At 34.4% G+C, this 542,268-nt stretch overlaps 20 protein-coding genes and 1 long non-coding RNA gene across 30 annotated transcripts; 9 read left to right on the top strand and 12 right to left on the bottom strand.

Moving 5' to 3' along the window:
• The first annotated feature begins 276 nt into the window (after positions 1-276).
• Positions 277-7,577, top strand: Sec61alpha (SEC61 translocon subunit alpha). Its single transcript, XM_073084455.1, has 10 exons — positions 277-454; positions 592-659; positions 882-947; positions 1,608-1,818; positions 3,778-3,939; positions 4,279-4,374; positions 5,112-5,278; positions 5,772-5,912; positions 6,309-6,557; positions 6,928-7,577. Exons 1-10 carry the CDS (start codon positions 448-450, stop codon positions 7,189-7,191), a joined length of 1,431 nt encoding a protein of 476 aa, XP_072940556.1. The 5' UTR covers positions 277-447; the 3' UTR covers positions 7,192-7,577.
• Positions 7,578-7,946: 369 nt separating this feature from the next.
• On the bottom strand, positions 7,947-17,440 carry stx (ubiquitin-like domain-containing protein stuxnet). 2 transcript variants are annotated; one of them, XM_073084453.1, is made up of 5 exons: positions 17,066-17,440; positions 16,847-16,934; positions 15,208-16,706; positions 14,505-14,589; positions 7,947-13,113 (listed from the first exon to the last, which is right to left on the bottom strand). In XM_073084453.1, the coding sequence occupies exons 1-5, from the start codon at positions 17,263-17,265 to the stop codon at positions 12,772-12,774; spliced, it is 2,214 nt and encodes a 737-aa protein (XP_072940554.1). In that variant the 5' UTR covers positions 17,266-17,440; the 3' UTR covers positions 7,947-12,771. The 2 variants fall into 2 exon arrangements, with proteins under 2 accessions (XP_072940554.1, XP_072940555.1); XM_073084454.1 differs by having other exon boundaries at positions 7,947-13,110.
• A 3,171-nt stretch (positions 17,441-20,611) lies between these two features.
• Pmp70 (ATP binding cassette subfamily D member Pmp70) lies at positions 20,612-43,612 on the bottom strand. The gene is made up of 15 exons (XM_073084316.1): positions 43,244-43,612; positions 41,698-41,952; positions 34,518-34,587; positions 33,494-33,591; positions 30,429-30,609; positions 29,173-29,242; positions 27,810-27,904; positions 26,225-26,342; positions 25,716-25,813; positions 25,083-25,275; positions 24,033-24,165; positions 23,404-23,578; positions 22,701-22,874; positions 22,126-22,230; positions 20,612-21,722 (listed from the first exon to the last, which is right to left on the bottom strand). Exons 1-15 carry the CDS (start codon positions 43,348-43,350, stop codon positions 21,588-21,590), a joined length of 2,007 nt encoding a protein of 668 aa, XP_072940417.1. The 5' UTR covers positions 43,351-43,612; the 3' UTR covers positions 20,612-21,587.
• A 1,068-nt stretch (positions 43,613-44,680) lies between these two features.
• Positions 44,681-46,952, bottom strand: LOC140750733 (heat shock protein 68-like). Its single transcript, XM_073084433.1, has one exon. It carries the CDS (start codon positions 46,801-46,803, stop codon positions 44,863-44,865), a length of 1,941 nt encoding a protein of 646 aa, XP_072940534.1. The 5' UTR covers positions 46,804-46,952; the 3' UTR covers positions 44,681-44,862.
• Positions 46,953-58,410: 11,458 nt separating this feature from the next.
• LOC140750781 (heat shock protein 68-like) lies at positions 58,411-60,557 on the bottom strand. The gene has a single exon (XM_073084497.1). It carries the CDS (start codon positions 60,503-60,505, stop codon positions 58,571-58,573), a length of 1,935 nt encoding a protein of 644 aa, XP_072940598.1. The 5' UTR covers positions 60,506-60,557; the 3' UTR covers positions 58,411-58,570.
• Positions 60,558-66,241: 5,684 nt separating this feature from the next.
• Positions 66,242-68,484, bottom strand: LOC140750772 (heat shock protein 68-like). The gene has a single exon (XM_073084486.1). It carries the CDS (start codon positions 68,334-68,336, stop codon positions 66,402-66,404), a length of 1,935 nt encoding a protein of 644 aa, XP_072940587.1. The 5' UTR covers positions 68,337-68,484; the 3' UTR covers positions 66,242-66,401.
• A 3,768-nt stretch (positions 68,485-72,252) lies between these two features.
• On the top strand, positions 72,253-129,075 carry LOC140750693 (uncharacterized). Of its 3 annotated transcripts, XR_012103240.1 has the most exons (7): positions 72,253-72,551; positions 73,954-74,125; positions 127,485-127,706; positions 127,920-128,080; positions 128,334-128,484; positions 128,599-128,838; positions 128,982-129,075. It is a non-coding gene; the product is annotated as an uncharacterized LOC140750693 (long non-coding RNA). The 3 variants fall into 3 exon arrangements; XR_012103239.1 differs by lacking the exon at positions 73,954-74,125 and having other exon boundaries at positions 72,254-72,551; XR_012103241.1 differs by lacking the exon at positions 73,954-74,125 and having other exon boundaries at positions 72,254-72,551; positions 128,289-128,484.
• Positions 129,076-147,783: 18,708 nt separating this feature from the next.
• On the bottom strand, positions 147,784-243,747 carry LOC140750690 (uncharacterized). 2 transcript variants are annotated; one of them, XM_073084382.1, is made up of 4 exons: positions 243,591-243,747; positions 203,490-203,524; positions 166,378-166,405; positions 147,784-151,541 (listed from the first exon to the last, which is right to left on the bottom strand). In XM_073084382.1, exon 4 carries the CDS (start codon positions 151,478-151,480, stop codon positions 151,022-151,024), a length of 459 nt encoding a protein of 152 aa, XP_072940483.1. In that variant the 5' UTR covers positions 151,481-151,541; positions 166,378-166,405; positions 203,490-203,524; positions 243,591-243,747; the 3' UTR covers positions 147,784-151,021. The 2 variants fall into 2 exon arrangements, with proteins under 2 accessions (XP_072940483.1, XP_072940484.1); XM_073084383.1 differs by lacking the exon at positions 166,378-166,405.
• A 13,128-nt stretch (positions 243,748-256,875) lies between these two features.
• Positions 256,876-260,122, top strand: LOC140750823 (uncharacterized). Its single transcript, XM_073084549.1, has 5 exons — positions 256,876-257,025; positions 257,250-257,277; positions 257,438-257,557; positions 257,885-257,899; positions 259,958-260,122. The coding sequence occupies exons 1-5, from the start codon at positions 256,981-256,983 to the stop codon at positions 260,089-260,091; spliced, it is 342 nt and encodes a 113-aa protein (XP_072940650.1). The 5' UTR covers positions 256,876-256,980; the 3' UTR covers positions 260,092-260,122.
• Positions 260,123-260,866: 744 nt separating this feature from the next.
• Positions 260,867-269,277, bottom strand: Crt (calreticulin). The gene is made up of 7 exons (XM_073084400.1): positions 269,116-269,277; positions 268,866-268,970; positions 268,316-268,551; positions 265,119-265,316; positions 264,511-264,720; positions 263,134-263,472; positions 260,867-262,800 (listed from the first exon to the last, which is right to left on the bottom strand). Exons 1-7 carry the CDS (start codon positions 269,201-269,203, stop codon positions 262,780-262,782), a joined length of 1,197 nt encoding a protein of 398 aa, XP_072940501.1. The 5' UTR covers positions 269,204-269,277; the 3' UTR covers positions 260,867-262,779.
• A 4,417-nt stretch (positions 269,278-273,694) lies between these two features.
• Positions 273,695-281,329, bottom strand: Ns1 (Nucleostemin 1). Its single transcript, XM_073084399.1, has 9 exons — positions 281,154-281,329; positions 280,307-280,596; positions 278,862-279,051; positions 278,210-278,434; positions 277,687-277,870; positions 276,814-277,036; positions 276,130-276,237; positions 275,500-275,661; positions 273,695-274,136 (listed from the first exon to the last, which is right to left on the bottom strand). The coding sequence occupies exons 1-9, from the start codon at positions 281,170-281,172 to the stop codon at positions 273,804-273,806; spliced, it is 1,734 nt and encodes a 577-aa protein (XP_072940500.1). The 5' UTR covers positions 281,173-281,329; the 3' UTR covers positions 273,695-273,803.
• A 3,256-nt stretch (positions 281,330-284,585) lies between these two features.
• Positions 284,586-358,860, top strand: LOC140750688 (uncharacterized). Its single transcript, XM_073084379.1, has 4 exons — positions 284,586-285,608; positions 348,209-348,267; positions 357,632-357,832; positions 358,645-358,860. Exons 1-4 carry the CDS (start codon positions 284,795-284,797, stop codon positions 358,834-358,836), a joined length of 1,266 nt encoding a protein of 421 aa, XP_072940480.1. The 5' UTR covers positions 284,586-284,794; the 3' UTR covers positions 358,837-358,860.
• Positions 358,861-360,662: 1,802 nt separating this feature from the next.
• PolE4 (DNA polymerase epsilon subunit 4) lies at positions 360,663-362,264 on the top strand. Its single transcript, XM_073084464.1, has 2 exons — positions 360,663-361,060; positions 361,997-362,264. The coding sequence occupies exons 1-2, from the start codon at positions 360,755-360,757 to the stop codon at positions 362,138-362,140; spliced, it is 450 nt and encodes a 149-aa protein (XP_072940565.1). The 5' UTR covers positions 360,663-360,754; the 3' UTR covers positions 362,141-362,264.
• A 43-nt stretch (positions 362,265-362,307) lies between these two features.
• On the bottom strand, positions 362,308-370,350 carry LOC140750757 (maltase A1-like). The gene is made up of 11 exons (XM_073084465.1): positions 369,819-370,350; positions 368,338-368,517; positions 367,108-367,271; positions 366,616-366,741; positions 366,237-366,357; positions 365,337-365,668; positions 364,871-364,978; positions 364,147-364,398; positions 363,747-363,844; positions 363,271-363,411; positions 362,308-362,710 (listed from the first exon to the last, which is right to left on the bottom strand). The coding sequence occupies exons 1-11, from the start codon at positions 369,958-369,960 to the stop codon at positions 362,632-362,634; spliced, it is 1,743 nt and encodes a 580-aa protein (XP_072940566.1). The 5' UTR covers positions 369,961-370,350; the 3' UTR covers positions 362,308-362,631.
• A 6,101-nt stretch (positions 370,351-376,451) lies between these two features.
• On the bottom strand, positions 376,452-405,842 carry pcm (5'-3' exoribonuclease pacman). The gene is made up of 32 exons (XM_073084384.1): positions 405,489-405,842; positions 404,766-404,992; positions 404,077-404,129; positions 403,552-403,712; positions 402,908-403,072; positions 399,492-399,774; positions 398,967-399,127; positions 398,625-398,729; positions 398,246-398,294; positions 397,267-397,348; positions 391,912-392,104; positions 391,324-391,497; positions 390,694-390,805; positions 389,971-390,149; positions 389,287-389,456; positions 388,626-388,787; positions 388,135-388,202; positions 387,365-387,573; positions 386,484-386,613; positions 385,833-385,960; positions 385,416-385,597; positions 384,823-385,021; positions 383,825-384,084; positions 383,040-383,189; positions 382,565-382,649; positions 382,202-382,270; positions 381,838-381,896; positions 381,207-381,324; positions 379,993-380,121; positions 379,265-379,362; positions 377,444-377,543; positions 376,452-377,051 (listed from the first exon to the last, which is right to left on the bottom strand). Exons 1-32 carry the CDS (start codon positions 405,561-405,563, stop codon positions 376,962-376,964), a joined length of 4,425 nt encoding a protein of 1,474 aa, XP_072940485.1. The 5' UTR covers positions 405,564-405,842; the 3' UTR covers positions 376,452-376,961.
• A 513-nt stretch (positions 405,843-406,355) lies between these two features.
• On the top strand, positions 406,356-410,959 carry Nf-YB (nuclear factor Y-box B). Its single transcript, XM_073084095.1, has 5 exons — positions 406,356-406,685; positions 407,112-407,239; positions 408,007-408,219; positions 408,593-408,635; positions 409,063-410,959. The coding sequence occupies exons 1-5, from the start codon at positions 406,577-406,579 to the stop codon at positions 409,158-409,160; spliced, it is 591 nt and encodes a 196-aa protein (XP_072940196.1). The 5' UTR covers positions 406,356-406,576; the 3' UTR covers positions 409,161-410,959.
• Positions 410,960-411,190: 231 nt separating this feature from the next.
• LOC140750534 (ATP-binding cassette sub-family G member 5) lies at positions 411,191-417,602 on the bottom strand. Its single transcript, XM_073084094.1, has 13 exons — positions 417,461-417,602; positions 416,108-416,225; positions 415,549-415,733; positions 415,137-415,199; positions 414,975-415,056; positions 414,651-414,782; positions 414,232-414,372; positions 413,752-413,959; positions 413,271-413,388; positions 413,103-413,196; positions 412,765-412,903; positions 412,311-412,496; positions 411,191-411,888 (listed from the first exon to the last, which is right to left on the bottom strand). Exons 1-13 carry the CDS (start codon positions 417,512-417,514, stop codon positions 411,486-411,488), a joined length of 1,923 nt encoding a protein of 640 aa, XP_072940195.1. The 5' UTR covers positions 417,515-417,602; the 3' UTR covers positions 411,191-411,485.
• Positions 417,603-418,470: 868 nt separating this feature from the next.
• Positions 418,471-484,308, top strand: LOC140751061 (uncharacterized). Its single transcript, XM_073084887.1, has 18 exons — positions 418,471-418,736; positions 466,977-467,050; positions 467,517-467,647; positions 475,515-475,646; positions 476,062-476,202; positions 476,279-476,423; positions 476,872-477,053; positions 477,510-477,660; positions 477,936-478,091; positions 478,355-478,546; positions 478,818-479,087; positions 479,320-479,437; positions 479,709-479,889; positions 480,351-480,474; positions 480,756-480,920; positions 481,483-481,603; positions 481,877-482,160; positions 482,457-484,308. The coding sequence occupies exons 3-18, from the start codon at positions 467,529-467,531 to the stop codon at positions 482,712-482,714; spliced, it is 2,739 nt and encodes a 912-aa protein (XP_072940988.1). The 5' UTR covers positions 418,471-418,736; positions 466,977-467,050; positions 467,517-467,528; the 3' UTR covers positions 482,715-484,308.
• An 866-nt stretch (positions 484,309-485,174) lies between these two features.
• On the bottom strand, positions 485,175-490,473 carry LOC140751059 (spermatogenesis-associated protein 6). Of its 2 annotated transcripts, XM_073084885.1 has the most exons (7): positions 490,137-490,473; positions 489,300-489,483; positions 488,772-488,941; positions 488,301-488,467; positions 487,096-487,218; positions 486,064-486,204; positions 485,175-485,564 (listed from the first exon to the last, which is right to left on the bottom strand). In XM_073084885.1, the coding sequence occupies exons 1-7, from the start codon at positions 490,179-490,181 to the stop codon at positions 485,351-485,353; spliced, it is 1,044 nt and encodes a 347-aa protein (XP_072940986.1). In that variant the 5' UTR covers positions 490,182-490,473; the 3' UTR covers positions 485,175-485,350. The 2 variants fall into 2 exon arrangements, with proteins under 2 accessions (XP_072940986.1, XP_072940987.1); XM_073084886.1 differs by lacking the exon at positions 486,064-486,204 and having other exon boundaries at positions 490,137-490,472.
• A 401-nt stretch (positions 490,474-490,874) lies between these two features.
• Positions 490,875-492,746, top strand: phr6-4 ((6-4)-photolyase). Its single transcript, XM_073084691.1, has 2 exons — positions 490,875-491,082; positions 491,169-492,746. The coding sequence occupies exons 1-2, from the start codon at positions 490,996-490,998 to the stop codon at positions 492,585-492,587; spliced, it is 1,506 nt and encodes a 501-aa protein (XP_072940792.1). The 5' UTR covers positions 490,875-490,995; the 3' UTR covers positions 492,588-492,746.
• Positions 492,747-493,109: 363 nt separating this feature from the next.
• Ctns (lysosomal cystine transporter cystinosin) lies at positions 493,110-540,882 on the top strand. Of its 5 annotated transcripts, XM_073084186.1 has the most exons (11): positions 493,110-493,262; positions 498,189-498,266; positions 528,497-528,610; positions 529,076-529,175; positions 530,345-530,545; positions 531,118-531,358; positions 531,831-531,950; positions 532,405-532,575; positions 533,086-533,306; positions 535,633-535,725; positions 537,333-538,548. In XM_073084186.1, exons 3-11 carry the CDS (start codon positions 528,511-528,513, stop codon positions 537,373-537,375), a joined length of 1,290 nt encoding a protein of 429 aa, XP_072940287.1. In that variant the 5' UTR covers positions 493,110-493,262; positions 498,189-498,266; positions 528,497-528,510; the 3' UTR covers positions 537,376-538,548. The 5 variants fall into 5 exon arrangements, with proteins under 5 accessions (XP_072940287.1, XP_072940286.1, XP_072940290.1 ...); XM_073084185.1 differs by lacking the exons at positions 493,110-493,262; positions 498,189-498,266 and adding an exon at positions 502,822-503,029; XM_073084187.1 differs by lacking the exons at positions 493,110-493,262; positions 498,189-498,266 and adding an exon at positions 526,800-526,887.
• Positions 540,883-542,268: the final 1,386 nt, after the last annotated feature.

Below are 542,268 nucleotides of genomic sequence, written 5' to 3'. Positions count from 1 at the left end.
ATAATATTTTTAAATAATAATTATTAAAAAGGTTATTTTTATTTTATTGCTATTTAAAATAATAGATAGATTAATAGATATTTAAAAAAAATCTCATTCGTGTTATGAAGAAACAGTTCTGCCAAATGAAATCAGTTAAATTCCAAAATAACGCTAGAGTACATAGTTTAACTAAATAGCCGCAAAAAGAAATTAAAATGCAATATTAAGTATAACATTTAGGAAACAATACAAAATAATGTAGCAACATTTTCCACGCCAACATCACAGGTCACGTGACATGACGTTGTGGACGTGTCATTTGTGGACGGCTCGCTGGCGGCGTTGCGCAGGCTCATTTTCGTAAAAGTCTAGTTGGAGTCTTATTATTGAACAAAAGTTGAATGGTTTCCTTGGGATTGATCAGTTAATTATATAGTTAGGATAGTTAAATCACAGTAAATCAAAATGGGAAGTGAGTATCGTGTATATTTTTCTAATGAATAGTGAATTTAAGTACAACGCGTATCGCTCGGTTTTCGAGAATAAAATTTTAACGTTAATAATTTTGTGTTAAAACATGTAAAATAACTGAACGTTTCATATTTACAGTAAAATTCCTCGAAGTTATAAAGCCCTTTTGCAGTATACTGCCAGAAATAGCGAAACCAGAACGAAAGGTGAGTTTTACGATTTTCATAATTTTCCTTAAATTAAATGCTTTCTGAGCATAAATAATGTTTTGAAGTAATTATCTAAGTATTTTATTCCTTTATTAACTTTCTTGTTACATATTTTGAGAAGTGAAAGTAAGATAACCTATACAGTCGGAATGGTAACTGTAAATCACAGCTTTGTTGGCACTTTGTGAAATGTTTATGAATGAAACTTTCCTATTTCAGATACAATTCAGGGAGAAAGTATTATGGACAGCAATAACGTTATTTATTTTCTTAGTATGCTGCCAGGTGAGTACATTTTTTATGTATTTTAATTTCTTCATAGATAAATATTCCATATGTTGAAAGTAATTGATTTTTTGATGATGTAGGCTACCTTTGTGATGCTTCTAACGTTTTCAATAAAGAGGCCCTTTGATGACAAGTGAAAGTTGCACAGCTGGATTTGAACTAGAAACCTTTTATTTCATAACTTACTCTTACATACATAACATATGTAACTGTATAAATTTAAATTTAAGGACAATTTGAAAATGTTTTAAACAGTTTTAACATAGTAGACAATATGTTTTTTCAATAAATTTATCAATATTAATTCATTATGATATATTGGAATCTACAAGGTACAAATATATGGCATTAATTGTACTTCAAAAATTACAGAAATCCTGGATATGTTTTACACAATATGTTTACATTTTCAAAAGATTATTTGCACTATGTCTTATATAAAATAAAATAACATTATAACTGAATAATTTAATGATTTGTTATAATCATTATTTTACTAATCATACTATATTGAGCTGTACCTCACATTAAAATGAGCTTTTTTTAAATCAATTATTATTCATTTCCATTGTCAAACCCGTACACAATCACCTAGAGACAACATATTCAAACAATTATGTCTTAACATAAATTAAATACTAATTTTAATATTTCCAGATCCCATTATTCGGTATAATGTCATCAGACAGTGCAGACCCCTTCTACTGGATCCGTGTGATCCTGGCCTCTAACAGAGGAACCCTCATGGAGCTCGGTATCTCCCCTATCGTCACGTCAGGCCTCATCATGCAGTTGCTAGCCGGTGCAAAGATCATTGAAGTCGGTGACACTGCAAAGGACAGAGCATTATTCAACGGCGCACAAAAATGTAAGTATAAATTAATTAAGTTGGTCAGTAAAATGTTTGTAATATATGGTATTAATTCTTCATGTTGCTGAATTAATTATTCATATAATATATCTGTAATTTTTTATTAAAAATTAGAAAATAGGAGGGGGCGTCATCATTAATCCATTACTGCCCTACTGCTGTACATGGATATTCTCTTTAGAGAGGGAAGGGTGAAATATTTTAAAACTTTTTAAACTTTGTTTTAAGCTGTTTTGGAATTGTTGTCTAGTTGAAAATGGTTCATATAAGAGGCCAATACTTATGTAGTTTGTAGGAAAATGAAGGTTGAATTTAAATTTGGTTTGAATAATAATCTTTAATTGTATGTTGTGTAGTTAGTGTTGTGTCTATTGATAATAAAGGTAAGCAAGAATTAACTGTTTGCTTTAATTTTGTAATTTTTTCTTAATGAATTTTTTCATTATAATATGTGGGTCTCTATCCATATATAAAAGTATCTATTTATAATATGCTTTAAAATAATAATGTGACTAATGTTAGTTTTCATTTAATATATTTTTCATATTATTTTGAAAGCCCTATAAAGCTTCCTTATCTTTGTTTTACTTAAGAATTACAAAATACACAACCTATGGATTTCTGGTAAGATTAGATGTAGATAAAAATTATCTAATATTTGGTAATATATAGGCAATAAATAGTTGATTTATGATAACATTAAAAACTTTAAAGTAATCATAATGTAATATGTTAAATGTTCATTTTAATTAAAATTTATAACATATAAAATCATATTTACATTATTTTATTCTGCTGTATAGACATAAATAAATTTTATGTGAAAATTAATACCAACATTAATAATATGATGATTGATGATAAGTTATAATTATAATTCAATAGAAAACTATAGTGTACTCTAAGGTTAAATGGCAGATATACATTCGGATATCACAATAAAAATTTGGTTATGTATCCATAATATTATTTGTCAAAAAATCTATAAGTATTCATTACACTTTGATTTCATTGTCTTACATCTTAAAATTCTGAACTGGTTACTGTACCAAGAATTGTTCTTTATTTACATGGAAATATAGAAAGTAATAATTGTATACCCTAAGGGCATGTTGCCAATGTCTCTAAACAGCTTTGAATGAGGCATTTTGTCAATATCTAAGAATATTAGCTGTCCTTTATATTGTTTCTCATAAATTTACATTCCTATTTTAAGCTTTAACTGACATTATACTCTTTTCTTAGACTAAAGTCTATATATATTCAAATGAGAGCCTACCTTATTACAGAAAATTGCTAGAAGATTTTTCATTTCTCTTGGTTGGTTTTATGTTCCAACTCAGTTCTCAGATGTAGCAGCCATAGTAAATATCGGTTTATGATCAACAGTGACCAAGTAACATCAGATGGTCTGTATTGTCTGCTTTTACGTAAGTCTAATTAAATCAAGGATTATACCATGATATACAATATATTCTGTCCATCAGCCTTAGGAACTTTGTTGTTGGATATAAGCATCTCATAATTGATGAAAAGAAAATTAGTCCTGTGCTTTGGAGAGAATTTAGCTTAGCTGTAGAAAATCTAGTGGATTAAGGGGCTGGGGGCTAAACGGGCGGTTTGTCCCAGGCCTCTAAGTACCTAAAAAAATGTCGTCAGAACTAAACAATCTCTAAAATGTGTATAAATAAGCGAAAAAAACGTCGCCGGAATCATACGGTTTTTCGGTTTATAAATCTATGGCACATTTATAATTTTGTCAAATCAACTTTTTACACTGGATTCAAGATCCCGCCCCAAGCCTCCCACAACCTTAGTCCACCACGGGTAGAGAAAGATATGTAAAAATAGCTGGTTGACTTGCTCGTTGTTTCCTTCAGGACATCACCAGTCCACATACTAAGAGGATACTTTATTCTTTTGTCAAGTATATTAACAGTAGTGTGTTTGTTCCAGTGTTCGGCATGGTGATCACAGTGGGTCAAGCGATAGTGTACGTGATGACGGGCATGTACGGCGAGCCGAGCGAGATCGGCGCCGGCGTGTGCCTGCTCATCATCATCCAGCTGTTCGTGGCCGGTCTTATCGTGCTGCTTTTGGACGAGCTCTTGCAGAAGGGTTAGTGTTGTGTCTGTTTTGGATAGGCTTATGCAGGATATCGCAAGCCCGAAAAGCTAGCTCAGAAGTCAACATGGTTTTACATCACTTTGTGAAGCTTCCCCCAAGTTAATGCTAAGGAACCTTGAAACATCTTGATGATGATACACAGATGTGGGTTTCAGTCATACTTAAGTTCACTGCACAAATATCAAGTTAAGCAATGTGTTAATAATGTTACTAATGCTATAATTACATCTCCAGATTTTTGACCAAGTATATTTTTTTGTTTAATTGTAATATAATTTGGTCACCATTCTCAATTCTCGTTTTAAAATTAAAATATTTTTTTTTTTACAGGTTATGGCCTTGGTTCTGGTATTTCGCTGTTCATCGCCACAAATATTTGCGAAACAATCGTCTGGAAGGCGTTCTCACCAGCTACCGTCAATACTGGTATGTAACTGAATTATTATTAATAATATTGCAAATAAAAATAAAAACCTTGGAAATAAATAATAATTGTAATAATAAAAAAATAATTAATATAACATATTAGATTTTTAAGTTGGTTTCACTGGGACTCACTGAATCTTAGGCACACGTTCAAAACTTTCTTCCATTCATGAAGAAATATTTTTGTCTCCAAGCCACCAAGTATTTGGCAGTGATTAGTCCAAATCAAAAAACAAATTCACAATCAAAAAACAAATTGTTTACAACGAAATTTTTTCACGGGTCATTCTCAATTTCTAGTGCCGTCTTGGACTATTGGTCCAAAAACCCTGCTCTAGTCTATATCTCTATCTTTATATATATATATATTTCTTATGTGCGTGTGTATGTCTCTGAACTTCTCCTAAACGACTGGACTGATTTTGATGAAATTTGTTGTGTGTGTTCAAGGGGCCTTGAGAATGGTTTAGATTTTTAATTCGTAAATAGTTATATGTAGAATCGGAAACTATGCAATTGATCAAGTGATGATCTTTAGCAAAGTTGTTGTCCAAGAGCCCACGAGGGTTTGGGAGTTGGTAAGACCAATTTTCGACAGATGGCACCACTGTCATTCCAATGCAGGGACAAATTTTCCGTTTTATGTATGTAATATTATTTCTTAAAAATGCGGGCGAAGCCGCGGGCACCACTAGTATCTCTATATATTTATATACTTATTGAATGTATGTGGTCAGGTCGCGGCACAGAGTTCGAGGGCGCGGTGATCGCGCTGTTCCACCTGCTGGCCACGCGCCCCGACAAGGTGCGCGCGTTGCGCGAGGCCTTCTACCGCCAGAACCTGCCCAACCTCATGAACCTGCTCGCCACCGTGCTCGTCTTCGCCATAGTCATATACTTCCAGGTCAATCTTACTTTATATATTTTTGTATGTAGTGTCAGTACAAACTAAGCTGCAGCTTATCTTTCTAATAATCTAAATCAAAGATATTACTGTTATTTTTGGATATTTTTAACCAAGAAAATGGATTCAAAATTCATTGCAGGTAAATAATAACTATTTGAATCTTTTTTGAGGAGTATCATGACAGTGTTGCAGAAATACTTAAGTAGAGTAGTGACTAAAGTCATTCTACACCTTACTTGTTCATGGCAAACCAAGTACACAAACAGAACCATAGAAAATATGGTGTAGAGATGTCTCCAATTTATGATACCTGTATGTTATAAAGTGAAAGAAGATAAATAAAATACTGCTTGGCTCCAAACCTTACCTATTTCATACAAATTTGAATTTTAGATCCAAATGACCTCAGTACTACACATCACAATTGAATATTTTCTACATACTTAACTACTATGTATTAATTATTAATAATTCCTTTTATAATTAATAGGGCTTCCGTGTGGATCTCCCGATCAAGTCAGCCCGCTACCGCGGCCAGTACTCGTCGTACCCCATCAAGCTGTTTTACACGTCAAACATTCCCATCATCCTGCAATCGGCCCTGGTCTCCAATCTTTACGTTATTTCTCAGGTAAGTCGACTTTCATGTTATTAATAATATTTTATATGAATTATGTATAATTATATGAACACTACTTCATAAAATCAAACTGTCTTTTGTGAAGATTTTATAAGTTTTTTTTTATAATATTAAAGTAGCAGACAAGCATATTCAGCCCACCTGATGATAAATGGCTACTGCCGCCCATCGACAACTGTAATCAACCCCACAGATGCGCTGCTACCCCTGAGGACTAAGCTGGAACGTCTCGAAAAAATATCTCTCCCTTACCATACCTTTCAAATCGTTTAATTCTGCTATTATTAGGCAGAAATAGTTGTCGCGTGGTGGTGCCGCCAGAATCATACCACTGAGAGTTGTACCACCTTTAGAATGTCATTAACGTGTGTATGGTGTGTTATACAGATGCTGGCAGTCAAATTCAGCGGCAACTTCCTAGTGAACCTATTAGGCGTGTGGGCGGACGTGGGTGGCGGTGGTCCCGCCCGAGCCTACCCCGTGGGCGGCCTGTGCTACTACTTCAGTCCGCCGGAGTCCCTCGCTCACATCGCACAGGACCCGCTCCACGCGCTGCTCTACATCGTCTTCATGCTCGGCTCATGCGCGTTCTTCTCAAAGACCTGGATTGATGTCTCCGGATCTTCGGCTAAGGATGTGAGTGATAACTTTCCTATAATATGTCCTATCGTTGTCGCATTTAAATCAATAATGCATTGCTACTACAGATAAAGATTTTTTATTTGTATTAGCAAAATTTTGCTGTAGATTAAAGATAAAATTTATTCATCATGATGTTATTTTTCTGAAGTTTAAAATAATTTATATGGTTTATATGACTATTTTATAAACGTGAATGTTGTACATCAGAACTTCTAAATATAAACAACCTAAATTTTTCAAGTCAAATAAATTTATAAAACTCAATTGATAAAATAGTGCATACATATTTTTTAAGGAATCCCTTATATCCTTAAACGTCTCTTAACATTAATCAATTAACTGAATTATATTTTTCTCCTGCCAGGTTGCGAAACAGCTAAAGGAACAGCAGATGGTGATGCGTGGCCACCGCGACAACTCGATGATCCACGAGTTGAACCGGTACATCCCGACGGCCGCCGCCTTCGGAGGGCTTTGCATCGGCGCTCTGTCGGTGCTGGCCGACTTCCTCGGCGCCATCGGCTCGGGCACCGGTATCCTGCTCGCCGTCACCATCATCTACCAGTACTTCGAAATATTCGTCAAGGAACAAGCGGAGATGGGAGGCATGAGCACCCTCCTGTTCTAGAACGGCGACATCGCCGCGCCGAACGCCGCAAGGGGCCCGCGTCTAGACATATCCCTCTACTCGATTCTGTTCTAGATGTAAGACCCTCGCATTTTGTTTTTCGTAAGATTTTTTATATTTGGTAGGGAGCGGCGCTCAGCGCGGCGCCGTGTGTGCGTGACTACGCGTGTGTGGGTTATGTGCTATTTATATGAGAGGAACTTTATATAATAAAATAATTTACGAGAAGTACAGATTTTTCTTGTTCTCTACCCTTTTGTCGGATTTGTTGTAGTGATGCATGTAAATAGTTGTCATGGCGTACATATAGTGAGCACAGTATCTTTAAGTAATATCATATAAATATTGGAAATAAGTAGTTCAACTAATAAACGGAATTGATTTTTCTATCTAGTTTCCTTTTTAGTGGAATTGTACCCTCCCGACTGTAAATCCCGAATCAGAACTATAATTCAACTATATCTTTTATTTATTTAGTCTAAATAAGTTCAATTTATCAGTAATCAAAATGCTTCTGTTGCAATGATCATTTATGTATTTATAATCTTATTAAAGTACAGATTGGTTGATCTTACTAGTAAAATAAAAAGAATAGTTTTTAAAAATTACGTTTTTCTACAATCTTTCTAATTTAAACATTATTCAATTAACTTTATTTTCTATTCATTTCAAATCTACTTAATGTTTCCACCTTTTTATTTTATACACTTAAAACGAATTCAGGGTGTCGAAGGCAGAAAGAACAACTTCATATATTACTTTTTCGTTATGCAACTTTATTCTCCTTACTAGACATGCAAGTACAAGGACAAAAAACAATATTTACGCTTCTCCACCACTCCTATTCATAATTTTACCTTCGGCCAACTTAAGAGAAACGACTAAATGGTAACAAACGTATGTACAAACGAGGCAAATAATTGTCTAAATAATGCGAAAAAGCTACTGTATATTAAATATATAACTTATTTATAACCGATTTATGATGTATATATAATATAGGATAATATAACTTATTAATAACCTGATTTTATGTATAACTTGATTCAAAAAAACTCCAAAATGGTATTTCTATTTACCTAATTTCTGATTGATTTTTTTGAAACAAGTATAATATAGGTATTTGAAGTAATATTTTTATTTTCTTAAATAAATCCATGTGTTTACAAATTTTATATAGGCAATTCATTCGAAACACGTAAGAATTTTATTTTCCATATCAAACACTTCCATGCTGTTCGCAGCATTTGTTCTATACACTCAGACTAAAAAAGTAAGAACATTAATTACATTGAAGGATCATTTACTGGAAACTTTGAGTGCCATGTTACTAATCTATGGCCATGTTGAGTGAAATCTTTATTTAACGATAAAATCATATTTGTATCATCCCATTTTTTTTGTACCACTATACAAAAAAATCTGAAAGCTTCCGTAAGGATAAATTCGACATAGTATGTATGCCCTAATTTGCAAAATTTTGTAATTTCAGCGTCTGTGTCTATCTTTTTTGGTCTGAAATGTCTACAAACATTTATGAGCCTGTTTCTCCGTTTTCGCACCTAAACTGCCACTGAATAACGTTTTCATTCAAGCTATTCGCAAAGAATAAATGCACGAATTAAAAGCATCCCAGCGAGTTTCGAATGAGTATCGGACGAGATATTTCAAACAGATCATATTACCGCGCTATGAAATAAATAGAAGGCTTGGCATATAATAACATCTTTACACACATGAACCTATAAATCACATATGGCACAACACAGAATATTTAGTAGTTAATGTATAATCACTAAACATCGAGAGGCACTTTGCATTACGGCAATGTAAGGAAACGTTATTGCTTTGCATTTCAACATTTCTATAAGAACCTTCAACACTTCCAGCTGTTCAGTGGTCATCCATAAATGTTATTTCCCTAAACTAATTTGAAACTTTACCTCTCCCAACGTTAGTGTTGTGACGTCGACGCGTCCCAAGAAAACGACATGTTGCAGTTTACGTTAAACAGGGTATGTGTATTGTCCGTTGTATTTTCAACAAGTATAACTTTGATCTTTGTATTTCACATTTTACTATTTTCCTTCTTTAAATGCAACACATTTAAAATAGATGTGACGTCATTGTTACGACGATATAACCCTTACATCCCTTTACTATGTCATATCACATTTTAAGGATAAGAGTCTACACAAGGAGTTCTCATGGTTTCTTTAGAAGTCTGTATCATTTATGGATGACCCCTGAGCAAGTTCTTTCAGTCCGAACACTATGTCTAAATGTCAATATCTAATAAAAATAGCCCTAAAAGACACTAGTTGATCGTCGTCGTTTCATATGTATCATTTACTTTCCGGTACAATAGTAGCTGGGACATTATGGCTACTTTAACGATAAACTCCATTACATTAGTGATTAGTCTATATAGGTACTTACATCAGCTAAAATACATCACCTATACTTGGCAGTGATATATTATTAAACCGTTATATCAGAATAACACTCTTATTAGAATAAATGTTGCAAGCAATTCCTACAATCTGAAAAATATATTTTCCACTATGCAATACAATAAAGAAATTATTTTTGTATGTATGGTAGTGATTCTTACTGATTAGTTAACACTACACTACTTAAATGTGTTATATTTTATTTAGCACTTGGTGGTTTAGATGGTTCATGTTAATTACCTATAGTTTAGTATTAAATGTGGTCTAAGCTGCGAGGTTTATCTAAATAGCATGATGTTTAGACCCCTTATTCGTAAACGTACTACAATGTCATAGCTATTGAATGTTTTGTCCTACTTTTGAGTCGAACTTCAAGAAAAACAAGACAAAATATAACAGCTCAAACTCTGGTGAGTTCATGAGTAAAAGAGTCTATTATTTTTTTTTATTTTGTTTGTATTAGAGAAAAAATACTTTTTCTCCTAAAATTGGTGCACCTATGTCAAAATCATCTTATAAGACCATTTTTACAATATTTTTTTCCAGTATAAGTGACTTTTAATCATTAAAAGGGCCCTTATTATTAGAAATACAACGATTACTCTTTGAAACTCGTTCTGGAAACATAGAAAAGAAACATACTGCGACATAGTACATCTGAATTGAAATTGTTTACTGTCAAAAATTTCGCAGCTATTCCCTCAATAAATAAGCATTTTCCGTCTTTTGGGCGCATTCTATGTCTACGTAATAACTTTGTTTCAGCTCGAGCAACTTATTTTAGCGTTAATTAAACTTAGAACTCCGATAACCACAAATTAATCCACATGACGACAATATTATTTGTAATAAGCAATTTATAGTTTTAAATGTCAGTAAAAACTTACGTATTCACTCATGCAAGTCAATAAAATATTTTTGTTTACAAATTAATGTACAGTCACAAGCTTGCAAACTGTAAATAAAGTGTAGCTTTTTGTCCTTAAACAAGTACATGTAAATAATAATTTTGCAAGTCCTTAATTTAGTAGTAAATGTACGATATATATTTTATACCTAAATTTTAATTATAGTTATAAAATGATACTTTAATCAAGAAGCATATTATCACTATATTCCGTTATAATTACCCATTTAGAAAGGAAATTCTATTCCCGTGTACTTTTATTAGGACTGTTAGTGTGAGATATCGTTAATTGCATATAATTGGGTTATAATTAGTGCTCAGATAAAAATAAATTTGATGTAATGTGTAAACGTAAAGATGGAGACTGACCTGACCATTTTATCGTAACATAACATTCCCTGCGAACGGGTTACTTTACAGCATAATCTAAACTGCGTAATAGATTTTAGTGACGAGTTACTGTACTTACTATAGAAATGCTCACTGCGTAACATGTTACATTACGATCCAACGATCAAGTCAGTCGCCATATTAAACCGAAAAAACGTAAACAAAAACTAAACGAAATCAGTATAATCAAGAAAACATTTATTTTAAACAACATTTTTGAAGAAAAAAAATAAAACAAGGAATAACTAAAAATAACAGTGCCAATTATTACTAATATTATTTTTGTAGACAAGTCAGATATAAGTAATTTGTATTTTTTTATGTTTTTCCAATAATAATTTACCTAATCTTAAGAGTAGTGTACACACTCCGAACTCCATGTAAAAATTATCAACAAGTCAGTGATATCGTAAACCAAAGTCCAAAATGTACATCAAAGAACAGTTACATCAAAAAATTAAACTAAATACATGCTTCTAAAAGTTGACTGACCCGATAAAATAATAAAATATAAACTAAATAATATAACAACAAAAATCAATTTCAGCCGCACCAGGCAACTTTCGGAGACCTATGCGATTATTCTATGAACTAGGATTTGCTAATTATTAGTATCATTTGTACATGCATATAATAGCACTTAGATTTACGTCTACAATCCAAACTTATGTAAGTGGTAATTTAGAATATTATGTGACGCCGCCCGTCCCGCGGTCAAAGTAAACCTAAACATTTTTCATTTCCATTCATTTCATTCCCAAAACACATTCTCAAGAGACTCGAGCGGCTTCGTAAGTCGAGAGTGCGAGACAATTAATTCATCGTTCGCATCACACAAAAATTTGCATCGAACTTCCGATGGGAAGCTTCGTCAACACGATCCACGGAACCATAACGATGTTCGTTTCGACGTAACGTAACATGTGTATAAATAGTACCGCGACAGTTTTTCAGTTCTAAACGGCATGGACTTGCAAACTGTGGACGTATCGCCAAGCTTTATATTCGTTGGGAAGTCGCGGCACACCCGAGGGGAGGATTTACGTTCGGACGCGGGCGTTCTCAAAGGTGATAAAGCTTGGCGCGAGTTCCAAACAAAGGGAGACGTTACGCTATTTGTCCACCGCCACCGTCACCAAGTCGATACCGATAATTAATGACGGCGCCGAAGTAGCGTACATACATTTACTATAGTCGCTTGTCCATCGCACGTCCGTCACCCGAGCACCGTCATCCCGGCCGCCGATATTTCGAGTTGATCGGCGTGACCGCTAGATCGGCATCGAGATTTTGACTAGCCGATTTGCCGGCAATATAAAACACGTTAGAACTTGTCCATACACTGCCGTCACACGCGTGACAGCTGGAACAAAATAAATCGCAGATATCGGTCGCGGTGGACAAACTATCGCCGTCACGACATACATATTAAAATCGGCCCGAAATAAATTTCGTTCTCGGTATCGGCTCGGTGACGGTGTGGTGGACAAAAGACCTCAGGGTCGTTAGGCGACGGTAGACATGTTAGACAATAATCGATCCTTATTTTAATCGATTATTTTCTTATAATCGATTTTTACAGCAATATTAATAGATTTTATGTAAATCTATTATATAAATTACGTGTTTAAATCTATTTTTAGAAACAGTTCGTATCTATTCAACGGATGAAAAATCCTGAATTAAGTTCAGACGTATAGGTTGATTAAATAAAAACGGTGCCATGCCGGTGCCGGTGTAATTTTTATATAATCGATTAATATTACTGTAAAAATCGGTAACTACAAAATAATAATCGACTAAAATACAAATCGATTATTTTCAACATCTCTAGGCGACGGTCTCGATCTCCTCCTGCAGCGGCGGCGGCTGGTCGGGCGCGGCGAGCGCCTTGGGCGGCGCGGCGGCGTACGGCAGCGTCTTCAGCTTGCGCGCCTCGCGCCGCTCCTTCTTCTGCTGCATCACGAGCCGGAGCTGCTCGAGCTTGCACTTGGTCTTGGAGTTGTCGAGCGCGAGGCTCTTGGCGAGGTCGCACTTGCGGCAGACGTCGGCGGCGGCCGCGGCGGCGTCGTGCCCGTCGCAGCGCGCCGTCGAGCACGGCGCCGCGCTGCAGCCCGCCCACTTGCTGGACTCCTCCACCGCGCTGATCGAACACGAGTGCTCCGTCTCCTTCTGGAATGTTAGCCAGTTACATTTTTAGTCGTGGATAAGTATAGATATCTTACGGCCTTGTAATTGAAGGAAGCCATTAAATAGCTTAAGCAGCAGCCATTAAACGGCTGACAATTCTGTCAGCCGTTTAATGGCTGCCATGGTGTAATTTACGCGAAACAATGCCGATATGCGCAGTCAAGTGGTGCAAAAACACGAAATCGAAGAAAAAGTGCGGAGAAATATGGTTTATTCGTAAATTATACAAAAACTACATTTTTTTCAATATTTTTCAAACTCAATTGTCAAGACTAGTTACATTTTCTGGTTAGGAGTAATCTTTACTAAACTATACTTTTTAGTATAATTTTCAAATAGCATGTACCAATATCAAACTGACATATAGTAGGAGTCGAATTTTATAAAATTGAAGTAGCAATAAAAATAAGGTCCAGACATTCTGTAGTCGACTTCTAAAAGCATTAAAGTCATATCTGAAAACAGCCCCTGGTCCATCACGCATCACTTATCGAAGTTACGCCTGGGGACTGAAAGCAAACCTTGTGCTTTCATAAACATAGGGGTTTGAGTGAGGATGTATAATTCCTTTATGATATAGAGAGATTCTTTATAGGGCATTGAACCATTAAAAAATATAAAAAAATAAACATTCTAATTAAACCTTTACTTTACAAGAAAAGGTAATAGAAACAACCCACTGCAATGTAAGCCATTGCACAATCTATTGAAATCAACAATCAAGATTATTTCAGAAATTATAATCGTTATCTTAAATCTTATGCACCTATGAATGAAAATAACTTATATTCATGATGTCATCCAAACAAGAAATATTAATTATTAGGAAAAGACTATAGTATTTTAATTTACATTTTTTCTAGACATTTTGTAACTTATCATCCGCTATTGTTATTATCTTAGACATTTTGTAATTATACAAACAAGTATAATTTATTAATACATTAATAGCTTAATTCATCAGTGTGTGGATTAGTATAATAAATAATGAAATCATATATTTGACAAAACTCATTACACTAATATGATCATTAACTAATTATATTAATAAACTAGAGAATTATTATAAAAACACAGAACCTGACTGCTTAAAAATACACCTTATATGTTAAAATCTGTTTGGGCTGCAGGCCATGCCATACAATGTTTTGGTACGAGAACACATACAAACGCTCGAAAAACATTATCGTTGGCAGTCTGATAAAAACGCAATTAAAATATTGTTAGTCCTATAAATATTAACCTTTAGCATTGTACTCAAATTTCCACAATACAAATGTGCTAAACAGTTTTATTTAGGAAGATAAACTTCCATTGTTGTAACCAAAATAGCTAACATTATCCATATGTAAACTGTACAAACTATGTATTACCTGCAAAGCCATGGCGGGCGTCGCGCACAGCAGGTCATTAAGAATGTGAATAATTGTAGATATGTCCCGTTTCGGTCGTCCATATCTGAAAATAACATCAATATAGGTTTTAATAACTATTAAAGATGAAAAAATAATTTGTTAAAAAAGTTTTGAAGGTCTATAAGCATTACCAAGTCGTACTTAGCTAGTTGATGGAATAGAACCTAAACCCCTGTGGGAGGTGTACAGCAGTGTGATAGTAATGGGTTAAAAACGGAACAGGAAAAAGTAAATGGCAGTTTATTAGTAAATTGAAAAGGCAGTTTTTCCTTCAATACATGTAACTGTAATCAAACTTCACAAAACTATAGAATACTATAAAACTATAATATAATAATAATAACCATATGAACTATCTTCTTGGTTATTAAAAAAGATCAATAAAGTGTACAAGATTGTATCACTTTTCTTTAAATACCAATAAATGATATCACAAGACGAGAGATGTCAAATTTTAACATTTTATAAATATTACATTGATAAACTACTATGTATTTAGTGTTTTCTAAGAAACATTGTATCTATATACAATTATAGAGTAATGTTCACATTAAATTAGTCATAATTTCGTTCATTCTTATGTATAAAATAAATACAATTAATGACAACTGTTACAAACTACAATAATAAATGCAGAGTTTACGAAAATATTGGGCCTTACCTGTCTTGTAGGGCTGGATTCAAGGTCCCTGAGAATGTTCCCGAATATATCCCTTTGCCGTGATGTTTCATTGACTCTATCACAGCTCCTGGGCCTATTCTCGGCCGTACAGAGTCTTCGCCCGATCTGAGATCAATCTTATTTGTAAGCACCTCCTTCGATAACCGTTTTAGTTTCTGAGTTAAATTCTTTGAGGCTTCTATAAGAGCCTTTGTGTCTACTGGTGGGGTTGGAGAATCTCTCTGTGGCTTTTTGGGTGCATCTGGTAGTCTGAATGGAATTTGCTTTGATGTGGAAGGTGTGCTCATGTCTTCGGTGGATGCAGGCGGTTGTGGTTTACGGGCTGTGGTTACAAAGGGATCACTTCTAGAGGTAGATGGTTGTGATATATTGGTATCTTGTCGCACCTGCATTCTTTTCTTATGTTTATTTACTGATTGCATGAATGCTTTCTGCTTGTTCTGACCGATTGGATGCTTGAATTTTGAAGTCTTGTGAAGTAGGTATTGGATCCGTTTACTCTTTAAGGGCTCATTTAAACTTTGGAAGGATGGCAATGTGCCAGCGGCTGACTCTTGAGTACCGTGACTCGTTGTGGCCAGGTTTGATATCTCCCGGTCCATCATTGACTCATCCTGTTCTTCGAATAAGCCTTTATCTACAGCACTGTTAAATAAATGTTCCATTGGGTATTCATCAATAGTACTCTCGGCAAGGAATGAACTTTGGTCAGTGAAGTTATCACTATCATCACTAAGCATATTTTCTGGAGTGTGGGAAGATGTGGAGGGGCAGGGCTTATCGAACATGGCACTTGTGGATGGTATTACTTCATTGCACAATTTACTTTTAGATAATAAGTCTAACAGTGTACTTTTTACAGAGTTTGCAAAGATTTCCATCTCTCGCTCCTGATTTGTGGATGCATCGATCGGACTAGATACCAGATTAGAAAGGGATTTGATAGGGGACTGGTCATTACCACCAGAGGTATTGGATAGGTCAGATAGTGTACAGTTGGATGTGTCCATTGATTCTTCTTTTTCTTCTTCGTCTTCTTTAGGTTTTTCTGAATATCTCTGCTCTGTCACAGATCTGTACAAATTGTCAATTAATTGTGAAGCATTTTCTAACATTTCTAGGTTTTTTTTCTTTATAGCATCTTTATCCTCATCTTGTTGCTTTGTTGTGTCGTTTTCCACTGAAGTGTTCTCAGTGGGAACCACCTTCTGGGGAGTGGGCTGGGGGCTTGGGGTTTCCCTTGAGTCACACTTTGTACGAATCAATGTGGAGTTTTTTGTAGGAGTGGAAGTCCTAAGGGAGCGGGAACTACTAGAAGAACTGGCATTGAGGGTGGAGAGCTGCAACTGGATCAGCATCATGTGGTCACCCAACCTCATGGTCAGGTTTAAGGGTGATTTGCCACTCAAAAAATCATTGACCTGTGTGTCATTTAGGGATTCCAGTGCTTGCATCACAGAATTTTCTGGTCTCTGGCTCTGAAACCGAAAATATCCACGATTAACATCATAACAGCCATTAGAAGATCGGTTCTTATTGATTAATTGCCGATGTTATTGTGAAACACGTGATTGTCATGGGGCATGAAAGAGATTTCGAAATAGCGTGACGTACGTACCAGGAGGCCTGTTTCGACGCTCGGTAGCAGTATGACCCGCGAGCCGTCCAGCAAACCGTTTTCTTCGAGCGTCCCATCCCTCAGTTGTCTACAACAACCAAACATTTTGTCATTTAAGCGAATCAAAGGACGCGGATGCGTCATCGTATCGACGCAGCTTATTTCCGCGATACCTATGTTTAACAATAGAGGCTTGGCGTCCGACGCCTGGCGACTCACCTTTCGCGATGCAGCAGGCACAATCGATCCTTAGACACCTTCAATTTCTTCGACACCAGCTTCTTCAGGTGTTCCACGGTGTTTTTGATGTTCAAGCTGACGGAGAAATTACCACCAGTCGTCGTTTGTATATTTAGCGTTATGTCCGACGAATGGGGCGAGCCACACCCGTGCACTTCTGTTCCGTTTGCCCGTTCCATATTTTACACATAAATTACACTAAAAAATTTCGTACAACTAATTGAATCACGCACAACTTATCTAAGATTACACAGCTATTTTATTGCAGGATAGAATTAAAAGGGTCACACGCTAGACCCCCAGATTTGATGTGGCCGTCGGTGTGACCAATCTCCATCGTCGATTTCCCGTTATTTTTTTTTTACCCAACAGCTGATGCGAAGCGATGTTCTCTTTACGTTCCGTTTCATTGTAAATTTAATGAGTTACTGCAGTATTTCTTTTACTTTATATAGTTTTATCACAAGAATATTTGGTTAATATACATAAAAGCATAACTTTTAAATTTATTTTTGAATAAAGTAAGAAAATGTTTTAGAATATAGTGATATTTTTATTTTGCCTCACAAAATTTATTCGTAAACTGAAATGTACATTGTCAATCTACCGTTACGTCACACGACGCTCATCGCGGCTTTGGGCAGGAAATTTAAAAACCATTAAAAAGAAATTAAAGTTTTAATTTATTCATGTATTCTTATACAAAATAAGCTAATTAAATAAAAGATAGAAAATGCAATATCTTCTACGATAATACAAACTAAATTTAGAAAAATGTATATTGAAGGTAGTCAGGTCATTTAATAATTGTTTCCTCTGCATTTTACTGAATTTTTTTCAAATTTTCAGTAAAATGCAGACTGTAACTGTGGTTAACAGAGCTAACACTAATCATATATTTTAGAATCACTTTTAAACTTTAAAGTAGCATGCGAATATTATATAGGGTTTTAGAATAGCTCACAGTGCTCACATATATCCTTCGATCAAGAACCTAAGTTCCTATTGTATAGTAATCGAAGCATATACCCTACAAATAGAAATTGGTCTAACTATATTGCCGCCCCCGAAAAAAGTAATAATTTTACTTTTTACAATGACAGCTTACAGGTATTGCGCAGTGCCATAGCATGAGTTTGTGCAACTCTTTACTATAATTCAATGACCTTTTGGAATATTCTAAAATTTATTTTATTTGTCACATGTTTTAGAACTTTGTCCTTATCCCTGCTATACTTTTCAGGTGGAAACAAGAGTACCGTACTGCAGCTGCTAGATCTCTGTTAGGAGTATAGGTGTTCTGTGCTAGATGCATAGAATTAGTAAAGATTACTCGCTCCTAACAAGAAAATGTACCCAGTTTTGAGAATTGAAATAGTTGTCCTAAGTTGAAATAAATGTCCCTAAAATATTTGAAATAATTATTTATTTATTACGTAAATTACGCAGTATTAGTTATTTATTCGTAAATTTTCTCTAAAAATGTTTTTATTTGCCAAGAATTAAAAAAAAGAGCTAACTAAAATAAGCCGTTTGTGGCTTCATTCAATTTCAAGGCGGCGAAGTATCTTTACTAATCTATAGCTTGATGCAAAAAAGTCGTGTCGCCGCTGCAGTCGTATCATTAAGATTTGGTCGTATCATTATTACACATAAATAAAACACTAGTTTGTCCTCAACCGACTTTATTAACCCAGAGCCCACCATATAAAACAACATCAACTTAACATCTATCACAGCGAAATTCACAATAAACATACAATGCATAAATATTTTTGTGTATTTTATGAAGGTACATATTTGTCATAAATTATACCATACGGTTCAGTTTCAGGGGAAGTAGCTTATTAGCTATAACTTAATAGCTGTGTTTTTAATATTCCTTATAGCTTATAGCCTTAAAGGCTATAAAGTATTGATTAAAGTTCAAAAAATAAACATACGTAAAGCATCCCATGATCACAAAAACTCCTTTAATTTGTATAATTCGTGTTAATTTTAATTTAACCAAAATATAGAAAAACGCCTTACAACACAGATAACAATAATTATCACATAGCAGTTGACAATAGCACATACAATTTTGTAAGTAAACATTTTTGTTCCAGCTATTCAAAAATGAAAAAGAAATAGATTTGAATCATTTAAATACAATAAAATTATTTTTATTACGATAACAATCGATAGTACACTCATCCTCATCAAACAATTACTGTATTATATAAATCCATTATTTTGTCGTACTTGAAACTTACGTCTACGGCACGACGCCCCATTTTATGGAAAAAATAAAATCCGACAAACGATTTATCAAACAGTATGATAAAATAATTTTGAATACCATCTAGTATAGTATTACAAAGAATACCATATTTATTTTTAATATTATGAGATGTCATGAAGCGCTATGTATTCATTGTATTATTATTCTGTATGTATTAAGCATAATAAACTATTTATGCATGTTTACAGGATTCTCTTTTACAGTATATGTTAATATAAAATTAATATACTTATTACACATTTCATTGATCCTTAGGTTTACAGGTAAATTGAGCCGAATTACGCATATTATTAAAATAGCTTTTAATAGAGAAAATACATTTTAATAAACAAAATGGACGTAGAATTCACTTAGGTATTTTTTTGCAACTATTCTTACAACTCTATATGACTCTGGTATAACTAGGAGTTACTACATATTGAAATAGAAAACCTGAATATGTATTATATATGAATTGTTCTAATTTTCATACAAAATATCGTTTTTTTTTAATTAGTAACTATAGTTAAAATAGTATGATCATTTAAGTAGGCTTATTCCTTCTATTACATACATGGATTTTATTTTACTTACTTATACAAAAGGATCAAATTTTAGTAAACTAATCACTTGGTAACTAGTAGTTGAAATTATGATAAGGTACATTGAATATTCTATAATATTTTATATTACATAGGTGATACATTTTAAAATAAACCAGAACTACTTATAGTAGGACAGTGGGAGAAAACCATTTAATGGTGTTTACTAAGTGTTTCTATGTTAAATTATTCATAATATATTAATATGCAATTTGTAAATAGTGGAACCTAATTTTGAACTTTGAACATCGTGGTCCCAAATCTTTTAAAACATCGCCCGAAGGACTTATATTTCCGACAATATTTTTCATATCTCATGTTGGGAGCAAAAAAGCATTTCTTTCGTTACAAAAAGGAAATGGCTTGTTCTGTATTAAGAGAATACTTTATGTTAAGGATTTTGGTGTTAATTCAACAAAATATAATTTAAATGCGAACAAATTACCCATAATAATATCACATTAGAATATTGGCGAATAATTTGTTATACTTTTATTTTTACAATTGTTAATATTACACTTATTTTTGCGTCGATACAAGTCGTGGTATTTAGTGTTAAATAGAATGGGAGTAATTTTACATAGATTTCGTAACGTATAACAATATATCAAGTTTAATATATTCATGAATAAAAACTTGAAATGTTATTTGATATTGATTGTATTGCGTTTTTTATTAGCACATTTGTTCACTCATTTCTATTTCGTTCACAATGATTTTAGCTTAAAATATAACAAGTTATTATGTTATAACTTTATCTTCAAAGATTGTCTCACTCCAAGAAAAGCTACAAAAATACCTACCGCAGAAAGTTATTACCCAAAATTATACATTTAATAACAAATAATGTTACGTACAATAATTATTTGAATAATTTGTCCTCACATTACTTTTGCTTCTATCCTTAATATTACTTACACATATGAAATTGGCTAACACATCGGTTTGCGCCGTGGAAACAAAAAAGTATTTATTTCGTTCGCTATTATTTTAAAATTTTAAAATATTAAAGTTTAAAGTTGTGGAATTTCGGCCATAAATTTCTTCTCACGATACTTGTCGAGAGTAATAAGGAAATTTATCAGGGCATCATACTGTATAGTATATATGAATTTACTATGCTCCTATTATGCGAATATTCTATCAAATTTGAAAATAAGTCAAAATTTTGTTAAAAATGATATATAAATTCAACATAATATATTTTTAGTGTGAAAATAAACATATTAGATACTTTAGCGACTTTATTTTTTTTAATGATTTATTTTAATAAATAAACAAGAACAAAACTGTTAAGTGCCATTTTCTTCGAATTTAGACCACTGAATGAACTTATCCAACTAAACTTTAGTTAGAGTTCTTAGTTCCCACAGCGCAGTACCAGGCTATCATAACGTCAGGTGTATGTACGGACATAACGAGCCGAACTCCTGCGTATCGTTGTCGAACACGTAGCCGCCGCGCCCGTCCATCTGCAGGTATTTGGTAACTATTAACGAGTTCTCAAAAAAGGTTGGAAGATTTAAGATCATTTTCGATTTTTTAGACCACCTCGAACTATTTAACTAAACTTTAGTTTCTTAGTTTCCACGGCGCAAGTACCAGGCTATCATAACGTCAGGCGTGTGTGCGGACATCACGAGCCGAACTCCTGCGTGTCGTTGTCGATCTCGTCGAACACGTAGCCGCCGCGCCCATCCATCTGCAGGTAGTGGTCGTGGTGCTTCCACAGCGACTTGCGGTGAGACACCGTGAACAGAGATATGCCCATCTGTTGGAATGGAGAAGATAACAATTTTAAGATTACACAGGCATGAAACACAGTGGGAATAGACAAGATATATATTTTCAGGTTTTAAAGTGTTGACTTGTTGCTAAGTTTGAATATTGACTTTTCTAAAATATATCACACTACACAAAAAAAAATCAATTATTTTTTCCAGCTAAATTATAAATAGTCTTCTTTAGTATCTAGATTTTTGTGTTTTCGTAAAGACGAATATGTAATGATACATAAATAATATTTAAAGATATATACATGGAATCCACAATATAAAGAATCCACGTGTCGGTGTGGTAGAAAAATATTATTTACTTACTTAATTATCTACATATCCTGGTTAGTAAACGGAGCTGCTTGATCTACTTGTATTATTATTCAAGTAAAATTTTACCTCTCTACAATATTGGTACATCTGGCCTTCTACGTCGACGGACACGGCGCTCGTGCATTCATCCAAGATTGCGAATTGTGGTGCGTGATAGAAGAGTCGAGCCATCTGTAATTTTTTTTTAGAAAATAACACATAAGTTACTGGACTTTTTAAGCCATAAAATCATTGTTTTTTAGACGGGATTGAATAACAAAAATATATTTCACTGTGAATAAGAATTTAAATTTACTAATGTAAGTAACTGCGTAGTTATAGTTGGAATTTAAAAAAGACATTACTATAATTTACGTTTTGTTATTTTTGTTAGATCGGCGTCGAGCCAAACAGTTTTCTTCAAAGCAAATAAATTAACGATGGCATCCTTTGTTAAATAACCGGATGTATTCTCTACTCCTGATGCGTTCTACTCGAAATATTTCTTCACTTTGAATTAAAGGTATATGTGCCACGAGTACTATCGTGTGCAGCGTTTACATACTCGTCATTGTTCGGGGATATACTCCGCAGATTATTCACGAGTCTCATAAAAACAGTAAACTCGTGTCAGTGGCGCCCTCTACAGTAACCCCACTAACCGCGATCCTCTGCTTCTCGCCGCCGGAGAGCACGTCCATCCAGTCCTCGACGGCGTCCCAGCCGCCGTCGCGGTTCACGAGGTAGCCCAGCTGCACCGTCTCCAGGAAGACCGCCAGCTCCGCGTCAGTGCGACCACGCCGGAGCATCTCCTCGCGGGTTTGCGGGTAGATCACCTGCGGAACACGTGATACTCCGTTTATATACAGACATTAAACTTCTCAGACACGTACCTTAAAGGCTGTGTAATTGTGTAATTGTGGCCTTGTGGTTGAAACTCGGCCTGTCGATCGAGGGGTCCGATTTTTCGAAATTATGTGCATATTACAAATTAGTTATCACGTGCGTTAGCGGTGAAAGAAATCATCATGAGGAAACTTGCATCTAGAAAAAAGTTCTCATAGAAATGTGAAGTCTAGCAATATGCACTTAGCCAGCGCGGTAGACTATAACCTAACCCTAATTTTGAGAGGAAACACGCGCCCAGACGCGGGACAGTAATGAGTTTCTCTTTCTAAGAGGATATCTGTGCCCCCATCCCTAATTTATTTTTGATGTTATTAATCATTCCTTAGCCTTATAGGATCTGGATCTGAGTGTGAGTGAATCATTGCACCCAACACACATAAAAAATTCTAATGTTATCTATGAGCACAGTGAGTGTTATTATTGATGTAAAACAAGAAATAGCTATAGCATAATCACCTGATCCCTAAACGTGCCGAGCGTCATGTAGGGCCTCTGTGGCACATAGAACAGCTTGCCCTTGGGCGGCTTGGTGAGCTCGCCGCCGAAGATGGGCCACAGCTCGCCCAGCATGCGGAACATCGACGACTTGCCGCAACCGTTCGGACCGCACACCAGCACGTTGATGCCCGACCTGGTATGAGAATGAAAGAAAAAAAGAATAAAAGAAAACATGAAAACATTTTTTAAATATCACTAATCTATGTACTATGTTATGTAAGTACACCAGACAAAAACAATACAATATATACAATACAATACAGTACAATAAACAATGAAAATAATAAAAAAAACAGGATAAACAAATAAATATATAATGTCTATTTGGAGCAGACGTACTTTCATGGACGAATGGGTATTAAAAAGGGGTCACACTCAGTTTATGCCACGCATGTATGAGGTGGAAACATAATATATTAAATGAATTATTATAAAAACATAAAGCTGACTGTTTAAAAATACAGTCTATGGTCGACAACGACAACAATAGTTTATACTTTTAAATCCAAAGGATTGTTAAAGCCAAGCGAGATTCTTGAGGTTATGAGACTATTATTAATATATTATACTTAATTTAAGATACTAACTTGACTTCAAAGCTGAGTTCCTTAATAAGCACGTCACCGTTAGGCGTGACGAGCGGTACCTTGTCGAAGCGGATGATCTTGTCCTGGTAGATGATACGACCCGCGCCAGGCGCCAGGATCATTGGTGGTATACCTGGAATATCCACATAATTTTATTTAAAACTAGATTTTGCTAACAATTTCGTCCACGTGGTGGAGTCCGCGCCAAACTTCTAGTCCGCTCTGAATATAGAAATAAATCGCGTTACCATAGCAAATCGTACAGTTACACCTGCTCGCAACAACTTCAGAGCGGACTAGCAGTTTGGCGTGGACTATAATAAACAATTGTTACTATACTGTTGGTAATACAATTGGCGAATCATGTCCTAAAAGTCAATTAATTTTTATTCTACTGTCCATTTTTTATTTTGAAAGGAATTATGAATGACTGTGTAGATCCCTCTTAGTTCTCATTTATTTATTATTTCTTATATATTTATTATTTATAACAGCTTTCACCATTTCCATTCTGGTTATTCCTGTCCACCATGGTGCGTGTATAGTTCCCCTTATTGACATCTTCTAGAGCGTTCTTCAGTTGAGTAACACGAGCAGTGAGGCCAGCTAAGCGACTCATCTCTACCGGACAGCACATACCAACCGATACTTTCCACGACTTTGACTAACATTATGTACACTCACCATTCTCATTCTGGTTATTCCTGTCCACCATGGTACGTGTGTAGTTCCCCTTATTGACGTCTTCTAGAACGTTCTTCAGTTGAGTAACACGAGCAGTGAGGCCAGCTAAGCGACTCATCTCTACCGGACAGCACATACCAACCGATACTTTCCACGACTTTGACTAACATTATGTACACTCACCATTCTCATTCTGGTTATTCCTGTCCACCATGGTACGTGTGTAGTTCCCCTTATTGACGTCTTCTAGAACGTTCTTCAGTTGAGTAACACGAGCAGTGAGGCCAGCTAAGCGACTCATCTCTACCGGACAGCACATACCAACCGATACTTTCCACGACTTTGACTAACATTATGTACACTCACCATTCTCATTCTGGTTATTCCTGTCCACCATGGTACGTGTGTAGTTCCCCTTATTGACGTCTTCTAGAACGTTCTTCAGTTGAGTAACACGTGCTGTCAGACCAGCTAGGCGACTCATCTCTCTACCGGAGAGAACTAGTCGACCGATACCCTCCGCCATCTTGACTAACATACGACCGTATGTGTAGTAATGCTGAGGACACAAAAGATAGATTATTGCATATTGATTATTGCAATCGTCGTCATCAGTATTTTAATGTGTATCAAGGTAAGATATTATTCCATTAAATGAAAATAATATTTCCAAAATATATTGATTGTATTAAAAATGTAATATAACTCAAACAGAATTCCCACTTAACTTGTTGATTGATAAGTCCTACTGAAAGAATTAATTAATATATATTAAGTAGGTATATTAAAGTTGAAGTTCATTCCCAGTAGTGATCAGATTAATTGACCTCGTGAGACATTATTATTCTAGTAGTTTAACTTTATAATAAATGTATATTCATTTGAACTGTTGAGAATAAACCAATCATTCAAACAGAAATATTAGACAAATAATATAATGTATTATAAACAGAATTCTATTTTACTCCTTATCAGTTTTATAAGTAAGTCATATCTTACCCTGAATCTGTCTTGTTCAGTGCCAGTCGTCAACAAATTGTGATTTTCTACGAAGAACGGCCGTGACACCGCATAGAAACCAACTGTGATGGCTACGTCTATAAAAGAAACATTTTAGGTATACTATTTGTATAATTGATGTTACAAACAGGCGTACGAGATACTTGATTGTAAACGGTTATTGCCACCCATGAACATGTGTAATCAACGCCAAGTAGAAGTGGAGTCCTGTCTGAGGTTACAAGAGAAAGGAGTCACAATTTCTTTAACTCAGAGAGTGATTGATAGAGAGAAAACAAATACCCATCAATGCAAGATTAATTGATCATGGACTCCATGACTTTCACTATAAAAGACATCAAGACATAACCAGAGAAGATATTTTCCACGCTATTGCATCATTTATTATATCAACAATGTTAAACCTCATAACAATATTCAACTTGATTATTTTCATAGTAAAATCTATACCAATAGAACCAATGGCAATCATGTTTATAATAGCTTACATTTGGCAACGATATTGTCGATGAATCCCATGCCGACGCGGAAGTTGAGGAAGCTCCTCAGGTGCCGCGTCAGCTTGTAGAAGCTGGCGAGGATGGTCAGCTGCTCGCGGTGGTTGCCCTGAGAACGACAGAAATGTTAACCACACATAGACTTATTCTTTCACCAATAAGCAGGGTGGAGGACTGTAAGCTTTTCGCACTTATTGGGTGAGATTTCAGCCAAACGCAAGCCTATTGTAATTTAAAAAAAAAAACGTAGTCCAGCAGTGGGATATCAAAAAATTGAGTCATATAATATAATAGTAATGAAATATTTTATTCTTTATTTTCATGAAAGCTATATAGGTACATTTTAATATGTTTTTAAACTACATAATATATATTTCAAAAACTTTATAAAACAATAATAATGATTATAACTAAAGTAATAGTAATATAAAAGAATTATAATGTATTTTACTGAGTCACTTATTCAATAAATAACGCCATCTAAGGGTTCAATTTCATCTTCAGACATAGAGCATGTAAGATAAATAGTTTTCTCCTATACAATGTATCTTTATGTACATTACATATTTCTATCTTCTATGTGCCGTAACACAACTGCGCATACAGGGTACGTAGCTGTCAAAATATTGTATGGAAATATATGATTTTATTTCCCACGGCACGTGCCTTAAACTTTCAATGTCTGTAGATACAAACATATAAAAACGACATTATAATAGACATATTACAAATAGACTTGCTTGTACCCAGAATGAAGTTAACATTAAAACGTTCGCCAGGCTGCTATTATATGAATAATAAAGACATTACTGTATAAAATCTTTTTCTGCAAATTTATTTAATAAATGGCATACATAGTTTAATAAATAAAATAGAAGTGATTTATGTCATATTTCAATTAAAATATAAAAGTATTTAAAATAAAATGCAATTTTTATATAATTACATTACATTTATTGCATAAAATTTGTAAATAAAACTGAAATTTCGATTCGTTGAAATGAAAAGTTAACGAGCTATATTCTTTTATGTAATTATTTTTATATTCTTAATATAGTTTTTTGTTAAGGTCTACTATAATTGTGCAATAAATGTCGAAATTTGACCATAACCGATATAGATAAACAAGGATTTTAATAGATAAAACAAACAAATATGGTTAAAAACCAAAAGAGAAAAATGTAACGAACTCTTTATATCGAAGATCACACAGCAGTCGAAAATCGACCGTAATCATAAACTTAATTTTATTTTTCCATATTTATATTTATCGTCCGTCCATGCTAGCGTCCAGCTAATAATGAAATAGCTATCAGAAATATCAAAACAAAAAATAAAAGCTTGACAAACAAAATAGAAACATGTTCTTAACAGGTTTTATCCAATTTATATAAATTCTGTCTTATCCTATTCATTATATATATATTCCATTATATTATAAGTGTAACGGTCTTAAATACCGTAAAATTAAGTCATAAAATGAAGCAAAAGAAGGTTGGATGGATGACCACTAGTGGTGTCCGTAGATCGAAAATTGGTTGAAACCATTTTATATTTATAACGTTAAACAACTTACTTGATAGAACGCAATTTCTTCAGAGTTAGTGATAAGTCTTGAATTGACATATCTGAACTCTCCCTCTAATTTCTGCTCATGGACGGTCATGCGCGCTGAAAACATATTACTTAATTTAATTTTAGCTTAGTAATTGAAATGAAACCATAAATTACAATAGATATTAAACTAAAAGTTGAAAAGTTGAAAGTTGAAGGTGGTAGAACCCTTTGTGGTTCGACTCCGGCGGCACCACCGCCACACCTATTTCTACCTAATAACAGCAGTGTTAGGCACTGCTGTGTTCCGGTTTGAAGGGTGTGGTAAGGGAGACAGACTTTTCCGAGGCGTTCCAGCTTAGTCCTCAGGGGTAGCGGCGCATCTGTGGCCGACCTCAGGTAGGAATATCTAATCCTATCTGGGGTTGATTACAGATGTCCATGGGCGGCAGTAGCCACTTACCATCAGGTGGACTGCATGCTCGTCTGCTACCCTTATATTATAAAAAAAAAAAAAAAAACTGAAATAATCAATCTATACTAATATTATAAAGAAGAAAACTTTGTTTCTTTGTTTGTTTGTAATGAATAGGCTCAAAAACTACTGGACCGATTTTAAAAATTCTTTCACCATTCGAAAGCTACATTATCTACGAGTAACATAGGCTATATTTTATATGAAACATATTTGATAAATAGATTTTGAGGCGGTACAAAGTTTGCCGGGTCAGCTAGTTTATATAATAAAGTTTAATAAATGTTTCCGCAACATTTAGGTACACATCTATTAGGTATGTAAATTGTAGGTTAAACATTAGTATATTTTAACAATAAATTCACCAACAAACTAAACAAAAGGTATATACAACTACACTTTTACCGATACTTAGATAATTTCAGAATATATTACTTTAATACATTTACACCAGTTCACGATAAAAACCCGTTATTCATATTCTATACAATTTATTAACGACAACACGTTTTATCACTTGAGGATAATACAATCATTGGAAATTAGGAAAGTAATTATTGTAGAATCATACTAATTGTAGCAGACGAACGAAATTTGACCATAATTAAAAGAAGTGTGGATTTTTTTTAGGAAAGTGGTAGTACCCTCTGTGGTTCGACTCCGGCGGCACCACCGTCACACCTATTTCTGCCTAACAACAGCAGTGTCAAGCGCTGGTGGTTTGTAGGGTGTGGTGGTGTGGGTGTCCAACCTCAGGTAAGACACTAATCTTATCTGGGGTTGATTACAGACGTCCATAGGCGGCAGTAGCCACTTACCATCAGGTGGACTGCATGCTTGTACCGGACAAAAGGAGATATCACTCGATAACTTTTTGTTTATGTCTATTTACATAGTGTAATATACGTACCGGTCGGTCGTCGGAGATACGTCAGAAACACGCCCGATACCAATAGGTACGCCATCATGATGCCGGGTGTCTGTAAAAAAAATTATGGCGATTAAGCTATTGCAAACAATAAGTAATTGCAATTAATTTGATCAGTTCTTTTTATTGGTGACGAACTCATTTGGCTTGCCACAGCCGAAGGTATATATTAATGTCGAAAAAAGGTTTCCTATTTCTGAAATTCTGTCACCTAATGGTAGATCACGTATGGAGTTCGTACATCGTTTAAGATTTTTGAGCAACGTAGCCTCCTCCACTCCTCCTCGGATCCGGTTAATGGTTTGTTTGTGTTCTTAATCCTGTTTCCCATGACCATTTAACATGTGATATGCTTGACATTTGAATTCAATCCAGTACGAAAAACAATTCAAAATTTCACTTACAAAAACCCACAAAATAAATATACCTACATGGTATAACGGTACCTTAATGCGATTAAATTACCGTAACTGCTAATAATTACTACGATTATGGCACGAATGTAATTAGCAATTTTAGGTATAGATTAATTGAAATAACAAAACATTTAATTATTCCCAAATTGGTATACTGGTACATATAATCATGGTTCTAATAAAGTTATTCTAAAGCGATGATAAGCTTTGAAATGTGCGATTAAGACACTCAAAACTTTCTAGCTTAGTCCTTAGGTGCATCAAGCCATATGTGATCCGTCTAGTACTTTAATCCTTTTTGGACTTGGTTACATGTGTCCATGAGTGGCATGAACATTCACTAACAAGTGAACTGAACACTAAATTTTTCTGCTACTTCAATTTTCCAAAAAAAAAAAAAAAATCTGCTGATACCCAATTGTGTCTAATCACCGTCGCCTATAGAGATTTACATCACTAAATTACCGGTAAATTTACTATAAATAATTATATACTTGATAGCGATAGCCTATTAGTTAAGAAACTCGTCCTCTTGATCGATGGGTACAAGGTTCAAATCCAAGGCAATCCATCTGATTTTTCAAAGTTATGTGCGTATTACAAATTAATTATCACTTGCTAAATGGTGAAGGAAAACATCGTGAGGAAACCTGCATACCTGAGAATTTATAGGAAAAAATCTCAAACGTATGTGAGGTCTACCAATACGCACTTGGCCAGAGCGATGGACTATGGCCTAATCGTTCTCATTAGAAGAGAAGACCCTTGCCCAGTAGTGGGACAGTAATGGGTTGATGATGATGAATAAAATAATATACTTACAGAAGGTCCCAAATTAACAGTCAGTCTATACAAGTATATAGAAATATCTAGCAGAGGCTTGCTGATGTTGCTGTAGAGATCGATGACCGTCTCGCAGAACTTGTCTATATCTGTGGTGAGCAGCTGGTCGGCGTTCGATATCCGATTGTCCAGATTGGTCACTTTGTAATATGTGAAGCCTCTGAAAATTAAATTAATTGCCCATGTTATACATTAAAAGATACTAGAATACATGGTAGTATTTATAAGTTCTCGAACGGTTTTATTTTTGTTATAATATAGAAGTAGCCAACGTGCATGCAGTCCACCTAACGGTAAGTGGCTACTGCCGCCCATGAATATCTGTAATCGACCTCAGACAAGATTATTCCTCGATTCCTACTCGAGGTTGCTATTTCTGAGGACTAAGTTGGTACGCCTCGGAAAAATATGTCCCCCTTACCACATCCTTCAAACCAAAAAACAGCAGCGCTTAACACTGCTGTTATTAGGCAGAAATAGGTGTAGCGGTGGTACCGACGGAATCTACGTAATAGGTAGGTATATTATTAAGCATTATTTGATCATAAAAAAATGAATCATATAAACTGTTTCGTGACTTTGCATTAAACACTTGTTAATTATACGTTATTATTCAATGTACTTTGTACTTTAACCTTATGTCAATACTATCTGACAGTGTGAATGCAAATGACCTATCGACTATGTATGGTAAATGTAGATAAATGAAGATTAACATATTTATACATTTATTCTTGATTTCAGATAACGGCATGTTTTCAGCTTCAGTTGGTTGGACAAGTATTTCTATTGTATAATAACGGAAGGTGGTAGAACCCTTTGTGGTTCAACTCCGGAGGCAACACCGCCTCACCTATTTCTACCGAATGAAATCAGTGTTAAACGCTGCTGTATTCCGGTTTGAAAGGTATGGTAAGGGAGACATACGTATCGGTAGCAACTAGCAACGCATCTATGGCCGACCTCAGATAGGACTCTAATCTTATCTGGGGTTGATTACAGGTGTGCATGGGCGGCAGTAGCCACCTGCCACCAGGTGGACTGTATTCTCGTGTGCTATTTAAAAAAACATCAATAAGAAGTCAATGATACTAAACTAGAGAATGTTAGTCATACGATCATAATACAATTGTTTGAATGACGTCCATGGTTATATAATGATTAGATAATATGTATTATGATGATAGTATCCAAGGTTGATTATTTAGGTACATTAAGGACAGGAGAGTTTATTCAATTTTGAGGGTGGTTGAAGAATTGTATAATTCCTTGGGAGTTCTCACGTATTGCTTTGTAGTACAAGTACAATTTTATTATGCTTATTAACCAAAGGTTATTTATTGATTATAAAGAGTTAGAAATCAGCATTACAGATTCATAGGTTATGTAAAAAATCTTTTTAAAATTTATTATGTTTTAGATGATATTTTGTATGATTGCACTATGGAAGATATTATTGCATCTTATTACACGCTATATGTAGACATCCGATAGTAAAGATAAAAGTAAATAGCGTTTCATATCCGTGAAATTAATAAATCGTGTTCACACTATTGACTCACTAATTGATTAAGACAATAGTAGTATTTTACAAAAAAAAAATGTTGGCGATGTCTTAGCCGATTAGATGGTTAAAATAGTATTGTGTGTCGTATGTATGATGTTTTGTATTAAATATTGTAAGTGATTATATAGGTACTCTCTGAGATATATCAGTTAATTTGTCATTCATCATCATCAACCATCAACTAAATTCTTTATTTCCTTTCTCAGTGAAGATCATTCTCTAAAATATATCACCATAACATTTCATCACTGAATCCTTTTTTATTGTAATCACTAAGACTATCGATTAACAAGTTACTATGACTGGGCACCAAAAATAGTTTTTTTTCAACAGCTAAATCGATGGGTCCCATGTATATGGGCCAAAATGCAAAATTACAACTTTACAGGAGAGGCTTCCAAAGTTTAAATTTACTATAACTTCAGATTGATAAAACTGAAATTTAAGAATCTTTGCTTGTTTGCTAAGAGAACTATCCTCCTCATTTATACTATAGTATTTTATATATACATTTATTAGTTTTTTTTTTACGTCACATTGGCCTTGTACGTTCGTTTTTGTTATAATTATTTTTCTTTAAAAACACCCTAAAAGGGCCAATGAGTCATATTGACCTTTATACGCGTATTACTCTAATTAGCATAAAGTATATATATATTTTTTATTTTTTACCCATAATATTTGAAGTAATTACAAAGGTTATCATCGCTATTTTCTATAACATCGTCGTTTTCATAACCTAAATCGTTTTTCTGTGCACTGTTATTTTCATTTCCCAATGCCAAATTCACTAAATTCCGACTTCTATACAACTTAGCGCGATAATTGGATGACATATTTTGCTTATTAAACTAAATTGTAACCCAAAAACAACAATTACATTTTGTATTCGTCACAGTGCGGCAGTTGCTCCGTTCAACGTATAAGTGTCAAAGTATCCAAACCAATCCAAACCATAGGAAAAACGCGGGGGAACTCCCCGCGTATAAGTCTCTAGCTATTCTTAGGACATAGTACGTTTAAATTCATGTTACATATGCCGTTATACTGTGATAAAAAATCGTGTTTCTATGCAGAAATCGTTTTTTTTTAAAAGCTCATATAATTAATTATATCGATAAGATGCGTTTACCATAAAAAAGTCAAAATGGCCAACTTGTTAGTTTGGCCCATATACATAGGACCCATCGAAATATGTATCAATGCCAGGTGAGCCAGGCCCCGAACAAATGCCTGCCTTTTAAACAAATTGGATGCCTTTTAAAGAGTCGATTTCAAAACTATCTACTTACCCATATTATCCACTTTATTTCGTATTTGAGCAGCTTCGTGGATTTTTGTAATATACAAACTTGAAAATTTGGTGACAGTGAAAGGTGTACGTAATATTCAAGGTAAAGCAGCGTCTCTTGCTACATAAAAGTGCAATAATCACGTCATTAACGTAAGACTTGTTTATTTTTGAGAAAATACTTACTTTAAGTATTGCTGATATAAATGTAGAGAGAGGTTTGTCCGTAGCCTCAGTTTCACTTCCCCAATGCTCCATTTGAGAACGTTATTTACTAGAGATATCTGCAATAAGAAAAATACATACTTATGTAAACTGCACGAAGACATTATAATATTAGAGTTTACATTGATCTTATTTGGTATTTATATATACCAAATAAGATCAATGTAAACTCTAGTTTAAAAACTAACCCCCACGGTAAAATCGCACAAGGAAAATCATTAATCCTGATTCCTGATGATCCTGGTGAGAATAATGGGATAAAATTATTTAAATCGTGTATTGTCATCGGTTCTTGATAATTGTTTCAAATTTTAAATTAATCGGACCGTTCAAAGTGGGTAAATATTCGAATAAATATCGAGATATAAATATCGAGTTCAAAGATTCCGTTACTTACATACATACAGATCAAGCTAATAAAAGCGTGGTAAAAATAAAGGTTTTGCTCATAAGTTTTGCGAAATTAGTGGCATAACCGCTTACAATTGTAAACGGGACTGTCGCTCGTAGACATCCGTATAAGCTACATCTGCATGCTCATTTGCTACTTCATCATTAAAGAAAATACAGGTATTTATTTATCTATTCATGTCATCATCAACCCATTACTGTCCCACTGCTGAGCACTCCCCTCAGAATGAGAAGGATTAGGCCATAGTCCACCGGGCTGGCCAAGTGCGTAATGGTAGACTTCACATACCTTTAAGATTTTTTTTATATATCTCTCAGGTATGCAGGTTTCCTCACGATGTTTTCCTTCACCGTTTAAGCAAGCGATAATTAATGTCTAATACGCAAATAAATTTGAAAATCAGAGCTGTGTGCCTGGGACTTGAACCTCTGACCCCTCGATGGAGAGGCTGCGTTTCTTAACCACTAGGCTTTAACTGCTTTTCTGGCTATCTATTCATGTGTTATTCCAAAATACTGCTATTACCTAATCCGAAATGTTTGTGCTTTATCACAAAATAGTCGACAGACTTACCAAAGGCATCGCCATGAAGAATTGTGTCAGTAGTTTCCGGAACTCCGGCAGATTCATTGTGATGATTGATCTGAAAATAGATTAACTGGTAAACAATGACAGCTAAGTATGATTTTCGGGCTCTCACTTTAGAATTCCGGTATTCACATCCATCCATGTTCAATTCAGATTTTTTGATACGCGTTTTAGATATTAACTATAAGGTAAAGAACTATAAGGTATAAGAAACTATAATGTGAAAAATAAATGGTGAAAAATAAATGTCTACGTTTTCTAAATAATATATTACAGGGGAGTTTTAATCAATCCATGTTGGATAACCGCCTAAAGTTTAGGCTCTCAAAAAGTAAAATATTTAGGGTTGGCTTGCCAACTTGCCTAAGATCTACATTTTCTCCTGGGAGGACATTTCCGTCCACGCCCAGCATTCAAAGTTAATGATAATATTTAATTTCGTGAGTAGATTATATCATGTTGATATCTTGGAATTTTATTTATGTTTATGTTATTTAATATTAAATATATTTCTTTTACTATCTATTACATTAACAAAAAAATAATGTAATTAAATGTGAGCTGACGAAAATTAACTTTCGAAAAGTTTCAGAAATCCTATTTTGTAAGAAATATAATGAACTTATGACTTTATTTTGTTCCATATACATACTTATTTGTACAAATATACACTTACATTAAAGGAGAAAAAATGGTATAATTAGGATATTAAAATTCACGTTAGTTAAAGTAATTATGTAAATTGTTAATATATGTGCATAAATGAACACTAATTGTAATGATTACCGTACATATTTGTTTAGATTCATGATAACCACGAAACAGACAACTCTACATTCGGTCAATATGTCTCTATATTCCGTCAATATGTGAAACGGAGATTCACAATAATAAAGACATATAATATTTGAGTGTATTATAATTACATATGTCACAGAAATATACCAACAAATTATTTAAAAGCGAGAAAGTCTCAAAAAACTCCTATAAAAAGGGCAGTAGGTACCGATACTTCTAGGTACGATGTATGACTATTGACTGGTCGTGACAGAACTTTTGCCCATTATTAATAACCAATCTATCCATTTTTTTCCCAACGAAGATCGAAATTTCCAGTGGGCGGAAATTGGCAAATTTGAACATTGGTGGGCAAAGTACTGCATAGTTTGACAAAACAAATTAAGTACATATAAAATTTAACTGTAACTGGTATATGCTATTTTTAATCTTAGAATATGATACAAGCCCTAGGTACAATTATTAAAAACCTATGAAAAAGGGAGCTCTTTTTATAATTCAAATACATAAACAACGAGCTTTTGCCCGCGGCTTCGCTCGCGTTACGAAGTAATATTTTCATCCCCTATTTTATCCCCTTGGGGGTAGAATTTATCAAAATCCTTTCTTAGCGGATGCCTACGTCATAACATCTACCTGCATGCCAAATTTCAGCTCGATCCGTCCAGTGGTTTGGGCTGTGCGTTGATAGATCACTATGTCAGTCAGTCACCTTTGAGTTATGCATATTTAGATAGGCAACGCAGTCGAATGAATTTGGTACCTCTGATCGCACAGACCTTTGCTCTCTTTTGCTTGTCAAGCCACTTTCTTTTTATTTGTACATTTTGGAAAGCTTATGATTAGGGCCGACTTTCGACCACGAAGCGACCTCCTATATTTCAATCTTTCATTAACGTCAATTAGTAGCTAGTATAAAAAGATGGCGGCTGTCCATGTTGAGCCATAGCAGTAACATAATACATTTCCTCACATGTCGTTCATAATCAGCTGATTATTGTGAGGCGATTTTATAAATAACCAAACCGGTACCCACGGGTTTTGCTGCCGTTAAGTGTAGACCAATAAATGAATGGCTTGAACTTATATTAAGGTATATCTAGCACCTATAATTTTCGGCAATGCTTTTAAGATATTTGATTCGGAGATGTTGGGTAATCACGCTGTCTAGTTGTGGTGACAAAAAAATTACCTAGGTTTTTATTGTGGATGATCATTCCGTCCCAACTTAGTTCTCAAATGTAGCCAATACCACTACTATATGAGATTTAATGATACTGACTCTATGAGATTTAATAAGATTTCTAATGAAATCTAGCGGTCAGTGAGACGGTTTACGTTGAAGTGTAATCAGTAATGAGTAATGATCGTCGCATGTATGTGATGTTGTTTGTTTTAGACACATGAAAATATTTTATAATCTCATATGTCTATGTATAATCTTATTGTATTAAACTAATTCAAAATATAGCAAGCATACAGTAAGTTACCAAGGACATGTCTATAATCATAAGATAATTACTGCATTTTTTATAAATTTTATACGATACATTTCAACATTAACAAGTTTTTGCTAAGAAATTATCACAAGGCTAACGAGAAAAAACATAGACCTGACTACTCGCGTGGCGGAGCGGCCACCATACCGGTTTGACGCGCAAAGGGTCCCGGGTTCGATCCCCGACCAAACAGATATCTAAATGATGTTCTGTTTCTGGGTCTGGGTGTTTGTGTGTTTGTGTATTTGTGTATGTGTGTGTCCATGGCACCCACGACACGAGGGAATCCTAGTGTGGGGCTGTGAGTGTAGAAATCGTTTATTTATTTATTTATAGAATTGATCCGATTTATAAAATGATAAATTTCTTTACAATTTTGACGTGATGGTGTATTATGGTCTAAGCTGACTCTAAACCATGGCTAAGTCTTTCAATTACCATTAAATTAGACGTAGATAGATGAAAGGCTCCAGCTTACAAAGTTTTGAGATTTTTAATAAAGAACAACACATTACATGAGGGTTCCAAACGTAAGAGGACATCATGTTAAGTTTGAATTTTATCTGTATTTTTTCGTGAACATTATGTTCATGTTTAACTACAAAGAGGTTTACGAGGTGGCAGACCCTCTTGTGGTTCAACATTACACCGCCCAACATTTTATGCTTAATAACAGCAGTGTTATTAAGCAAAGAAGCAGAGTAGAAAGAAAGAGCCGCTGGTTTGAACGACTTTACTAAGTCGTTGAAAATTTCATTAAAATAATCCATCCATTAACACATTACACCTACATACATTAATGTAAAGCTAATATGAACTCGTTATACATAACACTTTCTATGTGCGTCTACGTTTTTATGGGTGGATTATAAAGCAGTCTGACAGGATCATCGATCGCCATGTTATATTCTTTGATGAGTAACATAGGTATCAAAGGTTATATTGCCGACGCATGAGATTGAAGATGGACTAAACAGTAAATTTAAGTGCCTCAATTTAAAATTAAAAGTTTCCTCATATTATTCGCGCCTTATATTATAGCAGTGATAGCCTAGTGGTTAAGAAACGCGGCCTCTCGATCGAGGGGTCCGAGGTTCAAATCCCAGGCACGCACCTCTGATTTTCAAATTTATGTGCGTATTAGAAAATAATTATCACTTGCTTAAACGGTGAAGGAAAACATCGTGAGGAAACCTGCATACCTGAGAGATTTATAAAAAAAAAAATCTTCAAGGTATGTGAAGTCTACCAATACGCACTTGGCCAGCGCGGTGGACTATGGCCTAATCCTTCTCATTCTGCCCGTAATAGGTTGATGATGATTCGCGCGTCTAGATGTCTTACAGAACAGTTAAGTGTACCTACCTATGTCTCAAGTTTCACAACTCATTAAATTGTTAGTATAATAACTCTGAGTTTTGAAACATTTAGCACATAAATTCATTATATACGCATTTATGTAGTTGCAAACATTTACACAATAACAAGAGTTAATGCTTAGTTTTTAGAGTTCCGTATCCAAACGGTAAAAACGAAACCCTATTACGAAGCCTTCGCTGTCTGTTCGTCTGTCACAGGACTCTATCTCCTGAATCATAATAGATGGACACTTGAAATATTTACAGAGTATGTATAAGAGTGGGCGCAATAACAAAAAATAAATGTTGAAAAGAAATGGGTGTCACATACAAGAAACCGTTGACGTTTTTTGATGTTTTTCGCTTTATCTATTGGTCCGTAATAGGTAGACAGTTCAAAATTTCACAATACATTTACTTCAATGGCTGCTATAATAACAAATACTAAACATAAATAAATATGAAGCTGTTGGTGGTACGGAACCCTCCGTGAGCGAGTTCGACCTGCACTTGGCTAATTATTATAGATAAACACTTTACACATACTTACAATGGTCTTTATGCCGTATAATTTATGATTATGACACTTCTGAATACAACGGTGAAGACGAAAACATCATAAATACCTCACCAATAACCACATAGTATACAATTAATTCTAGTTAACTTGTAGCAATTTTAAAGCATAAGGTATTTTTTTATAATATAGGAGTAGCAGACGAGCATGCAGTCCACCTGATGGTAAGTGGCTACTGCCGCCCATAGACATCTGTAATAAATCCCAGATAGGATTAGATATGCCTACCTGAGGTCGGCCACAGATGCGCCGCTACCCTTGAGGACTAAGCTGGGACGCCTCGGAAAAGTATGTCTCTCTTACCACACCCTTCAAAACGGAACACAGCAGCGCCTGACACTACTGTTATTAGGCAGAAATAGGTGCATGGCGGTGGTGCCGCCGGAGTCGAACCACAAAGGGTTCTACCACCTAATTAATAGTTATGTACTACTTGGTTATATATCTCATTAGTTATAATCTAAAATCGCATTCCGATGCACTTTGCGCGTGTAAAATTGATATTACCGTTATTACATTTTATTACCCTGAAAATAATTTAGTATGCACTGCAATTTAAATTATTACTTCTAAGTATTTCAATTTTGTTCAAGTCACGTATGTCTAGACTACGGATTATATACATTTGCATATGCAAATGCATAAAACTATATTTAAAGTGTTAGGTATTGCATCCTTGCATTCCATTTAGTACTTTTTCATTGATAATGCATATTTCAGTAGTTATATGTGATAAGCGTGTTGTTCATAAGGTTTACACGATTGATGTAAGATGGTTCCCATTTCCCGTGCAATAAGTAAATAATTGTACGGTCATGTTTAAGCTATTTGTGTCAACCATAGATTAGTACTAGAAAATGTGCCCAGTTTTGAGAATTGAAATACTTGCGTAAAAAAGTTTTGCCACGTCTCCGTGCTAAAATATCCCTAAAATATTTGAAATAATTATTTATTTATTATGTAAATTCATGTAAATTACGCAGTATTAGTTATTTATTCGTAAATTTTCTCTAAAAATGTTTTTATTTGTCAAGAATTCAAAAAAAGAACTTACGATAATAAGCCATTTGTGGCTTCATTCAATTTCAAGGCGGCGAAGTATCTTTACTAATCTATAGTGTCAACACTGGTGGAAGACACTTGACAAATATCATATTTTCTAATTAGCAAAAAAGTTACAGGTCCTGGTAAAGATTTCTATTACTCAAAATCCCTTTTTTTTCAGTACAAAAATTATTCAAAAACAAAATTGGATGCTTAATGTTAATAAATTCTGATAAGCCGTATATAGTATTATTTTGATAGTGCATATTTGCACGCCTATGCATTCATTTAATCCGATGTTTACAGTTATGTCATATCATTTTAAAAAATCTAACATTGAACACAGTGAAAATATTTAAAAAATGGATTCTCATATTTTGTTATAGTGCATTTAAGCATATGAACTTAGATAGGCTTGGTCTAGATGTATTTAGATATCCAATTAGTTTGCTTCTTGGATGGTTCTTTATCCGTAAAAGAAGCAACATTTTTATTTTACCGTTTTCATTAAATCTTACATGTGACTATCACATGCATACAATGACGAATAGTAAACCTTTTGGATTTCAAGTACTTCTCATCTACATACCCATTTACATATGAAAATAAAACTAATGGCCATATAGAGGTAAAGCACTTAAATCACAAAAAAATATTGAAAATATTCATTAATAATTATGCACATACAAATATGTATAATTTAGGAATGCGAACATTAGTACCAAGTTTAAGGTCACTATGCTGCATAATAGTTTCCTGTTTCGCTATATAGCTGCAGGTACTACCCATAAGTTACGAGAAAAAAATCGACTGACTTACATGTGAGACCCATAGATATTATTAGGCTGATACCCCAGTTGTCAGGAGTGGCAATGCAAGAGTGCCCATGAAATAATTCAATATGGTAAGGGGCTTCTCCTGTACAGATTGAAAAACACTGCCCTAGGTAACTATCTAGGAGAGTGTGCAACTATAAGTAAGCTAAGCACTTCCTTTATAAATACAATAATTAATTTAAAAAAAGTGTGGAGAGCATTGTTTAAAGACTCCAAAGTACCCATTACAAAATATAAAAGTAATAAAATCATATAATGAATGAAATCACTAGAACAAATTAGATACATTTGAAATGCATAGAAACTGTAAAAATTTCCACTTCACAATTATAAATCATTCACCTATTTTAACTATTCTTACTTTACACTGAAAATTTAAAGGTTATGGCCCTACATTGTTTGTTAATTGGCTGCTACGTAGACGGTAATCCACTGTTACTTACAATGTTTGGAAAAGTCGACAATTGTGGTTACTAATATTTTTAAAACTAAATAAGAATAAAAATTTATATTATTTTATCGCATCTTACGAAATCAGATTATGAAAAACAGTTCATACGAAGTGACCATCGTATTCATTAAAATTATTAACGCATCTGTAATTAGCTTTAGGTTTTAGTTTTTGTTAAAATCGGGCTTGTTACTCCTTTCAGCATTTTTCGCTAATCCTTATAGTTTCGGATTTGGCCCTGAAGGCCTATTTGAAAAATTCACCCTGTATATGTATGGGCAGAGGTCACTTAGCATTTGGGATACTGCATGCTTCCCAAAAAAGGAGGAGTGTTAGCTAAGGCACTATGCAGTAAAAGTAATAGTTATAGCAAAGCAAGTACATACATAATAATTGTATGACCATTAGTATACTTAATGTCATTGTGTACTATTATATTGTGGACATTCAAATAACAGGCAAAGTGCCTACTTTTCCTGTGCTACAAGAGTGCATGTTGTGAAGAGATTGCTGGAAATCAACCCTGATCATGAGACCAGCCAAAATCTTATATAAGTAAAGTCTAATGTAAAAAAAATGTGTTATATGAGAAACTGTCTTACCCTTCCACCAAAGTAGTGTGTTGTATCAACCACAAATCGCACATGGTCCTTGAGATCAGGGACAATGCTATCAACACCATGAAGCCGCTCTCCTTCGTCCATAGACCTGGTATCATGATCTTCCATAATGCTTTTAGTTCTGCAAAGAACCTCGCATCCACTGCTGCCCTTGGAGTCTTGTTGTCCTTGTCTTTGATCATGTACTGGACTCTCTCCTCTGGTGATAGTTGACCTGGCCTCCCATTTTTTGCTTTACTAAAAAAAAATATGTTTAACCATAATATAATTAACGAAAAAATAAATAATAATAATAATACATTAAAAAATGAAGTTTGACCATAATTAACTTTTAAAATGATGTATCATACTCTTTTGTTGTAGAATGAATAAGGTTCAATCAGGAAGAAGACCATAGACCAATTAGGTCTAACTTTTATATAATACTTTTATTTTTTAAGTGCATATTAATTTCTATATTGTTTGTTTGTAGTGTCTTTTGATTTAAACTCCTGTACCTTTTAAGCTTATCTATAAGACCAATAATGAAAAATTGGTTGGAGGTACAGTCATTGAATCACTGTCCCATTGCTGGGCATAGATCTTCACATAAAATATGACAAGTTCCCATAGTTCACACTAGTAAAGTGTGAATCATTAGACACACTTTACACACCTTTAACTTCATGGAAAATTCTTGTTCATGTAGGTGTCCTATCTAAGATTTTTTAAAGTAACTGATAACACAGGTTCGTGAACTGTAAGGAATATATAGGTCAATGTCTACATGGTTCTATATAAAATTATTTAAAAAAAAATTTCAACACAGACTTGTGTAAATAATTTATAACTGAGTTACTTCATTTCTATATTTTAAATCAATTGATGCTTGATAATTGTTTTGATTGTTTTTTGCTAATAAATCATAGTCAACGTCACTGTTTTTTGTGTGCAGACATTTAAATGAATACCTAAAGTAATGAAATGGTAAGCTATTTGGTTATTTTCCACTCAAAGCGCAAGCTTTATATTTATGAAATGATTTCAGTATTTTTTTCTATACTAATGATCAGATGTTGACAAAATACTTCTTTATTTAGATCAGGGTTTAGGTAAACATATCAACCCCAATGTATTTTAAATCTGTTTGTACATAATATCTATTGTTGAATGATACATTAAAGGATTTATAAAGGCATCTTGCAAAACATATTTATAATAAAAGTTATAAATAAATTCTGTATGTTATTAAAGTTATAATTATTTGTAGAAGAAATAATTATTAACAATTATGTATCTTCCTATTTACAGATAACTTATGGGCAATAATACTACATTATATTTACGAAATCATAACTACTGGATAACTACTTAGTTTATGTATTGTAAAACTTTTTTAAAATATCAGACTACGATTTTTACTACAAAAGTGAAAATGAAAGAGGTAAATTACTTAATTATCATATGCACAGTCATTCAGACTCATTACCGTATTAATACATATAAATCAATAAGTGAACGGATTCCCATGTCTGTATTCTGCTCTTACCTTGACTTAATCGAATTCCTTATTAACCAAGCACTTAAAGCCGCGCTTGCTGCTAAAGCAATTTTAATATCTGTCCTTGAGGTGATTTTACTGAAGTTCGGAGCCATGGCAAAACACTAAACAGTAAAACTTGTACGATCTCTAATTAACGAGACACATTATACACGACCGCACCACTACTTCACACTAACACCACTGAAATGTGATTTTCAATTAATTGTACAAAATGAGTGGTTTTAATTATATACTTCGTTAATTATCTTCAGTGACGGTATAAACCTGAATATTTAATTACTAATTTAACATCGCACGATCGTCACTATCACATTCGTTTCGTCAGTGTGATTTTGACATACATGTCTTTCATCCGTCATACGTCATCCTATTCGTGAAATGACATGATAGACATTTTGAAATAAGTGTTGCCTTTTCATGTTAACTCTATTATCAGTTTTAAAACAGAAAAAAGTAGCATAGCATATTTTTCGAATATAACATTGTATTGTAATATAGGTATTGATTTTACATTATGTAATTATATAATACTTAAGATTAGATTCATAGACAATATTTGTCAAAGAACACAGCGCAATATAAGTTACTATACACCAAAGAGTATATGTTATACTCTTTGACACAGAAACGGTATCTGTGTTTGTTTTATCAAAGAGTATAGTAACCTTGTGATCGAAGATAGTAACCTATGCTTTTTATTTATTTTCTAATATTTTTCAATCAATCAATCTAATATTTTTTACAGTATCAACACTATCAACTCCTAACAATGAAAGATTTACTACCAAGTTTCCAATAACGGAATAAATTTATAACATAGTAACGTCTTACCCTACCTACAAATATTTTTTTTAAGCAAGTTTTTGACTCGAAATGATAAAATACATAAAGTTAATAAATCCATGTCTTAAACAGCGCAGCGCTTGTCGTGTTGTATTCATGGAACAGAAAAAAACTATTTTTTTTGTTCCGTGCTCGTAGTCTGATATGCAAGGGAGTTTTGGGTTCGAACCTGCTACTTATCTATGACCTGCTAACAATTATTATTAATATTTTTTTTCTCACCAACAGATCTAAATTTGACTATATTCTAGCAGTCAGTTGAAATCGGATAATTGATGATATATATTAAAACCTTTTGTAAGTATCATAAATATTTACAAAAGGTTCTATCACACATTTAACACATAAGTGTTTTTCTACTTAGGAAAAGTTTGTAAAATTCTCATCAAAACCGATTTAAATTTGTATGTTTAACAAATTCTTCTAAACATTTGCATAATTATGTGTAAATGAAAATAAGGTACTTTTAAATGCTTTAAACAACTATGTATGTATGTATACCTATACCTTTTACTAAGATGTGATGTCTGTTATTTTAAATAGAACTTTCATGAAAGGGAAAAGAAATAAAAATCAAAATTTATATTAAATTCTTTGGTTTATTTTTCGAGAACAGTATAATGAGATCATTCTCGTAATGTAATCACAGTCACATTTTCTTAAATCAAACATAATAATAAATTACTAAATACGTAATATTCAATGTTACAAATTATTATCAAAAGCAATCACGTCCTTAATTAATCTTATTGCAAACTATTTTAGTCCATTTCTTCTATGGTGGGTCCTGAATTATTAGGCTGCGCGTACTGTTGGTATTGCTGGTAGCCTCCCGCGCCTCCGTTCTGTGCGGCGCCCGCACCCGCACCCGCACCCGCGCCATGCATCTTGCTCATGAGCGGCGAGCAGGTGCGCTGCAAGTCCTTCAGCTTTTGCTCGTACTCCTCCTTCTCGGCCAGCGTGTTGTTGTCGAGCCACTGCAGCGCCGCGTCGCACTCGCTCCGCGCTGTCTCCTTGTCCTGCGCGCTCAGCCGCTCGCCCGCCTCGTCCAGCGCCTGCTTCACGCCGAACGCGTACGTCTCCAGCTGGTTGCGCGCCGCTACCCGCTCGCGCTGCCGCTCGTCCTCCTCCTTGTAGCGCTCCGCCTCCGCTAACATGCGGTCGATCTCGGCCTGCGACAAGCGCCCCTTGTCGTTCTTGATCACGATGTTCTTGCTGCGTCCGGTGCTGTTCTCTTTTGCGGATACGTTCAGGATACCGTTTGCGTCCAGGTCGAAGGTCACATCTATCTTGGGTACGCCGCGTGGCGCTGGAGGAATGCCCGTCAGGTCGAAACGACCGAGCAAGTTGTTGTCTTTAGTCATCGCGCGTTCGCCCTCGTATACTTGGATGTTGACGGCCGGTTGGTTGTCAGAATATGTAGTGAACGTCTGAGATTGCTTGCAGGGAATCTTGGCGTTCCTTTCAATGATCTTTGTCATGACACCGCCGGCGGTCTCGATACCCAGCGACAAGGGAGCCACATCCACCAGCAGCACATCCTGGATCTTGCTGTGCTGCTCGCCGCTCAGAATGGCCGCCTGCACCGCCGCGCCATAAGCCACAGCCTCGTCGGGGTTGATGGATAAATTAAGTTTCTTGCCACAGAAGAAGTTCTGAAGCATGCTCTGGATCTTCGGGATGCGAGTGGATCCACCGACGAGGACGACGTCATGGATGGAGCTCTTGTCCATTTTAGCATCCTTCAGCGCCTTTTCGACGGGCTCTAGCGTGCCCCGGAACAGGTCGGCGTTAAGCTCTTCAAAGCGTGCTCGGGACACTCGGGTGTAGAAGTCCAAGCCCTCGTATAAAGCATCGATCTCGATGGTGGCCTCGGTGCTAGATGAGAGCGTGCGTTTGGCGCGCTCAGCAGCTGTGCGTAGGCGTCGCAGCGCACGAGGATTGCTACGAAGGTCCTTCCTATACTTGCGTTTGAATTCCTCTGCGAGGTGGTTGACGAGGCGGTTGTCGAAGTCCTCGCCTCCGAGGTGCGTGTCGCCGGCCGTGGCCCTAACCTCGAACAGGGAACCCTCATCGATGGTTAAGATGGATACATCAAAGGTGCCGCCTCCCAAGTCGAAGATGAGCACATTGCGCTCGCCTTTGAGATTCTTGTCCAGGCCGTAGGCGAGGGCTGCGGCCGTGGGCTCGTTGATGATGCGCAGTACGTTGAGGCCCGCGATGGCCCCCGCGTCCTTCGTGGCTTGTCGTTGCGAATCGTTGAAGTATGCCGGTACCGTGATGACGGCGTCTCTCACTGTGGTACCCAGGTAGGCTTCAGCGGTCTCCTTCATCTTTGTCAGCACCATGCTGCTGATCTCTTCTGGCGCGAACCTCTTGGTCTCACCTTTGAACTCTACCTGGATTTTGGGTTTGCCGCAGTCGCTGATGACTTTGAAGGGCCAGTGCTGCATGTCCTGCTGGATCTTCGGGTCGTCGAACTTGCGGCCGATCAGCCGCTTGGCGTCGAACACCGTGTTGCTGGGGTTAAGCGCCACTTGGTTCTTCGCCGCATCGCCGATCAGTCGCTCCGTGTCTGTGAAGGCCACGTATGATGGTGTGGTTCTGTTGCCTTGGTCGTTAGCTATGATGTCCACGTTCCCATGTTGCCAAACTCCAACGCAGGAATAAGTTGTTCCAAGATCAATTCCAATAGCTGGCATTTTGTTTGTTTTGTTCTTAATACTCTTCAAATAGTAGTAAATAAATCACTTAATACTCGTAAGCTTAGTTGCTTTGTAGTTGGTGTTTACACCGAAACTCTCCTTTCTTCTCGTCGTTTGTTTGTGTTTTCAAAACTGAATGTCTTGCAGCGCTTACCGCGAGTATTTATACTAGTCGGGGGCTGACGAATAACATTCAAGAATATTCTCGAAACTTCGACGTTTTAACCAATCGGTATCATTCTAGAGTAGAATATTCTCGAATGCTAACGTAAAGCACCAATGAACAAGCAGATGTGTTAGACAAAGATACAAAGATTTAATATACGTACGAAAAACAGAGACAAAACATGAGGTTACATTTGGTGTTGCCAGTTAATAAATTTACCCACCTTATATGTTCTTTTGATACAATTTAAATATTTAGTCTATTAAGATTTTTTTACTACATTAATAACATATTATTTTTGTTTAGTTTATTTAAAGTTTATTGTGAAAGTAAATAATAATGAATGAACACGACTAAATAAATATAGAACATTTTAATTTAAGCCTTCATGTTAATTCATTTCTATTACAAAATAACTCAAGAAGTGATTGAACGTAATGAAAACTAGAGTTTTCTTAAATATGAATATGCATGGCATTAGAATGCTTAATAAATATTGATTTTTAAAGCACTTATTTCTATATTTGCTTATGTACCTAATTACCTACCTTATAGAAAAAATGTCTCTATTCATTATTCATTATTCAATTGTCTTCCATTGCATGACATTCAATAAGTGTGTATTTATTATCTAAAAGCTGTGCTGTAGAAGATAAACTTCACCTTATTTTATTTAGTTTATTGTGTTCATAGCAGCTTGTGTAAGTTAATGTAAGTTTGTCTTCGTAATACTTGGGTATACGAAAAATTAAAATTGGTTTAAATGTCAATTTTGGGAAATTTGAAATTATTGGCCTGTCCTCCCCATGCGTATCCCGACAAATCGCGAATGTTCTACAGCGCCCTAGGTTCTTGGTTTTAGTTTGTTCTCGCTCTGACATATCTCTATCTTTCTCTCACGTTTGTTATGAACTGACCTACTCAAGATAAATCGTATTGCGCCGTCCGACAAATACTTAGCAATAAATATAAATTGAGATTTTTAAGTTTAAGTACTAAATACCATTTTTTTTTGTTGCAATTGCGTATTATTTACCAGCCCTTTCCCTGCTTACATCATTAGAAGTAATAAACACGAGTTTTGAAGCTGGTCCGAGTTCGGAGGGATTATTTCTTCGCAATAACTATTAAGCGTATTATTATCAAACCTCGCTATAACCAATAATAACCATATAGGTAATGTAAAATTATATCTAGGGTTGATTACAGATGTCCATGGGTGCAGTGCTTACTCAGCATTAGATGGACTTAATCACGTCCGATCATCAAAAATAACATAGAATAAAATAAGTCAACTGCAAATAAATTGACGAAAATATACGAAAAATAATGCATACTTTTTTAAAGGAGACAAGAGAGCAAAGAAATTGCCGCCGTCTAAAGATGGGGATTGTGTGTTTACAGTTGTCCATGAGCGACAGTAGCCACTTACCATCGGTTGGGCTGCAGGCTCGTCTGCTATTCTTATATTATAGAAAAATAAATATATAAGTCTTGTATGTCTTTAATTTATCATAAATGTGTATATAGAGCCGATCACAAGTACAGAGCTCTGAACTTGCGGACTAATTGGGAATATACTCTCTACCCTTAGATGAGTAAAGTACTTACATAGATAGATCACTCCTAACAAGAAAGTGTAACCAGTTTTGAGAATTGAAATTGTGGCGTAAATAAAGTTTTCCACGTCTCCGTGCTATAATGTCCATAATATGTTTGCAATACTCATTTATTTATTACTTAAATTACGTAGTATTCGTTATACATACATTTCATTCGTTATACCTATATGTATACAGTTCAAAAGATAACTGACAATTCAGCCTTTTGTGACTTCATCCAATTTTAAGACGGTGAAGTATCTATTTATTTTACTTATCAAATCCGGTACCTAAGTCTTCGTCATCTTAGTTATCATCATCGTCATGAGAATCAGGCGTCTACTTAAAGTATGAGCTGCAGTGACCACTTGCCATCAGGTTAACCGCCTGCTTGTTTCCTCCCGTGTGATAAAAACATGATACACATGACTCTTTGAAGTCTGATATCCTTTTGTTATTGGCTGAACATCAATCATAAGTAAATAATACCATGATGTTAAAACTTTGCTTCGTGTATGTACTTTTGTGACTTTGATCTAAAAGAAGAAAAAGTATTTTTATGCGTCTTTTGTGTATTACTGATTACGTAACAATATTGCCTATTAAGGATGCATTCAAGGTCACGCCTCACAGCTAAAATCAATAATATCCGGGCGACGACAAGGATGGAAGCTTGTTAGAGCGAGATAGCGAAACAAAGGGGATGCATAAAGTGACCATTTATTCTTTCACTCATAACGGGACATTGATTTATTTATGTCAATTACTTAGTATAGTCTTACTGAAAACTATTAAAAGTTAGTCTCATTTAAATCATTACAATATTTGTTTTAACTAATTTAGAAAATTATTTTTTAGTTTATATTTGTCAGAGGAAAGCATTTTTATTACAGTATTTATGTAATAAGTCTTTATGTAATTTGGTTTGTTCATTTGTGTGTAGGTATGTGGAGGAGTTATCTTGCGACTGAATTTGGAACTAGTTAGCCCCAACGAATAAAGCTTAATTTTTGCATACACGTTTGGTTTAGATGACAATGTATGATTAGCTCAGGGACGTTATTCTAATATCATTCCATTTTAAGCCAAATACAGCTCTACAACGACACTCAAAAATAGCAAACCAAATGTATTTTTTATGTATCCCCGTAATATGAGTATCAAAAGAAATGGGTTTCTTTCAATAAGGACAATATAATTACGTAATTACAAAATAAACAGTAATGATACAATGAAAGTTGCTGAGAATTACACGAAAAAGTTTTTAAAAAAATGTTATTTTAAATGAATTTATTTTAATATGTAGTTATCACTATTGTCATTTGGGAAAAGGGGACAATTTTGTGTTCTGAGGTTCATATCGGGGACACCGGGACGAAGAATCGGTCCCGTTCAAAACCCGACGTACGGTCACTTTAGGGATGCAGCTTGGTACACATCTGTAGTATTTGTGATACTTATATCTACGTGGAACAAAAAAATATATTTAACTGCACCAAGGTGGTCTTGGATAAGGTGGTTAGCAAAAATACTCCTTAAATTAGATTTTTCAAAATCTCGGCTTGGTCTCGGTCAAGAATATTTTTGCCCCAGGAGGTGAATATTCTGTCCTGTTGATCCCTGTGTAGATTTAAATAATTTTGAAACCCACGATACTTCGTGTATGTAATACTTTACAGGTTGTAAAATCCCCCATGATACATACGAGTATAATATACATATAAGACACTAGCTGGTTCAAGATCAGAATTAGGGACGACCTTCACTCACCCGTTTATTGGGTGAGTGAAGGTATATAACATACACATATATATCGCGAGTGGGTGGGCTAAAAAAATCCTAGTATTAGATTTGGTGTAAAAATACTTAGTTTTTATTTATTAGGTAGTCTATTAGTTTTATCTAAACAGATGGATAAAGAGAAAGAAGTTCCTAATACGTCTCTTCTGCTAAAGATTTCTGTTTTATAATCATCGCTAAAGGTAGTGATTACAAGGTGATTCCTACCATCCATCAACATTGAAATCGGCAAGTAGGTAAAATACTTTAAGAAACATACGAAGTCGGTTAAAAAGAACGCTTGTCTGAGGTCAGTGCGGAGTACGTGGATATCGTAGATATCTACATAGCGATAGATTGTCCTTGACAAATGTCAAGGCAGAAACAGACGAGTATCATCTATGAGCAGACCCGTTTTTATATTGAAATCTTTTATTTTTTGTATCTTTTATTGCGGCCGTAGTAAAACACTTTGTCTAAAAATCAAGTAGGTATAACCTTCAATAGGTATAGGTTCAAGAAATAGAGCTTTTTGACAGACGGACAGACAGCGGATGCATAATTTATAGGGATCTGATTGAAGTACAGAATTTTAAAAAGTAATATATAATATGCACAGATTTTTTTACGAGTTATTATATGCCTATACTATTTTTATATGTAAAATAATATGAAGTACATGAATAGTGGGTGGTGGAGTCAGGAGCCAGATAAAATCAATACGGGTGGGACGTGGGTGGTTATGGGTGGCAGGCAGACAGAATGTATCGCTAGAGCGAGTAAACTAAACAAAGAAAAGTACCCCTAGGTTCTCTAGTAATAATAATAAATATTAGTTATAAATAATGTCATAATGGTCCATAGATACTAATATATGTCATATTGCATATTATATAGGCTTCATACTTTCGATATGGATGTAATTTTTCTATTAACGAAACCAATGAAATGTTTAAGAAAAAAAAATCATATTCTGGACTGAAATTTTTTAGACAACCCATTTGCAATATAATTATCGACACATTTAATTCGACTATATACTTTTCACCTATTAACCACCTCGGTGAATATCGTCTTATATCGGGATCTTAGACCGTCAGGAATACATTACGGTCACATATCATTACAACACATAACCCAATATTATCTACTTATTTTAAATAACCTAAAGCAATAAACGGGCTGTTAGTTCATGTACATAAAGTGCTTTTGAAGGTGGTAGAGCCTTTTTTGGTTTCACTTCGTAGGCACCATCGCCACACATATTTCTGTGTAATAAGAAATAACAGTACTGCTAAGCACTGCTTTGTACTTGTTTGAAGGGTGTGGTAAGGGAGACATACTTAACCGAATTAATAGGAAACTTAGTCCTCGGGAGTAACGACGCATCTGTTGCTGTCTTCAGGTTTTATCTGGGGTCGATTATATATTACGTCTACCGATAGCAGTAGACACTTTGGACTGGAGGTTGGCAAGGGAGTTGTCTTTTGAGTCGAACCACTAAGGATTCTTCCACCTTCAAAAACATACATCTTCACAAAGAATTATGATATTTTATTTTATTTCCGCATTTTAAAGTTTGTACTACTCGTATAGGCATAATATTAATTATTAATGCCGGCCGAAGTAGAGACGTGTGTCTAAGGTCAGTGCGGGATATGTGGATAATCCTGATATCCAAATAGCAATAATAACTTAGTCCTTGCCAAATGCGAAGGCAGAAATAGACAAGGAAATATATATTAATAATCTTAGAAATCAACGAAAATTCTTATGTTTTTTTATAATATTGATTAAATAAACGGGTTTGCCGTCCACCATATGTTAAGTGTCACTTGCTTAGTAACCCATATGTTAAGTAACCTTTGACTGTTATCAATCCTAGATAAGATTGGAAACCTATCTGTGGTGGGCTACACATAGGGGGAGTCCGGGAGAGTTTAGCAGGTGGGAGATATTAGCCACTGTTCATAGAACCTTTGTAGAACTAGATATTGCGACGTTGTCAAATTTCTTAAACTCCATAGGCGCCCCCCACCTCGCTTACGCGATGCCGTTGCAATCGGCAGTTTGGTTTAGAAGTGAGAAATTATAATACGTTTTCGTGCCCGGAAAGTAACTTTTTTCAATTTTCTATATTTGATTTCTATTGTTTACTGTGAATAAATTTCAGCAAGTCATTTATATACATCGTAAGTGATAATATCCTAGTAACATTCACGGCAGACAGCTTGTACTTAGGTGTCATAGTTTTTTATAAAAATTTAATAATAGACAGCTTGGCGTGGGGTGGGAGACATTACCCCGGCGTTGGGAGGAGACCTTACCCAGGGTAATCTCTCCCGCTATCAGTCTCGTTTCTCCCGCAATATTTTTTTTATTTTATTTCAGATAATCATCCAAAAAGCCTTTCAAATATAAGAAAAAAGAAACAGATAGAAACAGAATTAATTTATATTTGTCAGTAATAAGAAATGCTTTAGGTGATATTGATAAGCAACAAGTTTATCCAAATCAGCTTTAATAAAAAAAGCGTTACTGATTTCTTTGAAAACCTCAAACCAACAAGATTTTGTCAAATTTAGGGAGCATTTTGTGAAATATTCCAACGCGTCTCTTCAAAATCGTGTTCTGTTTATCCTCGACAACCACGAAAGTCATGTCGTTATTGAAGTCGTGAAATACGCAAAATCAAATAGAGTAACTTTGCTGACTTTACCACCCCATTACAAAAGTGTTGCCATTTATTCATCTTTCAAGACTAGATCTAACTCAGCCATGAATAATTGGATGATAAGTAACCCAGGACGAATGTTACGATCTACAATATACCCAGATTTGTAAGATCTATTATGTCGTAGACTATTAGCTAATCCAATATTTTGAGTGGATTTTGAAAAACTGGGATACACCCCTTTAACCCCGACACCTTTGCAGATGAAGACTTTTTATGCTACGCGGTAACAGATAGAGGAATGACTAGTGAAATGCAAGAGCAAGATGTTTCTTCGATTTCTTAACTCTCAGTAGCTGCAGAACTACCTGCAAATGTAACCACTATCGAATTACATTCAACATTTATCGTACAACGTCAATCAGTGCCTTCAACATCAGCATCAGTATTCATGAATGAAACGTCTAGGGCCAATTCACCATCAATTTTGGCCGAGGAGGAATCTCAATGTATATATATATGTATATCAAAGATGCCCAAAGTACCTTGTTCGTGTCCTCATTTACTATGTAACATTATGTACCATATTCTTATGATTCAATTTGTATTATGTAGAATTACAATATTTGTAGAATTACAATTTTGAATAATTATTTTGCCTATTTTTAAACCCGGGTAAAGGCTCCCTAGTTGGAGGGTCAAGTCTCCCACCCAGGCGGGAGATATTAGCCAAATGTCAATTTGGTAGAAATCGTTAATTGCTCATAAACTATTAATAATGTATTAAACTTTCTTATAAGAAAATATAGATAAATAATGAGGCTTCAGATACAATTTATAGAAATAGCAATTTTGTAAGAATGAAAAGATTTATGAGCATTTTAGTGGAAGGCGGGTCATCTCTCCCGGACTCCCCCTACGTTGTATCCCCTGAGAACGAAGTTAGAATTCCTCGCATAAGTATCTCGTCACGGTATTACTACGCAAAATATACATAATTCTAATTTAATCGAATATTATCACGTAAATCTTCCGAGCAATTATGTCCATTGACGTAATTATATTAATATAATTGTAGTTTGTTAAATTTTAATAACTTTAAAATTAAAAACATAACGAGCATGAGTTCTTACTCGTGGAGCCGGGAGTGAGATAAAATCAATACAGGTGGGGTGATGGGTGGGAGGCAGACAAGATGCATCTTGCTAGAGCGAGTAAGCGAAACAAAGGAATGAATTATATTAGGTTAGGCGGTGGTAGAATCCTTTGTTGTTCGACTCCGGCGGCACTACCGACACATCTATTTCTATCTAAAATGGCAGTGTTAAACGCTGCTATGTTCTGATTTTAAGGATGTGGTAAGGGAGAAATACTTTTCAGGGGCTTTGTAGCTTAGTCCATACAGCGCATACAGATGCGACCACAGAGCTGACCTCAGGTAGGAAATTCACAAGCAATCTACTCGTATCTGGGGTTCATTACAGATGTCCATGGGCGGGAGTAGCCACTTACCGTCAGGTGGACTGCATGATTTCCTACTACTCCCATATTAAAAAAAATGGGACAACATAAACAAAAGGATGTACTTCTCCGTATAGCAGGGATAGATTAGTCGTGGAAACTCGGACATTAATCAGTAGCACTACCATGAGTTGGCATAGAAACGCCACTATAGAAATTGTAAATAGAAAACTATTGTCATTTTGCTAGTGAATAACATAACTACTATCGTTACGGTATTTCTTGACAACGTCTGTCAAATTAATGACTCATGGGACCGAATTCGTATGGCAATAGATCATAGTGACATTCGCTAGCGATTTGATTTCGATAGGTTTTTTACGTATCGAGTTACGCCACTACGGATTTTAGTTCTACGAGTAACCACCAGAGGCGCTGTACAATTTTTCATACATTTATTTTACGCAGTCGCTAGCGAGTAATACTTTTGTAAACTCATGGTAGTGCTACAGGGGTCCGAGCTTCGTATTCCAGACACGTATCACCATACAGGTGAAGCACAACATCGTTTACATGCATGCGATTTCTTAAAAAAGTTGTTTTGGTTCGTGATGTCTACCAGTCCGCACTTGTCTAATGCCTTGGTCCCACTTTGATGGGAGACCCGCGCCCAACAGTGAGACAGTAATGAGTCCACCACCTGCTAAGTTTTTGGAGAGAGTAAAAATCAAACAAGATACTAATTTATGACGTTCCAATTTAGTCATCAGGGGTTCATCAGATTTTACTTCAACGTTTAGGAAGTAATTGGTTTTTCATTATTAAGTAAGTACCAATGGCTAGTTAAACCTGCATTTTTATATTATTCTCCCACTGATGCGAAATGCGAAAGGTCATACGGATAAAATCAATAATATCTGGGCCGAGACAAGGACATACGCCTGTTGAGCGAGACGGCGAAACAAAGAAAATGCAGCTTCCCTCTGCAGAATCTGTAATTAATGTAAAAAATATAGTTTAAAATACTTAAAACGCGTAAAACGCTTAGTAATCGACAATCGAACTAACAGTGAAAAATATCTTTACTAACTACGCCAAAAGCAAGGTGAGCTTGCTATCATTATTTTGATATAATTAATTAGTAACTGATCAGTTAGAATTTAAAAATATTTTTTACAAACTTATTTAGGGTATGGCACATTATATGGCCAGCTTGTCTTAGTCATATAACTCATTTGTATGGTTTGTAAATTACATTAAATATGCATTAAAACTGGTAAAATATAAGTACCAAGGGTTTTCTATTATAACTTGGATAATTAATTAATAGTAAATTAGGGTTTTTTGGATAGTAAACAAGGATTTTGTGATAACCTAGACTAGGTTATAATTGCTTTTTAAAAATCCTTAATAAATAATTGGGCAAGTGCAAGTCGAACTCGCTCACGGAGGGTTCGGTACCAACAAAATTTTCGTATGTTTTTATTTTTTTAATATTTGTTGTTATAGCAGCCTTTAAAGTAAATTCATTGTGCAAATTTTAAGTGTCTACCTATTACGATTTCAGTGATTAATAAAGGATATTCATTTTTTTATACGGAGTCTTAAAAAAGGCTCTAGTAGCTTCTAGTAGCGTAGTAGTTCTATTAACTTGGCCACTCAGACGCGCACTTCTATCACTTGCTAAAACGGTGTAGAAAAACATCGCGGGAAACCTATATGCCTGAGAGTTCCTCAGAGAAAAATATTTAAAGGTGTGTAAAGTCTATTAATTCGAACTTGACCGGCGGAAGAATTAATCCCTCTCACTTTGAGAGCAGGCTCATGCCTAGCAGCGGGACAATAATGGGTTGACGACGAAGGAGTTTTGGAAATCTAACTCCCAAAGAATCTTAATAGGATATGAAAGCATTTTTTCCCGACAAAAGACAATTTACAATCCAACACCTACCATTCATATTACTTTTTGTATTCGGAATATTATTACCATATACTTAATATATGTATATACTATATTTCAACTGCCCACTATAAAAAAGAAACGTAAGTATTAAAGTAAGTACGTACATGATTTCATGATAAAAATATTTTTTGAACCTGTTGTCTGGTTTACACAAACATGTTAAATAATAATATGGAGATAATATCTCCAGGTGTTCATAACATCCGAATAGGGGATGGGGAGGTGTAAGGGTGCCAGAAAGAGATAGAAACAAACTGTATCGATCGACCCCTGAATCTAGATTCTAGAATGTTCGGTATACAATTAATTCGTTCAGGGATACCATTACTATAATTTGATTTACCCATACGACGTGTAATACATAATCAAATGTTTCCAAAGCAAGTAATACAAATACTATTATTTTACTCCAAGTAGATTAAACAGTACCCGTTATTGCCGTTTAATTATATTATAGTAATTAGTAATTGTTTAATTTATAAAATGGCTAATTTACAAAACATTCATCAGTTGTCATCATTTTATGAGAGCATTCTCCTATTATTTTTTTATAACCCTTATTATTTATTTTGTATACAGCGGTATCTTCTTTCAATTTACCTTGAAATATTGGTAAGTACAATAAGCTTGCTACATTAACCTTAACCGCTAACATTTCGAGTCAGAGTACATTCACTATATTCGACTCTGTTCAACCAATGTACTTTTCAGTTGGCGCCAAGTCTTCTGTCTCTGTTTAACACATGTTACAGGGTGTAAGTAAATTCTAGAATTTTCTGTTATTGAGTGATTAAGGTGGTTGCGCAGCTTCTTATAAGCTTTGTTGTTTATACCTAAAGTAATAAATAGCATAGGACGAATTTTAACTACATAAGGACTAGGTCTGAAATAATAATATCTCAGTTTTATACCAGACCACAGGATCTTTATGACATTGGAGCAGCATGCGAACTTAGAGTGCACTTGGTGGTAAATGGTCACTGCCCATGGTAATCTGTGACCAACTATCATATAGAAATGATGAATTGATCACAAATGTATTGCCACTCCTGAGTAGGTACTTACGCAATGGTATGGTCATTGGTACTTTCCCAATCGAACCTAAGCTCTTCTCCAGTTTTAAAAACTACTATATTATACGTCATTTCAAAAGATGAACAATAATAACTCATTACACACTAGGCAATATTTTTTTGGTTTCAATACGAGGCGGTCTAAATTAGTTACAGATTTACATGGGTGACAATGGCCACTTGAGGTGGACTGTTTGAACCCTGTGTGGTTCGACTCCGGCGGCACCACCACCACACCTATTTCTACCTAATAACAGCAGTGTTAGGCGCTGCTCTGTTCCGGTTTGAAGGGTGTGGTAAGGGAGACAGACTTTTCCGAGGCGTTCCAGCTTAGTCCTCAGCGGTAGCGACGCATCTGTGGCCGACCTCAGTACTTTACATGTACACTTTCACTTCAGGGATATCATTCTTATGATTAAAAATCATTGCCAGTGTTTTGAATATTATCTTATTTATGGCATGATAACATAAAGCACGAAGAAAATAATATACAAACAACTATAAAACCGATAATTAATAATTATGGGTTTTATAGTAGGTGACGTGTTATAGTGGCAGAAAAATAAGAATAGTTCTATTTTATAGAATGTATAATTTGTGTAAAAATTAATATTATTATTATTGTAGCCGACATAATTTACAAATCTAAATCATTAATCTATTGACAGTATAAGTACAATAGTATTGATATCGTTAGTTTGCTATCAGTATTAATTTTCATAACCACATTCAGTGGTCACCTATCGATATTTCTTCAAAACGATTACTATCAAAACTACCAAGTAATTGCTTAATATATAGCTAATATTGTCGTTTGTCTCGTTTGTTTTTATTAATCTAGTGAAATTGGAAAATAGGTAAGGAGTATATAAATTAAAAGACGTAAATTAAATTTTGACCTTTTTTATTGACCAGCAATAATTGATAATCTGTTGATTGAAATGTTTACAATTAAAATAAATTAAATAGATATTTACATTTAAAACAAATCAGTCATTGTCACTTACTAACTAAATACTTATTTTATAAATTTAGTAATTTATGCACTTAATCAACTTCTTCTACGGTGGGTCCTGAATTATTGGGTTGCGCGTACTGCTGGTATTGCTGGTAGCCTCCCGCGCCTCCGTTCTGTGCGGCGCCCGCGCCTGCTCCCGCGCCGTGCATCTTGCTCATGAGCGGCGAGCAGGTGCGCTGCAAGTCCTTCAGCTTGTGCTCGTACTCCTCCTTCTCGGCCAGCGTGTTGTTGTCTAGCCACTGCAGCGCCGCGTCGCACTCGCTCCGCGCTGTCTCCTTGTCCTGCGCGCTCAGCCGCTCGCCCGCCTCGTCCAGCGCCTGCTTCACGCCGAACGCGTACGTCTCCAGCTGGTTGCGCGCTGCCACCCGCTCACGCTGCCGCTCGTCCTCCTCCTTGTAGCGCTCCGCTTCCGCTAACATGCGGTCGATCTCGGCCTGCGACAAGCGTCCCTTGTCGTTCTTGATCACGATGTTCTTGCTGCGCCCGGTGCTGTTCTCTTTAGCGGACACGTTCAAGATACCGTTTGCGTCCAGGTCGAAGGTCACATCTATCTTGGGTACGCCGCGTGGCGCTGGAGGAATGCCCGTCAGGTCGAAACGACCGAGCAAGTTGTTGTCTTTAGTCATCGCGCGTTCGCCCTCGTATACTTGGATGGTGACAGCCGGTTGGTTGTCGGAATATGTAGTGAACGTCTGAGATTGCTTGCAGGGAATCTTGGCGTTCCTTTCAATGATCTTTGTCATGACACCGCCGGCGGTTTCGATACCCAGCGACAAGGGAGCCACGTCCACCAGCAGCACATCCTGGATCTTGCTGTGCTGCTCGCCGCTCAGGATGGCTGCCTGCACCGCTGCGCCATAAGCTACAGCCTCGTCGGGGTTGATAGATAAATTAAGTTTCTTGCCACAGAAGAAGTTCTGCAGCATGCTCTGGATCTTCGGGATGCGAGTGGATCCACCGACGAGGACGACGTCATGGATGGAGCTCTTGTCCATTTTAGCATCCTGCAGGGCCTTTTCGACGGGCTCTAGCGTGCCCCGGAACAGGTCGGCGTTAAGCTCTTCAAAGCGTGCTCGGGACACTCGGGTGTAGAAGTCCAAGCCCTCGTATAAAGCATCGATCTCGATGGTGGCCTCGGTGCTGGATGAGAGCGTGCGTTTGGCGCGCTCAGCAGCTGTGCGTAGGCGTCGCAGCGCACGAGGGTTGCTACGAAGGTCCTTCCTATACTTGCGTTTGAATTCCTCTGTGAGGTGGTTGACGAGGCGGTTGTCGAAGTCCTCGCCTCCGAGGTGCGTGTCGCCGGCCGTGGCCCTAACCTCGAACAGCGAACCCTCATCGATGGTTAAGATGGATACATCGAAGGTGCCGCCTCCCAAGTCGAAGATGAGCACATTGCGCTCGCCTTTGAGATTCTTGTCCAGGCCGTAGGCGAGGGCTGCGGCCGTGGGCTCGTTGATGATGCGCAGTACGTTGAGGCCTGCGATGGCGCCCGCGTCCTTCGTGGCTTGTCGCTGCGAGTCGTTGAAGTATGCCGGTACAGTGATGACAGCGTCTTTCACTGTGTTACCCAGGTAGGCTTCAGCGGTCTCCTTCATCTTCGTCAGCACCATGCTGCTGATCTCTTCTGGCGCAAACCTCTTGGTCTCACCTTTGAACTCCACCTGAATTTTGGGTTTGCCGCAGTCGCTGATGACTTTGAAGGGCCAGTGCTGCATGTCCTGTTGGATCTTCGGGTCGTCGAACTTGCGGCCGATCAGCCGCTTGGCGTCGAACACCGTGTTGCTGGGGTTGAGCGCCACTTGGTTCTTCGCCGCATCGCCGATCAGCCGCTCCGTGTCTGTGAAGGCCACGTATGATGGTGTGGTTCTGTTGCCTTGGTCGTTCGCTATGATCTCTACGTTCCCATGTTGCCAAACTCCAACGCAGGAATAAGTTGTTCCAAGATCAATTCCAATAGCTGGCATTTTGTTCGTGTTCTTCTTAATACTCTTCAAATAGTTGTAAATAAATCACTCAAGGCTTAGTAGCTTTTTTAGTTGGTGTTTACACCGTAACTCTTCTTTCTTCTCGTCGTTTGTTTGTGTTTTCAAAAACTGAATGCCTTGCCGCGCTTACCGCGAGTATTTATACTAGTCGGGGGCTGACGAATAACATTCAAGAATATTCTCGAAACTTCGACGTTTTAACCAATCGGTATCATTCTAGGGTAGAATATTCTCGAATGCTAACGTAAAGCACCAATGAACAAGCGGATGTGGGAGACAAAGATACCAAGATTTAATACACGTACGAAAAACAGAGACAAAACATGAGGTTACATTTGGTATTGCCAGTTAATAAATTTACCCACCTCATATGTACTTTTGATACAAATCTGTGATATTATTCTATTAAGATTTGTTTACTGCATCAATAATTACATATTATTTTTGTTTACCTACTTTATTTAAAGTTTATTGGGAAAATAAATAATAATGAATAAACATCTATTTACTCATTTATTTACTCAAATAAATAAGGAACACTTTAATTTAAGCCTTCATGTTAATTCATTTATATTACAAAATAACTGAAGTCATTAAATTTAATGAAAACTAAAGTTTTCTTAAATATGAATGTGCATGGCATTAGGGTGCTAAATAAATATTGATTTTATGTACCTAATTACCTCATAGAAAAAAAAAATCTATTCATTATTTGTGTTCAATTGTCTTCCATTGCATGATATTCAATAAGTGTGTTTTTTATAATTCCAAAGAAATAAACACTAATTTTAGTTATATATTAATAATTAAACTAAAAGCTGTGTTATAGAAGATATACTTAAATATCAGCTATTGTAAGTTAGTGTAAGTTTCCGTCTTCGTATTACTTGGGTATACGAAAAATTAAAATTGTTTTTATTAAGTTTAAAAGGCAATTTTGGGAAATTTGAAATTATTGGTCTGTCCTCCCCATGCGTATCCCGACAAATCGCGAATGTTCTACAGCGCCCTAGATTCTTGGTTTTAGTTTGTTCTCGCTCTGACATATCTCTATCCTTCTCTCACGTTCGTTATGAACTGACCTACTCAAGATAACTGTATTGCGCCGTCCCTCAAATACTTAGCAATAAATATAAATTGAGATTTTTATGTTTAAGTACTTAATACCTAAGGAGCAGTGATGGCCTAGTGGTTAAGAAACGCGGCCTCTCGATCGAGGGATCCGAGGTTCAAATCCCAGGCACGCACCTCTGATTTTCAAATTTATGTGCGTATTAGAAATTATCACTTGCTTAAACGGTGAAGGAAAACATCGTGAGGAAACCTGCATACCTGAGAGATTTATAAAAAAAAATCTTAAAGGTATGTGAAGTCTATCAATACGCACTTGGCCAGCGCGGTGGACTATGGCCTAATCCTTCTCATTCTGAGAGGAGACCCGTACCCTGCAGTGGGACAGTAATGGGTTGATGACAGACTTAATACCTTCTTTTTCTAGTTGCAATTGCGAATTATTTATCAGCCCTTTCCCTGGTTACATCATTAAAAGTACGCAGATTAATAATAAACACGAGTTTTGAAGGTGGTCCGAGTTCGGAGGGATTATTTCTTCACAATAACAGTAGTATTATTAAGCGTATTATAATCAAACCTCGCTATAACCATATAGGTAACGTAAAATTATATCTAGGGTTGATTACAGATGTCCATAGGTGCACTGCTTACTCAGCATTAGATGGACTTAATCACGTCCGATCATCAAAACTAACATAGAATAAAATAAGTCAACTGCAAATAAATTGACGAAAATATACGAGAAATACTAATCTATGACGAGAAATAATGCATAATTAAGGAGACAAGAGAATAATGAAATTGCCGCCGTCTAAAGATGGTGATCGTGTGTTGATTAGAGTTATCCATGAGCGACAGTAGCCACTTACCATCAGGTGGGCTGCTGGCTCGTCTGCTATTCTTATATTACAGAAAAATAAATATATAAGTCTTGTATGTATTTAATTTATCATAAATATGTATATAGAGTCGATCACAAGTACAGAGCTCTGAACTTGCGGACTAATTGGGAATATACTCTCAACCCCTAGATGAGTAAAGTACATAGATAGATCACTCCTAACAAGAAAGTGTATCCAGTTTTGAGAATTGAAATTGTTGCATAAATAAAGTTTTGTCTCCGTCTCCGTGCTATAATGTCCCTAATATGTTTGAAATACTTATTTACTTATTACTTAAATTACGCAATATTAGTTATTTATACATTTTCTCTAAGAATGTTTTTTATTTGTCAAAAATTTAAAAGATAACTGACAAGTCAGCCTTTTGTAGCTTCACCCAATTTCAAGGCGGTGAAGTATCTTTCTATTACTTATACCTGCACCTAACTCTTCGTCCTCTTAGTTATCATCATCGTCATGAGAATCAGGCGTCTACTTAAAGTATGGGCTGCAGTGACCACTTACCATCAGGTCAACCACCTATTTGTTTGCTCCCGTGTGATTAAAAAAATACACATGACTATCGTCTTTGAAGTCTGATGACTATTTGTTATTGACTGAACATCAATCATAATTAAATAATACCATGATGTTAAAACTTTGCTTCGTATATGTACTTTGGTGACAGTCTAAAGGAAGAAAAAGTATTTTTATGCGTTTTTTGTGTATTACTTACCATGAGTTTTTACGCCAACCAAGTTCTGACACAATCCGCTAGGGGACTGATTGGAAATTGTATGGGCAAGTACGTAAACAAATACCAAAACAGTCATATTTAGCAAAACGTAAAAACTCCTGGTAAGGGTACTGATTACGTAACAATATTGCCTATAAAGGATGCATTCAACGGGACGCCTCTCAGCCAAAATCAATAATATCCGGGCGACAACAAGGATGGATGATTGTTAGAGCGAGATGGCGAAACACGGGATGCATAAAGTGACCTCATAACAGACATTGATTTATTTATGTCAATTACTAATGTATAGTCTTACTAAAAACTTTTTAAAAGTTAGTCTTATTTAAATCATTACAATATTTGTTTTAACTAATTTAGAAAAATATTTTTTAGTTTATATTTGTCAGAGGAAAGCATTTTTATTACAGTATTTATGTAATAAGCCTTTATGTAATTTGGTTTGTTCATTTGTGTGTAGGTATGTGGACGAGTTATCTGGCAACTGAATTTGGAACTAGTTAGCTCCAACGAATATTTATATTGAAAATAATAGACAGCCTTGTTACACCAATGACTACAGAGATAGTTTAACATCAATTAGGCTAAATAATCATTTACTTTTGTAACATAAAATAATCCATAAGTATCCATCATCTTCAAGTTATTATGTGAATAACAATGAATATTAAACAAACAAGACCAATAGGTTTCAGATGAGTATCTCTTACCATATCATTTAAACCATAAGACAGCAGCCCTTAACACTGCTGTTATTAGTCACGAATAAGTGAGGTGGTGGTGCCTCCGGAGTGGAACCACAATTGGTTTTACTAACGTGAAGAAATACAACTAATTTTCAACTCAGCCTTTATATGATGCATTTTTTTATAATATAGGAGTAGCAGTCGAGCATGCAGTCCACCTGATGGTAAGTGGCTATTGCCGCCCATGGACATCTGTAATCAACCCCAGATTGGATTAGATATTCTTACCTGAGGTCAGCCACATATGCGCCGCTACCCCTGAGGACTAAGCTAGAACGCTTCAAAAAAGTCTGTCTCCCTTACCACACCCTTCGGACCAGAAAACAGCAGTGCTTAACACCGCTGTTATTAGGTAGAAAGAGGTGTGGCGGCGGTGCCGCCAGAGTTGAACCGCAAAGAGTTCTACCACCTTCAAATGATATTATATAATATTAAAATTTAAAAAGACATTGATACGATGCTGTAGAATTTCTACGGAATTGTAGTTAATCTACGACGTAACCATCCGAACAGCTACGATACTATGACTAATAGAGTAAACTATTAGAATTACTCATTACAACGAAATAGTGCGTTCATTTTATTAAGTGATAGCTATAACTATACACTGTATGTTTTCCTATTAAATAAAATATTTCTAAATAACTGAAGTGGTGTTAATGTGAAATGCGATGCTTTATTTTTATGAAAATCTTGATAGCATTCTCTCTTAAGCGTACAATTTTAATATCTTCTGTTTGAAATAAACATTAATACTTATATGTAATATTCAAAATAATAGTACGCAAAAAAACAATTTTGAGAATGTGAAACATATTGCAAAGATGTTGTAGCCGTTTACACCATTGAACTTTACATGGCTCTTTGACTCTACTATGTACCTACCCCGTAGCGAACATAAAGATTTATACTATCTTTCCTTAAATTAAATTTACAATTTGACCTATTCCTATTTTTCTTAACGATTGTATGAAATAAATTATTATTATCATCGAAAGGCTATATGTATATGCTTGGCAGAGGCACGGTTGTGCCTCTGCCAAGCATATACATATAGCCTTTCGAGCCAAAAAAAAAACAAAAAAAAAAAATCGAATTAGGCGTTTAAAGTAAATTTAGATATTCATTGAAAGTGGTAGAGCCCTTAGTAGGTTTGATTCCGAATTACGAAGTCATTAAGTTCTCTTAGGGATATATATTTTTTAGTCTTTTTTTGTTTATAATAATAAATAATAACAATAATACTTATAATTTTTAAGTCAGTGTTTTGAATATTTTCTTATTTATGGCCATAGATTAGTAAAGATACTTCGCCGCCTTGAAATTGAATGAAGCCACAAATGGCTTATTATCGTAAGTTCTTTTTTTGAATTCTTGACAAATAAAAACATTTTAGAGAAAATTTACGAATAAATAACTAATACTGCGTAATTTACATGAATCTACATAATAAATAAATACTTATTTCAAATATTTTAGGAATATTTTAGCACGGAGACGTGGCAAAACTTTTTTACGCAAGTATTTCAATTCTCAAAACTGGGCACATTTTATAGTTCGGAGTGAGTAATCTTTACTAATCTATGTTTATGGCATGATAACTTAAAGCACGAAGAAAATAATTATTGGTCTAGATAATTAATAATTATCGGTTAATATATAGATAATTGAATAATTATCGGTTTTATAGTAAGTGACGTGTAATAGTGACAGAAAAATAGTTCTATTTTATAGTGTGTATAATTTGTGTAAAAATTAATATTATTATTATTGTAGCCGACATAATTTTCAAACCTAAATCATTAATCTATCGACAGTACAAGTACGCTTTCTACACTCACGCTTTCTACACTCACAGCCCCACACTAGGATTCCCTGTGTCGTGGGTGCCATGGACACATACAGACAAATACACAAACACTCAGACCCAGAAACAGAAATCTAAATTCATCATTTCGATATCTGTCTGGCCGGGGATCGAACCCGGGACCCTTTGCGCGTCAGACCGGTATGGTGGCCCCTCCGCCACGTGGGTCGTCCAATAGTATTAATAATGTTAGTTTTTTATTACTTAGTATTAATTTTCATAACCACATTCAGTGGTCACCTATCAATATTTCTTCAAAACTATTACTATCAAAACTACCAAGTAATTGCTTAATATATAGCTAATATTGTCGTTTGTCTCGTTTGTTTTTATTAATCTAGTGAAGTTGGAAAATAGGAGGTAATGAGTATATAAATTAAAAGACGTAAATTAAACTTTAACCTTTTTTATTGACCAGCAATAATTGATCATCTGTTGATTGGAATGTTTACAATTAAAATAAATTAAAATAATATTTACATTTAAAACAAATCAGTCATTGTCACTTACTAACGAAATACTTATTTTATAAATTTAGTAATTTATGCACTTAATCAACTTCTTCTACGGTGGGTCCTGAATTATTGGGTTGCGCGTACTGCTGGTATTGCTGGTAGCCTCCCGCGCCTCCGTTCTGTGCGGCGCCCGCGCCTGCTCCCGCGCCGTGCATCTTGCTCATGAGCGGCGAGCACGTGCGCTGCAAGTCCTTTAGCTTGTGCTCGTACTCCTCCTTCTCGGCCAGCGTGTTGTTGTCGAGCCACTGCAGCGCCGCGTCGCACTCGCTCCGCGCTGTCTCCTTATCCTGCGCGCTCAGCCGCTCGCCCGCCTCGTCCAGCGCCTGCTTCACGCCGAACACGTACGTCTCCAGCTTGTTGCGCGCCGCTACCCGCTCGCGCTGCCGCTCGTCCTCCTCCTTGTAGCGCTCCGCCTCTGCTAACATGCGGTCGATCTCGGCCTGCGACAGCCGCCCCTTGTCGTTCTTGATCACGATGTTCTTGCTGCGCCCGGTGCTGTTCTCTTTAGCGGACACGTTCAAGATACCGTTTGCGTCCAGGTCGAAGGTCACATCTATCTTGGGTACGCCGCGCGGCGCTGGAGGAATGCCTGTCAGGTCGAAACGACCGAGCAAGTTGTTGTCTTTTGTCATCGCGCGTTCGCCCTCATATACTTGGATGGTGACGGCCGGTTGGTTGTCGGAATATGTAGTGAACGTCTGAGATTGCTTGCAGGGAATCTTGGCGTTCCTTTCAATGATCTTTGTCATGACACCGCCGGCGGTTTCGATACCCAGCGACAAGGGAGCCACGTCCACCAGCAGCACATCCTGGATCTTGCTGTGCTGCTCGCCGCTCAGGATGGCTGCCTGCACCGCTGCGCCATAAGCTACAGCCTCGTCGGGGTTGATGGATAAATTAAGTTTCTTGCCACAGAAGAAGTTCTGAAGCATGCTCTGAATCTTCGGGATGCGAGTGGATCCACCGACGAGGACGACGTCATGGATGGAGCTCTTGTCCATTTTAGCATCCTTCAGCGCCTTTTCGACGGGCTCTAGCGTGCCCCTGAACAGATCGGCGTTAAGCTCTTCAAATCGTGCTCGGGAGACTCGAGTGTAGAAGTCCAAGCCCTCGTATAAAGCGTCGATCTCGATGGTGGCCTCGGTGCTGGACGAGAGCGTGCGTTTGGCGCGCTCGGCAGCTGTGCGCAGGCGGCGCAGCGCGCGAGGGTTGCTACGAAGGTCCTTCCTATACTTGCGCTTGAATTCCTCTGCGAGGTGGTTGACGAGGCGGTTGTCGAAGTCCTCGCCTCCAAGGTGCGTGTCGCCGGCCGTGGCCCTAACCTCGAACAGCGAACCCTCGTCGATGGTTAAGATGGATACATCAAAGGTGCCGCCTCCTAAGTCGAAGATGAGCACATTGCGTTCGCCCTTGAGGTTCTTGTCCAGGCCGTAGGCGAGGGCTGCGGCCGTGGGCTCGTTGATGATGCGCAGTACGTTGAGGCCTGCGATGGCGCCCGCGTCCTTCGTGGCTTGTCGCTGCGAGTCGTTGAAGTATGCCGGTACAGTGATGACAGCGTCTCTCACTGTGTTACCCAGGTAGGCTTCAGCGGTCTCCTTCATCTTCGTCAGCACCATGCTGCTGATCTCTTCTGGCGCGAACCTCTTGGTCTCACCTTTGAACTCAACCTGGATTTTGGGTTTGCCGCAGTCGCTGATGACTTTGAAGGGCCAGTGCTGCATGTCCTGTTGGATCTTCGGGTCGTCGAACTTGCGGCCGATCAGCCGCTTGGCGTCGAACACCGTGTTGCTGGGGTTGAGCGCCACTTGGTTCTTCGCCGCATCGCCGATCAGCCGCTCCGTGTCTGTGAAGGCCACGTATGATGGTGTGGTTCTGTTGCCTTGGTCGTTCGCTATGATCTCCACATTCCCATGTTGCCAAACTCCAACGCAGGAATAAGTTGTTCCAAGATCAATTCCAATAGCTGGCATTATGTTTGTTTTCTTCTTAATACTCTTCAAATAGTAGTAAATAAATCACTCAATACTCGTCGCTTAGTAGCTTTGTAGTTGGTGTTTCCACCGCAACTTCTCTTCCTTTTCGTCGTTTGTTTGTGTTTTCAAAACTGAATGCTTTGCCGCGCTCACCGCGAGTATTTATACTCGGCGGAGCTAGCCAATCACGGTCAAGAATTTTCTCGAACCGTCTCGAATCTAACCAATGAGATTGGTTTGAGAGCCGAATGTTCTCGAAAAACATTGGTAACATTCGTATGTTAGACGAGAACGGAAATATACTTGCACGTATTAATCACCCTATGTTAGAGCGAGATGACGCTACGTAATTCTATACGGTGTATAGAATACACCTGGCGTTTTGGTGTTGTCAGCTTTTAAATCTTCCCTTTTACCTAGGTAATCAGATCATTAGTAATGTTTTTGATTTAAGTAATTTATCCGTTTAATTTTAGAACAATTATCAATTACAATCTTACATTGTAATTTATATAAAAATAAACTTTATAATGATGTTTTTTGTGTCATTAATTTGATCGAGAATGTTTGATTATGACTCACACACTCACATTTGTGATAATAAAAATCGAATAAAGATTAAATTATTTTTATTGAATTCACAAATACTTAAGACGTAGGATCATGGCCTAAACCCTTTGCACTGAAAGGAGACTTGTGCCCAGCAGTAGGATATTTATGAAGAACAGTGATATTTGCAAGATAGTAAAACCAAATGTTTCGGCTGGGGATGGGACCACTGTCATAACTATTTTTAACGTGAAGTAGTTCTGTATTTCGTGAGAAGGGTATACAATACAAAAATAAAACCAAACCTCGGGCCTTTTTTAAATGCCCCAAAATAACATTGATTATTTTATTTACTATTGCGATATTTTACAACTGAATTACCTATTACTTAATAACTACTTAATTAACTAATAACTAAATATTTTTAGGAGCATCACCTACATCTGTCGCCATTTCAAACATATGTACTATAGCATTATGCGAATAATAGGGAAATATAGCCATTTAGTGATTTTTTTTGTAGTACATTTTTAATTCAGGCATCTTATTTATTGGTAAATATTATTATGAAACTGGTATCCCTGCGATTATTTAGGGCGCCACCAAACGTTCGAGATGTTTCGTATCGATCTTTTTCCTCTTTCACTCTAATCTCATGTTGTCTCTTTCTTGCGGTAGTTTTATAGTCTAGGAGACGGAGAGTTAATAGCTCGTTACTTAGAATGTTTTTAATGACTTTATAGGTATTCTGGAAATAACAACTGTTCTGCCCACTGAAAATAGGATTTTTTTTATATAATTTAACACAAATTATATAAAGTAAATTGTCAAATACAGTTCTTAAGGTTAAAATTAATTTTACTGTAAGTGTAACTCATTTTAAATTCTTCACACTTGAGTAAAATTGGTGTTATATATATGGTGGATCCGCATGGTATGACAACTCTAGCTCCAACATCAATAATTAATTATATGTACCACTATATACAATTGTATATTATTTACTCTTTAAAAGATGCAAATTTGCACACGCATGGAGTTTCTTGCACGGCTTCATCTCCATAGCGAAACACCTTCCAAAGCGGTGGTAGTTTGTTGACTTTCAAAAAGCATGCTATATGAATCAATTTTGAATAATTGAGATTTGAATTTGAATTTTTCAAATGAGCCTTCAGGTTCGGATTTGGCCCTGAAACACCATTTGAAAAATGTACCCTGTACCTATATTATTGTATTCAAATGTAAAATACTTTGCAAGAGTATCATTTGAAAAACACAGGAAAGATTTTGTTATTATAACATATCATATTTATTCGTGCAATAAAATTTATTCGTGCAATAAAATATCCGGCCGCATACTGTTTAGGTCGCCGGATAGGCCGGATACCGAATAGTTGCCGGTTATCCGTTGCACCACTAGTTATAATTACACCTACACATTTTACTTGCAGTAAGAGTTAAGGGTAAAATATAAAACGTTTGTTCAACATTATTTGTATTTTTTATGCATACTATAAAATAATACACTGTGACAATGACTGTAACTTAATGACTTGAATTTATATACATACTGAACTAGAATTAATCACATTTTTCACATATAGTACAGGATCCCTAGTATAGTTTTCATCATTTATTACTAACAAGCTGATTTTTCGTGAGTAGCTTCGTTTCGACAAGACGCCCAAAATTTTTCCTTACAGCAATGTTGGTAAATGGTAGCTTGATGGGGCAGCAAGGATAAAATATGTTGACCGGACGAATTCTAAAAATTTATTAGTAACCAAATTTTTCTTTGTTAATTATCAAGATAATTATTTAAATAACGTGAAAAAATATTTGTCCTACAAAATATAAGGTTTTTATTAAGGCGTCCCCCCTCTCCAACATGTATCATAAACAAGGTCATGAAAAATAATTACTAACCAGCTGATTTTTTTTTTTATTGGCTGTCTACCATTTACATAGTCTACCATGCACATTGTCCTACAAATTGCATGGTATGTCATCTCGGACCTACGCTGAAAAGATGTTAATTCCGCAGGATTATTTTTTTTATTAGTAACTGTAGGACAAAGGTATCACGTGATAGGATAATATAATTTTTATCTAAATAAAACAATGTCCTACAAAAAAAAGGGTAACTTTTATTAATCCTACAAGATTTGTAATTTAACTATAATATAATATAAATAAACTATGAAACTGGCGGACTGGAATAACGTACTTCGCAATTTGTAGGACAATGTGGGTAGTAAGCTGTGTAAATGTTAGACAGCTAATAAAAAAAAAATCAGCTGGTTAGTAATTATTTTTCATGACCTTGTTTATGATACATGTTGGAGACGGGGGACGCCTTAAAAAAAACCTTATATTTTGTAGGACAAATATTTTTTCACGTTATTTAGATAATTGTCTCGATAATTAATAAAAAAAAAATCGGTTAGTAATATTTTTTTTTGATTCGTCAAATCAACATATTTCATCCCTATTATTTTAGTTATAAACCACAATCGAGAACTTTCGTACGAGAATTTGTTGGGCGTCTCATTGAAACGAAGCTATTCTGGAACACTCAGCTTGATACTAATTATTTTTACATTAAGTATTAGTACTGCAACTTTTAAGTGTAGGTCCGAGATGACATACCATGTAATTTGTAGGACAATGTGCATGGTAGACTATGTAAATGGTAGACAGCCAATAAAAAAAAAATCAGCTGGTTAGTAATTATTTTTCATGACCTTGTTTATGATACATGTTGGAGAGGGGGGACGCCTTAATAAAAACCTTATATTTTGTAGGACAAATATTTTTTCACGTTATTTAAATAATTATCTTGATAATTAACAAAGAAAAATTTGGTTACTAATAAATTTTTAGAATTCGTCCGGTCAACATATTTTATCCTTGCTGCCCCATCAAGCTACCATTTACCAACATTGCTGTAAGGAAAAATGTTGGGCGTCTTGTCGAAACGAAGCTACTCACGAAAAATCAGCTTGTTATTAATAAATGATGAAAACTATACTAGGGATCCTGTACCAATAGTGTAACAAGTATTCATTAATTTCTAAGGCAATGTGAACAAAATAATCATATACTTGATACTACACGTTTCCGACTCCTAGATTATGCGGCATAGAATATTCCAGAAGTATATATCTATCTCCCTTACTCTTTAGGAAAATTTATAATTCCATCTCATATTGCAGATATTGGAAAGTTCTAGAAGGGTAATACGACCAAATCCGAAATGTGGGTGTGGTTACGAAGTAGCAGTGTATAGAAGTATCTTTTCTATTTATAAGGGTTGTAACAATGCGGATTGTCGGACGCTCCTATATAAGCGCCCATGATGACGTAGCCCCTTCAATACCTCTCTCAGTTACCAAACAGAAAAGTTGTGTTGTCGTAAATTGTATTAATATAATTCTGAAGCTGTTAAATACTGTAATATTCCATAAAAACACATCAAGCAAAAGGCGAAATGTTAAAAATATCCAGTAAACGTAAAAGTATCAAAAATGTTATTTGGGAGAATCATAAACCAAGAAGCTTGCAAGGAACGTGAAAACAAAATGGCGGAATCGTCGTTAGGTTGACGTGTACTTCTGAATTTTTGAAAAAGACGAGGCGAGGACTTCACCGGCGAAATGTAAGGTGGGTACAATTAATCATTTTATAATTTCAGGTTAGATTTTAAGTTTTTACGTATCGAGATCACAACGGGAGCGATGAGGTAACAAGACTACGTCATAGTTTTACCTTGAAACCCGACCGCCATTTTGTAGAGTATCACGTACCACCTCATCGTTATTAAAATAGACTTGAGAATACGGTTTAGTTTTAATATAGATTAATTAGTTATTGGTTTGTCGGGTTTTAAAGGTTAAGAAAATTCTTAATAAGTGATTTACGTTTTCCTACGTTCTCACAGTGTTGATTAACTTTGTTAAGCATGCTCTTGGTAGGACAAAATGCATTATAAATTGTGGCACATAAAGGTGTCCTAAGATGTTATTTCTATATATTAAATGATAATACATTATCCATACGAAGGTATCAAATTACAAAAACCAGTAAGTCTGGTATAACATTTAAATTAAAAATATGGTGCAATAGGTACAACCAATGCGTAGGTAGGATGCGTCACAAATGGAAAATCACCATACATGTTGTTTAAATTTTTATATGAGTCCTAAAGACTAAAAATAACATTTGACAACAAAATAAGGCGCTTTGATATTAAAACAAGTAAGTACATAAAATGTACATAAAAATGTTATTACCATCGAATTCCGACACTTATAGCAAACTGTTTCATACGTTTATTTGCTCAATCCAAAGAAGCATAAGTCCGGAAAAATATAATAAAATTAATTCCAAGGTAAATGTGTATAAGTGCACACTCATGTCCAATAATATTGTTATACTGTGTTTTGAATTTTATTAATTATTTAGGACATTATTATACCACAAACGCACCAAAATTGGATGCAAATGATTGTTTATAAAATTGGTAGCTTATAAAACATCTATTAGTTTTAAATACATATGCATGAATTTAGTATAGGTACGTACAATTCTAATCTAGGATTTTTAACACAGAATGTACATAATTAATTGCACAACCTTTGTAACTGTCATGCCAATATTTAGGTCGAATCCATATTTTTATTTACACCAAAAAATCTCCATATTTACGATATCTTAATTTACAGTGAGTTTGTTATTACATTACAATAATTGGTAATAATTAGCACTTGGATGACGTCATGATATAACTGACATAATATGAAATAATACTGACATATTTTGCTTGTCATTATTAAAACGGGTTTGGTGAAATATTTCATTAATTTTAAAAATGGCATTTAACAATCATTTAGGGTTTCGTTCTCACTTAAGTTTACAAAAATGCATACTTATCATTTTTGTACATCCTTCGGTAGAGCTGTTTATTATTTTTTGTATGTATTCAAAACTGTATAAACTTCATTGATTTGTATTACAGGTATTTTACATTCGTGTACTAATTTGACAATTAACGCTTGTTCTACAGACACCGTTTTAAAATCGTGATCAACATACCAGTCGCGGCCCTCTCAGTTCTATGTCCCGGAGTGTAACTCTATCGGTCCAGATCGACATAGCCCTGTCTGTTAAAAGGGCCTACATTCCTATCAGCAATAGCCAAATAAATCCGCCTAAGGATCTTTTTGTCTATTACTAAGGTATTAAACTTAAAAATAGATTTAATCCTAACAACCTCATTATATATCTTAACTAACTGCACTGTAAACCTTTGTTCAATTAGTATCGGTGATCAAACTTAAAACGAGTTCTTACTTGGTGTTGAACCGAGAAGCATTTCGATGGCGATTTGCGTTGCCATTAAACTCGTGTGAGATTTGAGTGCCCAATTTCCATATTATGGATAAAAAACAATATTTTAAATAAATCTTTCAGTTCATTTTACATAATTTAAAAATTTAACGTTCAAAACGTAGCTTTGTGTTTCACTTCAAAATGCCATAAATTTTGGTAAACCTTCTACTTTCTGTAATGAATATCGCATTGATTTTCAGATGTTTGTTTAGATGTTGGCGCAACAGGCAGGCTTGTTCGTAGACTTAAGGGCCGGTCGTAGTCATGCTGCAGGGTCTAGAGGTCGCGTTTAAGGTCGTCGTAGTCGTATACTATTAGTTTAATCTAAAACCAATGTAAACTATTGAAGAAAAACTTATTGTGTGTAAAGATATTAAACTGAAGTTTTTACCTTCCCTTTATTTTATTTCATTACTGAAGTTGAAACTTCAGATAGATTTTTTTCTTTAGGTGGATAGTGAATGCTTCATTACATACTGCTGGCCATTATTGGTTCGATGTTATTTTCGGCAACGATGGAGACTAAGTTGGTATATGTAAAATACGATAATAAACGAACTGCTAAAAGGAAAAATCTGAATATTATTAGGAATTTACACAGGCTTCAAGGAAAATTAATGAATTATATACTACAATAATATTTACAGGAAAACGTATTATATCGAATCGTACACTTATTTATATAAACAGTATCGCGCTTTAAATAACTGCAACTTACTGATCTCGGCAAGGAAGGTTTTTAAACAATAGCACGTTAAAAGAACAACAATTTAAAATGAAGTTTTAACATTATAAAATTTTCTATTTCTATGTCTATGTTTGCAATAAATTGGGAACTGATTTTCATTCAGAAATGGTTGTCAGAAAAAATGTACAATTGAGTGTGCAAATAATATGGAATACTATTTTAGCGACTTTTTCTGAAAAAAACATTATATATATTGATGATATTTATATTCATGAGATTTTATAAAGCGAGATTTTAAATTTGTAATAAATTGCCACCATTACAAACTCTTTTGTAAGTCTACGCTTAAAAAATAAGCAAACCTCTAATAATATCTAATGAGCATCCCCCAAAAATGAACCTTCTAGAACTCTAAATTAATCATTGTTCGGATATGAGCAACCTTTATGATATTACAAAATTTAAGCTCTGCGTTGTCTGTTTTTAGTAAACTTGATATTTTAAAAATTGTTGTGATGACATTTTAGGCGGATAAAATTCATAACGACCCAGAACAATTATTACAATTATTTTATTTTATTAATTGAATGAAAGCAATTCAATAGGGATGGGAACTAAAACACTATTTAGTGTAACAGAAAATCTTATTTCGTCCGTATAACTCAAATAAAAATAACACATATTTTGTCTAGAGAACGTTTTGAACGAAGTTAGTGTTGCTAGTACTTTTATCAGAATTATTATAGAGAATGCGAGAAATAACAGAGAAAAAAATAAACTAAAAGGGGCATTTGCTAGATCATATATAATTTTCAATTTTGACAAATACTACTCGACCAAGCCAACTAGACAAATGTCAACGAATGACGTCACTCGCAAGTTATGTGCGTACCGCTAACAATAAAATAATAGCGTGTTGTGAGATGTTGATTCATATTTCATACCTATGAAATGTAAATGTTAATAAATTTATGTCTAATAATTTATACTTTAACGACTGTTACGAAAACTAATGAGAACAAAAAAAAAATGTTAAACATAAAACTCGCAATATCATTGTTCGCTCTCCGCTAAGATGTGTCTTATTTATCCCCATTTTGATGCTGTCTTAGCACACAGCCCAGTCAAAACTTAATAAATAACGTACTCATTATCAAAGAAACTATAAGTATGTACAGTGATAACAATAACAACATCGAACAAAAAATATAATCCATAAATTATTTGTGAATCGTGAGAGTGAGACTTAAGCTGCGAACAGTACTAGGATGTGATCGGGGCATGAGGCGGTACCCGGGTAGAGGCCGCATTCCACCCGTTTGTCTAGTTGGCTTGGTCGACTTGTATAAAGAATATTCGGTATTGAAATTAAATACAAATAAAAAAATATTAAAATGTTAAAAATATTTTGATGACCATACTACTAATGACGGCGCGAGAGGCTGACGACAACGAAATCTTTCTTTTTATAATGAAACTTCGCGAACATGAATATCAGAGCAAGATAATTGAGAATACTATAAAAGACCCTTCGTTACGAACCTTTATTACGATGAAATTTCACAAAATCTTTTATGATTGAAATAGATTATTGATGATATAGGTAATAAATAATTGTACAAAAAATATATCACAATTACGTAAATAAAATTTATATCCGTACAAAGTGTGGTATATTTTAAAAAAGAAAATAAATACGGAAAATAATACCAAGTATACTCGGAAGTGTTGCTAGTTAAAGGTTGTATCAGAAATATTAAAGATTACGGAAAGAAATCTGAAAGTAGATAACAACAAATTAAATAAGTAACGGGCTCATATATAATGAAATAATAAATTTTGTTAAAGTTTGTTATAGGTGCATAAAGAAAAAGCAAAAAGAAAATCTAAAAATGCGACTGTGCCAACACTAGAATATTTTTAGTCTGTGGTATCAAATATGCCGGCCGGCGGGAAAGCAGGGTACAAAGAACAAGCTATAATTCTGTTCAATCAGTGGGTCCAGTTAATAATATTTTTTTAAAATTATAACATCAATTAAGGACTTTTAATCTACAAATATAAAAAGAACTAATTTATTGTTAGAAATTTACCATCACACTTTATAAAACATCGCGATTCATGGATATATAAAAAGTAAGCAAAATATACTAACTTGATAGTGTTATCGATGTTTAAGTGAAATTAGTAAGTACGAGTCTAGTTCGCACATGGAGGCTTCCCTACCACCAAATGTTTATTACTTTGTACTTTTATTCATTTTATTATTTTCAACAAGACGTAGTTATATGAAACAACGCAATCTAGTCAAGCCTAAAGAACTACCGATACAGACGCCATCTATCACTATTTCTTGACAATGTCTAAATCTATCATCATAGATGGCGTTGGGGTGATAATGAATGATGCGTAAACAACTTATAATAAAATTAAAATAACTGTATTAAAATATGATTTATTGTTCTTATCTGTATTTATAATAATAGCAGTTATAGTAGTAAACGGATTGTAAAAAATCCAATTGTCTTCTTAGTCCTTTCCTTTATTTTAATTTTAGTATTTGTAAAAAGCATCCACCGATAGGCAACTTCTGTAAACATTTCAATTGTCTATCTACTAGGGCTTCAGAGATAGAGCCCTGTGACAGACGGACAGACAGACAGACAGACAGACAGCGAAGCCTTAGTAATAGGGTACCGTTTTTACCCTTTTGGGTATGGAACCATAAAGATATATAGACATTGTTCACTGGGCACTGTTGTTCATAGGACATATAGACATTATTCACCAGCCAATTTACTACGAAGATTAGAATATGGTATTTTATGATGATACATAGATAGCATTTAGGTGTATACACACTTACTAAAAAAAAAAATTATAATAGTTATCCACCTACACAAAAAATAAAAATAACTTAAGAATATATATATCATTAAGGGATAAAAGGCACTTAAATTGTTTTTAGGCTTTTCTAGTCTACAGTTGATCATAGATTAATATTTTATTAATCTATGCAATTGATGATAAATACAAAGAATCATTATAAGAGTTTATTGAGTTTACTGATTCTGCATATACCTCAGGTAACAGATTGTGTTGTTCAAAAGTGACATCTTTACTGTTTGCTAGATTAGAATATCTATGGTCTGAAGTAGCTGCGATATTTCAAAGACGAGAAGATTCTATGATACTGCATAAGAACGATTTAAGTACACAAATAATTACGAATTAAAGTAGATATATTTATATTATACATATTAATTTTAATATATTTATATTTATAAAAAATAGTGAGAAAAGGCACTCTGAGTGATTAGGCGTTACTAAACAGTATATGTAAATAAGGACAAAAAACATTATTAGAGATCATTTTGGAAATAATTCATTTAATTTTACTTTTATATATTTTCCAAAGAATGAAATTAACGACTGATCATAATTTATTATTCTATAAAAAATATATTTTTACTATATTACTTGATTAGGTTTTATCTATGGTCTCTACCATCACGTGCTGTATACTAGGTACTAAATAAACTTATACATATATTTATATACAATCCAATATGAAGAACAAATTATTATACGTGAAGGCAGAAACGATACGTTTAGTGATAAGGCATTAATAGTCGATATTTGATTATTTATTTACAATTATGAAGACAAAATATTTAAAAAGGTTTATTTTATAAATGATTCAATCTTATTTTGCTGCAACTCGATATTTCCAAAAAAATACATTGTACGATTCATTATGACTATTAAAACTGGATATTTTCATTATGTATCTTGATTCGGTTTTATCTATGGTCTCTACCAGCAGACTTACTGCACAAACAAATGAATGCTATGTCATGAGGCTGCATAAATATGAATTAAGCATAATTTAACAATTACTAAATAAAACATTAGACACAAAAATATAAAAAGGTATCTAAATATGCAACGTGAAATGATTTAGTGATTAGGCATAAGTAGTCGATATTTGATTACTACGAAAAATAACAGAAACTTACTTATAATTTTAAGAGGAAACTTTTTAACGTAATGTAAGAATTAGGTCACATTTTTAATGGTCACGTATTTAACTAACTGTTAATTAATAAATAATTATTTATCTGATATACTAGAAAAACACAATATCTACAGGCGAACAAATACATGAGAATTTCTTCACTTGTTCATTCTAGTAACTTGTTTCGACTTAAATGATGACTAAATCATAAAGATGCAGTAAAAAGGCCTTCCCACTGTGGACCGAACATTTAATAGATATAGATTTCATGTCGAATGTCGGCTTAATAACAAAGCATTAGTTGAAAAGTTATTAAATTCAAAAGGCGAACATTTAATAAGCGAACTTATTAATGAAAAAACTTTTACTAAGTACTCAAATTTATACGTAAGCACAAAAACGTAATTTACGGTTAATATATAAGTTTCGAATGGAGTTTCTATTACTTAACTTATTATGGACTGTTCTATTTCACATCACATTTATCGAATATCTTTCCATCGTTGGGCGGCCAGTAAAGTGTTAAAATCCCTTCGACTTAAATATTTTCTAAATCACAATGAGGTAGAGGATGAGTGATTACTATTGTAGGGCGAACAAGTAATAGATATGTTTCTTGTCTAGTCAAATGTCGACTTAATAACAATGCATTAGTTGAAGAGTTATCAAATTCAAATGGCGAATATTTAATAGCCGAAAAGGCAAACTTATTGAGAGAATACGTAACGATATGTTTTCGTGAAGAGTTATCAAATTCAAATGGCGAATATTTAAAAGCCGAAAAGGCAAACTTATTGGAGAGAATACGTAACGATACGTTTACGCGAAGAGTTATCAAATTCAAATGGCGAATATTTTATAGGCGAAAAGGCGAACTTATTAATGAGAATACTTTTGCTTAGTACTCAAATTTTGTAACCACAAAAACGTAATTAACAGTTAAGATATACGATTTGAATGGAGTTAGGCTATTCTATTTCACATCACGTTTACCGAATATCTTTCCATCGTTGGGCGGCCAGTAAAATGTTAAAATCCTTTCTCTTAAATATTTACTACAACACAGTTAGGTAGAGGATAAGTCATTCCCCTTATGGGGCAAACATGTAATAGATATAGGTTTCTTGTCTGGTCAAATGTCGACTTAATAACAATGCATTAATTGAAGAGTTATCAAATTCAAATGGCGAATATTTAATAGCCGAAAAGGCAAACTTATTAAAAGAATACGTAACGATACGTTTACGCGAAGAGTTAACAAATTCAAATGGCGAATATTTTATAGGCGACAAGACGAACTTATTATTGAGAATACTTTTGCTTAGTATTTAACTTTTGTAAGCACAAAAACGTAATTAACAGTTAAGATATACGATTTGAATGGAGTTAGGCTATTCTATTTCACATCACGTTTACCGAATATCTTTCCATCGTTGGGCGGCCAGTAAAATGTTAAAATCCTTTCTCTTAAATATTTACTACAACACAGTTAGGTAGAGGATAAGTCATTCCCCTTATGGGGCAAACATGTAATAGATATAGGTTTCTTGTCTGGTCAAATGTCGACTTAATAACAATGCATTAATTGAAGAGTTATCAAATTCAAATGGCGAATATTTAATAGCCGAAAAGGCAAACTTATTAAAAGAATACGTAACGATACGTTTACGCGAAGAGTTAACAAATTCAAAAGGCGAATATTTTATAGGCGACAAGACGAACTTATTATTGAGAATACTTTTGCTTAGTATTTAACTTTTGTAAGCACAAAAACGTAATTAACAGTTAAGATATACGATTTGAATGGAGTTAGGCTATTCTATTTCACATCACGTTTACCGAATATCTTTCCATCGTTGGGCCGCCAGTAAAATGTTAAAATCCTTTCTCTTAAATATTTACTACAAAACAGTTAGGTAGAGGATAAGTCATTCCCCTTATGGGGCAAACATGTAATAGATATAGGTTTCTTGTCTGGTCAAATGTCGACTTAATAACAATGCATTAATTGAAGAGTTATCAAATTCAAATGGCGAATATTTAATAGCCGAAAAGGCAAACTTATTAAGAGAATACGTAACGATACGTTTACGCGAGGAGTTATCCAATTCAAAAGGCGAATATTTTATAGGCGAAAAGGCGAACTTATTAATGAGAATACTTTTGCTTAGTATTTAATTTTTGTAAGCACAAAAACGTAATTAACAGTTAAGATATACGATTTGAATGGAGTTAGGCTATTTTATTTCACATCATATTTACCGAATATCTTTCCATCGTTGGGCGGCCAGTAAAGTGTTAAAATCCTGTCTCTTAAATATTTACTACATCACAATGAGGTAGAGGATAAGTCATTCCCCTTATGGGGCAAACATGTAATAGATATAGGTTTCTTGTCTGGTCAAATGTCGACTTAATAACAATGCATTAATTGAAGAGTTATCAAATTCAAATGGCGAATATTTAATAGCCAAAAAGGCAAACTTATTGAGAGAATACGTAACGATATGTTTTCGTGAAGAGTTATCAAATTCAAATGGCGAATATTAAATAGCCGAAAAGGCAAACTTACTAAGAGAATACGTAACGATACGTTTACGCGAAGAGTTAACAAATTCAAAAGGCGAATATTTTATAGGCGACAAGACGAACTTATTATTGAGAATACTTTTGCTTAGTATTTAACTTTTGTAAGCACAAAAACGTAATTAACAGTTAAGATATACGATTTGAATGGAGTTAGGCTATTCTATTTCACATCACGTTTACCGCATATCTTTCCATCGTTGGGCGGCCAGTAAAATGTTAAAATCCTTTCTCTTAAATATTTACTACAACACAGTTAGGTAGAGGATAAGTCATTCCCCTTATGGGGCAAACATGTAATAGATATAGGTTTCTTGTCTGGTCAAATGTCGACTTAATAACAATGCATTAATTGAAGAGTTATCAAATTCAAATGGCGAATATTTAATAGCCGAAAAGGCAAACTTATTAAGAGAATACGTAACGATACGTTTACGCGAGGAGTTATCCAATTCAAAAGGCGAATATTTTATAGGCGAAAAGGCGAACTTATTAATGAGAATACTTTTGCTTAGTATTTAATTTTTGTAAGCACAAAAACGTAATTAACAGTTAAGATATACGATTTGAATGGAGTTAGGCTATTTTATTTCACATCATATTTACCGAATATCTTTCCATCGTTGGGCGGCCAGTAAAGTGTTAAAATCCTGTCTCTTAAATATTTACTACATCACAATGAGGTAGAGGATAAGTCATTCCCCTTATGGGGCAAACATGTAATAGATATAGGTTTCTTGTCTGGTCAAATGTCGACTTAATAACAATGCATTAATTGAAGAGTTATCAAATTCAAATGGCGAATATTTAATAGCCGAAAAGGCAAACTTATTAAGAGAATACGTAACGATACGTTTACGCGAGGAGTTATCCAATTCAAAAGGCGAATATTTTATAGGCGAAAAGGCGAACTTATTAATGAGAATACTTTTGCTTAGTATTTAATTTTTGTAAGCACAAAAACGTAATTAACAGTTAAGATATACGATTTGAATGGAGTTAGGCTATTTTATTTCACATCATATTTACCGAATATCTTTCCATCGTTGGGCGGCCAGTAAAGTGTTAAAATCCTTTCTCTTAAATATTTACTACAACACAGTGAGGTAGAGGATAAGTCATTCCCCTTATGGGGCAAACATGTAATAGATATAGGTTTCTTGTCTGGTCAAATGTCGACTTAATAACAATGCATTAATTGAAGAGTTATCAAATTCAAATGGCGAATATTTAATAGCCAAAAAGGCAAACTTATTGAGAGAATACGTAACGATATGTTTTCGTGAAGAGTTATCAAATTCAAATGGCGAATATTAAATAGCCGAAAAGGCAAACTTATTAAGAGAATACGTAACGATACGTTTACGCGAAGAGTTATCAAATTCAAAAGGCGAATATTTTATAGGCGAAAAGGCGAACTTATTAAAATCATATTATTATTATTATTATTAATGAGAATACTTTTGCTTAGTATTTAATTTTTGTAACCGCAAAAACGTAATTAACAGTTCAGATATACTATTTGAATGGAGTTAGGCTATTCTATTTCACATCACGTTTACCGAATATCTTTCCATCGTTGGGCGGCCAGTAAAGTGTTAAAATCCTTTCTCTTAAATATTTACTACAACACAGTGAGGTAGAGGATAAGTCATTCCCCTTATGGGGCAAACATGTAATAGATATAGGTTTCTTGTCTGGTCAAATGTCGACTTAATAACAATGCATTAATTGAAGAGTTATCAAATTCAAATGGCGAATATTTAATAGCCGAAAAGGCAAACTTATTGAGATAATACGTAACGATATGTTTTCGTGAAGAGTTATCAAATTCAAATGGCGAATATTTAAAAGCCGAAAAGGCAAACTTATTGAGAGAATACGTAACGATACGTTTACGCGAAGAGTTATCAAATTCAAAAGACGAATATTTTATAGGCGAAAAGGTGAACTTATTAATGAGAATACTTTTGCTTAGTACTCAAATTTTGTAACCACAAAAACGTAATTAACAGTTAAGATATACGATTTGAATGGAGTTAGGCTATTCTATTTCACATCACGTTTACCGAATATCTTTCCATCGTTGGGCGGCCAGTAAAGTGTTAAAATCCTTTCTCTTAAATATTTACTACAACAAAGTGAGGTAGAGGATAAGTCATTCCCCTTATGGGGCAAACATGTAATAGATATAGGTTTCTTGTCTGGTCAAATGTCGACTTAATAACAATGCATTAATTGAAGAGTTATCAAATTCTAATGGCGAATATTTAATAGCCGAAAAGGCAAACTTATTAAGAGAATACGTAACGATACGTTTACGCGAAGAGTTATCAAATTCAAAAGGCGAATATTTTATAGGCGAAAAGACGAACTTATTATTGAGAATACTTTTGCTTAGTACTCAAATTTTGTAACCACAAAAACGTAATTAACAGTTAAGATATACGATTTGAATGGAGTTAGGCTATTCTATTTCACATCACGTTTACCGAATATCTTTCCATCGTTGGGCGGCCAGTAAAGTGTTAAAATCCTTTCTCTTAAATATTTACTACAACACAGTGAGGTAGAGGATAAGTCATTCCGCTTATGGGGCAAACATGTGATAGATATAGGTTTCTTTTCTAGTCAAATGTCGACTTAATAACAATGCATTAATTGAAGAGTTATCAAATTCAAATGGCGAATATTTAAAAGCCGAAAAGGCAAACTTATTGAGAGAATACGTAACGATACGTTTACGCGAAGAGTTATCCAATTCAAAAGGCGAATATTTTATAGGCGAAAAGGCGAACTTATTAATGAGAATACTTTTGCTTAGTACTCAAATTTTGTAACCGCAAAAACGTAATTAACAGTTCAGATATACGATTTGAATGGAGTTAGGCTATTCTATTTCACATCACGTTTACCGAATATCTTTCCATCGTTGGGCGGCCAGCAAAGTGTTAAAATCCTTTCTCTTAAATATTTACTACAACACAGTTAGGTAGAGGATAAGTCATTCCCCTTATGGGGCAAACATGTAATAGATATAGGTTTCTTGTCTGGTCAAATGTCGACTTAATAACAATGCATTAATTGAAGAGTTATCAAATTCAAATGGCGAATATTTAATAGCCGAAAAGGCAAACTTATTAAGAGAATACGTAACGATACGTTTACGCGAAGAGTTATCAAATTCAAAAGGCGAATATTTTATAGGCGAAAACACGAACTTATTATTGAGAATACTTTTGCTTAGTATTTAATTTTTGTAACCGCAAAAACGTAATTAACAGTTCAGATATACTATTTGAATGGAGTTAGGCTATTCTATTTCACATCACGTTTACCGAATATCTTTCCATCGTTGGGCGGCCAGTAAAGTGTTAAAATCCTTTCTCTTAAATATTTACTACAACACAGTGAGGTAGAGGATAAGTCATTCCCCTTATGGGGCAAACATGTAATAGATATAGGTTTCTTGTCTGGTCAAATGTCGACTTAATAACAATGCATTAATTGAAGAGTTATCAAATTCTAATGGCGAATATTTAATAGCCGAAAAGGCAAACTTATTGAGAGAATACGTAACGATATGTTTTCGTGAAGAGTTATCAAATTCAAATGGCGAATATTAAATAGCCGAAAAGGCAAACTTATTAAGAGAATACGTAACGATACGTTTACGCGAAGAGTTATCAAATTCAAAAGGCGAATATTTTATAGGCGAAAAGGCGAACTTATTAAAATCATATTATTATTATTATTATTAATGAGAATACTTTTGCTTAGTATTTAATTTTTGTAACCGCAAAAACGTAATTAACAGTTCAGATATACTATTTGAATGGAGTTAGGCTATTCTATTTCACATCACGTTTACCGAATATCTTTCCATCGTTGGGCGGCCAGTAAAGTGTTAAAATCCTTTCTCTTAAATATTTACTACAACACAGTGAGGTAGAGGATAAGTCATTCCCCTTATGGGGCAAACATGTAATAGATATAGGTTTCTTGTCTGGTCAAATGTCGACTTAATAACAATGCATTAATTGAAGAGTTATCAAATTCAAATGGCGAATATTTAATAGCCGAAAAGGCAAACTTATGGAGATAAGACGTAACGATATGTTTTCGTGAAGAGTTATCAAATTCAAATGGCGAATATTTAAAAGCCGAAAAGGCAAACTTATTGAGAGAATACGTAACGATACGTTTACGCGAAGAGTTATCAAATTCAAAAGACGAATATTTTATAGGCGAAAAGGTGAACTTATTAATGAAAATACTTTTGCTTAGTACTCAAATTTTGTAACCACAAAAACGTAATTAACAGTTAAGATATACGATTTGAATGGAGTTAGGCTATTCTATTTCACATCACGTTTACCGAATATCTTTCCATCGTTGGGCGGCCAGTAAAGTGTTAAAATCCTTTCTCTTAAATATTTACTACAACACAGTGAGGTAGAGGATAAGTCATTCCCCTTATGGGGCAAACATGTAATAGATATAGGTTTCTTGTCTGGTCAAATGTCGACTTAATAACAATGCATTAATTGAAGAGTTATCAAATTCTAATGGCGAATATTTAATAGCCGAAAAGGCAAACTTATTAAGAGAATACGTAACGATACGTTTACGCGAAGAGTTATCAAATTCAAAAGGCGAATATTTTATAGGCGAAAAGACGAACTTATTATTGAGAATACTTTTGCTTAGTATTTAACTTTTGTAAGCACAAAAACGTAATTAACAATTAAGATATACGATTTGAATGGAGTTAGGCTATTCTATTTCACATCACATTTACCGCATATCTTTCCATCGTTGGGCGGCCGGTAAAGTGTTAAAATCCCTTCGACTTAAATATTTACTAAATCACAATGAGGTAGAGGATGAGTGATTCCTATTGTAGGGCGAACAAGTATTAGATATAGGTTTCTTGTCTAGTCAAATGTCGACTTAATAACCATGCATTAATTGAACAGTTATCAAATTCAAATGGCGAATATTTAATAGCCGAAAAGGCAAACTTATTGAGAGAATACGTAACGATACGTTTACGCGAAGAGTTATCAAATTCAAAAGGCGAATATTTTATAGGCGAAAAGGCGAACTTATTAATGAGAATACTTTTGCTTAGTACTCAAATTTTGTAACCGCAAAAACGTAATTAACAGTTCAGATATACGATTTGAATGGAGTTAGGCTATTCTATTTCACATCACGTTTACCGAATATCTTTCCATCGTTGGGCGGCCAGTAAAGTGTTAAAATCCTTTCTCTTAAATATTTACTACAACACAGTGAGGTAGAGGATAAGTCATTCCGCTTATGGGGCAAACATGTGATAGATATAGGTTTCTTTTCTGGTCAAATGTCGACTTAATAACAATGCATTAATTGAAGAGTTATCAAATTCAAATGGCGAATATTTAAAAGCCGAAAAGGCAAACTTATTGAGAGAATACGTAACGATACGTTTACGCGAAGAGTTATCCAATTCAAAAGGCGAATATTTTATAGGCGAAAAGGCGAACTTATTAATGAGAATACTTTTGCTTAGTACTCAAATTTTGTAACCGCAAAAACGTAATTAACAGTTCAGATATACGATTTGAATGGAGTTAGGCTATTCTATTTCACATCACGTTTACCGAATATCTTTCCATCGTTGGGCGGCCAGTAAAGTGTTAAAATCCTTTCTCTTAAATATTTACTACAACACAGTTAGGTAGAGGATAAGTCATTCCCCTTATGGGGCAAACATGTAATAGATATAGGTTTCTTGTCTGGTCAAATGTCGACTTAATAACAATGCATTAATTGAAGAGTTATCAAATTCAAATGGCGAATATTTAATAGCCGAAAAGGCAAACTTATTAAGAGAATACGTAACGATACGTTTACGCGAAGAGTTATCAAATTCAAAAGGCGAATATTTTATAGGCGAAAAGACGAACTTATTATTGAGAATACTTTTGCTTAGTATTTAACTTTTGTAAGCACAAAAACGTAATTAACAGTTAAGACATACGATTTGAATGGAGTTAGGCTATTCTATTTCACATCACGTTTACCGCATATCTTTCCATCGTTGGGCGGCCAGTAAAGTGTTAAAATCCTTTCTCTTAAATATTTACTACAACACAGTTAGGTAGAGGATAAGTCATTCCCCTTATGGGGCAAACATGTAATAGATATAGGTTTCTTGTCTGGTCAAATGTCGACTTAATAACAATGCATTAATTGAAGAGTTATCAAATTCAAATGGCGAATATTTTATAGGCGAAAAGACGAACTTATTATTGAGAATACTTTTGCTTAGTATTTAACTTTTGTAAGCACAAAAACGTAATTAACAGTTAAGATATACGATTTGAATGGAGTTAGGCTATTCTATTTCACATCACGTTTACCGAATATCTTTCCATCGTTGGGCGGCCAGTAAAGTGTTAAAATCCTTTTTCTTAAATATTTACTACAACACAGTGAGGTAGAGGATAAGTCATTCCCCTTATGGGGCAAACATGTAATAGATATAGGTTTCTTGTCTGGTCAAATGTCGACTTAATAACAATGCATTAATTGAAGAGTTATCAAATTCAAATGGCGAATATTTAATAGCCGAAAAGGCAAACTTATTAAAATAATACGTAACGATACGTTTACGCGAAGAGTTATCAAATTCAAATGGTGAATATTTTATAGGCGAAAACACGAAATTATTATTGAGAATACTTTTGCTTAGTATTTAACTTTTGTAAGCACAAAAACGTAATTAACAGTTAAGATATACGATTTGAATGGAGTTAGGCTATTCTAATTCACATCACATTTACCGCATATCTTTCCATCGTTGGGCGGCCAGTAAAGTGTTAAAATCCCTTCGACTTAAATATTTACTAAATCACAATAAGGTAGAGGATGAGTGATTCCTATTGTAGGGCGAACAAGTATTAGATATACGTTTCTTGTCTAGTCAAATGTCGACTTAATAACCATGCATTAATTGAACAGTTATCAAATTCAAATGGCGAATATTTAATAGCCGAAAAGGCAAACTTATTGAGAGAATACGTAACCATACGTTTACGCGAAGAGTTATCAAATTCAAAAGGCGAATATTTTATAGGCGAAAAGGCGAACTTATTAATGAGAATACTTTTGCTTAGTACTCAAATTTTGTAACCACAAAAACGTAATTAACAGTTAGGATATACGATTTGAATGGAGTTAGGCTATTTTATTTCACATCACGTTTACCGAATATCTTTCCATCGTTGGGCGGCCAGTAAAGTGTTAAAATCCTTTCTCTTAAATATTTACTACAACACAGTGAGGTAGAGGATAAGTCATTCCCCTTATGGGGCAAACATGTAATAGATATAGGTTTCTTGTCTGGTCAAATGTCGACTTAATAACAATGCATTAATTGAAGAGTTATCAAATTCAAATGGCGAATATTTAAAAGCCGAAAAGGCAAACTTATTGAGAGAATACGTAACGATACGTTTACGCGAAGAGTTATCCAATTCAAAAGGCGAATATTTTATAGGCGAAAAGGCGAACTTATTAATGAGAATACTTTTGCTTAGTACTCAAATTTTGTAACCGCAAAAACGTAATTAACAGTTCAGATATACGATTTGAATGGAGTTAGGCTATTCTATTTCACATCACGTTTACCGAATATCTTTCCATCGTTGGGCGGCCAGTAAAGTGTTAAAATCCTTTCTCTTAAATATTTACTACAACACAGTTAGGTAGAGGATAAGTCATTCCCCTTATGGGGCAAACATGTAATAGATATAGGTTTCTTGTCTGGTCAAATGTCGACTTAATAACAATGCATTAATTGAAGAGTTATCAAATTCAAATGGCGAATATTTAAAAGCCGAAAAGGCAAACTTATTGAGAGAATACGTAACGATACGTTTACGCGAAGAGTTATCCAATTCAAAAGGCGAATATTTTATAGGCGAAAACACGAACTTATTATTGAGAATACTTTTGCTTAGTATTTAACTTTTGTAAGCACAAAAACGTAATTAACAGCTAAGATATACGATTTGAATGGAGTTAGGCTATTCTATTTCACATCACGTTTACCGAATATCTTTCCATCGTTGGGCGGCCAGTAAAGTGTTAAAATCCTTTCTCTTAAATATTTACTACAACACAGTGAGGTAGAGGATAAGTCATTCCCCTTATGGGGCAAACATGTAATAGATATAGGCTTCTTGTCTGGTCAAATGTCGACTAATAACAATGCATTAATTGAAGAGTTATCAAATTCTAATGGCGAATATTTAATAGCCGAAAAGGCAAACTTATTAAGAGAATACGTAACGATACGTTTACGCGAAGAGTTATCAAATTCAAATGGCGAATATTTTATAGGCGAAAACACGAACTTATTATTGAGAATACTTTTGCTTAGTATTTAACTTTTGTAAGCACAAAAACGTAATTAACAGTTAAGATATACGATTTGAATGGAGTTAGGCTATTCTATTTCACATCACGTTTACCGCATATCTTTCCATCGTTGGGCGGCCGGTAAAGTGTTAAAATCCCTTCGACTTAAATATTTACTAAATCACAATGAGGTAGAAGATGAGTGATTCCTATTGTAGGGCGAACAAGTATTAGATATAGGTTTCTTGTCTAGTCAAATGTCGACTTAATAACCATGCATTAATTGAAGAGTTATCAAATTCAAATGGCGAATATTTAATAGCCGAAAAGGCAAACTTATTGAGAGAATACGTAACGATACGTTTACGCGAAGAGTTATCAAATTCAAAAGGCGAATATTTTATAGGCGAAAAGGCGAACTTATTAATGAGAATACTTTTGCTTAGTACTCAAATTTTGTAACCACAAAAACGTAATTAACAGTTAGGATATACGATTTGAATGGAGTTAGGCTATTTTATTTCACATCACGTTTACCGAATATCTTTCCATCGTTGGGCGGCCAGTAAAGTGTTAAAATCCTTTCTCTTAAATATTTACTACAACACAGTGAGGTAGAGGATAAGTCATTCCGCTTATGGGGCAAACATGTGATAGATATAGGTTTCTTTTCTGGTCAAATGTCGACTTAATAACAATGCATTAATTGAAGAGTTATCAAATTCAAATGGCGAATATTTAAAAGCCGAAAAGGCAAACTTATTGAGAGAATACGTAACGATACGTTTACGCGAAGAGTTATCCAATTCAAAAGGCGAATATTTTATAGGCGAAAAGGCGAACTTATTAATGAGAATACTTTTGCTTAGTACTCAAATTTTGTAACCGCAAAAACGTAATTAACATTTCAGATATACGATTTGAATGGAGTTAGGCTATTCTATTTCACATCACGTTTACCGAATATCTTTCCATCGTTGGGCGGCCAGTAAAGTGTTAAAATCCTTTCTCTTAAATATTTACTACAACACAGTTAGGTAGAGGATAAGTCATTCCCCTTATGGGGCAAACATGTAATAGATATAGGTTTCTTGTCTGGTCAAATGTCGACTTAATAACAATGCATTAATTGAAGAGTTATCAAATTCAAATGGCGAATATTTAATAGCCGAAAAGGCAAACTTATTAAGAGAATACGTAACGATACGTTTACGCGAAGAGTTATCAAATTCAAAAGGCGAATATTTTATAGGCGAAAACACGAACTTATTATTGAGAATACTTTTGCTTAGTATTTAACTTTTGTAAGCACAAAAACGTAATTAACAGTTAAGATATACGATTTGAATGGAGTTAGGCTATTCTATTTCACATCACGTTTACCGAATATCTTTCCATCGTTGGGCGGCCAGTAAAGTGTTAAAATCCTTTCTCTTAAATATTTACTACAACACAGTGAGGTAGAGGATAAGTCATTCCCCTTATGGGGCAAACATGTAATAGATATAGGTTTCTTGTCTGGTCAAATGTCGACTTAATAACCATGCATTAATTGAAGAGTTATCAAATTCAAATGGCGAATATTTAATAGCCGAAAAGGCAAACTTATTAAGAGAATACGTAACGATACGTTTACGCGAAGAGTTATCAAATTCAAAAGGCGAATATTTTATAGGCGAAAATGCGAACTTATTATTGAGAATACTTTTGCTTAGTACTCAAATTTTGTAACCACAAAAACGTAATTAAAAGTTAAGATATACGATTTGAATGGAGTTAGGCTATTCTATTTCACATCACGTTTACCGAATATCTTTCCATCGTTGGGCGGCCAGTAAAGTGTTAAAATCCTTTCTCTTAAATATTTACTACAACACAGTGAGATAGGGGATAAGTCATTCCCCTTATGGGACAAACATGTAATAGATATAGGTTTCTTGTCTGGTCAAATGTCGACTTAATAACAATGCATTAATTGAAGAGTTATCAAATTCAAATGGCGAATATTTAATAGCCGAAAAGGCAAACTTATTAAGAGAATACGTAACGATACGTTTACGCGAAGAGTTATCCAATTCAAAAGGCGAATATTTTATAGGCGAAAAGGCGAACTTATTAATGAGAATACTTTTGCTTAGTATTTAATTTTTGTAAGCACAAAAACGTAATTAACAGTTAAGATATACGATTTGAATGGAGTTAGGCTATTTTATTTCACATCATATTTACCGAATATCTTTCCATCGTTGGGCGGCCAGTAAAGTGTTAAAATCCTGTCTCTTAAATATTTACTACATCACAATGAGGTAGAGGATAAGTCATTCCCCTTATGGGGCAAACATGTAATAGATATAGGTTTCTTGTCTGGTCAAATGTCGACTTAATAACAATGCATTAATTGAAGAGTTATCAAATTCAAATGGCGAATATTTAATAGCCGAAAAGGCAAACTTATTGAGAGAATACGTAACGATATGTTTTCGTGAAGAGTTATCAAATTCAAATGGCGAATATTAAATAGCCGAAAAGGCAAACTTATTAAGAGAATACGTAACGATACGTTTACGCGAAGAGTTATCAAATTCAAAAGGCGAATATTTTATAGGCGAAAAGGCGAACTTATTAATGAGAATACTTTTGCTTAGTACTCAAATTTTGTAACCACAAAAACGTAATTAACAGTTAAGATATACGATTTGAATGGAGTTAGGCTATTCTATTTCACATCACGTTTACCGAATATCTTTCCATCGTTGGGCGGCCAGTAAAGTGTTAAAATCCTTTCTCTTAAATATTTACTACAACACAGTGAGATAGGGGATAAGTCATTCCCCTTATGGGGCAAACATGTAATAGATATAGGTTTCTTGTCTGGTCAAATGTCGACTTAATAACAATGCATTAATTGAAGAGTTATCAAATTCAAATGGCGAATATTAAATAGCCGAAAAGGCAAACTTATTAAGAGAATACGTAACGATACGTTTACGCGAAGAGTTATCAAATTCAAAAGACGAATATTTTATAGGCGAAAAGGTGAACTTATTAATGAGAATACTTTTGCTTAGTACTCAAATTTTGTAACCACAAAAACGTAATTAACAGTTAAGATATACGATTTGAATGGAGTTAGGCTATTCTATTTCACATCAAGTTTACCGAATATCTTTCCATCGTTGGGCGGCCAGTAAAGTGTTAAAATCCTTTCTCTTAAATATTTACTACAACACAGTGAGGTAGAGGATTAGTCATTCCCCTTATGGGGCAAACATGTAATAGATATAGGTTTCTTGTCTGGTCAAATGTCGACTTAATAACAATGCATTAATTGAAGAGTTATCAAATTCTAATGGCGAATATTTAATAGCCGAAAAGGCAAACTTATTAAGAGAATACGTAACGATACGTTTACGCGAAGAGTTATCAAATTCAAAAGGCGAATATTTTATAGGCGAAAATGCGAACTTATTATTGAGAATACTTTTGCTTAGTACTCAAATTTTGTAACCACAAAAACGTAATTAAAAGTTAAGATATACGATTTGAATGGAGTTAGGCTATTCTATTTCACATCACGTTTACCGCATATCTTTCCATCGTTGGGCGGCCGGTAAAGTGTTAAAATCCCTTCGACTTAAATATTTACTAAATCACAATGAGGTAGAAGATGAGTGATTCCTATTGTAGGGCGAACAAGTATTAGATATAGGTTTCTTGTCTAGTCAAATGTCGACTTAATAACCATGCATTAATTGAAGAGTTATCAAATTCAAATGGCGAATATTTAATAGCCGAAAAGGCAAACTTATTGAGAGAATACGTAACGATACGTTTACGCGAAGAGTTATCAAATTCAAAAGGCGAATATTTTATAGGCAAAAAGGCGAACTTATTAATGAGAATACTTTTGCTTAGTACTCAAATTTTGTAACCACAAAAACGTAATTAACAGTTAGGATATACGATTTGAATGGAGTTAGGCTATTTTATTTCACATCACGTTTACCGAATATCTTTCCATCGTTGGGCGGCCAGTAAAGTGTTAAAATCCTTTCTCTTAAATATTTACTACAACACAGTGAGGTAGAGGATAAGTCATTCCCCTCATGGGGCAAACATGTAATAGATATAGGTTTCTTGTCTGGTCAAATGTCGACTTAATAACAATGCATTAATTGAAGAGTTATCAAATTCAAATGGCGAATATTTTATAGGCGAAAAGACGAACTTATTATTGAGAATACTTTTGCTTAGTATTTAACTTTTGTAAGCACAAAAACGTAATTAACAGTTAAGATATACGATTTGAATGGAGTTAGGCTATTCTATTTCACATCACGTTTACCGAATATCTTTCCATCGTTGGGCGGCCAGTAAAGTGTTAAAATCCTTTCTCTTAAATATTTACTACAACACAGTGAGGTAGAGGATAAGTCATTCCCCTCATGGGGCAAACATGTAATAGATATAGGTTTCTTGTCTGGTCAAATGTCGACTTAATAACAATGCATTAATTGAAGAGTTATCAAATTCAAATGGCGAATATTTAATAGCCGAAAAGGCAAACTTATTAAGAGAATACGTAACGATACGTTTACGCGAAGAGTTATCAAATTCAAAAGGCGAATATTTTATAGGCGAAAACACGAACTTATTATTGAGAATACTTTTGCTTAGTATTTAACTTTTGTAAGCACAAAAACGTAATTAACAGTTAAGATATACGATTTGAATGGAGTTAGGCTATTCTATTTCACATCACGTTTACCGAATATCTTTCCATCGTTGGGCGGCCAGTAAAGTGTTAAAATCCTTTCTCTTAAATATTTACTACAACACGGTGAGGTAGAGGATAAGTCATTCCCCTTATGGGGCAAACATGTAATAGATATAGGTTTCTTGTCTGGTCAAATGTCGACTAATAACAATGCATTAATTGAAGAGTTATCAAATTCTAATGGCGAATATTTAATAGCCGAAAAGGCAAACTTATTAAGAGAATACGTAACGATACGTTTACGCGAAGAGTTATCAAATTCAAAAGGCGAATATTTTATAGGCGAAAACACGAACTTATTATTGAGAATACTTTTGCTTAGTATTTAACTTTTGTAAGCACAAAAACGTAATTAACAGTTAAGATATACGATTTGAATGGAGTTAGGCTATTCTATTTCACATCACGTTTACCGCATATCTTTCCATCGTTGGGCGGCCGGTAAAGTGTTAAAATCCCTTCGACTTAAATATTTACTAAATCACAATGAGGTAGAAGATGAGTGATTCCTATTGTAGGGCGAACAAGTATTAGATATAGGTTTCTTGTCTAGTCAAATGTCGACTTAATAACCATGCATTAATTGAAGAGTTATCAAATTCAAATGGCGAATATTTAATAGCCGAAAAGGCAAACTTATTGAGAGAATACGTAACGATACGTTTACGCGAAGAGTTATCAAATTCAAAAGGCGAATATTTTATAGGCGAAAAGGCGAACTTATTAATGAGAATACTTTTGCTTAGTACTCAAATTTTGTAAACCCAAAAACGTAATTAACAGTTCAGATATACGATTTGAATGGAGTTAGGCTATTCTATTTCACATCACGTTTACCGAATATCTTTCCATCGTTGGGCGGCCAGTAAAGTGTTAAAATCCTTTCTCTTAAATATTTACTACAACACAGTGAGGTAGAGGATAAGTGATTCCTATTGTAGGGCGAACAAGTATTAGATATACGTTTCTTGTCTAGTCAAATGTCGACTTAATAACCATGCATTAATTGAACAGTTATCAAATTCAAATGGCGAATATTTAATAGCCGAAAAGGCAAACTTATCGAGAGAATACGTAACGATACGTTTACGCGAAGAGTTATCAAATTCAAAAGGCGAATATTTTATAGGCGAAAAGGCGAACTTATTAATGAGAATACTTTTGCTTAGTACTCAAATTTTGTAACCGCAAAAACGTAATTAACAGTTCAGATATACGATTTGAATGGAGTTAGGCTATTCTATTTCACATCACGTTTACCGAATAACTTTCCATCGTTGGGCGGCCAGTAAAGTGTTAAAATCCTTTCTCTTAAATATTTACTACAACACAGTTAGGTAGAGGATAAGTCATTCCCCTTATGGGGCAAACATGTAATAGATATAGGTTTCTTGTCTGGTCAAATGTCGACTTAATAACAATGCATTAATTGAAGAGTTATCAAATTCAAATGGCGAATATTTAATAGCCGAAAAGGCAAACTTATTAAGAGAATACGTAACGGTACGTTTACGCGAAGAGTTATCAAATTCAAATGGCGAATATTTAATAGCCGAAAAGGCAAACTTATTAAGAGAATACGTAACGATACGTTTACGCGAAGAGTTATCAAATTCAAATGGCGAATATTAAATAGCCGAAAAGGCAAACTTATTAAGAGAATACGTAACGATACGTTTACGCGAAGAGTTATCAAATTCAAAAGGCGAATATTTTATAGGCGAAAAGGCGAACTTATTAATGAGAATACTTTTGCTTAGTATTTAATTTTTGTAACCGCAAAAACGTAATTAACAGTTCAGATATACGATTTGAATGGAGTTAGGCTATTCTATTTCACATCTCGTTTACCGAATATCTTTCCATCGTTGGGCGGCCAGTAAAGTGTTAAAATCCTTTCTCTTAAATATTTACTACAACACAGTGAGATAGGGGATAAGTCATTCCCCTTATGGGGCAAACATGTAATAGATATAGGTTTCTTGTCTGGTCAAATGTCGACTTAATAACAATGCATTAATTGAAGAGTTATCAAATTCTAATGGCGAATATTTAATAGCCGAAAAGGCAAACTTATTAAAAGAATACGTAACGATACGTTTACGCGAAGAGTAAACAAATTCAAAAGGCGAATATTTTATAGGCGACAAGACGAACTTATTATTGAGAATACTTTTGCTTAGTATTTAACTTTTGTAAGCACAAAAACGTAATTAACAGTAAAGATATACGATTTGAATGGAGTTAGGCTATTCTATTTCACATCACATTTACCGCATATCTTTCCATCGTTGGGCGGCCGGTAAAGTGTTAAAATCCCTTCGACTTAAATATTTACTAAATCACAATGAGGTAGAGGATGAGTGATTCCTATTGTAGGGCGAACAAGTATTAGATATAGGTTTCTTGTCTAGTCAAATGTCGACTTAATAACAATGCATTAATTGAAGAGTTATAAAATTCAAATGGCGAATATTTATTAGCCGAAAAGGCAAACTTATTAAGAGAATACGTAACGATACGTTTACGCGAAGAGTTATCCAATTCAAAAGGCGAATATTTTATAGGCGAAAAGGCGAACTTATTAATGAGAATACTTTTGCTTAGTATTTAATTTTTGTAAGCACAAAAACGTAATTAACAGTTAAGATATACGATTTGAATGGAGTTAGGCTATTTTATTTCACATCACGTTTACCGAATATCTTTCCATCGTTGGGCGGCCAGTAAAGTGTTAAAATCCTTTCTCTTAAATATTTACTACAACACAGTTAGGTAGAGGATAAGTCATTCCCCTTATGGGGCAAACATGTAATAGATATAGGTTTCTTGTCTGGTCAAATGTCGACTTAATAACAATGCATTAATTGAAGAGTTATCAAATTCAAATGGCGAATATTTAATAGCCGAAAAGGCAAACTTATTAAGAGAATACGTAACGATACGTTTACGCGAAGAGTTATCAAATTCAAAAGGCGAATATTTTATAGGCGAAAACACGAACTTATTATTGAGAATACTTTTGCTTAGTATTTAACTTTTGTAAGCACAAAAACGTAATTAACAGTTAAGATATACGATTTGAATGGAGTTAGGCTATTCTATTTCACATCACGTTTACCGAATATCTTTCCATCGTTGGGCGGCCAGTAAAGTGTTAAAATCCTTTCTCTTAAATATTTACTACAACACAGTGAGGTAGAGGATAAGTCATTCCCCTTATGGGGCAAACATGTAATAGATATAGGTTTCTTGTCTGGTCAAATGTCGACTTAATAACAATGCATTAATTGAAGAGTTATCAAATTCAAATGGCGAATATTTTATAGGCGAAAAGACGAACTTATTATTGAGAATACTTTTGCTTAGTATTTAACTTTTGTAAGCACAAAAACGTAATTAACAGTTAAGATATACGATTTGAATGGAGTTAGGCTATTCTATTTCACATCACGTTTACCGAATATCTTTCCATCGTTGGGCGGCCAGTAAAGTGTTAAAATCCTTTCTCTTAAATATTTACTACAACACAGTGAGGTAGAGGATAAGTCATTCCCCTTATGGGGCAAACATGTAATAGATATAGGTTTCTTGTCTGGTCAAATGTCGACTTAATAACAATGCATTAATTGAAGAGTTATCAAATTCAAATGGCGAATATTTAATAGCCGAAAAGGCAAACTTATTAAGAGAATACGTAACGATACGTTTACGCGAAGAGTTATCAAATTCAAAAGGCGAATATTTTATAGGCGAAAACACGAACTTATTATTGAGAATACTTTTGCTTAGTATTTAACTTTTGTAAGCACAAAAACGTAATTAACAGTTAAGATATACGATTTGAATGGAGTTAGGCTATTCTATTTCACATCACGTTTACCGAATATCTTTCCATCGTTGGGCGGCCAGTAAAGTGTTAAAATCCTTTCTCTTAAATATTTACTACAACACGGTGAGGTAGAGGATAAGTCATTCCCCTTATGGGGCAAACATGTAATAGATATAGGTTTCTTGTCTGGTCAAATGTCGACTAATAACAATGCATTAATTGAAGAGTTATCAAATTCTAATGGCGAATATTTAATAGCCGAAAAGGCAAACTTATTAAGAGAATACGTAACGATACGTTTACGCGAAGAGTTATCAAATTCAAAAGGCGAATATTTTATAGGCGAAAACACGAACTTATTATTGAGAATACTTTTGCTTAGTATTTAACTTTTGTAAGCACAAAAACGTAATTAACAGTTAAGATATACGATTTGAATGGAGTTAGGCTATTCTATTTCACATCACGTTTACCGCATATCTTTCCATCGTTGGGCGGCCGGTAAAGTGTTAAAATCCCTTCGACTTAAATATTTACTAAATCACAATGAGGTAGAAGATGAGTGATTCCTATTGTAGGGCGAACAAGTATTAGATATAGGTTTCTTGTCTAGTCAAATGTCGACTTAATAACCATGCATTAATTGAAGAGTTATCAAATTCAAATGGCGAATATTTAATAGCCGAAAAGGCAAACTTATTGAGAGAATACGTAACGATACGTTTACGCGAAGAGTTATCAAATTCAAAAGGCGAATATTTTATAGGCGAAAAGGCGAACTTATTAATGAGAATACTTTTGCTTAGTACTCAAATTTTGTAAACCCAAAAACGTAATTAACAGTTCAGATATACGATTTGAATGGAGTTAGGCTATTCTATTTCACATCACGTTTACCGAATATCTTTCCATCGTTGGGCGGCCAGTAAAGTGTTAAAATCCTTTCTCTTAAATATTTACTACAACACAGTGAGGTAGAGGATAAGTGATTCCTATTGTAGGGCGAACAAGTATTAGATATACGTTTCTTGTCTAGTCAAATGTCGACTTAATAACCATGCATTAATTGAACAGTTATCAAATTCAAATGGCGAATATTTAATAGCCGAAAAGGCAAACTTATCGAGAGAATACGTAACGATACGTTTACGCGAAGAGTTATCAAATTCAAAAGGCGAATATTTTATAGGCGAAAAGGCGAACTTATTAATGAGAATACTTTTGCTTAGTACTCAAATTTTGTAACCGCAAAAACGTAATTAACAGTTCAGATATACGATTTGAATGGAGTTAGGCTATTCTATTTCACATCACGTTTACCGAATAACTTTCCATCGTTGGGCGGCCAGTAAAGTGTTAAAATCCTTTCTCTTAAATATTTACTACAACACAGTTAGGTAGAGGATAAGTCATTCCCCTTATGGGGCAAACATGTAATAGATATAGGTTTCTTGTCTGGTCAAATGTCGACTTAATAACAATGCATTAATTGAAGAGTTATCAAATTCAAATGGCGAATATTTAATAGCCGAAAAGGCAAACTTATTAAGAGAATACGTAACGGTACGTTTACGCGAAGAGTTATCAAATTCAAATGGCGAATATTTAATAGCCGAAAAGGCAAACTTATTAAGAGAATACGTAACGATACGTTTACGCGAAGAGTTATCAAATTCAAATGGCGAATATTAAATAGCCGAAAAGGCAAACTTATTAAGAGAATACGTAACGATACGTTTACGCGAAGAGTTATCAAATTCAAAAGGCGAATATTTTATAGGCGAAAAGGCGAACTTATTAATGAGAATACTTTTGCTTAGTATTTAATTTTTGTAACCGCAAAAACGTAATTAACAGTTCAGATATACGATTTGAATGGAGTTAGGCTATTCTATTTCACATCTCGTTTACCGAATATCTTTCCATCGTTGGGCGGCCAGTAAAGTGTTAAAATCCTTTCTCTTAAATATTTACTACAACACAGTGAGATAGGGGATAAGTCATTCCCCTTATGGGGCAAACATGTAATAGATATAGGTTTCTTGTCTGGTCAAATGTCGACTTAATAACAATGCATTAATTGAAGAGTTATCAAATTCTAATGGCGAATATTTAATAGCCGAAAAGGCAAACTTATTAAAAGAATACGTAACGATACGTTTACGCGAAGAGTAAACAAATTCAAAAGGCGAATATTTTATAGGCGACAAGACGAACTTATTATTGAGAATACTTTTGCTTAGTATTTAACTTTTGTAAGCACAAAAACGTAATTAACAGTAAAGATATACGATTTGAATGGAGTTAGGCTATTCTATTTCACATCACATTTACCGCATATCTTTCCATCGTTGGGCGGCCGGTAAAGTGTTAAAATCCCTTCGACTTAAATATTTACTAAATCACAATGAGGTAGAGGATGAGTGATTCCTATTGTAGGGCGAACAAGTATTAGATATAGGTTTCTTGTCTAGTCAAATGTCGACTTAATAACCATGCATTAATTGAAGAGTTATCAAATTCAAATGGCGAATATTTAATAGCCGAAAAGGCAAACTTATTAAGAGAATACGTAACGATACGTTTACGCGAAGAGTTATCAAATTCAAAAGGCGAATATTTTATAGGCGAAAATGCGAACTTATTATTGAGAATACTTTTGCTTAGTACTCAAATTTTGTAACCACAAAAACGTAATTAAAAGTTAAGATATACGATTTGAATGGAGTTAGGCTATTCTATTTCACATCACGTTTACCGAATATCTTTCCATCGTTGGGCGGCCAGTAAAGTGTTAAAATCCTTTCTCTTAAATATTTACTACAACACAGTGAGATAGGGGATAAGTCATTCCCCTTATGGGGCAAACATGTAATAGATATAGGTTTCTTGTCTGGTCAAATGTCGACTTAATAACAATGCATTAATTGAACAGTTATAAAATTCAAATGGCGAATATTTATTAGCCGAAAAGGCAAACTTATTAAGAGAATACGTAACGATACGTTTACGCGAAGAGTTATCCAATTCAAAAGGCGAATATTTTATAGGCGAAAAGGCGAACTTATTAATGAGAATACTTTTGCTTAGTATTTAATTTTTGTAAGCACAAAAACGTAATTAACAGTTAAGATATACGATTTGAATGGAGTTAGGCTATTTTATTTCACATCACGTTTACCGAATATCTTTCCATCGTTGGGCGGCCAGTAAAGTGTTAAAATCCTTTCTCTTAAATATTTACTACAACACAGTTAGGTAGAGGATAAGTCATTCCCCTTATGGGGCAAACATGTAATAGATATAGGTTTCTTGTCTGGTCAAATGTCGACTTAATAACAATGCATTAATTGAAGAGTTATCAAATTCAAATGGCGAATATTTAATAGCCGAAAAGGCAAACTTATTAAGAGAATACGTAACGATACGTTTACGCGAAGAGTTATCAAATTCAAAAGGCGAATATTTTATAGGCGAAAACACGAACTTATTATTGAGAATACTTTTGCTTAGTATTTAACTTTTGTAAGCACAAAAACGTAATTAACAGTTAAGATATACGATTTGAATGGAGTTAGGCTATTCTATTTCACATCACGTTTACCGAATATCTTTCCATCGTTGGGCGGCCAGTAAAGTGTTAAAATCCTTTCTCTTAAATATTTACTACAACACAGTGAGGTAGAGGATAAGTCATTCCCCTTATGGGGCAAACATGTAATAGATATAGGTTTCTTGTCTGGTCAAATGTCGACTTAATAACAATGCATTAATTGAAGAGTTATCAAATTCAAATGGCGAATATTTTATAGGCGAAAAGACGAACTTATTATTGAGAATACTTTTGCTTAGTATTTAACTTTTGTAAGCTCAAAAACGTAATTAACAGTTAAGATATACGATTTGAATGGAGTTAGGCTATTCTATTTCACATCACGTTTACCGAATATCTTTCCATCGTTGGGCGGCCGGTAAAGTGTTAAAATCCCTTCGACTTAAATATTTACTAAGTCACAATGAGGTAGAAGATGAGTGATTCCTATTGTAGGGCGAACAAGTATTAGATATAGGTTTCTTGTCTAGTCAAATGTCGACTTAATAACCATGCATTAATTGAAGAGTTATCAAATTCAAATGGCGAATATTTAATAGCCGAAAAGGCAAACTTATTGAGAGAATACGTAACGATACGTTTACGCGAAGAGTTATCAAATTCAAAAGGCGAATATTTTATAGGCGAAAAGGCGAACTTATTAATGAGAATACTTTTGCTTAGTACTCAAATTTTGTAACCACAAAAACGTAATTAACAGTTAGGATATACGATTTGAATGGAGTTAGGCTATTTTATTTCACATCACGTTTACCGAATATCTTTCCATCGTTGGGCGGCCAGTAAAGTGTTAAAATCCTTTCTCTTAAATATTTACTACAACACAGTGAGGTAGAGGATAAGTCATTCCCCTTATGGGGCAAACATGTAATAGATATAGGTTCCTTGTCTGGTCAAATGTCGACTTAATAACAATGCATTAATTGAAGAGTTATCAAATTCAAATGGCGAATATTTAAAAGCCGAAAAGGCAAACTTATTGAGAGAATACGTAACGATACGTTTACGCGAAGAGTTATCCAATTCAAAAGGCGAATATTTTATAGGCGAAAAGGCGAACTTATTAATGAGAATACTTTTGCTTAGTACTCAAATTTTGTAACCGCAAAAACGTAATTAACAGTTCAGATATACGATTTGAATGGAGTCAGGCTATTCTATTTCACATCACGTTTACCGAATATCTTTCCATCGTTGGGCGGCCAGTAAAGTGTTAAAATCCTTTCTCTTAAATATTTACTACAACACAGTGAGGTAGAGGATAAGTCATTCCCCTTATGGGGCAAACATGTAATAGATATAGGTTTCTTGTCTGGTCAAATGTCGACTTAATAACAATGCATTAATTGAAGAGTTATCAAATTCAAATGGCGAATAGTTAATAGCCGAAAAGGCAAACTTATTAAGAGAATACGTAACGATACGTTTACGCGAAGAGTTATCAAATTCAAATGGCGAATATTTAATAGCCGAAAAGGCAAACTTATTAAGAGAATACGTAACGATACGTTTACGCGAAGAGTTATCAAATTCAAATGGCGAATATTTAATAGCCGAAAAGGCAAACTTATTAAGAGAATACGTAACGATACGTTTACGCGAAGAGTTATCAAATTCAAAAGACGAATATTTTATAGGCGAAAAGGTGAACTTATTAATGAGAATACTTTTGCTTAGTACTCAAATTTTGTAACCACAAAAACGTAATTAACAGTTAAGATATACGATTTGAATGGAGTTAGGCTATTCTATTTCACATCACGTTTACCGAATATCTTTCCATCGTTGGGCGGCCAGTAAAGTGTTAAAATCCTTTCTCTTAAATATTTACTACAACACAGTTAGGTAGAGGATAAGTCATTCCCCTTATGGGGCAAACATGTAATAGATATAGGTTTCTTGTCTGGTCAAATGTCGACTTAATAACAATGCATTAATTGAAGAGTTATCAAATTCAAATGGCGAATATTTAATAGCCGAAAAGGCAAACTTATTGAGAGAATACGTAACGATATGTTTTCGTGAAGAGTTATCAAATTCAAATGGCGAATATTAAATAGCCGAAAAGGCAAACTTATTAAGAGAATACGTAACGATACGTTTACGCGAAGAGTTATCAAATTCAAAAGGCGAATATTTTATAGGCGAAAAGGCGAACTTATTAATGAGAATACTTTTGCTTAGTATTTAATTTTTGTTACCGCAAAAACGTAATTAACAGTTCAGATATACTATTTAAATGGAGTTAGGCTATTCTATTTCACATCACGTTTACCGAATATCTTTCCATCGTTGGGCGGCCAGTAAAGTGTTAAAATCCTTTCTCTTAAATATTTACTACAACACAGTGAGGTAGAGGATAAGTCATTCCCCTTATGGGGCAAACATGTAATAGATATAGGTTTCTTGTCTGGTCAAATGTCGACTTAATAACAATGCATTAATTGAAGAGTTATCAAATTCAAATGGCGAATAGTTAATAGCCGAAAAGGCAAACTTATTAAGAGAATACGTAACGATACGTTTACGCGAAGAGTTATCAAATTCAAATGGCGAATATTTAATAGCCGAAAAGGCAAACTTATTAAGAGAATACGTAACGATACGTTTACGCGAAGAGTTATCAAATTCAAATGGCGAATATTTAATAGCCGAAAAGGCAAACTTATTAAGAGAATACGTAACGATACGTTTACGCGAAGAGTTATCAAATTCAAAAGACGATTATTTTATAGGCGAAAAGGTGAACTTATTAATGAGAATACTTTTGCTTAGTACTCAAATTTTGTAACCACAAAAACGTAATTAACACTTAAGATATACGATTTGAATGGAGTTAGGCTATTCTATTTCACATCACGTTTACCGAATATCTTTCCATCGTTGGGCGGCCAGTAAAGTGTTAAAATCCTTTCTCTTAAATATTTACTACAACACAGTTAGGTAGAGGATAAGTCATTCCCCTTATGGGGCAAACATGTAATAGATATAGGTTTCTTGTCTGGTCAAATGTCGACTTAATAACAATGCATTAATTGAAGAGTTATCAAATTCAAATGGCGAATATTTAATAGCCGAAAAGGCAAACTTATTGAGAGAATACGTAACGATATGTTTTCGTGAAGAGTTATCAAATTCAAATGGCGAATATTAAATAGCCGAAAAGGCAAACTTATTAAGAGAATACGTAACGATACGTTTACGCGAAGAGTTATCAAATTCAAAAGGCGAATATTTTATAGGCGAAAAGGCGAACTTATTAATGAGAATACTTTTGCTTAGTATTTAATTTTTGTAAGCACAAAAACGTAATTAACAGTTAAGATATACGATTTGAATGGAGTTAGGCTATTCTATTTCACATCACGTTTACCGAATATCTTTCCATCGTTGGGCGGCCGGTAAAGTGTTAAAATCCCTTCGACTTAAATATTTACTAAATCACAATGAGGTAGAGGATGAGTGATTCCTATTGTAGGGCGAACAAGTATTAGATATAGGTTTCTTGTCTAGTCAAATGTCGACTTAATAACCATGCATTAATTGAAGAGTTATCAAATTCAAATGGCGAATATTTAATAGCCGAAAAGGCAAACTTATTGAGAGAATACGTAACGATACGTTTACGCGAAGAGTTATCAAATTCAAAAGGCGAATATTTTATAGGCGAAAAGGCGAACTTATTAATGAGAATACTTTTGCTTAGTATTTAATTTTTGTAACCGCAAAAACGTAATTAACAGTTCAGATATACGATTTGAATGGAGTTAGGCTATTCTATTTCACATCACGTTTACCGAATATCTTTCCATCGTTGGGCGGCCAGTAAAGTGTTAAAATCCTTTCTCTTAAATATTTACTACAACACAGTGAGGTAGAGGATAAGTCATTCCCCTTATGGGGCAAACATGTAATAGATATAGGTTTCTTGTCTGGTCAAATGTCGACTTAATAACAATGCATTAATTGAAGAGTTATCAAATTCAAATGGCGAATATTTAATAGCCGAAAAGGCAAACTTATTGAGAGAATACGTAACGATATGTTTTCGTGAAGAGTTATCAAATTCAAATGGCGAATATTTAATAGCCGAAAAGGCAAACTTATTAAGAGAATACGTAACTATACGTTTACGCGAAGAGTTATCAAATTCAAATGGCGAATATTTTATAGGCGAAAAGGCGAACTTATTAATGAGAATACTTTTGCTTAGTACTCAAATTTTTTAGCCACAAAAACGTAATTAACAGTTAAGATACACGATTTGAATGGAGTTAGGCTATTCTATTTCACATCACGTTTACCGAATATCTTTCCATCGTTGGGCGGCCAGTAAAGTGTTAAAATCCTGTCTCTTAAATATTTACTACATCACAATGAGGTAGAGGATAAGTCATTCCCCTTATGGGGCAAACATGTAATAGATATAGGTTTCTTGTCTGGTCAAATGTCGACTTAATAACAATGCATTAATTGAAGAGTTATCAAATTCAAATGGCGAATATTTAATAGCCGAAAAGGCAAACTTATTGAGAGAATACGTAACGATATGTTTTCGTGAAGAGTTATCAAATTCAAATGGCGAATATTTAATAGCCGAAAAGGCAAACTTATTGAGAGAATACGTAACGATACGTTTACGCGAAGAGTTATCAAATTCAAAAGGCTAATATTTTATAGGCGAAAAGGCGAACTTATTTATGAGAATACTTTTGCTTAGTAGTCAAATTTTGTAAGCACAAAAACGTAATTAACAGTTAAGATATACGATTTGAATGGAGTTAGGCTATTCTATTTCACATCACATTTACCGCATATCTTTACATCGTTAGGCGGCCGGTAAAGTTTTAAAATCCCTTCGACTTAAATATTTACTAAATCACAATGAGGTAGAGGATGAGTGATTCCTATTGTAGGGCGAACAAGTATTAGATATACGTTTCTTGTCTAGTCAAATGTCGACTTAATAACAATGCATTAGTTGAAGAGTTATCAAATTCAAGTGGCGAATATTTAATAGCCGAAAAGGCGAACTTTTAAAGAGAATACTTTTGCTTAGTACTCCATTTTTTACGTAAGCACAAAAACGTAATTATCAGTTAGCACTTCTGTTAGAATAGTGTTAACCTATTCTAGTTGAGATCTTATTTACTGAACATCGTTCCATTTTTTGGCAGCCAGTAAAACGATAAAAAATCCTTTAGACTAAAATGTTGAATAAATACTAAAAAGGTAGTGGAGGAGTCTTTCGTTGTGAGGCGAATACGTTATAGATATAGGTTATTTGTTTAGTCAACTATCGACTTAATAACAATGCATTAGTTGAAGAGTTATCAAATTCAAATGGCGAATATTTAATAGCCGAAAAGGCAAAGTTAAAATGGTGCTAATATAATATTTGTACTGTTGTTTACACTTTTTTTTATTAAACCTTGTCGTTAAAAGTATGTATATACATATGTTTCATGTTATGTATATGTACTGTCGTGTACTATAAAATATGTAAATAATATATTTTTATATTAGGTGTACAAATAGAATTCCGCCATTTTTAATCCATAATTAAAGATTACGACAAAATGTTACACTACGTTTGTTCGAAGTATTTTCCATCACACTACTTTTTCTCATCTCTTAAGCAGCATTCGGATACCACTTCTGAAGAATTCTTCATCTTTCGAGTCTATCCACAAATCAACCCAATTTTTGGTATCTTCATATGATGTAACGCATCGGCATAAGTGGTGGTCGGATGGCGCCATGTCTGGTGAATATAGCGGGTGTGATAACCACCTCCCAATTAAGAGTTTTCAAATAGTTTTTACTAGAATCGCAACATCCGGTTAAGCATTTTCATGTAGGAAAATCTATTGTATCTAAAGTAATGACGTTTTTTCGTTAGAACGCTGCTTAATGTCATCAATTGTGTTCGTCTACCGGACAAGGATCCAGTTATGTTTTCACTCGAATGAAGCAACTCTTAATAACAGACATACCGTGCCTTCCTACATTTTCCTTGCACTGCGATCTTTGTCTTCTACGCTGAAGTCATCATCTTTTAACTTTTAAAACCATTTACAACAAGTTTTCTTACTTAAAGCAGCCTTATCATATACAAGCAATCGATGCGCCTTAGCTACAGATTTTTTAAATTAAAGAAATACATTTAAAACTCCCGCAAATGATGCTTATTTTGCCAAAAATGTTGCATGATTTTTAGAAGTAAACTTTTCTTAAGCTTTTCATTTGTCAATTTTTACCTAAATGATGTGCAAACCCATGTTTCTTAAAATGGCGGAAACTTATTTGTATTCCTACACATACGATTTTCATAACTTACCAGTACACACTATACAATATGCTTAAAAACATATTCAATAATATTTCAATACGGCCACCGCATGGAAATCCATATTTATAATTTAAAGTTTTAATAATTATTTTATTATTAAACAACAAAATTGCAAGCCTAACTTTGTAACCTCCAATATTTCTGTTTTACGGTACGTATTTATGGGCACGACGTGTTTATTTTTTTTTGCAAGTTTAAAGTTTACGAGTACCTACTCCGTATTGTATCATTACAACTTTAATTTCATTTACAATCACACCAAATAAGTTTAATTTCTAATGCGCCCGGGCACTACTTTGTTATAATTCTATGATTTAAAATTCATACGTATAAAATCAAAATGACACTTCTAATGACGTATCATTACGATGGTATCGATGTTCGACATATTTACTTAAAACGAAAAACAGCTTTAGGCTATTTAAACAAAACAAAATTTTATTACGGTATGTGACTATTAACTTGTTAAAAAATATTGTATTGTTAGGTTTTCTCTATTAGTGAAAAGGTCAAGTAAGGCAAAAAAGTATAGAGTATACTATTATTTACAAAAAATATATGAACAACTTGAAAACTACGATGTATGGATTCTATGACCTACTTCTAACGATATAGGATCTATTGTTTTATCATAACAATAGAAACATTTGAGTTATGATTTTTGATATACCTGCGGCCAAAAGCGTTAGACTAACCTAAGTAATGTTAAAAACTAGACAAAAATGAAAAAATACTAAGGTATATTAAAAAAAATGTTTCATTACGTTATTTATTGTGTATTAATAAATTAAATATTTAAAAATAAAAAAGAAAAAAAACTATAATAATCTAAAGGGACTTTTGAGCAAATAATTCTCTGTTACATTTAATCACTTTTTTTACTAGTTTGGGCATTTAAGCAATATTCCTTGGGGAAGAATTGTTCCAGATTTCCTATAAAGCTTTCTACGTGTCTTCTTTTAAGGTGGAACAACTATTTCGAACTGCTTTATAGAACTAATCCCATACAAGTACTGTGGGGTTGAGATCAGGACTCTGAGAAGATTACACCATGTTTTTCAACATCCCTTCTGTCTCCTTCTGTTCTAAATAATCTTTGTATAATTTAGACCTAAGTTATGGATCACTGCCTCGTTGGACAATGTACCCATTTCCTCCCAATCTCAATTCAGGAGGAACAGCACATTCTTCTACCTTTACTTTACATTGCTTTTTTTTAATTATTCCTTCAAATCATACCAAATCGCACGTACCATAGCTAGAGAAATAACCCCTGACCATAACGACATTACCACCATGCTTGACGGATGGCACCACAAAGCTTAGCATCATCTTATATTTGGCGATGCCTCGAACGTAAAATCGCCTTTATTACCAACTGATTCAAAAATCATTTTTCTCAGTCCAAAAGCCTTTTTTTTAATCTTCTTCAGTAATCTTGTTGAGTCAGACCTTTTTTTATTTTGTGGCCATAACGGAAGTTTCCTGACAGCAACATGACCGAACTAGTTAGGCTCTAGCAAACGTCTCTTTACCGCGGTCAGTGATACAAGTTCCTATCGAGATTTATTCACTTCTACGTACACTTCTAGTGCTGTTAGGCGGTTATTTCCTTTACTAGGAACGACAATGAAGTTTTCCTCACTAGAATTGGCCCCTTTCAGGCTTCCTGAACGTGGACGATCATCATTATTGTCAATTTCCTTATAATGAATATTTGTGTGATGACCACATATTTTCGACATTTTAAGTTATGAAGCTATCTGAAGTTCGAATTTTCCTTTATTACATAAAATGATAATAGAAAATATTATTTCAGGACTAATTTTACGTATTTTTCCAATTTTAAGTTCGACTTAATAAGAGATAATACAACTGGGCTTACAAGTGGTCTAAAACTTTTGGCCGGCAGAATACCTCGACTTACATTTGACGATGCAAGGACTGTTTTTATTTTCATAAAAATAGAAACATAGGATTTATGATATTTGCTGTACTACGTCTTGCTTCTAACGATGTAAGATCTATGTTTTTTTTTCATAAAAATAGAAACATGGGATTTATGAGTTTTGCTGTACCAAGACTTACATTTGACGATGTAAGATCTAGGTTTTTTTTAATAAAATCACACCAGTTTCTTTTCATAAAACAGAAACAAGAGATTTCTGGTTTTTGTTGTACCACGACTTACATTTAACGACGTGGATCTATTTTCTCTTCGTAAAAAAAACAAACGTGAAAATTATGACGTTTTTGTACTATGTACTTACCTTAAAAATGGTATGGTGTTTGTTTCTTAAAAATAGAAACAAGAGATTTATGATTTTTTCTGTTCTACGACTTACCTTTAATGATGTAAGAGCTACGATGTTTGTTTCTTGAAAATAGAAACATGAGATTTATGTTTTTTTTCTGTTCTAAGACTTACCTCTAACGATGATCTATGGTGTTTGTTTCTTAAAAAAAGAAACAAGAGATTTATGATTTTTTTTCTGTTCTACGACTTACCTCTAACCATGTAAAATCTATGGTTTTTCCATAAAAATAGAAACATCAAATTTATGATTTTTTGCTGTACCACGCCTTACATTTAACGATGTAAGATTATTATTATTCTTCATAAAAAAACGTACATAAGATGTATGTTTTTTTTTCTTTACCACGACTTACCTGGAACGATGGTAAGATCTATGTTTTCTTTTCATAAAAATAGAAACAAGAGATTTATGTTTTTTTCTGTTCTACCACTTACCTCTAACGATGTAACATCTATGGTGTTTGTTTCTTAAAAATAGAAACAAGAGATTTATGATTTTTTCTGTTCTACGACTTACCTCTAACGATGTAAGATCTATGGTGTTTGTCTCTTAAAAATAGAAACAAGAAATTTATGTTTTTTCTGTACTAAGACTTACCTGTTACTAAGTAGGTTCTATGGCTTTTTTTAAACGTGGGATTTATGAGTTTTGTTGTACCACGACTTACATTAAACTATGTAAGATCTATTATTTGTTCATAAAAAAAACAACCAAGATTTATATTTTTTTCTGTTCTAAGACTTATCTCTAACGATGTTAGATCTATAGCTTTTTTTAATCGTGGGATTTATGATCTATTATTTCTTCATAAAAAAAAATAAACGTGAAATCTACGATTTTTTCTGTTGTACGACTTACCTCTAACGATGTTATATTTATGGTGTTTGTTTCTTAAAAATAGAAACAAGAGATTTATGTTTTTTTCTGTTCTACGACTTACCTTTAATGATGTAAGAGCTACGATGTTTGTTTCTTGAAAATAGAAACATGAGATTTATGTTTTTTTTCTGTTCTAAGACTTACCTCTAACGATGATCTATGGTGTTTGTTTCTTAAAAAAAGAAACAAGAGATTTATGATTTTTTTTCTGTTCTACGACTTACCTCTAACCATGTAAAATCTATGGTTTTTCCATAAAAATAGAAACATCAAATTTATGATTTTTTGCTGTACCACGCCTTACATTTAACGATGTAAGATTATTATTATTCTTCATAAAAAAACGTACATAAGATGTATGTTTTTTTTTCTTTACCACGACTTACCTGGAACGATGGTAAGATCTATGTTTTCTTTTCATAAAAATAGAAACAAGAGATTTATGTTTTTTTCTGTTCTACCACTTACCTCTAACGATGTAACATCTATGGTGTTTGTTTCTTAAAAATAGAAACAAGAGATTTATTATTTTTTCTGTACTAAGACTTACCTATAACGATGTAAGATCTATGTTTTTTTAAACGTGGGATTTATGACTTTGTTGTACCACGACTTACATTAAACGATGTTAGGTCTATTATTTCTTCATAAAAAAAATAAACGTGAGATTCACGATTTTCTCTGTTCTACGACTTACCTCTAACGATGTAAGATCTATGGTGTTTGTTTCTTAAAAATAGAAACAAGAGATTTATGGTTTTTTCTGTACTAAGACTTACCTGTAATGATGTAAGATCTATGGCTTTTTTAAACGTGGGATTTATGAGTTTTGTTGTACTACGACTTACATTAAACGATGTAAGATCTATTATTTCTTCATAAAAAAAATAAACGTGAAATCTACGATTTTTCTGTTGTTCGACTTACCTCTAACGATGTAATATTTATGGTGTTTGTTTCTTAAAAATAGAAACAAGAGATTTATGATTTTTTCTGTTCTACGACTTAACTTTAATGATGTAAGAGCTACGGTGTTTGTTTCTTGAAAATAGAAACAAGAGATTTATTATTTTTTCTGTTCTACGACTTACCTCTAACGATGTAAGATCTATGGTGTTTGTCTCTTAAAAATAGAAACAAGAAATTTATGTATTTTTTTGTACTAAGACTTACCTATAACGATGTAAGATCTATGTTTTTTTTAAACGTGGGATTTATGACTTTGTTGTACCACGACTTACATTAAACGATGTAAGGTCTATTATTTCTTCATAAAAAAAATAAACGTGAGATTCACGATTTTCTCTGTTCTACGACTTACCTCTAACGATGTAAGATCTATGGTGTTTGTTTCTTAAAAATAGAAACAAGAGATTTATGATTTTTTCTGTACTAAGACTTACCTGTAATGATGTAAGATCTATGGCTTTTTTAAACGTGGGATTTATGAGTTTTGTTGTACTACGACTTACATTAAACGATGTAAGATCTATTATTTCTTCATAAAAAAAATAAACGTGAAATCTACGATTTTTCTGTTGTTCGACTTACCTCTAACGATGTAATATTTATGGTGTTTGTTTCTTAAAAATAGAAACAAGAGATTTATGATTTTTTCTGTTCTACGACTTAACTTTAATGATGTAAGAGCTACGGTGTTTGTTTCTTGAAAATAGAAACATGAGATTTATGTTTTTTTCTGTTCTAAGACGTACCTCTAACGATGATCTATGGTGTTTGTTTCTTAAAAAAAGAAACAAGAGATTTATGATTTTTTTTCGGTTCTACGACTTACCTCTAACCATGTAAAATCTATGGTTTTTCCATTGATCTATAACTAAAGATCCGCCACAAGCGGGCAAAACTTGAAACATACAAAATACGGCAAGTGGTGTAAAACGACTCCAGCCAAGTCCAGTCGCTCTCGCGCGGCGTAGTAATACACACGAATGTCACTGAACACGTTAAACGTCATTATTTTAAATTTAAAGCCTCAAAATGCCTTCTTGTGCAATGCGTAAATGCAAAAATTATGCTCGACAAAGAAACAAACTTCATGGAATCACCTATCACACGTAAATGAAGAGAAATTATTAAATTTTGTTTATTTTTCGTGTTCGATCCGCCATGATTACGTGAGTAACCAGAAAGAGACAAAGTATGTTTTTGTCAATGAAAGTGATAAAGACGCAAAATGCATGGTCATAGATCAACAGAACTAAAGTGACATTTTATTGAATCTGACGATGTTCATATGTCGTATGTTATAGTTTAAGATCCCACTGCTTAATTTTTATATTAGTGTGTTTTTAGTCAAAATATAACATTTTATGGTTTATTTTAATAAAATAAAATCGATATATGGGAAATTCTGTATCGTAATCTTTAAATTTCCTTCGATACCTGTGGTAAATAATAAAAAATATTACCATAAAATGTATATAGGATAGTATACGGTATTTTAAAATTTCTTTAATTGAATAAATATTTCAATCATTAAGGTCGTATTTCTTCCTTAACCTAAACATAATTTAATAAACAATCTTTGTATAGCCAGAAATTAATCCTCAAAAAAACCACGGTAAAATTAAAATCTTATATATAAAATTCTCATGTCACAATGTTAGTTACTCTGTACCTACTCCTGCGAAACGGCTTTACTGATTTTCACCAAAATTTATACGCATATTCAGTAAGTCTGAGAATTGGCTACTATCTATTTTTCATATCTCTTAAGTGATAAGGGTTGTTCACCCTTAACATTTTTTTATTTATATGGCAACACAATGCTTGCTGGGTCAGCTAGTACATTTATAAAATTTACACAACTTTGCAATTAATGGTCGTGTGTAAAATAAAACTGATAATAATAAACATAGATTAGTAAAGATACTTCGCCACCTTGAAATTGAAATAAGCCACAAACGGCTTAATAGTAAGTTCTTTTTTGAATTCTTGACAAATAAAGATATTTTTAGAGAAAATTTACGAATAAATAACTAATACTGCGTAATTTACATAATAAATAAATAATTATTTCAAATATTTTAGAGACATTTTAGCACGGAGACGTGGCAAAACTTTTTTACGCAACTATTTCAATTCTCAAAACTGGGTACATTTTCTTGTTAGGAGTGAGTAATATTTACTAATCTATGATAATAAATATAAACAATTTTTAAATCGTATATTTTAAACCAGTCGATACATCTGTATAGATACATTCTTTCAAATTATATTTTTATATAATAATAATTTATTTAGTTAAACTGTACTATAACATTTCTAAGTAAACGATGTACTAAAACTATTATCGACAGTTTTGGACATTGTTTACCTTCTGTTCCATTATTTCTTTGTCTTTGACAAGCATGCGTATCAATGAGAAAGCCACCATACGTCCCGTTTTTACGGGACAGTCCCTTTTTTCGATGCTTCGTGCCGTTGTTTCCGAAATGAACCGTTGCCATTGTCAATTAAGTAACAGTAAATAGTATAATTGTGAAAAAAAACATGGGGTGCTCCATTTATCAGTTTTCATAAAGCGCCCCACATTTTTTGCACAATTATACTATTTACTGTTCCTTAAATGATACCTATATTGAAAATTATTTTCTACTTTTTAGTTAATTTTATCATAAAAGCGTGTTTTTTATTATTTTTAACTATATTTTTTCAAGTAAAAAGTATTTGACATAAAAAAATCGATGTCCCGTTTTAAGTAAGTAATCATTGGTCACTATATTCCATGGTCAATATTTACGTTTGCGTACACTTGAAACGCAAGGTCAAACACTAGTTGTCTTTTTTTATCACATTGTTCTAATAGCTCTGTCCCTTATAGAACATTTGTCTATGTAGTTAAAGGTAAGTAAATTAAAAAACGTGCATGTGTGCTATCAAAGCAGTTTCGCTCAAGTTTTCTCTTAAGTTAGTGGGCGTATAACGTGTCTAGTATAAAATGTCATTGGGTTTTTCCATAAAAATAGAAACATGAAATTTATGATTTTTTTCTTTACCACGACTTACCTGGAACGATGGTAAGATCTATGTTTTCTTTTCATAAAAATAGAATCATGCGATTTATGATTTTTTCTATTCCATTACTTACCTCTATCAATTTAAGATCTTTCGTTTTTGTTAATGAAAAATAGAAACAAGAGATTTATGATGTTTTCTGTACTAAGACTTACCTGTAACGATGTAAGATCTATGGCTTTTTTAAACGTGGGATTTATGAGCTTTGTTGTACTACGACTTACATTAAACGATGTAAGATCTATTATTTCTTCATAAAAAAAATAAACGTGAAATCTACGATTTTTTTCTGTTGTTCGACTTACCTCTAACGATGTAATATTTATGGTGTTTGTTTCTTAAAAATAGAAACAAGAGATTTATGATTTTTTCTGTTCTACGACTTACCTTTAATGATGTAAGAGCTACGGTGTTTGTTTCTTGAAAATATAAACATGAGATTTATGTTTTTTTCTGTTCTAAGACTTACCTCTAACGATGATCTATGGTGTTTGTTTCTTAAAAAAAGAAACAAGAGATTTATGATTTTTTTTCTTTACCACGACTTACCTGGAACGATGGTAAGATCTATGTTTTCTTTTCATAAAAATAGAATAATGCGATTTATGATTTTTTCTATTCCAATACTTACCTCTATCAATTTAAGATCTTTCGTTTTTGTTAATTAAAAATAGAAACAAGAGATCTATGATTTTTTCTATTCTACCACTTACCTCTAACGATGTAAGATCTATGGTGTTTGTTTCTTAAAAATAGAAACAAGAGATTTATGTTTTTTTCTGTACTAAGACTTACCTATAACGATGTAAGATCTATGGTTTTTTTAAACGTGGGATTTATGAGTTTTGTTGTACTACGACTTACATTAAACGATGTAAGGTCTATTATTTCTTCATAAAAAAAATAAACGTGAGATTTACGATTTTTTCTGTTGTACGACTTACCTCTAACGATGTAAGCTCTATGGTGTTTGTTTCTTATAAATAGAAACAAGATATCTATGATTTTAGCTGTACCACGACTTATCTTTAACGATGCTGACATCGTTAGTGGTAAGTCGTGGTACAGCTGGAAAAACCATAGATCTGAATCTATGGTTTTCCATAAAAATAGAAACATGAAATTTATGATTTTTTGCTGTACCACGCCTTACATTTAACGATGTAAGATCTATTTTTTCTTGATAAAAAAGATATACAGGAAATGTATGATTTTTTTCTTTACCACGACTTACCTCTCACGATGGTAAGATCTATTTTTTTTTCATAAAAGAAGAATCATGAGATTTATGATTTTTTGTATTCCATTACTTACCTCTTACAATTTAAGATTTTTCGTTTATGTTTATTAAAAATAGAAACAAGAGATTTATGTTTTTTTCTGCACCACGACTTACAATTCATGATGTAAGATCTATGGTTTTGTTTCAATAAAATTAAAAAGATGAAATTCCTGATTTTTTTTGTATCATGACATACATGTAACGATTTAAGATGTATGTGTTTTTATCTTATATATAGAAACATGAGGTTTATGATATTAGGTCACTGGTTAATTCCGAATTATAATTTTGTACCTTTGTGCACTAGTGAAAATAATGCAGTTGAATAATCTAGATAACTACAGTTGAGTGGTGCCTTCACTTGGCGACCGGTCAGCCGTAATGCAACACTCGCGTCGGAAAAGGTCCTTCCGTGGCCCGCCGTTAATACTTATATGTATAAAATAATTGGTCGTCCCGTGACGAATTCAGAGTTAAGAATACCAAATTGTGATAGAAACGTAAAATTACAAATTTCAAATTTACTCTTTATTTCGACTAGTTCGAAATACTGAAAAAGAAATATGATCTACGAATCTATGTTTTATTTTATCAAATGTGTTTAAGTGATGAAAGATTTGATGAGTGATCTATTGTTTTTTCATAAAATCAAGAGAATTATGTGTTTTGGCACTACGACTAACTTTTAAGGATATAAGATCTACTGGATTGTTTTCCAAAAAAATAATACAAGTAAATTACGATATATGATTCTACGAACCACTTCTATGGAATTATGAATTTTTTCAAAAAATTACAAACATGAAAATTACGATTCTACGATTCCTACGATTCCTAAGAGTCCTACGATTTTTGCTATGGATTAATATTTTGTATTTTCATAAAAATCTATATAAATATGAAAATCATTTTTAGGCAAATATCCCTGACTTCTACAAAAAAAAAAAAAAAGATTTGAAATATATCACTAAGCGCAAAAAAGTAAGTAAGAATAAAACACCAAAGTTATTGTAAAGTTACGATTTCACTCATGTCTTTACTCCCATCACATTTATTTAAAAAAAATCGAAATACGATATTTTAGTACGTTACAAGCATCATTTTCATTACCAAATATGCAATGTTAGATTTCTGTATTGAAATTTTTTATGTGTATAATATAAGAATTAAAGGTAAATTCACACATTAAGTAAATTCTTTAACATGGTCCATATACCTATCATAAAAATAAAGAATGAACTGGCCGTGTAGGGTTAACAGAAAACGAACTGATTTATTATTAATTATTTTTTTTTCTTCCATTAACAACGATGACGCAAGGTTAGAGTTCTATGTTAAAATTAGTTTAGGATAATATATACCCGACTGTAAATGTGTCTTACAAGTATAGGTAACTTACTTTTTCAAATTGGTTATAAAGCGATTTTCAAAATACAAGTAGCCCGCTACAATTTTTGAAAGATTTTACAAGTATACTTTGTTAAAAAAGGTACGATATGTTTGTAGGACTGTCGTGTCTACTACTACTAGTTCAGACTACTACTACTCTCTCCAATGAGCATTTGATGCTCTCACATGCTGAAATAAGTTATTGTGTTTTATATATCTTATAGGCTATGGTATCTTCTTGAGGGCTATATTTTTTCCCGGGATTTGGGAATCAACCAAACTATACCTCCGCCATGCTGCGAAGAGAATTCATGTAAACAAACCGATATAAGGGGCATCAATAATCTAGCACTGTAAACATTATAAATTCCATTGTTTTCATTTTTATCTATATAGATAACATTTGGTCCGAATTGGGTTAGGTATTCTAATTACAAATGGGTTATCCAAAATGTTACTTACTGTTTTTGAGATTCAGATTTTTTAATATTTTGTAATACTGTGTAGGATCACAGTGTTTTGCCGTTTTTCACTGTACTTAGGTAGCGAGCATTACAATTTAAATAAATATTGATACAACTGCTAACAGTGTAAAATGGCATTTTTTGCAGACGAATTTACACATGATTTTTGTAAAAAAATAGAAAAAGTTAATTGAATAGTCTAAGTGCAAATATTTGAATGGAATGAATTTTTAAATGAATATAATTAGAGACATTGCATTAACGTTTTATTTACTGATCATAATTTATGTTTCACATGGCCGCCCTTATTTCTAACATAAATCCGCATCTGTTTTCGTAATCCAAACTTTCAACACCCGTATTAAGTGCAAATATTTGATCCAGGGTTAAAATAATGAGCGAATGAATAAAATTTGAGACATTGCATTAACATTTTATTTACTGATCATAATTTATGTTTCACATGGCCGCCCCTATTTCTAATATAAATCCGCATCTGTTTTCGTAATCCAAATTTTCAACAACCGTATTAATTATTAAGATTAATTTGGGTATTAATTATTAAGGCGTATTCATTATTAAGATTAATACCAAGTCTATTACTTAGCTAAGTTTACCTGAGTCCTTGACTCTAAAATATTATAGAAACTTAAAAATTGTTTTAATATAGGTACACGACCAACGGCGGGTATTAAAAAAATCGTATCTCGTGAAACTGATTCGTAACAAAAAACCGCCACGTAAATAAGTATACATTCGATACGAAATTAGTATTACATCACGCATTTTAGAAACGTTTATAAATTAATAAAACTTTTTTTCCATGAACAGTTTCTAGTGAAGTTTGCACGGTTTAGTAATGGCACAGTATAACAAGATTATTTGATATCAATCTCTCGGGAACTACGTATCCTATATTGTTCTTACACATTTATGAATGTTTCTTGTGAACCTCTTTTCTTCTGTCTTAGGAGATACTCTTGTGAACTCAGAAATTCTTTTTTTAGGTAGTAATAAACTATAATATTCTAGTGCGCGCTACGATGTTTTCAAATCAAATTAAACCAAATAGTGTATTTGTTAATAGATATAGGTACAGCATGGTGGTATATATATTACTGACAGTTCCATTATATCTAGTCATATTATTATGACATACAAATATTATAATAATTATTTATAATACAAAAGATTACAAAATTGAAACATAATATAAGTCGGCCTATTCGCGCAATCTCTGATCGACAACGATTAAAATTTCATACGGTTAATGGATTAAAATTCAACGGCTGCTCTTTTGTCAAAAGCTAAACCTACCTAAAGCTAACTTACCAAGTCTATTACTTAGCTAAGTTTACCTGAGTCCTTGACTCTAAAATATTATAAAAACTTAAAAATTGTTTTAATATAGGTAACACGACCAAAGGCGGGTATTAAAAAAATCGTATCTCGTGAAACAAAAACCGCCACGTGAATAAATATACATTCGTCACGAAAAAGGTATCACATCACGCATTTTAGAAACTTTTATAAATGAATGATACTTTTCTTTCATGAACAATTTGCAGTAAGTGAAGTTTGCACGGTTTAGTAATGGCACAGTATAACAAGATTATTTGATCTTGTAAAGTTGAAACTAACGTCAGTAGTGTTAGACATTGTATTTTTAGTAGGTAGATGGCTCTTTATACTATTTTATTTAAATGTTTCTAGTACTGTCTTGAGTTTATTTTATCTAATTGACTTTATATAAGGTGTCTAAGCATAGCGAATATTGACCATTGTATAATAATGCATTTTTTCGGTATTATATATATGAAATCCGTGTACGTTATATACACGGTACGTTTATATATCCGTGTAAGTTTTATATTATACGCTGTTACTTACGCTTAATTTCGAAGTGTTTAATACTGTGTAGTGTATATATGAGTAAAATTAATACAAATTTTAACGATTGAGTGACATAAGTTCTTTGGTGACAGTTCAAGAGCTAGTTTCAAAGTGGTGAATTTAATTTATGGTATAGTGTTTTTGTGACAGTTATTGTATAACAGTTGTTTTATTGTTGTTCATGTGATTCAAGTGATAAAATTATTTATCTTGTATTATTTGAACATTAATGTAAATATATAAATAAAATTAAAAACTGTTTTGAATTAAATACAACTTTAATTTTTCTTACTCTTTCGATCGGAACACAGCAGTCTTGTACTGCTAGTCACAATATAACACCAGTTAAAAGTTACACTAGATAAAAGATATATTAATTATTAAAAGTAAAAGTTATATTATTCATCAATTAATTATTTTATTAACCACAACTTATATTATATAAATACATTTTTACTTTGTTTTTCTAAAATGTATGTCCTACTGAAGTCTATTCGGAACTGGTGAGGTTCGCGGTTTTTATTGATGCGACATCAAAGGTGAAGACGGCAATCGCTTTTCGTTTCGATTTTTAAACAATATACACGGTGCAATTTGAAGAAATATATGTCATAAAAATTAAAGGTTGTCTATTTTTTAAAACGATGATCGGAAGAAATTCCTCACAACGGAAAAGGTTATTAAACAATAATATTACTTTTACGACTAACTGCGTTGACGTATTAAATATCATTGACTAACTGCAAAATTACGTAAAACAGTTCTTATACTACATTATTTATTTTTTTATATTCGCGTGATTTACTATTATCATTATTTTTAATTTAATTACACTATTATTGTTATGACATGTGATCAATTGATCACTTTGTGTGTACGCGTGTGGCAAAAAAAAGATCTGTTCAGTGAGTCGCGTGGTTTGTGGTGAAGTGGTTACTTGTGAATCATTTATATAGGATATATTCGTTAACGTTTTAACTTACCGTTTTAAAATGTATTTATTAACCATTTACAATTTACCGTTGTAAATGGTTAATAAATACATTTTAAAATTAGGTGTAAAAAATAAAATTAAGTGTAAAAATATAGGTAACGCAATATAAACTGAAATAAAATAAATACAATGCAAACAAAGAAAAATGTACTACTAATCTGTAATAGACCAGTATATTCCTTAAAATGTGCAGTGTGTGAATTAATATTTTTGTGGCGGGTTATATATTGAAACAAGTAAACGGACGAAAAGCTAAAAGTGTGTGCAAATATGGAGATGTAAGAAAAATACGAAATATTTTCGAATTCTGAAACGATTTTATCAAAACTAAACAATAAACAAATTAATCCAAAAATAATTTACAATTTCCCAGGGAAATTATACTACTTAGATTTTTGTAATATAAAATTTCATTATAATAAAATCATGGTGATTTAAAATATGTTAATGTGTAAAAAGGAACCTAATAAAATATCAGCATATTTGGTAGGTTGCATAGAGAAACTTATTATAATATTATTAAATGTTAAGAAATTTTAGAGTAAAGTTAAAACAATAAATATTTAAAATAATATGATTGATTTTATTTATATAGTCTTCTTATATTCTTCAAGTTATTCAATGCGGATGTTATAAGAAAAAAGTTATTTAATAAAATAATTCTACCATAATACAAAATAAAAGTCGTATAAATAAAACGAAATTTTCATCTAAACAATCATATATAGGATAATTAAGACGACAAAATAAGGGTTTAGGTAAATATTAGGGGTGATGAACTTAAAAATATAGTTTAAATTTTTCAACTCGTCGTACTGAAGAAGTGCAGTTTGTGTTATTGCTGAATACGTGATTTTTAATTGTGGTGTATTGTGTATCAATTTCTGAAGATAAATTTGCGAATAAAAATATATGTGTAGGACGTATTTATAACAATAAATACACAGTTGAATAAGAAAAAATAATATCGATAATTAACAACTAGGTTATTTGAAATCCAAAACCATTCATATTTATATAAATATTGTTTTAAGTAAGATTAAACTGAAAAAGATACTAAAAATGTAGTCAAAAATACGACTTGCAAACTAAAATTAACCTCCAAGCAGATACAATTTAATCCTTGGCAATATTCCAATCGAATAAAACAGAAAAATAAAAAAAAAAACAAATAATTAATATTTTACAGTAAGAAAATTAAAACAATAATTTAAAAGTTACTTAAAATGTGCCTGTGAGTTGTCGTAACGTTGATTGACTTTGTGTTAAAGTGAACGTATACGTATGTGATTTAATAAAAGTTTATTTTTGTATGAAATGCGAAATAAATTTTATTATAATACAACATTTACGTAATATTTTAATTACCTTTTTATACCACTTTATGCGTACTATAATATAAAATAAATGTAAAATATCTTATTTTTATAACTACTTATAATAACTATTTTATCACTACGTTATAATGAGCTTCTGCGCTGCACTTCAGTTAATTTATTATTTTTATACAAAGTGTCATTAATTTTATATGTTACAACTTTTTAAACTTTTATTTGCTAGCATAGTATTATAAGGTTCTGACGTTTGCTTGACTTTTGTTTTCATGAAAATATTTTATAAAATGATCGTAGGAATGATGAAGAGCATGCTTAACAAAGTTAACAACACTCAATAATATGTGAAGAAATTTGATGATACGATTATTAATAATCGCAAACGGTTGATAAAGAAAAAACAGTATTATTCATACATATATAATAACTCTCATAAATAACTATTTAAAAAGAACGTTGAAACGTATAGTTCAATATCGAAACTGAAAAGATGATCATTAGTTAAAATATATTTTTCAAATACTCAACTACTTTACAAAATGACATAGAAATATAAAAGACAACTTGCAATATGTATCAATAAAACTAAGGCATTATGAAAATTATTACTACCTGAAACTGTATCCACCTTACAAAATATTTATAAAGTTGATGTTTGAATGATTACTCTTAAATAGACAGGCACAATATTATTGTTCGAAACTAAAAGAAAAACATTAAATGCACATCATACAAAGCATAGAAGTCAGTATGATTATACATATAATCGTCATTTTTATGGAGTATAACTATTGAGTAAATGTAAAATGTAAAGAATATAAAATGATTAGAATAAGGAATAATTTAATTATCAATAAAATGAAGTTATCGTTTGACAATAGTTGAGTAGCTTAAGTTTCAAATAGAATTTATGACCAAATAAAATCAAATAGAATATATATTTCAAATAGATACACGATTACATACGAGTGCATATCTATGAAATAAGTAAAGACAAAAGTATTGTAAGTGTAAGTTATTGTAAGATACATAAACACAATTATGTTTACAAATATGAGTAAAAATCAGGCAATTGAGCGGTATTATATTAAAATACATAAAATACATAGAATATTACTACTAAGTAAATATTATTAGTAGGTAAATGATAAGAAAATAATGAGCAAATAGATAAAGTAATGATATAATACGAACTTATTATTCAATTGAATATGTCGATAGGAATACATAAATACAAAAATTAGATATTTAAAACTGTTTCAGGCTTGATATAAATAAGAAACGCTAATTATAATTGGATATTAAAATGATTTTCAAACCAAATATGAGCGAAAAGTATTGAATATCATCCAATTTTAATTACTCTGTTAGACGGCAATAATTATGATTTAGAAATCAATATATATTAAAAACTGTCTTAGGCGACAATAAATACGCTTTAAGAATGATATCAATATGTAAATATTTAAAACTGTTTCAAGTTTAATACGAGCGAGAAATACTAATTATGATGCGAAATTAAGAGTTTTTTTAGGTGCGAATTAATATGATTTAGTAATAAAACTGTTTCGAACTTAATATAAGTAAAAAATGCTTATTATCATCCGATATTAAAACTGTTTCAGTGATAATAATTATGATTTAAGAATTATAACTGTTATTTTATATTTAAAACTGTTTTAGCCCTAATATGAGTGAGAAACTCTAATTAGAGTATGGGCATATTTTAAAATATTGATTACAATATAGAACAGTAATGAAGAAACGTAAATTTACTAATTCAATCATTGTAAGTTGAAATAAGGCTTATAAAATGTGAAAAGTAATGCAAATATAGTAATCGTACAAAGTATTTGTACATATATAGAAAAGACAACTAGGTATATATATTTAAATACACTATATTAGATGCATAAGATGAAAGGAAATTAAGAGAAAAAGGAGTAAAAACGTTCGTTATAACGAAAATAAATCAACTAAGGTGAAAGAGTATTTTCATAATTTATAAGATGATGCAATTGATGTAATTAATAAATTACAAAGTTTTAATACTGAGAACAACGATGGCAAGATAATGAATGTTTTCGGTTGTAAAACAAGTATTATACCTAAAATAAAATACAATAAAATAACCAAATTATTCAGGTATAGATTAAACTCTATGACTACAGAATATCAGGATTCTTGGTATAATATACCGTAATAACGAGAAGGTTGATGTTGATTTAAATAATTCAAATATAAGATAACTGTTTCCATATAAAATAGTATATAATATGATACGTTACAAGAATCGAACGATTAAGAAATGCTAGGAATAAAACAATGAATGTTCTAGTGATTCGAAAAAACCGGTACACATTAGCAAGATAAAGGCTTCTTCACATAATATAATAGATACACCCATAATATAAAAGACAGAAGTATGAATATTTAATAGAAGTTATTATCATTTAAGAGGCATAACTGTAGTAGATCAGTATTAAAACTATTTTAGACTTAATATGAGTGAGAAACCATAGTTATAATTCGATATTTCGACATATTTAAGAACATTATAATTTATAAAGTCAGGTAATCTGAGTAATTAAAATCATCGTTTAATTACTTACATTGGTAAAACATGGAAAAACAAATTATGATGGAATGGAATGTTATAGAAAAGTATAATAGGTATATGGTGAAAAATAGGAAACTACATGAATGAGGTACATTAGGTAGCAAAATTACAATAAGAATAAATATAAGCTATATGTTATTATCAAGATGGGTCATTATAAAAACTGTTCAGTATAGATTTTGCTTTATTTTCTATAAGAATTGAGCTGTAACATACAACAAGATAACATAGGATGTATACTGTACAACTGTACATTGTATGAAAAAGTATCAGTGTTGAAAAATTAGGTATATTAAACAAATACGAGTATTACACAATAATTATAATTGATATAAACGGGAATATATTTAATATTATAGGCAAACAGGTCGACTCATTACTGTTACATTAGAACTAGATCCACAATATATACCTTGATCGTAAATTTTATCTTTATTATTATTTTTAAAATAATATGCAGGTATGCAAATAACTTGCTAAAAACATTTATAAATATATTTGGAAAGATTTCCGATTTTTTTGATTTTTCATTGATTCATGGTTTTTTTTATGAAAGTAGCCCGTTTACCCCTTCCGTTATCTCCTTTTTATCAAAATTTACAGGTCTTTTCCTCTCCATATTTTGACAGAAATTCTACGTAGTGTTGCATATCATCTATGCTTACTTACTTAAACGTATATTGTCTATTAGTAAAATATCATTCGCGAACCCAGACTAGAATATAAATTATATGAGAGTTCTACTATTACAACTATTACTACGAGTATCAAAGTTTGCATAAATTTTAAATTCAATGTGCTAAAATTGTCCTTGTCCTAATGTTAGCCTATTATCAATAAAATTCTCTAAAACTTCAAAATATTTATTTATTATTAAAATCTAAAGAATTTGTCTTCTTCGAGTGTATTTCATATTTTCTTTAAGTCTTACTCTCTACAGTTGGTTATCTTGATGGCTTGTGATTTCTTGTCAGCGTTCAATTTTGCGTCCGTTGTGAGTCGTCTTGCTTGTTGATTGCTTCGGGGTTATTGGTCAAGATTTCATTTATTTGTTGTTTTGTTTTAAACATCGATTGTCACTGACGTCCGCCTTATATGTACATCTGTATTTATGTCGTGGATAATATTAAAATAGAAACATCTACTGTTGTGTACGGTTTTTTCAGCAATGAACAGTAAACTTTGTGCAAATATTATCCAAATTTTAAAGTGTTTATCATTTTTAAATTAACAAGAAATACTAAGAATAATTTACATTTATAAAATCCAAAATCCCATTTTAATAGCGAATGACAATTGACCATATAATAAGCATTTTCAGAAATGCAAAAATGTACACTTTACACCTATATATTATATATTTTAATACATATACTTGTATGTACTGTACACATAAATTATTAGTCATATAATTTACATTTATATTTAATATTGTATTAATATATTTAATATATTAATGCCACAAAAATTAAATTTAATCCAATATCATATACAATTATTTAGAGTAAAACTAAAGGAATATTTTTTTTAAATATAATTATTTTATTAACCATGTTAGCCAACTGAAAAAAATCTAAGGATTTAACAGCAATAAAGGCACAGACATTATATTTACAAAATGTTCCCAAGTGTTACTACTAAGTCTGATTTTTTCTCGTGTATATTGTGCCTAAGCCATGTAACAAATATTTATTATCTCGTATGATTCTATTACAGGAGTTTCGTTTCGTTCGTGTTTTGATTTTTTTGATGGCAACGACTCTTCAAACACAATCTCTGATCGGTAGTAGAAGCGTTAAATAATATATGAGCAGATATCAAATACTAATAAGAGGAATAGAATACAGAACTAGATAAATACAAAATATAGGCTGAGAGCACTCACTTCTCTCCCCAAATGTCGTTGCCGTTAAGGAGTTACCCTATTCGTGTTTTAAGGTATTATTCTTAACTAAGTTTGAAAATATCTATAAATTGTATCGCCCTAACATCATCTATTTTACATTTCACAAATAGAATAATTGCATTTCTTAAATTAAAATGTAAAAAATAACTTCAATCCCATTATCAGCTAGTTTAATTTTAATAAATAATATATTTCATGATATTTCATTATGTTTTTGTAATAATTTATTCGATGTCATTCAACAGTGCAGCCGCGGACGGGTTATTATCGACCATTAATAACTTCTCAACAAATATGTTGATGAATTTATTAACCTCTGAGCAGACACGTTTCGTTTGCTTGCTATCTAGATGAGGCTCAGATCTTCCCAACATCGTCAGTTTAGGATATTTCCTTATTTAAAAAGGTATATAAAAGACACACACTAACTTAAAATTATTAATTTTAGATAATAACAATCAATTATATTACGTTTTAGTTATAAAATCCTTTAGTTATAAAAATAAAATTTACGACTTAAAATAGAAAACACAATTGCTTGATAAACACACTCTTTTGACGAGTTACTTTCAATGTATGTCTTTAAAACGTGTTATATTAAACTTACATTTCAGGATTTTAATTAAAGCACTACTTTTACATTCATATTTATTCTACAGATGATAACCGTGTATGAAACCAAGTTGAATAGATACTATGAACACGATATGTAAAACATAATAAGAATTAAGAGTATAAATATGAGAATGCTTTCCGAGAAGAATAAGTTATTGAACTTACATAGCGAGTAACGAGAGTTAAATTAGTGAGGTATTTCAAAACACATCATTATATTTTTTTCAATTACAGTAAAGTTTTTACTAAAAATTTTTAATACTTACGTGGTAAAGGTTTTAAAAATCTAGTTTTGTTTAATAATTACAGGAAATTACGGTTTGTTCGTGGAATATTTTTTGTTGTCGACACTTGTTCCACACTCGTCAACAATCGCGAACCATGGCTCGGGCAGGTGCAGGGTTTAAGTCGATCATAACTCCTAAGCAACTACTAGGAAAAAACTGAGAATCAGTAGTAATGTAGTAGTGGAAACTGCACAAAAAGATTTTGTGTAATCTTCAATTAAGAAATCACCATAGGAATAGATTCGACTTAAAGATTATAAAGGTATTGTAGCAACAATTTACACTTACAAAATATAATAGTAAAAAAATATACAGAACTTAAAAACAATTTTTTTTGAATAATTTAGAATCTTAGATGATAAGTTTATTTAACTAGCTTCCAGTGTTTCATTACTTGATTTTCAGATGATCAGTGTAGGGGTATGGAAATTGATGCAGAGCAGGGTTAATTGGTATTTAGTAACATCTAGGTAAATAAATTATATATATTACATACAAACATCTAGTTATTTTAATTTAATCTTCATGAATCTTCATTCGCAGATACCTTTGTGAATATAAAGTTAAAAAGTTATATTCAAATTAAAAGTCTGTAATTTTTAAGTTTGTAAATAGATAGATATATTATATATAATTGTTACTTAATTAATAAATGCACCTCGAATAATTAAAAGTCTTAAGTCCGGGAATTTAATTTACAATTTTTAATTTTATTTATTGTTTTAAATACTATACTATTTAAATATTACTATTATCCGTAAATTTTCTTGGTATTTCTATAAAAATGTATTTATATTTAGTTACATATAAATATTTATGCTTAGATAAATTAGACAAATTATCAACGTAATAATAGTATAATAGGTTTACATATATTTCCTTTAACTTAGTAATAAATTAATTTTAATTTGAATGTAACTATAAATTTGTTATTAATACTATAATTAATAGTAAAGTATCGCATTTATTTCTTAAACTTAAATTATTAATTTAAGATATATTTAAGCGTAATATAACTATCATTGCAATCATATTTACTATGGTTTATTATTTTACAAGTAAACTTACATAGTCTTATGACAAATCTATTAAAAATATAGTAATAATTGAAGATTTTTCAATAAGTATTTATATATTTGTAATATTAATTATGTAAAGAAAATCTTTTTTTTATAGATAAAAGACGAAACCTAATACAGTTAATGTGTCCTAAAAATAAGTATCACAATACTTACATAGGTAGGTTTAGGTTTTAGCACTGTTTGTCGAACTCTGCCGTAGCAAAATTTAACTTCATTATTAAGGACTAAATTCTTGGACAATACTAACTGAAACTCAACACAAATTGAACTTCTGAATTCTACGGGGTAGAGAGGTTGAAGTCATATAAACGCATTATTTAGGCGTTTTTAATGCAGACAAGAATTACTTCTAAATATAATTTTAATTCTTTAACAAAACCATAGTTTAAATTCACAGCGAGCTATAATGGATATAATTATACTTCATAACACATTTCTATGTTATCGAATAATGGTATACGATTTTTTACTCTGGGAAGAAAATATATCTGAGCTTTGGACTTATAATACAAAGACTTTAATACAAAATAGACGAATTAAAATTCCAAATTAACTAGGGATACATATTATCCGTAGCAATAGCCATGTGCGACATATGCATGTGCATTTAGGCGTTTTTGAACTATCTGGGAAGAAATGATTTTTTTCATTAGCCATCAGTTCGTAGTACACCTCCAATTTCCAGATTAAATAATTACGTTCCAAAATTCCAAATTAAACAATCGAGATATATTATACAAAAACAAGTTTATATATGAGAATATTTTCCATAAAACACAAGTAGTGAAGGCCAAAAAAGGGTTACATAGGTCAATTGTCAGCTATACTGCGTCCATATTTTCTATTTGACAGATTAGTGATGAAGATAAAGAATAACTAATTAATTATTGTAATTTATATTCACTTTTATCGACAGTCTGCCTTTTATTTCAATCTAAGAACACTAATATATTATGTTTCGTGTCTACTTTTAAAAAATAGCTTTTAAACGTCAAGTACAAAATAATATACTGGACGGAGTATAACTGAGTTTTTTTCAGAATGCTGTTTGTCGAGACCACGACTACACTTTGCTTTCTTCAGCGGTTCCGCGCTCTTCTGCTGCGAAAGGGAGATTGGTCATTAATTCTTCTCCCTTTGCAGCTTTACACTGAGACATTATCTGTTCACAGAGATCTGCCACTACTGTGTAGAGATCACAGCATAATAACCGTGAACGTGCGGGCGTTCACGGCTGAGGATTCCTCCAATGTGAGTTTGGCTATTACACTTGATAACCGATTCCCTTCCAGCTATTTCGCACAGGTTGTAGCATTCATCCGTGGAAGGCAGCTACAGCCATGAGGAGCGTCGAATTTCTCATGTCCATTTTATCTATTAGAACTGGACGAAAACTTAGAGGTGTCAGCAGAACTGTAGTATTTCCCTACAATAAAGGATTGCAGAGCCCTTCCGCTTCACTTTGAAACTTCCTTTAGTATATAATATATAACACATATAAGCTGAAGATCCTAGCCTCCTAGGTATGACAATCAAGCCACATCCAATGTGAATGCTCCGCCAACGTGCACCCTATCTGGAATAAACTAATGTGATATTCCTTTATAATCCCGACAAATATCACTTTCTGGGATCTTCACCGTTCTTCTTATTTTTCATTCATTGACATCGACCACTCGAGTCTTAGAAGCCAATATTTTTGATTATCTAGACATAGTTTCAGTACTAGAAGCCCTTGCGCTATCCACATTTTGGGCAACTTATCACCCTAAATGTGATTTGCTCATTGTCATGTTGTTGTGATTTTCCAATGTCAATCCTTCTAGTTCTAGCTTTAATGCATAGCACGCCTGCAAGCTTTGGTGGGAAGTGTCCTTCTTTGGCCTGGATAGAAAATACAGTGCAGCCTATAATCCATAAAACATTTGGATTTCCACAAATCTCGATATGATTTAGGCTATTAGGCTACGCATTCAGTAGAATTAAGACTGCTTATCGTCACGAAATTGTTGTGTAAATTTATTTATTTTTTACTATTTGTAGTTTGTGCAAGTGTCTCTTTCATGATGTACATAATCTGTTTGGAGGCAAATTTACTTGTGAAAACTAATGCTTTGTACTAAAATGCAAGAACTAGATAAACAATTAATTCCAATGTTAATGATGTGTACGGAATTATTTCTATTCTTTCATTACAATTTGTACAGAACATTACGTTTGAATGGAGTACCCTTTGAGATGTTCTGTCGATGGTGTATACACTTTCATTTCTTAGGCAGATTTAATTACTCACACTGGAATTGTGAATGTTATCGTGTGGCATAGTTTTTTAGAATCATGCTGTGTATATGTGTAAGTTTACACAGGCTTACTATTCTAGCCTTGTGCTGTGAATGTGTACTATATTTACTGTCATCGAGTTATAGCGTAAATGTCATCATAATCCGGCAAACACATCTTCCTTTGCTACTAATTCGTTATGCTAAACGTTACTTACCCCGCACTTAATTTTTCTCCACTCTTATTTTTTCCAGAAGTTTATATGTTTACTGAATATTTCAGAACTTTGCTTTCTTCACCTTTAATTACTAACATTGATTGCTTATTTTCTGAGTGTTATCCATCTACTATACAGATATACCTTCCAAAACAATATGATCGAATATTAACAAAATTTCTGATGTCTGGGGTCTCACGTTATGCTTCAAACTAAGTTACGTTATCCTGCCAGAATCATTTTAGACGTATGCATAATACAACATACAGCATGTTTTATTAAGCAAACTTTTTACACCACGTGTAACAAAGTAATGTCACTGTCACTCAAGCATGCCTCCTCGATTAGGTACACTAGACTAGGTATATTACTAGATTTTGTTTTCGTGTATGTACAATATATTTAGTGATGCAAGCTCTTTGTTACCCGAGCAGATACATAGTCCTTACAAGGCCGCCTGTCTGTTTATCACCTTTTACAAAATATTTTACACCTTAGCTTCTTATTTACATTGGTTATTTACATTTTGTGTACAATTCATTTATTGCTATGACAGATGTAATCCTCAAGTCATTTAATGTGAATTTAATTTTTGATGCCGTCACTCGTAACGCTTTGGTGTATATAACCCTAGGTAAAACACTTTCTAAAAGGTATGCGTATGCATAATAGCAACAATAGCTAGTTAACCAGAATATCTAGGCAATAACTGGGCAGGAGAGGTGTTTATGAGCTTGATGCTTTGATTCATGGTTTTGTATTGTATGAGATTGAAGTATTTCGTGCTCATCCATAGCCGTTAGAAGTCTAGTGCTGGACATGGGCCTCCTCTAGAAAGGTTTTGCCGTAGTCACCGCGCTTGGCTATGCGTGTCGGTGACCGCAATAGAAAAATGGGTTTACAAATATTGCTGTCCATGTTTTGGATTTAATTTCTTAGACGCTTCGTACGACACCCATCGAAAGGCAAGGAGCAGTGTTATTCCAGTCACCAAAAGGCACACGGTATTGTGATATCTGTATTTTGACGCTATTTCGCATTTTGGGTCATTGGTTTATATTTTGCAACGGCAGCTTTCATTTGCTAAACGAACTTAATTAACTTTGTTTAATTTCACAATATAAGATATATATGGTACTTCACTCTTAGATGTTAATTTTTGTATGAAGATGCAAAAGTGTAATAACAACGATGTACCTGGGTTTTATCAGGGGTTATGATATCAACTAAATTATTTCTGTTTATTTACTTAATTTATATACTGTTTCCCTACTGTTTGTCATGAATATTTTTTCTTCAAATAATATTTTATATTTTTTGTTAAATAAATTAACGCTATGTAAAATATTTTTTATTTTATTTATTTCACATTAATAAAAAAATCAGGCAACACCAAATATTTCTTTGAATTTGCTAATTGTTGTTAACACTTTTTTAAAATGTGAAACAATGTTTATCTGCCCTTCATGCTTAAGATATTCTAATATTTGAATAATATAAAAAATATATTATTTCCTTATTACTTAATGTTATTTGTTATTACCTATATTATTTACGAGACAAAGATAACTCGAGACTATATATGCAGTTAACTATTCTTTTTTATAACACTTTCCTATTTTTTGTCCGTATTTATTACAAATCTTTAACAATTTCTCGAAGGTTCCAAGATCTTGTCGATCCTTGTTTTTTAGAAAGCTTTATGTTCTGACACAATTGCCCTTTTCTAACACTTTAGCATTGTCATGTGGTGTAGATTGATACCACCTTAAAACGTAATTTCATTTTCACCATCACCTGGTCTTTGCAAGGTAAACAGAAACCATTGTACAAGTACTTAAATAATAGGCTATTGGGAAAGCTTACTGCGAGAGATTTTTGCGGAGGAGTCATTTTTTAAGCGGTGCTAAAAAGTAAGTCCTGATGTATTTTCATTGTTATTTATTACCTTACCTTAGAAGGCAGTTAACTAACAAGCTACATCTATGTCTATAAAGCGTCCTCTCATCAATAGGTACATGCACTGAGGCAAGCATGAAAGTGGAAAGGCTAGCCCCTTTTAGTTCCTCGAGTGAAAATAAGCATCCTCTGCTCTGGTTAGTGTATCATTACAGACAGCTTACCCTTACCTATGGGGACAGGATATTATTATATGGGTATGAATTATTATACTAATTTCAACCAAGACGTAAATCAATTTTTCAGAAACACCGCAGCAGTAAAAGGAAGTCGCATGTGACAAAAATGAAAATGTAAAATGCCTCTCATTACCATCAAACTTTATGAAAGCCAATTAGGACTTAGATTTTGTCGAATGCTTGTTTATTTTCCCTACGAGACACTCAGCTTAGCATTACCATGGATGAGTTGTTTGGTTCTTACAAAGATTTGTTTTAGATGGTTTTGATTGTATTCAAAATTGATTCCAGCTTTAGTGTGGTTGGTTAGCGTTTGTACAGCACCTTAAACGTCAATACCTGGATTTTGTTTAACATTTAGAACTGCTAACTTGGAAGCATGAGTCTAGATATAATAAAAGCCTTGTCTAGTGGTAACGTGACATTGTAACATGAATTTATGTTTTGTCTGTATTGCAGCACTGACAAAATAGTTGGTTTGTTTTGATACTTGCTAAATTTCCAGGTAATTGAAAAGGCTTGGTTTCACAAGGTTTGTGTCAAGTGCATCATAATTTGATTTGTCATCTTCACGATTGGGGCTTGTACAATTTTTCTATGTTTTTCTGACACGCGAGCATGAGGAAAGTATGAGATGATTAACAGTTTAAATAAAACGATTGCAATATTATACTGCTTATAAAAGCTTACTTCACTTCTGGGCATTGAGCACAAAGCAGATTTTTTGTTGTTATTAAATATTTGATAGCTGCAAACTGCCGTTTGTATTGTGTGAAATGTGTGTAAGATGCAAATGTATTTTATCTTCAACAAAAAATACTCACAATTATTTTGTTATATTAAATTGCAAACGTTAAGTTACATTATTTGAATAACTGAATCTAATTTTATTACCTTGTATTAATTTTTTTTGCACTCAAGTGACAAATTTATTTATACACATCATAATGGTACACATCTGGTACAAAAAACGTAAGAAAATAATTTGAATTAAGTAGTTTACCTTGGAACTGGATTGCTTTCAAAAATTGTGTTTGTTGTGGAGTTTCTTTCGCCGCTTCTTCTCCACAACGATAACACATTGCGAAGCGGTGGTAGTTTTAAATAAACTGCAATCCATCTTTTCTTCTTTGCTAATAAAAAATAAATAATAATTGTAACAAAAGCAAACAAATATATAGACAAACTAAATAAAACAGGTAAAACTTAATAACATACTTTGAAATACTGATTATTATAATAACTTTTCAAATTTCATACGAAATTACTATAATAACATTACATTTTTCAACACAAAATATTATTATAAGCTCAAACTTAAGTTAAAAAATGTGTATATCGTGGAGTTTCTTTCGCCGCTTCTTCTCCACAATAAAACAACACTGAAGCGGCGGTAGTCTTAAATAAATGTATCTGTTTTGATTAAAATCAAAATTGTTTTAAAAATTAAAATACCAAAATTTGTATCCAAAATGTTTATGTAAATAAAAAAATGCGACCGATTTTATTTTTTATTATTTTTCATATTTCTTTTAAATCAAATATTATATAAGCATTTAAAGTTTTATGTCACTTATTTCATTTTCAATTTTTTTCATTTACTTTAACCAGTATAATTATGTGAAATTTGAAGTAATTAAATGATGATTAATGAGATTAAATATTCTTGTTACTTTTTATATTTCCAGCATTTATAAGAATTATTAAATAATTACAGATTTTATGAATAAATTTTAACGACTTTATGATGGTAATATTTAAACAGTATTTGCAATTTACTATGTCTGTTATTATAATTAATTAAGTTTATTATTTATTATCTTCATATTATTAAGGCATTTATTTTTTTTATTTTATTATGTTTTGAGTCGCAAAAAATTCAAATGTATGAAATAAACTAATTGTTAAATGCAATCAAAATATTTTCAAATACAAATTTCATTCGAATATAAATAAATAATATCAATTAATAACCTATTCTGTCGTTTTATTTCCTCTATCAACCTGATAATGAATATAATAAACTTTTTGTCGTGTATTGTGTTTTATTATCCCTTACCTTTGTATCCTTAGTTTAAGAACACACTAAATATGCAATAAAGTAAGCATACCTCATTAGTCTAAGAATACAGTAAATAAATTTGCTACAAATACATACCTAACTAGTTTGAGAACATACTAAAGATATGTGCAGCCAAGATACATAATTAGTTTAAGAGTAGTCTAAAGAAAATCTCCACAAAAATAAATATTTAAGATTTTATTAAAGATAAATTTATTTTTAAAGATAATTTTATTAAAGATAAATAATATTTAAGAACACAGTAAATTTGCTACAGAGATACATAACTAGTTTGAGAACATACTAAAGATCATTATGTGCAACTAAGATACATAATTAATACAAGAATACTCTAAAGGAATCTGCACAAAGACAAATTGTAAATAGATAGCTTAAGAACACACAAAATTCAATTTGCTAGAGAGATACATAACTATTTTAAAAGTACCTTAAAGAAATTTGCACAAAGACTTATTTAACTAGTTTTAAGATCACACTAAAGAAAATGTATCTCATATTACTAATTTGAGAACATACTAACCAAGATACATGATTCGTTTAAGAGAACTCTAAAGAAATGTGCATAAAGATACATAACTAGCTGAAGATCATACTAAAAAAAAATGTGAGCCGTCACGGGACGCCTGGCAGATGTGAAACATCGACATTATTTTGTAAAAGTAATATGCAGAAAAGAACATATTGTGATAGGAACTAAATATGTCATAATGATAAAATAAAATATTACGGTTTTTTTCCAGATAACGATGACTATTTATTGAATAAACATTTATTTTCATTAAATACAAAAATTTACGAATTTAGTTCAAGTCGATTGCGCATGGCGACGCGTCGCCACATCGTACACACTACTGCATATAGACTGTATATATATACCATCGTATAGCGTGGCGACCACGGCATGCGTCGCCACGCCAGAAATCGGTTTTACGTGCGGCTATAGATGTTTCACATCAAAAAACTGCAACCTACCTAGTTATACGTTAATAATTATCTAAACACCAAGCTACTTACGTAATTAGTAGTTAAACTGAGAAATATATCACAAAACAACTGTAAAAAGTTAGTGTAAATTACATTCAAGAAACTTAAGTCAAGAGCATAAATTTTGACCTCGATATTGGATTTGGGTTCGAATCCCAGATATTTATTAAAATTATGTAAAAGCTCTTAACAGTACAGTACAGTACCTAAATTTAAGTTCAAATTGGCAGATTTGGCATATCTACTTGTAAAATCTTATATATAAAATTCTTGTGTCACAATGTTAGTTACCGCACTCCTCTGAAACGGCTTTACCGATTTTCACCAAATTTTATATGCATATTCAGTAGGTCTGAGAATCGGCTACTATCTATTTTTCATGCCCCAAAGTGATAAGGGCTGTTCACCCTTAACATTTTTTTATTTATATGGCGACACAACATTTGCCGTGTCAGCTAGTATTTTTATAGAACTCTCAGACTTGTAGGTTTCTTCTACAGTTAAAGTATGGGATAATAAAAGTAATTTTAAATAGGGACAACTTAGAAAAATCAAGACACACGTATGACATTGAACCCCGGACCCACAGAGGAGTGTCATACGTCTAGGTTATTGTAAGTCCATTATAAGTACTTACCAATCATTTCCTTCACCGGTAAAAGTTAACTTTACAACCAACATATCTGAGTTTTGTATTGTGTTCAAGCGGGCATGAGGTTACGGGTATCGAACCTTACTTACTCGTATATCAAACTTTACATGAACAGAATATGGCCTCTTCATTCTGTGAACAAAATGTATCTGGTGACTTCCCGTTACTGCCCAATAGATGGCGCTACATAGTCTACGTCACGTAGTTTTACTTCGAACTTAAAGCCCGCTCCACATTCTCGCAAAAATCTCGCGAGAAAGCGAGAAAAGTACGAAAAACGTGAATGTGGAGCCGATACGAATCGGGTTTTTCTCGCGAGAATGTGAAGCGGGCTTAACACGTTCACTGCGGTTCACCCACAATCGGCCCGACGCGGTGCCAAACCAATATGCGCACAGGAAAAATAGGTCTTTCTCGCTAGTGCGAAACCTGTTTCTTGGGTATTTTTACGGCAGGCCTTTTTCGACCTCCGCCGCATAGAACGTAAAAAAAGTTATCTCAGTGCGGGGGCAGGCCTGTTTTGGTGGATGACCGCTCGCGACCTGTTGCCGCACTGTGCAGATGCGTACGCGTTGACCCGCTAGTAGTGTTGTGCTAGCTTCGAGAGGAGGACGCGCTCGCGCTACTCGGTTTCCTGCAAGCTTCGTTACAATGGCGCATTGTAAAAACAAAATAGTACTAGAAAATGATAGTGATAACGAAGAAGAATACGGTGGTTCATATTTCGAAATCCCTAAGAAAAATCTTTGTAATTATATAAAATTTTGGTCTACCTTTATAATTACTATTTTTGACTTATGTGTAACACATTAAAAAGGCTCGGCTTGTGTTTATTAAAATTTAATAAAATTAATGACTCGATATTTTCTTTTCTTTTACTATCCCATCACTACAGAAATTACACTCTAGTGCGGTATCGGGCCTTATCGACCAGACATTTTTGATTGCTAATTTCTAATTTTCTATTTGGAGGAGCCAGGGGCGGGACTAATGTATAGACAAGTGATTCATGAGGATTTTAAAAGTATAAAAATTTATAATGTAAAATGCGCCTTGACTAAGATAATAGGGCTTCAATACCACCCAGAGGTGTCGGGTCGAAAAGGCCTGCCACGCACAATAAGAAAGTCAAGTGGATGCATTTTTGGACTGCCGTCGCACTAGCTGAAAGTTACTGTTTTTTTTTACGCAGCGAACGTGTTAACGCTTCCAACTACGTCTAGTGGAGTACAAACGCTCGCCTAGAGGGAGATTTTTACAAAATGCCCAATGTAGTGTATGAGAAGTAATATGAAGGTTCTGTCGTCTCACGTGTACACGCCGCGAACAACGGTATGGTGTGAGCGGGGCACGGCCCCCCCCTCATTCTACTGAAAGCTGTGGTGTAAGATGGATGTGCGTGCGGTGTGTACAGCAGTGAGCCGATACTTTAACATAAGGTGAAACACAAACAGTACATATTTTGGCGACGAGTCTGTGAGTACTGTTTAGATAATATAATCCATAGGATTGTTCGATCAGTATTAAGTTGTTTAATACAAGTTTAAAAGTTCCATAATAAGTAAGACGTAATAATTGATCTTAATACGAAACAAAGGAAATTAGTGTAATTTATACATGTAATATAAAAAGAAGATCTAAAAATAACTATTCTTGTCGATTTTGCCTTGAAATTAAAGCATTAAATATTCATAATTCAATAAAACAAAAAAAAAATAATAATAATCGGTACGAAGAAATTGCGTCGCATTTTAATTGCGTCGTAGTTATAACCACAAACAAAAGATTTCGTTCGATGCACAAATTTAAATTTAGAATTTTTTCGTCAATCGTAAATATTAATGAAAAAAGGAATAATAATATTTCTGATTTATGGTGTATTGCAATTATAGTGTGTTGAAGTTTATTTCGTTAATATGAAAAATATTTTTATTATTTGCTTTAATTACTTTGTTGATGACAATGATATGGCCTAGTAGAAATCGATTCGATTGATTACTATACACATTGGTACTCGTAATTCCATGAATATTATTTTTACATAATGAAATAAATAGTTCTGAGATTATTATTATTTAATGAGCCACGTGACGAAGCGATCAGCGTATCGGTCTGGCGCGCGGGGGGTCCGGGTTCGATCCCCGGCCGGACAGATATCTGATAGATGAATTTAGATGTCTGGTCTGGATGTTTGTATGAGACCATGATACCCGCAATGCGGGGGGACTTGATGTGGGATATGAGTGTGGAAAACGTTTGTTTAAAATTTATTAGGCGTTAATGCATATAATACGGAATCGTAAGGGAACTGATTAGGTCAGAGATTGGTGCATGGTCGAGGACGCTAAGCCTATAATCCTGAAATTTTGCGCATGGGTCCTCTGTATGGCGTGGGTGAACGCCTCGAAAGGGAATTTGCAAAAAAAAAAAAAACCCTAAGGAGGTGAAGCGGTGGTTGAGGGTATGTGAAATTTATTGTTTGATTTTCTAAATTGAGATTGTGAGATATCTATTTTACCGTTAGTGGAGAATCAGCCTAACAGACTAAAATGGAAGTTACTAGGATATGCTGATAACCTAGATGTGATAGGTAGAACTCTGCCTGCAATAGAGGGTGCATAACGTGCGCTAGCAGAAACATCTGCGGAGGCCAACTTCAAGTCAAATTAACAAAAACAAAATTTGTAAGATCGTGGTAAGAACTGCATATACTACCGTTTAATATAACGATCGGCAATCATACCTTTGAATGGGTCAACGAATTCGTGTGTCTTAGCTCATTAGTAACGGATCGAAACGATGTATCTTCTGACATAATCAGGACAATTATGGCGGCCAATAAGTGCTATTCGGCATGCTAAGACACTTTCGCTCAAAAATACTTTCATGAAACGAAACCGATATTGATATACGGATCTGAATGTTGGATACTGAGCGAAAAGGACGAGGATTCATTACTTGTATTTTAACGAAAAATTCGAACACGTGTTTTCGGTGCAGTGCAAGAAAACGGGTTTGGCGAACTCGGTACAACCACGAGGTCAATCATGTGTATGACGAGTCTGACGTTATTAAGGTCATTAAGGTTAGACGCCTAATTGGGAACAGTTTGCAGTTTGCAACTGCCCTACGATGGGCAGAACATGTGGAAAGGATGTGTGAAACGAGAGTACCTAAAACGTCTACTAAATGGTAAACCAGATGAGCGAATAAATTGTGGAAGGCCAAAGATAAAGTGGCTAGACGGACTTAACAGGACCTGATAACTATGGGCGTGAAGAAATAGAGAGAAAAAGCCAAGAATAGACCAGACTGGAGGAATATTGTGGAGGCCAAGGCCCACGCGTGGCTGTAGCGCCTTAGATGATGATGATGATGATGACGTTGGGGAAATACTAGTAGAGTAAAATGATGATGAAGGATGCTTGAATATTGAAGCAAGTCATGGAACGGATGATGCCCGTTTTGTGATTAGATGTATTTCGGATGTTTGAATATTGAAGCAAGTCATGGAACGGATGATGCCCGTTTCGTGATTAAATGTATTTGGAATTCTTGATGATTGAAGTAAATTAAAAAACGGATGATGCCCGTTTTGTGATTAGATGTATTTGGGATTATTGATAATTGAAGTAAGTTATTAAACGGATGATGCCCGTTTTGTGTTTAGATGTATTTGGGATTCGCGATGATGGAAATAAGTCATCAAATGATGATGTTGGCTTCATGACTGAGCGTTTATGGTGATTTTCCGGATAATAATGGCAAATTTCACACTAAAAAAATTGATTCATATATGTCATATATGCCATAAGAGATGCTGCAAAAGAACGTTGAATATTATTTTAGAAGCATCAGATGTTACTATACCAATACAGAAGTGACTAAAGCTTTTAGTGAGATGTAGTTGATCATAATTGTAAGAAGTATTTTATATCATTCCTGATGGGAATGCAAGGAGGAACCGAGACTGCAGTGAGAAAGCCAGATATAAAAGCGCGAGCCAAGTTGATTTTGACGATTGACATAAAAGAAATAAAGTCCACGAAGGAATTATGGATAACAATGCGAGCTATGTTGGATGATTCAGGATGTTTGCGGAGGATTCATTGGCTTCGTCATTTAATTTCTATAAGATTTCTATAAGAAATGTATAAAGGATGACAGAACATGTGACTTCAATTGTGGAAACTTAATTTTTGTTAATGGCTGATTTACCAGAACGATTTATGCCTATGATCATGGCAATAGAAAATTCCGGAATTCATATTACTGTCGATTCCATCAAGACAATTTTTTTTTTGACATGGAATCAGTCGATGCAATGAAACGAAATGTTATTTAGCATTAGCATCTAGAATTTGGAAAAAATAGTAAAATATGGCAGCACCACCAAACACCGATGACAGAATTCGAATTAAATACGTCAAATTCAAATTTGAAAAACACGAAATAAATAAAATGCTATTGTTGTAAAGAAGACAGTCACTATTGTAATAAATTTTGAACGAGAATCTGCGAAAAAGATACAGAGTGACGCTTGTTACTTTTTCTCAGCGGAGAGTTCAGTAAAAGTGAATAAGTCGATTCAGGTACGAGTATACACATGACTGCGAATGAAAGTTGGTTGAAAAATTCATGTATTATCGTATCGTAAAAAATTTAGTTGCCAATAAGATAAAAGTTCCCGTGTTCTAGTGATGTGGAAGTAACAACAAAGTCACAATTATAACATAACTTTGAATAATGTGTTATGTGTTCCAAGCCTCACGACTAACTTATTTTCAATCAATCAATTAATTAAGAATGGGAACAGTGTCGTATTTGAACGCAACAAGTGCTTAATAAGAAATAAATTAGGTGACTTGGTTGCTGCAGACCTTATTTGATGGAGTATATAAAGTTAAATCAGAAATACTGGATTGTTTATTGACAAAAAATATAGCCGATGGAAACATGGCACCGGATGCTCGGTCATATAAATAGCAATGATACGAGGAAAATGAAAGGTGTGGTTTATTGGACGGATTGCAATATAATAATACATTTAACACAAGCAAGTCGAGCTGTGAAATGTCTTGTGAAGGCAAACAGTCCAGGTTGCCATTTTCTACAAGTACATGTGCAATAGAAACACTAGAAATTGTCCATTCAGACATTTGTGGACCCATGGAAAGCAAGTCCATGGGTGAGGCTCGATATTTTCTGTTGTTCGTTGACGATTATAGCAGAATTACATTCATTTACTTTCTGAAGGCAAAAAGTTAAGAGAGAATTTTCAGAATAAAAAGATGGGTATTAAAAGAAGGTTTGGGCAGAAGCTGTCAATACAGCTGCTTGTTTAAAAAAACGAACAGTAAATTTAGATATTAAAAATATTCCATATGAAGCGTGGACCGGGAAGATATCGAACTTGCGTATATTTGGGAGTGCAGTGAGGGAACACATACCAAAGTAAAGAGCTAAATGGGATTTAAAATGAAAGAAACATTACTGTAATAATATCAAAGTCATAGAATGTATGATCCCGTTAGAAAATTTGTGACAAATAGTAGAGATGTCATTATACTAGAGAGGAAAAGAAAAGACAAGTCTGTTACTGTTTCTATAAGAGATGGAATGACGTATGCAGAAGTCCTAATAAGCAACAATGGTTGCAGGCAATGGCAGAGGATCTGAGGTAATTTTGGAGATGAATTAAATAAATAAATTTAAAGAAATATTAGAGATGAATTACTGATGATCGAAGACGTAGCTTGAGATAAAGACAGGACAGAAAGGAAAAGGAAGGCAATACGCAGACCTAAGACGAAAAGCATAAAGTAGCGATCTAGTAGCAGGAGTAAAAGTTCATGTTAATGTTATAAATAAGAATTGATTATGGATGTAGAATTAGGAAATGAAGTAGGAGAATGATTAAGGTAAAATATAATACAATTGAAAAAGGTAGAAGGGAAGTGGAAAGTTATAACGACATGAGATGGAAAGAAGAAATAGAGAAGGAAAGGGCTAATGTAACTTGAAAAGAAAATGGAAATAAAAAATATATATGAACTTGAAAGGTAGAAGGAAAGTGGAAAGCTGTAAATGAAGACGAGATGAAAAGAAGGATAAGAGAAGGAGAGGACTAGAGGAACTAATAAAGAAAGTGAAAATAAAAATATGTAATGGTAGAAGATAGATGAGGAATAAATGATTAAAGAAATGTGAAGGTAAACTAAAACGAATGTTTGGTTATTTATATTAGTGAAGGAAGCTAGACGAAATTCTATAATATGAAACATTGACTAGATAAAGCTAGTAAAGTTATAAAAGGTGAAAATAATCATTAGTAATAGTAGATGTATTTGAAGGAAGCTTGACGATACTTAATATGTAACAATAATAAATTTGAAATTAAAATAAAGTGAAATTAAATAGGACTCTTGCTGTGGACCAAGCGATGCTTAGGTTATAACCACGAAAAGATTATAGAAAGCAATATTTTAGGAATTTATTAGCGACTCCAAATATATCATGACAAGGCTCTTTGACAACTCAATATTATAAGAAAATAACAAACACAGATGAAATATAAGACAATATAGATAATATAAAAAGGACTCAATAGTCAAACAACTTCAATAACGCGTCGTTTACAACTCTATTATAAAAATTGAAATGTATTATTGGTCAATATATGAAGTTACTAATTTTGTTAATGCAGTGGTTAAAAAATTGAAGCTTATAATAACCGATGATATTATAACTCGGAAGATACGTTAGTTGATGTTGGTTGATGAGCTATTTTATTAAAATAAAGGAGGGATGTAGTGTATGAGAAGTAATATGAAGGTTCTGTCGTCTTATGTGTACACGCCGCGAACAACGGTATGGTGTGAGCGGGGCACGGCCCCCCCCTCATTCTACTGAAAGCTGTGGTGTAAGATGGATGTGCGTGCGGTGTGTACAGCAGTGAGCCGATACTTTAACATAAGGTGAAACACAAACAGTACACCCAACAATGTAAATGGTTGATAATAATATTAAATTAGTATTTAATTCGATTACGATATATATTATACGTATTCGTATTGCATTTGGATGTAACAGTTTGGTAAAAACACGACTGAAAAATAAATAATAATTTAAACACTCAATAAAAATGATTGGACACCTAAAACTGATATTGATACGCACACACTATACTCACGCAAAATATTGATGTAAAGTAACACTTTCTGATAAAACAATGAAATGACGAAATAACTCACCAATATAATTTTAGAGAAATAATCAGAATACTAGTACAATAATAATACTATAAAAATTATGCGCAAAAAGAATATCAGACAGTGTTTTGTTTTTTTTGTAATATATTTTTTAGAAATTTTATAGCAATCAGTAATAAATAAGATGCCAGTATTTCACATATAAAAATATAAAATACTAATTGGCGTTTAAAAGAAACAATAATATACATTTTTTACTATTATAAATCAATAAAATAATAATATTTGTTTTACCGCCAATTTAATTATTCATAACAGTACAAACACAATGACACATACAAATATTGTAGAAAAAGAAATAACTTTTGATAATCTGTGCCATAAAACAGAAATATGTACCTCTATGAACATCGCCATCGCCATAGCGCCATCTACTTACTGCCCACTTAAAGCGAAATAGACGAAACAGTTTATTGGCTCTATAATACCTAGTGTGTAACAGGTTGGAATTCCATTCCGTGCTGGTCATCGGCTGCCGAGGGGAATGTCGGGACTTCAGCACGTACAGCTGCTATGCTTTTACTATAATAAAAAAAAATAAGGGCTGTTTATAACATGTTACATAATATATTACCCTGGTAACATAGATGGCGCCACAAGTCGTTAGCTTCATTTAATTAAATAATAATTATTATTATTACACATACTTTCCAAGCACGACTTAACTACTTATGGTTCTCCAAGAACATTTTTTTTCTTAGCAAAGGTGACAAAAGGATTTAATTTTGAAAATTGGCAGTGTTTTTCTATTCAAAAAAATCTTTTATTAATTTACTGCGGCCACGAATACGCACAGTTAAGCTTTATAGCCGATGTCAAACAGCGCATATTAAATATACACCTGTGACTTTTGTTAAATGAACTGAAAAATATATTTACAAATAAAAACGGATTGTTCTAACATCCTCCTCTCAAACAATTGGACATTATTAAGTATGACTATGAGTATGTATAAATTATGATTCATAACTATAAATAACCATTCTTAGAAGCTTTAGAAACTATTTCAATTAGTAGTGACGAACACGTTTCCATTTAGTTTTCAGATAAACTGAGCTAATTGATTGTCAAGGGCTCTGTGCTTGCCTAGATAGTTAATGAATTCACTCAATTAAATATTATAAATAATCGAGGTAAGACCATAAGACAGGAATGATTGACACAGATAATTCAAACAATACACAGTACTAATGATTAGTGTTTCACTGCATATTTCCAATACTTATTATTACAATTACAATTATGCATAGTTTATTAGTATCGGGTTTTCTTAATAATTGGGTAGATAATGAAACACGTAATAAATGTGTAAAATTATTTAATATTGCATAATAATCATAAATTGTCACAACAAGGAATTGCCACGAGCCTAGTTTACACAATGAGGGCTTTCAAACGTTTTTCCGCTAGATGTCACTACTAGTAACTTGAATATTTTACGTAATTGAATTCATGTATGTATTTTATCCCTATATGTTTATTTTCTTACTTGGTCGTAAAGGTATGTTAGTAACATAACTATAGTATAGTTATTATCAGCTTTCAAGGTGTTTAAAATATCACTTTTAAAAAATACCGAAGTTACGAGTAACGCCATCTATTGCCGTGGAATGGTAGCCCTCATTAGGTACGACTTACGAAATAACCTACGTACTACGCACACTTACGCTAAGTTGTCGACTTACGTTACATCACATGTAGAACGAGATATTTTTTATAATATAAGTAACAATGGCTGAGGACTTGCTTCACCTTACTCCGTTCTCACCGAAACATAACCTGTTTTACCACTTCTTAATAAAATTAACCGTCAGATTTCGTATTCGACTTTTGAATTTAAAAAATAATTTCAAATTTTATTATGCTTCTATCATAGAAATACAATATTTCTGTCAGATACAAATTATCAAGAAGTGGTGATACAGCTTCTTAAGATAAACGAAGTCTAAAATTTAATTTAGTGTAATATTAACTTATGTACTGTTCGTATTATGCGATTTATATTTATATATCTAAGTACGTACTTATTAAACACTTTACAAAAACATTTATAAAAAGAGTAATAAGTTACGTCAGTCTCAGAAAACAGATTGTTTATTCTGATTATTGGTGATTTTTGTTGTAAAAAATAAGCACCAATGGTTGTAAAAACTTATCTGAATGTGTCGATTCTTCGATTGTAAAAGTATAGTTCATCCTCGTAATACCGGAGTGAAATCGTCGAACAGTTTATTTTTTCGGGATTATCCTGATCGACTTCAATTTTTGGATTTATACAGCTTTGCACCTAAATGTGACAATATGAGAATCTTTTTTAATGTGCCCAGACAGAACAACAGGTTTTCTTGTCTTATTTAAGTCTACATTTTTGTTACACCCAATATTCACGTACACTTTTCATAATTTATTAACAAAATAATGTCCCATGAAGCCGATCGCAGATGCTATCCTTGAATACTCAGTCAAGATCAGCCTCAAGATCGCCTCAGAAAATTATATCTACCTTACATCTGCCTACCACGTATTGCTTTCTTATTATGACAGCCGGGTACCATAAAATGCAGTTCATATAAAACTTTAACACCTTTGGAGATGAAAATGTCAGTCGACTGTATTCTATGAGCAAGTTATCAAATAGACCCAGAACGTGTTATACATACACGTCATGCATACATGGAAATATGTAATATACACATTTGTATATCAGTAATTAGACACCATGTAAATGGCAATGAATACTTAATATTGGTTCCATAATTTGGCACGAATCCAAGTCTGACCAAGCAGCGAGTAAAATTTTAGACGCACCGGAAAGTGGGCTTATTCAGCCGTTAAATTAGGAGTCCATTTGATTACTTAGTCCACAGCCGAATTGAAATTAACCATCTTGCCCAAAGATGTTTTAATGTGTGTATAATATACAGTAGAGGCAAAACGTCAATACAATAATTACATAGAAAATCTCGATAAAACTTTAAAAGACAACATTATAAAACGTTCATCATATAATATACTTTACAAAGATATAAGTAACTAGGGAACACAGTACGCAAAGATATTGTAGTAAAAGCTACTGATGTATCTAAGAATCTTATACATTGAATATGTCACAGATAATCACCTACCTTTTATACAATCGTGTTCTTAATGGTTACACAGATAACGCAAAAATTTAAACCTTTTGTGTACTATAAGTACTGCGTGTGTTCCTGAAATTTGGTAACACACGCCGTGCTTTTTTATATGTTCTCGATAATTATAGTGGTATGAAATATGAATTTAGGAAATTCGGTCGGGGTAAATACCGAGGCAATATATTTTTCAATATTAGGTAAGTGCGTATAAAAACATACAAAGTTAAATTTCCATGAAGTCTTTAAAACATCTTAACTTCTGAATTACCAATTCGCACTTGTCCGGCGTGGTGAACTATGATCAGATTTTTTTTACAATGAGAGTTTGGAAAAGATTTTGGAAATCGTATTAATATAAATACAATTTTATATCCTTGCATTGTATCACCATATGACTTACATTAACTAGATACGTACTGAATGTGTACAATATTATCGATTAACCTTGACGAACACGAAATTGAATTAATTTTATTTAAACATTCATTTTTATGCGCCGTGATTGTGAAACTATTGACTGCTGATCACACTGTCTTATTCGATTTTTGCGCAAGAACCTAACATTTAACGGAATTATAAGTACTATATCATATTCATAACATGTTAAGTATTTTGTATCATGTTAAACTCTGTAACATGTTACATACAATGTTAAGTACCATGTTATGTTATTTATCAGTATTGTATAGTTTCGACAAAATAAAGTAGTATAAAGTATTGCTAATACTGTTTAAGACGACATGATTTTTTTGGTTATATGTTACTTATTGGCAATAATTGGTCCTTCATGATTATGTAACAACTTATGCTCTTTAACAAATAGTTTCAAAAATTACGGAACTTCGTAATTACTTACCTATCTTTGAAACTAATTTTTATTTTTTTCTTTTTATGAGCACTAAAATTCAAGAAAACCAAAATATTGACAAGAAATAATGGAAGCTCCCAATTAGCTGCAGTCACCCGGATCTTCTGAAGTATTCTACGCCATTAATAACACGAATTTCGAGATTTTTTGTTTTTAACACCTTAATGCTTCCGGTGATATTTGGCATGACATTTGCACAACCTGTAATCTCCAGCTAATCTAGAATCAGAGTTCATGGTGACTATCTGTGACACATTGCTTAACAAAGATATTAAATATATATGGGCTGTAGAGCGGACATTATCAAGATTTTCATATAAAAACTTTTCGCTTCACACCATGATTTCGGGTTTAATATAAGTATATTTCGGAACGACTTATTACCAATTGGTAATAACTCGTGTCCCACTTCTTCCCCATGTCCGCCCTATAGCTACTATATATTTAAATGTCTTTGATAATGTATTAAAATCCTTATTCTTAAATAAATCGCAGTCCCGGAGTATCCTCACGCCGTTACTGAAAACTAAGAGATCTAAAAAATTACAAATGTCCACATTACGTGTGTTACAATGTTTTTTAAGACCAATCTCTAAACTTAGAATATAAGAATATATAAGCCTCGTTATTTGAATAATGTGTCATTATTTCAAGACATCGTTTATGGCGTTACGTCTTAAAAAGACGACAGTACTTAAATATTAAAAAAATTTAATCTTACTATTCCAAATTCAATTTAGTTATGATTTTAATATGTTTATAATGTCGCAATATAGTGATGTGCCATCGAAAAATGCAGCGATCTCATCATATTTTAAGTACTTGCGTACTTGCGCGACACAAATTCATTATAAGCTTCTTCTATATATTTTTATATTCTAAGCCTCTAAACTAGCTATCTCGTATATTGGTCAATCTACAGAATTCAGTCGATTTTCATAAAATATATTTAATGTACGTACAATAATAAATATACGTATGAATATGACAAAGTTTGTATCGTTAACGACTATTGCATGTTAGTGAAATAGTATAATATTTATAACGTTTAAAAAGGGATACCGAAGGTAAAGACACCTTATTTCGAATGCTTCTGGAATCGGAACCAAATTCCGAGGGTTATAAACGGCATTTATAACAATTTACAAGCTCTTTTTACTGAAAGATATCATATTCAATAATTGTTATTACATACTCGTATATCATGTCATGACCATATCATCAAAAGGGTTGTTTAACGTGTTTGCAATTACTATTTTTTCATATATTCAATTAATATTTACCACTTTCTGATAATAATGTGTAATGATGAGTCAGAAAGATAATTAATTAATTTCCGATGTTCTGTATAGTTCAGGAACCGTTAACCACGGAAATAGGTGTCTTTACCTTAATAATAGTACCATCCTAAGCAAAAGTTAGGTACCTATGTATGTGATAGAGAAAAATGTATAAACTAGACTTTCTCACATTAGGTCTTTTCACATGTAGGTACCATACCCGCACCACACGGCAGAACTGTTGTTTGTTGTTAGGCTAGATGACACCTGATCCGTCAATATAGCACTTTTCTGTATTGTAGCACTTTTATTTCGGGCATTTTTGAGACCCAAAGATCATTAGTTGGTAGCTCAATGATACCTAACGTTTGCTTAAGAAGACAATAAGTACAAGCAATCAGAGAATAGCGTAGTTGATTGGTTAAAAACGGAGTAACGTTCGCTTCCACGTTCCAATTATCTTTTGTTTTTGTTCTTCATCGTGAGACGCCGCCAGAAGCTGGTCTTCTCCGCGGGCGGTTGCTCTTCCCGCGTCTCCTCGCCCCTGGTTTCCCCTCGAAGCATGTCCAAGAACGTCGGGTCGTTCTTGCGGACATTCTTCTCGATTTTGACCGCTTCCGCGCTGAGCTCTGCTTTTAGCTTCTCCGGGCTCGTGTTCTCGACCTTAAACTCGTTAGGGTCTTCAACGAACGCCTGTTGGAGATCGCGCATAATCTTCTTACGAATAGTCTTCTTCATACTGAGATGCCGCTCGAGCGTTTTGACGTCTCCGTTGCCGTAAGAACGGAAGTCCTCCTTCTTCTTTCTAGCTGCCTTCTTTGTCTTGTCGTCATTGTCCTCGAAGGGCTTGCCGTCGTACTGCTGGTTGAGACCGAAGATATCGCGCAGATGAGGTATGGCTCGTTCCGATGTCATCTTGGATAGCTGGCGTCTCTCACGCCCAGGTTGTGAGATCACAGACACCTCATCGTATGGCCTGGAATGTGAAAAAGATGATTTGAAAATCTTATTATAATATAAGTCTGATTTATATCGTCTTGCTAAATAATGCTACTTTTGGATTCATAAACTTTTGAATAATTTATAAAGAAAAGAGTCATATTAATTCCTTATATGTACAATACTCTAAATCTCATATTAATCTTTACATATCACAAAAAAAGGTTAAATATACAATAACAATAAAAAATAGTTTCTACGAACTACGCTTGCAAATCTTGCAATACAAAGACGCTTAACAGTACAAAGTTATAAACACACCTTAAATGCTACTAAATAATGCATTACACATTACTATTACTGTTAATTATAATGGAACGCAACGCTAAAAGTAAAGGTGCGCCATGATTTACGATAAACACTTAAAACCTAATGAATAATTAGATAATAAGGTATTATTACGAAAATATTATTACGCATATATAGGTGCAAAGGATCGCCGAAAATAAAACGCGTCGTGTTACGAAAATCTCGAATGGTCGACTAATTTATTCCGTACAAAGTACCCTAGTTTTAACTGTGATAAATATGAAATCTATAGGTCCCGACATTGTTTTTACGGTTATTCTTAACTTTATGTACATAAATATTATTTTTAATGTTGTAATTACAAAAGAAAAGAAAATAAAATCGAGTTAGGAATATATACGCAAAGGACGCGCGTGTCGCCAACAAGATCTGTAAAACCTAGAGGTACTATCATGTGGACTGAAAGCTTGTTTGCTGCTTCGTTGTCATCAACCTATAACTGTTCCATTACTGGACACTAGTCTCATGAAGTCTTTAGGTCATAGTCTACCACACAGGGAAAATGCTAATTAGTAGACTCCACTGACCTTTGAAAACTTTTATAAGAACTTTCAGGCATGACGGTTATAGCGAGTGCTAAATAATTTATGTTACGTTCGTATTAAAATTATACTTATAAGTAACTTTTCAAAACCAGACGTGCGTGAGATTTAATTCCCTGATGGAAAAATCAAGTTTCAACCTTTCTTGTTATCATAGAAGACCCTACTATGGAACAGTAATAGTTGTAGATAACAGTCATTAGCCTTACTAGGTCTAGCTCACGTGAAACACCAGCATAGTTTCCCGAGGTGTTCAGTAGTTAGCACATTGTGTTCAACAGAGAAACAATGGTGTGATAAGTGTTACTACTTCCCTCCTTACTGTTCGCGTATACACTTGTGTAGATAAATCCAAAAAATAATATTTGTTTTCTTCCATATTTAATATCATAAACGAACAATTTCACCCGATTTTTTTCAAATATAGGAGTAGCAGACGAGCATGTAGTCCACTGTATGGTAAGTGGCTATTGTCGCCCATAGACATAGACATCAACCCCATATAATCCCCTATAATCAACCCCAGATAAGATTTGGTCGGCCACCAATGCGCTGCTGACTTGCATTAATATTAATGACTAACTTGCAATGCTTCTGAAAAGTATATCCCTTATCACACCTTCAAAGCAGAAAACAGCGGGGATTAACAGTGCTATTTAAACTGACATTAAATGCTAATTGATATATTGTATGCAACCCCAATAGATGTAAAGTACTGATTTACGCGTCTCTGCAATAACAAGGCAATACTTAAGAGTTAAGTTCTAGGAATCGAATCAAGATCAATCCGATTACTTTTACTTTGGACTTCCTAGCTTTCTACTCGTGACTTTAGTGTACAAGTTGGTTGTTAAAGTAACTAATTTTGTAAATACTTTCTGCACAGATAAACGAAAAAAACGTTTAAATACTTCAGGAAAACGTTTTGTAAATACTTTCTGCACAGATAAACGAAAAAAACGTTTAAATACTTCAGGAAAACGATTTATATATTTTCGACTCTTTGGTCACGATAAAAGCTCTCCTTTCAGCATAAGAATGTGTACAATACAATTTATAGTAAGCTAAATATTGGATAGATTGATTATTTATTGATAACGGGCGTTAGTTTATACATCCCACAAAAATTTTACGAACCGTTTAGAAACTATGAAGGACCTAAAGGGATTCATGCTTTCTCAGATGTTCTCTTTTATCTTTAAAGAGGCAATAAGTAATTTCTACTGATAAATCTATTTTGAAATAAAAATAAAGGAATTCCAATTTCAGATCTGCAACGGAAGTGGCCGTTATTCTTACAATTTGACTTTTTGATAATATAGTTGTAGTAGATGAGAACGCAGTACATCTGATAGTATTAGACATTTTTAATCAACCCCAGATAACAGTAGATTCCTACCCGAGGTCGGCCACATATGCGCCGCTACCTTCAGTACTAAGCTGTTATAGCTCCGAAAAGTATGTCTCCCGTAAAAACCCTATCACCATTATTATATTTTTGGATCAAATCACTATAACATCGAACATATCGTCAATTGTTAAAACAGATTTAGATAAATATTAAAAAATATAACTTGCAACTTGAGTACAAATTCTTGAAGATTTCGTGCTAGACTGTACTTAACAGCATCCGCACGGCTCGTATTGTGTTCAAAATATAATAAAGTGCGCTTGACTGCATCTCCTCCCGTTGCCTCTCACATTCGAACAATGCAAGCGTTACCGACGGTACTGACTGTTGTACTGACAGCGATCAACGATGGCTAATAGAAAGATATATCCAAGCTATATTTAGAATCTTCTTGGGCGTTAAAAAAACTTAAATTACGAGTATGTCATAATCATCATCAAAATGTCGAATAAGTCGGTCTAAAATCCCAAGAATGTAATATCATGAATCCCCTGAATGAAAAGTGAACAGAGGTCTTTTAACAAACGCTGTGTAAGTAAGCGTACCTATTACAAAATATATGATTAATTAAAGAAAAAAAATGATGTGTCAGCAACAGATCTATGTTTATCTCTGCTAACAGCATAATTATTTTGAATATTTTATGGAAAAGACACAGTATAAGGATCATTTGTACGGTGGAATAGATGTTATGGAGTTTATTACGCCGCTTCAATTGCGAAATGGTGTTAGAATCTAAGTAATTCAGATTCAAAGATTATTAAGGAGCTCTCTGGAGAGTCTCTCTTTTACTTTTTGATAAGTTTATTTATTAAATTGTAGTCAAAATTGCCTTAAACGTTCGTTTCGTTTTTTATGTCGTAGTGGCAGTCAAAATCGATCATAAACTGACATGTTCAAAATATATTTAGACAACTCGCTACTCGCTTTGCGTCGACGACGAAACAAGTCCTTAAGCAACATTTCGTCCACTCTCGTAAACCGTACACTAAACAACATACATCGTTGCTTTTCAGACCTACTACACTCTATTGTAGACCAAATTACCTACACTTTAAGTTAGAAAGTGCTGTACGCATTTCTTATCAGACTGCAATAAATGGTTCAGTGTGGTTACAGTGGGTATTGTTAATAAATCGTTCGCGAAATAAGAAACACTTTCTTCAACTTTCCACGTTAATTGTTCAGATCGCTGTACGGATACAATTCGATAGGTTCTAGTTACTAATTGGGCCTGATTAACGAAACACTAGAAGAATATCCCAATTACTGTCACTCTACATTCAGTATTATTGGTTGTTTAAGGAAAAATCATGATTAGGTATTGGCAAACGCTTTTGAACTAGGTAGACATAATATAGACATAATTATTACTACCCTATTACCAAGCTCAGCCGTCCGTCCAAAATTTATTAAAAAGCTCTATCTTTTTGGTAAAAAATGCGCTTACTACATTGTCACGAGCGCCCACCAAACGTACACCAAAATCCGTATGTACATAAACACCAGATGCAAATCACAAATCAAATTTCACCCTTTCAAATTCTATTGTCACATACATATAAAGGGTCCATTTCTGGACCTGCTTGCCCGAGAATAGAACCTGAAATGGACTGCGTGTCAGGTCAGATATGCGTGTCATATGATAACAGGTGTACCATGTTCATAGCCATTAGATAGATGTTACGTAACTTATGCTATGGTTGATGACCTAGATTATGATCATCAGCATCATGATGATCATTATAAGTAATAATTTATTCTATAATCCTCACTAGTGCATTCGTTGGTTCATTTCTTAATTTATTCGTTCATTCCAATTTGGATAATAGGGTTACGCGATCAAGCATAACATTCAATATTCATACTTTTGTATTTTAATTGACACTCATACCTCGATATTGACTTCTGATTTGCGTTTCACAGAATTACGTTTTAAAAACAACGTATTCAGACGAAAACATTGTTTATTTCTAAGGTGTGTTTTAGTTCTAAGGTAAAATCGAACATCGTCGATTGCCCAAACACTCGGAAACGTTTACCAGTTACAGCTGACATTAACATTGAGCGGGGTCACTGCACTTTACCTAACTCTAGCCACATGATCGTAAGGCAGCCATCTTGGCGCTGTGACGTCAATGCGCTTCCTATGTGTTTGTTTAACGTTTGTTTTGGTTTTTATCAATTGTATTTAATTTACGGTGTGAGTTATAGATTAAATAAATTAAATCTAAGTGTTTGTCTGTGGTACAATTGTGGTCTATGATATTAAAGCTCAAATAGCTTGAAATATGATAGATGCTTTTAGTTTAACATAAAAATATTACTTTATCTAAGCTAAATTCTGGTTGATTAATAAGTAAGAAGCATCTATTCCTAAGACTGGGTAAAATTAAGCTACGTAAGCTATTTGTAGTTGCTAGAATGTTTATTTTATACTACAAAAGTTTATAAAAGTAATAAAACCAAAATGAAATGTATCTACTGTATACAACAGCGAAAATTACAGAAACATTTCTACACTAGCTAGACATTTCACATCAGTTACTGTATGCATTGTGCTATGTATTCAGCAACAGATTTTCGAAATCAATCTAGTTAATTTAATAATGAACATGAGAATGGCGTATACTCATTATTTCTTTAAAATTACTTGATTGTGGTGTTCGTAATTAATAAAAATATGCTTGCACATAAATATGTGCATTGTGCAATCTCTCCCATCTCTATCATGGCGGTGACAACTACTCCGAATCAATACGCTGAAATCAATTAAAATACTACTCTACACTACAATATACTCTAAAAAAACACTAGACAACACGACACTTAAGATCGCTAAGTTGATGATCCACAGAGCGGTCACCATACCGGTCTGACACGCAGTGGTTTTCGGGTTCGATTCCCGATCCGACAGGTATATGAATATAGATTTCTGTTCTGTGTCTAGCTATTTTTGTATTCGTCTATGTCTGTGTTCATGGCAACTATGACACAGAAAATCCTAAAGTGGAGCTATAATTGTAGAAAGCATAGAGCGTTTAAAAAATGACAGTTGAAATTAATTACCTAATCCGACAATTATCTGATGCAAAAGACGATCGACAATGTAGAGCTGAGACAAAAATCCTAATCTATTTATAGCTCATAAACGTTACGCGTGGTTCCTTAGAATAAATAAATGTAGAATGTGCAAATTAATTTGTATGAACAGTTTATTAGAAACGTGGCATAGCGTTCCACCTTAAGGGTACCACCACCACACCCTTTTTAGCGTGAACTCCGTTTCGGTGGAAAAATATGGACTTCGACTCACTTATACATGCGGTGTCTACTTATCTTCCTCCTCCATCCTCAGTAGTGAATTATGTCGTAAACATCACAGACGCCCACGGACGGCAGTGACTGTGCAGGTTGACTACAAAGTCTTTTGCACTTGCTGTATTTATTAAGCTTAGATAAAAATATAATATAAAAAGTTTTATATTAGAGAAAGAAATTATATTGACAACATCGAATAGATATACTTTTACTTTTACCATACACTTAACTGTAACAGTTAATTTAAAACGTCACAAATGAAACAGTGCTAAAATGGCGTCATTGTCAACGCGGATTCTGTATGTTTTTATTCTAAATTTCCTATATGAATCTTACATCATGCGTGAACTTTACAACCGGCTTCGTCGTAAACAACTTTTTGTTAGAATTTTACGTGCAATAGCGTTTGTAAGCGATCTGAAGTGTTGGTATATTTATCGTTCATTAATTTGTTAATTTCACTCGGCTAGTCATTAGCGCAATGATATTTGCTTATTGCAATATGTATTTGCATCTAGTAGGTTCACATGTTTCACCTCTGAATATTATTGCAGTACCGAGAAAGATAAAAAAATATTTATTTGATAATTAAGTACACCTTAAAAGATTATTAAACCGGTTTGACGGGGGTGGTACCACGACCACACAAAAAAAACTAATTAAGAGATAAAATATGCGTCATAGCAAAAACACTTTTAAGTACTTGAAAACGTTTGTAGGTATTTTGATTATTTTAAATCATGTTTAATAATTGTCTGAAAATACAGTCTCAATCTGTGACTAGATTCATAAATTTATATATTGTAATTATCTGTTATCAGAATCATAGACTGACATTTACAGAGGTAAATGTCAGTCTATGATTCTGATGCACAGACATTACGTGCACGGAGGCACAGTCATTATAGCTCTCATTGGTTAAATTGACAAACTGCCATTTTTCTCAATTTTCAGTCCATTCATTTCATGCCATTTTTTTCAATTTTTTTTACAACCTCAATTAACTCAACGTAAATAAATTCAAAAATTTAAAAACGCAGCGTCGTTGGAATTATTCGAATGATTCACTCTCCGCTCTATAATCCACGATGATCTGCAAACAGTGGGCTACTGACACGGATTTATGTTGTATATAGGCCCCCGGGTAACTGGGCCAGCTCGAGCGCTCACTTCGAATAACTTTGAATCGACTGGTTTAATTGCTTTTGTTCTGTTCGTGTCGAATCGACGGGGAATGGGAGATAATTGCTCGGCTGCGGCCATTAAACAAACTGTTATGAATAAACAAATTTTTGTTTTTTTTTTTCGATTTTGTAGTTTATTTTGTTTGTGAAATAGGGCATTGCATGGGCGATGAGATTCAAAGTTAAACAAATGTGGAGTTATTTAACTCTCATTTTCGCACAGAATAAAAGTACCTACTAGGTACTCTAAATATGCAGTATCAGTGATACAATAAAATAATTAAAAAAATTAAATTATATTCACCAATTACACTATTTTGGTTGGAAAGTAAATTGGGTGGAATATATAAATTTGAATTGAATTGTTTGTTCCCGATAATTCAATGAATATTAATTTAATTGTTACCATGGCAATGCACACTCATATAATCCGAGGATACTACACATTAATTAGAAATTTAAACAAATAACTACAAAAAGGTATCAGCGTTGCTCATTTTGGGCAAGGTTCCGCTGGCAGCTCTTTGAATAGTTATACTAATTCGTTGAGCGAAATGCGTGCTAGGTCTTTGGTCACCACAGACATCGACCAAGCGCGTTGTTTAACTGCATATAGACCCTATGGACCCAGAGTTTCAGTTCAGTCAAAGACCAAACGGTACTAATATGTAGTTTTACACAAACAAACATATTTAGGACGCTTGATGTTTTCAGCAGTCGTCGCCGAGATGTAAAATATGAATTTATTACAATATTCTATTTAATTTCATTTGTTTGTTCGTATGTATGTGAGAGACAAAATTTGGAAGTGAATTATAAACCACTTAACTCTACCGATTGAGCTGAAACTTTTCATACACATTTGAATGAGAATAGTTAGTGACGACACTCTAAATTCAACATGGAGGACCAAGGATTCCAAGATGGTGGAATAATAATTTTTATGCATCTCTAGATATGAAATGGGCATCATCCATATTGGTATTAAAATAAAGGATTCTCTGAGAAGAAAACAAAATGACGTAACTATCAAAACTTCTGTTTAAAAGTTTTTAATAAAAGTAAATTATCTTAATCGACTCTCCAATAACATTATTTTATTCTCACTGTCACCTTTATAAACGGGTGATGGTAGACGGTGAACAAACCGAACACAATGGCGTCCTTGGGGTTTTTACAGAACAATATAATAAATTATATTAAACTTGCTGTTTGTACAAGTGGCTGAAGAATAATGGGCCCGCGTGTTGTCGCAGACAACCTTTATTATTCGACAATGACGCGAACGAAACGAATTGAATTCAATACAATTACAAAAAATATGTTTTTCGACGTAATATAATGGTTTAACATGTTTCTTTCCACCCGGTTACAGAAAGGACTAATAATGCGTCAGTAACAATTTGTTTTAATACAAAGGACCCCTATTTGTGACTTACGACGTGTGTAAAAAAACTAATTGTATTATTAATTGACTGACAGCGAAGTGTTAATGAATCGGATGAATATTATAGAGATTTTACTTCTTTGACAAAATGAATATTGTATAATAGCATTATTTTTCTCCTCTTTTCGCAACTGCTTTGTCACAATCTTCGACAAAACAAAACACAGAGCACACGAAGCCTTAACATTGCTGTTAAAAGGCAGAATAAGTATGGCGATGGTACCATCACGTAGGTACATACATTTATTGTCACAACGCAGCAATTTCTACCTTATTCATTAATGTAAAAGATTTTCCTTGCGATAAAACTTATCCTTGTCTCAAATAGCCTAATTTTCTCGCCCGTTGGTCTGAGCACACTAAAATATTCATAATATTTAACCGCAGTGCAAACTGACTGCATTTTTCAGTGAGCTGAGCAGGAGAACTTGAGACTTTCACGTCTTGCGGCCATTTTGATGTCACGTTGATACGATACGATCGTTTCTATCGTTATATTATATTAGTAGCTCATTATCTTGGAGTTATCGAGGTACTTTCTAATAGTTTACTGATAAGTGATTGAAATCCAAGCATTGCGTTTATGGAAATAATTACTAGAGTAAGTGTCTGTGATTTCACTAAACCTCGACTTTAAGCTAATGTTTCACTACATGATATCAGCAGTGATAGCCTAGTGGTTAGGATGTCGGCCTCTCAACCGATCGATCGGACGTTCGAATCCAAAGCAGGCAGGCTGAATTTTCGTTGTTATCAAGTTAAGTGTGTACTCGAAAGTCTCGCACCGAGAGATCCATGCCCAGCAGTGGGACAGTAATGACTAATGACACTCACATCACGTGTGAGTATCAAGATTTTTCTTTCAACAATGTGTCTGAATCGTTTTTTTTTCGATATACAGGGTGAATTATTCAAACGGGCCTTCAGGGCCAAATCCGAAACTATAAGGATTAGCGAAAAATGCTGAAAGGTGTTACGAGGCCGATTTTGATAAAAACTAAAACTGCATCATTATTTTTTTAAAATATCTTTCTCCCTAGCCGGGAATCGAACGAGTTCATTTTTAAAAAAAAAACACCCTCTATATTATTCCACTATCTGATAGTGTTGCTTATAAGGACCAAATTCTGGGAAGTAAAATTAGGCAATTTTCTGACCATGAAATATAGACTTTGTACGTAAAAATACAAGAAGTGTGTTTACTTTACTGCTACGAATATGTACTAAATATCGAAGTTTAGTTTTTTATTCGTACCAATATTGAGTTGTTCTCTTTAGGATCTAATTAACACGTCAACAATATATGATAGGCGTTTATCGGTTATCGGTTAGAACTGTTTAATTAGCTCTGTATTTTGACCTAGCAACGAAGTTTCACTGCTTGATTAGTTCAATTTAGCTCAAGGAATTTGTAAACTGTAGCAGGAGTTGATAATGTGTATAGAATTTTGGTTAGCAAAACTTTCTGATCAATGCCAGTACATTACAACTTAGTTCTCAAGTGAAGTTGCTGCAGCAACAGTAAGCCACAGGCAGTGATAGCCTAGTGGTTAAAAAGCTCGGCCTCTCGATCGAGGGGTCCGAACTTCAAATCCCAGGCACGGACCTCTGATTAAGTTATGTGCGTATTAGAAATTAATTATCACTTGCTAAACCTGCATATCTGAGATATTTGTAAAAAAAATCTCAAAGGTATGTGAAGTCTACTAATACGCACTTGGCCAGCGCGGTGGACTATGGCCAAATCCTTCTTTAGTAATGGGTTGATGATAGATAATGATGATGATGAACAGTAAGCCATTTACGATCTATTTCTACCTGAGAAATAGAGTAGGTTGAAAGTTGGTAAAATCCGTATGGATCGTTCGGGGAGGTACACTATCATTGCCGCACCTATTGTTTGGAGGAGTTCTACCTCTCGACGGAGAGTGTGGATACTGGCTAACTTACACATGAGGCGGCCATCTTAAGTCCTTAGTAGTGGCGAAGGCTTTACGCATTACGCGTCTTTACGCGTAAAATTAAAGAATCAGTTTCAGCTAGAATCTGTTCTATATGCAGTTGATCACATCACCGATTACCATGAACAGCAATGATCACATCACAACATAATCACAGGTACGATCAGGTGGACTACAAACTTGTTTGCTTCTTCCATCCAAAAAAGGTAGACTGTATCGTCGTTTGCAACTCTGTACCCGCACCTGGGTATGGCATGGCACATGACACATATATCATAACAGTATTTTGAAAATTAGCGTAAAATACAACGCAACTTATTTGAGCACGGAGAGTAGGGCAACATAACACGAAATAGGTAGCAACTCATGCAATCGCGTCCGAACAAGAGGAACGCCCGTCGCGCCCTGATTGCCGCCGCATCATCCACCTGACGGATATGATGCCAAGATAGGACTACCTGGTGACCCAATATGGATTGTTCTCTCACTTACCTATTAACACTAGACGTTGTGTGTTCTAATACTTTTGATATGACATAAAAAAATAAAGGTAACTAATTCAAAACAAAAAAGATAGAACGAGTATGGTTTTATTGGGAAAGTAGTACCACCTAACCTATTTTTAGCGTCTATGGTGTAGCAGTTCTTGCATTTAGATGGAGACGCATCTGTAGAACCCCGTTTGAAAAGGAGTTAGTTACAGATAGCAATGGATGCAGAGACCATTTACCATCTTGCTGCCACTGTTGGACTGCATGCTCGTCTGCTACTTCAATAAAAAAATCATTTACTACATAATTATGACATTTACACTCATACAATTTCGATGCTTGCACCGTATCCAGTTACTCTGTCCATAATATTATAATGGTATAGATATAATTAAGAGATACTAATATGGGCCGTTCCACCTCAGTCTTTGGAACTATTACTAATCTTAGGTAAATTTTCTTTCCTATTTGGAATCAGTAATGATGACCACGGACGGCAGAGACCACTTCACAACAGATGGAATAATCATTTGCTATTTCCACTACACGTAGCAATAAAGTCAAATAGAAACCAAGGCATATAGTCCCCTTGAAGTCAACGAATTATATTCCGGAGGACAGACGGAAAGTCTTATATAAGTAGATCTAATTCCCACACTCTTCAAACCAGATCATAGTAGTACAAACAGTGTCTTTATTACGTAAAAATCTTATTTGTATCGTTTGCTGACAGATTCTATTGTTTTTACAATTATTCGTTCGAATTTCACATGAGAACATTTTGTGAATTCGTCTAGGTACCAATGTAGTAGTGGTAAGTTTTATATGAGTAGGAAATGGTCGTCGTCAACCGATTGAGTACTGTCCCACTGCTGGGCTCAGGTTTCTTCTCAGAGTGAGAGAGGTTAAAACCAAAATACACCACACTAAGTACATTTGTAGACTTCCCACAATTTTGAGTACTTAAAAAACTCTCAGGCTTATAAGTTTTCTCATAATGTCATCTTTCACGTTAAAGCAAGTTACGAAAATTAGAAGCGCTTAATGGAAGATCGATCTGCAGATTCATTCGAGACTCCGAATCAATCATTAGTCTAGCTACTTTTGCTGGTACTTCCAGCCAAATAGTTAAAAGCCAGCATTTCCACCATACATTTGTATGACGACAATCGAGTGACGCACGAGTCGACAGGATGTTGCGCGTGCATCGCTATCTCTTTATTTTTAGCCGCTGTCCCAGTAATTATGCAAAATTATCGTGTTATCTGGCGAAATGGCATAAAAGGGCGTTTTTGCGTAAATGTTTTATCAACAATTGTCGGTAAATGAAGGGAAAATGAAGTATGGAATGTGGGTTAACCCTTTGTGGTTAGACTCTGGAGGTACTACCGCCACTCTAATATCTCCCGAATTACAGCCTTCTTCTGAATTAATTACAAGTACAGTTACGTAGATTACAGGTATAGTAATCTACCTCGGCGGCAGTAACGACCTTTTTCTAATGTAACAAACAAGCATGGAGTCCACCTGAAAGTACGTGAATACTGCCGCCCATGGGCATCTATAATCAACCCCAGATAAGATAAGTCCTTCCCGAGGTTATCCACAGATACGTAACTACCTCTAAGCACTAAGTAGAAATGCCTCAGAAAAGTATGTCTATCTTATAACTAGAAAACAGAAACGCTACTTGTATTGGGCAGAGATAAGTGTGACAGTGGTGCCTCCGAAGACGAACCATAAAGTCTTTTAATAAACATGTTAACAGACAGTTCAGTCTTATTGCAAATAATAATAATAAACGTGAAAGATTTTCATCAGCCCTAGTACAACGAAATATTAATTAAGTAATGTAAAGACACGAATTGGATAACGTAACTTATTCAGCTCATAATATTAAATTATGGCGTGCATCGAGGTGAACATCTGCCCTAATTAACCATTTAATTAAACCAGCCCCCACAAACTGTTATAGTAAGGGTGGATGCCAGTTGGCAGTGTTATAGATGGCCCCATGCCTCGGTGAAATATTTATTATGATGATAGTGTAATGAACTTACCTCTATTTTATTTAACAGCTTTTTATAAGCAAGTGTTGGACTACATTGCTGCTGTGAAGAGTAGAGTAAGAGTGAAGAGTAGAGTAAGTAGAGTAAGATTTTATTAAAGAGGGTTAGTTGAAATGTTACTATTTTTGGTCCTTAGTCAGAGGACGCAATTTTATTGTTTGACTATTAGTGGGAATTAGTGCTAAAATCTAAATTGAATTTTTAAGGTCGCAAGTCTTTCCCCCATCTTGAAAAAGGGGAATAAATCGTTTGAAGGCTCTATCAGGCGAACCGAACAGGTAAGAACAATTAAATTGTCAAATTAATTTATTTATAACTTAGGATCGATAACTTTTCTTCACAGAACCAGAAATAATAAATTTCTGTAACTAACTCCGTTTACATCTCAAAGTACGTAACGTAAAGATGGTCATCTCATAAGTAAATCAGGCAGCATCCACAAAACGATTTGATTCTACAGATCTCTTTTCTTAAATCTATAAAGCTTTTACATCAGCTGTGTTGTGGACCGTACGATGATTGGGTTATAACCACGAAAAGTAATAGAAAACAATATTTAAAGAAATTTATTAGCGACTCCAAATATATCGTGTCAAGGCTCTTTGACAACTCAAAACTATTAAAATATCACAATGTACAGATGAAATATAAAACAATACAGATAATATAAAAAGGAAATAAAGAATTATATAAATCCAACTACGCGTCGCCTGCAAGCTGCATAAATCTATTAGCACTAGTAAAAGCTGAAGCAAGAGCTAATTCATAATTGATTACGATGTGTAACGCATCCCAGTAATCACGGTGACCCAGTGCGCTGGTGCCGGCTGTACCATATACGACGTAATCAGCTAATGGAAGCGAGTTTCAATACAGTAGAGCGGTGTACACATGTGTCGGAATATTGACTTGCGTATTACAACGCAAGTTAAGTTTTGAGTAATAATACAGTATTTTATTCGATAAATTTCGACAATACATTATGTACTCGTATGTTATATAAGTAAGGAACTTTTGGGTAAAATTTTATGACACGTTTCATGATATTCAAATTTGGTTTTTCTTTATAGATTATCTGACTAGGACTACATTATGTAAATTTAAGATGCAGCGTTGGATTCTAGTCGGAAATACAAAGCTTCACACGTTTGATCCTTGTAAGGTTAGGTTAGAACCATAATGTTGAATAAGATTTACTTTGAAAGCGGTGAACCTTTGTGGTCAGATTTTGGCGGCACTATTATGTTTATAAATAAATATAATAGTGCAATAAATGTAATAAATGAATTTCGCAAAATTCCAAATTGGTTTAACTTAAACATGACCGGCATCAACCAATTTAATTGGAATCAATACAAAGAATATTCCTCTTATGACTGAGGCAAAGTTTCTGTATAAAGGAGCCTTACATCTCCGCTGTCATGCTGATTAATTAATCTCCTAATGACTGGCGCATCAGTGTAACTGATTTTCGTAAATCATAAGCATGTTATAACTTCCTGGTTGTAACATCAATCGAATTCAATGATAATATTGAAAAGTTTTTGTATAGACAATTATTCTTTAATAAACCTAAATATACAGACTAAATTTCTTGAATAGAAATTGTGCATGCAGTCCACCTGCTTTATATTGTAAGTACCGCGCTTAGACATCGAAATTTAATGTGGTAGAACCCTTTGCGGTTCGACTCCGGCGGCACCACCGCCACACCTATTTCTACCTACCAATAACGTGTGTAAGTATTAGGCGCTGCTGTGTTCCGGTTTGAAGGGTGTGGTAAGGGAGACAGATGTTTCAGAGGCGTTCCAGCTTAGTCCTCAGGGGTAGCGGCGCATCTGTGGCCGACCTCAGGTGGGAATATCTAATCCTATCTGGGGTTGATTACAGATGTCCATAGGCGGCAGTAGCCACTCACAATAAGGTGGACTGTATGCTCGTCTGCTACTCCTATATTATAAAAAAATCCTAAAAAATATTTATACTTAAAATAAGCACATTTTTCGTTATTGTTATGGGCTGCGACTAATAAATTATTTCCTGCGATCTAATAAATGAATGGAAGGAATATGTCTCACCTAAGTTAGTATTTTAGGAAGCCTCGACCTGCAACAAAAAAATAACATATTAAGTTCAAGGATCAAACAGTCATCCTCGATCGCGAGCTGTGATCAAATATCAAAAGATAATTTCTGCCTACTAGACATTGTCTCGGTAAGTCAATTTTCGTAGGCAAAAATTCTCAAATTGATTAATTTTAATTAATGGATCACTTAAAATATTTTTTTTCGCGATTTAACGCTGTGAGTTTTAACTGTAGGCAACAATTTAGATAGATAAATAAATAAGCTCATTAATTCAATTTCGTTTCCATCAACCACAACATCACAATAGACTCCGAAACTCTAAAATTAGAACAACATTAAATTAGGTACGAACAACGAATTGAAAGTGGGCAATAATCACGTCATATGGATTGAAATTTGAAACGAACCATTGTTTGTACACTAGGAGTCAGTTGCAGCGATTCCCACGACCTGGGTTGGATAATGCGTTACTTAACCAGTGTTCATTCAATTTGTTGCGCAAGCGCAGTTCTCTCAAGGTTCACTCGCTTTGATACTATCAGGTCCTCGTATGGATTCTTTTAATTAATTAAGAGATATGGTAGGTAGCCACCGGCACGCCTTTTCTATAATATAAGAGTAGCAGACGAGCATGCAGTCCGCCTGGTGGTAAGTGCTATGGATAACTGTATTTAACTCCAGATAGAATTATATTCCTACCTGAGGTCGGCCACAGATGCGCTACCCCTGAGGACTAAGCTGGAACGTCTCAGAAAAGTATGTCTTCCTTACCACACCCTTTAAACCAGGATACAGCAGCGCTTAACACTACTGTTATTATATCGAAATAGGTGTACCGGTGGTGCCGCCGGAGTCGAACCACAAAGGGTACTACCACCTTCGTATTATTTATATACAAACTACAAAATTAATAACATAATCATAAGGACATACACATATGTCTTTGTCTCATAACCTCGGCAGCCTTCACAATCTGATTCGTATGAAAACAATCTGATAACGGTACCGGCCCCGAGGCGTTTTAATTACTTTATGCTCATTAGAGTTTTACTGCGTTTTAACTTTGTTATTGTAAGATACTTTTTATAATATTCAAGTAACAAGTGCACATGCTGGTAAGTTACTACTGTCGAACATGGACATCTGTAATCAACCCCAAATAAGATTGATAAGATTAAGACGTTACTGGGGAATTAGATTGGAAGGCCTCGGATAACTATAAGGATATCTCCCTTACCACTCATCCTTTAAAGCGAAACTCAGCAATACTTAACATTCCTATCATAAGGCAGATATAAAGTGCAGCGATGGTGACTCCGGGTGAACCACAAAGGGTTCTACCAACTTCGAACTTGTATCAAATCATATTCTTATAGCGGGTACATATTCAATCTTATACATTTTTTATCATAAGGTATAGTCCGCGTAAAACTGCTAGTCCGCTTTGAATATAGTAATGAATTGTGTCGCCATAGCAAATTGTATGACTACACCTGATCGCAACAACTTCAGAGCGGACTAGCAGTTTGGCGCGGACTATTACACGTATCGAGACTTAAATAATTTGCGATGGATTTTTCCAAACATTTTTGATTGACTGCCCAATGTCTGTATTTACAATATAATTATTTCGAACACATTTATAGGGTGGTCTAAAGTCTCCTTTATTAAACAATTTTACTGTATATAATTATTCACAGTTTTATTATGAATCACATTGTTTATATATTTTTAATGACATGTTTTTACCGGCTGAACAAAGTTTAATTATTAACCTCTGAACTATTTAATGAGTGATAGAGCAAGGATTAGTTGTAAACACAAGTAATTAATTAAAAGTTCCAATTAAAATTTTATACTGTAATCAACTGAGAATGGAGGTATAAATTAATCGTAATAAAATTGAAGCATGTAGTTTCACCAGATGGTAAGTAGTTATTGCTGCTCTATAGTATAGTCCGCGTAAAACTGCTAGTCCGTTCTGAATATAGAAATGAATCGCGTCGCAAATTATATGACTACGCCTGCTCACAACAACTTCAGAGCGGACTAGCAGTTTGACGCTGACTATAACCATTGTCAATCTCAACTAGGATTCATGGCTTATTATAGTTATATGAAGGATTATATTAGGGGTCTCAACCCTTTTGTTTAGACCCTTAAGATAATACTTGTTTCAATAAAGAGTTCAATTCCAAAATGGCTTCTTCTTTACTTCTTATTCACCGTATACACGCATAGTAGAGATCGAGTAAGAAACAAATTGATTCGCCCTGTTTTCTATTACAACACTTATTGCAACAGGTAACATTACTAGATGTCGCACAAAAACTATTTGAACAAGATTAAAAATATTAACACTCATAAACCGACACTAATACCGTTGTGGGTGCTACAGACTCACAAAAACGTGCACAAAAACCAACTCAGGTGATCTTAGAATTGATGAGTGCGCAGACGGAAACCCAACCAGTCAATATGTATTTCCCCTCGTCTTACTACTGTTCAACATCGTGGATATTTTTGTTTTAAACTAGAAGATAAATAATTATTACAAAAACAAAAATATCTGACTACTTAAACATAAGCTTTGTTTTTTTCAGCACCACCGGCCGTACTACGAAATACGGCATTTCGTAATAATAATAATAATAATCATTTATTTCAGACAATATAAACAAAGATACAAAAGTATAAATAAATAAATAAGGCTGGCAAATTTCTTCAAACGCTTTCTAGCTAAATAAACGCACTGTACTAGTATCTGTGATGTATGATAAGAATATAAATGTAATATAAGTAAATAAATAATTAGCTGAAAGGAGGAAGTATTATTTTATAAAATATTTAATTCCATCACTCCGTTTTGACTGTAGAGCGTACACAAGAATAAGATATATAAGCTCCAAAAACATTACCCTCGGCAGTCGAATAAAATTTTCTGTTTCCTTTTAAACAAAATTATTAGCCTAAATGAAAGCCTGTCTGAATTGTAAGAATACTTAATAATAATTGTAAGTATATAAAATAGTGCAGTATAGGCAAACACACAGACAAAACAAATAGTCCATTTTATGTATAGGTAATATTCAAAACAGAAGCAATGCTAGTAATTGTGAAATATTGACAAATTTAATTTACTTTGTATTTATAAATGTTTAAATTTATTTATAAATTTTACTTTGTGCCAAAATAATCACAATACAGAGAATTTATTTATTTAAATATTTTTTGTAAGTTTAAACTCAAAGTATTAGAGATCAAAACCGTGACGAGATTTAATTCGAAATCGTAAATGGCCTATAAATCAAGCCCACTGGCCCAGAGTCCTTGAGTCTTCATATTGTTCTAGTTATAATTTGCACGTTTCCAAATCGAGTTTATTATGTTTGGCCCATTATGAACTAATTTTAATAAGAATTCAAGGTGATTGAGATAAATGTGTGTTTTGGTGATAAGCGAAGCAACGGAGCGTTTGATTTATTTCTATATATGTATAATTCACGCATTCTAATACTAATGGTATTAGAATGGATCTATTTTTTCGGTACAAAAAATTATTCGACGTTTAATTATTCGGTAGAGGTATAATTCCTATAAAACTAATATTATACTTGCCCACCAAAATTTTACATTATGTGTTTTAAATATTATTTGCATTTAAATGAAATAGGTACTTACGTAAAACAATATGGCACACACAATTATTAAATATTTCGTCTTATACAAAAATCACAATATGCTTATCTAAAAAATACATTAAAATTTATATTGGTCATTATTATTTTGCCAAATTTTCTTAAAATGAATTATTTTTAATGATGCAAGGAGCTCCAATTCGAAATATCCTTAGCGTTGCAACAACCTCCATAACTTTTTTGTTTTCCGCAATAATACGAGTCAAAAACAGATTAAACATACAAATGAATCACAAAGCGCATAATCAGTATTGCACGAGCGGCCGTGGCGCAGGGCTAGCTAAATAACAGAACCACACTTTACTGCCAATGATATGGTTGCCAACTATTATAGGTGACTAAAACTTAAAAACCACACTAGCTATTATTATAAAAAAATAAAACCAGACAGCTAAAAAATAATTAACTGAAAAGGAAAGTTATGTAGCCTATAGTTGAAGATGGTAGAACCATTCTCTGCGACTCTAGCGGCAGCAAACGCCACACCTATTTCTGCCTAATAACAGCAGAGTGAAGCACAGCTCTGTTCTGGTTTGAAGGATGTTATAAGAAAACATACTTTTCCGAGGCATCGCAACTTAGTCCCCAGGGGTGGTGGCGCATCTGTGGCCGACGTCCAGTCGGAATCTAATCTTGGAGTTTATTAAATACGTCCATTGGCGGCAGTAACCATTTACCAATATTCAACTGCTATTATAAAAAAATATTTAGACAACCTTTTAATTTTGTATATATGCAGCATTGCAGAATCAAAATAGCAAGTTGGTTCATCCTTAGTTTATTCGTGTTTCGTTCCAAGCCATAGTTTGCCATTGTATGTAAATCGACGTTTAATAGAGGTAAAAACACAGACAAATTAACCAAATAGACTGCTATTACGATCCTCTATTTGGTATTACGTCAATCAAATACGTTATTGTTTATGTATCGAGCTTGTCTGACAATTAGTGTCCAATATGTATCAAATAGCGTGAAATGTAGGCCAATCAACGTGCAGTCCTCAATCTCCAAGTATAGCAATCGGATTTATCCATACGAAGGTATTTTATAACTAAATCCTCTTTTTTTAAAGTCACAAATATGGATGCGGGCCACATAATGGCAAGCGTTTACTAAAGAGGTAACACATGGGCTTCTATAATCAACTCAAATAGGAATCGATTTTTAAGGGCGGTCCGAGAAACATCGTTACTTTAGGGGATTTGAAAAAATGTGTGTATTGTATGTCTATATACTACAACAAACTTTAAACCAGCATAGCAGCTTTTGACACCGGTTTATGGTAAAAGTAGGTGAAGGGATAGTGCTTCTGTGGCCCACGAAGATCTATCAACAAGCGATAAGACAGACAACTTGATAAAGGTAGTGTCTGTCATCTGCTAATATTTGTAACAGAGCACTTTTACACATTTGAATTATCGTAAAATACCAAATAACTCAGTATGACATTTTTCTATTAGAAGTCTATTTCGTTCTATAGTCGTGGTAAGCGAACGCGTATGGTTCAAAAAACCAGTTTTGTTGGAGTGCCCATATCTATTTAGAGTGAGATGACCTGTGCTCTAACGATCAGCCGTTTGTTTTGTACACAACAGATTACGTAAGAAACAACTGCGTAATTTGTATCTAAAGATGGTACATCTCTTGGTGGTGCGACTCCTGAGGCGCCACCGCCACCACCACCTCTCTTTCTGCCTAACAACATCAGTGTTCAGCGCTAATGAATTAGGTTTTAGGATAAAGGAGACACGCAAATTTAAGGTATTCCATAGTTCTTAGGAGTAGCATCTTGAGGTTGACCACAGGTAAGACTTTAATCCTACTTAAGGTAGGCTTTAGATTATCATTAGCGGCAGTAGCCACTTACTATCAGATGGGTTGACTTGACTTAGATTGACTTGTTTTCGAAACACGAATAAATTTATCACAATTTCAGTTTCAGAACAATCAACATTATATTTCACGTTAATAAATTATTAACGCTTCGAATTAAATCAGATCAACGCGTTTTCTTCATAAAGCCATTCAGGGATTACTGTATAACTGTTTTTCAAAATACGATTTAAGTAGAGCAAGTTAATTTTCACGACATCGTGATCCATCAGGAAACTGTTTATCGTACGGTGACATCTCGGCTCCGAATTCTTACTTGATAACAAGATAAAGTGTGGGAAAAGTGCTTTGTTGAACGAAACAAACAATTCACTTTTCTTTTTAATTAGAGTTGATGTAAAGGCCGCCAGTTTGATTACTTTTTAAGCCGCGTGGCTTATCTTTCGTTTTATATTACTTAATTTATTATTACCAGTAATTACATATTATGCTCGCGATTTAAAGATTACATGTTTAAAGCTAGCCATAATAATGTTTAACTTTTAAATACTGGCACTAATTTGTAAATAAATGTTCAGAAAGATCTAAATTAATTCAATAAATCTGACGATTTTGTTACATAGCCGAGGAATTTTGAGATCTGCATGTCAGGTAAGTCTAGTCACCACTGAGTCACGCAGATTTTTACTCCTTTTGCAAGAAAGAACTACTCGTAATATACGAATATTAAGTGTTAGGATCCGATTATCCTGTTTAGATGTAAAGACTTTTTTTAATGCATTTTTTTAAGAGGCATGAGTCATGTCTGGGCGGTTGTATGACAGTATACTGGGTAAATTTTTCAAGCGGGCCTTCAGGGATAAAACAGGGGCAATAGCGAAAATGATGATAGGAGTTACGAGACCTATATTGATAAAGACTAAAACTGCATCATTAGATATAAAAAAAATATTTCCCTAACCGGGAATCGAATGAGATCATTTTGAAAAAGAAAACACACCCTGTATTATCGTGCCGTACCGTACCGTTAATCGGATAGAGCCGCTTATATAGATCAAATTCTGGGAAGAAAATATAAAGCCAAGTCCAGGATTAATCTTATGTAGAAGAGCTTATTTATCCAAAAGGTAAACATTGTACTAAGTAAAATAAATGTAAGACCAAATTATAGTTCTACAATAATATAGAATACCTAGAACTAATTGTCAATAATTTAGTGTTACATTTATTGACCAAAATCCAGCTACTTTACATCATATTTGTATAATACATTTTATATATATAGATAATGTATGTGCATATAAATTAATACATTACCTACAATAATAATATTAATAATGCAAAACGTGTGCAACCTTGCCAAGTGTCTAGCAACCAAATGTTGATCGCATGGGCACACTATAGTTACATCATTATTGAAATTCGTCTTTTCAATACATTATGTCCGTCACTTAATTATAAACTTAAAGATGATTATGAAAGAAAGAAAAAGTGGTAAGTAGAACAAAAACTTGACTTGGAGGTGCCACCGCCATACCTATTTCTAGTGTGTGATACTAGTATCTCTATAAGCTATATGCTATATTGTATACTATATATATGCTATATAGTATAAGCGCTATTTCTGCCTAATAACAGTAGTGTAAAGCGCTGCTGTGTTCCGTTTTGAAGGGTGTGGTAAGGGAGACATATTTTTCTGAGGCGTTCCAGCTTGGTCCTCTGGGGTAGCGGCGCATCTGTGGCCGACCTTAGGTAGGAGTATCTAGTCCTGTCTGGGGTTGATTACAGATGTCCATGGGCGGCAGTAGCCACTTGCCATCAGGTGGAATGCACGCTCGTCTGCTACTCCTATATTATAAAAAAGAAAAAGAACACTAATGTATGGATTTTTTATGAGGACACGTCAATAATATATTTATTGTTATAATAAATATGATGTAGAATGTTATCGCAGTATAATATATGTATTTTTAATTTTATACACTGGTTAATTGGCTGACAATGGCATATTATACGGACACGGTTTTATATCTGCAAAGTCATTGGGAAATACATTTATTAATATTTATTTATAGATAAAACTAACAAGGCAAAGACAACAGTTCTTTGAATTGTTACTAGGCGAATACAGCAGTTTACGTCAATGTTTTTATTAAAACGATTTTATTTACAAGTTTGTTACTCCATTATTCTCTGCATCGGGTTGATTAGAGTAGATAGAGAGTAGAGAGATTAGGGTTGAGTAGAGTAAGACTCCAATCTTCCCGACAAGTCTATGAAAATATTTCAGTTTATGTAACGCAAGTAATTTATCGTTATTTGCCCCTTACATTTCTGACTCTTTTACTCTGTAATTCAATTAACCCTTTAAAATAACTAACTGAATTACACAGATTTTGTTCCCATAGTTATCTCAATCCACACACATCTACCACACATTCTCATCACGAGCCACTAAAGCCTTATCTTAACACTCATCTTTCGCTGTCACAGACATAACGTGTTATTATAAGACAAACGTGTTATTGCGTAGATGGCGCCACGTTGGATGATTGCGAAAAAATATAGAGTACCTACCTGTGATGCGTTTATTTTTATAATCTGTAGACTTTTTTTTTAATTTATAGAAATAGTGAAAGGAACCATAGTCATCAAGACATAGACACCATTCTGCATTGTAGCACCATGGTAGGGTAAGTTTTAGACCCTGCTATTAGCAGTGTAAGGCAGGATAAAAGTTTTTGTACGAAAATCTTGACCACAGATTTGGACAATGTGCGCTCTATCCCTTATGTCCGTTATTAATTATTATTTTAACCAAATTTTACCTTCTAAAGATTAAATTTGACAACCTCTGTGTAAAAATCGTCAAATATAAAATTTTGGTAAACAAATCAGATTTAATGATTGATTATTGATATCAAACTTAAATCTCTTTGCTTTATAAGATGTGTTTAAGGAAGTTCTAGTATCCAATCTTTCCGTAACATTCACGTCATGTTACGTCACAGATTGCGCATCAAATTATCCGTAAATTTTAAAGTGGTTCCAAGATGTTCGTGGAAATTGGCTGAAGGAGAGAAATGCAATTTCCTCGTCTGAGTCACGTCTGTCTTGATAACTTTTATATTGGAGTTCCCACACATGCGTTCGCTTTCATTTGTGTCGCATTTGAAAATACACGGACTAATACAGGTAGGTAGGTATTCCGTTTAAACTTTTTATTCTCTATTACTTAATTCTCGATAATTTTGTTGAATCCGTGCCCATGTGTTTGAAAATTTTGGTCAGTATTTTAGTAGGTATTATTTTTAGAATACATACCCATCAATTATATAAGTCTTATTTTTAAAATACATGCTTATAATTTTCAGACTTAATACATAAGTATCATATCCATTTCTATTATTGAAAAATCTTTAAAATAGTAGAAACGAGAAAAAAGCGAACACACTGTTTCATTTCATTAATTTTATTTAATAGATATAATTTGAAAATAGTAGATAAAGATATTTAAATTTATATAAGGAAAACAGAATGAGGATGTTACAACATAATTATAAAAAAAAAACGTTTATTGCATAATTTGTTTCGCTTAATTCTTAACGCGTGTAAGTTTTTCTAACTTATCGTTAATGAACTTTTTGTTAACTTCCATTCTAAGAATTGTGTAAACTTTAAACTTAAATACTACGATTTTTATAACTTTTTTTGTAGCACTTTACGTACAAAATTACCATTTTAAGTGACTTCCTTAATGTTAAGCGATCCTTATTACGGTCCAGCTCTACTGTTTCTAGTCAAACGTATTACTGTGAGGCAGCCTAAGCTATATAAAATGTGAAAATTTAGTTAAAATTGATTCAGATTTATTTAAAGTTTATCCCTAAAAAAGCAAATGAACTCACAAAAAAATGTATATGATACGCAAACAAATGTCTAAACAACTTCACGACAAATATCGGTTATAAAAACTCAAAATAATTAGAATGCAGTCGATTTCTATAAACTCCTATAAGAATGGAAATTCTGCAGGAGCTTCGTTTAATAAAATTTTAACTCAATTTCCAATATATAGTGCCACCAACTTATCTGTTCAGTTGACAGGGTCGCTAGTGCAGCGTCCAATGTTACCATATAATTATATTTGCCTACTGAAGAGGGAGCTCAACAACTTTGAGACCTATGATTTTTACTAGATAAAATATGTAAAAAATATTTAAAAAGATAAATAACCTTCGTAAACATCCTAAAAAAAAGAATTAGGTTAATAATGTCAAATTTTAATTCTTAAATGATATTCTAGGACAGGAAAAATAAAAAGTCCAGAATTATTAACTATAATTATTTATATTTTATAAAAATAAAATTTACATTTTATAAAAATAATTATGGTCATGATCTCTAACTTCGAGGGGCTCCACACCAGACATCCCTGAGCGAAATAATGACGATGCGCCTGAGGTGCCTTTTTTTTTTTTTTTTTTTTTTTTTTTTCGTGGGGAAACCCTTCATGGGTTCCTCTCAGCCGCGGGGGCAGCGGAGAGGATATGCCGGACTCCTACCGGCTAAAACCCCACGGTGTTCCTCTATACGCCCTTTGTCGGGACTGCGGGTACGCTATGCATTCGTCCGCGGTCCCGACGGCGTCTGCCCACCACAGGGCCCGTCTCTGTGTGGGATGGAGCTGGAGCTACTCCATCCCCTCGTCTTTGAGGAGCGCGCGGGAACACCGCGCGCGCCACCTCGAGGCTAATGATGTATTTGACGTAGGACACCCCCGTGTCCTACGCCAATGCCTCCGTTATGGGGGTAGGAGATGGGCGTGGGGAGCCCTCCTCCTACGCCCGGTTTTCCGGCTGCGGATAGGGAGGTCTGAGGATTTCTCTCTCTCCCTCTCCGCAGCCTCCTTCTGCGAGATGACTTCTTCGCAGAAGGATTTTACTCCTTTCCAAGACCTGTCGCTCCCGACCATAGCTTTTACCACGGCAGGGAGCGAGAGGTCTGGCCCCACTGCAGCGACGAGTACACGGCGCTGGCTGTCCCATGCAGGACACTCCTCCAGTGTATGCTGCGCCGTGTCCTCGTCGCAGCTACAATGGTGGCACTGGGTGGTTGGCTCCCTTCCGGCTATGCGGCACAGGTACTTTCCGAAACACCCATGTCCCGAGAGCACCTGTGCCATCCGGAAGGTCAGCGATCCATGCCGCCTGTCCATCCAGGCTTCTAGCACCGGACGGACAGCCTCCACAGTCCTGAGGCCAGCCGTAGGTTCAGCCAGCCTCTCTTTCCATTTCACAGTCATGGACTGTAGAGCGCGGAACTTCCGCTCTTCCTCCTCCTTGGGCGTGGGGTGTTCCTCCCGGAGCCGGAGGTCTGCGCGCCATCTATACATCGCAGCACAGACCTCCGCCTCCAGATCCCAAGGAGGGCACCCCGCCAATAAGCACGCTGCCTCGAAGGAGATGGTGCGGTATCCACGAATGACCCCGACGGCCATCACCCTCTGCGGTCTTTTTAAGAGGGTGATATTCTGCCTTGTCAGGGCCTTCGCCCATACAGGTGACCCGTATAAGGCCATGGACCGCACCACCCCTAAGTATAGGCGGCGGCTACTCATACTAGGCCCCCCGAGATTGGGCAGCAGCCGTTTCAACGCAGCTGCCGCTCCCATTAACCGGGGGGCTAAGCGAGTGAAGTGCTCGCGGAAGTTCCAGCGGCTGTCGAGGATGAGTCCCAGATATTTCATATTTGACCCAACCTCGACACGGGTTCCACCAATGAGTATGTGGGACCCCCGCGGCGGTGCTCTCCTTGGCCCGTGAAAACACAGGGCCTCGGTTTTGGCGCACGCCAGTTGGAGCCCCAACATCTCTATCCTGTCAACCACCAGTGCCACCGCTTCAGTGGCAAGACGGGCAGCCTCCTCGTAGTTAGACCCCCGGGCAGTGACCAGCGTGTCATCCGCATAGCAGGTCACAGTAGCCCCCGGGGGTAGGTTACCCCGCAGCACCCAGTCGTATCCGATGTTCCACAGAAGCGGACCAAGAACCGACCCTTGTGGAACACCGCACGTCATCTGCCGACTGAGTGTGTGTCCTCCGTGCCCCGGGTACGTTATGTACCTATCGGAGAGATAGGCTCCAACGATCCGGCTGAGGTAGAGAGGCACCTTATGATACTTTAGTGCCTCTCTAACGCTGGCCCACGGCAGGGTGTTGAAGGCATTTGCTATGTCGAGCGAAATAGCCAACATCACCCCGCGTTGGGCCACCGCCTCATCCGAGAGGGCCTTTACGTGCATAATAGCATCGATGGTCGATCTGCCCTCTCGGAAACCAAACTGGTTGCCGGATAGGTTCGGCCCTACCTCTCCTAGATGCCTGATAAGGCGACCTGCCACAATACGCTCAAAAAGTTTGTCTGCCTCATCAAGCATTACTAGGGGTCTATACGACGAAGGACACTCTGCGGGGCGTCCTTCCTTCTTAAGAAGAATTAGGCCGCCCGTTTTCCACTGTCTTGGGACCGATCCCGACTCCAGACAGGCATCACATAGCCTGCGAAACCGGTCCCCAAGCTCCTTAAGAGCTATAACCCAGGCGCGGCCAGGTATTCCATCCGGCCCCGGGGCCTTATTCTTTCCCCGGAGCCTTAAAATGGCCGCACCTAGTTCCTCATCCGACACCTTTGGCACCTCCGTTTCCTCCGATCCTGAGGTGTGATCGGAAGGTGCCATTGTCGGAGGAGAGTGCGCCACTCTGGCTGGAAACAGAGTGGACACCACCTCCTCCAGTAGCTGGGGCTGGAGAGTTTCAGTCAGAGGGGGCGCCCAGAGGCGCATTTTTTCCCTTACGATCTTATAAGGGCGCCCCCACGGATCGTGACTAAGGGTCTGGAGAAGCTCCGTATTGGCCTTTTCCTTTGCCTGGCTTATGGACAGCTGTAGGGCCAATCGTCGCTCTCGATAGGCCTCGTACAGCTGCTGCTCCACCGAGCCGTGATCGGACTCACGTCGGCGCAACCTGCGATGCCTGGCGTACTGGCGTCTCGCCACTGTGCAGTCTGAGCGAAGCACTGCGATTTCGTGGGACCACCAGTACACCCGGCGTTTTGGGGGATGCGGCTTGGCACGGGTCATGCTTGCGTCACAAATATTCGACATGGCACCCCGGAACCATTCCGCCTCCCCTTCCACCTCCACAGGTTCAGGTGGAGCCAGCCAGGCCTGGACTATGGCAGCTTCTACCAATAAGTCTTTATTGAGACTCCCCAGCACCCATCTCGGCGTCGATTTCTTTGGGCGACGACGGCCCGGGTGTTCTGGTGAGGGGGACACGTCGAACCGGATGTATAAATGATCCGACAGTGTTTCCACCCCCTCCAGAACATTCCAGCCCCGGACGATGCTTGCCACAGCGGGGGATGCGAACGAGACATCCACAATAGAACCCCCTCGCTGTCGCACGCATGTGTTTGCCGACCCTTGATTTAACACTAAGAGGCCGGTCGTCGTCGCCCACTCCTCCAAGACCTCGCCGCGAGCATCCGTCTTAGGCGAGCCCCATGCCGTTGACTTGGCGTTGAGGTCCCCAAGGACGAGCACACGGCGAGTCTGAATCTGTCCTATTAGGGTCTCCAACTCGCCCAAGAATTCCTCAAATTCGACAAGTAGTTTGTTGGGCGAGAAGTAGACCCCAACGAGGACGCAGTCCCGCCACTGCACAGCCACATAGCCCTTGCCCCTCTTGATCATAGTTAGGGGCGGCACACTAAGTGTTCTGGAGCTCGTAATGGCCACTAATCCATCTTGGTCCCCCACCCAGTTGTTAATTGGGGGGACAAAGTAGGGCTCCGCTACCACCGCCACTTCTATCAACCACTCCGCCATACTCTGAACTAGAAGGTCCTGAGCAGAACGGCAGTGGTTGATATTAGCCTGGAGTAGGCGATGGGCCATACTTAATTGAGTTGTGTGGCCATTACCTCCCCAGTCCCTCCTTCAGATGGGGGACTATCGGCGGCTGCCAGAGTAGATGTGGCGGCATTCGGAGCAGCAGTACCAGTAGCTGGCGCGGGAACGGGAGCAGGAGCTGTAGCGGCTTTGGCGCTCTTCCCTTTCTTTTTCGGTGGGGAGCACGCTTTACTCCCCAACCGATGCTCGGCCGGCCTATTTGCCGCCGCGCATACCGAGCACTTAGGTGTGCCGGTACATGCATTGGCTTTGTGGCCAGGTTTACCGCAGCGATAGCATTCTTCGCTGCGGTCAGCCTCTGCGGTGCACTGTGCTCTGACGTGCCCGCTGAGCAAGCACCGGAAGCACCGCAGTGTTCTTGGCTGCAGCACCTCCACTCTTGCTGAAACCCAGCCTATTAACAGGCGGCCGAGACTACCCAACTTTTTCACCGCCGTGACGGGAGCCCGCACCCAGACGGAACTGACGCCCCGAGGAGTGGGTCTAATTATACCCACATTTACTGCCTCCTTAGGGCAGCCTCCATCCCGTGCAACGGCGACAGCGACATCCTCCTGTGATACGGAGTCGTCCAGGCCGGTGATCCGCATTTCTGCACATTTCACCGGTCTGGATACTATGGCGACTCCGTCATCGAGGGTCTCCCGGAGTTTCTCAGCAAGGGAGTCCGCCTTGTCGCCGCTAGAGGCTCCTGGTACCTCCAAAATGCGGGCACCTGTAGCAGCAGTACGGAATTTTAGACCGCTTATAGGCTCGGGAGGTCAATATCCGCCCTCGCTTTTGCCAAAATTTTGGCAAAAGTTACTCCTTGCTGTTCGGCTGCCGGCTGCAGTGTAATAACTACAGCCGCGGAACGAGGAGGGCGGAGCTTTACAGGCCCTGGCCGATTGGCTTTTGGCTTTTCGATCTTCTCGGCAGGAGTCTTCCTCTTCCCCTTACTGCTCGTTGCTGCCTGAGCACCCACCTGAGGATTTCCCTTCTTCTTCTTTCCCCGCTTGGTAACCAAAACCCACTGGCCCTCCTTGGGTGCAGGTGTCAGCGGGGGAGGTCGGTTGTCGGCCTTTTTTGGGGCTGATGCAATGTCAGCCTCCCCTTTTTTCTTCCTACTCCCATTCTCCTTGCCGGAGGCCTCCACCGGTCTCGGCACCTCTCGCTTGTTACGCGGCTTAGAGGCAGCCTCGGCAAAAGTGTAGCTGCAGTCAGGTGTACGCGAAGGCAGTCTACTCTCCAACGCCTCTAGGCGCGCATCTAGCATGCCCCCAACTTGTAGCAATATGTGCCTAGACAGCTCCTCATTGCTGTTAGCCGTTTGAGGCGACTCTTTCCGTGGCAAGCTGTTTTTAAGGCAAACTAACTCTTCCCTGAGCTCTGACATTTCTCTACGGAGATCTGCCATCTCTCCGTTCAGGCGTGTGTTTTCCGCCTGCAGTTTGGCAGTTTCTTCCGTAGAAGACCTAGAATGTAAGGCTTCTATTGCCACTATCAACGACTGGGCCGCCTCCTTCAGGGCCTTGTGAAAAGTACCCTTTAGGTGTTTCGACTTTGCCGTCACGTTAAGGATCACGCTGACATCCTTAAGGGCCTTCTCCTTTAATTCTAAGGCCAAACGATCGTCTTCCACTCCTGCTGAAGCTACGTTTGACGTCAGCTGTGCCTGTGTCGCCCCTTCACTGCAGGTCTCTGTTTGAATGAGGAACTCTTTCCTCCTGCTCTTAACCTTCGCCGGAGCAACTGTTGCGACTGGCGCAACATCTTCATCGCTCGACAGCGCTGTAACCGAAGGACTCAAATTTTGTCTCCTTCGGCTCCTCCACAGGCGGTTCCGGCCGGTACCCACCTGTGTACTCCCACTCACATCCGATACGGATGCCTCCCCCTCATCAATGTTTTGTGTGTTATGTGTGTTTGTGTGTGTGCGTGTGTTTTTTGTGTCGTGTGCTTTTGTTCTTTGTTTTGGTTTTTTAAATTGATCCGCCATTGTTGTTCCCACGAGTATGGGGGATAAGCGGTCCACCCGGGCAGTGCCCCCTGTACCCGGGTAAGCCTGGGCGTAACCCACCACGGTGTCGGCCGGTACCGTGGCGGGAGTCGCACTAGTGACTGGCCTCCCCGCCAGCCATGCATCCCCTCGCGGTGCGCCGCCGCTTGGGATTAGGGTGATTTTTTATAGAGGTTTTCTTCCTCGCAGTCCGGCCAATTAAGGCAAGACCCTCGGTCCCACCAGAGGCCGCGAGACATGACCACGACACCTCTCCTGGGTGGGATTACGATATCGACGGTAGCTAGGCAAATTACCGTAGCCTGCACGGTGGCACAAGTGCACACCGAGCCCGCCTAGGGCTCTCCCGATTGGAAGAGACTCCTCGTGCAAGCTATTCGCCTTGCACCTTCCCCGCCTGGTGGAACCATTTTGAGTCCCGACGAGGGTGAGCCACTCTTAGTCTGGACCCTCCCCACCAAGCCTGTCCGGTATGGGAATCCCTACCGGCATAGCCTTGGGGATCGTAGGGCCACGCAAGCCCCTCCACCACGACAAGGTGGCAGCTCCTCGGAGGGGGCGCCTGAGGTGCCTGTGCCAAGTGATTTACATAATTCGTCATCAGAGTCACTTGAATCGCTTTCGCTATCACTATGCAACTTAATAATGAATGGTTCTTCTAAATATCCATCATTGTTCCTGTATTTTTCTTCAATTCTTTTTACGTGGTGACAATGGTTTTTCCACTCTTCTTTTGTTATTTTATCGAATGCATTCTGAATTAACTGGGGCATTTCAGCACTAGATTTACCAACATTTCGCTCAGCGACATTTCTCTTCATTGAACTCCAAACCATCTCGATTAGGTTCAAATCACAGTGGTATGGCGGTAACCTGAGAACAGAATGGCCATGACTTTTTAATAGATTATCTATTTCATATTCAGGAGCTGGTTTATTACGCTTTATTAATTCTTGCAGTTGAGGTTTCGTCATTTGCTCAGAAAATTCTATATTTCTCTCCCTCAGCCACAATTGCATGACAGCCTTAGTGTGGTTTGAATTGGGACATTTATTAACACAAATGCTGTGATAGGGGGCATTGTCCATCACTATAAGAGTATGCTTATGCAGGTTCGGCAGCAATTTCTTAATAGTCCATCTTTTAAAATTATCATTATTCATTTCATCATGGTAGTCACCGCTCTTAGTGTTTGATTTAAACACAAGAAGAGCATTCTCTACAAAACCTTCTTCGCCTCCTGCATGAACTATAATCCACCTATTCCCTTTTGATACTGGCTCCAAATCACCTTCAACATCTGGGCCTTGCCAACATTTGTCAGTTGAGTGAGATGAGTGTATATAGGTCTCATCTAAATAAACGACGGGTTTTTTTTCTCCAGACTCATTCTCACGAATTTTTTGTAAGTATGCAGCCCTCCACGCAGTTATGTCATTACGCTCACATAGCACTTTTCTATTTGTTTTAGGTTTTTTAAAACGAAATCCTATTTTATGCAGCAGTTTTCTAAGTGTTTCACGTTTTGCAGAGAAATCAATTTCTTCTCTAAGTATGTTTAATAATTTTGGTATAGTCGGAATTTCTTTCCTAAATGAATAAAATTCATGAATTTTTCTCCGTATGACGCCATGTCAAAATCATCAATGTCCAATTTTCCTGTTTTTCTTTCTCTATTCTTACCGGGAGTAGATAGTTTGACATTACTTTCTTCAGCTTTTTTCTTTTCATTCATGAGCTTGTAAACAAATCGTTCGCTTACTCCTGTAGCAAAATATAAATACATGAAGTATAAAAAAACATTTACTACCAAAAATACTCAGTGACACTTTAACTAAGTAAAATAAAATAACTGAAATATTTACGCGGGACTTTCTATTAATTAACTATCAACACTTCATAGCAACACTAACCTGTCGCAGCTGCGACGCGTTCTGTCACTTTCTCAAACGGTATTTTCGGAGCTAGCAGGCGTTTTTCTTCCCTCATGAAATCTAAAACCTTTAAAATAATGACCCGTGCATCACTTTTGAGAGGCTTAGGCATTTTTAATCACTTATTACAATTATATTCGAATCGAAAAACAAAGAGCACTCACACTTCAAAGAATTGACAGCGGAATGACATTTCAAAATGGCGGTCGGCTTTGTTTTAGTTCCAGATTTGTCTACTGAACAGAAAAGTTGGTGGCACTATACCATATACCATAATACCATAGACAACATTTAGATAGTTTTCCGAATCTCATAACTTATGATATAGATTTTTTTAATCATGCTGCCGTGATTATAAACAATTTATTGGTTATTACATGTTTGATCTCTAACTCGGTTATAAAAGTGGTACTTACACGTAACAACATAACGACAGTTGTAACCATAAAGCCATTAAATGCTGAAAAATTACAGCAAACTTATAAAACATGTCTATAAAAGCCATATAAGGTTTATTAAACATACTACTTTTTACCATCTGACGTTACATTTGAATTACGTTATATATAAAAAAATAATTAAAGAAATTACCAAAAAATCCGGAACCATCCGACCAAAATGACCTTGATTGTGTGACCGAATTTAAAAATAAATTTAGTCGTTTAATATTTTAAATTTATTTCAACGCTTAAAATAAATGATTATATGATAAAAAGAAAATAACTTTACTCTTCTGACTTTAAACTGGTTATTTACGTCGTATTTTTTCGCATACAAAAAGAAAAGACCTTTATTTTTTCTGAGTTATTTACCACGTTGTACCACACCGCATTAATCCTTATTGGTAGTGATGGATGATCCCAGTGATTTACGGAACATTTGTCTTTCCCGACTATATATATCACCGTTTACGTCACATAAATTCTCGTTCGTGTTTTGCGGCGATATACAGAATAATTAGTGTTTTGGTCCAGATATGAGAAAAGTAAATGATTATACAATTTAGTATGTTTACTTTGTTCTCAAGGGTTTTTTTTATAAAATTAAAATAGCAAACGAACATGTAGTCCATCGGATGTTAAATATCGAATATCGCATATGCACAAACGAGTATATACATACCTATATGTATAATCAACGATACATAGGATTAGAGTCCTACCTGAAGTCGTTCACAGTGTGTTGCTGCACCTGAGGACTGTTAGAACGTCTTTTATCAGTGTTTCTGTCTAATCAAACCAGAACACAGCAGCGCTCAACACTGCCGATGTAAGACAGAAATGGGTGTAGCGTTAGTGCCTTTGGAATCGAAGAGTTCTATCACTTTCGAGGCCTGATATTAGACTTATTGAAGATGATTGCCGACGGTTATACTCGTAAATGCCGGTGACTGATATCAGAAAAGACTTGAATCCTATTCGAAGTTGATAGCCTATGGTTATGGTGGAAGTGACAATTTTCCGTCATATGCAGATGCAGTCCGCCTTGCTACTTATATAAGAAAAAGATTGATAATGTTTCATATCAGGTTATCAACTCAACACAAGAATTCTCGATAAGTATGCTTATTTATAGATATTTCTCTTTAACCATTATGTACTCGTATAGCCATGTGATGTGATTATTCGACATGCACGTGTTATTTTTAATTGAACATTCAAGATTAATTGCTTGTTAACTGTATTCTTGAGAAAGTATACTTCGCACACGTAAATTCCAATAAGATTGGAGAGAAAAAGTTTAACCACGTCCGGAGTATTTGCGATCCTTTCGAGCCGAGCCGTCCGAGCTGTGAACAACCATAGACAAGTTTTTTTTTGTTTTAAGACTACCATTAACATAAAATACGTAGGCAATAGGCACCTGTAATTTGTAATTAAAAGTAATTGATTTACAAATTAGTTATATTTAAACTTTGTTTCTTGTTTCACGGGGACAATATTAATCTCTAAATCAGGTTGATTAGCGCATCATGGGACGACCATTTGATAACCATATCTAGTAGTATTAGTAGTAGTAGTAGTCTACCAAGACTACTACTACTCAAATGTACCCGGTAGTTAGTCTCTAAGTAATTGATTAAGTGTAATTTTACTAATTGTCAAGAGCAATTGTAAAGTATAAGCTAAATTTTGATTCTATTACTGGATTTATTTGTAAACAACGAGGAACCTAAGCCTTTATAACATATGACGTATCATACATATACGAAACTACAATAACAGTTGTACAGGATTATAAAGACTAAAATAATAAAATAGCTCGCAAAGCTTTAAACAAGCTTATGGTTACCTAACGATGAGTCAGAGCGTTTTCCGCTACGGAATTGTATTACAACATCAGAACTATTCAAAGCCTCTCCATATATTGTATTTAATAAGACATAATCTATAGTGAGGCTTACCTCACCGTCATTCTTCACATTGCCTCGGATAGTTAAGTGTAGCCTCAGGATACAAAGTATTCTAGTAAAAACACTATTTCCTGTTAATCATTGCAATCATAGATTTATTGTTAATCAACTTTGCATATAATGTAATTACGAATGTATTTTATTGAAAGGATGTAACGAGGATGTTTCTATGGATTTTTTCGTTTGGTATTGCCACCTATTTACTACCATACTACAAAAGGTTTAATGGACACTTAGCTGGGATTCTTTTTTGTTGGAATGTTGGGGTACCTATGTTTCTATCAACTCTATATGTGTAGTAATCTTAGTCATCGAGTTTCTATGCATCTAAGATCCATTTCAAATGATATTTTTGTGTTATGTAGAGTGTCATTTGAATTACATACACAGGTGTCTTCAGGAGTAACAAAGCATCTGGGATTGGCTTCAAGTCCAAGCCCAAGCTTCAAGAGCCCTTGTACCTACTATATGGAGATGGTCACAGACCTCTATGAGCATGACCGTTTACCATAAGATGGACTACACCTTCATTTTCTGCTTCAGTCTTACATCTTATACGTAATTGAGGAATTGATGTTATAACTTTAATAGGGATTTAGAATAAAAAAAACATATATCGAGTGACGATAAGAAATCTCTAACTAGCATACAATTCGAAGAAAAACCAATCAAACTCATATTACTATTCGATATCAAGGCATATGTAACGTATTACATATTCGTAACGGTGTAACATGATCCCGGTAAACAGTTTCTCAGAAATATAAATTTATTAATACATAGTTGTTTGTGCAACAAGAGATCGAAGTGGGTTTTTGTTGATACTGCTCAGTTTAAATCCCAAGCGAAGGATAATATGATTAAGTGGTTTTTAATTACAAGTGCTTATTTTATGAAATTGAAGTAACAAATACACGCAGTTCAGATTTTGTAATAACGCCTATAGCCATTAAGATTAAGTTGGATTGCCCCGTGTGGTAAAGGTGGTAGAAACCTCCATGGTTCAACTCCGTAGGCACTACGGTCGCACCTATTTTTTTTTTTTTTTTTTATAATATAGGGGTAACAGACGAGCATACAGTCCACCTGATGGTAAGTGGCTATTGCCGCCCATGGACATCTGTAATCAACCCCAGATAGAATTAGATATTCCCACCTAAGGTCGGCCACAGATGCGCCGCTACCCCTGAGAACTAAGCTGGAATGCCTCGGAAAAGTCTGTCTCCCTTACCACACCCTTCAAACCGGAACACAGCAGTGCCTAATACTGCTGTTATTAGATAGAAATAGGTGTGGCGGTGGTGCCGCCGGAATCGAACCACAAAGGGTTCTACCACCTTCTAGAACCCTACACCACACATCTATTTCTGTATAAAATCCAGTTTTTAACATTGCTATGTTCTTAATTACAGGGTGAAGTAAGAGTGACAGTAGTAGCAGTTTCTGAGAACTAATCTGAAACGCCTTTATACTCGTAAGTGTGTCAACTCTGATCTTATCGCAACGCATCTGTAACCGATATTAAATAGGATTCCTATTTTATCGGGATCTTCTTACAAATATCACTTACAGATTACAAATATGGACGGCAGTAGCCGCTTACCATCTGGCGTCGACTGCATGCTCGTTACTTCTATATTATTACCAGCAACTACTTAGTCCTGAGAACTAGCAATGCATCTGTGAACAAATCACACACTCACATCACTGAAATAAAAATAATGACATTTACGTGGAAATTGATATATCTTATGCATTTCTCATATTAGAAGTATAATTTATCTACAATTTCTAATCCTCTCGTGATAGGAACATTTAATTCGTGATCTGAGAAAGTTTGTAGTACTCGCATATTAATAATTCTGGGATATACTTGCTTTTAGTAAATCACGACTCATGGCTCACGAATTTTAAAAATATCTCATGAATATTGCAAACAGCGACCCCCATTTTAGCGGGGTAATTCATTAGGGGTTCCATTTTTCCTCCAAATGTTATCGTTCAATGTCAAAATGTTTGTAGAATTTTGTGACTTTGGTTGATGATGTCTAATTTTTTTCATTTTGGCGAGTGGCACGTGACATTGAATTTGTTCGTATTTTTTATCAGGGTGCTAGAAATAATGTACATCATTAATACATTGACTTTCCATTTAATTACTAAGAAGAAGATGCAATCTCATTTCTAAATGTTAAATTATCTTAATTTTCTAGTTAATCAAATTTATGATGTCTACCTTATAGAGACAGTGATAGCCTAGTGGTTAAGAAACTCGGCCTCTCGATCGAAGAGTTCGAGGTTCAAATCCCAGGCCGTACCTCTGATTTTTCAAAATTATGTTCGTATTAGAAATTAATTATTACTGGCTAAAACGGTGAAGGAAAACATCGTGAGAAAACCTGCATACCTGAGAGACTTCCAAAAAAAATCTCAAAGGTATGTGAAGTCTACCAATTCGCACTTGGCCAGCGCGGTGGACTATGGCCTAATCCTTCTCATTCTAAGAGGATACCCGTGCCTAGCAATGGGACAATAATGGGTTGATGTTGATGATGATGACCTAATAATGAATGCTTGCAAGGCAGTGCATAGACACTTGTAATCAATCCCGGTTGGGACTTGAGCTTTACTTGAAGTCGGCTTAATGATTTGTTATCCCTGAGAGCTAAGTTAATATGCTTCGAATAAATGTCTCCACAGAAAACAGAATACTTCATAAATTCGTGCTTTAAAATAAATAAAAAACATAAAGTATGTTTAAAGAAACTTTACGTGTGTGCCACAACACAAGCTAAGCACAAAACAAGTGACACACATTAGTACATGATGTGCATTGAAATAACAGCAGCGCCTAACGCCGCTGTTATTAGGTAGAAATAGGTGTAGCGGTGGTGCCGCTGGAGTCGAAAAGGTTCTACCACCTTCGAATTAGACAAAACAAACGTGCACAGCATTAAGAAGTTCAAAAATCCAGAAGCATACGTAAAAATACAATTAATATTGTTTTGAAATTCTCATGGTTCTCTCTTTTCTTCCCGAAGCGTAGATATGGGGATCTTCAAAAATGAATCAAATATATTGGCGACTACTCTACTAAAAAAGCATGATTCCATTGGAGTAGGTAAATAAGCCATTGTGGTCCCGAACAAAAGAATGTTATTATCGAATACGTGTATTTCAAAACAGAAAGGGAGAAAGGAAGCCGATCTGTAACAATGACTTGTAAGAGTTAAACGTAAGTGATTGGTAGAAAACGGGTAAACACTATCTGTCTAGATCGGTCTCGGTGATAAGTTAGGCATTATCCATTCAAGTAAGGTAGAATGGAGAGGAAAAAAGACTAATCTTCAGTGAAAGTATGCAAGAAGTGTGAGCTGAGTATTTTCACTGGTATTGAGCTCGCGTCACATTCGAGTAATAGTCACTTGCGGGTTGTGATGTCGTTTTATCGATAAAAATGTAATCGATTACCGAGTATAATTCGATTTATAGTTTATATTTTGTAAATAAATTTATTTTTAGAATAGTCATAATTTAAGATGTATTCGTAATAACAAATATGGTAAAACTGCAAAATCCCGAACTAGGGTAAATCCAAACATATAGTAGTAAAACCTAAGATTTACCAACATGAGTTGGCAAATGTAAGAATTTATATAAAGAGAAGCTTTTTGGGGCTATTACTATGTAATGATGTTATGTAATGTAATGTAATGTTTAGGGTATAAAACAATGAGCATCATCTGATTTCTTAATGTTTACAATTCGCGTGGTGGAACGATCACTTCTTCCAGGTTCAATCCCCGACCGGACAAATATCAAAATGATGAATTAAGATTTCCGTTCTGGACATTCCTCTTTGTGTGTCTACGACACGGAAGGAGTCCTAGATAGAAACTATAAACAATAACAATCATATCATTTTCTACAAACAAAGCGTTATTAACATGTTAACACGACTTAAACAATAATGCGAGTCAAATCGAGAAAGCAATATGCAAACCAATCGTTCCCAATATCCCTCAGATGTGGCAATACCCGCCTCCGTTCTTGTGCCAATTATTGGTAACGCAGCGATGCATTTACCATAACTCATACGCCGGAGCCTCCTATCGGTACTCGTGTGATTTTCTCATTAAAACCATTATTGCTTTATCTCCATTGTTGACACGTAACGCCGATTAATTATAATTCATTCTTTTTCATGGGAATGCGCGGATAATATTTAACTAGTGTTTGGTTTTTGTCGTTGTAAAGCGGCGTTGTGCTTATGTGAGTGGCAGATTTGCGAGTAATTAGAAAGTGGTTTAGTTAGAGATTAGCCTACTGTGTGCACCGTTAAAACAATTTATTTTGCGTTAACTGACAAAAATTTAATAACTTGGTTATTTCCTATTTAACTTTTTTGGTAAAAAGAGTTAAATAGGACTTGGTAAAAAGTAGAGCTTTCAATAGTGTCACCAATTTTTAATTATCTATTGTACCAGTAGAGGACGGGCTGTTTGTTATGTTCTTGTCTGTTGGCTCCAATACTATATGTCGTCAAAATTAAGCATCATATACACTACACATACCAGAATATTGTATTGTCATCACTAATGTGGGAGTACGAAAATTTCACCTCCATCTGACTATAATATAAACTGGCTCAAAATGATATGACAAGATTTACTTATTTAACATTAGCTTTTTTCTTCGCCGATTTCTACTCTATATTTATACAGGGAGCTCAGTTTCTAATGACTATAGCTATAAATTACTAAAATCATACTGTAATATCCTAAATAATCTAATAATCTTTATTCAGGATAATTATTTACTTTCTAGTATCATAAATATCTCAAAATAAATTCTAAGCATACCTCTAAAATCTCCCCAAAAATATACTATACTAGTGATAAACGATTTCTTTACCTAGTAACGTAAAAAATACACAATGTATAATTAATTATAACCAGTAAAGGAAAAGCTTGCAATACGTAATTAAGAAACATACGTATCATTATTTTTGTCAAGGTTTCAATTAGCGATCGCTAACGAGCTTACAAACGGAAAGACAAGGACATGATAATTATTTTATATCAAAATATAGACATCTAATTACTCGCAGAATGATAACATCAGTTTAATTATTTTACGGTTAACTGATTTTGAAGTATTTTGCATAATTATAACATTGCAGTAAGTAGGTACTGTTATTTTGCACTATTGCAGAAAATGCGATATGCTAATGCGCTTGCAACATCGATAGTACTGTAACTTTTCGTTCGAAAAAGTGTTGGAATTGTATTGAGACATAAACATTACAAGGGAAAGTGTGGAATTTTAAAAGGTGTCATTGTTGAGTTTAATTACTTACTTACTTACTGCGTCGGCGTAACGACCCAAAGTGAGTCTCAGCCTCCGATACTAAGAGACCATTTTGGCCTGTCCTGCGCCATCCCCAGCCTACCCGGAGTTCACACAGGTCCTTCACTACTTCATCTTTCCAGCGATATCTGGGACGGCCGACTGGGCGTCTACCACTCGGCCGTCCCAAGTATGCGCGCTTTACCGCCCGATCATCCTCCATTCTCTCAACATGCCCGAGCCAGCGGAGTCTGTGAGCCTTTATTTTGCCGATGTTGTTTGGCTCGTCTATGAGGTTGAGTTTACTTACCGTTGTATTTTAAGAAGACTGGAGTAGCAAATGAGTATGCAGTCCACCTGATGTTAAATGGTCTGACGCTTATATATGTCTGTGACCTACGAACATAAAACAATCTCGAAGGTGTGGTAAGGGACACAGACTTTTCTGAGGCGTTCCAGCTGAGTCCTCAGGGGTAGCGGCGCATCTGTGGCCGACCTCAGGTAGGAATATCTAATCCTATCTGGGGTAGATTACACATGTCCATGGGCGGCAGTAGCCACTTACCATCAGGTGGACTGTATGCTCGTCTGCTACTCTTATTATCTACCTGAAGCCTATCAAAGATGCGTTGCCACTCCTGAGGACTAAGATAGTCGCTTCCTACGCGGGGTAGCCGGCATCCACATTTTTCCACTAAATCGTAAGATTTACTCCTTATACCCAGTCACTATACAGGTTCTTAAACTTTAGGTAACGAGCAAGGAGTTTGCATGATCATTTTTACCTTTATCCAAAAAATGGTTATAATCCCTGAAGCCAAACCACGAATATAGAAGCCATCCAAACATAAACAAATATTAATTACAATGAATATTAAACAGCAACTACATTCTTCCCACGTTCTTCAGATACGAGTAGATTGCATCGCAAAAACTAATCATTTCTCAATACAGTCATTACATTTCGCTGAACGAAAGAAAAAGTTCAACTTCATTTGTCAATTTCTTAACTCAATGAAGATAAAATTCAATGCAAGTTCTTTTATTGTGTCTAATTGAATGGTATCGTCACAAAAACCAGTATAACCTGACCTCTATGATGAAATATTTTCTATTCAGTCACAATAGAGCGCGATCGCCGTCGAAAATGGCGAAAACAGAAAGGATCTTGTTTCATCGCGAGAGATTAACGAGAAATATGATAATATATAATATTAATTATGACTGTGATCAAGTTTCGCTGACAAGAATACGCAATTGCAATAATTTGACGGTAATACCATTTCCACCTACAATTTTCATCGTTCTTGCCGTCCCGAATGAATATTTCGGTTAAATATTTATTCAAGGCCTTAATTAACGGTCCATAATGAACAACATTGCTTCGTCGCGAACGACAAAGTCCTCGGAATTGAACCAGAATTTTAATCTCATATTAAATATATCTTTTCAGTTATATAGCTTTTTATATTTGAGTAAAATTAAAAATATCCGATAACTTAAAAAATACAAATAATATTACGAATCGTTTTCGTTTCTCCGCATACCGTAAAACTGAAATACTAATGGCCGAGCGGCGACGGCGACGTAATCCCGTAGAAACAGTTGGTGTACGGAGCTTCTTAGAAGATCGTGACCGAAATAAGTAAAGCACAGATAAGACACCGTTTGTGTCGCAAGATTGTAAGAAAACCTTTATTTTCTTTCATCTGTCTACGATTTAACTGGAATGTAACCAATAGTTATCGCATTATTCGATTTAAACTTTCAATTATAAAACTTTCACAACAGAAAGGACATTTTACGAATTCTGTTTGGTTTTCTTATAACTGTTATCTTATGCTCATATATTTATAATTTAATTGCTCGATATTCAAAGGATAGCGCGCATATCTCTGGCGTGTGTAAGTCTTAATTGATTTGATACGTAGTACCCTTCGATCACTAATAAGAACGTACCATATTAAATCGAAGTCCTATAATGATCTAATCAATCCTATATAGAAAAGAATACTGACCCCACAGAGAAACAAGAAACAATATGTGATAAAAAACACTCGTAAAACAAATTATTTTATTAAAACACAAAAAATGCTATACCTTCCTCCGCATTGCGGAGTGAGTAAAACAGTGGTAATAGATGAAACAAAGTGTGAAATAAAACAAAGTCATGTTATAAAAAACAAAAGAAAACTGTACCTTCTATCAATCAAACTCAGACCAGCATGAAATATGTTCCATGTCATCCCAGTTGTGGGAAGAGACCCATGTCCAACAGTGGAGTAAAATTGCTATTAAACGAGCAAGCGAAAAAGTATAATAAATACACGCGGAAACTATCATCTTCTAAGTTAATAATATTTCGCCGAGTTCAGTTCAACGACATCGCTTATCCCGATCCTAAATGCATATTATTACTGCGTTATAGCTCGCCGGGCTCCAGCTTATCCACTATGAAGATACGCGTAATTGTATACACTTACGAGCATAGTATTATATGCGATGTTATGATTACCAAGGTACTTAATAGATTCATTTTGCGAGACGTTTCATGAAGCCTGCCTTTGGTAGCCATCCATAAACTTCTACTACAAAGAACAGAAGTCCTACCTGAGATCGATACATGCCTGGCTGCCTTTGAGGTCGTTGGAACGTCTGATCTCCAATTTACGGCACTACATCTGTACACTAATAAATTAGAAATCGACAAAATATCGCAGTAGTCAAATTATGAAACAAATGTAACAAAAAATTAACTTAAATTAATTCAATTTTAAAATTATTTAGTTAATAAGGTATATTAAGAAGAAGTTATCAACATGACTATGAAGAGTAATAATTTCCAAAGCGGATTAGTTACAAATATGAAAATTTTCTCTATAAATACATATTAATTTATCAAAATCGAAGCTCACACTTCATGGTGGTGTAATTATGTAGTCATACATCACTTTCTTAGAAAGTGTCACTTCTACACTTTTATCGTTAATAAAGTTAACTTCTAGTCATTGACAAGTTAATAAGTTAAATTTCGAATGTGGTAGAAATCTATGGTGCTCGTATTCGACGGTACTCGATGCATATGTATTTTTCCTTGTAGTAGCGGAGAAGAACTGTGTTTTGGATATGAAGGGCGTGGTCATCATCAACCCATTACTGTCCCACTGCTGGGCACGGGTCTCCTCTCAGAATGAGAAGGATTAGGCCATAGTCCACCGCGCTGGCCAAGTGCGTATTGGTAGACTTCACATACCTTTAAGATTTTTTTATAAATCTCTCAGGTATGCAGGTTTCCTCACGATGTTTTCCTTCACCGTTTAAGCAAGTGATAATTAATTTCTAATACGCACATAAATTTGAAAATTAGAGGTGCGTGCCTGGGATTTGAACCTCGGACCCCTCGATCGAGAGGCCGCGTTTCTTAACCACTAGGCTAAAAGGGCGTGGTACCTAAGGAAAATTCATTTCTACCTTACTTCTACTACTTCTACCTTCTAAGCAATAGATACCAATGCATGTGCATCGATTTCCGGGATTCGAGTCCAATCCTACGTATCGTATACGAAAATGTTTGTCTAAAGGACGAGAGAAACCACTTATTATTATGTTGGCTACATAGACATACATGTTTGCTATTTTCGTTAGGTGGAGAAAAACATGCTGAATAAAATTTGGGATATGTAGGAGTATATTTTGAAATTGCTTTATGTTAATAAATATATTGAATTGATAACGGATTTGATGGTTAAATGTTTTACTAGCAATCAAATGTATTAGGAATATTTTTTTAATAAATTTTGGACAATAGGAAAATAATTCTCCCCAACGCTACGTTCATGCACTTCATTTTACAAATTAACAAAATGTTATAATACTTATAATCATTATTATCTATGGGTATGTATATAAAACGAAAAGATACAAACTAAAATTAGAACCATTAATTTGGAACAATTTTGTAGTATATGCATTATGCATGCACCCACTAATAAAGGTTTTTGGGGCGTACGAAGTCGCAGGTAACAGCTATATCAATAATTCATTCTTCAATTTGCAAGCCTCCCTTATCTTAAGCACCCGCAATAAATCCTTGAAACAATGCACACATTTTGAATAATGTTTAACAAAAGCTCACAAAGTTTACAAACTCGTGTGATACAGATAACGGAGACAATGCAATAAGGATTGTGACCGCAGTGCCAAATGCCAAGGAGCCGACGCGACCTTTGGGCCGTATACTTCCGTAAACTAATTTATTTTCTTTAAACCAGATGGTGTACAGAATATGGTTTTGAAGGTGGTAGGACCCTTTGCGGTTCGACTCCGGCGGCACCACCCCCGCACCTATTTCTACCTAATAACAGCAGTGTTAGACGCTGCTGTGTTCCGGTTAGAAGGGTGTGGTAAGGGAGACAGACTTTTTCGAGGCGTTCCAGCTTAGTCCTCAGGGGTAGCGGCGCATCTGTGGCCGACCTTAGGTAGGAATATTTAATCCTATCTGTGGTTGATTACAGATGTCCATGGGCGACAGTAGCCACTTACCATCAGGTGGGCTGCATGCTCGTCTGCTACTCCAATATTATAAAACAAATGGTTTGACTGTATAGGAACTACCGCCCCACCCATTTTTAGAGAGAAGCAGAATTGTGCTTCGTTGGAAATGGGTGGATGCCGGCTGACTTACAGATGTAGCGACCATGTTTGTTCTCAGAAGTGTCAACGCATCTGTGGTCGGCTTCAGTACCCTTACCAGGAGGTTTTACGTTTTGTCAAATATGACTGTTTTGGTATTTGTTTACGTATTTGCCCAAACAATTTCCAATCAGCGTCCCTAGCGGATTGTGTCAGAACTTGGAAATGGTATGGGCCAATACGTAAACAAATACCAAAACAGTATTCTTTGTCAAAACGTAAAAACTCATGGTAAGGGTACAGGAAGAAAAATAGCCGGTCTATATAGAGTTGCCCATTATGTCCATAGGCCGGCAGTGACTACAACCCATCAGATGGAGTGCGTACTCCTTTACTACTTTAATCTTATAAACAAAAACGGCTAAATGACCCATTGACCTACCCACGTAGTAAAACAATAGACCACAATTGCGTAAACGATCAAAAACTTTAAGCCAACTTGCAAAATACTGGAGGTTATATCTTAAATCCTTTTCATTTTGATTATAAACGAGCCAAGCACGGAAAGAAGTAATTTATTTGTGTAATACAAAGTGAGGAATCATACAAATGATGCTTAACTACTTTGAATACAATTGAAGAGAGTTATAAAGAATAGTCAATTCAAATAAACATGATTAAAGCCATCTAAACAAAATACAAAAACATACAAAGAATTATTAAGTAGTAATAGAAATGCGAATAGTCATCCGCAAGTTATAAGTTGATCTGAAATATGCGCCAATTGTCCATCGGAGATGGTGTTAGCAAACTGAATGTTTTTGTTTAAAAACCTATATATTTAAAATCTTTGATATAATATTACGGTGATTGCTACAAAATCCTACATCCTTAGATACCTATTAATAAAAACTCAATACCAACGTTTTAGCTGTTTCATATTAGGTCTTTTACGTTCACACACGTCTACGTTCAGATAATGTTCAAAAAAAATATTTTTTTTTATTATTTAGAACTAAGTCTTACTGTGAAAATGACTCGGCTCTACACTTCAGCTTAAATTTCAGAGATTTATCTAAATCTGTGAATAAATGGTTTACAAATATGTATTTCAAATCTTATGCGAGATACGTGGGAATGGAACTCGAAAATCCTTCCGAATAATAAGTATATAATATCCGGTACCCGAGTTTCAAGGCGTGCCTGAGTCGTGACCGGCGCAGTACCGCGTATCTACATAGTTTGAACTCACATTACGAATTGGATGTCTAATGCAAAATGTGCGCATCAAATTTTAAATTTGTAATGGTATCGTTCAAATAACTAAGTTAAGAAAAATGTGTTTCGTGTAATGTAATATGTGTACATGCAATTTTTAGTAATATATAACAAAATTTTTATAAGTATTACAAAAGCGTAGTGAGTTTTGTATATTTTTTTGCAATTTTGTAATAATAAGTGAAGAAAATAGAATTACTTTAATTTTACCCAAATTACTAAAAAATAAAACAAATTACTAAATTCTGATGCACATCAACAAATTTCATTTTAAAAACAGTTAGGTGTTAAAAAATTAAAATGATGAATTCATTAAAATGACTGCAGGATTTAAGAATAATGCAGTCAGTTCAATTTGTAATTTTATTTTATGTAAATGTAGATCATGGATCACACATGTAATGATACCAGTATATGGCACTGACATTGCAATGAAGGAGAACCAGTGCATCGGCAAGGTTTGCGAAGTAATCATAACATATCATTATTCTATTTATTCATCCTGTAACTGCGGCATCATACAGAAATAACTGTGTCTTTATTCATTATGTGCCTGTAGAATTATAATTTCAATTCAAGTCAATTGTAATACTTAATTTTATTTTAAAAGGCAATCGGAGAATGTCTGGTACACATCACTACACAACTTTACTTCGAATTGAGGACAAAGACAACATCCACAAACGTTCGGGAAAACTTTAGAAATACAGACTAAAACTATTCGAAATTGTCCAAACTATTCCCACTGTTTCTCCCTCACATAACACACATAGCGAATGTGGTTATATATGTATATATACGACTAATATGTCCATCCATCCATCCATCAGCCTTTACTGGTCCACTGCTGGACATAGGCCTCCCCTAGTCTGCGCCACTCCGATCGGTCTTGGGCCGTCTGCATCCAGCGGTTACCCGCCGTCCGCTTCAGGTCGTCAGTCCACCTGGTCGGGGGGCGTCCTGTACTCCTTTTGCCGAGACGTGGTCTCCATTCGGGGACCTTCCGACCCCACCGGTTATCGGTCCTGCGAACTATGTGGCCAGCCCATTGCCACTTCAGCTTGCTTATTTTGAGAGCTATGTCGGTAACTTTCGTTCGCCTACGGACTTCCTCGTTACGAATTCTGTCGCGTAGGGAAATACCGAGCATAGCTCTTTCCATAGCTCGCTGAGCGACTTTGAGTCTTCGTATAAGGCTCACAGTGAAAGACCACGTCTCGGCACCGTACGTCATCACTGGCAACACACACTGCTCGAACATCTTCGACTTCAGGCTCTGAGGTATCTTGGATGAGAAGATGTCACGCAATTTCCCGAACGCTGCCCAACCGAGTCGGATTCTACGAGTGACCTCTTTCTCGAAGTTGGACTTACCCATCTGGATTATCTGTCCCAAGTAAACGTATTCGTCAACAACTTCGAGTGTGACGCCATTTACAACGACCGGCATGGGTGTGACATGGACGTTAGACATGATCTTCGTCTTGTCCATGTTCATCTTAAGACCTACCCGTTGAGAGGCGCCACAGAGGTCATTGAGCATGGTATTGAGGTCCTCCAGCGACTCCGCCATGATGACGATATCGTCTGCGAATCGAAGGTGAGTGATATATTCGCCATCGATGTTGATGCCGAATCCTTTCCACTCCATCAGTTTGAACACGTCCTCCAGTGCAGCGGTAAACAGTTTTGGAGACAATACGTCCCCTGTCTCACACCTCGCTGCACTTGGATGGGGTTCGTACTTCTGTCGTGTAATCGGATCGTCATTGAGGCTGCCTTATACATACACTTCAACACTTCGATGTATCGATAGTCGATCTGGCACCTCTGGAGTGACTCCAATACCGCCCACGTCTCGATAGAATCGAAGGCTTTCTCATAGTCCACATAAGCCACGCACAACGGCAGGTTGTACTCCTCGGACTTCTGTACCACCTGCCGCAGCGTGTGTATGTGGTCCATGGTGCTAAAGCCTTTTCGACTAATATGTGTTAAATAATATTAGTTTGCTCCAGCTCCTAATATTATCTATTATTTTTTCCGCTTAGAAATATAAGAGTTTAGTGCATAGTCCGCCCGCCACCTCGGTCAATTATATATTACTTAGGCTTAAAAATGCTTTTAAGGCCATCATAAAACACTAATCGGCATTTAGATTTCACCAAAACAAATAACAATTAGAATAGGCACTTCCTTTTTTACATCTAAAATGTATACCTCTGATTTGTATTATAATGTATACATATTTCGTAACTGCTTTTGATTATAAATAAAAACGGTTATCGAATTACAGATAATATATTAGAACAGATAAGTAAGTGGCTAACCGTAAAAACAAAAGGAACCTGTTCGTCTGTTAAAAGTTCGCCTTTTACGGTCACCCATCCAAGGTTCGACCGCGCCCGGTTTTACTCACCTAACATTTCATTTGATACGTGTGATACCACTAATTTACATTTTTTAGCAATATTTCCTAGACTCAAAACTAATGGGCACGTCACCATTATATCTGTATACATTAATAAACTTTGCGTATATAGAGCGTTGATGTAAATTATATATTTCCTAGATTATTTTACTCACTAGCTGTTTCAACGTTCGAAATGTTTTTTCTTGATACATTACATGAAAAGAATGAAAGTAATTAACGTAATGATGACATAACAATATATCATTATCATATCATTATCATTATTATGCAATATCAACATCAATACCTACTACAACAAAAACAAAGGTGCCTATACTTTTATAGGCAGAAACAGGCATGACAGTACAGTCCTACTTTGAAGGGTACAGGATTTAATTCTGTTGAATATACATATAAGTCGGCTTTTGCATTTAAAATATCAGTAAGGACTCGCGTAGGATTACAGAACAACCTTGAAATACGCGCGGTTTTGGAATCTTGGTATTTCGCGCACTTGGTAAACATATTCCAATTGTTTCTGCAGAAAATCAAAATAACAAAGTCTACCTGATGTTAAGTGGCCACTGCCGCTCTTGGACAACTTCTAACTGCAATGAACCTCTTTTCGGCCACTACTCTTTTCTGATGTATAGCACCTCTTAGTTTAGAGTAGCGTTTGACACTGCAAGGCAGACTGTGCCAGGCGATCTGTCATCAACAGGAAAAAGTGGAGAGAACCGCTTCAGTGGAGCCTCCAAGGCTTCTTCTACCTTTAAACGCTAAGTATATAATAAAAATATATTACTATGATCACTTACTTTTCATCATAAACAATGACGTCATGGTACTTCACGAGGAAAAGAATAATAAGATTTTCTTGTATATCCCCAAATACAAATTACGCGTTCTAAGTCTAATAAATAGACCGAGTAATAGATTTGACAAAGACTGATTGCAGTCTATTCCTGTAGACTGTTCTTATCAGTAACCAATATAGATACTGTAGGGGAAAAACCAACCCTACCTACATTAAATAGGACTACTTTCTGACTGTTTGTTTTATTGGGGTGGCAGTAGGGGATGGTCATGCATTAAACGTATCGAATTTAGTCAAGTAATATGACAATGGGGAACATTGGGGAATCCCTATATATGTTGGGATTGAAGTTGAAATTTACGTCATGTAATTGGATCAATTTAAGGGATGTACTTACTCTGACTTGAATTCTCATGCTAAATAACTAAGGTTAATGTTAACAGATAAATGTTTGTTAAAAACCAAGATGAAGTGGTCGGTCTGTGATGTCAAAATAAGCTTTGTTTTTATATCGTGTGATATGTGCGTTTACTTTACAATATCAACTTAAAAAATGTCTGTCAAGTTAGAATAACCTACTTTGTACTTCACCACGTAAAGTGATCTCTACTGCCTACGCCAGAATCAATTCAAAATCTTTTGAACATGAATGTCTCCCATCACTTCGCAAGGAGAAGAAGCAGCGTAACTTCGAAAATATAAAAGGCTCTTATAAAACTTTATCGTAAAATGAATTATTACACTTAAATAATAATCAACATCACCTTTTTCGATTGCGTTTATGCATGTACATTTTCGTATTCTATTTAAACGCTTCTTTACCATAGATTTATCTGATACTATCACCACACAACGTTACGAATATTACCATCAACCGCCCAATAATATTACAAACGTATTGCGAATTAACTAGATTCAAACAACCGGTTTCCATAAGGTCATGATCCTCGCTCGCATCGATTTATATGTTTCCTTAAAATAATTCCTAATAGCTCACACATCTATTAACGATCTAAGTTCGTTGTGCTGTGAATAATTGCCGGATAACTGCCGAAATATATTTTGTATCCTTAGAGCCATCACTATACGCATGAGTTTGCTGATATTTATATAAGTTAGATTTGTAAGGCTATATATGAATATATTTTGGTAGCATTTTAAGACCTTTTTAAATGTACGAATATTAGGTTAATAAGAGTCGATTTCATTGCTAGTGAGTAGCAGTCTAACGCCAAACTAGATCAAAAGAAAGAAAGAAAGATATTATAATGTTTAGAAAATAAGATGTCAAAGAATGGATTGCAGAAAAAGGAATAATGGAGCTGTTATAAAATATTTTTTATGTAAAATAATCGTACAGGAATAATTACTTATTGATTTATGTCTTGGATAGAGTGTGATACAATTAAATGACTGAATTGTGGATTAATTAGATTTTATTGGATTGCTTTGAAATTTACACATTCACTTTACAATGTTCCGCAGAGTAGAGAGAATAATAGAGAGGTGTCACAGATAATGAAAAAGACATTAGATGGAAGGCACGAAATTTAAATTGTACAGATAATATATCTTACTTTAACAGAGTTTTTGTGTATAGAAAAAATCTAAAAAGGTCCGACAATATTCTCATAACAGTTATACGGTTAACGGTAACAGTCCCATAACATTTCGCATTACGATTAACGATAATGATAAATTCTGGGTTTGGATTGAGGAGTTGAGTTCGTTGAGTAAAAAATATAAAATTGTATGTAAAAATATCTAACTTTACATAATTGCGCAATTTAAAATATATTGATAATACAATAAGTTAGTATCCTTGCTCCACATGCATACACAAAATCTTAAAATAATATAAAATAAATATTACAAAATCGTAATTTACGAACACACAGATAGACCTTGTGAGTGGATAGGATTTGCCAAGTCTTAACAATGAGGCGATTGTATCTTTCTATACTGCCGAGGTTACTGCCACTTCCCTGAGATTATATTTTTTCTATATCTTCAATGCCTACACACTAATACACACAAATAAACAGAATTTAAGTCTGTAAGTAAATAAGTGCATTTTGCTAATACGCTTTTTTACATAATCAGGGTCATCACGAACAATTCATTGCTCTCAAATTTCTAGGCGAAGGATTCCTCTCATATTTAATAGGGTTTATGACTCAGTCTATTACTTTGGTCAAGAGTACCCTTACCATGAGTTTTTACGTTTTGACAAATATGACTGTTTTGGTATTTGTTTACGTATTTGCCCATACAATTTCCAATCGGCGCCCCTAGCGGATTTTATCAGAAGTATTGTGACAGTAACGCAACATTAAATATCTAAATTGACAAAATGGCGCTTTATGTTTTGTCTCTCTTTTTTGCGAACATATGGGGTAGACAAAAAGACTAAGCAAACGGAACAGAATAATTGATTGAGTAAACGTAACGTAAAATGTAGGATTTTTTGAAAACTCATGGTAAGGGTAAAGAGCGGATTAATCAACTTCACATATCTTTGCGAACTTTATTGAAAAATACAAAGTCTAGTGATAAGTCATTTGTAAAACGCATATAATCAGAAGTGGACCTCTAAAAGCGAATGACTAAAGGGATGATTTAATAGGATCTTGTAGAATCATCTTATATAGAAATCCACACAGAGGACGTAGGGTTCTCGCAGAGATGGAATATTTAGGGAGTGACGTAGGTGTACTTTTACCCCAAAAATATAAACCATTGAAATATAATACGTTACTTACCGGACACCAGTTAACAGTAATGTTATCTTGGAGATCTGCAAAAGAAAAATAATGTTCATTACGCATATTTAAGATTTATGTGGATTTAAAGCGCATCCATTCAATGTAATGTATAATTACTCACTCATTATTTTATTCGCATACATAACCTATTAATTACCTTCGTGTATACTAGCTGTATTATTAAGTTTCTTTAGAAATAATTATGTACATTGTAGATATTATTATATTATTTACATGTATTATTATATTATTTACATATTTATTGATAGTAATTTATCTTGTTACCATACGACTATATAAAGACAATTATTTCATGAGGATCTCGATAACGAGACTGATAAAGAAGGAATAAGGCTACATTTTTACGCAAGCAATCCACCTATTACTAAAAACTACTGTTGCCCATGGACATCTGTAATCAAATCCTGATTGGATTAAAGACTCATCTGAGATCGGTCGCAGATGCATTGTTACCGTTGAGAAGTTGCAAAGTTGGAACGACACGCATAATTTTCTCTTCGCCACGCCCTCCTTACCAAAACACAGCAGTACTTAACACTGATGTTATAAGGCAGAAATAGGTGTGTCAGAGCGATCGGAGGATCAGTGGATTTTTTTATGTGGTAAATATCATGCGGGGTTCTTGCCACATAAAAACATCCATATGATCTCAAAGATAAAAAGACTTTACAAGTCTTATCAAAAATCGTGTAAGGCGTTGTAGGCTAAAACAAGTAGTTAATAATGGTGATAATTTAATGTTTGCGTGCAAATGACCAACAGGTGTGCATATTTACAAAAACAATCAATTCTCGTTGCCATTACCAAAAGCTACGCCATTTGGTCATAATAATTGAATCATTGTGTACGAGACAAACAGATTCTTACATCGGTAATAGATAAGTTATTGCGACATTTTGTTTTAATAGGTCAATACTGGCCGTATATCTAGACCCAACAATTTTGTATAGTAAATAATGTATCTTCTAATAAACATCCTTCAAATTAAATACTGCTCTTTTAAGACAAAAATAGTTGGGCCGGTTGAGCCACGGCAGTTGAACTACCATTAATATCTTAAAACTATTAAATCAATGACCTATAAGTAAAAATAACAAAATCAGTCGGCATCACTTTTGTAACAAATATCCATACAAATCTCACACATTCATACAAGACTGTGAATACAAAACGCACACACACGCGACGTACACATCGATTCAAAATCAAGTTATTTTTCGCTAATTTCGTTCGTTCCATCATTTGGAATTTGTATCTGTATAATACCTTTATGAGTATTTCAAAAGAAAAAAGTTGAGATACAACTTTTTTCATATCCTTAGGAAGTCGTATCAAGCAATACTAAACTTGTAAATCATCAAAAAGTAGCCATTAATAAATCTAAACTAGTCCCGGGTTCCTTTAAACACGTTTACATGGTATTGAATTATGTTTGTTTCTCTAGTAAGATTTATCTGATGGCACACAAGTTGGCAACATGAATGTATTAGCGACAATGTTGCATGATAGATTTCCTACAGATTTAATGATGACATAAGTTTCTATATAAGCCCTATATATATAAATGCTAGGAAAACAGAAAATTAATTTTATTAGCCGGCAAAAACATTTATTGTTAAAAAAAACTCTTAAATGCTGATTAACAAAATAATTTCCATCATTTTCTAATAATGGCCAAATGTTATGGAAATTATTTCGTTGGACATTACGAATAGAATAGTGACTGAATTTGATTCTACTTTTATCTAATATTAAACGAATAAGATTTGTCCTATGAACATGTAAAAATAAAATATGAAAAAATAATAATAGTCACAAACGTAGACTCTAAATGGAGTACCTATGTTTACTCTTATAAATACGAGTATCAAAAATTCTTTCAAAAAATAAAAAATATCAATAAACTGGGGGCCATCTTTTAAAACCCATCATAGTTCAGGAAAGTTTAATTTCCTCTTTAAAACAGTAAAATATTCCGTCATACACAGTTGAACACTTATTTATTTTTCGCTTATCCATTGTATAAAACCAACTGAAATTGTCATATTTTGCTTAAAAAGTTATTTTTCCTGCAAAAAAGTAAAAGTATGATTAAAATAATATTGTGTTAAGAGATGGTAGTAACATTGCTTTTTATATACTTAGTAGTAATATTGCTTTTTATTCTACATTTGAGCAATTTATAATATGATGCGATTTTAAATTGCAAAATATATCATCACACGATTTCATTCTTATGGCTATAAGATTTTACAGCTGTTATAAAAAGTAAGCTAATAAACATAATGTAAACGTATTCATAAAATTTTATTTCTCAATAATTATAATTATACACGAAGTAACAAATTAGACTCCTCATTTATAGTGAACTAAAATGAATTGACGACCCAGTAGCGTAACGGTCATGAGACGTCCCAACTTAGTCCTTACGAAAGAAGCGTTCAGGTTCAGACCAACTGATGGTTACTAACAGTCTTGTGAAATGGATCCTAGATAGGATTGAAATCATATCTGAGGTTAGCCACAGATATGATTACCAGAATACCACAGCGCTAAATATTGTTATCATAAAGCTTAGGGGTTACCTTAGCCGAACCTCGTAGTCTACCACCTTCAATAGGGAATGACGGAATTTCAAACATATTCCGTCATCACACAGTTTGGCATTAGAAGTCTATCTAGTTAGTAAGTCTATGTATACAAAGTGACATTAATGAAGTCATCTGCGTGCAACAAAGTTGCAGATAGCACGAGATACTCGGATACGGGTTAATCTGCATAATATAAACGCCTACCTTTAGTATTTATGTCTTTCTGGTATTCACATCAAAGGATCAACGTCAAACACTTTTTAACACATTTTAATGATGATAGAAACCTTTGTGGCTCAACTACGGAAGCACCACCGCCACAACTATATCTTTTTTTTATAATATAGGAGTAGAAGACGAGCATGCAGTCCACCTGATGGTAAGTGGCTACTGCCGCCCATGGACCCGCCCATCTGTAATCAACCCCAGATACCCAGCTACCCCTTAGGACTAAGCTGGAACGCCTCGGAAAAGTCTGTCTCCCTTACCACAGCCTTCAAACCGGAACACAGCAGCGCCTAACACTGCTGTTATTAGGTAGAAATAGGTGTGGCGGTGATGCCGCCGGAGTCGAACCACAAAGGGTTCTACTACCTTCTTGCCCAATAACAGCAATATTACGCATTGCTGTATTCGGTTTGAAGGATGTGATAAGGGAGACATACTTATCCAAAACGTTTTAACGTTGATTGAATCCAGATTATCTGTGGTTGTTTACAGATGTCAATGGACGGCAGTACCCGATTACCATCAGATGGACTGCATGCTCGTTTGTTACTTCAGTAATATAAATAAAGATTAATGATTAGTGTGCTTTAAATAAGATAATTATGGGCGTCCCCATACTATGTCCTACTATAGCAGAACTTCCATAGATATCAAATTAACAGATATAAAATAAAACCCTTTTTATATTAATAACGCCAAGAAAGTGTAACTTCTTACAAGCGTAAATTACACACAAAGTATTTTAGTACTTGTTTTCGACCTGAGCTTTCCAAACACGTGACCAAGTGCAAAATCCCAGCAAACGGTACCCGTATCAAGGTGGAAACGGGTCCTTTACCAGGTTTTTATTGCGGCAGCTGCGAAACAAGTTTGGCGATCGGCCTGAAAGCTGACGTCACCTAACCTTCGCTGCCAACTGATATAATGTCTAGATTCCGCGAGGAAGAAATGAGACACCAATGCATTTAGTGGTTCACCCAAAAGCAGTCTAAATGAAACTGTCTAATCTTCTCTAATATAAAAAATGTATGCAAAATCCTTAAAGTGTAAAAAAGGTTCATTTTTATTTAGCGGTCCAATTAAATTAATTATCATGTATTATCATTTAATCGTTGTTATGGTTATGTTATGTTATTATATATTCTATCATTATTTTTTAATTTAATATGGTAAATAGTTTATAATGTACTCGTAAATGATGAAAGAATACTAACATTTTTTTATATCCTTGAACTTTATACACTTAGCTCTTTATCACATATAACTTGAGGACCTAGTCAACATTAAGGCAATTATATTCAATTAATGAATTTGATTATATATCTAAAAAGAGTTGAGAGACAAAAAAAAAACATAACCTTAGCTATGAGCTGACAAATCTAAATTTTACGTCACGAAAAAAATAAAGCGCGGGAAAATGGCTACATTATTGATTAGTATAGCGATGATCCCGTAACCATGAAGACACCACTGATGTTACTTTGTCATTAATAAGGATAATAAAGGATGGATTAGTTATTGCAATTGCACAGTGCATTGCTGACTGGCGCCGACACTTCAATGTGATTGTGTGGTTTGTGACCACAGATTATACAAATGGGAAACACAGTCTCTACTTTTACGTTGTTTTATCGAGCCTGACGTTTCATATAGATAGAATAGAATATTGCAAATGGTTTTATTTAAGACTAGCAGTACCCGCGGTTTCGCCTGCTTTTTGTTCAATCATAATAAAATATAGCCTATAGCACTCCTGAATAGTGTAACTTTCTCATCGTGAAATAATTTTCATGATTGGTTCAGTATTTCCAAAGATTAACGCTTACAAACAAACAATCAGTTATAAACTTTACCTCTTTATAATTATACGAGTACCTAGTACATTGACGCTCAAAACGACCTTATAGTCTTCCTGATGACTTCCTGTGACCATGTCCCTGCGCTTGGAGGACTTCGGTTGCGTTCCGTCGGAGATCCCGGAGTTCTCCAACAAGCGTTGAGGACGACGGGGGGTTTTAGTGCGGTAAAAATCCCACATAACCTGGCGTCGCTCCCACGTCGTCAGGTACCTTTTGAAGGTTACCCCTTGTTAAGAAACCAGGACTTCTTTTAAAAAAGCTGTGCATGGTCAGTACATGAATCAGCTCTTGTATTATTTTTTCTAGTCTTTCCTTCTTATTTATATCTGTGTATGTATTTTGGAACCTTACGTCACTTTTCCTCTTCCTTCTCGTATTTCTTCTCTCTCTTACATATTGTTTCTTATGCTATTATTTTAAAACGTATTTTTTTTCATTTCTTTTATTGTTGTACCGCTTTTATTATTTTCTGCACAGCCCAAAGGTTGGCTGGGACATAATGCTTTTAGCATTAAGCCCGCCTTTTGTTCCATAATTATGTTTTAGTTCAATAAAGTATAAAAAGAAAAGAAACAAAAAAGGCATCTGTGACCACCTCCATATAGAATAGATTCTACTGGAAACCAATCAGAGATACATTGCCACTCTTGAGTACTACCATAGTCGCCTCATATTTGAGTCATCCTACATCTGCACCCTTTTATCGAAACACAACTGCTTCACGCTATAAATAGGTTTAATGTATATAACGTTATTTGAAAGAATGAAAGAAAGAAACCATTTATCTTACAAGCTATACAAGTTAGAACATACAAAAGACATACATACAAAAGAAAATAATAACAATGGAAGGGATACAATAAAAAATAAATAAAAAACACGTGACGTAAACGATACAGTATACCAGCAAAAATGGCCGCATTCAGTCTCTGCCGATGCTTGTGAGAAATAACAGACTCCGGCGACTGGTTTTCAGTGCTTTTAACAAGTATTTAACAAAATGAGTTGTTAAAATTCCGTATAGTACAGTGGAGAACATAATACAATGTTCGACTGGCCTTCGCTTTTCGTAATAATGTGGTCAACAATAAATATAACAAGGACTTTCGAATCCGTCGCAGCCTTTTCTCAGATAATGTAGCGCCGGCGCCACTTCGACGTTCTATTTCGACATAAACTCAAAATGTATCACATATAAGCTACATTTACTTTAGTGAAGTTAATTTTATGATGCCTTATAGACACAAAAACTTTAAATGCATATTTATAAATAAATACTTACTCCTACTCTTTGCGGTTCGACTCCAGTGGCATCACCGCCACAACTATTTCTGCCTAATAACAGCAGTGTTAAGCAGGTGTGTTGTGGTTTAAAGGGCATGGTAAGGAAGACATACTTTTCTGAGGCGTTCCAGCTTAGTCCTCAGGGGTAGCGGCGCATCTGTGGCCTCAAGTAGGAATCTAACCCGCGAGGCGGTGGGATGGTGTCCAAGGGTGGCGGTAGTCTCTTATCATCTCCTCTACTACTCCCATATTATATTAAAGTTAAAAACGCGCTAATATCTAACGCGAGTTTTTAATTAAAATGTATTTGTGTTATACTTACAATTAAGTAATGGATAACTCTTTTAGGTATATTACGTGTAGGTACGTAACGTCTATTTGCTAATTTACATTACCTACTTACTGATATAGAATATGTATGTAATTGATTTCAAAATAAAAACTTATATTCAGATATTTCCAAAATACGTATCTATGAGAATAATAATATTTTTTAATGATTGGAATATTGCATTAAAATTATTTTGAATACAATATTTTTTATAATTATGCATTTAACGTTACCTAAATGCGTACATAAGCAGGTACTGTTTATTTTGATGTGTGTGTCAGGGCCAATTTTGGGAAGAATTAAATTCGACGGAAATTTGCTTAAAAATATATCGATACCTTAAATCGCAAATCAGCCAACTCCACTTTTTTGATTTCGTTCAACGCCATTTATTATCAAAATAAAAAAAAAAACATTTTGACAAAAAGCAGAGTTGGCTGATTTGCGAATTAAGGTATCGATATGTCTTATAGAGAGAAAATGTACTTTTACACCATTAATATTTAAGCGCCGAAATAATAACTATGCGTTGTGTATCAAACATGTTTATAATATGACACACACACGCATAGATAATTAGCTATATAACTCGGTACAAAGTGCACAGACAAAAAATGGCGCATAATATTAAACAGTTACCTCGAACTGTGTTGAGTAATAAGTATAAATTAATATCAGATTATCTCGGTTTCTTTAGCAATAGCCAGTAAAGTTTACGTGTGTATGCATATTTGCATTAAAACATTAACATTTTAAAAGGGAGAACTATGGTCCACTCATAGATTAGTAATGATTACTCACTCCCAACAAGAAAATGTAACAAGTTTTGACAATTGAAATTGTCACTGTCATCGATTTTCTTGTTATAAAATATAAAAAAAAAATAGTTTTTAGATCATTTACGAATGAAACGATATTTCTCCGCACTTTTTCTTCGATTTCGTATTTTTGCACTACTTAACTGCGCATATCGGAATTGTTCCGCGTAAAGTACACCATGACAGCCATTAAACGGCTGAAAGAATTGTCAGCCGTTTAAGACATTTAATGGCTTCCTTCATTTACAAGGCGGTGAGATATCTATACTTATCTATGGGTCCACTGCAACTATCATCATCTCTACCACTACTATTGTCATCAGTAGGTAGTTTAGGTACCACCAAATACCATCGAGTCCATAGATATGTTGGTGCTACTGTACTCGTATATATTCGGAGTTAATGAGAGTGGACTAAATTAGAGACTTATTAAAGCTATGCCCGAGTGTTAGAATATGTTGAGGGCTGAAACATCAAAAATATATTCGACCGACTCCGATTACCGTAAATTACCAATTTCTCGAGATACGACGATGGTCTCAAGTTTTAAAAGCCTAAAAATAGCTTGAATCCCAATCCAATAATTATTAAAAAAAATAACATACCTAATATCATTGTCATCTTATGAGCTCATATTTCCCTTCAGGGAATAGTCTCATTATTTATATTATTCGAAAGCAGATTAGTACACTTAACACACCTTTGAGTAAAAATATAATTTGTCAGCTAACTTACCCGTATCGAAATGTGTTTCTTCAGTGTTAAGCCAAGTAATAATGACAAATAAAATTAATAATTGTCATTGGAGTACAGAATGAAGTTGTATTTACGATAATTAAATAATTTATTGTCAATAATATTGTTTTCAAAGCCTATATTTGTGTAATGATTATATCTAATTCATTACTAAGATCTATTTCTATTCTATTAAATTTAAGAACAGATAAAATAAAAAGATAACTAAGTAATAGATTTAGGTTTTTACGTCCCTATTTAGATTACTTGATAATTTTGTGTACAAGGTTGAGACATTAATCTTGTGAACTCAAGTAAATCTAAATAAAAACTGTGTTTTCCTGCTATGATTAATGTTTCATTACATTTAGGTATTTCTTCTACGGATTCATTTTTTGGCGCTTAGATGTAATCAGTGCTAATGTCTAAATTTATTAAGGAAGATCTTGAACAATATGTTTTTATAGAAGCTCGTGTAAAGATGACAAATCCTGTTTTCCTAATTAGTTATGTGTTTTGCATCAACGTGTGTATGAGTAATCGGTTTTAGACTTTTTTTATATAAGACCTAAGTATCAATCTAATATGCAGTGTAGCTGATAGTAACAGGTCACTGTCTATGTTGTCATCATCCAAATGTAGTTATAGAACAGGCGTCCTAACTGAAGCTGGTCGCAAATGCATTGCATTTTCACTCTTAAGTACTAAAAAGTCGCCTCATATATAAGTCAACCATCATACACACCTTCCTAATCGAAATGCCAAAACTTCTTTATTCCAGAAATAGGTGTAGCGGTGGTACAACAATAATTACGTTAGTTAGTTAGTTTAGAGTCCTTAAGAGTTGCAACACGCCCATGATCAGCTAGCATCCATATTCCACACCCTCCTAGGACTTATCCGAAACGCTAAAACTGTTTTACGTCAGACATAGGTGTAACGGTGATACTCAACCCTTACGAGCAACCAGACAACATATCCGTTCAAGAGCTTCAAATATAACTCCTCTACATACAATTGGCGATAAGTCAACCACTCACTCATGTGTACTGCAATCTCATTTGTGACGTCAATCTTATAAAAACAAACAAGTATCATGTTCCATCATTGGCCCAAGACCACAAGAGAACAAGCGTCGAATATTTGTTATAATTCGGCGAGCGGGCGGTGAAAGGCACCGCAAGGCTATACAACAATGGAGATATCGATAGCACGCCACCGGAAGACACTATCAATGCAGCTTTGTTCCACAAATCCTTCTGATTTAGCAATGAACTGCCATATGCACGGACGGTTTAACGAGACGATTTATTATTCACTAGTAGCCGTTATTAATAATCAATCTATCCAATTTTAGCTCACCCAAGAGTTTTTTGACTATATCTTCATACACCCTTTAATGATCGGCGTCGTCATCCTATTACTGTCCCACTGTTGAGTACAGATCTCCTCTCAAATTGAGAAGGATTACGCCACAGTCCCCCACGCTGACCAAGTGCGTATTGATAGTCTTCACATACCTTTGAGAACTTTTTTTAGACATCTCAGGTATGTAAATTTTCTCATAATGTTTTCCCTTACTTTAAAAAAATATAATAATACATACATTACTTTGAAAAATCAGAGGTGTCCCCTCGATCGAGTTACAAGTTACAACCACTAAACTTTCACTGCTTTCTGACCTTAAAAGCCTTTTATGTTATATTTATCAACAATATTATGTAAATAGATACTATTACCATTTTACGACGTACTTTTTATATGAATTACTGCAAAATGTAAAACTTTTAAACCATGAACATCTTACTGAATTCCAATTTTCTAAATTGAATGTCTGCGTTTGGTCCTGCGGTATGCGCCTCAACATGATATTGACCTAACGTCTGCTTTCAGAATATTGGAATCTTTTCATCTAGAAAGTAAGTAAGAACTTTGCTATCCATTACGCCTAATATAGGATACATACGTAGTTATAGGTACGTAGAAATGCACCTATATTATATTATATATATATAGTACCTACATATAGGAGGTATACACCTATTTCTACATACCTATAACTAGAAAATAAGTACACATTTCATACAAATCCGAGTTTATTTAAATGTGTCTTTCTTTTTAATGTTTTGATATTATTATTTAATGCCTATTTATTAAACATCATCACACAAAAGTCACATGTGTTCCATTTAACGTTACACAGATTTTATAAAACGGACACATTTGCTACATAAGCTTAAATATACAGAAGGCTTATCATCAATTAGTCTGATGAATTATCACCTCATAATTTAATAATATTTAATATAAATAGCATGATAATATTTTAATACATAATACTTTATCAATATTTAACTTTAGGCAAAAACTAAATGACATATTTACGTTTGTATTATAACCATTTTATGAATGGTTAAGTTTTTACTTACAATCCTGCAATATTTATTGACAACTTAAAGATATGGCTTGGATTTTCCAGTATTCATTCACAATACCATATTACGACTTATTACTCGCAGTAATAATAACTGCAATGTTAAAACAGTCGTGCAATACAAATTGCACAGAATTTAATATAATGAGGTGTCAAAACGAATCTGGATTAAGTAATTGTTGTGTGCAACAATAGTTACGTGCTTAGACTCCTTGCAATTAAATAAATTGCAGTAAATTAACAAACGAACGTAAAACAGAATAATGTAACTACGTGCATATTGCAATTTGTCACTCGGAAGCGTGTTTTTTCATTTGCAATGTTTCATAGGATTTAAGTAATGGTTGTGTGATGAAACGTGCCGATTTTTATACTTTAATTTAATGTAAAGTAATTAATTTTGTACATATTTAGTTAAAGAAACACGCAGAGTGGTTTTAATTTAACTACTTCCCACTAAATGTGACACAGAACTTTATTATATTTTCAGTTAATCAGTGAGGAGGTGAAAACTAAAAAAAACTATTTTGGAGCGACCGGTTTTAACAATGATTACTTACCTATATTTTAAATCTACCTATATTTTAATCAGATGTCTGTCTGTCCGGGGATCGAACCCTTAACCCTTAGCGCGTAGACCGGTATGGTGACCGCTCCGCCACGCGGGTCGTCATTCTCCGTATTTACACTATTCGTATAATTAAAAAGTGTTCTTACATAATTCTTACAACAATATGTTTATCATTTTTTGTGTTTACCACATAAGGCACTTGAACTACATTAATCTCTGGGTACGTAACCATATGTAGTAACATGTTATATAACCAGAGAACCTAGATAGTTTGTCAGTACGTGTCTAAATTTGCTAATACCTGTATTGTGTTGAAATATTGTATTATATGTATTTCTGGTTGCCCTGTAATCTATATTTTTTACATATAAATAGGAGTAAGGTATAGACATACGTATCCGAGACATTCCAACTTAATCCTCAGGGGTAGCAAAGCATATTTGGTAGACTTTTTGAAGGTGGTAGTACCCTCAGTTGTTTGACTCCGGCACCACATCCACACCTATTTCTGGCTAATAACAGCAGTGTTAAACGCTGCTGTATTCTGGTTTGAAGGGTGTGGTAAGGGGACATACTTATCCGAGCCATTCCAACTTAATCCTCAGGGGTAGCACCTTTGGTCGACCTGAGATAGGGCTCTCACCTTATCTGGGGTTGATTCCAAATGTCCATGGGCGGTAGTAGCCACTTACCACCAGGTAGACTGAACGGTCGTTTAAGATTTCTATATTATAAGACATGTAGATGCCGAATACTTATATGTTTTACAAGATCACATCTATAACTTATATGTTCTATGGTGGCTTCAATCTTCAGCTTTTACAGAGTTTAAAAGTTTGTCTCTATTATCACACGCGTCGATAAAAAATGAAGACTAACGGGTTTATTTTGTAAATGTCTCGTAAAATATATGTCTTTAGTTAAAGCTTAGACTTTAAGTTGTTGTTTAATTGTCTCGTAAATGTCTTAATTTAATGCTAAAGTCAAAGTTTTATAGGTAAACATTCATATACATTCTGAGTACCGGTAAAAATTAATGACTACAGTTTAAACGGTCTCTTAAATTAAGTAACTTTTCATATTAGGCACTTTACAAATTATCAGTATTATATTCTTATTTTACAAAAATGTTGTTTTAAGAGATCAAAACGCACGGCTGTGCGTTTGACAAATTTCAGCTGACTTTTTACCCGACTGCCAAGGAAGGTTTATGTTTTCCAGACCATTTTAGTTTTCGTTAAAATACTAATTGTAAACGTAAGGCGACCTCAATCTAGTGGTTATATATAATTATCCAAGTACTAATACTTTCATCAATCATTATTGTCATCAAGTGCTTTAAATTTTAAATGTGTTAATCTCAGCTAAGTATAATTATCGATATTAAATTGAAACTTATCTCTAACGAACATTACAAAAACATTCACCTGCACGAGAAAATTAACATACTGGTTTACAACTAATCTAACTATTATCTAGCGTCACAAAAAATGCAGCTGCTGATAAGACTTGCTTGAAGATTTTTAAATTGCATCATAACATTTTCGATGTTTGTACTTACAGATTAGTAAACAAGCACTGCACTAACTGCACTTAAGGACCGGATGCTGCCCATTTGAAGGTGAACATTTTGTGGTTCGACTCCTGCGGCACCACCGCCACACCTCTTTCTGCCTCATAACATCAGTGTTAAGCGCTGCTGTGTGTTTGAAGGGTGTGGTAAAGAAGACATAGTTTTACGAGGCGTTTCAGCTTAGTCCTCAGGGGTAACGACGCATCTGTGGCCGACCTCAGGTAGTATCTAATCCTGTCTAGGGTTGATTACAGATGCCCATGGGCGGCAGTAGCCACTTACCATCAGGTGGACTGCATGGTCGTCTGCTACCATGCAGTCCACCTGATGATATTATAAAAAAAAACATTTACAAATTGCTGCACATGAACATGTGTAATCAACCCCAGATAACATTAGAGTCCTACCTGAAGTCAATTACAGATTCGATGCTACCCCTGTGGATAAGTTTGAGCGCCTCGTATACCTAAGTGTGTTTCCCTTAACACAGTTTTCAAAGCAGAACACAATAGCGCTTAACACTTTTGCTATATTACACAAATATGTAGCATAGGTACTGGTTGTGATTCCTCAGGAGCCTAACCACCAATGGATGTTAAAGCTAGAAATAGTACAGTAAAGTATGACCTATTTCGCAGAATGAAATTCAAAAAATTAAGGCAATGCAGACAAAAGTCCGTTGTTATTTAGAGAACAGGAAAAATACGTTTTTAATTAAAATGCGGTGTAGAGTAATGAGAAAGGCGCCCATTCCATCCTTCCTGTTTTAAACCTGCCCGCTGACCTAGTAATTAACATTATGCAAACAAAAGGTATTATATTTTGTAATAAACCTTGTTTATTATTGGTAGGCAGGGTGGCCTCCCAAAGCTGGAAAATACTTAGAGGAAAATAGGTCCAGTACCCTTACCATGAGTTTTTACGTTTAGACAAATATGACTGTTTTGGTATTTGTTTACGTATTGGTTAGAACATCCCATACAAAATTTCAAGCAATTCTGAGATATACCCAAAAATGACGCCATTCGCGCCCCGATTAGCGTTTCAGACAAAATGGCCGACTGCAGTATTTTATACTTTTATTTAATCGAAAATATAGTAAATCTTAAAGTATTTTTTAAACTGAGTCATTTTTAGAGAATCCTTTCAATATATTGTTTTCTTAAATAATTTATTCTTGGATTTTTAATACTGTCGTCATGCCAATTACACCTATAATTAATCTATACGTAAAAAATAGTAGATACGAGTACATACCTGTATATCAATTCGTAGGCAGTACACATCACGAAACTTTGTCTAGATGGTTATCTATTCTATGCCTAGGTTCCTAACCGATCGTTTAATGAAAGCAATTGACCTTTAAGCTAGGTTCGAGGTCGACCAGGTCAGCTAAAATCGGATTAGTTCACTTCTAAGTGTTTCACATTTTTAAATATTGACAATTTTGTCCATACAACTGAAGTGTCAGTTCATGATTTGCAAATAAGTTAATAATGTCAATTGGTATATCTTGTGTCAATAATGAATGTAATCCAAAATGGCACATTTTTATATGTTTCTCACTCGCTCGATGTAATGTCCACATTAGAAAATCGTCCTCTAAGATGTGAAAGGGATAAATAGATGTAAACAAACAGATAAATAATAATTAAATAAGGCGAATTAGGATTACAACAATTATTATGTTTTACTGTCGCGCGTGTTTGCATGCGTTCCACAAACATCTATCGTATCATACACACACGCACACGGATCGTGAAGAGACTCCAACGAGTTATTCATGTGTGCGTGAAAAGCACCCTTTTTTGTTTCTTACAAAATGACAGTTGAACCATATTAACCTTTAAAATCTTTGTAAACTTCACATTTTTGAGAAGTTTTTTTAAAGAACACTCAATCCTATTCTTAACGATCACTAAAGTGACATATTTACTTCTTCCTAATGGGGTCGACTTAAACTTTAAGTTATAGAGTGGCATCATAATATCTTCTAACTAACCTAATGGTCTCTCGGTCACGTTAACTTTGCGAAATAGGGGCACAAAGGTAAAAAAGTTGAGAAACAACACTGAGGCAACTCGCTATGATACTTAGAATATACAAAATACTTAGAAAGCGCATAAACATATTTTTTAAGGAGTTGCGCCTAAATTATAAGGAGCCCAAAACGCATAAAATTGTACCGTGGGTAACGGCTGGTTTTATTGAAATAAGTTTATATATTTATTTAAATATACAAACTTGCTGTGAAACAGAATTTAAATAGACCTTATCGATGGTAGGTATCTACTAAATAGAAATGAAATAAAATTAATATTATACTATTTAAACTAAATACACAAATAATAAAACTATTACATTAATGAGTATATTATTTATAACAAAATCACAATTCACAAGGCCCGACTATTAACAGATGGTATAACGAAATGTACTAAAATAGTCTTCCGTCTGACGCGGTTGGGTAAAAAATAAACCAAATATATAATCAGTAAAAATCTATTTAAAATAAAAACCTTTTAACTATAGACATTAAACATTTAAAAATAAAAACGAAATTCGTAAGTAGAGATAAAACAGATATACCTTACTATGCGACATCTACATATATGCTTTTCATATTCTAACATTCTAAACTACGGCGATACAGAGTAATGGCCTAGTGTATATGTGACAGCCGACGGTTGCAATGAATCATTGTACCGTTGCCTACCGCTGATTTATAAATCACCGATTACACTAATCGTAGTCATAGTGTACTATAGAAAGGTCATTTTAAGCGACCTTGGGCGGACTGAGAACTATATACATCATTTTAGTACAGATATTTACGTATGATGCTTCAATTTTGACGTAAAGAATAGAGGACATTTGTGATGTTCTTTATGTAGAACTCAGTTATAATTGTTATTCAGTGTAAAAGACAGGAAAGTTATTTTTTCTAATACTGATGAGTACATATGTACTAAATATGCTGATTCTGGTAAATGTGTTTATTTGTCTTCAAATCATGTGTTTCAAATCAGTTTTTACCTTCTTGTTCTGTCTGCCTGACGAGTGATTTTGCATTTAAAGAATATTGACGAAATACAAAATCTGTTATAGATATATTCCGCGTAAAACTGCTAGTCCGCTCTGAATATAGAAAAGAATTGCATCGCCATAGCAAATTGTATGACTACACCTGCTCGCAACAACTTCAGAGCGGACTAGCAGTTTCGCGATAACTATACTACATATTTCTTATAAGTTATACTACACATTTCAACCTACTATGATTCTAAAGACATCCCTTTAAATGTGTCTTACATACGGACTGACTAACAGTGTAGGATAAGTAATAAGATTCCTTTCTGATCGGACCTTTAAAAAGTACTAATAAAACTGTGTAACTAATTTGAATGACTTGCAAAGAAAAAGTGGGGCACGAAGATCACGAGCTGGTCACTGCTGGTAATGTTGATCGTGACGGATGGTAGGACGGCAGAAGTTCGTAATTGTGTTACAATTGCTAGTTACAAATGGCAGAGCCGAGCCACTCTGATTATGGGCGGACAGATGTCCGTTACGAAGGACATCGGTCAACAGTCACTGTATTACATGTTTTGTTAGCGAAGATTGATGGCCTTGACTTATATAAGTTATTAAACGATTACCATTGTAGTAGGTAACCCTACTAAAACACACAAACCTCAAACAAAGTCTATGAAGAATAAGCCCTGCTGTGTTCTAGTTTGACGGGTGTGGTAAAGGAGACATACCTTTTCCAACTTAATCCTCAAGGGTAGAACCAAATCTCGGCCCAACCTAAGTAGGATTTTATTTGATTATTACAATTATTACTAGAATCTTAAAAAATGATTTCAAATGTCCATCGGCCGTTGCAAATTACCATCCGATGGACCTCATATTTTCTTGTTATTTAAATCTTTGATCAAGTCAACGATTACATTAATATTTGCTATAAGTTTAGTTTTTTGCTATATTAAATTTAATATAGTTATATTTGATGTCATGAGACCAAAAGGGTATATGATATAGTGCAAATACTATATTTTCGGTGTTTGAACGCTAAAATATCGATCTTAGCTTAGATATTTAAGAATAAAAAGATAGCACGATTCAAGAAACATTTAACAGTAATAGTAAAGTGCAAGCAGCAAATGTATGCCAATGCACGGTAGCATGCATGGCTGCGATAACGGGACGCTCTATGGTCGACTGTCATAAGAGGCTTAACGCCTAAAGCGAATCCAGATACTATACCCATAGACTATAGACCAGATTCCATTTTCCCTAAGATTATTTAAATTTGTTAATGTTTCTCATTAGATAAAATTTGTATGAGATAAACATCGTTTTCTCATACTTTCACAGTAAGGAAAAATACGTAGATATGATTAACTTACTTTAGTTTCCTTTAATTATAAATTTTCAGTGACAAATTTTCATCGGTTCCAATTTTCCAATAACTGATTAGACATAAACGACGTTTTTCATTGTAATATTAAACTGTAGTAATATTTATGTACGTAACATAATTTGTACTTCGCAAAATTACAAATACCTAAGACATTGTTATTTATATTTTGTTTTGTAACTGCCTATAAATAAAAAAAAAAAAAAAACAAAAGACAACTTCTTTGTTCCGATTTTTTCATATTACGATAACGCATGCTATTCTCAATTCAAAAAAATAATCAGAAACTATAAAGAACTATTGACAGGATAAATCGACAATTAAACTAAATAAAAGCAATTGACAAACTATTAACTAGAATCTATTTAAATTCAAAATCAAACGTACCTTTACAAAATGGAGTCAAGGTGTCGAACGTTTTACAATTTTAGATTATATTCGAGCATGAACACTGCTCCACTTTGACACTAATAAACACATAGTCGACTGACAGGTCAAGTGTTGCAATGATTTTGATTTTGTCTATTTGCTGCCTTGCAATGGCTTTATCATCAAAATTAATTTAGGTTGTCTCTATGTAGGTATCTAGCTGCATGTACATAATTAATAGTAAAAGGCAGTGATAGCCTAGTAGTTAAAAAACTCGGCCTCTCGATCGCGGGGTCCGAGGTTGAAATCCTAGTCACGCACTTCTTATTTTTCAAAGTTATGTGCATATTAGAAATTAATTATCACTTGCTGAACGGTGAAGGAAAACATCGTGAGTAAACCTCAGAAAAAAAATCTCAAAAGTATGTGAAGTCTACCAATACGCACTTACTTGTCCAGCGCGGTGGACTATGGCCTAATCCTTCTCATTCTGAGTTTTTCGTATCTTTTTTCGTAGTCATTCGTGTAAATAAAAATAATTAGTCTGCCATCTTAGGGTATCCGCCATTTTGGATTTAGAATGACGTCACTAAGCTAATCATGCATTTTTTATCCGAAGCTATCAGATAATCCAAAATTATTTTACATCCGTATCCATATTCAGATCCGAAATTTGTCGTAACATCCCTAAATATGCTTTGCATCAATACAAATAAGTCCGCCTTATTTTGGTTACGACACGATATTAAACCTACGTATTTATATTCTGAAGGCTTGGACAAATAACATATAATTCCAGGTATAAAAGACTTATTTCCTAATTTGGCGTGGTGGCCTGACCACAATACGCGAAAACAAACTTGATCGCTATATCGCTCTTATATGCCTCAAACAGAAAGCCCAAGCTGAACTTTGAAGCTCTGATCAAGGAAAACAAGTATCCGTTACTAATATTTTAGACCATGCAGGCTTACTAGCTATGACTCAATCGGTGACGCCGGTTTATACGATTGTTCTGAGAAACATTATGTTCCTCTATTTTAAAGTAGTAAACGCAGCTGATCATGGGTCTCTTCTCTTGGTATTTAGGAAACAGTCTACCACATTGACCAAGTGCAAATTGGACGTCACACACCTTTCAGAATTTGACTTTTAAAATAATCTTACGCGTGTAGGTTTCCTCACGATATTTTACTTCGCTTGTAACAAGTGATAATTATTTTCTATTAGGTACGCATATAACTTAATAGTAGTATTAACTTAATTTATAATAAATAAATACTACATTTCATACATATTTAGGAACGTTGATAAATAACTTTTAAGTTTGCCTCGCTAAAAACTACAATTATCCGATCTGTTTTCCTAAATGCGTTAAAGAAGTAAAATTTAAAATTATTTTTTACATTTCATAATCGAATTTGTATAATATATCGTAATTGAATACATTTTTAAGGTGGTTCGACTCCGGCAGCACCACCGCCACGCCTATTTCTACCTAATAACAGCAGTGTTAGGCGCTGCTGTGTTCCGTTTTGAAGGGTGTGGTAAGGGAGACAGACTTTTCCAAGGCGTTCCAGCTTAGTCCTCAGGGGTAGCGGCGCATCTGTGGCCGACCTCAGGTAGGAATATCTAATCCTATCTGGGGTTGATTACAGATGTCCATGGGCGGCAGAAGCCACTTACCATTAGATGGACTGCGTGCTAAATTATAAAAATAAATCATCAAGTTATATTAAGTTATTAACGTTTCCCCCCGTTGTAATTAAGTTTATAATGCGGTTCTATGTTTATTGACTTGCGTGTACACGGCTATCATAAAGTATAAGCATGTGTTGTGGGACCGCGCCGCTAATGCAATTTTCATTATGCTCGTAAATTCTAATAAGTGGAATCACATCAACAATGTATTATGTAACTTGTCTCAAGATAGGCATGTTACACAAATTATAGTAAAAATAAAAATCTTGACTCTAAAAATAATACTGCATAGATAATTATGTCAAAAACTAAAAACCCTCTTACAATTTATACAAATTTTACGACGGCTGAATCCCCTATGCCCTATTATGTCATGCGCAAATTAAATATTATTATAAGGTTCTACAGGCGGTGACAATTGTAATTTTCTGTCTATAATTAGTTTATTAGTGATCGAAGATAATTAGGTATATTTTGTACACCTTGCGGTTGTAAAAAAGAGATTTAAACATTAGAAAGGATTTTATTGGTAGTAAAACATCTACATCAAAAATGTAAGGGACTCAAGGAACCGTTCTCTACACACCATTACGTAAATCACGAAAATAAATATGGTGCTTAACCAAGAACGCCGGAATATATGGCAAGAAGTGCTATTTGTGGCTGTCAACCCAACTGCGCCCAAAACGTACGACAGGGCAATTTGTTTTAGCTGAAATAACCATTATTTCTGGAATTTCCCAAAATAAGATATGATCTAAGGGACAGTAACCGTAATGGCCACTATATTCTAATACAAGCTAATGGACTTGATATACATCGGAGTGGTCTGTGGGTCTTTAGTTCTTTCAGTTTATGAAATCCTAGTCTATTTGAGTTATAAATGAGTTATTATATCCCGGTTTCAGTAACAGGTTAATATTTACATGAGAATTACACGTCAAACTTAAAATCAATTTTTTTAAGCCCTTAAGGTTATGATCTCCTGGTCGATAAGTAGATTAATTACACATAACATTGCTTGCTTGCTTAATTAATGGCTCACATTTATGGAAAAATCACTGGTTAGGAGATTTACAGTTTAAATACAAATGAAGTTCCAACTTATGCCGCAGGGTTGCGTCTGTGATAGATTTCAGTTCCTAAGATTTATGAACTCCTGATATATTTGGGGTTGATTAGCTGAATATATTAAAGTACCTTGTAGAGTTCGAGGAGATTCGATGGCACCATCGTTATATCTATTTTTATTTGCTGTAAGGACAAAAGCTTTAGACGAGCCGCAGTAACAATTAAAGGGTCTGGGCTGATTTCCGACCTCGTTGTCACAAAAAGGGAGGCTTATTTCAGTAATCAACATTACCACAAGAATTTACCTTCGATATCAAGAAAAGTGTTTAGAAAACGAAACTGTATCCACAAATGCCTACGTAATCTGATAGCCGGGTATCGATGCCAGAAACCGGAGCGTGCTAAGCGTTGCACAGAGTTGAGTTACTCAGTTACACTTACCGATTTTCCTTTTATTGCCACAATCTCAAATATTCAGTCCGTGCATCGGTGCGCACGTGAAACGAAACGCTCCTGTTGTAAGTATGTTTGGAAATATAGCTGAAATCTCGGAAATAGTGCATTTAAATTGAAATCTTTGCAAATAAAAACGTCTGACCCAGTGATTTTATATTATTTTATTTTATAAGGTAAATATGAATATGAAAAATTATAAAAAATGAACATTTTGTCGGTTACTCCGTCTTTACAGAACTACTTTTTACCATTGTTATTTTTCTCAAGGGGGAGCGACGCCGTATTGTGTGGGATTTTTACCGCACTAAAACCCCCCCGGTGGCCGTCCTCAACGCTGGTTGGAGAACTCCGGGATCCCGACGGAACACAACCGGAGCCCTCCAAGCCTCAACCCTGGGGGAGCAGTTTTCGCTCCTTCCACACCATGTAGTGTTTACGACAGTATGTGACCACACATACCGCCTTCCTTCCCGGGGTCGCTTGCTGGACGATTCGAGCTCCCACTTTTGACGCCCGCAACCCCGGAAGCCCCCTTTTAGTCGCCTCCTACGACAGGCAGGGGATACCGTAGCCCTATTCTAGTCCCGGAACTACAGGGACAAGAACTACTTTTTACCTAAATCCTTAATTTAAAAAAGTTTCAAGCGCTTGAATCTGTACGCTTAATCTTATAAGTATTTGTAATTTGAAATGTCTATAGAGTATAGAGTCATACACTTTTAATTTCACAAATAACAAAATATATTACAGAATTTTTACACCACTGTGATAAGAACTAAGATTAGAACCCGCTTTGATAAAACTTTGCAGTACTCTATTTTGATAAAATCTCAACCTCTTTAAAGAGAGGCTATAGGTTACTGATAAATCCATAACGCTCGAAATTTACTCACTTTGATGTAACAAAAGTTTACTTTGATGTAACACTTTTATCTCATTTAATCAAGCGGATCACATAATCATCGGTGTGAATAATCACATGAAAAATAGGTCAACAATCCGGAGGGGAGACTTATAATTTTAACCGTAAATTGAACAATTATCCCTTAGTTAACAACATGCACGAGAAGCAAGGGAACTGGGACACGAGTAGGTTAAAATCAGAATTAAATGGGTTAATCTTTGTAGTTAACTATAAAAAAGTACGAGTTATTGTGTAATTAACTTCTTAACAACTTGATTGATGAAAAAACATATTCACACAATATTTTCTTTATCGAGACGACGATTCGAAGCTTTCGATAAGTGTCACTGTAATATTTATGGACTAAAATAACTTGTAGTCACACTATCGATTGGTTAGTGCGAAAAAAAACACACAATTTAGACCAAATAAATAGCACTAAAATCGAATAATGATATAGGTAAAATCTGTTCCATACCTATACTTATAATCACAACCAAAATTAAAATAGAATAAATAATTCAAACTTATCCCGCCATCTATCGGACAGAGCAAAGCATCTGCCGAGCTAACGATTACTTAAAATTCATAAAATCAAGTGTTTATATGGCATGACAGGCTTAGGAAATTAAACTTGAGCACGATCCAGTTCTTTACAAACTAGGAAGTTACATTACGTAGATTAATTAAGCAGGCCATTTGCATCTAATATAATTACTTTGATTTTAGGAGTCTAATTAAAGGTGGAAAATGTCAATCCCGTATCATTTGAAAGGTCTTATAAGGATAGATGTATAAAAAAGGAAACATAGATTATTTGTGAACATGGTTTTTAATACGCGGTTGGTCAATTTAGAGGAAAATAATAAAATATTGTGTATGTGAAATTCGGCTCTTACGTAGAGGATTTGGGGTTTTCGATATCACGTGCGAATTATATATTAGTACATTCTTTAACAGTGATTAATACACTGTAAGAAAATACCTTGGAGTTACCTCTCAAAATTTCAACTGTGTAAAATACCGTAGACTATGAGCTAAACGTTTCTAATTTTCAGAAGAAATACATGGCCAGTATTGTTCAGATAATTATTATATAAGTACGATATAATAGGACGCTATTTTATAAGTGTACACTGAAATAATTTATAAAAATTGGCGTCAATTACTTATAATCATAACCGTGTATATAATCGGCGGCAAAATGACCGGCGTGAGGGTAATCGGATGGGAAATGGGTCAAGTGTACTGAGGGCGAGGGAGCTTCCGTGTCAATATTGTCAGCGGATACGGGGCTTTATCACCGCCGTTCAACTTATTACATCGCAGGCGATAAGCGACTGATTTACCAATCGATAAAGTTAAAAAATATGCATTGTTGTTGTACTTGCTTATACAATCGTAAGTTATTAGTATATAACTGAAGTGGCAATACAGTTAACTTCGTAAATGGTCTCTACAATCCTTAATTTCAAAATAGAATTAGTGTTGTGCCTGAATTTGGCAATACATGTATTACAACCTGAGGATAAATTTAAAACTCCTCGTGTTTCAGTACACTATCGAGCAGTTATGGTTATGACCTGCCACTAATTCTACCACTACCTACTAAAGGTACAGCCCATATTACATAGGCACAAACACTTACGTAATTTAAGTAAATATCGCTATCGCCTGCCCTCTCGTGATGCGACAAGGGCCTGTGACAGCCATTAAGCAAAGGTTACTGCATTGTGAGGTTGTGTTACGCTCCACGACAGCCGTCCATAAAAATAGACCTATCGTATAATATAGACGTTTTATCACGACTCGGTAAACTTCCGGATAAATTATCTGTGCTATTACTAACTTTATGGGCCTCTCAACAATGTCTATGTAAAGTGTGAAGTTATTTAAAAGATTAGTAATTTCACTCATTGTTTCACAGTGATATTTTATTAGAATTTGTTTTGAGTTCTACTCGTATTTGGCAATTTTTAGACTTAATTATGAGCGATTTTCTTGACACGCGTGCATACACCTGCTTGTGCGTCACGTACATATACGCATGACTGAAATCGCTGTCTCTTTGCAACACGCGTGCGTGTGCCTATTAATTGATAGGATGCAAGTGTCACGCATGCAAGAAAAAAAGAATCTTTGCATGAAGCAATTTAAATAAATATTAATTAATTTAATCAAAGAGCATAACATGGCGTTAAACACGAGCAATGAAGTATCAAAATTAAGTCATTGTTTAATAAAAAAAAATTAAGGTTAAGCATGAGTCTTCATAATACGATTTTTAAGGACTGTGATCACACTATTATAATTTGAAGTATACGAGTAGCAAGGCATAAGGCGATTTTATAAAGGAGTAATTTAACCAGGGCGATATAAAAAGCTATGAGTTGATTGAGTCGACAAATAAGTTATGGGTAAAAAATAGGTTGTACAAAGGTTTGTGACAGAGATCAAATAAAAATAGCTTACACATACTTCCAAATAACCTTAGCGGATCTATAAATGTATTTTTATTCCTAAAAAAAATACGAAATAGGTATACAAATGATGTCACAGACATGATTGACGACAAGTTACAACCTTTTTACACAGTAATTACATAACTATACTATATTACTATACGTACTTAACTTTTTATAGTTTTTAGACATCCGAGTGGATTTAAGCGGTAATAAGCACTTCCTGCTAAACTTTCAGTTCTAAGTCGGATGTCATTTTTACGTATTAAGATACTTTACATAATGTGTCGTAAGACGATTTATTAAATAATGAGCGGGTTATATTACGTAAGTGTAAATTCAAAACTGACTTTTTTGCAATGTATCTATTCGATTAATTGATAGTTTAAAGCCAGACGCTTTCAATATTGATCTCATTTATCTTGGAGCCCTACTTCTTGTCTTTGTGTGTGTAGGACAAATACATCACCATCATCAACCCATTATTGTCCCACTCCTGGGCACGGGTCTCCTCTCAGAATGAGAAGGTTTAGGCCATAGTCCACCGCGCTGACCAAGTGCGTATTGGTAGACTTCACATACCTTTGAGATTTTTTTATGGTATATTTTTTGGTTTCCTCACGATGTTTTCCGGCGCCATTTAATCAAGTGATAATTAATTTCTAATACGCACATAATTTTGAAAAATCAGAGGTGCGTGCCTGGGATTTGAACCTCGGACCCCTCGATCGCTATCACTGCTTTACAAATATCAAAACACTAAATATTAAATATCTACTTCTTTGATATCTGTAGTTATAATTTTGATTGTCTTCTGGCCGAATCGAACTCTAAACCATACGCATGATCATCCATATTGATGTGACGGATCGCTTAATATCCAAAATCGAAAAATATCATAACATCTTAGCAATCATTATTAATTTTATTAGGTAATTTTTTTTTCTTTTTTTGGTAAAAGTTCTGTTAAAATATAAAATTAAGATTTTTATTCGCAAATCCTGTCCTATCGTTACAGCCTATTCTCAGCAAACCGACATCGATTAGCAAATAATATGAAGAAATATATTATTTCAAGCTTAGAATTTTCCCGCTATATGTCATAAAAAGTAACTAAATAGATTGTTTGTTTTGAAACGGTTAAACCTCATTCGTATACTAGTATTGCATCATTTCTTCAATTATATATGTATTACAAATCTCACAATACGATACAAAATTACTAACCTACACAGAGTAGGTACTCAAAATACCTCAATATTATAGAAAGTGAACGTATTATTTATATAATATTTGCACTACATTCGAGCAATCAAGTTGTTAGCGGCGGTATGCAAATCGATTTGTTTCGAGTTCACGGTTCCCAGATAACTGGAATGGGGGCGATAAGTTGATCTCGAAAATGGAGTAAATAATTTTAGCTATTCTTAACTTATTAGGTATCGACTTTAACGCCACTCACGACTTCTGGTTCAGATATTGTTAAGCATCGATCTTTGTGAGGCAAACATTTTGATACATTCACTATTTATGGGGCGTACATATCGTAGTGATGAATTGAATGAAATTAGAGTCCAAGTTTTAAATCCCAGGCGCACCCCTGAATTACCCGTACACTAGTGCCCAGTTATAGATTGACCACGAGACATGGCCAAAAACAAATTCAAATAGTTGCAAAACTTCGACCCGCATTAGAAATTTAATTTCATTGACATACATGATCGGATTCTAACCTCGAATCATCCATTTGAGTTTGATATGGATGAGGGGATCCATCAGATAGAAGATTTAGTACTCTCCACTTAACGTCCGCAACGCTCTCGACAACAACTGTTAAAATTCCCTTTCCATTAACATAAAAAGCCTACACGCGTTTTGGAAGGAAGAAAAAGAAAAAAAAAAAAGTCCGACCCACCAATATTATATGAGCGAAGTAATCGCGTACAGGGACATCATCTATAACGTTAAGCGATCTCTCGCGAGGGCCTTAGCTGTAATTATACGAAGGGTATTATAATCGTTAAGGGCATTAAATATAACGTGCCCATTAGATTATCACTTTCTTATATTTTTTATATGTGGAGTAGCAGACGAGCATGCAGTCCACTTCATGGTAAGTGGTTACTGCCGCCCATGGACGTAAGTAATTAACCCCAGATAAGATTAGTCACCTTCCTGAGGTCGTTCACTAATACGCAGCTACCTCTTAGGACTAAACTGGAACGCCTCGAAAAAGTATGTTTCCCTTACCACACCCTTCAAACCTGAACACAGCAGCGCTTGACACTAGGTGTGGAGGTGGTGCTGCCGGAGTTGAACCACAAAGGCTATTACGACCTTTAACAATATTGCAAGCCTCACGGTATTTCGAATTTGGGGATTCCCTGAAACTTGATGGAAAAAAGACAAAAAAAAATAATAAATACATATTTTACCTTTTTAGTATTTTATTGTTACTAAATTTAGATATTATCCTCCTACAAAGGGTCAATGGTAAAATTTGTTTTTAAATAACGGTCAGGCAATGTATACCTAATAATTAGGTACGTATGCATAGGTATTTTAATTTTTTGATTTTACAGATACTTATATATTATAACCACCTAAAAAACCCTCTCAGTTATTTTACCCGAAAATTCCCATAAGCCAGCAACACTGGTAGCCATTCAAGAATTTCACTATTCCTTTTGCTCTACCACAATTACGGTTCTGATTGCAGTCAGCGTAGCTTTTTTATCAATTCCCCGCGCAGTTTTAGTACGTTCTACAAATATGAACATAAAAAGAGGATTACGAGAACAACGCGCTAACTACAAATAGAAAAAGTGCACGTCACATTCTCCGTTTCTCAGCGAGTCCTGATTCACAGGTAGGGATGCTACGATATCTCGAACATTAGATAATATCGATGCGATACCATATTATCTAATTTTGGATATCGATACGATATTATCATATCGATGAAAACGCATCATTATTATATTTTATATGTAGGTAATATTAGGACTAGGTTAATGAAACCCGCAATTGTTATTGAAAAAACTTCAAATGCTTACAAATATGGCCTATGGCTACTCATGAAATTTAGACGAATCCAACGTCTTAAAATCTGTAATCTGTTAAACTATTTCAGTCATACATATATACCTACAAAAAACCCTCGAACACATTATCTACCTACCGTATTCAGGTAAAAAAGACTTCCTAATTGAACATGTTTTAAGTTTTGCATTTATCGGCAAAAATAAATATAGGTTTTCGTACTTGACTATATTGTGAAAGTTTTGAATGTATAGAACATTCAAAACTTTAATGTATAGAACATTCAAAACTTTCATATCGATAATATCAGGTAAAATTTTCGTGACTATCGATATGTATCAATTCTTCGATTCAAGTAGCAATATTTAAATCGAAAGTTTAACACCATACATCCCTATCCACAGTCATGCGTCATGCATTACGTCGCTATCCGCGATATATCTATAGTATTGACCAGTGACTCATTGTCTGACTTGGAGTTTCAACTTGTTACCGTCCTGTCTCCTTGCTTTCGTCTATAGAATTTAAACTTAAACGCACGCGTTAAAGCCAGCTCGAAAACCGGTCGCGCCGCTGCCAACAATATAATAACATTGTGTAAATATATCGACGACTGCATTAGCCTTACCGTTCGGGTTTCTGCAACATTTCCTTATATGATAAGAAGTGAATTGCCGTATCTGTTGATCTCGCTTATTTTGAGATCTTTACGCAATATCGAAAACAAGATTATAACGTTTAATTTATGCTTGTTTCTAAGCGAAGAATTTGAAACTAAAGTTTAGGATCGGGCGAATCCAGGTTTTTCGTTTTTGTCGACCTGGACAAAAGTATGGCAATACGTAGGATCCCCATCCTTTGAAGTGCCAATGGTATTGATGCAATGGTCCAACCTAGTTCTATCACAAAAACGATGGTCGCTTTGTTCCCCGTTTGTTTCCGTTTAAAGGTATGACAGCCAGCGATCTGTGGACAGGCCGTTCCGCAAATAACAAGACACATTCTCTGTAACTATTCTTACTCGTTGCAGATAAACAGTGTTGGATGACCAATATTATTAGAAAAACAAAAAAAAACGCTGATTAAAATATAGCATATGGCAATTTCACAATCAGAACGAATATACAGACACTTTGTATCTCTAAAATCTGTCAAGCTGTGAAACATGCAAAAAATGAGACTTCAATACACTAAAAACAAAATGTTGATTTCTATCCGAAAATTAGATAAATCTAAAACAATCTTAAATAAACGTCAATAAATAGGTATCAATATAAATAAATAACTGATCGGCGCACGCTGCGTTTCCACTAATTATTAAGTTATTGACCGAATATGCTTAAAAATAACATGAATCAGTAATATGTTTTTTGTTTCTAAGAAGGACCAGAAAAATCAGTCGACCATTCACCCTAAATGATCCACTTCAGTAAATTTTTGCACATGGATCAATGATATATTTATTTACCTAAAAGAACTAGAAAGATCAATCGATGCCCACTCACCACAAGTGATCGACTTCCGTAGATTTTTGCACTGCATTTGATTTGATAACTGCATTTGTGACACTTGGTCGGTTGCAACAAGTCGAGGTGTGGATGAACCTTCATACTTCAGCGGTTGGCGTGTGAGGAGGCTTAAGCTCACTGAATAAATGTTCCACTTGAGTACATTTCTTGGTATGAGAAGTAATTCTTAACATTATTCTACCCACAACTCAGAGTCATAAATATGGAAATTACTCAACAGACCAACTCGGGACCGACTGATTTAAGTTCACATTAGGGATGTGAAAAAGGAACAATTTTTATAATAATCGATTAATTGTGTGTAATTGACTAATTTAAAACAAATCGATTATTTTTTACTAATCGATTATTTAATAAATTACGGTAAATGAGCGATTGGTAACGCGCGGCCGGTGACCTAGAACTTCAATTTCAAAAATTGATTATTTCTGCAACAATCGATTTTTATTTTCATAGATTAATTTGAAGAAAAAATAATCGACTATTAATTAAATTATCGATTTTTCCACTCGTTCTCACATCCCTAGTTGAAATGGACGTAGAGGTTTAGCTCCGTCGAAAATGTGGTATTTATTGTTAGCAAACGACCATTACGGACAGGACTTTCCCCACGATTTATTTTGAGAGGGAATTGGAATATGTACCGTGACTTTTCCGTCACAAAAGGTGTATTTATGAGATTTGGGAAAAGGAGAGTAACTTTTATGACAAATTTATATTTTAACCCTCGTAAAATAATGTAAAAAATACATATTCGGTTAGGTAGAGTCACAAAGAAAAAAACCCTTTTCCCTTCCTTCCTTTTCCCTTTGTGATTTCCGTACAAAATATGATCAATGCATGCTATTATTCATAATTTTATATTGTTTTGTTATTAACGTTTGAGTTATTTTCATTTTGTAGAAATAAAAAGTTCGACTGACGTACGCCTGTCCGAAATTTCTAAATGTTTACCTACCTAAATTGATTGTAAGAGGCAAAAATCTTACAAGAAAATGAAAATATTTATGAAATTATGTAAATTATCTTGCTAGATTTAATTGCGCGTGGAAATATCTAAAAATATCAAAATCAGAACAACAAATTTTCTTTCTGTTTATTTTTTGTACTTTTATTATACAGCGGTATGTGATGCAATTTCGATTTTACAGCAAGATAACAAGCTGACGAGCGGTCTGATGTATTTCACAAATAAAAAGGTGTAGCATGAAACACTGTAGCATCGAGGGACCGGTGATTGTGATGTAGAGCCTGTAGAGGGGCTTAACGATCGTACTGTAAACTAGCTGTGCCGTTTTGTAAAATAGCTTTCTGACAAATTAGTCTGGTTTACAGATAAAAACCTATTTATTTTGCCATCCATTAAAACGCTCAGAAGAGATTCCAAAAACGCAATATATCTATTCTTCCGTAATCATCAATATTTACAATGATACATCTTTATCCACTTATTTATCACTCTTCCATTACAAAAGACATTGCAAAATTCAGTTGATAATTTCTAACTCAAAGCAACGCTGAATATTCCAAAAATATAAAATAGGAAAGTATTTAATAAATGACGTATATTTTTAATTACCAGCAATATAATAAAATAAATAAATAAATGAATCAGTGTGATGTGTCTATAACACATCTGTTACCAATTCCATGTAAAATAGACATTCTTTCTGAATCTGATCTGAAATTTTTCATTTTTTCTCAGTAATTAATGATTCAGAATACGTTAACTAACGTTACAGTAGGTACAATACATTGTACGTTAAAGAAACAAGGCGTCGGACATTAGCGAAGTTGGTACAATTTATAAGATAAATGATGATCCGCGTTCATAATTTCTACAAGCGTCGCAAACAGAACGTGACGAACGCGTATTAATAAATATATCGTCAGTCTCCATCGGAACAACGTGATATGTTTGTCCGTAACACAATATTTGCAAGAGCCTTGTAGCTCAGCAGTTGTGCAAACAGGACCCGCTCTAAAGATTCTGAAGTTGCTATTGCTGCATTGTATCTCAACAAAATAAGTGAATTAAATTTATTGTAAGAGAACACCTAAGTCATCGTTAGATGATTTATGTGGACAGGATCTTTTCGAGTAAAATAAAGCGGACTATTACTTTCCTTGAGATATATTGGAAGATGATTTTAGAGTAAAATTATCCAAAATACTTTCTCCCTTTTATTCAATGACGACTAATTAAATTATCATTTAATTCTAACAGCTATTTTTCTACAAATGTAATATATCTAATGTCAATCCAACCTCGTTACAAGTCAATCAAAGCACAGGGTGATCCGTGTGAATTATAGCAACCCTAATCACAACCCCTCTAACTAAAATTTTCTACTATCCGAAAATAAATTGTTTATCAGAAAATAAATAGAAATGTAAACACTTTACTCCGTTTAAAAAAAACATGTTGATAAACTTTTCTGACACCAGAAAGTAAAGCCTTTTCTTTATTCGAAAAAAAACCCGTGCACAGTAGTATAGCAATTCAGGCAGGAAGGGCCACAATAATTATTGCATGAAATTATGGACTTTAACGAATCTTGACTTATTTATTTTTCTCGAAAGCCTACATTATGCTTCCTTGTAACATAACTTCACTGTTTTACATATATTTATATTGAAATCACTGCACACACGTCATTAGGCCGTATTTCAAGTTTGTACCAGAGTAACATAACAGGAAAAATATTCGATTAAGCCTCCAATATCAAACATTATCGAAACAAAATCGAGGTTTAAACACAAGACTCAGTTAATTTGCACATCATTTTGGTAACCTAATATGGCTCAACACATGCGAACATATTGTATCAATAACTCCTAGTGGTCATTAGCTGTTTAGACAAAAACATGTGTGGCAAATTATAACGGCTGGTTTTGGTAATGTTCATAATATTTTAAGAACACGGTCATAGAATAAGATTTTTGCACGTACTCATGTATGATAAATGTTGACTTCGTGTTACTTTTTAATGTTGACTTCTTGATAGTGCTGTTGTGTTAGGTTGTCGTTGTAAATGCTACGGTAATGTGGCATTAAAATATTGATTACTTGTCACATAGAAAATACACATTTTTTATAATCTTGAAGTAACAAACGCACAATCCACCTGATGGTAAGAGGCTATTGCCGCCCATAGACTCCTGTAATCAATCCCAGGTAGAGTCCTTACCTGATATCAGCTGGTGCGTTGTGGATTCTATATAATGCCATGTGTTATTCTCTTAGTATACCTATAATCTTCAAAATAGAAAACACTGTTTGACATTTCTGCTATAAAGCAGAAATATAATTATGAGTACATAGATATATAAAAATACACACAGAGATAAAGAAACAGAAGCTTTGTATAATTTGAAAATAACTAAACATTATTCCTTATCTACTCGCCTCGCTTACTTAAATCTCTATTTATGATACGTGCTTTTAGGGTACTTTTATGGTTTCCGCCACATTAGTATGCCCCCGGTGTAGTGTTCGTCATTAGCTCTGTCAGTTTGTTTGTGTCAACGAACTAATTGGCAAACAAAGAGCGCAGAATCACCTAACACGACGCATTTGCACATCCATATTGATATTGCATATATTGCGGATTTTTATTGCAATTTGTAGGAAAGTATTATTTCTAAGCGTTTTTCAAAACTTGACTAGTAGACAGGTAGTTTTTTTATGCGACGTAAATCAGTATTCATAAAGTGAATTTAAAATTAATAATTATTATAAAAAAGAACTCGACTTAAAACAACCAACTGAAAAGAAAAGTATGTAAGATATATCACTCCCGAATCTAAAGCGGTTTGGACTATAACTTTCTATCAAGTGATAGTCCAAACAGCTCACGGATTATAATAAACTTTTTGTAATCACCAAAAATATGAAATTAGTAATACACTTGTTAAAGTAGGTACTTAATTAAAAATTTAAAGTAGATAAATGAAAAAATGTATATTCAAGCCTCCTCGACTTCGATTTATAATCATAACTTCACTGCTATGATGCAATTTCTAGTTGCATTGAAATACTGAAATTTAAAAAAATAGAATGATGAAATAAAACGTTCAACGTGTGAAGTTTGAACAGCTTTCATAGTACCTTCAATGACCATAACGTCGTTACATGACTTTTCAAATTATAACGACATTTAAATCTTATATATAAAATTCTCGTGTCACACAGTTAGTTACTTCTAGTTAGTCCTTCGAAATGGCTTTACTGATTTTCATTAAATTTTATATGCATATTCAGTAGGTCCGAGAATCGGCTACTATCTATATTTCACACCCCTAAGTGATAAAGGGGACCATAACATTTTTTTATTTATATGGCAACACAACGTTATGCCGGGTGAGGTAGTAGTTATATAAGTGTGTTAGTCTCTTCTCATATTACTAGGCAATCATGGTCGATGTATGTTTACACAGGCTAGCCTACCTACGGTCACCCCTATGGAGTCGCTAACAATTTGTTAATGGTTTTTGGAACTCGATGATTGCACTTTAATGGACCGATGGACCGTAACTTGCTTTATAAAAATAAAATAAATAAATAAAAGTGTCTGTGATTTCTAGAATATAATTATTTTCGGTAACTCATTGGTTTTCCAGTTTTTTTGTGAGTGTCTACAACCTTGCCTATGTTCATCTTGGATATTTTTTATGCAAAGAAAATTTGTTATTAAGATAGACTATTTTACTCTTAAATATTTGTAACGTTGAAATATTTCAGACATGTGCACTAGTTTTGCAAGAAAAATCTGTTATCTGTAGTGTCGTGTCCGATACCTAAGTCTGTAAATAAAAATAAGTTTGCAATTTACATCCCAATTTCACGAACTTTTCAAAAAGTATTCGAATAATAAACAATATAAACATCATTTATAAACGAATCTTTGGCGTATATATCTGTAGAGTCGTGTCCGATAAGTCTGTAAATACAAATAAGTTTGCAATTCACTCTCCAACTTCACGAACTTTTCAAAAAGTTTTCGAATAATAAACATCATTTATAAACGAATCCTTGGCGTATAAAACCAAATATAAATGAAACTCAATACTTAACCCTCAGGTAGTCCCCGAGTTTAACCATAAAGATTACGATAAGATTACCGTATCTAACCTAACGACTCCATTTAAATATGTAATCAGCACGGGAATTCCTAAAATTTGTTTAACTAATCCCTGTAATCCGTTTCAAATTTAAATACTTGAAATTACAAGTTTATTTAGATATTCTCGTAATCTTACGCGACAACACGTTGGTTTAAATTTAGTTAATTGATAAGAAATTCTTACAGTTGAGATACTGTTTACGTATGTTTTTTCGAAATGTGTAGTTACTGGTAGAGACGACGATGCTAAAAATGAGTCCCATTTTATTTGTACTTCATAAGTAATCGTAGTAGTACAGTGAATCTCCACCTGAGTATTCTCGTAGCGCTATGACATGAGAACTCTCCTCCAAAGCTGACGATCTTACCTTAAGTCAATCCCAAGTACCTATATTGAGACCCTCGAAAACTAAGTTAGAACGCCTCATAAACACAAGTCCGTGTTATTTTTTTTTATAATAATGGAGTAGCAGACGAGCATGCAGTCCACCTGATGATAAGTGGATACTGCCGCCCGTGGACATCTGTAATCAACCCCAGATAGGATTGGATATTTCTACCTGAGGCCGGCCACAAATGCGCCGCTACCCCTGAGGACTAAGCTGGAACGCCTCGGAAAAGTATGTCTCCCTTACCACACCCTTCAAAATGGAACACAGCAGCGCCCAACACTGCTGTTATTAAACAGAAATAGGTGTGGCGGTGATGCCGCCGGAGTCGAACCACAAAGGGTTCTACCACCTTCAAAATAATAATATAATAGAGCGTCATCACCATAATTTCAACAACCTACCAACTTACTTAAAACGAAACAAAATTCCCATGCGAACACTGCAAAAAGTTATTTAACAATAAAAAATCCCGTAAATACTGTGGTCACGTCTCTAGAGAACAGATTACATCGAAAACGAATGTCGTGACCTAAATATGTCCAACAGCGAAACCGCAACAGTTTTCGTGACACCGGATAATTATTACTCCCTGCAGACTCCATTTGCAAAATGTTTTCTGAATTCACGTTTAAAAGTATCAATACTTTATTTTTCTTCCTTCAAAATTAAATTATATTTTTAATTATTACAGGTGATTTATTTTACTTTTCACTTATATTCACTTGTAAAATCCTTTACTATCATATTTATATGTGTAAGTATTCTAAAGTAGCAAAACAGCGTAAGAATTTGAGATATTTTATCTCCTTTCATATGAACCTGTCGCTTATCTTATCACACAGATTTCGGAAACGAACCCTATGAGACAGAAAACCTGACAAAAATGAAGTATAAGAATGCGGTTGGGTTGAATGTTTATTTGATAAAAGAGATAAAATGATAGCAATGATAAGTTGACATAGTTTTTGGTTATGGGATACGTTAAAAATGGGTTAGGATTCTTGTTTATTGTTGATAGGAAAGATCTTAGTATTTCACACACCATTCAGTTTCAGTGCTGTATAGGACAGCAAGTTTACCTTCAAAACATAATGACCAAAATACCTATAACAGAAATTTATTTTGAGCTAAAATAAACTCTGATCGATTTTTCAATCGCGCCAAAAGAATTATCTTCAAATTCCAATGATTTCTACTGTTTTAAAAAAAATTTCAACATTAGTCTTTCAGCAATTTTTAGTTTCTATCAAACTGTTTTCCCCAATATATATATAGTAATATTTTATTATTAATAAGCATTTGTGTAATGAAGTTACGCGGCTAGCATAAATACAATTGATTTCGCTGCCTGAATGGTTCGCTTGCATAAACCTTTTATGACAATTCGTTGTACCTTATACAAAAAATATAAAACGGATCGACCTTGTAGATACTTTCAAAGCAGGTTGTTTTGTGGCAAACAACACGAATTTATTACTACGGAATAAAATATTGTCTTTCGGATTAACTTTGGGTAATTTGGACCAAAAGGTATATATATATATGTGTTTTAGTTTTAATTAAGGCTAGTGAGTTGCGAATTCTTGATATTAATTACAGCAGAAATATCGTAACTGAAAAAGATTTATGGCCCTATCTTACAGTTGCTTGTGCATTAACAATTTACAACCTAAATATTTATTATATAATTGCAATGAAAGTGTATATTTTAATATGTAAAAAGTTGCACATTACAATGTTTTACAATCTAAATTTAAGAATAATCATAATAAACATTTACTTATTATTTAAATAAAATCAATTGCGCCAGTATTCCTAAAGATACAATTATTATTAAAGAATATAGTAAAATATGTATATAACATTTCTATTTCGTTTTACGTTTTGTATGACGTCATAAGCATCATAGGAATTATTACAGGATTTTATTACGATAAATAAGGTTCCATGTTCGTAAGAAACAATAAGCGTTCAAAACCAGAAAGCTCAGTCTCAACAATAGTTAATTTAAAAACATGACACACAGACCTACAAGTGTGGGTGAGGTAAGCTTCGATAAGTGTTAATTAACTAAACAATGATAATTGGAGTTCACGATGATGAAGTAAGCCGGACCGCGTCGACTGGTGACATATCTCAGGGGACCCATTTATTAAAAAAAAAAATGAAATCAACATATTAGGTAGTTTGCCGTTAGACATACAACTTTTTGAACCTGTTAGTGTTTATGGACTAACTTATAAATATTAAATAATACAATAAAATATAATACGGAAAATTAAATTCTACCAAGAAAAAAATAAAGCTTAAGGTAATATAAAAATTTAAATATAAAACAATGAGTCCAAATCACTGTAGAGTCATCACCTCCCGGTAGAGTCCCAAGAATGCTGGCTGCGTTGCCGCGTTGTACTGGCCATACATTGGCCAACTTATACTTTGGCCAAAATACGCACCAGCTCTTGGGTCTCCAGAAACGTCAACAAGACGCGACGACACTTCTTTAAAGAACGGTCGTGCTTTAAATAATTCTACCATAATTCTATTTTAATTCTATCTAATCTATTGGTTGGACAAAAACAATGGTTCATGAAGAAAATACGATAAAACAAACATATTTTTGAACTACTTAATACGTAGGTAAATGTTTTTTTTAGATTTCAAGCTAAGAAAGACATACAAGGGACAAATACAACATATATACTCGTATCTGTATATGATCAATGAAAACTTTTCCTTCCTCAAGTTACAAAATCATACATTACATGAATACAAATAAACGATGTGGTTTTCAAGTGTACTTACAATGCCTTTTAAAATAAACTTAATACTTTAATGGCCTATCTTTCAAAAGATGTGGATTGCACACTGCATAATGTCAAGATTATTGCGAAGTTAAGGCACATACATACTACGCTATTAGCGGTTCGGGTTTTGAGTTCCTAACAAAAACACCACGATTTATGAATCGACTGTGTGTCCTAGAGTACCATTCTGCAGTAATATAGAGCAATTAGCAGTGGTAGTTTACTAACTAGACTATTTCTGAGTACTCTTTCACTTTGATAAAAAGTAGGACCCGAAAGCTTTCAAAAGGGTAAAAAAACTCGCTTAATAAAGTCTAACCTTTTAAAGGACTTTGATATTAAAAACGTCAAGTGGTGATGCTCATGGAGTCATGACAAATTGCTGGAAGCATTCGACGACTATCCAACAGGCAAAGTAGTGCGTACATACCCTAACAGATATTGCGATTGCCAGCATAATCCCGCTCTCTCAAATTTGTAGATTGTGATCAAAATAAACGTAATTACTGTCCAACTTTATTTTTACTGTGTACTTAATACTAGGTAAAATACGAGCTACCTACATAACGTAACATATCGTAACAAACATAACGTAGTTCGTGATCATCATTATCAACCCTTTATCATCCCCCTGTTAAGCTGATTTCATCATAAAGTAAGAAACATTAGGGCCAAATACGGTTTCGTAGACTTCATACACCTTTAAGATCTTTTTAAAAACTGTTAGGTGTGGCAAAGGCATCGCTCTAAGAGGACTAAATAGAACATAAAAGCGTATAATTAAGTAAATCAAACGATATAATATTAATTAATATTGTCCGTGCAAATATACTTTATGGATATTATGAATTCATTTACCACTGATGGGTAATATAACTGAGCTTGAACATCCAATATGTAAAATAACCGTTGGATTAAAATAATAATATTAAACTACTATTAACATAGGATTTAATGTTTATTTCATTACGCTAGGAAATAAGGAAGTAGCGTGTATGAAACTATTAAAAGCTGTGTCTGCATTAAAACCTTAACTGATTGTAACTACCTGTATAACTTGATTGATTTTTTCTTAAGTATTTACTTTATGGTGGTTGGAAATAACATATAATATTTTAGACATTTTAGGAAATGCGTGTTATGCTTAGCTTGTCTACATCGTAACAGACTGATAAAGTTAAGCAATTTTGAAAAGGATCTGAGTTTGAGTGGGTGACCATTGTCCACTAGTGGCTTAAATACGAATGTTCATGCTTAAGAAGACAAGTTCCGCTGTTGTCATCCTAACAGTTAAACCTCGAAGATCTTGTAAGCAGCTTAAAATAACATGGGGTAGCCACTAATATAAAACCTTTCTAGTTATGAGAAGCGACCCGTGCTAACAAGGGGCAGCCCATAACCCAAACCTTTTCACTTATAGACGTGACCCATACGCAGCTGAAACAAAAAGGGTTTCCACAAAGTTTGATTAAGGACTGGCTGCCCAATGACACAACCAAGAATCGATTTTTGTACGTGCCTTCTAAAGCACGAAGCTAGGCGTAATAGTGACATATTAACATTGTAATTAGTTTAAACAACAAAGAAAGTATCTAAGAAGTCGGTTAAAAATACAACTTTTTACTTATTATCTTGACTCTTCTTCTTCTCTTTATTATTTTCCGTTATTTTTACGGACTTCTACAAAAAAAGAGCTACCTACTAAGCTTTTAATCTGAGCAATTAAACGCTTTAAACGCTTTCTACACTCACAACCCCACACTAGGATTCCCTGTGTCGTGGGTGCCATGGACACACTCATAGACAAATACAGAAACACCCAGACAAAGAAAGAGAAATCTAAATTCATCATTTAAATATCTGCCTGGCCGGGGATCGAACCCGGGACCCTTGGCGCGTCAGACCGGTATGGTGGCCGCTCCGCCACGCGGGTCGTCAAATTTCCTTGTAAATCAACGAAAAACACATATGTACATAATTTTTTTTATTTGTATAAACATAGTTCTTAGCTAGAACTAATTATACAGTCATTAGATACATGTATAGTCAGACAGTACAACATTACCGTTCCGCTAGAATATTACATTCGTAAAGGAATATGAGCAGGATTTTTCATATCTGTAGTTATAATTGTGTAACGTGATAGTGCTACAGCCTTGGAAACACCTACTCAATGTAATGCATTCTGTTAAAGTAAGTTAACAAAGTCATTTTAGTGCTGTAGTCACGTTTTTAATTATGTTATCCGATAATGAGATAAGCGTTTCTTAACCGTCTTTGATAAGTAACTCTGAAATATGTTTTAGTAGATCTTTATAATAATTTAATGTTTCGATTTTTATTGACTTGCCTACTGTTGGAAGTATACCTACACTTATAGTTATGTAAATAAGTAAATTGCTTCTTAGGCTGGAAGTATTTTACCGTTTTTTTACATATAATTATATTGATTCAATACTTATATTTATAGTTTACTCAAAGTTGGGAGAATAAAAACAGTTGAAAGAAATACTTAAAAATAAATTTCTATATTTATATAACGTTATTATTCCCTTTAATACAATAATTAACAATGTTTTAAGAAGAATGACTTAAGAAAATACAAATTTCATATTTGAGAGCTTTTTATGTAGGTAGGTATCTGAGGTAACTTATTCGAAAAAGCTTTTTCTTCCAAAATCCCCCGCTCTGACGCCCACAAATGGGATTAATTCTTACAGAGGTATCTATATATAGGTATGTCATTTCTCGTAAACAGAATTGTATAAAAGTCCCGTCAAAATAGGTTCAACCGTTTCATAAATCAGGTCGAAGGACCAAAAATACGAAAACAGGTTTTCGTGGTCTCTTACAAATAAGTTCAAAGAAATAAATAGCGAATACGACGCCCTTATATATTTATATAGATAACTGCTTTCTCACATATTTATTTATATGTAATATCCTTATTAATTGTGTATTTCATTTATTTGTAGAATATTTAAAGGTGTAACCCCATTTATCACCAGGTGTTGAAAGTAATATAAGTAGTACAATATAACATGTAATAAGTAAAAAGGAAATCATACAATAAGCTATTATTTAAAATCCAAAATTGGACAAAAACGTCCAATATTCTTATACGACAATAGGAACTCGCAATATGAACAGTAACCCATATCATAACTATTGAAGTGTCCAATGATCTAGGTCTTTTAAATGTCACATACTATCACTTCTAAATCTAGGCTATAAAAAGTGCACAGTATAGGTATTGTGCACAACACAATACTAGCCAATCGCCCGGTTTCGTTCACCTTTCATACCGTTTTAAGCCTCTAGAGCTTTGACCTTTCACTGAAAAATCGTGACATAAAAATCGTGATACTCACAGAAGCAAAAATCCAAACTCCACAGTGTTACAATAAGTCACAACACGTTTTTTTGTGTAAAAAAAACAACTTTTTCTCTCTCGGCACTGGTTTATACGCGACAATACAACCACTCGTCACTGAGGTCGGAGGAGGACTGGGGAGGCCCTCTCTCCGCGAGGGAGCGGGGCTTAGCCTCCGTACTATTCCGTACTACGGCATTACGCTGCGATGTGAATAACTTGAGTTTTGCATTCATCGCTGCTACGCTATCTATAGTAACACTAGTTTATACGTATGCAGATAGCACTCTATGTTATAAGTCAGCAATGAACTGAAAATTCGAAACTAGAGCAGATCGATTCGAACACTGAAGCCCAATTTTCGCTAAGTTATCGCGAAAATAATTTATGTAGAGGACACCTTAATTACTTTTCAGTCTCAATAGACGACTATTTCAAAAGTTGGTAATTACTAAATTACTTTCCAAGTTTATTCGTAATAGCTCTATCTTAGATCGTAGGACCTTTCTAAAGTTTGAAAAGCATGAATTTCAGAATCAACATAAATGAAACCAAACTGTTATTCAATTTTCAAGCGGCCATTGTCAAAAATTTTCCTTGATAACAATATCGCCTATTGTTCTTAAAATTACTTTCTCTAGATAGAGATTGTATGAAGATATAGATCAAACCATAACAGTTGTGCACGGTTACTTGAAGAACGCGCTGAAGTAAAATTTCATTTTGGTCGTATATTTGTTAACTAAAAATTTAATCGGCGTGTATCAACAATGTTTGATTCAACTAGTAATTAAAATAAAACAAACATCTGACTGCTTCCTATAAACTGAAAGGGGAAGTAATGCATAAATACTCCCACAATTTAAAGGAATTTAACGATACCAAATATATTTAAATCAGTTAAGTTGTTTGGAATGTAGAGCGTGCCAAAAAAGGACATACATACATACAAACATACGCTCGGAAAAACATTACCCTCTGCAATTGGGTAAAAATAAAACTCTTAGTAAGTACTGAATTTGTGAACTCAATTTGAGTACGACAGTGTAAATAGAATATGAATAAAAAACACTTCTGTATAAAGGTCTTTGATAATATTAATTACTATCTTATAATGAAATAACCTAGTGGTTAATATAATTAACTTTCTGTAGAGTTTGTACCAACACATTTGTTTCATGCAGCGAATCGCCTTCGTGCGTCAGATCGCTAACCGTCAGGCGCATTAATCTCCCTATCTTACTGACGAGATGAGTGACAGAGGATCGCGACAGCCCGGAAACACCCAGAACAAGGGTCCGGGGGAAATAGGGGACGCCTTCCTGAAAAAACATTCGTTTCTTAAATAAACGTGAGATAAAAATGATTAATCTTCAGGTTCTTCTTCAATTTTAGATTAAATATTCAGTGATACCTTATAACTAATGTGGCAGAGCTTTTGTAGTTAGACTGCCTTTTTTCTCTGTTGAGTTTTTATTTCATGAGTATATAATGTATGTAGATAATACATTGGTATGTCATACATTTGCTACGAGTACGTAAAAAATAAGTACAGAGAAGAGTACTTACTGTTTACTTGAAATATATTTATAACAAAGCACCAATAAAAGAATAACTTAAGAAAAATAAGAGGATTTTATAAAACGACATCAGCATAAAATTTATTTCTTTTTTATCTATTGTTATGTTCTTAAATTCAAAAGATATTTGAAATGCGAAAGATATCAGATATCAAGACATAATATTTTTTAATAGTAAAACGGTATACTGATGTAACTTTAAACCGGGCCAGGTCATATTTTGGGTAGGTTCTTTTAAATAAATCTTTTTATAGACTCGCGAGATTCAAAACCCATCAATATTAATTACTTATACTCTAATAGACACAAACTATTATTTGAGGTGTTAAAATTCTAGGTTAGCGGATTAACAACCCAAATTAAAGGCTTTATTGCTCAATCGCGAAGTGTTTTGATTACGGCCACTTGGTAATTAAAAACAAAGTTATTTACCTATTTGCATTTTGTTCTGTGTAGGAAGTAGGTCTTGATCTACAAAAAACGAGTAGGTACATTTATTTTGTTAATAATGTTATGATTCCTACAATGAAGTAGACGTTACCACGCCTGAATATAATGGTCAAAAGTATAGTTGTTTATTAATATAATTCATATTTATGGATTTTGACAAATTCTACTTTGAATGGGGTTGCACTTGGTACTTGTAAAACAAGTTTTCGAAATCGAATGAAATTTAAATTTTAATCAAAACATTATATTTTTATCCAGAAAATAACAAAACAGAACAATTTTTTCTTTAAGCAGCCATGAAAAATGGCAATATTTTGTAGAGAAAGAAGCTTCAAACACGCTTGCAATTTTAAAATAATGCTTCCAATATCAATAGGTGGATTTTCTTGACCCATTTTCCTTTAAATTTTTAAGATAAAATATGTCCAATAAACTGAAAATGCAGACTAACGCCCAAAGCGCTCTTTTAACTCTTATCAAATATTCCTTACTTCATTATTTTACATTGAAGTATTAATGAAAAGTACTATGACTTACCTTTTATTTAATAGGTAGACATAACACGTCCTCGTCCTCTTTGTCTTTTATTTGGTCTTTAGTGGTTAATACCATCCACATACTGCTTCAAAGGTTACTAATCATACTGGTATGATCTCACAGGGCAGGCCACACTTCAAACACTTCTTTTCTTCTTCTGATTGGTGGAAGAGTGTATACCAGCTGACTGAGGTACATATCACGACCATAATATGGTTGTAGAACTATCATATGAGGCATTATATACCTAATCAGGAATAACAATCTGTGATCGGCTTCAGCTATAACCTGATTTATATGGAGCTGATCACAGACGACGAATCAGCGACAGTTACCACTTACCGTTCATACTTTAATGTTATAAAAAGACGTTTTGTACCCGACTCTAAATAAATGAGATTTACTTATTTGAAATCACCCACAAATGCGTTACCGCCTTTGATGACTAAGTTTGAAAGCCACTTTTTTATTAACCGACTTCCAAAAAGGAGGAGGTTACTCAATTCGACCGTATATATATTTTTTTTTTATGTTTGTTCGGCGATTTTTTCACGATGCCGCGACCGATCGACATGATTCATACACCATTGTATGCGGCTAGTTTCACAGGGGGTCCCATTTCGAGGAAATTTGAAAATTTTCGCCAGTTTTCCCGGGAAATTGGAAAAACCCGATTTCTTTCTTTTCTTTCCCGATATAAACTTCAATAACTCGAGTATTTCTTAACCAATTTCAATTTTCTTTTTTTCATATGAAAGGGTGTTTTGTTGCGGTACTTTCCTACTATAACATAAGTATGCTCTGATGACTAGAATTTAAGTAATGGGGTGGAACTCATCATCACTACCCCTGCTTTTTACATATTTTATGACAACTTTCCTTCTGCCCACTCAATTCTCATGAAACTTTAAATGAACATTGAGTATCTAGATTAACATGATATGATGGAAAATTCGACCTTCAACTCTTCAACCCTGGTAATGCAGAAGTGCCTCCTGCCTCAACCATACAAGTAAGGCATTTGGAACTTATGGATATTTAACAAGGTTGATAGGTAGAGATATATGATGGAAAATTTGGCCTTCAACTCTTCAACTCTGATAATGCAGAGGTGCCTCCTGCCTAAACCATACAAGTTAGGCATTTGGAGCTTACGAATATATGATAAGGTCTTTGAGTAGAGACATATGATGGAAGAATTGAACTTCAATTCTTCAATCCTTATGATGCAGAGGTGCCTCCAATGTAAAGTATATAGATTAGACATTTGTTGTAATGAAGTTGGTAGACAGAGATATATGATGAAAATTTTGACCTTCAACTCCTTAGATCTGATGATGCAGAGGTACCTCCAGCCTAAACCACATGAATAAGCCATTTAGTGCTTTCACACATATTTTACAGGTCCTAAGCAGGTACATGTAATGAAAAACATGACCTTCAACTCTTTCACTCTGATAATGCTGGTGTGCTTCCAAGTTAAACCACAGGAGTTAGCCATTTTGTGCTTTCCTATATGTATTAACGTCACTAAGCAGACACATATGATGAAAATTCAAGGTCTTAACCCTGATAACTTTGACCGTAAAGTCTTCAATCCTAGTGATGCAGGGACACTGCTGGCCTAAACAACAGTAACTTGACAATCACTTCTTACAAATATAAAATATGATTAATGAATACGCTGTAGTTTTCCTTAACTATTGAATTAAGGTAAATTGGACCGACTCACTCGCAGAGTTTTACCACCTAGTTTGATTTATTTACTTTTCTGTTCCAACCTAACCTAGCAAACAATATAGAATTGCATGTAGCCTCGCCTATAGTGTTTCGTATTGAATTGGTTAGGTTAGGTTGAAACATATAAGGCAATATAAAACAAAGCGAGCAGAGCGCGGAAGCGCCCTTAGAGCGGGTGGGTCCAATTCGTATGAATTCAGACCTAACCTTTAGTCATGATCACCTTTATACAATTTTACATAATATTAATAAAAACATTAACATATCATCACTAAAAAGGGTGAAAAAAAAAATTTTAACAAAAAAATAAAACCGACTTCTATGTCACTACAAAGTAAAAAATAATTGAAATAAGTGTTGGTTTAATACATATTTCTGAAGTCGGCGCTCATATTAGACACGCTGTTTACGCCATTATCAAACGAACAAACGAACACGATATATTGAGCGCCAACTTCAGAAATATGTATTAAACCAACACTTATTTCAATTATTTTTTACTTTGTAGTGACATAGAAGTCGGTTTTATTTTTTTGTTAAAATTTTTTTATCTTTGACGTACCTTTTGAAACAGGAAACAGTTACTAACACCACTTATAATAACAGAGTAGAGACTACAAAGAGTTCTACCACCTTTAAAATTGTAAGTGTAGAACATCACTAACTTCGTGAAGCCTTCAAAGTCGTTGAACTCCTTAAAACTAAGTTAAAGCGTAAATAAGGCTTTTATAATTAAAAGCTTTATAAAACACAGCTTCGGCTCTCCCTTCCTCCACTTCTCAACTCCTCCACCGTACGACTAAAATAAAGTAGGTAACTTTTAATATTCTAGAAGAAAAATCGTAAATCCTTGTAATATTCTTCCGATCGAATAGAATACAGATATCAAATACGGTAGGGGTTCAAAGTCATAAATTATTCAAATATTTGTATACAATACATGCATAATTCATGAAGATCTTGTATTTTATAAATATCAGGATGCACATTATAGATGTTTTTCTTCTGTCTGGAATTCTATTGAGATAATACAAGTTCACTTTGTATTGTTTGTGATGTTCTGAGGAATATTTCAAGCACGAACCCTTTATTTTTGTCGTAACACTAGACATAAATCAACGAGCTGTCGTGTTCTATACAATTTATACCTACAATTTTGTTTGGAATAAGAAGAGAGAAGTAGAGACCTTTCAAACAATAGGTTACGAAAAGAATACAAATTACGTGTGCTGATGATGTATTATAATTTTTTTTTATAAGATTGGAGTAGCAAACGAGCTTGCAGTCCACCTGAGGGTAGGTGGCCACAGACGGCCATGTGTGGCCATATAACTTCATATGCCTTCCCTAGGTTCCATCTGAAGCACTTCAGGACTAAGATGTTTGTCTCATATGAACCGTTTTCACTGAATTGCGAAACTCCTTCTACAGATGGGTATGCAGTTCACCTGATAGTAAGTGGCCACTGCCGCCCATGGACATCTGTAATCAATCTCAGATAGGATTCTAATCCTATCCTTATTTAGTCCTACCTGAGGCCGGCCACAGATGCGCCACTACTCCTGAGGACTAAGCTGGAACGCCTCGGAAAAGTATGTCTCACTTACCACACCCCTCAAACCAGAACACAGCAGCGTTTAACACTGCTGTTATGAGGTAGAAATATGTGTGGCGGTGGTGCCACCGGAGTCGAACCACAGAGGGTTTTACCACCTTCAAATCCTTGGTCTAATCATATTGTCTCTGCTACCTTTTAAAACCCTTATGTGACATTTTGTCTTAGATCCCGTAAATACGAAGAAAAGTGGCAATATAGCAATTTCACATTCGTTAGAATAGGTACTAAATCGGATAACAAAGGGGATTTGTACCTTTTGTATAGCAATCGAATCAATTGTCGATTTATGTGTGAAGTATGTAGGTATGTGTGTATTCATGTTTTACAAAAACAACCTTCGGCATTTCATATTATGTCATCGTTTTCTTGGTAGCCAAGATCGAAGATTAAGGGGAATATCAAGAAACTAAGCTATGCCTACTTTAGCTTTTTAAGCTATATTCTGCAATATACAGGATGACATTAAAATTAGTCATCGTAAAAATTGCGAAAGAACCATAGTCTATTTAGAAGTTAAGGAAAACCGCATTATAATATTTTCAAAGCACGACATGCACATATTCAAGTGGCGGACTTTTTGGTGGAGTAGAAAAATTAACCACATAAAGTTCAAAAATATGTTTTAACAAATTTCTTTAAACGACATTTACTTTACTTTAATTTATTACCGGTATATAATTGTAGTTGAAGCTAGGTGGTCGCGAAATATTCTACCTTTTCAAGGGAGACCGTTCCATAAAAAAGATTGAAAGAAATTGAAGAGAACTTTAAGGAATATGCTAATCATTCTAATCATTTATTTGGAGAACGATCACGTTAGTTTTTTTGGGCGCTAATATTGTAGTGGAAATATTAAATACAAAATACTAAAAGTAACCGATCACCCTGTAATACTGTACTGCAAATACACCATGAGATCATGGGCTGCAAGTTCCATGAAGAATGGCTTTACTACAGATTTATCTTCAAATGATACTTCTACGGAATCCACGGTAGTGTAATACAATAATAATTTTCTGTATTCGTCAAAATAACATCGATTAATGCCAAAGATTAACATTCTAAACAAACCTAGAGTTGATATTACAATTAATAACATTACATGTGCTTAGATTTAGATAATAAGTATTCTTGTCTCCTCTCAGACTGAGAGGACGTATGGCCATAGGCTACTACGTGGAGCAAGTGCGGATTAGTTGACTTCATGCATACTTGAGCACTTCTTTTTTCAAGATCTCTCATGTTATCCTCCACCATGTTTTATTACGCACATAAGTTTGAAAAATTAGAGGTACGTGCCCCGGATTCGAGTCGGGGGCCCTTGATTGAGAGATATAATTCAACCACTTGAGTTCGTTACAATTAAGGCAGTAGTAGATACCAACCCAACCCCTTAACTTTAAATTCAACATTTAGATGTTTGTCAGCCCGGAGATCGAACCCGGAATTTTCCATATGTCAAACCATGACTTCCGCCACGGGTCACTCATCAGTCATTACCATCCCATTGGTTAATTCTAAGTAACTTACGACCTTGACTGTACGTACACCGGGGCGAATGCTTTCGCTCCGTCGTGTACGCTTCATTAGTTTTTGTTTCGTTTGTTCCGATACATTAAGGAACATTATGATCTAGAGATCGACTTAAACTGCGACAACAGCAAATGTGGCGACTTTTCACACGTCAAGAGATGGCGCTACACGTTTCAAAATTACGCTATCCAAGTTTTCTAAACATCTCGTACTCCCCGGGCATGATCACCTAGCCCGACCTATTTTCTCCCTTTTCCAAACAACAATATATTATCTACATCTGATCCCACCTACGTAATCTAATCGTATCTGATTTGGCCTTTGGAAGTTTCCAATCCATCACGTTGTTTGAGAAATTTAAAATGTTTCATGTAAGATTCTCCTTGTATTTCATACCTGAAGTCATTAAAAATATATTTCTTTTTCGATTAAGATGTTTTAAAATAAAAAAAAAACATGCATAGCTTACATTGGTTTTCCTGTTAGGCGTCTGTGAGGGATATCATGCTAACGCAAATCCAAAACGGAAATATTTCACCTGTCTGGTTGGAATTGAACCTAAAACTGTGCGCGGGCAATGTTTCATATCAAAACATTATCACATGCAAAAATTACATCCTGCAATAAAATAACGAAAAGTTTTCATCTCTCATAGATTGATTCAAACCTAAATATATTAAGAAGAGACAAAGCAATAAGCGAAAATAAAAAATATGTCAACAATGTACATACGTTTACCAATAAATTTAATTTGTTCAACGTCTGTATATAGACTCTAATTCTACGTGATATAACTTTGATAAATAGGTACCACAATAGGAATACAAAAGCTATTAATAACCATTCTTCGTGACAGTTAATATGATCGGGAAAGGAGAAATTGCCGTAACTTCCACACAATACATCTTGTATAGGAACTGATCCCAAGACGATAATGTCAATGTCCCTCCCCTAATCTAGTTAACATCGACTGTGGATAGGGTGGCCAGATTATTAAAAACAAGGGGATACGCGAAACAGGTCTAAAAGCTTTGGGATTTCTGTTTTTGCAATTAAAGCAACAATTTTTGTAAAAAGTAATAAATGATTGATTAAAGAACAAATGACTTGGTTGTAGTTTTGTCCTTGCTGGATTTACGAAGACAAATACACAAATATACACTCTTTTGAGTGTGGGAGTTCAGAGACATCAAAAATCTTTATTCAAATGTCTGCTTGGTCAGGAATTGAACCCGAGTTGGACCAGTGAGGTGTGGTAACCGCTCTTTCACGCGGGTTAGTATTTTATCTTTGGCATCACTTAGTCATAACTAACAGCAATCTTATTTGAAGGGTACCTACTTACGCAGACTTGATAAAATTCTTCCAATTTGCACTTCTAACTGGTGGAAAATAGTTTTGCCACTTAAAATTATAAAAAAGAAACGAAAGTAATCTAAACATATAAGCTAGGACAAAAGGCGATATATGACAATGAAATATAGTATATAAATATATAATATAGGATAGTATGAAAATGTCTTCTATTGCATATCAAGCTACAAACGTTATACCTTTGTTCGAGCAGAGAATTTAAATAGATGAATAGAAATTATGGATTATTTTTGAAGGTGGTAGAACCCTTTGTGGCTCGACTCCGGCGGCACCACCTCCACACCTATTTCTACCTAATGACAGCAGTGTTAGGCACTGCTGTGTTCTGGTTTGAAGAGTGTGGTAAGGGAGATATACTTTTCCGAGGCGTTCCAGCTTAGTCCTCAGGAGTAGCCGCGCATCTGTGGCCGACGTCAGGTGGGAATATCTAATCCTATCTGGGGTTGATTACAGATGTCCATGGGCTGCAGTAGCCACTTACCATCAGGTGGACTGCATGCTCGTCTGCTACTCCTATATTATAAAAAAAAACAGGAATGTATCCCAAGCGCCTTAAAGTGTGGTTACCTTAATCACAGTCCCCCGTTACGCCCAACGGACATAAAACGCCTTTAATTCTTTCGCCGTGTCAGGAAATATCCCAACATAAAATTGGGAATAGTTTACGACGGAACTAACTCACTTAAGATATTAAAGTTTTACGTTCAAACATAAAGTACACAATAGGTTTTGTTTCGTTTCGAAGCTTTGTATTTGAACAATAACTCTTTCACTTAATGAGAAACTATATTAAGAAATGTTTCACGTATTACCCATAGCTTAGCAAAGATACTTCGCCGCCTTGAAATTGAATGAAGCCACAAATGGCTTATTAGTAAGTTCTTTTTTTGAATTCTTGACAAATAAAAACATATTAGAGAAAATTTACAAATAAATAACTAACACTGCGTAATTTACATAATAAATAAATAATTATTTCAAATATTTTTAGGACATTTTAGCACGGAGACGTGGCAAAACTTTTTTACGGAACTATTTCAATTCTCAAAACTGGGTACATTTTCTTGATAGGGGTGAGTAATCTTTACTTATCTATGGTATTACCTAGTAATAAGTAGTACATAGGTATTTTTTATTTGCTATTGGAGTAGGAAACGAACATACAATTGGCCTGGTTAGACCACCGACCCTGACATGTGTATCTAATCAGTAATTAACTCCAAATAGGATTGGACCTTAGGTCGGCGACTGATGTGTTGCTACCCCGAAAGCATAGTTAGAAAGCCTCCTTGAAATATTTAATTATGTAACGGGTACTCACGATATGGGTTTTTATTACCGATATTTCATGCATGGATCGTGGTCACAGGGATACTGAGGTGGCGGGGAGAAACCGTTGACAAGTACTAGGGGTAGATTAATCTATCTACCCTACGTCTAGTTCGTTTTTCTTTTCTAGGTTTCATATCACGACACACAACACTAACAATATCCTTACGCACTGAACTTTGCACTATTTGTGGCTTGCATAAACTCCTCCTTGAAATGTTACATAGCCATTCGAAATGACAAAGAACAAGTATGGTTAGATCAGGGAGGTGTCAGAGCCATATCAATTTTTAACGTGAAGCAGTTCTGGTGTTTCGGCGAAAGGGTGCAGACCGACTGACTTACATATGAAGAGACCAGCTTAGCTCGCAGAAATGGTACCACATTAGTTATTCCCCAGGTAGAACCTCGGTTTTATATGAAATTCTTAAGCATTAAGTGTTTCCTTTATTTTACTATTTATGTAAAAATAAAATGAAGATCAAAGTTCAAATTATTTAATTTCTACTTCATTTCAAAAATACCTACTTTAACTCCATAGATAAGTAAAGATATATCACCGCCTTGTAATTGATTGATTGAAGCCATTATGGCTTAAACGGCTAACAAATGCGTCAGCCATTTGATGACTGTCATGTCATGGAACAATGCCGACATGTGCAGTTAAGTGGTGCAAAAACACGAAATCGAAGAAAAAAAATGCTAAGACATATCGTTTCATTCGTAAATGATCTAAAAACTACATATTTTAAATATTTTTCAAACACCAAAATAGATGAAAGTGACAATTTCAATTGTCAAAACTTGTTACATTTTCTTGTTAGGAGTGTTTATTAATCTATGTTTAACTCTTACAACACAGAGAAAAAGATAAAAACCCTATACAATACAAAGTCTGAAATAAAATACCTGTGTACTTACGTAAATAAGTAGTTCATGTTTCAAAGCTCGCTGCCAAGCTCCCTCATTTTTTGTACTACATTTGTAGACAAACGAGCCGACATCTTTTGACACCGGATATCCAGGGTGAGGCGGGGTGAGATTCATAGAATTGTTGACATTACTCGTTATCACCCTACATTAGAGCTACACCTCCATACTTACTATTCAAAAACGTACGAATACTCAAATGTGGTCCGTATTTCGTAGAGCATAACATTGTATAAACACGTAAAAAGGCAGCAAAAGTGAAAATGTTCATAATATCAAGGGTGGGTGCAACAAAGCCGCTGTTACTCGTTCTAGCGTTAACAAAGTAGACTAAAATAAACTAAAGAAAGTCTCGCGTGATAAGATCTCTTAGGTACAACAATGTAACAAAATACGCGGCACGGAGGCAAGAAAGAGGAAAAAAAGTCGACGAGTATACCGTCTTCTAAAACAAAAAAAAAGCATACGAAAGTGGTATGAATTCAGAAAAACTATGTTATAACGCCTGTAGCTCTGTGGTTCTGGCGAACAGCAAGTTATTAACAAAATTATACAAAACTGATGCAGTGTCAATAAAATTTCGTAAACTACTATACCTTGGAGAGCACAAAAGTGTTAAGATATTAACTAAAAATCTTTCCCTATCCATTCGCTGAGCACAGAACTCCCATCAAAACTGGTTGAGGTTTGAAGGCCGGGAATTTAGAGATCTTAGCTTCCAATCATCATCATCAAACCCATTACTGTCCCACTGCTGGGCACGGGTCTCCTCTCATTATGAGAAGGATTATCCCATAGTCCACCGCGCTGGCCAAGTGCGTATTGGTAGACTTCACATACCTTTGAGATGTTTTTATAAATCTCTCAGGTATGCAGGTTTCCTCACGATGTTTTCCTTCACCGTTTAGCAAGTGATAATTAATTTCTAATACACACATAACTTTGAAAAATCAGAGGTGCGTGCCTGAGATTTCAACCTCGGACTCCTCGATCGAGAGGCCGAGTTTCTTAACCACCAGGCTATCACTGCCTGGTAGAGGTTTGGAAGCCGGGAATTTAAAGATCTTAGCTTCCAATACTTATGTGCAAATATTTGTATTTTAATTATTTTGATATTAGCTACCTATTTTTTTGTTTGAAACATAATCACACTAAGATCTTTACTAAAATGCTTATTAATAATAATATATTAGTTAGTACCTACATACTGAATTGCGTCATAGTATTTGAAGTGCCGCGTGGCGCATCAAAACATGCATATGTTTTTTGAATTTCCATACAGCCTTTGTTTCTATCCATATTTTATATTTGGTAGACGTCATTTTGTAATGATAATGAGGAATATCATTAACACTACCAAAGGTCGTACAGAGTTAATGTACAAATAAATGTATAACGTGTATTCGTACAAACATAGTAGGTTTTTTTTTTAATATAGGAGTAGCAGACGAGCATGCAGTCTACCTGATGGTAAGTGGCTACTGCCGCCCATGGACATCTGTAATCAACCCCAGATGCACTGCTACCCTTGAGGACTAAGCTGGAACGCGTCGGAAGTAGGTATGTCTCCCTTACCACACCCTTCAAAACGGAACACAGCAGCGCGTAACACTGCTGTGATTAGGCATAAATAGGTGTGGCGGTGGTACCGCCGGAGTCGAACCACAAAGGGTTCTGCCACCTTCAAAGTAAGCAAAGGTAATTTAGTATTGGATTATCATTTAACAAAAGGTTCTATTTTCGTGGTTTAACTTACTTGACACCACCGCTACACCTTTTGCCTAAAACATCAGCTGTTCTTAAAAGGCATACACGTATTATGGAGAAGGCACTTTTATGACGCGCGTCAATTGAGTCCTGAGAAGTAGTACCTAAAGGCAACCGCAAGTAGGACTTCTGGGGTTGATATAGATGTCCATGGTGAGCAGTTGCCACTTACCATCAAATAGACTGCATGCAGGTGCTACTACAATAAAACATACAAAATTGCATATTATCCAATACAAATCAGCCATATTCGAATTTAAAAAGGAACGGAACTTCAAGGCAATTGTAAAAAAAAAAAAAGGTTCGTTTAAAGTACTTCAAGTAAGTATTTGTACTTGTATTGTTATTTTACCCTTACCAGGGACTTTTAAAAATTCTTTTCAAGACGTTTCTGTACGTCAAGGAAAGCAAATACAAAACACTCTTTGTGACAAATTTTCGCGTAAAATCCACCGTAACTCCTTTTTTGTATAAAAGAACCATACATTGTAAATGATATTATTATATTAGTGAATAGGTGTCGTGAAAACATGCAGCGTTCTAAGTTTTTTCTCTCATTGTTCTTTGTAAGCGTGGTAAGTTATTCAAAAGTAAATCTTAATTGAGGAAGAATTTACTTCCCGATTTTTTGACTCATTTTGTTCATGTTTTCCGCGTCAAATTAATTACAAAGGAATATTAGTTTAAATACTTATTAAATTATCATAACAATTATTGAAGGTATCTCACCGAAAAATAATCATAATGAGCTACACATACATATTAATATTAATGTTAATTATTCATGTTTTTTCTTCAGATTTTGAGTCTAGTTGCAGATCACCAAGGTAATCAAAAATATATTTTCTAAATTTAATAAATTGCTCGATTGATTTAAGATTTTCGATTGATTTAAGACTATTCAACGTGCTAAACCTGTCTAAAACTGATACGTATTACCTTTTTTTTTGGTCATTTTTTTTAATATTCCTATAATTTTTATTTCAGTGGCTGCCGCTCCAGAACCTTGCATAGAATTACTGAAACTGATAAGGCAGAGAAGAAAGCCGACGTCTACGCCGCCTCCAAAGAACCCTAAGAAAGAAAAGCTAAAGTTGTTTGAAACATGTAAGTACCTATAAAATAATTATTATCCTGCATTTCTGCATTATATGGAACTAGGATATCATGAATGCAGGAAGACGAAGCTACTAACACATACCGATATCTAATCGAATGAATTGTCCTAATTTAGTCATTTCATGCAGTTGTAAGCACCAGCGACAAGACGAACGATTATTATATAGTTCCAGTGGTAGGATCAATCTAGCACGTCTGTTAACAGTTTAACATTATTTATTAAAAAATAAAAAAATGTATAAGCTCGTTTTAAATGCAATGTTTGTAGCATTTTTTTTCCTAAATTTTTTTTTATATATTTTTTACTTGTTTCAGTAATGGAAGACTTCAGTAAGTATAGTGCTACTTATTTTATTTAAGCTTATAATTTTTAACTTTATAAAATTCCTCCATTTATCTGGAAATAATCTTCATACTAGAATAATAATATACATTAAAAACATTAATTTGTGCTAACTATTAATTCTGGGTTGATCCTGGATAATATTTGTTGAATAGACCTGTAATTATATTTTCATCATACCGTGTTAATTATTTGTAATTTAGTAGATAAAATGCATTAGATTAAAACAGACAAAGATACAAGAAATAGGTAAATGTATAATTTATTCTAATTAGAAAATATTTAATTTTTATTGCATTATTTATTAATATCGAGAAGTTTTCAATTCGTCTGTAATTTTTTTACAGTGAAATTATGAAAAAAGAAGTACCTCAGTTATAGCGAAGAAAGATTTGTAAGCCTTGAATGGTTACATTTATAAAAAACACCAATTGTAATTTTTAAATTTTAAAAAAGTGTTGTTTCATAAGAAATATAACTAATGTTTTGGATATGAACTTATTCGTAGTTTCCATTTGATCAAATCCTTTTTATTGACTCTACTTGTCCTACAATAATCACCACGATAATTAAACATAAATCAAATCATTTTTTTTTTATTCAAATTGGGTTCCTTAGAGAGGACTTTTTGAATGTCAATACAACTACCATCACTTCACAAGGTGGAGAAGAAGCGGCGAAAGAAACTCCATAACATACATCTATTAAAAAAATGGTTCTTACAATGTTAAACTTAACCTAATGATACATGTGGAGCTGGAACTACTTCAGACCACACCGTTTATAACACACATCAAATATTTGTTGCACGTTTAATATGGTGTCAAAAAAGTAAATGATAACAAGTTTTTAACTGACATGTATATTAATTAATACCTTTACTAAGCGAGATAAAAAATAAATAGAGACATGTAGATACATAAGCATTATGTACTAAATTTATTTAATCAGGTAATTATTAAAACTAATAGTTCGCCAACTTTGATAAAATGTAACCAGTAAAATTAAAAGCAAAACATTCTGTGTAGATAAATCTTTTTTATTGAATTAAATTTTCACATGATATTCTCTATAAGGACCAACTAGTATATTATGTATACTAGTTGGTGATTATAGTTTGTTAATAGTAGTTTCATAATAGTTTGAAGATGGTAGAACCCTCTGTGGTTCGACTCCGGTGGCACCACTGCCACACCTATTTTTTGCCTAATAACAGCAGTGTTAGGCGCTGGTATGTTCCGTTTTGAAGGGTGCGGTAAGGGAGACAGACTTTTCCGAGGCGTTTCAGCTTAGTCCTCAGGGGTAGCGGCGCATCTGTGGGCAACCTCAGGTAGAAATATTTAATCCTATCTGGGGTTGATTACAGACGTCCATAGGTGGCAGTAGCCACTTACCATCAGGTGGACTGCATGCTCGTCTGCTACTCCTGTTATAAAAAAAAAATCATTGAATTTTCTAATTGAATTTATGGGTAAACTATATTTATGTGGGTGTGGTCCTTTTCAATTAACGTCAAATTATAAATACAAGGAAGTACTCCGTACAGATGAGGTATCATGTCTGGATAGTGGCGGTCCACGAAACTGGGTTTGAAAACCAAAGTTTCGCTTGTAAATTTGTAAAATATTTAGAAAACTTCAGATTCCAAAATACTAGTGGCGCTATCTCTGTAAGATAGGTAGAAAACTTAGAGTTTTAGATTTCAGACTATCAGTGGCGCCGTCTCTTAAGTTGTCGAAAACTTCCACAATACAATTAACCTCTTATTTACACGTAGCACAAAGTCACAACGCAACTGCGTAGGCGGGCAAATTTATATGCAAATGTTTTATTCACATTTTGGCGAGGAAAGCAATAGTGTTGATTGTTGCCCTACATCGCAATGGCAAGTAACACCTCGTATGAGACATGAGACCCGCCTCGCTCACAAACCGCAGTAAAGCTATTCACACGTCACAACTTGCAGACTGTCGTGTCATTACGTGTGAACAGACATTGTCATTTATTTGTTAATGTGGAGTACTAATTAATTAAAATGTTATCAGGTCCCCAGTGGATAGTGCATATCGATCAGGTGACCACTCAACCCCCTACAGCAACTCCAACTACACAACCTACAACCCCCAGTGTGATGGATACTTACATGGCCTTCTTTGGATATCTATTCAGCATTATGTGATACACAATAAAATGTATTTCAAGTAAAATTATATTATTTTGCATTTTACCCCTGACATACGGATCGTGCTAACAATATATCCTTGGATATTCTCAAATATAATAATGATTATTGTTATTAGTTTTTTTATAATAATACAGGAGTAGCAGACGAGCTTGCATTCCACCTGATGGTAAGTGGCTACTGCCATGGACATCTGTAATCAACCCCAGACAGGATAATTCCAACCAGAGATCTGCCAAAGATGCGCCGTGACCGTCAGAATGAACGGTCACTACCCAGATTTTACATCGAAATAATTGCTAAAACTTGCTACCTATAAAACTAATCGTTAAATAGTTGATACCTTCGATTAAAAAAAAATAAACTACTTTTTAAGGTGACCGGTCATTCTGACATCAGGACGGCCGGTCACCTATCCAGTGAGAAGAGACTGGGCAAATGAATGGAGTTTTTTTTTGTAATCAATAGTTGCTACCAAATCGCTACCTTCATATGCATCTTGGTCACGATGCGCCGTATCCCTGAGAAACTTGAACGCCTTGGAAAACTATGTCTCCCTTACCACACCCTTCAAACCAGAACACCGCAGCGCTTAACACTGCTGTTATTAAGCAGAAATAGGTAAAAAATATTAAGTACTAAATTCATAACCATCAGTTACTCCCCTTTGTTTCATAAAAAACAATCACTTATTATTATCATATAACCCAAATAAAAAGAAAAACACCCTGGATTTCAACCTCTCCTATGAGAAAACAAAATAAAACACAGCTTAATTATATATTAATTTTAATCAGACTCATTACACAACTTAAAGTGAGAACTCATCCGTCTTCCGTGATGACGTTACAATGTCGAGCGGGTCTCAAATCACAAGCCTTGTCCAACCAACATTGTAACGTCACCACGACACCATTCGCCCGCGACACACAGTGCCGCGACAGTATCTAAGATAACCTATGAGTCATGCACACTCGCCATGTAAACGGTAAACGCGGATACTAGAAGTCGAGATACTTTTCTCTCTACTCGCTTAACGTATTCGATTCATCGATTTGGTAATCCATCGGACCATTGGTTCAAGGATTCGTCGATCCATCAGTCCGTCGATTCATCGGTCCATCCGTCCATCAGAACTTTAGTTCATCGGTCCTTTGGATCGTCTTTACGTCAGTTCATCGAACCGTCGTCCTTCAGTCCACCTGACTGTCGGTCCATCGATTCGTCGGTCCATCAGTCCGTCGATCCATCGGTTCGTCGATTCATCGGTCCGTTAGTCTATCGTCTATCAGTCCATCGATTCGTCAATCCATTGGCCCGTCGGTCCAGCGGTTCGTCGATTCGTCGGCCTGTCAGTCCATCGGACTGTCGGTCCATCGATTCGTCGGTCCATCAGTCCGTCGGTCCATCGGTTTGTCGATTCGTCAGTCCGTTAGTCTACCATCAGACTATCGGTCCATCGATTCGTCAATCCATTGGTCCGTCGGTCCAGCGGTCCGTCGATCCGTCGGTCCATCAGTCCGTCGGACCATCCATCCGTCGATTCGTCGATCCATCAGTCCGTCGGTCCATCGGTTCGTCGATTCGTCGGTCTGTTAGTCTAACAGCAGACTATCGGTCCATTGATTCGTCAATCCAATTGTCCATCGGTCCAGCGGTCCGTCGATTCGTCGGTCCGTCAGTCCATCAAACCACCGGTCCATCGGTCCCTTGAGCTACGATAGATTAATCCATCGGACCGTCGATCCTTCAGTCCTTCAGACCGTCAGCCAATCTACTCATCGTTCTGTCAGTCCGCCGTTTCACTAATCCATTGGTCCGCCGGCCCCTCGATTCATCGATTCGTCGTTCCGTCAGTTCATGTTTCCATCCAAATACACATATTAACATAGACATCGACAGTCACTGCGTTTGGCCGAGTGTGTTTGAGGCCGCAGTAGGTGGAGAATTTCACAGAGAGATGCTGCTGCCCATCCCCTGGATACAATCCCTTAGTCGCCTCCTACGACATCCACGGGAAGAGAGGGAGTGGTGCTATTCAAGACCGACACCACACGGCAATACATAACATACTTTCACAGTCGCAACTTTAGTGCTACAATGACGCAAGTGCAAAAAAATTGACAAAATCAACTCGTACTCGTTTAATTTACGTAAATTTCGCTAGATGGCTGTACTTTCAATTCCTGATTTTGTAGGCAATATGCCTTATTCAAATTCATTTTCAGTTGCATGGTATTTGCACTTACGTCATTGTATATCTAAGGTTGACCACCCATTGGCTACTAACGTTGAGCGATAGTTGCGTAGGCTACCATATTGTCGCTTAAACTACTGCACAATCGCTTAATCCTTGCCCAAGCGATAGTATCCAATGGAAGACCAGCCTTCGCTATGGCATCCGCCGTTTACGATTAACATTGCGAATGGCTGAACCCGTTGAGCGCAGTTCACTCTATGTACAAAAACGAATACTAAGGACGCATAAAATACCCGGATCACGTCCGCGCAGAATTGGAATATTTCGAAGTGTCACACAGTGCTCTGGATAGATACATAGTATTATGTAATATAAATAAGAGAATAGATCACACTTGAGAGAACTAACGCACCGCGCCATACTAATTGCCTTAACATCCACACACGTACCCGCCGGTACTAAAGTCTTTGCACACGATTCACAGATTACAACTCGTCGTGGTCCTCCTGTGGACAAAGGAAACAAAATTGTTATAAATTGTTTCATCTTATCATTCACAAAAATTACTTAACTTACAAAAGTTTTTATATAAACTTAGATTAATGGAATACAAAGGTAACTTCTGATAATTCTAAATTTAACTAGATATTTCGACATAATTTTATCTCCTCGAAACAATAAAATTAATGTAGTCCATCAAATTATAAGTAGAAACTGATATTTAGATTTAGATAAGATTCCTTTACATCATAAATTAAGATTCTGAGAATTGTAGTGAGCCAAGAAGTTAAATGATTCAATGAAATGTGAAGTTATATTCAATATAAAGAGTTACTCACCACCGGCGCCGCTTCTCCGACATCATCGTCCAGATCCTCATCATCCTCATCATCTTCAGGCTTCTCCGCCTTCTCCTTCTCCCTCTCGGCTTCATCCTGTTCATTCTTCATCTTCTTCTCTCCTTCTTGAGTCTTCTTGATGACCTCTCCGCGTTCTTTAGCAACCTCTGCGTCATCGGTGATCAGGAAGTTGTCGAAGATGGTACCAGACTTGACCTGCCACAAGTCCAAACCGACGGCGCAGATTTCATCTCGCTTGTATAGCTTAGGGTCCGATACGTACTCTGGATTGTCGATCTCTGGGTGCACCCAGGGTCCCTTGTAAGCTGGGTTGTCGATCTGGAATTAATTTAGTTTCCAAATAAGTTCATTGTACGACTGATAGTTTAATAAGTCATTAGCACGAAAACCTACATTTAACATAATGTACCTACGTACAATGGTCAAAGACATGTATTATTATAGATTTGGTACAAAAACGTCATATTAGTATTCTTGTTTCCGAGGTCTAAGTTTCCGGAACGAGTAATTAAATGTTAAAGAAAATAAAAAAGTAATCAAACAAATAAAAAAAAAACTAACGAAAATTTCAGCTACTGAAATCCCTACAGAATTTTATAATTACTTGCGCCACAAACGAAATCCGCTTCGAAACAAAAGGAAATAAATTGTTACACAAGTAAACGAAAACCGCCAGATTTCTTTTAAGAATTAATCAAACTACGAGTATACCGTATTTCGTGTTACTAACCCCACAAAATATAAGAACAAACCTACAAATACATAGTTACGTATACGTACCAATAATTTTTTAAGTATTTACTTTACTCATTACGACGTCTGCGATTCATATTGCTAGCGGATGGTAACGGTAGTGAAGGCCAATGAACCGTACATTAGAAAACGATCGTCAATACGATCACACGTCTGTGCCAATAGCGTTAGCGTGGCGCTAACTATTTTTAAAATTACTATTGACCTATGAGTATAAATTTAAGTCGCGTGTACATCATAATCTTGTTGATATATAACAAGAAATATGATACTTGAACTGGAAAATCGAGGTTGTAGAGGACTACATAAGGATATGTACTAAACAAAAGTCGAAAGTTAAAAGTTGATAAAATCCCGATGTGAGGATTATGCAAAAAGCATTTTTTGTTTATTATTAACTGTAAATTATTATTTATGAATTTTGCTTATTATTATTTATTATCTAAATAAGATATTTAATGTTTTTTTAGTTAACATTTATTCATAATTTATTTCTAATTTATTACTTATTAATTGATTTACTGCTTATTTTTTTGTTATTTAATTTTGGGTTGCAATTTAGCAAATAGAGATTTTCTTTCTTTCTTTCCAATGATTATTTACCTGTTTAGGTGCCCAAACGCCCTTGTACTCGGGGTTGTCGATCATGGGTGGCTCCCACTCTCCGTCCATCTCATCATCCCAATCCTCGGGCTTGGTGGCATCGGGGTCGGGGATGTGCTCGGGCTTCTCCCAGTCATCGGGCTTGGTGTCCTCTGGGTCAGGAATGGTGGGCCTGTCGTCCCAGTCTTCCGGTTTCTTGGCTTCAGGGTCCTGATGAAATAAATTACAATTGGTTCTGCAATAATGTAGCAAGCGGACGTGTTTGGCCCCTAATAGCAAAATTTACGTATGATAGAAGTTTAGTGCTATACGCAGGGGTGCTAAACGTAGCTCAATTACGGGGGTACTAAGTCGAAATTTATTCCAATTTGAAGACCCGATATACTAATTAAGTCAGGTGTTCTCTCTACATATTAGTTGTTAGAAAAGCATTTATAATAGAGTTTATTTAATACTCCTGACCCATTTAGGGTCTGTTTTCGAAATTCATGTACTGCAATGACAAAATACGCATATACAACTCTTCCACCATAGAATAAGTATGAGGCATAAGAATTACACTTTAAAAAACATAACTGTGAAATAAATAATTATTACAAACTACAAACCTTGATCTTCTTAGGAGGCAGGAAGTCCCAGTCGGCCTCTAAGTCGCCAGACTCGACCTTCTCATTGTCGATGAGCACTTCATACGTGTTGTCAGGCTTCACGATGAGCGTGTAAAGGTGCGTGTACACGTCGTCCTTGCAGCGAATATCCTTCTTGATGAGGTAGTTCTTGCCCTTGTAGCTGAAGATCACGTGGACCTGAGACCAGGAGCTCATAGTTATTGAATGGTTTCATAGTTACTTTAATTTTTTTTATATCATTTTATTACGATTAATTGAGTTGCATCCAGGATTGAACGGCACAACATGGTTATTGGTCATGACAGCCTAGTATTTTGATACTCGAAAAAGTTACGTTTCGACATTTTATTCCTATGGACCTCATTTTTCAAGGTATATCATTATGAGGAAAAACATTAAATAATTTATGTGAAAAATAAAGCATAATGTGCATTTTTATAGCAATTAAATTACAAGTAGGTAAAGGTAAAAGTATTATAATGATACGGAGTATGTAATAAAAAAAAATGGTAATAAAATATACCTTGACAATTAGCGTAAAGAAAGACGATAATTTTTATTTTATTTGTCGTGCTTTTAACGTTTCGTTATCACTAAAACATTTCCTTTCATTAAAACAAGATAACATTTTGAAATAACTATCATTTAATACCTGTAGTTAATTTTGAAATTATGACTACTTAGCGATTGTTTCAATTCTAGTTAGATAAGTACGTAACAGTAAAAATTGGTGACATAACTAGTATTAATGAGATTAGTAAACTCGACTTACTTTGCACAATAATTAATAGTATGTATATGTCAATACGAGTAACAGACTTTGACAGTCAAGTCATGAGACATACATCAACACTAGGTCAGATAAAAAAAAGTAGACTCCATATTCACAACGTATTTAGTTACCCACAATATCAATATCGGAAAAAATATCGTTACGCCATATCGTTATCATTACATTAGTAAAATCATTAGTTTTAATTAACTAATCTCTGCTTAGGTAATTATACTATTTAATAATACGTTATAAGTGCCATTTCAACAATATAATCAGTTAATCATTATTAACTAGATTCATTTATCATTTCAACAGATATAATTGACCTTTCTAATTTAACTTTAAATAAAGAACAATTTTAAATTATTTTTAAAGTATGAGTATTGAGTATGTAGGTATCGATGGCGAAATCGAAAATTGATTATTTTCAAATAATATGCTCAAATTGTTTTAAGGTATGTAATTAAAAAAAATCTACCAATCAACTTGAACGAATCAAATTACAAACAAACACGTTTTCTAATAGCCGATAAGAAATTACTTGTTTTATTTAATTAAATTTAAAATTTAGTTTTATCCTAAACAAAGCTGAAAATTATTAAGCCGATTTCGAACGCACGTCAAGCCCTAAAAAATATCTAAAAATCGACTCGACTCAGTTGCTGGGGTCAATTTATATAACTACAGAACTTACAAAGTCGTAGTTAGAAAAATATTGTAGAATAAACAATTCACATAGGTATCAAAAAGGCCACGTAAAAGTGAAAAACATGTTTAGTCAAGTGTGTGTCTGGCTTTTTATATTCTTGTGTATCACCAAATGCTAATTGGATATTCATGACAAATGAACATGACTGGTCCCTATCTTATCGTGAACTTTTATGGGTTTTGATAGCAACATTGTACCATGGTAACATGGTAAAAATTAATATGCATGGTACACGTACATGGTACGTAAGATTTTTGGTGACATGTTCTAATATTAGTAATTTACTAAAACCCCTACTAAGACTTATTGACTTGCTAAGTGATTTTTAGTTAAAAATAAACTTTAGAAATGCAATTTTTTTACATTTTGTGAAATATATTTTTTAACAAAAAAATCCAATAATTTCAATTTCCCATTAATTCAACGAAATGAAATAAGTTTTAATATTTTTATCGCAAAAATGATTCACATGTAATTGTTTTTCTAATGAATAAATATTACCAATTTGTTAAGGTTTCAAATTTATATTTTAATCATAAATAATAAAATCTCACATTTCAATTTTTTCGCATGGAATCAATATAATTATTTACTTAGAATTTAAAGTTCTACCAAGAGTTCAGAAAAGTAAAGAAAACGAGAAACCCACAAAGCAATAAAACAAAACATTTTATTCAACATTATCTACCTGTTTGACAATACTTTGTGGAAAACATTTTATTGAATATGAGAGAGCAATGTAAAAATATCCATTATTAATGATAGCATCTACAGCCATTAAATGTATTGTGTGGGGCACGCAATGTTTAAATACATATAAAACTGTTGTTGCCTATTCAAGAAATATATTAAACCTGTATTATTTAAAATCTATTGACAAGTATTGTTTGAGTATCTTTGAATATTTTTTTTGTACTTTATATTGATTGAAAGTTACTTTATGACATAAAATTATCAATAGGCATTATAATTTACTGAATTGGGAAGAATTAGGAATTATCGTAGGAATTGTAAATGAGGTGGCAGAACACTTTGTTGTTAGACTTTGGAGGCACCGCCACTTCAAGAAAATTTGTAAAGTTAAGTATGGTTTACCAGTTGTAATAAAAAAAACCAAATTGTTGTAAGAAATATTATGCAAAATATAAATTACATCATTATGAATTTGGTATAGTAGACGTGCCCACTTGTTTTATCACACATGACATAATGGCTCTTGCAAAACAGGTTCTCTCATCCACTTGATAGCGATGTGGAATTTTAAATGGCTAACAGTGAATGTTTGTGAAAATTCTCAAACATATGACTTTTATGACTTAACTTGTTCACTAAATATGGTAAAATATGCATCATCTTAATACTGCCTCCAATATAATATTTTTAATCAAAACCTACAGTGAATCTTTATCTTATAATATGAATATATGAGTTACTCATGAGTTATAAGGTATTTTTTCTTGGCAAACTGGTATTTACTTTACTTGATCTAACAGTTCACATGAAATATTTCACATGTACGACCCTTTTATGTCCATATTACAACCAATTGGATTTCCGTTATAACAAAGGAGTTTATTAAAAATTCTTAGAGAATTGTTACTTTTAAGGATGATACAATAATTCATTTATGTCTGACTTACCACAGACTGACCAGATAAGGGCAATAAACAAACTTAGTAAGAATATACTTACTTTCTTGGTACCAGGACCGCAGATGTCAGGACCAAACATAATTTCATAGGGACTCTCTCCATGCATGTCCTTCTGTTCGAGCTTGCAGTCAAAGATTTTCACATAACCGCCCCCACAGTCAATGTCCTGTTCGTGCTTGACTGAAAACTGGATAACCATGGGCTTGCCTTCGTTGGAGAAGGGCTTGAATTTGCGAGACAGGGCGTAGAACCTCGCATCTTCAGATGTCTTCAGACCTGATAATTTAAGGTTTAATTAATACTGATTAGATACATATCTGTGGTACTGATACTACTGATAAGTATGATAGAATCATAAAAATTCTTACTAGGAAATCAGAAATCTCAAATACTACTAAGACACTATTGCAAAAGCAATTGCGATTTGCTTACGTTTTAACTACGAAGAAAAAAGATATTATTATAAAAGGAACTTATATGAAGTGACTTATATGAGGAGAGTGTTTCTAAAGTTAAGCGATGTCATTTTGCGTAATTTGATTTAAAACTTGAGTAACGTAGTTACTAGAAAAAATAGAAAGGGAAGTTACCTTTATCTTCTTGTGGGTCGTTGAAGAACTTTCCAGCAGTCAACTTAAACTTGCCGAATTCTTTGCCCGGGTGCTCACTGTACACCCAGTTGGATTCCCACGAATCTATAATAAAAAAGACATTTCTTAGCTATAAATATCCTTAAACTTAAAACCGGCGTCCCAAAAATCGATAACACGCGGCAAGCCGGTTCTTGAACCGCCCAGTCAATAATTGTTCGAACGTAACGTAAAGCAAAATACTACTTACCATCGGGGAACTTTTCATCAAAATACACATCACAATTTACTGAATAAATTGCCAGCAAGCTGACAATTGCCAAAACTAAACACTGCATTTTGATTTACACAACCACCGTCGCTTACAAAGAACCGGCCACGAATAACTTCAAAATTTGGCGAATGCACTATTATTTCATCGCCCAAGCTCGTTACGTTGAAAATTTCCTTTTCCTCTCTCACTAGTTCAAAATAACCATGCCCGAAAAGGATAGCGACATTCACCAGCGAAATAGTTTATTGAAAATTTAGTAGGTGCGAAAGAGACAAAAATTAAAGCGATTGTCGTATGACGTAGCGTTACGCAGACAGATGGAAGGCGGTGATTGGTGGAAGGTTAGCCAATGAGAGACGAACACACTGCCAGAAGTTAATTAAGTAGATACCGCGAAAATATGAATGCACACTTTTCTTGTGAACAGAAAAACAGCCATTATTGAAAAACACTTTAAATAGCTACGAAATCTAGCTACAGCTAGATAAACAACAAATTATTTTTCAATGTCTAATGAAGTTCCATGCATTTTAGCATAAATATTTAGATATTTTAATATAAATCGCTTATCAGAAATGTTCTACCGATGATTCAACTTCACACCAATCGGTGTTGCACATGGCATCAGAAAGAGAGGCATTATATAATATTCTGTAGCTAGATAGAGACAGTAAGCATCACAACATAGATTACGTGGACGTATTATACCGACGTAGAATATACATAACTGATGAGTCTATATTCTAAAGTTAATTAAACGATTACATGCTACCTTGACATTATTTTTTGCGAACTGCGAATAGAAAAGATCGCTGGTTGTATACAAATGGTAATGATTACGAATACAATTTTATTAAATTCGATTAAAATTATAATTTAAGTGACTTTCCTTGATAAACATGTCGTGGAATAAATAAGTTCTAAAGCAGTAAGAGTAGTTGTAGGAAAGGTTATCCGATTTAGGGTTTTTCTTGCTTATGCATTTCTCAAAACGCTTAAAATATATAAAACACCTCTTCTTCATGCCAAGAACGCATTAAATGCAAAATTTGTTCCTTTGACATTGCTAGTAGCCTGGTACCTGCTGTAGCCCATATTTAAGCATTAGCTTACCGGTTTCTATATAAGGATAGTAACTATAAGGTTACTATACTCTTTGATAACTACTTACAAAAATAAGTTAAATACAGGGTAAAATAAGAAGTATAATCTATATATATAAAAGAAAGTCGTGTTAGTTACTCCACTTATAACCCAAGAACGGCTGAACCGATTTGGCTGAAAATTGGTGGAGAGGTAGCTTAGAACCAGGAGACGGACATAGGATACTTTTTATCCCGTTCGACCGCGTTTCCTTGAAGTCATTTTATAACTCAAGAACGGTTGAACCGATTTAGCTGAAAATTGGTAAAGAGGTAGATTAGAACCAGGAAACGGACATAGGATACTTTTTATCCCGTTCGACCGCGTTTCCGTGAAGTCATTTTATAACTCAAGAACGGCTGAACCAATTTGACTGAAAATTAATCGAGAGGTAGCTTAGAAGCAGGAAAAGGACATAGGATACTTTTTATCCCGTTCGACCGCGTTTTCGTGAAGCATTTTATAACTCAACAACGGCTGAACCAATTTGACTGAAAATTGGTGGAGAGGTAGCTTAGAACCAGGAGACGGACATAGGATACTTTTTATCCTGTTCGACCGCGTTTCCGTGAATAAATAAGAGTTGAAAGTTTGTATTAAAGTCCCCCAGTTTTGATGCAAATCTATATGAAAATTGGTATTTGATAGGATTTCGATAGAAAGTAATTAAATATCTATTTTACGATATTTGCAAAATCAACCCTTAAGTTGGTTAAGTAGGGGTTGGAATTTTATATTAAAATCCGTTAATTTGGAAGCAAAAACTGTAAAAATTTGCATTTGGCTTTAGAAGACACTTCGTTTAGAAATCGGCAGATTTTGAAGCAAAGTCTATGAAAATTGGAATTTAGCTTTTTGATTCAAAATAATAGAACACATTTTTCACCGTTTTTGGAAAATCAACCTTTAGGGTCGTTTAATCGGGTATGGAACTTTAATTTAATATCCGTTAATTTGGAGCACTAAGAAAATTATCATAAGACATAATGAAGCATCTGAGTCACTGTTTGTTTTTTTAGATCAACCCTTAAGACTGTTATAAATCGCCTTTCTATTTACACACCTGTTTCAGCATTTTTAGCTATTCAACAACCCGATTAGAGTACTATAAGTAAATAAACTTTCTTTAAAAAAAACCGTTATTGAAGTTACAGGTACTTCTTTTCGCGTGTTTGTAAAAAAAATAACAAAAAATACAACCGACTTCTATGTCACTACAAAGTAAAAAATAATTCGAACGAAATATATTGAGCGCCGACTTCAGAAATATGTACTAAACCAACATTTATTTGAATTATTTTTTACTATGTAGTGACATAGAAGTCGGTTGTATTTTTTGTTAAAAATTTTTTTTACCCTTTTTAGTGATGACATAATAACATTTATATTAATACAATATAAAATTGTATAAACGTGATCATGAATTAAGGTACGGTCTGAATTTACATTGATTGGAACCGCCCGCTCGCAGGGCGCTGCCGCGCCCTGCCCGCTTAGTTTTATATTGTCTTATGTGTTCCAACCTAACCTAACTAAATAGTCAATGATTTGCAATTTCATTAGAACCTCCTACACCAAATATCTTCAAACACGACTCAATTATTCCCATCGGTTGAGGAGTTACATATTTTGTCTCCGAGCCACATTATCAGACCCTTAAATAGTCAATGATGAACTGACTTTGCAATTTCGTTAGAACTTACACCAAATATCTTCAAACACAACTCAAATATCCCCATCGGTTGAGGAGTTACATATTTTGTCTCCGAGCCACATTATCAGACCCTTAAATAGTCAATGATGAACTGACTTTGTAATTTCATTAGAACCTACAATAAAAAATAACACAATAAAAAAATAATTATTAAAATCGGTTCACTAACGGCGGAGTAATTCGTGTACATACATAAAAAAAAGATACCGGCCGAATTGATAACCACCTCCTTTTTGAAGTCGGTAAAAAAATAACAGAGTGCAGAGAGGTAGAGTGAATTTTATTTAATTGTATTTTTTATGTTCCTGTTCTCCTGTGGTCATTTCCTAATATTTACCAGTAGTTTATGGACATAATACATATATTACACGAGTGAAACCACGAGGTACAGATAGTCACTCATAATTAGGTGGTACGAAGTTCACCGGGTCATCTAGTATAATATACATTTTTCATGTTTTTGAAATATCACCAACCCAAATATTATGTCCAGTGGACTACACCCAGGTAGCACGTCGATGCCATCAATGATAATAAAACTATTAAAATTCTATTTATTTTTATATCAGTTTTATGTAGGTTTGTATGATGATATGTTTTTTTTGTGATATTTGGGGATTTTCATATGATATCAAATTGAGGGATCCTTATGGAGTGCCTAAATTCGATCAAGAAAGATTATACCTACATGTCACGCAATGTTGACCTAAAAGATTTTGCAATTCTATACTTAAAGTATATAGTTGTTTTATCCTTTTTAATATTATAAAATATAGGTATGTGCACATAATAGTATTAAACTATTTCGCAACAAATGTATAGGCATCTAATATGTGATTAAACAAATGTTTTTATAAGATTACAATTGTTTATTGTAAAATAATCAGTTCTAATTAAAGTAATATAAACAACCTTCGAAACAACGTACTTTCCAAGTAGCGTTTTTTAACGTTTTTATCAAGAACAATTAAATATTTAGTTTTTTATTCTTCGCAACTTCCTCCTAACAAAAAAATAGTGACTACAGTAGAACATATTTTTAAAATAAGTAATAAAACCACACTTAAGTTTCCAATTATAATTGCTTACCTTTTTAGTAAATTAAAATGAGGTAAAGGCAATAATAATTATCACATTATAGTTATTCCATTTACTTTATCCATCACTTATTAGGTCTAACTTTTTACCGAGATTGCATTGGTTAGATGCTACCTAATGACTATTTAACATATGAAGATATAAACAACATAATGACCATATCAAACATATCATCCGTAGATATATTATTCGCCTATTCATCATTATTATGTAGACTTATCAAGATATTACTTTATTCAAATATTCATCATTATTGGCCTATTCATCATTATTAAGTAGACTTATCAATATGCCATATTTATCTTTCAGTTAATATCCAATATTATCCTAATAACAGCAGTGTTAGGGCGCTGCTGTGTTCCGTTTTGAAAGGTGTGGTAAGGGAGACATACTTTTTCGAAGCGTTCCAGCTTAGTCCTCAGGGGTAGCGGCGCATTTGTGGTCGACCTCAGGTAGGAATATCTAATCCTATCTGGGGTTGATTACAGATGTCCACGAGCGGCAGTAGCCACTTACCATAAGGTGGACTGCATGCTCGTCTGCTGCTCCAATATTAAAAAAAATATTTATATTAAAAGAAAAAAATAAATAAAAGATCCATTACAACAAAAGTTTTATTTCAGTTACATCACACAATGTAATAATCCTGCTTTTTATTATCACTTTGATACATGGACAGAGATTGTTGAATGACACATTAAATACAATCTTAAAGCGAAAAATCTTCCTTAAAATCATAATCATCCTTTTTCTTTACAGTTGTTAAAGTAACATTTTCCAAAACATCTGCTAAGTTAACTGCTTGTTTTTCGTTCCTCGCCATTTTCTTTTTATCTTTTTTGAACTGCATTTTTCTTAATTTGTTCTGTTTGGTGTTGCCAGCTAGCAACATTTCTGGGTCGGTTTTAGTGCGTTCCTTGGTGTTGCCAGTCTTATCTAGTTTGGACCTAATGCTTAGTGTTTTAGGCAGTAAGCTTGATTCGTCTTCGTCTACTTGCATGTCTGTGTCTAAGGCAGCTTTGACAGGCCCTGTGCTTGTTATCTGAAAATAATAATTGATTGTAACATTAATAGGATGAAGCAGTAGTTTGTCCCTGTAGTCCCAGGACTAGAATAGGGCTACGGTTTCCCCTGCCTGTCGTAAGAGGCGACTAAAAGGGGTTGCAGGCGGCAAAAGTCCCACATAACCCGGCGTCGCTCCCACGTCGTCGGGTACCTTTTGAATGTTTCCCCCTCGTAAACAAAAAAGAAAAAAAATTGATGAAGCGGTGGTTACAGCCACCCTGAGGTCCGTTCATCACACCAGCATATATTTAAAAAAATAATTTAGATTTATTTAAGTCGAAACTTGGAGTATTTATCTATTTATCCATAATTCCCGCCACCCAAGGTTTCCAGTGTAGAAAGCTTCAGGGTGAAATTATTTAATTAAATTATGTTATGTTATTACATTTGATGTTTTGATGTAAAGAAAATACAATAAGTTGTATTTTAAAGCAAAATCTTTACACAAGAATGCAAGCAAGAATAAAAACAAACGAAACACGTAAAACTATTGTGTATTATTCCAGAAAATATCTTTCATTCAAGTATTACGCTAAATAATTCATATATAAACAGTTAACATCTATGTAAACTGAAAACTCAAAATTTACACAACTGTAAACCTGATAATAAACCTAATTACCATTACATAATAGAATACCAAGGTTGAATATTACATTGTAAAACGAATAATTCATCATTTACACAATTTTTATTTTTTGATAAAACATTTACAGTATTTTTTTCTCCTTGATAGTTAACTTTTATTTTCTACAACTATAACTATTATTTTAATTAAATTGAAGTTAGAAGTAAGGTTTATGTTATGGTTATTTCCCTCTATCAATCTGCAATTAATTTCAAATAGGAATGCCTTACCCTACCACACCCTTCAAACCAGAACACAGCAGCGTTAAAACTGCTGTTATAAGGTAGAAATAAATGAGATGGTAATGCCACCATTAGCCTAGTGGTTAAGAAACTCGGCCTCTCGATCGAAGGGTCCGAGGTTCAAATCCCAGGCACGCACCTCTGATTTTTCAAAGTTATGTGCGTATTAGAAATTAATTATCACTTGCTAAACGGTAAAGGAAAACATCGTGAGGAAACCTACATACCTGAGAATAAATTTAAAAAAAAACTCGAAGGTATGTGAAGTCTACCAATACGCACTTGGCCAGAGCGGTGGACTATGGCCTGATCCTTCTCACTCTGAGAGGAGACTCGTGCCCACCAGTGGGACAGTAATGGTTGATGATGATGATGATGGTAATGCCACCACAGCCAAACCAGGAAGGGATTTACCACTTAAAGAAAATTAATGGAATTTCGTTATTTAGAAATTATCTCATTGATGTTACCTTAATGCCATCATCGTCTGGTGAATTTAGTGCATTCATGGCTTCAGTCTCCATAGCTTCGAAAGAGTTGATGTCAAAGTCTTGCGCCATAGATGACACAATCTTAGCCTCGACATGTACATCTGAATCTAGGGTCTCTGGTGGTTCTGTGAAGTACCTCACCTGTAAAGAGCAAAAATTAACATGGATACAACTCATACACTTTATTTTCCATTAAGAAAATCACTGACAGTTTGGTACATATCAATTTCACATAAAATAGTAACCAAATAATTCTTAATGAAAGAAAGCATTATATTAGGTCAGTCAAATAGATCTCATGTACATTCAAACCTAGTAATGTTATTGGTCATATTATGTGTTGCAATTTTTCTATTGGTTAATTTGACAATTAAGGTATGTACACAAACACTTTCATCCACCTATTGATTAGCCACTTTGTAAATTGTAAAATATTCACATCCATATAAAGTGAAAAGACCAAAATGTGTTTGGAAAAAACCTATAGTGGAAGACAGTAACAGTCTATGTACAGAATGGCGTATGTACGATAAATCTGAGTATACTAAATATATTCGTAAATATAGGGACACTACAATTAGTCAATACACATAATTATAATAATCTTACTTTGCCCGTATTCCAATCGTTTAGTAAAATCCTTGCGGCGGCTTCTTGATCGGGTACTCCGCCCTTCTTAAATCTTCCCATTCGTGATGCCAGGCTAGCGAAAAATTCCTAAAACAAAAAACTATTGTAAATATAGAAAATTTCACTTCTAGAGAAAAATATTATTATCATCAATGATTGATATATGATGATATAGGTATAGCGCGGATTGGTATGCCTTTTAAATATACATTTTGTAGTAAAAATATAGGTTTTCCTTAACTTGTAAAAATTATGTGATGCCTAGGATTCGAACTTCAGATGCTCAGTAAAAAGAGTTCTTAATTTATTCCACTAGACTCACTTTTCTTTTATTTAACAATAATTCAAAAATGAAACATTTATATATTGGCCCCTCGCAGGACACCTTAGTAAGCTTATAAAAATCTTCAACACAATTTCAAAAGTATATAAATAAACTTTGTTTTGCCATATAAATAAAAAAATGTTAAGGATAAACAACCCTTATCACTTAGGGGTATGAAAAATAGATAGTAGCCGATTCTCAGACCTACTGAATATGCATATAAAATTTGGTGAAAATCGGTGAAGCCGTTTCGGAGGAGTATGGTAACTAACATTGTGACACAAGAATTTTATATATAAGATTCTATATATGTTATAATAAATAAACATAGATATTACCGTTGGTGTACTGAACTCAGGTACACAATACAGCTGTACAAGTGTGTGTTTGTGTGCTCGTTGTAGTATTGCCGTGGCCGGTGTCACTGGGTCCTTCAGGGCACCCACTCGTATGGCATTCTTTAATGCAACCGATGCATCAGTGTCAGAGCCAGTATGGAACACTATGCCTGGACTGTCAAGGATCTTGATCTTGGAATCTAATTGGACAGGCTGCATCTGTCTGCAAAGAAATAACTATTAGTTTAACCCACAATAATGTCATTATAAATTTTCGTCATCCTTGTTAACAATGCAACTTTTAATACTTTCTGCATTTCATATCATATAAGTGTTAATCCTAAGGATTTGATAAGGATAGGGTCTAAAATATAAATAAATATATAATGGAATAAAATGATAATGATGAATAAGAAGAGAACCTATTACAAAACAATGAAAAAATACTACAAAATGATTGAAACATAGTCTATTAGAGCAAACTAGATCATTATGCATCATATAGAAACTAGTGGGCAACAGTTGCGGTTGTTTCAGATTTCCATGCTCAGTCAGCATTATAATGGTTACGTATGGTTAGATTTGTTCCATACAAATTAAAAATATAAACTAATATATAAACGTTGTTCATGCCTATAATTGGCACTCATGCAACCTTTTTTATTATTAATACTACTATAGTGTACTTCTAAGTACTACATAATGTAAATAAATAAATAAATATCTAACCTAACCTAACCACCATAATGGTATCGATTTCAGAGGTAAGATTTGTAAAAATTCATTCTCATCATTGTTCCCAGTTCCCAAACGCGCTAAACGGTGTTTCAAAAATTTTTTGCTAAAATTTCAATAGTTAATATTAATACTCACTTTGTTACCCCCGGCGTGCTGCCAACATTGCAAGCCTTAGACCTGTTAAGACTGTTTATAATGGAGCTCTTGCCCACGTTGGGTAGACCCACTACACCCACAGTTATCGAAGTCTTCATACCCTTGTTCCGACAATAGTTACCCAACAAACTCATGAGCAATTCAGCTCCTACACATGCTGAACCTGTAATGAATTTAAAAATTTAATGTAGTTAACAATACTATATGAGTAGCAGAAGACATACACACGAGGGATTAATATTTGATAACCAGAATGGATTGCATAAGGTACAGAAACATTGACTTTGTCGTCAACTCATTATTGTCCCAATACTAGGCATGGGTCTTCTCTCAGAGTTAGATAGGTTTGGGATTATTCTATCACACGGGCCAAGTATGAATTGGTATAATTCACACACCCTTGACAACATTTTTAACTTTAAACCTCTCCACCAAGTTTATATTCTACTTTGTAAATAACCCCAGCCTGAGGCCAGAAGAAAGACATATTCTACCAATTTACCTTTCATTTCCTTTTCTTTAACTACATGCTTCATTTTTCTCCTTCCCAGGTTATGCTGTTGGTCCTGAGTCGACGCTTTAAATGGCACTGCCGGGGCAGATCTTCGTAGGTATTTAAGCCAAGCTGTGAGGTTAGCTCGGGGGACCAGATCAGCTTTGTTTAACACTAAAACTAGTTTCTTTCCGGATTCTCTGACTGCCTCTTCTACTTGTACACACCTGGTACCTGAAAATAGTAACAATAATTAACAAAATATAGGGGAATATGGCCATTTTGTGTTTAGGTTTTGAAAATAGAAAGGTGTTGGGCAGATGTGAAACGCTAGGTGTCTTGGGATTGACAAAACCTCTATACTGTGTTTCTGAAACATGTGGTGCCATCTCTCGATGAGTTGTGTAAAGTCATTGCATGTATAAAAGGCAATAAATGCATGCTATGTAACAAAAAAAATGAAAAGAAATAGATAGTTTACACTATCTATTAAAATTTATTTTCTGTATCTAAATCAGTATATAGATTATAGATGTAATATCTTAATTTACTTACTAAGTTACCATGTTATCTTGATGTACATATTTAACAATAAAAGTACCACAAAACCATTGCATACTAATGAACAGCTAACAAAACGGTGTTATCTAATGATACTTACCTAAAGGATCCCTAGCATCAACAATTTCAAGTATAACTTCAGCCTCAGATATAACTTTTTTGAATTCTCTGTAATAGGTCTTGAGAGAGTTCTCTTGTTTCCTGTCCTTGCCAAATTCTACATCATCATTCTCATTATCATTGCCCTTAAATGCATCGTGAATCTTTCCTCTGGCTTGCGCATTTTCTACCTGAAAAACACATACAGTTTTTCCTATTTTTAACACGCTTTTATTAGCTTGGGTTGTACGTTTGTATGTACGTACCAGTAACGGAATCTTTGAACCCGATTTCTATCCACTTTGAATGTTTAGTTTAATTCAAAATTTTGAAAAATTATCAAGAACCGATGACAATACACGGTTTTAATAATTTTGTACCATTGTCCTTATCAATATCCTCAGGATTAACTATTTTCGAGGCGAGAGAAAGCGCCTTATGGAGCGTTCAGGCAAAGTTACTAGATTGATTTTTAGCTTTGGAAAATAATAATGTTATTTCCCTATAACTCAAATGTACTGAAACATATCTATAATGCCATCTTGTAGAATGTTTTTTAGGATTCCGTACTCAAAGGATAAAACGAAACCCTCCACTGTCTGTTCGTGAGTCACAGGGCTTTATCTCTTAAACCGTAATAGACAAACACTTGATTTTTTTACAAACGATGCATGATGGTGGACGCTATAACAACAAATACTAAAAATTAATAAAATAAATATAGTTTAAAAACTAAAAAACACACTTTTTCCACAATTATACTATTTACCTACTGTTCCTTAATTGATTCCTAGATTGAAGATTATTTTTTGCTTTTTAGTTGATTTTAACATAAAAGCGTGTTTTTTAGTTTTTTAAACTATATTTATTATTTTAGCAAAAATCATTTGGGAAAGGGAGATCTCCCGCTGGACTAGGTGAGGCTGTTCGGGAAGCGGCAATGCTCCAACAGTCTCAGTTCGCTTATATATGTACAAGATGCGGAGAAAACTTCGATAGCGTGATTCAGAATACTTGTGGCCCCATTTCTTGACAAGTAGCGGGAAGTTGCCACAAACACTACAGATACAAACTTATGTGTTTAATCCATTAATTCAAATGATACAAGCAATTGCAGCAGACAGTTTCAAAGGATATGACTTCACACTATTCTGTATTATGTATGGATATGTATTCTGTATTGTGTACCTGAGTTCAGCACACCAGATAAAATTATGTGGCATATGATATAAGTAGCTTCCTGAATGTATGATAAGGCCATTTCACTTCTTTGTGGCATTCTATCTTAGTCACATATCTGTGATTTATCTATGTAAGACTTTATGTATATTTATTAATGTAAGACTTCACACTATAACATATGAAATCGCTTACAGATTAACATCAAACAGGCACTATTATATACATTCGTGAAATCAATAAGATAATAAGCATAGAAAATTATACCAGTTTATCCATGCCAAGAGGATTATTCTTCTTTGCTTCCATCTTCTGTTGTTTCTCTAGTTTAGCTTGTTCTTTTCTCTTCTGCTTCTCTTCTTCTTTGTGCTTCTTTACTGCTTCTACCTCTTTCAATATTTCTTCTTTAAATGGACAGATGTTTGGTATCTGGATAGGCTTCGTTTTCTTTGATTTTGGGTTCTTTTTAGCTTCCTTCTTCAACTTTCTGTTGTGTTCTCTGACTTTCTTTTCGATCTTGTAGCGGAGGCGGGCTGGCTGTCTCTTGGATGGTTTCTCTGTAAAATACAGTCAGTAGATATCAGTAATATAATATAGTTAGTTAATATCAATGGAAGAAATAGAATAAAACAACTCATACTTACTTTGTAAGAATAAGCACTGAGCATAGAGTTAAGTAAAGTTGTATAGAGGAACGTTAACTACTAAAGTTAAGAAGTTAAATGAAGAACTAAATTCAAAACTTTAAAAGTGTTACGCTTTTTAATAGTTAAGCAGTCGAGCGCGCTCAAGCGTCGTATTTTTGTAAATTTAATTTAGTTTTTCTTATAACAATTACTTCTATAAATAAAAAGCTGGCAAATGAAATAAAATGATATGTATGAATAAACGAATAAGTGTGCGGCTTAAACCTATACAACTTTTCCTAACCTATAATATTGTGTTTTTGTTTTCTAAGTATTTCTCATACATATATTATGGAATAGGTTTGAACCGGGCGATTAATACCAAAGAAATGTAAACTCGCGAAAGTATGTAAAATTCCTTGTAATTATTTCCTTATATCCACAAAGAACAAAGTATAAGTTATTATGAAAGCATGTGTGATACTTACTTAGTTTGAACTTCGCCATTCTGGATTATTTTACACTTTACTTACAATAAAATAACACAGTTCAGTAGTACAGGTCAAGAACTATATGGCGGCAGGAGTTTTAAAAAATTAAATATTTATATTTAACCTAACACGCCGCATTGTTTTATTTTTTGACGTTCCATGTGATAATGACACTGACAGCACGAGGTGACAAAAATTGACTACATTTTTGTTTTACGGCCTTGGCTTCTTGCTTTTCAGCCTAACTTGTACTTTCATAATTGGGTACTTGACAGTTATAACAATAAAATATGAAATATGTTGGATATGATAGCTTATAAGTAAACATAAATTATGCAGTATTTCGTTTATTTTTTAATACGTTCTAAGTATTTTAATTTTTAAAAAGAAATTTTCGATTTTTTATCTGTGGATTTTAAATCTCAAAACGGCGGCAGTGCTGCCTCAAATGTCATGTGACGTCACTACATCGAAACCAAACAAGACAAATAATAATTAAATCGTTTGCTGTTAGAGTTGGTTGAATTTATGTTGTGAACCGAAATGGAGCCATACTATATTAAAGCTGATAGCGTGAACCTGCTTAAAGAAGATCCATATATGCAGTGCAATAAATCAAAATGGATACAAAAACTTCCGTGAGATAACCTATGGAAATATCAAATAAACAACGTAAGTAAAACATTCTTTATATTTACATTTAATCATATCGGACAATTAAAACATTTCTTAACTGACTTCAGACAGAAGAAAGGTTGTCTTCAAGTAATTATTAAGATTTTTTTAAATATACTTATATTCTTATGTGAACTGTTTTAAGGTTATTAATTGGTTATATTTATATTTACAGATCTTCCCGACAATCGTATAGTGACGACGTTATAGGGTATGTGCAGTTTAAGAGGAAGGCAAGTTTGTGTTTCATGAAAAGTAAAAGTTGTCCTGAACACAAGGTACATCAATGAAAATGAAAATGTGATGACTGTCCTGCCTAAAAGAAGTGAGGAGCCAAAAGTTTCGAAAGTGGGCACCAGTCTGAAATACATAAAGTAAAGTACACGGGAAATAGTACTTCTTTACTTGCGTAACCTACCCAACAAGATGAAGGAAGAAAAGTGACCATACAGTTCCTATTATTGCATTGCAATTTAATTCTGAAAATGACAGTGATAAAAATATATATCCATTTGTTACGGAAAATAATTTTAGTAATGAAGAAAAGCAGACAAGCAGCACAAAAATTTAGCTTAGGTGATCTGTAGTAATTATTGTAACTGTAACATATGATAAATATATACAAATGTTCTACTGTGTGTACTCACTAATAGAACCATATAAACCAAATAAACAAAGAAATCGGTTAATAAAATACTAATATTAGCAAATCATGTATTTTTAATTATACAGTCCTGTAACTTAATCAGTGCACATGCACCATCAATAATAACACAGTCATGAAATATTTTAATTGTGTCCTATTAATTACAGAATGGGCCCTTAAAATAGAATTCTCATAGACGTCTTGTAATTCTATTCTTATCATAGACATCTATATAATATATTAAATATATGAATACTCCCACTTGCTGTTTTGTTTTGATTACGTCCCGTTCCAATGATTTGGAATTGACGAATCACTCGAGAGTTACTAAATTTATTCCTTTTTTTCAATAATACTTCTCTTACATAGATAGTATAAAATGTCATTGCTTGCAAACAGAGGATTTAAACATATAAGAATCTGCAAGTTCTTTAACGTTTATGAGATTTGGGTTTGGACTTGTATAAGCAAATTTGTTAGGATATTTAGCGATCGTACTTGTACACATCGTCACTGCACACGTCTTATAACTTGTCATTTGTTTAAATTTTAGTTATAATAGCTAAATAACTCTCAATTTTCTTCTAAGCGTTGTTTGTTTACAGTGTAATGACGTTCCGCCATAAAATGACACTTGACCGCCTGATTTAACGCGACGTTCCGTTCACCGTAAAGAAAGTTCGATTTTTATTAATGAATAGCCCTTTTTTCGAAAAAGTGATCAATGAAAGGCATATATAATACGTATACTAATTCATTAAAACACTTTCCCAAAAAGTGTCAAGTAGCCAATTATAATTTTATTTATTAGTGTTTCCTTCATTTGGAATTTTCTAACTGGATTTAAGTTTCATTTATTTTTGTTTTTTCTTTTTTGACATATGTAAGTTGCCTAGTAAAAATGATGTTGCATTATCGTTTATATTCATAGAGTAAATAATATCTAAGACCATAGACAACCCTTTATTTTTTAATGAAAAGTCGTGAAATCTAAAACGCTAAACGCTTTCTACACTTATGATCCCACACTAGGATTCCCTCTGTCGTGGGTGCCATGGATACACACATAAACAAATACACAAGCACCCAGACCCAAAAACAGAAATTTAAATTCATCATTTAGATATCTGTCTTGCCGGGGATCGAACCCGGAATCAGGTTACTATACTCTTTGAATCTAAACGATCAATATTTATAATTTGCATCAGAAATAAATAGAAACGAATAAAGTTCTCAAAAGCAATATGAAATGTGAGCAACTAACTTTCAAGAAATATCAACTTCAAATAGAACAAACGGAAAATGTCTTCGATTGTGTAAATAGAATAAAAAACGATAACATCGCTCTATGAACTTGACGGTCAATTTCAAAGATAGACAAAATTTTACTTAACTTTTTGTTTTGTAATTGTTAATACAGAAAGATTTTGGCGGGACGACGACAAGTGAAAATAAATTATTAATTCATTATTTTTACATATCTTTCAGGAATTATTAATTAAGTGTGTCCCCATCTTTTTGTTTTTATGAAGTAAAACAATGCAACGATTGCAACGAGTTATGTATAATTTTCGTTTTTAGTAACCGAATTCCCTAAGGAAAGATTACATTTTGAATGAAGATTTATGCGTAAAAACATTTTTTGTTAAACCTTACCGAAAATACAAGTAAACTACTTTATAATATACGTATTATTTCGTAAATTAGGTAAGTATACTTATTATCTTCATTTATTAAGCGACTACCCTTACTTACATCTTAATTTGATCCTCTATGTTTCCAATACAAAGAGAGCTTAAAATAATATTTTTCATAATTTACCAAATATCTTCTCGACAATAGATGGTGTCTACAATTCTACATAATACCTATTAATTCCCTCATGGTCATAGGTAAACAAAAAGCGTCACGATTCATTCATAGTATATCTACTTTCCGAAGTTTCATTGAATGAATGGGCTATCGGCTTGTTAAGCGGCTGGCGTCGCCATGCCATATGACTCGCTTTGTTCGTTGGCAGCAGCTGCATTCGTATTGCGAACGGCCGTTTGGTACCTGAACAGGTAACAGAAGCAACAGGTCATTTCTCCAGACGAGGGGAGCGCCGACACCGACTCGAGTCGGGCTCGTTCAAGTCGTTCGCTCCCGGCGCGCTCGCTTTGCTAGTCGCACTCTGTATTTTATCGTGACCGCACGTCGCTTTGTCGCGCTACGTACACCGAGACTTTCACGCGAGTGATTATATTACGCTGCGAGTTATGTGCGCGAACGCACGCTTCAATAATCTTCCCTGCGGCCGCCACTTGTGACAGAACAAATGTCTCCTAGTCTGGAAGGGATCATGTTCAACAGGAACGCAAACCTGTCAGCGCGTCGGCCGTTGCTTGCGGAACCGCAAAAGCCTGTAGTAGTCCCACCACGGGCGCCGCCTCGTGATTTAAGTTCGCAACGTCCTTTGCCCGCTCCCAGAAATCTACCTACAGATTGTCAATACGAATATCGTCCTGACTATTGGAAACCATCGAATGTCGAACTCGAAAGAAGACTCCAAGAAACTCGAGCACGCGAGAAAATTGGGTACTTTAATGATAAAGTTACCCCTCCGGAACTGAACTTGGATCGGAGAGAGGCAGAACTAGTGTTTCGATTCGATCCTCATGCATCAGCTGAGTACTTGTCGAGTCAATACCGAGCGCCTACGGTACAGTACGCGAAACCTCCAACTCCAGCAAACGGGATAAGTAACCGTCTACCGGATAGAGACGGTCCCTTTGTATTCGGAGTACATAGCCCTAGCCAGTTTCCAATACCGCGTCGAGATGAAGACGACTACGATTATTCTGAAGTAGCCGAAGAAAACGGCCATACTGTGATACGTGACGATGTGTCCGAGGACCTGAATTGTTGTGATAAAGTGAACGATTGGACAGTCCGTGACAAAAAGAGCAGGAGGACTTTAAATCGAATGTTTCAAATAAAAGACAGACGGAAAGTGAAAGGTGGGAAAAAAGAGAAGATAAAGTGTGTGTTGGTTGGTGATGGGTCGGTGGGAAAAAGTTCGTTAATAGCAGCCTATGCCCAGGATACGTTCCGAGAAGAGTATCAACCTACGGCGTACGACACATTCAATGGTAAGATTGTTCCTTTATTTTCTTTTGATTTTCTTTAGATATAACTCAGAACAAACAGACAATGCATCGGGAAACATTTCAGTAAGCACACCTACAACTTGTACGAGTGATTTTGAGTGTGATGGTAAATTTCGTGAATGTTGCAAATGTAAACAAACACCTAGTTTATGCTATGCCACATTATGGTACATTTTTAAATTATATCATAGTGTACAACAACGTAAGAAATAGACAGAGATTCTGATCGTTATTTGTGAAAATTACGGTAATTTTACTTCAACAATGTTTTTTTTTAACAAGCATTGTTCGTATTTTGTTAATGTAATGTTTTAGACTTATGTATTTATAAAAGTATTTTAAAAATAGATACTTCAATGAAATATCTATTTTATTTATGTATGCGGAAAACAGGCGTGAATGAATATGTCCTTAATAACGAATTTTATATTCATTACTCCTTTTTTCCGTGTACACTTAACAAATCCAGTTTTATTATAATTACAGAATGGATACAAGTAAAACGATTTATAAACTAAACTCGGTTTACATATTGAATTCTCAGCTGACATGAAAATATTTGTAAATACACATAGTTCAACAAAGACCATAGGTACCAGATTATGATAAAACAGCGTTTTATCGCAAATGTACTTGATTTGTCGTGATAATTTGGGTGATTACTAATTGATGACGGTAATAACATATTTAGTAATGACACTATCTGCTGGCGCCTTAAAACCCTTAGCTTAATCTGTGTACCTTTAATTAACAAATACATAGGCATTTTTGTAAAGACAATATATTAATGTTTCAACCTACAGTTAGTTTTTTAACAAGAACTCGAGTCATAAGTAATCATTTAAGATAAAAATATGAAGTGAAAAGTCAATGACACCATCCGGGAATTTTATAGTGTTATCAACAAAAGAAACTTGTTTCATGACATATACGCAACAATAACTCTGCTCGGTTTCTTATTATAAATTCTTGCGTCGCTTTCTCATTTCTATTTATCTTGAACGATAACATGTAATTATATAAGACCATTTAAATTGTATCACCACGCTTGCCTGTATTTATGGTCGTTTTGTTGTACCGACCGCCCGTAGTTTTAATTTTTTTGGACCCTACCGACGACGACTACCTATTATCATCATCATAGCTCAAGTACGTACGCATTACCTGCGCCCAGTTATGAAAAAAAATAGGATAAATGGCACCGAGACGTTGCTAATTTCTCTTATATTTCTCTTATATTTAGCCATACTGCCAAATTTTAATACCAATACTTGATGTGGGAAAATTATTTTTGCTTTATGTGAGATGTGAGAGAAATAATGATTTCTTATCCTTCCAGTGCATTATCACGCTATAATTATATGTGTTTTAATAAACAAATAAAATAATGATTTCACGATATATAATATTCTTAATGTAGCTATTGTATTTTTTATTTGCACGATTGAAATGAGTTTAAATACTTTTACTCCAAATCGTTCGTCATTGGGCGTCAAGATATTATTCAGAAGTCTCGTCACGAATGTGATAACATATCAGCATTTGGATAGTATACTTGCGATTATACACTGTATTCTCAAGTACGTAGACGTTTTGTAGTTTTCCGCGTTTTAAAATATATTCATTGTTTTATTGTTAATACAACAATGGATAGAATCAAAGTCGAAGGTTAATTTCGACAGTTCCCGTGACGGATGTTGAAAATGTGAGGTCGATATTTTCAATCATACTCGTATAAGTGTACAATATTCGTATGTATGATTCGTATGATATCTAAAACAGAAAACAATAAAAAGTTTTTTGAGCAAAGGTTTAAAGTAAACGTAACGGCTGATTCATAAATATGGTAAAGAATGTTAAATTTAAGTAATTAAATATGAACTTTCATTTTAACATAAAATTAGTGGTGTATTCTGAAAATTTCTTATCACATATGAGTATAGGTACAACGTAAACGTATCCTCTTTATTTATCACGTAAGTAAGCTATAACTGAAACCTTGACAAACCCAATCTTGTATCATCTTATCTAAACCTCGAATTTGCTTAACATGTATTAACAATGACAAACTACTCGATTCCAAACACGAGCACAACACGAACGTAGAATAAAATTTGGTTGTATGAAACAAAAATATATATATATAGCCTGACATTCCTTCGCGTAACTGCTGCTCAGGTCAAAGCACCTATTTAATATGGATCTTCTATGCCGGAGACCAATTAATGTATAGTATCGGAGATTTGAATACAAATAAGTCAACACCGGATACACGTCTGACGGAATTGTCTCAGGCTAGAATAGGTTCCATTGTAGCACTATGTATTACATTATATACTTTCAGAACATAAGGCTTACAAAACAGTTACGTACATTCGTTTAAGTTACATAAACAGTTGAGTTTATCTAAATTGGATATTTTTACAGCAGTAATCGAGTTTATTACTAACCTATGACGTACTAATGAACACGTAAAATTACTATTGCAGTAAATTATTTTAATCTTCTCTATGCACCACTTGTGTCACACATATTTCTTGCAGTCCGAAATATTTTAAATCGCAATACAGTCAGTCTGTGATAGGATCTTTAAAGTTTTCATGTAACCTCCGTCAAAATCAGAAAACGATTTGCAAAATCATCTCAAACAAACAAGGAAAAGTTAAATGTTTGTCTAGACAGATAAACATTAATAAAATAGGTCCAAAATACATTCACGTATTTTACACATTAGCTATATAATTTAAGAGAATACCGTTATTTGGGAAGGCAGTTGCTAAATTGAAGTATTGTATATAAAAAATTCACAAAATTGTATGAATAGGGTTTAAAAATAGTTTTTATGTGAATGTCTAGTAACTCTCTAAGTATTCGCCCGCAGTTTTTGCCCTCCAGTCACGTGTAAAGGTTTCCTTTGTTTGCCACGCTAGCAGAACCCGTATTAGACCAATCCTTTTAACGATCTCTATTTAAAAGCCGTAGACAGGTAGACTTTCAAACGTTCATACTCTGGTGCTAAAAGCTGGAAGTGGCGCCGGAGCCGACTATAAACATATCACTGCTCAATGCAATGTTTTTTACTTTTACTAACCTAAGCACGCAATGGATTCATAAACGCACGTGAATACCATAATTTTAGAATCAGTAGGCATGTTTATAACATATTATTATTGCATTGTTCATAAGCCATAACATACGAATGCATTTTACTGTTCAGTTTTATACTTTGTAATATTTAACGGATAATAAACAGGCCATTAACCCAGTTTTACTTCTTATGTTCTGTATACATTTTCGGTGCACATTAAACATTGCGAAATATCAAAGTTCATAACTTCAAGTTGTACAACAACCTTTGGAACATGCCACGATATCAGTGTTTCGACAGGAACAATATTTTTTGACGGTAAAATACTTAATGAAAGATAAATTCTCACTCGCTGTACAGCGAATCGTAGAAATACAATAGCTCCATAAACTAAGGTTGTAATAATCGTGAATGTTATTGCTCGCTTTGACTATTTCCTTGAAAACTCTGACCGTAAGCATGAGCCGTGCTTGTTCGCATGGTAATGTGAAAGCCCGAAGACAATGTACTTTCGCCTTTGTATTTGCATGCAAATAATATAGCAATTCATGCTTCCTCTACATGAATGAAAAGAACATGGCAATTGCAAATTACAATCTTTCCAATTCACGACCGCGTCTCAAATGGTTATTCTTTGTAAGGCGGATACGTGACATTGCAACGATGTTCTTGAAATAAACTCATTGCAACACGCTAGCGTACTACAGATATTAGTATTTTATACACATGACATCCTAGTATTACGTTGGCAACAGACACATCCTTTATGATAATAAAATAAACCGTTTCCGTAATAAATTAACGCGATGAGACAGTTTAAATGATCTTCTGTTGGACATTTCAGTCAGGGATAACGTTATAAGTTTTATTTTTATTGCCTGTAAAAATGCTTAAAACTATTTGTGTATGCACAAAAATAACGCAAAAGTTCAATAACTAACAAAGTTATAATCAAAGTTACCTAATTAGCCTTTAACTTAATAGTCCCTTATCACCTAATTAAACAACTGGTTCAAGTGGGTTCACAAGTTATCTTTTTGTGGCTAAGGTACAACAAACTTAGATAGTGTCTTAAAACATTCGGCAAACTTTCTTGAAGTATACAGAGATTGCAACATCGCCCTATATGGCTCTTTCTTCATATATATAAATAGAACATCTAAGTGTATCTTACTTGTATTTAGTGTTTTGGTAGAAGAGTAACATGGTGCATAAATATTGCTATTCTGAGCTTGGATGGCGGTTCTTTAAAATAATCAAAGTTTTTAAGATAACATACGACGTTAACTATTTTCTTTCTTTATTTATGTCCAAGTAGGCAACGTCATTAGTCAAAAAGTACTCGTATCTAAACAGTAATGTGTTGCAACCATCCAGGTCACCATCTGACAACAGTGATTCTCCTCTCAATAAATCCAATTACGTTCTTACTAATTAACGTAACATGCTCGAAGCTGATTTAACAGGCTATCAATTAATTGTGAGATTATGATCATTTCCTGGCTTGATTTCGTGTTTGATTTAATGATAAGTACTATACCAATATTTATTTATATTAAAGTTCATTGTATTTTATGTGGCGCCAAATACATAGGTTATCCTAAATAAGGTTTTTTTATTGCATCTATTACGTATATCTGTACATATTATATAAATTTAGCTCCATTTGTTATGCTGTATTGAAGAAACTTTAGAACATTTCTATAGAATAATCCTGAAACCTGAATCTATTATTTTCAAAAATTCATTTAATTCGCATTTAAGTAATCAACATTATCTAATAATTTATTTTTAATAAATACAACCATAATACAACATTACTCTTACTTAAATATGTATAACACAACTATGGTACATCATGAGATTAAAAAATATGAGTAAATTTATAAGCACCGCAGCCCAGGTGACATTAAATACTTGCTGCGATAGTTGTGTTCATTCCAATTTTTAATCGGCCAGCTGTATCTCGGCAGCTGCCTTAACTCTTTGTACCTCTGCGTTCCACGAAAAATAAAAAAACTAAGCCTCCGAGCGATTACCTTTTAGAAAAGGTGCCCGTTGCCTTCGGGATCTGCCTATCTGTTTTTTGTGAAGGCTCCGTCAGCGTCCATTATGAACGGCGCGTTTGATTCGAAACAACTGACGAAGTTCGATAAAAAGAATAAAAGTAAACCAGATTCTAAAGTACTGTACAGACGAGGAATGTTAATTGCAATGTACGCCCGGCGTCATTACCAGACGTTTCTTAATATTCGTCTGATTACAAATGTTCCGTCTAGGCGCGACTAATTTGAAGTCTGGCTAATAGTAAGATCATTGAAATAGATTGATAATGTATTTGTATGTTTGATATGTTAGTATTGACGTAAAAGTTTCATATTTGAATGACCAGGTGGAAATCCAAACAGGTTGTTTTAACTTGTCTTTCTGGTTTTGAATTGTCAAAGCCTATCGGTTTGAGGTGTAGAAGTTAGATTTACTTGTACATTTGGGCGGATTGTTAGACAGAGTTATATCAATATCGCGACACCTGCTTAAAATATTTGCTTTCTAAAATATATATTAGCATTAATTTACTCTATCTTGCCAGCCCGGTAAGGTTTTGTACTGTATCAATGAATGTTATCTCTTCAGCAATCAAATCGCTAGACATCTTATAAATCATTTTTTTAACGCTGAAAGGTTAATGCCATTGTTTTCATTACATGAAAGAGTAAAAATATGTAAACTTGAGTAAAACTTTACAAATTTCATTCAGATTTTTCTAAAAGTAGTCAACTAACTGTCTCTATAAGATAAAACTACAATTATGCTCAAATAATCGATAGAATCCTCAGTGTCTCTATTTACATGGATAATGAACAACTACAAACAGTTTAAAAAGTTTATCAATAATCCCAAATAAATCCTTCCTATATCCATTAAGATTCTCAAGTGAACAGAACTGAAGTGAGTCTGACTTACAATTTTTGGGACCAAATAGTTAAATTAGGTATAAACTTAAAAGTAGCACAGCGTCACTCCACTGAAATAATCTCTAAATGCGCTTAAACACAGTGACCCAAATTTAGCGACACAATTACATAATTATTCACGGCAAATGACTATAATCAAACGAAACACTGCAAGACTTTAATTACCAGAAGAAGAAACCGACACGGCTTCATTACTTTTGCCTGATAAAGATAAAAATGTAGCGATAGCACTTTTTGTGTAATAAGAGTGGCCAGTTTTGCATGGATTGTAGATAAATCTGCGAATTATTATGACGTTATGTCGATTAATAAGCCTTATGAATTTCTCGTATTACAAAACAGTAGATTTTGTTGCAAGTAACACTTTTGCTTATTTTATATTACCACTTATAACATTGTAAGATGTAGATATAATATCTGTAATTAGTATAAGTGATCTGAAACAGTTCGTATTATAAGACATTAAATATGTATTGCATGCGTAATCGTGGTCGAACTATTTGTGGTTTGACGAAGTTCGGGCTTAAAGATAATTGAAATTAGAATGAAAATGAATATATAGATATATATAGACATGAAGATAGAATGTCTTACATTCTATCTTAGTTCTCTAGTAGCACATCTGTGATATACCTTAAATAAGAATAATATCCTATCTTCATTCCATTATAGATGTCTTTGCGCAACAATGGCCACTAAACATCAGTAGTGTCGCATACTTTTGAAGGTGGTAAAACCCTTTGTGGTTCGACTCCGGCGGCACCGTTGCCACACCTATTTCTACCTAATAACAGCAGTGTTAGGCACTGCTGTGTTCCGGTTTGAACGGTGTGGTAAGAGAGACAGACTTTTCCGAGGCGTTCCAACTTAGTCCTCAGGTGTAGCGGCGCATCTGTGGCCGACCTTAGGTAGAAATATCTAATACCATCTGGGGTTGATTACAGATGTCCATGGGCGGCAGTAGCAACTAACCGTTAGGTGGACTGCATGCTCGTCTGTTACTCCTATATTATAAAAAAATACTCCATTTGTACCTCCATTACATTAAAACATAGTTACGTGAGCTACGCAATTACACATATCTAAAGATACAAAATTGAAAAGGTAAGTACTTTGATGATATGACAATAAGTCGTTTGGCGTTGCTGGCTTTCACACTTTGCCAATAAACACATAATTACAACATCTTTCAATCGGAGAAAGTCCGATTCGTTTCGCTGAACCGTTTAATTTTGTCTAAACATGGACTACAATCTATGTATGATCACTAGTCACACCATGTAATTATTTACAAAAGTTTCCATTAGTGGTTTGATAGTTTTTCTTAGGTTTCACAACTTAATCGTCGGTTCAGACCACTTATTAGCCTGTGAGTACGACACAACTTTACATACGTACGAGTATGTATCTTACGAGTATATATAAAATTATCGTGTCACAATGTTAGCGTACGTAGTTACCGTACTCCTCCGAAAGGGCTTTACCGATTTTCACCAAATTTAATATATACATATTCAGTAGGTCGGCTACTATCTATTTTTCATATCCCTAAGTGAGTAGGTTGTTCATCCTTAGCATTTTTTTATTTATATGGCAACACAACATTTGCCGGGTCAGCTAGTATTACTATATTAATATTAAAAATCACTAATACCTACTTAATTAGGGAAAAGAAACATTCGTACTTCAATAAGTTTTCTTATTTTATTTGTGAATCGATTTTTTCTTTGGGCTATTGAGAATCTTTAGTATCAATATATTATGTTTTCCTCAAATTTTCAATAATGATCATGAAATTTATCCCTCACCGCTAGCAGAAGTCCTGGGTAGTAACTCTTATAGAAATGCTGATTGCCATTAAGTTTTACAAAAATAAATGAATAAAATGTATCTATTATTATTAATTTATAGTAAGTAGGTATAAATTATAGTAGGTATATATTACCTATAGTACTTGCTCTAGAGCAAACAATAATCGTACTTTCTATTATTCGACAGACAATACAATTTCGATTACATACGTAAATTCGAATTTCCCACGGCCCTACACATTGAAACACCTAAAATAATTCAAGTTTTCTATTGCACAATAAAAAGCATGCGGGCTGCCAGGCCGGTTGGACCAATAGTTGGACCGTTATCTTAATATGATGCATAAGAAGTACAATAAATTGTAGGTGTACCAGGTAATGCGTTTCTCTTGAAATATCATTTAATTTATCATTTTTTCTATACTCACTTGGTTTTTGTATAATAGTATCATGGACATGTTTTTATTACAATATAATACTCTACAATATAAGTTACAGCTAACAGATAGTTGCGAGTAGTTACGACTGGACTTTATGGTTTTAATATTTTTCCAGTCTTAATAATAACCTAGATTCTGAACAAAGAGAATGACTATTTTTCTCATGCGGCATTAATTACGAAATGTAGCTATAACAATATTATAGATAAAATTAAAAATGGTATAAGTAATTAAGAATTAGGTAGTTTTTGAAATTTTATCGTATAAGCATTAACTATCCTGTCTTCCTAGGTGTCTGAAATCATACTATTGCGAATAATAATTATATGATTCTTTGTTAAATTCTTCTGGTCACAGCCCAAGTAGATCGTATTTAATACGATATCACTTAATAGTTTTATGAAAGACTAAAAATTACAACAACGATTATGTAACATCAACAATTACAATTTCTCTATCATCACGTTACTCCCTATTACACTACACACATACAATTAATTTGAAACTGGTTTCATTAAATCTAAGAACCAATTTCGACGCATTAAATATATTTTTGTAAGCCATACGTAGCGTGTACATTTACAAGCGGTTTTGTAAGACATATCTCTTTAATCTTGTTGTTACAAGCAGTACAACGATACATGTAAATATCGATTTCGCCGAATCTGGTTTAAAAATCAGTGCTTATTTCATGCATGATTAATATCATTGAGATTTCTGGTATTCAATGTAATACATTGCCTTCGAAATGTCGACTGATCTTTGAAAATCGACCAAAAGATACTAAGATGATTACGTCTTCATAAAACATTTATTTGTGATATAAACCAATCGCAATATAATATTAGTTACTTGCTACAGGGTTTCTCAGAAATAAAGCCAACCAATAACTGTCAAGCGTGAGTGTAAATCCGAGATTAGCTGCGGATTCAGCCGAGGTTTGCTAATTAAGAACAAGACAAGCAATGAAGCCCTATTTAACTAGCTACACGCTTCAAAGAGAGATTAAAGGTTTTTGTTTTTAGGATAATGTTTTATCATAACAGCTTATTATTATAAGAAATTGCTATGATGAAAAATATACATTTCCAAGGATCAACGTTTATTCAGATAATATTCGAAATTCCCGTCCGACTCGTCGGTAATTGGTAGACGTTATTCAGTGAGAGAAAGTCAATATAAACCTTTATATTATGTTAGCGTCCATTTATATTTTTATTATTCTATACCAATTCGTTTTGATAGTAATCATATCTAACATGCACACCAATTCTTTTGTTCTCCAACAACTGGTTATATTTATGTCGTGGGTAAAGACAAACCGAATAATAAACAATATTATATATTATCTTGGTCTTTCTTTCATACCGCATTTCGTACTAACATTGAGTCGTATCGCACGGTTAGAAGGGACGATACGGACAAACCAGTTTCGGAACACGTGCTCCGGTGCCGATGAGATGGAATCGTGGCTCCCTAGTTATTGCTTGTGGACCAAACATTTATAAGACTTTCTATGTAACTTCATAATTACAAGAAAGAATTCCCTTGAAAAAGTAAAGTGGAGTTAGGTATTTCAGAAAGAATTCTATGTAACGTCTCTGCAAAACTTCCTTCCCTCGAAATTTCGTACAAAATTAATTCAATCAATGCTTTAAATAATCCTTAATCTAATTTATTTATTATTAATAAACTTAATTGTATTATACATCCATAAATTTACAATTGCACAATCAAGAACGGAAAGAAATAGTAGGTACGATATTTTTATCCGGGCTAAAATAAGTGCACTTACATGTTACGCTGAACGTAATCTTACTCTCAGAGAAACATATTTAATTTTATGAACGTGTATTGCAAGAGTTTAAAACTCTTGCTGCTAAAACTACTGACATGAAAGAGTCGGCCAATTTTCCTATTGGTAAAGCTAATGTTATAAATGTAATATAATCAGATAAAACATTACAATGAGGGTCAGTGATTGAAGAATGTAATCGTAATCTTTGAAACGATTACATTTAACCTATCTCTGGAATGAGGTCATATATAAAGTGCACTTACATTCGATAGCGTAGAGATTGCTCTCATTAATGAGTTAAATTGCTTAATGCCGGGGTCTCGGGTTCACGCGTTATCTAATGAGACGGAGAATTCGCCAGACCCTGCTGTTGTAATTGAGGAAAAGTATCTAAAAGTTTTGTGGTTAGTTGGTCTACTGTTTAGGGAAAATTGTTCGTCAGTAGAAACGGGTAAATACTCGACCTATACATAGCATTTAATAACACTAATTTAGTTTCTTTCAACGAATTAGATTGAAAGAGATGCAAGATTAAAATGAAAATAGAAACAAAAAAAATAAGAATCATAAAATTTATCTGCATTGTCACGTCAAAAAAACTGAGGCAAAATCTTAGTAGAACGCCTATACATTTTACGTTTATCGTACTTAGAGTTATTAGGTGTGTACGACAATAAAAACAGCAATTAAAATGTGTATCAAAAAGATAACGAGTCATTCTTGCGCAAGGTGAGATCGTAGATCGGCACAAAAACGAGTACTTACCAATCAAGTCCATGACTAAACTTGAAGACATTAAACATCACAATATATAAGATGGCTTAGTAACCCGATATATATCTTTTAAAGCTATTAAACAATAGCTTATATAGTCCAGTCGCAAAAAATCTAGAGTTAACATCTGTTGATAAAGTATTCGAGTATTTGCCGTCTCACTACGTCATTAATAGAACTCCATTAAATTGGTCTTCATGAAACAAACCGGGTGCGTTTATGTATAAATATTGACCGCCAAGATTGGTTACAAAACTTGCAGAGACCAACCAATTTTCTACACAAAAGCGTAAATTACTTGGCTACTGCTCACAATTGAAAAGAAACTGCTGAACGTATGCCTTTTACCGATCGTAAGGTTTATCTTGTTATACTTTTATACTTTATTTATTACTTGGGAGACATTTGCCAAGAATAAAATTCGAAGAGTTAAGCTATTTTAAAGTACAACTAGTTTTACATATGATTAACCATGTAGCACCTGTGTTTAATGATGGCACTATTAAAGTGGTGTCGAAGACCAGTTCTGTGACTCGCCAGCTAAATACGATTGTATGAATTAAACATAACGAAACAGGTGTTACTTGAAACTGGAAACACTATTTGTTACAGAACCGGGACGAGCGGTGGCTGCGGTGGAATTAGCTTGTTATATTTTAATGACTAACCAATGTTTCATCGGTTATATTTTTAAACTTTTATGGTGTACAACGGACAATAATTATAGACGGAGGAGATCACTTGTAAAAGAGAATGAAAGTAGTGTTTTGAACGAATATATTTTATTGAGGTAGAAACTGATGATTATGACAAACTAAGATACCGTAGCATTTAACAATGATAAGCAATCACATCACAAAGCTTGATGATGAAGACATTTTAAAGTGATTCTCATCCAATCGATAAGCGTATGAAGCTTTGCATGTATATGGCATTTATGATCAAGTTCACGTAATCCATGCAACTTTTGCGTCTTTTTCATCACTTATAACAATGCATCAAAGTTTGTTTTTGTGTGCACAAGCTGCATATTAGATTGCTGCCGCATAACGGTTAACAGACGGCCTGGCGTGACGGGTACGGCGTGTGCGTTCTGCATTCCTGCGTCTGCTACCATTACTCTGCCGGTATGACGGGGACGTTGAATACGAATACGATAAAATTGCCTAATTATCCCATATCAGAACCAGATTTACCTTTAGAGTCTTAACATTCAATTAATGGTTTAGAAATGACAGGGTAATCTTCGATAAACTGGGACAAAATGGTATGCCTGCAAAGCCATGTTATTTTAATAAATTAAATAAGTGTTATTGGTTACAAAGTATTGGTTTTATTCATTAGGCTTTAATTTACTTACAAAGTGTTTTACACTTAGACCTAAAAATAAACATTTTTAGGATGGAGATCGACAGATTTTTACATATTGCAACTTAACAAGTTACAATGTAAGAACAATAGAATTGTTCAGAATAACTGCAGTGTTAGGTAGTTAGACAGCTGTTTTTCAGCCTAGCAACATAGCAATGGTTGGTCTGACACTACGCAGTGCAAAGCAATGTTTTTGTGTTCAACATTAACATTTCATTACTAATTTTTAATGAAAGTTTACTTGTATTGCATGCGAGTTATTAGCCATAAATACGTAGGTATATTTTTACAACTAATTTTCGTTATCATAATTACCTACATATTACTTTAATTGTAGGTTTATGATTCCTAACTTAGAACATCTCCATTTATGGTCAGCTGCCTGCAAAATAATTATCTCCTGAGCATCGTCAATTTAAAGTGAAAACTAATGCTGCCTTATTTATAATGCCTAATGGGGTTATCTTGTATTCATAGAAGTAATAAATTCTAATAAATGGCAGACGTGTCGAGAGGAAATAAAAGATTTTCTACTTAGTATCAATCTTAGGATAGGCAGAATGACTAGGAAATATTATAGGAAACATGATAGACATGGAGCGAACATGAACAACGATGTTAATGAAACTTTTTTACTTAGGATGATTAATGTATAGTCAATGGCTGCATCTCTAGTTTACTACTCGGTTGATTCGCCTATATCACAGTATAAGGATATCCTATATGTTTAATGTTTATATTAACTTTTATTTCTAGTTTTACAATGTATTACAACAAGTCAAGAAGGTAAGGTAGCTATGACAAGTTTAATATGTAAAGTGAAATATTATAGAGAAGCTTTATTTACTTTGTAATGGGGCAAAATATAATAAACGAGTGATGTTTGTCCTACTGCAGGAATCTTTAGAAGTGTTCGTAACATTCGTAAGAAATTCTTAACTTAGATACAATGGAATTGTAACATAGCTTGATTTACTTACTATATAATTAACATCTCAAACGTGTACCTAATCACAGAAAAAAGCAAATGGGCTATCGAATATTTACCTGAAGTGTGGTGTCTTTTACAGTAAAATCAAAATTTTAAGAACAAAAGAACATGTGGGCACTTCACCCACATTAACATTATTTATGTGTGATATAATATATAAACTAAATACACATAAATAATGTTAATGTGGGTGAAATGTCCACACACATTTATGGAACAAAAAATGATTAAAATGAGGTATTTAGATATCAAGATAAATAAATAGAATTTATCTCTGACATAGTTAACATTATTCATTCGAAACGAGTAAGAAAGCGTAGAAATATAGGCTCGAGCCATAATAATTAATGAAGGATATTTATTAAGCCCATAACACCATTCCACAGGCATTACAGGTAATCAAGTATTTAAATCCGGCATACGACGATCGCTGCGCAGTAAACATTAATTGGATGATAAGTAGGTGTAAGAGTTTCTTTTTATACCATGCTATATTACGCCGATTAATTACTTTTATCCTTAGACAAGTACTCAAAGTTTAGTACGGTAATTGCAGTAAACGTGGAAGCTATCTATCTATATGTACAAGTAAATAAAATTTTACATTGTATCACAGTACAAATATCTATAATCCTTATACTGTGATTGTATGTAATTAAAAAGTCACTTGCAAACCCGTGGTGATTTGTCCGTAATGATTAGTCATAGAACCCTAAAAAAATGCATGTTTCTTATATTTCGCTCATAAAAATATTCTCCTTGAAAAATTAATAAAAATTTAACGTAAACAAAATACAATGTTAATGACAATCTCATTGTACTATAATTAGTATTATTACCTCAATCTTGTAAGGTATTTAGGGATGAAAGTTACAAGTGTGAAATCCAAAACGCTCAAAGACCATTATAGACAGATTTTCATATTTCTGCTAACTAATTATAGTTGACCACCGAAGCCGCTGTTAACATGTAGCACGTTAATAAAACCTGTTGCATTACGCAATTCGTATATATTGTTAATGTTTTGATAACTGAAACATAAAATGGTTGGTATTTAAAACATTATTGACCAGTTAAAATGTACCTAGCAGTAGTATCCCAGTGTACCTACACCTGTGTCATTTGACTAAATGGAAATTAGTTCGAATAAAAAGCTATATATACGCAAGTAGATAATTTTAGTTGCAAACTTTGTACAGTAGGTACCGATGGTGTGGTACAGTACCTATGCAATAAGTTTATGTCTCTAGACTCATAATTTTATTCTTTCACGAATATGAAAATGCTTAAAGTAGATATTTAGACGTAAGTGACGTAACGTAAAAGTGTAAATAAGTGTCTCGTTGGCTATGCTTTACTGCTAATAAGCTACAGCATACTTTATCCTAGTAAAACATTATTTCGCAAGTTAAGTGTCCGTACTATATAACTATTATAAAAGAAATATCGTTTGCATAGATTTCGTGAATTAACTTCAGTTAATTATTATCAGCTTTTATGGTTCCCAAACAGCAAAGCTTTTTATTTATATACTCAACTTGTCAATTTGTAAACGCATACCTATCCTACTTCATTTATGTGTGCTCATTGTAGGTAGGTACTCATCATACATTGACAAAACTAGAAGTGCCCGCGACTTCGACCGTGTTTAAAAAAATAATATGGCAAACATATACCTAAAAATGTAACTGAAACTTCATGAAAGTGACAGTGGCGCCATCGGTCGAAAATTGGTCGTACCAACTTAGAAAGCATCGAAAAATGCATAATTTACAGTTCTATAAAGGACACACAGACAAACATTCATTTTTATATTTATAGACTAGGCAAAAACGTCACATGTCAGTTGAATCACTTTATAAATAATCAAAGTTCAATCGTACGTCATGAAATCGAGCAGGCGCAAAATTAGCATGTGTTATTTTAGCGACGCTCTGCAGTGGTTTCTTTGTTTGAGTCATTATCCATTACCCTAAGCAACGATGCCGATTTCGGTTTGAAAATAATAAAAAAATATGGCGCCATCTTACGTTTCCACATTTCTCCGTCAAGCAAACGTAACCGAGCATATTTCACTACTTATTGCATTCGCAGCGTGTTAAATTGCTTTTGAAACGGAGAAGAAATAAATGGCTGCTGTACAATAAAAAAGTAAGTGAAGAAAACCAAAAAAACCCGCTTGAAAAGACAATTACAAATACCTTTTTTAGACGGTGATGTCCGATGATATTTATCTCTTTCGCATGGTGAGCCCTCTATGATGAGCCATTTTTACAAATAGACAAAAAACAAACACATTGATATCCATATTGCAGTGTTCGAAAGTTTTTTTTTTCACCTTTATGTAGTTCCAACATTGTACCTACATTTTACAGTTACCATGTTTTTACGTCACGTGAATCTAACAACACCTTGATCGTAGAAATATGATGAAATAAAAAAATACAAACTTACAAATATAGGTGTAAAAATATAACCCTTCCGTGCATACCTTAAATCTTTCAGTGAAGTAAAAAGATGCCTACATTTAACAAAGAAATATATTTGAGATGAACTCTGTAGGCGAGTCCGTGACTGCCTGATGACCCCATCAGCTAATTATTTGCGGTCGTTGTCAAGTTTTGCGTTTAAAACTGTGAGTAACATTTCTTGCTACTATATTTTAGTATTATCATCCATTTAATAAACAACTTTGTATACCTTTATTATTAGTTATTTGCACGCAAAGTTCAATAACTTATGAAATTTATTTATAGTGGTAGGTATTTTAAGTTCGTGGAACTACCGCTTCAAAGTATCTTCATACTAACTGCTAAACCTCGGAGCAAATGTGAGTCACTTCATCAATCTTGCTTTAACATTTACTTTCTATCTTAATTGAACTTATCTTGACAAAAGTGACTTAAATTACTTAAGTGTCTTTATCGTTGCTTAACGGTACTTAAGGATTTTAATTCCCTAACAAGAGGTACATAGTGAAAGTAACATGTACGTAAAACCAGGTAATCTTTTTTGCTCATATGGGGTAATATTCTCGAAGCGCAGGAGACAGTGAGTTAATTTTCGTGCTACCATTGGAAAAGCAACTAATTTTCCAGAACAGTGTCGGATTCTCTGAAGTTTTATCTTTAACCTTATCGACATGGCGTTAGTTTCGCGATAACTCGACGAAACGTTCGCGATGGTGTGATGCGATATCACTATCGGTTGATAGTAAAAGTAATTGAATAAAACACTCAATTCACCTATCATTCTGCAAACAGCTGTTTTGTAGACAAACACTTTATTTGGTAGACATATTCGTAGCCTTTATAGGTTTAGCAAAAATTCACTTGTTCTATGAAATATTGAGTTAATCATTGTATTCGACATAATCACTGCTACTGTAATCGAAGTAGTATTACATCACTAACCTGTTCGTAAATAAACATGAGACCGCTGTCCTACATACCTAATGCAAACATTAGTGGAACTGTGCAAAAAATATCCTTCGAGCGAGCTCAAACGCATGAATCAGGGATGAATCATGCTGCAATTCGTCTGTCACCGTTATTCACAAGGTCTTACATACATCCTTGAATATGTCAGGATATTGTCGTTTAGAGATAAATAGGATCTCTAAAAATATTCGATGGCATCACTATTCCTTATCGAACACTTATCGAAGAACAATTGAATTAGCATTGGAGCACTCGTATGAAACAATGGAGTAGAAAACTTCCGCAAGTAGTAGGCAGTAAACAATTAATGTGATATGTTCATGAGATCATTAATCACATTAAATTTCCCCAATTAATTTTACTTAAAAACACTTCCTTTTCTCACGATGTTATCAAGAGAATGAAAGGAATTAGGTATCCGAAACAATAATGCAATTTTGAGTTTAATAAATCAATGTTTTTATAAATTGAAGAAACAATTCTAACCCTATTTTCTGACATTTTAATGACTTTATTATCCTTCATATTTTCGATTAATTGTTCATGGAATAAATACCCAAATAATATTGTGCCATATTTTGGTAATAAACAATAATTTAAATTACTAAATGTATTTTTTGTATAATATCCTTATAATCAGTCACACATTCAAATCACATAGTCTTTAAACTACTATGGTTTTCAATTTAGATTATATAAAACGTTCTCTGTATTTCGACCTATCACTTCCGACGTAATTTGTTACACAAGGCCATGTCATGACACCTATGGTTTCCTCGTCACTAACGAGTTTTGTATGTGTACTCATTATGTCTATTCGCAAATGGTTTTATCGTTCTGTTGCCACTCCAAATGTTTTATATTTTACGACCAAGAATAGTAACCCGTGTCATATTGTGAAAGTAACAAGAAATTTACTCATTTACTTGGAGATATTTTGGTGGTAAAATATGTAATTTCCTATATTATGGAGGTTTTTTTTTTATAATATAGGAGTAGCAGACGAGCATGCAGTCCACCTGATGGTAAGTGGTTCCTGCCGCCCATGGATCTGTTATCAACCCCAGATAGAATAGATATTCCTATCTGAGGTCGGCCACAGATGCGCCGCTATCTCTAAGGACTAAGCTGGAATGCCTCAGATAAGTATGTCTCCGTTACCACACCCTTCAAAATGGAACACAGCAGCGCGTAACACTGATGTTATTAGGCAGAAATAGGTAATCGAACCACAAAGGGTTCTACTACCCTCAGAGTTATTAATATAACCTTTTTATTTTGGGTATGAAATGTATACTTCAATTTTGAAAATAACTAAATTAGTAGCTGCCGCTAAATGCATTTTCTTCTTTATTTTATTACACAAAATTTTCGTACGCAACGTGACAAATAAATGAATTAACCGCAAAAGATTATACCGTGAATGTGAAATCAAGTGCTCTTTCCTTCCGAACCGGTACTTAGTGAGAATAAAAACGGTAATTCGATACATAACTACAGGGCACTAAGGAACGGATCATAAGAGATTTTTTTCTGTTGAGAGTTGCCGACGGCTTAACATGCAAAGTGCCTCCTGCATGCATGCAGATGAGTTTTGATAAACATTTAAATCTCATGCGAATGATAATATACAGATGAAGTCGTCCAGCAAATCCTTGCAAACACATTTCTATCCGACTTCAAAGATATGGCTTGCTAACTTAACTTTATGTTTTTAAGGTTAAAATATTGTTCTAAATAAAAAAATCTCCACATTTAAAATGTTGTATAAGAAAATACCATGTTCAATTACGTATCTTCTGTTTCGTTACCTATATATATCTTGTGAAAGAGTACATAAGTGTTAGTCTGTTGTTATTGGTTCACTTTTAATAATGGGCTCTATTATCCTTTCTTACTGTATCTAATATCTATACAAATTCCAATGCACTTTAAATATTTCTACAATCATACTACCTGTTTTACCAGTACCCACGCTTAGTCATAAATAAAGTCCAAAGATCTATTAGAACGTGCTATGTTTAACGGGCTGACTAGAAAATCGCCTGAGGCAAGCGGTTGATTAGAAAGACCCTGTTCAGAGATGTTCTATTTTCCGTAAAAGGGTTCATTTCTTACGCACTTTGAGGGGACCATTGACAGCTTAGATCTTTTGCTATTATTTATGATCTAGCACGCATGCTATTTTGGCGTATATTTAACCAGATATTCCTGCTATTTTCTTGCTAGTTTTCTTTTACAAAACTTTGAATTATAAACCTTCTTATATTATGTTGTTCATTGTTACGTATTACTTTACTTAAATTTTATTATTCCAAAAATAATGCCACTAGAGTCCTGGCATTTTCCGTTTTACTTTAATTTGGAAGCTCCGGTGAACGTCTGGCGAATTTATATTTGAAACCTAAATTGGATTGGTCTACACTGTAACAGCAATTTCTTCGTTAATTACTAAGTAATTAGTAAATTGAAGCCTTTAAAAAAGGAATAATAAGTGAATTTCTGAATAACTTTTGAGTGTCTATCCTACCTTTGTGTCGTAAGTCGTAAGGTATTTATATTTTATATTCGACATAAATATTCCTTAATACGAATGGCAAAAATTTCTGGTTAAAGTTGTATAAATTTTTACTCTGTTAGTTTCGGAAGCCAGAAGCTTTTTCGTAATTGCAACAAGTAGATAGGTATGTCAACGACCAGACATTAATGTATATTACTGTTAATGCAGTGTTTAATGTGGCCAAATTAAATATCCCTAGTGGCATTTACGATTACTTGAATTAATTAAAATATTCGGCTCTCACTCTGTGACAACAAATAAATTTTGGAGCTTAAGCGCAAGTTTGAGTAAATTCCGAAAATAAAGTAGCGACTTTATTTCTCTTCCAGTTGCGCGAGAATGCTATTAAAGTATATTTATTACATTAGTATATTTTTTCCTTTTTGTGAAGTAATAAATAAGACATCTTTCCGAGTTCCCAATGTATTCATCTCTGAATTCGCTCTTATTATTTTTTATATTATTGCAGTAGATGTAAGGTAGAGAGGAGGTAGACCCCTTCGTGGTTCAACGTGGAGGCACTACGGCCATATATACCGTTCTTTTTTTTCCTTTCGAGAGGGAACCCTTCAAAAGGTACCCGACGACGTGGGAACGACGCCGGGTTATGTGGGATTTTTACCGCACTAAAACCCCCCCGGTGGCCGTCCTCAGCGTTTGTTGGAGAACTCCGGGATCTCCGACAGAACACAACCGGAGTCCTCCAAGCGCGATGCCCCGATCGGGCTCCCACACCATGTAGTGTTTACGACGGTATGCGACCACACATACCGCCGTCCTTCCCGGGGTCGCTAGCTGGACGGTTCGAGCTCCCACTCTTGCCGCCCGCAACCCCAGAAGCCCCCTTTTAGTTGCCTCCAACGACAGGCAGGGGATACCGTAGCCCTATTCTAGTCCCGGAACTACAGGGACAGTATACCTACCTACCTACATCAATCTTAAACTATTTACCTTTCATATGAGACATTAGCCACTTACCATCAGATGGACTGCATGCTTGTTTACTAAGCACTTTACGTTATTAAAAAACTTCAGATAAGTTTAATAAGAATCACTAATTATTACATAGGTACCTATTACAATTGGTATTAGGAACACCAAATTTAATCCTCGTTCTCAACCACCCATTTATGGACAGACGTTTGGCGTATTACTTACCAAATCAGTTGTTATGAGTACACCTACCCTACCTACACCTACCTCATAGCTATGTATGTTTCTTCCGATGTCCTATATGGAGCGTTCCTAACATTGTTCCAACAGTTCGTGCATCGTGATCTGAATCGGCAATGTTCCTTAGTCCTTTAACAAGGCCCTAAAAAATCATTGAGTGGTTTATTAGGGCCGGTTACCTCATCAAGGTACGTATATTGTTATGATCCCTGAATAAAATAGTTTGTCGGTGTGTTTGATATTAAAATGCGCATTTTGTGAATCTAATTTTAAGTGGTGGTTGTAAGAAAAGGGCCTAGTCTTGGATCAACAATTATTGATCGAAGGGACTAGTGGTTCTTCTAATTTATGAAGCAATATTTGTTAAATACCATTATTTTGTTAATGTAGAGTGTGTACTCCTTGTTGTGTGTACTCCTAGGAAGAGCAGGAGGAGATCACAGTTGCGTAGTCTCTTCTGAGGTCTACCGAAAATGGTCGCCTAATATACAAGCCAATCGGTATCCATACTTTTCCACCGAAACAGAACAAATGAAATGAGAAGTAGGTGACAATTAAATATTATAATTATTCTCATTAGCTTATGAAGCCTTTCAATATCGTTATAGAGGGAGATATGATAATGAAACTTATTGAATCATAATGCAAAATCCAAATTCACTGACTCATTGGCTAAGAGTAACGTCAATATAATTAGTGGTCTGATTTTGAGGAAACTAAACTACACCCACCGCCGACGAAATTTATTTTACAATGTTACATTAACAGGTGAAGAAAAATAATCAACAATTTACGTATTTGTATTTCACGGTAATATTATTCAGTGCTATATTATTAGTTTAATTTTATTTATTAAAATTAAGTTGTAGTACTGTATGATGGCTGTTACTGTAAAGAGCATTTCCAAGGAGAGACTTAAATTCTGCTGTAATAATTTATTTTGTTTTCAATATTTTTGTTGCATATAAGTAAGGGCTTATTATTAATTCATTACATAACACCAATAAAGTGTTTTTGATATTCTCTACTTATTATCTCTATTTGGTATTTTTTCTTTTATATGAAACTGTTGTAGACTTCACAAATCCAGTTTGAACCCTTGCTTTATAAAATTGTTTATCAACAAATTACTTATTTGGTTTGGCGGTTGCCTGATTTTTTCCTAATGTCTACAATAGTAGAATAATTCGCTTTATGTCTAGTCTAACAATATAATAACGATGGTATGTTTACGTAAGCATAATACTCGTATGGCCTGATTGAACAAAACTAGCATCGTGGAATATTCCCACACAAAGCGATTTTATTCATTTTCGCGTTACATAAAAAGGCAAAGGATTTCTCTTTACGGCCGGCGCTCGCGGTTGAAAAGAGTGAATAATCCCCTCTTTATTATAATTACGAACTGTAAATAGTGCAAATTCTTAAAAGGTGATGTACGTCCGTTTGGAATTCTACTTTGTAAAACATATTGATTCTTGTTAACGTGACTAACGTGAAAACTTGAAGTAGGCAAAGGTATCTTATCGCTCCACAAGGTTGTCTGATAATATTGCATTTGGTAACAATATCTATACTTACAGTCTTTCCTAAAACAAATGACGTGTTTTATTGTACATATATAAATAACATTTCCAGTAGAATGTTTATTCTTATGATTCTTAATATTTAAGAATAACATAAAGCCTTACTTACCTATCTATGTATCCAGGCGGAAAAATATTTGATGCGGGATTTTACCCTTTGCATCCATAGATTAGTAAAGATTACTCACTCCTAACAAGAAAATGTACCCAGTTTTGAGAATTGAAATAGTTGCGTAAAAAAGTTTTGCCACGTCTCCGTGCTAAAATGTCCCTAAAATATTTGAAATCATTATTTATTTATTATGTAAATTGTACATTGTAATTGTAAATTACGCAGTATTAGTTATTGATTCGTAAATTTTCTCTAAAAATGTTTTTATTTGTCAAGAATTCAAAAAAAGAACTTACTAAAATAAGCCGTTTGTGGCTTCATTCAATTTCAAGGCGGCGAAGTATCTTTACTAATCTATGTTTGCATCAAAGAATTTAACGAACTAAAATGCATAAAAAATATAAGTACATTTTTACTTTTATTAGGTTAGATATGAAATAAACACTATCTCAAACGCTATGTAATTACAAACAGCGGTTAATTACCAATCTCCAATAAATATCTTTATATTTCGACTTTGTTATGTCATAAGAAATTTTGCCTTATTACGCTCATCTTACGCTCTATAAACGGTATTAGAAAACATCTAACTTTATTACAAGTCATCAAAATTCGTTAACGACTTGTCAGAATCACTTTATTTTGCCGCATGATCCCCATTTTATTGGCAATTATGTTCCCATAACCATAAAATTACGCCTACGCTTGAATCAATGTCGAATAAAAGGCGGGAAGCGCCGCCATGTTGTACCCATAGATAATAATTGAATAGAATGTAATGATAATAATCTACCTGTGATTACGCCTACTACGCGACTTCATAACAGGAATAATTATGATGCTTACTATTGTAGCGAGTAAACACCGTTATTACTATGGCGCCATCAATCTGTACACTGAGATTTACTAGGCACCCAACATAAATGTTATTAGTAGTTAGAATAATTTATTGTATATATTTTTAAACACTTACATTGAGCGTGTAAGTCTAATTATCCTGTAACTTATCACAGAAACCCTCCACCCTCCACTAATTAAGTAAAGTTGGTTGTGATCTCCTCCCCTATTTTTAAGTACTCTACATTTATTCACAACTTAAAACTTCTTAATACAGTTGATATATCTAAGTAGATAACTATGCTACCAATATTTATACACGTAAATGTCTTTAATATGAGAACTGTATCGTAGATTTATATAATAATAACTCAATACAATAACACGAAATAAACACAAAAATACATTACGTTTTATTTTTGGTACCTCACTCTTTGTACATATTGTTAAGTGTGGCTATATCATTTTTCTTGCCCCGTTTACTTGGGCCGGGTCTATCACCTTGCCAGACGGGCCATATTTGGCGGAGTTAGCATTAACATTTACCAGGCGAGATGTGTGGTGCGCAGATATGGACACAAATGACCGCCCCAAGGATACGAGGGGACCACGAATCCTTTGTGGTACAAATTATGAAATAAACTGGTATAGTTATTTATTGATACTTTGCGAAACCTACGTGTCTTCAAAAAAATAAGTTTTGAATTATTTGGCGCTACTGTTTGGTTTTTACTTGAACTTTTATAACATATCTTTAACTCAGGTATATAAAATTGTGTAGTTAGTGTATGTCATAAGCAGTGATATGAAGGTGGTATATAAGATCTGGGTTCAATATCAAGGTATGTGAAGTTTAGTAGCACTCAGCCAGGGCAACATACTAGGGTTTTCACTTTGAGAAGAATCCCATACCCAATTAGTCTTTGTCACGTTAGACTACTTATCTTGACCCTTAATGAAGAAAGAATACGTCGTGCAGTGAAGAAACTACATACTTGACAGTTCTATAAGTTATTCTCAAAGTTGTATGAAGCCTATCATCACATACAAACGAAAGCTTCTTATACTGCGACGAGACTTAAACCCAACAGTGGGATGGTAATGAGTTTTTTTTTTTTATAATATAGCAGTAGCAGACGAGCATGCAGTCCACATGATGGTAAGTGGCTACTACCGCCCGTGAACATCTGTAATCAACCCCAGATAGGATTAGATATTCCTACCTGAGGTCGGCCACAGATGCGCCGCTACCCATGAGGACTAAGCTGGAACGCCTCGAAAAAGTCTGTCTCCCTTACCACACCGTTCATACCGGAACACAGCAGCGCCTAACACTGCTGTTATTAGGTAAAAATTGATGACGATGATGACAAAGGATTGACACATACTTGTGCATGGAAGTCAATAACTTGCACCAATCCGTATTCAACGCGTGGAAGTAAAGTTTGCTTTACTTTACTTTGCGCCATAAATAGAAGTTGCTTCGTAGGTGGCATTTATATAGATGAATTATTACTAAGGTGCATAGAATTCTACTTATAGACCTGGAAAAACGATTTCTATATTTGACTCGTCTAGGTGACCTATATGGTTCGTAGTAAATGGTTCTTGTGTTAATTACAAATCTAGTTCGTAAAGAAACGGAAAATTATTGTATTGTAAAATCAAGCAATAGGTATATTTAGTGCCTAGTGTGTACGGTAAATAAGAAAATGTTAATAAAATTATATGGGGAGCATACAGTGTAGGTACCTAGCTTGCGTAGTAATTTTTGCTGGCACAATTTATGCCGTACATTTTCATGACGCTCCCTGTATTCCTATATCAATGCATGAAAATCCCTTTTCAAATTTCACTTCCAGATCAGACCATAGATAGTAAGAATAAAAAATAATTAAAAAAGATGGCAGAATCTCTGGTACTCCTTTGTTTACATTTCAAACTACGGTAAAAATGTAGAGCTGGTTATGAACAACCTACCTCGGTATATACTTTATTCTTTCGAGTCCTACAGAGGTTTTGTTTCAATAGATACTTGAAATAGTTTTCGTAAGTCAAATCCCTTACCACGTCCTTGTTTACGCAATCGCGCTGCTATGCTGTCTTTGTGAACGGAAACAACTAGCTTACTAGCCCAATACCTACACTACACTACTACATAGTTCTACTTACCCACTGATATTTAAAACTATAGATATGTTACCTGCCCATTAAACAACACAAAAAAGTGAGCGAACCGCGAGCGCATTGCACACACACATGTACATTATTCATTTTACTTACATATTACTACATAGAAAAATATTTTATAAGGGACAATGCTATTGAAATAGTGATAAAAAAGCAACTAGTGTTTGACTTTGCGTTTCAAGTTTAATTCATACGTACATTTTGCGTCTCTGTTTCTTTACTTATGGAAGGAATACGTTGTCCCTTTCTTGTCAGTTATGTAATCATGGCGGACCAAACATGAAAAATAATAAAAATATAATAATTTCTTCTCATTTACCATAGATTTCATTTACTTGTGATATGTGATTTCATGAAGTTTGTGCATTATTGCATAAATTGTACATTTACGCATTGCGAAAGAAGGCATTTTGAGGCTTAGAAGACTAAAATAATGACGATTAACAAGTGCAATGTGACATACGTGTCAATTACTACGTTGCGCGAGAGCGACTGGAGTCGACGTACACGAATTGGTGTATTTTGTATGTTTCAAGTTTTGCTCGCTAGTAACTCATCTTTAGTTTATATCAATATCGAGATGAATGAAGTGAAGTAAAGCAATTGCATTGGTCGCTGACCTCAGTGATAATTAACATATGCACTGTTTATTTAATTATGCAGTACGTTTGTTTCTATTAGACTAAGCCCGTAACCATGTTGGGAACTAATTAACCAAGTTTGGACAACTCGCTAGTTTCTGGCATATTTTTGAGTTAGCGAGTTATTTATGGGGTCTGTAAACCGGCATTACTTTGACAATGTAGAAGTTGTAAAGTAAAATAATGGCATAGTAAAGTTATTTAAGTTCAGAGGTTTATTTTTTTATGAAATTGAAGTCCCATATAAAGTTTCGTCTAATCTGCCTTCCATCAACAACTTAAAAATTATTAGATACCTAACTACATATATATACATGTATATTTCTCTCTACTAAGTTATATTTCTCTCTCTGTCTCTTACTACACCTGTCACACAACAGCGCTTGATACTGTCAGAAATAGGTGTATTTTTAACAGAAAAGAATACACTGTGGCTAAATCTACTTTCCCGAGAGTTCTGGTTGCTTTCAGGCATATATCTACCAATTTGCACCAGGTCACTATAGCCTTTAACACTTTTCGTTCTGTCGATCTACCCTGGTCAAGACAAGACAGGTTTACGCAGTATTCGCGTTTGCAAAGTCAGTTTTTTCTTTATTTTTAGTACCGTATTTGTAAATAAACTGAACGTGGAACTGATTCTCTCCATGACGTCGATGTACGAGTAGCTGTAACGTAACTAGTGTATCAAGTGTCTTTTCAATATTTTTATACAAGTGCGCAATAACACCTATGTACATAGACATTCAGTTACGTAAAGGTAAACGAGCCCGACAATTGATATGTACTACAAAGGTCCTATAACGTAAATGTCGTACGAAGATTCCACATTGAACGAAGCGGATCTCGCTGTTTTAAAATTAGTACTAAAATATTAATAATCGGAACGATACTTCCTGTTCTAAAATACGTATTTTCCTTATATTTTAAACGCTTGAAGTTAGTCTAAATTACAAATTAAATAAATCATTTCATTCCATCAGAATGATCGATGCTCCAACCGAAACTTTCCTAAGTTAGGGTAGAGAATCTTGCTCAGCAGCTGGACAATAAAGGGTTGCAGTCAAGTTTCATATGCCATCAAAAACAATGCTTGTAAAAAGATCCAAGTCTCGCCATTCAATTCTTTTACCGTAAAAAGTCTTGAGATCTATGTAATACCAAGCCGGTAATGTATGCAGTCCCTACTTAAGGGACCTTCTGTCTTAAGGTATTATCTCACTATCTAACCTAACAACATCTCATGGGACCATACCAATTTTAAAAATCTTTTATGTTCTAAATAAATTAACGTGGCAATCGTACTGCAAGTCACATTGTGTTTTCATCTTATCATATCGCATCACACAAGTACGATTGCCACGTCAATTTATTTAGAACATAAAATATTTTTAAAATTGGTATGGTCCCATGAGATGTTGTTAGGTTAGATAGTGAGATAATACCTTAAGACAGAAGGTCCCTTAAGTAGGGACTGCATACATTACCGGCTTGGTATTACATAGATCTCAAGACTTTTTACGGTAAAAGAATTGAATGGCGAGACTTGGATCTTTTTACAAGCATTGTTTTTGATGGCATCTCATTCCTTTTTGTAGATATTTCTACTCTTTTCCTTTCCGGTACCTTCCACTAGTTGAATCTCAACAACAGATTTTTTAAAGGCAATTAAATTGTTTAGGTAGTCTTTGTAGTTATGTAAATAATCTTGCCATTCATCATCACTTTCATTCGAACATGACAATAAATTAAATCTAAAAAAGTTACTATTTTGACAACTGAAATTATGCCCGTTATCCTCAGGAAAAACATCTTCTAAAAACATCTCTACTGATTGTGATTTATTTATTTATTTATTGGGATTTAACGTGTCTTCGTATTAAATAATCGACATCCCTTACTTTCTTCTGAATATCCGACAAAAATCATTGGTAATCTTTCACTGACTTCGTCGGACTCCGGTTTTTGATATAAACCACAGTATTTACTGCTCTTGCTCAAATTAGTTTCAATTTATAATAGACTTCTGACTTCTGAAATGAAATGAAATATTTATTTAATAATGATAACATTCGTTTTAGACTTCTCGCATATACAATAATAGTTATGTTAGCTGTTTCAACCACAACAATTTGTTTAGGGGTATACAGTATCGCCTTCTAATGTAGAATTCCATTTGTTGATAAGAAAATATTGAAAGCTCTATTACAAAATGTCGTCCCACCATCTGATCTCATACATTTGTTCGACTTGCTAGTTCCTTTTTCAACACTTTATATTTTTGAAATTTCTTAAAGACTCACTCTTATGTTTTAGAAAATAAACATTCATCGTGTCATTCGGGAATAATAGTCGATAAATAATAACATGTACCTTGAACCGTTGAGTGAACTAGCTTCCATGGGACTACATAAATCTGTATGTACGATCTCCAGTATATTGTTCGTTCGCGTTCAGAGGTTTGGAAATGGTTTCTTACTAGTCGTCATATCCGTCGGTAATGTTCACATTATCAAGACCAGTCATAATATTCTTTAAAATTCGCATATATTCCGGATTAATATGGGCTAGTCTCCTATGCCAATATTTATTTGACATTGTCAAATTACATATCGGTGATTTGACAAATTGTATATATACCATTTAGGTTGTGGCCAGTTGCGATGATAATATCCATAGAGTTACTAATAGTGTAACCGTTTTTCAAGAAATTAACAGTAAATCCTTTTTCAGTAAGTTTACTCACCGCTAACAAATTCATACTTAAAATTATTTATATTAAAAAGGTTTCTTATAATAATTTCCACGTTTTTTCCGGGTAGGTACTAACACAAAATAAAAACTAACACAGGTCAATCTTCATACAAAGTGGGCTGGAGTAACGCACACGTAGACACCACTTACCGACTCGTTATCTCGGGGGGACTCGAGCGCATACGTGCGCGACTGTCAGTTCATTTCTGACACGCGTTTGTAACTGTTTTGTACAAGCAATGGAGCAAAATAAAATACCCTAATTGTGCAATAGACGGTTGTTTAAATTCAACGTTAAACTGTGGATTTTCGTTTTTTTATAGCTATCAATTATCAAGCCACTAGGAGCTGATATTTTTGGTGATCATGGCAGGAATATGTTATAAAGTGGATATCTAAGCTCGATTTATATAACAGTTTCCTATTTCGAATCATTTGAAACGAACTTAACTATTTTTTTGTAATATTGCGTTGAAATGTTACGTACCTAATATTACGTAAGTTGAAAACATGATTTTTTGTTCGTATATACAGGGTGTCCCGTAAGTACCACGACAAACTTGGGGAGAACATAGGTGAGGGTCTGACCTCTCAGGGAAAAAAAAATTACCTTAGTAAAAGTGTCACCGTTTTTGCACTATCAATTGTTTTAGATTTTTTGAGAAATTCAGCCCTCTTCATCTTCTTTCGTTAACTGCGTGTACAAATTTGGTGATGCAGTATTTATTTTTTCTGTTAAATACTATCAGATAGTTGGTCTATCATATTGAAATGGAAATTGGTTAAAACATGTAAAGGAACCATGAAAAAAATAGGGATATTTTTAGATTTTAATTTTATTACTATTTTTCCCTCAACTTTGACTCGTCGCGGTGAAAAAAAAATGTACTGGACTATAAGTGTACGTTGCGCCAAAAAATATGTCCAGTTAATAGAGATTTGAAAAAGGTACACACTTACTATTTAAAGTTGATAAAAAAAAAAGTTAAGGCCGTTTTTGCATGAAAGGGACTGAAACCAACTAAAACGTAATGATCGAGTTTTTATTTAAATTACGGTTTCTACCGAATCACAATGTGTCAGGCAGTACTAAATCACATTATTACCTAGTTACACACTTAAAAATATCATTCTTCATTTGTTAAAAAACAATTTAGTAACTAACTAGCAAACAAAGTATTACAATTTATTAAGTCAATTTTTACCTACTTTGAACTGTCGTTTCGAAGTGAAACTTCGTACATGTATGTAATTTGAATGACAATACCATAATTTGGCATCTTGGAACAGATCTGATGATGAAGTCAGCAAGTGCATGGTTCATTTCTTAGTAAATCCCTCGAGTCTGGGCTAAATTGGTAAGAGATCTACCATCCATATCCTGGCTCCATCATCAGATCAGTTCCAAGATATCAAATTATGGTATAGTCATTCAAATTACATACATGTACGAAGTTTCACTTCGAAACGACAGTTCAAAGTAGGTAAAAATTGACTTAATAAATTGTAATACTTTGTTTGCAAGTTAGTTACTAAATTGTTTTTTTACAAATGAAGAATGATATTTTTAAGTGTGTAACTAGGTAATAATGTGATTTAGTACTGCCTGACACGTTGTGAGTCGGTAGAAACCGTAATTTAAATAAAAACTCGATCATTACGTTTTAGTTGGTTTCAGTCCCTTTCATGCAAAAACGGCCTTAACTTTTTTTTTTTCAACTTTAAATAGTAAGTGTGGTACCTTTTTCAAATCTCTAATAACTGGACATATTTTTTGGCGCAACGTACACTTATAGTCCAGTACATTTTTTTTTTCACCGCGACGAGTCAAAGTTGAGGGAAAAATAGTAATAAAATTAAAATCTAAAAATATCCCTATTTTTTTCATGGTTCCTTTACATGTTTTAACCAATTTACATTTCAATATGATAGACCAACTATCTGATAGTATTTAACAGAAAAAATAAATACTGCATCACCAAATTTGTACACGCAGTTAACGAAAGAAGATGAAGAGGGCTGAATTTCTCAAAAAATTTAAAACAATTGATAGTGCAAAAAGGGTGACACTTTTATTAAGGTAATTTTTTTTTTCCCAGAGAGGTCAGACCCTCACCTATGTTCTCCCCAAGTTTGTCGTGGTACTTACGGGACACCCTGTATATTGGTTTGTCTTTAATGCCATTTGGTAGGTTTATGTCTAAAACGGATAGGGCAAAAGGAATTGTGTAATTAGGGTAATCCGTTTAGAAGTTATTAGGGATTTTCTATTGTGAACATTGTAATTTTTTATGTGCTTACATATAAAAATTATTTTCATAGACATTTATTTATGCTCAATAAGGCCGAAAGGAGATGTTTCAAAATGTATGGGCTCCCGGCCACCTTTTGTACACTATATTAAAAATTAAGAAAACTTGCAAAGAAGGGGGTTAATTTTCTTCAAATCATGTTCGTTTAATTGTTAAAAAACAATAATTTACACTTAAACTTGCAACACAACAGTGGAAAAACATCATGGCGGTAGTGATTACCGTAATAATGTCATCTGTCATTCTATTTTAACTTACTATATACATTATATACTTTTTAATATATTTTTTACGCGAATGGGCGTAGATATATAAACATTGTATTGTGTGTATTGAGAAACAAGGCCTATATTTGATAAACATTAATTATATTTACTTTCATAAATCTTGACTTAAAACAAACATACCAAAATATGTACTTCTATACCAATTTATTTTAGTTAAAACATTTAAGTGTGTAAATAAAACAACTTTAAGTACACATTTGATCATATTTTACTTACTCTTCACTTAGATACATTATTTATTCATTTTAAATATATCTTCCCTTATCAATATTTTCATCCTGTGACGAGCTCAGCCCAAACATCAAACAATGGGCATAATGTGAGCGCAACTACCTACGAGTACGGTTCGTTGCCCAGCGATGCAGTTGCAATAATAACTGATTATTTTGTCATCCCAAGAATGTCCTTGTCTTGCTAATGTAATTATCTAAAAAAGAGAAATGTAAAAAGATTAGCTTCTGTAGTTTAAAATTATTTACGATTATTTCACGATTAATACAACAACTGATGTATATTTTACCTGATGATATTGAATCCTTGTCAACACAATCCACAGCGATCGCACGAAAATCACAAGAGTCCATAAAACATAAGCTGGGTAAACAAGTAAGGTAGAATCACTCCATAATCGTAAGCAGCACAGAGCAGAAACATATTCAGGATTAAAAAGGAATCTTCTCATCAGTACCTACATATTTATTCAACGTTTACATTGGAGTCCACTATTATAATATGTATATATCCACTTTTACGCATATCAAATTGACAACTTCTTCTTTTTTAATTTGACATGTCACTTACATCTATAAAACCAGATACTATTTAAAAGGTGGTTTTGTTATTATTATTATAAATAATTAATTAAATTCAGAAATAATGACGGGATACCCAAAACAAAAGCCAGGTTGTAAAGTACTAAGGTAACAATAACTTTACGACAAAAACAGCGAAATACAGAATTACCGACATCCAAAGAGTATAGTAACCTATGTGTGGGGTACACATAGGTTCCCGACATCGACAGTTTTGAAAACTTGATATTGACAGTATTCCGCCATATTTAATATTTCAATGAGGATTGCTTATTTTAAATATTTTTAAACACGAATACTTTAGGTTATCAAAATATATGTGTATTTTTCTTCAATTATACAAATTATTCGTGTTTTTTAGTTATAATGTACATGAGATGGCCGAAAATGAAACATCTACTTTGCCTAAACACTTGTTTCCTTGGAAACAAACTTATTATTATTTTATAATGCGGTGACAGTTGCTAAACCTCACGACAGTTATTGTATTTTGTGTATGTTACCGTTAGATTGTAGAATACGTTAGCATACACATTAACTAGGCTTAAGATTAGCTAGAAAATATGCAGATAACTATGTAGTTAAAATTCGAAACATCTTTTCAAACTTGTTCTTAGGGCTAAAACACATGCCTTTCTACGACACGACGACGTATCGTGACACATAGCGACATCGTGCCGCAAAGCGATATTGTTTCTTGAAAATATACAATGTTTGTCGTAAATTCATGACACGGCGACGCATCATGGCATGCACGGGTCGACGTCAAGGGGTGAAAATTGATACAATCTTCGTTTTGTACTTTAGGTAATGGGCAAGCTATCTGCGTTTTAACTGATTTAGGCACATTAGCTGTAACATCTAGTTTTTTCTCATGACATTTGTCAGAAATTCGGAATGTTTTTGATATTATATAACTTTTTAGGGTTCCATACCCAAGGGGTAAAAACGGAACCCTATTTCTAAGCTGTCCGTTTGTCTGTCTGACATAGAGCTCTATTTCTGGAACCTTAATAGATAGAAATTTAAATTTTTTACGGAATATGTATAATGGTGGCCGCTTTAACAATAAGTACTAAAAGTAAAAAGAAAAACTTTCAAAAAAGTGTGTGTGTGTCAGCTACGACGCACGATTGGAGTTTACTCCTTACGAACGATAATTATGATATATATCGAATAGAAAAAAGGGTAAATGAACGCATCTGCTAAAATGATAAGAGAAACAAACATATATCTGTAATTATTCGGATTATTAATATTACTTCAATAATGCGTATTACATAAAGTATGTTACAAAATAATATAAATAATAATAATAATATATAGATGTCTACAATAGATGCTACTATATGCATTTATTATACAGCATGCATACCCTGTACTCGGCAGCAGTATACAAGTTGTGGCAGAACTTCGTAATACGCAGGCGCGCAACACACACGTACAAACATACGCACACATTCAACTCTCAGACTGGAGGTAGTGAACTATACAGTGAGACTACGAAGTATCGCGCAAAGAGGAGACCCCGAGAATGAGATACGCTGTGTAATGTATTCCATCTCATTCTTTTACACGTTCAATCCTACAGATATACATATATGTTTGTCTCTTTCTACGTAACGCCTCAACTTTTCGTGTTACACTTGATTTTACTCCTCATAAAATTTCCGTACCGGGCCTTATAACTCAAATCGTTTCTTAAGGAGTAAACTCCAAAAAACTTTCAAATAAAGGAGAGTTGCCATGCAAGGACCTTCTTTTTCTTTATGAGGAGGAAATCTTCAAAAGGTACTCGACGACGTGAGAGTGACGCCGGGTTATGTGGGACTTTATCCGCACTAAAATCCTCCGGTGGCCGTCCTCAACGTTTGTTGGAGAACTCCGGGATCTCCGACTGAACGTAACAGAAGTCCTTTAAGCGCGATGCCCCGATCGAGCTGTGCCCTGGGAGAACAGTTTTCGCTCCTCCTAAACTATCCGGTGTTCACGACGGTATGCGACTACACATACCGCCGTCCTTCCCGGGGACACTTATTGGACGGTTCGAGCTCCCTCTTGCCACTCCCAACTCCGGAAGCCCCCTTGTAGTCGCTTCTTACGACAGGCACGGGATATCGTATCTAACCCTTTTTTAGTCCAGGAACTACAGAGACAAACATATAAGGACCTGCTATTTTTTAGCGTTTTTCATTTGAAATGTTCACAATGCATTATATGGCTGCTATAACATCAATTAGTAAAAATAAAAATAAAATAAACAAATATTTTTGTGGTACGGAACCCTCAGTGTACGAGTTCGATTCGCACTTCACCCATTATTTGAATTGAATTTAAATTGAAGTTGGAATTGAAAACGTCTTTTGTCTCGAGAATAAAAACAATTGACGTCGCCTATAATAGTAGGAGAGCCCAAGACGGGATTTCGAGAGTGACTCGAACGCGGCAGATTAAGATATGGGAGATACCTTACATCCTATAGAGTATCTTAAACTATCCATTTGGGGGGTTCAACCAGGGAAGTCCATCAGACTTTTAATAAAAAATCGTATTATCTATAGTAGCTTAATTACATGCTGAAAACAATAAATTTATAATCTGATGGTTTGAGGGCAGTAATAAGGATAATACGTTAGGGAGTAATAAGGTTGCAAAAAATCTATACCTGGACATACTCGAGTGCGGTATTTTTTTAATACAAAGGAAATAATGCTAGAAAATATGCACTATCTGATAGCGCCATTTATTAGCATGGATCCCTGAAAAGTAATGGTGTACAACAAACTAAAGGAAAAGGCAAATTTTATGGAAAATACATTATGCCATCAAAAACAATGCTTGTAAAAAGATCCAAGTCTCGCCATTCAATTCTTTTACCGTAAAAAGTCTTGAGATCTATGTAATACCAAGCCGGTAATGTATGCAGTCCCTACTTAAGGGACCTTCTGTCTTAAGGTATTATCTCACTATCTAACCTAACAACATCTCATGGGACCATACCAATTTTAAAAATCTTTTATGTTCTAAATAAATTAACGTGGCAATCGTACTGCAAGTCACATTGTGTTTTCATCTTATCATATCGCATCACACAAGTACGATTGCCACGTCAATTTATTTAGAACATAAAATATTTTTAAAATTGGTATGGTCCCATGAGATGTTGTTAGGTTAGATAGTGAGATAATACCTTAAGACAGAAGGTCCCTTAAGTAGGGACTGCATACATTACCGGCTTGGTATTACATAGATCTCAAGACTTTTTACGGTAAAAGAATTGAATGGCGAGACTTGGATCTTTTTACAAGCATTGTTTTTGATGGCATCTCATTCCTTTTTGTAGATATTTCTACTCTTTTCCTTTCCGGTACCTTCCACTAGTTGAATCTCAACAACAGATTTTTTAAAGGCAATTAAATTGTTTAGGTAGTCTTTGTAGTTATGTAAATAATCTTGCCATTCATCATCACTTTCATTCGAACATGACAATAAATTAAATCTAAAAAAGTTACTATTTTGACAACTGAAATTATGCCCGTTATCCTCAGGAAAAACATCTTCTAAAAACATCTCTACTGATTGTGATTTATTTATTTATTTATTGGGATTTAACGTGTCTTCGTATTAAATAATCGACATCCCTTACTTTCTTCTGAATATCCGACAAAAATCATTGGTAATCTTTCACTGACTTCGTCGGACTCCGGTTTTTGATATAAACCACAGTATTTACTGCTCTTGCTCAAATTAGTTTCAATTTATAATAGACTTCTGACTTCTGAAATGAAATGAAATATTTATTTAATAATGATAACATTCGTTTTAGACTTCTCGCATATACAATAATAGTTATGTTAGCTGTTTCAACCACAACAATTTGTTTAGGGGTATACAGTATCGCCTTCTAATGTAGAATTCCATTTGTTGATAAGAAAATATTGAAAGCTCTATTACAAAATGTCGTCCCACCATCTGATCTCATACATTTGTTCGACTTGCTAGTTCCTTTTTCAACACTTTATATTTTTGAAATTTCTTAAAGACTCACTCTTATGTTTTAGAAAATAAACATTCATCGTGTCATTCGGGAATAATAGTCGATAAATAATAACATGTACCTTGAACCGTTGAGTGAACTAGCTTCCATGGGACTACATAAATCTGTATGTACGATCTCCAGTATATTGTTCGTTCGCGTTCAGAGGTTTGGAAATGGTTTCTTACTAGTCGTCATATCCGTCGGTAATGTTCACATTATCAAGACCAGTCATAATATTCTTTAAAATTCGCATATATTCCGGATTAATATGGGCTAGTCTCCTATGCCAATATTTATTTGACATTGTCAAATTACATATCGGTGATTTGACAAATTGTATATATACCATTTAGGTTGTGGCCAGTTGCGATGATAATATCCATAGAGTTACTAATAGTGTAACCGTTTTTCAAGAAATTAACAGTAAATCCTTTTTCAGTAAGTTTACTCACCGCTAACAAATTCATACTTAAAATTATTTATATTAAAAAGGTTTCTTATAATAATTTCCACGTTTTTTCCGGGTAGGTACTAACACAAAATAAAAACTAACACAGGTCAATCTTCATACAAAGTGGGCTGGAGTAACGCACACGTAGACACCACTTACCGACTCGTTATCTCGGGGGGACTCGAGCGCATACGTGCGCGACTGTCAGTTCATTTCTGACACGCGTTTGTAACTGTTTTGTACAAGCAATGGAGCAAAATAAAATACCCTAATTGTGCAATAGACGGTTGTTTAAATTCAACGTTAAACTGTGGATTTTCGTTTTTTTATAGCTATCAATTATCAAGCCACTAGGAGCTGATATTTTTGGTGATCATGGCAGGAATATGTTATAAAGTGGATATCTAAGCTCGATTTATATAACAGTTTCCTATTTCGAATCATTTGAAACGAACTTAACTATTTTTTTGTAATATTGCGTTGAAATGTTACGTACCTAATATTACGTAAGTTGAAAACATGATTTTTTGTTCGTATATACAGGGTGTCCCGTAAGTACCACGACAAACTTGGGGAGAACATAGGTGAGGGTCTGACCTCTCAGGGAAAAAAAAATTACCTTAGTAAAAGTGTCACCGTTTTTGCACTATCAATTGTTTTAGATTTTTTGAGAAATTCAGCCCTCTTCATCTTCTTTCGTTAACTGCGTGTACAAATTTGGTGATGCAGTATTTATTTTTTCTGTTAAATACTATCAGATAGTTGGTCTATCATATTGAAATGGAAATTGGTTAAAACATGTAAAGGAACCATGAAAAAAATAGGGATATTTTTAGATTTTAATTTTATTACTATTTTTCCCTCAACTTTGACTCGTCGCGGTGAAAAAAAAATGTACTGGACTATAAGTGTACGTTGCGCCAAAAAATATGTCCAGTTAATAGAGATTTGAAAAAGGTACACACTTACTATTTAAAGTTGATAAAAAAAAAAGTTAAGGCCGTTTTTGCATGAAAGGGACTGAAACCAACTAAAACGTAATGATCGAGTTTTTATTTAAATTACGGTTTCTACCGAATCACAATGTGTCAGGCAGTACTAAATCACATTATTACCTAGTTACACACTTAAAAATATCATTCTTCATTTGTTAAAAAACAATTTAGTAACTAACTAGCAAACAAAGTATTACAATTTATTAAGTCAATTTTTACCTACTTTGAACTGTCGTTTCGAAGTGAAACTTCGTACATGTATGTAATTTGAATGACAATACCATAATTTGGCATCTTGGAACAGATCTGATGATGAAGTCAGCAAGTGCATGGTTCATTTCTTAGTAAATCCCTCGAGTCTGGGCTAAATTGGTAAGAGATCTACCATCCATATCCTGGCTCCATCATCAGATCAGTTCCAAGATATCAAATTATGGTATAGTCATTCAAATTACATACATGTACGAAGTTTCACTTCGAAACGACAGTTCAAAGTAGGTAAAAATTGACTTAATAAATTGTAATACTTTGTTTGCAAGTTAGTTACTAAATTGTTTTTTTACAAATGAAGAATGATATTTTTAAGTGTGTAACTAGGTAATAATGTGATTTAGTACTGCCTGACACGTTGTGAGTCGGTAGAAACCGTAATTTAAATAAAAACTCGATCATTACGTTTTAGTTGGTTTCAGTCCCTTTCATGCAAAAACGGCCTTAACTTTTTTTTTTTCAACTTTAAATAGTAAGTGTGGTACCTTTTTCAAATCTCTAATAACTGGACATATTTTTTGGCGCAACGTACACTTATAGTCCAGTACATTTTTTTTTTCACCGCGACGAGTCAAAGTTGAGGGAAAAATAGTAATAAAATTAAAATCTAAAAATATCCCTATTTTTTTCATGGTTCCTTTACATGTTTTAACCAATTTACATTTCAATATGATAGACCAACTATCTGATAGTATTTAACAGAAAAAATAAATACTGCATCACCAAATTTGTACACGCAGTTAACGAAAGAAGATGAAGAGGGCTGAATTTCTCAAAAAATTTAAAACAATTGATAGTGCAAAAAGGGTGACACTTTTATTAAGGTAATTTTTTTTTTCCCAGAGAGGTCAGACCCTCACCTATGTTCTCCCCAAGTTTGTCGTGGTACTTACGGGACACCCTGTATATTGGTTTGTCTTTAATGCCATTTGGTAGGTTTATGTCTAAAACGGATAGGGCAAAAGGAATTGTGTAATTAGGGTAATCCGTTTAGAAGTTATTAGGGATTTTCTATTGTGAACATTGTAATTTTTTATGTGCTTACATATAAAAATTATTTTCATAGACATTTATTTATGCTCAATAAGGCCGAAAGGAGATGTTTCAAAATGTATGGGCTCCCGGCCACCTTTTGTACACTATATTAAAAATTAAGAAAACTTGCAAAGAAGGGGGTTAATTTTCTTCAAATCATGTTCGTTTAATTGTTAAAAAACAATAATTTACACTTAAACTTGCAACACAACAGTGGAAAAACATCATGGCGGTAGTGATTACCGTAATAATGTCATCTGTCATTCTATTTTAACTTACTATATACATTATATACTTTTTAATATATTTTTTACGCGAATGGGCGTAGATATATAAACATTGTATTGTGTGTATTGAGAAACAAGGCCTATATTTGATAAACATTAATTATATTTACTTTCATAAATCTTGACTTAAAACAAACATACCAAAATATGTACTTCTATACCAATTTATTTTAGTTAAAACATTTAAGTGTGTAAATAAAACAACTTTAAGTACACATTTGATCATATTTTACTTACTCTTCACTTAGATACATTATTTATTCATTTTAAATATATCTTCCCTTATCAATATTTTCATCCTGTGACGAGCTCAGCCCAAACATCAAACAATGGGCATAATGTGAGCGCAACTACCTACGAGTACGGTTCGTTGCCCAGCGATGCAGTTGCAATAATAACTGATTATTTTGTCATCCCAAGAATGTCCTTGTCTTGCTAATGTAATTATCTAAAAAAGAGAAATGTAAAAAGATTAGCTTCTGTAGTTTAAAATTATTTACGATTATTTCACGATTAATACAACAACTGATGTATATTTTACCTGATGATATTGAATCCTTGTCAACACAATCCACAGCGATCGCACGAAAATCACAAGAGTCCATAAAACATAAGCTGGGTAAACAAGTAAGGTAGAATCACTCCATAATCGTAAGCAGCACAGAGCAGAAACATATTCAGGATTAAAAAGGAATCTTCTCATCAGTACCTACATATTTATTCAACGTTTACATTGGAGTCCACTATTATAATATGTATATATCCACTTTTACGCATATCAAATTGACAACTTCTTCTTTTTTAATTTGACATGTCACTTACATCTATAAAACCAGATACTATTTAAAAGGTGGTTTTGTTATTATTATTATAAATAATTAATTAAATTCAGAAATAATGACGGGATACCCAAAACAAAAGCCAGGTTGTAAAGTACTAAGGTAACAATAACTTTACGACAAAAACAGCGAAATACAGAATTACCGACATCCAAAGAGTATAGTAACCTATGTGTGGGGTACACATAGGTTCCCGACATCGACAGTTTTGAAAACTTGATATTGACAGTATTCCGCCATATTTAATATTTCAATGAGGATTGCTTATTTTAAATATTTTTAAACACGAATACTTTAGGTTATCAAAATATATGTGTATTTTTCTTCAATTATACAAATTATTCGTGTTTTTTAGTTATAATGTACATGAGATGGCCGAAAATGAAACATCTACTTTGCCTAAACACTTGTTTCCTTGGAAACAAACTTATTATTATTTTATAATGCGGTGACAGTTGCTAAACCTCACGACAGTTATTGTATTTTGTGTATGTTACCGTTAGATTGTAGAATACGTTAGCATACACATTAACTAGGCTTAAGATTAGCTAGAAAATATGCAGATTAACGGTCTTATTCATAAAAAGTTATAGAACACTTATAACGTTGCTATAGTACGATTGTTAAAAAGTGTTATTCATAAACGCATTTTAGGCACTAAACCGTTCTATAAACCTTCTATAACTTATAGAGGCCAGAACCCTACTATAACAGTGCTATAAGGCAAAGATGGCCGACTCTCAACAGCTGATTCGTGATTACTAACCTAATTTGACAATACGTTTTTAATAAATTATGTCAATGTCCATTTTGTATACAAACTTGAAATAATTTATTTTAATATCCGATAAATAACATTATTATATCACTATTTTAAATTACAATGCAAATTTTACAAAGCTTAGATATTATTAAAAATCTAGAAAACCGTCCACTTCGAAGAACATTGCACCAAAGAGTTATCAGTTTTCTTTAAACGACGATCGACTTTCGGAAGCGTTATCGCTTTAATAAATCGACAGTAAATTTTATAATTGATCTCGTACGTAATGATCGTAAATTAGATCGCAGAAGTCCTGGTACACCTTCTGAAATACAGGGTTTACTGCCATAAAATATTGCGAATGTTTACAAAACGAAACTTAATTGAATTTAACTTTATATAATTATATGAATATTACATAAAACATTAATATCCAACCAATTTTTACTCCTTTATCTTTTAACAACGTTTGCTCCACATCCCATTTTAACAAATAAAATATTTATAAATTCGCGGTATTTACAAATACAATGACACTGACATGTTATTTGGTTTTATCGACAACCCATTGACAAGAATGTCAAGACAGAATATTTTTTAGTACGAAATAATGTCATTTAATGATGTTTATCTATGGATATTCGTCAATTTGTTCGCCGAACTTCACTATAATGGCAACATTTTCATTTATAGTTGACTTTAGCGACACATTAGTTATAGAAGGTTTATGGAACGTTTATGAATAAGCAATTTTATAGAACGTTTTATAAGCTTATTGAACACTTTAACTAATGAGTGCTTAAAACCTTCTATAAGCATTTTTTATGAATAAGACCGTAACTATGTAGTTAAAATTCGAAACATCTTTTCAAACTTGTTCTTAGGGCTAAAACACATGCCTTTCTACGACACGACGACGTATCGTGACACATAGCGACATCGTGCCGCAAAGCGATATTGTTTCTTGAAAATATACAATGTTTGTCGTAAATTCATGACACGGCGACGCATCATGGCATGCACGGGTCGACGTCAAGGGGTGAAAATTGATACAATCTTCGTTTTGTACTTTAGGTAATGGGCAAGCTATCTGCGTTTTAACTGATTTAGGCACATTAGCTGTAACATCTAGTTTTTTCTCATGACATTTGTCAGAAATTCGGAATGTTTTTGATATTATATAACTTTTTAGGGTTCCATACCCAAGGGGTAAAAACGGAACCCTATTTCTAAGCTGTCCGTTTGTCTGTCTGACATAGAGCTCTATTTCTGGAACCTTAATAGATAGAAATTTAAATTTTTTACGGAATATGTATAATGGTGGCCGCTTTAACAATAAGTACTAAAAGTAAAAAGAAAAACTTTCAAAAAAGTGTGTGTGTGTCAGCTACGACGCACGATTGGAGTTTACTCCTTACGAACGATAATTATGATATATATCGAATAGAAAAAAGGGTAAATGAACGCATCTGCTAAAATGATAAGAGAAACAAACATATATCTGTAATTATTCGGATTATTAATATTACTTCAATAATGCGTATTACATAAAGTATGTTACAAAATAATATAAATAATAATAATAATATATAGATGTCTACAATAGATGCTACTATATGCATTTATTATACAGCATGCATACCCTGTACTCGGCAGCAGTATACAAGTTGTGGCAGAACTTCGTAATACGCAGGCGCGCAACACACACGTACAAACATACGCACACATTCAACTCTCAGACTGGAGGTAGTGAACTATACAGTGAGACTACGAAGTATCGCGCAAAGAGGAGACCCCGAGAATGAGATACGCTGTGTAATGTATTCCATCTCATTCTTTTACACGTTCAATCCTACAGATATACATATATGTTTGTCTCTTTCTACGTAACGCCTCAACTTTTCGTGTTACACTTGATTTTACTCCTCATAAAATTTCCGTACCGGGCCTTATAACTCAAATCGTTTCTTAAGGAGTAAACTCCAAAAAACTTTCAAATAAAGGAGAGTTGCCATGCAAGGACCTTCTTTTTCTTTATGAGGAGGAAATCTTCAAAAGGTACTCGACGACGTGAGAGTGACGCCGGGTTATGTGGGACTTTATCCGCACTAAAATCCTCCGGTGGCCGTCCTCAACGTTTGTTGGAGAACTCCGGGATCTCCGACTGAACGTAACAGAAGTCCTTTAAGCGCGATGCCCCGATCGAGCTGTGCCCTGGGAGAACAGTTTTCGCTCCTCCTAAACTATCCGGTGTTCACGACGGTATGCGACTACACATACCGCCGTCCTTCCCGGGGACACTTATTGGACGGTTCGAGCTCCCTCTTGCCACTCCCAACTCCGGAAGCCCCCTTGTAGTCGCTTCTTACGACAGGCACGGGATATCGTATCTAACCCTTTTTTAGTCCAGGAACTACAGAGACAAACATATAAGGACCTGCTATTTTTTAGCGTTTTTCATTTGAAATGTTCACAATGCATTATATGGCTGCTATAACATCAATTAGTAAAAATAAAAATAAAATAAACAAATATTTTTGTGGTACGGAACCCTCAGTGTACGAGTTCGATTCGCACTTCACCCATTATTTGAATTGAATTTAAATTGAAGTTGGAATTGAAAACGTCTTTTGTCTCGAGAATAAAAACAATTGACGTCGCCTATAATAGTAGGAGAGCCCAAGACGGGATTTCGAGAGTGACTCGAACGCGGCAGATTAAGATATGGGAGATACCTTACATCCTATAGAGTATCTTAAACTATCCATTTGGGGGGTTCAACCAGGGAAGTCCATCAGACTTTTAATAAAAAATCGTATTATCTATAGTAGCTTAATTACATGCTGAAAACAATAAATTTATAATCTGATGGTTTGAGGGCAGTAATAAGGATAATACGTTAGGGAGTAATAAGGTTGCAAAAAATCTATACCTGGACATACTCGAGTGCGGTATTTTTTTAATACAAAGGAAATAATGCTAGAAAATATGCACTATCTGATAGCGCCATTTATTAGCATGGATCCCTGAAAAGTAATGGTGTACAACAAACTAAAGGAAAAGGCAAATTTTATGGAAAATACATTATTCTTTATATATTCTCATTCTATTTTTTTTTCAAATCGTCAGTATAAAAAACCCCTCCACTAAATCGTCAGATGAAGGGTTATGATAAGTAAAACATCAGCTGGAATTTCCTGTATAATAATCTTACGCCCTCAAGTGTGTCAAGATAACGTTGTTTTTTGCATTTTCGAAGAGTCACTGACAGTCTTTCGAATCGAATCGTCAGTCTTTCGAATGGGGGACTCATCTGGGGTAACTTCATATCCCCTTTGAAAATCTAATGTGCTGGTTATTTTTTTTTTCATTTTTACCTCTCGTATGGCTGTCCCCCTATGCAAACCAGCAGATAAACATATTTCCGGCATCAGAGATATATACTCTATCACTAACCTGCCGCGCCTTGAGTATGTCTGACTCTGCTTTTTACATTTTTCGAATCATCTAGAAACTATTTCCACGGTGAATCGAAAAATATCACACAACCTTTTCTTCACTCTAACGTGTAATCTACACAATCGTATACGTCCTATTGACGCTCGAGTTTCTACCAATTTAACATCATGGGCTCCCCTACTACTCGTACATTTCGCGGACAGAAACACAGATTCATTAACTGCAAATATAACTTTGTAATCCTATATTACTTATATAGGATACAAAGTTATTTAATGTAGTTGGTGTATCTAGATAACTGGACAGAAATTACAAAATATTTTAGTTTTTCCATGAGTTATATACTAAACACTAATTGTATTCTCAATTTCAACCTTCTATGTCTGCTGGAAGTGCCTTAAACTTTTGATGATCGGTCAGTCAGTCAGTGAGTGAGTGACAAAATTACGAAGTTTAACTACTTGTAATTCTTAAACTACTGGTTCAAATTGCATGAAATTTGAAATGTACCGTGTCTATACAATGCTTGCTTGGCTCCTGAAAATTCAGGCTTCTAGCTTCATATGCAACGAAGTTACAGGGGGTCAAAAATGGGCCGAATTGCTTCGGGAAAAGTATGGTACGGCCGTGCCGCTTCTTTTTTCTTTTGGCTCGACTTGGCGGAGGCACTGCCGTGCCTCCAGATAAATAAACTAGACTGCTAAATTAATATTCCTTTATTAGTATGATCTTTATATGTGTGCATAGACATAGATATACCTATACAAACCAAGTACACCAAATCTCCTTCTCAGAAAACATTTATTAATTTTCTTCATTTAAATCAATCATTAATATTTCACATATAGATTTCTATTTGTCTCGCAATAGAAGCCAGGACATATAGAGACCTTATGGCCACGAGATCTATCCTCATAAGTCATTTTGATCGAAATTAAATAATAAATTAAAACTTTATGAATAGGTAACGTGACAAGTCAGTCAGGAAGCTATGACCGAAGCCCGACTAATCTGCGTGACCATAGGATACACGTGACAAAATCGATTCACGGTCTCAATGCCAGCATTCTGGTTGCACTGTGGCTGTCACATGCAAGGAAACGAGGAATTGTTATTTTTATTTCATGTTTAAAAATAAACGTTACTAATTTGATTACCCGGCTGATTAGCGTGTTGGAACGGAATTATGGAGTCTGATACGTATTAAATGAGTGTTTTTATGTTATCAGAATTGTTTTGAATTAAGCTTGCCCTTAATCTTTGCTTTAAGTTTCGCAATTTCACAAAACATAATAAAATATGAGTTATCTCTGAAATATTTGTGAGCCTATTATTTTTTGGGATTTACATGTACTTGTAAGTCTCCCTGGTTGGGAACCAACCCCTGAATCCTCTCTACATTGAACTTACACAAAAGTAACATCGTCATTAATTTCAAGTGCGTCCTTTGAGTGACCGGGTCAAAAGTTACTTGAACTGTGATTCCATCGAGATCAATGGATCGCCACGGGCCAGGCACTCACTGGACCGAGAAATGTAGGCATTCACTGAGCAACAAGTCAACAACTGGCCCCTAGGACAGATTCTAGACTAGATTTCTCCAGAAACAGTTCATGTTTCAGCTAGAGTTAGTGAAATGTTAGTTTTCCTACGTTAGCTTATCGTACTGACGTTATCCTCTCAAATTTGCGTATTTTTTATAATATAAGAGTAGCAGACGAGCATGCAGTCCATCTGATGGTAACTGTCTACTGCCGCCCATGGACATCAACCTGAGATAGGATTAGATATTCCTGAGGTCGGCCACAGATGCGCCGCTACCCCTGAGGACCAAGCTGGAACGCCTCGGAAGAATATGTCTCCCTTACCACACCCTTCAAACTAAACACACAGCAGTGCCTAACACTGCTGTTATTAGGCAGAACAAATAGGAAAACGCGTGTATCATGGCATTTACGGCGAAGCGTAGTGGAATGTGGAAAATGCTACTGTACGGCTGTATATAGGGTACCTAAATGTTTTCTTTATCGAAATAGTAAGGTGAATATTATCGATGGTAATTGGATACTGTCACCCGTGTTTTTATCCAATTTACAAAAGTGAAAATCTACCTGGAAACAATCGCAGATGTTAGATAATCTTGAGGATTAAGTTGGAACGCCTTAGAAATGTAAATCTACCTCACATACAACTATCTTCAAATGAAAATACAGCAGCGCTACAGTGCTATTATATAACAAACATAGGTGTTAAATAGTATCTTCGTAAATGATGGTCAAAAAGCCTCTAAAGAAAATATGCCCCCAGTCCCTTCAAACGAGAACACAGCAGCTACATTACTGGTAAAAGGCAAACAAAATGTGTGGCCATGATACAGGCTGCAGACGAACGTGACAGTTCTATCACGAAGACAGGTGTGTCTTGATATCGCCGTCATATGTCGCGGCGAATTCGCTACGCACACGTGACGAGCTCGCTGCAAGTTGACAGATGTCACAGTAATCGCGAGATAACACGCTAACAATGTCAAGTTAACCGACGGTGACAAATAATGATATTTTGTACTCCTAAATGCAAGTTAAGCCGTTTGCTTAACCTTTTAAAGTGGTCGAAATGGTATCTACAGGCAGATTCGTTAAATACCAAGTCCTATCATTTGATTTTTCGAAATGTAGTTACTGGTTACCCTGGCGACCATTCCAGGTTCACTGGGTTTTGGTGGTGACGAGCCTAAGGCTCAACCGGGTCAAGAAGACTATGTGTTCGAAGAGAGGGGTAGTTTTGGTCACTATTGCCGGTTTCCTAGACCGGCCACCTTCGCTAGTAAGTCCTACCAACCATAAGGCCTTTAGCAGCTATTTCAACTATAATAATATACCACTCATAGATCTATTAATACCAGTGCATACTATATAAGTAGGCTTTGGTTTGCTGCATTCATGGTTTTTATAATTTTTTTCGTCTACAATACTTGTAAAATTTATTTTGACTTAAAACTTCCTAAAATGCGCAATATACTGATTATTATTACTAAGATTACTTTGGAAAATATAATTAGAAACCAGTCAGTAAGTAGTCCATGATGTCCAAATTTGAAAACTTTATAATGCAACGTTTTATAAAGTCTAATAATATGTTACCGCCTTGACCTACTTTCTTCTATTCTTGGGTAAGTACTCTATATTAAGAAACTAATATTGATCTTTTTATGTTACAGTTATATTTAGTAATAAAGGTATTTTTTATTAAGATACAGTTGGTAAAAAATTAAGCTGGGCAAAATATCAAAGTTATTGTAAAAAAAATATAACAAAATGTAACACGAGGCTGTGGATTAATAACAACATTGAAATGATTGTACGAACAATACACATTGGAGTAACTTGGTTGAATATGTTCCAGGCTGCACTCGTTATGGGAAGATTCTTGTGTCTAGCATTAAAAAATAATCACAACCTTTTTAACAGTAGGTAAAACGTGACTAGTCTGTTCTTAAATGTATACATAATTGAGATATACTTTAAACGAAATATTATAAGTACATAATTCCTATTTGTTACGTTTGCCTACCACATATTGCCGACATTGCCCAGGATTGACTGGCAGAGAATGCCATGCATTTAGTTCACCTCTGTTACCCTTAGTTTAAGGTGTTTCAAAAATTAAATACATAGCCAGACATTACGTATTTGTTCCACGTTTTTTGTTTTATTATCTTGATGTTAACGTTTTAATCGTCTCATGGACACTCATTATCTTCGCCTCGTATTTACGTCCGTACATATCGGAAGACGTATGTGGGTCGAATCGTTATAATCGAAATGAGCAATAATAACCGTGACGCAACAAGTATTGCAGAAATTAACACTGTGCACTTGCGCTGCGGATGACATGTCATGATATGCTTTTAATGTCTTGGCCATCTTTTGGTCATTAAATAAGTTAAACTTTCGTCATAATTCATAATTAATGACCTGCAGAGTCAGTGGTCATTGTGACGATCCGTTCTGAAAAGGGTTTCCTGTTCCATCACATTGATACCGCAATAAGAAATCAGCATTCTGTTCTAGTATTTATGACATTTGATGTATTATAAATGAATTATTGCTAAACGGCGAAGGAAAACATCGTGAGGAAACCTGCATACCTGAGAGATTTATAAAAAAAAAAAAATCTCAAAAGTTTGTGAAATCTACCAATTCGCACTTGGCCAGCGCGGTGGACTATGGCCTAATCCTTCTCATTCTGACCCATGCCCAGCAGTGGGACAGCTGGGTTGCTGATGATGATGTATTAGTCCTTGTTTAAGTTATAGCACGTACGAGCGACCGTTCCACACAATAATGTTATTCAACAATTGTTGATTAAAACATCAGTTTTATTGCACCTTAAAAATTCATGTTCTAACCGAAGGCGTGCAGTGTCGAAGAAGTGTCTACGCTTTAACATAAGCTAGTGAAGACATCTTCTTACATATACACATATTTAAATTAACATCTCACAAACACCTCCGCGCTATTGTTTAAGAGCGGCAAGGGCAAATAACAACGTCCCTACACAATAGGATACACGATGAGCATGTTAGCGAAAATTATTATGTCGGATCAATAGTTAATGCTTCGTCATCTTAATTTTATTGTCCCATGAAGCGATTGAAAGTAGACATTGTGGTGTAATCGCGAAAACTTTATGCCAAGTCACTTCGGACAAGATTGTACTTGGATCGTGTAGTGCATTGATGCCCAAAGTGGTCTATCGACCCCCAGTTCGACCGTGGAGGGGGTCATGGTTTATGTGAGCGAACGTAGTATGGAATGTGGGTGTAATGGGAGGGAGGTCTATGATAGTGGCTCTCATTTTTGCCAATTATGATTTAAATACTGAGGAAGGCTATCCATAGGGTTTTAGCGCGGTAATAATCCCATTTAACCCGGTTTCTCTTTTAAGCCATCGTGTTATCTTTTGAAAGTTTTCCCCGTCACCAAGAAAAAGGAAATCACCCGATGTCTCTCCGATGACAAAAAGGGGGACTACCTAAATACGAAATAAGCAGTGGTCTATGACACAAAACTTTGAGGACCTCTGCTATAGAGCAAGACCATAAGACGCAAGCATACATGGCTTGGCACTGCTTACGATCATAAAAAGCGAAAAATAAAACTTCTTAAGTCGAGCTCTCGCTAAAGTGCTCTATGTTGTGAAGATTTATTTATTTTTACTGTCACATGTTGCCTCTTCATAATGCTTTTCTTAACAATAAAAATAAACTGACGAAATTGTTTATTTTAACATACGCTTCTCGTTCTGATGAATGGTTCTCTTCTTGGAAGTCTATTCAAGTCTCCACATACGTAATTACTTAATAATTCCTATTTAAGTACCCAACATTTTTATCTGTCGGTATTGGTAATAGTTGTGGTTGACTCATCAAAATTCCATTATGTAAATAAATGAAAATAGGTGTTATTAACGTATGACTATGTAGAGTGGTCAATAATAAGTCTCGTGTTTACTTATAATAATTTGACCGCTCTTGTTCGGAGTCCAAAGTTCGAATTTAAGGCTTATTAGAATTTAATATTCAAGTGTGTTATATGTGAAAGAAAACATCGTTACAAAACCAGCCTGCTTCCTAATACACACTTAGCCAGCGAGTTGGGGTATAGCCTAAACTCTTCTTATTTTGATACGAAACCAGGGGGGGGCTACCACCGTCTTTTAAAAACCATCATAGTTCAGGAAAGTTTTATTTCCTCCTTAAAACAGTAAAATATTCCATCATACACAGTTGAACAAACTTAAACCCTTATTAATTTTTCGCTTATCCATTGTATAAAACCAACTGAAATTGTCATATTTTGCTTAAAAAATTAAATTTCCTGCAAAAAAAGTAAAAGTATGATTAAAATAATATTGTGTTAAGTGATGGTAGTAACCCCCCTGTTCCTAGACAGCAAGGGCCGGCAATAACTGGATTGGACTGATAGTAATACAGTACATATTAAGAGCAAAAACAGTCGTACGTAGTCGATATTAAATCTACGTATTACAAATTCTTAAATGTGTAGGACATTACACAATTCTCAACCTCGATTAGTTAGCCAGAAATAGTGAAGCGAGGAGCTCTTACGGTTCGTTTACATGAAGAGTAAACAGTAAACCAAGTCGGTGGAAGACAATGGGCTGTGTTTTAGCAATAACAACCGCGCTACGGTGACGTGTTTGTAAACGATGTTGGCGAGATTCACTCGGCTCTAATAAATGTAGCTTATCGAATGCAGGAAAAATGAGTAGTAAGGCTTGTACTATAAGTTTATTCACCTCTACAGACACAGACAGACAAAGTATTCTCATTTAAACAATTTGTATTGACGTATTATTAACTACCTTAACACAGCCGCGCAGACAAGAGCCGTTCCTGCCAAAATACTCGTATTTTACAATAAAATCTCGCACATCTCTTGTCTGACACGTTGAATTTCTAATTGAATTGAACGAATATATTATTTTATGTACTAGCTGCGCGAATGGCTTTATTAGTTTGGGATACCGACAGCATCCTATATACCAAGAGTCCGTGCAACCACTAAAATATGCGCCCGAGAAGCGATCTTTTCATATAATTGTTATTTATTATTGAAGTGTTAGAGGAACGATCCTTTGAATCAAACAAGCTTTCCAATCGAAACCAAATGTATACGAAAATGGGGCTTTATAAAGTATTTCCATATACCTAAGTACTCGTAAAACAACACATGTAATCGAACAGGTGGTTCTTGAGTTATGACTTAAAATACCACAAACGGACAACATAATTGTACGTATTTTATACACATTTCCCTATTCCTGTGTATATTACCTTTTAAGTCCTGCCTCATTATGATTATATCCGGACTATATTCCGCAACGTATGAAATAATTATGTTAAAATACGCGACAATTACTTTTTTGCGTGTCCAAATGCCCTAGAATTTATGCAAATCGTTAACTTTTACTGCATTCATGCTTTTCATCCTTGATCTTTCACATTAATACGAGTATGTACGTTTAAGTCGGGCTTACATAAGATAGGATTCATCGACAACACGGACATGAAATCGTGGAATTAAAAAAATCTTTTCTTTATCAAAATTATTATAAATAGTAAAATAGTAAATAGTGACTTTTGGTTATAGTCCCGTCCCAAATTGCCGACTTCAGTTGCTTCAAACTGCAAACTGCCGTTGCTTCAGCAACAGTATTCTTATTGCCTCGTTCTGAGCGCTGGTTTGAATAACAGAGTAGGAAAGGCAGACGACAAACTCACATAGATACATAGCTAATATGTGTAATCACCACCTTAGAGTTTTTGAGGGTCGCAGAACCAATATTTGTGATATACTAAAGATGTCTCTTAGATTTTGAGTTGCTTGAACCGCGAGCTGAAACCAAGATAAACTTCGAGTGCTAACTCGTTTGACTTTTAACATATGATATAAAACAATCAAACAATATTAAATTATAAGTAATTCGATAGAATTACTTATAATTACTTATAATTTTAGTCAAATTAGTAAGACGATAGTCGAAATACAGTTTGTTACCGCTTGAATAAAACATATTTTTCACAATCACTTTTGCTTTCAACAAACCCCGTGTAAACCAAGCATAGTGATTATGCGGTATCACGTGTGCACCGACAAGTCATATTGCAAATCTAAAGGGGCTTCGTGGAATATATGAAATATTTAAACGCTTGATGACGACGCTTTGCTCAAGTAATATTTTTCTTTTTTATATAATTACGAGTACTAATTTTATTTAAAAAAATAATTCAACTGAACTAACATGCGCATGCAGCATTATACCAACTTATTTCACAAATTAAAACTTTACTACAATAAATATATTATGTTGATCATACATATTTTTTTACAATTTAAAACTACTATAATAAATATATTATGTATGTGTCACATATTATGTAAGGGTAGTTTTACAATTGCCCGCATATGTCTGACTGAGATTACATCAAAGGAATGTGTCGGCACTTATCTTTTATACGGGTTATATCTATTCACATAGATGTAACTTATTCTAATAAACGTCTTATTTAGTTTACAATAACTACAGTAGTACGATAAAGCTCATGAAGTATAAGACAAGAAAGACAAAAATAAAAATAAAAAAACATAAAGAGCTTATTGAGTAACAAAACAATTTCTACCTAATAACAGCACTGTTAAGCGCTGTTGTGTTCTGGTTTGAAGGATGTGGTAAGGGAGACATACTTTTCCGATGCGTTCCAGCTTAGTCTTCAGGGGTAGTGGCGAACCTGTGGCTGACCTCAGGTAGGAGTCTAATCCTATCTGGAGTTTATTGTAGTTGTCCATGGGCGGCAGTAGCCACTTACCTTAGCCACGTCTGCTACTCGCATTTAATAAAAAAAATGAAAAGTTAAACTTTTTTTTTTTAATATTTCAAAAGTAGCAATTATAATAAAGGTTAGTGTTACTCAACAAAGGTAAGATTACCATCAAAATAGTTACTCATCCTGTATCTTGATAAAACTTTTTCATCGGCCGGATATTAATTTGCAAGCAATTCTCTTTATTTTTAATTACTTTTCGTCGTTCCCTGATTACAGCGATTACTGAAAGCTAGATTGTAGCCTGCGATAACGATTCCAGCTATTCGTTAATCGAGTTATGTTAATTTTACACTTGAGCATCGTGTAATTATTTTTAATAGCAAGGTAGAAGTTGCACATATATTGATATTTACCATTTGGTTATGAAATACGTATTGTTTGAATTAAAATTAATAGATTTTACAAAAAACTTACTTATATACTCATTGTATTTTTGTGTAAATAACGGCTACGAAAATGAGGTGTCCATCTAACTAAGACTTCTAAAAGAGTGGCAACAAATCTGTGATCTGTTTAAAGAAAACCCCTGTTCTATATATGGAGTTTGTTACAAATCCATTGTCCATGGGCAGCAGTGATCACTTACAGCTTAGGTACAGGTAAATTGCATACTCGTCTGCTAATTCCATCATAATACGATAAATTCAAACTTTGTAACAGCCGAAAAGAGAAACATAGTTAGTATTACACATCAGTATTGTATGTAGTAGTATAAAGTAACAGTAATTTACACTATCATACATTACAGAGTGTCGACACTCCATCATCTTGAACTATTACAGCTTAAAAGGTAGTAAAATTTTACCATAACATAAAATGCCCCATGTCACCATAAACTTGCCCTAATCAAACCATCGTAAAGGCGAGACCACATGGAGTGGGTGTCAACAAAGTTATCAAACATTTTTTTTTCTGTAGTAATAGTAGTAAGACTCTACATTTACCATACATAACCAAAATGACATACTTAACCAAAATGTGGTGGATCCATTTGTAATTTTTATGCTCATGTATTTTTTAATTGCTCATGTGCTCATGTATTTTTTAATTATAAAATTGGGAAATTACTTTCACTTTCTTTTGCGTAGCTGTCACAATGCTTTTCTACTTAAATAGATTTAATCGCATATTAGCCTTTTCAATTACATATTCAAACGAATAACATAACATACAGAAAATAAGAAAAGGCCCCAAATTAAATAGAGCTGTATGGATTTATTAATGACTGTTAAAATAAAACACTCGTTCAGATTTCAAACTACCACAAAATGGTATACAACGATACATTGCCAGAATTAATATTCTTTGAAAGACAGGTAAAATAATATATGAGGCGCTCCTACATGAATATTTTGTGAAAGTTTTGAATTATTGCCACATAATATCTCTCTTCGTAATTTCTCCAAATTGCATCCTCATCGGTGATATAAAAAGCCAAACGATATAATTATTGAACATTTTGGGATCAAATCATAGATTAGTAAAGATTACTCACTCCTAACAAGAAAATGTACTCAAATTTGAGAATTGAAATAGTTGCGTAAAAAAGTTTTGCCACGTCTCCGTGCTAAAATGTCCCTAAAATATTTGAAATAATTATTTATTTATTACTTAAATTACGCAGTATTAGTTAAAAAAAGAACTTACTAAAATAAGCCGTTTGTGGCTTCATTCAATTTCAAGGCGGCGAACTATCTTTACTAATCTATGGATCAAATAGACAAGCCTTTATATTCGGGATCCCGAATAGGTCAACTCAAATTAGGTCTTCGGTCGGAAATGTGACGGAGGCGCCACCTCGACCAACCTCGTAGGCGCCAGTGAAATGCCAACAGATAAAGGGATTGTTTTACAGACAACATTACCTAATGGGACTGTTTTGGTAACCGTAATACCTTTTATTGTTGTGTATTTGAAATTTAAGGAAACGCAAGATTTATTGATAACTATCAATCAATCGCAAGTATGTGATTGAAAGAATGAATTTTATTTGTACATCTTAATGATAGCCCCGATAACCAAGTGGTTTAAAACTCAGTCTTAGGGTTCGAAGTTTATTGTATTTAACTATTTGGTATTATTATTATTTTCTTGACATGTGATTATTCAATCTTATTATTGACTTGATGCTTATGTAATTATTATTATTAATCGACTAATGCCATTCAGGTATTATAATTTAATTAGTAGCAAATTTTAATTTATTTTATACATAATTTTGTTGAATTTTTGCAAACCTCATACAGGTTGAACACACTGGACTGTAATATGTACATAATATCTGTGTAATAACTGTGTTCTAGCAAATAAAGAATTTGAATTTGAACTTAAATTCGAATCGCACGCTGATGATGTAGGTAGTGATCTAATGTCATGTTAGTTATGTAATAGAAAATAATCTCTGTCCGAGAGGGGACTTGTGCCCAGCAATAGTAGTAGCTGGTGTATATCCTAAAACATATAATAAAATGGAAATTACGTTATCAAAAGATAAATATGACTAAGTTTCCTATGCGTCATAAATATACTTACTAGGAAACATTCAAGGAAAAACCACTTAAACAAATTTTAAAATTATACTCAAAGCTCAATTCCAGAAAGTCTCTTCATTTTCCTAACTGCGGGAAAACTGAAAACGATAAACACTTGAACTCCAGGAATTACGTAGGTGTTTACAGCTATTAGCCACGTCTGGAAAGTTAGTGCGATTGGTTATGCAAAGTTGAACGGAATTTCAAAGTAGTCTGGGTCCCTAGGGTCTGTACTAAGGACTAGACTTGGCCTAGACGGACAACGCAATTGTTAATTCATGTGATTGGTTATACGAGTAGGTGCAATGCGCATCAGATGTTACATGGTCGAATTACCTATTGCTATATTGCAGATGTAGTTTAATAATAACGATATTTTGTTTTGGTCTTATCCTTATATTGTGAATTACAAGTATGAAATTAAACAATAATAAACTTTTACTACTACGAAAATCCTTCGTTGGCTATTCATAATTTGTTATTTATTTTACCGTAAGTCTTTCACCAGCATTATTATCGCTTTAAAGTTATAAAGTATCTGCAAGGTACAGACCCCACTTGACTTATTAATAAATCAGTTCTCTTTTCATTTTAAACTGCCATTATTTTTTAGTACTTCGGCAAAACAGGAAAATATCTCACCTCCACTTCACCTAAAAATCTTTTTTCAGCAATCCTATCGCTCTTTTAATTATTTACAATGGATCCAATCCCTCAAAAATGTTTGGTTTCGCTCAAAATTTAAGAATACTCTAAAACGAATCAATCGCCTGAATAAACCGTAAGGTAGATTTTGTATCTACTTATTTATGTATCTAAAGAGATTACCAACAGAAATGTCTACTCACTTCTACATTACAATTGAAGTTGATTGGATCATTCAAATGTCGGGTCGGCAGGACCAAAATCACCGTCGTTGTAATTCCCTTCACGTCATTTGTTGACGTTCATAAGAGCAAGTACCTAACTAGCCAGGTAGAAAATCTTGTCTGTTTTTATTTAATCGCATTTTAAAAGTGGTGGAAACATTATTTGTGGTTCGAGTGCGGAGGCACCAACGATACACTAATTTCTACTTATAAAATCAGTGTTAAATGCTACTGTGCTCTAATTTAAAGGTTTTGGTAAGGAAATGGTAAGGAAGAAATACTTTTTAAGGTGGTATAACGCTTTGTGGTTCGACACTGGAGGCAACACCGTCACACATTTTTCTGCCAAATAACAGCAGTGTTCAGCGCGCTGCTGTTATTATTCGAGACGTTCCAATTTAGTCCACAAGGGTGACAAGGCATCTGTGGCCGATCTCAAATATAAACCTCTACTTATCTGGGGTTGATAACAGATGTATATTGGCGGTAATGAGCACTTTATGTGTATTGCAAGCTCGTTCGCTACTCCAATCGTATAAAAGTAAGTCTATGTACATCCTGCTAGGAGTCTATCTGGAGCTGTGAGGTGACAAAGCCGTCACAAAGGTGTGTAGTATCGTACCGTCACAAAGAACAAAGAATGAATGAAAGTGGGACGACGCGACAGTGCTTTTAAGCTGTGATTAGCGCTCATACTTTTGCCACGAACATCTCAGGAATGGTTACTGTATGGTAGCAACTTATAACTTAAACACAGTACACCTTTTCATCTATAAGGACAATAATATCAGCGCAATGCTGCTCCACTGTTGCGCTCATGTACCCCGTCAGAGTAAGAAGATGTTTCCAATAGTTGGTGCTGACCAAGTGAGAATTGGTGTATTTCACACACTCTTGATAACTTTTGACAGAACTCTTAGGAAAGTTTAAGATGTTTTCGTCACTCTTAGATCAAGTTATAATTGATTTTATCATACAGACATGGCGGAAAAATCAAAAGGGCTTGTCTGAGATCGAATTTAAGACCCCTGCATTAGAGGTATACTTTCAAATCCCTAGGATTTGTTATGCTGAACCGTGACACAACTATAGTGCGTAAAATATAATTTCAATCCATTAAAAGTATGTAAAATTTATACGAGTATCTATTAAACGCTAACCGTTACATCACTATAAAAGAACCACAATCTTCTAATTCGAAACCAGAATTAAAAAAAAACTTAAACTTGTCGGACAAGTTACACTTGGGTACGCTCCGGCCGAGATGGAAATTAATGCACCTACGTGCAGCCCTTTCATACAATCTTTTCACACAATTGTATAGTGTGCCGGAGTTAAACACCTTATCATGGCGATAGCCCAACTAATTTGTTTTTTACGACTATATATCTTTTTACTGTGGAATAAAGGTCGTTTTAGTTGCGCGTGAGGTTTTGTTCGTAGGAATTAGGGATGGAGTTTTGAGATGATTCTAAGAATCGATTTTTTGAATTTAATATCGATTTTTTATCATTATTATGTTGTTAATAATTCTTAGATACCAGAAAATGAATATTCAAAGTTGTTTTTGTTACATTAGTAAAATGTCAAAATATAAAATATTTCTTACCTTCTTAGTATTAAAATATTATTTTATCATTGTGACCATGATATAATTCATCTGTGTATTCAGTATTCACACAGCTAAAAAATAAATAAAAAGGATATTCTTGAAAATTCGATATACAAGTTTAAATTTCAGGAAGAGAAAGCCTCCGATATTATGGGCTGTTTCTTCACCCTTTGATGCGAATCGATTTACAAATCGATCTTTTTCGGGAAGAACCTCATCCCTAGCCATAATATGAGGTCATTCGCTCTCCTATCCCGCATCACGGGCCTAGCGTTTTCACCTCAGGTACGAAGTTATTATTCATGAGAATAATAATGAGAGTAAAAAATTGCACGCTTTTCAAATGTGAACAGCGGACACACGTATTACTTTTAGTTATAAAACATGGGACAGATAATCTTGTGGAGTTAATTTCGACCACGAACATAAATGATTATTATTAAAAGTATGTTTTCCTTATAAAAGCAGATATCAAAGTTGCTATGTTATGGTTTTCAAAGAGTGCGATAAGAAATACATGAGACATTTCGAATTAGTCATCACGAGTGCCATCACACTAGGCTAACCTAAGGATACGTATTAGGTACTTAACAGATCTTTATTACACATTATTAAAATTACTTAAATTGTGCTTAAAAAATAATCTTATATATAAAATTCTCGTATCACAATGTTAGTTACCGTACTCCTCCGAAACGGCTTTACCAATTTTTACCAAATGTTATATGCATATTCAGTAGGTCTGAGAATCGGCTACTATCTATATCATATCCCTAAGTAATAAAGGTTGTTCACCCTTAACATTTTTTTATTTATATGGCAACACGACGTTTGCCGGGTCAGCTAGTTATCTTATAAATGAATAATTATAGGAAAAGTAACTAATCTACTTTAAAATAAAAAGAAGCCTACAAAGTTCTTATAAACATGACACATCATACCGTCGCGCTTAATAATGCTCATTACGCTTATGTATTACACGCCGTACTAACTTGAGTAAGATTAACTTACTTCACGTTATCTCGGTGCAGACAACTTCAGTACATATTTACGTATATTATACGTGACTTTTACCTTGTGATCACGAAATAAACAATACGTATATTTGTTTTTCATTTTGTCATTAATTATCTCATTATGCATTTTTTATTTTAGGTGTTCTAAGTAGGTTTCGGATTAAAATCGATGTTATGCAGTGAGGTAAACATAGGTATTTCAATTTAGTCGTCCACAATATCAATTCTCATGTAAGGTGATAGAAATTCTTTGAGACGACTCCTGTGACATTACCTCAACACCTATTTTACCTTTAATAGGAGGGTTGGCGCCGCTCTCTAATTCAAAGACACTTAAATAAGACGTTAAACATATTTTTTAGTTAGTTTAGTTAGTTTTAGTAGTTTTGGAAGACTCCATGTAAGATGCCAATTAGAAAGAAGTGGCCACTTACCGGTAAACTGCGTATTCGGTTACGATTTTAATTTAAAAAATATATTTGAATAAAATATACCTATGTACAATTATATTATGGATTTCAGGATGATATGAACCGTTCTGGTTTACTGACACAGATTGAAACAAAATGATAAAACTACCCGACTGCGCCACTCACAATAATTTGCTTAGAAGCTACAACGTAGAATTCTCGAAATGAAGGGTTGAGAGGGTTGACAAAGCTTGTTTGCTGATAATCAAAAGGGTGTGCTGGTTTTAAAAAAATACGTTTCTCTTCGGATTAATGACATTGCTCGTAACATAAACATGATAATTATGAGATAAGTCACGTATTTCGCGGAATTGTATGAGAAAGTAAATTTAAGTAAATATTACTATCTGATTATTATCTGCTTGTGTCAACTCGAACACCCTAGGAAGTCTTACAAAAGAAATGTTCTTTACGTAAGATAACCGTAGGCAGAGTAAATAAATAGACATAAATACACTCCTAGCGAAAAAAACACGTTCTGTTACCTCGTTAGAATAGATCAAATGTAAAAACTAAGTTCATGATGTAATTTTCAAAATAAACTTGTGCCCAGTAGTGGGAAAATAATGAATTTATACATTTAGAGTCCATCGGAGTTAAGAAAGTTCAAGGAATTGTATATTGTAAATGAGCCTAAAGAATATAAAAACACTGTTATTCAAAATTGCAACGCTTTATTAGTTAAATTAATCCATTGGCTTAGAAGTTTTACGGACACACAGACATTCTGAAGTAGAATTTTTCAGAAGCAGAAAAAATCAATACTTTTAGGAGTCGGTTTCATTACTTCGTCTAAAGAGATAAGTAGATAACGGACTACTGTCTAGCGACATTGAATATCAAAATAACCCGGAGGCCATAAAACATTGAACCATAGTTTGCTACGCTCTTTACAAAACGCGGTAAAAAATCTACTCTCCATTTCGGCGGACGCACTTGTTTTTTTGTGATTGCACGAGACAGCTGGTTTTCTGGCAAATATGGATTTTTGTTGGCGAGTTTTATTTTGCAGTCTTCTTAAATTACTGATTCAGTTTTAAGGAATTGTTTATGTCAGAAAACGTCTTATTTATACAGGTTTTAGTTAAATTAAACCACACAATTTATTGACATTAAAATAAAACTGATTTAATTAACATAAAAACATAGATATCTCACCTGAATATTGAAGAAGAGAATTGACATCTGAGAACATCTTGAAGAATTCCAATTCCAAATTGTACCGATATTGGATAAACATTTAAATTTTCCCTGAAAAATTTGAATGCCATATTCGTCGTTAAATAGACTTAACTGAAAACAATATAATCCGAAATCGCATAAAAAGTTACGTACCTACGCATCGTTCAAAATCTGTCTACTCAGACAGTAATGTTCAGTCATGCTCCGTGGTCCTTTTCCTCCGAGGTTAAAGTGTAACAGATAACCTAATTTCAGCGAGCCAGGTCGTTGGTCTTATCTAAACAGTGCATTCACTAATACGAGAGCATTGTGTGTCCATCGCCAAACTGGCCACTCGCCACACAGGTTCCCAACAAAGGGCAGGATGTTCGCATCGCCACTGCATCTATGTTTCGCCGCGCGTATCCGGGCGACCTATTGTGTTTCAAACGTAACCTGCGGTGTCCTACCAACTCATTGACATTAGTTTCCATTGCTCCGTCTCTTAGTGAGTTCATTCCTTAGTGTCCCAATTAACACGTAATGTATTACAAATAATAAAACTTCACGTGACATGTAAACGAGTTGCATAATAGAAGTACGAACGGAAAGAGGTCGTCGCGTACAGTATCGGATTTTCTTCAACTACGAAAACTTTAAACCGTGAACATAACTGTTGTGAGCTTCAGAAACTATGATTGATCGCGTGACTTATAGCAATTAGAGCATAATTAATGGCTAATTATCATCAATACCGAGACCGGGCGTTGTATGCACTTGTTAAATCACTTAACGGTAAACAGTTGTATTATTCAGTGAGTGCCAATGACTTCCGTTGTCATAATTAATGAAGACATCATTTTTAGTGCCTTCATTATCTTTTTTATGGATTTGAAGTAGCAAAAAGCATGCAGTCCTCCTGATGTTAAATGGTTATTGTCGCTTATAGATAATAGCCTATCGCCTATTTGTAATAGGGTGTCTAGTAGTGTTAACTGTAAATTATGAGATCGATCACAAATGCCACTCCTTGTGTCATTCCCTATGTTGGAGACCTTATCACACCCTTCAGATAAGAGCACAGCAGGGCTTAAATACTTATTTTATAAAACTGAAATAAGTGTAGCGATGGTCTCATGAATTATTCTACCACCTTTTCAGATTCTACTGTAAGACTACGAAAAATGTAACATAAAAGTTGAAAAACTTTATAGATTTTATCATACCCTTACTGTTCTATTAAACTTTTTAACGCGGGCTCTGTTTGTACTTACTACGTTGAATTTTTAACTAACTTTAGAAGTCATTACTAAGTTAATTATGAATTTATGTACCTACGTGGCAGCTGTCACGTTCCACTGACTAATCTTCTTAACTAAACTAATCACTTTTTTGTTATTTTCAATTTAATTATTTGTTTTTATTAAGCAAGAAGTTTTACCTATTTATACCTAGGTTGGTACATTTTATTTATAGGTAATGCAAAGATTTTAAGAATTAATTCTTTAATAAGTAAAATAGAAAGATACTTCACCGCCTTGAAATTGAATGAAGCCACAAAAGGCTGATGTGTCCGTTATTTTTTTTAATTCTTGACAAATAAAAAACATTTAAAGAGAATATTTACGTATAAATAACTAATACTTAATTTACGTGATATATAAATAAGTAAGTATTTCAAAAATTTTAGTCACACTTCAGCACGGAAACGGATTATCTGAGGTAATAGAAAATCGTTCATATAGAGTTCTATATGAAATAAGTCACAGAAACATTACTTCGGTATTATATTTATATTGGAATGAATCACGAATCATGATAGGCTTGCCATGTCATTGTGTTTACACCAACGGAAATACTGATTTAAGGCTCATAGCTCCACAGTTTCTGTAGATCTAAGTTAAGCATATTCAGACGCGGTCAAAATTTGGATGGGTGAATGCTAGTGACAAAGATTTTATCTGCTCTTCCGTCTACCAGACAGCAGTTGCCTTACCTCCTCCACCAATACACATCGGAAGGGCGGTGGTAAAGTACCCTCTAGGACCAGCTAAGTTGTGTGGAGATTTCCGTGCCAAATAGAGGAATATAAAAAATTTTTAACAAAAAATACAACCGACTTCTATGTCACTACAAAGTAAAAAATAATTGAAATAAATGTTGGTTTAGTACATATTTGTGAAGTCGGCGTTCAATATATTTAGTTGGATAACGATGTAAACAGCGTGTCTAATATGAGATACCGGCGGAATTGATAACCACCTCCTTTTTGAAGTCGGTTAAAAAGGTGGTTGCCATCATGCCAAGGCATCAATAGAAATAGCAGCGCTTTACTGATATTTCCATTACCAAGAATATAGAGATTTCATTACAAGTTATAGTAAAGATATAGATATTAAAATAGATTGTTTTTGTCTTTACAGTTGTGGTGGACGTAGACGATCGGCCAGTCTGCGTGGAAATCTGTGATACTGCTGGACAGGTAAGCAAATAATCAATATGTTTTTTTTCATTTAAGGTCAGATGTAGGAGTTAAAAATTATGGTTGGTTGATTGGAAGGTGGTGAAACCCATTGTGGTTCGACCCTAGCGGCAACGCTGCTGAATTTCTGCCAAATAACAGCAGTGCTAAGCGATGCTGTGTTTTGGTTTGAAGGGCGTGGTAAGGGAGACATACTTTTCCGAGGCGCTCCAGCTTAGCCCTCAAGGGTAGCGGTGCAACTGCGGCTGACCGCAGGTAGAAATATCTAATCCTATCTGGGGTTGATCACAGATGTCCATGGCTGGCAATAGCCATAGGTTGCTCGTCTGCTAGTTCTATATTATAAAAAAAAAATGACATTCCTCAGCAGAAAAAACAGGGTAACCCCGAAACCCGTCTAAAATAAGTACCTTTCGCTAGAACGCTCAAGTTCAAAAATATTCCATTGAAAAATTAATTAACGAGCAAAACAAGCTGTAGTGTAGCCTCAGTCGGAAATATAGCCTCCGCTGTGACCTATATTCGCCACTCCGTCAATTAACTGCCACTCGGAACCCCGTTAACAATGCAGGCGACATTACCATACAAAATATGCAACTTCCTATGATAGTAACACGTATACGATAGGGATGGCGATTCTTTCCGAAAAAGATCGATTCTTAAATCTATTCGAATCGAAGTGCAAAATATCGATTCACAAAAATCGAAGCCCAAAGAATCGATTTTCCAAAATCTTTTGAGCTAAACAGGGTTAAAGCGCAATCCGTCAGTAAAAAAATGTCTATAATACCTACATTCCACCAACTTCAAAAAGATCGACTTTCGATTTTCTAGGATTCACTGAATCGATCCATTAATGGAGATCGAATAAAATAATCGATTTGTTTGGCCCAAAAGATCAAATCTTCGATTAATCGATCTCATATCACCATCCCTAGTATACGATAGAATTCCGTTGATATTATGCGGGTAGGTTTGTTATAGTACCCGTATTTCCACTTGAATATCATCAAGAGCTGCATTACAGTAATACAATGGTTTCGCAGTCCGCAACTCTTAATTGCAGTTTCAGACAATGTGCTAAAAATAGCTCTTAAATTGTACCTGAATAGAATTACGAGAAGGTATTTAATATGCTACTTAAACTATATAGGTACTTACGTAACATTTATACCGCATAATATGCGCTAAAGAAATGATATGCGCCGCATTACATTCCTATATCAGTTGGTATCTTGGAAACCGTTGTGGTAAGAATATAGGGGCACAGTATAAGAATCTATATATTTGTACTGTGACAGGGGTATTATATGATTGCTACTATGCTATTACTGTATTATATCGCAGAGAAGTGTTAAATGCAGTTATGTTCAAATTTTTAAATAGCAGGGCGAAGAAACACTAGGCTTTTCTATTAAGTGCTTAGTGGTAGGAAGGTATTTGTAATTTTGTAGCCGACAATTAGGTCATAGTCCGTAATGCTAGTCATGAGCCAAGTCCAGTTATATAAGCCTTGGAATTTTGGAAATAAATAGCCAGCTAACAAAGCTAGCGAGTGATTAAATCGGGTGTTTGCAGTGGTCAGAAAATAGTTTATTACTTTCCTGTTGTAGAATAGAATCACGTTTAATTTTTATGTAGGCACATTATTATTATATGCTACAGTCAGCAGCCTGTATATCAGCAATTAGATGAATTGCAAATTATATTTTTGTTGCAAAAGATATTAAAGTTGCCATCAAGCAAGTCTAAATTTAGTTCGATTAACTTAAAATAATCGTATAATTCGTTCACCAATATTTTATTACACACTCTCTGCGGTAACATAAGATGGGAAGCCATATAACCTTTTCCGGGAGGTCGTACTTTAAATCGAGTTAAAGTAAATAAAGTGGAAAAGTTGACATTATTTCTTACGTCTGTTCCCTGTAAATCGGGTATTTCGCGGTAGCGAAAATGATGATGTCACCTACACATGCATGTCACTCTCACTCACGTGTTTAAAATCAAATTTTTAATATCTATGTAAGAAACGAAGTATGTATTTTATATACAAATACGGAACCCTAAAAAATTAAAATAAAATAAGTCGTTGTAGCAACTACCAGAAGATTTTATTATCGCCAAAGGTTTACTATTTCTCTAGTTAAAACTGTGTAAATGAAGCTATAGGCATAAACTCCAAATTTCTTGAAATTTCAGAGGTTTATTTTTTTTTCTTAAATACTTTAAAGTGTGATAGGTAACACAAAAAACATTAATTACCTCAATTAACAACAAATACGAATAGATAATTTTGCAATATTTTTGATACCAGAACAAAAATTAACAACCTATCGTATTTGTTCCCACGATTCCTATGTATAGACAAGTATCTATATACTCGTAACTTACGCTACCTGCAAAAAAACCACGTGAAACATACAAAGGTCCTGATCACCTGCATCCTACGCTTTTTCCCCGTGAATCGAAAAATTTCGCGTTCACAACACAGCACGTGCGTGTCATTGTACAGCGACCCCTGATCAAACATTGAGTCCCTGTTCAGTGTTCATGTTCGCGGCTCCATCTTGCCGGATTCCCACAGTTTCTCTACCTGCACACATAATAGACTAAGTACAATTGTAACGTGTATCGAAGCCGTACTAAATAGCAAACAGTGCATAACGTGCAAGACGGTTTCTTGCAACCAAATAAGATATTTGTGAAACAAATGTCTTAAACTTGCGCTGCGTTCATTAATCAGCTTGATTAAAATATACTTTTATTAAATGTGAATATAATGCGCGTTAATTAATTAATCTCTTTACCTGAAAAAATAGTTTATATAGTCAAATTATCAAATTTCGATTTCGAACTAAAGTTCAATTTTAAATAAATAGAGACAACTTTAGTCATCAAGAATTGGTTATTTTTATTTATTCGTAAAGGTCGTAGATTGTTGTTAAAATTAAGAACTTATTATTTAGGCGACTGGCATCTAAATATAATATTTCAAGTACTAGATAATGATTAAAAAACAAATAGATGTCTTGACACGCTTACTAGTATTGAAGTTACTGAATTTTTAATTTACCTTTAAATTATAAGCACTAAAATTACTACATAGCATTGAAATCTGTTCAGGGAGCTTTAAGGCACTTTCGTGAATTAGCAATGAATATTCTATTACGTTCCAGCCTAATTCATCCTACGGGGAAACAACAATCTTTTCCTTCTTCAAACGATCAAACACTTTTCAAGTTATAATTAATTCGTTGAGTAAATTTGAGGTTCGTTTACTAATCCACATCCAATTATAATTATAAATTAATAATACGTGGATATTTTTATGTTAATTTTTTTTTTTTTTTATAATATAAGAGTAGCAGACGAGCATGCAGTCCACCTGATGGTAAGTGGCTACTGCCGCCCATGGACATCTGTAATCAACCCCAGATAGGATTAGATATTCCTACCTGAGGTCGGCCACAGATGCGCCGCTACCCCTGAGGACTAAGCTGGAACGCCTCGGAAAAGTCTGTCTCCCTTACCACACCCTTCAAACCGGAACACAGCAGCGCTTAACACTGCTGTTATTAGGTAGAAATAGGTGTGGCGGTGGTGCCGCCGGAGTCGAACCACAAAGGGTTCTACCACCTTTAAAATTATGATATTCCCTTCTGCATCTTTCACATCATTTTAAAAGACTTTAATTTTAATTTAAAGGTTTTAGCATAATTAAAATGAAAAAATGTTACAGAAACGCCCCTTAGAAACTTGGAAAGCACTTTATTCTTCACATAAAAATACAGATAGGTTGTAAAATCTTAATTAACCTCGTTTCAGAACAGGTTGCTCATAAGCCAACCAGATGGATTAAAATGTTATTGAAGTCGCGCAAGCTCTGAACATCAAGAACACACTAATCTTTTAATTAATTCCAACAGAAGCGAGTAAGTAGTTTTAGTATTGAGCAAGAGCTTAGAAGAAACAATTGCGACAGTTGCAATTTGGGATTATACGAGTAGATATACGCAACTGTAAGCAACCAACGCCATTGATTTAACACCTTGGAATAAAAGTGTCACATGCTTTATGAAATGAAATATGGTTTTTAGTTTTTTTTTTTTATAATATAGGAGTAGCAGACGAGCATACAGTCCACTTGATGGTAAGTGGCTACTGCCGCCCATTGACATCTGTAATCAACCCCAGATAGGATTAGGATTCCTACCTGAGGTCGGCCACAGAAGCGCCGCTACCCCTGAGGATTAAGCTGGAACGCCTCGGAAAAGTCTAACTCCCTTACCACACCCTTCAAACCGGAACACAGCAGCGCCTAACACTGCTGTTATTAGGTAGAAATAGGTGTGGATAGTCTTGAAATAATTACTAAAATAAGTTTAAGTTATGAAAACAATTTGGATTGTATACCTCATTGAAATTAACTCATTAAAACAATCACGTTGATTTAAATCGTTTAGTAAATGAACTTGTTTTTTTGAAATTTTTGAATTGTATTACATAATAATGCTAATGTTACCCAACTTATTATTAATACATACATGATTTGAAGCAATATGATTAGGCTGCACCGGTTGCACCGTTATCATATTGTTTGCTAAATATGGTAGGTATTTGTTCTTACATGTTCTTAGAGTCCTGGGACGTTTGAACATGAAGAAAGCCTCCGAGCCACAGCTATCATCAGAAACTTAGAAACAAATTCCCATTCGTCTTCATTTTCAAGTTAACTACTTAATCCTTATTAAATTGCTGCTTATATGACAAATGTCCATTAGGAAAACTACATGGCCGCAAGCCTTTTAAAATAAAAAAAGACAAGTCATTGCGCAATTATGAATGAATCACCATAATTAAAGATCTTAGCTTTACTAATACAGTCACAAGCAGAACGATTTCCAATTCAGGAGAGTCATAATTATTGATAAATCGATATTTTATAAGTGCCAAGTATTTCTTGATGGATAGAAAAATAATGTGTTTTTAGCCGTATCTATTGAATTTACAATTTCACGTAAGTAACTTGAAATCGAGTACGTAATAATCGGCTGAATTAAGATAATTAGTGAATTTGGTCATATTGGGTTGGTCATGGGTCGATCTTCACCGAACGGTTAACTCATGGTTCTCTCTCTGTTAGGCACAGGTCTTCTTTCAAAATAAGAACAGTGAGCCATAGAAAAATACCCTGAGCACGTGCCAAGGTAGAGTTCGCACATCTTCGAAAACTTTTTCTAGAGAACTCTCTGGCATATCCTATCCTTACAGTGTGTTGATTTATTGTTAAAGAATATAATAAATAGTACCACTATATCGTCAAAAAATGTGTGACTTATGCACGGGATATGAATCCCGGGCCTCGATGGCACATTTAATACCACCAAACTATACAATTGAACCTGAAAACACTCAGTGATTTTATTGTATAACCGTTAGGTAAACTTAACCGCTTTCTTATTACACTTGGATAGTAAAGTTAAACAGATCGCAAAAAACGTTACAACCCGAACAATATGACTTGTTTTTTCTTGACATTTTTTATCAATTTTCACTTAGTCTTGTCAGTCAATAAAACCGTGCAATGACGTAATCTGTCGGCAACTCTTTGAAATTGCAAGAAATGATCGTCGTTTCCGTTACTGCGATGTTTTTAAAGGATGATTCATTAAGTACTTAAGTGGAGGTATACTAATATCCGTTTATTAATAAGAAATAATCGGAAAATGTCAAGAACAACGCTTCCTACACTAGATTACCAAGTATAACATACACAGAACATGTAATAATGATTTTTCCCTGTCTGGGTTTCGAATCTCGTATTCTTTGAGCGGGTAAACGTCATTGCCTATGGTAATTTTATTCATATCAACCCATTACTGTCCCACTGCTGGGCACGGGTCTCCTCTCAGAATGAGAAGGATAACTAACTGTAAATACCGACCTATTCAAAACTAAACTTTTTAACTTGTTATTGTAAGTTGAAAAGTTTATTTTCACAGTGAAGGTACAGAAATATTACTAATTTAACTACTATTATTATTATTTACCTACTAGTTAATTTTAACTGTGTGGTATTGTTATCTTGTTTTAGTAATAAAAGTATACACTTTTAACAAGTGACCAGCGGGAACACTTTGTCAAGTTTCACTTTTCCGCGTCACAAAACGTGTTAACACAACTAATTACAATGTGAACTACAACAATACAAGTGTAGGCATACAAACATAGGGGCTTTTTCACACTGTAACGCAGTGACTAGAAGCTGAAAGCTATTTGTTAAATCACAAACTTCTGTAAAAAATTATCACTTATGATATAATTATTAAGTATCTTAACGAAGGAAACACTTAGATACACTTAAGCACGTAGATGGATATGAATAGTTTTTTTTTTTTTAAGCATGGCACTGCGCATTTCTTCGTTTCTTTACGCAACTGAGGGAAGGCTGGAGTACCTATAGGTACATAAACGGAAAAAATGATATTATAATTATGTATTAAAACTGAAAAATAAAGTTGAAAGTATGCGAATTTTTGTTTTGTTTCAAACTTAAAGTAAAAATACTGATACGATTATAGCACTTTAGATTGTTTTAAACTTACATAAATATAGCTGTAATAAAGACATTTTATATAAAAAAACACAGTGTAGGCAGAGCTTTACAATTACAAAGTTGCATTTACCACTAGCCAAACATTGACAAACATGGATTTGAAATTTACGTGTAGTGGGAGCCCACTAATGTACGCAAATTAATTATTCAAATTATCACTTGCTTTGACGGCGAAGGAAAATGTTGTGAGGAAATATAGACGCCTTAAAACATTGCATAACATTCTCAAAGTGTAGGCTACCAATCTGCACTTTATATTTTAACCTATGTAAATTGATGTTTTATTTTAACGTTGACGTTTTAACTAGCATGCAATACGAAGTCACCGCCTCCATGTATAACTAACCGAATACTTAAAGTGCAGGGATTCTTTCTGAAGCCGATGAAAGATTCATTGCTACTCCTGAAGACTGAGTTGTATGTGAGAGAATTAACATAACACCCGTTCACTGAAATGCAAGAACTGCTTCACGATATAAGCAAGTGTGGCGGTGGTACCTTCTCGGTTGAAACCCATTGGTGCTACCTTCCAAATTAATTGATCAGTCGGTGTTTATTAATATTTTTGAGTTCATTGAACTTTTTAATACTAACATAAACTTCATGTTACAAAATATAATTAGATCTGCTCATATTTTGGTTAATCTCCAATGTAAGTACACTTATTTACATTCTACAGTACGTCCACCGCACTTGACTGATTTCGTAACTAATCTACTTTTTGTGACCACAAGTGATTGCCTGTCAGAAGCGATTAGGCTTGTGATGATAAGTTTAAAGTAAAAAAATATAGCGTCCGAAACTTCAAAACAACTGCTATATTATTTTTAATTGGACCACAACAGAACATGAAAGCGAATATATGTAGTTTACCTGTAGTATACTCGTGTGGTAACAGAGATAAACTTTTCCAATTCCAGCTTAGTCTTCAGGTGTAAAAGCGCATCTTTTCTGGGATATTGAACAACTATGCGTTATCTTTGTATCAGTTCTTATCTTTTTTTGTTTTAATTTTCTATTACCTATATGTTCTATTTGAGACAAGCTTGTATTAAATATAACATAGATTTGGTTATCAAATGAATGACTTAAGAACTTCTAGGATTTTTTTTTATTGTTTTGTGGTTGTTAAACTTTAATTTAAGGCCATCCACCTGAAATGGTGGTTCAATGGTGCGTTGTGGCCATCGGCTGACTTTCACCCATGGCAATATGGATGATTTGAGTTAGCACTCGCTCTCTAAATGTTTTTCATACATCCGAGTACAGTACAACTGTCATTTAATTATGTAAGAGAAAATTAAAATACATTTGAATGTAACTTTGTTAACGTAGCGTTAAATGTAATATTTTGTTTTTAAAAGAAACAATCAATCTTACCAATATAAGGTAGAAAGTATTACTTTAACTTGTACTAGAAATACAAAATTAATTTCAATATGTTGAGTTCCGTGTTCAATAATAAAGGATTTCAAGCAGTCGAATTGATTTATTTACATTTAGTAAGAAGGTAATTGTTATCTTAGTACCTATTTAGATTTAGATGCATTAGATGCCTATTTAGATGCATCGTTTAAATGTCAGGGGGTTACTACTATCTCTTAAAACAATATTATTTTAATCATACATTGAAATTTCGTACCACGACCTGTTTTAAGGAGGTCGTGATACGAAACACAATAATGTTGATGCAATATTGAAACAAAACTTTCCTGAACTATGATGGTTTTTAAAAGACGGTGGTAGGTCCCCAGGAACAACTTTGATTATTAGAAAAGGTTTAAAATTAGAATGGTACAGCCACTTTTAGCTGGACTTTTTTCATTTTTTTTTGTTATTTTTACCGTTGATGACAAAACTCTCCTGATTTTAAATATGTACAACGCCATCTATCTTCGCACTAAATCAATATAGGTTCAACGACATTTTGAACGCAAACATCTGCACAGCAATAATTCATCCATACTCTGGAGGATAACAACGCCCTTGAAATTTAATAAAGCAGGGAATGAGGCGGGCGAGTTGGTACAAATTTAATCAGGTGTGGTCTAAGTTAGAACTCGTAAATAAATTGCTTAGGGGATTTTAGCCTTTTTAAATTAAAGTACTAAACGAGCCTGTAGCATCTCGTGGTAAGATGTCAATGCCCCTCACGAACTGTAATTAATCCTAAATAGGATTAGAAACTGATCCGAGGTTAGTTTACATAACCTTGGTACCAAAACGCAGTAGCGCTTAGAAGGTAGTCGAACCCCATGTAATTCATGGTTTGACTGCGACGGCACCTACCACGAAATGTGTCTTCGTTATAACAGCAATTGTAGCCGACCTCATGTAAGGCCCCAGCCCAATTTGGTGTCGATTTAATATGTCTATGGGTGACATTAATCACTTACCGTCATGTGTTTTCTTATTTCTACCTAATAACAGCAGTGTTAGGCGCTGCTGTGTTCCGGGATGAAGGGTGTGGTAAGGGAGACAGACTTTTCCGAGGCGTTCCAGCTTAGTCCTCAGGGGTAGCGGCGCATCTGTGGGCGACCTCAGGTACGAATATCTAATCCTTTCTGGGGTTGATTACAGATGTCCATGGGCGGCAGTAGCCACTTACCATCAGGTGGACTGTATGCTCGTCTGCTACTCCTATATTATAAATGTGATCCATATGGTCTCTTGTTATTTCTATATTAAAAAAAAAAACTAAAATTGTATTAGAAATAAACTTATGATTTATTGTTTCTATTCCAGGACTCGATGTCAGAGCTCCGCGAGCTCTGCTACCCTGGTACCGACGTGCTGATGCTGTGCTTCTCCGTGGTGCGGCCGGAGACGTTCCGGTCGGTCGCGGAGCGGTGGACGCGCGCCGTCGCCAGCGTGGACGCGCCCTTAGTCCTCGTTGGCACGCAAAGCGACCTGGCTCTCGATGGACGGGTGTTACACACTTTGAGGGTACGTGGTTTGATATGAACACTACTTAATTACTGGCCCACGGGTCTCCTCTTAGAATGAATAAGTGTTCTAGCCAAGTTTGGATTAAGAGACTTCACGTAACTTTAACAACTGCCCTTGTATTTAGTTTCTAATGTTTTTTTTAATCATTTCAAATCATGTTTCATAATAAAAATGGTTTTATTTGATTTGATAATCCTTTTTTTAGTGATCTTTCAAGTGTATATAATTATATTCGCGACGTTTTATAGTTATTTTCACGATGTTTTTTTTAACGCACAGAACTTCAGAAGTTCATATAGGCTATAAGTTACAAATGTTTAAAATAATATTTTTACAAAGTTAATATTTATTTAGCTACAAATTGCCCTACCCCAAAGAGAAAAACCCCTTTTTATGAGATTTGTTTAAACAAAGATAACATTTGTAAAGGTCACTAAGCACCGGCTCCACCCACATTTCTAGTATTTAAACAGACATTCTAAACTTGTATGATTATCTCGGACTGAAATATATCCATTTCAAACCTGTATAAATAAACGCGCTGACGAAAAGATTTAAAGGATATATAAATAACAAGGATTATTTTATAATCATTATGGAAAAAGTATATCAGTCTAAAAAAAACAAGAACCTTTAATTATAACACACTTATACAATACATATCAGAGTTATTTATATGTAAACAATGATATAAACTATAATATGTAAACCCATTACCTAACATTACATGTATAAATATTTAACAGGATCACTAGATACAAAATCAGAAGATATTGCAATGTTTTACAATATTTATTTCCAATTTCCAGTCACGCGGGGAGCATCCGGTCACAGAGGCAGAGGCGCGCGCCCTGGCCGCCAAGATCAACGCGACGTACGTGGAGACGTCAGCCAAGACCAGAAAACAGCTGAAGGACGCCTTCGACGCCGCCATACTCGCCGGCCTGCCCGTCATACAATCAAAGAGGCCGTTCTGGAAGAAACTGCTGTGTCTTAACTAGAAAATTCTCTTCAGCACCCACAGTGCACATGTATAGTCCTCTACCAAGGCCGTTAAGTCTACCGTTGAGCTGTCTTGGCTGGCTAGGAACTAGTATGAAATATTAACGCGACGATTCACTTTACGAAATTTACTAACCACAGTACCTTAATGACGAAAAAGCTAAGCTGATTACTTTTTGTTTACGAAGAGAGGAATTGTAGCCGAGATATGATAAATGAAACGAGAAATGATGAAATATATCATTCATAATTAATTTGGAGCAATTAAGAATATTTAAACAACAACACATGTCATGTATTTTTAGTAACGTTAAATAAATCTGAAATGAAATTATCAATTTATACTTCTAGGTACCTTTAAGTAGTGCCTAAGTAGTATGTGAAAGTGATTATCATTTCATATATATATTGAAATAAAAGTTTTATTGTAGTTGCAAATTTTAATTCGACATAGTCAATTTGTTACAGTGTTGCCAATTTCGGTAGCATTGCCTATGCTTGGGATATTGCATCTTAATGCACTTAAATATATTTACAGTAATAATAAGTTTCGCCTTAAGAATGCCCAAAGTTTAGAATAGTAGGGTAATAAATAAAATTACTACCTACATTTTCTAGATGTGCCTTACTACCCACTACTGGAAACAGTACTGTAGAATAGTTTGTATAAAATTGTTGACGTAAGTTCTATTAAGTTTATGGTAGATTAAACGTTAAAAATTAAATGATGGCATGAGATTCGACCGCGTGATTTCAACATCCATCTGCTTTATAATTAAAATACACGATATTTAAAAATAAATATTAATAATGCGCATTTTGGTATAAAGTATTTTTCTTATAATAATTATGTGTTTTATCAAAAAATACATGTAAATCACGCAGTCTCGTCTTAGACTATGAGCATGTTGACTGAAACATTGTACGGTAATTTGTATGTAAATAATAAATTGATAGTTCTATGTGTTTGTCACTAATTTATAAAATGTTAATTCGTTTCACAAATTTCTTTTGTATTATTTTAAATCACACTATGAATGTGGATATAGAATATAAATATTTTTTTTCAATAAAAGCATAATTTTTTATTTTTTATGTCGGATCAGATAATTTATTTTACATCACCGCTATTCACAATAATCTATTATTAGTAAGAGCACGGCAAACACGTTTGTTTTCGTTATTATAACTTTGGAGGCTTTGATTTTTAGTGACCAAGCAACCATTTAATCATTATCACTGTAGGTTAAACCATTTGTACAGTAAAATTTAATGAATTGTAATGTTACATTGTTATTCGAGATGTATATAATATGAATGCGATATGTACATGTTGTTTGATACTCAACACGAACTGATAATTATATTTTATTACTACTCAAATTTATTGTTTTATTTTACCGAAATACAAGACCTTTACTCACACCTACCTACGCAGGTGTCAATCTACAATGATTTTACTACTAAAGTAAACATTTTATACTAGTGTTGATATTATTTGTAGACTTTGTCTAGTTATATGAATGGAAATTTATGAAATTAGAGGACTTTTAGACCTTGCACAGTGCAACACAATAGTGACAATAACTAAGGAAACACCATCCAGTTGTATGCACATTATGTTGACCACGAAACAATTTTATGGGCGGCAGTAGCCACTTACCATCAGGCGCATGGTATTCTCGTACTCTAGTCGTTTATTATAAAAAAAATAGTAAAAGCATATGATCGGCCAAAAAGAGTGAATCCAAATTCGTAAAAATCATACACTGAAATTATGTCAATGTCATTTCGACTTTGACAATGTCAAATTGACATCAACAAAACAATACTTTTCGCGGCCGCGCTACACCGTGTTTTTGGCGCTAATTACTAAATTTTCTCCAAAATAAAATAAAATAACGAACAAACGAAGCAATGAACGACAGCGAGAACTACACAGACGTTGATATTTCCGATATCGTCGAAGATTCAGAGGTATATGTAGAAGATGGGCATGAACGACAAGAAATTGATTCCGAGATAAACACAATACAAAACTCGGAGATCATAAACTCTGAGGAACAAGTTATACCAGAAAAGAGGGGTCCAGTTCATAGTACAAGGGTAGAAACAGTGAAATCGACGAGGTTACCGCTGGCTAGGATAAAAAACATTATGAAAATGGATCCGGACGTTAATATTTTGAATGCCGAAGCAGCGTTTCTGGTCACGAAAGCAACTGTAAGTAAATTGTTTTCATAACGTAACCAGAACCAGAAGTGTATGTAGTTTACTTAATGTTATTGTCAATGACTGGCCTAGTTTCCTATGCTAGGTCGGTACAGGTTAGGGAAGTAGTATGAATATATCATGATTGCCAAGGATGTTTTCAAATTAGGGCCCCTAAGTAGTTGTTGATATAATTAAAATATTATTGTCACAAAAATAATCTTATTTACATATTTGTTATATATTGGCCTTAATCACCATAGTTAGAAATTCGCCTTAAACAAAATTACTAGAAAGACATCCGATCCTGCACCGTCGCCGTGCCGTGGGAACGCTGACTCCGCACCACCGCTCCGTTTCCATCGTATAGTCCCGAACGTGGGAATTCACTCTGGGCGCTAACATTGCCCCAGCAAGTCACTTAGGATAGTTAGTTTTAATTTAGGTAAGATTTAATCCAAAACATGTAATATTCTGTTTTGATTAAATACATATATATAAGTAATTCGGTCTTTCTGTATCCTGGCTGCTGCATCCCGACGCATTATATAACTTATTTTCCAATCTTGTTGTCAAAGAAATGAATGTTTTTTTTTATAAGATTGAATTAGCAAACAAGGAAACAGTTCATCAGATGGTAAGAGGGTTAGAAGGGTATAGAAACTACTGTGGTTCAACTGCAGTGGCACCACCGTCACACTTATTTTTGCTACTGTATTTTGATTTGGGGTAAGGGAGGCATACTTATCAAAGGCTTTCTAATTAAGTCCTCAGTCGTAGCAACACAACCATTGCCAACCTCAGGTAGAAATCTAATCTTACTGCTGGTTGATTGCAGATGTCATGGGCGGCAGTAGCTACTTATCAAATGGACTGTTTGCTTGTTTGCTTAAATAAATAATGTAGTCACTGCGACTTGCAACTTATAATCAGTTAATTTTATTTCAGGAAATGTTCCTAGAAACAATAGTGAAAGAAACCTACTCATATACATCTCAAAACAAACGGAAAGTCATATCTAAGAAGGATCTGGATGTGGTGATCAATAAAGTGGACTGCTTGTGTTTTTTAGAAGGTGCCATGGACTTCTGATTTAGAATTACGAAATTTTAAATATTTTACTGGGTAATAGATATTTTTAAAACTATTTCATGTTGCTGTAATGTTCTACTGTGATGACTGATATTACAGATAATATTTTGTCCTGTGTAATCATACAAATGACATAATATTATCTGGGAGCACAGCAGTGCCTTTGGCAATTTGAGCAAAAATTACACAAATAATATTTAAACATCATGGAGAAAAAACTAATGTGAAATTTTTTCAAATATTCTATCGAGATGTCAAGTGTATTTAGTATTTTATAATGTAAATGTAACAAATAATATTTTAAATATAGCATTACATGTAAAAATTTCTGTGTCAATTTGGAATGATTAAGGTAAGAAATAAATTTTAATTTAATTGTTACTGTAATGTATTATTTATTATAAATTTAAATACATCATAATGAATTACAAACTTATTTTAAAATAAATTACATGTATTAATTTATACATATTTTATACACTTATTTAATTTTAACAGCAATTGTCAGCAGTTTTTAAAACTGCAGCACAATGCCCTGAGAGTGGCAGGTTGCTTTTCAAATATGGTGCACTGAAACAGAAAGTGTTCAAGTTAATTGTATGAATGTACTCTAAAATATATAAGGATATACAACCAAATTTACTAATCTGAATTAATGAAGTTAAGGAAGTTTTCATTTACTTATAAAGAATTTTGAATTAAACACAGTCGTCGCCTATGTGGAATTTATAGTGGAGAACCCTTTGCGGTTCGACTCCAGCGGCACCACCATCACACCTATTTCTGCCTCTTAGCAGCAGTGTTAAGCGCTGCTGTGTTCTGGTTTGAAGGGTATGGTAAGGGAGACATATTTTCCGAGGCATTCCAGCTTAGTGCTTAGGGATAGCGACGCATCTGCCGACCTCAGGTAGGAATATCTAATCCTATCTGGGGTTGATTACGATGTTAATGGGCGGCAATAGCCACTTACCATACGGTGGACTGCATGCTCGTCTGCTACTCTCAAAGCTTCAAGCCAGTAAGCTTGAAGCTTCTCAAATTATGATCATTAAGTTCAGCTTTATTTTTTTTGGGCTGATGGTAGTGACTGCCATTTCAGTTGCAAATTGTAATTTAAATAATACACTTACCCAATCTCAAGTTCACAGTCTACACCAGATGCTACCACCAACAGCTTGTTTGGGAGTAATTTTATTGAGGACAGATCAGCAATCTGTTCTTGACTGGACAGATTAATCAAGCCGATTATACCTGGGGTTCCTGGGAGTAACCTGTATAAGAATAATAACTTATAAAAATCAACATTTTTTTATTATAACAATCAACAACATTTAAATTAAGTTTTGCAATACAATACAAAAACTTTATTGTACACCAAACTAAATGTAACAAATACAAAATTTTAAAAATAATAATAATCTAAGTTACAATAGGCGAGTTTATCAGTAAAATAGAGATCTCTTTCAGGCAACCATTTTACTCGTTGTAAGAAGATACTTACATAGCATCTTAGAAAAATAATGATTATGAGTTTTAGTACAGTCTGAAGTTAGGAAATGTGTACCATAACATGTGCCAAGTTATTAGTAAAATCGAAAAAATATACCTTGTTACTACGAGTAATGATTCTGATAATGCTTTAACATGCAGATCGCCTTCTCGAAGAGCACAACACTTTCTGGCGGTTGCCACATCTTTGTAAAACTGCAAAAAGTAATATATTTGAAACCGCATAGATTTTAATACAAGATTTGAATATATTAGTCAAGTTTTTTTAAAAAACCCGTGGATTTAATAAAACATTTAGATTTTATATAAAACTTATCGATTGGCTGCATAGATTAGTACCAATCTATGTTTGGCTGTTTGCAAATATCCGTTATGGATTGGTCGCATCTTCCTTCACCTTGCACGTATGCATGCAGATCAGAGTTTAGGGATACCTGTATTCAAAAGGGACTTACAACTTGCAGCCATTCTCTTAAACATCTACTTTCACATCTTACTTTATAATGACTTTTCTCCGCGCTCATCTGTGCAGCGAGATTCAACGTCTTGTAGTTATCAGCAATAGGAAGCCATGTTTTCCCGGTGGTTTGTGAGAAGCCGGCGTGTTTCGAAGCGTCCCAGTGGTACGGCGTGCGCTCCGGGTCGCGGGACTTCTTCCAGTACTTTATTGGGTCTGTCGGGTTCAAAGCCTGGGGGTCTTTCGTGTCGTTCAAGCTCACGAACCCGTCAGTCATGCCGATTTCTTCGCCCTTTACAAAAAATACGCTTTACGTACAAAATTGCCTTTTAAAATATTTATTACAATTTAGATTTAATAGTTGATTTAATAGAATAACGTTTCCCCTTTTATATTTATAAAAAAGTAGCGCATCTGTATCATATCTGTATGTATATTTGAAGACAGTGGCATAGAATTACCTATATTTAACGCATAATTCATAACGTTATGGTGAACTAAACTTTTTACGTACTCAATACCGAAATGCTTGTGTCAACCACATAAACGGCCTACATTTTTATTTATAATATCACGGTTTTTTCACCCTATAAATACAGATATGTAGGGTACTTGATAATAATGACAATTAGGTACAGCCTGAATCTTAATTAAAAATAAATTTGGTAAATATGCTAATATGTAGGTAGTATTTCATTTGTAATAAACGTCAATTAAACCTTTAAATGTGTAAAGGTGATAAAAAGTGCGTTCTTCACAATTACCTGGTAAGTAACAGCAATTCCTGGTAAAATGAGAGCCAACATATTCATAGCGTCCACGCGGGAGTCGCCGAGGCGAGAAGCAAGCCTGCTCTGGTCATGGTTCCCATTCTGAGAAATATAATCAATTTTAACATAATCTAACGCCACTGTTGAAGATGTATATTATTTTTATAATATAAAAGTAGCAGACGACCATGGAATCCACCTGCTGGTAAATGGCTACTGCCACCCATCGACATCTGTAATTAACCACAAATGAAATTAAAACTCCTCGAGGTCAGACACAGACGCGCCGCTACCCCTGAGGAGTAAATCGCAATCCTTTGCTTAAAATTGCAATTATTAGATAGAAATAGTTGTAGTGGTGGTAGAATACGATTCGTTTTATTTTAGACCTGCGGTCGTACAAAGATATACCTTTGTATCTGTAAATTGAAATGTACGAATAAAAAAAAATTATACTAACCACCCAATTCGCGGTCTTCCCAACAGGCATGTACGTCATCCACTTGTCTATAACGAGCTTAATATCAAACGCCGTGGACTGATTGTTTATATTTTCCAGCAAGCTGAAATTAAACGGCACTGAACCATTTCTTTTCCCTGTACCATAATATTTCATAACATTAGCCAATGACGTGTACGCTTCCGTCATCATAAGTTTGTTCTCTCCGTCCTTCTCTATGTACTCGTCCATGACGTCACGCCAGTTGTAAATGACGTCATACGTCTCGTTTAAGTCCCTTGTGTATATGTGGTTGAGGTAGTCGTAGTCATCTGAGTCAAATCCTTTTTTACCTGGATATATTGTTTTATTTAGTAAAAGTCAACTAACGTGCAATCCATCTGCTACTGTTGTGCGTGGACATCTGTATACAAAGCCTTCATTCGATTAGAATCCTATCTGAGGTCGGCTACAGATACATACGTGATTACCAAAGAAATTGCATCTTGGAACGCCTCGAATAAGTATGCCTTTACAACCTTCAAATCGGAAAACAGTAGTGTGAGGGTTCTGATACACTTATAAATGATAAACTGATAATTGTTGAAATAGGAATTTATTGAGGATCTTTATGTAGAATGATAATGATTCATAATGATAATTGAACACGCGCGGCACTTGTGCTTGCCTATGGCGAACTGATGGCTATAACCGCGTGGTTGTGTGACAATATTTTTGCTTATAACTATATTTTTGGACGGTTGTACCCTACAAGAAGCTTTTAAGATTGCTGTTATCAGGCAGAATTTTGTGTGACGGTGGTACTTCTGGAATGGAACCAGAAAGGATTCCACTACTTTCGAGTGAAAAGACCCTTTTTTATAAAAGGAACTTATAAAGTTTTATCCGTTTTAGGATTACCTGATAGGGGTTCATCCGGGTAACTCCCATTATAATTTTTACTATCCGCTTCGTATAAGTAGATGACAGCGTCCACTCGGAAACCAGAGACGCCCTTGTCAAGCCAGAAACGAATGACATCCTGTAAGTATTTTGTAACACATTTTCAACTAAAGATAAGGAAATATCTTAGAAAGATCTAACGTTATAAGAAAATAAGTACTACTCTGAGTGCCGACTTAAGAATTATGTACGAAACCAACATTTATTTGAATTATTTTTTACTCTGTAGGAAATATAAGTCGGTATATTTTTTTCTAATAAATCGCTTACTCACGCATTAAAACTTTTATGCAAAAATGTACGATGCTGTTTCCTTGATACTAGAGAACATACTCACATTCATCTCCTGCTGAACTTTAGGTTCCCGGTAGTTGAGATCAGGCTGGCCGATCACAAACTGGTGCAAATAATACTGACCCCGTTCTTTGTTGTACTCCCATGCACCGTTTCCAAACACACTAATCTGTTTAAAATAAAATAAATTGAATAATCATTGTTGTGTTCAAATATATTATGTACTTACATTATGGTTGTAGGCAATTCATAACGAGAATAACTTTGTTTAATCATATGGTGTATGACGTATGTATTAACATGAAAAGAACCTTAAGTGGCTAAAAATATACAATTCTGCTAACAATTTGCGAATTTAGGTAATTGTTTAGTTACATAGCAAAAGTAAACAAGAGTTAGTTCTTTTAAAATTAGAAACCTTTCATTTATTTACTTCATTCGATGGACGTATCATATACCTATCGCCTATTTATTAAACTATTTTTAATCATAGAATTTTATTTGTACGCATGTAATAAGATTTAAAAAATCTCACCCAATTGCTTGGTGGGAGAAGTTCTCCGGGATGTTCTGGATCTGGAATCCCGTCAGCCCATATGTAATAGTTCTCGTAGTGTGGCTCACGACGGACGGATCTGATGAACCAGTCGCTCTCGTTGCTCGTGTGATTTGGCACCAAGTCCAGCACTACGCGAATACCTATACACGCAAACGACTTATCTACCCTCTATAATCAAAATAATTACACTACATTTACTGCCTTTATTTCGGAAGACTAAGGTGCCTAAAAGTGCGTTAAACGTCCCACAATGTTTAACGAGGTATGGTGTCGCGGTCATTCTGATCTGAGACTCGAGACGCGAGAACAGATACTAGGTTCGATACTCGGGTTGTCCCTGTAGTTCCGGGACTAGAATAGGGCTACGGTAACTCCTGCCTGTCGTAAGAGCCGACTAAAAGGGGGCTTCCGGGGTTGCGGGCGGCAAGAGTGGGAGCTCTAGCTGTCCAGTAAGCGATCCCAGGAAGGACGGCGGTATATGTGTCGTGTTCCCCAAATGCGGGAGGAGCGAAAACTGCTCCCTCAGGGCAGAGCCCGATCGGGGCATCGCGCATGGAGGACTCCGGTTGCATTCCGTCGGAGATCCCGGAGTTCTCCAACAAGCGTGAGCACGTCCACCGGGGGGTTTTAGTGCGGTAAAAATCCCACATAACCCGGCGTCGCTTCCACGTCGTCGGGTATCTTTTGAAGGTTTCGCCCTCGTTAAGAAAAAAAGAAAAAAAAAAACGTTCGATAGTCGGGCAATAAGAAAACTGAATATGTAACCGACACTTGAGAACACAGGATGTTAACCTTGTCACATCTTGACTGTTAACGATCGGGAAAAAAATGTCATTAGGATTAATGAGTCGAACTAAAAAACAAATTGATTTGAAGTTGGTACTTTATAATTTAAAATCAGTAGAGTGTAAAGACGTGGCCAATCTTGTATGGCATTGACATTTATTAGGTCCCTTTTAACTACGATTGTATTTGCAAATTTTTCCTTAAAGATTTTGTAAAGGTTCTGAGAATTTAAACATGAATAATACATATAAGCAGGTACTTAAGTATCTAGCCACACGTACATACCTATACCGCTGTAGAATACGGATATAGGCATACACATGGAACAGAAAAATCAAGGGCATACACAACAGGCAAAATATTATGACTTATAAAAATCCTTTTATTAACATAATGAGAAAAAAATTGCAGCCAACTTACCAACTTCTTTTGCAGTTTTTATGAGGTTTTGAAAATCTTCCATGGTTCCGTACTCTGGCGCGATTTGGCGGTAGTCGCTGATATCGTAACCGAAGTCGTACATAGGTGATAGAAAGATAGGAGACAGCCATATTGCATCTACGCCGGTCTTTTTCAAGTAGTCAAGTTTTGACGTTATGCCTGAAACCATCGCGTTGATATCGAATATTAAAGAAAAAAACATTCATTTTGGATATTTTATACTGTATCGGTTGGTCTTGTAGGTAGGACCTAGGTAGAACCTTATGTCGACTCGGTTAATGCATGTTCGTCTGCTACTCCTATATCACATAAAAAAGAAACTATGACGCTAAAATTCGAATACATTCGGGCATTCTGTCGAAGGCCGTCAAGCTAACGGGCAGGGTCAGCTAAAACTCATAAATGAAATGATAATCGTAGCTCTTTGAAATTGGCTCAGCTTTGGAGTTATTTTATGCTAAATATGATACTGTTTAATATTGCACATACGCAGAAAACTTAGAACAATTGATTTGTAAAGAAACATATTTTTCAGCCTCTCGATATTTCGGTAGCAATTGTGATCATTATATGTGCATCGTAAATATGAATTTTAAATAGGACAATGTATGCTCATATTTATAAATAGATATCTAGTTGAATAAATAGTACTTACCTATACATTCTGCATTGCGCGGTAATTAACGTATCGGTTTTTCATGGTTTTTATTCTAAATGATTAACTTAGCTCTCAATTCGGGGCTATAGTGTCGGTGTGTGTGTTTATTTACTCCTCTGTGTGAATAAGGGGTGTAAATGTGTATCTCGAGTATATAGCGCGTTAGAATTATATAATTTATGAATTGAACATGGGTAACTATGTCGCCGACGGTCACTTGCGGACTAACGAAAAGGGAAGGGTGGAAGAAGTGGTCCGCCCCGGGCGTCCACCATCTCTGGGGGACCATTATCTCTGGGGAACACCAAACTAATTACTAACTCTTCCGAACTAAAAAGCAGTAGTTGAAATGTTCGCAATGTGTTAGCAGCTAAAAAAATGTCGGTGAGTAAGCCTATGAGACCATTTGTAATTTTGTAGAATCACATTAACTTTTTAGACTGGGGGCCTTTCAACTATGCCCTGGGCCTCCGGCGACCTTAGTTCGCCACTGCATGTAGATTTAGAGTTCTGTCTGAGGTCCACCATAGGTGCGTTGTTAAACTCTCTTACCACGACCTTTAAATCAGAAAACCGTAGCGCATAAGATTATAAGCCAAACAGTTGTGGTGGTGGTGACTCCGGTGTCGAACTACGAAGGGTTCTACGGTTCTACATCCTTGTAATCTGGTAGCTCTTATTTCTTTATCTATCTACTTGAATTGTAAGATTACAACTTTCGAAAATTTCGAAAACATCTCATCCCGCCAATGTATGAAGAACTTGTTTTATTTATTAAAAATAATTAAAAATACCTACGTACCATTTAAATCTCCAATGCCATCATCATTGGTGTCTTTGAATGAGCGCGGATATATTTGGTAGACCAACGCAGTTTCCCACCAATTTGTGTCTGGAACCGACGCTGCAAAACTCGCGGCGATTAGCACAAGAATCGCACGCATTTTCGCGATAAAACTGCGTTAATAATTCGTATTTGTATACGTATTCGTACTTTGCGTAAATACCACTGTATTCACGACGTTCACATCGATATATGAATATCACTATAACTGCTCATTCCTTAAATAGGAAGTGCGTGCATATAGTGGCAAATTTTTACGCGGTACTTTGTACGTGCAAACTAGGTATAACATAGGTATAATACCTAAAACGAATTTGCCAAAATTCCTGTCTTAGCGCTCATTTCTCTATATAAAGAACCTATTGGCAAAAAATCAGGATTCTAGGTTCAGCGGTGGCGGCTATACATTGATCTGATACGTTTACTAGAAAATTATAATTTCAAATAGTTGTGCTCTAGTTTCCTTATAATAATAATCTGAACTGGCACGATATGTCTAGAAAGGGTTATCATAAGAGCATTAGTTATCTTAGAAGTCATATATATACCTAGGTACTAATAAATTTGTTTCTTTCAATATCTCGGTTTCTAGACCACCTACTTACAACTGACTGAAGAAAATTGAACGTGAAATTGACTCTCTTAAGGTAATTTTTTGCAATGATCTTATTTGTATAAAATTACTTAGTAATCATTAAAAATATTTATAATTGCTAAATGCCAACAATAAATTAGTAGAAACAAAAATAAAAATGAGTAGATATATAGTTGTACACATAATATGTACCTATGCTTTCACAAACCCACATCTATCATTGAAACTTCAACTTGAAGCAAATATAAGATATTAATAAAAATAATGCACTTAATAAAAATGTCACTTCACTAGTACTTAATCACTAAGCCACGACCTCTAAGCTGCCACAAAATGATGTCGACTGTATCATACTGTACTTGGCACATAAATCGACATAGACGATACATCAGCCAATTCTAACTAATTGACGAAGGTCGACATAATTTATGCCGCCAAAATATATATTATGATTGTTTTAGCTATAGTTTTGTTAAAGAGGATAGGGGAGAGGGGAAGGATTTTCCAACAGCAGTGATGTTCTTGCAGTCAGCGAAAAAAATGGATAGTAAAATTTTATCTCAGGCTATTTGGCAGGGGAAGAAAGGGTACGAAATCTGAAATTTGTCGGTGAAAAACTATAGTGATCCCTCTAGTTAAAGATTTATTTCCTTTCTTGCTAAGGAGTGGTTCTTCCCCCCTCGCCCTTCATATAAGCCCACCTTCTACGTTTGTAATTCATAATAATCATTATTCTATAACGAACACATCACCTTTTCAATCAACAGCCTAATTTATTTCTTAAAATTAAATAATATTATTAAATATTTAAAAAGTGAATACTCAAATTGAAATAAAATACAAACAACTTTTCCAAATCGAATTTATTACGTATAATCTTGATTTAAAAAATAGAGACAATTCAACAAAATAATTTGAGGTCACATTTATATTCTTAAATAACACGTCACTTGATTGCCTTATAACATAGATTAGTAAAGATTACTCACTCCTAACTAGAGAATGTACCCAGTTTTGAGAATTGTAATACTTGCGTAAAAAAGTTTTGCCACGTCTCCGTGCTAAAATATCCCTAAAATATTTGAAATAATTATTTATTTATTATGTAAATTAATGTAAATTACGCAGTATTAGTTATTTATTCGTAAATTTTCTCTAAAAATGTTTTTATTTGTCATGAATTCAAAAAAAGAACTTACGATAATAAGCCATTTGTGGCTTCATTCAATTTCAAGGCGGCGAAGTATCTTTACTAATCTATGTTTTATAACGAGAGATTACTACAACTATGATCATCGAAATATAGAGTTATATTCACTCCTAATAAAATTCATTTAGGTATGTACCTACCATTTATTATTTATATTTCAACTTTATACAATTCCAGTTTAGTTACTTGAGAACATTACACTTAGTCATGTGACTTCATAGTACACATAGTAGTGACGTCACATGCAAATTTGATATTTACAATATTATATTTTAGTCCACTAAATATTTTATTCTGTGTCGTAACTAAAGTCGCGAGCCAGGATAGGCACAAAATTAAGTGTCCCCAAATCTTAATTCTAAGATTATTTAAGGCATCACCGTCTTCATAATCTGTTTGTTCCCTACAGCATTGTTTGCATTATTTAGTAGTATGTCGCAATACATGAAACGCCAAAAACCTTGTGATCTCCCCGCTATAAAATTAAAATTATATTTAGTTTCATAGTTTATTTGAATTTATTTAACAATTTTATTGATAAATTAGCTAACAAACTAGGATAAAGTTGATTTTATATTGTTTATGTAAAATAATCTTTCGTATACATATTTCGGTTTTCAAAGATAACAACCACTTATAAAACAAACTTGATATTGCCCCTGATTGCATTATTGATGTGAAACATCTATAGCCGCACGTAAAACCGATTTCTGGCGTGGCGATGCATGCCGTGGCGACGCGTCGCCACGCTATACGATGGTATATATATACAGTCTATATGCAGTAGTGTGTACGATGTGGCGACGCGTCGCCATGCGCAAAAATCGTAATATTTTATTTTATCATTATGACATATTTAGTTCCTATCACAATATGTTATTTTCTGCATATTACTTTTACAAAATAATGTCGATGTTTCACATCTGCCAGGCGTCCCGTGACGGCTCACATTGTTTTTTAAATGCCATTATTTTTATATTGATGCGACTCTCAGGTTAAGGGACAATACTCTAAAGAGTTTGTGAGTATGCCTAAACTAGTAAACTATAAAAAAATACTTGTCAAAATGCACCTATTACTGTAAGACCTCCGAAAGGAAATTGTGTAAATTAACATAACTCTTAAAACGGTTTCAGCCGTAGCTCTAACTGAAATCTAAGCTTTGTTTTTAGTTTCGGCTGAAGGAGTTTCGGTGGCACACTAATCTTAACTTTAGCTAAAGGTACCTTATGGTCGCTCCTGGCCCACGACACTGATGTCACTGTATGACAAAACATTTAATAAATCAAAAACATTTATATGGATATGTTAATTATGTTTCGATGACTTAGTAGTCACACAATCATGAACTTGTATAAGCACGAAAGATTTTATGTAAAAAAATGTTCAAGTATTTTTAGGAAAAATATTCTATGAAACATCATAATGATTAAGTAGTTTATCATCTAAAGTAGATCTTATTCTGAAAATGTTCTCAAACGCAACTAAATAATTATAAATCAATGTAATGATTTTATGAAGACATCTTTACGCGGAAACGATTTTCCATTCCCCTGTACAGTGAACAGACGAACTCTTGTGAAAAAAACACTCGTTTATAGTTAACACTTCTCCGATTCTCACTGTATTGTGACAAAAATAAAGACAAGAAATCTATTTTTTTATGAAAACTTTTTTGCCAGAGATTAAAAAAACTCTAGGGATTAGGGTTTTTTGCATACTCGTACTTGCATATTTGTTTGCATATGTGTAAATCTTATGGCATTTATTTCTATCATACATATTAGTTGCAGATTCTTGCAAAGTAGTTTTGACTTTTTGTTTTTTTTTTTATATTTGTCATAGTCCGCGCAAAACTTCAAGTCCGCTCTAAAGTTAATACGCGCAGGTGTCAGTCAGAGAGCCAATACTCCAAGCAAATACTCCGTAGCAACGTAAGGGCACACTAACGCAGCTATGTACCAGTGAACGAGAGTGAGCAGCGAACGGGTGCCGGGGGAACCCCCCGCTGTCTTCGTCCCGCTGATACCTAGATTTTGCTGTTGCGACGCGACTCGTTTTTATATTCAGAGCGGTCTAGCAGTTGTGCGCGGATTGTACCGAGTTTCATAATATTTAAGGGATATTATTTCGAATTGCGTTAAAGAACAGTCCCAGAATAAACTTCAAATCAGATCACATGTCAAGAACTATCGATACTTACAACGTTTTAAACAATCATGCAAAACATAACCCACATTTTGTACTTTCGAATGTACTTCTAAGGACTTATAAAGGGCATCTATTGGCTCATTTACCATTTTAAAATAAAATACAACATTATAAATGACATGTAATTAAATTTTTTTTATCCAACAGTCATACTCGTACTTTCACCATACTAAACTAACATCTAACTATTCAGTTTTTATCATTGAAGAACATTTTATTTAGGCTGAAAATAATTTGCTTGATTTGAAATAGTTAACACGATTAACTTTACTAATCTTTGAATAAAAGTGTGCTTAGTAGTCATTAAGTAAAGATCAAAATTTAACAATATCTAGTATCAAGTAATTGCGAAATGTCATTCTTCGGTAGCAAAACATAGAAACGATTAATGTTTAATAGCAGGCAAAGATAAGTTACTCAAAATTTAGGAATTAGTCCTATCAGAGTAATATCTATTTTTACAAAAGTGATATACTAACACAAAAAAAAATCTTCATCGTCGTAAATTAAAGATGAACTGGGTATTGATGATAGTAATTTTAACATATTTTTGAAAAATAAAAATATCGCGTACTAGTATTATAGAACTTATACTATTTCAACTGGGTATAGCATCCGTAACATTGTATATTCTAGAAATAAATGTAATTATTTATTGAGCTTTCATGTAACATCTAACGAGTAAGTACAATTGATTATTATTGTTTATTTACGATAGATTTACTCTGTACAGCATTAGGTTCAAACCAATTTTCGTACGCATAAATGATGTTATGAATGACTTTTATTGTACTCATTAAATATTTTATTATGTAAGGGGAACTCACTATACGGGGTGTTTAAATTTATTTTTTGCCGATTTTTCTGGGAAAAAATATCAGCAAAAAATAAATTAAAACCCGTATATCGTGATTACCCGTTACATATTAAAATGCATCAATAATATTAGTCTTAAAAACTCATTAAATAATTTATTATTATTTACAAAAATGCAATGTTAAGAAGTTTTCCCACCCCCTCGCTATCAATACCTTAACGATATAGGTAGATTCTTATTGAAATCAATAAATTATTTTTACAAAATAATTCTCTCATTAAGTTAATAAGTCGATTTATTATTTTTATAATTCATTTAATATTAACTCCCAGTCATTAAGTTACACCTTGATTTAATAATTAATAATTTTCAAAATGGCGTCATTTCTATTACCTTGTAATTTTTCCATTTTTTCTTCTTTTCCTTCCAAGTAATGCTAATTACAATATTTATGAAATCAAGTTTTACATGTAATATATTTTTTTAACCACTTATTGGCAAAATTAGAAAAAAATGCCCAAGTAAGTTACAACGCCATCTAGCGTCTAAATTTTACCCTTAGTATGAGTTTTTAATCGAGCACTCGATTAATCGAATCGATTCCTGAATCTCCGTACCTTGCAATAACAAATTTTAGTTCCTACACGATCCGCAAGAGGCGATGCATGTAGAACATGCAAATTCGATATGGTGGTATATGAATATAAGTAATGTTATGTATAATAAAGAAATTAAAACCCGCGTATCGTGATTACCTCGTACATAATTATTATTAAAATGTCGATATGGTGGATGGACTGCGTCGACTCGGTCAAATGTAAAAAATCTCATACTAAAGGTACTTATTATGTCACTTAAAAACAAAATAATATTTGTACAAGACTGAAAGCTCGACATTAAGATATATTTAGTCAAAAATTCCAAAGAAAATACGTTTTTATCTTACCTTGCTTTTCAATAAATCATTTATTCCTTACTTCTCCGTCGACATACGTCATCAATACAATATTTGAATCAATCTCTTCATTAAACGTTAGCTTATTCTTAAATAACGAGGAACCACATTCACAAACGTCGATACAATCAAATATAGATTTCCACCACTTCATAATATATACAAAATGTACAAACATTAAATTTATATTATACGTCAATGATTATCTACTAGTTGAAATATAAGGCGAAGTTGAACAAAATTCGTTTTAAGTTTTGTAAATAAGAATTTTCATTTATTAATCTGCATTCACGTATAATCTATGATGATGTCAATGATATTTTACAATAATGGCAACACTAGATGCCCGAATTGCAGGTTGACCCAGAATCTTATGGCAAATAGGGAAATTTTAATTTGCACTTATACACATTTGATTGTATACCTGAGAAATCTTAAAAATCTCAAGTTTTCAAAGGTATGTGAAGTCTACCAATTCGCACTTATCCTTCTCATTATGAGAGGAGACCCTCGCCCAGCAGTGGGACAGCAATGGGTTGATGATGACACATTTGATTTAATTGAGATTTAACAACCGATATTGCAAAGTGATTTTTTTTCCTTTCCATGCCATAAGATTCTAGTATCCCTAAATTTGATTATACAGCGTCACTCTAAAGCGACAGGCTTCAATTTGCAGAAATGACGTCTAATTACACGCAACACACAAATGTATCTATAACCGGAAAAAAAAAACAAAACAACGAAACGATAAAAACTACACACGTTTAGACAAAAGTCTAGAGCATTTGAACCGGTTTCTTAAGTCCAGAAACACAACTTAATGGACATGATGACAAATTTTGAAATACCCCCTTCTATAATGTAGGCACATATCTACTGATTATAAAAATCATATTATATTGGCAATAAATTGAGTATTAACAAAAATAATTGCATTTTTGATACCAATTCTGAATTAAGCGCTCTCGAACACGCTCTCGGGTGTTATTGCGTCCGCTGGTGACGTCACCCCACTACATCCCATAGAAAAGTTCAAGCAATACGGTCACACCCCAGAAAATTTACGTAATTTTCCCCGATTAGTGTTTCAGGCAAGATGGCAGACTGCAGTATTTCATACTTTTACATTATTGAAAATATGATAAATCTTAAAATTTATATTAAAACCGGGTCATTTTGAGAATCCTTTCCGTACCTATATGGTTTTTATCTAAATAATTTATTCTTTGATTTTTTAATACAGTCATCATGCCCATTGATAAAATAGTGATTTAGCTTAACTTGGCCCTCCACTGCCGTGTTCCCAGAGACTAGTCCTGTAGGCCGGGCAGGTTGGCTGCTATTCTTAGCCGCCTCCTCCTTTGTGGCTTCGATTCAGGGTCCTTCTGTTTCTGTTGGCCCTAAAAAAGTTTCATTCTTTAAAAAAAAGAAAATTTCAAAATGAAGAAGTAAACTTTATGGTTCGACTTCTCAGGCCCCACCGCTTATTTATGTCTAATAACAATAGTTTTAACCACCGGTGTACCGGTTTGAAAGGTGTGGCTAGGGAGACATACTTATTAGATGTTAACTTAGTAATCAGGGGTAGCGAATCTGTAACCAACCTCAGGTAGGATAATTTATCTGGGGTAGATTATACATGTTACATGTTACAGCACAAATGTGTTGCACAGTGTGCAAAAAGTGCAACTGCCAAATATGAACATGTATATTTTTAATTATCTGTATATTAATACAGATGGACTCCTTGCTCGTTTGCTACCCCTATGTTTATAAAAAAAAATGATCTTACCATATTACTAGTAGACTGGGGTTCGGGCAATACTGATATCGGCGCCGGTAACCCGTCCAGGTCTTTTCTAACCGACGAGCCACTTTGATTTTGAGATCGCCTAAAATATAAAATATTTTGTAGATAATATTTTTTTCATATTTTTTTTTTCTTTATTAGGGTAAGGGTAAGGTCAGTCATTCTGCCTGTGGTGGGGGTAGATAAATGCATTATTTTTCTTATAAAGAAAACGTGAACGTTACTTCTAGTAACACCCACTTTTAGAATCAATAATTTTTAGCGCCTCCCAAAACAATGCTCATAGGGTAGTCAATGAAGAATCGCGTTGACGGCATTACAGTGCAGATTATGTTATCGCAATTATGAAAACCAAATAATATAATAGTCAAGGTTTAGTTCGCAAAAAATCTTTACAAGAATATATTATAGTGTGCAAAAGCAATAACATGGCAAGGCAAGCAAGGTGTATAGTTTTTATAGTATTTCTGATTATATTTCAAGCTCAATATTTACATTAGTTTAAGCCGTTTTATCCAAAAAATATCATACACAATAAAAGTATAATGTTGTCATTTTGGTTAAGTAGATTAGAAAGCGCAATAGTTACACATACAAACAATTAAATACAACAATAATTGTCGTACAATCGTGGTATCAAAAAGTTTTCTTTCTTTTTTTCTTTCTTGTCGCTTATTATGACAACATAAACATAAATATTACTCTACTTAATCAGTTTTAACAATATATCTACAGACAAATCATATATCACTACATACAATCAAGATCTACAAATGAAATATAAGAAAGAAACAAAAAACATAACACAAAATAAAGTTTAGCATACCTAATTATTTTTATGGTCACAAATTGTGTATACACGTATGGTCTGTGCGCAGCATGAAATGATAAATATAGAAATTATAAAAAGATAAATCAATCCACACCAAGCTTTGAGTTGGAACACTCCGTGATATTCGAAGTGGCCAATAATAAAAATATCCTTAAAGAATTTGTTATATCTCAATTTGTTATAACTAATATAAACCTAAATTATTAAAAAATATATATTATCTGTGCACAGTCAACTAATTCAAAAAAATAGAATATAAAATAATTTTATTAATTAAAAAAATTGGTACTGAAAAAGAACATAACATCTATTTTATTATATAGAACTTAGATCACCAAGAATTGAGTAAAAAATTACATACAGCCGAACTTAGTACCTATTTCGAAGTAAATTATTTTAATGAAATCTTTTATCATTTATTTATTACTATCTATTTATTTTGGTATTATCATGTGGTACAATATTTCCTTGAATTACTGTATTTACAAGAAAGATCAGCCAACTAAAAAGCATGGACAGAATTTGAACAGATAAATTGAGAATATGAAAAATCCTAAAAAAATATTTAAGTAAACAATATCAAAAGTCGGGTATCAATCCGTATCTACACAGCTATGGATATATCTATCTATCATTATCTATATTTAGTCTTTTTATTAATTTATTAATGTTTTTTTACGTCCGTTCAGTTAAAATTTGGATTTTTTAGCGTATTTATTTTAGTATATTATTTTTTTATTAAAAGAAGTGAAATGAGTTATGGGGTCAAATGCATCTCGAATTCTAATAAAAATTGGCATTAAATAACATGCATTATTAACCCTTAAAATGATACTTTGAAAACATTAAACGCCTGTCGTACGTAATGTGAAACTCGAATTTACATAAAGCAATGTTGCATTAGTAACCAGGGTATTAAAAGAGAGATATAATAAATATGTTTAATGCAATATGTGTGTTGCGAAACTTACCTTCGACTAGTTTGAACTTGTAGCGGGACGAACGGTGTTTTCACTTTGTCGACATGGTTTTGGGTGTTGGCTGTGGCGGCCGGTTGAGGCTGTGAGGTCTGCAAATAATTTTTTGTTACTTAGGTTTTAGAATGATGACACATTTTATAAGAGTCGACTGAAATGTGTTCAAAGAGAAAATTTTCTACGAAGAACTAGTATGATTCGATTGGGTTGGCATCGCCACTTATTACTATGTAATGTACAGGGTTAGTCGACGTATGTAATTAAGGAGGTTATTAGACAGGTCGTTACTGACGGATTTGAACCTTTTTCGTTTTATTATATAGGAGTAGCAGACGAGCATGCAGTCCAACTGATGGTAAGTGGTTACTGCCACCCATGGACACCTGTAATCAACCTCAAATACGATTAGATATTCCTACTTGAGGTCGACCACAGATGCGCCGCTACCCCTGAGGACTAAGCTAGAACGCCTCGGAAAAGTATGTCTCCCTTACCACACCCTTCAAAACCGAACATAGCAGCGCTTAACACTGCTGTTATGAGGCAGAAATAGGTGTGGCGGTGGTGCCGCCGAAGTCAAACCACAAAGTGTTCTACCATCTTTAAAAAAAATGCTATCGAAAAGTTAACTGTTTTTGACTTACATGGCAGCAATGACCATTTACGATCAGATGGACTGCATTCACTCTTGCTACTTCTAAAATATAAAACCAATTACACACCTGTGGCTGTGCCCAGCTGGGCACGAGGCTGAGCGCCGCCTCCACGCTGGGCAGCGAGCTGGGGAAGCGCTGGCCGCTGCCGCCCGGCGGACCGAACGACGGGTACGGCGGTATCGGCGGCTGGCTCTGCTGAAAAAGAAGATACACGTAGAAAGTCCCGTGGAAGACGACCCACATAGGGCAGCAGTCACCGATATCTTCATTACCACCTTATTATGAATCAGACTATACTCTGATTCATAATAACGTGTCCTAAATGTAAACAAAGAAATGTCAGTGTCAAAATATGATACCGGTATTGTGAACCTTAACAAATTAACAAGAAGCAAAGACTTTATCAAACTCACCAAAAAACAAAAACTTTACGGAACTACACACAATTTAACAAACGCGCTATGAAATCGAGAAAACATTAGAGTTCAACCACGATCACGAAATTAAATAACTATGGCTACGGAACATAAAAATGGCGGTAAAAAGAAATGTTTTGGATCCCGATTGTGTTACCATTATCATATTTTAATTTTCTAAAAAACTTGATTTTTTGCATTTTTACTGTATGGACCGAAATTGAGTTAATATAAATAATTGAAAATGTGAATTGATCTTAATTTATTTAGATTGTTATTTTATTATCATTGTATTACTTTAATATCGTCAAAAATAAGAAACTACCATTTGAAAGGTATTTTCTTGATAGGTTAACACCTTTGTTTACATTTTGGACACCTAATTATGAATCGGACTGATATCTAATTGATGGGTTTAGACTTGTTTTCTTGGTCTGGGAATTTAACTAAGCTAAAACAAAATAATTAAGAACATTCTTATCTTTTGTTTAGATAATAGATCTAATCGAAGAAAATGGATTAAGATTTTCTTTTTTTAGGTAGCTATTGACAGGGTTTAAAACAGTAATATACGAGCGACATGCGATCGCAGCTCATTTTTTAACTTTTCGGCCAATAGTGATGTTATTAAGTGTAAAATATATAAAGAGATAAAACAATTAAGAATATCTTTCTTATTTGGTTGTCAAACGATTTTCTTTTTTTTTATTGATAGCTATTAATAAACGAACTTTGAAAACAGCTAGTTTTGGTAATACTAAATATGAATTTATCCATCCTTAAAAAAATGTAATTATTCTGATCGGAAGTCGGGGCAAACATTAGTTCTAATAAAAACCATTATAATAGACTAATGTAACTCACCTTAAAACTACTATTAGTCCATTCTAACAATGTTGCGTTCTGTTGTTGCGACTGTTGTTTCGGCTTGTTGTTGTTGAATGTACTGTTGTTTTCCTGTCGCCAATCCGGTCGTTGTGCCCTATAAGTACACATTATCATTACTTTTAAATACCCAATGTATGTAGCAATAATTATTTTTTTGTAACAATATTTAAGCAATGTTAATGTTAAGTTAAAAGTTTATCTAATAAGTTAAAAGTATATCTTACCCACTAAACAAACTCCAAATACCAACGCTGCTTGCAATAATAGCAACGCAAAATTAAGTTTAAATATCGCAAAGTTTACTATCATAGTATGATTGATATTTAAAATAGAATCATTAGTTTTTGTATTGATTATTTTTAAATATTCGAAATTAAATGGAACGCTATTAACTGAGTTGTAATAATAATGAATTAAATTAGTTAATTAATAATTCGAATAAGTTCGAATTGTAGCTTTTGAATCTAATAAAAATACGATTTATCTAAACAGTATAAGTTGCAATATAAGTTGCTAGCGTAGTAAAAATATTTAGTTATATTTTTCGAGAGTAACAAAACTTTTATTCACTAAGTTCCATTAAAGATCATTAAAATATCAAACTTACTTAGTCGCAGTTGAAACATTGTTTTTAGACCTCCAATTCTGCTCTACTGGGGGTGCGGGCTGTAACAAATAAATTTATATTAAGAAAGTTTTTAAAGGAAAGATGTTATTATATTTTTCTACGATAACCCCTTTATTTCATACCCATTACAGCTTCTTACGTGCTCACATGTAAATATAAAAAAAATGGATATAACTGGTTTAAAATTCACTTCCAAGAATTAATTCTCACACAAATTGGAATAATCAAGTCAAATTTAATGAAAGATCATAATAAATTAAGCTTCTTTCAAAATTGTGTGCAAAAATCTTTTTACAGATACATTCCTTCATTCATAATTAAAATAATATAAAATATCACTTACTTTAGTCTTCTTAGTATTTTCGTCCTCACTGATCTTCAGTAAACTTCTTAATAAATGTGTTGCGCTGTCCTGTGTCAACAACGGATTTATATTTAGGCAAATTTATTTTTAAATATATAGAGAATATTTTTAGTAAGGTGTTTCAAAAATTCTAAGGCAGAATCGCCTAACAGAAAATTCCTTCAAATTATCTTTGCGTGAAATATAGTAGAAAATTGTATCAAACATTTACATTCATGAGAGACACGTAATGAATAAATAGATTTTGTAGTTTTAATATCATCGAAATATGTAAATGTTTAGAGAATGGCAGTCGATTTCAATTTAAAAAGAAGAAATCACTATTTTGTTGAAATAACATACCTGCACTTCAGTGTCATTCTTCACAGCATTGTTGTTCGTAGGGATACGATTATCTGCCACGGGAGTTTTGATATCTCTCGGGGGACTGGAAGTAGAAAAATGGTTTAAGTATATTTGTACAGCAGTAAAGCCTAGTAATGTCAAAAATCAATAAATCTCTTTTAATATATTGTTTGTTGAAAGTATGTCTCCCTTACCACACCCTTCAAAGTAGAACACAGTAATACTTTACATGTTGTTGTTATTAGGTAAAAATAGGTGTCCCTGTTTCTGAAACTTGTAAATAAAGTTTGACTTTTAATGAAGAGTCTTTGAATCTTATTGTAGATCTATTCCATTGCCTGGAATCAAATAAAAGTCTGACTGACATGACAACACAATACAGTTGTTACATAGACTTATCCTTCGACCGTTTATGTTTTTTCAACAAATATATCAGTGTATGGGAATAATAGATTTTATTATACGAGTTTACCTATAGTTAGCGAATGCGGAGTGGTGTCCGTCCTCACGTCGCAGCGCAGTGCGGGGCGTGCCTAACCCGAATGGCTCGTCGTCCACGGGGCTCACATTACCGCGCAGCTTGCGGCCGAACGATATGTTCAGCATGTTGGTCGGCATCATTCTGAAATTTACATTTTTATAATTAAGTTGTATGCAAAAATATTTAATTTATAATATAACATATAATATATTAAACAGTAATGATTAAAAACCATTAGATTTAAGGTTCACATCGATATTTATATTTTCCCAATAATAAAGCAATGCAATTACATTGCTTTAGTTTGCATAATAATAAATTACTCATTTTTTATCACGTCAGGTAGGCGTAAGTTCCAGTTATATGTTTGAAAGCATATATAAAGCTATTTCGCACTGAAATAGTTTAATGGAAGTATGAATTGGACCTTCCCTGAACACTGCTCAGCAGTCGAATTAGCAGCAGTAATAACAATACCAGACGTAATCTAATATTTAAATCTAGAATTCTGGGAATCCATCAACACCACCAGACACTTGAGTTACTAGCTTTTTCATGTTTTATCTTACCAACCTATAAAACCTCGTTTTACCAGCATAAAAGCAAGAAAATATAGTCCGCACCAAACTTCTAGTCCGCTCTGAAGTTTTTGCGCGCAGGTATCGTCAGAGAGCCAATGCGGTCGAAAGCTCAAAATTGCTAACTTACTTATGATAGACCTTATAGCCACCTACACCTATCTAAAGCCTACTTACGTCTCAGTAATAAACACTCACCTATAAAACCTCATCTCCTCGAACAGCTCCTCCCCCTGCGCGCCGGGGAAGGGCTCGTCGAACATCACTTGGTACGTGGGCTCCGCGTTCATCTTGTCGGACAGCCGCACCGTGTTGCAGTCGCTGGGCTGGTATATCGCGGTCACGGTGCCCTTGGCGCCCAGCGGCACCGTCATGTTGCGCGACACGCACACCACGCGGTCGTACAGCTTGAAGTCGGCGGTCGGATCCGGCGATATGTTGCCTTCGTGTAGCTCCGGCTGCGGACAATTTGTTTTTGTAGTTGTGTTGTACATATTCTTCTTTAGAGGTGTTGTGAATTGAAGAGATTGCACCAATTGTAAAAAGGCTATTATCAACAAATTTAACATTTTAAACATGATGTAAAATTTCAAGAATGATACGTACCATATTTTAACTTATCGAACAATGACGAATGTGTAAACGCAACGTACAAATACCGATGAGTACTTTTTTAATTTGTGCTAGAAATCCTACATCGTGCGGAAAACGCCAATATTCAGGTAGAATATTCGTTGATGTTTGGTGAGGGATGAATGGTGAGTTCAAATAATGTTTAACCCCGCGAAGAATGGACGAGAATCGTGATGGGTAACGAATACAGCAGACTGTATTCGGGCACATTCGTTTATGCTCGGCGAGTACCCAGACGTCGAATCAGAGCCCGTTCTCACCGTGGCAGTACACGTACGCTCACCTTGTACAGCAGGTTCCACTTGACCTGCAGCGTGAGCGGCTTCTCCCTGCGCGCGAGCAGCAGCAGCTGTCGCCGCAGCGAGTCCCGCAGCGCGCGCATCTCCTCCGGCTCCAGCGCCTCGGAGCGGCACGTACGCTCACCTTGTACAGCAGGTTCCACTTGACCTGCAGCGTGAGCGGCTTCTCCCTGCGCGCGAGCAGCAGCAGCTGTCGCCGCAGCGAGTCCCGCAGCGCGCGCATCTCCTCCGGCTCCAGCGCCTCGGAGCGGCACGTACGCTCACCTTGTACAGCAGGTTCCACTTGACCTGCAGCGTGAGCGGCTTCTCCCTGCGCGCGAGCAGCAGCAGCTGTCGCCGCAGCGAGTCCCGCAGCGCGCGCATCTCCTCCGGCTCCAGCGCCTCGGAGCCGCACGGCCGCCGCGCCGCCGTGGCATGAGGCTGCGCCTTCAGCCACTGCTGCACCTCTTGAGGCTTGCCTTCGCTGGAAATGTAAAAATTCGTAAATTATTACCATCATTCACGTTATGTAAGATAAGACAACAGTCTTGTCATTCGTATATCAATCGTTTCTTTGTTTAATTTAAACGTCTGAGGCGCTTGGGAAAAAGGATATGGCCGAGCCACATTGATCGTCGGATCGTCGTCGGATTCGACAGTATGGCCATACAAAAAGAGCTCAAAGTACGGAACTATGTACGCATCCTTTCGCATCGGCGTAATGAACGCGCTCCGGCGGCAAACAGACACGAAACGTGATCGGTCGTGGACGGCTGACTGCGGGGACGATCGACTGCTACGATCGACGGCCGAGTGTGGTGATTTACGGAGCGTCAAGCATCGCCGCGTGTGGTCGTGTAATATGTAGGGTCACTCACCCCAGCTGTCCAGGCCAGAGGTCGCTCTCGAAGAACACGTCGCGGCCCATGGTGTGCGCGAGGCGGTCGAACAGCTCGGGGAACGTTTCCGCGTAGTTCCGCACTAGCGCCACACAGCGCGCCGAGTACTGCCACGCACCCGATACTGGACAACGACGAGAGTAGCCGGACACCTCCTGATTCTGATGTATGAAGGTATATGATTAATATTACGTACTCTTAAGGGCGCACGCTAAAACGAGCTGCAACAAATGATCGCAAATAGGCTTCGTTAAATAATAACTTAGCATTAAAGCAGAAATCTTGCTTTTATTGAGTGTTTTTGTAATTTAGTATTTGAAAAAAAAAATATTCCTTATTTTTATAATGTATTATTAAATAAATACAAATGCGATACGACGTTGATTTTGAAATTACCTTTTTGTTAAACTTCAAGTTGAGACCAAGATTAATCTTGCTCTGCGTTTCAACGGGCAGGTCGTTCCGCTCGCCCATTATCACGAGTATCGTGCCAGTGATACGAGACAGCATTTGTGCTGATATACCTATTGAAATATTATGTATTGAGTACACATTTTATAATCCTATTTTTTAAACGTCTAACTTTAAATAACGAAAAATTTAACTTTTTTATAATATTAGCGTAGCAGACGATGGAGTCCACCTGATGATAAGTGGCTACTGCCGCCCATGGACATCTGTAATCAACTGCAGATAAGCTTAGATATTCCTGAGGCCGGCCACAGATGCGTCGCCACCCCTGAGGATTAAGCTGGAACGCATCGGAAAAGTATACCTCCTTACCACACCTTTCAAACCACCACACATCAGCGCTTGACACTACTGTTATTAGGCAGAAGGTGTGGTGGTGGTACCACCGAAGTCGAACAATAAAGGGATCTAACACCTTTAAATGTTCTGTTTCATCAAAATTTGTTCAACAATTTCTGTACCTGTTTTGTTCTCTCGCATAGTTTACAAATTTGAATTAGCACACGCACACAATACACACAAGTTTCTAGCAGCAACGTCGTCACACAATATTGTGATATTTATTTTTCGACTTACCACACGATGCGGCGGCGTGGTTCGCGGATTTGTACGAAGACGCCACCGAATGAGCAGTGGGCGTGGGCTCCACGCACTCCTTCAAAGACACCTTGATACGGCAGCCTCGGACACCCTCTGTGTCTATTACCTGTAAAAAAAACCACAAATTATTTCGTCTTTCAAGCTTTGGGACTTATTTATGTATAATATTTGTACTAATATGTACGTACACATAGTTACTTTGGTAAGTGCTGTGCGCACATATACTACATTTTTTCGTTTTATATGTTTGAGTCAAAAGTAACAATTAGTTATCCAAAAGTATTGGTTAGCATACTAGACGCATGTCTTCTCCATCAGCATGCGGGCGGGATCTTGTCACGCACATACACATACGTTAACCCTTCTGGAACACGCACCTGCACACTGTATACACCCACAGGTGTACCGTGTTTTGTACGCCTCATCCTTAGCATGTACATTTACGATATTTTTGTTTCGTATGGTGGTCACAATTATTTGATCAACATAATCATCACATATTTTTGTTGCCTATAAATGTCAGATATTTTAGCTGCGTTCGTGCAGGCAGAAATTATTGAAATCGTTCTTGGGTTACATATGTTTGCTAATCTGCCTGCATATATTTATGCTCGTGACTGTACGCTCTGCCACGCACATATGCCATTATGCTTCTCCCACGCTTTACATATACATGCATACACCAATACCACCTGTAATGCGCGTGCTACATGCTCGTTCATCTTTGCATATCGATACACACAAGCACGTGCAGTGCGTATCCGCACGATTCCTCCACCAGGTACTCCTCACATTATACACACACAGCACCGCGCTCCTGTACACACACACACACACACACACGCACACACACCCACCGTGGCCAGGCAGCCGTAGTAGGGGCCGAGCGTGCGCAGGAACACCAGGTCGCCGGGCGGGTAGGCGTGGCGCGGCGTGCTGTAGCGCGCGGGCGGCGGCACGGCGCTGGCCGCGCTCACGGCCGTCTGCAGCGCGTAGCCGCACGCTACGGCACACCACGTCTCCTCCACCGCCATGCGGGACGCGTCCGCTACCACGTACTTGTAGCCTGCGGACGAGTATCATGCTGTTATGCAACGCTAAGACGCACGCAGAGTAGAGTCCAATAGCCGCAAGCCATGTCGACGCTACCTACATAACTCATACTATATAACACGAATACGAATAACCCATTGTGCTTCGACTCCGGCGGCACCATCGCCACATAACAGCACGGCGCACCTCTGTTCTGTCTTGAGTGGTGTAATAATAGAGGCATACTTTACATGGCTTTCCAACTTAGTCTTAAAAAGTAGCAATACATTTATGTCCTACCTCAGATAGGGATGTAATGGTATCTAGGATTTATTGTCTCCATGAACGGCAGTAGTCACTTATCATCAAATTGATTATGTACACATATATGATTATGTTCTCGAGCACATACGTCACCACTGCCAAAAAGTGAGTGTCAGCTGTGAGTCAGTCTGTATGCGACCGTCTGTCCGAGCGGACGTAATGATGTGTTAACGAATCAAATAATATTACTATCCGGGCCGGGAACACTACACTCACAACGATAAATATAAATACTTTTTGTAAAATTTTAATTGTAGTGTAAATAAATTACCTTTTAAATTGACTGCATGTACTATCACATGCACATCTCCCAACTCTATGCCGAGACGATTCATGTTGCTGAAATTAAAAAAAAATCGGAAATTAGAAGTGAAACAAAAAATAGTGATTTAAAAATAATTCGATTATTTTTTTAGACGCGGAATGAAACTGGCGCTTCTTTTGAAACAATGTAAATACAATTTATTTACATAAAATACCTTTCATTTTAAAAAAATAAGTTAAATTTCTATAACGAATACAATTCATTTTTAAAATTAAATTATAATTACGGCGCTTTTTCACTACTTAATCTTCTCTTGTAACTAGCAAGTTAAGTACCTTAGTAATTAAAGTTATAAGGTACTATTGGTACATTGGGCACATATAAGACCTTTAAATAAATTAATTAATTCACTCACTATTCAATAATAGACCGTTCAGCTATCCATTATTTGGGCAGACACATAAAAGCCCTCTAAAATATTTAGTGCATTCACTCACTGTTCAATAATAGTAGACCGTTCAGAAATCCACTGTTTATGGAGATTCCCATTGTTGTGCTCCACAGTGTAGTGCGGCAAACCGTTCACCACCGCATTGTCATTGTTGTTCTGATTTTCCACGTGGTGGAGACGCATCTTCTCGTTTGAAACTGATACTACCCTGAATAAGGAATTGGTAACAGCTGTTTTATAAGCTAATGTGTGCAATTGTGTTTGTTTAAATTGAACTTGTACAAATATAAGATGTCTAGAAACTTCGATAACCTGATTCAGAATCCAGTGGAGCCATCTCTTGTTGAGATGCGAGAAGTTGTCATAAATTAACCCAATGAAATTATAGCTGGTAAGTAATTAAGCAAAAATTTTCGGTATTTGTTCTTTAACTTCTTAACCGACTTCAAAAAAGGTTCTGTATTCAAGTGATTGAATAACTATTTTGTAAACTTGTATATGTGTGTATCCATGATATTCACAACATAGAAACTATGCTGGGCTATATGTAACCTAGACTACAAAAAAAAATGCATGTAACTATGTGTGTGTGTGTGTGTGTGTGTGTGTGTGTGTGCGTGCGTGTGTGTGTGTGTGTGTGTGCGTGCGTGTGTGAGAATTGGTATAATCAATTTAAAACTTGTATTTATTTTGTATAATATACTCACTTGGCCCTAGTGAGATGTGGCCAGCCCACCCAGATGACCTTGCCGAGCAGCTCCTGAGCAATGGTCTCCAGTTTGGGGTTGGTGTCTTTTTCCGGCAACAGCTCCACTATCATGCTCTCGTTGCGCGAAGGCTGGTCGAACACCTTCACTCTGCACTTCTTTATGCTTGTCTGGAAATATGTCATAAACACGTAATAAGTGGGAATTACACTTAAATGTGTAATATTGTACCTGCAAATAACTTTTCTTTTTTATAAGATTGGAATAGTATGTAAGTTTGCAGTTCCTTGTATGCAAGTTAGTCAGCATTTAAGCAGATAAACCATACTGGCTCTAACACCTTTGTGATATCCTTTATAAAAATCAATTACATAAACTTTCATATGAGCGAACATCTTGCACCTCGGGAATGGTATCTGTGATCAGTTTCATGTAGAACCCTGACTATGTATGGAGTTCCTGAGACCCTGACTCTGTGTGGATATGGAGTAACTCCATACAGAACCAGCAGTGAACAAGATGAAAAATCTTATAAAAAAACGTTATGCCACCATTTTGAATTTCTAACTTTATTGAAACAAATAGATGTAGGTATAAAAGGCAATTCCTGTTAAAATACTTTATTTTTAAATCGTAATAATCAAATAAAACCTTATTACCACTATTATAAAATCGCCAACTGACCTTATACTTCAAATGCCTCATAGTCGGGAAGCCGGGGAACAGCAGGTCCCGCTTGGCATTGGGCAGCATGCCTCTCTTCAGCTCATTATCTGGCACGAAGATCTCGTGGCGCCACACCTCCTTCTCTAGCGCGTGGCACGATGTTATCCGCGGGAAATATTCCGGCGCTTGGATCGGACCTGGTGATGTTGTTTTTAATTGTATTTGAATATTTCTTCGAAATTCAATGCCTCCATACCATTGGCGTAGAGGAAAAGGGATTAGAAGTTCCCCCCCCCCCCTAGTTTGCAGGAATAAAAAAAATTTACAGACGATGACTTCTGGTGGGTCTTTGGAAGCTGATTTAAACTACACCAAAGCTTTCTGTACCCTCCCCCCACCCCACCACCCCCCGCCTCCCCTCAAAGATACACCTACATCATATCTATCTATCGTCGTCTATTCTATCCACCAAAATATTACGCTGGTCTATTGTAAACACATCGGGAGGACTGAAATTATTTAGGTAGTAGCATCTTTTCTCGGGTACATATTCATTGAGGTAAATTTCTCTCGATTTTACATATTTTTATATATGATTAAACCCCATAAAATTTATGTACCTTATTTAGCAAGTATGAATAGGAATATACAAAACAATTAAAGGATGGAACATACATTATAGGCCGCGGTAAAAAGTAGAGAAAATAAATATGTCATTACAGTTAATTATGTTTCACATACCAAGATCATTGGCTGTCCAATTGTAAACAAGCATTGGGCCGTGTGTGTTGCGCTTGATTTCCTCTTCAGTGAGCCTCTTATAGCAGGGTTCCATTGCCGATAATAGATTTACCTAAAACAAAATAAGAAACCGCATTGTATTTTCTTTATAAATGTTCTTCCTTAACTAATATTTAAGTCTTGCACAACTGAATTTACTAATATGTGCCAAATTATTAAAATATAAACAATATGGTCTGTGTTACTTTCTATAAAATCCAAAATTACAAGTAAACTCATCAATACCCTAAATCGATAAATAAAAATAATGAACATTTAATTGTGTTAATAGATTGAAATCTAACCTACCCTAACCTCACTTACAGCTATATGTTGATATATAAAACTAGTTAAACACTACTGTGTATGCCACTATGTATAAAAATTTCTTTGAAAGAAATTTATTACAATTTTCATGTATTGTGAAATCGAAAATTTTGAAAATACGTTCATCATATTTTACTATTAAGCATAAAACATAATTGAAATTAATTTAGGCTTGTTGTTTTAACATACCTGCATTATTAATTTATACAATTCTGTAATTATGTAAACTGATACAGAGTCACACAAAAAAAAAGTTGAACTTACCTCATCAATAAAGGGTATTAAAACTACAGCCTCCCAATCATTTTTCTTGCCGTTCAGATCCGTTTCGAAGTTGATTGGATAGTAGTGCACTATGGGGGAGTCTTCGTCCGTCATGAGATCGTGGAACGGCGCGGGCAGGAGATGCTTGCTTGCAGATGGTAGAACTGCTAACAGCTGGAAATATTAATCATATATTTATACATTACAAATACAAATATGGGTTTTTTCAATTGGTTGTTGTTGAAAGTTGTAACCTGTTGAACTTGTTTTTTTTGCTACGCTTTCACGCCATAACTTCCAAACCAATTGTCATAAAATATTATGTTTAATATTATAACGTTGTCAAAGGCTTAGAAAACATCGTACGGATAACAGAAGCCGCGAGAAAAAACTAGTTATTATAAGAAAATTAAACAAAGACATAATTATGACTTTAGCAAACTACACATTTTCTTTTTTTAATAAATACTTTATTGCGGAATATAGATAAAATAAATTACAAAATCATAATATAGGTAGAACTGCCACATAGAACTTAAAAAATGCTACAGATTTTTTTTTTTTAATTATACCTTAATTTCTTCTTACCTGTTCAAAAGGCTTGAAGGGCTCGCCGATATCAAACGTGATCTTCAGGTCCTTGAAGCCCTTGATGTCGGAGATGTAGGGCGCGTAGTGGTGCGGATAGTACCAGCACCAAGACGGACAGCCCTTGTAGTAATAGAACAGGTTCCACTGGATCGCCCGCACGTAGCCCTCCGCTTGGTTCGCTAGCACCTCACTGAGGGGGCGAAAGTGGAATTAAATAGGGGTTCATAATCACAATATTTGACACAATTTTTTGTCATGGATTTTTTTAGCAGTATTTGTTAAAATATAGGATCGTGGAATACTTTAAATAATAAAATCTTATTTTCGTAGTTCAGACACATCTTTATTTCATTAAATATTTGACAAGAAGCATAACTCAGAAAACATTACCAAAGAGTTTAGTAACCTATAACAATACTTTTTGGATATAAAGATTATAATATTTACTTATTTACAACACGCCTCCTTAAATTTATAATCTCATAACATAACTATTACATACTAATAACATATCTAAATCAATCTTAACTCTAACCTGTTCTTCAAAAAACTTGCCTTATTTAAACTTTTAGTTAATATGTCTGCCAAATTAAATTTAGTATTAATTTTTACAATATCAATTATTTTCTTTTCATAGTTCTCATTTACATAATGATACTGCACTTCGATGTGCTTCGAATTCTTTGTAAAATTGCCGTACTTAGCTATTGCAACTGCACCTGAGTTGTCTACATACAGTTTTATTGGATCACGAAATTTTACATCAAATGATTCACTTAGTAAGTTTCTAATAAAAAGTACTTCTGTTACTGCCTCTGACATAGCAGTATATTCAGCAAAAGTTGAACATTTAGTTACTGTATTTTGTTTACGTGATTTCCAATAAATTAAGTTTCCATACAATCTAATAATAAAACCAGTTGTAGATTTTCTATCAACATTATCTCCAGCAAAATCAGAATCTACCATACAATCTAATATTTCAGTATCCACATTATCATTATAAGTTAAACTTAGATCCTTAGTATTATAGAGATATTTTAATATTCTCATTGCATATTTGTGGTGTGTTTCGTTATAGCAACTTTGGTATCTACTCAAATAATTAACACTGTACGCTACATCTGGCCTTGTGCCTGTACTAATATATAACAATTCACCTATTATATTTCTGTACTTAATAGTTTCATCTATTTCTCTAGCTTGTTCTAGTTTTAAATTTGTTTCCATTGGAGTATCATATAACTTAGTATTTTTCAGATCATATTTTGCAGCCAAAGATTCAATATATTTTGTTTGGTTTAGAGTCATTATACCTTTATCCTCACTATAATCAATATCTATTCCAACATAGCTTTTAACTTTACCCAAGTCTTTCATAATAAATCTTTTCATTAAACTAGTTTTTACCTCATCTATTTTAGTTTTATTTTTGCAACAAATTAAAAAATCATCAACATATATTAATATATATATTGGATCTTTGCTTGCTCCATTAACATATAAACAGTTATCATAGTTACTTCTAACAAAATTCAACGTTTTAATAAATGTATCAAAACATTCGTACCATACTTTAGGACTTTCTTTGAGACCATAGAGTGCTTTTTTCAATTTGTAAACTTTATTGTCGCCAATTTCATAACCTTCTGGTTGATTTACATAAACTTCTGATTTTACATAAGCATTTAAAAAAGCTGTTTCTACATCCATCTGTTCAATAAATAAATTATTTTTACAACTGTATGACAATAAAATTTTCAAAGTTTGCATTTTTCCTACCGGTGAGTAAGCATTATCAATGTATTCATTTTGCTGAAATCCTCTCACAACTAATCTAGCTTTATAAATATTGTTGCTTTTCTTTCTGAAAACCCACTTAACATCTATAACCTTTTTATCTGTTGGTTTTTCAACAATTTGCCAAGTATTATTTTTATTTATGCTATTTATTTCTGAGTCCATTGCTATTTTCCATTGTTTATAATCATTGGAGTCCATCGCCTCCTCAAAAGTATTAGGTACATTGGCATCAATATAATTAACATATATAAAATGTGAAACTGGATTACCATATCTAGAAACTGGATTTCTCTTTCTCTTTTCTACTAAATTCTTATCTCCATTATCATTTAAACTATCATCAACTACATCCTTCAAGGTCTTATTAGAACTAGTCTCCTCCGCATCTTCATATTTTTCATCACTTTCCTCATTAACTATTTCTTTTAAAGTTTGGTCTAATTCTAAATCTTTATCTTTTGGATCATCTAGTTTTTCTAAGCAAATTAGTTCAGTATTTTCTTCGATTACCTGTACATGCCTAGCATTAATTATTTTGTTATTTAATAGAACTCGATAACTATTTTCATTATAACCTACTAAAATACCCTTTTGTGCTTTATCATCCCATTTACTTTTTCTTAAAACTTCTGGAACCCTAACATAAACTCTACTTCCATATATTTTTAAATGTTCGACATTTGGTTTTATTTTAAAAAATATCTCATAGGGTGTTTTATTTTCTACCGTATTTGCAATTGTACGGTTTTTTAAATATGCTGCTGTTTTTATAAATTCAGGCCAATACCTTCTGTGAATTTTAGCTTCTCTCATTAAACACCTAGCTATGTCCATAGCAGATCTATTATATCTTTCCGCTACTCCATTTAATTCATGAACGTAGGGTGGACATGGTAATAACTCTATACCCTTATACCTTATAAAATTGTAAATCTCTTTATTTAAATATTCTCTACCATTGTCACACTGAATTTTCATAATTGTTTGGTTGAATTTATTTTCTAATAAATTTACAAATTCTATGAAACAACTCGCAACATCAGCTTTACTTTTAATACAAAATATCCTTGTGCATTTACTATAATCATCGATAAATGTGAGAAAATATTTCTCCCCACCATAACCAGTCGTATTATGTGGACCATTTAAATCAGTATGAATTAATTCTAAAATTTTAGTTGTCTTTGTTCTATTATTTTCAAAAGGCACATTACTCATTTTACTTTGTATACAATTTGAACATTTCATGTCTGTGCTTTCAATTTTATCAGGCAAACCATCTAATAATTTATTATTTATCAATTTATTCAAATACTGAAAATTGACATGACCAAGTGCCCTATGCCATTTTTCTTTCTGAGTCAAAGTTATTGAATGTGCATACATTTCTCTTTTGCATACAAAACTTTTTATAGAATACAAATTGTTTATTTTATCAGCGACAACTATTAATTCTCTGAGACTATTATAAATTTTTGCATTTTCATTTTTTGCTACTATAGTGCAACTTTTAGTTATTTTTGAAAAGCTTAACAAATTTTGTTTAATGCCTTCAACAAAATAAACATTTTTTAAATCTACATACTTTAGATTGTAATAGTTTTTAAAATAAATTTTGACAGTGCCTACTTTAGAGGCTTTTAACATATTACCATCTGGCAGTTTTACATAAACAGGACTTTTCAGATCTATAAAATCATAAAAATATGTATCGTTTTTTATTATATGGTCGGTACACCCGCTATCTAAAAGCCAATTAATTTCACCATCATTATCATATTCTTGTGTTACCTGATTTATTTCCGAATTACATACTTGAGCTGTCCATGACTCCCCTGCAAAGTTGTTTGAAGATTTACCACTGGACTGACCTTGACCCTTAAAATGTTTTTGACCTCTGCCTCGGCTATAACCTCTATAGAATCCACCGCTGTTGTAACCTCTCTGTGATCCTTGCTGACCTCTAGCAGTTTGTTGTCCTTGATTATATCTCTGTGCATACCAACAGTCCTTCTTGAGATGACCAGTCTTTCCACATACAAAGCATTGAGCGATAGTTTTGGTTGCAAATGTACTTATATTATTTTTCTTATCTAAGTCTCTAGTAGACATATTTTTCTCTTTTATTTTAGAGCATACATAATCAACTGTTCTTTGTTCTTCTGGAATTACATCGAGAAAGTCTCCAATATAACTATAGCTTGGTGGAAGCGCTCTTAGTAGGTATCTTAACTTCTCAGGTTCATTTATTTTTCCTCCAGCCGTTTTAAACTCGTTTATAGTTTTCTCGAACTCCACAAAAAAATCTTCTATAGTATCATAATTGTTTAGTTTAATCTCTTCTATTTTCGCTCTGCAAATAATTTGCATGACTGTAGACTGAGTAAGGTATATTTTATCGAACTTACTTAGCATTTCATACGCTGTTTTGCAATCGGTGATGTATTCCAATTGCTTGTCTGAGATTGTACTCATAATTATTGTTCTTGCCTTTAAATCCATCTTTTTCCATTCTGCTTCAGCTTTTTCCACTTTCACAATGGCGGCCTCGTTGCATTCTTTGTACTCCAACAAAGTTAATAATCGAAATTTCCAGCTTGAATAGTTTGCGCCATCAAAAATAGGTATCACAATATCTTCAATCTTCGCTTGTTTAGCCATTTTTATGACAGTAATGTTTTCCAAGCATTTAAACAAATATTTATTTTCTTTCTTGCACGCGTCTTTTTATCACACTGCGTTTTTCTTGAAATTCTAATTATTTTTATTAACCACGCTCTGCTACCATGTTAAAATATAGGATCGTGGAATACTTTAAATAATAAAATCTTATTTTCGTAGTTCAGACACATCTTTATTTCATTAAATATTTGACAAGAAGCATAACTCAGAAAACATTACCAAAGAGTTTAGTAACCTATAACAATACTTTTTGGATATAAAGATTATAATATTTACTTATTTACAACAGTATTGTTTTAAAATGCGCTTCTTGTAGTAGTAGAAGAGGTTCCACTGGATCGCACTTACGTAGCCCTCCGCTTGGTTCGCTAGCACCTCGCTAAGAGGGACGAGAGTGGAATTAAATATACCCCTATTCTTCGTAATTATGCTATTTAACACTTTTTTGCCATGAAATTTTTAGCAGTACAAAAGTACACCCTTGATATTAATTGTTTATAAGTATGATTATATTAAAGAAACAAGTATATTTTAAACTTTAAGTCCTCTCTGAAGTTGTTGCGCGCAGGTGAAATCAGAGAGCCAATGCGTTCGAACGCAACGAGAAGCATATACTCCGTAACAACGTAAGGGCTATGTACCCGTAGGTGAGAGCTCGCCGCGCTGTCTTCGTCCCGCTAATATCTGCAATTTGCTGCTGCGACGCGACTCATTCCTATATTCGGAGCGGACTAGAAGTTCGGAGCGAATTCTACCAGTCACATCCTTCGTAATTATACAAATCTACTTTTAATCAACTCAAACATACTATATACATATATACAAACTTACTTTTAATCTCAATCATATATTAAGACAAAAGCTTACGGAGTTACTTTGGAGTAATCCAACTTGTTCATGTAATAGTCCATCTTGTGTAACACAAACTCCATTTCGAAGTTTGCTTCCTCTGTAAGCAAGATATACATTTTGATATAAAAAAACAGTTTCTTTATTCCTATATGCCGACTTTATGATGTCAAAGTTACAAGTTTCAAAAATATGTAAAAACATGTTTTCATTCATTCATGTAATCATGTTGTGATTTTCTCAAATGAACAAAGCAATATTATAGAATAGCTTAAAATTGTACTTTTCTTTTTTTATATATGTAGTATAGGAATAGTAGACGAGCATGCAGTCTGCCTAATGGTAAGTGGCTACTGCCGCTCACGGACATCTGTAACCAACCTCAGATAACATTAGATTCCTTCCTGAGCTCGGCTACAGATGTGCCACTACCCCTGAGCATTAAGCTGGAAAACCTTGAATAAGTATGTCTCCCTTACCACAACAAGTTAGTAGCTTTTTAATAAATATTGAGTTGACCGCTTTTGGACATTCGAAAATAATTCTGCAAAGAATCTACTCTGGATAAAAAATATAAAATAGTTAATTGTATCAGGCGTTACTTTGCGGAAATCCATGTTATTAAGTTAAGATTAAAACTACTTCGCAACAATCCGCTACAAATATGTATGATGGTATATATTTTAAACCATGCAGTATGTGCCACCCTCCCTCACTCAACGACCTCCCTTAAACACGGTTAATCGTTGACTTAACGATTAACCGTCGTAGAGTCAACTTACCCTGATGATGCTCAGTTTTGGAGCGAAACACGTGTTGGTGGTGGTATGTATGGTGGTGTATATTTTTAATTTTTGCATCTGCACGCATCCTTTGAGGGAGGGAGGGTGGTACATACTGCATGGTTTAAAATATATACCATCATACATATTTGTAGTGGATTGTTGCGAAGTAGTTTTAATCGTAACTTAATAAATATTAAATATCCCATACTTACCATCACTAGTTTCTTCATATTCTTCACCATCCTCTATATCGTCCATTAACTGTAATACAAATATTTTTTAAAGAAACAAATACCATAAAATATTATTTATTGAATTCATGATAGATCTAGAATAGTTGTAAACAATTAAAATGTAATCTTCTAAATGACCTCATCTACAATAACTTTTGATTAAATCATGTAATTATCTTAGATTATTTTAGGTAACACCTAAACCATAATATGTCCTAACCGACATACTGCATTGCAATTGTTTTATTCTGCATATAGAAGTCAGAAATTTAATATAATGGTACTTCCAAACACCAAAATTCAATTACAAAGTTACTTTCTTTCGTTTGTGGAGAGCATTAATATGAACACAACATACCATATCTTGTGTAGCATCTATGAGCGCCTGTAGCTCATCATCTGGCTCATTAGCTTTTATATCTTCAATGTTCACATTGAATGTGTCATCGTTGTTGGGTTTATACTGAAAATAACATAATATAGTCATGTTATATAATCATAGATAATATAGCTTATTTTATATACTGTACAAGTAATAGAAAAATATTTATCCAGTCTATGATAGAGGTACATATACAAAATAATGAATATGTTTCTAAAATATGGTCCAGTATAATAATAATTGTAAAGTACTATGGTAGTAATAATTTAACTTATTATTATAACTCACTTTTGGAAATAGTCATTTATTTTTAAATACCTGTTTCCTTTCATTTGCGTTAGGCCGCCTGCCAGTTTTAGCCTCGAAATATTTTAAATCTGTATATGTGTCCTGGAACTTTTCCTTGTCAATCTTAGCTAGTTCCTGCATAAATGCTTCGAACCTGCCTAGGTTTAAGTCACCTGCTTCGTTAATGTAACCTAAATAATAAACAAATGCAATTAAAGTTATAGATCCCTCACAAATAAATATCCAATTGATATAACCAACTACAGTAGAGCTGAAAATTGAGGGTAGTTATTATCTACTAATAAATAAATGCTGAAATCTAACGGATTATAGGAGTTATTTTAATTATAGGTATAGTAGTCTATATTCTTCAATTAATTTACAAATTAATAAGTAACTTTTTGCATATAACATTTAAACTTCCCAAGTTTTATATTTCTAATCAATTGAGCCAAATATTTAAGCAACTCAATTAGTTCTTGTGAAATCATGGCAACATTGCATTAGATGGCCTGTCTTTATTATTGCAAGATTATGGTAAAAAAATCCACTTACCATCTAACGTGGGCAACACTGCCATGTAAGTCTTATACAAGAGAGGCAGCGCGTCATTACTGATGTGCATATTTGGTAAATTGGGAATGAAGTCATTGCCCACTAAGAACCCCATTAGTACCCAATCGTCCACAATTTTTTCTATATCATACTCGAAGGGTAACTTGTCTTTGATTTCTATGAACTCCTGGTCTAAGTATTCTCTGAGTAGAGATAAGTGGAGAAGATAGAAGTTGGTTTGTTCTGGACTTGTCGCACGTTGAGTCGTTTTGCCGAATTTCACCTGAAATTTATATTTCTTTGTAATACGATTGTGACTAAATGTGGAAAGTGACATTTTTTATTGTATTCTAACATTTTAAGTTTAAAAATAATAATTGAATATGCTTAGTGAATACTTCATTACATATAATTATTTAAAATAGATAAGAAATGTAACAATTGTATCTTTTTTTTTTAATTAGACTAGTCTGCCTTATTAAAAAAAAAAATGAGAACATTTTTCTGCGTCTGGAGTATGGCTGGTACTGGAATAACCCTTAATTTGGAAATATACCACAGTTTTTATAACTGTCATACAATGATTTTCAAAATAAGATGCATCTCAAATCCAATTAGTAACCCATCAGGAGTAATTTTTAACATTTTTTACCTTACTCTAAGGATCTACAAAATCATCACCTCCAGGCAGTGGCAGCCCTAGTAAACATTTAAGGTAGTGCGAAATTTCATGGGAGCGCTCCCCACGTCGACGACGTTACGCCACGAAAGATGTATGTTGCAGCCAAGTAGCTCAATTAACAGCCTAGCCTCTTTACTAAACAGTGACGCTCGGGTGTTTTTAGCGCCCCTCGTATGACGGCAACTGGTGCGGTTGCACCGCTCGGGCCGCACCTGCGTCCATGTTGCCTTTATATTTAACCTTTTTTGCTATCATCTCATGCCAAGGCTCTAAGGGCCGTATTAATAGATGGATCTCAATATCAATCTTAAGTTCGTATCAACTGAGTCGCTCTTATGTTGCGATCAGCGACTTGAGAGCGTCGCTAATTAATAAATGAGTATCAAGTGCGTATCATTTGATACCGGTCTCAAGAGAAGCATCTCATTCGAAACAGTAGAACAGATTAAAAATATTTTTTAAAATGACAGCTATGAATGAATGAGAGTTGAACATTACAATCACGTCATGCAGCGTTTCGGTTCCGCTCCTTTGCTAATGCAATAAAATGTTTAATGTAGTGAAATATCTCATTAAATATATTTATAAAAATGACAAATCCTTTTTAAATCGTATACTAAATAAAAAGTAAATGATTTCACGTGCAATATTTTTCGGAAAAAAGTATTATCGTCAGCTGCCTTTGGGTAAAATATAGTAGTATAGGTTAACTTGTAGTATAGGTTAACTTCCCTACAGAGCTACTATACTCTTATTAATTTAGAATGAACAGAAACTTATACATACAAATGACTTGTATTTGATAAAAATGGCATGATTTTATATTTATGATAATGTTGTAGGATACGAGTAAACAACTAATGCGGTTGTGGATGACCTAAAGCAACAACAATGTGAAAACATTGTCAAATGGAGGCGGCCCTTCTACCAGTGACGCAGAAATGAATCCAGATGTATCGTAGCTGACTCCAGGGCTCCTTGTTAGTGCTGATGATGATTCCGACACTGTATCAGGTATGTATTTTAAATGTTTTAAAAGTTACTCTACATATCTAACTATTTGAAGTACTGCATCTACATATCTTAATATAGTTAGCTATGCGTTAGTTAATGTTATACAATAATTAGTAATATTTCAGACGGCATTACTAATATTATTTTTTATTTTAGAAATGACTGTTACGCCGCGCCTAATGATACATAAGAAAAAGAGAAAGTTATAAACAAGCCTAGCACTCCACCCTGTTCACCATCTTTGCATCCTCCTGCTGCCTCAATGTTAGAAAAAAAAGAAAAGCTTTTGATTTTATTAGGTATTAGCTTATAACATTATTATTATATTCAATAAAAACAGAGAAGATACAATAGGTATATATTTTAAAACCTGTATTTGGTATTATAATTTAGAGTTACATTTTAAGTAATAATAAATCTCCTATTTAATATAAAAGATTATATTATAAGGAATTTCATAATATTTTTTTAGAACTATATTATGAATTAAAGCTACATTTGGAATAATAGAATTTAATAAGTTTCCTATTTTATATAATTATATCCTATTTTATGTAAAGCTGAGTAATTTAAAATTTAAATCTACTTTGAAAAGAAACTATTTTTTATAATTGTAATACTAGAAACAGTTTTGTGTAATATATTGTTTATAAAATTATATTTGTATTATTTTTGACACATACCAGCCTTACCTTACACATTTGGTTAAACTTTGTATGTATTGAATAATAAGATATACATAAAAATACATTACAGAAGTATACTCTAAGAGTTTAAATATATTTTGAAGGTGATAGAACCCTTTGTGGTTCGACTCAGGCGGCACCACCGCCACCCCTATCTCTACCTAATAACAGCGGTGTTAGGCGCTGCTGTGTTCCGGTTTGAAGGGTGTGGTAAGGGAGACAGACTTTTTCGAGGCGTTCCAGCTTAGTCCTCAGGGGTAGCGGCGCATCTGTGGCCGACCTCAGGTAGGAATATTTAATCCTATCTGGGGTTGATTACAGATGTCCATGGGCGGCAGTAGCCACTTACCATCAGGTGGACTGCATGCTCATCTGCTACTCTTATATTATAAAAAAAAAATATTAATTACAATTGCAATCTTAATTAAATCAACCAATCCTGGATAAAACGTGAGAAAGAATAAAAAATAAAATAATTTCATTACAATTAATTAAAATAAATCCATTGAATTAAAAAATACAACATAAAAATTTAAATCCTAATAGTTGAATCAAGATATAAATTAATATAAAAATGAGTGATACTGTGAAAGAGAAGTGTAAATAGAATCTATACCTTTTTTGAAATTTATTTATAGGCATTTAAAAAGGATTTTGAGCGTCCCTTAAATAAATTTTCGGTAACCGAGAACTAAAGCGATCATCGATATTATCGTAATCATTCATAATAATCGTAATAATCTATTTCGTCTAAAATATTTTCAAAATCCATTTCTCGGCGATACGTAAACGTCGACTCAAGTCAAGGTCCGACTACACTCAGCTAATACCATCTCAGAACGCATCTCAAGAGGCTACTTGAGACGTGAGTTTGATTTATTAATTAGCGAATGCGATGACAGATCTCAAGTGAGAGCGCGTTTAATGTTTGACACTTAAGTTTTGTTTATTAATACGATAACGAACTTAAGATTGCACTTGAGTTAGATCTCAAACTTGAGATCGGTTTATTAATACGGCCCTAAAATCCTCACCTCCTCCCTGAGCAGCGCGAAGTGCGGCTCGTGCGTGCACATGCCGAGCATGATGAGGTCCGCGTCCAGCCCGTACAGGCAGTGCCGCGTGTTGGGGTCGTAGTCCGCCTGCGAGCGCGCCCAGCGGATGTAGTCCATTATCTTGTGCTCGCCTTCACCCGGCGTCTGTGATTCAATAATTTATCCATATGTCAGTTGGTCTACACCACAAAGCCAACTAAAAGGTGGGATGACATTAAACTAGTCCCGGGAATAACATATGGTCGAGAGGCCATAGAAAGGCCTGGATGGACAGTATTTTTTACAGGGTTTTGCCACCTGGCAAACGGACACACAATAACTAACTGCTTACATCAGGTTTTGAAGCTTGTAGGACACTCTGTCATTTACCTTTTGAAGAACCATCACCACATACAGCAAATATAATACCAGTGTTAAGCATTACTGTGTTTGACTTCAAAGGGTGTGATAAGGGAAACATACTTAACCAAAACTTGAAACTTAGTTCTCAGGAATCTAACATCATCTGATTACAGATGTCCATGGGGGCAGCATCAGCTACTTCAGTATCCATAGAACTATGTTCATTTGCTAATTAAATCTCATACAAAAAAAAAATCAAAAATGTTAATGTCCAAGATTACCTCATGACCTGAGAGCACAACTTTGACTTTCGACCACAGCGGGTCTGTCGACATCTTATGCTTGACAAAGTATTTCAACTGTTCGTGCAAACGCGCCATAAACACAGTGCCAGGCGTTATACAGTTGCTGTCGAAACGCTTCTCCTCAGGTAAAACTTCTCCTAAAAAGGTACAGAATTTTAGTAATAATATTTTTGGCTATTACAAACTTGACAATAATAGATATTGTTCGTTATCTAATGTGTAGCACCTAGTGTTGCCCTTCTTACATGTTCTTATCAGAAGTTGTAACGATGTAGTCACAACAAACAATATGGGGTCTCAAATTTTTATTTTTATTTCCTGGTAGCTGGTACTTAAGTTGTTTCAAGGGTACCAAAATGATGTAAGCTGATTAAATATCTTGCCAATCTCTAACAGCTGTTAATAATAAAATTAATCTATAATATTTTAGCCAAAGAACAACAAATTTTGATTGAAATAGGCATTAGTACAGAAAGTTTAAGACCAAGTCAATTAAATTACCTTTAGCTTTGGCATCTTCTTCTAACTTCTCCGCTTCTCTCGCTGATCTGAATCTGTAAGATGTTCATATTGGATAAATAATATATTTGAAATACAAGTAAATATGACTTGAACTTCCCAATCTCTTGATAAATATCCATTATTCATAATCAGTCTATCCAATGACAAAGACAAATACACAAACACCCAGACCCAGAACATATGCAGGCTTTGGTTTAAATAGAGCTTTTAAACACATGGCATGTTTTTTGGAATTAAATTTTTTTGATACAAGAGCCCATGACCACAATTTGAGATGTAATTGAACAGTGAGATGAGCATTTTATAATCACAGGAAATTATTATGAGATAAATGTGATAAAGGAGATAATCTGCTTATCTAATGTAAACAAATCTTGTAATGAAATAGTATCTTAAAATAACACAGCATATGCTTACTTAACACTTTTTTAAGTTAATCTAGAAAGGTCTTTATAGCATAATGTAAAATATAATATTTTTAGAATAGTATTAAAAACATTTTTATATAATTTTTACATTCGCAGTAAGCTATAACGAAAAAAGGTAGTGGTCCATATCAAATTTTTTGTCTAACAATGCTAGCAAGGCTAAGTAATAGCTACTATTTCAGAGCTACCTTCGAGGTAGTTTGATGGAGCTTTAAGTCAAAACCTAATCATCAGTAATACCTCCTTCCTCGTTGCTGGTTCATCTTGGCTCTCGGAGCCACACCGTCAATGGCCATGAAGAATAGCTTCTTGGGCTTTATGATTTGGAACAGGATTCCGATGTAGTGGAATATATCCTGGAATATCTTCTCCTCCGTGATACGAAAGTGTGGGTTGGAGTCGTCCGGGTGAGAGCAGTTGTGAATGATACCATTCATGTCCAAGTACATATTGTCAAAGTCAGGTATCTGTAATATATAAAAATTAGTTTAAGACAAAAATTTATATATTTCATGTAAGTTTATTTACAAATTTATTATTAGTACCCTTTTAGTTACATATAATTATGAAACAAGTCTATTGTGATAAGAGAACTGAATATGTGAACCAATATAATGCAACATATTTTATATTGTGTAAATGAAAAATGACATTTTATAGTCTTACAAATATTATTATACTAGTTTACTGCTAATATAATACCACAATATTGTCAAAAGCAATGCTAAAAAGGATAAAAATAAAGTTTATGATGCCAACTTATTATTGAAAGGTATTAAACTTAGAACTAAAATACTTTGTACATAATTTTAGGTATTTTCCACTTTTCTCAGATAATCTTTAAAGGTTTTATTATTGAATAAAGTCAAACCGTTGTTTAAAATAATATAACCTGGTAGCATTAATTCGTCGCTAATATTATTTTAAATTATGGACTTGTGTAAACAAAATGAAACTACAAACCTGATACTGTTTCACGAGCTCATTCAAACAGGGATACCTCTCACTGGTATACCTAAAGAATTTCGGAACTCCCATCTTTATTGATTGTTTTGCGAATAATCAGCAATAATATAACAATCAACGTCTGTTCCCGAAGTGTAGACAAACACCAAATAAAATAACCTTATGCTCTACTTAATAACGAAAAGATGCAGAACCAAGCTCCTTTGGACCTAGTTTTTAACTTATTGTGAAGTAAACTTAAAATTATTTGCCAAATTTCTCTTTAAAAAGGAGGCCAAAGACCGAATTTTAACGAATAATTTTAGTCGTTTCTCACATCTTGCAACAAATGGAATTAAACGAATGGCGACATTGACGTCACAGAGATAGTAATCTACACAGATAACGCTAATGTCAACCATAATTCAAATTAATTTAATATTGAATAAGAAAGAAGTTTTTAACTGTAAACATTGTATAACATTGTTAGGTGAACGTTAGCGCATAGCACATTGTAGGCTTAATTACTTTAAATAATATTTCTATTTGCTAAAGGTTTTCATTGTTTTAGTTAAAAACATTAAAATAAACTAAAAATACTCTATGGGCATGTTTCACTATTAACTAAAACTACTATAATTTATTTAATGTCAAATAAGTATTTCAAAGTAAATTATAAAGTAACATATTTTCTGTGAGGTCTTACGTGATGTAAATTTGAAAGAAACAAATTTCCTATTTTTCTAAAGTTTTTGAAAGGAATAACAAAGACGTAAAGTTAAATAAAATTAACTTAAAATTATAGATTATTATAGATTGACAACTCAGTAAAATAATGTTTAAAAAAAATGTTATACTGTCAATCTGTTCTATACTGTAGCTACTAGCTGTCAAATGTCACGTCATTTCTGTCTATGATTCTTGGAGGTTGTAAACAACGTGAAGTTTAATGTAATAATTTCGTAAAAGAATACGCTAGAATGTTTTAATTCAGCCTATTAAATAGGTTAAGTTTAAGACTCGATCTTCTTAATGTGAGAAAACAAACTTAATTGCGGAGTTTACGAGCGAATTAGTGTGAAACTTTCGTGTTTATAAAATCTTGTATGAAAATGGAAAGCGATGAACTTGGCAATGAGTTAGTGCGTTTGGATAATGGATTTTTGGTTGATCAAGATGAAGAAACGTATGTTGTGAACAGCGATGATGTTTTGGGTGAGTAAAGTGTAGATAAAATATTAATTATGTCCTATATTTATACGATCGTTCTAGTATAATGATAAGTGGTAAATAAAGAAGTAAAATGCTTTCGTCCCACTTAATGTTAAGTCGTCACTGTCATATTGAGCATTTGTACCTTAATATATAAAGAAACAGAGAGCAGTTCAAAGTTCCCTTTTTGACAAAAAAATGATTGTTGATATGGCTACCTTATATAGTATGGTAAGGGACGAACTTAGTTAAATCGGGATCATACATTTTTGACCGAAACCCAGCATTAATTCCCATCATTACTTGCTTTGTATCTAGTTGCTGAGCAGTTTAAGTAATAATTAAACTACACATGTGTCTTAGTAATTTACACTAGCATCTGATAACCTTTAAAATTGTATTAGTTTAATATATTCTTTTAATTTGTAGAACAAGAAGAGAATAACTCTGATTCTAATTCTGGTGGGAAGCATGCACCCCTGAGGGAACAGGACCGCTTCTTACCAATAGCTAACATTGCTAAAATTATGAAAAGGGCTATACCTGATAATGGAAAGGTATGAATTTACTATTAATATTTTTTCATATTATATTTATATAGTTTTTGTTTTTTTATAATATAAGAGTAGCAGACGAGCATACAGTCCACCTGATGGTAAGTGGCTACTGCCGCCCATGGACATCTGTAATCAATCCCAGATAGGATTAGATATTCCTACCTGAGGTCGGCCACAGATGCACCGCTACCCCTGAGGACTAAGCTGGAACGCCTCGGAAAAGTCTGTCTCCCTTACCACACCCTTCAAACCGGAACACAGCAGCGCCTAACACTGCTGTTATTAGGTTATTTATATAGTTATTGTTTTTTTTTTTTTAATGTTTAATCAGTATAATTTTTTTCATTAAGAATCTGTGGGTTTTGTTCTTTTAAGTATTAGATGTAGCAAATCATCTTTGTGTCTGCCAAAATCAACATTATGTACAATTTCATAATTTCTCAACATGATTATGTTCTTCAATCTTATTATCAGTGTATCAAGAAATATTTTTTTTGTGCGATTGAATATCTATTTAACCGACTTCAAAAAGGAGGTGGGTATCAATTCGGCCGGTATCCTATATTAGACACGCCATTTACATCGTTATCTAACGAAATATATTGAGCGCCGACTTCAGAAATATGTACTAAACCAACATTTATTTGAATTATTTTTTACTTTGTAGTGACATAGAAGTCGGTTGATTTTTTGTTAAAATTTTTTTTATATTTAAACTTCAAATAAATATTATTCTAATAAACTTTTTCTTTAATTAATTATAACAGATAGCAAAGGATGCAAGGGAATGCGTACAAGAGTGTATATCGGAGTTCATATCATTTATAACCAGCGAGGCCAGTGACCGCTGCCAGCTGGAGAAGCGGAAGACCATTAACGGTGAAGACGTTCTGTTTGCAATGAACACACTCGGCTTTGATAGCTATGTGGAACCTTTGAAAATATATCTTAAGAAGTATAGGGAAATTGTACTGTCTCCCGTAAGTATGAGATGATGTTATGTTATTTACACATATTTCTGCCTAATTGTAAGTGTTAAGTACTGATTTGAAGGATGTGGTAAGGGAATCATACTTTTTTGAGTCATTCCAGCTTATTTGTCAGAGGTAGCAGTAAATCTGTGGCCGACCTCAGGTAGGAATCTAATCTGATCAGGTCTGGGTTACAATCAACCCTGTCAATCGGCAGCAGTTGCCACATTACATAATGTAAACTTTATACTTCTTGGCTATTTCTGTCATCATAATTTTTGAACATACAGTTCATATCTCATGACTAATTTTAAATTAATTCCTAATAACCAAAATATGAGTTGGTTTAATAAACATTTATGTGTCTTTTTTTGACTTTCAGGTTACTATCAACAAAATTAACAAGACTATAGTGGTTTATGGAAGTAAGTATAATAAAAAGTTGTATCATTAAATAAATATGACTAATAAAAATTACTTTCACAAAGAAAATAAAGGAAATGCTGCTATTTCTGAAAGGTGGTGGAACCCTTTGTGGTTCGACTTCGGCGGCACCAATGTTACTCCTACTCCTATTTTATAACAGCAGTTAAGCGCTGCTGTGTTCTGGTTTGAAGGGTGTGGTAAGGGAGACATAGTTTTCCAAGGCATTCCAGCTTAGTCCTCAGGTGCGCCTGTGGCCGACTCCTGGTAGAAATATCTAATCCTATCTGGGGTTGATTACAAATCTCCGTGGGCGGCAGTAGCCACTTACCATCAGGTGGACTGCATACTCGTTTGCTACTCCCATATTATAAAAAGAAATCTGGCTCATGTGTGTTAAAAAATTACTTGATTTTTTTTTCTTTTTAGGTGATGGCACAGCTTGTTCATCGGAGAATGACGGAGATCAAACGGAGACAGTTATATTCACTTATCCCAAAGTCGTCGGCGATTTTACCATCTCTTAGTATTACAACAGCTAGACCCCGTTTACAAAAACATGAAAAGAGTTGTGGCTACACCAATGCCACGAAAATCCTATATACAATTAGGATTCCATGTGTGGCTACAATGGACACACACATAGACCACTTTACCAACACCCAGACCCGGAATAGAAAACGTAACTCGTGTTTTTGACGTTTGCGGGCTGGGTAATGTTGTTAGAGCTCAGGAAATACACATATTAAAACCACTGATCTGTGACGTATGTGGCTATCTAAGCAAGTTTTTAGGTAATATATCAAATGAAACCTATATCCCGAACATAAGTATTAGTAATTTAAGGTTAAGACCAGGTTAAGGTTATAATAAGTATAGTTCGACCAAGGTGGTACCCCGGCCACCCATCGTGAAGCAAATCTGCGCTTCAGTGGCATGGTGTGGATGACTTTCATATGAGGCGATTATCTTAGTCCTTCGAGGTGGTAAGGCGTGGATGCCGGTTGACTAATATATGAGGCTTCCAAGTCCCCAGGTGTAACAACGCATCTGTGATCGGCTTCAGGTAGAATCCCATATCCGTATTATGGTTATAAGGGGCAGTGACCAGGTGATCAGGTGGACAGCATTCATGGTGCCACTTCAATATAAAAACAAAACTTGGCTAACTTCATCTCTAATACAAATTTATCGTTCTGTTATTGGCTAAATCGTCGATTAAATTATATGTACGGTTTTTGATTTATTTATATTATTACTGTAAACGGGTTCTGAATTAAATTACGTAAAAAATGAACTGTAAAAATTCTTACTCTATTGAGATACAGTTTGGTGATATGATATTATACTTCCAAAATTTGTTAATGTTCTTAAAACATATCTTCTGAGTGTTAGTTGTTTTCTTAATACCTTATTCTATTTATTTAGTTGTAAAATCTTTATGGATTAGGCCTCTTGTGTATCTACAGATATTGGACGTGTCAGGCACGGACCGCAGACTAAATCATGGATTTCCGTGGTGATTCGTCAAGAGATGACGTTACAGGTTTCTGAATTACGCTATCGAAATTTCCCAAAATCTTCATCAACAACCCATTACTGTTCCACTGCTGGGCACGGGTCTCCTCTCATAATGAGAAGGATTAGGCCATAGTCCACCGCGCTGGCCAAGTGCGTATTGGTAGACTTCACATACCTTTGAGATTTTTTTTTATAAATCTCAGGTATGCAGGTTTCCTCACTATGTTTTCCTTCACCGTTTAGCAAGTGATAATTAATTTCTAATACGCACATAACTTTGTAAAATCAGAGGTGCGGGCCTGGTATTCGAATCTCGGGCCCCTCAATCGAGAGGCCAAGTTTCTTAACTACTCGGCTATCATTGTTTTTTAACAACAACATCTTACATATATTGAAGTTACGTATTGAGATCGTTGGAGCAAGGCCGCTCCTCGGGCATGATCTCCCTTTGCTTTTCTATACAATATTTTGACAGGCACGGTGCTTGTCTGCGCGGCTGTGTTACGGTAGATATAACTTCGTCAATAAACATTGTACAGGTGAATAATTTTTGTTTTCCACGGCACGTGTCTGATACGCTCTATGTCTGTAAACGTAAACCGCTAACCATTTTGCTAATAATAAACCAAAATACGATTATTTTGTTTTGTTTAAGAAGAAACTGTAGGTTGTAAGATTATTAGAATGTTTGATATTTTTAACAGAATACCTTTCTGTTAAAAATATCTACCTAATTCTTGGTTACGTTATCCCCTTTCTCCATTCTTATTTCTAACGGGGTAAATAATTATACTTTAGATACTTATGTAGTTTTGTTACTTGTCCAAAAATGTTTTTTAAAATCTAAAAGCTAATCTAAATTATATTAAGCTTAATCTGTATGTTTTAAAAATTGTGTTTTACAAGTATATTTAAATAATTCATTTCTTGAGAAATAGAAAGGAAATGCTTTAAATGATTTTACATTTTATTCTTCGGGTGGCATTCTGTAAAATACATATTTTGGTAACACTTTTTAACCGAATAAATAAATGTGTTTTATGGAATAATCATTTTATTTATTTTACACATTTCACTGAATTTACTGAATACATTGCAAATCAATAAAACTAAACAATTACAAACAATTAAAAATAACTTTATAATCATAATTGTATTCCATTTTGTAATATTATAGTAAGACTGAAACTATATTAGTTTTACACAAATTCAGAATTTTCTTCGCATTTATTTTTATTTACATCATGATTTCTAAATTCTCCAATAAATCAATAAAACTCTTATATCACTATTACATTGCAACTATATCACAATTGCACTAATTATGTACTTTATTCTCTAAACTTATCTGTGATATAATCCGGCAAGGGTATTAGGTACAGGAACTTGTTGAAGACCATTATCCCGAGAGAGAATGCGAAGGAGATGCCCAAATTGAAGTCGATATTAAAGTCTCCAGACAAGTATATGTCTCCACCGAAATTCTTCGACGTGAACCGTTCGGTGAGGAAGGTTTTACCACTTGGGTATCGGCAGTTGGAGTTAGAATTGGTGTTAAGGTTCGAGGAGGTTTGGATCAGGTTGGTGATGGATGTGCAGTTCTCTTGGTCGTTGTAAGGTAAGATGTTGAAGATTGGCTGTTTGAAGACGTTGCGGTGTAGCAGGATTGATGCGTAGCGGGTGTGTGTCACGTAGGTTAGGTAGTAGAGCCACTCTTCGAAGCCTTTGTAGGATCTGGAAATTATGTATAATGGTGCATTTCTGGAATAGTTTAAAACATGTGGTTCCATTGTGGCGGTACCATACCAAGTATGATTATTTTAACTTATCAAAATATATCGTCTACGCGATTGGTCAATATCGGACGTGGTGGAGTTGGATTGGTGAAACGAGTGATAAAATTACAGCGCACTTTCGTGTTTTCGACTCGTATGATTAAGAGCAAGATAAATCGTTCATCTCCGTAAATAATGGGATTATTATCATTACATTTTGTCAGATGCCTTATAGGCGGTTTGGAAAATATATTACACTTGTTAATCACCAATCCGTATTTTGCCGTGGATGATTACGAACCCCAGTTATGAAGAATGACCATCACCAATAAGAGGGACATCAGAATAGTAGCCATGTAAAAATAAACTTAATGTGTTTACCTCAAAACTCCACTAGCCAGCATGACATAAATGCAAGTGATGTAGATATTGACGATGGCGGCAATGAGGCCGTTCTTAACGAACATCATCACTGCGATGGCCTGTTGCTCTGCATAGATGTAGCAGGACCACAGGATCAACGCGAAGTACAGGAAGTCCAAGGTTTCGGTGATGTCTCCTAAGATTCTAAAAATGGGGGAGACATAATTCATCGAAGGAATTCATGTTTCGGAGTTTGAAGGGAACAAGACCAATTTTGCACATTTTGATTACTGTATTTTAGCTATTGCGAACTTGAAATATCTATTTTCACATCGAGCGGTAAATTTTTCAGCTTACCATGGTGGGAGAGCATAAAGATACCCGTATAGCTAGTCTTTGTTTATGTAAATGTATTAAAGTTTAGTACATATTTTAAGGACAAATATCCTTGTTAATTGTATTAAACACTTACGGATATATAATAGCAGCGGACGCAAAGGTGGTGATGAATGAAAACGGCAAAGATACCAAGTTCCAAGCTAATAGCAGACTTGCTCCGCTGTACAACCCTTCTTGAGTCTCTTGGTAATATCTGGTTCTGTGTGGACCATCTGTTGCGTACATATAAAAAAATCTGTATTGTTTTTATCGAAGAGGGGAATGATTAAAAAATCCACACATCACAAATATTTCCCTCTTAATAAGAAAAGGTATTTGGTATTGTTTTTTATTGTATTTCAGTTAAAGCAGGCTGTAGTTATTATTTATCAAAAAATATTAATAATATTATTATTATATTAATATACTTACATAAACATATCGTGTTCATAATACTAATAAAGTATGTTCCAACCATAGCATTGAATATAAGTCCGCTTTTCGTTATAAAAGCTCTTTGATAATCCTGGAAACGTAGAATTCAGTTAATATTTTTTTAAGTACAATTCAAAATGTTGGTCCTTCGAGCCAGATACATACCTTAGATTCATTGTAGAAAATCCACAGTATGAAGAAATATATCGGTAGTGACAATAATCTCATTGACATTTGTTTGATTCCAAATTTCTTTAAATTAAAAATTGACGCCAATATTCTCCTAAAAGTATACAAATAAAATGCTACTTAAAAATATAAGATCACGCATTTCCCAATGAGTATTAGGGTAGTATGAGGTAGAAGTATGTGTAGGAACGTGTGTATACGTTAATTATAAAGCATATACTATTTTTGGAGAAGTTCATACTGATTAGATATTACATAGAATAAACACACACAAATTAACACATTTCCATTAAACTTACGAGTATTAAGCAGCAAGTAACGCATACAAAAGTAGATCATGTGCGATCACATAGTTAATATGGTAAATTACCAAAACAATTTTACATTATCTCCTTATAACTGATTGGGATGTTACAATTATGTCAAGCAAGAAATGTGCATGGTTTTATCTACTTACATATACAACATCCAAATAACTTTGACTCCGCTCGGTTTGCCGTAGTTCATCTGTATCTTGTTCGGGTTGATGATGCGGCTGTGTTCCGTGTGGTTGCTTTGCATTATCCCTGGACCTTCCAGCCTGAACTTCTCCACCAGAGCCGCGATCTGGTGGTTTGATTCTATGAACCGTTCTCGTGATCTACGATCGACTGTTGATAGGCATACTGGAACAAGAAATAATGTGAGTAAGTTTTATCGACAAAATATTAAATTAGCTAAAAGGAATCTTGTATATCGTAATTTAGTTTATTTTTTGCTGAGATTACACATGTATTGTATACACATGATTTGATTTGAGTTCGGGTCGTTATAGAGAGTTGTATTGAGTTCAAATTAGAGGAAAGAACAGAAAAGTTGATCAGCAAGACAAAAAAGGAAATGATTGACTCATTCAAGGGTGTTGCTATAAGCTTTGTTTAAATAGGTAGGTACTTACAATAATACATAAGGGGGTTCTCCAACTGAGGGCAAGGGAAGCCGATGCTGCCGAAGTAATCTAATAGATTCCTGGTGGGTCCTGCGTACACGACGTCTCCCAGACACAAGTATACCACGCGGTCCAGGAAGGGGAACACGTCTGGAAAATGGTTGCCTCTTTAAAGATTCTTGTAAAAGTATATTGTCGATGTCGAAGATTTCGATGGTATACCAAGATGTCGTGGGATTACAGAAAATGTAATTGGATATATGTATTATGTTTCGCCTGTTAACAAAAGGTGAGGTCATTTCATCAACTACCAGTTAAAGATACTATTACAACTTATAAATAAAACAATGAATAAATATTTAACTTATTCGTAAACTGGAGTATTATTCAATAGAACATTTATTAAGATAATAAAAAATGTATCTTACCTGACCTCGGCTTTTCCATGGTAAGTATAATGGCAGTACCATACTTTTTAGCGGCATTTGAAAGAATCGAAATGACGAGATAAGTGTTCAGAGGATCCAAGTCCCATGTCGGCTCATCCAATAATAGAATGACTGAAAAATAAATGATTTTTAAGTAATACTTTCTATATTATATTACTGAAGATTGGACAAGCCGTAATTCGACTGAAAAGCACCACTACGGTGCAGATGTGTTTTTTGCTATGGTAAGCGCTGCTTCTCTTTCATTCTATAATTAATAATGTAATTACTGTAAAATGTTTAGTGATAGTGGAACTGTCTTACTTGGATCTCTTATTAGCTGGACCCCAATGACTAGTCGTCGATACTCGCTTTTCGTCAAACTTGTAACACATTTGTTCGCGACCTGTAAAAATCATTATTTTGTAAGTACTGTTAAAATAATAGTTTTAACTACTTTTGTAAACATGAGTATGAGATCCTTACCTGTGATAGTGCCAAATCTGCCATTACTTGCTTAACTTTTGAAGACTTCAAGTAACCAGAGATCTGTGAACATGTAAAACAATTATTAACTTACCTGGATAATTGAAGATTGTCAACCAAATTGAGGTACATTACTGAAATAACCATTTAGAATCTAGACGATTTATTCGAATAGGCCCAGTAGCTACAATTATACATTCATGATGCCACACTGTTGTAGGGTAGGCAAGGAGATGAAACCCATAAAATAACATACTCGTAATGTCGCAGAACAATGCTAAAGCTCTTCCTGTGAAAATAATACGAGTTGCCACATATAGTGAGTATGTCATAACCTCCTTTTTAAAGAACTATATGAAACAGTGAATGAAAATGAGATCATATGAAGAGGACTGCATTACCACCTCCTCACCTTTGTTAAGGACAATGCTAGAGTTTGCTGCACGCTGAGTCCAGGTAAGAGGCGTGTGGAATGTCGAACTAGTGCACATGTGTTTCTGAACTGCTCCTCTTCCATCGGCACACCTTCCAGCAAGATGTGGCCCTTACATGGCACTCGTCGGCTGATGACGTCGAGTAGAGCGCGTTTTCCACTACCTACATAAATAATTTAAGTTGAATCACTGCAATTTTAGGCACTTTTTGTGCTCTATGTCGTACCTTAGACGCTTAGTTTCCCAGTGGCTGTTTTGGTGGAAAAACAATATAGTCAAGTCTTCATTACAGCAATTACTCAAATATCATTCATTTATCCGCCCAAAAAGTTCAAAAGTTGGTTTTCACTGCCATGAAATTATATTTTGCTGGCTTAGCTATTGGTCCGATCCACCATATAACCTTTGCTCAATGAGTTATTGAATATCTTTCCGCCAGCGAAATGTAAGATTTATTTCCAAATCCTAAAATTTCAGTGTTTGTCGATACTAGGGTCATTAAAAGACATGTAAGAAAATAGATTTGACAAATTCTACCTTTGGAGCCCAGTATAGCTGTGACCTCCCCGCTATGTGTAAGGAAGGATACATCCTTGAGAATAACGCCAGTTTTCACACCTCCTGTCAATCGTTGGAAGAAACTTCCTGGCTCCACCTGACGAAAATACGCAAATGGTATAATCTACATTCCAAATGAATATGGTAAACAAATGTTGAAGGTAGAAAACCTTCGCGTTTCGACTCCGGCGGACCACCACCACACCTACTTCTGCCTAATAACAGCAGTGTTAAGCGTTGCTGTGTTCTGGTGTGAAGGGTGTAGTAAGGGAGACATACTTTTCCAAGGCGTTCCAGCTTAATTCTCAGGTGTGGACGCATCTGTGGCCGACCTCAGGTAGGAATATCTAATCCTATCTGGGGTTGATTACAAATGTCCATGGATGGCAGTAACCTAATGCATACATGTATGGGTGTAAATAAGGGGGATGGGTGTTAAAGGGGACCGCATCCCCATTTTTATAGCACAGACGAAAAAAGGCTTTAAACAGAAATAGCTTTCTTCGTCAAAACATTTCAAAGAGTACTTAAATGAATATTTGTGGGTTGTTTTGTTATTTTATATACCTAATGCTCTGTATTGTTTTTAGCAGTTCGTATTAGGACCACTTGAGGACTGCTCTAGATGCTTAATTGTAAGTAGGTAAGCGCTCAATTCGTTTGGATTAATAAAACTACTTATGAAAAATTACCTATTATATGCGCGACAATATGATCGTGGGAATATACTCCGATACCTATTAAAGCGACCTAGATTTACACGGTGTGACTTTTTAGATTTTATCGCAGATAAATCTGGTATTTAAATATCGTCATAAATTTCAGCCTTAAAGAGTGATTTAAAATTAGATATTGTTTGCTTTATTTAGAATACGATTAAAATAAGTGATCTATTTTAAAATAAAGTTTGAAATTAAACCTAATTTTGATTAGGCGACGTTTCGTTGAAAGTCCCTTTTCCCGTACAAAGGACTTCAACGGGTTCCCGCTCCCTAAGTAAAATTATATAAATATAGCGATGTATATATATTTATTTAAAATTAATTATTATTATTAAAAACAAGTCGTATTATAATTTAACATGTTTCCATTGAAAAGTATGTACTAAATTAGGTTTCAACCTGATATGCTTATAACAATACTTAAATACAAGAGACCAATTTAGTAAGCATGAACATTGGTAATAAATTTCCAATTATATGACTTTTAACAAAATTATAATTATTGTAACTTTTACTGCAATATAAATACATACTGTGCGTGAGACATCCATGCAACAGTTAGTACATAAATAAAGTCAGAGGTACACTGAGTTTGTAGAATGAATCTTACCTGTCCAGAGTGAAACACATTGCACAGCTCCAAAGTATAATCGCTACCAATCATGTTTATAAGTAAACGTATACAAAATCGTATCAAAAAACAAACATTAGCCTTTGTAACACGCGCATTTCCTACAAATCAGGTCGCCTACTAACTTTAGCATTAACTTCATAAGCGAGGTTGCTACTTGATTTGCGGCTAACTTCGTGCTGTTAACTGTACTTGACTTTATGGTGAAACGCTCGCAGTCAATTCTGCACTTTGTGCCAGTAAAATAAGAGTTGAAATAGTTCGATGTAATATAATGGCGATGTTAAGGAGACGCTCGTAATTTTAACTTTCCTTTCGTTTAACTTTAACGGTTCAACTTTCTTTTACTTATTTAATTATGATCTTGAAAATGTATAGTTTACTTAATTTAATAAAAAGTATTAAGTTGTTAAAGTTAAAGTTAACATATATTACATATCTATTCATATAATAACACTGTAGGTACCTATATTCATTTGTAATATGCGTCTACCTTCAATTTGATATACATATTTAGCAAAGATATCCTTAGAATAACTATGATTAGGTATATTATATAAAAAATAAGATTGATAATATATCTTTTTTACAAACTTTTTTTATTTAATACAAAAATATTAAATACTAATAGCTTTAATATTACCTACTAACTTGAATAAATACACACATTATCAATTACAATACAAATATTATTATCAATTACAGTAAGAAAAATAGTATGGTAAAAATAGCAACTATTTATAGATCTTGCCCTTAACAATGAAAGCCTCATTTTTCCATACATTTTCTACGCATCGCCGCCACACATATTCACCATGAACCTCGAAAAGGCTAAACACTATTTCTATTCTTTTTCTTCGCGCTGCAAAACCTGCTGTGATGACGAGACACCTACACATCTACTAACTTAGCTGTGTTCATACATTCCAATGATTAGTGTTCTCTCTCTCGCACGTAATGGTGATGGAGGTTGGAAAGAGAGGGGCGACGTGCGCAGTGTCAGTGACTGCCAGTTCAGGTATGGTCGCCGCCGCAGTCCGGCAGCACGGCAAAGAAATAACAACCCTACTTCGCAACGAATCGCACATGTAACCGAACGAAATCGATAAACTGTATTAGTATTTAAAAATCGAAGTATACGAATGAGGATGTTTTGAGTGTACAAAGATTTTTGCAGTATTTCAGTGATAGTGGTGCACAGTGCAGTGTAATAGTGGGTTCCGTCGCCAGAGTCCCGTTGGCCGGTTTTTATCGAGTAAGTTGACGTTGGAAAGCATTTTATGTTTGTCTAGGTGGTTAGAATTCAATTTATTTATAGAATTTAACTATGATTCAGTAAAATGCATGGAAGTCTAATTCCTCTATAACATAAATAAATGTAGTCAACACTTCTGTGATATAAAATTCAGTCTCAGAAATAAAGTTGCGTATTTTTACACCTTATTTTGGAGCCAAACCTACCTTTTAAGCAAATATGAATATCATTGACACACTTAAAGCAGATGAGGTCAATTCAATAGTGTAAATGAATGTAAATAATATTTGTGTCAATTAACTTAGTTAACACTTACCGTAACTATTTTCAACGCTTGGCTGATAATTCCTACTATAAGATTATATACAATATCTTGTAAGTTAGCTAAACGGACCATAATAGTAATGCTTTGCAACACGTTATATTATATTAGTACAAAAAAGTAAATAGTATAACGGATTGACGTAGTAATTTGGCATGGGTGTGTATATAAGGAGTTTGGGGGTCCGGAAACCCTAAGATATGCTTAGGGTCCCTAAGATATGCTTAGAAGAATATAGTAGCATGTAGAAGGTAGGACATAGGAGACAAAAATCTTCAACCCTTTCGCTGTCAAGTTACAGACACTATTTATTTTTTATTCCGGACATTCCTCTCAGCCTCTGAGCCTATCGGCTATAAATTTCAGAGACCTGCCGACATTTTTTTCGTTGACTCCGACTATGAACCTGCTTCTCGATGCACGCCTAAACAAAAGTATATCTACGTTTATATTGCTAGGTATATCTTTTTTGTTTACTAAAGTGTGCAATGATGCTATTTTGTGACCTAAAGTAAAACACATGAACAAAGGTGATCTTATAAGACTGCTGTTTTTAGCTGTGACGTTCGGAACCCTAAAAGTACGATTTAAGATTCACTTAATGTAAGCAGCAAAGGAGCATGCAGCGACCATGTTAAAACTGTTTAATAGGAAGTACCGCCCCTGCATACTTGTAAATGACCCTAAATATGAAAGGAATTCTATGTGAGGCCGATTACGTGCGTAGCTGCCAATCGTCGTAGCTCCAGTAGTCATGAGCGCTGCAGGATGAATTTTAAGTTTGCCTCCCGAGACTTTTTGAGGAAAATGATTTTGAAGACATTTATGTAGATTTTTTTTAACTATATATATTGTGTACCTACATAGTTTATTTTTCTTATTATGCGCCCAGACCTAGATGGCGCTTTTGCTGACCCTAAGCATTGTGTACTTCTTCTTAACTGAAAGTATTTGACTTACCAAAACTTTAAATCTAGAAGACAATAAGCTCACGCCAATATAGTTAAATAGGAGTAAGCATGGCAAGTATGCCACCGTTGTCGAATCACGAGGAATTCTATCATTTTTTTAAATCGACAAATCTTCATCACACAAATACGTACACAGGATCACCCACGGATAATCCTTCGAACAAAAGAATGACGACCATGGATAACGGTACATACAAACCGGATTACCTTGTATATAAATCAATCAAGTATTTGTCTGTTTAGCTCAGATGCTATTGCTGAAAGTGTCTAAAGCGTTTTCAGTAGGAGTAAATAGAGGTATGTTATAGAGTAATGGGAGTAATAGAGGGTAAACTTCCACCTGAGATATTACCAGAGCGCTATCTATGAGCGTTCTTCAAAAAAGGTGCACAAAGGCCTCTTCTCCAAACCCAAAGTAATATTTATGTGAGACAAAATAATCACATTTTTCTTGTGTGATTGAAACTTAATCTACAAATCGTGGATTCTACTAACTTAATCCACTGTACTAATTGGGTCCACTAATTACTTGCGTTTAGTGATTAATCATTCGTATTTTATACTTACGAAAAAACATACAAGCAAACAAAGAACTCAAAATCCAACAAAAAAACCCCAAAAAAGGATTCCAGGTAGAGATACGAGTACATTGAAACCATTTTTGAAAAAATTACCTGTGTTATTAGCAGTTATAATTTTGGCAACATCTTACTAGGCTCGCATAGATCCGAAAGGCGTATAATTAAAATTACGTATAATTTAAAGCTCTCGAGACACAGCTTTGTACTTAATATACTTGAACAAAAACTTGAAACAATAGTCACAATGGTAACGACCTCAGGATGGAATGACTCAGTGTCTGAATCCAAAGGCACCCAAGCGGCGAACCAAGGATGCCTTGTCCATGAGGAATACGTGAGGCAAGTTAAAATACTAAAAAACCTATATTTATGAACATTATTAAAGCTATGGTTTATGAAAACCTAGTCAGTTGAAAAAAACGCAAACGTTCTTTTGTTTTATTCTGTGGTGTAGAAAAAGTTTGAACCTAAAAGTAATTACTCTGAGTAAAAAGTATTAATTTTACACTAGAGAGCCATGATGGTATACGTCCTACATTTTCACTTGAAAAGATTTACCTACTTGTTCCAAATGTGGCTTTTCGGAAAAATAGACAGAAAAAAAGTATTGCATAAAAAAAATAAAAACATCAATACTTTTTGTGTGTCTGTGTGAAGGTGACCTTACACGGTAAAACATGATGTGCTAATATGGAAATCCCCAAAATTTATTTTCCCCGAAGGTGCATGTGCTTATAAAAAGTGGGTAATTACGGTAAGTTAACGTTAAAAAGTCTGACCGTAAAATAAGGTACAAGCCATATAGATCGCTTGTAACCTCTTTGGTTAAAGGTATTTCTGAGGTTAAAATCTTTTTTTTGTGGTTAAATAAAAAATAGAACGTTACTTCAGATCGGAATTCTAGGGTTCGCTTCCATAGGAATAAAGTTTACGAGATAATCTCAGAAGTATTTAGAATTGTGAGTTATTTTCTCCAGAGCTCCTTTGTTAAGAATCCACCTAACTTAAGATAGAAATGCTAATGTAACTAATAATATTAATATGTAATTTAGTCTAAATTACGATGTTTTGGAAGCCCCACACTACCTTCTAACAACCATCCAATTTCGGATCTAAGGTTTTTATGATTATGATCTTCGTGACCGGAATAAATATAGCTTAGAGGCAAGGCTTTAGTCAGCACTTTTAAAATTGCAACATAGTGACATACAATGTATGTATTAGATCAACCAGCTGTCATATGGTGAGAGTTTGATTGATACTCATAGTGATCATACGGTAGCTTTCTATGATGTGCGATTGTTGAAATGGGTTGATACTTACACAAATCGTATTCATGAAGTTATCGTCTTTTTACCCATCTCGTTCTACGCTATGATTTTGGCATTTAAGCGAAAAACTTGGGCTTCGGGTTTGCAGATTTTTTCACATTGGCTTTATTTCTGGTAAAGTAGAACATAATATTAGTCGGAGTCCGCGGAGTATTAGGAGGTGATAATTTATAATCGGATGGCTACCTAAGAGGTTTAGCGGAGATAATTGCCCTTAGGCGATCGAGCACGAACCAATCCTGCGAAGATAAGCAAAAATGGTTAGTCTTTGCAAGGCCTTATGAAACAATAACTGGAACACAAATTCATCCATAAACATGTTAAGCCTAGGTTATATAAAATGAACAGAATATAAAGTATATTTTTCCGTGACCGAATCTCAGATTTTATTAGTGAGGGATTTTATTAGTAGGGTAGGTCTTCTTTCAATGTCAGTAGAGTTTCTATTAGACTATATTCTATTAGTTTACTGCCTAAGATTAAATATAAATACATTACATATGACATGGAGATTTAAAAGCTTAAGGAAAACCTTTTTATAGCGATGTTTTTGTTCGCCAATAAAGCCTGGTAGGTAATCAATTCCTAATACTTACATCATTACTTCAAAAACATACAGGTTTCTTTAAATTCGCATGAAATTCCAAAACCATTCGAGACTGAATTCCATGTCCTAGGCTATTATTGTTTTTTTATAATATTCTCGAAAACCTTTTAGAAAAAAGTTTTCAAAGGTATGTAAAGTCCACCAATACGCACTTAGCCAGCGCGGGGTGGACTATGGCCTAATCCTTCTCATTCTGAGAGGAGACCCATGCCCAGCAGTGGGACAGTAATGGGTTGATGATATTCTCGTATTTTACAGACAGCACTGCGGTTGCAGTTTTGTAACTGTAGTTAAGTATAATACTTATTAAATCTAATACAATCTAGTTACTGGGGAACCGGGCCGTGACGGTTGAAAAATATACATTCGCTTATGTTATAATTATGTTTTGGGCAACTTTTCACCTAAAAACTGCTCGTTAGCTGCTTATTTATAAAATGTTTCCACAGATCTGTATTTTTATATTTCGTTTATTTCAATAATATTGCGTAAATATTTTTGTGTATCGAAGATGGTAGAACATTGCCTCGACTCTGCAGGCACTACTGCCACACCTATTTCTGCCTTACGACGACAGTGTTGAAAACTGCTGCGTTTTGGTTTGAAGGATGTGTATGAGGCATAGCAATTCCTCAGGGACAGTACCGCACCTGAGGCCAATCTCAGGTTGGAAATTAATTAGAAAGACTACTTACCACAAGGTGGATTGCATGCTCGATATCTACTTCTATAGTATAAAATTGTATATTGGATGTAATCATGACAAATAAATAATGTACATTTTGTTAAATATCTCAACTTACATTAAGTATTTACTTTCTTAATGTAATCTGGCGATAAAATGCTGCTTATAATAAAAGTACCTTCTCTCTACTTCATGCTCTAGTAAATGTGTAATGGTGTGCATGAATAATTTTATCAATAGATAAATTATTGTGAGTAGCTTATTCCGTTATAAATTAGGCTGAGTCTATTAATACGGTTACCGTACGAATAATTTATAATTATTAATACGGGTACTGGACAAACAATTTATTATTATCCGATTCGAACCGGTAGATTTTGAGAAATCTCAAAAAATATACAAAAAAATTTTTTTGAAATGTTTTTTTTTTAATAACTTTTAAACGGCTCTACCGATCGATTTTAGAAACTAAGCTCTTAACATCAAAAAATGACGTCGATCGCCATCAGCCCGTTCGAAATCAATTTAAAAAAAAAAAAAAAGACCTAACCTAACCTAACCAATTGAATAAATGTACGAATGAATATATTTAAAAAAAAAATTGAATTTGTCTCATTGTTTAAAGAAAAAAAAATTAAATAAATGTACGAATAAATATAATTTATTAGTCCAGTACCTGTACAAATAGTCACATTGTATAAATTATTAGTTAGCTGCAGCTATAGCAAATATGTACGTTATATCATTATCCACACCGTACGTGTAATATATAAAAATCTTATTTTAAATCGGTACCTACTTTACTGTAAATATTTTGCCTAAAACAGTTTATTTTATTGTTCTATGAGTGAAGATTTCTAAAATCTTCTACATTTATATACTACAAAAATAGATAGATCGAAAATGGACCGGAATTTATCTTTAATTATTAAGAAACTTGACTGTTAAAGAATACTTTTTAATGCCATCAAAAACTCTGCTTGTAAAAAAATCCAAGCCTCGCCAAGCAGTGTTTTTGATGGCATAAACATATTTCTGCTGCGCCTTGAGTATGTCCGTCTGACTCATTTTTTTTACATCTTTCGTATCTTCTAGAAGCTATTCCCACCGTGAATCGAAAAATATCATACAAAATTTTCTTCACTCACTAAAGTGTAATCTATACAATCGTATAGGTCCAAACGACGCTCGAGTTTCTACCCATTTAGCATCATGGGCTCCCCTACTACTCGTACATTTCGCGGACAGGAACACAGATTCATTAACTGCAAATATAACTTTGTAATCCTATATACTTATATAGGATACAAAGTTATTTTATGTAGTTGGTGTATCTAGATAACCGGACAGAAATTGCAAAATATTATAGTTTTTCCGTGAGTTATATACTAAACACTAATTGTATTCTCAATCTTAACCTTCTATGTCTGCTAGAAGTACCTTAACATTTTGATGATCGGTCAGTCAGTGAGTGACAAAATTACAAACTTTGACTACTTGTAATTCTTAAACTACTGGTTCAAATTAAATGAAATTGGTAATACACCGTGTCTATATAACGCTTGCTTGGCTCCTGAAAATTCAGGCTTCTAGATTCATATGCAACAAAGTTACAGGGGGTCAAAAATGGGCCGAATTGCTTCGGGAAAAGGATGGTACGGCCGTGCCGCTTCTTTTGGCTCGACTTGGCGGAGGCACTGCCGTGCCTCCAGATCTTGCTCATTTAGAGCTCGAACTCTGTCATAATTATAATCATTTCGATTATCATTATTATGACTGAGTTGATGATTATGATGATAGAGTTCAACTGAAGAGGTAAATTGAAAAAATGTTGAAAAAACTTGTGACTAAACCGATCTTTTGTTTACATCAAGGCTATTTAACCTCGCGTAGGAAAGATTTAAGATTGTCATCAGCTTCAACGTTTACTTTCGCTAGATTATCTTGTTTATGAGTTGCCGTCATAGTTTTAAAATTACCCAGAATATTAAGGGTAATATAAAATTCCTGAGAAGTTTACTGTCTTTCATAATTTCTATGAGTTATGGTTGGCTACAGAAGTTGTAGTTAATTGCAAGACGTGGGTAAATCTGAATTGATTTTATGTATCGTATGTAGCAATACCTACTATTTTTGTTACATGTATTATATTGACTGTAAGACAATCAATTTTCTACAATTCTCACGTTACGCTAGAAAGGTCATGTCTTTGGAAGATATTTTACAAAAAAAAAGTACTATCGTAAAATACGTTTTCCGCTAATGAGTCCTTCGTAAGACATCGACGTCACCTTTCACATTCATAGATCACGCATACGTATTTAGGAAAGAATGCTACACTCTACGAATTAGTGAGAAATGTAGACCAATGGACTCATCTTTATGTAATATGCTCTATTATATAACCACTACAAATGCTAAACACATTCCTTAAAGTATACTTAATTAGACTTTAAATTATAATTTTATTATATTTCCTTTAATGCAGTGTAATATGTATATTATATGATATAATTGTCACTTTCACGTAGTGTTAAGCTATTGTATGAATACACTTATTTATATTCGTAACACTCACTTGGGTGCTTAGATATTGTAAATTGTTTGTGCAGTGGTCCAAATACCCGCCTGTAATGCAGAGGGTTCTAGATTCGATTACTTACCTGACTGGCAGATATGTAAATAACGATTTTAAATTGACGGTGGAATCTTTTGTGGGTCGACTCTGGACGTACTACAGTCACACCTACTTCTGCCTAATAACAGCAGTGTTAAGCGGTGGTGTATTCCGATTTGAAGGGACACATCCGAAACTATCCAATGTCAGGTCAAGTCCTTAGTTCAGGTTAAATTTGCTATTTCTAAGTATATTGAGAAAAAAATTTGTTTGCGTCGTATTTTTTTTCTTTGTGTGCGTGCGGTTTTTTGTCGATCGTACCCATAATACACCTATTTTATAGGGTCACGTAATAATTTGATACGGTGAACCCATGAGAATACTCATGTCCTACAAACAGATTAGCGTGAAGGTAGTGTCCTATGTCCAATGTTGCCTTCCGTAATGTTTTATTGTTCACCGACCATTATCAGAGGTCAGTCAATAGATAAATTTTATTTTGTATGACAAACATGTTCTTCAGTTGATTTATTCACTAATCTTTATAGAGATCGATTTAGGTTAGTAAACATTGAAAAATAATTCTGTTTTGCGCCATAAGTTATGGGAATTGTTTTTTAATTCCAATTTAGACATGTAATTTAATAAATTTAGAAGAACTTCACATGGTTTGACTCTAGACGCACCTCCACCACCATTTTCTGTTCAACAGTGTTAAGCGCCGCTGTTTGAAGGGTGTGGTAAGAGAGAGTAACTTATACGAGGCGTTTAAGCTTAGTCATCATTTTCTACTTCTATAATATGAAACATAACGGACTATATAAAGCCTTTTAATCATCATCAATCATATGAAAGTCAATAAAATTGAAATGATTCGATAACACTCACTCTCTACATAACGGGCGTGTAGACCGGAACTACAATAATGGCCCTTACATAATTATCCCATTTGTGTCAGTTTGAAAGGGAATCCGTCCCTACGGAATCACTGACCATAGTTGCACCGACTTGCACTTGACTGGGGCGTGATGTATTTATTAAACGTTTAGGTACCAATAATGAACTGAGTGGGTGCATCTCAGCTAATGACACTTAGCAGCAAACATGATACTTTCGCTCAGTTATTACATAAAGGTCCAAAAGTAGCTAAGACGGGCGCTCAAACGTGTCGTGAGCATAATGTTTGATTGCTGCAACTGGCTTCCGAACAAATAAGGAATAATCGACGTCCAAGGGGACGGTTCTCAGCAGTATCCGACGACAACAGTTATTAATTTACTGTCGCTCGCGTGTTACCTCCCTAAATCTGCGCCTTCGATCAACATAGTTATTCTTGATCGAAGATCTGCGCTCGGCAGTCACACACTGATATTTTTTAGCAGAGTTACATGAAATTCACTGTGTCTATCACGTCAAAGGTTTCTTGGTGCGCACACCTACAAGTGTTTAAATTATTATTTTAACAAGTAAACCATGTGATGCGACAGATGGACAAACTTGATGGGATGAAATAGTCACAGTTGCCTGTAGATTGTATATCGACAACGGAAGCATCCTTGGATATAAATAATGAATATGTCAAGTCGTCTTTTTTACATTTTTTGTGTAATTATTCAGAACGGTAATGTAGCTGTGTTAACGGATGAACTCAATAACCACGACTGGCGTAATGATGCAGTCATCCAAGTGTTTGCTGCGTGATAATTACTATTGAAACTATACATTACCAGATGTATGTTTACGTAAGATAAATTTGAACTGTGGCAGTAGCTTGATATACTCAATACAAATCTACTCCGAATTTTGGGGAGTGGTGACTATGATGAGTTTTTTTAATTTCTCCCCAAGAAAGTTCGAAATATAACAATCATAGTCTAGACAAAATGATTATTACTAGTATTAGTACTTTTGGATAGATAGATGTCTTTCTTGTCTTACATCAGGTGGAGTGCATACCCGTATTCCACTATCTAAAAAAATGCATAAACAAATATAATATTGCTTCACTAACTCAAACAACGAATAGCTTACACTAGTAAATCTGAATTCTAAATAATGATTAAGTAAGGATTTTGAAAATTCATAATCTAAGAGGTTCTACACTGTCTACAGTGGAGATGAAAATTTGTCAATTTATATAGAACTAGCTGAGCCGGCAAACTTTGTACCGCTATTATCTATTTATATTTCATATAAAATATAGCCTATGTTACTCGTGGATAATGTAGCTTTTGAATGGTGAAAGAATTTTTAAAATCGGTCTAGAAGTTTTTGAGCCTATTCGTTACAATCAAACAAACAAACAAAGTTTTCCTCTTTATAATATTAGTATAGATATATAAGTTTAAATGTTGTCAATTTGGAATTTTAATTATTATGTCGATATGAGTACGTAATTTGTAACAAGTACTTCACATTCCAATTTAGTAGTTAACCGTAGGTTCAGTTAAAAGGGTTAAAACATAAATGGTAAACAACATGACCCCTTTTTGAATTACAATAACATACGAGTAGTTTATGGACGAGGCGGAGACTTCGCCTGACTTCCGACCATCACGATTATTTCGGTGATCGGATGTACAAACATATGGGGTTTCCAAACAAGTTTTCTGGTCGATTGGGCAACAGTCAATCAAATCCCAAATTAGTGAACGATGGGCATTCAATATGAATTTAGAAAGTACATAATTTGTTGTTTTCCATGTAAATTGCCCCAATGTGGTTATTATGGTAATTTAGGAGAAATATGAAAAACTTAATAGGTGGGCTGTTCTCTCATCCGCTTGGTAATAAGCATGTTATGGCTTGTTATGAAACGATCTTCTTAATCCTCAGTGATGGTAACGCATCTGTGGTCGGCTTCCGATAGAACCCTTAGTAATATGAGCTTTTACAAAAATGACTGTTTTTCTTTTTGTTTACGTATTTCCCATACTGTTCCAATCGGTTCTGATACAATCTGCTAGAGGCGCTGATTGGAAATGTCCCATACATTTACAAATACGTAAACAAATATTTAAACAGTAATATTTGTAAAAACGTAAAAACTCATACTAAGGGTACAGATATTTATAGATGTCTATGGTACACTAATAATTGGCCAAGTGCCAGTCGAACTTGTATACGGAGAGTTCCATCCCACCAACATTTTCATATTTAGTATTGTTTGTATTTCTTATTATAGCAGCCATTGAAGTAAATGCACATGACTATTTGAAATATCTACTACGATACGGTATTACTATTACGGTTCTATATATAAAGCAAAAAAACGTCGAAAAACAGCTGTTTCTTGTGTGGCGATCCTCATTTATTTTTACCTTTTTAATTTTCAGTATTTGTTGTTATAGTGGCCACCCTTACATACACTCTGTAAAAAATCCAAGTGTTAATCTATTACGGTTCACGAGATAGAGCCCTGTGACAGACGGACAGACAGACAGAGGAGGCTTAGTAATAGGGTTCCATTTTTACCCTTTGGGTACGGAAACCTAATATATAGACGGCACTACTCGTTTGTTACATCAATCCGATAAAGTCTTATTATCTCCTCTACGTTTAATACTAGGTATACGTATGTGTGTCTTTAATTACACTTTTAAGGCACACATATTCAACTTTTGTTTAGTACTTATTTCATTCCTTGTTGTCTATTTTGAATTTATCTTAAACTATACTTTTAAATACGTATGCATCTCCGTTTTTAATTTCCTTTGGCTTGTTTTTAGTTCAATGGCTAGGCTTAATTGCTACGATTTTTTTACATTTAATTCCAATACTTCTTTTACGAGAAAGTATAAACACAATTGGGTATAACCACAGACTTGTGTAACTTTATGTACCTAATAGTTTAATTACAAAAGTGTGTTTCAAATTACGCTTGAAAGTTTATGTTAATTAAAAAGTACGGGATAGCATTTAATTTTGTATTTCTTTTGAAGATAAAATTGAGGTCTGGAATAGATCGTAACTTGTTTTTTAAATGGTTTTAAATAATTAAAAAGGAAATATTGACTTTTGTAATATAAAGTGTGTAATTCGATTCACAATTTGTCGTTAATATATTTCACAATATAAGTTATTTCGTTTCCATATTTGTTTACAATCCTTTGATTCAAGAGAGAAAAATAAAGCAAGTTATACGGATTTTTTCGCTACTTATTATCAATATTTTACAATGCAATGAACAAACTCTTTGTATACAATATTATCTGAAATACCTCTAGCGGTTTATGGTTGGAATTGTTAGCTACCTACCCAATGACGAGTGAAATCAATTCATCTCGAATTTCTAGCTAGGTAGACACAGAAACCGCATTTCAGAGATAATATCTTTTGTCTCCGCGACCATCGGCTCCGTGACCCTAATTTAACCAAACGGGGCATAACGGGAATTTTCAAATTATTTTCCCACCGGCCACAAGGCTTATAACGTTCTATCTTCATTTATTTACACAGAATGAATCTCACACATCGCAATTTCTAAAACAATGCGCTATAAAGACAGTGAAGTAATTCGATATCATTTATTAAGTTTTGGGCGCTGGTAACAGAGGTATATAATGGTTAAGGTTCGCTTATAGAAACCACGATCATTTTTCGTGTCTTTATCTTAAGAATGTTAGCGAAGAATTTGTAAAAAATACGTCTAAAAATGAAATAATTAAATAGCGAGGATTCGACAAAAAGCAAAATGTCAGTTGGAAGAATATTAATCCAATGTGAATTTGAACTTGTACTATTGTCTTTTCCTGTGTTCAACAATGTATTATATACATAATAAGTAGGATGATAACTAAATTCAAGATAGAAATTTAAATAGGTCATAAAAAAGCTGTGCAAAAAGCGTAATTAATACAAAACAAGTCATTATTTGACCGATAAAACTGTTTGGTTTGACGTAGCTTCAGATTCTTATGCTCCATTAGCAAGTTGACATTAAACATGTGATTTTTAAAGATATGTGCTTTGCAGTTTCTTCTCCTGCTTCAGACCTTGCGAAGTGGTGGTAAATCATTTGCGTAAAGAATTTACTTTGAATAAAGAAATGATTTGATATTCATTGCCAATTTTCCCGCACAATAACTATATAACTACATGTTCTATATGACGCTAGTTTTACTCAGAATATGTCTGCTTTTTCCATACCTACTTAATGGATTATAAAAGCACATTACTGAGTAGGTAGAAATACTAACGTTTTATAACAAAAACGGCTTATTTGCATATCGCATGTATAATAAGCATTCTATCTTAGTCACTTCGTCAGCAGAATATGACGTGGATCCCCAAGAAAGTCAGCGAAGCATACGCCTGTGAACTGGATCACACACTTGACATTGATACATCGATAAGTATTTGCTGACACTTGCAGTGTGATGTGAACGCTCCTTGCATTTGTGGTTATTACTGCAGACTTCTAATATTTCTTCGAGTATGCCCAAACTACCTATATATTATTATGTAGACTATTAAAGCTACTAAGTATGGTCCTGGCTTTCTCTAATAGTAGAGAGAGACTCTTGCCATTATATTCATGAGTAGAAAAAAGGACAAATCACTTTCGTAAATCTTTCCAGAAATTCATACATAGATTTTGCAAGAAATATAAAACATGCTTATATATTATTGCTTTTATTTAACTAATGTTGGTAGTAAAACGAAGGGTAGATCGAGATCACCGTATATGAAGTATCTTCATCTTCTTTCAATCTTGTTTAGACGAGGGATTGCTATGGCGAACCTTCGGGTCTATTGAAAGACTAGATCAAACTACTGTTTTTCAGCTTAACTGGTTTAATATCACTAGTTAAAAATAGTAACGAGATTTGACTTATACATTCTTACAATGTACATAGCTAGTAAATACCGAACGTTGTGAAAGTGGAAAATTTTAATAAGGATTTCAAATCTTCAAAACCACATTCCAAGGAATTAAAAGCCAGTAACGTACGTACGAACTACGTACATGTACACATAACGATAATAGTTCACATGTCGCAAGCGGGCGGTTAGCACGCACTGCGCAAGCGGGTACCCAAACGGAACGGACACCATTGTTTTACATTTTTATCTGCGCGATCCGGCACTGATTAGTGTCGATGTCGATTCAACCCATACCGACTCAGTCTTACGCTGTTTGTCCACCCACCACCGACACCGAGCCGATACCGATAATTAAGACGGCGCCGAAGTAGCGTACATACATTTACTATAGTAGCTTGTCCACCGAACGTCCGTCACCCGAGCACCGTCATCCCATAGTAAATGTATGTGTACGCTACTTCGGCGCCGTGATTATAATCGGTATCGGCTCGGTGCCGGTGCAGTGGACAAACGGCGTTACTATTACAAGCCGGAACGTGACAACTTGAAGTCAAACCGTGACATAGTTGACTTTGACCACAATCTAATTGATAGATCCCAGTAAAAATAATTACCATTTTATTGCAGCCTGTCAAGAGGTTTATTCTTGTAGTTTTTTGTATAAAATTCAAAAAACAAAAAAGCATACAGTTCAAATAGTATGGTGACTTTCACCCATGCACAACTATGATCAACTTTATATAAAAGTGGTCGATCATAGATGGCTGTCACTACTGAGGACTCTAATGTGAAGCAATCTTCTTAATTAGAAATACTGTTTAATTATACTTGTTACGAATTACAGTTAGCTTGACTTTGCATTTATGAGACTCCATTAATCTGCATGAAACCACATCTTATTCTAGTTTTAAGAAGAGATATAATAATGTCCGAGTTAGAGAGTACCAGTCATTTTTAAGTTTGCACTTTGCCATAACATAAAAACCCGATGAACAGTTTGTTACCATTGCTCCAGATTGCTACGGGTTACTTTTTATGTCTAAGACGATGATTTTAGGGCACCCACTTAAAAAATCAAAAACCTCTATCAAACTTATTTTCAACTAGCTGTGCCCCGCGGTTTCACCCGCGTTGAAAAGAAACAGGGGCACAGCTAGTTCTAAAATATAAGTAGCCTAAGTTACTCCTTATTACATCAGCTACTTGCCAATAAAAGTTCCGTCAAAATCGGGCCAGCTATTTCAGAGATTAGCCAGAACAAACAGACAGACAGACAAAAATTGTAAAAAATGTTACTTTGGTGTATGTACCGTATGTATATTCATATGGATGTAGTAAAAAGCGGTTATATCAATATTAAAAACAGACACTCCAATTTTATTTATATGTATAGATGTATAGATAACAGAAGATTTACCATTTTGATGTCTTGGCTTTCCATGTTTTCCCTAACATAAACTCGAGCATTACATATAAACTGGATAAGCTTATCATTAATTTCATTACACACCACACTTTCCTCTTTTCAATGATCACAAAATAACAGTAAATAACGGTTGCTTGGCGAGAGATTAAATGTAGGGATGGCGATTTGAGATCGATTAATCGAAGAATCGATCTTTTGGGCCAAAAAAAAACGATTATTTTAATCGATCTCTAGTGAATCGGATGCTGACGAATACGTATTTCAGTGCTTGTTTGGTCCTTGGACTTTTTTTCGCTATCTTTAACCTCTCAGCTGAAAAGATCGAAGATTGATTTTCGGAGAATCGATTTTTGGTACCTCGATTTTTTTGTGATACGAATTATTACACTTCGATTCGAATCGATTCAAGAACCGATCTTTTTCGGAAAGAATCGCCATCCCTAATTCAATGAGACTCGCTTAATTCCTTTCGGCGATAAACTGCATAACTGCATAACTGCATTACGCTGCTTTCACTGATTTGGGTCGTAAAATTAATTATGGTTTCCATCACGGTTATTCACTATAACTGTCCGTGTTCTGAAAGCCTAGAAAATCTATCCTGATTTATAGACGTTTTATGAGCTTATCTCATTAATCTTGCATGAGTTGGTAGGCAATTTTTATGATCTTGACTTTTACGGCGGGTTTCAGATTTTGATATGCAAATACTACATGTAGGCATAGGTAGGTACATAGGTATTAAAGAAGGTATTACTTACAGTAATTAGTTATTGTTTTGATCAATGCATAAAATGATATTCTCATGAACATGGATCATGGATAATTTTTATGATTGGTTCTGTAAAAATGTAATCAACGAATACAACTTTAAAATAGAAAACCTAACGATATTTTGAATACCTACATATTATATTTTCACCGTGTATTTTCGAGTAATATTATATTACATTTACGAACTTAATGTAGGTAACATGTAGAAATAGCAAATAGCTACAATAAACATCGTAATCTTTTGCGTAAAATACAAAAACTATACGATGTAGAGATGTACCTACTTAAACGACTCTTGTGTTATATATAAAATTCTCGTGTCACACTCACAATGTTAGATACCGTACTCCTCTGAAACGGCTTTACCGATTTCCACCAAATTTTATATGCATATTCAGTAGGTCTGAGAATCGGCTACTATCTATTTTTCATACCCCTGAGTGATAAGGGTTATTCACCCTTAACATTTTTTTATTTATATGGCAACAACGTTTGCTGGGTCAACTAGTATCTTATATTATACATGGAAACTGCGCTTTATACTTACAAGTTACTGTATTAAGAGTTACTGTATCAATCACAATTAATGATGATTCTGCAGTTATGAGTAAGTGGGTAATTGTAGCGTATTACAAGCGAAGTGGGTAACGCGAACTTGACATTGCTTGGAGCGACGGGTAATTTGACTCTACCGACTCTACCTAACCGTGTAACAATGTGTGTCTGCAAAGTGCTGCTTCATCGAAGACTTCTCCGTTATAAAAAGATTCATCGTATTTTAGTTCAAATATAGTTTCCTTTGTCTTATATATAAAATTCTCGTGTCACAATGTTAGTTACCGTACCTACTGCTCCGAAACGGCTTTACCGATTTTCAAAATTTTATATGCATTCTCAGCAGCTTTGAGAATCGGCTACTATCTAGTTTTCATACCCCTAAGTGATAAGGATTGTTCAACACAACGTTTACCGGTTCAGCTAGTAATTTATAAAATGATAAAATGCAAGTAGGATTCTGTGATTTTTAAAGTATTGGCATTTTCTGGGCTCGTGAATAGTACCTCATACTCCCGTCCAATCGTTAGCACAGACGTGTGACCACATGATATGATCTTTGAAATAGCTGAACCGAATTTGATGAACTTTAGAAAAAACGTTTCACGTGTAAAATTTTATGACTGAGCACTGAGCTTATTTATAACAAAATTACACACAAAAGCTTATTAAATAATAAACGTTTCTTATATTTTATAGCTTCTTTTTCTTATCATTTTAAATATCAAAATAAATATCATTTGAACATACAAAATAAAGATAGATAAACAAAGCTAAAATAAATTTATTGGATCTGGGTGTTGGTGCCATTCTTGTTATTTATTACGAACACAGAGAAAATTTAGCATACGCCGATGATTTATTTACTTATAAACTATTTTTAATTAAATTATGAAGTAAAAATATCCATATTTTGCAATGTATAGACCGATTTCGTTACAAATATTGTTGGCCTTAGTACAAATGCACACACAACCGTTACCTCACTTATATCTGATCTAGTTTAAGATTGTTTGAAGAGGAAAGGAAATTATTTATCAAGAACATGAGATAAGGCATCAATTTTATCTCCATCCGACTTATAATCTATTTGTACGTGGCTTTAACGCAATTTTAGTTTGAAATACGATCGGATGGGCTGATACCAAGTTCTACTAATTAAGGAAATATTAAATTAGTATTTACGATTTGTTTTTTGTTTATTTATTCGTAGACTTAAAGGTTTTTCAATAGAATTTTCAATAGTATTTTATTCGATTAATTGTCAAAGTAGAGGAATAGTGTTGTAAATTTTAAAAAGCTTGTAATAAGAAATAACAAACAGCCAATTGAAATATGAATGTAATTCATTATTAATAAGAATAAATAAAAATCGAATTTACATAAACACAGATAAACTTGTTAGAAAACATTATTCTATTTTTTATTTATATTAAACTACACAGAGCTGGTTTACGCATAAATTTTAATATCACCGATCCAGTTATCGCTCTAAAGTAATTTAGAAATGTGCTCAAAACCCATTCATTCATCTTCTATTATCATTACTCAGAGTCTGCGACAGCACTGCTTTAGGCATAAACAATCAGCCGGTAGCAACGGACGCAAAAAAAAAACGGAGCGCAATGTACCGTAAAAACGACATAATGTGGTCGCGTTTTTGCTATATTTTTTAGACCTGCACTTAAGGATTAGCCTAGTTTCTACCACAATTACAACTTTTATGAGTTATCCGGTGAGAATTGTACCAATTTTAGTCTATTTACTTTAGTGATCATAAAAATGCATTTACATTCTTCTAATTTGGAACGCCGTGGATTCTAACATTTTGCTCCACTTATATCACAAGGTCTTAATTTGATTAGAATAAAGAAGAATTAACATTCTATTATTCCGTATTAAAGAAGATAAATATGTAGTTAGGGTGATGATTTTAGAATCCTATATAGTTGTTTCTATTTCTAGTGTTAATTTTAAATTAAGTCGATAAAATGAAAAATGTCTTCATGGTCTGAATTGAAAGCAAATACAACATAAATAAACAACATACTATATTGAAGGTTAAAGAATGAGTAATACGAAATGAATGAGTGATACGTCATCAATGGTTAAATATTATGTAAAATCAATATTGAAAAACCCTCGTTGTTTTATTTGTATTAATATAGTACAATTATTATTTTTATCGTATGAATCATATCACACTATAAGAGATTTTTTATTATCTTTGTTTATAAGCTTATCTATGCTTCTATACTAATATTATAAAGGGGAAAACTTTGTTTGTTTGATTGTAATGAATAGGCTCAAAAACTACTGGTGACTAGTGAAATGACCGATTTTAAAAATTCTTTCACCATTCGAAAGCTACATTATCCACGAGTAACGTAGGCTATATTTTATATGAAATATATTTGATAAATAGATTTTGAGGCAGTACAAAGTTTGCCGGGTCAGCTAGTGTATTATATTTTAAGATTTATGCGCACTTAATTTTTTTAACTTTTTCGGCCTGCTTCAACAATTGTTTTCAACTTAATTTTTTTAGGGATATCTTTAGCATTGTTGAATACAGGCTATTAAGCGGTTAACCAGCTGTTGGTGGTAATATTTTTTCATGGTAGAATTTCGGCGTTTATATTGAAGCCATTTGTAGTACCTAAATAATAACAATCAACATTGTAGTGTTCCCGACTCAACGTCGGGATAGTAGTATCACTTAAACACCATTTGGCTCGCTCACGCACCAACACGCCCGTACTCACTGACGGTCTAGCATGACTGCCCCCACACAGTCCGCTCTCATTCCGTGTCGTATGCGCTCGAGATAAACTACCCACAATATGATACACTACAAACATCATTAGCATACGAAAAATGTTACTTCATGTACTTGTTTTAAGTATTGCTACATAACAAGAAGTAATTCTCAAACTTTTTATTTATATTGTTGGTTCAACAATGCATGTTAGTATGTAAACAACATCTCTCATTTTGAATGTTATCTTCTTAACAATTCACATTTTCGTAATAACTGTGAATAAGTTCAGATAAAATCGATACATATTTATTCAGACGAAGTGGATAGTGGATTAATACTAAGCTAATTACGTGATATCATAAAAATGTCATTTATTACTTGTTAATTAACATTTAAAGTTAGTCATGATGTATCAGGACTACAGTTCCGGGTCTACCTACAACAGACAAACAATGGAATTCCGTACAAACGAATCATGTAGCTCCGATGGAGCATTCGCCGGATATGCCTCGTTTGAGAGTGGGTTAAGGCGTCTTGCATTTGCATTCAGCTGGCGTTTAACGACCTGAATGCATGCATGCCTTCGGATACGATGGGATACCTATATTGTTTTGGGAAAATCGTTTTTGAGAGGTCAAGTTGAGATTTCCAAAGGTACTTAATATTGTTATATTTTTGTACTTAACAAATATCTATCAGATTCACGCATTTAAAAGTTTTTTAAAGATTTCATGACACTACTTAAATATTCTTCAACCTACTTCAAATACTCTCTTAACCTCTTCCTATACATTTTTAATTTTGGAAAACTCGATTTTAAAATTAGATGCTAAGACCGAAATCGCACCCTACCCAACTAAAAAGTCGCCTTTAAAGGCTTCGTCCTAGGACAGCCGTACAGCCGACATCGGATAGGGAAATCGCACTTGACACCTACTTTATATGAGGCTTTAATAGGACAAGTATCTTGTGTTGAATCCCAAAAAATCTTATCGAATTCTTAATGCCTTTAGCCTGGTCCTAATCCAAATCGCATGATTGGAATTCCTTAGTCGCCTATTTATGTAAAAGAGAACGAACAAAGTAAATAAATAGACGTCCAATGTTACTTACCTCAATATCACTACACAAAATCACGGATACGATCCGAGTCATTCAGTCTTCTGCGTCCTCATTCTGAACAATTATGAACAAATTGTGATTGATTATATCAGGAGTCTATTTTCTTGTCTTAAAAGTATGGTATTTGATTCATTAGCAGTCAGAATGCACAGCACATAGCTGTGACATAGCTCTATATAATTGGCAGCGATCTTTCCGGGCGCTTTCTTCGTATCAAGGTTGTTTTGCTCTCACCTATGTGTAGAGCTGATGAGGCGATGCGACCCCCTTTCGACTTTCGAGCGACATTGCAAAAGCTTACGTTGTTTGTGCGCTATGATTTTGGTTTGCACAATCTTTATAACTTATAAATAACTGACTAATAATGTGTTAAGCGCTGCTGAGTTTTGGAGGTCTGAAGGGTGTGGTTAGTTAAGCGCTGATGAGTTTTGGAGAGGTGGTGGTTTTCTGAAGGTGTGGTAAGGGAGTCATACTTATCCGAATTTTAAGTTATTCCTCCGCGGTAATAGCGTATTTGTTATGTCCATGGGCGGCAGTAGTTACTTTACATCAGGTGAATTGCATTTTCTTTTGCTATTTCAATATTATAAAAAAACTAGATGATCCGGCAAACGTTGTGTTGCCATATAAATAAAAAAATGTTAAGGGTGAACAACCCTTATCATTAGGGGCATGATAGTAGCCGAATCTCAGACCTACTAAATATGCATATAAGATTTGGTGAAAATCGGTAAAGTCGTTTCGGAGGAGCACGGTAACTAACATTGTGACACGAAAATGTTTATAAAAAAAAAAAATGTACACTATTGAATGATTTTGCGCTTAATTGTAAACGAAATCGGAGAGACTTCTGTGTTATCTTTGAGAAAGTGCACGACTGTCTCATTCTTTATTTTTATTAAATTTTATGGCTGTACATACCACAAAATGATTGGTTTATTTCAAATATATTTCTAGAGCGTCGAATTGTTCTACAGGCAGTAGTCACTTACCATTGTGTAGACGTTTGTTTGCTACTCCTATATTATAAAAAGTACATCATCATCATCAACCCATTACTGTCCGACTCCTGGGTACAGGTCTCATCTCAGAATGAGAAGGATTAGGCCTTAGTCCACCACCCTCGCCAAGTACGAGTTGGTAGACTTCACGTACCTTTGAAAACCTTTTTTTAGATTTCTCAGGTATGCAGGTTTCCTCACGTTTTCCTTCGCCGTTTAAGCAAGTGATAATTAATTTCTAATACGCACATAACTTTAAAAATCTGAGGCGTGCCTGGGGTTTGAACCACGGACCCCTCGATCAAAAACCGAGTTTCTTAAACACTAGGCTATCACTGCTTTTGACAAAATACATAATAGTTTTCATTGTCAAAATATCATAGAAGTCGTTTACCTGTTAAGTAACGGACAGTTATTCATATCGCAGTAATCACAGTTAACCACAAAACAGTAGAATCACGCACGTGCAATTTGCAAACCTTGTCGCACTAATCCTTAACCTGTTTTACGTTTTGCAGGAAGATTACACATGTCTAGTTTAACTACAGTATTAAAGGTAATTATGCACGTATGCAGTGTACGTGATGTCATAAGTGTAAGATATGTGATGTTGATGTGTGTGTGTGGTGTTACTGTACCCTTACCATGAGTTTTAAAACATCCCTTGTCCGAGGCTTTCGAACTTAGTCCTCAGGGGTAGCGGGCGCATCTGTGGCCGACCTCAGGTAGGTATATCTAATCCCATCTGGGGTTGATTACAGATGTCCATGGGCGGCAGTAGCCACTTGCCATCAGGTGGACTGCATGTTCGTCTGCTACTCCTATATTATAAAAAAACAATGTGAGCCGTCACGGGACGCCTGGCAGATGTGAAACATCGACATTATTTTGTAAAAGTAGGTAATATGCAGAAAAGAACATATTGTGATAGGAACTAAATATGTCATAATGATAAAATAAAATATTACGATTTTTGCGCATGGCGACGCGTCGCCACACCGTACACACTACTGCATATAGACCGTATATATATACCATCGTATAGCGTCGCCACGGCATGCGTCGCCACACCAGAAATCGGTTTTACGTGCGGCTATAGGTGTTTCACATCAAAAGTAGTAAAATTTACAATTCGTTGACATCTTTACAAACCAAATGTTTGCAACTTTAAAAGAGGTTGTCCATAAAATTTTAAAATGATTGGTGACCGTTTTAATATCTGCGTTGTTTACTCTAGTATTTGAAATAATTAGATCTTCCTTAACATCACAACAATACAACATAACAATGTACAGTAAACTACAGTTATAACACTAAAAGTTGTCTATAAAAGCATGCTTATGTCGATGATACACAGATGGTTAGGTTACGCAAGCGGTCGGCGATCGGTTCACTTTGTAACAGTTAGGCCAATTACGGTTAGAACGGTCCCATTTTATACACTGCCCGTTGAACATTATTACGGGTTACTCATATACTATCGTGCACGGTTATGACTGCCTAGTATTTTTGGCGCTAACAGTAGGAACTAAATAGGGTAGGTTATATAACAAATTGGTATCTTCTTGTTAAACAAATTTAATTTAAGAACAGAAGTCAATAACAGATATAGATAGACATAAAAAATAAAAAATAGACACAAATTATTTTAATTGTGCAGTATCTATTATAAATGAGTGCTGTATAAAATGGTGTACTATTGATAGTGGAAACTTCTATACCACAGCCTAAATATGCTTATATATATATACTAGCTTACCCGGCAAACGTTATGTTGCCATATAAATAAAAAAATGTTAAGGTTGAACAATCCTTATCATTCAGGGGTAAGAAAAATACAAAGTAACCGATTCTCAGACCTACTGAATATGCATATAAAATTTGGTGAAAAACGGTAAAGCCGTTTCGGAGGAGTACGGTAACTACACTGTGACACGAGAATTTTATATACAAGATATCAGGCTGAGGACTGATTTCGTTATTCAAATAAAATACCATAAGTATATTTCAGGTATTTGATTTCACAACAATATGATAATACACTCAATTAGTCTATACTTTGTTACACATGTAAACATGAAACTAATTACAGTAACTTTCTGAAAATAATTAAAAAAGCTACACGAAACACAAGTAATGAATCACTGATCACCGTTTTAATCATAGCGCATCTAACGGGAACTTTTGTGCGCGTCGGTATTTTAAATTACGTTTAGTTTTTGAAAATAATGAACGAAGAAGACTAATATAGAACTAGGGCAACATTAGACAAAAGTCCGTATGTATAGGCCAGTGTTTTTCAACCTTTTTCATTCATGACCCCCTTAGTAGGTACGTGAAGTCAAATTGCGAACCTTTTACCGTTTGTAACCTGTATTTTGTTGTTACAAATATCAAATCCCTATTTTTTTCATGAGATATCGCATAAATATTTATTATAAGGAACCTACAGGCCTTAATTTACATAGTCGTCGTAATAATATACTTTGAACTTTATATTATACCTAGTTTTACGTCGCTTCGCGATTCCCCAGGGGTACATGACACACGTTGAGAAACACTGACTTAGACTGAGAAACTTCGAATAATACGAGCTGTGAAATAGTTTTATGGTTACCGTAAGATAACGGGCGTATACTTAACCTTTTCATATTTCTGTGCGCGTTTACGTTTTATGTGTCCACTTGGGCTATAAAGTATTTAAAATTCAGGTGAATACGGCCATGTGTTCGAGTTTTGCTATGAGCACTGAACAGCTGGTCGCACGGTCTGGTTTAATTGCATTTAATTACATTTTGGTATGTTTATGTACCTTGTGTGAAATACCGCTGCGCTAAAATATGATTATGTTTTGAGTTTCGGTCTAAAAGGAATGAGAGATACATGTTTCTTTCAACGAAACACATATTTTTAACTACATACTACAATGCTATAAGTAATTCATTTAACAATGATTATTTTGCAAGCACTATTTTTTTATATTAAAATTCAAAACAGCCAAGTGATATTTTACTAGCTAGTAAATTGTACTCACTCAGAGTACAATTTAGTCTCTACATTATTAGTCTTAGGCTGAAAACCAGTCCAAAAACTAGTTCACAGTGACGCGGTACTAATGTTAGTCTCGCGGTACTATATCACTTTGACAGATAAGTTTCTAATACGATAATAACAAGGTATATGGATTATAATTATTCAATTACTTCAAACGTTCTCGGGACCGTTCATTATGTTGGCGGCAAGCGGCCCAGTTTACGCAAGCCTCCCACGAGGTCGGTAAAGTGTCACTTTTTGTCTCGAAGCAAATTACCCTATCCATTCAGTTTTTAGGGTTCCGTACCCAAAGGGTAAAAACAGAACCTTATTACTAAACCTCAGCTGTCTGTCCGTCGGGCCATCTGCCTGTTTGTGAACTTGTTTTTTTTACGGGATATGTATATTGGTGGCCGCCATAACAATAAATACTCAAAATAAAAAAGCCTGTTCCTGCTATTTTAAACGTTTTTCCCTTTGTCTACAGAACCGTAATAGGTAGACAGTTCATTTTTTCTGCTATGATAACACTGAAAATAAAATATTGATGGTACGGAACCCTCCACGTGTGAGTTCGACTCGCGCTTGACCAATTACGCTCCGTGGCTACCGGATGTGGTGTCGATAACCATTGAGTTACTATAGTTTGTTTACGTTGGTTATAATGCAAACAAGATGTTTATGCATAGGATGTTATGGTTTAACCGGTATGAATGGTTAATTTAACGACATAGGACTAGTAAATTGACATTTTATTTATGTACTTACACATGCAAATGATGCACATGCACTACACTTAGATTTTTTAAAATTATTTATTCATATATGCTGTATAATTGTGTATATGCACGCATATCAATTTTCTTGCATAAGATTTTTCTATAGTGAAACACCTTCCAAAGCGGTGGTTGACGTTTTCAAAAAGAGTTACAAAGAATTAATTAAAAAGAAATGAGACTTGAATAAAATTGTTATAGAATTTTTTGTACCTAATATCGGCTATAAAAAGTGACGTCACAGTTCATACTTTTTTGTTAAGCTCACAAATCTTTTTTTGTAGTTTACTGTTGCAAACCTATAGTGAATAAAATTATACAGCAGAAAAAAAGCAATAAAAAAATCGGGCTAAAGGTACATTAAACGAACTAGTTAAAGATAATTTTACAGGAGAAACATTTCAGTCATTAGTTCGACAAGAAAATATTTAGTTGCACTAATTACAAAACAAGATTAGAAACTACTTAATGAAGCTTTTTTGTTTAGAAGTGCCAAACGGTCTTAAATCTTGTAATATACCAATTTTCCGATTAGAAAAAACCTATTACTTACACCGGAAAGGAAACCGTAACTTACAATTTGAGTAAACAATCTAAATAAGCATCCATTTTTTCGTTTCAAAAGTGTCTTAACCGACCGCAATTAAAATTTGGTTTGAATGTTTTTGCTTGGATTTGCTTATTTTGCTGCTACGACCTTAAAAATTGTTTATTTACCTCTGATTTGGGAGGTTAGCTAACTTTCCAAATAGCAAATGACAAATAATAATCGATTTTGGCTAAATGTAATCGGTCAGATGTTTTTGATACCTTGCATATTTTATGTCATATCTAAATAAATATTATTTCTTTTTATTATCATATTCTGAAAGCTATAAATGTATTTTAATATTGCTTTAATATTTTAAATCTAATAGTATTTCATTCTTAATTAATTCATCATTAAATCTTCATTAACTTATTTAATCTACCTTCTTAAATTAAAATAATTATTCTATGGGCTTTCCGTAGAGAAAATTAATACTGACAACAATAGACGATTGAGCCCAAAAATCTCAATTGACATTAGTGAATAGCTCGCTACGTTACGAATTGCTAATTTTGGCTATTTCGTATAAAGGGGACGTCGTCTGGGTACCACAATGACTAATAGTGGGAAGATGGTTATCAGTTCGCGCCTTGAATGGATTCTCATGAGGTTACACTCGGTCAAGGTAATTGTGTCATCATGGCATAGTCTCGCAATAAGCTTGACTTATGAGTACTTTTGAGTTCATCAAGCAATGAATGGCCTAGTAGAGTACGCTCTAGGCCTTCAACGGTGGTAAGGGAGAGTTTTCATTTATGGAACCTAAAAGGATTGCAGCCCACTTGCAATTTTTGGGTTAAATAATTTATTTTATTATTTTCAATTCGTGCCTGAGGGCTAATGACTGTTAATAATATTTAATCTACATTTATTATTTACCATAGATACTGAATATTTTTTTTACAATGTACAACTATTAAACCAAACAAATATAAAGATAGGTAATAGACGACACCGTCGATAAATGTTTCTATTAATGATATTTGCTTTAAATTAGTTATTTGACATTTTTTACGTCTTCTTGTTCAAACTTCTTCATATACCTACAGTCACACATAAAAAAGCATGTTGCTGATTTTCACATTTTTGATGTAGCTATCTAATTAAAGATCGTGGATTAATTTTGATTAAGTATCAATACATAATCTTTAATACTGGCTTTAATATGTTCGATTTAATTTTCTACTGCTTTTAACTGTATTACACGTTCATTGCCCATACGACTTAATTATCTCGGATTGGATATTAATTGTCTGCCAATATCGTAATTAGTAACATGAACATGTAATTCGCGGTCCATTTGTAAAAGCTACGGTTATGCTTGCAAGAATTACTGTTCATTCATAATGGAATGGATAGAATTAATACAATGATTCGGATGAATAGCTACGCGGCCACAAGCCAAGGCGAAAGTTATTGATTTTGTTATTATTATCCAATAGTACTTACTTAAGCCTGTTGGTTTATCCCGTTAATTATGTGCATTTGGGGGTATTATCAGCAATAAATGTTAAGCATAATAATTATGGACTTTTTTTGTATTTTTCGAAGTATGAACTCGTTTTTTATAATATTGGAGTCGCAAATGAGCATGCAGGGTAAGTGGCAACTATTGCCCATGCACATCTGTAATCAAACCCAGATAAAATGAGCCCTACCCGAGGTCGGCCACAGGTGCGTTGCTACTATTGAAGGTTAAGTTGGAACATTCGTGATTATTTATTTAATGGACGTATACCGTTGATAATATTCACCAAAGGAAAAGATATTTCTACATCTTCATGCTGTACTACTCTATATAATAGCAACAGGAAGCTAATGTCATTAATGAAGAAATTTCAATAATGTGCACCTACATTTGTGTTCTTTTATTAATGTCACACTTAAATGTTACGAATATTACACAAAAATAGTAAAGGTTTTAAGATAATAAAGCTAAAATGAGAACGGAAACAGTAATTTAAAGCGGAAATGGATAGACTGTTAAAAGGAAGTGAGGCAAATATTACAAGTATTTATGTTTATATTACTTAGTCACGATTTACGTATAAATTAGTTTATAAATATCATATTTTTGTATATTAATCTTTTAGCAATTAATGGGTAGGTAGGTAAGTAGGTAGGAAATAGCAAACGACCAGGCAGGCCCTCTGGACTTCATCTTCATGTGAACCTCACATGAAGATGAAGTCTTGTCTGAGGTCAGCCACAAATGTTCCTCCTCCTGAGACTAAGTTGGAATGCCTCGTATGCGTGTCTACTTACTCTAAGAACCATTTCGTAAGTTCGTATTTAGGTATAACTTTTTTGTTAACGAGGGCGAACCGTGCCGTGTCATGGTAACAACATTGGGTTATGTGGGATTCCCAAAGGGCCGTCCTAAGAGGTATGCGAAGGAATCCGGGATATCCAATGTAACATAATCGAAGTCCTGTAACGTCACACACATATGCAAGTTGCAACACAATGCAATATTCCAGGAGACTTATCTATCTTTTTTGGACTGAGGCGAAGAATAAATTGATATTATGTCGAACGTTACATATTGGGAAGCTAACAGATAATAATAGGTACTTCTACTTAACGATGTAATACTCATTCTGATCTTTTTCATTTAATAACGCTAGTGAATGCTAGTTAGCAATTTTCTTGGTTAGTGGCATGTATCGGGTTACGCATTTGCAGTTACTAAACACTCCGCAATCAAGATTATTATCAATATGTATATTAGGTAGTTGTAAAATCACTTTTATTTATAACAGACTCTGCAACTGTCTGATCACCTTCGTTGCTTCACTAGAAATAAATATTAATCAATGATTTGCACATATCAACATAGACAAGAGATAGTTAAGTAGGTATAATCCGCGCCAAACTGCTAGTCCGCTCTGAATTTGCTGCGAGCAGGTGTAGTCATACAATTTACTATGGCGACGCGATTCATTTCTATATTAAGAACGGACTAGCAGTTTTACGCGGACTATACAAGGCTTTCTGTACTAACAGAGCGCTTTCTGTCTAACTTAAAAGTTTCTGGCTAGTTTAAAAAATTGGTACCTCGGCGCTACTTGAAGAGGCATACTATGACGTCCTGAAAAAACAGTGATTAGCGTAGAATCATTTCTTATTAGGGACAGGTGTGCAGTCAGTGGTCCTGACTGTTAAAAATTCTGGGATTCCTGTAAAGTAGAAATCCGATTATTCCAATAATCGAAGAATCCTATGCCATTCAATCCAAAACTTCATAACAGAGAAAGGTTAATAAACTTACGGGACAAAAACTGGTATAATTTAAGCAAATATCTTAAGAACGCATATAAAACAAGTATTAAAATGCAATTTATAAAGATAAACAAAAACGTGTAAGAATGAAATGAATATTTGATTTTGTAATAAAATCTACCCAAACCTCGCCACACGTACTAGTAATCTTGACTTACTTTATTCATAACTTTAATAAACTTTATGAATTATTTAATTGTACAGATACCTCACGAATTATATTAATGTCGTTATTTTATGTACTTAATCGTTTTTTTTTTTAATTTTGGCGGGAAGTGGTAACATTAAGTGACATTGACAGTCAGAAATAGTGTTCTAATCAAATCGTACACTAATTAATTGTCTATGGTCATATCTACATTATTTCTTTTTGGCATCGCACAATTTGCCCATAATCAATAACAAAATGAGGAAACAAAGGGTGTCGGAAAATAAATAAAAGGATGGGAATTTGACAAAGATTCAATATTATATGATTGAATAACAATATCTGCAATCTTTAATATAAGTAAGAATTATCTTAATTGTAACATCGACATAAATCATCGATTACTTGTCAATGTTCACCTATAAAATTAATGAAACTTAACAAATTAATGGAGATGTATTCATTACAAATTGGCCAATTAACGGATTAATTAAATTGTTGCGGCGCTGTTTCAAAGCGGATTTACTTGTCAGTTGTCACACGCGGGTGGGTAACTACGAATCAGTTGGGAATTAAACGGTTGGTTGCAAACAATAAAGTAAGTGGCATTCTGTAACATGTTAACGTATTTTATACAAACGCAATGGAAATATTCATAAGATTCGTCAAATGTTAATCTTGTCGTGAACATTTAATTTATTTTAGTAAAAAATATAGCAAAATTATTATGAATGAAGATGAATAGGCGGAGTGAACAAAATACATTTAGGTAGCAATTAGGAAACATTTAGCTGAATAAAAACTAAAACTTTTATGTAAGTTATCGTGAAATAAATTGAAAGCAACTAGATTTTCTTCAGGCAGTAAATTTTAGGGTGTTACCTAAACCCCTTTCTTGATTTGTCTAGATTTAGACAAACTTACTTTTGGTTCGTAGTATTAAAACAAACTACAATATATAGTAAGTAAAAATAAAGAATCCAATGTGTAGAATGATACTATTTTATCGGAACATTATGTAGTGTTCATTGAGTTTCTTGGATTGTAACTAAATAAAGAAATAGAAGATTGTCGTACAAAGAAAACCACGCAGCAATTTCACCTGTTCAACCCGCCATGTCGTTTTCCTTGATGTGACGTGACAGCTACAAAGGAAAGCAACTACAAGCATGCAGCCATCATGCAGCATGCATTACTAAGCATGTTTTCTCAAAAAACATACAAATATAGACCTCATAGTAACGATATACAGATGCACAATAATTTTACCGACTGCCAAATCACTTTGTTTGAAATATGCGTAGAAACTGTCACGTGCTTAGAGATCGCATTAGCCCAAGTTCACGACCGTTCCAAATTTACAATTTTATGTACCAAACATTTGTAGCTTTCCAAAAACAAAGAATCTAACCCGTACTTTTACTTCACGCATATTTCTTTACTCTCGCGTTGTGCGTTTTGTGTTTTATTTGGTAATGCAGGCGGAAAAAAACTGCGCAGCCTATTTAATATTGAGTAGTTATCGATGCTTATTTACGGTTGGTGTTCATCGCATTTCTGGCTACCAGTAGCTAAATTCTCATGCATACATCTGTGCATTGGGTATGTTAAGCCAGGCTTTAAAGCATTCGCAGTAGTCTGAAACAAACCAGTACCTACTCTATTCTACCGGTTTGTATGGAGTAATGTGATAAAGTTTCAGGCCTCTTCCAATTAAGGGAGAAGATATGACACAAAAAAACTCACAACAAAGTAACTAATAATTCACATACAATGCAAATAGCATTGCATTATTCCGCTTGCGCTTTAATTTCAACATAAATTAATTAAAACATTACATTTCTATGCAACTTTATGAGACAATTACAAAGTTAACGATAGGTATAGTGCAATAGTGGTTGCTAATAGAATCAATTTAAAAGTATGCAATGCAGGAATATTGTTTTAATCACTATAAATAAAACTGGTAATAAAATGACTTTCAAATGTAATTAACTAAGTAATAAACTGTCTTACTTGATCTTTATATTGATCTCTCAAATCATCACAATTAAGAAGATGACTATTCTTCTTAATTGTGATGATTTGAGAGATCAATATAAAGATTCTTACATGGTGGATATATGTATATCCACCATGTAAGAATCGTGGTAGATTCCAGAGAGGTTAGTGTCTAAAATGGATTGTTTTTATTATAATATGCATTTTGTAATCAACGCGTGCTCTGAAATTCTTCAAATTCAAGAATTTGCAATCGATGATAGCAATGCATACATAAAATGGCTATTAAGAGAGCTATCTGCAATTAATTCGGACGATTGTACAATGTCGAATTAAGTAATAGTTATTTTGCTCTATTAGTAAAATGTATACATAATTATTAGGTGTTATCCTTACTATCCTTACTAATATTATAAATCCGAAAGTAACTCTGTCTGTCTGTCTGTCTGTCTGTCTGTCTGTCTGTCTGTCTGTCTGTCTGGTTGTGTCTTCTTCGCGCCTAAACTACAGAACCGATTTAATGAAATTTTGTACAAAGATAGTCTGAGACCCGAGAAAGGATAGTTTTTATCTCGGAAATCCCACAGGAACTAGAGATGGCGATCTAAGATCGATTAATCGGAGAATCGATCTTTTTGACCAAAAAAATCGATTATTTTAATCGATATTAGTAAGGATTGAATCGTAAACTATGCATTTGATCAAGTGATGATCTTTAGCAAAGTTGCTGTCCATGAGCCCACGAAGGTTCCACAGTTGGTACGACCAATTTTCGCCAGATGGTGCTACTGTCGTTCCAATGAAGGCACGAATTTTCAGTTTTATGTATGTTAGTATGTCATATTATTTTCTTTCAAACGAGGGCGAAGCCGCGAGCAAAAACTAGTAAGCTATAAAGACTGGATGAATATTGTACAAAACACTTAATACTAATTTGCTTCATGAATGTAGCGTCAAAGTTAAGCTGTCAATGATACTATGCTTATGTTATGTACAATATAAAAAATAAGCTACAGTACTACATGCGACTAATATTTGCGTAAAATACAGTTATAATGTTTGCTGTCGATGTTTGCATAGTAATAACCATGTTATAACCTTTACAGTAACCTTCAAAAAACCTTGTTTGTAATGGTTACGTTCGTGAGGAAGTGCAATGATTGGCAACACACGATAATTGCAGTGAGGAAGGAATTGGGCGATGAGATAAGGCCGTTTTAACATAGATTGGTAGTATTGATTGGATATGCAATCTATTAAATAGCTGCCAATACGCCTAATGCTATTAAAATGTGTTAATTAACACAAACTAACTTTTATTCGGAAAAATCATCATCATCATCATCTATTGCTGTTTCATTAAAAGGGCCTTTGTTCACAATTATGGCTATGATAAGCTTAGCTAGCATGTGTAGCCTTAGAGAAAACTATGGAGAGTTTTAAGTATTTGGGGTTTTTTATGAAGTGAATGCAAGTGATGATTTTCTGGGAAAAACCAGAGACGCGTGCTCATTTTTCGGAATCTCGGAGCGATATTATTGAATCTATTTTCCGGAATCTCGAAGTGACTAACACGGCATGAATAATCTACTTGTTAATTTTTTTATTTTTTTCTCCGCCATAAGAAATATTTAAAAGTTCACTATGTTACTTGATTTCACCGAAAATAAGAGACAACCTCGCTACCTCTCCGCCAATTTTATAAAAGTTAGTAGATATAATGACGTGGTTTTAAGTGCAAATAAATTCTCGCATTTCTCTTCACGAAAAAGGGAAAAAATAACTTAGTACGTGACGTTAATACTTTCTCGCGTAAGTAAAACGCAATTGTCTTCGCTCATTGAATTATGCAAATTTTATTACGACAAATATCTTCCTGCGTTTCGTAATGTTCGCGGTATAGTGAAGCGAAAGTAAACTCATGAATATAATGTCAATAAGTACGGTTGTTACCATGTACGTACATTTGGGTTTACAAAAACTTGCTGACCCACTGCTGGGGACGATTTGACAACTCGAACGTAGCGGAATGCTGTGGAAAATGTTCAGGTAGGGATGCGGCGAAATTATCGATATACTTATGATATAAATATTGTTCAAAGCGTTATTATCGATATATCGGTAATTTAAAATATGGAATTCCCGTTTTGCTGACTTTGTCATATTACTAGGTTCAAATGTTTTTTACTTAAATTAGCTTTGGTTAAATAGCTAAGTAGAATTTAGAATTATCATAAATAAGTATGCGGTTTGAATGTGACGTTGGCTGTGGAAAAGAAACGAAATAATATTAGAAAGACCTAATATTTTAATTTTCAATATCGATATTTCATTTAATTTCGATGCGATAAAATTATTGTTTCGGAAAAGGTTTCTGTCGTTATAAATATCGGTAGGTATTTTGGGTTTGATATTACCGAAATATCGATATATCGTTGCGTCCCAAAGTTCAGGAATCTTGCATGGTCAAAACCAGACCTTTTTGCTCCAAGTGTCAAGGTATGAATGAAATATATCGCAATTATTCACCTTTTTGTGAATCCACTGCCATATCTGTTGAACAAGTCACAGCTTCGGCCGAATTCCGTGAAATTATACGACTGTTGGGTCAAATTGATAAAGACCTTATAATTTCCCCGTTGTAAACAGCCTAATTAGGTGATTAATTTGATTTAGGTGATTAATTTGAATAGCTTTAGACAATTGAAAGGTATGATTTATTGTCAAATTAAAAATATACGTCAGAATAATTTACTAAAAGTTTATTTGCGAAGTTTTCATGAATTAAATCAAATAACTGAATAAAGTATGATTATCGACCACTTAGCGCATATTTTTTCACTAAATCACATTTGACCAACGGTATAGTAGTAAGTAGAGTTGCTCTAAGCCAGCACACTGGAGAACTGTGTCCAGAAATGAGACAAAAAAAGGGTTGCAGCCGTCATTCTAACTTTTCAAATTGTATCTGGTTCTATGAAAGTGGGTTAAGCAAATATTTGAAGCTAGTTTTAGCCCATGACGGCCCGTGAATTGTAACATAAAGGTTCCCGATTAGATATATACCAAATTTGTGGTCATGCCGAGATCAACTAGTTGTAGACTTCTCGAACATTTTAACTTGTATGTACTACGAAATACGGTTCTAAAAGTACATAGTCATTACATGTTAGAAGCGAGGTGCGCCCGTATCTAATTCTATATTGGCCAACATACTTTACGGTGTTAAAATAAATTCCTCACGATTATTCACGCTAGAATTGTGTTAAGTGATTTGTGAGGTAATTATCCTATTATCTAAGTAGATAGGTTAAGCAACGATTACTTTGACGTCAACAATAAATATAAACATTAATGTTTATGTTATTGACCTCTATTATTATGTTCAGATCGTTACATGTTAATTTATTTTGTAATATCATGGATTATGATTGATACATGTCTATGAGTTGTTTTTAATCTGTTACATGCAGTTGAGACAACATAATTAAATATATAAAACATTAAGGACGTTAATTAAAATACCATTTAACCAACATAGAACTGGGATTGGTTTAATAGAATATAGATACTTATTCTTTTAATTTTATTAAAAGTATTGGTATCGGCAGTACCTATATTTTAGCAGTCGTTTTCGTAGTAGGTGATATATGAAATGAATGGAAGCCAACCTTTTTGCTCATACCGGTTGGTGAGGCACTGTATGATTCATTCAGTTTTTAAGACATTCGTATTAAAGCTTTTGCTTTATTTTTTAACCTTTTCCATGAACCTGTTTTAATGAATAATTTAGGTTTCATCGAAAATCCCACTTAATCTGATGTTAATCCGAAAAAGCTCTTTAACGTGAAAAGCAAATTAAATTCTTCTACCTACTTAAATATGTATTCTATTGTCTCTGTATAAAGTACCTATATACTAAATTCAATGTCCAGAATATAATTAAACCACTTTCCATTAATATAAGTCACAATACTTAACTACAATATTTTCCAAATCTGACCTCAACAACCAAACATTTTAAGGAGTTTCAGAAATTCCTTATCGTGGAAGGCATTTCGAAACCACAGGCATACTAAAATATATTTATTTGCACAGATTATTCGCTGATTTACTTGGTCGTCCTCTCACTGGCCGACTGCGGTTTTACATTCCTACCGAGTGACGTGACGAAACCCTGACTAATTCCTTACTAATGATGATTTGTTCTGCTGGAGGTTTTGCAACAATAAACTCTGTTTGAATTATGTGTCATTTGTGCCTAAATCAGATAAAGGTAAATCTAGGAAGAGGAACAATTGAGCTAAAGAGACTAACGGAATAAGTAAAGTTAAAGGATGAGAATATTTATGATCTTAATCTTAATATTTAATGTAATCTTTCGAATGTTTCTATCCGCAAAACCCAAAAAGTAGTTTATAGATTGATTTTTTTTTATTAAATGATCCATTTTTACTTTAGGTAGGTACTTAAGTATAGTATTTAACGGGCCCACGATAATCACTATTTTGGAAAAATAGTCAAAATGAATTAGATTTTCTGCCGAAAAAAATGTCGTCAAATATAAATTTGCCATCCTAAAAATCCACCGCCCTAGAGTGCAGCGCAATTAGTCATTGGATTACCACAACCACAGCAAATCGTGCCCGGATTAAACTAGTTAATGGTATTTATGTTTGTACAAAATTGTATTTTATTTTAACATACTTTTCCCCATCCTTAACTTAATCAAGTGAGTCAGATTAACGGACTTTCTCCGTGAGTACCTACTTTAAAAGTACGGGCGCACACTTTTGTCGGAATTTGTGGTTTTCACTGTCACCGCGTCTTATCGGGTCTTGTCGGGTTCTTGGAACGTATTTAGACAAAGAACCGTAAAAAACCGAGTTTACATACAAATACTTTGTGCCGAAAGTGAAATCCGTTGTAAACTTGCCAATGCTAAGTTATGTACATAATATATAGAGACGGAACTTTAATCATATGTAGGTACGATCAAGAGCTTATTGTGGTACCTCGTTTTATAAATTTTACTTGGGATTTTCACAAAGTATTTATGAATAAACTTTTGTGTTTAAGCATTTATGAGGATCATACTATTAATTTTCGGAAGTACGTTCATAAGTGATCTTGCAATTATTTTTTTGTTTTATTATATTAACCGCGGTTAATTGACGAATAATTTTGCACGAATAAAGGCAGTAACCTATATTTTTTATATTGTAGATTTAACACTTTAGTCGTTTGTTGTGTTTCTATGATACTCAATACAATATTACGAAAAATAATAAGTTACAGAAAATGTACTAAGTCGTCGACTGTTTCTTTCATCAAGAAAATCAAATTTGTATGCCTAGTATTTCAGTTGTAAACTAAATTTAAGTAGACACAGCAAAGTATTCATTTTTATACAGCAATAAACAACGAGCAGAATTAGTTAAGGAATTAACGAGATTACCAAATATAAAAATAATTAGGTACCCACCTAAATATACTTTAAAGCCTTGCAAACCATAATTTGTTTTAAGATTAATGATAGGAGTTGCTATTATTTATAGTCGTACTCGTAGTAGGCGAGCATTGTCGAGATAATTGTACATTGAATATAATTCAAATTGTTTTGTAATACACGCGTAATAGAAGTTATTTAATAGGTACATAACAGTTTGAGTAGGCTTAATAACAATAAACATTTATGAAGAATTATGATAATATTTTTATGCGATTCTGTCCGTATAAGGTGTCCAGTCATGTAATTTCTTATAAGTATTTTAACATTAATATATTTCTCTCAAACGAAAATCTTAAACTAAATATGCGCCACACTTTATTTATTTTATGCTTTATTATATGCATTCTTCGTTTTAATATAAAACCTGTAGGAAAATAATTTTATTGCAGATAGAATAAGTATATGCTTTAATATTTTAGTAGATCAATGTTACACATAATACTTATGAATTATTTATATCTTTTTCTACAAGCAGGTGAAATAATCTCAAAACATAAACTTATGCTACAATAAAATTGACTATGCATTTTAAACGTGTTTAACGTTCTTCTGTTTTTTAGTGTCTGCACCGCGGAACATAAAGATAATATTTATGGGTTCATCTTTGTGTAGGTTCCAGATAAGCCAGCTAGCACGGTTTTTATGCTTTTAAAGTTAAAAATATTCATCGCCTTCCCAATATTGTCCCAGAGCAACGTCCACCAACCTGGACAAGTGGCGATTGGTAGACTTCACAAACCTTTGATATTTTTTAAAGAACTCGAGCATAAAAAAAAATTAGTGTTGTAGAATTTCAACCCCAGACTCCCAACGTCAAGACCTAATTTCCAAACAATATTACCTACCACATTTTTTTTTACCACAAAAATAGAAAAACAATAAACATTTTAAATATGCAAGACATTTTGGTTGTTCTCAAATACCGACGACTGCAATTGCGTGTTACATCGCAGATGTAATCGACACGTAATAGATATAACTATAAATATCAAGTGTAATAACTCGTAGCAATGGATTGCGTATTGTGTGCCCAATTTTGAAGACATCTCCGATTTATAAACAATGTGCGTAGAGCTGCACTAATTTGTAAGTGGGCGATGATGATAACTTTATGCTATGTTATTTTTGCCTAATCCCAAATTATATAAGCTTAAAGTAAATATGAATAACGTTGTCTAAAGTTAAAATAAATAAAATAGGATCATTGAAGAATTTTACTCTTAATTTAACTTGAAAGCAATGTGTGTGTGATCTTGTCAATTCTTGCAATTGTTGCGTCGGGTTCTTGTTAGACAACATCAACACTGTACTCTGTGTAGCAATAAGTCTGTCAGCAGCTATCCAGTGTACTTTATTCTTACTATGCATCACTCTAAGTCGTTCTCCCATGTATGCGCCAATTTCGTATGACGAGTGGCGCTGTAAAAACGATGTAGAGCGGTGCCTAGGACACCAAGATACATTTACATGGATGCATCCGTCCGGATGCGTCCGTGGAGGGTATAAATATTTACTTATTTTAACTTTGCATAACGATATTATTTTCATTTTATTATGTTATTATAAACTTTTTTTTAGTGTTCATATTTTGTTTGAATATATTTTTTTTTATTTTTTTTTTAATATTATTTAAATAACATTAAAGTTATCTTCAAAACAATAAATGCAGAAGAAAAAAATCCTGTAGGATAGAAGATAATTCTTGTAGGGTTATTTCTAAAATAAAAATCAAAACTTTATTTAAGAATTTAAGCTTATCATAGGTAAGTATTAAAATAAATACGTTCCTATACTTTCCAATGAGTGAATCGAATTCTACCGAGTTGAAAGTATAGTAAAAACGAACTATAAGACCCAATATTTGTATACGAATCCCAAGTTTAGTTTTAGAGGTCGTGGGGCACGTTTGTAAACAAGATCCGTCACGGCGGTGCCTTTGCCAAGGAAATATATGGACCTCGACAAACAAACATTAACTCGTATTTCCTTTCAGTTGTCAAGTATCGATCGCTGGGAATTTAGCGAGTTTCAACTTAAATTGAACGTAAGCTATGTATAAAGTACAAACTAAGTAAGTATTCGAGAAAAAATCCGCAATCTTTCATCAACGTGATAAAGTATAGGTACTCCAGGATAAGTCGTACATACTGACTGTAAATGTGCGCAGTAATGGGATCTAAAAAAGGATTCTGAAAAGGGTAGCCAATGTATTTTCTTAAAGAGCCTCCTATTTTTTTGTTTAGTGTTATTTTGAAAATCGCATTTGAAACCTTAAATTAACATTAAATCGGTGATTTGCGTTTATTTACATTGCTCAAAACTGAAATATAAGTATTTTTGGCATTGTTATGTTAATTGAACAAACGAGCGCCCTAGCGAATTATTTATTTACAGTTCTTCACATTAGACCTTCAACATTACCCAGTGCTAACATAACATTAGATTACCTTACGTTCTACATACGTTACCTGTACCCTTACCAGGAGGTTTTACGTTTCGACAAATATGACTGTTTTGGTATTTGTTTACGTGTTGGCCCATACGATTTCCTAGTTCTGACACAATCCGCTAGGGGCGCTGATTGGAATTTGTATGGGAAAATACGTAAACAAATACCAAAACAGTCATATTTGTCGAAACGTAAAAACTCCTGGTAAGGGTACAGGCCGTGTTTTAGCGAAGTAAATAATATTGACCCCGAAAAACCATGATACGTTCATTTCAATTGTCATATATTGATTGGTGGGAACCTTGCGGCATCCAAATGATAGGCCTACGTATTGTCAGTAGAATTAAGTATTTTGCCCCGTCATCATTTTCGCATTTCCTTTTGTTGCGATTCTCTGCGCAAGAGTTGGTCGTAAGTATCTTAGAGTAGGGTTCTCAAAGTTTATAGATTTGTGTACCCCTTTTAAATTTCGAATTAACGCCGACCCCTTTAAACTGGTTACAGATAACACAAAATAAGGTATTTTATTAAAATCAGAAGGTAATACAAACAATACCTGTTTACGTTATTAATTATATTGTGGGCTAGCTTCTTGTCGCACATTGAGTTGATTCTAGGATTCTATTCTAGGAAGTTTTCATTACTTTGTTTAGCTGAGTAGCTGTTATTGCATATATAGTGTACCCCCTACGGTAACTGACCTTCTTAACTTTGAGAAACACTGTCGTAGAATATAGCTGCGTTGATGGGATTTTAACTGGGTGTATTTCGGATCTTTGCAATACCTTAAAAATTAAAGATCGCTTTATTTCCACTTCACTAGCATTTTTACAATTTCTTAATGTCCCATTTTATATAAGTACCTACCAAATGGAAAGTAGTATCATAATTATCATTACTAAAAAAATGGGAATCATGATTTGAAATAGTTAACAAGTTCGTTTTATATTTTTATATGAATGATGTTTTTCTTGTGTTTTCTTACCAAGAGTTTTATGTGGTTATTTATATATGTATTTTGGAAGATTTCATCATAAACATTTAAAATTCGAAACAGTACCTACCCTTAGAATGAGTTTTTATGGTTATTACAAAAACGACTGTTTTGGTATTTGTTTACGTATTTGCCCATACATTTCCTATCAGGGCCCCTAGCGGTTTGTACCAGAACTGATTGGAAATACATATATGGGTAATACGTAAACAAAAACAGAAACAGTATTTTTTGTCAAAACGTAAACTAACAAAACTCATAGTAAGGGTACAGAAACGCAGTAAAACAATAAGAACAAACTTGAGAAATAACTTGAAAACTAGTCTTTGTACAATGATGCAAGGTGGTCGTAAAAACAATCGCTACCGTTAGTTATCATACACTTTCCGTTGTTCACAAATTGTTCGTGTGTTCGTTCGTATGATAAGCAGCGGCACGCTCTATATATATTTTGTTTCGTTCCGATTGTAGAGTCTCTTGTAGACACTCTTGTAGAGTTAGTAAATCAATCTTATCCAACTTTTATTATATATATTATAGACGTGTCTTTTCTTGGCAGTAACTGTCGAATTCAAAGCTTGGTAGGCAAAAAGGTTGATTATTATTTATTACTATGAAGAATAGTGTCCGTTGGTGGCCACCGTGCAGGCGAAGTCGCGGGCATTATAAAGTCCTCTGGTGTTTAAAACGTGCCACGATGTCGTGAGGAGAGTGCGTGCGGTCTTCGCCTTTTTATGAACCTCTCATACATATTTTATAACATCAACACCTTGTCATTGTCTTAGAAGCAACAAGAAATTCTTATTAACGATTCCGACTGCAATAAGATACTTTTTTTTAAATCACTCAGATCATAAAAATATAGATAAAACCTCTGGAATAACGTATTGAAGTATTAAATCAGCCTGATTGTGTAAATTACAAAGCAGAAACTCGGATGAGTTGTTATTTAGTATAACAAGTAAAATTGCATGCAAAATTAACACACTCAGTATTGAAAGGTGGTAGAGGCGGTAGAGGCAGTATGGTTCCACCGGAGAGGTACCATCGCTACATTCATTCCTAGCGTAAACATTTCTGCGTTTTGGTAGAAGAGTGGATATTGGTACTAAGGTATTATGAATCTTAGTCCTCATGAGTGGCAACACATCTGTTATCAGCTTCATGTAGAATCAGTAATATATGGAGTTGAACATACATATCCATGGGTGGTGGTTAACCACCTTTAACCAACGACAATAAATTCTAATTTATCAATAAATTTTCATTTATCAATATTATCACTAGATGGAATGCAAGCTTGGTAGCTACTTCAACCTTAGAAAAAATATGAAATCTTTCATGACGCTTAGTCAATTGTTTTATTAAGTTTCCGTAAGGTTTCGTCTATATCTTTTTATCTAAGTAGCCACAGTCCCACATTATAAATTAATTACAATTTAAAAAAATCACACGAATGTGCCAAGTTCGCGTGTCCTTTGTTCTGAGAAAAATCTTCGTGATTGAGGTAGGTGTAAGGTACAATGGAAGGGTCGACGGCTGGTCATCGACCGTTGGGCATAGGGTTGCCACCCGTATAAAGTACATACGTATAATATACAGTACTATATTTTCGTCAACTGTACCATATATTATATAAAAATAATAAAGTACGATACATACGAAATATATTTTTTCTTCGGTAATTCTGATGTCGTGGAGCTCTTCCCCGAAATAGCTTCATGAGTAGTGGTTTTCAAATAAAAAAGGTTATTAAAAATATTGTCAAAATATTTGTCGTCTTAACCTACATTATGTAAAAGTATAAGTATGAATTATATTTTTGGAATGTTTTTCTTAACAAAAAACTCTTTTTCTTTAAAGATTCTTTGAATTATTAAAAAAACAAAAAGCCCGACTGCTTCAATATATTACTCCCACTGTAAACGAATCCAACGACACCTCTTGTTATATAGCAATGTATGAGCTGTAGGGCGTGCCAAAGAAAAAGACACACATACTTACATACTCCATGTATGTACCACATGCACACATGCATACGTTTGAAAAACATTACCCTCCGCGTTCAGGTAAAAGGTGACAACCCTAGCCGGGCGCCGGCTGCCGTCCAGGTAAAAATAGACCGGTACTGCCATCGCACGCATTCCACTGTTGCAACTTTGCATGCATTCTGCGGTAATCGAAAACTCATAGTAATGTAGGGGTATAATGTAATGTAACGAAGGATTTATTCCTCTGAAGATTGTCTTTTGTTTTTTATCTTATTTTAATTGTGAGCTTCATAGTTGACGTATTTTATATGGCTGCAATAAATTGCTGTTCAAGATGTTATTTATGCTTGTCTTCATACTTCATGTTCATCTGGTAGAGAGTATAGCTCTATTTGCGAAGACCGTTTCAAGTATACTTAGTACCTAAATATTGTAAGATGATATTTTTTCTTACATCAAATTGCAAAACGATACTTTCTACCCGTGAAGTACCCGTATAATAACACACAAAGAGTATAATATGTACTTAAACATTCAAATCTAAAAAAATATTCATAAATTAAATATCTGTTCAATCGGGAACTGATTCATACCCCTCTGCGTTTTAAATAGGTATCATAAATTCGATGAATAAAAACCTGAGGCTTTTGTTTAACCTTTCCAATTTGCACCGATCCTTTATATGGAGTGAAGTGATATCCTTCGACGCACTAAATATAAAACAAGGCGCTAATTCGGCAAGTACAGTCAGCTCCAAAAGTAGTTGAACATATGAAGGTTTCAAAAACACACTGAATTTAACTAGCACCATAATTAGATGAATGTCGTAAAGTTTCAGAAGTAGATAAACACTACAGTGTCAAAAGTAGCTGAACAATGACATATCATATAAGTGACGTTAGCTATTATGTACAATATGTGTTCAGCTACTTTTAAGGCATTAGTGTTCATCTAATTTTGGGGCTTAACGATGTTTATCTAATTATGAAGCTAGGGATGTTTAGCTACTTATGAACGTTTGAGTGTATAGCTATTTTTGGAATTTTGATATGCTCATCTACTATTGAAGCTGACTGTACACTTGTGGCCAACGCAATAATGCGAAGAGCATTCGTTGTAGATAATCTGGCGTGTGCTAGAATTTTGATAACTACGTGCCTACTTACTGCGCTTATAATTTTATAGTGTCGAAATGACTCGTTTCCAGTCTAGGTTTGGTCACCAATAAAACGGGGTTAATATTTATGTAGGATTTAAGCATGTAGGTACGTTCGTATCTAATAATTTTATGAACACAAATCTACTTTTTTTTTTCAGTGAACTGCTAGGTAATTGGGTTTATTTTTGTGTCTAATTAAAGTAGCAAATGAGCATGCAGCCCACCTAATGTTGAGTGACTAACGCCGCTCATATACACTTGTTGTTAACCAAAACCATATAAAATAGGGATTCTACCTGAAGGCGATCACAAATGCATTACCACTTCTGTGGACTCACCAAACTTATGAGTTAGCAAGCATGCACATCCTTTCACCAAAACGCAAGAGCTGTTTCACGATAGGTGACCCCAATAGCAGTCCTTAGGCCTTAGGCCGAATATAGAAGAATTGCATGTTTTCATCCTTCACCCACATATAGCAACGTTTCATAATAGAATTACTTTCCTCAGGTTAAAGTATTTTCCTTCTTTCTTTCTTTCCCCTCAAAGTTCGTAGCACAGACCTGTATTTAAACAAATACAGGTCTGTGGTTCGTAGTGTCAAATTTCGTCCTATCTTAGCTTCTCCCATCAGTCAGTACAAAAATAGAACAGAACACTTCACTCCATGCAACTGACGCGCGTATCACAAAACAAAAATTTGCATTAAAATACCCATTGTAGTTTCCATTCGCTTGTTTATTGTTCACTTGTCTATTCAACCATTATTCATAATGTCGGTCAGACAGTGATGTACCAACACGAGTACAAAGTAATGGAGTTTTCATTTGGTAAATCGCCTGCCAGATCGCGGGCGATTTGTTACAAATAGCAATATATCTTGCTGCTAAGCTTTCTCTTCTTTTTTTCGTTCTTTATTTCTTAAATTCGACAATGACACATTCAACTCTGTAATTTAATTATTGTTTTATGTTCGCTAATTAGCTCTCCTGACAGACTATTTTAGGCTGTGCTTGAAAAGTGACTTTCGTCCTCTAGTGGTAGATCAAAGCTTGTAATAGTAACTGGCAATTGACTGATCATACGTCTGGAAAGACTGACAGTAAATGGAGAGAAAAAACTCGAGAAGCGAGAGACCACGTCGCTAATTCCACTCATGTTAAGTTATGGGCCTTATCAAGCATCAGCGGTTTGATGGATAGTTGACAGTGGATATTCAAGGGTTAATGAATGAAAATATAAGCTTTGTTGATTTCATATATTGCAAAATATGATGTGAAATGTCGTTATCCAATAACAGTAAAACAAGCCCCTAATCTGAAATGATCGTATGATAAATGAAGATTTAGTAGCCTTCCCAACTAGTACTTGATCAAGCGAAAACTGGTGCTTCCAAGCCAGAGAAAGCAATATAAATCAGTAATCTCAAGATATGACGTCGTTCAACACACTGCGGTAATTGAAAATTTCACATTCATTAGTATCGATTTAACGACATAATACTGATATACACTTATGCTAATCCAATTAAAATGGTTTACGTTATTGTGTCGTAACATGAAATGATGCTATATAGGTACATTAAGTTGAAAGTTTTCTTATTAACAATTTCTCTTTTACTTTAAATTAACATTTTGATAGTCTTGTAGCTGTGGTTGCCATAGCGGTGCTTCTTGAGTGTATGTATACCTACTTGTCTTTGTGTCCAATATGCTTGGCACCCTTGGCATCCTGGCACTTTGCAGTTTTGACCAAAGGACGAAACTAAAACTTACTTTACTATCAGTTATAGGATTTCAGCGCAGATTTTGAAGAATTAATATCACAGTGCTTCCTTCTCACGGTATCTTGGAGTTGCTTCTAGGTTAACTTTTAATTTCACAGTTTTAAATTTAAAATTGAAAAGAGCATGCAAATCGACAGAACAACTATTTAATCAGCTTCTAATAAACACAAAATTAATGATACCATACTAATGTCAAAAGAATTAGTGATTGGTCTATATAGAGAGGACATGACCTATGAGAGACTTCCCTGTTGTGACTTATAGGAAAGGCATGTGGGTAATACTAATTTGATCAGAATTTACATACAAAAGCGGTCGACGCCCACTGATGTCGGTTTATTATAGATATTAGATATGTTCCTACTATTTACCTACAGCATAACTTGGGTGGCTTACTAACATTTAACTATTTGAAGGCTTCATAATTGTATGGCAAGATTATTTTCTTGCCATCAAATTATTAAGAATCTTATCTTATTATTATTATAGGTAGCAGTAGTCGCTTTCCATAAAGTGGACTGCATGCTCGTCTGCTATTCCTATATTATGAAAAAAATGTAACTTGGATGATAGGAAAATACTCTTCATACGGAAATACCCAAATCAAGGAAGTTATTTGACCACAAATGATTGAAATCCTAGAAAAATGATTGAAAAAAATATCAGTCGATTAATTTCTAGTACCTATAGAAGAAGTCGACAGAAAATAATGAGTCAGGTATCGAAAGCATCGATAAAAACGAGCTGGCATTTGCAATTACCATATTTCAGCACGCAACGTGTAACCGGTAGCGATGATTATCTTTTACCGATTGAGGTGAGGGTCTGCAAGTTCCAAAATAATTGCCATGGGATTAGGGTTGCGTTGAACCATGAAATTACCGATTGGCATCGAGTAACCGGTTGCAACAGCTGTTAATTGTTGACATAGAATAAATCTCCTCGAAGGTAATACCGATGCAATCGAAATTAATACGGTTCCGGGTATTATAGATTTAAATGCGGATAGGCTTTATCAGCTATAAACTACTTGATTGAGTTCAGTAGCTCTCACTATCAAACCAAATAATGGTGGCAACATTTATAAAAGTTTTAAGCATACTTAGAAGTTTTTTGCTAACATTATATAGTATGGTTTTAAGCGTGTTTGGTAGTAAGTAAGTGAAGTATAATTGAAAGTATGGGTCATAAAACCTTTCGAATTAATATAAGTAGTGTATGCTTGAGAACAATCATATATTTTACAAACTATATAATTGTGAACCAAATCAAACATTGCCAATCAAACCTACAGGGATTACCGTAGCCGAATTAGATGGCAAAATAAACAGCATCATTTATTATATGCAAATACGATATGAGCTCTATCAAAACAAGTCAGCAATCCTACACGTCGATAGGTACGCGGGGCATACAAACCTGTTTGACCACTCCCTGGCTAGCTCGTCGGGACTTGTAGAGCAAGATCCTGTGATAGGCGTGGACTTGCAAAACCGCTGAAAATTATCTACAAGGTAGGTTAAGAGCATAGCCGTACTTTCTGGTATTGATGATGTGCGAGCTTGTGTTGAAACAAAATTAGGACGAGAAGGAATGAATCTTGCTGCGGGTAAATGAATAAGGATTTTAAATTTTACGTAGAGTCAAGTTTCGATTTTGGGTACCAAAGAAACTGTCTTAGTTGTAATCTTCATTATTAGTATATTTTACGTAACTGTGGTGAAAAGTAGTTATGGACTTTGGATTCCACATTAAGTTTTTAGGACCTTCGCATTGATTCCTTGTATTAAGGTGACATATTAAATAAATAACTATGAATACCTGGAGGAGTATAATATAGATAATTTTGCATTTACTCATACTCAACTTCTTTTAACCCGACTGCAAAAAATGGATTATGTTTCATTACTGACTACATTGACTCTATAAGCCGTTCGTCATTTCCTGACTATCCTTCAGAGACTAGATACCTATACTTGAAATTCTCAAAGGCGCAGAATGCAAATTAATATTCATAAATCAGGTTTTCTACTTCCTTGTTTACATTCAGTTTATTGACTTGTATTAAAATTTCAAACATCGGATTATTAATTTATTTCTTGATTTATGTTTTGTATAATTGCATCATCTATTTTGTTTTCTAGCAGATGTTATATTATAGGTATAATTTAAAGAGCTTTGTTATAATTACTAGTAATAAAAGTTGTACCTAATTTGAAAAAACAAAAAACTCTACTGCTTAAAATAACTTACTGAAAAGAACAGTGTACTCGTAGGTACCTTATTTTACACCCACAATTTAGAAGAATTCAGCAACACCACATAATATGTTAAAATCCGTCACACATACATACATAATTATATGTACTACATACATACATACGCACGAAATACTTTATCTACCACAGTCGAGTAAAATTTTTAAGCTCTTTAAAACTGCGCAACTGTATAATCTACGTTCATTTAAACTACATGGCCGATTGCATCTACTTATAGAAATTGTAATTCTCGTAGATAGAATCTTGATTATTCCACTTATTGCACTGGTCATAAACATTCCATAACAGCATTATCATGATATCGTGTTTCAATTCCAGCTACATTGCTGATGATTTCATTACACAAGATTCATATCCGTGGCGGAGAACAATGTGCTCCCACGGATCGCTCAGCTCTGCTTACTAAGTTAAAGGCCTAGTTCAAGGCTTATGTTGTCGATAGTTTGTCTTTGTTACTTGACATTTCCCTCGATTGCAGCGTCAATGGGAAATCATTTGCCTATTAATGTTGCTTATAGTTTTTTTATTGGCAGTCGATATTGCGTTGCATCGCAACGGGCGATATTGCTCGCAATTAGTTTAATTGGATCGATAAACCAATTTTATCAGAGTTTGATTTTATAAATAGTCGAACAAATTTTGCCTACAAATTAATCTGTGGTACTTTTTGAGGCGAATCACTTGTTGGTGGTACAGACTTGGGAATTTTTTTCGGTATTTCTGGTGGATTGGGTTTAATATTTGTATTGCTTAAGTGCTTAATTGCATTGTTGGCTTACATGTTAGTAGCGTATTACTACTTAAAAAGGATCGTAATATTATTTAGATTTAATAAATTATTTTTATATTATTAGGATATTAATGTATACACATTGTTAATATATTATTCTGTTATACCTATTTGACTTTGTAGTAGTTAAAACGCATTTATATTACTTATGTCAATATTAATTTCAATTTATAATGTAAGTGCTGTATTTGAATCAATTTACAATTCAATACCAATTCCTGCATAATTAACCAAGTCGTGCCAACACTGAATCATGTTGTGAGACATGAAAAAATGGAAAATTAACAAAGGAATTTTAATAGAGATGTAAATGGTCACTCAATTCTGTTGGAGACCAAAATATATTTTTTATATGATTGAATTAGCAAACGTACTTGCAATCCACTCCTCCATCCATTACCTATGCACATGCAACGATACTGAAGAATAAACATGTACTCTATTAATTTCTGATGTTTAACCACTTTGATTTCTGCTCACCTGGGAATCGAACCTTAGACTATCCTAGTTATTAAAATGTGATAGGCAGTTAAACACACAATTTAATTTACAAATGAAATGCTCCACCGTTATCATTTCGATTATTTTGACAATGGCGCGGGCGTGATCGTCGCATTCGCGTCCGGTGACGCAATGTGACGCGGCCTTTATAGTCACATATTTTGGACATCGAAAAGGATATGACTATTTTCGACAGAATCAATTTTACTTTTTTTCTGTCATTCTAACTAACTATTACGAGGAAGCACTATAAAAAATATATTGTATTGACCGGGAAAATCCATGTAGAAACCCGCTTGTTATAGGCCTGCTAACAATTAATTATGTATTCAGGTAGATTTTTTTATTAAATATATTGTTATTTGTTTCAGATGATAACCAATAAAAGGTGAAAAACAATGCACAGGAGGAAGATAGAGGCTAGCACCATTTTGGGATGATATAGGTTGGTAAGATAACATCATTATCAATATTAGTTCAGAAGTTATCCACTGCGGTGGTATCAGGATGAATGGGGGATTATTTCTTATACCTCTGAAAAGTCTGTGAAATCATAATAGAATTGTCCTATACGTCTTCACGAGATTTTCTTAATCTTTGAAACTACGAATCAGAATTAATATAGAATGAATAAAATAAGGTCGAACCCGGGACTTTTAGCTGTTAGCTTGGTTAACCCAGGGATTATTAATAAGTGCCTTTAAAAAACATTTTTTTTATGTATTTATCATTTAACAAAAGTTACAGAAAACAACTATAAAATAGCATAAAAAAACCTTATGAGTTTAGTGAAGATGATTACTATAAGTATTGATGAGCCTTTGATTTAAATTTGATTTCACGATAAATTACAATACATAATTGATCTTATGAATTATGAATTTAATTTTATAAATTATCTAAATTCCCAGTGTTGCAGCGTAATGTCGCAGTCGGCGCTCGGGCTCGGCGGGGAGCGGCGCTACTCGGTGCCGTCCAACCCGCTGATGCACGACCCCCGCGGCATGCACTCCGAGGATCTGCACGCCTGGTCCATTTATCGGTAACCAGTCTATGATTTTTGCAAAATTTTGTATTTTGGTATAATTTTGATGATTTATTTGCAGGAATTTTTGAAATCATGTCTGAATCATTTACCCAACACATGATTTTAGCTAAAAATGCTCACTGAATTTTTGGAGGCGTTTAATTAAATTAGAAATTGGCTACTTGACACTTTTTGGGAAACTGTTTTAATGAATTCATATACGTATTATATATGCCTTTCATTGATCATTTTTTCGAAAAAAGGGCTATTTATTAATAAAAAACATATTTTTATTACGGTAAACGGAACGTTACGCCAAAACAGGCGGTCAAGTGTCATTTCGTAGCGTGACGTCAACACATTGAAAATATAGAAATAAACTTCGACGTTACACATACTTCAGGTTTCGATGTGATCGACAGGTTTCGATGTAGTGACGTCACATGACATTTGAGGCAGCACTGTCGCCGTTTTGGGATTTAAAATCTACAGATAAAAAATCGAAAATTTCTTTTTAAAAATTAAAATACTTAGAACATATTAAAAAATAAACGAAATACTGCATAATTTATGTTTACTTATAAGCTATCATATCCAACATATTTCATATTTTATTGTTGTAACTGTCAAGTACCCAATTGATTTGTACTAACAAATCAAAGACTAATAATCAAAGACTACTTTGAACCTTTAATTATTTCCAATCCATTAGTTTTCGAAGTTTTTTCGAGTGGTTTGGTTTGACCATAGATATTTGGGGGTTTAACCACAATAACGTCAGGGAAGTAACACACAAACATAAGAGTTAATGCCATCAAAAACAATGCTTGTAAAAAGATCCAAGTCTCGCCATTCAGTTCTTCTACCGTAAAAAGTTTTGAGATCTATGTAAAACCAAGCCGGTAAATGTATGCAGTCCCTACTTAAGGGACCTTCTGTCTTAAGGTATTATCTCACTATCTAACCTAACAACATCTCATGGGACCATACCAATATTAAAAATCTTTTATGTTCTAAATAAATTAACGTGGCAATCGTACTGCAAGTCACATTGTGTTTTCATCTTATCATATCGCATCACATAGGTAACATTAGTACGATTGCCACGTCGATTTATTTAGAACATAAAAGATTTTTAATATTGGTATGGTCCCATGAGATGTTGTTAGGTTAGATAGTGAGATAATACCTTAAGACAGAAGGTCCCTTAAGTAGGGACTGCATACATTTACCGGCTTGGTTTTACATAGATCTCAAAACTTTTTACGGTAGAAGAACTGAATGGCGAGACTTGGATCTTTTTACAAGCATTGTTTTTGATGGCATCTCATTCCTTTTTGTAGATATTTCTACTCTTTTCCTTTCCGGTACCTTCTACTAGTTGAATCTCAACAACAGATTTTTTAAAGCCAATTAAATTTTTGTAGTTAGTCTTTGTAGTTATGTAAATAATCTTGCCATTCATCATCACTTTCATTCGAACATGACAATAAATTAAATCAAAAAAAGTTACTATTTTGACAACTGAAATTATTCCCATTGTCCTCAGGAAAAAACATCTCTACTGATTGTGATTTATTTATTTATTTATTTATAGTGATTTAACGTGTCTTCGTATTAAATAATCGACATCCCTTACTTTCTTCTGAATATCCGACAAAAATCATTGGTAATCTTTCACTGACTTCGTCGGACTCCGGTTTTTTATATAAACCACAGTATTTACTGCTCTTGCTCAAATTCGGTTCAATTTATAATATACTTCTGACTTCTGAAATGAAATTAAATGAAATGTTTATTTAATAATGATAACATTCGTTTTAAACTTCTCGCATTTACAATAATAGTTCTGTTAGCTGTTTCAACCACAACAATTTGTTTAGGGGTATATAGCATCGCCTTCTGATGTAGAATTCCATTTGTTGATAAGAAAATATTGAAAGCTCTATTACAAAATTTCGTTCATCCATCTGATCTCATACCTACATTTGTTCGACTTGCTAGTTCCCATTTCAACACTTTATATTTTTGAAATTTCGTAAATACTCACTCTTATATTTGAGAAAATAAACATGTGTCATTCGTGAATAATAGTCGATAAATAATAACATGTACCTTGAACCGTTGAGTGAAGTAGCTTCCATGGGACCACATGAATCTGTATGTACGATCTCCAGTATATCGTTCGTTCGCGTTCAGAGGTTTGGAAATGGTTTCTTACTAGTCGTCATATCCGTCGTAATGTTCACATCATCAAGCCCGGTCATAATATTCTTATATTCCGGATTAATATGGGCTAGTCTTCTATGCCAATATTTATTTGACATTGTCAAATATCATATCGGTGATTTGACAAATTGTTTAAATTTATATATACCATGTACGTTGTGGCCAGTTGCGATGATGTTATCCATAGAGTTACTAATAGTGCAACCGTTTTTCAAGAAATTAACAGTAAATCCTTTTTCAATAAGTTTACTCACCGCTAACAAATTCATACTAAAATTATTAGTCTGCATTTGTCTTTTGCATTCAACTGTAGTTATTTTTAGAATTATTATTTGCAGAGTATATTAATAATACATATTTTCAGCTAGACTATATTTTTATTCACTTCTATTTAAAACTTAACTCACCGTACAATATAATTTTATATATAGCTATTATAGATTACAAATAATTTATATTAAAAAGGTTTCTTATAATAGTTTCCACGTTTTTTCCGGGTAGGTATTACCACAAAATAAAAACTAACAGAAGTCAATCTTCATACAAAGTGGGCTGGAGTAACGCACACATAGACACCACTTACCGACTAGTTATCTCGGGGGGACTCGACTCGACTCGTCAGTTCATTTTTACACGCATTTGTAACTGTTTTGTGCAAGCAATGGAGCAAAAAAATACCCTAATTGTGCAATGGACGGTTGTTTAAATTCAACATTAAACTGTGGATTTTCGTTTTTTTTATAGCTATCAATTATCAAGCCACTAGGAGCTGATATTTTTGGTGATCATGGCAAGAATATGTTATAAAGTGGCTATCTAAGCTCGATTTATATAACAGTTTCCTATTTCGAATCACTTGAAATGAATATAACTAAATTTTTGTAATATTGCGTTGAAATGTTAGGTACCTAATATTACGTAAGTTGAAAACATGATTTTTTGTTCGTATATATATTGGTTTGTCTTTAATGCCATTTGGTAGGTTTAGGTCTAAAACGGATAGGGCAAAAGGAATTGTGTAATTAGGGTAATCCTTTTAGAAGTTATTAGGGATTTTCCATTGTGAACATTGTAAATTTTTATATGTAAGCTTATTTTCATAGACATTTATTTATGCGCAATAAGGCCGAAATTTGCCTAAACACTTGTTTCCTTGGAAACAAACTTATTATTATTTTATAATACGGTGACAGTTGCTTTACCTCACGACAGTTATTGTATTTTGTGTATGTTGCCGTTAGATTGTAGAATACGTTAGCATACACATTAACTAGGCAGTCTTAAGATTAGCTAGAAAATATGCAGATTAACTATGTAGTTAAAATTTGAAACATCTTTTCAGACTTGTTCTTAGGACTAAAACACATGCCTTTTTACGACACGACGACGTAGTGTGATACATAGCGACATCGTGCCGCAAAGCGATATTGTTTCGTGAAAATATACAAAGTTTGTCGTAAATTCATGACACGACGACGCATCATAGCATGCATGGGTCGACGTCAAGGGGTAAAAATTGATACAATCTTCGTTTTGTACTTTAGGTAATGGACAAGCTAATCTGCGTTTTAACTGATTTAGGCACATTAGCCGTAACATCTAGTTTTCTTCTTATGACATTTGTCAGAAATTCGGAATGTTTTTGATATTATATAACTTTTTAGGGTTCCATACCCAAAGAGTAAAAACGGAACCCTATTTCTAAGCTGTCCGTTTGTCTGTCTGACATAGAGCTCTATTTCTGGATCCTTAATAGATAGAAACTTAAATTTTTTTACGGCATATTTATAATGGTGGCCGCTTTAACAACAAGTAATAAAAGTAAAAAGAAAAACTTTCAAATAAAGGAGAGTTGCCATACAAAGACCTTCTTTTTCTTTATGAAGAGGAGGAAACCTTCAAAAGGTACTCAACGACGTGGGAGTGACGCCGGGTTATGTGGGACTTTAGCCGCACTAAAATCCTTCGGTGGCCGTCCTCAACGTTTGTCGGAGAACTCCGGGATCTCCGACTGAACGCAACCGAAGTCCTCTAAGCGCGATGCCTCGATCGAGCTCTGCGTTGGGAGAACAGTTTTCGCTCCTCCTAAACTATCCGGTGTTTTTTTTTTTTTTTATAATGTAAGAGTAGCAGACGAGCATGCAGTCCACCTGATGGTAAGTGGCTACTGCCGCCCATGGACATCTGTAATCAACCCCAGATAAGATAAAATATTCCTACCTGAGGTCGGCCACGGATGCGCCGCTACCCCTGAGGACTAAGCTGAAACGCCTCGGAAAAGTCTGTCTCCCTTACCACACCCTTCAACCGGAACACAGCAACTCCTAACACTGCTGTTATTAGGTAGAAATAGGTGTGGCGTTGGTGCCACCGGAGTCGAACCACAAAGGGTTCTATCACCTTCAAACACTTTGTTCACGACGGTATGCGACTACACATACCGCCGTCCTTCCCGCGGACACTTATTGGACGGTTCGAGCTCCCTCTTGCCACTCCCAACTCCGGAAGCCCCCTTTTAGTCGCTTTTTACGACAGGCACGGGATATCGAAGCCCTTTTTTAGTCCAGGAACTACAGGGACAAATATATAAGGACCTGCTATTTTTTGGCGTTTTTCATTTTATCTATTGAACCGTAATAGATGTTACAGTTGAAATGTTCACAATGCATTATATGGCTGCTATAATATCAATTAGTAAAAATAAAAATAAAATAAACAAATGTTTTTGTGGTACGGAACCCTCAGTGTACGAGTTCGATTCGCACTTCACCCATTATTTGAATTGAATTTAAATTGAAGTTGGAATTGAAAACGTCTTTTGTCTCGAGAATAAAAACAATTGACGTCGCCTATAATAGTAGGGGAGCCCAAGACGGGATTTCGAGAGTGACTCGAACGCGGCAGATTAAGATATGGGAGATACCTTACATCCTATAGAGTATCTTAAACTATCCATTTGGGGGGTTCAACCAGGGAAGTCCATCAGACTATTAATAAAAAAATGTATTATCTATAGTAGCTTAATTACATTCTGAAAACAATAAATTTATAATCTGATGATTTGAGGGCGGCGTTAGGGAGTAATAAGGTTGCAAAAAAATCTATACCTGGACATACTCGAGTGCGGTAATTTTTTTAATATAAAGGAAATAATGCTAGAAAATATGCACTATCTGATAGCGCCATTTATTAGCTTGGATCCCTGGAAAGTAATGGTGTATAACAAACTAAAGGAAAAGGCAAATTTTATGGAAAATACATTATTCTTCATACATTCTCATTCTATTTTTTTTTCAAATCGTCAGTATAGAAAACCCCTCCACTAAATCGTCAGATGAAGGGTTATGATAAGTAAAACATCAGTTGGAATTTCCTGTATAATAATCTTATCCTGTATAATAATCTTCGAAGAGTCACTGACAGTCTTTCGAATCGAATCGTCAGTTTTTCGAATGGGCGACTCATCTGAGGTAGCTTCATATCCCCTTTGAAAATCTAATGCGCTGGTTACTTTTTTTTCCATTTTTACCTCTCGTATGACTATCCCAAACCAGCAGATAAACATATTTCCGGCATCAGAGATATATACTCTATCACTAACCTGCCGCGCCTTGAGTATGTCTGACTCTGCTTTTAACATCTTTCGAATCATCTAGACACTATTCCCACGGTGAATCGAAAAATATCACACAACCTTTTCTTCACTCTAACGTGTAATCTACACAATCGTATAGGACCTATCGGCGCTCGAGTTTCTACCCATTTAACATCATCGGCTCCCCTACTACTCTTACATTTCGCGGACAGAAACACAGATTCATTAACGGCAAATGTAACTTTGTCATCCTATATAACTTATATAGGATACAAAGTTATTTAATGTAGTTGGTGTATCTAGATAACTGGACAGAAATTGCAAAATATTTTAGTTTTCCCATGAGTTATATACTAAACACTAATTGTATTCTCAATTTCAACCTTCTATGTCTGCTAGAAGTGCCTTAAAGTTTTGATGATCGGTCAGTCAGTCAGTGAGTGAGTGACAAAATTACGAACTTTGACTACTTGTAATTCTTAAACTACTGGTTCAAATTTAATGAAATTTGAAATATACCGTGTCTACACAATGCTTGCTTGGCTCCTGAAAATTCAAGCTTCTAGCTTCATATGCAACGAAGTTACAGGGGGTCGAAAATGGGCCGAATTGCTTCGAGAAAAGTATGCTACGGCCGTGCCGCTTTTTTTGGCTTTGGCTCGACTTGGCGGAGGCACTGCCGTGCCTCCAGATACATAAGCATGTTCATGTCGACCATCGTCATTTATTTACTGTCTGACATCAGCGAATGTCGCAGACTGTCGTTGAAGTGAAATGTCGCCAGTGTCGCTCTCTAAAATATCTTTTGCAAATGATAATTTGATTTATTCATAAAAACAAGTGCGTGAACATAATTCCTAAACCTCTTTCTAAACGCATAAACATGTGGATCAAATTAACAATAGAAACAATGCGGTCAGCTAAGTACCAGTGCAATAGAAGAAAATATAGCGAGATTTTCTCTAGTCGGAACCACTTGAGCAAACGATCCATAATGTTCGCTATTACGCTGGCATGCGTTGCGCAACCACCAACGGTAAACCTTACGCCCAACTGTACTTACAATGTCAGCTAATTTTGGGTTTCAAACGCCTGTTGCGTAGATTTCATACTGATTACCGCTTCCGCTGATTAGCGCTGTATACCATCATACAATTTAATAACAAGGTCGGAATTGTAACACATATTTTAATGTAACACATACAAACTGATTGTGGTGGATCATAAATTTACAGTTTAATGAAGACAGTGAATCTATCATGATAATATTTAAGAAAATGTGATGAAATGTAGGTTTCATATTTAACTTTATCACATATGTATTTGTAGTGACAAAGATGTTATTTGAATTGGTAAATGTTAAAAATGGCTTACGCAGAAACACAGCCCTCCTAATAGTACCTAAGTGATTATCAACATTCAAATATTCCTGGGAATAATCCTAGTTACGTGTGATACCGAGGGAATTGCGGATTATCCTTTGTAAAGGACAATGCCGCACCGTGAATTTCATATCATAGTTTGAAGGTTCTTGGGAGGAAAGGTCGCGCTAAGTAGGTCATTGTTAGGAGTCACATTTGTCATAAACTATGATCTCTAAACTAAATCTAAAATGTCTTGTACCTATATGACTTGACAATTACTTAATACCTACTTTACCAATAACAGACTATTGAGCCTTAAATCACCGATGGTCGGCTGTAAATCCCACAAACTTCTCTAGATTTTTAGTGAGTTGAAATGTAATGTCCACTATATTTTTATTAAGTTACTGAAGAAAGAATAAATAAATAAATTAAAAATAATAATACTCTTAAGGCTACATTTCGAAACCAGGAATTCTTTGTCCGAACTATTTTTCTTTTGCCAGCTCTTTTACCATTATTAGTAGCTGCAACTCGGATTTGTAACTTCTCATTACATGTCCTAAGTAGGCAACTTTTCTTCGTTCGGCGGTCTGCAAAAGTTCGCAATTTTGTATTTACCCGTCTGAAAACCTATCCAGTGGTCATGTCACAATATATCCAATATACGAGTAATCTTTGTGCGTTTCTCCAGACAAAACCTGAACTCGGACTTCACGGACAGTGCTCTCGGCAGCACTGATAAGAGTCCGCTGCCGTACGGCAACTTTCAGCTGCGAGATACCACCGTGCAGTCGATCCTATCTCACCCGAGATATGGACCTAAGTAAGTATTCATTTATCCCACCTATTGTTAATGTTCTAAGTTGTTTTGGGTGTTGAAGTAAAACGTCATAACCTGGTTCATTCAAGACATAATCATGCATAACAACATTAATATCAATGGAACATATAGCATTGTCAAGAAGGTGATGATTAAGATGGTGACCATAAAAAATACTCTTTTTTAATTTCAAGTAAAAGCACCAGTCTAAAATGGCACTCTAAAATAACCAATCAAACAAGATATGAGTCCATTTACCATTTATTTAATTTTATTTTTCCTGTACATGAGGACATTGAATATTAGTCACAGGAAATATCAATAGCCTCAAATTAAGAAACTTGATGACCTTTTTACTATCTACTAAAATCTAGTTTTATAATTTGACTATATTATCACTTGTATATTATTTAACCAGGTCAGCCCTCGGTTCGAATATGTACACCTATCTTAAATTCGGACTACCACGAGTTTTCCCACCAAACCATAATGGCTCACAAAGATCTGGAACGCCTAAACCGAAAACATCAATTGGAAGCGGTATGAAATCTGTGCCAAGGTATGTAATCGATTCAAGACCTTATGGATTAATTTCTTTAAAGAGTTTTAGGTCAATTTATCAAATTTTGTTTTAGGATCCAAAGGCAAAGTCGAGGTATACGTGAAACCTCATCAGGGTATGACAGTTCAGACAACGAAACCACAACTAACTACAAATATAGTCGCAAGTACCGTTCAGATCCGGACTTTAGAATGCAGAATTTACATCCATCGTATCAGGTAATATTATTTTTACCAATGTTTAGAGATAGTCGGCTCGAAGGATCAAAAATAGTTTTATTTAATTTCCTTCTTAAATGTCTGTTTTATTAATAAATGTGATTTTGATAGATGCTTGAATCATAATGTGTCTGGTAACTTTCTAGACAATTACATATAATTTATTTTTTCCTTTAAAATTGATCTTATAAAAAAACAATAATCAATAAACAGGGAGTCTTGAATCTTGATATAATGGAAAGAATTTAAAAAGGAAAATAATAGAAAACTCACTTTCATTGCTATCTTCTTCATACCAGATTTTTCTCAGTCGATCAGATACCTATCGGTTCCCATTTATATTGATACGAAAAATATTGCACCTTACAATTTATACGTGCTCCCGTTAGCCTATACAAAATAAATACATTCCAATTCATTAACTAACTTCTACTTTTCCAAAACATAGCACGGAACCGGAGTACCAGTAGTGGCGATGCAGCAAGCGGGCATCAGGGGCGACTCGCACTGGACGAGCTCGCGGAACAAGTCAGTGAGCGAGGCCAACCTGCTCGGCGTGGACGCCAGGCCGCACCGCTCCTACCGCCGGAACAGCGTCGCTGACTACGTGCCAGAAAACGATCATCAGAGGTAGATATTGGATTTGTTCTTGATCATTTTAGAAGTTTTTCGGAAATCTGGGCTAGACAAATTGTTGAGCGTTGATCATTGAGCGTCTGTTCGACTTAAATACACATTGGTAAGATGAACCAACTTTGAGATGATTGCACACAACAGTCGGCTGAATAGCATTTCTTAATATTTTTTTTTACATGATAATGGGAATCAAAATGATGGCAGGATAAGAGCGGCAACTGGCAGGAGGAGCCGGGTTCAATTAGGTTTTAAACTAAAAGTTACATTGACTATATTTAGTTTAATATCTGCAGTTATCTTAATAGTAATTAGTGAAATAAAAAATGTATCACGTTGAAAAAAAGCTGCAATGACATCAAATCATAGACTAAAACAATGTCACCAAAACAATAAATGAATTTTGACACAAAACCATTACCATAACATAACATAAAGGATAAAACGTTCCAGCTATCTAATGCCATCGTCTCACCTGGGCGGTCGCATGTCGAAAGCCGGAAGCCACATGTCCTTGGCACAGTCCAGGAAGCACTCCACACTACGGCCTGGCGACCATTTGGACGGCTACACACATTCTGCGTACATTTATCCTAATTATTATGTGAGTATGACATAATTTAATATGATTTTAGGCTTTGATATGATGATAAGGATTGCCAAGGTCCTAGAGCAGAATATAATAAAATGAGTACTAACCCACATGGTTTCATTGTTCACTTTGGACATTTTTTTACTATCAAATATCTTTTGTAGGTAGTAGTGAATTGTTTTATAGTGGTATGTGAAAGTTATGTTATTAAATATGTAATTGATATAGGTACTAAATTTTTACACTTCATTCTTTTACAGATCATTGTAATATTTTCTTTTTCGCAGGTTAACAATTTAGAAATAACATCACCAGAAAACAAATCCACGTTACTAGTGTCTGGACTGAGTTTTGAAGTGAAGTCTGGAGAGATCTTAGCGGTACTAGCGACTTCGCAACATGAGGCTACGGGTCTCCTGGACGTGTTAGCTGGTGCAAGGAAGGTAATGAAGAAATGGGGGAATATCCCTTCAATCATTTTAATTTTTATTGTAGTTATATGAGGAATGGACTCGCTGAACGCTCAGGCTTCTCATATCTATCATGAAAGTTAAAAATTAGCTATAAGTTATATGAATGCACTTAAGACAGAATCTCCTGTTTTCCCCTTTTATTTAGTTATTATGTCCTTTCTTTAATTATTTGTTTCATTGAAATGTAAGTGGGTGACAATATCGAATTTCCTAACATTTTTATTCTTCCTCAGAAACTTTCCGGAGACATAGTGTTAAATGGGCAGCCAGTAGCATCTTCAACTCTAAGAAAGATAGCGGCGTATGTTCGCAAAGATACTTCGCTGTGTCCAGCCATGACGGTGGAGCACACGCTTAGATTCCACGCCTCGCTGCGGAGGCCGAGGAACAATCACAATCAAATCAAGATGGACGATAGAGATCGAGTAAGTTCTTTTTAGAATTTTCTTATCTTAGTTATAACCTCCTCTACATTTGTAATTAACTCCTATCAGTGGGATTATTGATTCAAGATTCAGTGTTGTATTCAGAACCAAATTGAATGTTTTAATGACTTTGGATTTAACACGACCATTAATAAGGTTGGCTACTATGAGTTATGGTTAGCTATGGGTCACATAATATGTGACTTGAAACTCTTTCAAAATAAATTTACCAACATTTTAATATTTCATAAACATGGTATTGTTTTTCCAGATTAACCTTCTAATAGAAGAGTTAGGTCTAGAGCAAGTCCGAGATACGAACGTTGGACGTCTTACCCGTTCGGAGATTCGACGGTTGAACGTAGCGTGTCAGTTGTTACTGGACATGGCGATTCTGATCCTAGATCAGCCCACCAAGGAAATGGATATATTCGACACGTTCTTCCTAGTGGAATATCTGAGGAATTGGGCCAGTACTGGACGAGTTGTTATAATGTCGTTGCACCCACCGACGTATGAGATATTTGCGATGTTGACAAAGGTACTGCACGTTGATTAAAAACATACTAAAAATACCTTTATATAATATAACGAACCTTCCATAGTTTTATGAATTACTGCGATTGTAGGAGATTTTTTTTCGTTTTTATCCATCTAATTTGATGGACAACGGTTCTTTATTTTTTCTTTTAAATGTCTTTTGTCTTTTAATATTTTTTATGGCAAGGGAAAATGTAGGTTATATGTGTGTTAATTAGGTGATTTTTTTTCAGGTGGTTTTAATATCAGCAGGTAGAACAATGTTTAGCGGTTATAGAAGAGACATGTTGCCATATTTTGCTTCCATAGATTATCCTTGCCCTGCTTTCAAGAATCCTTCTGATTATTACCGTAAGTACCGTTATATTAATTACGATATGATAAAAATCCTACCCAGATTTTCGTATTTTTTTTAAAACTCTAGTCATCGTTCGGTTTACATAAGGATTTTATAGTATTTATCGGGTCAACAATTTTCTTTTAATCTAAAATTTTAAAATGTAAAAACAGTGTTATTTGGCACTTTTCTTAACTTAAATTTAAAATAGGAGAAATGAAATAGACCAACACCAGTGTATTTGGCCAGAAAAGTATCAATATAATCTATATAATCTTCTTGCAGTGGACCTTGTGACGTTAGACGACCTATCAGCGGCGGCGATGCTGGAGTCTTCGGGCCGCATCGAAGCCCTAGCTGGCGTGTTCGCGGGTGCGCTGGCGCCGCCGGAGCCGCCGCCGCCCGCCCCGCTACCCTCCCCCCGCGCTGCCCCCTCGCCCATACGCCAAGCAGCGGCGCTACTGCAGTTAGTATACTTTACACTTCACACATATTATCACCTTTAACTGTTTCTTGTTACTTATTACCATTACCTCCACTGGTATCAAATATAATAAAGGTGAATTATATATTAAAAGTAATAAAGGTGAATTTATTATTTTTACCTCTACTTATAAGTTTGTCACGTTCATCACCTTTACTTGTTATTGGCATTTTGCGCTTATCACAGTTACTAGCACTTTATACTTATTCCTTTTACCAGTATTTGTACTTAGCACCCATATTTTGATGCTTATAATTTTACTTACGTGTATGCCCTTATCACTTCCATTTATTGGCTTACATGCACTTTTTACTACCGATTTATTACCTTTTTCTGGATTTTTCATTTGTAACTTATTTTTCTTACTTTCACTTCTTTCTTTTTCTTTCTTTCGACGTAAATTATTAACAAAGACAAAAATGCAAGAAAACTTTTTGTTTCAGAAAAAGCCTCCTGTACACTCAGATGACCACCCTATCGAATGTCATTACGCGCGTCTTGTTAGCTGCCTTCATGTCGCTTATCACAGGCACCATCTTCTGGGATCTACCTGCCACGGATGCCAAGGTACTTAACTTACTTCTCCAGTGATTGTTTTAGTATTAAGGTTCAAAAATCCTATTGGTGGGAAATTCAGCAGTCCAAAGATTAATTTCCAATTTTTACTGATTTTTGTTCAACATAAAAGAGAAGACAACAAAAAAGAGATACGGAACAAAACTGTTTTGTAAGAGCATGGACCTAGACGATCATTTTATAATTCTGATTTGGCTCATTTTAAAATCATGTCCTCCTAAAACTTTTTATAAAAACCAAACGTTTCATATTCCATTTCAATTTCTTCACAGCTAACCCAGAACGACCGCATCGGGTTCCACTACAGCGTGATGTGCCTGACCGTGTGGCCCGTACTCCTGTGGCTCAGCATACGGGAAGCCAGCGCGCTACGACCACATGTGGAACGTGATATCGCCGTTGGGCTGTACTCACGGACTGTGTTCCTGCTCTTTGATGTGAGTCCAACTAATTTGTTTCCTAGTACCATGTCTGTGATTACGTTTTATGCAACATTTACAATACGAAAAGACGAATTGGCGTGAATGCCAGTATATAATATAAATAACCAACTCGGACGTATTCGACGTTCGCCAAGATGATCGTTCGTTTTCCGCGAGATGTAAGTTTTGTAGCGCGAATGAAACGATTGCACGTTGTATTCGTAAGCGGCGTTGACATACTTGTCATTATTTGGTGAGTTACTCGGTGGATTATTCACAGGTATAAATGTTGCGTTATATTGTTAACGACGATTTCTTATCGGCCAGTGGCAAAGAGTGCAACTCGCTTATAAAGTCCATCTACACTTTAATCTAGGAACATTTCGCATATCGTAGTTTAGTTACGGACCGCGAAACCTGTAAGACTAGGTATACCTATTTATTTATCCATCTGCATAATCTTTTTCAATATTTAATTACCCGGTCTGATCTTTACTATCAAGCTGTCGCCAGTCTCATTTTCGGTGACGTCGGGAGTTATCTTGTATTTTGCAGCATTTTGTTCTTTAATTTGCAGCAATTCTTGGAGCTATGGTCTGCAGCGCTGACGTGGCTGGCGTACCTGGTTCCGAGCTACGCCATGAGCGGGCTGTATGCTCAATCACCCACCTCCTTCGATGGCTTCTATATTTATTTAGGTATTTCAAGCAAAAACTGTCTTGATTATTTTTTTAGTTGTTCTTTTTTTAGCTAGATTTAATTTTGACAGCACCATATTCATTTTTGTGTCTAAGGCGAGAATTCGTACAAATCGTGCTAAAGGTGCAAAGATATTTCTAGATAGTCAGTCGAGATCGAATATAATAAAAATAAACTAATAAAAAACCCGCTTTACGCTTTATTCTCCTCATCAAACATACCCAATCCAGTTCTTTTCAAGAACTTCATTTAATAACTTAAATTCTTTCCAGGGTACATGTTGCTCTACCTCGTCAGCATACAGATGCTCTGTCGGGCGTCCATATTCATAGTCCCGATGGAGAAGACAGCCGCTGTTCTCTCCGGACTGTGTCTCTTACTCAGCTGTCTCGTGAACGGTGTGATGTTGCACCAGCAAGACATACCCTGGTACACCCGCTGGCTAGAGTACGTGTCGCCATCGCGCTGGACCATCGCGGAGATCCTGCAGAGAGAACTCGACGAGACCGCCTTGAAGAGCAGCATTAGCAAAGAAATTAGGTGCACTAATAAACAGGTTAGATGCTGTTATACAATTTCTACTTTCTTTTAAGCTTCCTTAAAGTTCATCTTGTCTCTTCGTGCATATTAATATCGGAGATAAAAAATTAAATAACTGTGATCTTTTAAACTCAAATGCTTATATGCACCATAGCAAACTTAATATTTTATCTAAGAAAGAGCTGACTCGACTACCGCCGCAATTTTAAGCAATCGTTATAACTTCTACAGATTTTTAATTCTAACCTTACCTAACTGCCTCTTAAGAAAATGATTCCTGCAAAATCCTCTCACACACTTTATTATTTACAGAGACCCCACCTAGACATCATAGTGCAATCGCCGTGCCCACCTCCCAACGGAACTCAGGTCCTCTCGAACTACAACTACCTCCGCGGCAACCACATCTGGGAGTGGAACCACGAGAGCTTCCTCATTGCTCTGGCAGTGTTCTACGCGGTCTTTGCACTTCTAGGACTAATCACTTTTGTACTCGACTGTTCTAAGTACGCTAAGAGCAAGGACAGAGCGTCTGTGAAGGGACATAAGATCACGGTGAATACGCCCTAAGCTTAGGGCATGTTAGATTTGGGGTTTGGTGCTAAACAAAATCACAACAATTTGATTTATACATGACTGTACATAAAAAAGAAAACTAATATAGTGTGATGGAGAAAAGATAATGAGTTAATGAAATAAAAATTCAAATTTTCGACAATGTATTAAAATTTGAAAATACCAATACATGAAAATAAAAATATTCTCTGAATATGCATTCACTTCACAAAATATTTTAATAAGTGAACCGAATACATCATTTAACTGAATCATTGAAATATAGATAGTGAATTAGAATAATATTAAATATATAACAACAGATGATGTCTGTGAATTATAATAATAAAGGTGCATATTAGGATAAGTAAAACAATTAATACTATAATGCGAATGTACAAAATGTAGTTATTTAATTAAATTTACTATTCATAATTTGAAGGCTGGCTATCGTTAACTGTCTTTCGTCCGAAATAAAAAAAAAGTATAACTTGCTATTACTAAGAAGTAATAGCTAATAATACCTAATAATAGTATTGATATATATTTTAATACTGTGTTTGTATGTATTAATATAATAATTCCGATTTAATATCACAATATTAAAGGTATGATTCCTTTTTTCTATCATTCTGAACCACATTTTGCAAAATGTGTTGTTTATTGAATGTTTCATACTTCTTTTTCTTGCTTTATTTTATACTACAAGATATTTCTTGCATGTAGGAAAATATGAAAGCACAATCTATCTTAATTTTATTATTGTATTTTATATTAGTATTATGTTATAGAATTGATCTACCAAGTAATGGATTTCGGGTCGGCCCAAAACGTTCAAATTTAAGAGAGGCACAAAACTGAATATTCTACAAAATAAGACATCAGTTCACATTCATTAGGCCTCATTTATATTATTTACAGACATTGAACGTGTCAGACACTGGCCGTGGCAGACAAAATAATATTTTGCTATACACTATTTTGGCAAGCCAATGCCTGTGTCTGCAGCCCGGTAGGCGTAGGTAAACGGACCCTAGACTAAACTTCAACAACAATGATTTATGTAACAAAATTTTACAAAAGTAAAAAATATCCTTTTACATAATTATTCTTAAAAAATCGAATGAATAACATTACCAAAATGTTTTATTGAATAAAACATATCAAAATACGTATGAGGTTGCTATTTTATTTATTATAATTTGTAAAATATGTTTTCTTCGGATTTATTTCACGAAATTAAAACTAACCCGACGTTCATTATTTCGTTACTAGGTCAGTAGTTATAGATTATAATTATTATAATGATGTAAATATTCAAGTGCCGAATTTATAATTATAATTAATTATAAGGTACCACGCCTTTCTCACACTGCCTTGAACGCTCATGGAGTTTCATTTTAATTGATCTAATTAATTAATTTAGTTATTTCTTACAAATTTTTCAGGTACATAGTCAATTATATTCTTGTATTAATTTATTTAATATAGGTATTCATATCTGAAGAGGAGCCATAAAATAGAAAACTGTAATTGTTAAGTTACCTTATTTTCCGTATAATGAATATCGTAATAATAATAAATAAAACATAGAGTTAATAATTGAAAATGGTTTTATTTCGTAATTTGTATTTCATTACAACAAAATAAAATATTATATAAACTAAATAACTTATCGGAACAACAGGTATAGAAAGTTATTATTTTCAATAAATTATATTATGTACAAAACATTGTTTTTCAAAAAGATATTTTAAAATAACATCGCAAGCCTAAGCTTCTTTAGGATTCTTTGATTTTTCTGATTATCCAAAGTTATAATAATATGAATCCTTTTTATAATCCTATTCATTAAAACAATATAAATTTATTCTATAGAGGTAGCATAATTTTAATTGATATGTTTAAAAATAATTATAAAAAGGATTCATATTATTATAACTTTGGATATTTACAGAGTAACTTTATAAGATAAAATCATAATTATACACAAATAATCATAAATGGTAGCCTTATGACTTTGTGACCAAGCGCCGACCCAACCTACTAGTATACAGGGTGAATTTTTCAAACGGGCCTTCAGGGCCAAATCCGAGACTATAAGGATTAGCGAAAAATGCTGAAAGGAATTACGAGACCGATTTTGATAAAAACTAAAACTGCATCATTACTTTTTTTAAATAACTTTATCCCTAGCCGGGAATCGAACGAGTTAATTTTGAAAAAAAAATACACCCTCTATATTATTCCACTATCTGATAGTGTTGCTTATAAGGATCAAAATCTGGGAAGTAATGTTATGTGACAAATTAAAGGAAAGGGATTTTTTTAAAGAAAATACATATTTTTCCATACATTGGCATACTAATTCTTAAGGATTATACATAACAGGATTTGGTCCTGAAGGCCCGTTTGAAAAATTCACCCTGTATACAACATCAATAGAAGAGGTTAATGCATTAGCGGTGTTTATACTATAGCAAGGTAAGTGATTTCAAATATACAATTTGTTTCATGATTATTTCAAGTATACAATTTGATTCATAGTTATTTCAAATATACAATTCATTTCATAGTTATATCAAATATACAATTCGTTTCTTAGCTATTTCGAGTATACAATTCATTTTATAACTCGTATTAGATTTACATTAACTTTCGGACCAATCAGTATGGAATAATTCATGGTACCGTTTACAGATTTCGCACACACACGGAGTGATTCTCATATTGCACTTCTTAATTCTATCCGGTACCTTATTGTAATCGGCCTGGTCTTGCTCTATGTACCTGCTCTCTAGAAGCAACTTTTGTATTCTGTCTTCGCTCGTGACGTTTTCGGTCGGTTTTACAGTATCGGTAGTTCTGGAAATACATAAATATATAAATGATTATTTTATTACTTTTATTAAGATTACGCAATTTGCTGTAAATAATTATTCACTTATTTATGTAATAATTATAGTTAATTATAGTAGTAGTCTACTAGATACTTACCTTCTAAAATGTTGTGCTTATAATGGTAAAAATATATTACTAATGAAAAAGTAACTGTAAGAATATGGTTACTGTGCCAATATATATTTTAAATTATTCTAATTAAATTACAACAAATTACTCAACCTATTAAATAAGTATAGCAAACCTAATTAAAATCTAACAATATGAAATTGAATACATAGGTAATTTAGAGAAAATAAAACTATCTTTATAAACTTAGTTCTTTTTATCAATCTACCGACATACGAGTAATTTATTTTTTGTAACTATAAGCACATCTAGAACTATTTTTTAAACTTAACTTTCCTCATTACAATATCGCCTACATCACCAAAATTCCTACATATCTACGCTAACAGTGCACCTCAAATCTTCGCGTTCGTTAGCACCACCAGGCCACACGTTGTCAGCCGTGGCGACTGTGTAGACGCTGTACTCGCGACACGCGCGGCGGCCGCGCGGCGAACACGGCCGCGACACGCACGCCCGAGGCGACGGTGTCGGACTAATTGTTAATGTACATCGGAAAATTGTAATGTAATTGACGGAAAACTGTATTATGTTATGAGGCCCAGAAATATTTAAAATGAAGGAACCATTGAAGTCAGTGGCGGATTTACCAGCAGGCTGAGTAAGTAGGCTTCAGCCTAGGGCGGCAGATTTTTGGGGCGGCAAATAGTTCGTTCATGCCTTAAACGTGTCATGAACTGGCGTGACGAGCAAAAAAAAACGGGAATCGTACGCGGGCGCGGCAAGCAAAAAGAGAACCGTGTCATAAGCCGGCGCAACAACCAAAAAAAAACAATGGGAAACATGTTCTGAACCAACGTGGCGAGCAAAAAAAAAACAGGAGCGCAAGCTACCTAATCCGATAAACTACCTAGTCCAATATACCACCTAGTCCGGGAAACTACCTAGTCCGTGAACCAGTATATACGCCTCACCTCTAGTAAGACATGACAATTGTAGAAGCAGGGGCGGCAAAAACTGTCCAGCCTAGACCTTTAATTTTTTTGAATTAGTCACTGGACATGCCAATTGTAGAAGCAGGGGCGGCAAAAACTGTTCAGCCTAGACCTTCATTTTTTTTAAATCCGCCACTGATTGAAGTTAAAAACCCTACTTAAATTGCGACTTCTTAACTTTACGACTGTCAATACTCAATATACCTACCGTAATATACGACCTGATAATATTTGTCACTTCACAAAAATGAGAAACCATTATAATTAAATTTTCTTAAGAAAGTAACTAACTTAAATAATTATTTTCACGGTTAACCATGCAGTATTGTTGTCTGCAGGAAAAGTAAGCATTTTTTCGAGGAACTCTTACTCTTAAAAATACGACTTTTAAGTCTTATAACGAGCGAGCGTTATTTGAGGAAACAACTTACTTAGGACACCGGCAACTGCCTGGGTTTTTGTCTAGACTGCAGCATGACCTAGAGCCGCTCGAACGGGACCTGGATCTTGAACGGGATACTGAGGTTGGTCTTCTGTGATAGGAACATTTGTTTCTGTAATAAATCATAAGAAGAATATAATTATGTAATAGTTTGCACATAAATCTTACTTTTAAAATCTTCAATAGGGACCCGACGACGTGGGAGCGACGTCGGGTTATATGGGATTTTTACCGCACTAAAACCCCCCGGTGGTCGTCCTCAACGCTTGTTGGAGAACTCCGGGATCTCCAACAGAACACAACCGGAGTCCTCCAAGCACGATGACCGGATCGGGCTCTGCCCTGGGGGAGCGTTCGCTCCTCCTACAATATCTGGTGATTACGACGGTATGCGACCACACATACCGCCGTCCTTCCCGGGGTCGCTGACCGGGCGGTTCGAGCTCCCACTCTTGTCGCCCGCAACCCCGGAAGCCCCCTTTTAGTCGCCTCCTACGACAGGCAGGGGATACCGTAGCCCTATTCTAGGCAGTGATAGCCTAGTGGTTGAAACTTAGCCTTTCATTCGAGAAGTCCGAGGGTCGAACCAAGGCTGATATTTTTAAATTAGTGCATGTTAAAAATTAATAATACTGACTTTACCAATGAAGCAAAATATTGTGTAGAAAATAAATCTACACGTCTGAGAGTTCTTTAAAAAAGGGTTTGACGACCCGCGTAGCAGAGCGGACACCATACCGGTGTAACACGCAGAGGGTCCTGGTTTCGATCCCCGGCCAAATATAAATCTGTATGATGAATGTAGGTTTCTGTTTCCGGGTGTTTGTATATTTGTATCTGTCAGTGTCCATAATACAAACGATACAGGGAATCCTAGTGTGGACTAGGATTCCCTGTATTGTGTGTGCTATGGAAAAACGATACAGGAAAATTCCATAAACATCTACATTCACAGTTGTGGGCCTGTATTGTGGGCCTGTCCACCAATCCACACTTATACAGCGCGGTTGACTATTTCATTTTATTTATTTATATTATTGTGTAAAGCATTTAGTACATTGGATCAAATAACGATGCATAAAGTACAATTAAATGCTACCTTTACAGGAGTTACCTACGACAGGCAGGGGATACCGTAGCCATATTCTAGTCCCGGAACTACAGGGACAACGACGTAGAACCTAGTGAACCTACCTATGATATTGTGCTGTATGGCAGACCTGCTTCTGCCTGGAGGCCTCGACGTCGCGCGGTGAGCAGTGACACGTCTTAGCCTTAGCTGCGTTCATGTTAGACAGGTGGTTCCACACTTCGTCGATACGAACTTTTGTTGCTATCTCGATCTTGGGAGCTAATATACCCTAAAATGCGATATAATTATGTTTAATACGGATAAATAATTGATTGGTAGGTACGGGATATGTAAGATCTGGTTATTTTCTATTTAATTGATCATATAAGAGCTCACAACTGGAAAAGCCTGTGCTATTCTTTATCATATTGCTACATTGCAGATTAGTGGACATCACAAGGAGATTATAAAAATTTTATAATGCCTTAATTATTGATGAAAAATATTCTGAAGAAAGGTGTTCTTCAGATCAAAATGTACTCAAAAGGTTGTGACCAGACCTTACCTGGGATTTATTGATAAGGGCACCTTACCGGAAATTGTTTGGACCTCCTCATAAGCAAGTCTACTCCATCCATGGAGCACATATTTGGTGGGAAAAGTACATCATTGAGAGACCCTAGATACTGTGCCAGGACAACACACTGCTCAGAATTACAGTCTTGGCACCACTGTATCAGCTCACAGTATATTGTTTCATCTCCTGTGAAAGGAAGCAAAGAGGTAAATAGTAAAGCAAAGAATCAATACGTAAGTTTATTATTTAAAATCTGCGGTAATAAATTTGACAAACTATATCACAAACCAGTATGGAGATATATGTTTATTTTTATTCCCATATCTTATTTTGCCCTATTTTGTTCATATCTTATATTTAAAATTATTATTAAAATTGAGAGTATAGTATTCTATGTAGTACAAATTGTCAGATCTCATTCAAGAAAACTTAATAAAATTCTAATGGGTGCATCATTACGACTAATATTATTTTATAGGAAAAAAATTATCACACCATTATTCCATGAATAATAAAAACATGGTATCAAATAAATATCACTTACTAAGTAAACAGCAGATATTATTAAGTGCACAGCTCTCTTGGAACCTCTTTCGGAAATAGAAGACATCTTTGAAAACCAGGGGAAAGTTTGGTGGCAGCAGACAGGTCTGGTAGCTGGTGCCCAGAGCAAACACCGATAGAGACACTCTGCCGTCTTGGCATAGCCATACTCCTGGACATGATACCTGGAGATCAAAAAAGTAAATAGATCATGTCTTAGCTATCATACTAGAATTTTGTATGTGTTATAGAAATTTGGTATAGTAGCATAAAACTACTAGTCTGCTCTGAATATAGAAATGAATTGCGTTGCCATAGCAAATTGTATGACTATACCTATTCGCAACAACTTCAGAGCAAACTACCAGTTTGGAGTGTACTATAACTGGTGCTAGTTGAAATATAATAAAATAATAGTGTCTTTGGCACTATTAATTTCATGCAAGTAAACAAAGTCAAAACTAATATATTACTTTTGAAGTACATTGTTATGGTGCGGGTGCGTCTACGTATTTAGCCTAGGGCGGTCGGAACTCTTGATCCGTCGCTGCATGAACCAGTTCGGTATTTAGGTAGAAGATGTCAACATTTGCTTGTATAGTAGACTATCATATTAGTATTCAGGTGTGATAGTGCTTTTGTGATTACCTTCAGGTAGAACCTGTTCTATAGAGTGGAGTTACATGGATGGAAGTAAGCACTTCCCATCAGGTGATAGGTTGGTACTACAATGTAATAAATAAAACTCGAAGATAGTTTGCAGAGCATTCTTACGAGTATTATGAACTAAGGAGTTTAATAACAGCTAAATAGCAGTAACTATTGAAAATTCACATACCCTTTGAACTTCTAGTTCGATTGTTAACTCAATTATTTTCGGCATGTTCTTTATGTTTTACATCTCCCCTATATTATTACACTCCTTGGAGTTATTTATTCGCAAACATCCCTTAAAACTTCCATATGATTATGCTTTCAGAAACACTAAAATATAGCCAACGATTGAATAATTTCAAACTAAAAGCTAGGTCACTCGTAAAATTTTTGTCCAATAATTTTTATGCATTATGATAAGTTAAAATGGAAATTTTACGTGAATCTTAAAATGATTAATACCAATAGGAAGCAATATTTCAACTTGAATTTGGTGACATTGTCACTATGGTAACAAACAAGTAAACAAGAAGTAAGCAACGTCGCGTTCAGTGACTACATTTTAGTTAAAAGTTCAAACTACGGTTAAAATTAACTAAACTGAAACTACACGCGAAATTTAATTAAAATCATATCACTGTATAGGTTATTGATATCGTTTCTCTATTATAATACGTAAGTTCATAAAAGTATATGGTTAATTTAATATTGTACTTTGTGATTTGATTAAAGCAAGCTAGATTTATATAAATCTAACCAATGTAGGTATTTATTTATTGTTTCGGATTGATCTCGATTATTTTTTATTGATATGCTTTAGAGTTTAGTCTTTACCAAAGAATATAAACTTAAAGGATTGCAGATTTTGACCGTAGTCTTATTGAAAATGTTACTTTGACTTGACATTGTCAAATATGTCAATTATAATTGAAATTTGAAATGTCAAAAGTGAGCGCGCATTTTTGTATAAGTTTTTAAATAGAAAAAAACGTGTACCTGTGCACCTGGATAAAAATAACTATTTTCTGAATAACGAATTGATAATGTCGAAAATACCATCAGTAATCCATTGGTTTCGTCTAGATTTGCGTTTACATGATAACCTTGCTCTTCGCAACGCAATTAATGAAGTAAGTTTTAATACTACGGTTATAAATTAATTTAATTAAACCAGTTATTAATAACGATAAGTAAGTAACTCATATTTCGCTTGCAGGCCGAAAATCGTCAACACTTTTTACGACCTCTTTACTTCATTGAAGAGGATATAAAAAATAAAATTGGAGGCAACAGACTCCGATTCCTAATACAGAGTCTCCAAGATCTGGATTCTAATTTGAGAAAAATTAACTCTCGTTTGTTCATCATCAAGGGTAATGCTAGTAAAAAATTACCAGAACTACTCGAGAAATGGCATGTCAAGTATTTATCTGTCCAAGTAGACATTGATCCTGAAGTCCTCCAACACGAAGAAGTCATTGACAAAGTATGTGAGGAAAAAGACATATTTGTTGTTAAGAGAGTACAACACACTGTTTATGATGTGCACAATGTTTTAAAGAAAAATAATGGTGCCATTCCTCTCACTTATCAGAAGTTCTTATCATTAGTAAAAGACAATCCTGTGAGAGACACCATTGAAATAACTAAAAAGCTATCTGACTGCTGCAAATCACCAGATTTTGATCTGAAAGAGTATGATGTCCCTACTCTGGCTGACTTAGGTTTTGATGAGTCTACTCTTGGGGAAACCAAATATCCAGGTGGTGAAACAGAAGCCATCAAGAGATTAAACTTTTACATGGCAAAAAAACAGTGGGTCTGTAAATTTGAGAAGCCAAACTCTTCACCGAATAGCATAGAACCAAGCACTACAGTTTTGAGTCCATATCTAAGTCATGGTTGCTTATCGTCAAAGCTATTCTACCATAAATTGAAAGAAGTGGAAAATGGAGTACCACACACAGATCCACCTGTATCTCTATTGGGGCAGCTGATGTGGAGAGAGTTTTACTACACTGCAGGTGCTGGCACTGAAAACTTTGATAAGATGGTTGGAAACAAAGTTTGTACCCAAATTCCTTGGGAAAAAAATGACATACATTTAAAAGCTTGGGCTGAGGGCATGACTGGTTATCCATTTGTTGATGCCATCATGAGGCAACTGAAGCAAGAAGGCTGGATTCATCACTTGGCAAGACATATGGTTGCATGTTTTTTAACAAGAGGAGACCTTTGGATATCCTGGGAGGAAGGTGCCAAGGTTTTTGAAAGTTACTTGCTTGATTATGATTGGTCTTTAAATGCTGGGAACTGGATGTGGTTGTCTGCGTCTGCATTCTTTTATAAATATTTCCGAGTTTATAGCCCTATTGCATTTGGAAAGAAAACTGACAAGGAGGGTCTTTATATAAAGAAGTATGTACCTGAACTGGCAAAATATCCTAGTGAGTACATTTATGAGCCCTGGAAGGCTCCACAATCAGTTCAGAGAGCAGCTGGGTGTATAGTTGGAGAGGGTTATCCTAAAAGGATAGTGGAGCATGACAAAATACATAAAGAAAATATGCAAAAGATGTCCCAAGCATATAAAGTCAACAAAGAAAAGAAATCATTAAAGCGACCACGATCATGAGAACTTTTTATGTTGCTCTATGACATTGTTTTGATTAATAAGTTTTAACGTATGAAATACCTACCTCAAGTCTTATTTTCTTAAGCAAATTGTTAAATAAATAAAATAAATAATTATGTATTATTAAATGACTAATAATAAAGCAGCATCTATATTGTATCTATCTTTTTTCATTTATATGTTAACAAATTATGTAATTTGGTATAGTCCGCGCCAAACTGCTAGTCCGCTCTAAAGTTGTTCCAAGCACGTATAGTCATACAATATGCTATGGTGACGCGACTCATTTCTATATTCAGAGCGGACTAGCAGATTTACGCGGACTATAATTTATTTACATATTAAGATATTAAAACAGGTTTATAATTATTGACCGGTAAATTTGAACAATCACATTTATTTGAAAAATTGTTTGGCTGTAAAGAAGGACTGTAGAAGCTAAAATTATAAGTAATATATTGAAAAATTTAATGACACTTGACATCTAAACTGAAAATGACAACTATTGACAATGACAAGTGACAATTTAAATGCAGAAAAAGTGGGAGTGTTTGCAAAATTTTGCAAATGTTAACTTTAAAATATAACAAAATGAATTTACAAAAGTTTATAGAGTTTATGTGCGGGTAGTGCAGGATTTCGAAAATGTGAAACATTTGGTTTACCTCGTAATTGGTAAGTTGCATTGATTACTAATTTGGTAAAAGTTAAGCGCTTCATTGTTATTCACCTTTTGTTCTCATGTTTATACTAACTTTTTTAGTTTTCATGGCCATGAGTATAGTTTTACTCGATTATAAGCGTATTTTGTGTAAATAGTAAGCGATTGTGTAAAATGTAAAGCATAACCTGAAATTATCAAACCATAAAGTTATGGTTTTTGTTTAGCACAAATCTTTCCAAATAAACAGTAGTGTGTATGTTATGTACACCACCAATAACCCAACGTTTGTGGTGAAAAAAAAATCTACGCCGCTTAACATGATGATTGAATATTCACCAAATTTTTTTTTTTAATTTAAATAAATAATACTTTGGCTGCTCAGTTTGTTAAACAAGATAACTAACTATTACATATTAAACCAAAGCTAATGCTTTGATTTTAAGAAATATATAAAATATGTCAATGTACATATTATGTAAATAACGTGTAGGTACTAAGTTAACATATAAGTTAAATTTAACTGATAGGTAAGGCTTTTTTTGTATCATCATCATATTGCTCACTTGATGAGTTCATTGTATAACAAGTATTAAACACACACTCAGAATTAAAATTAAATTAGTATTCACATGAGTGATAGCACCTTTCTATATTTAATACAATTCATACTTTCACTTTACCACATCATATGTGAATCCATTTAAGTATCCTTTCATTAAAAGCATTTATAATGAAACCACTTATAAAGTTGGAAAGGAAAAATGTTTAAGAAATGCCTGCTGAGATTTTTTATTATAAATGTTTTTAGTAGAATACTGTTTATAAAGTGGAATAGCCACTTTAGGGGGCTTGTGTGACTTGTGTCCTATGTGTTCGACCTCTAATTGTCCAAAAAGCCCTTGCAACCCTTGAATATTTTTGTTGCAGTTCACTGGTAACTAATAGTACCTTTTATATGTACCACTCTTGTTTACAGATATCTTATATATAAAATTCTCGTGTCACAATGTTAGTTACCATACTCCTCTGAAACTGCTTTACCGATTTTCACCAAATTTTATATGCATTTTCAGTAGGTCTGAGAATCGGCTACTATCTATTGTTCATACCCCTAAATGATAAGGGTTGTTCACCCTTAACATTTTTTTATTTATATGGCAACACAACATTTGCCAGGTCAGCTAGTTAGAATATATGTTAATGGTTTTTCTACAGGTTTGTGTAGCATCATAGCTCATGAGTCATGAGCACCATTTACAAATATTGTTAGGGGTGCTCATGACTACTGTAATGAATACATGGTATGAAATATTCCTTATATGATGATCACAAGCTTTTTGTAATACAGGTTACATATTTTGATTTTCTTATGTGGTTGGCAAAACTTGCCAGCTAGCCTCTGCCTCACCCCTAGCTATGACGTCGGGTTTATGCAGTTACTAAAAGTTTTTAATGTGACGTTATGATGCTAAAATATCAAGCACAACTACAAAACTTAATTACTCTAAAGTTTAATAATTAATTATATCATCTTTAATATTTTGTTCAGACAATATTTCTAAATTACAACTGAATGCCTAACTATCAATGTAAAAAAAATATTTTAGTTAATTATAATAATTAAATTTCAATACATTACAAATTAAGTATTTCTCCTACTTAACGTAGTGATAGATATTGTATGAATTTGAAAGTCAATGATATATTGCTAGAGTATTTCTTCATAAACATGTTATTTAAACAAGATTTCAGTACTAACAATACAAGATTAAATGCTTCTTATAAACTAGTCTTAATATACACAGTTATCAATGTAATATAGGATGTATTATTGTTTATATGAGAAATATGTTTTCAGTGTGTATAGAAAATTGAATTACTCATAAATACTGACGCAAGTAAAAACAATAATAATAAGTTTAAATAAATATGCACATGAATGTAAAAAGTGAATTAAGTTACATCATTTAAGTGGCCTTTGTTATCTGCTGTATATTGTTTGCATAGCTGACCATAAATATGTTTTCTTGTCTGTAATAATATTCTAAGCATTTTCTATTACTACTTATACACACAATTACCAGACAGTATCTATCTATTATTAGAAAATTCTATTAACTGATGTTGCCATTAGTTATCGACATAAACTGTTATTTTTTAGCTAAAAACAATACTTTTTAAGAGTTATAAGAATCTAAACTAATCCCTGGAATTTAGAGATGTAATTATAAACATGCTTCTATTAGTCTTGGATAAGTTACCTTTATTAATGTATGTTCTTTGATTCAACATGTTAGAAACTGCCGTTTACCGTTCGGCTGCACTCGGGGCAGCCAAACGCAACTCGAAAGTTCAGGGACGTAGTTTTTAGCCTACTGGTTTGAACAGATTGGTCTAGGTCTGGCCGATTTAAAAACTTGGTTCGAGCCTCTCTTAATTTTAAAATAGGTAATGATCTTTTCTTCTTTGGTATATTTCTGAACTATTGGACAGTGGACTTTACCTTTAAATGGTGCAAAAGTAACTTTACACAAGTACTTTAGTAAGCTTTCCATAGGAAAAAGTAACCACATTTACTTATTTGGCATATACCCACTTCTATATCCGGTGAAATACTACTGTATTCACTCTTATTTCAAAAGTGCAAAGAGCACGTGTAAAGCGAATGATCACTTGACCCTATCCATTGTCGAATAGAAAATAGTACGTCTTGAACGACCGCGCAATTGCTAAATTGCCCCGGGTCAAACTCTCTAATGTACGAGATAATGGGATAAGAGTTCGCGGACGATTTCCTCTGTGACAATGGTCAGTGTTTGTTGGGGCTGACGTCTAAATTGCCGGATCCACCTGCCAATGCACGCTACTGTGGTTTAGTGCATTATGTTCGGTTGCTTTTAACTTTTTTGTCGATGATTTTTATTTGGATGTTGGTCGCACCAGTATGTATGCTGAAAGGTTTTGCATCCCCAACTAATTTAAGTAAGGATTTGAATCAAACGAACCTCTGAAGTTTGGAAGTCAGGTCAAGCTGAGAGATTGAATCAATTATTCGTTGTTTAAACCGTTAAAACATAACGAAACCTTATATAATTTCTGAAGTAATTGCAAACTATACGATCTTTGAGCATATCCTATTGAGAGAAGTCTTGTCATGTCATTACGACTCGAATTGGCCGGTGATTGGTCATGTTAAGTGTTATTACTGGAAAGGAGTTTTACGGACACGTGATTTTTCTAATTTGAATGTCAATTTGGAGTCTCGTAATAATATATTTAGTTCCTTGCGCCGCTTGCGAAACACCCTTCCTAAGCGATGGTAGATTGTTGACGTTCAGAAGGAGTTTTATATGAATAAAGTAAATGAGTTTTGAACTTGAATATGCTTATACTTATAACTTATATGGATGATTCGAAAAAAAATAACTGTACGCGATGATCTTACAAAGCCTGAACCCTATTCAGTAATTAAGTACGTAGGAAAAATATACATTCGTGTCGGGGATTCCTGATTACGAAAAACCTACGCATATAGATACGCGCGGGGAAGCTCGCTTCTAATCTGAAATAGGTCAAACATCTGTTGTATTTAATACACATGCGCTTCTGAAACTAATGATGGTTCAGTTGACTAATATTATAGGTCCGGCGATGTCTCGGAAACCCCGCTGAGCTGTCAATCTTTATTAGTGACGAGTTAATGCAATCAGCGAATCATATTTTAGGTCGACCATTAATTTTGGGAATATGCCTCTTCTTAATACAATTGGATTATGTTGCAAATATGTCGTTTATAGGATAGTTATCATAAATACAAATTGGCAAAGTGTAAGTCGAATTCGTAAAGGTTCCGTACGACTATTTTTAATATTTTTTTTATCTTTACTTTTTTATCTTTATTGGATACGGAACCCAAAAAACGCATCTGCGAACCAGTAAGAAAAATTTTAAATCTATATTACATTGAGTCGTTATAATAAGATTGTTGTACATATACCATGTATAAATTACAAATAGTAAGTAGTCTTTGAAATTAGTCGGCGAAGAGGACGTAATTTTTTTAACGATTACAATAATTATTTATATTAAAAAGGTCTCGTGGGGGCGAGATAAAATAATACATAAAAAAGAATATGTTCACATATTATATTTAGATAAGGCACGATATGAAAAATACTTATGCGCGCACAATTGAAATCTCAAGTATCATAACATAAATAAGATAAACTTAGTAAAGCAATCCGGTCATATATACATAAATATGATGATTTATTATGTATAAAGCGTTATTATATTAAAACTAAAAACTAGTAACCGATTCTTTCAGTGTTACTATAATATAAACTAGAAGAAGTTTTTATCAAAAACTTGTGGATTTTTCAAAGTACATATTTCAAACTCAAATGGAAGGCTACTTTTTTTAAAGATTAAAGTTGTAAATGTGTATGCAGTCTATTTTATGGTATGTGGTATGTACTTATGCACGTGAACTTCTATGCTCAGCTCCATAGCTCAGGGGATTTACTAGAAGCCAAGCTCAAATGCGTTGCTAGTCCTAAGGACTAAGACGTCTCATATGTAAGTGAGCTGGCACACGTCCTTACACCCAAACGCAAGAACAGCTACACGCTAGGAATAGGTATGGGGTGGTTTCGTGGCGCGGGGCGGAAAGATGAATGGAGGCCCCCAGTGTAAAAAGTTCGCCTGTGATTCGGTGACGTTTTTTTGCTGACGGATACTCATTTCGTAGATTGTTTGGTTCTGACGACCTTTTATTAGTAACTGTATTTGGAGGCCCTCCAGGATCGGAGGCTCGGGGCGGACCGCCTTCCCCCCCCGCTAAAGGGCAAACCGCTAGAGGGGGTGGTAGCCCGATCGAACAATATCTTTAAAAACCTAGTTAGCCTAAGCTTTTCAAATGTCTTTATCTATTTCAGATAACACCCATGACCCACGGGGCGATACATTCCAATAACAAGCATTTATCCTCAAGAAAAATGTCTTCGTAAAATTTGGTAAGTGTTTTTGTTAGGTAATTAGAAGTATTTTGATTAATAGGGGTTTTTTGTATTACGTGATCCATTTATCTATATGATACAAATGTTTTTATTTTACATTATTAGATTAATGAATTTGACTTTTAATGTAACTTGCCACACTAGGTTTCGATTTCTTTCCGATGCTGATTATTGCTATTTTGACGATTTCTGGTTACTAATAATAAATCTAGCAATGAAATAAAGATCGAGAATAATTTGTACCATTTATTAAATAGTCTTGAATTTGATCTTGGTAGGCAAAAATTGTATCTATATATATATAAAAATACATTCCTTTTCGTTAGTCTCGCTAAAACTCGAGTATCACTGGACCGATTTGGCCAATTATGGTTTTAAATTATTATTAGTGGAAGTCAAGGAAACGTTTAAAAGTTGAGTAAATATGAATTATATTTCATAAATAGATTCTGAGGCGGTACGAAGTTTGCCGGGTCAGCTAGTAGATTGATATTTAATAACGTCATGTAAGTCGCAGGTAGTCAGTGTTTTGAGTGTTTGAATAGAATTTACGACCTCTATAAACTCAATAATCTTTGAATATCCTTATATAGGTATAGAATGTAGGTATAGATATCACCTTAGTTTATTGTATGTGAGATCACAATGGCCCGAAACGAAATCAGAATGCCCTTGAATCTACAAACGTTCGTCCTTTTTAAACGAGGTTCAAAAGGTTGTTAACACCTCGCCGTGCCATATATCTAACTTAAAGAACAAATAATAGTTAATCTGCATACTTTTTTGTCACTAATGTGCAAGATGTGGAATGAACTAAAAGCTGAGGCTCTTCACGAACGGTGCACAACCCTTCTTCAAAGACTGCGATGCATTGGCGACGCCTCTGGTGTTGCAAATAGGCCATAGGTGATGGTGACTGCTTTCCATCAGATAGCCCGTCTACCTCAAGTGTCAATCGTCTACCTACGAAAGAGTGATCACTTTAGATGGAAATAAAGAAACTAATGCTCATACTAACTGTCTGTTTCTTGACCTATAGGAATTTATAACATGCTAGCTTTTACCGGCGGCTTCGTTCGCGGTCAGAGGTTTCTATCTATTCTTCGGGAATGATACTTTTTTTGGGATAAAAGGTAACAATTCTGAACCCTTCACAACGTGTGTACAATAACACTCGGTTATGTACTTAAGGCGTGTAGCAAACAAACAAACACACTCACATTCGCATTAATAATATTATTTAGGATTTAGATGAAATGTTTTTTATTTTTATGTGTGAGTAATGGTTATTATACGAAACTAGATGCGATCAAAACAAGAAACTTAAACACCTTTAAAACGGTTTAACTGCTCGGTAATAACACAGCGAAGCGTGCTCAATCGATCTCGCATTAATTTCTTAAAGTCAAGGAAAACTTGTAATAAGTGCGATTACACTGCATGATGCAATGTGTTTGTTCGTTGCGAACTAATGGGTGCTAGACGCATGGTGGAGACGTTTACACCCAGGGGGCCTACCACCATCTTTTAAAAACCATCATAGTTCAGGAAAGTTTATTTCCTCCTTAAAACAGTAAAATATTCCGTCATACACAGTTGAACAAACTTAAACCTTTATTTATTTTTCGCTTATCCATTGTATAAAATCAACTGAAATTGTCATATTTTGCTTAAAAAGTTAAATTTTCTGCAATAAAAGTAAAAGTATGATTAAAATAATATTGTTTTAAGAGATGGTAGTAACCCCAAGATCGGTTTACTTTTTATACGGGAATTCCAGATGAGTGTGCAATATAATCGCGTTGTTCCGTACACATGCGTAGTAATCATTAACCACGAACCACGATGATATAGATATTTAAATATATGTAGGCTTTTTTAATAGGGTACGAAATTATTGGCCAAGTGCAAGTCGAACTTTCGGAGGGTTCCGTACCGCCAAAATTTTCATTTATTTTTACTTTTAGTATGTATTTGTTATTATAGCAACCATTGAAGTACATGCATTGTGAAAATAAACTGTCTACCTAATACGGTTAAATAAATAACCTGAAAAAATATCGAAAAATAGCGGTTTTGTGTATGACCATCCCAATTTATTTACAACTTTTTTTATTTTTTGTATTGTTATAGCGGCCACCATTATACATACTCAGTAAAAAATCAAGTTGGGATTCAGGAGATAGAGCCCTGGAGATAGACGGATAGACAGCAGTCTTAGTACTCGTAATAGGGTTCCGTTTTTACCCTTTGAGTACGGAAAAGCGATGTTTCTAAGTACCTTGTTTTAAAAAAAATCGCATTCATTTTCTAGTTATAATAATGAATCTGAAATGATTAAACCCATGCTCGCCAGTAAGGTAGTAAGTAATCTTAATGACGAACTTTTGTATTGTCATTGCTGTCATTAGCATCATTGTAGCATCAATGATTGCACAACAGAATTCAATTTTGTATTCCATACATGTAGTTGTAACGATGACGTATGCAGTTTGAGATATTTCTCGCAACACGAACTTCACGGTATAAAACTTGCAAGTCATTTCTGTGGCGAGTTCCATGAGCTCATGACGTCATCGTCATCATTGATATTGTAGAGCAGTTACGTTTGAAGATACAGTTACGTTGGTTCCTTTTAACGTTATAAGGATTTTAAATTTATATTTTGGTTCATTTAAAGTAGTTGTTTATGTACCTTAACCTGCGTATATCTATGTTTTTACTTCAGTTTTGAAATATAAGCAGTAATGCCTAGTTTGAAATTAGTCCTCTCAATCTGGGGATTTGATTATATTTTTATAACTGACATACTTATTACCATAGACATATCATTGCTTATTAAAAGTTAATACCCCTCTTGTTGATATGGTGGTGGAAAACATTATACGCCTGAGTCTTTATTAAAAATGCTTAAATATGTGCGAAGTTTAACAATCTGAACGTGGTCAGCATGTTGGCCTGCCCTTAAACCCTTTTGATTCTGAGTGGAAGACACCGTGCCCTTACCATGAGTTTTTACGTTTTGACAAATATGAGTGTTTTGGTATTTGTCTACTATTGGCCCATACAATTTCCAAGTTCTGACACAATCCGCTAGGGGCGCTGATTGAAAATTATATGGGCAAATACGTAAACCAACCAACCAAATACCGAAACAGTTATATTTGTCAAAACATAAAAACTCATGGTAAGGGTACAGAAGTGAAACAGTAATAGGTTCTCAAAATATAGCTTTAAGATATTGGATACGACTTCTACTATTTTTTTATAATATAGGAGTAGCAGACGAGCATGCATTTTGTAATTCAATTTCAAAATACATATACGTGTGTAATGATAAAATTCCAAGGGCTGTTTAAGTTCATTGTTTGCTGTAACAGCTCTTCAGGATAGCGTAGATATATTTTATCAGTAATCTCAATAAAGTGTTCGACTGATATAAGAGTAAAATATTCCCTAAAGAGTATTAAAGTTCCGTACATAAATTAAATTTCTTGATATTAAAATGCAAGTTAATTTTAAAATATTTTAATGAATAATAATAATATTAAAAAGTATCTAAACTTAAGTCGCTTTGATGACATGTAGCGTAAAAATATTCAAATTAGTCCAGTAGTTTTCAAGATCGATATAGAAACAGATATACAGACAGCCGTCTGTTTTTTGTGTGCAGTGTCCATACACTTTAATTTTATGTATTTGTGTAGTTTGTAATTTATATATATATATATTAAAGCTGTTTCCTGCAGTATCCTTAATTAAGTAGAGTGGATCACCATGTAATATTGCTCATACCTGTAAAATAACTTGCAGAACTCTGCGGTTAAATCACAATGGCCTGTACATTTTTCATAATTAGTCTTGCAGAAGAGGCGTTCATATTTTCATAGTTCAATTATAATTTTGGTAGGTTCGAATTTAGAGGTAGTATCTCTGACTGACGTAAGGTGGGAGTCCTGTCCTGAAGTTAATTACAATACATGTCTAACGGCGACGCAACTACGTCCTTTAATGTAAATTAGCATTTACCTCACAAGAAAACTTTAATTCAAAATTTCTAATATAAAAAAGCTGATAATTGTCAAACAGTTCCATGCAGCTGTCAGCAATCAAAATGGTTCATCCGTATAGGATCCAATTTGCCACAGACGGACAAATATACTTAAACTTTTGAACGGTGATAGAGCGAGTATGGGTCGCCTGGGGAGATACTACTACCACACCTATTTCTAGCGTTATACACCAACATGGGTATCACCTTACATTTGACACGAATATCTTAGTCCTCAGAAATGGTACCTGTAAGCGGCTTCAGATAGAGCTTCTTCCATATTATGTAGTTAGTTGGTGACTGATGTCTATGAACGGTTGAGATCACTTACAATAAGGTGGACTGCAGGTTTGTCAAAAAATACCCTACAATTCGTTTTTGCGTTCAATATTAAAATCCGGTTAAGTTAGGGTTCACTTCCAAACATAAAGGAACCCTAGAAGCGAAGACAGTGACTCCTACACCTGAGTTCGCCCACTATTGATATATGTAACTGGCGGCGTACAGCCGGCACAACGCAGTCTGTTACTTTCTGTTATCATTCCGCGACTAACAGCGGTGAAGAGCGCACGTGCGGAATATAATAAAAAATAACCGCACGGTCTCGCGCCATTTTTTTGTAATTCGAATCACGAATTGTACTTGCTTTTTTTTGTTGCTTGTGAGGTGTTATTGTGACCAGTGTTATCTTCGCGGTTCTAATTTAGCGGTGCGTATTTTTTTGTCTGTTATATTTTTATTTTTATTATGGAATCATTTAAATTTTAAATATGTAAGCATGTGTACAAATGCATTATTTATTTTATTACATTATTGAATAGGGCTTTACGTATTTTTCTTACAGTACATAAATATATGCCCTTTACTTTATCCATGGTGAAGTATGAATCGATGTTTTAGCTTCAATTGATTTTTTTTAATAATAATTAATTATTTTACATTATACCTATAATAAAAGTTTTTTTATATAAAGCATTATAATATTAATGCGGAATAAACATATGTCATAAAAATGTAGCGTTGATTTTGTGGTTTAAAAACTATTAGAATAATGTATTTTAACAATTTATAATCGCTAAATTCCCAATTAAATTTATTTCCTAGCAATAAAAATTGAACTGCAAAAGAAGTAAAATATTTTATACCAATAAAGCCACCAAATTAATTTTATCGCAGTAATGCTGTAGTTTTTTCATAACTGTAAAACAATAAACTGTAAAAACAATAAATAGTCGATTAAAGTAAAAACTTAAAGACTAAAAAAATAAGTGGTAATTTAAAAAAAATATGCATGGTGGAAGCATTTATAGTTTAGTTGTTCGTAATTCAGCTTTCACCCGGAACTTTCCGGGTTCGAATCTAAGATAAAATTATATTTGGTAAATTTATGTGTCTTTTGTTTTAACGATTAGGGAAAACGTCATGGAAACATAAATGCCAAAGAGTGCTGTAAAAGAAAGATTCTCAAAGGTGTGTTAGTATTAACTTAAAATCCTCTCACTCTAAGAGAAGCCCCATGTCTTAAAGTGGGGAGCAATTGGTCGATGATGTGTAAAAATGTGCATGAATCTAATAAGGAATGGTTTTAGAATTTGGTATAGATACTCGTCCTGATAAGCACAAAAATGCTGTACGTACTTTTCACCGACTACTATGCAGAGATACTATGTTCGATTTCATCTTCGTGATAGCACTTAAAGGGACTAGTAGAGTATACATTAGTATCAGAATATTAAAAGGTCATCTGAAGATTATGTAGAAAGATATACAATGTGATAAAAAGAAATGTACTTTTTAATACCTTATCAGTTCGGAGAAGTAAACATCATTCTGCGAAGGAGGAAAATCATCCAGATATAACTTATACTAGGTACTACTACTATTTCTATTCCAAGTCGTCAGGCCATTATTGTCCCACTGCTGTGTCAGAATTGGTGAACTAGTATTGAAAAGGAAGATGTCTTAATCCTCTAAAGCACTTTCATTAAATCCAAACCTAAATATCAATACCACCAAACTTTTAAAAAGAAAGGTTTCTCAAATTAGTTTCTACTGAGCTGTAACTAAATACTAAAATGACACTTGTTATCGACACCGGAGAAAACTACAGCGGTTTGTATAGTGTTTCGTGTCTAGAAGTAGACACAAGTGTGGGGAAACCGTCCTCGTATCACTTACAGACTTCAGCACTAGGTCACAGCTTAATATGTCACTTGTTAGTCAGTGGCGTAATTCGATAATTGCATTCTTGTGACATAAAACGAACATAATGTCACGACTTGGTGTTTGTATGAACGTTTTGTATGCTGGCAATAACGAGGTGTAAACGATAGTGTTTTTGGTTGCTCAACTATTTTAATTTTATTTTATTCTATTTTTTTTATCTTACTATAGGTTTTTGTTTGGCTTCAATCTTAACTGATTTTTTTTTAATATGGGGGTAGTAGAGATGATGGTAAGTGGCTACTGCCGCCCATGGGTATATGTAATCAACTCCAGATACGATTAGATATCCCTACCTCAGGTCGGCCACTGATGCGCCGTCACCCCTGAGGACTAAGTCGGAACGCCTCGGAAAAGTATATCTCCCATACCACACCCTTGAAACCAGAACTCAGCAACACTTAACGCCGCTGTTATGAGGCAGAAGTATGCGTGGCAGTGATGCCGCCGGAGTCGTTGCCCCACCTCGTATCTGAGTTCCGACTTTCAAGTCTTGAAAGCCTTAAATTAACAAAACTATGAGTAGTTTTCGGTTCCTTGAAAAATTGTTGAATTTTTGAAATTTATAGAGTTAATTCGGGTTGTTTGTTTGTTATGCATTTTTATACATTGATGAAATTATGCTGTATTCATCTTCATTATATTTAAGTTAATGTACAACCCGTCACTGTTAAATACTTACGGATATTTTAAGGGACTTTGAAAATTAGAGGGTTTGAGTTATTTCTAACCTAAGCAGTAGTATCGAAAACTATGCTATCTTTTTTATATACAAAAGTTTGAAATAACTATAAGTATGTAGCTTTAGTTACTGTATTACTAATGTCGTTGTCTTCTTTCCTGCGTCATTTCCTGATACACCCCCTTCGATACACTTTTATTTATGTGAATACATCGATTAGGTACTTGAAATATGATTGTCATCGTCATTGATGACGGATGGTGTACAAATTTCCAGTGAATCATGGTTTATTTAAGGCAATGTTTGTTTTATTTTCCTGTTACGTATCAAAGTATCGTTGCATGAGTTTGCTTGCATGCATTTGTTTTTTTTTATTATGACGATTTACACTGCTATTTATTTTTAGTACTAGATTAAATACGACTACTATTATTTTAACGTCGCATGAAAGTCAACTTTTGTCTTCAAAAAGTTGGTTTTTGAAGATTAGACTCAAACTAGAACATAAACTGTTTTAGTTAGTACCTAGTTTAGAAAATATTACTTTATTTAAAATGATAAATAGATAGATTTTGATTCAATTATGTAGATGTTTGACGATAATGACTCCTGATTCCTGGTATGAAAAGTAGCCCGCGTATCCGCATTTACTTACCGTCTTACCGTTCTTAAACACTATGTACATAATCGGTTAATTAGATTAGATTGGTTCTAGATAACGCAGTCATTTTGCATATCAATTATCAACGTGCATAGAGGTCGAGTTAAGAAAATTAGTTGATAGTAGCAAGTTCATCTATCTTACAGCTAATTTGTAAAAATATTTTGTAAGTTTTTAATGAGTTTTAATTTCGTAAACTATTTCCTCGAATGACCTATACTCTTAAAAAATCACGTTTGTTTTTTATTCGCGGTTGCATTTTTACTTTTGTGCAATAGTTTTCATATCTTTTGCATTTAGCGTTCATCTAAACGTCTTAATAATTTATGAATGAGCGGAATATTTATTTCAAGGTTAGCATAATTTGAGCCAGACTTAATATACAATTTGTTAAATAATCTAACTAATAGATTAGGTAAATTTATTTTGCAATATGAAAAGTTGCGGTCTCAGACCGGCGCCCTGTCAGACACTTGTCTTGTTTTCCTCGTACCTATATTTTATCAGGAACAGAAACCTGCTTAAAACGTACTATAAGTATTGCGAAATAATTTAATTTATTCGTTATTTACATACAATTTGCCGCAGGTCGTGGCATAAATTTCAATGTTAAGTATGAAATACTTATAGCACATAGCAATCTAATAAAAACGAATGATGTGTTGCAGTTTAGCGACAATGTTGCTTTACAAATATTCAAAATGAGGAAGAAATAAATTTGAGTTACAACATTTGGAACCTCTTCCTAGTTTAAATTATATTTTGGGACGAATATAGATATTTTACGAGGTGTAATAATGATAGTACTTGCATGTTATAGAGCTGCGTAAAATCGTAATTTGTGTTTTGATGTTTAGTTTGACTAAGCATTACTTTTTTGTCAGAGTAGAACAACAATGTCCAAATGGACTATAAGGTTGTTAACCCTGCCCCTACTATCAAATAATAATACCTAGACTTGAATTTGTACAGATTATTTTATGTTTTTAACATTTAATGTTAATGTTGACTAAATGCAAATAATCTACCAATAACGCAATTTATATAAATACGCGATTAATACAGGAAAATATTAAAAATGCAATTTTAATTAAAAACATAACTAAAGTTTCGCATCGGTTTCTAAGTTATTTAATTTTTCTACTTATCGATTTGGTTTCTACTTATTAATAAATAAAACTGAAATATAATATATCTATGACATTGAAATAAGGCATTTTTGAAGTTTGTATGTTTCGACTGAGATAAAGAAATTCATTTTATCCGTTTTAATATTGGAAAACCTTCAAAACTTGGAACCGATTTTTAACGATTTTAACACTATATTACAGGATATTACTATTATACTAGTGCAGGTTTTTTTACCTTGAAAATACTTATTGTTGCATAGATTGCACATGTAACAAAGTTGAATGCAGCCACACATATTACAAAACATCCTATCTAAATATTGTATGGAAACGCCTTTTACCTTTTCTATTTGTTACTAACGAACCATAGAAAGCAGTGTTAAGTGTTTTAGTATATACTAAATTGGATATTACAGTAGTTATATAACGGTAGGAAGAGGCGACAGAGACTGGACAGTTTTTGCTGCTTCTTCGAACAAATGATGTCATTGTGTCAAAAATGAGGAAACATTGAATTAACAGGAAAAACATTTGATAGATGAGGTTTTACGAAATCTTCATGTCACATTTTCTTTTTTTGTTTATTCTCTTGACGTCACCATACCGGTCTGACGCGCTAAGGGTTCTCGGTTTGATCCCCGGCTAAACTGTTTTCAATTATTCAGGCAATATAGGTTTTATATTTTACGATGTTTTCCTTTTTCGTATAATTGAATGATAAAATTAATTACTAATACGCACATTATTTTGAAAAATCAGAGGTGCTTGGGTTTGATCCTCGGATCCCCCATTGAGAGGTAGAATTTACTGTTTGTGACATGCATACCAGTGTATTGATATTGGACACATACATCGTAAATTAGCAGTAAAATAGGTATTAGCAGCAAAATTAATATTTTTCGCGTATTTCTAAGCATTTTCAGAAACTTTGCTTGAGTAAACCCCATTGTGTTCACTAGTGACGTCATGAATAACAGGAAGTAGGTGAATGACGCGCGTATCATCATTATTATGGTTAACAAACTGTTTGACGGTAGCTATTGTCACGCTTAGTTAAACTATAAATAGTTTTTAACCCTTTTTTTTGTACTAAAATATGTAACTGAAACAAATTAAATCTGTGAACATTTTGGGATGGGAGTTCGAATTATTGAATGAAATGGCAAGACGTCTAAGGGCGAGGTACATCTGGCTCCTAGGATAGAAAAGAAATATGATGACCACGACCTCTTTGCCAAGAATGTAGCGACAATAGAGAGGAATTGTTGTATCTATTTGTATTTCGATCGACGGCATATGTAGTTGATATGTTTTGATGATATCCTCTTAGCTATATAACCAGGAGGTGGATCATATAACTTTTCAATTACTACGAGTAAACACTGTGAGTTAGGGGTCATATAATTTGTTTTGACGGGACCAATACATTGCACTTAGAGATAAAGGTCTGACGATAAATCGGGTGCTATAAAGAGGAATTTTTCATACGTATGTTTTTACCCGAGTGTCAAGGAAATATTGTTAAGTTTTCTTATAATATTTATAATAAAATTCATAATTAAAATCTCTTGGACATTCCTCTTGGAAAGTTGTATTTCTAAAAGTATGGAATTCTTGAAAAAAAAATCACGAAACAACACAATCTCGTTAGTAATGTGTTTTGAAAATTCCTTCAATTGTTTTGGTGTTTGCAAACACCGAATATCGTGGTGGATGTTTTGGTCCACATATACCTAAGCATTAACTTGTAAATAGTTACTTTGAGTAAACTGTTCATAATAGACGTTTGATCCTGTGGTAGTATAAAAAAATATATATTGATAAGTACAAAATTAAGATAAATCTCATTTTACATTTCCTTTATAACTAAGCTGTCAGGCGAAGATAGAAATCGATTTCACTTTTTGAAAATCTACGTCTATGATGCAGTTTAATTGATAACAGTTAACACCACTAATGAAGCAGACGGTTATTATCGGGCTCTACACTAAGTATCTCTGATAAGTCCACTCGATTCTTATTTTAATTACTTTTTAACACTATCAAGTGTGCACGTGTCGTTAGAAGCAGCTACACACATTTCATAACAGTTAACCGTAATCCTGAAATACCTTTTAAGTAGTTACCATGATAATCCTAACTAATATTATAAATGAAAATGTGAGTTTGTTCCTTTGTTGCACTTTCACGTACCGTAACTACTACGTAACCGATTTTCATGCAATTTCGTACATACGTTGTCAAGGGTACAAAAAAGACAGAGTACCTTTTATCCCCAAAAAAGTACCTTCCCGAAAAATAGATAAAAACCTCTGATTGCGAGCGAAACTGTGATGAAAAGCTAGTGATTTATACTCACAAGGCAATGCGATAACTGAGAGGTGCAATTATGCAATTATGAAATTCTCAGAATGAAAATCGTATTATAACGGGTCCGAATGGGAATGATAATGAGGAGGGGTGGTTACGGTGGTAATGCAAGGCTGATGTGAGACTTTACCAATTTACTCGGAAACTGCTCGAAAGCTGTCCAGTCTAACAAGTACAGTCGAGAGCACTCAACTTTTAGTTTTAGTTAATTTGGTTTATTTTATTTTTTAAAGATATTTGATTGTTGAAGTCCTAATTTTAGATTCAATTTGTTATTTTGATTGTTATTCACATTTCTTAGATCTTTGAATTTACAAAAAAATATTGACACACACACACACACACACACACACACACACATTGAAAATATCCGTTATTTGTCGTCGTCGTACTAAGGAAAATACTACTTTACATTTACGTAGAACGTAAGAACTAGTCATTATTCGTATGACGTCAGCAACGTCACATATGATTTCGTTTTATAGTACTACTAACTATGTCGTGCGGTTTCATCCGCGTTTAAAAGTAATGTCGACAGCACCGTCCATCATCGCCTTTATGATCATCATCATCAACCCACTAATGTCCAAATGTTTGGGTACGTGTCTCCTCTTACATTAAGAAGAATTAGGTCTCAGGCGATCCTTATGGTCGCCATGTACAACATGTCAAAATTTTCATTGACCTCTCGCGTCTATAGCAGCGTATACTACACAAGAGGAGAGGGATGAGAGATCTGGATCTCCGATATCCGAATACTTACGTACAAACATTATGGCTTAAAACATTCCTTAATAATTGGTCTATCAAGTTCACACAGATTTCGTCTAATCCGACTGGTAAATTCAGAGATTAGTACATTCAATTAGTAAGTCAATAGATTGACTATTAATAAAGAGTGTAAGCATAACAGTTCATTTACTATATCTGTCACATTATCACATAAAAACTGAAATGCTTACTCACTATTACACGACGCTGGGTCTTTCCCTGCCGATACCGTAACGGAAATTATACATTTACTCGCTTTCAACAGATAAAACATGGCAGGACTGGCAGGGGAGAAATGTATTTTGGTCTCTCAAACAAAATAGTTATAGTTTTCTAGATCATGCACGTTTGGTGGTTTTAAATCGGACTGTGTATGTGTTCGTAATGACTAAATAGGTAATTTTCTCTTTTATTCATATCAAGTCGTTTTTTCAAACTTTTAGCTTTTACCTGCAGGTTAACTCGCAGTCAGAGGTCGGTGATAATAATAATAATCGACGTTTGCATCTATCCATCGTGACAAGTATTTATTTTTTGCGGATAAAAGGTACCCTATATGCTTTACTGGACCCCCTGATAACGTGTGTACAATGTACATATTTTCATGACGATCAGTTTTGTAGTTAAGGCGTGAAAGCGTAACAAACAAACAGGAATGAACGAACGAACAAACAAACTCACTTTCGCGTCAATATAAGTTAGGATAAGAAGTACTAAAAACGCTCTTACTGACGTTGTATCATTCACATCCTCGGCTTCTTATATTTATCCTTAAGCATCGAAAATACATCTAAAAATAGATCTAAAGGAAAATTTAGTAACTCTTCGAGTTTCAAGGTTGTCAGAGCCTCCTTTGTCGTGACCGTATCTTTTGTTACCATTTAGTATTGTCTCTACCTTCAGTTACTGAAGATCCGGAACGGAATTAGAACCTAGCATTGTTACAAAAATATACATTTACGAGTACTACATTCTAAAAACTAAAATAACTGTTATATATAAGTATACTCGTGTGCAAGTGTATTAGTAGGAGTATTTTAGATTTTTCTTGATTTATTTGAACTTGGTTTATTTTAAACTTGATTTATTTGAAATTTATTTGGACTTGAAAAAATTAGGAGTAGCAGAGCTGTCTGTCAAACAGCATGTATATTCTCGTATCAGACTAACTATTTCAAGTAGTTAACTATTTCTGCCTTGTAATATTGTTGTGGTAATTTGTTCATTAATGATATAGTGATGAAGTTTTTCAACTTCTTAAAGTTAAGAAACACTCATGCTTCTTTACACAAGTCTTCGTAGCATCTTACTGGGTTTATCGTGTAGAAGAATAACTTACTTACTTTGTAAATTGAAAATAAGTAACTAATATAAGTTAAATCGATTGTCAAAAGAAGATTTTATACCGTTAGATCCAGTTAGCAAAGATGAATAGGTATCCTGTACAGTTCAATTTGGAAAGATACCCGAATGTTTTCACATCAGTTAACATTATGGGTAAAAATCTTGTCACGATTTTGTTTTTTCTTAATTTTGTATCACTGCTGCGCAAATTTTATCTATAAGTTATTAATCAACTTCGTGTTTAATTTAAACCAGAATCAATGTAGCTGGGAATGGACTAGACATTCATTAGTCTCTTTTAAGAGAATATCAATATTAATATACTTTTGGAAGTATAAAATATGAATAGGATTTTTGCGTAACGAAGATATTTTAAGTCTATGTTTTTTTAGTTCATAGCACGTTTTGAAGGTACCACACCCACACCTATCTCTATCTAATAACAACAGGGCTAAGCGCTGCTGTGTTCTGATTGTGGTAAGACATACTTTTTTTTTATAAATATAATTATTAGAATTTTGAATAATCATGGAAACAATGTAACATTTTATACTTAACTATTGTATTTTCATAACTTGTCTCTTATCATCATTGACATTATTTTTTTTATTTATTATTATGATTTTTTTTTTATTATTATCATAATCAACATCGACATTGTGAATTTATGTAATTTATTTTTATCTGTCTATTGAAATGTATTATTTATAATGATTGTTAATAAGTGTAATTGGTGCATAACCGTTCTTCTTAACATTAAACAATAAATAAATAAATAAATAAATAAATACTTTTCCGAAGCGTTCTGGCTTAAGCTTAAGGGTAGTGGCACATCTGTGGCCGACCTCAGGTAGGAATGTAATCCTAACTGGAGTTGATTACAGATATCCATGGGCGGCAGTAGCCACTTACCATCAGATGGACTGCATGCTCGTCCGTTACACATTATAAGAAAAAAAAAACATATTTTGCATTTCTTTATGAGGTCTGTTACAAATCATCATTAAGTTTTATTTGCATTGGACGTACAAGACACAGGTCGTGGCATATTTTTAACACGCTTTTATTAGCTTGGGTTGTACGTTTGTATGTATGTACGTAACAGTAACGGAATCTTTGAGCCCGATTTCTATCCACTTTGAACGATTAGTTTAATTCAAAATTTTGAAGAATTATCAAAAACCGATGACAATACACGATTTTCATAATTTTGTACCATTGTCTTTATCAATATCCTCAGGATTAACGATTTTCGAGGCGAGAGAAAGCGCCTAATGGAGCGTTCAGGCAAAGTTACTAGATTGATTTTTAGCTTTGGAAAATAATAATGTTATTTCCCTATAACTCAAATGTACTGAAACATATCTATAATGCCATCTTGTAGAATGATTTTTAGGATTCCGTACTCTAAGGATAAAACGAAACCCTCCGCTGTCTGTTCGTGAGTCACAGGGCTTTATCTCTTAAACCGTAATAGATAGACACTTGATTTTTTTACAGACGATGCATAATGATGGTCGCTATAACAACAAATACTAAAAATTAATAAAATAAATATAGTTCAAAAAACTAAAAAACACGCTTTTATGATAAAATCAATAAAGTAGAAAATAATTTTCAATCTAGGAATCAATTAAGGAACAGTAAATTGTATAATTGTGAAAAAGTGTGGGGTGCTTTTCGAAAATTGATAAGTGGAGCACTCCACGCTTTTTTTACAATTATACAATTTAGTGTTCCTTAATTGATTCCTAGATTGAAAATTATTTTCTACTTTATAGTTGATTTTATCATAAAAACGTGTTTTTTAGTTTTTTGAACTATATTTATTCTCATTATGCCAACATTTGTGTGCCACGGGCCATGCGTCTGATGTCCTCTCTGTCGGTCGATGTAAATGAACCCTTTGTCCTTTATCGGTCTCCTCTCTGAATGTAAATTAATTTGAAATAAATTACTTACGTATATTAATTTCAGTCCCAAAGACGAAGTGTATGATGCATCTATGCTTTTGGTCGTCAGCACTCGATCGGCCTCTATTATTTATTATTTTGAAGTGAAGAAGTGAAGTTTAGCGGCGTTGTACACTTTTTGTGATGGTTAAAAAATGTTAAGCTCGCGTCAGGATCACGTGTCCTCATCGAAAATTCGTAAGATGGTAAAGTAAACTGCAAAAGTCAAGATGTCAACCGGTGTCAGCATAGAAAAATATGTCAATGGGTGTCAGTTTAATTTTTATTTATTATTTTATTATTCAGGTTAGTTTCAAAAGCTTTGACTTCTGCCGGCAATCTCGAGTAGGTACAACCCGTTGATTTTTTTATTTATTCTTATATTTAATGTGTTGTGTGAATTGTGTTGAAACCGCGCCTCAAACCCACCCCTTTAATGTCAGCACTGGCCTTGCCGCTTCTGATACATCCACAGTTACATCTATTGATTTCCCAGCGGTATTGTAATGACAATACCGCATTACAATAACACAATGGTGTTATCTATGATTTATTATTCCATTTGCTTACGTAACATACACATGATTTTTTCTATTTATTTATATAAACTATTCTCGTACAATCATAATCATATCGTATTTTACAATCGTCCTGTTCCATATTCCACATTATTTGATTGTTTGCCATTTGATGGTTGAAAGAAGCGCTAACGCACTGATTGCATCACGCACTGTACAAAGAAGCAATCTTACACGATTCTTGAATTGTATAAAGATATTATTATAACAACAAAAGATCCGACTGCTTATAAATATAGCTTATGTCACTCCCACAATTTAGAAGAATCAAACGACAACTATAATAAAATTAATCGAAGCCGCTTAGGCTGTAGGGGGAGCCAAAGAATGAGACTTAAACAAACAATAATACATACCCAAAACATTATCATCCCGAGTAGGTAACAAACAAATAAGAATTGATTAACAACGAAGTGAGTTACAAAGGCTAGTGTGAACAACACCTAAACGCTAAAAGAAATGAAAATTGTGCCGCGTCGCCAACGCATTTAAATAATCACATAGATTTGCATAGATTACCATACATCTAATTTTTATACACTATTATACTTTTAAAACGACAATTTAAACCTACATAGAACGAATGCGTCGTTTGCCAACGGTCGAGTAAACTATGACCCTGGAGTAAACTGGTGCTAGTTAAGAACATAGTTAAATAGGTAACTGCGTCATTTTCAAATTTCAATGGGTATATTTGTACAATATATATATACAATACTTGTGTTTTGCAAAAGTATTGGTATAAAAGTAAAATGAAGGCGACTGCCAAACTGTACATTCCGTACTTACTCGTAATATTCTTAATTAGAATGTTATCATATCTAGGATAGATTCCTACTAAAATCCATATTAAGTTTATTGATCTTCTTCCTTGAAAAAACAACATTTTTATTTTTTTATTTTGTCTTATAAGCGTCACTTCTTAGTGAACGTAAAAAAGTCGATTCAGATTTGTTCTTTAGTTTTATTATCTTTAATATTTCACAAAATACACCTTTTAAAACAATGGATCTACTGCGATATCTTCGTTATGTAGCACGAAGGAACGGATATGTATCGTATAACCCTAATCCTAAATTAATAGGTCACATTAGCTAGATTTGTCTGGTATCAATTTAATCCTTTCGATCCACTTGCTTCTGCATCCAAACAATATCAGGATACAAAGGTTTTTGTTGTCAATAAATATGTTAGCCAATGTTTTTGCTGCTAAATATAGCGATTCGACAATTTCTGCTTAGTAGAAATTTTCAAAATTTCATCTAAGTTTTTGGCCCTTCTCGTTTTCTTTGCTTTTCCACGTTACCATTTAGCACACGTTTGGGTATTCAAGCCTGGTTTCACCTTTCGTTTTCACATGTCCTGTCCATCGTAGACATTCAAATTTAATGACCTCTAAAACTTTAGGCTAGTCACATATCTTATAGGCCTCGTCGTTCTATCAAGTTCTTATAAGAAATAGTCTTAGTTTGTTCTTCTCCTTAAACAATTCGCCTCCCACAGCAGAGTCTAGGTCTCTTCTAATGTAGTCACTTTTTCAGTTTTAGGCCTTAGTTGTCGAAGCTTTACCCGCTACTTTCGTTGCGTTCCCGTCCAGCGCATCATGTAGCATCATCAGCAAATACGATATAATAGGTTATAAGAAATAATAAGTCATAATATAAGCGTTTCATGCAACCATATAAATCACGCCTCCATTCCACAAATCTTACTCATCTAATCAACAACTTAGAATCGATATTCGCGTCGTAATTGCGAAGCGTCCGTGACTCGGTTCGTTGACCACGGTTTTTTCAAGTGTTTGCTAGAGACGTTCCCGTTGAATATTCTAACGAATTTAAACTTATTTTAGTACAACATACGTACGAATTATTTGAATTGCTAAATAAAAAATGCGTATTTATTTGACTTTAATACTTTTATGTAGAACATAGTGAATTTAATTTCGATGCTTGTATTTAAAAGGTAGATTTAACGAAACAAAATTAATGACCGACAGAAGTTTTGGCTTCTGTTTGGCCAAAGTGTTTTCGGTCAGAAAGATCGAATATTGATTATTGACATTGTTAAGTATCGAGCCTTCGCAGGCAGAACAATATTCTTGTAGGCAGAAACTGACAATTTTTTTTGGCAAAACATTGTACAGTTTTATAATTATTAATGTGCGTTGGACAGATCACATCACATGCCCATCTCTAGTTCGGTTCAGCGGGTTCCATATTCTGTGGATAATTTGAATTTAGCGTGTGTTCGCTACATTGTTTATGATGTCGTTAATAATCGATCGAAATCGTTTTTAATAGCTATTATATCATTATGTAAACAACTTTCACACGAATAATCCGCTCTTTTCTCGCATTATCGTCGGGTATAATATATACGTTAAATTATAATTATGTGGTTGTAACGTGACATCACTACTATCGTATATTTTTGGTTTATAATGGCAATGGCAATGGTTTGGCTTATAATGGCAACGAACATAAAAAGTAATGATGAATATTTTATTTGTGTCTATTTTATCGTACGCTTTAGCGTTGAAGAAAAACATTACAATAGTCTCTTAAAAAGTTTTTTCTTACATAAGGTGTGTAAGACATATCAGTTTGTCAGCACGGTAAAATATAGCCTATGAGGTATATGATTCTGAGGAACGATGCTCAGCGGTGGGAAAATAATGAGTTTATGTTGATGATGAATGGTACTGTATAGAGGTTACTTAGTCCTCAATTTTTCTTTGTGCTGTCTTCTTAGATATTTTGCATTACAGAAAGTGGTGGATTGCGACAGAACTGTCCACTGACGTAAATAAATTAAATCTGTAAAATTAATACTAATTGTTATTAATTCAGGAAAGTCTTTGCGTATACTTTAATGTCATAAATTTCCATGATAAGAATTTATAATGTATTGCGATTACATCACAGTAACTTTTCATTGTTATATAATTAACAGATGTCATGATTAACACCCTGTGCGTAATTCTTTTAATGCACTTTAAAATATTGCTTTATTTCTATGCAATTTTAATAAATGGCGTTTTTGTATCAAATACAGTATCTAAGGGTGATCGGCGTATTTAGGTTTTCGACATTTTCAAATGAAAAAAAAATCGAATATGTTGCTTTCTAAAGAGGCACTTTAGAGGCACTAGGCATGCAGAACTTTTTTTCATGTAAAAGTAACAAAATGATGATATACTAGTAAAGGTATCACGAACACATACTAAGGCTGTCATAGGTCTGTTAACGTCATAATTATCTATTCGAGTCACTACAAGTATTTGTAGTAACACTACAAATGGTAAGACTAGAAGATATTGAAGTAATAAACTTGTCGTCATGTGAAAATTAATTACCCCATACCTAAAAGTTAAGTAATTAGCAGCTGAAGTACCAGGAATACATGACATTACTGTACTAATCAGTCATCGAATAATCTTGTCGGTTAATTTACCTAGAGTCGTAGTACGATTGATGAGTGAAAGATACCAGGAGCGCATACTATACCAGTAGGGTTTATCCCAATCCGGCATCGCTTCACTATAGCCGTGCTTGAAAGAGTTTTCTGAGAAAAGGGGATGTGCACAGTGCACTCAGTTTTGACCTACAATGCCGTGTCGGTCTAGAATATGCGGGCCGTCTGTCGTGTCGCGAAAGCCCACGCTTTCATTTCGAAATGACCGTGTCACTCACTTCCTACCGCTACCTACATAATGTCCACTTAGCGGCTACAATGTACCGGATGGTATATATGATTAGCAACCTTGATAGTGCATCAGTTCGTAACCGTGAAAGTTGTAAGTAGAACATTTTATACGTAGCAGAAACAGTTAAAAAATCATACGCTTCTAGCATTTTCCTATTTCTTGTTATTTAAAATTGTATAAGACAATTGGGATTCTAAAGTTGTTTACTTGAAGATTCCACGGTTGAACCCTATCTAAATGTTTTGGAATTTATGAAACATGACGATAAAATGGTAATGAATAATTCACGTTTATAACAAAAGTAAATAAAATGTTAGCACAAACTTGCACAAATATTCTACTAATATAAAAGCGAAATGACAAATATAGCAGAATGAATAGACAGCTGTCGAATCCATGCTTCATTTTTCCAACAGCCTTACAATATAGGCAATATTGGTTTTCATGACGACATTACACAAATATGTTAAATAGGAGTTGTATCTGCGACTTCGTTTGAGAGGATTCAAAATATAAAGTTAATTATATAACGATATCTATCAATTTATCAAGTCTAGCTCACAGAATACACCAGTAAATTCAAAGTCATGCATAACGTGTTCATGCAATGTTAAAAAAAATCTTATGCCTTAAAATAAAGGTGGAAGAACCCCTTGTCGTTCGACTCCGGCGACACCACCGCCACACCTATATCTACCTAATAACAGCAGTGTTAGGCGCTGCTGTGTTCCGGTTTGAAGGGTGCGGTAAGGGAGACATACTTTTCCGAGGCGTTCCAGCTTAGTCCTCAGGGGTAGCGGCGCATCTGTGGCCGACCTCAGGTAAGAATATCTAATCCTATCTGGGGTTGATTGCAGATGTCCATGGGGGGCAGTAGTCACTAACAATCAGGTGGTCTGCACGCTCGTCTGCTACTCCTATATTATAAATAATAATAATAATAACAACTTTTAATGCGTACATCGTATGAATAAAGACTAAATGTTAAGTCAAGACGCTTCTTTAACTACTTTTTGTACGAATATATTCGATGTACAGAATACGGATACGCGAAGCTTATATCTTTATAAAATGTAAAACATACATTTATTTATGCTTAAAAACGTGACCTATTTAAATATTTAAGACAAGATCCAAGAACCACTTCAGATCACATGTACCATGTCATTCACTTGATAAGAGGATACTGGCTTATTGTAATAACATATGTAGATATGACGAAAAAAATAAGGTCAACAGCATGCATGTATTCATTAATACGAGGTATTTGTTTTTATGTTGACGAAATTTGCAATCAGCAACAAAGTTGTTTAGTGAAAAACTTTCTCGGAAAACAAGGCTTTTGTACAGCTAAGTGATTGCAGATTTTTGATGTAACTGTTATCCGAATTACAGAATTTGCTGTCGAAATATTGCAATTTGTAAATGGTCTATTGTTCGGACCGAATTCAAGACTAACTTTTTATGGATATTTTCCATAATCGTGTCAGAATTGCGTCGGTGGATTATGTTCTAGGTTTAACTTACAAGTTCTATCTATATCTAATTGGATACGAGTCGTTTCTATGGATAAGAAATATTAATGTTCGACAGTTAATAAACTTTGAGAACCCTATGCGACAATTATCATGCTATCAATTCAAAACCAACGCACATTAAAATGTAGTACCTATATGACATCGAAAATCAAAAGCTATAACTTGAATGGAAACATTTAATAAAATAATATTCAAAATGGCCTGAGTTTTATCTGTACGCAACTCTATAATTTTAATTTGACGCAGGTAATAAAATTTCCAAAAGTGACATTAATATGACCAACCCTGAGTGAAGAATGTAGTTTTAACCAGTTTGTTAGTGTTATGTAACTACTGTTAACCTCATGATAAGATTATATCATTCACTAGCATTGTAATCGCGGCGTTGTTTAAAATGTGAAGATTATTGAAATATTGCGACATAAAGTTTATCATCTGTACTTTATTTTAGATTCTTAAATACGCGTGCACTCTTATAGGTGATATTGTGTATGTTTTATCATTTGTTTTTTAAACATACAGTGCGGTAAGCTTTTTGGGGCCAGTTTATGATAAATGTGTTTCATTAGTCGTTTTTTTTTATAATATATGTAGCAGACTAGCATGCAGTCCATCTGATGGCAAGTGGCTACCGGCAGTAGCCATGGACATACGCAATCAACCCCAAATAGGATTAGATATTCCTACCTGAGGTCGGCCCTAGATGCGCCGCTACCCCTGGGGACTAAGCTGGAACGCGTCGGAAAAGTATGTCTTCCTTACCATACTCTTCAAATCAGAACACTGCAGCGCTCAACAGTGCTGTTATGAGGCAGAAATAAGTGTGGCGGTGGTGCTGCCGGAATCGAACCACCACCTTCTAAGTCATCTTAATTCCACAATTGTAGTTTGAGAACATTTTTTATAAGTATAACAGTAAGCAGTCATGACAGATTTATATATTTATATTAAGCTTATTAAAATTTGCTGCCCCTATAATTAGTAAGTCTATTTCAGGGTGGCCAAGACCTGATATGATTGCAAACCGCTACTAACCAGGAATTGTTTCCACCTTCTTTAAGTCAGTAAAAAAGTCGCCTACATTTCGTTTGTAAATTTTAGAGTTGAATAAAAAGTAAATCATCCAAAATCAATTTGCTGCCCCTCAAATCAACCGCCCTATGCTCCTAATCAGTTTATTAATAAAGCCATTAAAATAGGTCTACACTGATTTAACAAGGTTGGTTAATAATTTAAAATACAATTGCAGCACGAGTTTGAACTGATAAGCGGCCGTAAATAATTCACAAGTCAAACACGTGACTTATTTTCATTATTATGGTCAATATTGCGTTATTTATTAACTTGTTACATATGTTTGTCACCAAATTACCTTATAAGCACGTTTAATGCATTTTATGCGGTTAAGTTAATTAAATTTGGATTGTGCTTTTCTTGATGCGGCATTAATTTTAAAGATTTTTTTGTCGTGAATTGACTTTCAGACATTTAGTACTTTTGGTGTTTATAATACACCTGTAATCACTTTAAATAGAATGAGAGTTCTATCTGAAGTATTTCACGGTTGCGTTGCTTTACCGGTTGATTAAGAAGTTATAGGTCCTCGTATGCCCTATCGTAATTCAGAATACATATCAGAACTTTTAGTGTTAAGCAGAAATAGGCATTTAGTAGCGGCAGACTAGCACCGCGAAATTGTGGTACAACTTTGACTATTTCATATCTGGTGTTCAAGATTTAAAAAAATATATAAGTAGATAAATGTGGATGATTTAATATATCTGACGTAATGTATATATTACATATAATATCATGTTTGTAAACAAATCTTTTTATAATATCAGTGATAACGGAAGGTAATGTGTTTAACGTGCGCATTGTATACGGCAAAGTGTTATTAAGCTATGTCACTATTTAGTTAGATATGGTTAGGTATTTTAATTCAAGGCTCTAGATAAGTTAATCAACAGTATAGCTTATAAACTTGTTGAATAGTTAATGTTAGATATTATCTACCAATGACAAATGTATTTCGTGATATATAGCGTGAAGCATTTCTTGCGTATCGGTGGATGAGTTTAAAAGTTGGCTAATTGGTGTTCACCTCAGGAAGTGCAACGCTTCTGTGTTCAGTTTTATCTGAACTCAGAATCTTTGTTCCACGTGAAGTTGGTAACGGATGTCCTTCGGCGGTAGTGTCCATAATGTGGATGAGTAGATTTTTGCTATTTTGATATTATAAAAATGTCTCGTATTGATACAATAAAAATACTGTTTGTTGATGCTTGTTGTAAAATGCTTCAAAATTGCGTTAAAATTACCACTTAATTATGTAATTAATAGTGTTAATACAAGTTAATGTGAATCTAATTGTAATATGCTCGGTAGCATTTATGAGTTAAAATTATTCTTACATGCTAAATTATTCTACGACCGCGTATAACATATTCCGATAACCTTAATACTCGTAAAATGTGTACTAAGTGATACGAACAATTCGAAGCTAAATGTTTTTTTTTTAAACTATAATAATGTGTAAAAAAAACGAAGACGCACTTTCGTATCAAAACCAAACAAACTCTTTCTCTAAAACGCAAGAACTTCTTCACGCTAGAAACAGGCGTGATGTTGTACCTCGCCAATCAAACTATACTAGATGTTATTTCAAGTAACGTTTCAATTCATTCACAAAAAGTGGCAGAACAGTTAACTACGGCTATTGAAATGGTCACCGAGGGAGCGCAAGAGGCTTGTCCTCGTGAGAACATATTCACCACTTTAAAATTCCGGCGCCGTACATGCATTGCTTAATTACTGCATCCACATCAACTTGTGACCACTTTTTGTGTGCTTTTTGTTCATCGCTGCGGGTTATTAAAACGATATCTTCGTAAACCTGGTTCGAGGACTGGTTTTCGACGGTAATTGTTGTCTTGCGAGTACCAATAAAATCTGCGGGTTCATTGAAATGTCTCTAGGGTAGTCGATCTTGCGATTGTACAACCTTATTGTTTTTATTTTCTAGGCTTGAGGCTTTGAGGCTACGAGAACGACGTGCTAGGAGTGTAATTCAAGTGCAGCTTGTAACATATGAATTGCATGTTAGATAAATTTGTCTATTCATTTTAATCTTCGAAACCGTTTAGATTATGTGTGGTTATATACAAATTGAAAAGTACGGAACTGTTGGATCTGATTGTTATCGCTGTTGTAGAGATCTTGGCAGGGCTTTCCCCGGGATACTAGTAATTCAACATAACTCCTTAATAATGCAGACATTCTGAATTATTTCAGTGGTTAAGTGATGTACTAGCGATAGCTTCGATTTTTTTAAACCAGCACGGCATAAATTATTCCTCTATTAATAATTATTAACGTAAAAATCGTGCATTCGGATCTTAGGCTGTATAAAATGATCCGAAATATAATATGAGTCAACAATATATTTATGATTCTCGTTTGCTTCGTATGATTACTTTGATTTATTTTACCATCTAATCAACCGTATACGTTATGTCAGCATTACAATCTCCAGTCAAGTTCATCAGCTCATTATGAGGCTCAAGGTAATGCATGCCTCTGTTATTTCTGTATTATTTCTTATAGAGTCTATTATTTATTGGTTTTATAAAACCGGATTTCTGGCTTTTATTCATCTTCGCTTTTCTTGACTGATGTTGATTTTCTGTGAAATCATCTGTTTTTGCGTCAAATTGCAAACAAATTTGCTTAATCCGCTTATGCGATCATGTAATTCAAATTAACAGGTAAAAATAAAAAATCAGGTTTTTGTATTTGGTATTTTGGCTGACATTTTGTCATCGAAACATCAATTTCGTTTCTCGCCATTATTTTCTCGGTAGTCAATTATCCATTAGTATTTAGATCGTTATATCTATCATGTTATCCTTATTCTACATCGCCTTTGCGTCTTGTTAAGATCTCTAACACGTTTTCAAGCTCATTGCTATTTGCGGCTGCAGCACCGGTCATGAGAATTAAATGCAAAACTATAAAAGCAGTCATCTCGTTTTTAATTTAGATTATTTATACGTGTTTGATAGGTCAGTTACCTTAGTCGTTTCGATGATTTTGTTTCTTCAATGCCATTTCGTATATTCTCAGTCATCTATCATAATAATCTTTACCTTTTTGGGTCTGCCCTATATTTATAGGCAGTGTACGGGTTGATTAAACATACATAAGGTTTATTTTTAAAAGTGTCTGATACATTGTATTTAATTTTGTCCTTTTAGTATGGTTCGGTTTTACGATGGAACCCATTACGTGCAGGTATTTCTGTTATTTTAAGAAACCCAGTACTCTCTTTTTTGCAACTCGATATTTTTGCGAGACCTTATTAAGCGCTTTCTTTTTTCGTTTTACAATTTAAGCGCTACGTCACGTTGTTTATTGTTCGAAAAACACTTATCTGCCCTTACAATCATCTGACCACAATTTCCAATCAGGTGTGGCTGCTCATTGCCACTTGCGATCATAATACCGGTCACGCGTCGTCAATGCAAAGTGTGTGGTAGTGAGAACATTGGTACCGTTATAGCACTTAGCGTTTATTTGATATTGTCAATATTGTCCTTATTATTTAGGTATGCTGTTTATAAATATATGATGATTGGTTATAAACATCTTACCTGAATATGCAAATTCTGGTTAATTTCCCAATTTTGGTCTGATTGTATTTGTCATTTAAATTAAATATCTCAGACACATTTCAGATGTGTCAATAAGAATCGTATAAATTAACAATTTTATTAACTATTAAATATTTTTTTATGGTCATTTTTAAAGATTTTTTTTTGAAATATCTTAAATTGGTTAGTTATCACAGAACTTCAGCAATTTCATCTATTTTTAGTCGTTTCTGGCAGCCTCTGCATTAATAGAAATTGGGTCTTTAAAATATTCTTACATTTACTTTGTAACTCTTTCATATCTCACTTTATATTTTATTGTTATACATATTTATATCGTGTCCACATTTCATGTAATAATACTTATTATACGTACTCGTATGAAATTAATTTAAGTGTTATGGTACGCTGGTTTATTTAATAATTTTACAATATTTTATTTTCCGGACTTCAATACAATACAAATGTTTTGTGTAACTCTACGGTGTAAATTCGATTTATTTCATTACATTTTTCGATGTTATGTGTTAGTAATCACTGGTTTAAACTGTGAAGAAAAACATTAAACTATATGGTGCTATTACAAAGTACAAACCTACATTCTCAAAAGGCGTGAAGTGTATCACTCCATACTTGGCCAGTGCGGTGGGCCAAGGCTTGAATGCTTTGCATTTTTAGATAAGAACTCAGTCGTGACTTTTGAAACAGTAATGGATTGATGATAGGTAATTGAACAGATCGTTTACGTAAAAAAATCTGTATATTATGAATCCATAGGGGAAAGACTGTTCCATATATATTTTTTTCTTTTGATTCTCAACTGTTTTTTTTATCTTATAAACTCCTTTGCAAAAAAAACGGGCACCTTACACACACACTTTACCTTAGCTTTTCTATGGGTAAATATTATTATATTTTTAGTATGTCATTAGCTTGGATGACTAGAAATTTCTTATTATCAATGAGAATCTAGTTTTTTAACACTTTTATCCTGGTATCGGTGTTTTAGTCAATGTAAACAGAGAGCCGTGTTAAAATGGACATTTTTATGGGTATAATGAAATTAAGACTACGAGTATTTTTATGGTATTTTAATAAAAGAGACATTAAAAAATAAAAATTAATAACGAGTATGACCTCCTCTTGCAGCGATTACGGCATGTAATCGTCTTGGCATGCTTCCCACCAGGCTTTTGATGGTGTCCTGTGGAATGTGTTCCCACTCAGTCGAGATTACACGTTTAAGCTCTCTGATGTTTTGTGGAGGTGGTTGGACAGATCGTACTCGCCTTTTTAGGAGGTCCCAAACATGCTCAATGGGGTTAAGGTCGGGGCTCCGCGCTGGCCAATCCAAACGACGAATACCGACCTCTTGCATATAAGCATCTACGTCGCCAGAACGGTGGGCCCGAGCATTATCGTCCATGTAAATGGCATCTTCACCAATTACAGTCAGTGCGGGTTGTGCATTTTGAGAAAGGATTTCTGTTATGTACCTATGCGCATTTAGTGAGCCATTTTCTATGAATACTATCTCGGTACGATAGTTGGAAGTTACGCCCGCCCAAAACATAACGGACCCTCCACCATAAGGGGTGATTTCTTCAAAACACACATCGGCATAGCGTTCCCCTGGTCTTCGTAACACTCGCCGACGTCGGTCCTCACCATGCAGACAAATTCGAGCCTCATCGGAGAAGAGTACGCTACTCCAGTTACCTGGTGTCCAAGATAGGCAATTTCTAGCGAACCTCAACCGCGCAATCCGGTGCTCACGGAGTAACTTGGGGGCCCGCGCTGGTCGTCGACTACGTATATCAGCAGCTAAAAGTCTTCTCCTCACAGTCCATAGGCTAACTTGTGCTCCTCGTACCTCTTCAAGGTTTCTTTTGAGGTCTATGTAACTGCATTTGCGGTTCCTCAGCGCCTGAGTCACTAAAAAGCGATCGTCTCGCGGCTGTGTGCAACGTTTTCTCCCAGAACCTTGCCTTCTCTGAACGGAACCTGTCTCTTGGTATCGAGTCCAGGTTCTTTGTACGGTTGAACGACTCACGTTTAACCGCTGTGAGACGTAACATTGGCTACACCCCTCTTCCAGCAGCGCTATAATTTTACTAGCTCTCATTGCTTTTTCTGCCATTACGATAGACACAAAGATATCTGTTTTAAGTCACAATAAGGCAGAATTATGCGATAAACATAAATTGTTGTACTAAAAATAACGAAAAGTTACTTTTAGTTGCTTGATAACCTTTTAACCGCAAACCCGCGAAAAGTGTCACAAAATGAAAAAGGGATTAATAATTTAAAAAACAAAAGTTTTGAATTTGGAATGAACTTTTTTTCATACCCAGACTCTTTATTAAGTGCCAGTAACATAGTTTGGCTATTAAAACCTCTGAAGAACTAAATTATTACCAATAATGTTAAAAAATCAAACCCGCCCGTTTTTTTTGCAAAGGAGTGTATATATAATTCTCGTGTCACAATGTTAGTTACCGTACTCCTCCGAAACGGCTTTACCGATATTCACAAAATTTTATATGCATATTCAGTAGGTCTGAGAATCGGCTACTATCTATTTTTCATACACCTAATTGATAAGGGTTGTTCACCCTTAACATTTTTTTTATTTATATGGCAACACAACGTTTACCGAGTCAGCTAGTATTTTTAATAAAATCTCAAACTTTCAATGATGAATATGGTCGAATTGGACCGCTTATAAAACTGTACTAACAATGCTTCATATGGTAAAATAATTAATGCCATTTCTATAAACTAAATATTTGGCCGTTAAACGAATGAAACAAATGATTAAATCTCTGTAACCGCGAATTAATTATTTATTACCAATTCACCTTGGGCATACCAGTGTAGGAACGACACTCGATAGTAGTGCTTGTGTCTTGTGCTTTGTGTCAAGTGTCGAGTCTAACCGTGTGTAACTAATCAATGTAATGTATTTATGTAATTGTATATTATGTAATTATGTAATTATATGTGTCCTTACTGTAATGTGTTCTATGTAATACGTCTAAGTTAGTAGCAAAAATTTAAGTGTCTTTTTATTACTTCCTTAGATTCTAAATACGTTTTTCTTTGTGTGTTTACAAAAAAAAACTAGATTTGTCTATTATTACAAGAGTGACTCTGAAAGTACTGAAGTGATTATAAGCATGAATTTGGCGTACTTTTTAGATGGTATCTTGATACTAAATAGTCTTGAAAAATACCAAAATTTAAGATAGTCTTCGCAAAAGATCTAATTAGTTATATTGAACGATTCTCCAATTATAATGATGCCGGTTCGATAGACATTAGACACATTGTTGTTTTGAAGTTTTCATTTTCACCTAAAATCAATATGCGACACGAACAGTGGTTAGTAGGTACACCTCGTTTAAAATATTGCTTTCGTATTGATCGATAATGTTGTTCTGAGAAACAGTTATGGTTTAACCGTGATGTAGAGTAGCTCGTGAAGTTTTAAGGTATTCTACAAAACTACTTTTTATTATGATGTTTAAATAACGTACTGTTTTATATTGCATTCTAGTCAATTGTAGTTAAAGGCGAAAAAGAATTGAAAAATACTTTTCAAAAATTAAAAAAATATATGCATTTTTCGCAGAAGTTTCATATTATGTCGAGTATTCGTTATAGTTGGTGTATTATTTAAATAAAATATAATTTTATTTAAATTCTTCTCCTTATTTATTAGAGTTATAAAATTTTACCGTACTAATAACTGAAAAATTATTCGTTAAGTTATACTTTATTGGATAATGTGTTAGGTGTCGCTTACATATAATAAAATATGTAGGTACATATACAAAAATAAAATAAAAGTGAACCTTGGTGTAATTCCGTTGTTAACAATCTAAATAACAAATCTCTATGTAAATACGACCGTTATGTGGCATCTACAATGGTACTTGTTACTCGTTAGTTTTATCGCCTTTTTGTTATATACCGTGAAATTGGTGTAGCATATATTGAATTTATGACATTTTCCACATATTGTTCAACAAGCGTGTATAAGTTACATTATATAATACTATATGTAACTACAGTAATAATAGGTGTGTTAATTTTATACCTTTGACAATAATAGCATCCGTGCATTATCCGGATAGATTCGCATTCACAAGTAGAGTGAAGTAGTGCTGATGTGTTGTGGTACCTACTGTACGGATTATCAGGCGTTCTAACTTAGTTTCATTGCAAAGTGACTCATTTGAGATCGTTTTAGAACAGTTCCTTCTTAACTTATTAACTGTTAACTTATTATAGGAGTTTATAACAGATGGAGGCCACTTACCACTTGATATTCCGGTTTCATTTAAAATGACGTTTAAAATTATCCGTTACGTGAAGTATAACTTTACCACATGGGATATCATTTAACCAAACAGTTTAAGTAACCAATTAAAACCTGGTTGCAAATACTGAAGAAATGTTTAAATTGCTTACGAAATGTTAAATTTACTCACTTATTTTAAGCTAAATGTTAAATAAGTACAAAAGTTAACGAAATTATAAATTATTATTTTTTGTTCGCAGAATAATACCCCAAGATGGCGCGTTTCCCTGCAGTATTGTTCCCGGGCAAAGCCGCGGGAGTCCCCTCTAGTCATAGTTTAAGCTATTGCATCATCCTTGCCATGATTTTAATAGGTGAATACAAAAATTACGTAAAATTTACGATTATGTTTATGAAAATCATTTAAGCTTGTGATCATGAGCTCTTTAATATAATAATAATAATAGCTCATAGTTGAAGTTGGGAAATTTGGTTCGACTCCGGAGGCACCACCGCCACCTATTTCTGCCTAATAACAGCAGTGTTAGGCGCTGCTGTGTTCCGGTTTGAAGGGTGTGGTATGGGAGACATACTTTTCCGAGGCGTTCCAGCTTAGTCCTCAGGGGTAGCGGCGCATCTGTGGCCGACCTCAGGTAGGAATATCTATTCCTATCTGGGGTTGATTACAGATGTCCATGGGCGGCAGTAGCCACTTACCATCAGGTAGACAGCATGCTCGTCTGCTACTTCTATGTTATAAAAAAAAATCATACAGAATTTCTTGTTTAATAATAATATGTATTTTGTCGGTTTAATAATAGTATTGTATTATTTTTCAGGTTTACCAAATGCTCAATGTCAGCTAGATAAAATGTACGTAGACGTGCAAACCATTAATATCCTCGTAGAAGAAACCCGCCTCTTCAAATTAGTTCAAATGTAAGTAATAATTATTTTATGAGTCGTTTACTTACTGATAAGAATACTATTTTCTTCTATATTGTATTTTATTACGAGAAGTAAATATTTTTATTGTTAAGATAATAAGAAAAATTGCGACGCGACAACTATTCGTTCAATTAGAAAACCTATTTTCACGTAGCGGTGGAAAAATATTTTTTACGTTAGTCTTTTTATATAAATTTGCTTCGACTGATGAAATTTGTTTAGTAACGTTTGAGGCATACGATTGCGATTTACGATCGCGCCGCGCCACATGCGATACGTGACATGCGACATGCTACCAGCGACATGCGACATGCTGCAAGCGACACGCGACATGCTACAAGCGTAATGCGACGCGCGATCGGCGACACGCAAAAAAGCCTGTAGATTGGTATCTTGCGTTGCAATGTTGCATGTAGTCGCTTGTTTTTATTTTGCAATCTAAGTACTATTCTTACAATTCCATACAAAGTAGACATCTGTTTAATAAATGTTTGTCATAATTTTAGTGCGAATAACGAATAATAAATAGAGCGGACGGATCCGTGTTTGATACAATGTCGCGAGTTGCGGTCGATTCTTGTAGTCCCGTTTGTACCTTAAAACCTGCCTCTATCAAATCATTAAACACATAATAAAATTCTAAATGCGAATGAACATTTACGACATATTACAGAACAGCTACATTATGCAGCTCACGCTACATTTCGCGGTGCTTCTCGCGCTGTTGTTAATATTGTCCTAATAGCCACATACTCTCTTATTCGCCACATTCATCATACATTCCTTTGACTAGCGCTAAAAAGTAACAAAATGGATCGCCAGGCAGCACAAGCAGTATTATGAGTAACGAAGCTACACTATAACTAATTATCTCTGCCCACTTTCCTCGCTATTTCTCTCGTCACTTGTCGATTGTATGACTGTGCATTAGGTACAGATCTTTTTAGTGTCTGTCCGTCTGTCAGGCTCTATCTCTGGAACCGTAATAGATGGACAGTTCAAATTTTCACAATACATTCGCGCCTATGGCTGCTATGGGAATTAAAACTAAAAAAAAACAAATGAAAATTTGCTGGTACAGAAACCTTCGTATGCGATGGCGACTCTCATTTGGCCAGTAATTTTTTTTAACGAATGGATTTTATTAATGAAATTTCCAGCGGCGAATACAACACAACCCTCCAAGTATCGGCGCAGATCCAACATCCCGATATAGTGCAGATAGTGCAACCTACGGTCGTGATACCCGGCGTAGAGGAGCCGAACGCGACCGCGGTGCTCACGTACGACATGTGCGCGTACGGCAAGGGCCCAGGGCACTCGGAAGTCGCCTTCAATGTCACACCGCCAGGTTTTGTTAAGTGAGTATTGGACTGAGTGAAGGAATGTGAAGTTCGTATTACTAAATTGTGAACCAGTTTTTAAGCGTCACTAGACATAAGTGCAGCAGTGATAGCCTAGTGGATGAAACCCGGCCTCGTAATCGAGGGGTCCGAGGTTTGAATTTCAAGTACGTAGTTCTGATTTTTCAAAGATATGTGCGTATTAAAAATTTATTATTACCTCGTTAAATGACGAAGGAACACTGGCACTTCCGAGATATCTTAAAAAATATAGATTTTGAAGGTATGTGAACTCTACCAATTCGCACTTGGCCAGCGCGATGGACTATGGCCTTATTCGTCTCATTCTGAGAAAAGACCCGTGCCCAACAGGGGTACAGTAATGTGTTGATGATAGATATAATTGTGTATTATAGGGGTACAGTAATGAAAATTCATGAGTTTCAATGCTTTCAACCTCAAGGGTCAAACATCTCAGAAACTTTCCTTTGCAGAGGATTTATGTTGCGAAAGTTTTTGTTCTCTGAAATTAATACAAACTTTTGTGAAACATAATTTCTGAAAATAAACTTTCCTTTCTTAACTTCCAGCCTCGACACAGTATTCCTCAGAGTCACAGTGATGCATTCGAACGCCATAAACATAATCTCGTACATCATGGGGTGGATTTACTTCGCGGCGTGGTCTGTGTCCTTCTACCCTCAAATATACATCAACTTCAAGAGGAAAAGCGTCGTCGGACTCAACTTCGACTTTCTGGCTTTAAATATCATGGGATTCACTATGTATTCGCTCTTCAACTGTGGATTGTACTTCTCTCATGTGATTCAGGTGAGTTTCTGTACTTGTATCATGTTTTTAGACGATCAATGAAGATGGAAATCAAAATAGTTGATTGAATTCCTTATGAAAATCTTAGAAAACATTAGACTAAAAAAACATTAGACTTTTTTGTACATAATTTAAAAAATATGTAAAATTTTCTTATATTTATAATTAATAATTAAAATTGTTTTTTTCCGTTATACATATTGTTAGTTTGTTTCAAAATTATCTGTTGTTATAGCCTGTAAACAATCTGCGATAATCTATGGTATTGTTTATGCCCTATGATGTTCTATATTTTTTTTATTTATCTATGAAATAAATCTTTTTGCGGTTATCATTCAAAAACCGACTCGTTTTATTCCTCAAATATTTATGATGACTTCTTCCAAGAGTTCTTGCAATATCTTTTTTATTAAGTTTTTTTTAATCATGTTAATATTATTTCTATTAATATTTTGATTGAAATACATTCCAGAGTCAATACTTCAGCCGTCACCCGCGCAGCTTGAACCCGGTGCAGCTAAATGATGTTTTCTTCTCGCTCCACGCAGCCTTCGCAACCATTATCACTATTATCCAGTGCTTTATTTATGAGGTATGTTAAACCATTATTATATTTTGTATTGAGATTTTCATTTTTTTTACTTTATTCTTGGGATATTCTATATAAGTTATTGCAAACGTTACTATTAAGAATTGGATACTATCTTTGAACGGTCTATGTATTTCTTTACAAAGCAGTTTAAACCTATTGATTATACGTCAGTCGATTAATCCGTGATTCAAATTTAGGCACCCACTTCTTTTTCAAAATTAGGAGCTTATTAGAAATAAATTAAGAAAGAATTTTTCTTGGTGACGGGAACTCTCCTGATGAGACGAGAAGAGATCAGTGTCCTGTCGTAGAGCAGTTATGGGTTAACCTTTAATATATAAATCATATGCTCAAAAGAAAATGTCAAATTCGATTATATTTATATTATAGCCTACTTTGATGGCTAAATATTTTTTTCTTTTCTTATCATCTTTCTTTCTATCTTTCATTCCAGCGTGAAGACCAACGTGTATCTATGACGGGTCGTGGGATATTAACAGCGTTTGTGGGTGTGGTGATAGTGACGGCGAGCCTCGGCGCCGCGGACAAGATCGAGTGGCTGGACTTCCTCACATACTGCAGCTATATCAAACTGTGCATCACTCTCATTAAATATGTGCCACAGGTTAGTGAGAGCTTTGTAGTTTTTTTAAAGAGAATTATGAGTATAAACTATAAAGTGTTTTCTTTACATAAGAAGCCCAGAAGTGGCTATCATGAGGTTCAGAAAAAAGTTTTTTTTTTATTATAGAAGTAGCAAAGGCGCTTGCAGTTGACCTGATGGAAAGTGATCATTGCCACACGTCTGTGATCAACTCTGAAGAATTAGCTTATCCCAAGCTGCTAACAGATGCTTTGCCAAATTCTACCGAAGCGCAAGAATTGCTCCACGCTAAAATTTCTTGTGGCGTTGGTGCCTCCCCCATTTGAACTAGACTGCTTCTACCACCTTCCACCTTTACAACCGGACTCTTATCATATCTGAGATTTATTATTAAGATGTACTTTGGCAATAGTTGAACTTATCATCAGGGGAGTGTAGCCCCAGCGTAACCGTTTCCGTAACACTAATGAATTTTTACTACCTAATGACCTAAATAAATTTTACTTCAAAAATTCGAATTATCAATTTCAGGCATACATGAACTACAAACGCAAATCGACAGTCGGCTGGAGCATCGGCAACATCTTCCTAGACTTCGTAGGCGGTTTCCTATCCGTGCTGCAGATGGCGCTCAACGCGTACAACTACAACGACTGGGTGTCCATCTTCGGTGACGTCACCAAGTTCGGCCTGGGACTCTTCAGTCTGATCTTCGATGTGTTCTTCATGTTGCAACACTATGTGTTCTACAGGTGAGCCTTTGTTTGTGCGTGTTTGTGTGTCTGTGTGTGTGTTAAACGTTTGATGTTGAAGTGTATTGGGCTGATTGTGTGAAAATAATGCAGTCTTTTTGTTGTTCTAAAGCGAAGTCTTTCACCGTAATAATAGAAAAAGTATATGTATAGGTGAAAGTTAATAAACGTCGTTATACAGGGTGAATTTTTAAAACGGGCCTTCAGGGCCAAATCGGAAACTATAAGGATTAGCGAAAAATGCTGAAAGGAATTACGAGGCCGATTTTGATAAAAACTAAAACTGCATCATTACTTTTTTAAAATATTTTTTTCCTTAGCCGGGAATCGAACGAGTTCATTTTGAAAAAAATGACACCTCTATATTATTCCACTATCTGATAGTGTCGCTTATAAGGATCAAATTCTGGGAAGTAATGTTATGTGACAAATCAAAGGAAAAGGAAAATTTTGAAGAAAATACGTATTTTAATACGAAAATACGAAGACGACGACATATTGACGAGTTGTCAAAAAATCGTGATATAGGCGATGGTAAATACTTTTCATCAGGTAGCCCGCCTGTCTTATCGCTAGGTTTAAATATAAAAAATACTACTGTAGAAAAAAGTACTCTTCTTGTTTGCTTCTTGGTACTTGTTACTCGAACCCTATGGTAGGGCTACGCATCATTTATATAAAAACGCCTGCTTGAAGTTGAAAGCAATATTACAAGCATACCGAATACAAATGTAAAGAATAAAAGGCGATAGTTGAGTTAAGTAAAAAAAAATTTGGGTATCGTCAATTGTTGTTGAAATCATCGATGACTGTTGGTTGTCTGTTGTCGGCGACAGTCGTCTATATAAAAATAATGAAGGACGAGAAATAGTAGGAAAAGTATATTATAGTGCGTGCTTTCCGAATAACAAAAGATTATAAAGATAACAAAATAAGCAGTTTTTCAGCAGTTCTTATATACTTTTCAACATCAAATGGGTAGCCCGTTTAAATTTAAGGTCGCTTATAAATTGCAGCGCTTTTAACTTAAGACTTAAATTGAACGAATGAGTGGATGAGTTTCAAGAATCTGTGTTTTAAATGTTGTTTATATAATTAGTTCAGTTTTGGTCTTATATGGGGCAGCGGTACTTAAATTATAAATTAAGTGCTTTCTTACTAACACGGTTTTCTTTTCGGTTATTTTGGACTATTAATACAAGAACTAGCTTCAAACTAAAGGCTTTAAACTCAAAGTCTCAAAGTCTCAAAGTCTAGAACTCTTATGTATTCATAAGAAGAAGCTCATTATCAGAAATCTCGACGTTGGGTGCGTAACTCAAGAACATAGTACGAGTAGAGAGTATAATAAGGATCTATGATTAATTTATTGAAGGTATAGAAAGGTATAATACAAATACAGGTCTGTGGTATAGAATAAACAATCAAAAAACAAAAAGCAAGTAATCAAAATTATATTCATATGAAAATTGAAAAGTGATTGGAGTTATATAACAAAGAAACAGCAAAACAGGTAGAAAAACATTTCGTACAGCCGAATATAGAACCTCCTCCTTGTTGAACTCTTTATATATTCGACGAGAAAGTATAGCAATCACCGATATCGACAATAATACGGACTTTGATGTAAGAAAGATAAGTATACCCATAACGGACATATGAAGCAAAGTCAGATAAAATATACATTTGATGTATAAGTTACGTAAAGAATATACAGGTACAACGATTACTACGAAGTACACAACTAATAATGATTTGAAGATAAGTAAGTAAGATGAATAAAACAATCAAAATCCCGCGGCCGTACTGGATTGACAACAAAACTAAATTTATATGACTGCATTGACACGCGTAATTTAGATACATACTAAATTTCAGCTCAATCGGACACTGGGAAGTGAATATAATTTAGTTTGCAAGATGTCATTACAAATACCGGAACAGGTGAAACAGGTGAAACGAAAAGCTTGTAAAAATGCTTTCCATTTGACACAGAAACTTCAGTTATTAAAATGAAGGGCTGCCTGGATTCACAGATAAGCACGACACCGAGAAAATATATCTTTATACATCATTCATATAGAAGACAGACAGACTGATAATAGAAATAATAAAACTCAGTAGTAAACATAGAGTAAAACAACGCTTTAAATCGGGTTTAAGACAAATATGCATGGGGAAACCGCTTTGAACGAAGAGCACAGGCTTCGCTTACCGGGACGCTACGAACACGCAAACTGCAATAAGGGCTTCGACAGAGGGCGCTGAAAGCTTATAATTCTATCTTAATTTGGTAAAGGAATCGTTTTCTGTTAATAATTTTCAGAGAGGGCAAAGACTTTATGGTAGTTGAGAGTAGTGAGGAGGGATCGAATATGACGCGCAGTGGTGATGGGGAATACTTTTTGGTCAGCTCTTGGTATGTATGAGGCCGTTTGCAACGCCGCAAAAGTAATGTATGCGATTTTATAAGGATTTTATATGTACAGACAATGGACGTGTCAGGCACGGGCCATGCCAGGCAAAATAGTATTTCTGTATAATGTGTACTGTAGTATCTGTAAGTGTGGTAACATGTGTTTTGAAGGTGGTAGGGTCCTGTAATGTTCAACTTCGGCGGCACCACCACTACACCCATTTCTACCTAATAACAGCAGTGTTAAGCGCTGCTGTGTTCTGGTTTGAAGGATGTGGTATGGGAGGCATACTTATCCGAGGCATTGAAGTTTAGTCCTGGAAGGTAGCGGCGCATCTATGGACGACCTCAGATAGGAAACTAATCTTATCTGGGGTTGATTACAGATGTCCATGGGCGGCAGTAGCCACTTACCATCAGGTGGACTACATGCTTGTCTGCTACATACATTAGGTATTATAAAAAACACGGTCGTGTAAACGCTGACAGACACTTTGTAAAAAATATTATTTTGTCGGTCACGACACGTGTCTGATACGCTCAATGTCTGTACATATAAATGAAACTTAACACATTCGAAGCACTTTTTTATTTTTACTTTTTTATATCTAAACAGATTATTCCGCTTTAAATAGTGGTGGGCACTTGTAATTAGGTGTATAGTTGTCAGACATCGATATTATATCGATTTTGAAGTATTATCGATAAGTTGCTCTCTATAACTGCCAATTTATATCAATGATTTAATCAATTCCTTATACATATACGAAAATGCATTACTTCATAATTTTTATTATTCTCTACATAAAATTGGTTGACAAATATAAATTACCGGAAAAATCGGTTCCCATTCGAATAATTGGTTAATGTGTGTCTTTATGTTTTCTTGTTTTGTAAGTTTCTTCCTTCCATGTTTCTTTTTGTTTCATAATTCTATCACTCTGTCTAGTGCTGTAATTTTTAACGCTTAGTTTTAAAACGTAAGCATATCATTATAATCATTATATTCGCACAAGTGAGCAAATCTTTCGTGAAATGATAAAATTAGTACCTAACGTTCTCATTTGAATAAACCACGTGACACAATTACCATAATTTCGAGTGTAGATGTCAGAGTTCGATTCCTGGTTAGGCTTAAATACAAATTAGTACTATGGTTTTGCTTTACTTGTTCTTGACACTCCCGAAAAATACTAAAGCAAGCGCAGAAGTGTATTCTTAAATTAATGCTAGATGCATAATGTTCATTTGTTATTATTATACAAACAAGAATCCAACTGTTTAATAGTTAACTGAAAACTGTTAACTGAAAAGGGGAAAAAAATATATAACCTATGTTCCTCCAAAAATTAATATGGATCCAACGAATATCTATATTAAAATCCTTCATGCCGATTAGGGCGTGCCAAAGAAAGAAACATATCTACATACTCACACATACATACATACATACACATACATACACACATACAAGAAATATATTTTCCCCCGCAGTTGAGTAAAAAAACCGCTCGATCTACATTTTTATGAACTAACTTAAGAGTAGCTTCACATCATTTTATATTATAGTTTTGCTTCAACATTAGTATTAGATATTTCTATATTTTTAGGCACGCGGATGAAAAGAAATACGACCTGGATGGCAAAGTGTGAAGACGTGACCGGCTTAAAGCGGCTCAACATCCCGAGGAATAGGATGCCTGTATTTATTAGAGTCCGCGCCAAACTTCTAGTCCGCTCTGAATATAGAAGCGAGTTGCGTCGCTACAGCAAATTGTAGATATTAGCGCTCTCGCCAGCGGGGACATAACTATTCTTACAGTTGCTACATAGTATATGCTTGTAGTTGTGTTCGACCTCAGTGGCTGTCTGACTACACCTGCGCGAAATAACTTCAGAACGGACTAAAAGTTTGGCGCGGACTATACCTGTTGTTGCTATAGCAGAAATCTCAAATACGTCTTAGTTATAAGTTATGGGTACGATTATAAATAGGTAGTGTCTACCCGTTCCGCCATCCTTGTCCAAATATAAAACAGACTGATCGAATGTTATTTTAAATGTGAAGTCGAAATATTGTAAGTATTTTAGTGTAACGTTACAAGGGAACAATTAAAAATTTATATCAAGTTAGTGAAAAACGACACAGGCAGCTAAAACATTTGATATCGATTTATTTTAAAATAGATTTTGATATTTTGAAGTCGATGAATGGATATTTTATTGGCCCGGACTAGAGCATCGATTTAATAAATTTAAAAATAATTAAGAACTATTCTTTTCTTGGAAAATCGATGTTTTGCTATTCGATTATTTTTTTACCGATTTTCGGGTCTTTTTAATTCTACTTTTGACTGATTCCTTATCGAGTTACACTACAATACTAATTATATTTCGATGGCACTGAAAAGCAATAATTTATTTATGAAAAGAAATTTATAGGGTTTTTAAAGTAATGTTATTGACTTGTTGAACGTTTTTTGTTATACGATGACGTAGTAATTCAAATTGATCTGTGATAAACAAACACATTTTCATATTAAAATGTGCATATATTTATCACTGGCATTTTGATTTCAATCCTCCGTCGTGCATTTATTTCTACATCCGATCCTTATATTTATTTGCCATTTCATATTTTATTTTGTAAAACGTAACATATTCTAGGATATATTTTTTAATTAATTCCTTGATAACGGTATACCTAAATATTTTATTTAATCAACAGCAATGGAATATTTTGGTGTACCGATTAATCGAATAATAATTTTAAACAATATAGGTATTATGTAATTTTTTTCTTTATAAATAAACTGCTTTTGGTTTTGCTGTATTTTTATTTAGTCGACCTTTCAATTACACATTTATATACACAAATATTCATTAAAATTTTATTACTATCGACATAAATACGTAGATATTGCAGTAGCACTTGTAAATCGTTAATGTATCAAATTATTACGCTTTATAGATATTAGATTAATTTTAACATTAGATGGCGCTACAAGGGACCTGAATCACGCTATCAAAGTTCTATACACACTACACAATGAAAATAAGACAGTAAATGAGATGCATACAACTACATCATGATCACATAGGCTAAATATAATTACATTTTACCATATCACCTCTAATTTAGTATAATGCACTTTGAATTAGGCGTAGATATGTACGCAATGTATGGACATGCTTAGCCTAGCTATTTCTGTTGTGAAAGAAGCACGAAGCATCTGCGTAGAAGAGTAGTTAGACCTGTAAATATAGTTACTATAAGAAATCAAAACTTTTAATACAAAAAACTATATTTAAAATTTTAAATAGAACAATATTGCAACACATTGAAGTAGGTTCTAGGGAGACCAACGATTCAAACTCATTCGAGCAATACATCTGTGACTGACTAACCTGAAATATATATATTTTTTATTTAGAATGGATAATACAATATCTACGCTTGTGTATAACAGTAGGAAAGCATGATATAGGAATATAAAGGACTAAGGAGCAGCAAAACACGACAAATGCATACATAGATTATAAGGATTTCTGAGGAGTTTCTGAAGTAGACCAACTGAAAGGCGTGATAATCTCCGTAGCATCGACGGGCACCGAAGCATCAGTCGATATAGTACAAGCAGTCGTTTAGTCGATATAGTTCGAGGAGAGTAGTAAGCGTCAGAACTCCTTGGCCACATTGACCATTTGTATACATAATATTTAAGTAGAATCTTATAAAGGGTAATCTTATAAATTTATCGCCACCTGGAGGGGGAGTACTCTTGGTACTGAAGATAGCAAATTTAACTGAAAATAAACGTTCGTTAATTTTTGAAAAGAAATTTGCATTCAAAGTTTTTTAAAATATACTTTTCATACCCGGGGTCGAACCGGTTAAAATTCGAAAAAACTCCACTGTACTTTTAGGTCATCTATTGATAGGGTCAATCATAAGGATTAAATCTCTGTTACACAGATAGTTAGTAAAACAAACCCAGTCGCGGATTGACGCTACATCATTTGCCGAAAGTTTACGGAGAATCGCCGTATGGCTGCTATGAATTTATTAAGTATAGTTTCTAGACGATGTTTTGTCTCTGTCATAGAGAAAAGTGCGGCAAGGTTTTCTGCACGTTTTAAATGTTTAACAATACACTGTTGTATTTAAAAGATCTGATCCGATGTGATCTTTATTGTTTTAATAAATATAAAATTCTGTACATTGTTTTTATTATTTTATACAAATAGCACTTTTGCTTACTGCTGCTCTTGTTCATAGCTGGCACGGATTTCTCGACACAACTGGGGGTTGCCCAATCTTACTCACACATTTTCCTGTTGAAATATCCAAAACAACAAGTCCTTAAAATTTCAAATATAATATGTGGATTAATATAATAATAGATTTTATTATAATTATGGTGAGATATACCTAATTTTAATATATTTTAATGTTGACATTGTTGTAGGACACAATGTGTGCGTTGTGTGTCTAAGATAATAAAGATATTGACAAGAAACCTTTGAATTTTACACGAGCGAACAACATACAATGTATCCAATTCCTTATGCAATATACATGTAATTTTACAAGATTTTTTAACTTGTTGTGTGAGTTCGTATGTATGTAAGGATCAAATCTTGCAACGGAATTTCAAACTTGACCCCAATCAATTGAGCTGAAATTTTTCATTCACGTTATTTTGTTTTTAATGACAATGCATGATTAGTATAGTGACGTCATACTAAATCCAATATGGCCACCCATTACATTTTTATGGACAAACCAATTATTTTTTATACATTTGATTCTATGATCTGGAAATCAAATAAAGTAGGTGTCTCACAAAAACGATTTTTAAATATAAGTTTGAAATTATTTTTTTTGGTTACAGAGAACAGCGGTACATTCTTCTCCCCGGTACTTCGTACAACGCTGAGGAGCTTGAGGATAATGAGAGGAACGAAACCTTCGAGAAAGATGAGCCGGATGAGTTTAGCGGGTACCAAGGCGCGCCCGCTTAGACGTGTGCGGGGCTATTGGAAGATAAATTCTGATTGATCTACGAGTTAGGTGGAGTGTTTATACTTCCACGATAGAACGATTGTTGAACGTTAAACAGATGTGAAGCGACTTTCTTGTTTCTCAGGCGTGGTGATACGTGTGTGATCGACTTCAGGTAGACCTTCTTCTATTTGGAGTTGTTCATAGATTTCACATTTACTAACAGGTGCACTGTAAGCTTCTTTGTTGAAAAAAACCTTAAACGAAGACTTAAGAGAAGTAATCAAAGGATTAATAGACAAATGCTTACCTATCTAGCAGAGATTCCTCCTTGATATAAGAATTGAAACGCAGACGTGATTATAAATAACATCCCATGAGTATACTCTACGTAGCTGAATATGAGGAATACATCTGACTTACGTATGAGGCTTTAGTCCTCAGGATTGGAAGCACATTTGTGATCAACTTGAGGTAGAATGTTTTCTATATGGAATTACAGTTGTACATGGACGGCAATGACTATTAACAACAGGTGGACTGCATATTCATTTACTATTTCTATCTTATAAAAAAAACTAGCGAGAAGATGAACTGTTTAATAGTTTATACCTTTACTGCACTACTAACAAAAGATATAGTATTATGTGTGGCGATGTTTCCCGAGTGAAATTATGAAGTTTACTACTTTTAAACCTCTGTACACTTGTTACTACAGTGTAACTGCATCATGATCATGAAAGTTAACCTTGCCACAGAAAACCCATTAAATTAGATGTGATAATATAAAAATAATATAATTAGAGTGCATTCCATATTCACGAGTGCGGGCTATATCTCAATACCTTGACGGTAATTGTGTTCCATAATGAGCGTAATAAATAGCGATATTTATAGTCGGTGAAATGGCAATAGGTATTAAGGAAGTGGTAATAAACTTTATAATATATTAATTGTCACGGGCATACGTAGTTCTATCACAAAAAAAGCTTATGTTCTTATGTATGCATGGAAGAAGTTGTAATTCTTTGGCGTATTTAAATTTAAAAAATAAGAATGAACACACTCACAAAGTTTCATTGAAATCGTTCGACCGGTTTTAAACTTTGTCACTTGAATGATTTGTGAATGATAGCTAAAAAGGCAACTATTGAATGAACTATTTGAAGGACGAAGTGACTACAAGTGAAAATAAGTGATGGTAAAAACTTTAGCGAAAAGAATATTGCAATACATAATATGTTGCGGTGATATGACGATGTTATGGAACTGTTAAAAAATATTATACCTATCAATTATATGCGTGATAAATAAAAAGGAAAGTGATTGAACTATATTGAATGACGATGTGACTTCAAATGAAAATAAAGTGAATGTGTGTAAAAACTATAAAAAAGGACCTTATAACTGTGTTAAAAGAATATTGTAATAATGTAATATTGTGTTTATCAATAATATTACGAATTATGAAGGTGGTAGAACCCTTTGTGGTTCGACTCCGGCGGTACCACCACCACACCTATTTCTACCTTATAACAGCA

The sequence above is a fragment of the Epargyreus clarus genome, unplaced genomic scaffold, assembly GCF_041222505.1.
Source record: "Epargyreus clarus isolate Ecla_fem2 unplaced genomic scaffold, WU_Ecla_fem_2.2 ptg000021l, whole genome shotgun sequence".
NCBI lineage: Eukaryota > Metazoa > Arthropoda > Insecta > Lepidoptera > Hesperiidae > Epargyreus > Epargyreus clarus.
Note: the sequence above shows the minus strand (reverse complement) of the source record. Positions and strands in the feature narration are given on the sequence as shown.

What these genes read in the sequence shown, in the direction of transcription:
- Sec61alpha (XM_073084455.1), top strand. An exon ending in TTTTCTTAGTATGCTGCCAG is followed by an intron (nt 948 to 1,607) that starts GTGAGTACATTT and finishes TAATATTTCCAG; the next exon opens with ATCCCATTATTCGGTATAAT. An exon ending in GGACGAGCTCTTGCAGAAGG is followed by an intron (nt 3,940 to 4,278) that starts GTTAGTGTTGTG and finishes TTTTTTTTACAG; the next exon opens with GTTATGGCCTTGGTTCTGGT.
- stx (XM_073084453.1), bottom strand. Translation starts at nt 17,265, where the DNA reads ATGGAACGGGCAAACGGAACAGAAGTGCACGGGTGTGGCTCGCCCCAT. An exon ending in TGCCTGCTGCATCGCGAAAG is followed by an intron (nt 16,935 to 17,065) that starts GTGAGTCGCCAG and finishes TGGTTGTTGTAG; the next exon opens with ACAACTGAGGGATGGGACGC. An exon ending in CGCCCGCCATGGCTTTGCAG is followed by an intron (nt 13,114 to 14,504) that starts GTAATACATAGT and finishes CTAACATTCCAG; the next exon opens with AAGGAGACGGAGCACTCGTG.
- Pmp70 (XM_073084316.1), bottom strand. Translation starts at nt 43,350, where the DNA reads ATGGCTCCGAACTTCAGTAAAATCACCTCAAGGACAGATATTAAAATT. An exon ending in GTATCTCCGACGACCGACCG is followed by an intron (nt 27,905 to 29,172) that starts GTACGTATATTA and finishes ATATGTTTTCAG; the next exon opens with CGCGCATGACCGTCCATGAG. An exon ending in TCGGCACGTTTAGGGATCAG is followed by an intron (nt 22,875 to 23,403) that starts GTGATTATGCTA and finishes CGTGTTCCGCAG; the next exon opens with GTGATCTACCCGCAAACCCG.
- LOC140750733 (XM_073084433.1), bottom strand. Translation starts at nt 46,803, where the DNA reads ATGCCAGCTATTGGAATTGATCTTGGAACAACTTATTCCTGCGTTGGA.
- LOC140750781 (XM_073084497.1), bottom strand. Translation starts at nt 60,505, where the DNA reads ATGCCAGCTATTGGAATTGATCTTGGAACAACTTATTCCTGCGTTGGA.
- LOC140750772 (XM_073084486.1), bottom strand. Translation starts at nt 68,336, where the DNA reads ATGCCAGCTATTGGAATTGATCTTGGAACAACTTATTCCTGCGTTGGA.
- LOC140750690 (XM_073084382.1), bottom strand. Translation starts at nt 151,480, where the DNA reads ATGACATCGGAACGAGCCATACCTCATCTGCGCGATATCTTCGGTCTC.
- LOC140750823 (XM_073084549.1), top strand. Translation starts at nt 256,981, where the DNA reads ATGCAGCGTTCTAAGTTTTTTCTCTCATTGTTCTTTGTAAGCGTG. An exon ending in CATTGTTCTTTGTAAGCGTG is followed by an intron (nt 257,026 to 257,249) that starts GTAAGTTATTCA and finishes TTTTTTCTTCAG; the next exon opens with ATTTTGAGTCTAGTTGCAGA. An exon ending in TCTAGTTGCAGATCACCAAG is followed by an intron (nt 257,278 to 257,437) that starts GTAATCAAAAAT and finishes TTTTTATTTCAG; the next exon opens with TGGCTGCCGCTCCAGAACCT.
- Crt (XM_073084400.1), bottom strand. Translation starts at nt 269,203, where the DNA reads ATGCAGTGTTTAGTTTTGGCAATTGTCAGCTTGCTGGCAATTTATTCA. An exon ending in GCGGTCCTGGTACCAAGAAA is followed by an intron (nt 265,317 to 268,315) that starts GTAAGTATATTC and finishes TCCTGGTCTCAG; the next exon opens with GTCCACGTGATCTTCAGCTA. An exon ending in GCGTTTGGGCACCTAAACAG is followed by an intron (nt 263,473 to 264,510) that starts GTAAATAATCAT and finishes AATTAATTCCAG; the next exon opens with ATCGACAACCCAGCTTACAA.
- Ns1 (XM_073084399.1), bottom strand. An exon ending in CTCTTGGCATGGATAAACTG is followed by an intron (nt 279,052 to 280,306) that starts GTATAATTTTCT and finishes TGTGTTTTTCAG; the next exon opens with GTAGAAAATGCGCAAGCCAG. An exon ending in CTGAGTTCAGTACACCAACG is followed by an intron (nt 276,238 to 276,813) that starts GTAATATCTATG and finishes TTTTTGTTTTAG; the next exon opens with GAATTTTTCGCTAGCCTGGC.
- LOC140750688 (XM_073084379.1), top strand. Translation starts at nt 284,795, where the DNA reads ATGTCTCCTAGTCTGGAAGGGATCATGTTCAACAGGAACGCAAACCTG. An exon ending in GGCGTACGACACATTCAATG is followed by an intron (nt 285,609 to 348,208) that starts GTAAGATTGTTC and finishes TTGTCTTTACAG; the next exon opens with TTGTGGTGGACGTAGACGAT. An exon ending in GGGTGTTACACACTTTGAGG is followed by an intron (nt 357,833 to 358,644) that starts GTACGTGGTTTG and finishes TCCAATTTCCAG; the next exon opens with TCACGCGGGGAGCATCCGGT.
- PolE4 (XM_073084464.1), top strand. Translation starts at nt 360,755, where the DNA reads ATGAACGACAGCGAGAACTACACAGACGTTGATATTTCCGATATCGTC. An exon ending in TTCTGGTCACGAAAGCAACT is followed by an intron (nt 361,061 to 361,996) that starts GTAAGTAAATTG and finishes ATTTTATTTCAG; the next exon opens with GAAATGTTCCTAGAAACAAT.
- LOC140750757 (XM_073084465.1), bottom strand. Translation starts at nt 369,960, where the DNA reads ATGCGTGCGATTCTTGTGCTAATCGCCGCGAGTTTTGCAGCGTCGGTT. An exon ending in CGGAGAAAAGTCATTATAAA is followed by an intron (nt 363,845 to 364,146) that starts GTAAGATGTGAA and finishes TACTTTTTGCAG; the next exon opens with TTTTACAAAGATGTGGCAAC. An exon ending in TCATTACTCGTAGTAACAAG is followed by an intron (nt 363,412 to 363,746) that starts GTATATTTTTTC and finishes ATTCTTATACAG; the next exon opens with GTTACTCCCAGGAACCCCAG.
- pcm (XM_073084384.1), bottom strand. Translation starts at nt 405,563, where the DNA reads ATGGGAGTTCCGAAATTCTTTAGGTATACCAGTGAGAGGTATCCCTGT. An exon ending in CCACATCTCACTAGGGCCAA is followed by an intron (nt 388,788 to 389,286) that starts GTGAGTATATTA and finishes TTCCTTATTCAG; the next exon opens with GGTAGTATCAGTTTCAAACG. An exon ending in ACATGCAGTCAATTTAAAAG is followed by an intron (nt 387,574 to 388,134) that starts GTAATTTATTTA and finishes ACTCGTCCGCAG; the next exon opens with GCTACAAGTACGTGGTAGCG.
- Nf-YB (XM_073084095.1), top strand. Translation starts at nt 406,577, where the DNA reads ATGAAAATGGAAAGCGATGAACTTGGCAATGAGTTAGTGCGTTTGGAT. An exon ending in CTATACCTGATAATGGAAAG is followed by an intron (nt 407,240 to 408,006) that starts GTATGAATTTAC and finishes TAATTATAACAG; the next exon opens with ATAGCAAAGGATGCAAGGGA. An exon ending in GACTATAGTGGTTTATGGAA is followed by an intron (nt 408,636 to 409,062) that starts GTAAGTATAATA and finishes TTTTCTTTTTAG; the next exon opens with GTGATGGCACAGCTTGTTCA.
- LOC140750534 (XM_073084094.1), bottom strand. Translation starts at nt 417,514, where the DNA reads ATGATTGGTAGCGATTATACTTTGGAGCTGTGCAATGTGTTTCACTCT. An exon ending in CAGATTTGGCACTATCACAG is followed by an intron (nt 415,057 to 415,136) that starts GTAAGGATCTCA and finishes TGATTTTTACAG; the next exon opens with GTCGCGAACAAATGTGTTAC. An exon ending in GAACCCCCTTATGTATTATT is followed by an intron (nt 413,960 to 414,231) that starts GTAAGTACCTAC and finishes TTCTTGTTCCAG; the next exon opens with TATGCCTATCAACAGTCGAT.
- LOC140751061 (XM_073084887.1), top strand. Translation starts at nt 467,529, where the DNA reads ATGTCGCAGTCGGCGCTCGGGCTCGGCGGGGAGCGGCGCTACTCGGTG. An exon ending in CACCCGAGATATGGACCTAA is followed by an intron (nt 475,647 to 476,061) that starts GTAAGTATTCAT and finishes TTATTTAACCAG; the next exon opens with GTCAGCCCTCGGTTCGAATA. An exon ending in TGTTAGCTGGTGCAAGGAAG is followed by an intron (nt 478,092 to 478,354) that starts GTAATGAAGAAA and finishes ATTCTTCCTCAG; the next exon opens with AAACTTTCCGGAGACATAGT.
- LOC140751059 (XM_073084885.1), bottom strand. Translation starts at nt 490,181, where the DNA reads ATGCCGAAAATAATTGAGTTAACAATCGAACTAGAAGTTCAAAGG. An exon ending in TCGAACTAGAAGTTCAAAGG is followed by an intron (nt 489,484 to 490,136) that starts GTATGTGAATTT and finishes TTTGATCTCCAG; the next exon opens with GTATCATGTCCAGGAGTATG. An exon ending in GGCAGTTGCCGGTGTCCTAA is followed by an intron (nt 486,205 to 487,095) that starts GTAAGTTGTTTC and finishes ATTAACAATTAG; the next exon opens with TCCGACACCGTCGCCTCGGG.
- phr6-4 (XM_073084691.1), top strand. Translation starts at nt 490,996, where the DNA reads ATGTCGAAAATACCATCAGTAATCCATTGGTTTCGTCTAGATTTGCGT. An exon ending in TTCGCAACGCAATTAATGAA is followed by an intron (nt 491,083 to 491,168) that starts GTAAGTTTTAAT and finishes TTTCGCTTGCAG; the next exon opens with GCCGAAAATCGTCAACACTT.
- Ctns (XM_073084186.1), top strand. Translation starts at nt 528,511, where the DNA reads ATGGCGCGTTTCCCTGCAGTATTGTTCCCGGGCAAAGCCGCGGGAGTC. An exon ending in ACACCGCCAGGTTTTGTTAA is followed by an intron (nt 530,546 to 531,117) that starts GTGAGTATTGGA and finishes CTTAACTTCCAG; the next exon opens with CCTCGACACAGTATTCCTCA. An exon ending in CAACACTATGTGTTCTACAG is followed by an intron (nt 533,307 to 535,632) that starts GTGAGCCTTTGT and finishes AATAATTTTCAG; the next exon opens with AGAGGGCAAAGACTTTATGG.